This window comes from Chelonia mydas, chromosome 1, assembly GCF_015237465.2.
Source record: "Chelonia mydas isolate rCheMyd1 chromosome 1, rCheMyd1.pri.v2, whole genome shotgun sequence".
NCBI classification, from domain to species: domain Eukaryota; kingdom Metazoa; phylum Chordata; order Testudines; family Cheloniidae; genus Chelonia; species Chelonia mydas.
In genome coordinates this window covers 301,427,260-302,003,975 of record NC_057849.1, presented here as the reverse complement: position 1 = coordinate 302,003,975, position 576,716 = coordinate 301,427,260, and the positions used below count along the sequence as shown (strand labels likewise).

Below are 576,716 nucleotides of genomic sequence, written 5' to 3'. Positions count from 1 at the left end.
TGCTAATGGGCTTGCAATTTCATGTGCCAATTCCTTTAATATTCTTGGATGAAGATTATCTGGGCCCCCCGATTTAGTCCCATTAAGCTGTTTGAGTTTCTCTTCTACCTCAGATATGGTAATATCTACCTCCATATCCTCATTCCCATTTCATGCTACCATTATCCCTAAGATCCTCTTTAGTCTTATTAAAGACTGAGGCAAAGTATTTGTTTAGATATTGGGCCATGCCTAGATTATCCTTGACCTCCACTCCATCCTCAGTGTTTAGCGGTCCCACTTCTTCTTTCTTTGTTTTCTTCTTATTTATATGGCTATAGAACCTTTTACTATTGGTTTTAATTCCCTTTGCAAGGTCCAACTCTACTTGACATTTAGCCTGTCTCACTTTATCCCTACATGTTCTCACCTCAATAAGGTAGCTTTCCTTGCTGATCCCTCCCTTCTTCCACTCCCTGTATGCTTTCTGCTTTTTTTTAATCATCTCTCTGAGATGCTTGCTCATCCAGCTTGGTCTACAGCTCCTGCCTATTAATTTTTTCCCCTTTCTTGGGATGCAGGCTTCCAATAGCTTCTGCAGCTTTGATTTAAAATAATCCCAGGCCTCCTCTACCTTTAGATCCATAAATTCTTCAGTCCAATCCACTTCCCTAACTAATTTCCTTAATTTTTGAAAGTCAGCCCTTTTGAAATCAAAAACCCTAGTTGCAGATTTATTTTTGTTAATCCTTCCGTTCAGTTTGAACTGAATTAGCTCAGGATCACTTGAGCCAAGATTATCCCCTACAACCATTTCTTCTATGAGGTCCTCACTACTCACCAAAACCAAATCTAAAATGGCATCCCCTCTAGTCGGTTCAGCAACTACTTGATGAAGGAATCCATCAGCTATCGCATCTAGGAAAATCTGAGCCCTATTATTATTACTAGCACTTGTCCTCCAGTCTATATCTGGGAAGTTAAAGTCTCCCATGATCACACAGTTTCCATTAGTATTTACTTTATTAAAAACATTAAAAAGGACTCTATCCATATCCAAATTAGATCCCGGCGGTCTATAGCACACCCCAAGCATTATCCCAGGGGAGACTCTAATAGTTTTCTTCCCCAATGTAATTTTTGCCCAGATGGACTCTGTCTTATCCATTTCATTGCTTCTTATTTCTTTACATTCTACCTCATCATTGATATACAATGCTACTCCACCACCTTTACCTTTATTTCGGTCTTTCCTAAACAGCACATACCCTTCAATACCTGTAGTCCAGTCATGACTACTATTCCACCGTGTTTCTGTTATCCCTATAATATCTGGTTTCACTTCCTGCACCAGTAGCTCTAGTTCCTCCATTTGGTTACCTAGACTCCTCGCACTGGTGTACAAACATCTTAATTTTTGCTGTTTGACCTCACTCACATCTGTACCCTATTAGGCATGGTCATTCTACAGCCAGTATAACCTACACTGCTCTTCCTCCTACCCACTGCTGTATCCTCTCTTACTTCGTTTTCTTTCCTCTCAATGCTAAAATCCGGCGTGGAGATTACCTGGACATCTCCCAAGCATCTTCCCCAAATTCCTAGTTTAAAGCTCTCTTAATCAGTTGTCCCAACCTCCATCCTAGAAGTCTATTTCCTTCCCTATTCAGACGAAGTCCATTCAGAGAGAACTGTCCTCTGTCCATGAATGCCTCCCAGTGGCCATACATCCTAAAGCCCTCCTTAATAGCACCACTGCCTAAGCATCTGTTGATAGTCATAATCTTGTCACACCTTTGTTGCCCTTCTCTAGGAACAGGCAGAATCCCACTAAAGATCACCTGAGCCTCGATTTCCTTCAGCGTCTTCCCCAGCCTAGCATAGTCTCCCTTAATACCTTCCAGAGAGAATCTAGCCGTATCATTTGTTCCCACATGAAAGATAGTTAGTGGATTCTTTCCTGCTCCCTTTAGAATCCTTTTCAACCTCAGGTCTACATCCCGTATCTTAGCATCTGGAAGACAGCACACCCTCCTATTCTCTGGATCAGCTCTGGTTACAGGCCTGTCTATTCTTCTCAGTAAAGAGTCCCCAGTCACATAGACCTGCCTTTTCCTGGTGACGGTGCTATTCTCCAGTCTATCCCCTGTTCCCTCTGGCTGCAAGTTCTTTCCATTCCTATTCTCCCTTGTAATCCTCTTTAACCCATCCTGTATCCTCCTGGGGCTCATATTTGGTGTAGTCTCCATTAACTCTTCCCCTTTTCTTATAGGACTAGCCGCTCTTCTCTCTTCCTTGCCCTTCCACCTTCAGTGACTACCTGCTGAGCCCCTTCTTCATTTTCCAACTCTGCAAACCTATTCTTGAGCTCTATTTCTCCTTCACTAGCCCGTCTTTTCCTCTGCCTGGTTCTTTTAGTCACATGCTTCCACTGACCACTTTCCTCCCCCAGCAGTTTCCCCTCAGAATTCTTCAGTCCTGCTTCTGTCTGCAAGTCTGAGCTTTTCCCTTCAGCTGCCTCATGTCTTTGCTCCATAATCTGCTCAAACCCCTTCCTAAACTCAACCAGACTTTCCACCTGCATCTCAAACCTTGGGTCTTTTCCTCCATCAGACAGCATTTCATACAGACAAAACTCTGACCAGGTACCCCCTCCTGGATCATGTACATACCACAGCTTCCACATCCAGTCATCTTCATTGTGTCTTCCACTACATGAGTCACCCCCACTGCTGCCTCTGTATCTGTCATTGCCTTGCCACCTAAATCCTGTTAATCTGGGAAACACAAACCACACCAAAACACCACCACCCACAGAAAAAACAAACCCCAAACAAGCACCACCAGGCAACCTCCCCTGTTTACAGCTCCATTTGCTAGCTCCTGTGCTGCTGCCTGACTGGCTGGCTACCTTTTAGGACCCCTAGTCAGAGAAGCCCCGCCCCCTAATCAGGGCTCAGCTTCTCTCCCAGCACAAAGCCCCTACAAGCCTCTTCACATACAAATACTACAAAACCAAAACCAAACACAAATACCTTCTCTTCCAACAGAACTCCCCTTCTCCTCCAACAGAACTTTCAGTTGAGTCTAATCAGCTCTCTCATTAAACAGTGGGGATGGGGAGAGTCAAATGGTATCTAGGACTCTTAGGCAGAGCCCATACTTGTCCCCACCTTCTCTCCCTTTTCATGGGCATTGACATCCCTGACCCCTGCTTAGCAAGTGTGCTTTGGTTGAGGGTGAGCTCCTCAATCAGGGAGTGCTAAGCACAGTTCTGCGGCTCTTTGCTCACACAGTAAGGATGATAACATTTCATTAACCCTGCATTCAATACAAAAGTGATTTGTATCTCAACACCAGACAAAATTGGCAACATAACACTTTGGCAACACAACTCTGTCTGCTGACTATCTAGGCAGAGTATGTGTTTTTATGCAAACAGATATGATCTGACCCTGAAGTCTTCCTCCCCCAGCTCATCACTAGATGGCAAGGGAGAGCTCATTCAGAGCCTCCCCTGTTTATGTTAGGAAAAAAACATCTTAAAGTATTGGCAGGCAGGCAGGCCAGCTGCCATCAAAACACCGGTAATAAACCAACACAAAAATCACTAATAGAACAAAAAAAGTGCACAAACCAAACACTAAATAGTGAAAACAGTGCCTACACGTAAACCCCTTACTGTTGTGTCCTCTTGCCCCTGTTCTCTGTCCCCTTCTTTCTATGTTTAGCATGCACTTAGCTGCCATTGTAGTAGGGTGGAGGTGTTCACAGGAGTAGGCATCTGCATGGGAATGGCAGAACTACACAGCCGTTCTCTCCTCCCTCCCCTTCTCTCCCCCACTTCTGGACTACATACAAAACTCTGGCCATACTTTGGACATTGATTTTGTTACCCATGAACTACGTTTAACTTTACTTACCCTCCACCCCCTTCGGTTTATAGGCTGCTTGTCACATTGTGGCATGGCCAATTTGTTCAGTGTGGCGTACTAAAAGGCAATATTGGGTTCTTATTTGTAACAGCTTGGCACATCTTTACATGAATGTGTGAGTTTCTAGTAAAACATTAATTGTAATTTTAATTACAAATGCTTGTTTCACTGTCTTGTGCACTTCCTAGTCTCCATTTTGAATTCCACATGGCGGTGGTGGGGTGTGTGAGATGCTGTTAGTGGATACATGCTGATACCCACTATTTGTAATAACTTTTACATTGGGTTATAAACCAGAAATCCCTCTCATTCCTATATTAATAAAAACAGCCATGAAGCCAAATGCTTATGCTCCAGGGCTACATCTGCCTCTTCTGTTTCTGCCACTGGCTCCATAGCAGGCTGCTCCTCTGAGTACGGACCTAGGATATGTTGCAGCTGCTCTGGTGGCAAAGCCTTCTCAGGGACTGATTTGAACACCAGAGTCACTTCAGTAGTCTGAGTTGGTGTCTGCTGGCTTCCATCCATTCTGACACTAGATTCTTAGGGTAGAAGGTCACTGTCCTGGGGTACAATCCAGACCAGTGAGGAGTTGTCACCACCTGCCCTGCATCCTGGGGGGCCTCGCAAGGTTTTGTTGCTGTAGCAGCCAAGACTGGGCCCCCCCAAACAGAATGCAGGTCACATCCTGAGTCTCTGTATAACGCAGCGTGCCAGCAATATTCACTCAGGCTTCCACCAGCCTTAGCTATCACTTGCAGGATGACTCCAACACACTCCCAGTCCCAAATTCTCCCCCCCCCTCCTCCCCCACCCTCCCCAAAAAAGTGTTCTGCACTGTCCCTCTCTTGGACAGTTCAGATATCTTAGGTCTGTAGTCCCTCTAAAGGGATCAATATCCAACCGTTTGCCACTGGAAATGGAATTACCCACACAATTCAGTTTAAACACAACACTGGATTCATTTTAATTTAAACAATAAAACAAGTTTGTTTAAATACAAAGAGAGAGATTTTTAGCGAGTACAAGTATAAGGCATTAGAGCCAGAAATGGTTACAAGAGAAATTTTTTAAAAAAAAAAGGCTTCCTAAAACTTAACAAATGAGACTTGATTCAAGGTGAAATCCCTTATCACTTGTAATATTGCTGACCAAATTCTCAGGCCAGGATCTGCTCCCAAAGTCCATGGGCTGTTTCTTTTGTCTTTTTAGGTGAAAGAGAAGGATACAGAGAGATACCTTGGGGAGCTTTTGCCCCCCACTTGTATAGTCCAGTCCCCCTTTGAAATGCATTTTCCAGAGGGTTACCCCTAGATAAAGTTTGTTCCCGCTGTGAGGAGGGAGACAAGGAGTCTCCTGATGAAAGAGGTTCCATACTGTTGCTAAGATGCAGATCTATTTGTTCCTGACCCCTTTCCTTGCCAAAGAACGGCCACTTGACAAGTGATGACACCTGGCCACAGCCATCAGCTTGTCCTTTGTTTCTGAGAAACTGGTTTATCCAGATTTGTCTGGTAATCATATTTCAGATCTTATTTCATCTTGTGTTTATAACTTTACATATAATGTGGCTGCACACATTTCACAATGATATTATTGACCAGTGAGTTATTCATTTTCAAATGATATCTCACGTGGCCAATTTTGTACAGAGATTTTTCCAATAGTGTGTAGAAGGTGAATACAGGGATGCATTTGGTCACACCTAGCTGACCAGGATATCATGAATTACTGGGAGCTCAGTGCTCAGGGCAGTACTTTGCACCCGGTCAAACTCCTTGTAAAACGGGCACAATGATGGTGAGAGGAGTGATTCTCATCCCTGGCTTTACAGTGGTCGTTCCTGAGCTGCTTAATCTGCTTCCTGCACTGGCCAGTAAATTCCCAATGCTGCCAGCTTCTTTGCTGTTTCCTGGTATGCATAATCATTCCTGGGACTCTTCCTGAAGTCTAACTGTTTGCTTGCCTCGCCCCTGAGATTAATCAAAATCTGGCTATGCTTCCGTGACCAGCTAGCTGCATGCTTGACAGAGGATTCCTTCGTGTTTGTGGCCATTTCAAATGCAGGAGAACTGCTTGGATCTCAGCAGCTGGAATAAAGTAGAGGGGGTTGAACACTGAACAGCTGTACTTGAAACAGGGGTGTTCCTTCCATTTCCTGGGAGTCGATTGGCCAGTCTTGGGATAGAAAGAACAATGGACACTTTCCCATGGGATTGTGAGACAGCCTTGGCGGACTGTCAGGATGCAAATTTGGAGGGCTTAGTGCCAAGTTGCATCCACACTGCAAAATGATAGCATTTGCATCTGAGCCCTCCCCCCGCCGGGTCCTGGGATCTGAGTCCAACAGAGTTGCTTGTAGATGGAAGGGGGTCTGGGCTCAAGACTGAGTCTAGGCTTATGTTGAAGTGTAGCGATGCCCTCAGGTCCTAGGGTTGTTGTGGGTGGACTGCTCCAGGTGAAGAAGGGAGGCAGGATGGAAGGAATATGGGTTCACTATGCTGCATGCAGCACTACTAACATCCTCAGCCCATTTTTGGAGGACAGACTGAGGTTCACAGCATCAGGTTGGGGGCCTAGTGTTAGCCAGACTTGAGAAAACGGTGATGTTCTTTTTATGAGTGCTACAGCCGAGCAGCAAAGGGGTTTAGTGACTTTCACGGTGGATTCTGTCAGGGCCAGCATGAGAAGTGGTGTCATTTTTTGTTAATAGTACAGCAGCTGCCAGCAGAATACTATGAATTGCTGAACTTAACTAAAAACCTTTCACTTCAGACACAATGGAAAATTTATACCTGGTGAGAAATGTGTCTCACTGTGTGAACTTGCAGAACACTATGCTAAGCCAAACAGGTGTGGCTGTATTTTAAATGGTTAATATTTTTAAAATCAAGTGTTGGACCTATTATAAATTTGTTATTGTGTAAATGTGAGGGTCAGGTGGATAGTAAATATCCTATATTTTATTTATTTTATTAACAGTATCTACCATTCACTCACTGTGAATGAAAACAAATAATCACTTTTTCTGTGGTACCCTCAAAAATGTTTCATGGCCTCTCAGCAGCAATAAAGGACTATATCACCACTCCCAGAGCTAAAGGGGCTGGCACCCTCATGACATTGGTGCACTGGTAAAAATGTTTTCACGTGAGAAAGCCTTCTAAAAATGGTACTTAAATCAAAACAGCCAGCAAGCCCAGTGTCATGACTCTGCAGGTCTTGAACCAGGGGCCTCAGTCAACTCTACGTCCCTTCCAATGGCTTTCTACTAACCAACTGAGTAGGAAAAGCTATGAAACCTGAAGCTACATAGGGGAGGGAATTGATTGGGCCTGATTGAGGGAAACTGTGAACGCTGCTTGGTCAGGGATTCCTATTTAGACCCAAAGAGAGGCATAGGAAGTTATCTATACAACTGGGCTCTACCTTGCTGCTACATTGGACCCTGACTCCTGAACCGTGCTTCCCTGCATTGTTCTTGACCTTTGGCTTGACTCTCTGACTCTGATTCTGACTCTGACCCTTGGCTTGATTCCCAACTCCAACTCCTGTTCCAACCATTAGACCTAGCAGCTTATGTCTCAACCCTGACAATCAGTCAATTTCTGTTCCATTCAAAATATGTGGGGAGGGTGAAATTAGTGTTTCCAAACTACAACAGGATTATATCAGTGGGGGAAGGTGTTAAACAATGGAGAGTAGGAATAAAGAGTCACTGTTAAACTTACTTGGCATTAAAAAATGAAAGAGTCAAGCAGTTTTGAAAAAGCTTATTAATGGAGACTGAGATCTAAAAGGTCTCTTTGTGAGATGTTTTAATTTTTGTGTAACAAGTGTTTCTATAGTTAACTAAGTGGCTACAGTAAATGGCCATAGAATGTGAATTGCTCAGTACAACCTTTAAGTGGTGCAAGTGTTCAAATATGCACACTGGCTTTTCTGAGTACTTAAGCAATCTTTGTTAAAAGTTTAATATAATGTTTGAAAAAAAAATGTTTTTAGAAAAGTTCAAATATCCTATATTTGGGTTTCAGTAACTTTGTGCTTTGAGCAATGCAAAATATTTGAATATGCCATGACTGGTTTTTATTTCTGTTGTATTTATAAAAAAGTAAATATAGGAATCTGATCTCTGTCTAATTTTTGTCATGGTCTAATTTTCATTGGTATTACAGATGCCTTACTTCTCGTGAAGAGCTAGATTTATCCACATGATCAGTTACCATTTATTCTCAGATGGACAAGAGAATCAATAAAAGTTGAAATATTTGATATTTTTTTTGCTGAAATTAGCAATAGTGAAGACTTCAGGTAAAGATAAATCAGACATGCTGTGGTTGTATTTATGCAATGTCTCTATTTTAAAAAACCATTTCTTAATAAACTGACTTAAAGGGCCAGATTCACCACTGTCAATAAAAAAGGGTACAACTTACACTCTTTACATCTGGGCAGGAAGCAGCATCTAAGGGAACAATACGTTGGGGAAAACAGATGGTGGTATTACTACAGGTTCCCACTCTGGTGCCAGACAAAGTGATTTAAGCCCAAATTCTCCTTAGTTCATTTTGCCAAATATCTTCAAATTTAACTTGTATTTTCCATGCTGAATAGTACAGATTTTGATTTTTCTCTGAAACAAACACCAATAACAGCCCTTCTTTTCACAAATACTCCATATTCATAGTCTTGAGGCAAAATCCTCTTTTCAGATCAACGTGGAGGAGGCTGAAAGCCATAGCTCCACTGGTGATTTATCTTTTTTGAGAAAAAATGTCCCTTCAGATGCTCTATTGCTCCAAATCAGTCTTTGTACCAGTTGAAAAGACTAGGCCAGACTCAGCACAGAGTCTGTGTTGGTGAATGCATCATGGATCATTGATCTCAATGGTGGAAAATCTGCTAGGAAAAATGTGTGGTGGACCAAAGTGACCATAACCTCATTTGCCCCAGGAGGATTTGGACAGGCTTTGTTTCAACCTACAAGTGTGTGGTCCAGCCAGCAAGATGATGTGACCAGGGAATCCATTGATTCAGAACATCATTTATATAGTCTGTGCTGGCGTAGACCAAGGCTGCCTTGACAGAAACCTTGTGGCAGGAGAGCAGTGGTTTAAACCACTTTCTATACCTCAGCACGGGGAAATTTAATTTACTTCTCCCTGTGAAAGCTCTAAAGGAACAATTTGAACTATTCAGACACCTTGAAAGGTTCTACATTAAGTGGAACTATTCAAGGAAAAGACCTATTGTGGGCTTCATTTTTTGACAGCACAATGAAACCTCTGCTCAATGTATAGCAGAGGTTACAAAAGCAAACAAGGTGTAATGAGAGAGTATAATAATGAAAATATTTAATGCCACTTAAAAATTGGGATGCCTTTACTGTGTATACAGTATTTGATTTTGGTCACTCTTTCTTAGAAACAATACAGCAGCAATGGAGAATCCAGAGAATGGCAGCAAAATTATTAGATGCTGGAAAGATATCCCTTTGAGGAAAGTGTGACACTGAGGCCAATTTGTAGTTCACTAATACATGTCAGCAATTCTGTCAGCCCTGACATACTCACTACACCTAACCTACTGTTTTCATGATATATTCGCAAAAGGTGGCATGTCAAATATCACTGGAAAACTAATAACACACTGATCATTAATATTCTTGGGTAATGAATGTATAGGGTGTGTACAAAGAATTATGAATATGTGCTAGAATTATGTTCTTAATTGTGTTTGGCAAGCAATGCATAATCCCAGTCTGCTCTAGACAATGGGATGGTTTGCTTGGTTGACCAGCCTGGACATCAGGCAGAGACAATGAAAGCACATCTATATAAAGGGTAAACAAATCCATCAATCTAGCAAATGAGGAAAATAATCTCTTGAGGAGTCAGAACATCAAATGGTAAGTAGTTGAATCAACTGATTTTATACAATATTACTGAATTATAAAAGTATGATGACTTGATGGGACCAAACTCCTTTTCCTGACTGTTTTGGGTCCATACAAAGAGAAACTTAGATATTACCATCAGATCAAATCACTGGCCTATCTAGTCTCTTTTATGAAAGGTAATGACACTGCTGATTACTATCACTGTAAAATGCATGTACTAACCCTATATTTGGAACTATAAATACTCACTGATGTTATATTTTTAAGTCTGTTACCAAACAACAAGAGTTAGTAAACAGGTTTGCTCCCAGACGGGAGGGAAGGTAGCTGTGTACCTGTCTCCAATGAAATTAAGCAAGGTGTGACCAGAAACAATGGAAGCTCCATTTACATCTGAATCAGCAGGGGGATGGGAAGTTCAGAGGAAGGGAAGAATGGTATGCGGTTTAGGGACAAAACAGTGAGTTTGGGAAGTTACAAGGAAAGAGAAGAAACCATCTTGGAATCTATCACTAGGAAGACAGAAGGAGCCAGAGTTCTTGCAAGCTGAAAAAGATGGGTCTGTCTTTGAATTGCATTGAAGTCTCAGAACTGAATATATTTGAGAAACCTGCTTAGGCAAAGATCTTTCACCTAAGAATACAAGGGAAACCAGCAGCTCTTACTCCTGTGGAAAGTCCTGACTGAGAAAGTCCTGACAGGACAAAAAATAATTGGTGAGGGAAACCTTCTTAAACAAAGACTGTGCCTTGCTAGATTAAGTTTTAGACACTTAGAAGTGTGTTTTTACTTGCTTGTAACCATCTCTACCTTTATTTCTGTTATTTGGCATCACTTAACCTACATCCTGTTGTTAATAAACTTGTTTCCTTTTAATCTAAACCACTCCAGTGATGTGTTTAAACTGAAGAAATTGCTAACTCCACTGAATGTGGCAAGTCCTTTCCTCTAAAGGAGGAAACAACCTTATTTCTCTGAGTGGTCCAGGAGCGGCCTGGAAACTTCAGGGCCATTGGTTTGGGGAAAATTTGGGGCTGGAAGTATGTTGTGGTCAGCTCGCCAAGTGTAACTAACGCTGCTGTTGTGGGAGCTGTTGTGTAGTGGTACTCTGCTGGGGTCAGAAGCATTGAAATAAGGCTGCACAGTACATAGATGCTCAGGATACAACATGCTTGTCTGCTGGCTGTTGGTGTCCAGGCTATGAGCCACAGCAGCAGAGTGTTTAAGGCACCCAGGGTTACAGGGCAGGCAGAGACACAACCCCTTACTGATCTGGATAGCACTTCAGACATGACAGATGACAAGATTAGGACTGTGGAGTATAGGAAGGAGTCCGAGAAGAGGAAACAGGATAGACATGTGTGAAATAATGTGTGGGACAGACAAACCAAATCAGGTGCTTCTATTTTCCCTTTCACATAATCGAAGAATAAGAAGGCAGGCACTGAAACATTTTGAATACATCAAAGGAAATACTTTTGTTATACTACACATAGTAAACTGTAGAACTCATTGCCACAAGACAATATTGATCTTAGCAGGATTTAAAATAGATAGACATGTACATAAGAATAAAATAAAAAATGCATTTACATTACCCATTCATTAGGGTTACTCAATCCCCTTCTTTCAAGACTCAAGGAAATAATCAATTGCCTGATGTTAGGATGAAACTTCTTGCATAGATAGATTATGAAATTGCTTATTATTGGGGTTTACACCTTTCACTGTAGTATCATGTACTGTGGATGATACAAACACCTCTGGGAATGGAGATTGTTCGTAACTCTGAAATGTTCATAACTCTGAACCAAACGTTATGGTTGTTCTTTCAAAAATTGAACATTGGCTTAATACAGCTTTGAAACTTTACTATGCAGAAGAAAAATGCCACTTTTAACCATCTTAATGAAAATTAAATAAGCACGGAAACAGTTTCCTTGCCTTGTCAAATCATTTTTTTAAACCTTTTTTTTTAGTAGTTTACGTTTAACACAGTACTGTGTGGTATTTGCTTTCTATGAATTTTTATATATATATATATATTTGTGTGTCTTTGCTGCAGTCTGAATGTGTACTTTCGGTTCCAAATGAGGGATTTGGTTGACCAGTCAGTTCATAACTCTGAGGTTCTACCGTAGATTGCCAGACTAGACAGGCCAGTGATTTGATCTGATGGTAATACCTAAGTTTCTATTTGTATGGACCCAAAACAGTCAGGAAAAGGAGTTTGGTTCCATCAAGTCGTCAGACCCCTATTCAATCATCAGTATAGCTCTACTCCAAATCTTTCCACTCTGGTTGAAAAGTAAGAGAAAATCTCTAAGGATCAACAATTAGTACCTAATAATCACCACAAAGATGTAGTCAGTAAGAAAATGGTGGAACTACAAATATGTACAGCCATCCATACCCTATATTCTTGAAATTAGAGATGGAAAAGACTTCTTAGATCATCTAATCCACCCTTTTATTATTATTATTTTTTAATTATTTTTATTATGCATATTATTACTTAACATTTATATTGTGATGGCACCTAGAGGCCAATCACCTCAGGGGTCCATTGTGCTAGGGCTCTGCTGTACAAACTGTGACATAGCTCTGTCCTTGTCTCAGTGGGTCCCGTGCTTCCTGGTGGATTTTACTAGCCTCAGAGGCTCACTGTGACCCTCCACATAGCCCTTCTCTCTCTAGAGGCAAGGGTCACAGCCTACTGAGCCATTTTCATCATAAGTCAGCAAGGGATGTGAGGAGAAGCCACCCTCCCTCACACAGTCTCTGTTGTCTCCCAGTCTCAGTGATTAGTCGGGGAGGGGAGCAGGGAGCCTGGGCCCACCCTCTACTCCGGGCTCCAGCCCAGGGACCCTAATAGTAGCAGCTATGGTAGCTGACTTTTTGGAAATAGGACATGTACAATTCCCTGGGCCACTTCCCAACAGCAGCCCCACTCAATATCTTCTTTGCCATTTCCTCAGGGCTTCCTTCCTTGCGCCTGATATGGTTTGTACTGCTTAGTTCCTCCAACAGTATGGCTTCCTCCTACAGCTCCTGACACGTGCCCAACTGACTAACTGGGAGGCTTTTCACTAGTTTCATCCAGCCCCTACTTGGCTTCAGGTGTCCCAATCAACCTAGCTATCTTCTCTGCCTTCTGGAAAGATTTTAATTGGCCCCAGGTGTCTTAATTGACCTGGAGCAGCTGCCATTTCACTTATCCTGGTACCAGGGATTTGTTTAGCCTGGGGCTAATATATCTGTCTCACACTATTTTTCTATAGCCATCTGGCCTTGCCCCGTCACATATCTGGCCCCCTGCTCAACACCATAGAGTTGGGCAACTTGGGACGCCAGTAAGTGTGCTCATGATAGACCATCAGCGTTGCCATGGTGGCATCCAGCCCAGTGCCGTATGCGGAACTAGAACAGTTGGAGGGATAAGAACCACCTGGTGACCCTTGCATTCTTTTCTTTATTCCGTTGCATCCACTGGAGGGGTGCATGGTCCGTCACGAGTAAATCGCCGGCCTAAGAGGTAATAACACAGTGTCTCCATGGCCCATTTGACAGCAAGGCATTCTCTCTCTCGACTACTCTGTATTTCTGTTCTCTTAAGAGAAGCTTTCTGCTTAGGTAGAGGATTGGGTGTTCCTCTTCTCCCACCATTTGCGACAGAACCGCCCCCAACCCCACCTCGGAAGCGTCTGTTTGTAAAATAAATTCCTTGTTTAAGTCCAGGGCAATGAGCACGGGGTCATTACAGAGGGCTGTCCTAAGGTCTGTGAATGCCCCCTCTGCTGTGTCGGTCCACTTCACCATGTCTGGACCTCGGGCCTTCACCAGGTCAGTTAGGGGACTTGCCCTATTGGTGAAGTGGGGAATAAAACCTCGGTAGTAGCCTACCATGCCTAGGAATGCGTGGACCTGCTTCTTTTGGGTTGGCCGGGGCCAGTTTTGAATCACCTCTAGCTTATTTGTTTGGGGCTTCACTACGCCACTGCCCACAATATATCCCAAGGCACCTAGCCTCTGCTAGCCCTATGGCACATTTAGCGGGATTAGTGGTGAGACCAGCCGCCTTAAGATGCGCAGTACTGCCTCCACCTTCTCCAAGTAGGTTCCCCAGTCTGGAGTATGGATGATGACATCATCTAGGTATGTGGCTGCATAACTAGTATGGGGGCGCAGCAGCCTATCCATGAGGCACTGGAATGTGGCTGGGGCCCCATCTAGCCCAAAAGGGATGATGGTGTACTGGAATAGCCTGTCCGAGGTGGAGAACGCTGTCTTTTCTTTAGCTTCTTTGGTCAGGGGAATCTGCCAATATCCCTTTGTCAGATCCAGCGTAGTCAAGAATTGGCCACTACCCAGTCAGTCAACCAGTTCATCGATGCGTGGTATGCAGGGCTGGATTACCCAATAGGCAGACTAAGCATGTGCTTAGGGCACCAGCAAAGTAGGGGGCACCAAACAAAGAGATTTTTTTTTGAAAAAATTTGATATTTGATATTTCAAAAAAAGCATTAAAGTAGTCATCATGGGAAAAATCAGAACTTTGTTAGACTTCCTTACACTCCAAAACACACTCTTCCCCCGTTTTTCTGTTCTCTTTTTATTACTTATCCCCACCTAAACCAGGGGGGCGTCCTACTAACGTAGATCAAAATAATGCAAGGAAATCAGATCCTATCATGTATTGCAATGTGTGGATGTGTCAGAGACAGGACCTGCTCATGCTGTAAATAATAGGAGAAAAGATCCTGGTATGTGGGTTGATTTCAGTACCGATGATGTAGCTTACTGGATAGATCATGGACCAAATGACTGTCAACATCACACTGGGCCATTTGAGAAATCACGTCGGACTTTTACCAATGGCAAACAAACAAGATATTGTCCACAAAAAATATTTTTCGGCATGAAAGCGAATGGTGAGAAATACACTCAAAAATGGCTACTGTATTCACCATCAGCAGGGTCTGTGTACTGTTTTGTTTGCAAACTTTTTGCATATATACCTTCAACATCCCGGTTTGCTGCAGATGGATTTGGTGAATGGCGGAATACTGTTTTAATTGAACAACATGAAAATAGCACTACTCACAGAGATTCAATGTTGTCATATTTAAATTGATGACAGGGCTTTGGATTGACACAAAAATCGGAAGAACAAATTAAAGGGGGGCATGAATACTGGCAACATGTCTTGCAGCATGTTATAGCTGTTATTCAAACATTAGCTGAAAGTGGTCTGCCTTTCCGGTGATCAAATGACACATTTAAATCATTGCAGAATGGAAATTTCTTGGGATTGTTGGAGCTTGTGACTCAGTTTGACCCATTTTTAACAGGCCATATCTCAAAATATGGGAATGCTGGCAAAGGTAGCCCATCATACTTATCCAAGATAATATGTGATGAACTCATTGGTCTAATGAGTGACAAAGTTCGTTCAGCTATTGTGGATGAAATAAGTACTGCTGAGTACTTCAGTTTATCTGTCGACTCTACACCTGATCTTTCACATATTGATCAATTGAGCGTTGTACTAAGATATGTGTCTCCCACAGATGGAAAACCAGTTGAACCATTTATAACATTTCTCAATTTGAAAAGCCACACTGGTGAAGAAATGGCAAATCAAGTACTGCATTATCTGTGCCAAGGTTGCAAAATAGATTTCTCAAAGTGCAGAGGTCAATCTTACGACAACGCTGCCAACTTGTCAGGGCGTGATCAAGGAATGCAGAAGAAGTTTTTAGAACAGAACAAATATGCCATATTCATACCATGTGCTGCACACTCTCTCAATCATGTTGGCCGCAATGCTGTTGATTGTTGTCCGGTGGCAGTAAGTTTTTTCTCAACAGTCCAGTTACTTTATACATTTTTATCTGCCTCAACACACCGATGGGCAGTTCTTAAAACATATTTGGGCAATGATCGTGTTTTGAAATCTCTTTCTAATACTCGCTGGGAAGCACATGCAGCGGCAACAAGTGCAATTCTGGAGTCCTACTCAAAGATTGTGGATGCATTAGAACAGTGGTTCCCAAACTTGTTCCGCCGCATGTGCAGGGAAAGCCCCTGGCAGGCTGGGCCGGTTTGTTTACCTGCTGTGTCCGCAGGTTTGGCCAATCATGGCTCCCAGTGGCCATGGTTCGCTGCTCCAGGGAAACGGGAGCTGATGGAAGCAGCAGCCAGTACGTCGCTCAGCATGCGCCACTTCCAGCAGCTCCCATTGGCCTGGAGCAGCAAACAGCGGCCACTGGGAGCCGCGATCGGCTGAACCTGCAGACGCAGCAGGTAAACAAACCGGCCCGGCCCACCAGGGGCTTTCCCTGCACAAGCAGCGGAACAAGTTTGGGAACCACTGCACTAGAAAGTATAGCTGAAGACCAATCACAAAAGGGAGAAACTATATGAGAGGCAGAAAACATTGCAAACAAGATGCAAGAACTAGAGTTTGTATTCATGTTGAGCATGTGGAATGAAATTTTACAACACTTTTACCACACAAGTCGAGCTCTCCAAGAAAAAGAATTTGATTTGAAAACATGTGCAGACCTCTGTCAATCATTAGCAGACCACTTACACATCTTGAGGAATGATTTCGAAAGATTTGAAGACATATCAAAAGATATCTTGCCTGATACTAACTACAAAGAAGCCCAGTCCCGCAAGCGAATCAGGAAAAAACAAGCAAATGATAGCAGTGCAACAGAAACAGCATTGAATCCTAGAGACAAATTTCGCGTATCTACTTACTAGATACTTGAAGCTCATATGAAGAGGAGAGGTGAAGTGTACAAAGAAGTATCAAGTAACTTTTCTTTTCTAAATGATATGGACTAATCTGACGAACAATATTCACAAGGTTCCCAAAAGCTAGGTGACTCATACCCTGTTGACTTGAACATGAATCTCTGTGGAGAAGTTTGGCAGTTCTTTACTGTTATATATGCGCAAAGTTTAATGAAACAGGAAAAATGAAATTCAGTCACATTGATCTTCATGACAAAATATTGAAAGATGGAATAAAATGTGTATTTCCAAACGTAGAGATCGCACTATGTATTTTTCTAACATTGATGATTACTAACTGCTCCGCAGAATGCTCTTTTTCTCAGCTGAAAAGAATAAAAAACCCTCAGAGAACAACAATGTGTCAGGACAGACTTGATTCACTTTCCCTATTGTGTATGGAAGTGGACATGCTTCGTAGAGTCAGCTTCGATTAACTTATCCAGAATTTTGCAATCAGAAAATCTAGAAAGAAGCTATTTTAATTTCAGCATACACGTAAGTTTTGTGTCATTTCGAAAAATAAAATTTTATTTTACGGTATAGTATTGTTTTTATTTTGAATTACATATGGGGGGGGGCACCATAATCTTTTCAGTGCTTAGGCCTCTAAAGGTCTTAATTCAGCCCTGGTGGTATGGGGTATGCATCGAATTGGGATACGTCATTCAGATGGCGAAAGTCATTACAGAATCTCATAGTACCATCAGGTTTAGGCACTAGAACGACTGGACTTGTCCACTGACTGTAAGCTTTTCAATAACCCCTAATTCTAACATTTTCTTTACTTCAGCCTTGATTTCTTCTCTTCTGGCTGCTGGGATTCGGTAGGGGTCTCAATGTTACCTTGGCTCCAGAGGTCGTGCGGATATGGTGATAGGTCTCAGTTGTCCACCCCGGTTTTGTAGAGAACACATCTCAGTTGCGATTAATCATGTCGGCTGCCTCGATCTTTTGGATCGGTGTCAAGTCGGGTGATATCCTCACTTGCTCATGAAATTATCCTCCTGGGAAAGGGTCTCCTGGGTGACTAAGCATGCCTCTTGATCGTTCCAAGGTTTTAGAAGATTGATGTGGTAAATTTGCTCCAGTTTCCAGCGGCCTGGCTATCGCAGCTTATAGTTCAGCTCTCCCACAGCTTCAATCACTTCGTAGGGTCCCTGCCACTGGGCCAACAGTTTACTTTCTGCTGTGGGCACCAATACCATCACCCGATCCCCTGGTTGGAACTGTCGAAGCTTCGCTTGGTGGTTATAATGGGTTTGTTGGGTCTCCTGTGCTCTCTCCAAGTGTTCCCGTACAATGGGCATAACTTGGACTATCCGATCTCTCATCTGCAGTACATGCTCAACTATGTTCCTTCCGGGATTTGGCTCTTCTTCCCAGGCTTCTCTGGCTTCTCTGGCTTCTCTGGCGTGGTGTCCTTATAGGAGTTTGAATGGAGAGAAACCCATGGAGGCTTGTGGAACCTCCCAGATGGCGAACATGAGGTAAGGCAATAAGGTATCCCAGTCTTTCCCATCCTGGCTCACCACTTTCCTGATCATGGCCTTGAGGATCCTATTGAATCTTACAAGGCCATCTGTTTGCGGGTGGTATACAGAGGTCCTTAGGGCTTGTACGTGGAGCAATGAACAGAGACCTTTCATCAACTTGGGCACAAAAGGTGTCCCTTGATCAGTCTATATCTCCTTGGGTAGCCCAACCCGGGCAAAGATCTGTACTAGCTCCTTAGCTATTGTCTTGGAAGCCGTGTTGCGTAGGGGAACAGCTTCCAGGTACCGGATTGCATAGTCCAGTACAACAAGCACATGTTGGTGGCCCCAAACTGTCTTCTCTAGGCGCCCTACCAGATCCATGGCTATGCTTTCAAAAGGAACCTCTATTATTGGAAGAGGTATCAAAGGAGCCTACAACTGACACTCCGTACAAGAAGTACAATATCGACGGACATCTTCTTGTACTCCTGGCCAGAAGAACCTCCGCAGGAACTGTGCCTAGGTTTTCTCCACCCCTAGGTGTCCTCCAAAACAAGTGACTGTGGGTGAGACTCAATATGGCTTTTTGATGTTTTCGCGGCACCAGAAGTTGTTATATCTCTTGCTCCTGCTTTTGCACCACACGGTAGAGGAGATCTTTCTTCACTATAAAGTAAGGTCGGGGACCCTGGACCTTCCCATCCACAGGTATCCCATCGATCTCGGCCATGTCTTTCCTGGTGTTATCATATCTGGGGTCCTCCGCCTGGTCCTGCCTGAAAGTCTCTGTCCCGGGACTAACCTGCCCCAGCTCCCAGGAGCCGGCTTCTGCTTCTTCCAATGGCTTGCTGCGATCACGGCTGGGGGTGGCCTCTGGCTCACCTTCTGGGGTGGAAGTTTCTCCTTTGGCTGCTTGTGTCCATCTGCCTACTAGGGCAGTCTTCTGGCCCTGGGTCAGGATCCGGGTTCCCAAGGCCTTTGCGGCCTTCCTCTCTTTTTTTGTTTTCTGGGAGGCTGAGAACAGATCCTGAGAAATCTAAGTGAACATCAGGGGTTGACATTCCCCCGGTGACAATTCGCTGTCCTCAGGGTCCCCACCTCCCTCCAGCCTCTCTGTGGGGAGTAAATTATCAAACCCTGGATAGTCCCTCCCAATGACTACAGGATATGGGAGTTTAGGAACTACTCCCACGGTCACCTCAATGGGGTTCCTCTGAACCTCTACCTCCACCGGGATAGTGGAGTAATGGCTCAGGGCCCCATGCATGCACGTCACTGCTACGCGTTTGGCTTGCAGCAGCTGACTACTTTTTATCAGCTTAACTGATATAAGGGTGATAGCACTCCCAGAGTCCACAAACGCTGTAGTCTGTGCTCAGTTTATCCTCACCGGCCTGGTGTAGTTATGTGGGGCTAAAGCGACGCCCACGAGGTGGATAAGGGAGCATGGGACCTCTCAATCCCCCAAGTTACATTACATAGGCTCCTCAGTGCTGGGACACTGTGCTGCTATGTGTCTGCACTCCCCACATGCATAACATCTATAATTGCTTCTAATCACTCCCATATCATGGAGGTTAGGGGATTTAGTCCCAGGGTGTCCCCAACTCAGGCCAATACCTTCCTTCTGGGGTCCCTGCTCACTTTCAGCCATCCCCTTCTTCCACCTAGGACTCCCTGGGGGTTTGGCTGCCCAACCTTCCAGGGTTGGGGTTGGGTGCTTGCTTCGAAAGGGGCCTTCCTTGGGTAGTCGGGTTAGTTCCCTGTCTGTCATCTGTCTTTCTACCAGCATGATCATCTCATCATAGATGGATGGATTGTTCTGGCCTACCCATTTACAGAGATCTGGTGGCAGTCCCCGCATGAAATTGTCCATGACCAGGGTCTCCAAAATCTCCTCTGGGCTGTATGCCTCAGGCTGTATGCCTCGGGCTGTAATCACTTTTGTGTGAGGTGTATGAGGTCGAATAGCTGGGACTTCAGGGGTTTGTTCTCCTGGTATTTCCACTCATGGAACCTCTGGGCCCATACCACTGCCATCACCTCTGATTGTACTAGGATCTCTGCCTTCAGCCGAGTATAGACAATGCCATCTGTGGCAGGCAAGTCAAAGTAGGCCTTCTGGCCTCTCCGCAGAAAAAAGGGGTGAGAATGCTGGCCCACTGCTCCTGGTGCCACGCCTCACGCTGAGCAGTCCTTTCGAATGAGAGGAGATACGCTTCTATGTCATCTCCTGATGTCATCTTTGGCAGACAACCAGTGGCCCTCAGGGTTCATGTCCCATCAGACCCCTGGGCCTGGGTGGTGAGGATCTTTAGCTGATCCACTACTTCTCACAAGAGGGCACAATCTTGGGTTGCCTGGCCCATTAATAATTGATTGGTTTCCTGCTGTAGCTGCGTAGAGTCCTGTTGTGCCATTGCCTGAACCCAGGTGGCCTCCTGCTGGGCTGCCATGGCTTGTACCAAAGATCTTACCTCCTCCTCCATTGTGGTACAAAACAAACAAACAAAAAACAGAAAACCCCAGTGCACTTTTTTTTTAAACCTCTTTCTTCCGCCATGCTGTGAGCAATGATCCCACTTCTAACACCAGTTGTGACAAAGCTCTGTCCTTGTCTCAGTGGGTCCCACGCTTCCTGGTGGATTTTGCTAGCCTCAGAGGCTCACTGTGACCCTCCACATAGCCCTTCTCTCTCTAGAGGTAAGGGTCACAGCCTACTGAGCCATTTTCATCATAAGTCAGCAAGGGAGGTGAGAAGAAGCCACTCTCCCTTGCACAGTCTCTGTTGTCTCCCAGTCTCAGTGAATAATCGGGGACGGGAGGGGGGAGCCCGGACCCGCCCTCTACTCCAGGCTTCAGCCCAGGGACCCTAATAGTAGCAGCTATGGTAGCTGACTTTTTGGAAATAGGACATGTACAATTCCCTGGGCCACTTCCCAACAGCAGCCCCCACTCCATATCTTCTTCACCGTTACCTCAGGGCTTCCTTCCTTGCGCCTGATATGGTTTGTACTGCTTAGTTCCTCCAACAGCGTGGCTTCCTCCTACAGCTCCTGACACGCGCCCAACTGACGAACTGGGAGGCTTTTAATTGGTTTAGCCAGACCCTAATTAGCTTCAGGTGTCCCAATCAACCTAGCTATCTTTCCTGCCTTCTGGAAAGATCTTAATTGGCCCCAGGTGTCTTAATTGACCTGGAGCAGCTGCCAATTACTTATCCTGGTATCAGGGATTTGTTTAGCCTGGGACTAATATATCTGTCTCCCATTACTTTTCTATAGCCATCTGGCCTTGCCCTGTCACAAAACATATAGAAAATGACAGTTACAGCCCCCAAAGAGCTTATGATCTAAAAAAGAACTATAACAAGTAGATGAGACAAATAAGTCCATTAATGGCTATTAGCCAGGATGAGTAAGGAATGGTGTCCCTAGCCTCTGTTTGTCAGAGGGTGGAGATGGATGGCAGGAAAGAGATCACTAGATCATTACCTGTTAAGTTCACTCCCTCTGGGGCACCTGGCATTGGCCACTGTCGGTAAACAGGATCCTGGGCTGGATGGACCTTTGCTCTGACCCTGTATGGCCATTCTTATGTTCTAAGTGGGTCATGGTGGGACGGAGGAGAGAGAGTAACAAAAATAATAGGATGTCTGCAATTCTTAGACCATCAGGAGCAGGCATCACAACTTGCATGTGCCTAGCCTCTACTAGTGCCCTATGTTACATGTTCTAATACTTTATCCATCTTAGCAAGAGCTGAGAGAAACATTTATATCTTCTATTTTATCTGCTTGTGGAAAGCACAAATTAAATACTAAGAAGAACACTAAGGTCTGATCTATACTACAAAGTTAGGTTGACATAAGCCACCTTGAATTGACCTAGTTCTCCATATGTCTACACTTAAATTTGTCTCCCACTGATGTAAGTGCCCTGTTACAGCAATGCAGTAATACTACCTCCCCAAGTGGCATTGAGCCATGGTCAATGTGATGAGGTTGATGCAGCATGAGTCTAGGCACTACATTACTTATGTCAACCCTAACAGTCTTCCGGCAGCTGTCCTACAATGCCCAATACTGACCGCTCTGGTCACAAGTTTGAATTCCATGGCCCAGGGGTAATGCAGACCAGAAGTCCATTCCCTCCCCTTTAAAGCCCTGTGAATTTTTGATATGACTTTTCCTGATTGTCCAGCTTTGTGAGCACACCTAGCAGTGCTCCAATGTTGTGTGCAACTTCCCAGCTGACCATGCCAGGACTAGTAACAGTGCCATATGAAAGCAAAGGAATTGCGGCAGGCATACCAGAAGGCCAGGGAGGCCAACAATCAATTGTGGGCTGAGCTGAAGACATGCTGCTTTTACAAAGTGCTGTGTGCCATACTTGGCAACAAACCTGCAGACCACCATGGATAGTTCTGAGGACCCTGAGACACAGGGCCTGACGAGAACAGTGAGGAGAAGGAGGTGGAGGAAGAAAAAGAGGATGGGGGGCATGTGACCAGGTGGTCCAACTCTGTCATGAGCCCGGACTTGTTTGGGACTCCACTGCAGTCCATTATGTCTTGGTAGTCAAGTACAGGTGAGCTCGAGGCAGCGGAAGGAACCACTGGTAAGTGTGTAAATGTTTTTTCCCATTACAATGATGTAGTGATGGTGCCGTAACTTAACAGTACACAACTATCAACTCTTCATTCATTTACTTCTTACTGGAAAAGGTAGCTGTACAACAAAAAGAGGTAATGCTGCTCTCAGCTTTTCATTCCCCTATAGAGTTAGGCACTGGGGGCCATGCTGACCCATTTTTTTTTATGTACACAGGGATGTCCCTTGAATCCTCCTGAGAGATCTCAATGAAACTTTCATGCAGGTTCTCTGCAATCCTCTCCTGAAGATTTCTAAGGATGACTGCCTTATTTCTTCCTTCATGGTAGAGTGCTTCTCCTTGCCAGTCAGTAATACCTTCGGCATTGCAGGAAACAGGCTAGCAGCATCCATGCCCAGCAGCAGCTGTGCTCTCTGTGCCTTTGTTACCATCAGGAGTGAGATATCAGCTAAAATCGCCATGGCCTGTGGAAAATGGTGCCAGTATTCAATGCCGTTGCCCTATTCTCATAGTTTTATGCAACCAAGCAATTCCCTCCCCATTTCTCTACTCATGGAGGGCCATACTCACCATGGCTGGTGCTGTACACAAGCACTCCAAAATCAGAAGGGTCAAGAATCATGTCTTGTTTAAAACTTTAGGGGAGCAAGAAAAGGGAGTTCTGAATCTTAACTTTTGCTTTCTGTTGTGACTATTCTGACAGTGTTACCTCTGTGAGTTTTATCTGCAGCTGCTGCCATGGCACCCTGGAGAGGTTCCCCCTCGACACCCAAGGAACATCTGAGCCAGAGAAGGAGGAGAAAGAAGGGAACTTGGGCTGACACGTTCAATGAGATCCTGCAAGCCAGCGCTGCATCAGAGCATGAGCAAAGGGCCTGGAGGATGAACATGGCAAACAGCCTGGAGAAGGAAAGAGCAGACAAGAAAAAGGCCCAGGAGTCCCAGCAAGAAGAGGAGAGGGAGATACACCAGGACAGGCTGGTGCTTCTCTGGCAGCAAACACAGATGCTGCAGACTCTCGTGGAGCTACAGATTCAACAATCACGGGCTTGCCTCCTTTTTTCAGTCCATGAAGAACTCCATTACAGCACCTCCCTACACCCCCCACCCCAACATTCCATGGAGCATCCAGGCTGCATCCATACCCCAACCACTCCACCCCAGGGGACAGTAAGGACAACCACATCTTCACCTACAGTGACCTGTGGAAGCCACCGTTGCTGTATGTGTAAGTAAAATGGACATGAATGTTGTACCGCCTTGTTAAGTTCTGTTTCATTCATTTGTTACGTTTTTTATGTATTTGCTTTTAAATTGCACAGATTTTTCTTTGCACTGGTTTTGTTACAGAAAAACTTATATTTGGAAAATCATTCATCTTTATTAATTCACAGCATAAGCTGCAGAGTGTCTAGCCGTTCTGAAAACACCCACTTACTTGTTCTGTACAGTGTGACACAGCTACTAGGATCCATGACCCAGTCTAATAATCATAAATATACAGCAAGCACTGCAAAATTAATAGGTGCATTGACAGTGCTATATTCGTAGATGTGCACCAACCACTACACAATCCCTAACAGGCCCCAAAACTTCCAGGCCAGGTAAAGCACAGTTCACCACGATGCTTTAATGTGGCTCGCTGTTAAAGTGCTCTTTCAAAGTCTCACTGAGCCATATAGCTCCACACTGAGATTTTCTAATAGCCTTGTGTCTGGCTTTTCAAATTCAGCAGAAAGCTGCTCCAACTCCACTCTCACAGCAACTTTCCCCAGTTTGCTTCACAGATATTCTGCAGGTCACAGCAGGCAGCTATAACCATTGGGATGATTTTTTTCACTGAGACCCAGTCTTATGAGTAAACTATGTCAGCATCCTTTCAGTCTACTAAAAGAACACTCAACTGTCATTCTGCACCTGCTGACCTGGGAATTGAATCTTTCTTGGGCGCTGTCGAGGTGGCCAGTGTACAGCCTCATGAGCAAGGGGAAGGCTGGGTCTCCAGGATTACTATTGGCATTTCAACATCACCAATGGTAATCGGCTGATCGGGAAAGAAAGTCCCTGCCTGCAGCTTTCTGAACAGTCCTGTGTTGTTAAAGATGTAAGCATCATGCACCTTTCCTAACTAGCAAACACTGATGTCAGTGAAGCATCCCCAGTGATCCACCAATGCTTTCATAACCATAGAAAATTAGCCCTGTCTGTTGATGTACTCTGTGACAAGGTGGGCTGCTGCCAAAACAGGGATATGCGTGCCATCTATTGCTCCCATTGCAGTTTGGACACCTCAGTGTTGCAAAATCCATCCATTATGTCCTGCACATTGCTGAGAGTCACAGTAATGCACAGCAGGAAATGATTAATGGCTCTGCACACTTGCATGACAGTGGCCCGCCCATGTGGATTTTTCCCCTCAAAATGATTTCCCACTGACTGGTAACAAAATGCCATTGCAAGTTTTCACAGTGTGATCGTCCCTTCCTTCTCCCACCTGCAGGGCAGCTCTCATTCTGATGTCCCTGTGCTGGAGGGCTGGGGCGAGCTCAGCACACAGATCTAAAAATGTGGTCTTGCACATCCAAAAGTTCTGCAGCCACTGCTTTTCATCCCAAGCCTGCATTACAATGAGATCCACCAGTCAGTGCTCGTTTCTTGGGCTCCACCATCTGGAGCTCCTCCATAAATGCCATCAACAACCTTGAATTGGTTCTTGCTATGTCCCACAGTAATCTGTCCCCCAAGAAATCATCATGTTCCCTGCTGATTTGGTTCTTTGTACAGCTCTGCAAATACCGGGGGATGGTTTGTCCTTTGCTGAGATGCTAATGACAATAGTGCAGGTCTGTGCAGACTCCATGCTTCTGTCAGAGATGGGGGATAGTTAGGAGGGCCATGCAGGTTTGTGGAATTTTTTAAAAAGATGCAAAAATTATGGGATTTTAGATGACATTATGGGATGGAGACAGTTGCACACTGGAAAGTTGGCTTCCAGTCATCCCTGCACAACTCGTTTCTTCCCAACCATGCAGGGCCAAAACTTTCCAAGAGACAGTGCACTGGGCAGTGGTGGGTTGCATACTGGAATACCTATTCATGATGCACTGCATTCTACATCAACACAAGGACTCCTGGTGAGTATGCACAGCACTGATGCAAGAAGCCAAGTATGCACACGCACAAGTGATATAATAACTGCGGCAGCTTTAATGTGATGGAACTTGAGTCAACCAAAGTTTGTAGTGTAGACACGGCTCAAGTCTATACACCCAGGACAACATACTCTCTGCATGCAGTGAACTTGAGTTGAACTTGTTATAAGAACCATGCTTCATGTTTCAGCAGGCAGAAATATCTAAAGAACCACCTTGTAGTATAAAGAGAGTAAAAAACAAAAATAGATACATTCTATCTATCTCCAGGAATGGCTTCCAAAGACAGACCCCTGCACACCTGTTAATCAGGGACAGAAAGATGAGCCAAACAGGCAAAAAGATACACACACACACACAGCATTGAGTTGGAGTGACTACTGCTTGATATGCAGCTTGGCTGTAAATATTTTTTTATCTAGAATGGGCCCTTAGATCCTGTTTGATGCAGATCTTTTTAGTAATAAAAGAATGAGAGCAGAGAAATACAAACAATAACCAAAATAAATGTTTCTCAAGACTTACAGTGCAGTTCAGCCACCGTTTAGGGCCTGATCCAACATCCATTCAAATCAATGGAAATCTTTCCCCTTAACTTAATTGGGCATTGAATCAAGCCCTAAATATTTAGGTGCTAAATATAAAGAGTGTCATATATTGCTGGTGACTTCAGTTTTCAAAAGTGATTTTCATGCACAAGTAAAATGAGACTTCTTAATGTCTCCATCATCATCAAATGGACAGATCTCCTTTCTCTAATTAAGTACACATAATATTCTGTTTTCATTCAAAATTTAAAAAAAAAATCATTCTACCAGTACTATTCTTGTTAATTCTAAGACTAGAGTGTGGGTTCACAATAGCCTCTTATTCCTTCTAGAAGCATTTATATAATATCTCTGTGCAAAAAATTAAGCCTTCTCTTTCTTTCTTGGGTTTTCTGGAAATGAAGATTAGTAATTTAATCTTTTAGCACCACCTGTTGTATATTTCTGGAAACACTATAAACAAAATGTTCACAGGATTTAAAACTTGCCGCTTCCCAAAAGTACAATAATTACTACAGCTTTTTGATAAATCATTTGACTCCAGATGCCTAGACCACTTGATCAGAGCATGAGAACTAGTCTAATGGGAAGCAGCCTTTCCCAAGGCTCCTCCACTTTAATAACATAACAAGACAAAGGGCTTGTCTGCACTACCACTTAAGTCGATGTAAGTTATGTCATTCAGGGGTGTGAAAAAACTATCCCCCTCAGTGACATAACTTACTTCAACGTAACACAGAGTCTAAACCACGCTATGTCAGCAGGAAATGCTCTCCCATCGACATAGCTTCTGCCTCTCATTGAGGTGGATAATTATGTTGACGGGAGAGTGTGCTTCCATCAACATAGTGTGTCTTCACCAGATGCGCTAAATCGATGCTGCTGTATCGATTGCAACGGCACCGATTTAGTGTGGTAGTGAAGACACGCCCTAAATCAGTCAGCTGTTCTGAGAGAAGATTCACACCAAAGGTTTGATTCTGCATCTCTATCAAGCATTCTTAAACTACAATACCCATCTGGTGAAGTGAAGAAACAGATTGACAGAGCCAGAAGGGTATCCAGAAGTCACCTACTACAAGACAGGTCCAGTAAAGAAAGTAACAGAACACCACTAGCCGTCTCCTTCAGCCCCCAACTAAAACCTCTCCAGCGCATCATCAAGGATCTACAACCTGTGGCAAATTGCCGGCACTACTATGATGGGTCTCGCGCTTTCTCTTCTTGGGTGGGGGTTCAGGGCACCGTTTCTTGCCCCTGAACTGGGGTATTAACTGCCCCACTAGTGTCCTAGAGGAGGGGAGTGGAGAGGGAGGGACCCAGGCCCGCCCTCTACTCCTGGTCCCAGCCCAGGGGCCCTAGGGATAGCGGTAAACCTCTAGAACTAGCAGTTCCTTCCCCTGGGCTACTTCCCTCTCCTGCCCTTCAGTTTGTGGGGCTTCCTGCCCTCCCTCTGCACAAACCAGGTGTCCCTTTACCTAGGGTCTTGGTCTTCTTAGCCCACCACAGCACTTCTCCAAACTCTCCTCTGCTTCCCTCCAAACTGCTCTCTGCTCCAACGCCAATCCACTCTTCTTCAACTCCTCCAAACTGCTCTCTGCTCCAACACCAATCTACTCTGCTTCAACCCCTCTCTTGTCTGATTGAAGCAGGGGGGTTTTATCATGTGACTGGCTTCAGGTGCTTTAATTGGCTTCAGGTGCTTTAATTAATTTACAGCAAACTTTCTTCCCTCTACAGGGAATAAGGCTCCCTCTAACACTCTCCTGCTGCCCTCTGGCCATGCCCTCTGGCCCTGCTCAACACCATGGGGTTGGGCTACTTGGGATGTAGGTAGTAGCGGAGAGTCTCCATAGCCCATTCTACTGCCAGACATTCCTTTTCAATGACGGCATACTTTTGTTCCCTGGAGAGGAGTTTCCGGCTGAGGTACAAGATCAGGTGTTCCTCCTCCCCTACCATCTGCGAAAGGACGGCTCCTAGCCCTACCTCCGAGGCATCTGTTTGTAGGATGAATTCCTTCTCGAAGTCTGGGGCTATGAGTACTGGATGGCAGCAAAGGGCTGTCCTTAAATCTGCAAATGCTCCTTCTGCCACATCAGTCCATTTTACTGTCTCGGGGCCCCCAGCCTTTATCAAATCCATCAATGGCCCTGCTCTTGTGGCAAAATGAGGGATGACTCACCACTTGGATGAATCGTCACTTTAATCTGGGTTGATTAAATTGGGGTCCACTAAGGAAGTATGGATAGTTGACACTTGTGCTCCGGTGTCCCTCCATGCAGTGACCTTCTTCCCGCCCACACTCACAGTTTCCCTCTGCTCCAAGGGTATCTGGGAGGTATCTGGGCCTATGGACCTCTGGTGTGATTCCGGTGCAATGAACTGTAATCTGTTGGGGTTCTTGGGGCAGCTGGCCTTTACATGCCCCGACTCGTTACATTTAAAACATCGTCCAGCTGACGGGTCACTGGGGCGAGGTGGGTTGCTGGAGAATGGTGTGGTGGGACGATAAGGTATCTGGAGGGTTCTTTGGGGGGCAGGTGGGGCCTTGGGCGGCCCCCGGTAATAGGGTGTGGTCTGGGGTTGTCCCTTCTGGTCTCCGCTCCAATTGCGACCAGTTTTCTTCTTCTCTGCTACCTCCACCCATTTGGCTCCAATCTCCCCCGCCTCGATTACAGTTTTGGGCTTCGCATCTAGGATGTATCTTTCTATTTCCTCAGGAACACCCTCTAAGAACTGTTCCATTTGCATGAGGAAGGGCAACTCTTCTGGAGATTTAACACTTGCTCCTGATATCCAGGCATCCCAATGTTCCACAATGTGGTAAGCATGTCGGGTAAATGACACGTCTGGTTTCCACCTTAGGGCTCTGAACCTCCGACGAGAATGCTCGGGTGTTAGACCCATTCTGACTCTCGCCTTGGTTTTAAACAGTTCATACTTGTTCATGAGGTCCTTAGGCATTTCAGCCGCCACCTCAGCTAAGGGTCCACTGAGCTGTGGCCTCAGCTCTACCATGTATTGGCGTAGAGATGCCGTATCCAAGGCAGGCCCTTTCAAAGTTTTCTAAGAAGGCCTCAGTATCATCGCCTGCCTTGTAGGTGGGGAACTTTCTGGGATGGGAAGTGGTACCTGTAGAAGGATTGCTAGGGTTTGTTGGTATATTTTGCTGAGCCTTTACCTTCTCCATCTCCAAGTTATGCTTCCTCTCTTTTTCCTTCTCCTCCAGTTCTTTGGCCCTTGCCTCCATTTCTTTGTCCCTTGCTTCCATAGCTCTCCTGTGAGCAGCCGCTTGGTGTTGTTCTGCCTCTTTCGCTGCCTCCCTTTCTTTGTCCTTTGCCTCCATTTCTTTGTCCTTTGCCTCCATTGCTCTCCTGTGAGCAGCTTCTAGGGCTTTTTCGGCTTCTTTCATTGCCTCCAGTTTGGCTAACTCCAATTTGTGTAGTGCCTTGGTGTCTGTCATCTTTACCTCTCTGTTTTTAACTAACTTTACACCTGAGGGTTAGAAATACAACAAACAAAACTTGGCTTGTAAAATTTTGCTGTGCTGGAATAGGATACCTATATTCTCTGATAGTGATTGTCAGCCTACAGAAAAATCCAAAAAAAAAAAAAAATTCAAAACCTAACACCTTTTGTCTCCAGGCAAATAGGCAGAACCCCCCCCCCCCCCAGTTACTTTTAGGGGGAAAAAAAACTTCAGGTCTGTGAAGACTTGTGAATTTCCCTGTAGGAGGTTAACTACTCTGCCTCCAGGCAAAGAAAACCTGCAATTCGCAAAAGATAATTCCCTTTTGTCTCTGCTCTGGCCCCAAAGCAAAGAAAAAACTGCTGCTTTCAGTTGGACTTGTTTTCCAGCAGCCCCAAAGGAAAAAAGATATTTCCTTTTTAAAATCTGTGTTTCTGGTTCAAAAAATCTCAAATTGATTTCAAAATGATTTCAAATTAATCCCACCACTCTGCCACCATGTCAAGGTTCCTTCCCCACTCTGAACTCTAGGGTACAGATGTGGGGACCTGCATGAAAACCTCCTAAGCTTACTTTTACCAGCTTAGGTAAACTTCCCCAAGGTACAAACTATTTTACCCTTTGCCCTTGGACTTCCACTGCCACCACCAAACTTTATCTGGGTTCCTGAGAAAACGTTGTTTGGAAACATCTTTCCCCCCAAAATCCTCCCAACCCTTGCACCCCACTTCCTGGGGAAGGTTTGGTAAAAATCCTCACCAATTTGCATAGGTGACCACAGACCCAAACCCTTGGATCTTAAGAACAATGAAAAAGCATTCAGTTTTCTTACAAGAAGACTTTTAATAGAAGTAAAGGAATCACCTCTGTAAAATCAGGATGGTAGATACCTTACAGGGTAATTAGATTCAAAACATAGAGAATCCCTCTAGGCAAAACCTTAAGTTACAAAAAAGACACACAGACAGGAATATTCATTCTATTCAGCACAGCTATTTTCTCAGCCATTTAAAGAAATCATAATCTAACACATACCTAGCTAGATTACTTACTAAGTTCTAAGACTCCATTCCTGTTCTGTCCCTGGCAAAAGCATCACACAGAGAGACACAGACCCTTTGTTTTTCTCCCTCCTCCCAGCTTTTGAAAGTATCTTGTCTCCTCATTGGTCATTTTGGTCAGGTGCCAGCGAGGTTACCTTTAGCTTCTTAACCCTTTACAGGTGAAAGGATTTTTCCTCAGGCCAGGAGGGATTTTAAAGGTGATTACCCTTCCCTTTATATTTATAACAGGGTGCTGTCAGGCTTGGGGACTAGGACGATAGAGGTGGACCACTGGCTGTGGGATTCTTCAATAATCCAAGTTCCAGCATCTTCTTCACTTCTGTCCTAATTTCTTCCCTTTTAGCTTCTGGTATCCAATACTGTCTTATCGTCACCCTTACTCCGGGCCTGGTGACAATATGATGTTGGACAAGTGTCATACGGCCTGGCTGTGTACAGAACACGTCCTGGTTCCATTGGATCATATCAATGACCTCTGTTCGTTGTTCTGGAGTTAACTAAGGAGACATCTTCACCTGCCCCTGTGGGTTGTCTGTCTGGGGTGGAGCTCCCCTAATGACCAGGCACGTCTCTCGGTCATGCCAGGGCTTCAGTAAGTTGATGTGGTAGATTTGCTCTGGCCTTCAGTGGTCTGGTTGTCTGACCTTATAGTCCCCCTCCCCAGTGGCTTCCACTATCTCATATGGTCCATGCCAGTTGGCTCGGAGTTTGCTTTCTGCTGTCAGCACTAGCATCATCCCCCGTTCCCCCGGCTGAAATCTCCATACTTTCACCTGATGGTTGTAATATGTCTGCTGGGCCTCTTGTGCTTTTTCCAAATGTTCTCGTACTATAGGGGTTATTCGAGTTATTCACTCTCTCATCTGTGTCACGTGCTCAATGACATTCTTTCCTAGGTTGGGTTGTTCTTCCCAATCTTCCTTGGCAATATCTAATATTCCACGTGGGTGGCATCTGTATAGTAGTTCAAAGGGAGAGAAACCAGTGGACGCCTGGGGTACTTCCCATATAGCAAACATTAGATACGGTAGAAGAGTATCCCAGTCTTTTCCATCCTGATCTACCACCTTCCGGATCATACTTTTAAGGGTATGGTTAAACCGCTCAAGCAGTCCATCTGTTTGTGGATGGTAGACTGAGGTCTGTATGGCCTGGATGCGGAGCAGGGTATATAAGTCTCTCATTAATTTTGACATGAAAGGGGTTCCTTGGTCTGTCAGGATCTCCTTTGGGATGCCCACTCTGGCAAAAACTGGGAGTAGCTCTTTTTCTATTGCCTTGGATGTGGGATTTTTTAAAGGAATGGCTTCTGGATACTGCGTGGCATAGTCAAGGATGACTACTATGTTTCGGTGGCCCGGTGCTGATCTTTCCAGTGGGCCCACTATGTCCAGGGCTATCCTCTTGAAAGGGACTTCAATAATAGGCAAAGGTACTAATGGGGCCCGCAAGTGAGGTCAGGGGCTATGCAACTGGCATTCAGGGCAGGAGGCACAATAGTGCTTGACCTCTGCACATATTCCTGGCCAATAAAACCTTCTTAGGACTCTATCCAGTGTCTTGTCTACTCCTAGATGTCCCCCAAATAGATGATTGTGAGCTAACTCTAGTACTGCCCTTGTGTGTTTCTGTGGGACTAAGAGTTGCTCTACTTCTTCCCCTCGTATTTGCGCTATCCTGTACAACAGATCGTCTTTGAGCACATAATATGGCCTTGGGCCTTTGGTCTTTCCTTCCACAGGTACGCCATTTACTTCCACTACCTCCTCCCTTACATTTGCAAATAGCGGGTCATTAGCTTGGTCCTGCCAAAATTCTCACGTGCGGTACCAGTCTGACCTAATTCCAGGGGGCCTGTTTCTACTCCACCCCTTGGGTTACCCCTACTTGGACTAGGAACCACCTCCCAGTCCTCACTGGCCTGAATTATCTCCTGGCCTCCTGAATGCTTTTTTTACCTCTGTCTTCACAAACAAGGTCAGCTCCCAGACTACTGCACTGGGCAGCACAGCATGGGGAGGAGGTGGCCAGCCCTCTGTGGAGAAAGAAGTGGTTCGGGACTATTTAGAAAAGCTGGACGAGCACAAGTCCATGGGGCCGGATGCGCAGCATCCAAGAGTGCTAAAGGAGTTGGCGGATGTGACTGCAGAGCCATTGGCCATTATCTTTGAAAACTCATGGCAATCAGGGGAAGTCCCGGACGACTGGAAAAAGGCTAATGTAGTGCCCATGTTTAAAAAAGGGAAGAAGGAGGATCCTGGGAACTACAGGCCAGTCAACCTCACCTCAGTCCCTGGAAAAATCAGGGAGCAAGTCTTCAAGGAATCAATTCTGAAGCACTTAGAGGAGAGGAAAGAGATCAGGAACAGTCAGCATGGATTCATCAAGGGCAAGTCATGCCTGACTAATCTAATTGCCTTCTATGACAAGATAACTGGCTCTCTGGATGAGGGAAAATCGGTGGACGTGTTGCTCCTTGACTTTAGCAAAGCTTTTGACACAGTCTCCCACAGTATTCTTGCCAGCAAGTTAAAGAAGTATGGGCTGGATGAATGGACTATAGGGTGGATAGAAAGTTGGCTAGATTGTCAGGCTCAACGGGTAGTGATCAATGGTTCCATGTCTAGTTGGCAGCCGGTATCAAGTGGAGTGCCCCAAGGGTCAGTCCTTGGGCCGGTTTTCTTCAGTATCTTCATAAATGATCTGGAGGATGGTGTGGATTGCACCCTCAGCAAGTTTGCAGATGACACTAAACTGGGAGGAGAGGTAGACATGCTGGAGGGTAGGGATAGGATACAGAGGGTCCTAGACAAATTAGAGGATTGGGCCAAAAGAAATCTGATGAGGTTCAACAAGGACAAGTGCAGAGTCCTGCACTTAGAACGGAAGAATCCCATGCATGCTACAGACTAGGGACCAAATGGCTCAGCAGCAGTTCTGCAGAAAAGGACCCAGGGGTTACAGTGGACGAGAAGCTGGATATGAGTCAACAGTGTGCCCTTGTTGCCAAGAAGGCCAATGGCATTTTGGGATGTATATGTAGGGGCACTGCCAGCAGATCGAGGGACGTGATCGTTTCCCTCTATTCGACATTGGTGAGGCCTCATCTGGAGTATTGTGTCCAGTTTTGGGCCCCACACTATAAGAAGGATGTGAAAAAATTGGAAAGAGTCCAGCGGAGTGCAACAAAACTGATTAGGGGACTGGAACACATGACTTATGAGGAGAGGCTGAGGGAACTGGGATTGTTTAGTCTGCAGAAGACAAGAATGACGGGGGATTTGATATCTGCTTTCAACTACCTGAAAGGGGTTCCAAAGAGGATGGATCTAGACTGTTCTCAGTGGTAGCTGATGACAGAACAAGAAGTAATGGTCTCAAGTTGCAGTGGGGGAGGTTTAGGCTGGATATTAGGAAAACCTTTTTCACTAGGAGGGTGGTGAAACACTGGAATGCGTTACATAGGGAGGTGGTGGAATCTCCTTTCTTAAATATTTTTAAGGTCAGGCTTGACAAAGCCCTGGCTGGGATGATTTAGTTGGGTACTGATCCTGCTTTGAGCAGGGGGTTGGACTAGATGACCTCCTGAGGTCCCTTCCAACCCTGATATTCTATGATTCTATGAACGGGTTCGCCTACCAACAAAGGAGGTTTTCTGGTTCTCTGCTAGAATCCTGGTCCCCAATCTTTTATCTGCCCTTCTTTCCTGCCTAGACTTTCAGGGTTTTCCGGGGGATGAGAATAACTCTGGGGCAACCTCAACAAACATTGGGGTGAGGCTATCTGTAGGTGCCTCTGTCTCAACCTGGGGGTTGCTACCCTCCCCTGGCTCTATTGTGGGGAGTAAGCTCTCAAACCCAGGGAAGTCCCTAACAATTAAGACAGGGTAGGGGAGGCTGGGAACCACCCTGCAGTCACCCTGGTAGTATTCCCCTGGATCTCAATCTATACCGGGATTGTGGGGTAGAAATTTACGGTGCCATGAACGCATGTTACCCCTGTGTTTTTGGCCCAGGTTAGTTGGTTTTGCCCCACCAACTTTCCTGAGACCAGAGTGACAGCACTACTGGAATCTATTAATGCTATAGTCTCAATACCATTCATTTTTACTGATCTTGTATATCCATGTGAGGTCATTGCAACCCCTACCAGGCCAATTAGGCCACATTGCTCCCCGTGATCCCCAGATTAAATTGCATAGGCTCTTCCCTGTTGCGACATTGGGCTGCTATATGCCCCAATTCTCCACACTTGTAACACCACCCCCTTATTCCGGTTGCCATCTTCTGCCTGGGGCTATTTGGCCGCCCCCCCTCCAGTCCTCTCTTCCCAAACCCCCAGGCCCCTTCTTGGCCTCAGGCCATTCCTCGGTGTCTTTCCTCCCAGTTATGATTCTCCTGGAGTTTTCGACAGTCCGGGGCCTTGGGTTTGGGACTGGCTTCCTGGTTTGCCATGTCTCACTCGCTGGGGTCTGAAACAGTTCGTGGGCTGCCAGCTGTCTTTCCACGAGGGAGACCAACTCATCATAGGTGGAGGGGTCATTCTGGCCAACCCAAGCCCGATAGCCTGGTGGTAGCCCCCTCATATACCGGTCCAGTACCAGGAGCTCCATCATCTTCTCAAAGCTGAGGGCCTCAGGGCGCAGCCATTTCTGGATCAGGTGAATCAGGTCAAACAATTGCAATCGGGGTGTCTTGTCCTCTGTATACTGCCACTCGTGGAACCTCTGGGCTCACAACGCTGTCATTACTCTGGCTCTGGCCAGGATCTCTGCCTTCAGCTGGGGGTAAATCTGCTGCAGTCTCTGCGGCCATATCGTAGTAGACCTTCTGGGCCTCCCCACACAGGAACAGGCCGAAGATACCAGACCACTGATCTCGGGGCCAGGCCTCCTGTAGGGCTGCTCTTTCAAAAGCCAGGAGGTATGCCTCCACATCATCCTCATGTGTCATTTTCTGTAGGCAGTGGCTCGGCCGTATGGTCCGGGTCCCGTCGCAGTTGCGGTTCAGCTCCATAAGGGCCTTCATCTGGTTCACCAGCTCTTGCAGCAGGGCTCGGTCCTGGGCAGCCTGATTCATCAACAGATGATTAGTCTCCTGCTGCATCCGAGTCGCCTCCTGTTGGGCAGTTGCTTGGACCCGGATAGCCTCCTGCTGGGCTGCGGTGGCTTGTATTAGGGCCTTGACCATGTCGTCAATCTTAAGGATGGGAGGGTTTTGGCTTACCCTGATTTAAGTCCCCAGCGCGTAGATCCCACTCCTCGAACCACGTGTGGCAAATTGCTGGCACCACTATGATGGGTCTCATGCTTTCTCTTCTTGAGTGGGGGTTCAGGACACCGTTTCTTGCCCCTGAACTGAGGTATTAACTGCCCTACTAGTGTCCTAGAGGAGGGGAGTGGAGAGGGAGGGAACCGGGCCCGCCCTCTACTCTGGGTCCCAGCCCAGGGGCCCTAGGGATAGCGGTAAACCACTAGAACTAGCGGTTCCTTCCCCTGGGCTATTTCCCTCTCCTGCCCTTCAGCTTGTGGGGCTTCCTGCCCTCCCTCTGCACAAACCAGGTGTCCCTTTACCTAGGGTCTTGGTCTTCTTAGCCCACCGCAGAACTTCTCCAAACTCTCCTCTGCTTCCCTCCAAACTGCCCTCTGATCCAACACCAATCCACTCTGCTTCAACTCCTCCTCTTGTCTGATTGAAGCGGGGGGGGGGGGGTTATCATGTGACTAGCTTCAGGTGCTTTAATTGGCTTCAGGTGCTTTAATTAATTTATAGCAAACTTTCTTCCCTCTACAGGGAATAAGGCTTCCTTCTAACACTCTCCTGCTGCCCTCTGGCTATGCTGTATCACAAACCTATCCTGAAGGATGATCCCTCACTCTCACAGACCTTGGGGGACAGGCCAGTCCTTGCTTACAGACAGCCACCCAACCTGAAGCAAATACTCACGAGCAACTACACACCACACAACAAAACACCAACCCAGGAACCAAACCCTGCAACAAACCCCGGTGCCAACTCTGTCCACATATCTATTCAAGGGACACCAGCATCGGACCTAACCACATCAGCCATACCATCAGAGGCTTGTTCACCTGCTCATCTACCAATGTGATATATTCCATCATGTGCCAGCAATGCCCCTCTGCCATGTACATTGGCCAAATCGGACAGTCTCTATGCAAAAGAATAAATGGACACAAATCTGACATCAGGAATCATAATATTCAAAAACCAGTAGGAGAACACTTCAGTCTCCCTGGTCACTCAATAACAGACCTAAAAGTGGCAATTCTTCAACAACAAAAACTTAAAAAACAGACTCCAACATGAAACTGCAGAACTGGAATTAATTTGCAAACTAGACACCATCAGATTAGGCCTGAAAAAGACTGGGAGTGGTTGGGTCATTAGAAAACCTAAACCTAATTTCCCCAATACTAATTTCCCCCTACTGTTACTCACATCTTCTTGTCAACTGGCTGAAATAGGCCACTCTCATTACCATTTCAAAAGTTATTTTTCCTCCCTTGGTATCCTGCTGTCAGTTGAATTATCTTGTTAGACTGACCTCACACTTGGTAAGGCAACTCACATCTTTTCATGTATTTATACCTGCTCCTGTATTTTCCACTCCATGCATCTGATGAAGTGGGTTCTTGCCCACAAAAGCTTATGCCCAAATAAATTTGTTAGTCTCTACGGTACCACAAGGACTCCTTGTTGTTTCTGCTGATACAGACTAACACGGCTACCACTCTGAAATCTGATTCAACTGTATAGCATCATTTAAGTCAATGGGAGCTGCTATGCTACACTTCACATTAGGATCTCAAATTTATTGCTTCTTGTTTTTTTCCAGTGAGTTCTGAAGACACAAAATTATTCTCTATATAGTAAGAGATGTTTATATTCAGAGATTCATGGAACATTTAAAAAAATTATGTGAAATAGCATAATGTTGCTATATTTCAGGTCTAATTCTCCGCTCATTACACCAGTTTTATACTGGTGTATCTCCACTGGCTTCGTTGGAGTTACATCAACATAAAGATGGTGTAATGAGGTAGAGAATAATGTATTTTCTTATGGTGTGAATTAATGTATAACTTTGGAAAAGATGGTGTCAAACCTACTGAATGGGTTAAAATGCTACATAATCTCTTCATCTACATTTACAAAGCACCTATCACCCAACTGGAATGTAGATATTTATGGATTATAATTATAAATCCATGAACGTCATGGAATACCAGACATGGTCCTTAAACAATCACTTATGCATCTGCCACACCCAACCCCCCCTTTAGGCATTGTTTAGCCAAGTTATGCATAGTTAGTTTCTTTAATCATTCCTCACAAATTACTCCCTTTAGCCCTTGAAATGTTTTGTAGCTTTTCTGAGAATTCCATTCTATTTGTCTACATCTGTCTTCTATTGAAATGCCTGGAACTGAATGAGCTAGTCACACAGCAGCCTAATGTAATTAATATTGAAAATCAGAACTAAATGTCCCCCCAGACATGTTGAATAAAAAAAAAGTGTGGTAGCAGTTTCAGCACACTTTCTGTTGACTGACTGCATTTAAGTGAACTAAGTTATAAGGAAATATACTACAAAAACAGCCTGAATTTGGACCACATGCAATTCCATGATAACAGATATATAAGGGAGATTGAGAAGTTTTTATTCAGCAATGGAGAGCTACTAAACTAGAAAGAGTGGATGGTGGCAGCAAGTCCAGTTACAATGACCGTCCTAGGAACTACTGTGTTACAGAAAGATTCTGCCATTTATGTCTCAGATGCTCATAACAGTTCTCAGTTATTATATTTACCTGTTTGGTTTTAGACATCAGAGCTGGATACTGTGTTCTCTGGGCCACACACTGCCTGAAATATATGGAGGAATGGATGGCAGCAAATCTCAGGCCAAATAAGATGGAAGTAATTCTGATGGCCCTGGCGAAACATGTAAGGATGGAAGGTGTTGTGAGTACACCTTCAGTTGATGTCTTGAGGTCATTTTGGCTTTGTTGCAATTCCTTGACTTTCTGGTGACAACTGTGGCCTGAAATGCCTTTTTCTATTTGTGGTTGATCAGGATCCGATGTTTGCCACAGAAACTCAAACCTTTGTAACCTCAAAGCTACATTACAACCATGTGCTTTTCTAAGTGGCCTAGGGCAGAGTTATTTGCACGCCACCAGGCAGGTGAAACAAAAGATTAATGCATTTGTATTCACGAACAACAGGGAACATTAAAAAAACCAGAAATTATATTTACATAATAAAACTAGGAACAATACATACAGGAAAACATGCAAAATTTACATGAATTAAATGAAAATACAAACATCTTTAACATGGTCTGATCTCAAAGATAATCAGGAATTAATGCAAGTTCTAAAAATGGCTGTATTTTTGTACTATAAATATTTAGGGCTGAGAGGCTGACTTCACCAAACTAGTTCTCTTGCAATTGTAAAGCCTGCTAGAAAGGTTATGTTGATTCTTTACAAAATTAGGTTCATTTGGAGATAGTTGCAGTCTGTTTATTCTTTCCAAGTACACATGTAGTTTTGTTTGGACTCTGTAGTTACAGCATTTCAGCATCTTTCATTTTCTGAAAACACATCCATTATTTCCAGCTCACAGTTTCTTCGGTATAGGGATACATTGTACTCCAAAAAGCATTTCTTGGCTGCTCAGATGTTTTGTAGTATCCTTGCGTCTTCTCAATACTCTGCTCAGTAGTTTCCAAGAAATTATTTGACTTTCATGTTAGTCAGACAGCATGGTTGTACTAAAGCTCCATTTTCCTCCAAACACACTCTCCCCGTGGAAAACAGAAATCAGATGCTTTTGCAATAGCTTTTCCACTTCCTCTGGAGAACCCTCAGCAGGCCTGGAGATCTACCAGGGGAGAAAGGGTGGGTGGAAAAGGGCTATGCCAGGGACACACAGCAGTGCCGTGTAAAAATAAAAGAACTTCGACAAGCATACTACTAGAAGACAAGGGAGGTGAACAATCATTCTGATTCTGCCCCATAGACATGCCACTTTTACGATGAACTGCACGTGACTCTTGATGGTGACCCCACCATTACTCCCAGGAGTTTGAGTTCCAGGCCAGCTCAGGCAACAATGAGGAGGACATTGTGGATGAGGAAGAGGAGAATGACAGACAGGTGAGCAGTGGATCCATTCTCCTCAACAGCCAGGACCTGTTTTTAACCCTAGAGCCTTGCTGTTTGCAGGAATATACATTTTATTTCATTTATTTTATTTTCATTTATATATTTTATTTTATTTATTTATTTTTTAACCCTAGAGCCCTGCTGCTCTGGTGAATATACATTTACAGTCAAACTGTAGGGGTTACATGCTATTACATTATATGTTTAATCAGAACAAAAGATGATGCGCAGTGGGTATCTGCTTGCTGGTGACCTCTCCAGCTCTGCTGTGGGTGCTCCCCAAAAAAAGACTGTTTATGTGCACAGGGATGGCTTGGGAGTCCTACACTGAGATCTCTAGGAAACTTTTGTGGAGGTACTCTGCAATTCTTTGCAGGAGGTTTCTGTGGAGGGCTGCCTTGTTTCTTCCACCGTGGTAGGAGACGTTCCCTCGTCACTCCAGTATTAACTCTGCTGGCATCATTGTGGCACACAATATAGCAGTATAAGGACCAGGGCTGTACCCAGATGCTTGCAGCATCTGTTCCCTTGCTGCCTCTGGTAACCTCAGGAGACTGATATCACAGAGGGTCACCTAGGGGAAACGGGAAGTTTTCAATACAAGTACTCAAACTGCAAACAATAGAACAAGTGATCCACCCTAGTACAGTGAAATCTGGGTCCCACAACCATGCTTTCCCTAAGTGCCATTGCTGTGGATGGAAAGGGTAGCTGTCGATTACGGGCAGTGTTAAGAAAAGGAGGGGAGGGCTTACTGTGTCTTCCACACATGCACCCAGGCCGCCTTGGGAAAAAAAAACTATTTGGGAGGCTTAACGCTGATGCCTTTTCTCAAGCACAGACCATGTTGCTAGGGGGAGGGGGACATTGCTCAACCGCCCAGCTGTGCTCCCAATGTGGGTTTGCCAAAAGTTGCAGCATAAGACCTGTCACCCATGCCTTGTGGCCACACTCACCACAGCTGGAGCAGCTAACCGACTCAGGGAATAGCTAGGGATTCTGATTACGTTGTAGCTTTCAGTGAAATGTAATAAGGGTTTATTCTTTTAAAAATATCAATCTTGCACCAGAAATGATGTACGCATGACAATTGTTGACTTGTGCTTTTATGCCTCACAGAGGAAAGTTTGTCCTTCGGCGCATCCTCCACACTAGGAGAGAGATTTTCTCAGATTGGAATACAGAAAAAGAGGACTCAGGATGAAATATTCCGCAAGATAATGAACGCCTCCGAGACAGCTGCGATGGAGCTCAGATCATGGAGGATTTCACAGCCCGAGAAACTAGACATGGACATGTAAAACAGGAGAGTATCCCAGAAGCAGGAGTGTGCCACACAGGAGGAGATGCTGCAGATTATGAAGGACCAATCAAACATGTTGAGGCATCTGGTTGAGCTTCAAGAAAGGCAGCTTGATGCTAGACTCCCTCTGAAGCCTTTGCAGAACTGCCTACCAGCATTCCCCTATTCACAATCCTCCTCCCACAAACGTTCCATGAGGCGGGGGTGGGGAGGTACAGCATCCCTTCCATTCAACCCCAGGGGAGGGTACAAAGAACAGAAGGCGCCTGTAGCAAAGCGAGACTCACTGGAGCAGCACCTCCTGCTGGTCATCTTGGGAATTAGCTCTTTTCCAGCATTTGCAGCGCCTCTTCCTGGCCTGTGTCTCGCCTGCCGCTAGTCCCGTGTCCCTCCCGAACCCCGGTGCCTTTAACTTGGGGTTCTCCTCCCAGGGGAACCCCCAACCCTCTATCCCCACCTTGCCTCAGTGGCTACTGCCAGTCATCATCTAGCCCCCACTCACTGGGGCAGACTGCGGTCTGTGCTGGCCATTCATCATTGGCAAGGGGTTAGAACCTGCTGCCTTTGCCTATCCTCGGGCTGCCCCTCTGCCCCTTTTGGCCTTAAACAAGGCCTGCAGCCTGGGGGTTTACCAGGCTGGAGCTCCCCAGCTCCCTTTGTCCTACCCCAGCACTGCTCTGCTTCAGCTACCTTGCTTCCAGGCAGCTAGCCCTTCCCACTCCAGGGGTAGAGTGAGACTCCTCCAGCTTCTGGCCCACAGCCCTCTTATAAGGCCAGCTGTGGCCCGATTGGGCGTGGCCCCATCTGTGGCTGCTTCCCCAATCAGCTTAGCCTTTCACAGCTGCAGCCCTCTCCAGGGCTGCTTTTAACCCTTGTTTTCCAGGAGTGGGGCAGCTGCCCCACTACAGCGCCCCTTCCAAGACCTTGGATGGTTAGGAGTGCAGTGCTTCTGCAAACAAGCTGACTTTGTATCTCTCCTCCCAATGTTATCCCTTTTGCCCAAGGTTACCTTAAATTTTCTTTTCTTTCTGTGTCTTTGTGTATGCATAATAAAAGAAAACAGTTTGAGAAAAAAAATGCCTTTTATTTATTCCAGATATAAGGGTGTGTGTGTGGCGGGGCGGGGTGGGGGGGAATTACAGGGGAACTAAGGCAATGGTGTGGATGGTTTGGGAAGGCACAACACAGATAAGCATCGCACATTACTGTGACTCATTGCTGAAATAGGTTTTCAAAGCCTCACGGAGACACAGAGCCCTTGCTGGGCTCTTTTTATTGCTCTGGTATCTGGCTGCTCAAAATGAGCTGCCAAATGATCTGCCTTGACGCGCCAGCCAGGTGGAAACTTTTCTCCCTTTGTTTCATAGATATTATGGAGCACACAGCAGGCAGCAATAACAATGGGGATATTGCTTTCACTGAGGTCTAACCTAGTAAGCAAACAGTGCCAGTGACCTTTTAAGTGTCCAAAGGCACATTCCACCACCATGCTGCACTTGCTCAGCTTATTGTTGAACCGCTCCTTATTGCTGTCCAGGTGGCCAGCGTACGTCTTCATGAGCCATGGGAGCAAGGGGTAGGCTGGGTCTCTCAGGATCACGATTAGCGTTTCAACATAATCAGTGGTTATTTTGTGGTCTGGAAAGAAAGTCCCTGCTTACAGCTTTCTGAATAGACCTGTGTTCCTAAAGATGTGCACCTTTCCTGACCATCCCACACGAATGTAGGTGAAATGGTCCCTGTGACCCACCAGCGCTTGCAACACTATTGAAAAGTATCCCTTTTGGTTTATGTACTCTTTGGCAAGGTGATCTGATACTCAGGATAGGGATATGCATGCTATGTGTCATCCCACTGCAGTTAGGGAACCTCACTGAAGGAAAAGCATCCACTATATCCTGTACATTGCCCAGAGTCACTACCCTTATTAGCAGAAGTCTATTAATGGCCCTGCACACTTGGATCACAACAGCTCCTGCAGTGGATTTACCAACTTTGAATTGATTCCCCACTGACGGGCAACAGTCTGGCATTGCAAGCTTCCATAGAGCGATCGCCACTCGCTTTTCCACTGTCAGAACAGCTCTCATTCTGGTATTGCTGTGCTTCAGCACTGGGGAAAGCTCTGCACAAAAAGTGGAAAGTAGCCTTCCACATTCAGAAGTTCTGCAGCCACTGCTCATCATCCCATAGCTGCATAATGATGCGGTCTCACCAGTGAGTTCTTGTTCCCAGGGACGAGGAACGGTGCACAACCATGTTCAGCCAATGCACAACTGCCACCAGCAACTGGGAATTGTTTTGCTCTATGGCTTGCAGCAGGGCTGCTTGTGTGACATTGCAATGTTCTGTGCAGCAGGTCCTGTCTCGGCTCTGGAAATACTGCAGGATAAGGCATGAGGTGTTTGTAATGCTGACAACACAAGAGTGCACAGCTGAGCAGGGTCCATGCTTCTTGGGCTATGGCATATGCGTGGCTAAGCCAGGCTTTTGAAAAACGGCATGAAAAAACATGGGTTGTTTGCCATTTTGATTAGGGAAGGGAGGAAGGCTGAAGCCATGTTCCCATTGTCACCCGTGACAATGTTTTTGTCCCATAAGGCATTGCAAGCCTTTCCCAAAATCCCCTGTGGCCAGTTGCACTGTGGCATAGCTACCCATGGGGCACTGCTCTGTGAATCAATGCAAGCACTGCTACTGAGGATACACTCTGCCGGCAAAATGAGCCTGGTGTGAACAGGCACGATCGACTTGTTTAATTAGGAGGGTAGATGTTGATTTACATAAAGTCAACTTAACTTTGTAGTGTAGACATGCCCTAAAATGAATAAGAGTTTGCAGGTCGTTCTTTGTCTTAATCTCATACAGGAGCACTAACAGATTTTCTCAGGGAAAGCTTTTGAAATGATGAAGATTCTGAGATTTTTACAGTTGTTATTATTACTCACTGTACTTTTTGATACCACCTAGAGACTACAACTCAGCCAGGGTCCCATTGTGCTAGGCACTGAGCAACCATACAGAAATTGATAGTCCCTGCACTAAAAGACTTAGAGCTTTCAAATATATTTAAACGATTAATTTTTTTGAATGTCAATAGTTAGAAAATGGAGCCCTGTTTTTAGTTTTAAAATGTTAAAAAGATCACTGGTATGTGTAAAGTACAGTATTTTACAGGTGGCCCTACATCCATAGCTATTCCTGATTTCCACTAATCAGCTTTTGATAAAGAGAAATAACTAATCTGCAGTTATAAAATATAACTACAATGATGTTTGGTTTTCTTCCTTTTGGTATCCCCTTTTCCTCCCCACCCTGCAACCTCTGTACAAGCGAAACAATTAAGATGGCTGGTCTAGGCTAATGGAGGTTCTTGTTCACTGCAAATGAACATTTATTTAAAGATGTACAACAGACTATTATTGTAATTCCAGAAGAAAGTTCTATTTGTCCCCCAGGGATTTCCAGGTCTCCCTGAGTGTGAAAATCTTCACAATTTATTGGAAAACCTCTCTCCCAGTGGCTGATCTTTCTGTTATTTGGTTGTAATCATACAACAGCAGTGAGAATAATATCAAGAAGTGCATACCATCATGAGAATATTAGGCCAGGCAAATATCCTTTAACATCCATTCCCATCCTCCATAAATGTCTCTTAAAAATGGTTGGCAGAGTGAACAAAATGTGGAAATACCATAAGTTGCTCTTTATGAATAATGGGTATGATGAATTAGGATAGTTCATTCTGACTAAAGACAGATAATGGTGAATATCAAATTGCAAGTACAGTAGAACCTCAGAGTTACAGACACCTTGGGAATGGAGGTTGTTCATAATTCTGAAATGTTCTGTAACTCTGAACAAGACATTACAGACTTCAGCTACAGGCAGTTGGGGATGCAGCTGCAGGGTGGAGGGAGCCAGGGCTCAGGGCTTTAGACCTGGGGAGAGCGCTGGGGCTTAGGGCTTCAGGCCCATTGCTCCGCTCCCAGTTTCAGCCTCTCTGGGGGGCACCATGGCTTGGGGCTTCAGCTCTGCAGCTCCGTTCCTGGCTTCTGCCCCACGGGGGGTGCTGGGGCTAAGGGGTCCCCATGGCTCTGCTCCCGGTTTCAGCCAGGGGGGACGGCATTGGGGCTCAAGGCTTTAGTACTGGGGGAGCGCTGGGACTGAAACCGGTGCTCCCCTCGTAGCTAAAGCCCCGAGCCCTGGCATCCCCTGTGGGGCTGAAGCCAAGAACAGAGCCACGGGGCTTGAGCCCCAGCACCCCCTTACCCCCCCCCCCCCGCAGAGCTGAAGCTGGGAATGGAGCCATGGGGCTCAAGCCCTGAGCTCCAGCACTCCCGCTGTATCTAAAGCCCTGAGCCCTGCTGCTTCTGAGGGTCAGAAGCCCTGACCTCTCCCAGCATGCGGCTGAAGCCCCAACCTCCCCGCCACCCCGTGGCTGAAGCCCTGAGCCCCCGAGGCAATACAGTATTTGCTGCAGGGTTTGTTTGTTTTGTTTTGTCTCCACTGCTGCCTGATTACTTCAGAGTCCACATGGTGTCCAGTTGACAGGTAAGTCTGTAACTCTGATGTTCGTATCTTTGTGATTCTACTGTATGGAAATGAGTTATTTTATTATCTCTTGAGATGGTTCTCAGGGCACTTGTGTGAAATTAACCACCTCCTTAGCTGAAGGCCAAATTCTACAGTCCTACTTGACCTAATTCCCATTGAATTCTGTGGGTGTTTTCCTTGATTTAATGACCTCAGTATTTGGTCCTATATCACAGCACACAAACCTGTGGCACACAACCTACACACCTGATCCTGTTCTGACCAGTCAACAGCAGTACAAACAATGAATTATAGAATCATAGAATATCAGGGTTGGAAGGGACCTCAGGAGGTCATCTAGTCCAACCTCCTGCTAAAAGCAGGACCAATACCCAACTAAATCATCCCAGCCAGAGCTCTGACCTTAAAAACTTCTAAGGAAGGAGATTCCACCACCTCCCTAGGTAACGCATTCCAGTGTTTCACCACCCTCCTAGTGAAAAAGTTTTTCCTAATATCCAACCTAAACCTCCCCCATCACAACTTGAGACCATTACTCCTCGTTCTGTCATCTGCTACCACTGAGAACAGTCTAGATCCATCCTCTTTGGAACCCCCTTTCAGGTAGTTGAAAGCAGCTATCAAATCCCCCCTCATTCTTCTCTTCCGCAGACTAAACAATCCCAGTTCCCTCAGCCTCTCCTCATAAGTCATGTGTTCCAGTCCCCTAATCAGTTTTGTTGCCCTCCGCTGGACGCTTTCCAATTTTTCCACATCCTTCTCATAGTGTGGGGCCCAAAACTGGACACAGTACTCCAGATGAGGCCTCACCAATGTCGAATAGAGGGGAACAATCACGTCCCTTGATCTGCTGGCAATGCCCCTACTTATACATCCCAAAATGCCATTGGCCTTCTTGGCAACAAGGGCACACTGTTGACTCATATCCAGCTTCTCGTCCATTGTAACCCCTAGGTCCTTTTCTGCAGAACTGCTGCCTAGCCATTCGGTCCTTAGTCTGTAGCGGTGCATGGGATTCTTCCGTCCTAAGTGCTGGACTCTGCACTTGTCCTTGTTGAACCTCATCAGATTTCTTTTGGCCCAATCCTCTAATTTGTCTAGGTCCCTCTTGTGACAAAGTTCCTGCTCTACCTTGGTGGGTCTTGTGCTTATTGGCGGATTTGCTTGCCTTGGAGCTTCACGGCAGCCCTCAGCTTGGCCGTTTTTCTGAACCCACAGTCCAGGTCAACTCCTCCTGTGTCTGACCAGGAGTTGGGAGGATCTGGGGGGAACCTGGGCCCGCCCTCTTCTCCGGGTTCCAGCCTAGGGCCCTGTGGAATGCAGCTATCTAGAGTGCCTCTTGGAACAGCTGTGTGACAGCTACAACTCCCTGGGCAACTTCCCCATGGCCTCCTCCCAACACTTTCTTTATCCTCACCATAGGACCTTCCTCCTGGTGTCTGATAATGCTTGTACACCTCAGTCCTCCAACAGTCCGCGTTCTCACTCTCAGCTCCTAGTGCTTCTTGCTCCCAGCTCCTCACACGCACACCACAAACTGACGTGAGCGCCTTTTTAAAACCCAGGTGCCCTGATTAGCCTGCCTTAATTGATTCTAGCAGCTTCTTGGTTGGCTTCAGGTGTTCTAATCAGCCTGTCTTAATTGTCTTCAGAAGGTTCTTGATTGTTCTGGAACCTTCCCTGTTACCTTACCCAGGGAAAAGGGACCTACTTAGCCTGCTCTCCTACTGCTGCCCTCTGGCCTGGGCTTTTCTTGCTCTTTGCCCCTGCTTCGGCTTCCCCCCCGACCAGGCCAGACGCTCTCCCTGCTTCTTTTCTTTTATTGTTGTTTTTTTCTTTCTCTGCTGTTGCTAGAGTGCTGGCCGGCTGCCGGCTGGCTGTTAGTTTGTGGACCCGTCTCCAGCTGAGAAAATTTCTTATCACCTGCTCTGGCATCCCTGGAATGTTGGAGCTGCGAAAAAGAAAGCCCGGTCAAGGAAGGGAAACAGCCATCTATTGGAGGAACACCTCCTGGGGAATCTACAAATCGCCGTGGAGGGGGCCCAAGATTGAGTAACTTTCGAACTGTGATGTTGTGTGGGGGGAAGCCTTGACTGTGTCGTGACTGTGTTTGTAGGGACACAGGGGATGTGGCATGGAGCTGCCCCCCGATCCATCTGTGTCCCCCCCCCACACACACACACTACTATCCTCATCACTGCCCCCTCCATCGTCATTGCTGGCTGTTTAACATCTGCCTCTGGACTTAGCTGCTCGCCATGATTCTTGTGGGCCAGAAGCACCAGCCAACCAAACAGGACTCTTTGGACAAGCGGACAGTGGTTCATGTGCCTCCCCTCCCCCCCCCGAACTGCCCATCCCACAGTCTGTCCCTTTTTACCTGACCCCAACTCCAGTTAACCACCTGCCTCCACCCCCGCTGGGGCATCCGCAATGGAGGGCACCGGGGGACCTCCGCTGCTGCTATGCCCACCGCCTCCCCAGACTCTAGGGGAACCCCCCCAGCCCGGGGGAAAGGCCAGGACAAGAAGAAGGGGAAGGGCCCCGCTAAAACCACCAGGCCCTCCGTGGGTGGCTGCAGCCCTGCCACTGACCACAGCGTCCCTCCCCGCTACCCCCTCCACCGGCTCTGCGGGTGTCCCTCCCTCACCCCCCAGGACGTATGCCCGGGCAGCAGCAGCCCCCCCCCCCCGCTATCTCATCATCTCTCCCACCCACTGCCTCCGCCACCATCAACAGCGGCCGGGGCCCCTTCCCCACCATGACAAGGAAGCACGGTGTCCGATGCCTCCTGGTGCCCACCTCGCTCCACGTGGAGACCTACGTGCGGGCGTTGGCGAGGGTGGTGGGGCCCTCGGCCATTGTGGCGGCCTCCAAAATGTATGGGAAGGTCGTCTTCTTCTTAGCATCGGAGGCTGCTGCCCAGGAGGCGGTGGAGAGGGGCCTGGCGGTGGGGGGGGTGTTTGTCCCCCTAGAGCCGCTGGAGGACCTGGCCGTCCGCCTGGTCCTGACTTCTGTCCCTCCTTTTCTCCCCAATGCTGCCCTGTTACCCATCCTTTCCACCCTGGGGAAACCTGTTTCTGTCATCAGCCCTCTCCCACTGGGCTGTAAGGACGCCACTCTCCGTCACATCTTTTCCTTCCGCCGGCAAGTGCAGCCTACTTCTACTGCCGTCGGCGGCGCGTGACAGAGAGGCGCTCGAGGGGTCCTTCCTAGTCCCCCACCAGGAGGCCCATTACCGGGTGTATTTCTCCACGGGGGAAGCCTGGCGCTACCTCTGCCGGGCGTCAGGGCATGTCCGGAGGGACTGCCCCTTAGCCCGGCAAGGAGGGGCACCTGGGATCCCCGAGACCCGGCAGGACATTGGCCCCATCATTGCCGACGCCCCTGGCCGCCCCGTACCCGCCCCCCCTCCTCTTCGGACCACCACTGCTCCGGCTCAGCCCCGGGGGGCACCTCCCCTACAACGCCCAGACGAGAGGGAGACCCCCGCCCTCGCTGCTGACAATCTGGCGGGGCCTATGGAGGAAGGTGTGTCAGAGATACCACCAGGCATGGGAGAGAGCCTGCCCCAGGGAGAATCCTCCCTCCCTTATGCTGCCCCACCGTCCCCGTCCCCCCCCAAGCCCCTGAGCCATCGCCTTTACCCCCTGATACGACCCCTGCTAACCAGCCCCCAGATGATGCCATGGAGGGCTGGGCCCTAGTCCAGGGGAAGCGAGGCAAGGGGAAGGCTGGAGGTCAGCCTCATCTACCCGAGGCGGAGGCCCCCCGGAAGACCAGGAAGGGGGGCACCGATGCCGAACCTTCCGCTTTGCCCACGAGTGCGTCCCATCCACCGGTGTCAGCCAGGAAAGACGTGGTAGCACCGGAAGGTAGTGTTTCCTCTCCACAGGAGACCCTCCCCTCCGAGACCCTCAAGGAAGCCCCTTCTGTCCTGACACTACCCGAAGCCCCTGTGGAACCCAAGACAACTGTCGTGGTGGATGCCAGTGGGGAGAACCCCGGGGCGATGGAAAGTGTCCTCTCCTCCATGTTCGAGGAGATCGAGGCCCTAGATCTGACCCCGGTTGCCCAGGGGGAGGACGACCTTTTGCCAGCAAACCTTGATTTGGGTGACCTTACTCCACCCCTCTTTTCCCCATGCTCCCTCCTCCTAACTGCTGTTTCTACTCCCACCTCCGAGGAGCCCCTGGACTCCTCCATTGACCCAGCCGCTGATGGCACCCCGCTGACGACCACCGAGCCTGCTCAGGTGACAGCCAGCGCCACACGGCCGGGACATGAGCCGCCAGGGGCACCCCCTGTTGGTGTGGAGCAATCGATTTCCTTCCCGGGGGGGGGGGGCCCAACAGAAGATAATCCACCTCCTGATGCTGTAGCCGCTAAATCCACCATAGAGCCCGCGCCCGGTATTACTGAGAGCTCCCTCCCTACCCCCTTAACCCTCGAGCCTGATCGGGAGACGCCACTATCCAGCTGCTTGCCTCCCGAAATCCAGAACCTCGCCTCTGCCCCTCCCCCTATCCAGTCTACCTCCTGCAATGTTATCGCCACCTCCGGGGCTGTCTTCTTCCCTTTTCCAACCGATGACACCCAGGGAGCGGCCTTTGCGTTCTCCTGCCCCGACCCATTAGGGGCTGCTATTTTCCCTCCACCGCCCCCTATCGCCCCAGGGTTTGACGCGAGCCTGGAAGCTCCAGCCCATCAGGTACCCCGTCGGGGGTCCGCACCCTGCTTGCCCATTTTAGTGGACCACGGGGCTGCACCAAGGGCCCCGCTGGGGAACAACCGGGAAACCGTAACCCCACCCCCCCATGAGCTGCAAGAAGAGCTGCGGAAGTTTTTAGAGGATGTCCGTGGCTCCCGCAACAAGGTACAGCTTGCTCTCCAGCGATGGGGGGATTTTTTTCAAATCCTCTGGGCCACAGGGCCCTCATGGGGGAAGGTAAAGGGACGGGGAAGCAGGATGCCACGGCCTACTGGTGGGTCCGTGTCTTCCGTGACCAATTACTCACCTACGGGATGGGTCAGGGACTGTCGCGTGGCCTGCTGGGGGATGCGAGCATCCCTGCCAGTGAGGATCCCCCCCGGCCCTCCCCATGACACCTCTCACCATCACAACATTGAACACCTGGGGTTGTAGGATGGCTCTCCGCAGGTCCCAGGTGCTCTCCTTCCTTCAGGAGGGAGGGTACTCTGTGATTTTCCTGCAGAAGACCCATACGGATCCGACTGCCGAAGATAGTTGGCGGCTGGAGTGGGGGGACAGGGTCTACTTTAGCCATTCCACGATTTGGTAGGCTGGAGTGGCGACCCTGTTCTCCCCCAACCTACGGCCCGAGGTGCTAGGGATCGCCGAGGCCGTGCAGGGTCACCTGCTGCAACTCCGGGTCCGTATAGAGGGGCGTGTGGTTAATCTCGTTAACATCTATGCCCCGACATCGGGCCCGGAGCGGCTGCAATTCTATCAGCAGGCGTCCGCCTTCCTCGACACCTTAGATTCTCATGAGTGCCTCGTCCTGGGAAGGGATTTTAATACCATCCTCGAGGAGCGAGACCGCTCGGGGACCAAGCAGTGCCTGGCCGCTGCGGACACCCTCCAGGAGATAGTTGAACATCACTCCCTAGTGGACCTCTGGCGTGACCACCACCCGGATGACACTTCCACGTTCACCTTTGTCCGGGTGGAAGCCCATCAGTCGAGCCACTCCCGGTTGGACCGCATTTATCTATCACGCTTCCATCTCTCATGAGCCCACTCCTCCAGCATTCGGCTGGCCCCATTTTCTGACCATCACCTAGCCACCGTGACAGCCTCCCTCTGTGCAGAGAGGCCGGGGCCGGCCTATTGGCATTTTAACAACAGCCTGTTGGAGGATGGGAGCTTCGTGACGTCCTTCCGGGAATTCTGGCTGGCCTGGCGAGGGCAGCGGCGTGCCTTTCCTTTGGCATGGCAATGGTGGGACCTGGGGATGGTGCACGCCAGGCTTTTCTGCCGCGACTACACTTGGGGCACCAGCCGACGGAGAAATGCGGCGATAGAGCAGTTGGAACGGGAGGTCTTAGAGCTGGAGAGGCGTCTGGCTGCCAACCCCGAAGACCCGCTCCTCTGTGGAGCATGACGGGAGAAGCGGGAGGAGCTCCAGGCCCTCAAGGACCATCGGGCCCGGGGTGCCTTTGTTCAATCCCGCATCTGCCTCCTTCGGGAGATGGATCGTGGCTCCCGCTTCTTCTATGCCCTGGAGAAAATGAGAGGGGCCAAGAAACACGTCACCTGCATCCTGTCAGAAGACGGCATCCCCCTCACGGAACCGGCGGAGATGTGCGAGAGGGCCCGAGACCGACCCTAGCGCTTGTAGAGTGCTTTGGGAGGAGCTCCCTACGGTCAGCGCGAGCGACCGAGACCGGCTAGAGTTGCCTCTCACTCTGGCCGAGTTCTCAGAAGCCCTCCGTCGTATGCCCACTAATAAGTCTCCAGGCATGGCGGGCTGACTGTGGAGTTCTACCGCGTGTTTTGGGACGTCTTCGGCCCAGACCTAGTCACCGTCTGGGCCGAGTCTCTGCAGAGCGGGGTCCTCCCTCTCTCGTGCAGGCGAGCTGTGCTCACCTTATTGCCGAAGAAGGGGGACCTCCGCGATTTACGAAATTGGCGACCCGTCTCGCTCCTCAGCACAGACTACAAAATCGTAGCGAAAGCAATCTCGCTGCGACTAGGGTCTGTGCTGGCGGACGTGATCCACCCAGACCAGACCTACACCATCCCGGACCGCAGTATCTTTGATAACCTATTTCTGGTTCGGGACCTTTTGGAACTCGGGCATAGAGATGGTCTGTCATTGGCCCTCCTGTCCCTAGATCAGGAGAAGGCGTTCGATAGGGTGGACCATGGGTACCTCCTGAGCACTCTGCGGGCGTTTGGCTTCGGACCCCAGTTTGTGGGTTTTCTCCGGGTGCTGTACACTTCCGCAGAGTGTCTGGTCAAGCTCAACTGGACCCTGACCGAACCGGTCAGCTTCGGGCGAGGAGTACGGCAGGGGTGTCCCCTCTCAGGCCAGCTGTACACTCTGGTGATCAAGCCCTTTCTCTGTCTCCTCCGAAGGAGGCTGACAAGGTTGGTGCTGCAGGAGCCAGAGCTGCGGCTGGTCCTGTTGGCGTACGCTGATGACGTGCTCCTCATGGTCCAGAACTCGGGCGACTTGGCGCGGGTGGAAGCTTGCCAGGCCATCTATTCGGCAGCCTCCTCCGCCCGCATCAACTGCGACAAGAGCTCTGGCTTGGCGGTAGGAGACTGGCGGCAGGCAAGCTCCCTCCCACCCACGCTTCAGACTATTCGGTGGAGTGCGGGTCCGCTGATCTACCTCGGCGTTTACCTTTCTGCCATACATCCCTCTCCTCCGGAGAACTGGGAAAATTTAGAGGGCGGGGTGATAGAGCGGCTCCGGAAGTGGACAGGACTACTCCGATGTCTCTTTCTCCGAGGGAGAGCGCTGGTGCTTAATCAACTAGTCCTGCCCATGCTCTGGTACCGGCTCAACACCCTGGTCCCGGCCCCGGGTTTCCTGACCAACCTCTGGACATCAATTCTGGGGTTCTTTTGGTCAGGAATGCACTGAGCCCCTGTAGGGGTCCTTCATCTACCCCTGAAGGAAGGAGGACAGGGCCTTAAGTGTCTATACACTCAGGTCCGTGTCTTCTGCCTCCAGGCCCTACAGAGGCTCCTCTACGGTGCAGGCAGTTCGGCGTGGAGGACACTGGCGCACGCCATCCTGCGCCGCATCCAAGGGCTCCGATATGACCGGCAGCTCTTTTATCTCCATCCGGGAGGTCTTTTGCGAGATCTCTCCGGGCTGCCGGCCTTCTACTAGGACCTCCTCCGGACTTGGAAACTGTTTTTAACGACCAGGTTCGTGGCGGTCACCGAGGGGGTAGATCTCCTCATGGAGCCCCTGCTACACAACCCCCAGCTCCATGTGCAGGTGGCGGAGTCTCGCTCGGTGTGCCAGAGCTTGATCATGGCAGAAGTCACGAGAGTCGGAGACCTCCTGGACTTTGACCGGGGAGACTGGCTGGATCCCCTGACGCTTGCCAGGCGCATGGGGCTCTCCAGAAATCGTACCCCCCCGGTGCGTACTTCAGGAAGGCCAGTTTGCCGCCCACTGCTCGAGCTTACCTCGACCGGGTCCTGCTCGAGGGCAAGCCCCGCCCACCCTCTACCCCAGGCCCGCCGGACTTTTTAATTGGACCCCTGCCCTGCAGATCCAATCGACCCCCCACCCATTCACTGCGAGCTGGCTGCATGAACTGCAGCTGGTACGCTTCCAAACCGCGCCAAGGAAACATCTATACATGCTCGCGCTCCACACCCTTCATGCCCTCACCCTAGTGTCGCGCCCCGACACAAAGTGGCAAGACCTTCTGCCACCTTTGGAGGGTGAGCGGCCCCGGTGGGCCAGCCTATATTCCACCTTGGTTCCGATGCCCGTCGGGGATATCAGTTGGCGGCTCCTTCACGGAGCTGTGAGCATGGGCGCGGTTCACCCCCATCCCAGATACTTGTCCCTTTTGTGGTGTGAGGGAAATCCTGGCGCACGTATATCTGGAGTGCGCCAGGTTGCAGCCCCTGTTCCGGCTCCTCACAAATCTCCTATTATGTTTTTGGTTGCATTTTTCCCCTCACCTTTTTATTTATGCACTCCCCATCCGTGGCCTCACAAAGTCGCGGGATCTCCTAGTTAACCTCCTCCTGGCCCTGGCTAAAACGGCCATCTATAAAACCAGAGAGAGGAGGTTGGCCGACGGAGTTTCCTGTGACTGTGGGGCCGTTTTCTGATCCTCGGTCGGTTCACGTACCCGGGCAGAGTTCCTCTGGGCGGTGTCCACCAACTCCCTTGATGCTTTTGAGGAGCAGTGGGCGCTGTCCGAGGTTCTCTGCTCGGTGTCCCCATCCCGGGTCCCTTTGTCTGACCCTTTGATTGGGGGAGAGAGTAAGGGACCCCAGCCCCAGCCATTGCTGCTGCATACACCACCACCCTAGAGGGGTCCTTTCACACGTAGGTGCACATGACCCCCCCACCCCAGATTGTCCACCCCACAGCCTGCCCCTCTTGTTGGGTGCTTTCAGAGGAGGGAATTGTTGGTGACACTCGGGCATGGCGCCAGGTAACTCGAGGGGGTGGCAGACCTTGAGAGTCGATGAAGCCCTCGCTCTGGACCACCAGGTAACTCGGAAGGGTGGAAGACCACGAGAGTCGAGGAAGCCCCCCGCTCTGGGCCCAGGCAAGCTTGAACACTTCCCTCCCCTGAAGCTAATGAGAAAACAATTGTGATTGGTTGCTGTGTTACACATTGCATATGCTGCTGTTTTTACTTTATAAGTGTATTATGCAAATAAAAACATCTTTTGCTTTAAAAAAAAAATTACTCTCCTATAGCCATCTGGCCCAATCCTGTCACACTCTATATCCTATCCCTACCTTCCAGTGTATCTACCTCTCCTCCCAGTTTAGTGTCATCTGCAAACTTGCTGAGGGTGCAATCCACACCATCCTCCAGATCATTTATGAAGATATTGAACAAAACCGGCCTGAGGACCGATCCTTGGTGCACTCCACTTGATACCGGCTGCCAGCTAGACATGGAGCCATTGATCACTACCCGTTGAGCCTGACAATCTAGCCAGCTTTCTATCCACCTTATAGTCCATTCATCCGGCACATACAACTTTAACTTGCTGGCAAGAATACTGTGGGAGACTGTGTCAAAAGCTTTGCTAAAGTCAAGGAACAACACGTCCACTGCTTTCACCTCATCCAGAGAGCCAGTTATCTCATCATAGAAGGCAATTTGATTAGTCAGGCATGACTTTCCCTTGGTGAATCCAGGCTGACTGTTCCTGATCACTTTCCTCTCCTCTAAGTGCTTCAGAATTGATTCCTTGAGGACATGCTCCATGATTTTTCTGGGGACTGAGGTGAGGCTTACTGGCGTGTAGTTCCCAGGATCCTCCTTCTTCCCTTTTTTAAAGATGGGCACTACATTAGCCTTTTTCCAGTCGTCCGGGACTTCACCTGATCGCCACGAGTTTTCAAAGATAATGGCCAATGGCTCTGCAATCACATCCGCCAACTCCTTTAGCACTCTCGGATGCAGCGCATCTGGCCCCATGGAGTTGTGCTCATCCAGCTTTCTTAAATAGTCCCGAACCACTTCTTTCTCCACGGAGGCCTGGCCACCTCCTCCCCATGCTGTGCTGCCCAGTGCAGTAGTCTGGGAGCTGACCTTGTTCGTGAAGTTTAATACAATTAGGACTGGGTCCTAACTTGGATAATAGGGCAAAGTAAATAACAAAACCATCTTTAGAGAGGTAAAATTCATATTGCAGCAAATGGGAGTTTTGTGTCAGAAACGACTGCGGGAGAGGGCCCAATACCATTGAAAGGACTGAAATAAAATATTACTGACAGGTACTCCAGAGTTAAACCTGAAATGTTCACCATGTGCTTTGTAAACATGCTAGTGAATATCAATTAAAAACTATTAAACAAAACAAAATATTTTCCAGAAGTAAATATGTTGAAATATCTGTTTTCTTCGTGAGCGTAACATACTTAGTTATGTGGTTAGCCCTCTAGCCTTTCCTGTATTTATTATTTTTTACAAAGACCAATGCAATCACATAGAAGGCAAAGCTTGTAGATGCACTTTTCAGTGTCTTCAAACAAAGGGCGGGGGGGGGGGTGGGGTTCAGAAATCAGGAAATCTTTAAAAATTCCATTTACTATTTATAAAATCCTGGAAACCTCAACATGCCTTTGAAGCACATGGAAAAAACAAAACAATTTCATACATTGTAAATTCCTTTAAAAAAAGCTGATATTAATTTTCACAGTTTTCATCTTTCAGAAATATTTTTAGTATACAGTATTTTCAGTATTGCTTGCTGTATGTTTGTGTCTTTTTATTGTGTTTTTAATCTGAATGATAAATTACAAGATGAACAAATATTGTAAAATTAATTAATTTAGTGCCTGTTGTGACAAAATAGTCTGGTGGGTCCTGCACTTTTCTTGGCAGGGAGCTAAGATGCCACCCCTTGCCTCTGTTCTTGATCATCATTGGCCCCACTGGAGGCCCAGGAAGGTGGTAAAGGAGGGAAGCGGGCAAGGGGTCTGGGTTTGTTCCTCACTCTGAGCTCCAGCCCATCTCAACCCCTGTGGGTTCTTACCCTCTTCCCCCTTGGGTGGGGTACCTGCAGTCCTTAGATACTGGGGAAGGGAGTCTCCCTCCCCTACTGGGACAGCGTCCCCCTTACTTCAATTTTCTGATTTTTCAGGTCTCACAGCACACTTCCAAGCTCCAATCCTCTCTCCTTCCTCCTCCTCCTCTGTCTGAAGCAGGGGGTTTAATTAGATTCCTAACAGGGCCTTACTTGACTGCAGGTAATCCAATTAACCTGCAGCCACCTTGCCTAGTCTACAGGGAACCACGCCTTAATTAGCCTTGAGTTTATATATTTCCCCTCTAGCACTCTCCCACTGCTTCCTGGCTCTCCTGTATCACACTGTACATTTTAGATAAAACTATTTTCATGCTTCCAACAAATTTCTGCAGGCAAGTGCTGAAGTTTGCAGGATTGATTTCCAACTCTTTTTATTCTGTGGGCTATTTTGTATAAGAGACAACTCTCATTATCCACTTCCTCACCTTAATTTGCTACTGTTTAAGTCACAAAATACTTCATTCTATATTCTACCAGGAAGTGCATTAAGGACCACTGGTAAGCCATGGACATCAGTTTAAAAAGTTCTGCATGATAATGTCCATTAATAAGTATGCATTTTCATATCAGTGAATATACTAACAATTAATTTACAGCAAACATTTCCAGTTTTACAGTATATAAAGTAGTGAGAGCTTTGGGGAATGGATTGTATCTTTATATATGTTTGAACCATGTTTACCACAATGGGATCCTGATCCTGACTGGCACTCTGGATGCTGCAGTAAGATAAACACTAAACCATATAATAATAATAATAATTAATAATACTTATACACTGTACGATTGTAATATTCATTTAAAGAATGACACAGAATTAAAACAATAGAACCATATGGAAATTAATATATTCAAAAACAGAAATCCATATAATGTTGAATATAGAAAAATACAGTGATGCACAGGATAGTCCTTTTTGTGATTAAAAGTGTGGAAGGTCTGTTGACATTAATTTGATCTCATGAAAGTTGTAATGCATGTTTTCAATGAAATAATATTTATTACAATTCTATAGTGATTTTCATTTGATAACCTCAAAGTGCTATACAAATGCTAACAAATTAGGCCTTACAACGCTTTTTGTGAGGTAGGTAACAGCTATATAGGAATCACTTTGCACATCACACTGAAACACAGCCTCCTCTGAAATGGACACCAGCTGTTTAACAGCATTTAACAGCACCAAATATAACTTATTAATTTGTAGAGAAAATATCATTTAAAAACGTATTTGTGGTAGGCTACGATGTATTGAAAGACTGGTTATCTTACTGATTTTTCTGAAGAATAGTATCATTTAAAACTAAAGCTTAATAGTATAAAATGTATGTGTGATGTTCCCCTCTGGTATTATCTGGACCAGTTATCTGCTAGACCACTCCAATCCTTGACTCTGGGAGCCAGTCTGACCCTGCTCTGCTGTGAGAACCCACACTCGTGGGCTGTTCATGCACAGCCTCTGGCAAGTAAGCTGCTCCCAGCTACTTGCAAGTGAATGACACTAGCCAATATCTCCGGTCCCAGACACAACCTGGGAACCTCCATCTTGCAGTGTCCAGTTATGCCCACTGGACACTGCAAGCTTATATAAGTTTGTGAATTTAACAAAGAAATTGATATGTACCAGGCTTGTTCTCCCAAGGGGAGTCTCTAACCCGATTTTAAGTGATTATAAGTCAAAGCATAACAAGTCAGATTTGGTCAAATGAAATAAAAGCAAAATGCATTCTAAGCTGATCTTAACACTTTCAGTGCCCTTACAAACTTAGATGGTTCTCACCACAGGCTGGCTGCTCTTCAGCCAGGCTCTCCCCTTTGATCAGCGCTTCAGTCACTTGGTGGTGTGGTGTCTGTAGATGTTGGTGGAAGAGAGAAGAAGAACATGGCAAATGTCTCTTCCTTTTATTGTGTCCTTTCTTTCTTCTTGGCTTTGCCCTCTCCCCCATTCACAGTCAAGTGAGCATTATTGAGTCTCTCCAAGCAAGGCTGAGCAAATCCCCTGGTGTGGCTTCATGCAAGTGAGTATTGCATTGTAGCTCCCTTGCTGGACAATGGTTGTTGATGGGTTGATTGATACCCCACCCGAGTGTTGGTTACTTTCCTTGCTGTTGCCACTGGGGAGCTAATATCTGGCTGATTCCCGCAATTTACAGCATGTTTTAGTGACAACCATACTACGCAATTCTTATAACTTCATATGCATTAATGATATACATACATAGATAGAGAAATGACTTTTAGCAGATTATAACCTTTCCTGATACCTTACAAGGCATGCTTTATATGTAAGATCACGATGATATGAAAATGAAGAATATGGGGTTACAGCATGCTTCCTCAAGGTATAGAATGTCACAGTATGCAAGCATGCCTACCTTACCACACAATCAATAGAAGGCTGGAGATTAACATCAATGCTTATACTAGATCTTACAGGACTGAGTAATAAAAAAGGAATAGTTATGTAGAAACACAACCATATCATCATCTAATTGTAACACTTCTAAGGTCCAAATTCTGCCCTCGACTATGCACATATAACTCCTATTGACTTCAAAGAACCCATTTCATGACTGTATCTTATGTGGTCGTTTTGACTAGTGCAAAATGCTATCCTAACAGAATGGTAGCAGTTTACACCCACTTGGTTCTGATGTAACTGACTACATAAGGTGCAGGGCACCAGAGAATTGGGCCCCTAAGCATCTGATATTCAGAGGTGCAACAGGCCTACAGCTCCAACTGAAATCCAGTAAGTACTGAGTCATCAGAACTTCTGAAAATCAAGCCATTAAGGTTTTTTAAGGTGGGCCTGGAAAACCTGGGGCACACATAGTCAATGACCAATTTTAAAAATGTGTCTATGTTTTTGGGATAAGCTGCTGCAGAATGATGGGAAAGTAACATTTTTCATTTGGCTTAAGTATTGCCTGGCCAGTTTTGTGCAAATATTTGTAACCCATTAAAAGAGCAGAAACAGTATTGCAGTCCAGAGTGGCAGAGAAAAAAGATTAAGATCTCTTCAGATGACTATAATTATCTTCTTTATCTGTACAGTTACATGTAGTGCTTTATATAGAAAGAAGATAATTTACAGTCATCTCAAAAGATCTTAATATTTTTCCTCTGCCCCTCTAGACTACAATACTATTTCTAAAGTTATCCATCACTACCCAATTAAAATCCTTTTAAGATGGATTTCTATTGATCATTTTACTCCCCTTTGGCTCTGAATTTTTAAAAATAACCAATATGTAAAGTCCTTTCCAGGTCCACGTAAACATAAGTTAGCAGCTCTCACACTTTAAAATGTGCATTGATTTGACCTGATTTTAACAAAAGCACTGAGTGAGCCTTCTGGATACATTTGTTGTTTCTTTCTTTTGCACTGTTTATCTTGTAGAAAAAAAGTATATAAACACAACTCCCCCTTCTTGTTACCAGAACAGAGCATCAAAGCTATGTTCTGCAAGGACCTCATCATGAGTCAAAGGAATGTATTCAGTGAAGAGGACAGAAAAGGAGACATAAATAAATTAAACAGGAAATGTGTGCTTGTATGTATCTTTTTTGTGTGTGTGTGTGTGAGTGTAATTGTCTGTCTCTCTGAGTGTCAGTCACTTATGTGAAAGAGCAGAAAAAAGAATTTGATTTATTAGGAGAGGGGAAAGAAAAAGTAAGTGGTGTCCTCTTTCAAGGGCAGTCCATTCCCTGCATTATACAGGGGTCTCCATCATCTAGTCATCTCCTGTGCTCCTGCCATAGGATAGTTGCTTCCTGTATCTTCAGCTTTGCAAGGATTTCAACTTTTCAGTCTCTCTGTTATACTAATCTAACTGCCTTCTATGATGACATATCTGGCCCTGTGGATGAGGGGAAAGCAGTAGACGTGTAGTTCCTTGACTTTAGCAAAGCTTTTGACACGGTCTCCCACAGTATTCTTGTCAGCAAGTTAAAGAAGTATGGGCTGGACGAATGGACTATAAGGTGGATAGAAAGCTGGCTAGATTGTCAGGCTCAACGGGTAGTGATCAATGGCTCCATGTCTAGTTGGCAGCTGGTATCTAGCGGAGTGCCTCAAGGGTCAGTCCTGGGGCCGGTTTTGTTCAATATCTTCATTAATGATCTGGAGGATGGTGTGGATTGCACCCTCAGCAAGTTTGCAGATGACACTAAACTGGGAGGAGTGGTAGATACGCTGGACGGTAGGGATAGGATACAGAGGGACCTAGACAAATTAGAGGATTGGGCCAAAAGAAATCTGATGAGGTTCAACAAGGACAAGTGCAGAGTCCTACACTTAGGACGGAAGAATCCCATGCACCGCTACAGACTAGGGACCGAATGGCTAGGCAGCAGTTCTGCAGAAAAGGACCTAGGGGTTACAGTGGATGAGAAGCTGGATATGACTCAACAGCGTGCTGTTGCTGCCAAGAAGGCCAATGGCAATTTGGGATGTATAAATAGGGGCATTGCCAGCAGATCAAGGGATATGATCGTTCCCCTCTATTCGACATTGGTGAGGCCTCACCTGGAGTACTGTGTCCAGTTTTGGGCCCCACACTACAAGAAGGATGTGGAAAAATTGGAGAGAGTCCAGCGAAGGGCAACAAAAATGATTAGGGGACTGGAACACATGACTTATGCGAAGAGGCTGAGGGAACTGGGATTGTTTAGTCTGCGGAAGTGAAGAATGAGGGAGGATTTGAAGCTGCTTTCAACTACCGGAAAGGGATTCCAAAGAGGATGGATCTAGACTGTTCTCAGTGGTAGCAGATGACAGAACGAGGAGTAATGGTCTCAAGTTGCAATGGGGGAGGTTTAGGTTGGATATTAGGGAAAACTTTTTCACTAGGAGGTTGGTGAAACACTGGAATGCGTTACCTAGGGAGATGGTGGAATCCCCTTCCTTAGAAGTTTTTAAGGTCAGGCTTGGCAAAGCCCTGACTGAGATGATTTAGTTGGGGATTGGTCCTGCTTTGAGCAGGGGGTTGGACTAGATGACCTCCTGAGGTCCCTTCCAACCCTGATATTCTATGATTCAGCACTAGCTTTAAAGCCAATAAAGAGGTATACTTTCTCATATTTGGAAGTGATATGAGTGTGGTATAATGATGGTCAACTTTTCAGTCTCTCTGTAATACTTTCTGTCCCTGAACAGCAATAGCAGGAAAATCCTGCTCTGCTCCTACAGTTTCAGGATGGAGCATCATCTTTGGGGATGATGCAGGGAAGTCTGGTTAGCATGCAAGAGATATTGGGGACAGGAGCATAGTTGTTACAGATGGAATTTTGGGAGAACTTGACAACCAAACTCTAACAAGTCTATACTGAACACATGCTACCTGGGATGTTTCAAAGGCTCATAACTTGCCAAACTTGGCTAATTTTTCATGGGCACTGCACATCCCTGACACCAGGGTGACCTCCCTGCCAAATTTCAAGTTCTTGCTCCAAAGCATGGAAGCTTTAGAGATTTCTAAAAAAATTCTTATACACAGTTCTTTAACTTGGACAAAATATTTTCCTAAACTCATTCTTGGAAATAGATGAACTTTTTCCACCCTCCTTCCCACCCACCCCCGCCAGCTCTCCCCACCCCCCCAAAATTAGACACCTGGCAAGGAAAATTTCAGCCCGAACAGTTAAATTTTGGCAAAGTAATAAGTAATTTTACAAAAGGGTCTTAGAATGGGAAGTATTGGGCAATGATAACTATAGGCATCACTACTTATACTGTATATACTTATACTTATACTGCCTGTAACATACATAAGAACATAAGTAGGGCCCTACCAAATTCACGATCCATTTGGTCAATTTCACGGTAATAGGACTTAATAAATCATAAATTTCACTATTTCAGCTATTTAAATCTGATATTTCACAGTCTGGTAATTGTTGGGGTCCTGACCCAAAAAGGAGTTGTGGTGAGGGGTCACAAGGTTATTGTAGGGCGGGTTGTGGTACTGCTACCCTTACTTCTGCACTGCTGCTGGCAGTGTCACTGCCTTCAGAGCTGGGCAGCTGGAGCGTGGCGGCTGTTGGCCGGAGTGCCCAGATCAGAAAGCAAAGCCGCTGCCAGCAGCAGCACAGAACTAAGGATGGCATGGTATGGTACTGCCACCTTACTTATGCGCTGCTGCCTGGGCCCTCAGTCAGCAGTTGCCACTCTCCAGCCACCCAGCTCGAATGAAGGCAGCAATGCAGAAGTAAGGGTGGCACGGTCTGGTATTGCCACCCTTACTTCTGCGCTGCTGCTGGCCGGGCGCTGCCTTCAGAGCTGGGCGCCTGGCCAGCAGCCACTGCTCTCCGGCTGCCCAGCTCTGAAGGCAGCGCATAAATAAGGGTGGCAATATCACAACCGCCCTAAAATAACCTTGTGACGCCCCTGCAACTCCCTTTTGGGTCGGGACCCCCAATTTGAGAAACGCTGGTCCCCCCCATGAAATCTGTATAGTACAGGGTAACAGCACACAAAAGACCAGACTTCGTGGGGGTGGGGGAGACCAGAGTTCATGGTCCATGATGTGTTTTTCATGGCTGGGCCCTAAACATAAGCATGAGATTGTATCCCCAACCACCTTGGCTAATAGCTATTGATTAACCTGTCCTCCATGAACTTATCTAATTCTTCTTTGAACCCGGTTATACTTTTGGCCTTCACAATATCCCCTGACAATGAGTTCCACAGCTTGACGGTGCGCTGTGTGAAGAAGGACTTCCTTTTGTTTGTTTTAAACCTGTTGTCTACTAATTTCATGAGGCATAGGTGCCAACTCTGTGGGTGCTCCAGTCCTTGAGCACCCACGGAAAAAAATTAGTGGGTGCTCAGCACCCACTGGCAGCTAGCTCCTCCCCCTCCCCCTCCAGTGCATCCTGCCTGGCAGCGGACCTGCCAATCAGCTCCTCCTTTCTCCCTCCCAGTGCTTCCCATCCATCCCGGATCAGCTGTTCCGTGGCATGCAGAACGTGCTGGAAGGAGCGGGGATAGGGCACGCTGGGGGAGGGGTCAGAACTGGGCACGAAGAGGCGGGGTGGGGGTGAGGGCTTGGGGAAAGGGTAGAGTGGGGGCAGGGCCTGGGCCAGAGCAGGGGTTCAGCACCCCCAAAGCAAGGAGGAAGCCAGCACCTGTGTCAAGAGGAGTCCCCTGGTTCTTGTGTTCTGGGAAGGGGTAGTAACAGGACTGTCCCTAGACAGTGTGGTACCCTACGCAGCCCCCCATGCGGGGGGGCTATGCCCAAAGTCTGTGGGGGGCAGGAGCAGGCTTGGGGCTTTGGGGGCAGAGGGCAACCACCCGCCAGCACTCACCAGCGGTGCGGAACGGGGTGGGTCCAGGTCACTCCACTTCCCGCCATCCAGTGAGTGTGGGATCAGGCCCGACCCCTGCTGCAGTCCCCCAAGCCATAGCTCAGGGGAAGGGGTGGAGTGGGGGCAGGGCTGGGGCGGAGGCTATGGGGAAGGAGTGGAGTGGGCGTGGGGCCGGAGTGGGGGCAGATTTCCTGGCCGGTATCCTCCCTTAGGCATCTCTTTTCTAAACTGAACAGTTTAGTCTTTTTAATCTCTCCTAGAATCATAAACTATCAGAGTTGGAAGGGACCCCTGGAGGTCATCTAGTCCAACCCCCTGCCCAGAGCAGGACCAATCCCCAACTAAATCATCCCAGTCAGGGCTTTGCCAAGCCTGACCTTAAAAACTTCTAAGGAAGGAGATTCCACCACCTCCCTAGGTAACGCATTCCAGTGTTTCACAACCCTCCTAGTGAAAAAGTTTTTCCTAATATCCAATCTAAACCTCCCCCATTGCAACTTGAGACCATTACTCCTCGTTCTGTCATCTGCTATCACTGAGATCCATCCTCTTTGGAACCCCTTTCAGGTAGTTGAAAGCAGCTATCAAATCCGCCCTCATTCTTCTCTTCCATAGACTAAACAATCCCAGTTCCCTCAGCCTCTCCTCATAAGTCATGTGTTCCAGTCCCCTAATCGTTTTTGTTGCCCTTCGCTGGACTCTCTCCAATTTTTCCACATCCTTCTTGTAGTGTGGGGCCCAAAACTGGACACAATACTCCAGATGAGGCCTCACCAATGTCGAATAGAGGGGAACGATCACGTCCCTTGATCTGCTGGCAATGCCCCTACTTATACATCCCAAATTGCCATTGGCCTTCTTGGCAACAAGGGCACACTGTTGACTCATATCCAGCTTCTCGTCCATTGTAACCCCTAGGTCCTTTTCTGCAGAACTGCTGCCTAGCCATTCGGTCCCTAGTCTGTAGCAGTGCATGAGATTCTTCCGTCCTAAGTGCAGGACTCTGCACTTGTCCTTGCTGAACCTCATCAGATTTCTTTTGGCCCAATCCTCCAATTTGTCTAGGGCCCTCTGTATCCTATCCCTACCGTCCAGCGTATCTACCACTCCTCCCCGTTTAGTGTCATCTGCAAACTTGCTGAGGGTGCAATCCACACCATCCTCCAGATCATTAATGAAGATATTGAACAAAACCGGCCCCAGGACTGACCCTTGGGGCACTCCGCTAGATACCGGCTGCCAACTAGACATGGAGCCATTGATCACTACCCATTGAGCCCGACAATCTAGCCAACTTTCTACCCACCTTGTAGTGCATCCATCCAGCCCATACTTCTTTAACTTGCTGACAAGAATACTGTGGGAGACCGTGTCAAAAGCTTTGCTAAAGTCAAGGAATAACACGTCCACTGCTTTCCCTTCATCCACAGAACCAGTTATCTCATCATAGAAGGCAATTAGATTAGTCAGGCATGATTTTCCTTGGTGAATCCATGCTGACTGTTCCTGATCACTTTCTTCTCTTCTAAGTGCTTCAGAATTGATTCCTTGAGGACATGCTCCATGATTTTTCTGGGGACTGAGGTGAGGCTGACTGGCCTGTAGTTCCCAGGATCCTCCTTCTTCCCTTTTTTAAAGATTGGCACTACGTTAGCCTTTTTCCAGTCTTCTGGGACTTCCCCTGATCGCCATTAGTTTTCAAAGATAATGGCCAATGGCTCTGCAATCACATCCGCCAATTCCTTAAGCACTCTCGGATGCAACGCATCCGGCCCCATGGACTTGTGCACGTCCAGCTTTTCTAAATAGTCCCGAACCACTTCTTTCTTCACAGAGGGCTTGCCACCTCCTCCCCATGCTGTGCTGCCCAGTGCAGTAGTCTGGGAGCTGACCTTGTTCGTGAAGACAGAGGCAAAAAAAGCATTGAGTACATTAGCTTTTTCCACATCCTCTGTCACTAGGTTGCCTCCCTCATTCAGTAAGGGGCCCACGCTTTTCTTGGCTTTCTTCTTCTTGCCAACATACCTGAAGAAACCTTTCTTGTTACTCTTAACATCTCTCGCTAGCTGCAACTCCGGTGTCACTTAGCCTTCCTGATTTCACTCCTACATGCCCGAGCAATATTTTTATACTCATCCCTGGTCATTTGTCCAATCTTCCACTTCTTGTAAGCCTCTTTTTTGTGGTTAAGATCAGCAAGGATTTCACTGTTAAGCCAAGCTGGTCGCCTGCCATATTTACTATTCTTTCTACACATCGGGATGGTTTGTCCCTGTAACCTCAATAAGGATTCTTTAAAATACAGCCAGCTCTCCTGGACTCCTTTCCCCCTCATGTTATTCTCCCAGGGGATCCTGCCCATCAGTTCCCGGAGGGAGTCAAAGTCTGCTTTTCTGAAGTCCAGTGTCCGTATTCTGCTGCTTTCCTTTCTTCCTTGTGTCAGAATCCTGAACTTGACCATCTCATGGTCACTGCCGCCCAGGTTCCCATCCACTTCTGCTTCCCCTACTAATTCTTCCCGGTTTGTGAGCAGCGGGTCAAGAAGATCTCCGCCCCTAGTTGGTTCCTCCAGCACTTGCACCACGAAATTGTCCCCTACAGTTTCCAAAAACTTCCTGGATTGTCTGTGCACCGCTGTATTGCTCTCCCAGCAGATATCAGGATGATTGAAGTCGCCCATGAGAACCAGAGCATGCAATCTAGTAGCTTCTGCGAGTTGGCGGAAGAAAGCCTCGTCCACCTCATTCCCCTGGTCTGGTGGTCTATAGCAGACTCCCACCACGACATCACCCTGGTTGCTCACGCTTCTAAACTTAATCCAGAGACTAATCTTAATATGGAAGAGATTATTTTTACCTCCTCTTCATTTTTGTTACCCTTCTCTGTGCTTTTTCCAATTCTCATAAATCTTTTTTGAGATGGGGCAACCATAACTGCACACAGTATTCAACGTGGGGACCATCCATGGATTTACATAGTGGTATTATAGTATTTACTGTCTCATTATCTATCCGTTTCCTAAAGGTTCCTAACATTAACAAAGTAATGCACACAACTATAATATTTATTACCTATAACTATTCTGACAGATTAATAACAGTTGCTGTCTTTTAGAATCACTAGCAATAAAAAATTACATTTGATCTTATCTTCACGCTTTAGATGAAGTAAGAAACTAAGCAGTAGGCAGGGCCACATTTTATGACTCATCAGGTGCATTTGGCCATTGGTCCACAGGTAGTGCACACTTTTACTAGATTTAGGGCCAAATTCTTCACTCCTTACCTAGCCAAATCTCACATTGACATCAAATAGTGGTTTTCCTTGGGTAAGGAATGTGGGATTGGGTTCCTAATTTGTTTTGTAAACAGCTTTGTGAATTTAGTGATGGTAAAAGGAGATCATAATAATGGTGACTCCTCAGCACTCCTTTCTATGCCACTGCTGTGTTACTTCAAAGTTTTCCATCCAGGACAACGCTTGACCCTTGTTTCGAGAGCAGACTGGACTACGGGGTTTACTTATTCCCACTCTGTAAGTAGCAGCCATCACGTTTCAAGGGGTGTCATGTCTGTCCCAGAGGCACTAGCAGAAAACACCAGTGCCTACTGAAATCGATCGGACCCTGTTCAGGGTCTTTCACGAGCCCCCTTCTGCTCCAGACAGGGATTTATGCTGCCTTAAGAAAAATTTAAAACCCCAGTCCTGAAATGCCAGTTTATGAGTCAACTTCCAGACCCGCCTGCGGGGTCCCTCCCCCAGCCCGGTCCCGGGGACCCGCGCGGCGGGGCTCGCGGGGAGACGCGCGGACAGGGGCGGAGCACACGCTCCCCTCACCGTCCCCCAGGGCCCCGCCGCGCAGCCACGTGACCCGCAGCGGCTTCCCACGTGAGACGCTTTCCCGCTCTGGCGGCGGGGAGTGGAAACGAGGCTGGGGTGCCGGGGGCTCCGCGGGCGCAGTGCGGGCGCGCGGCGGCCATGCCGGGGGCTTCCCGCTCGCTGGCGGTGGCCGGGGGAGGCGAGAGCAGCGACAGCGACGAGGACCGCTGGGTCATCGGGTTCGTGCAGGAGGAGCCGCAGGTGGGGGCGCCCCCGGGCTCCCGCCGCTCTGCCAGGCAGGCGGCGGCGGTGCTGGGGGCCTGGCTGGGTTGCGGGGGCTCTGGGCCTGGCCCGCGTGCTCGGCGCTCATCACTTGGGCCTAGGGTTGCCAACTGCCCCATTGCAGAAAACTGAGCCCCCTTTATCCCCCCCCCCCACTGCGGCCCCGCCCCTCCCCGAGACCCCACCCCCTCGTCTCCCTTTCTCCGGGGCTCCGCCCCCGCTGACTGCATCGCTCACTGTCCCCCACCCTCACTCGCTCATTTTCACTGGGCTGGGGCAGGGGGTTCAGGTGTGGGAGGGGGGTGCGGGCTCCGCCTGGGGGTGCAGGCTCTGGGGTGGGGCCAGGGATGAGGGGTGGCCCTTATCTCTGGCAGCTCCTGGAACTGGCCCATATGTCCCTGCAGTCCCTAGGCCAGGGGGGGGCAAACTTTTGGCCACATCTGGGAATTGAAATTGTATGGCGGGCCATGAATGCTGACAAAATTGGGGTTGGGCTGTGGGAGGGGGTGAAGGCTCTGGCTGGGGGTGCAGGTTCTAGGGTGGGGCTGGGGATGAGGAGTTTGGGGTGTAGGAGGGTGCTTTGGGCTGGGATCGAGGGGTTTGGAGGGTGGGAGGGGGATCAGGGTGGGGGCAGGAGGGTTGGGACGTGGCAAGAGGTTCAGGGGTGCAGGCTCTGAGCAACGCTTACTTCAAGCGGCTCCCGGAAGTAGTGGCATGTCCCTTCTCCGCCTCCTACACGGAGGCGTGGCCAGGCGGCTCTGTGTGCTGTCCCATCCACAGGCACCGCCCCTGTAGCTCCCATTGGAGCACTGGAGGGGCCATTGGCAGTCATAGCCAGAGTGCAGCCATGCGACAACTTCCAGGAGCCATGTGGTGCGGCCCCCGACCTGTGCCCCAGCTGGAGCACTGGAGCGGGGCCACGCTGGGGCTTCCAGGAGCCACGTGGTGCGGCCTCTGACCGTGAACCCCAGCTGGAGCGCCGGAGCGGGGCAAGCCCCAGATCCCACTCCCCAGTGAGAGCTCTTGGGCCGGCTTGAAACGGCTCGTGGGCTGGATCCAGGCTGTAGTTTGCCCACCCCTGCTCTAGGTGCAGGGTTGGCCAAGGGGCTCTACATGCTATCCTCGCCTGCAGGCGTTGCCCCTGCAGCTCCTATAGGCCCTGGTTCCTGGCCAATTGGACCTGTGGAGACGGTGCTCAGGGCAGAACTTCCCTGGCTGCCCCTGCGCCAAGGAGCCACAGGGACATGCCGGCCACTTCCGGGAACTGCGCGGAGCCAGGGCAGATAGGGAGCCTGCCTTAGGCCCGCTGCACTGCCGACCAGACTTTTAACGGCCCAGTCAGCGGTGCTGACCGGAGCTGCCAGTGTCCCTTTTCGGCTGGGCATTCTGGTTGAAAACCGGACATCTGGCAACCTAGTGGGCTGCACCGCTGCTGCACACATGGCTCGCTGGGTGTGATGTGGGCCCTGCTTCACTATAGAGTCCTACCGTGGTACCAGCGCTGGGGACAACCTCTGAGCAGCCGCAGCATCCCATGTGTGACCTGTGCTGATCCAGCAGAGCCCATAAGTCATCCACCCTCTGGGTCACGTTGGCCATCTGTCAACGGGGATGTGGCTGGGGATGTACCCCTCCACTCCCCCCCCCCGTATTTCCTCCCTCCCCTCCCCCTCGCGTTTCTGCCTTGTTTGTACATTATTTGTATGTGGCTTTGGAAGTGCAGCATGCTGTATAGCTAAGTGTTAAATACTCTCACAGCCTGATACTGAATCCACACAAAAGTTTCCAGTTGAATTAGTGACCATAGGAAGTTTTAAGATAATACCGAAAAAAATCATATTTCTGTTTTAGAATATTAGGTATTCATAAGAAATACAACTTCTTATAGCTTCTTATTTCTAATTTTGTTTTTATTTAAATAAAGCGTAAATTGTTCATGTACCAAAATGATTTTAGGAGCAGCCAGGACATATCACTGTGTTGACAAACGTGCGTTTGTAATGATGGGGAGGAAAAATTCCACTCAATTACATCAGTTTTGCATTGGAGTTTCACCACAATTGAACTGAATATTATAGTTCTGGGGTCTTGTAGTCTTCTGGCTGCTCCTAGCAAATTAGTATTTTTAAGATTCCTGTGTTTTACAGGATTCAGACTTAAAAGTTTTAATCTACTCTGAAAAGGGACTTTGTGACATTAACTTCAGTGGGGCATCTGCTTAAGTACTTTGAATAGGCATGGAAATAAGCACCTGCGTAAATGCTTTGCTGAATTGGGACCATTTTCAGGATTCAGTAAATGTTTTGAATGAACAAAATTGCTAATCTGTGGGCTACTGATGTGAGTTTCTGTTGTTTAGACTTTGCAATATGGGTGACCAGTTTAATGGTTTGCTTTTTGTGCCCTGACTAGCTGAGAGGTGGAGTAAGCCATTGATTAAATATTGTGAATTCATATCATGCACTAAGTTTTCTCACTATCACTGGCTACTTGGATTCTTCTCATGTTGCTGTGTAATAAAGAGGCTTCAACACTAGTGGGTTGAAAATGCGTGTTTAGCCTCATCATTCAGATCAATCCAGAAGCTTTTTTGTTGAGCCCCTCACCAGTCCCTCCTGCTCTACTAACAGTATCAGATTTGACACGTCCTCTGTCATCTTCTTTCACTACTGCCTATGTGCTTTTTTCTGTACCATTCCTTATGCACAGAACACCTTTCCTGAACTATCTCACAGAGCCACTACTTTCTCAGCAATTAAGTCCTTTCTGAAGACCTTTGATACCAAGTCCAACTGAAAATTTGATGACTAATAATGGCAACATCGGGGAACCATTGAAAATATTGCTGATGTTTAATTTACGTGAAGGTGGATAAAAATCCATGCTTTTTTGAAAAAATTAAAAATGACTTTTTTTGTTTTGTTTTTTAAATTATAAAGTTTTTTCTTGCTTAAAAATGAACTTGTTTAAATTGAAGTCTGATTTTAATACAAAATGTAAGGCCTAACCTTATCTCTTAAAACATTTGAATGAAAAATAAATGCACTGAATTCACGAGCCTCTATCAAAAACTTTGAGTTAAAGGCTGCTTTGCTATGAAAGAAAGAAATTGGGAAAAAATCTAACTCTTGAGGTCAAGCTTCATAAATATGGTATGGTAGGTTATGTATTGAATTATGGGCTTGTTCTGTTTAATACAAATTTTATGATATTTTGTGTATTTAATTAAATTCTAATTACTATCATAATGCAGCTTCACACAAATCATGAGCAAAAAGTTTATTATCTAGTAGATAAGCAATATATCACTTACCATTGTCTAACATACTAAAATGTATAATTAATAAGAATCTGAAAATATCAAGCTCTTTTTTTTTTTGTAAATCAACATATTTTAGTAGTTATATGAACCAATAAGAGGGTATCTTTCTTTAGACAATAACTGCAGTACAAATGGAAAACTTGATTAAAATTGATGATGGAAATGAAGGCTTTCCACTTGGTAATTTAAATCAGTCCACCCTGATTTTCATAGAAAAAATCTTTATATTGTAGATGTAAGGATGTGGCTGCAAAGTGCCTTATGCTCTTAATGAGATAAGATGGGTGATGTAATATCTTTTATTGGATCAACTTCTGTGCTATTAATGTAAGAGTGTACATTTCCAAACGCAAATGTTGGGATTGAGGCTATATAGTAGGAGTAATGAGGTGATCTTGCCTCTGTATATGGTGAGACCACTACTTAAATATTATGTTTTGGTGTCTGCACTTTTAGTAAGAATGTTGAATATTGGAGACGTTTCAGAAAGGAGTTTAAAGATTTGAGACATGGAAACATGAGGGACTTAATAAACTAAATTGATTGTGTTCCTGGAAGTGAAAGTTAAAAGGTGACTTGATCAGTGTATAAATACTGATAAGGGAGAGAAGAGCTCTAATAGAAGGCTCTTTAGGCTACCAGACAGACTTCGGCTGGAATTTGAAACTGGAAATTGGATGCAAGCTTTTCACCATTATGGTAACCTTTCATTGAACAGTTTAACAGGGATTGCTAGTTTCTTCATCTTCTGCAGTCTTTAAATCAAGATTGGATGTCCTTCTAAAGATATACTCTAGTTTATCACTGTTTAGTGAGCTTATTGCAGGTATTACTGAGTGAATTATGCATTCGCTTTGCAGCGTTTGATTTTTTTAAATTTCAACGCATAAGATCAGTGTTTATTTTTAAGCATTTTTTTTTCTGTTTTTATCTATTTGAATGTTCAGTTGGGAATTACCTATCTGAAAATTTTGATGATTATTATTGGAAATATTGTTTGTTGGTTTGTGTATACGGTAAAATCAACATTAACCAATAAATATCTAATCCTTCCAAGCCTAATTATCAGGTCAGGCTGTGTTTCTAATATTCTTGTAAGGAATAATGAATGTTAGAAAACTGGGAAATGCAGAGTTTAGGTGACATTTATCTCATGCTGTGACTGGAAACAAACAATAATGAAATATTAATGATTCTGTTCCACCCTAGTATTCTGCCAGCACTTCCAGTAATAGTTTGTGGCCAAAAACTGCTTTAATTATATCTATTCAACTGCACTGGCCTTGGATTCTGTTGTGTATGCAAGTGTAACTGATTAGGCTTTCATGGGTGTGACAGGGTGTATGAGCCCCACACTGATGAGACAAGGGTTAACGGGTTGCTCTGGACACAGAAAGCCATGCCCCGTCGCCCCTGCTGGGAAGGGAGCATTCAACTCAGTTTGGGTTAACTGAGCAGGAGAGCAGATGGGTCTACAGTCTCCTGCAGAGAAGCCACTGAGGTTCCCAAAGGCTGGGACCAGGCCTTATGGTCACTCCGCCAGAGACTTTTCAGCCACAGGGGTTGTGGACGCTGAACCGCCACAGACAGGAACTCCAAAGGGAACCACAAGTCAGACAGGCAGATGATCTGAAGCCGCGGTAGGAAGTGGCCCAGGGACTAGGCATGGAGCGCCTGTCTCCTAGATTGTACAATGTAAATTATTGTTTCTTTGGGCTCTGGGTTGGAATCCAGTGGAGCAGGGAAGCCTGAGTTCCCCTATCCTTGGCTGCTGACTCTTGCCATTGGGTGATGTAGGTGCTGAATCCCACCACTAGGCAAGGTGGCCATTGATTCTTGCCATTGGTCGACACAGTCAGGAGTATTGTCTCTAGGCGGTACTGCCGGCCTTGGACTCAAAATCGCTTTTGGGAATGGGTAGCCTTGCTATAGGAATTATCAATTCTCTTGTGCAAGCAAGAAAATAAATCTACCTCTCCAAGAACTGTGTTGGTTCGTAAAAATCTCATTTTTTAATAAGGTAAGCCAGTTTGGTGGAATGTGCTAGGAGAGCAGATCTATTGAATAAAAAAGTGCCATTTTTACAGGCACACTTGTTTCGGTGTAGAACTGTATGTAAATTATTTTCCTTTCTGTGCTGTAACTTTCTCTTACATTGTCCTTATCAGTAAATTATAGTAGAACCTAAACAAATCCTGGCAATTATTCAGACCAAGATAGAGGAAAGAAAACAATGATTTTTCTTCTACTTCCTTCCCCACTGTGCCTTCAAAAGCATGTTGAACGTTGAGTAGAAAAAATGTTTATTATGAAGTAACCGGGCTCTGATTTTATTTTCTTGCCTATTTAGCAATTTAGTAAAAAAATACAGTTAGAAGACAAGGATGAAACATTAAAGAAAGCTTTGACTTCTGGGGATGTGTCCATGATTGAAGAACTTTTAAATTCAGGTGAGAAAAGTGGATTGTAAACTTAACTTAAATTTACTGAATTTGGGAAAATGTAATTTGAAGGCCTTCTAAATTTCTAATTTCAAAGGAGTATTGCTAAGCCTGTGTATGTGTAATCAAACATTTGTAAAACAGTAGAGACTCTATATTTATTCAAAATGTAATTACAGAATCACTGTCTCCTTATGAGTGGATCACCATCCAGCATTGCCACAAAGTCATTAATTTGCCAGGAATAACATTGTGTAGCATAGCTCCGATGTTCAGAGTTCTTGATTCATTGGTAAGGTTTTCTTTCAGATGGAATATATTAAGCATGCTGTATAGTATCCTCTACCTCCTTACATTTTGTTCTCTTCATATTTTTTAAAAAGAGTATACTAGGTTTGCAAACAATATATTGTAAATTTGCAGGGAGGAGGTTTAAATTGAGGGTGGAATTCAGTGGTTCTTGCTTTTCAGTTTTTTTATACCTACTCCACCAGCGTTATTGTGCCTTTGGTTTGCCTCTTGGGCTGTCCTGGCAACAGTAGTTTCAGATTGCTAGATTGTCTGATTCTAAGAGGTCTAAATCTTTAATCAACTTGTGTGATGTTTTTCACTGTTACAAATTCTGCTTAAAAATACTAATTTGATTTTAAAATGGCTTCCTCACTTAGAAAATATTTCCATTAATCCAGTATTCGGGGATTGGATCCTTTATTGCAGCACCCAGGGCAGTTAGAGTGGTCAGTCATGAGCTACACGGATAAATTAACCTGCCTCGTGGTGATCTTCAGAAAATTGTGCTTCAACACAAAGCTGGAGTATAGCAGAAAGGAGTTTCTGTTCTGAGAAAATTAGTATAATTTCTGGAAAATTGTAGCTTGTTGGCAAACTTGGGGCGTTTTTTTTTTCCAGATATTAAACTGAGTGATGTATCTTGCTCTTCTGAAAATAAAAACTGCCAATTTCTTGACCACAGTATGAAGTGCATTCATTTTAAGTAAAACACTATTGCAAAATTGGTTGTTTAAAAGGGTGAAGCAAATTAACATCACTGTGTATGAAATGTTTGTGACCTCATGCTTTGTGTCAAAGCTTTCTTTATTGATAGGTGGAGCTGACTGTGAGTGGTGCCTATACAGTTAAGGTTGCCTAATGTTTTACATTATAAGCCTCTGTTTTTAGTGGCTTATAACTTTGGCAAACTTTAACCATTCAGTCTGAAATTTTTGATGTTGCTCTCTGCCACAGGCTGAATTCTTTTCTGAAGTTTTTAGCAAAAACAGTATGGCTGTTTCTGAGAATGGGTTCAATGGGAGGTGAGGAAGTAGTCTGGACAATGTTAAATTTGTTCATCAGTTTCTTTGAAGAGCTATAGTATAAGAGCAGTAATTCAATTTGGTGAGGAGTTGGTTCTGGGGTCATAGAGGTAACTTTGTTGCCCCTTTGAAAATCCAACCAGAATTGCTTAGTAGAACTTGATAGAGGCATACTCCCAAGGTGAAGCCTGAGGAGGGAAGTAAGCGGGGCAATGACAGCTTTGAGCCAAACTCTGGACTGCTCTGGGAGCCACTGCAGTCCATGTCACAAACTAGAGCAGCCCATGAGAAATTACATATAATCTAAATGTTAATTTTGCCTCAGAAGCAAATCTGGCAAAGTGATGGAGAATTAGCATATTTTTCAGTAAGGAAATAATCCACCCAAAGGGTTTTGGAGGTGTTGATGTAACATAGGGGTTAAGGGAATTCTGTGGCTATCACATTGTCATACTCTAGGGTAAAATTCTGTGTTGGCAGGGGAAGTGAGTAGATAAGGGAACAGGCAACTAATTGGTCTTTTATGTAAAGTGCATTTTTTCATTCTGATGCAGTTAACTGCATAGATGCTATGGAGAAAGTTACCTTAGAAATGTATGTAAATAGGGTGAATAAAAAAGTGTGTAAATACAGTGAAAACACCAACTTGGGGTATTAAGAGAGAGAATTAGCTCTGTTTCTTCTGTGCTCAGAACAGTTTTTGGGGCTATACTTGATTCCTTGGGTACTGAAAAGAAGAAAAAAAAGGTTTTAAAGATGATGGTAGCATCTTTTGAGAACTTCAAAATTAGGCATTTATCATCACAATTTATTTCAAATAAGATTCTTTTCATGAGATCTAGACCACAGACTTGAGTGGTCTTTATAATTCCTGTTTGCCTTCTTGCCCCATTTTCTCTCTCATCCACAAAGATGGAAAAAATTGATTGCTCTGCCAACTCTGCAGTGGCCAATAAGGCTAAATTCTGAGTTAATTCAGTTTTTAGTACTCTCTTCTGTTCTTCAACAATGAAGACCTACTGAATCCAAAAATTCTTGTTAGACTTGGGCTAGATCTTGGTGTTTCTGCATTGCTGCTGAGAGAGAAATTATGTTCAGAAATAATTATTAATATCTGGTTAATTATGGGGGAGACACTGCACATTGACAGAGTCTGCAGGGATACGATTGTTTTGAGCACTGTTGCTCTCTCAGAGAAATAAGTCATATAAATCCACCAGTGACTTGTATCTTTGAATTCTTACAGGACAAATTAACTGAGTCTGAATATGAACAGACTGTGTGCTAAAGTTTATTTTAGGAATGGGCCAAAAAAATCTGTACATCCTCTTGATTTTCATAGGTGTCAAGTAACTTGAATCTGTTGGGGAAAAGAGTCTGTACGTGGAACTTGACCTTAGTTCTTCAAGCGTTACCTCATTCACCTTTGGAACTTCAGATCTCATTTTCTGTCTACAAAAGTAGCTTTCCTGTTGGTAGTAAGATAAGCCAACAGAATATTTGGGCAATACGCTGCTCCTCTAGCAGCATTCTCTTCTGTTCACAGAGATAAGGAAGGTACTTTTATGCCAAGTATTGCCTTTGGAGGTGAATCACAGATCTTTATCTTTATATTGCTAGAATCCAGCTAGTTAAAGAAAAACCTCTGGCACAACCTGGACATAATAAGCACTGAAAACAGTTGCATTAAAAGGGCAAAGGAAAGGTTTGGTTTTGTACCTGAGTTGCAAGATGGATGAGAAATTGTGTACATATAGCATAAAAGTGGGAAGTCTTTGTTTTCCATAAGAAGGATCCCTAGAGTACACAGCAGTCTAGGGAGAGGGGCTGTTGAGGCCATGTAGATTAAAGCCTAAAGCATTTCCTAGGGAGTAGCCCTTAAAGTTGTCCCTGGCTTCCTTCAGGAGGCACACAGCAGCAGGAGCAGCTGTAAGGTGCTATGGAGGGCCCACCTTTCCTTCTTTAGGAGTCAGTAGTTCTAACTCTCTCAGCTGTTTTGTATGTTAAAAGATTGACTTGTGGGTAACTTTGTGAAGGATAACATGATAAAAGTTTGCTAATGTGTAGGGGTTAATTAGACCTAAGCATTTAATAGCCGTATTAAATCAGGGCTGCGGTCTGTGAGAGGACTAGAGAAAAGAGAAGGATATGGGTCTAAAAAGGAATATTAAAAGGAGAAAACATTGCAGAAGTCACAGGTTCCATATGATGTGCAGTAATCCCTTCTCCCTCTGCTTCTTGCATGCCAGTCTCCATTCTTTTTTTTTTTTTGGTCCCATTTTTGTTTATATAGCTTGTAAAACCTTTTGAGAAGGATTAGTATGATTCTTTGTAAGGTATTTTGCACAGTATTGAATGCTGTAAAACAAATATCCTCATCATTGGCTGTTAAACACCCTTCTTATCATAGTGATAGCAATATATAGGACAGACAAACCACATGACCAAGCTGTTTGAATGTGTAAAGCAGCAACATGGTCAGGTCTGCACTACTCGGCAGAGACAGCATTTGGCTGGAGATTCTGGAATGCTGTAGTTCCAGGGCTGTCCTTACCCAGACGCAAACTATGCACGTGTGTAAGGCACCAGAAAATTTGGGGCACCAAATTGCCCCAAATTTCCTGGTGCCCTATGCAGCTGCGTGCTGCTCCAGCAGCCAGCCTGATCCCCCAGCTGGCTGAACCGCCCTGGAAAGCTGCCCTTCCCTGCCTCTTCCCCATGGCTCCTGCTCCGCCCCAGCCCCACCTCTTCCCGCCCCTGCTCTGCCCCAGCCCCACATCCACGCCACCCCTTCCCCTGGGCAATGTCCCTTCCTGGGTGGCGGGAAGTGGACTGACCCGGCCCCAGTCCACTTTGCTCCGCTGGCTCCCAGCCGCACCACCGGTGACTGCTGCGGGGGCGGTTGCCCCTTCCCCCCAAGTCCCAAGGCTGGGAGCCAGGGGAGCAGAGCGGAGTGGGCTGGGTCACTCCACTTCCCGCCGCCCCATGAGTGTGGGGTTGGGCCTGCCTTGCACTCACTGGGTGTCAGGAAGTGGAGCAACCCGGCCCCAACTCGCACCACTCCGCTGGCTCGTGCTGGGGGGCAGTTTCCCCCCTGCTCCCCAAGTTTGCTCCTGCTCCCCCCCCCCGCAAAGGCCTGGGGCCAGCCGCTCTCCTCCCCCCTCCGGGGGGGCTGCTTAGGGCTCCAAAATATCTAGGGATGGCCCTGTGTAGTTCCCAGTAAAACCAAGAGTTGAGTCTAAAGGGACTTACATCACTGCAGAGGGATGAGGGACTTCATGTCATTTTCTACCAGGAAAATGTAGACTTTACCTTAAAAAATATAGACTCTACCTTACTCATATGTTGTTGTAATCGACTGCAAGTCACATCTCTGCAACAGGTTTTGACATTCCTTCTAGTGGTTAGAGCAGTGTGTATTGTTGTTTTTCCTACATTTCTTTTCCCCGGTATTGCCATACCATCCTCTCTTGATGTTTCTCTTCCGCATACCCCCAGTTGCCTGTTTCCATACCAAATTTTGCTGTGCCACCTTTCTGTCTTGCTCTGCTTCCATTCTGTTTATCTCTTGGTTAAGTTTCATTGTCTAGCTCTAGCCAGTGATATATACAGTGGAGTGAGGCGGGAGGGACAGAGGTAGAAAACTAGAAGAATTTAACTGTAAATAAATGCTGGTACTAGTCTTCAAAATGCTTGTCTTAGTTGCCTTGTAAGAATTGCATCTGAAGAAGTAGGTATTCACCCATGAAAGCTTATGCTCCAATACGTCTGTTAGTCTATAAGATGCCACAGGACTCTGTGCCGCTTTCACAGATCCAGACTAACATGGCTACCCCTCTGATACTTGTAAGAATTGTGAGTTTGGCCTCAAAGAAAGTGAACCCTGCCGTTATTCTTGGTGGCCATCTTGCAGTCCACTGTATATGCAGATTGCACAGTGAAAACTTTCCATAATGGTAGGTAAATTTATTTATTTATTTCATGGAGCCTCAGAGTATAATTTCAATAGAGGTAGTGTTTGTTTTTTTATACTGAAGTAGCACCTAAAGGCCCTGTCAAGTTTCCTTCCCCACTCTGAACTCTAGGATACAGATGTGGGGACCTGCATGAAAGACCCCCTAAGCTTATTCTTACCAGTTTAGGTTAAAAACTTCCCCAAGGTACAAACTTTGCCTTGTCCATGAACCGTATGCTGCCACCACCAAGCGTTTTAAACAAAGAACAGGGAAAGAGCCCACTTGGAGACATCTTCCCCCAAAATATCCCCCCAAGCCCTACACTCCCTTTCCTGGGGAGGGCTTGATAAGAATCCTCACCAATTTGTACAGGTGAACACGGACCCAAACCCTTGGATCTTAAGAACAATGAAAAATCAATCAGGTTTTTAAAAGAAGAATTTTAATTAAAGAAAAGGTAAAAGAATCACCTCTGTAAAATCAGGATGGTAAATACCTTACAGGGTAATCAGATTCAAAACATAGAGAATCCCTCTAGGCAAAACCGTAAGTTACCAAAAAGACACAAAAACAGGAATATACATTCCATCCAGCACAGCTTATTTTACCAGCCATTAAACAAAAGGAAATCTAACGCATTCCTAGCTAGATTACTTACTAACTTAACAGGAGTTGTAAGGCTGCATTCCTGATCTGTTCCCGGGAAAAGCATCACACAGACAGACAAACCCTTTGTCCCCCGCCCCCCCCACCCAAGATTTGAAAGTATCTTGTCCCCTCCTTGGTCATTTTGGGTCAGGTGCCAGCGAGGTTATCTTAGCTTCTTAACCCTTTACCGGTGAAAGGGTTTTGCCTCTGGCCAGGAGGGATTTTATAGCACTGTATACAGAAAGGTGGTTACCTTTCCCTTTATATTTATGACAGGCCCTATGAGGATCCAATTGTGCTAGCAGCACAAAGATATGAAGACACAGTCCTTGCTCGAAAGAGCTTATTCCAGTTTGAAACAAGATATGAGTGGAACAGTGATATGGAAGGGATCTGAAAGGTGATAAGATTGCTTGGTTACATAGGCCAGCTATGTGCACAACTGTATTATTAAAAGAACTCAAATTATTTGGAACCAATGTAGCTGACTATACCTGGGTACATACTCAGATGGCTTGCCCAAGCTGCTCCTGATGCTGTCACGGCCACACTTGTTTTTTTTAGGCACTAACTCAAGCAGAACTAGCATGCGTATGTCTGCTTGTACTCGGAATTACATCTCCCAGCTGCTGTGTAGACATACCTTCTGAGTTAAAAGTGCTGCCAAGATCTAAACATGTTTTTTGTTAATAGTGTACAGTATCTTGAAACCAGTCCTCATTTTTTCATTCCTGTACCTCATCCTCTTTGCTTTCTGTCTCTGGTAAGAGCATGAAACAATTTGCCTTTAAGATTACAAGATTCACGGTTCTTACCCTTTTAATAGTATACGTCAAGCATCTTGGTTCTTCATAATCTAGGTCTAATTCAGCATTCAGATTAGATCACCATCCCAGCCATACCGTATTTCCTTACTTTTCCTAATGGGTTCCTGTGACTGTTGTAGGCTTCCGAACTGGCTCCATTTTCTTTGATTTGTGTAATTCCATACAACAGTTGTCCAGTTTTGTTTCTTTTTCTGGGAGTCCCCACCCCAATAATGGTCTGTTTCTCATGCAGCTGTTAGACAAATGTAGCTTTGTCCCAAGATGTCTGTTAGGAGTTTTTCTCTTCTCTCTCCAGTTTCTAGCTACCTTAATGGCAAATCAAAGCTTCCTTGCAGTGGCTGTACAGTAAGGTGTACCGTGAGGTGGCTCAGTCAAAGTGGTATAAGTTTCTGCACCCCCTACAGCTCTGTCTTGCACTCCAGTAGCAGTCCCTTGTTTCTGTGCCACCTTTCACCATTTCCAGAAAGGGAAAGACCCCCACACAAGAGGACATGGCCTTCCTTGGCCAGACACTGGCCAGACTGAACTGGTAGTGCCTCCCTCACTTAAATAAACCAGGCACTACTGTTGATTCAGAGGGTACAGACGTGAAGAGGTTGATAGACCCTGGTATTATTGATCGTAACACATCACTAATTAGGTAATTTAATTCCACTTTTTGAGCTGGCAGTGAGGGAAGACTGACCAGCTGCAGAGTGGATAAAAATCAATGATTTAAAAAAAAATTAAATCAGATTTTTTTTATTTAAATCGGATTTTTTGATAGATTTTTTTCCTCAAAAAGCATTTTATCTAAAGATAGTTTTAATTAAGATACATTATAGCTCAAAGATATCTCATCATGGAATAGGGATTATAAGTTCTAATTCTACAGTATGAGACAATATATTCATGTAATGTTTAAGAAAAGTTTTGTAAATGCGTTCCAATAGTTCATGGATTAGGGATCCAATCTTATGCGATTCCAGGGGTTTCTGTATAGATTATTTAGGTTAATCTTTCTATCTACCCAATGGGACTCAGTGCTAAGTCTAGAAGATACCATCAGAGATGCTTAGTTTTGCCGTTCTCAAACTGTGGATTTGTGTCTCCAGAGATAATATGCTTGTCAACGGCAAAAAATGGTTTTAAATAAATAATTTATAGAGGTGAGAAATAACAGACCTCAGCCTTATTGTCCCTCTGCAAATTTGTGTACACAGTCAATTCCTTACTGCTCTCTAAAAGTGCAAAGTTTCAAAAAGTTCAATGAATAGAAGATTGTTGGGGGCGGAATAGATCTGGACAAGGAGAAGAAGTATGGAGATAAATGTGAGAAGGGCGGGACAGACAGTAGAAACAAAAGTGAAACTGTTTGAGCAGTATATTCCAGAAGTCTTGAGGTCTTTCTGAGTATAGCCTTCACTGATTTGAGACCTACCATACCATTCTCTCACTAGAAGGGAAAACCTATAATGGTAGCAGGCCGTAAGAGAGGCCCAGTTTGGGCTCATCTGTCTCTGAATTGTGAAGAATATGTATTAAGGTTATAACAACCAACAAGAATGCAGTTTTATGTAGAAATCCATGATTAAATCGAGTCTTCCTGACTAGTGATTTAAATCGTGATTTAAATCAAATCCACCCTGACCAGCTGTGTCCCTTCCTGTCTACACCACCCTACAAGTTTCAGCAATACTGGGGTTTGAGCATTCCCACTCCCTTCCTGATTCTTCTTGGGGTTTGAAAATTACTTTTTGAGGAATTCTTCTCTTGCACCTTATTTTTAAAATATTTTTCTGAGGCACTTTTAAAATCTTTTGTTGATCATCTTATATTAAGTTTGTCCTGAGAGCGTCTCCTGGACAGTTGCAAGACCTGACTGGAATGTTCAGAAGGTAGCATTTCAGTTTGTCAGGAAGTTATATGTAGTAGCCAGATACAGGGCCAGGCTTGTGCTTTGCCCAGCTCCCCTCCAGGGTCAAAATCTTAAATAGGAAAATAACACAAGTTTTATGCTAAGAGGGAAAGACTGAACAGTCAGAAACTTGCATAAATGATGGTTTTAGAGCATCAGAATTACAGTTGGGTAATATTTTTTTCTTGTGCATGGGAAATCATTAGTCTAGAACCACATCTGGGTGTTGTGGTTAAATCTTGTTTTTTCCTCTAGAGACCTTAATTAGGTAGTACTAAATGCTAAGGTAGCTTATGCTAAAGCAAAAGCAGACAGAGATCAGAAGGGGCCGGTGTAGGGGAGTTCTAAATCATGAAAACCCTAGCAACCAGCTAGGGTGGAATTACTTGCTCCTCTCACTGTTGCTAGACACAGCCTACTTTCTGTTTTGTGACCTCCCACACAAAGTCCAATTCATGAAGCAAAACCAAAAATCATCATCATCTTTTTATTATTAGTGGGAATCACTGCGTTATTTAAGTGGAGAAGATAAATCTGGGCACAGCTGCGATAATGAATAAGTTTGCTGCAATTGTGTGTTGCTAGCCTTTCTAAAATCTTTTTGTCTCTGGGATCATGTTTGAAATGTTATGGTGGTTTGGTTTTGATGAGTTAAGAATCAGGCTTCTTGATATTCAGTTGTGGAATTTGTTTCCAGAGTTCCAAGCAGAGATGGAGTCTTTTAATTGATCGAAGAAGATAAAAATAGGAACAAAGCACTTCCTCTCCCTAGGAATAGATATAAAGACATTAGAGAAAACAGTTAAATATTTACATTACTGTGTGTATTGGAGTTGGAGTTCTAAAATACATATTTATCTTTGTAAATTTTTTAACGTTTTGACAGGTGTGAACGTAGAATCTAGTTTTCAGTTTGGATGGACTCCCCTGATGTATGCTGCTAGTGTTGCTAATGTGGAATTAGTTCGTATCCTTCTGGACAGAGGTGCTAATGCAAGCTTTGATAAGGGTAAGATACTTGTGAATCAAATTAGAAGTTACAGTTGATTCTGACTAGTACACTTTCTCCTATTTATGTCATCTCTTAAATATTCAGGAAAAAAGAAAGGGTCACTGTCAAGTAGACTAGGTCCTAAACTTGGCTTCATAATCTGGAGACTGTAATCAAGATTGTAGAAAAATTTTAAAATAGTCTACCACACCATCACTCACAAAATTTTGGGTTTAATTTTGTTTAAACAAATCTTAATGTATTGTGCTCCCCTTGACTAATTCTACAGTAAATGCAAGTTAAATTGTATTGCTAGAACTGTGCTGACCTCAATTACTGCCTTTTTCTTATATCCTGTAAGAAATGGAGTAGGGGGGAAATATTTTGCCTAAATTACAGGACACTGTTGTGTAATTAAATAATTTAATTCATTTATTAAATATGTATATTATGGCAATACCCAGAGCCACCTATTAGGATTGGGCCCCTGTTATGTTAAATGCTTTATAAATGTTTGAAGACAGGGTCTCTATAGTTTAACTACTAATAGAAATGCTCTCCTGTCCCTTCTGAAGATAATGATCCTCATTTCTCCCACTTTCCATCTGGCCGCATAGGTCAGAATGTCTCCTCTCAGTTGCCTGCAAGTCCCATTGGACTAGTGATCATATGTACAATGTAAATAAATGTGCATTCGTTATGTTTTCACTTTTCTAAAAATGCAGCACGGTATTCCAGTAAAATGAAGGTTGTCAAATTTTAAATCAAAAAGTCTCACTCTGTATTACCATTACCAGAGTAAATGGAAATATTGTAGAAAAATTGTACAGTACAGGTAAATGTCTTGTCGGGAACATGTAAAAATTGAATAATTAGTGATACATAATATAAATTAGTTTTCTAAATTAATTTTGGAGACAAATTAATCTTGCGTGATCTGATTATTGGATGATCAAGGTTTACATAATCTGGAAAAATCCAAAAAATGTTCTATATACTTGGGAAAATTTGTTATATAACAAATTTTCCCAAGTATATAGAAAAAATTGATAACTCCTGTATACTCATTGCTGTTTCTTTCTAAGAAACAGACTCTGATTTGTTTTTCAGTGGCTTTGTTTACTAGTCAATATGAAATCTTACAACACAGCTCATTTTCTTACCTTGATGGAAGTCAAAATTAAGACATTTCTACATCGTAGAAGACAGCAACGTGTGGGACACTTAAAGAATCTTTTTTTCTTTGCAGGAATGTATTTCAGTTATTATATCGATGAAGAAAGTTTTCAAAAATATCCTGTGTGTGCGCTTTCTATCTTGTTTTAAACCGAACTTCCTCCTTTAAGTAATTGAACTCAGATGAATTTCAGTGAACTGCAGTAGAACGTCACTTGAATTGGAGTTAGTGGGCAGATAATGGCAATCACATGCACTAACAGATGGTTGTGAGTGAGTCTTTTTTTGTAAAGAGGGGTAATATATGCTTCAGGCTTTAAAAGGAAATAATTATAAAGTGCAGTTTGGAAAAGCTGCTCTAGCAATCATGTAGTTACATCATTTCAGTAAATAAACTAGTGTTATCCTGACAACAGGAATATTTTTTTTTAAAAAAAGCTTATTTTTACACTACAGCATGCAATATCCTAATGAATTTTACCAAAATTTCTGCTTAGCTTGGTATATGTTTTGATTAAAACAGATTTTTTTCTGTGAGCCAGATCCTGCTCTGTGCCATTCTGGTAGTGCAAAGAGGACTTAAATTTACATGGGGGAATTTCCATATGACACCAAGTGGCATAACTGTCTCTATACCACTAACTCCTGCATTTCTCTTGGTGGAAGGGACATGGTTGGGCATGGCTGGAATTTACTCATACTTTAAGGCATTAGCTAGCTGCTAACTAATGGGGGTTAGGAAGAAATGTCTTCTGTTGCAAGATTATTCCATAGCTCTCCATTTTAGAGTTTTTATATCTTCTGAAATATCTGCAAGTGGCCACCATTAGGGACAGGGTATTGGACTCAGATGGACTACTAGTCTGATCCAGTATAGCAGTTCCTATATTTCTGGTTAGGCCATTTTGTGCTGCTCTAAATAGTTTCTCTTTCTTTGGTATTAAGTCGATAACATTATTGCACCTTACAAATAGTTTTCTTCCCCTTAATACTTTAATTTGTTGCCTAGCCAAACAGCATATTTTAGATCAGTAGTTTCAAAACAAGATCTACATGATATGTTTATGTGGCCTATAGAGTTGGTTTTAAAAAAAAAAAAGTAGCTTTTGCAAAAAATGTGGAAAAATAACTTTCATTCTCTTTGAAACCATCGTGAACTTGTTTTTTGATGAAATTTCATTTCACTGAGGAAAAACACTTTTTCACTTTTTTGTCTCTCTCCTTTGCTCTTTTACTGGCAAGTCTTTTCCTCACCAAAAAGACACACAATTTTGAAACTCTTAATCAAAAAGGAAACATTTTGCCCCAAAATAAAAAGTTTCATTTTGGTCAAAAGGCCATGGGGAGGAGACACCAACATCTTTCTGATGAAAAAATTTCAACCAGCTGTATTTGCCTGTCTGGCACATTCAGATTCTTCAGACCTTGCAATTTTACTTAATGCTAACGTCGGGCCCAAGTAATCCAACATCTGTGCAGTCTTCCTCATACAACCAGTGAAATTGCTGCATGCAAATTAGCTGTAGCGTAAGAGTAGTGATTGGTTGAGTTATCTCTGATCTTACAGTGGCCTAGGACACTTGGCATGGCATAAATACATGCATTACTGTAGCTGTACATTGTACAGGTGTAATTTGTAAAGTCAAAATGGCTGAGAACTTAAAAATTGAATGGTAACAGACTGTGAAACCCAGTGATGGTAGACTCTGTTGATACTTTGAACAAAAATAGCTTTCAATCACCCATCACTTCATGCTGACTCAGCAGATATTTTAGGCAATTGACACAAAGAGTGACTTTCCTGGAATCTTATCATATAGATTGTAGCCCTAGTAGTTGCAAAGATAACCATCCAATGGTGAACTGAATGTAAATCTTCCTGAGCTTGCAGAAAGATTAAAAAAAAACTTCCACAACTTCTATTTATTAATTGGTTGTTAAGTATAAAGGCTAATGATGGTACTAAATGTAAAAATTTGCTCTCATTGCTGATCTTAGTAGTATTACAATGGTGCCCAAGAGGTGTGTATGTGGGAATACAGATATGCATAGGGAGGAAGGGAGCTAGATATCAGACAGAAGAGGATGGGGAAGAGAATCAAATGGTAGAGATCCTGAAGTTAAGCATATTTTCTGTGACTAAGGTTCCTAGATGCAATGGTAATATAAATAATCATTTTCCCACTGAGTAATGTTGAGTGTGACAGACAAGTACTGAATACATTTACTATATTTTAAGTTTAATTACTACATAAAGGCCTTATTTTACCTTTGATCTTAGTGCAAACCTGTCATTGATGTCCATGGGGAGTGGTGTGTGAATTGAGGGTATTATGCATGATATCTCTAGACTAAGTGAAGACTACCCTTAGAATGAAATCATATTTACCCATTGTCTCACGTTTGCTTTTATAAGTTTCTTACATGAAAAATGCAGAACTATGAAAATGATTTGACATTATGCTAAAGGAGTGAAACCCACATTTTAAGCATTTTGCATCAATAATTATCTTCCCTGTCACAGTTTGTCTTTAGTAAGTTGAGATGCTTTCTTATATTTTGGGCCCTACCAAATTCACAGTCATAAGATTTTAAAAATCATAAATTTCATGATTTCAGCTATTTAAATCTGAAATTTCATGGTGTTGTAATTGTAGAGGGCCTGACCCAAAAAGGAGTTGTTGGGGGATTGCAAGGTTATTGTAGGGGGATTGTGGTACAGCTACCTTTACTTCTGCGCTGCTGCTGGCGGCGGCGCTGCCTTCAGAGCTGGGCAGCCGGAGAGCGGCTGTTGCTGGCCAGGAGTCCAGCTATGAAGGCAGAGCTGCCACCAGTAGCTGTGCAGAAGTACGGATAGCATGGTATGGTATTGCCACCCTTACTTCTGTGTTGCTGCCTGTAGAGCTGGGCCCTCAGTCAGCAGCCACCACTCCCTGGCCACCCAGCTCTGAAAGCAGTGCAGAAGTAAGAGTGGCAATACTGCAGCCCTCCTAAAATAACCTTGCGACCCCTCCTGCAACTTCCTTTTGGGTCAGGATCCCCAATTTGAGAAATGTGGTCTCTCCTGTGACATCTGTATAGTATAGGGTAAAAGCACGTAAAAGACCAGATTTCACGGTCCGTGACATGTTGTTCATGGCCGTGAATTTGGTAGTGCCCTACTTATATTCTTCACAAGTCAGTCCCTGGCTCCTACTCCTAATAATCATATTGCAATCTTCAGAATAATTGAAAGATTTCAATCTTTCAGGTAATGAGGTACCTAGAACTAAATGTAGTATTCTATGTGTAGTGGCACCTAAAACTGATGTATTCTTTGATCTGACATGATAGCTGTGTTTGAGGCACAAAAGTGCTTTGGCCTTTTTTGCAGCCACATTATCTAATTTTAGACTAGCCATCGCTCCAAGCTCTCTCTCAGCATTATTGCTCTCCAGCTTTCTCCTTCCTTTTGAATATTTGTATTTCTGATTTCAGATTATTTTTCCCAGATATGTTAACTAAATTTAGAATCAGCATGTTAATAAAATTCAGTTTTTAGCTTATGAATGTTAAATAAATACCCAACACTAATCTCTCCAATGCACCTCTAGATACCACCCCCCAAAATTGATTGGTTTATCATTGCCCTTTGTTTAAAGTCCTGCCTGCATTCAGTCAATGTGTCAGTGTTGGTATCTAATTTATATACATTTTGAATAAGATTTTGTCAACCAGTGTGTCAAATGCATTACTAAGATCAATATATTAATCAACTGCATTATCTTTCTGCTCATGGAAGTTGAAAAATGACTTGTGGGAAATTTCATTTTGTGTAGTTACTTTGTTTCAAAATTCAGTCTTTTCAAATACTTTCTATAGCAGTGGTTCTCAACCTTTTCAGACTACTTTACACCTTTTCAGGAGTCAGATTTCTCTTGTGTACCCCCCAAGTTTCACCTCACTTAAAAACTACTTGCTTACAAAATCAGACATAAAAATACGAAAGTGTCACAGCACATTATTGCTGAAAAATTGCTTACTTTCTCATTTTCTGTATGAAATTTTTGTTTGTACTGACTTTGCTAGTGCTTTTTATGTAGCCTGTTGTAAAACTAGGCAAGTATCTAGATGAGTTGATGTAGCCCCTGGAAGACCTCTGTACCCCCAGGAATACACATACCTGTTGTTGAGAACCACTGTTCTGTAGAAGACAATTTTTTCCTTTCCTTATACTTAAATTCACCTATATGTCTTAAAAGTGTTCAGTTCTTTGAAAATAAGACCACTTAATATACCTGATTATTTTTTTAAGCTTGGTCTTGGGTTTTTCCTACTCTTCAATTACTATTTCATTGTCTTCCTCAGTTGCTTCTTCTTCCTCTTCCTGAGTGGTTTCATCTGTCTTAATGGCTTAATTTACCTTAACTGAGCTGAATATTCTCAAATCTTTCAGTTGTTTCCAAAGATCAAATACTTTATCAGACTTGAGAATCTGTCTGAACTATTGTAAAGATGTAATAATATTAAAAACACTCTGCTTCAGATTGTTACAAGGAGTACGTTATTTGTTGACATCACAATCCTCCAATTGTAATTTTCAATTCAGATCAATATACTGTATTAATGGCTGCATGTACTGCACGTGCTTCAGAGGAGCAGATTTTGAAGACTGTGGAACTACTTCTGTCAAGGAATGCCAATCCCAGTGTTGCTTGCCGGTAAAATATTTCATTTGTTAATCTTAAACTGTTAATGGAGATATTGTTAAAGACCACATGTGTAAAACTCAAGGAGCAGGCATGGGAAAGGATCAGGTTCTGGGAACCTCCTTTCCCTAATAGGAGCAGTCTTGAAGTGAGGAAACTGCTAGGCTCTTTCTCCATCTCGCCTGCATGATTTTCTCCTACGGTTGGGGAGGAAACAAAAGAAATAGTGAGAGGTATGGGCCATCTCTGCCGTTCCTTACGCTGTCACCATTACTTGAGACGACATAGTATTTTTTTTTTCTTTCTTGGTGTCTCAGTGATGTGATATTGCTGAAAATAAAGAGACAAGGTTGGTGAGGTAATATCTTTTATTGGAGCAACTTCTGTTGGTTAAGGAGAAGTTTTCCAGCTACACAGAGCTGACCCGAAGAAGAGCTCCAATAAAAGATATTACCTCACCCTCCTTGTCGCTCTAATATCCTGTGACCAACATGGCTACAACAACATTGCTGATAACGTTGCCGTTTCTCTGTTGTCTGACATGTGCTGTTATTCTATTTCTATGTGTTCACTTGGGTTGTCGTGGGCAGTAGTGTGCTGGCTTTGTCATGCAACAATATTGACCAGTGTGATTCATGAAAAAAATCTCATCAGTTAATTGAGTGTATGCAACTATTTAAATTCTTTTACATGGTAATATAAATTGAGGATAAAGAAAATTATGAATTTGCTATACTATGGGTTTTGCATTCATATCATGTTTAATTAAATTGATAAAATAACTGAAAAAGTAACCTATTGCCTGCCCTTCTCCATCCTATGTTGTATAATGACAAGACAGTAAATAAAAAGTGAGTTCAGATTAATTTCCCCTCTCTGTTTTCAGGCTTTGTATGTCTGGAGATGTATTCTAATTCTTTATATTAGTCTTTCTCATAGGCATCTGCATTTTGTAAAGAAAAACTAAATTTTTTTTATAAAATAACATGGACAACAACATTAATAACATTCTTTTAAAGTTGTAACATCAAGCGCTCCTGTTAGGAAATGCCAGAATTAAGGTTGCAATTTGGCCCCTTTGTATGTATGATGACACATCATTGCATGATCATATCATATTTTTTCCACTGGACCCCACCCTCATTCAGTGCACAAGATGGATCTGCTGGCAGCATGAATCAAGGTTTTGTAGTGGAAGAGTCTGTTGTCTATAAGGCCCTTGCCTCATTTATTGTGGAAGTTGGAAGGTATGTAGTGAATGAGGCAGGAGAATGCAGGAACAGGACAGTTTCAAGATTAAGGGTAGATGAATGCTGCCTTGAAGAATTGGATTCTATCCCTGCCTCTGCCACAGAGTTCCTATATGATGCCAGACCAAACTTTTCAAAGACAGTCACTAATTTATGTTCTTTGAGTAGTGTCCCTATGGATGCTCCATTCTAGGTGCACATGCATCCCATTTGCCTCAGATTGGAGATTTTAAGGAGCAGTGCCAATTCAGCATGCATTCACCCCATGCAGCCTCATGTTCTGCACTGTAGCTATATGGAGCTAGGCAGGCAAACCACCCTCAGTTTGTTCTCATCCGCCTCAGCAGTGTCCAAGTAGAGATGACCTCAACTGTATTTTTCTCTTATCTACTAAAAAAGAAAAGGAGTACTTGTGGCACCTTAGAGACTAACCAATTTATTTGAGCATAAGCTTTCGTGAGCAAGTGAGCTGTAGCTCACGAAAGCTTATGCTCAAATAAATTGGTTAGTCTCTAAGGTGCCACAAGTACTCCTTTTCTTTTTGCGAATACAGACTAACACGGCTGTTACTCTGGAATCTTATCTACTAGTTAGTGTTCACTTATGCACACACGCACACATAGGTATTGTGACAAAGTTCTGTCCTTGCCTCCGTGGGTCCCGCGTTTCCTGGCTGATTTCGCTAGCCTCAGAGGCTCACTGTGACCTCCACGTAACCCTTCTTTCTCTAGAGACAAGGGTCACAGTCTGCTGAGCCATTTTCATCATAAGCCAGCAAGGGAGGTGAGGAGAAGTTATCCTTCCTTGCACACTCTCTGTTATCTCCCAGTCTCAGTGATTAATCAGGGGGCAAAGGTGGGGGGGGAGCCCGGGCCCACCCTCTACTCCAGGCTCCAGCCCAGGGACCCTAATAGTATCAGCTATGGTAGCTGACCTTTTAGAAACATGACATGTACAATTCCCTGGGCTACTTCCCCCACAGCAGCCCTCACTTCCTCAAGCTCCACTTCACCTTTACCTCAGGGCCTCCTTCCTTGTGCCTATATGGTGTGTACTACTCAGCCTCTCCAACAGCGCAACTTCCTCCCACAGCTCCTGACATGCACACCCACCTGACTGACTGGGACGCTTTTAACTAGTTTCAGCCAGCCCATGATTGGCTTCAGGTGTCCCAATCAACCTAGCATTCTCCCTGCCTTCTGGAAAGTTCTTAATTGGCCCCAGGTGTCTTAATTGACCTGGAGCAGCTTCCATTTCACTTAACCTGGTACCAGGGATTTGTTTAGCCCGGAGCTACTATATCTATCTCCCACTACTTTTCTATAGCCATGTAGCCTTGCCCTGTCACATATCCCCCCCGCTGCTCAACACCATAGAGTTGGGCAACTTGGGACGCCAGGCAGTATGCTCGTGACAGACCATCAGCGTTGCCATGGTGGCATCCAGCCCAGTGCCGTATGCAGAACTGGAATGGTTGGAGGGATAAGAACCACCTGGTGACCCTTGCATTCTTTTCCTTATTCCGCTGCATCCACTGGAGGGGTGCATGGTCCGTCACAAGAGTAAATCGCCGGCCTAAGAGGTAATAACGCAGTGTCTCCATAGCCCATTTGACAGCAAGGCATTCTCTCTCAACTACTGCATATTTCTGTTCTCTTGGGAGAAGCTTTCTGCTTAGGTAGAGGATCGGGTGTTCCTTTTCTCCCACCATTTGCGACAGAACTGCTCCCAACCCCACCTTGGAAGTGTCTGTTTGTAAAATAAATTCCCTGTTAAAGTCCAGGGCTATGAGCAAGGGGTCATTACAGAGGGCCGTCCGAAGGTCTGTAAATGCCCCCTCCTCTGCGTCAGTCCACTTTACCATGTCTGGACCTCGGGCCTTCACCAGGTCAGTTAGGGGACTTGCCCTATTGGTGAAGTGGGGAATAAAACCTCGGTAGTAGCCTACCATGCCTAGGAATGCGTGGACCTGCTTCTTTTGGGTTGGCCGGGGCCAGTTTTGAATCACCTCTAGGTTATTTGTTTGGGGCTTCACTACGCCACTGCCCACAATATATCCCAAGGTACCTAGCCTCTGCTAGCCCTATGGCGCATTTAGCGGGATTAACAGTGAGGCCAGCCCGCCTTAAGGTGCGCAGTACTGCCTCAACTTTCTCTAAGTGGGTCCCCAGTCTGGCGTATAGATGATGATATCAACATGCATAACTAGTATGGGGGCACAGCAGCTTATCCATGAGGTGCTGGAATGTGGCTGGGGCCCCATGTAGCCCAAAAGGGAGGACGGTGTACTGGAATAGCCCATCCGGGGTGGAGAATGCTGTCTTTTCTTTAGCTTCTTTGGTCAGAGGAATCTGCCAGTACCCTTTTGTCAGATCCAGTGTAGTCAAGAATCGGGCACTACCCAGTCGGTCAACCAGTTCGTCGATGTGTGGTATGGGGTATGCATCAAACTGGGATATTTCATTCAGTTGGCGAAAGTCATTACAGAATCTCATAGTACCGTCAGGTTTAGGCACTAGAACAATTGGACTGGACCACTGACTGTAAGATTCTTCAATAACCCCTAATTCTAACATTTTCTTTACTTCGGCCTTGATTTCTTCTCTTTTGGCTGCTGGGATTCGGTAGGGTCTCAATGTTACCTTGGCTCCGGGGATCATGCGGATATGGTGATAGGTCTCAGTCGTCCGCCCTGGTTTTGTAGAGAACGTATCTCTGTTGCGATTAATCATGTCGGCTGCTTCGATCTTTTGGATCAGCATCATGTCAGATGATATCCTCACTTGCTCGTGCAAGTTATCCTCCTGGGGAAGGGTCTCCTGCATGACTAAGCATGCCTCTCGATTGTGCCAAGGTTTTAGAGGATTGATGTGGTAAATTTGCTCCGATTTCCAGCGGCCTGGCTGCTGCACCTTATAGTTCACCTCTCCCACGGCTTCGATTATTTCGTAGGGTCCCTGCCACCGGGCCAACAGTTTACTTTCTGCTGTGGGCACCAGTACCATCACCCAATCCCCTGGTTGGAACTGTCGAAGCTTCGCTTGGTGGTTATAATGGGTTTGTTGGGTCTCCTGTGCTCTCTCCAAGTGCTCCCGTACAATAGGCGTAACTCGGGCTATCCGATCTCTCATCTGCAGTACATGCTCAGCTATGTTCCTTCTGGGATTTGGCTCCTCTTCCCAGGCTTCTCTGGCTATATCCAATATGCCCCGAGGGTGGTGCCCATATAGTAGTTCGAATAGAGAGAAACCCGTGGAGGCTTGTGGAACCTCTCGGATGGCGAACATGAGGTAAGGCAATAGGGTATCCCAATCTTTCCCATCCCAGCTCACCACTTTCCTGATCATGGCCTTGAGGGTCCTACTGAATCGTTCCACAAGGCCATCTGTTTGCGGGTGGTATACGGAGGTCCGTAGGGCTTGTACATGGAGCAATGAACAGAGACCTTTCATTAACTTGGGCACGAAAGGTGTCCCTTGATCAGTCAGTATCTCCTTGGGTAGCACAACCTGGGCAAAGATCTGTACTAGCTCCTTAGCTATTGTGTTGGAAGCTGTGTTGCGCAGGGGAACAGCTTCCGGGTACCGGGTTGCATAGTCCAGTACAACAAGTACATGTTGGTGGCCCCGAACTGTCTTCTCTAGGGGCCCTACCAGATTCATAGCTATCCGTTCGAAAGGAACCTCTATTATTGGAAGAGGTATCAAAGGAGCCCGCAAGTGCGGGCGAGGGCTATGTAACTGACACTCCAGACAAGAGGTGCAGTGTCGCTGGACATCTTCATGTACTCCTGGACAGAAGAACCTCCGCAGGATCCGTGCCTGGGTTTTCTCTACCCCTAGGTGTCCTCCAAACAGGTGACTGTGGGCAAGACTCAGTATGGCTTTTTGATGTTTTCGTGGCACCGGAAGTTGTTGTATCTCTTGCTCCTGTGTTTGCACCATGCGGTACAGGAGATCTTTCTTCACTATAAAGTAAGGTCGGGGACCCCGGACCTTCCCATCCACGGGTAGCCCATCGATCTCGGCCACCTCTTTCCTGACGTTATCATACCTGGGGTCCTCCACCTGGTCCCGCCCAAAAGTCTCTCTCCCGGGACTAACTTGCCCCAGCTCCTAGGAGCCGGCTTCTGCGTCTTCCAACGGCTCACCGCCGTCATGGCTGCGGGCAGCTTCTGGCTCACCTTCTGTGGTGGAAGTTTCTCTGTTGGCTGCTCGCATCCATCTGCCTACTAAGGAGGTCTTCTGGCCCTGGGTCAGGATCTGGGTTCCCAAGGCCTTTGCAGCCTTCCTCTCTTTTTTTGTCTTCCAGGTCTTTCGGGGGGCTGAGAAAAGATCCTGAGAAATCTCAGCGAACATTGGGTGTTGACATTCCCCCAGTGATGAGTCGCTGTCCTCAGGGTCCCCGCCTCCCTCCAGCCTCTCCGGGGGGAGTAAATTATCAAACCCTGGATAGTCCCTCCCAATGACTACAGGATATGGAAGTTTAGGAACTACGCCCACAGTCACCTCAATGGGGTTTCCCTGAACCTCTGTCTCCACTGGGATGGTGGGGTAATGGCTAATGGCCCCATGCATGCATGTCTCTGGTACGCGTTTGGCTTGTAGCAGCTGACTGTATTTTACCAGCTCACCCGATATGAGGGTGATAGCACTCCCAGAGTCCGCAAGCGCTGTAGTCTCTGCTCCATTTATCCTCACTGACCTGGTGTAATTATGCGGGGCTAATGCGACCCCCTCGAGGTGGATAAGGGAGCATGGGACCTCCCAATCCCCCAAGTTACATTGCATAAGCTCCTTGGTCCTGGGACACTGTGCTGCCATGTGTCCCCACTCCCCACATGCATAACATCTATAATTGCTTCTAATCACTCCCCTATCCTGGGGATTAGGGGTTTAATCCCGGGGTTCCCCCCACTCAGGCCAATCCCTTCCTTCTGGGGTCCCTGTTGGTTTTCGCCCCCCCCCTTCTTCCACCGAGGACTCCCCGGGGGTTTGGCTGCCCAACCTTCCAGGGTTGGGGTCGGGTGCTTGCTTCAAAAGGGGCCTTCCTTGGGTAGTCATGTCAGTTCCCTGGCTGTCATCCGTCTTTCTATCAGTGTGATCATCTTGTCGTACGTGGACAGATCGTTCTGGCCTACCCATTTGTGGAGATCCTGCAGCAGTCCCTGCATGTAATGGTCGATGACCAGGGTCTCCAAAATCTCCTCCGGCCTGCACACCTCGGGCTGTAACCACTTCCATGCGAGGTGTACGAAGTCGAATAGCTGGGACCTTGGGGGGTTGTTCTGATATTTCCACTCATGGAACCTGTGGGCCCTTACTGCTGCCATTACCCCTGATCATGCTAGGATCTCTGCCTTCAGACGGGTATAGTCAATGGCATCCATGGCAGGCAAGTCAAAGTAGGCCTTCTGGGCCTCTCCACGCAAAAAAGGGGCGAGAATGCTGGCCCACTGCTCCTGGGGCCAGGCCTCATGCTGAGCAGTCCTTTCGAAGGAGAGGAGATATGCCTCTACGTCATCTCCTGACGTCATCTTTGGCAGACAACCAGTGGCCCTCAGGGTTCACGTCCCGTCGGACCCCCGGGCCTGGGTGGTGAGGATCTTCAGCTGGTCCACCACCTCTCTCAAGAGGGCGCAATCTTGGGTTGCTTGGCTCATCAGTAATTGATTGGTTTCCTGCTGTAGCTGCATAGACTCTTGTTGTGCCATTGCCTGAACCCGGGTGGCCTCCTGCTGGGCTGCCGTGGCTTCTACCAGAGCTCTTACCACCTCCTCCAATATGGTACAAAGCAAACAAACAAAAACCAAAAAAAAAAAAAAAAAAAATCCAAAACCCCAGTGCACTTTTTTTTTTTAAAACCTCTTTCTTCCGCCACACTGTGAATGAAGTCCCACTCCTGACACCAGTTGTGACAAAGCTCTGTCCTTGCCTCCGTGGGTCCCGCGTTTCCTGGCGGATTTCGCTAGCCTCAGAGGTTCACTGTGACCCTCCACGTAACCCTTCTTTCTCTAGAGACAAGGGTCACAGTCTACTGAGCCATTTTCATCATAAGCCAGCAAGGGAGGTGAGGAGAAGTTATCCTTCCTTGCACAGTCTCTGTTGTCTCCCAGTCTCAGTGATTAATCAGGGGGCAAAGGTGGGGGGGAAGCCCAGGCCCACCCTCTACTCCAGGCTCCAGCCCAGGGACCCTAATAGTATCAGCTATGGTAGCTGACCTTTTAGAAACATGACATGTACAATTCCCTGGGCTACTTCCCCCACTTCCTCAAGCTCCACTTCACCTTTACCTCAGGGCCTCCTTCCTTGTGCCTGATATGGTGTGTACTACTCAGCCTCTCCAACAGCGCAACTTCCTCCCACAGCTCCTGACATGCACACCCACCTGACTAACTGGGAGGCTTTTAACTAGTTTCAGCCAGCCCATGATTGGCTTCAGGTGTCCCAATCAACCTAGCATTCTCCCTGCCTTCTGGAAAGTTCTTAATTGGCCCCAGGTGTCTTAATTGACCTGGAGCAGCTTCCATTTCACTTAACCTGGTACCAGGGATTTGTTTAGCCTGGAGCTAATATATCTATCTCCCACTACTTTTCTATAGCCATCTGGCCTTGCCCCGTCACAGTATATAGTTTTTAGTGTAAGGACCATTGGCCTTTCATGTATGTGGTTTTTTTTCTCCCCTCACAGGAACTTAAACACTGGGAGGGCACGCCTGGTTTTAAGTGCTACCTTTCATGCCAGAGGCGATCCTGGTGTGTCTGTTGACTTGGGGAGTCACGTGTTGCCCAAAAGTGTAATTTCTTCCTAGGATTTAAATCTAGAGCCAGAAAGAATTGGGAACTTAAGCTTTGTCTTGCTTGGACTGGCTTCTGACCCTGGCCAGGGGGCACCCTCACCCCCCTTCGTACAACAGTCTCCGAGCAAGTTGATTGCCTTGACCTCCTCAGTGCAGCACTCCCCTAGAGCATTGAAGAGGAAATTCTGGAATCCTCTCAAAAGGACTCTAGGAAGTAGGCTTCAAGCCCTCGAAGTAGAGAATCTACCTCAAAGAGGCAGTCTCCGCTTCAGACGACCACTTTGGCACCTACCAGTCTCCAACTCAGGACCCACAAGGCTGTAGGTTCCTCAGGTACTGTGAGCACCAGAAAGTCCAAGGACTCTCAGGGTTCCAGCTCTGGAAGATTGGTACCATCTGCAGATCAGAGCGGTAGGGAGAAGACCAGTTCTTCTAAACCAGTACCGAAAGAGCCTACCAGGCCCCTCGTTTGGCACTGCAAAAGACCAGACCAACACCTACTGGTCGCTTATTGGAGCACACAAAACCTTCGGTACCATTGGCTGCCTCTCCCTGAGTTACTTCTGCCCAGGCAGCCTCCTCAATATCAACCACTGTTTCAGTAATGCAAGAGTTTCGATTCTCTCAGGATCTGGCAGTAGCAAAGACACCTGAATCTCTTTTATTCAACAACATCTTCTCAGTGCTGAGGATTTCTTGATCTCTGGACATTCCCTCAGTTTCAAGGGAGTGTCCCCCTATCTCAACGAGTGCCCCACCCATACCAACTGATGATGAGGAGGAAGTTCTTCGAGTGCTTGCTCATGTCCATTCCACAATAGGTGTGTACGCGCCACATGCATCATTGCCAAAGATTTTTCCCTCAGTGGTATCCATCGGGCCAGCTCTAGCGCCCTCTGGTGCCACGTGCTCATGCGCTGGTAAAAGGGGTGCCACTGGCCATGCACCCTTTCAGTTTCTTCTTATTGCCTCTGATGGTTGCTGGAACAACCTCTCTTGCTTTGGCAAGGCTTCTTCTCAGTGGTTTTTGGACTCTATCTCAAACTACCAAGCCGTACTGGGGAGATATGACTAAATCTCTGGGACTCCTTAGCGAAGTTCAAAGACGTTCTGCCTCAGGACTCAAGGCAGGAATTCTCTGCCCTCTTGGAGGAGGGTCAGAATATGGCCAGGACCTCACTCCAGGCGGCAGTGGATGCAACCAACACAGCAGCCAGGATGATGGCCTCTGCTGTCACCATGAGGCAGTGCTCTTGGCTTCAGTCCTCAGGACTTCCTCATGAGGTCCAGCAGTCTGTTCAGGACCTCCCTTTTGAAAGCTTCTCATTATTCTCAGAGCAGACGGACACAAGACTTTGTGGCCTGAAGGACTCAAGGGCCTTGGTCACTATGCTCTGTCGGCTTAGCTGTTGGGGCCTGAAGTGCTTCTTCTATCTCACTTCTCAGCTCCACCTCTGAGACAGAAACCCTATAAAAGGAAAGTGAGAGGTTACAAGTGACATCAACTGCTTTCTTCCACCTCAGCCTCCCAGCTGGGGTCACATAGGTACTCCGGTGGGCCCAAGCAGGCCTTCTGAAGGTGCTCCAAAGGGCACTATACCAGTTCCCACCTCAGATCCTGCCTCCCTTTTATTTTTGGACTTTCTGGCCCAGTGGTCCTACATAATATTGGACCCTGGGTGCTAAATACAGTGACGGTAGGCTACACCCTTCAGTTTTCGTCCACTCCTCCCTCCTACCCCCCATACACGTCCCTCTTCAGGGACCCTTCTCATGAGCAACTCCTCGCCCAGAAGGTGCAGTCCCTCCTACGGATGGGTGCCATAGAGGAGGTTCCTCAAGATTTGAGAGGGAATTGGTTTTACTCCCAATATTTCCTAATCTCAAAGGCCAAGAGGGGCTTTTGGTCCATTCAGGAGCTTCATGTCCTCAACGGATATCTCAAGAAACTGAGGTTCTGCATGGTCTCTCTGGCCTCCATCATTCTCTCCCTAGATCCAGGGGACAGGTACACCGCCTTCGACTTAAAAGACGCCTAGTTTCACATTTCTCTCTTCCATGGCCACAGAAGACTTTTCAGGTTTTTTGTAAACCAAACCCACTATCAATTCACCACTCTTCCCTTTGGCCTGTGTGCAGCCCCCTAGGTTTTCACAAAGTGCATAGTGGTGGTAGCAGCCTTTCTCAGATGGCAAGGCATTCAGTTCTACCCATACCTTAATGACTGGTTGATCAAGGGTTGTTCAGAGGCTCCCGTACAGAACAATATCAGCATGCTCCAAGTTACCTTCTGAGCACTGGGCCTGTTAATAAACAAACAAAAATCGACTTTTGTTCCAGTTCAGAGAATAAAGTTTATTGGGGTAGTGCTCGACTCGACCCAAGCCAGAGCCTTTCTTCCAGAGACCCAATTCCAGACTCTTGGTTCTGATATCCAAGTCATGGTCTGCCCAATTAAGACAGCCTGAGTTTGGCTCAAGCTTCCAGTGTACAAGGCCACATGCACTTAAGTGGTTAAGCATGCAAGGCTGTGTCTTGGGCCCCTGCAGATGTGCTTAGCGTCAATTTAATCCCTGAACAGACACCACTTCGTTTCAGCGCACTCTATTCCACCCCTGGTCCTCACCTGGCCTGGTGGAAGGACCCAAGGTCGGTAATGATTGGGGTACCCTTTGTCGCCCCTCAGCTCTGTGTCCCTAGTCTCAGATGCATCAGACCTAGGTTGGGGAGCCCATATTGACAGCCTCAGGACTCAGGGCCTATGGTCCCAGGAAGAACTCTTCCTGCACATAAATGTCAGGGAACTCAGGGCTGTCTGCTCAACATGCCAAGTGTTCTTTCCCCAGATCTCAGGCAAGTGTTGCAAGTTCTGACAGATGATATTGCGGCAATGTTCTACGTCAGGAAGCAGCAAGGAGTTCAATTCTCTGCCCTGTGTCAAGAGGCTGTCTGTCTATGGGACTTCTGCATGAAGCACTCCATCCACCTCGAGGCGTCACATTTTTCAGGAACCTGGAATACACTGGCAGATCACCTCAGCAGATCCTTTTCCTTTTGCCATGAGTGGACCTTTCACTTGGAGGTCTCCAGGTTCATTTTCCAGACGAGGGGGTTTCCCTAGGTAGACCTGGTCATGATCCAGAAGTGCAAGCAGTTTTGTTCACTGTGCAGGCATAGCCCAGGCTCCCTCTCAGATGTCTTCTTGCTCCCATGGACAGGGATCCTGTTCTGTGCTTTCCTCCCAGTCCCGCTGGTTCATAAGGTCCTCCTGAAAATTAAGCGGGACAAGGCAAGAGTTATTCTTATAGCCCTGGCATGGACATGCCAAAACTGGTTCAGCATGCTGCTGGATCAATCAATAGCAGCCCCACTTCTCATTCCGCTCCCTCGGGACCTGATCTTAGAAGACTATGGTGGGTTACCAAAGTATTTGATCTTTGGAAATGATTGAAAGATTTGGGAATATTCACCTAGCTGCATGAATGTTACATGGCTGAACCCAGAGGAGCAGGCTTGTTCGGAACAAGCTCAACAGGTCTTACTAGGTAGCCATCCAATAGGGTTACCTACCTGGCCAAATGCTAGCACTTCTCAATATGGGCATCTCAATGAGGTCTCTCTCCAATTCGGTCTTCCCTTCAGACTAGCTGGACTACTTGCTCCATCTAAAGCAGGAAGGTCTGGCCCTCGTATCTGTCAGATACATTTAGCAGCAGTCTCAGCCTTCCACCTACCGGTGAGTGACAGGTCAATGCTCTCTCACAGGAGGACAGTCTGGTTTCTTAAGGGACTGGAGAGACTCTATCCTCAGGTCCGTAAGTTGATCCCTCCATGGGACTTAAACCTGGTTCTGTCAAGGTTGATGGGTCCTCCCTTCTACTTCTCTCTTTGAAGATTGCCTTCTTGGCGGTGATCACCTCAGCCAGAAGATCTCTGAAATCAAGTCCCTTATGTCAGAACCACCATACACTGTGTCCTTATGATAGAATCATAGAATATCAGGGTTGGAAGGGACCTCAGGAGGTCATCTAGTCCAACCCCCTGCTCAAAGCAGGACCAATCCCCAACTAAAGCATCCCAGCCAGGGCTTTGTCAAGCCTGACCTTAAAAACTTCTAAGGAAGGAGATTCCACCACCTCCCTAGGTAACCCAGTCCAGTGCTTCACCACCCTCCTAGTGAAAAAGTTTTTCCTAATATCCAACCTAAACCTCCCCCACTGCAACTTGAGATCATTACTCCTTGTTCTGTCATCAGCTACCACTGAGAACAGTCCAGATCCATCCTCTTTGGAACCCCCTTTCAGGTAGTTGAAAAGCAGCTATCAAATCCCCCCTCATTCTTCTCTTCCGCAGACTAAACAATCCCAGTTCCCTCAGCCTCTCCTCATAAGTCGTGCTGCAGTCCCCTAATCAGTTTTGTTGCCCTCTGCTGGACTCTTTCCAATTTTTCCACATCCTTCTCGTAGTGTGGGGCCCAAAACTGGACACAGTACTCCAGATGAGGCCTCGCCGATGTCGAATAGAGGGGAACAATCACGTCCCTCGATCTACTGGCAATGCTCTTACTTACACAGCCCAAAATGCCGTTAGCCTTCTTGGCAACAAGGGCACACTGTTGACTCATATCCAGCTTCTCGTCCATTGTAACCCCTAGGTCCTTTTCTGCAGAACTGCTGCTCTACCCACTCGGTCCCTAGTCTGTAGCAGTGCATGGGATTCTTCCGTCCTAAGTACAGGACTCTGCACTTGTCCTTGTTGAACCTCATCAGATTTTTTTTGACCCAATCCTCTAATTTGTCTAGGTTCCTCTGTATCCTATCCCTACCCTCCAGCGTATCTACCACTCCTCCCAGTTTAGCGTCATCTGCAGACTTGCTGAGGGTGCAATCCACGCCATCCTCCAGATCATTAATGAAGATTTTTGAACAAAACCGGTCTGAGGACCGACCCTTGGGGCACTCTGCTTGATACCGACTGCCAACTAGACATGGAGCCATTGTTCACTACCCATTGAGCCCGATGATCTAGCCAGCTTTCTATCCACCTTATAGTCCATTCGTCCAGCCCATACTTTAACTTGCTGGCAAGAATACTGTGGGAGACCGTATCAAAAGCTTTCCTAAAGTCAAGGAATAACACTTCCACTGCTTTCCCCTCATCCACAGAGCCAGTTATCTCATCATTGAAGGCAGTTAGGTTAGTAAGGCATGACTTTCCCTTGGTGAATCCATGCTGACTGTTCCTCATCACTTTCCTCTCCTCTAAGTGCTTCAAAATTGATTCCTTGAGGACCTGCTCCATGATTTTTCCAGGGACTGAGGTGAGGTTGACTGGCCTATAGTTCCCTGGATCCTCCTCCTTCCCTTTTTTAAAGATGGGCACTACATTAGCCTTTTTCCAGTCATCCAGGACCTCCCCCAATCACCATACGTTTTCAAAGATAATGGCCAATGGCTCTGCAATCACATCAGCTAACACCTTTAGCACTCTCGGATGCAGCGCATCCGGCCCCATGGACTTGTGCTCATCCAGCTTTTCTAAATAGTCCCGAACCAAGGACAAGGTCCAACTGAGCCCCCATCTGGCCTTCCTGCCAAAGGTGGTTTCACAATTCCATATCAACCTGTTATTTTCCTGCCAGTCTTTTTTCTGAAACTTTAGAAGAACTCTGAAGAGTGGTGACTTCACTCATTGGATGTTAGGCGTGCCCTCCCCTTCTATATTGAGAGAACTAAATCCTTTTGCAAATCCACGCAACTCTTTGTAGCAGTAGCAGAAAAGAGGAAAGGGCTTCCAGTGTCATCCCAGAGGATCTCATCCTGGATAACCGCATGTATTTGGGCTTGCTATGAGCAGGTGAATGTCCCACCTCCAGCTATCCTAACCAGTCACTCCACAAGAACCCAGGCCTCATCAGCAGCGTTCCTTGCACAGATCTCAGTCCAGGACATCTGCAGGGCCATAACTTGGTCATCTGTGCATACCTTTGCATCCCACTACATCATCACCCAATAGGCTCGAGAAAAGCCAGTTTCAGAAGAGCAGTATTGCCATCAGCATATCCATGAACTCTGAGCCCACCTGCTTGTGAGTCACCTAACATGGAATGGACATGATCAAGTACTTGAAGAAGAAAAAACTGTTACTAACCTTTCCATAACAACTGTTCTTCGAGATGCATTGCTTGTGTCCATTCCACAACCACCCTTCCGTACCCCTCTGTCGGAGGTGACTGGCAAGAAGGAACTGAGAGGGAGAGTTCCTGAGCGTGCGGCACCAGAGGGCAACCCGACGGTTACCACTGAGGGAAAAATCTCTGACAACAGTGCACGCGGTGCGCACACACCTAACATGGAATGGACATGAGCAACATATCTTGAACATCAGCTACAGAAAGGTTAGTAACCATTTTTTAATGAGGATTTCTTATCAGTCTCACAGATTTCTGTCCAGGGCTCTTATTTCCATTATCAGGAGACCTTCTTTCCTGAGACCTCCAGAGAGTCAGAACAGCCCTATGAGAACATCTTCATGCTCCTTCCCACTGGAATGGGAACCCTGGCTGTACTGGGACCCTTGGACGGCTTACTGACAATAATTCTCCAGGGTCCATACTGTTTCTCACCACGAGAAGGGCAGGCAGTCCCCATCAGCCTTTCTCTCTAGGGTATCTGACCCACAGGGACATGAAGCAAGAGTGGACAAGGAGGTCACTCCAACAATTAATATCTTCCTCATCTCCAGATGAAGCTGTTATGCCTCTTCCACCATCCCTGGCTGACAATTTCAAGACCTCATTAAGAGGATAACATTACACTCCACCACATATTTCAACGTTGGGGCATCCCACAGATAGACCTGTTTGCTGCAGTCAAGAACAAGGAGTGCTCCCAGTTCTGTTTGAGAGGTGAACTGGGTCGCCAGCCCTGGAAGAAGCCGCCTTCTTCATTGGAGTGCAATCCTTCTGTATGCTTTCCCCCCACCTTGGTATCCAAGTTGTTGATCAAGATAAAGAAAGATAAGGCCAGGGTTATTCTAATAGTTCTGATGTGGCCAAGACAAACATGGTTCCCTTACCTTTCCCAGCTCATTGTTTGTCAACCAAACACTCTCTGGACTGCCCCCTATCTTCTCTCTCAGGGTGCTAGTCAAATTTTTCACCCCAGCTTCAAGGTTCTGTGACTCAAGGCCATGGCTGATGGATGCTTTACAGGATTAGAAACAACCTGTTCTGAGAACATGAGAGTACTATTACATAATAGGAAACAATCTGCTTGTAATACCTACCTGCAGAAGTGAATGAGATTCAGTCACTGGTGTCACCTAAGGCATCTTTCACCTGCATCATCTCCACTGTCAAATATACTAGATTACGTTCTAGAGACAAACATGACAGGGTTGTCTCTAAGCTCTGTTAGAGTACACTTGGTAGCTAGTACGGCCTTCCATCATATGGTGGAGGGTTTTTCAGTGTTCGCTCATTCTACAACAATGAGGTTTTTCAAGGGATGGGGGCCCCATTTCACAAGTCATCTTTCTTAAGAGAGTGTTCCCATCATGAAAATATGTAGAGCCACAACTTGGACCTCCACTCAGACTTTTTCTGAACACTGTGTAGTTACACAGACCTCAGCTTTTGATGTGATGTTTGGCTCTACTGTACGGTCTTAAATCTTGAACTTGACTCCAAAGTAAAGGGTACTGCTCAGTAGTCACTTGGACTGGAGCACCAATAGAGGTGTTACTTGAAGAGGAAGAGGAAGAAGAAGAAAAGGTTTCTCACCCTGGTTCTTCAAGATGTGTTCCCCTATGGGTGCTCCACTACCCGACCTCCCCACTGTTAAAGTTCTTTGCCATAGAGCTTTGTGGTAGAGAAGAAGCTGATGGTGGTTCGCCCAGGCAGCTCTATATAGCTGTGATGCAGAGCACGAGGCTGCATGGGGGGCATCCACAGACTGAACAGGCAATCCTACCTAAAATCTCCCATCTGGGATACATGTGCACCTAGAGTGGAGTAGCCATAAGGAGGCACATCTCCAAGGACCACAGTTACTGCACAATGTGAGTAATCTTTTCTTCCTCATTTTCTGGGTTCACAGCTTGAGATCCTGGTGTCTGATTTGTAGAAGTGCTGAGCGTTCACAGCTACAACTGATTTAAATGTGAGCTGTGCTTTGAACATATAAAGTGCTATATAATGCTAAGTACTCTGGAAAAACAGGTCATAAGTGTCTCAGATTAGGCACCCAACATTAGTGGATGTTTTTACCTTTATCTCTGTTCTGCAGCTCCCCATTTGTGAAATGGAGATGATTTTCCTCACCTCAGAGGGCTGTTGTGATGATAAGTTGACATTTGTGAAGCACTTGGATACTGTAGGGATGAGCACCACTGAAAACCCATGCGGAAACTATTAATTCTGTCTTCAGAGCAGTTGACTATTGTGCAATAAATAAGGCATGGGGCTACATATTGAACAATGAGGATAAAATAATATAAAATAGGTGCTCTTTAAGGAGATTTTTTCCCATTTAAATTCTAGAAAATCTCTACTGAATATATGTGAACTGTGATTTTTTTTTTTTTTTGTCCAAAGATTTATAATTTGACCATATTTAGGTGGATTTTCCTAAGGGTGGCAAAAGGCCCGTCCCTGAAACACATGGCTCACTGCCACATGTCAAGCCCTTGCACCAAAGCATTCAGAGAAAAATTCTCAAGAAGTTTAACATGAGCAAAACAATGTGCTTTCCCTAGCTTTACTCTCAGAAACAGTTGATCCATTTTGGCTGACACTTTCCCCTCCATTCCCTCCCCCGCCCCCCAAAAAAAAAAAAAAAAAACAGCCTGAGGCAGACACCCAGCATGTAAAACATCCGTTCCAATGACTAGTTTGGATTAATTATAAGCAACTGAAAACGGGATCTTAATTTGGGAAGTTTGGGGCTTAATAATTGACTGCTACCTGCCCCACCTATAATACTTAAATCAACACATATATACCCAAATCACTAAATCCTTTTAAAAATGAAAAATCTTTTACAGTGTTGGCATCTTGACAGTTTATACAGTACATTAAATTCTTGTGTTTTAGAGTTCACCTTTCTCAGTCACGATGCTAAATCTTTCACTTCTCATGCACAGTTAACGATGACTGTGAAAGACACTTTAGGTCAGGGGTTCTCAAATGGGGGGTTGGGACCTCTCAGGGGGTCATGAGGTTATTACATGGGGGGTCGGGAGCTGCTAACCTCCACCCCAAACCCTGCTTTGCCTCCAGGATTTATAATGGTGTTAAATAAATTAAAAACACTTTTTAGTATATAAGGGGGGTCCCACTCAGAGGCTTGCTATGTGAAAGGGGTCAGCAGTCAAGAAGTTTGAGAGCCATTGCTTTAGGTGCCACAAGTACTCCTCGTTGTTTAGGTCAGTGATACTCAGACCTCAGTGGTTCAGAATCCAGATTAGTGATCAACGTTACCCAAAAGAGACCCATAGTGTGAATTCATTGTTTCATTTACTCTCTCTTGCCTCACGCATACACTCTGTAGATGCCCATTAGTAGCAACATACTGGTGCCCTTTGCTATGTTGTTCCTAAGCAGCTGATGCTGTTATGGGGAGTGTGGTGTGACCGAAGACAGCCTGCTTTTTCTCATATTGTAAAATAGTACAGTACACCAAAGGCAGTGCACCCTGTTGCTGCCCAGTATCCCTTCCCTTGCAGAGCCGGGGGGGGGGGAAGCCGTGACCTCCCTCCTTCCCCTCCTCTTCCCCCCCCCCCCTCAATCAAGCCAAAGCTCCATGTCCCCTCCTCTTACCATAAGCAAGGTGCCTCTGGCCTCTGCACCCCAGGGGCACTGGTGTGGGCTGATGGCTGAAGTTCGTTGGTGTTACCCCTCACTGGTGGCAGGTGCAGCACATTCCCCTTGGCCCTGGGACTGCCCCAGTGTTAGTGCAACCTGCAGGGCCAGGTTCTCCTGCAGCAGGTGGGAGAGCATCCCCTCCTGCTGGAGACAGAGGAGGAGACAGAACCTATTACCCCAGTCAGACCAAGAGTTCAGCCCCAGAGAACCCCAGCCTGGCCCTGGGGCAGATGGGTGAGGGGGATCACAGCAATACCAGTTTGATCTAAGGTGGAGGACATTGATGACAGATGGCTCATGGAGAGGTGGAGGGGGTTAGGTAGGCCATGGCATATGAAGAGTGTTTTGGAAGGGGTGGGGCAACCATGTTGCAGGATAGGGGAACCCCAAGATTTGGGGGAATGGGGCCGGGGAATCTTGGGTTTGGCAGGGGAGCTCCCAGTCAGCAAAATGGATGAGCGAGCCCAGCTGCCAGGGGATAGGCTGAGGATGCTCCCACTGGCAGCCTTCATGCTCCACCTTGGTGAGGGATGGATGTCTGGGGAGGGCACCATGCGCAGCCTGCAGTGGGATGGGGGGTGGCTCCTAGCACTCCTAGGATAGTGGAGGGGAGAAGGGGACTGATCAGTGTCCTGGGAAGGGGGTCCCCCGACCCCTCACTGCAAAACAGCACACCCACACCCCACCACCTGCAACCAAGATGGAGAGGACAGTTCAATGCATGGGTGGGGGTGTCCCTGTTACTCCCTACTACAAAATAGCACCCCCCACCAGCCTGCAAGCCAGACGCTGAGGAAGGGAGGAGGAAACCTTCCAGTTGTGCCTGTGCTGCTCCCCCGACCCCAGCTTCCCCCCGAAAATCCCTCTCTTCCAGACCCTCCTTCCTACACATGCTTTCCTTGCAGGCTCTGTCAGACAGGGCAAGTGGATGGGGCTGTGTGCCTTGGGGCTGAGCCGAAGGGCCAAAGTTGGGAGGGGAGTGGAAAGGTGCAGTCTGAGGGAGCCACACCCCTACACGCCCCCCCATCTCTACCCCTGGATATGACATCACAACAGCACTCTTACGCTGTGGCTACGTTGCTGTTACTGAGTGGACAGTGCATCGTGGGGCAAGTGTTCTCGGGGAAAATGTTGCTCATAAGCGGCAGTTGCTCTTAAAAGGTGTTGCTGAAAACAAGCATCTACTGTGTGTCTATCTATCTAATTCAGCAGAATGACTGGCCAAGTATTCTACAATTGGGTAATAACATAGTAAAAGTATCCTGATTGGTTAATAACTTAGATTGGTTAATAATTAAATCATACAGTATTTTAATATCGTGCTGCAAAGAGCCGCAGTAGATACATTAAAGAGCCATTTGCAGCTCCCGAGCCTCAGTCTGAGCATCACTGCTTTAGGTTAGTGTTTGATGGCAGTTGAATAGGAGTTAGAAAAGGTAATAGTACTCTTCCAAGCTTTGCCGACAAACTAAACTCTGCTTCCTTTTAGATGACATTTGCAGAGGATTGTGCTGATGTGCAAAATATGATCACTGGGCACCTGTGGCTTGGCTCCACCTAAGTGGGGTTTGGATGCTCTGCTGGGCTTTGTTAATCTCATAGTGCCACCCACTTATGGTGTCAAAATGAGATATGACCCTCAGCAGATTATACAAAAGACCTTCATAATGTAATCCTCCTCCTTGTTCGTGTATGCTTTGATCAGCAGTGAAATAACTTAATGCCAGCATTAACTATCTTTGGGAATCTGAGTTAACACCTAAGTGAGATGAACAGGAACAGTTTATGCCTCTCTCAAAATTACTGTTTCAGCCTCTCTGCATATTCAGACAGACATCCCTTCATTGGCTACATTTGGCTTATACTTTGGCTTTTTTTTTAGTTCGAGACTCTTTTAAAAAAAAAAAAATCTTAGATTCTGGAGCACAAGATGGCAGTCAGGAGCAGGTATGCCTTCCCTTACCTCCTTTCCCCCCCTTACTTGAGCCTTTAGTCTTGATAATCTGACATTGAAAGGCCACGGAAACCTAAAGAAACTAGACTTCACAAATGTTTTGGAGCTAAAAGTAATTCTCATCTTGTAAAAGCCTCTTCTCCCTATATAAGCTGTCTTAAAAAAAAAAAAAAAGGCATGATCCAGGTTTCAATGGAGAATGCTATTGCACTGTTATATCAATTGACCGCAAAATGTACCAGGAAGCATTCCAGCTCTGGAAATAGTATGGTCTTCATACAACTCATCTTTGCTATCTGTCTTTCTTGTGAATGATGAACTATGATAAGTGTCCAATATAAATGTTCCTGAAGGGTTCTTTCACTCATAGGAAACATCTCAATCTCTGAGCTGTCCAATAGAATAAATATCAAATGTCACTAATTCTGCTCCAGGAGGGGAAGGTTTTTATTCCCCAAATGATGCCTTTTTATTGCATTGGAGCAAGAAGAGTCTCAAGGCTTTCTCTCTAGTACAAAGGGGTACAAAATGCACAGTGTATTTCAGTTCAGTGTTGCCTTTTAGATTGGAATAAGTGGTGGCCACATACTAGTATGCACTGGGTATTCATTATTAGCCTTATCGGGGTGGATTCCTGATCAAGAAACGCACTTTGGAAATTGTCATGAAACTAATTTTAATATGCTAGTTACTTTTTAGCTTGACTCGGAAGTCAGTATATAAGCTCCTTCTATTAATGACTTGTTTGTGATACTATCCAACCTCACCTTTGCTGTTTGCACAGCAAGACTGCATATTTTAAAAGCCTTTTCTTAGATATTGAATTATAAAGCATATCAATACTTAGAAATAGTGCTGGATGGACAAAAATGTCATCTGGAGAACCTATTTTGGTGTTGTGTATGGGTGCTATTCATTAAAAAATATATTCCTAGGTGTTCTGCCCCTCCAAAAAACAAAACTCTTCAGTTAACCTAAAGTTAAGCTTGTATCCATACGTTTTTCGAAAAGGAAAAAAGGCCTTGACACACAGATATTTTTTTCAAAAACAAACATTGAAAACCTGAAAATTCAAAGTTAAGTTTACACTTAATCAAAAAGCAAACATTAGAAAATGTGGAAATGCACAGTCCAAGTCTCTCAAACCACCTTAACATTGCCTTCATTCCCTCCTAACCTTCCACCCTGTGCATCTGTTGCGCACAGCGCATAAGAGGAAAAGACATTTTGATGGCATTTTTGTAGGGTTTAAGATGACATCTTAAGTTTATTAAATCCACTTTCTTGTCATAGTTTGCCTTTGGAATCAAGGAATATAGCTTTAATTGTGTACATGTATCTAATACGCTGTTGCGCTTCCTCATGACTCATAGACTATCTACTGTTGGTGTAGTCCCAGTTCTGGTAACAATGTCTTCTATATCTTTCAGTAGAATACAAATGTTACATTTGAAACTCCATTTACTTTCAAGAATTACATTGAACACAGTCACTTCTTGTGTAGAAATAGAAAACCTTGTCATTTTTTTCTTCAGTCTCCAGTACCACTCCAGATTCTTGGATAATGTTCCAGGCTGCAGAGAGGCAGTTCTGTCATCTTTTCTGCCATCAGCTGTTCTCTGTCCTCAAAATAGCTCCAAGTATGAACTATGATCTTGAAAGATCTCCGCCGTGGGTGCAAGCCAGGGCAGGACTGTTTATGGAATGACTGCATTTGAAGAGCTCTAGAGCCACCTGAACAGCAGTGGCTCTCTAGCAGCAGCTCCCTGCTCCTGTTTGGTGTCTCTTACTGGATCCTGACCCAGTGGTACCCTCAAGCAGCTCCTGCAGGGATCAGAGGAACCACTATGGATCATGTGGTCACCACTCCAATCCTACCTTTACCAATTTTCAGTGGCTCATCTCATCAGGGCAGGAGTCAAGGAAGCTACATGAGAGGGCATCAAAATGCCCTCCAGAGCCAGCACATTGAAATCCTTGCAGAATTCCTTCCCTTCCTCTATCAAACTTTCCTCCTAGAAGGTCAGTGACTTCCTTCTTTATGCTTAAGGAAGAGGAAAGATGGATCACAGTCACAAGATTACTTGTTGGCTTTGCCGAGATATGTCATGGTTGTATATAGCTTTAATTTGCCTTTTTCTTCTTTTGTAAAAGATAGATTTCGTAAAATAAAAATGTCTTGAGTTACTGATTACTTGTGTGTGTTACGGTAAAATAGAGCTTATGAAACGATTTGAACAAGAATACAAAATAGAATGTGTAGTAATATGGTAAACCAAATTTGGGGAGTACGTTCTGCAAGTTTGGGGGAAAAGTTGAGAGAGACAGACAAACATATGGATAGCAAATATATCTGACAAGTAACTCTTCCCTGATGGAAATTATGCCTTTAACAGAATCAGAAATTCCATATTTCCTCTCATAGAGTCAAATACAAAAGTTTTAATGGAGATCCTGTGAGTAGATACTCCACCTCAAGACTTGCCAGGAGAAGAATCTTTCCAGTTGGAGAAGTGCTTAAGATACCCACTGGGCAAAAAGATAATTTATTTGCTCCTCAGGGCGTGCTTGTTGGATCATGGCTGCCCAAAAGCCAAAGTCAGTTATTTTTGGTAAGGAAATATTATTGGTTCAGAGACTTATATTTAGTTATACCCATTTCAAGTCTTGCAACTGGCTGTTTAAAAAAATGTACCAGAAAGTTTTTTATTTAAAGTTTTCAGTTCTTATGGCAAGTATCGGAGATTTTTTTACTTGGAAAAGTGTAAAATGGAACTGTAAAAATGGAACTTCTTAAATTTCTTCAGTCAGACAGAAGTTCATGTAGGTATAATACTTAAATTGTCCAAGCATGGTTAGTAGGGCTGTCGATTAATCACAGTTAACTCATGTGATTAACTAAAAAAAATTAATCACGATTAATCACACTGTTAAACAATAGAATACCAATTGAAATTTATTAAATATTTTGGATGTTTTTCTACATTTTCAAATATATTGATTTCTGATACAACACAGAATACAAAGTGTACAGTGCTCACTTTATATTATTTTTATTATAACTATTTGCACTGTAAAAATGATAAACAAGAAATAGTGTTTTTCAATTCACCTCATACAAGTACTGTAGTGCAATCACTTTATAATGAAAGTGTAACTTACAAATGTAGATTTTATTTTTGTTAGATAACTGCACTCAAAAACAAAACAATGTAAAACCTTAGAGCCTACAAGTCCACTCAGTCCTACTTCTTGTTTAGCCAATCGCTAAGACAGACAAGTTTGTTTACATTTACAGGAGATACTGCTGCCTGCTCCTTCTTTACAATGTCACTTGAAAGTGAGAACAGACGTTTGCATGGCACTTTTGTAGCTGGCGTTGCAAGGTACTTATATGCCAGATATGCTAAACATTTGTATGCCCCTTCATGCTTCAACCACCATTCCAGAGGACATGCTTCCATGCTGATGACGCTCGTTTAAAAAAAATGTGTTAATTAAATTTGTGACTGAACTCCTTGGGGGAGAATTGTATGTCTCCTGTTCTGTTTTACCTGCATTCTGCCTTATATTTCATGTTATAGCAGTCTCAGATGACAATCCAGCACATGTTCGTTTTAAGAACACTTTCACAGCAGATTTGACAAAATGCAAAGAAGGTACCAATGTGAGCTTTCTAAGGATAGCTACAGTACTTGACCTAAGATTTAAGAATCTGAAGTTCTTTTCAAAATCTGAGGGGGATGAGGTGTGGAGCATGCTTTCAGAAGTCTTAAAAGAGCAACACTCCAATGCAGAAACTGCAGAACCCGAACCACCAAAAAAGAAAATCAGCCTTCTCCTGGTGGCATCTGACTCAGATGATGAAAATGAACATGCTTGATCCACTCTGCTTTGGATCATTATCGAGCAGAACCCGTCATCAGCATGGACACATGTCCTCTGGAATGGTGGTTGAAGCATGAAGGGACATATGAATCTTTAGCGCATCTGGCACATAAATGTCTTGCGACACTGTCTACAACAGTGCCATAAGAACGCCTCTTATCACTTTCAGGTGATATTGTAAACAAGAAGCGAGCAGCATTATCTCCTGCAAATTGTAACCAAACTTGTTTGTCTGAGCGATTGGCTGAACAAGAAGTAGGACTGAGTGGACTTGTGGGCTCTAAAATTTAACGTTGTTTTATTTTTGAATGCAGGGTTTTTTTGTACATAATTCAACATTTGTAAGTTCAACTTTCATGATAAAGAGATTGCACTAAAGTACTTGTACTAGGTGAATGGAAAAATACTATTTGTTTTTTTACAGTGCAAATACTTGTAATCAAAAATAAATATAAAGTGAGCACTGTACACTTTGTATTCTGTGTTGTAATTGAAATCAGTATATTTGAAAATGTTGAAAAATCCAAAAATATTTAAATATATGGTATTCTATTGTTTGACAATGCGATTAATCGTGATTAATTTTTTTAATTGCTTGACAGCCCTAATTGTTAGGTTCCTTTTTTAGTACCTGAACCTTCTTAATAAAAAAAGATGCTTCTTAATCAAGTAATCTGCTTTTCATGTGTATTCAGAATCATAACTCTTTAATTGTTTACTGACTAAAATAAGTTTTACTAATTTTGGTTTTGTCAGGACTGAAGAACCAGTGCAACTCTAGAAAAGCGAAAAAAATTCTGTTCTTGTGCATGATCAACTGAGTTGTTGAGAGAGCTCTCCTTGTAGAATCTTCATTGTTGACATGTGAGCCAGAAAGAAACTGTCTTATCTTCTGGTCCATATTGAGTTTACCAGTCTAACTGTTTAAAAACTTATTTTTAAACTGAACAGTTTTCATCTGAATCAGAGATGACAAACACTGAACTCCATGCATCACTTATTACCAAGTCACACTCTGACTAGAACCACACTTTAAATATCTCCCAACTCTACTTCTGTCAGGGTTTCCTCCCCACTCTGAACTCTGGGGTACAGATTTGGGGACCCCCATGAAAGACCCCCTAAGCTTATTTCTACCAGCTTAGATTACAAAATTCCCCAAGGCACAAATTCTCCCTTGTCCTTGGATGGTATTGCTGCTGCCACCAAGTGAGTTAGACAAAGATTCAGGAAAAAGACCACTTGGAGTTCCTGTTTCCCAAAAATATCCCCCCAAGCCCTTTCACCCCCCCCCCTTTCCTGGGGAGGCTTAAGAATAATATACCAACCAAATAGGTAAACAAGGTAAATATTGAACCATGAGTCAGTGTGTTGAATAGACTTGTTTTTTGTTAATAAGTCACACTTGAGGATGCCAGCTTAAATATAAAGAACCTAACGGTTATGCAGAATTGAGTTAGATATGAGCCACATGACATCCCAAATGCACACTTTTACCCTGATACTGTCCATCAGTATCTATTTGAAAAAGGAATAAAATACCAACCAATTCACGTGGTTTAACATCCAAAATCTCCTAGAATTTTAAAGTAAGTTCTTTGGGGCAGGGACCTTCTTTGTTCTGTGTTTGAATAGTGCCTAGAACACTGGGGTCTTGGTCCATGACTGAGGTTCCTGCTTGCTACTACTGTACAAATAATTTATAATTATAATAAAGTTAATTTTGACATTTGAAAATATAAAACTCTAGAGCAGGGATCGGCAACCTTTGGCACACGTCCCGTCAGGACGTGTGCCAAATATTTAAAGTGTGGTTCTATTCAGAGTGTGACTTGGTAATAAGTGATGCATGGAGTTCAATGTTTGTCATCTCTGATTCAGATGAAAACCGCTGGCGGACCAGGACGGTTTGTTTACCTGCAGTGTTCACAGGTTCGTCCGATCGCAGCTCCCACTGGCCGCGGTTTGCCATTCCAAACCAATGAGGGCTGCGGGAGGCAGTGCAGGCCGAGGGATGTGCTGGCCGCCGCTTCCAACAGCACCCATTGGCCTGGAATGGTGAACCGCAGCCAGTGGGAGCTGCGATCGGCCGAACCTGTGGACGCTGCAGGTAAACAAACCGTCCTGGCCCGCCAGCGGATTTCCCTGACAGGCCGTGTGCCAAAGGTTGCCGATCTCTGCTCTAGAGCAAATGCTAAATTAAAATAGCCAGTGGTGTAACTTAAGTCATTATGTATTCTCTCCTCTTGAAGGTAGAGGTCCTAATACTTGAGTGCAGCCTATAGTTGTGTGCATAAATTTGAGTGTGTACCTGTATGCACCCACAAATTGAGTTTGACATCAAACTAGCCAGTATGCAGGCACAATTATTATGCGCATTTAGAAACAATTCTGAGGATGGCTAAAAATGTTTTCCATAATGTTCTGGTTTGAAAGTTTGTTCTTAAATGTGATGTTTCTTGGGAGTGCAATGGTGGGGTGGTGGTAGGGAGAAGCTTTCATTTAAAAGTTGCTCAATTCGCAGGGTGTTTTTTCAGATTGCTTGGTTAATGTGCAAGTTTTGGAAGAGATTGCATAACACTCTGATTTTAGCAGGAAATATTTATTGCTACTGATAAGATAGAAGCAAGTCTGCACTACCATATAATAATTTCAGAGGCCTTGACATTATCATTGTTTGATCATTAGCTTAGTCAAATGGCAAACAGCACACAGTTCAGTAGAGGTAAATAGCCTGGGAAAAGTGTTACATTTTTTAATCAGATCATAAATTTAACCATAAACAGCACTGTAGCAGAGAGGTAGGGCAATTAACATTTAATATTGTATTGCAGTAAAGATCTTTGATCTACTCAAGTCAGCTGATTTTTACATATATTTAATTAATGACCCTTTTAGGATTCCTTATTCTAGAGGTATGAACCCAGGACAAAGTGACAAACATTTTATTACATCATTTCAGCAGCACCTATTGTGGGGTGTATCCGTGCAATACAATAAAGATTAAATGATAAAAATCTGACGGAAAATACATCCACTCAAATACCATACACAAGTTGTGCCCCCAAGCCCAAAATAATTTTGAACTACGAAAAAAAAAAAACCCAGAAGCAGTGTGGAAAAAATAAACAAAAAAGAGGGAGCCCAAGAATATCGGTCAGGCAAATGAAATGTGGAGAGGGTCTAAATGTAGCTACTGAGACTAGCTTTGCTGGCTTCCTCTGGGAAACAGTTTTACTCTTTGAGAATGAATATTCAAGGGACCTGTCTCATACTGACTGCCCGATGGGATCACCAGACCCACTCCCATTGATCATAATTTCTGAGCAGTGTGCTAAAGGTGAACGGCCTAATTTTTTACAGGCGGTAGTCACCTGCAGCTCCCATTGAAGTCAAGGAATGGAAATGATGGATAGTGGTGATATTAGAGGGAAAATAGATAAATCTAATTTTAAATAAAATTAATTAAAATAACTTAAAACTGCACCTTATAGTGAAAAACAAACAATAGAAAGCATAAACCTGGTCTCTTCCCATTCTTGCCAAAAAGACCAAGATTATTGTTGTTTAACATATGTGCTGGATGCCTTGAGGTAGAATCCAGTTAGCTGGGTTCAGGGCAGTATGCAAAAATAAATTAATAGTTGAACCAAAACCTATTCAGACACATGATTTAAACAGCATTCTGACACTTATAAAAAATATTGCTTTTTCTACTAGGCCAACAGTTCATGTGTGACTGAAAGTACCCCTGTATTCACACTTTATGTACTACTGTAGTAATATTTGAAAACTAATAACTTGCTAGTCAATAATATGGTGAAATGTATGTGGCAACATTATATGTAAAGTTATGAATTCCTCCTTTATGATAGCACAGGTTCAAACCCACACAGCCCTGACTAGGCAAAAATTGTTAAACAGTTCTAAACAAAAAATGTGTTTTCCTCAATTTACATATAAGTAGTAAACAGTCCTTGAGACAGCAAGAGGGGAAAATGGCAGGAGACAAGGCAAATCTGCATTTCAGTATATGCAGGGGAGAAGAAAGAGCATGGAGCCACCTTCACCACCAGTTTTTACTGTTTGAATAAACTTTGCTTTGAGCGGTAATCCTCAGGAGAATCCACTTCAAAGGGTGACTGGACTATAAAAGTGAAGAGGGAAATACACCCCAAGGTGTATTTCCCTATCTCTTTCACTAAGAAGACAAAAGAACCAGCCCTTTGACTTTAGGGGTGATCCTGACCTGATAATTTGGTCAGCAATGTTGTAAGAATTTTACCTTGAACCAAGCCTAGCTTGTTAAGTATTTGCTACTAGAAAGCATTTTATCTTTTTCTCTTGTAACCATTTTTGCCTTTAATACCTTATTCTTGTACTCACTCAATCTATCTCTTTGTATTTAAATAAACTTCTTCTTTTTAATCAAAACTAATCCAGTATTGTGTTTACACTGAACAGTTTGGGTAACTCCAGTTAAAGTAGAAAACTGTCGAATATTGACTCCTTACAAGAGAGAGCTGGACAGTGCAGAACACAAGTTTTGGGGAAAATTCGGGACTTGAAGTTTGTTGGGGGTCACCCTGCAAGTCGTAACCATGGCTGGTGGAAGCCAGAGTATGACTGGTCTGTTGCTGACAGGCTATTAGGGTCAGAGCTGCTGACCCAGGGCTATAGCTATACACAGATACTCAGGGTATGACCTTCATGCTGTGAGGCTGTTTGTGAGTGGACCAGGTTGGATGCTACAACAGCAAAGCATTGTGAGGCACTCAGGGATACGGGCCAGGCAGTGACACAACCTCTCACTGGTTTGGATTGTACCCCAGAATGTGACATCATGCTAATGTCAGGATTTCTGGGCCTTGTCATATATAGTGCCTTAATGACATTGTACGGGATCGCTGCTTACTCAGCTACAGTCTGTCCAACAATACCAGCTGTTTCAAAGGGAATGAGCAGAATAGGGCAATCATCAAGTGATCCATCTCCTATCGTTCTGTCCCAGCATCTGTCAGAGGCCTCGGGACATCTAGAGCATGGGGTTGCATGACTAATAGCCATTGATGGACCTATCCTCCATGACCTTATCTAATTCTTTTTTGAATCCACTTGTAGTTTTTGCCTTCATAGCATCCTCTGGCAACGCATTGCACAGGTTGACTGTGCATTGCGTCAGAATGCAGGTGTGAAGAATTTGTTAAAAACTCAAAATGTGAAGTAGTCAATGTATCTGTGGAGAAGACTTTTCCTTTGTGTCCCAGTTCATTGCTGTGTGCACCACTCCTTCCTATGAAGGTTCCTATACACCTAAATGCCCCCCCTTATTCTAAGCATAGGCCACTATGCCTCTGACAAATTCTTGCCCGTCTTACACATAAAAAATAAATGATGGAGACAGAGGTTTGTGCCTATCCACGTCCACACGCTCCTTTCCAACCTCCTTTAATTTTGAATTTCCTGGACCCTTGCATGCAACACACCACATGCTTCCATCCATCTCCCAGTCCTATGAACACACCTTCATTTCTCCCCCTCTTCCACTTGAAAATATTTAGAAATTTCTACACATTTTTTTAAAAATAGTATGTAGACATTTTCAAGTGCTTACAAGTGGAAGGGCAGAGGAACGTGGGGGGGCGAGCGTGGAAGGAAACAGAGGACAGAAGATATGGAGGAAGCTCAGGTTTATAAGGAGACATGCAGGAGCTAGAATAACAGGCTGCATGTGTTGTGGGAGGGGGGCTGTAGCTGTGCTGAGGAAGCTAGAATTGAGGCCAGGTTTGCCAGCCATAGAAAGGACCTCCTTAGAAGAGCTGTAATGTTCATTTCTTTAGCAAGCTTCTTTAGCTGACAGTCCTGCTTTGGATTACCAGAGCTTTTCTCAGTATTTTACCAGGCTTCTTCTTGTGAATCTGAACTTGTCTGTACAACAAAGGTAGTAGACAGGAGATTTGTTTAGCACTAGGGTAATAAGCTGGCCATGGGCCGTAGTTAAGGAATGGAGTAAAGGAAACTGTCTGGCCAGGGTCTTCTGGTCTCCCTTCTGAAGTACAGCAGACTATCCAGTATTTGCCATTTGTGGGTCCATCCTTTTCAGAAAAAAAATGGACAATAGTCTGCATAGCCTGAAAGGTTCCAGGGCAGTACTGAGATTGCTTGGAATCTACACACCAGCGACAGAGGAAGTGATTCTGGCCTCAGCAGGCTGTCGGATATCAGTGTTTTATTCCTCGGCCCCAAGACATGCTGAGAAAAAGAAGGAGGAATTACAGGAGGCTACCACTGTGCTCCTCATCTGCAACCACAAGTTTCTCTCAACCAGCTGTCCAGTCTAAATATGCATTTGGACAGATATGTCAAGGGCAGCATACCAGTATTTACAGACCAATTTGTTCCTGTGCATATTTTGCCGATCATCTATCCCATTTTCTTTGTACTTGGACTCACATCACATTGGATTGCTGGGTCCCTAAGCATGTTGGATCTGGGATATTCTCTTCAATTTGTTTCTGTCCCCCTTTTCCACTCCCTCTTCCCTGTCCCCCTTGAGGGACCACTCTTATGAGACTGTTCTTCAGTAGGAGGTCCAGTCTTTCTTTCTAGTGAGCCACAGAAAAAGTTCTTCTGTACTTCAGGGGTAAGGGTTTTATTCCCGCTGTTTTCTTATACTCAAAGCAAAAGGCAGTTTCAGATCTATTTTAGATCTAAAGGAGTTAGACAAGTATCTGAAGAAAATAAAGTTCTGCATGGTTACCCTAGCTTCCATCATTCCTTCCCTGGAACAATGGAACTGGTATGCTGCCCTTGACTTAAAGGATGCTTACTTCCCTGTAGCAATCTGTCCAGACCACCACAAGATTCCCAGGTTTATAGCGAATAGAACACAATACCAATTCACAGTACTTCCACCTGGTCTTTCAGCAACCCATTGTGTTTTCACAAAGTGCATGGCATAGTAGCTGTGTATCTGAGGAGGTTGGGAATCCATGTGTTCTCCTACCTGAATGACTAGCTTGTGAGAATTGAGTCTAGTCTCAAGTGCTGTCTAGCATGGCCATCATTCAATCCACCTTCCATGTGCTGGGGTTTTACTCAGTCTGGACAAGTCAATTCTAAAACCTGTAAAAAGAATAAGGTTTATCATAGCACTTCTGGATGCTATAAAAACCAGATTTTCTGCCCACTCAAAGTTCCTAAAGCTTTGAGGCCTGGTGTTTGGATCTAAAAGCATATCCTATTACCACAGTGCACATTTGCCTCATGCATCTGGAACACTTGGCAACATGTACCTACCTAGTACAGAATGCCAAACTATACCTCAGGAGCTTTAGGGAAGGCTACTGTTGCTATATATCCCTTGTTGACATCGTCTGGACAGAATGATTTGTATTCCAAAAGTAATTGTGTCCTCTCTGGGCTGGTGGACAGACTTTCAGAACATTTGTGCAGGCATTTCCTTCATTTCTCTGCAACCATCGCTGACGTTAGTCATGGATGCCTCATCCCAGGGTTGGGGGGCACACCGTACATACTGGAACCCTGCAAACTTGGATTCTGGTCCTCACAGAATCTGAGGACTCATTTAAACATCAGGGAATTACGTGCTATCCTGCTTGGCCTTACATCCACATACGCTGAAGAAAAATCTGCTAGTGTTAATGGACAACACAGCAACTGTGTTTTATGTAAACACATAGGGAGGGGCACATTTGTCTCAACTATTCAGGGAGGCAATTCTGCTTTGGGAGTTCTGCATAACCAACTCTATTCATCTCAAAGCTGCTTACCTCCAGGAGAACATGTTGGGAGATCACCTAAGCAGGTCCATCTCAGCTCACCACAAATGGTCACTGCGTCTGGATGTGGCCAGGTCCAATTTCCAGCTGTGGGGAAATTCCCAAGTGGGCCTGTTTTGCAATAAAGGCCAACAGAAAGTGCCATTTGTTCTGCTCATGAGGGAGTCTGAGCCTAGGGTCTTTGGCGGACACTTTCCTGTTATCGTGGACGAATTCCCTGCTCTATATGCCTTTCCTTCAATACCATTACTATCCAGAGTCCTGTTCAAAGCAAAGCAGGATCATGCTTGCCTCATACTAACAGCACCAATGTGACCTTGGCAACTTCTCAACCCTGCTAGTGTTGTTAGTCATACCTGCCCCTCCTCTCCTGTTGGATTCAGACGTAATTTTTCAGGACCTGGCCATCTCTCCATCCCAACCTACCAGCCCTCCACTTAACCGTGAAGCATCTACACTATCAGTGGAAATAGCTTGCTTGAAAGATGTTCAGGAGGTGCTTCTGAATAGAAGAAAGCCTTTAACTAAGCGTACTTACCTGGCCAAATGGGAATTTTTTTTTGGTCTGGTCTCAGCAGAAAAGTCTCTCTCCAGTGCAGGCTTCCATTAACCATGTTTTTGATTATCTGTTGCACCTAAAACATCAAGGCCTGACGGTTAGTTCCATAAAGTACATTTGGCAGCAATTTCAGCATTCCACCCTCCAATGAGTAATAGATCGCTTTTTTCCAACCCCATAACTATTGGATTTCTAAAAGGGTTGGACAGGTTATATGCTTAGGTGTGAGAACCTGTTTTCCTCAAAGGATCTCAAGCTCATGCTAACAAAATTAATGGGTCCTTAATTTGACCTTTCATGGTTTGCTCCCTACTCCACCTCTCTGTGAAAGTAGCATTTCTGGTTGCAATGATCTCAGCAAGGAAAGTGGGTGAATTGAGAGCCCGGAGTTCAGAGCCTCCGTCTACACTTTTCCATAAGGATAAAGTTTACCTATACCCTCACCCAAAATTCTTGACAAAGGTGGTTTCCAATGTCCACATTAACAAGGCTATTATTTGCCAATATTTTTCCTGAAGCCTCACACACACGTAGATGAGCAGAAGCTTCATTTGTTTTATGCGAGGAGAACTTTAGCCTTCTACTTGGACCAGAGCAGACCCTTTAGATCCTCAACACATTTGTTAGAGTTGTGCACAGGGTGAAAGGTAAACCAGTTTCCACTCTCAATTTCTGCCTGCATTCACTTGTGCTATCAGCTAGCTAATATCATGTCTAAAGTATTGGCTGATTTGACTAGAATGCAGGCAGCTTCAGCAGTTTCCCTAGCACAGTTATCTATTGAAGACATTTGCAAAGTAGCAACCTTGTAATCAGTTCACACATTTGCTGCTCATTATGCCATTTCCCATCAGTCCAGGAACAGTGGCAGTTTTGGACATGGTGTTCTACAGTCACAGTTCTGGTAGACTCTGAGCCTGCCTTCACCTTAATATGGTTGTGAATCGCCTACAGTGGAATGGACACATGCAATCACTTGAAGGTTACCTACCTTTCTGTAACTGTTCTTCGAGAAGTGTTGCACGTGTTCATTCCACAACCCACCCTCCTTACGGTCTTTATTGGAGTCTCTCCGCTAAGAAGGTCCCGGATGAAAAAGATTGAGAACCTAGGCTTAAGAACTTTCTCTGAACTTTAGAACTATTTCTTTTTTCATGAATTCAGGACACCTGGTTACATCTTTTTTAGCTGTAGTCTTGTCTTCCACTGCTTTTCAGGGTATAATTATTCAGAAACCATCCACTCCAGATATGAAACTTCCCTTTCCAAAGTCCTTACACTCTTAAATAATACATACGTTTCAGAACTGCCATCCTAAGTGTGGATTTCCTTTTGAACTTACATTTTCCTGTGGGAGGAAGAGTATCTAGAAGGGGGAGGTGAGAGGGTGATTCGTAGAGTAGTAGTGACAGAAAATATTTGATGTGCATGGGCATGCACCCAAGACCAGAAGATTCTTCATTAGCAGTGTCTAATAGTCTATACTTGTGCTGTCTCATGCTCAAAATAGAGAGCATAAGATGCGGGATGGACCAACCACCTCCTCAGTTCCTCTCTACCGCTCGTGGTCCAATACTTAATACTCAGTGTCTGCAGCTTTGCTAGTGTTCCTGCCTTCCTAATCAGGTTTTGGCTGTAAATTATTTACCTTATTTTATATAGTTAACTAGTTTTAGTGTGTAGTTTAGATCAGTGGTTCTCAACCAGCGGTCCAGGGCCCCCTGGGGAGCTGTGAGCAGGTTTCAGAGGGACTGCCAAAATAAACCAGAGAGCAGACCCAGCGTTAGACTCGCTGGGTCCAGGGCTGAAGCTGAAGCCCAAGCAATTTAGCTTTGCAGGGCACCAGGCAATTGCCCTGCTTGCTGCCCCCTAACGCCGGCCCTGGCTTTTAATCTACTGGATATGCAGAAAACCAGTTGTGGCCCAGGTGGGCTGTGCAGGTTTTATAGGCATGTTGGGGGGGGGAGGGTCTCAGAAAGAAAAAGGTTGAGAACCCGTGGTTTAGATAGTGTTTTGGGGGTTAGGAGTTCTGTGCCCAACAATCTCTAGCTTCAAGTCCTGCATGGCCTGCCCCCAGGTCTTCCCAACTAGTCATCCCCATGATTCTTGCTTATATTGCCTCAGGGTGTCTTACTCTTTTCAGATATGAGATTTGCGTTCTTTTCCAGCTTGAACACAACAATCTTTTGAATTCTGACTCTGAAGACATCTGATGGAGCTCTCCATTCTGACTCTGGGCATTCCGACCCACCTCCTCCCCCAGACCTGGTGCTCCCTAGCCCCAGATTGTCGGAGCCCAGACCTAATGACTAGCACAGTGGTGAGCAACCTGTGGCCCGCGGGCCACACGCGGCCCATCAGGGTATTCTGCTGGCGGGCCCCCAGACAGTTTGTTTACATTTGCACAGCTGCCCGCAGCTCCCAATGGCCGTAATTCACCTTTCCCAGCCAATGGGAACTGTGGGAAGCAACGGCCAGCACGTCCTTGCAGCCTGCACCATTTCCCACAGCTCTCATTGGCTGGGAACGGTGAACCGCAGCCACTGGAAGATGCGGGCAGCTGTGCAAATGTAAACCAACGATCTGGCGGCCCACCAGCGGATTACCCTGACAGGCCGCAGGTTACCCACCACTGCTCTAGCAAGAAGAGATGGGAGGAAAGTAAAAACAAACACCCTCAAAAAAGCAGGAGAAATCCCCCTCTCCCCACCAAGCCCTCTAAGGAAGAGAACTGCCTCTCTAACCCTCTCAAATCTGGTATGGGGGTGTCTGGAGTTCACGGGGAGCAGAGGTCTGTACTATTGGTCCTGAGTTCCAAGGACAGTCCAAACTGCTTCCTGTGCATGGGGCGGGACTGATCTTAGCACTAGCAAGGGAGAGAAAAGAGAGATTGCTAACTGCACTGTCAGTACCACTCTGCAAAAAGAAGGACTTGGCAGTACCTGTGCTCACCATCTGACCCAAGTCTGCACTATTGGCCCCACCTAGAGACAGGAGTCCCTCTCACTTTCCATCTGCTAGACCTCGTTATACCATCCTCAATGACATCGCAGTTTATTCTGATTTGGTATAGTCAATACTTTTGGAACCAGTGATTCCCAGAGAGGTGCCCACACCATTAGTTCTGTTCTGTTCACCAGTTCTGTTCACCAGACATAGCATCAAGCTGCCTGTGCTGACTGTGCACTATTTACTAGTCCCGTTTACCAGCTGTGACATCTTGAGACGTGCAATACCAGTGTCTCCATCTGTAGACTCTGAGACTCCTCCTTCTCCTGCAAGTTTGAGGCTTAGGTAGCGGCTTCTTCAACTATCCCAAGATGCCTCTAGAACCCCTGTTGGGGTTCTAGAGGCTCCTGGGCATCCTGTCACCCTTGTAAGACATACTGTCAGGTTCAGGACCAGTGGTACTCTCCCCCATGGGCATCACCTTGAATGCTGTATTGGGGTGCTTGGGACTCTTACTTCAGACCCCCTAACTTCCAGGGATCCGAGCAGGAATTTGAACAGAAATCACCTCTCAGGAAATCTCAGTCTCCTCAGGAGTTCTGTGAAGAGGAGGAACAGTCCAAGCAACCACACTCGTTCAATCCACCTGTGGCTTTCTCCTCTTAATCTCTCAATGAGGCAGTGGCACCAGCCTCACCATCGCTATTGGATGACTATCAACAATTTCAGGACCTCCTAAGGAGGGGCATGGAGGCTGTCCAGATTCTCCTAACCTAACCTAACCAGATTCTCATAACCGTCTGGACATCCTCCAGACCACGGATTCTCAAACTTCATTGCACCGTGACCCTCTTCTGACAACAAAAATTATGACACAACCCCAGAAGGGGGGACTGAAGCCTGAGCCCGCCTAAGCCCTGCCACCCGAGGTGGAGGGGCAAAGCCCAAAAGCTTCAGACCCAGGTGAGGGGCCTGTAACGTGAGCCCCACCGCCCAGGGCTGAAGCTAAAGCCTGAGCCCTGAAGCCCTTGGGCTTTGGCTTCGACCCCAGGCAGTGCGGCTTGGGCTTTGGTCCCGGGTGGTGGGGCTCAGACTTTGGCTTCTGCCCCAAACCCCAGCAAGTCTAATGCCAGCCCTGGTGACCCCATTAAAATGGGGTCGTGGCCCACTTTGGGGTCCCTACCCACAGTTTGAGAACCGCTGCTCCAGACTATAGGACATAGCAATGTGGTACTTCCTATCAACAAGACTGTACTGGTACCAGCCAAGATGGTTTGGCACACTCCAGCCACCTGCATCCTGACTCCAAAAGGGATGGAGAAAAGGTACTTTGTTCCATCTAAAGAAGTAGAATATTTGTTTTCCCACCCCGCTCTGAATTTTTTAATGATCCATGAAGTCACTGAACACAACAGATTGCATCAGTCCAGGTCCAGTCCTTCCTACAAGGATGCCAAAAAATTGGATCTTCTCTGAAGAGTGTCTCTTCTACCAGCATACAGTTTTGTATAGTGAATTATTAGGCACTGATATGTAAATATGACTTCGTTGGTGAACTCAGACAATTTATTATAGTTAATAAACTTCCAGAGGAACCCAGGTCTTAATTTCAGGCTATCCTTAATGAAGGAAAGCTGATAGCCAGGTCATTCCTCTAGGCATTGTTAGATGCAGCAGTTACTGCATTGTATTCTATGGGGACTTCAGTTGTCTTGAGGTGGGCTTCATTGCTTCACTCCTCTGGGTTTCCCAGGGAAGTTCAAGCTATTATGGAGGACCTCCCTTCAAGAGCAACAGTATTCAGTAAGAAAATGGATGAGTCGTTGCACACCCCCTGAAGTTACAAGAAAGTCCTCCACTGCTTGGGTATATACACCTCAGCACCTCAGAGAAGGTACTCCAAACCACCTTCAGATAAACAAGGTCCTGCTCATCAGCCTTTTTACCATCAAAGAGTCTATGAACCTCCCAGGAAACACAGAGGGTTCACCGCAGCAGGCAGAATGCCCTGCTGTCATTTCCCCCTCAGCCTCCTGCCAAAAAATTAATTTGACAGAACTTTTGAGAGCCACCAACCAGTCTCTATGGTGGCAGACACCATCATTCCCTTCGGTGGCCTCCAGGCCCATTTCTTCCTGATGTTGTGGAGATCATCTCCACCAGCGACACTTACTGAATTCCTTTCCATCCCTACATCAACCCCTCCCCCTTCCCCATCATTCTTCCGGGACCCTTCTCATGAGAAGACTCTTGGGAGGTAGACTTCCTTCTCCAGCTAGGAGCTTTAGAGCCCATGCCACCTCAGCACAAAGGGAAGGATTCTATTCTAGATACTTCCTTGTTCCCATAAAGAAGGGAAGGCATAAGACCCATTCTGAATCACAGACAACTGAATGTTTTCATATGCCATTCAAGATGACCATCCTGGTCTCTCTAACCCCTTCCCTAAACAAAGGCGACTGATTTGCAGCTGTCTTGAAGGATGCCTAATTTTATATAGATATTCACTCCACAGTCGATCCACAGGAGGGTTCTGTGCTTTACAGCGGGCCTGGAACATCCAGTCTTTATTTAAAAAATCTCCATTGCTGGAAGTTTTAATATCAAGATTGGGTGTTTTTCTAAAAGATAAGATCTAAGTTTTTTTTTTTTGCAGGGGAGGTTCTATGGCATGTGTTATACATGAGATCAGACTTGATGGTCAGAATGGTCCCTCTGGCCTTGGAAACTATGAATCTATGAATGAAAACAATAGAAAGGCTTCTACAAGAAAATGTCATGCTGCCAAGTGGAAGCATTTCTCCATCTGGTGCAGCATCGTCATGTATCTACAAAGGACTCTGAGATCCCTACATCTTGGGAGTATCTCCTGTTCCTGAAGATATTGGGTTTATCCATTAGCTCACTTCAGGTACATCTAGCAGCAATTAATGCTTTCCATCCTCCAATAGAAAACTGCTTGGTCATCACTCACCCTACGACCGTGAGATTTTTGAAGGATCTCATCGGAACCTTTACTTCAGTATTGACAGCAACTCCTAATCAGGACCTTAATCTGGTACTATCAGCACTTCAGAATCCACTGTGATAATCAGGGTCCAAACACCCCCAGCATGCTTGAACCCCAAAGAATGAGCAGGTTGAATCAGCTGTATACAATGTTGTTGTGCTATAAAAATATGTTAATGTCTTTTATGAAAGCTTGTAATGTTCTAAACTTAATGGTCATTGATATGTGGCTGGTAATCTTCTAAATTTAATAGTCACTGACATGTATACAGACTGGTTATGAGTTTATGTATTTGTTTATATAGAAAGCTGTGCTCCTAATTTGTGGTGTAAGCAGGCAAGGAGGGGCTGCCTGCCCAGCCAGATGAGACTAAACTACAAGCACCTAGTGTTATACAGCCCAGGAAGAGACAAGTTCACCCCAAAGGTTCTCTCCGATTTCCATCTGAATCAAACCACCACATCGACCTGTTTTCTATCCAAACCCTCACATCATCAGAGAGGGCAAGAAGCCCCATTTTCCCCATTTTCATAGACCACTGGCTTTCTATCAGCAAAGGACAAAGTCTTTTAGGAAATCTGTGAGATTCTTTCTACCAGTGAATGGCAGAAAGGGGAAGCATTCTTATCTCAGACTCTTGAGCTGTATTTTGAGTTGCATTCTGCTTTGTTATGAACAAATGGAAACTCCTCTCCCTCAAGGTGTGAAGGTCCACTCGACCAAAGCACAAGCTATCTCTGTGGCTTCTCTACAGGATGTACCACTCATAGAAATCTATAGAGCAGCTACAATGAGCTCAGTATGCATCTTTGCTAGATATTACCCCCTTGTGTAAGCTGCTTCTGCAGATGCATCCTTTGGTGAAGCAGTCTTGTGGGCTGTGATACAGCTTAGCTTCTTAAACACCCTCCTCCTCTATGAATATTGCTTGTGAGTCACCCAAAGTGAACACTCATATGGACCACCACTCGAAGAAGAAAAAAAGGGGTACTTACAGTATGGTAACTGGAGTTCTTTGAATCCATTGATTCCCTATGAGTATTCCATTATCCACCCTCCTTCCTGTCTACTTCAGATGCTTCCTAGATGAATTGTGGTAGAGTAGGAACAAGAGAAGATTGGTCCCTGTGCTGTCCCGTAGGCTGTCAGTTCAGAGCATGAGGAGGCGCAGGCGTGGACTAACAGACATTGCTAGTCTCTGGCGCATGGAGCATATGCGCACCCTACAGTGAATATCTATTGGAACTCCACATCTCAAAGAACTCGTTACTATAGGGTAAATAACCTTTCTTTTCCTCTCACTGTTTTCTGCAGAAATTTTTTCTTGAACTAAAAGGATGGATAGAAATTTCATGCTAGCTGAACATACGAAGCAGAACATACCAAAGACAGGAATGTCCATTTGCTAAGAATGGCAGATCTCCCTTTCTGAAAATATCCCTCTTAGTTGTGTTAACTGTTTTAAATATTTAGATGGTTACTGCTAGTGTATCCTGATTAAACTGGATGATATAGTGGTAGTTAAATATGTTAAAGGAGTTTTGTCTTTAAAATAAAAAATAATTTCTAAGTTTAGTATAAAACTTAAGTATAAGTTTCTTCTTCTTTTTGTCAAACGCAGACATATAGACATTAAAAGTGAAAGAAGTTGTCTGTAATTCTAGCTTTCAAAGCAAACAAAAGAATTTATTTCTTTCAGTTCCGATATTGCGTAGTAGTTCTGGCATCGGAGCTTGACTGTTCTGAAGTCAGGATTTTGCAGACAGTTGTATCATCTATGTGGTAAAAGTTTGTTATTTTTTATACAAGTTCCAATGTTTTAAATATTTGCAGAAGTTGCATTGTGCCCAATCTAGCTTCAGTTAATAATTAAAATTGTTTATATGGCAGAGCAGACCATGCTTGTACCACACAGAGCAGGTTTTCTTTTTAAATGTATTTCGGAAACAGAGACACCTTTGAATCAGAGTTGGTTATGCCAAATAATTAAAACCATAGAGCAGTTATGGGATTCTTCAGAGTAAATCCTAATTGTACAAATAATCCGAATAACTGTCACTATGCATCTTATATCAATTCTAAAAATACAAAATTAAGACTTCTAAAACTATTACTAGATCATAGTTCAGCCTGAAAGGGAAACTATAAGCATCTTGGTTTTGGAATCATATAAATACAGGCTTTTATTTTCACTTTGCTTGATTGAGTCTTCTGCATGATCTCTTGATAATAGATCTGTGTTTCTGTACACAGATGCTTTGGTCACCCTCTAGTGGATGTAGACATGAGCAGACTGCTTTTTAAAAGTTACTTATTATTAGGGCTCCGTGTCTGTCACAGAGGTTGCGGAAATCAAGGATTCTGTGAGTTTCCATGACCTCCATGACTTCTGCAGCGGCCAGTGTGGCTGACCCGAGGGCTGTCCAAGCAGCTAGCTCCTGGGCCAGCTGCTCAGGCTGCCCTGGAGACAGCCACACCAGCTGCTGCTGGAGCTGCTCTACAGCCAGCTGATCGGGCAGCCCTGCAGCCAGCCACAGTGGTCGCTGCTGGAACTGCCCCGTGGCCAGCCGCACAAGCTGCTGCTCGGGCAGCTGGCCCTGGGGACCACCCAAGCAGCAGTCTCAGGGACGGCTGGAACCACCGCAGCTCGGCAGCCCCCAGCAGCAGTCCCAGGGGCAGCCGGAGCAGCGACGGGGGGCGGCCCCAGAGATGGCTGGAGCAGCCACAGCTTGTGGCCCATAGCAGCTGGTGCTGCTGGCCCCGGGGCCCCCCGAGAGGCACCCCTGAGCAACAGCTCTCCCTGGGCCCCCCCCAGCAGTGGCTCCCCGCCCACCCCCACCCCCTGAGCAGCAGCACCACAGCTAAGATTTAGTCAGGGGTATTTATAGTACAAGACATGGACAGGTCACGAGCTGTGAATTTTTGTTTGTTGACCGTGACCTGTCCATGACTTTTATTAAAAATACCTGTGACTAAATCATAGCCTTACTCATTATTCTTATTCGAGTGCTTGCTCACGTCCATTCCAATGTAGGTGTGTGCGCGCTGCTTGCACCACCACTGTAAAGTTTTCCGCGCGCAGTGGTATCCGTCAGGTCGGCTCTGGTGCTCCCTGGAGATGTGCCCTCATGGCACGGTATATAGGGACTTGCCGCCCCTCAGTTCCTTCTTACCATCTGTGATCATTGCTGGAATGTTGCTCATTTCTTGCTTTGCAGGTGTTGCCTCTTAGTAGATTTTTCTGTAAATAAATTGTAAATAGTTTATTAGAATTAAGTTAGCATGGAGTTAAATAGTGTAGTGTAGTTAGTAGTGTTCCCCGCCCTTGTGAGGCCAGCCCATCCAGGGCACTGGGGTATGCCTTGGTCCCGGGGTTTCAAAGAGTGTGCAGCGTGCCACAAACCCAGTGAGCGACCTGCACAATAGTTGCCTTAAGTGCCTGAGAGAGGCCCATGTGCAAGAAAGGTGCTGAATCTGCAGGAGCTTCAAACCCAGGACAAAAAGGGACAGGGACATTAGACTTAAGTTCCTCCTTATGGAGGCAGAACTTCGTCTCTCAGAGCTGCAGGTGGAATCGGCACTGAGTACTTCAGTGTCAGTCAGGAGCACCGCGGTGTCTCTGAGAGAGGTGCAGTGCTGGTCGTCCTCCCCAACACCCAGAAAGGACTCCACGCCGACAGCCCAGGACTTATGGTACCGTCATACAGCCACGGTACACAGAAAGTTGACGCTGGTACTGGACCCTCAGCACTGCTCTTCATCGCCAGTGCTGAATTAAAAACAAAGACAGACAAACTGGGGATGCTCCCTGACCCCAAGACCCGCAAATCAACTCTGAACCACCAACAGGGCATGCGACACCATCGACTCCAGCCCTGGGAATCATTGAGTCCAGTACTGGTGGACTCCCCGCCCAAGGAGAGTCACCATGGTGTGACGGCCATGGTTTTACCATCTATGCCAGAGGCTTTTGAGGCAGCGAGGGACCTTCTTTCCTTCCCTATGCCACCAACCCCTGCTGGTCGTGAACTGTCAGTGGCAGTTCCGATACCCTGGGACATCTCGGCACCAAGGCAGGTGCCAACAAAGGGCAAGCCAGCGATGATGGCGTGGCACCACTTTTTGGCACCCATCAGCACCGAAGCACCATGGTCACCCAGGAGTGAGTCTTCTGACTTTGGTTCGGAGACAGAATCCTATGCCTTGAACAGGAACAGTTATCGCTCCAACCGGAAACACCCGGCACCAGACATGGGACAAGGCTTTGTGCTGGCAGCATGGCCACCAGCACAATAGCAAATGACACTGCAGTGGCCAGTTTGGAACCCATGGATGTTCCAGCTGATTCAGGGTTCCCATTTGAGGCGCTCCTACATGACAGCATCTGAGATGTGAGCTCCCTGCCATTTCCCTCAGAACAGGGATCGGTTCCCAGTGCCGAGCTGGGTAACAAGAGGCAAGATACACCTTCGCGGGACCCACCTGTAGCAGAGGAAGCCGGCACAAGCCTCATCGTCTTCCTCCCCAGATGAGGCTGTGGTGGGGACTGCCATGGTGCCCACCTAGGACAATTATAGGGCACACCAAGAACTTCTACAGACGTTAGCTCAGAACCTGGGCATACAAGCAGAAGAAATTTGTGAATCCTCCCACACCCTAGTGGACATACTAATGGCCTCAGAGCCATCTCAGGTGGCCTTGCCCTTGAACGATGCCTACCTAGAGCCAATAAAAGCACTCTGGCAGACCCCTGCATCCCTCCAGCGCACTGCTAAACAGATGGAGAAGAAATACTTCTGTTCTCCCAAAGGGGTATGGGTTTTTGTATGCTCACTCCCCACCAGACTCACTGTCCGTTTTGGTGATGAACAAGAGGGAGACAGGAACAACAAAAGCCAACCCCTAAGGCCATGGATGCCAAAAAACTCGATCTGTTTGGTAGAAATGTACACTCAACAGGCAGTCTCCAGCTAAGAATTGCCAACCATTGGGCCCTCTTGGGCTGTTATGACTTTAACTCCTGGTCAGCCCTGACAAAGTTCAAGGAACTCCTGCGTGCAGAATCCAGGGATGAATTCTCCTTGTGACACTGTATGGATTCTGGGGGACACTTGAGGATATTATGAATATTAATATTGTAAAATTACAATGAGTTATGCCAGATAGGTATGTAAGGTATCTGCAAAAAAGTTATAATTTGCCAGATGATGATGATCCATGCCCTTATCTCTGAGCCACCGTACACTGTCATCTTCAAGTTGATCCACACATTTGCCTCAAACTACCCCATCACCCAACAAGCTGGAGATGATGTAGGCTTTGTCCAAGCGGTGCTACAGTTGGCATGCCGATGAACTCTGGACCTTCCACCTGGTTGGGTGTCACCTACATTGAAATGGACATGAGCAAGCGCTCGAAGAAGAAAAAACAGTTGCTAACCTGTCTGTAACTGGTGTTCTTTGAGATGTGTTGCTCCTGTCCATTCCAAAACCTATGTTCCTACCCCTCTGTTGGAGTTGCCAGCAAGACGGAACTGAGGGGGCGGCATATGACCAGTTCCCTCAGCCTCTCCTCATAAGTCATGTGTTCCAGTCCCCTAATCATTTTTGTTGCCCTCCGCTGGACGCTTTCCAATTTTTTCACATCCTTCTTGTAGTGTGGGGCCCAAAACTGGACACAGTACTCCAGATGAGGCCTCACCAATGTCGAATAGAGGGGAACAATCACGTCCCTCGATCTGCTGGCAGTGCCCCTACTTATACATCCGAAAATGCCATTGGCCTTCTTGGCAACAAGGGCACACTGTTGACTCATATCCAACTTCTCGTCCACTGTAACCCATAGGTCCTTTTCTGCAGAACTGCTGCCTAGCCATTCGGTCCCTAGTCTGTAGCGGTGCATGGGATTCTTCCGTCCTAAGTGCAGGACTCTGCACTCGTCCTTGTTGAACCTCATCAGATGTCTTTTAGCCCAATCCTCTGATTTGTCTAGGTCCCTCTGTATCCTATCCCTACCTTCCAGCTTATCTACCTCCCCTTCCAGTTTCGTGTCATCTGCAAACTTGCTGAGGGTGCAATCCACGCCATCCTCCAGATCATTAATGAAGATATTGAACAAAACCGGCCCCAGGACCAACCCTTGGGGCACTCCCCTTGATACCAGCTGCCAACTAGACATGGAGCCATTGATCACTACCCGTTGAGCCCGACAATCTAGCCAGCTTTCTATCCACCTTATAGTCCATTCATCCGGCCCATACTTCTTTAACTTGCTAGCAAGAATACTGTGGGAGACCGTGTCAAAAGCTTTGCTAAAGTCAAGGAATAACACGTCCACTGCTTTCCCCTCATCCACAGAGCCAGTTATCTTGTCATAGAAGGCAATTAGATTAGTCAGGCATGACTTTCCCTTGGTGAATCCATGCTGACAGTTCCTGATCACTTTCCTGTCCTCTAAGTGCTTCAGAATTGATTCCTTGCTGATCTGCTCCCTGATTTTTCCAGGGACTGAGGTGAGGCTGACTGGCCTGTAGTTCTCCGGATCCTCCTCCTTCACTTTTTTTAAAGATGGGCAGTACAATAGCCTTTTTCCAGTCATCCGGGACTTCCCGCGATCGCCATGAGTTTTCAAAGATAATGGCCAATGGCTCTGCAGTCACATCCGCCAACTCCTTTAGCACTCTCGGATGCAGCGCATCCGGCCCCATGGACTTGTGCTCGTCCAGCTTTTCTAAATAGTCCCGAACCAATTCTTTCTCCACAGAGGGCTGGTCACCTCCTCCCCATGCTGTGCTGCCCAGTGCAGTAGTCTGGGAGCTGATCTTGTTCGTGAAGACAGGCAAAAAAAGCATTGAGTACTTTAGCTTTTTCCACATCTTCTGTCACTAGGTTGCCTCCCTCACTTAGTAAGGGTCCCACACTTTTCTTGACTTTCTTCTTGTTGCTAACATACCTGAAGAAACCCTTCTTGTTACTCTTAACATCTCTTGCTAGCTGCAACTCCAAGTGTGATTTGGCCTTCCTGATTTCACGCCTGCATGCCTGAGCAATATTTTTATACTCCTCCCTGGTCATTTGTCCAATCTTCCACTTTTTGTAAGCTTCTTTTTTGTGGTTAAGATCAGCAAGGATTTCACTGTTAAGCCAAGCTGGTTGCATGCCATATTTACTATTCTTTCTACACATCGGGATGGTTTGTCCCTGTAACCTCAATAACAATTCTTTAAAATACAGCCATCTCTTCTGGACTCCTTTCCCCCTTATGTTATTCTCCCAGAGGATCCTGCCCATCAGTTCCCGTAGGGAGTCAAAGTCTGCTTTTCTGAAGTCCAGGGTCCGTATTCTGCTGCTCTCCTTTCTTCCCTGTGTCAGGATCCTGAACTCGACCATCTCATGGTTACTGCCTCTCAGGTTCCCATTCACTCTTGCTTCCCCACTAATTCTTCCCGGTTTGTGAGCAGCAGGTCAAGAATAGCTCCGCCCCTAGTTGGTTCCTCAAGCACTTGCACCAGGAAATTGTCCCCTATGCTTTCCAAAAACTTTCTGGATTGTCTGTGCACCACTGTATTGCTCTCCCAGCAGATATCAGGGTGATTGAAGTCTCCCATGAGAATCAGGGCCCGCGATCTAGTAACTTCCATTAGTTGCTGGAAGAAAGCCTTGTCCACCTCATCCCCCTGGTCCGGTGGTCTATAGCAGACTCCCACCATGACATTACCCTAGTTGCTCACACTTCTAAACTTAATCCAGAGACACACTCAGGTTTTTCTGCAATTTCATACCGGAGCTCTGAGCAGTCATACTGCTCTCTTACATACAATGCAACTGCCCCACCTTTTCTGCCCTGCCTGTCCTTCCTGAACAGTTTATATCCATCCATGACAGTACTCCAGTCATATGAGTTATCCCACCAAGTCTCTGTTATTCCAATCACATCATAATTCCTTGACTGTGCCAGGACTTCCAGTTCTCCCTGCTTGTTTCCCAGGCTTCTTGCATTTGTGTATAGGCACTTGAGATAACTCGCTGATCGTCCCTCTTTCTCAGTATTAGGCAGGAGCCCTCCCCTCTCGTGGTCTCCTGCTCGTACTTCCTCCCGGTATCCCACTTCCCCACTTACCTCAGGGCTTTGGTCTCCTTCCCCCGGTGAACCTAGTTTAAAGCCCTCCTCACTAGGTTATCCAGCCTGCTTGTGAAGATGCTCTTCCCTCTCATAGTAATCCTGTGATCAACCAATACACCCAGGTCTTTCTCCTCCTCTGTTGCTTCCAACTGATAAGTTCCCAGCTTATAGCAAAAATTCTTGTTGTTAGTCCCTAATTGCTTGACTTTGCACTATTAAATTTTATCCAATTTCTGTGACTCCAGTTACAAGGTCATCCAGATTTTCTTGTATGATATTCCAGTCCTCCTCCATATTGGCAATACCTCCCACTTCGTGTCATTCACAAATTTTATTAGCCACTCTCAGTTTTTGTGCCAAGGTCAGTAATAAAAATGTTAAGTAAGATTGGTCCCAAGACCAATTCCTGAGGAACTCCACTAGTAACCTCCCTTCAGCCTGACAGTTCACCTTTCAGTATGACTTCTTGTAGTCTCCCCTTTAACCAGTTCTTAATCCACCTTTCCTCCTCCCCCCTTCCTTTTTCCCCAATTCGCAGAGATACCCTTGGAAGGGACAAAATCTTTGTATGTGCCCTTGTTCACACCACCAGCTGGAAAGACTGATTGCTCCTCCATAGAGGCTGAGTGACAGTCCCTTTTAGATGTGGCCCCAGCAAGCCCATGTCTCTCCGAAGTCAGATTCCATCATGGCACAGAATTATTTGTAAATGTTCCTCTTGCCCACAGGCAAAATACACAGTAGAAGAAGCTGATGGATCCCCCTTAGTCAAGGCAGATGTCCATTTTGGCTCCCCCTCCCACTTGAATTCCACAAGGCCCTTCAGTAATCTTCCTTACATTTCCTTTTTCATGGCTGTCCTGAGCTACAAGCAGGGTGATTTCTCCAACAATTCAACCTCCATTAAATCCTCTTTATTCCTCCTTCTGATAGCAGAAAGCTGGATCCATTGTACCCAAGTTTGCACCTTCCTGGGAATACTGTCTAAAAACGTCTATTTATGTCTGTCAGTTCCGCGGTCCATGACTCAGTCAGGCACTCGGTAAATTGCTGGGTAAAGGTGTGTGGCCGCCCACTAAAGGAAAAGGGCTCACCCCTAAGTTGCTGGTGGTATTGTTGCTGTAATGTGCTTGGGAATCCAGCTTGGCAGCTTTGATGACATTGAAGTTGGTGGCCATATCCTCCTACAGGGCTTAATACATGGCTTGTGCTGCTTTTGTTAAAAATGGAACTAAGCTGGCAACCCAGATCATATTTGAAGGTGATCAGATAGGCCTTAGGAGTCACCTAGTCCCATCGTAGGCAGGGATGACATGGCAACTTGTGCAGTGTCTCTGCAACAGCTGCTCATGGAACTTTCAGTTGTTCCCTGTGGCTTTTTCAGAAACTGATGCAAATAAACTTGAGTGATTACTCATTTCATATACTGCACTTTGCTGGAGAAAAGCATACCTACTGCTTTTTGGTTTTTGGGATTGTCTGAGTTAATTGATTCACACAAGTTCCCAGGCAAGAATATTGTTGAAAGAAGGAAGGGCAGAAACAGAAATAAGTGTACTTAATGCATGCCAAGATTTTGTCATGGTGTGAACATCCGAAAGATTTTAAAAAATCAGTGCTCAGTCTAACCTCTTTTAAAGTATTAGTAGAGGAAAGAGGTTTACATCCTTCCACCAGCAAGGTTAATCAGATAAATTCGCACTGATATGAGAAGGAAGGTATTGGGGAATTGAAGCTCTGTATCGCTGGAGAAGTGACATCCATTTTTACTTCCGTAACATCTCCAGATGTTACTAGAGCTTTTTGGAAGTTTATTCATAATCTGATTATGGAATTACAGTGTTCTGTTTTAAAACATTTCTTCTGTTTTTGTGAGATTCTTCTGGTTTGAAAGAATTTAGCACAGTGGGACCCCAATCCTGATTGGGTCCTTGGGTGCTATTCCAATACACACAATACATAAAACTTAAAGAGAAATACTAGAACTGTTGATATCTCTTAACATGCAATAAACTTTTAAAGTGCAACCACTGTAAATATTCCCCGTCTAACTCCAGGGGAAGGTTAGATTCTGATATAATCACACATCTGCATGAGCCAGAGCCCTAGGTATGATCCTATAGGGAGGATTTTAAGGCACTATAGGATCATACCTAGGGCTTATACCTAGGATAAGCCCTAGGTATGATCCTATAGTGCCTGTGCATTAAATCAGCTCTTTTCTTCCTACTGCTAAATCCTCCACCTTTCAAGGGAAAGCATTAGAGACCCTTTTCTAGCTATCTTCCTCTTTTTATAAGACTCTCATGCCTTTCTCCCTTTCCTAGTCTCTACTTCAGTATGCCATAATTTTCTCACCAGTTTTTCAGTTCCCAGTTCATCTCTGATCTCTGGATGCTCTTTAGCCTCAGATTATGCAGTCTTCTCCTTATGTGAATGTTCTGGAGAGCAGGTTTCTCTCTGCCGTATATTTTGCTTATGAAAAATAGCAGGGAAAGATGAACAATGCCATACTTTGCTGTAACTAGCATATGGTAAAAGAGTGACAAAGCTCAGTCTCTCACAATCCATTCAAACAGAATTATACAGCCTCTCTGCTATATACTTGCTTTTCAGGGTCCCTCTAGTGTTCAGTATTATGGTTCATACCTGTAGGTACTATAGGAAAAGCCCCCTCCCAAGGTTTTACATTTCTTCCTAAGAAAAGAGTTGAAACGTCTGTTGCCACCAGACAGAAGAGTGCCTTGTCACAGAACAATGTAATGCAAACAATGGTTAATTCTCGTGAAGACAAAATGTTGAATGTTAATACATTTTAAATATTACTTACCATCCTTAGAAGGAGTGGTGGCTCCTCACTCAAAACTACTTTTTATTTACTGCAATCAGAACTTGAAAGCTTCTCCTCAGAGAGATTTCTCATTATATAATTGTATGATCCCTTACTGTTCGTCTCAGTGTTGGTTGGTTGTTTTATTTATTTCTGTAGTGCTCAGAAGAATACTAGCCACTCTAGACATGTGGTAAGAAATCCCTGCCCTGAAGAGCTTATTGTCACACACAGACAAAGGAGGTGGGGGGGATATAACATGAGACTTTTGCAATGTTTTCTTTTGTTTTGTATTTTAATCCTTACCTATTTTCATCCCCATCTTCAGCACTTTCCATTCCTTTCCTGTTTTGAAACACTTTTTTCTTCCAGCCCAGTCCCCAAGCCAATTCAACAGTGATATTGACATGCTTGCGAGATACTTGAATCTATCCAGGTCAGCAGGTCCTCCTATCACCAGGTCTTCTGGGGTGTAGAAATAAAGGGTAGATTTGGGAGAGAGAATGGTCTCAGAGGACTTTCCCTGCAGCATTGCCAAGAGGTAAAAGTGTGTAGAAGAACAGCATCAAAACACAGTTTTGGAATAACAAATAGAAATAAAGGTAAAAGACTAAAGATGTTCAGATATTTTACCATGTGTTCAACTTGTTGGATGTTCAAATATATTTGTGCACTACTGTTCTTAGAGAACCACTTGGTAAGAGTGGCGTATTCCTGGATTTTTGAATTATATATAACTTTCGCTAGAGGGTGCTATTCAGACATTTGTTGTATAATATGCATATTCTCCAGCCCAGCATCTCCCCCAGTGCTCATACATCTGGCCTGTTACTCTCCACAGGGCCACTCACGGAGACGTTCCAGAGTTTCAGCACTGCTTGTGCTAGCCATGCCTTCCCACTCCTGCTTGCCACTAGGTTCTCTGCCTCTGTGGCAAGGGACAGTTGGCAGATTTAGCTGCTCCTGCTTTCATTTGCTCCCCTGTTTGTTTTTCTCTCCTGTTTTTAGGCAGTGGTGAGCAGATGAGCTGGATCTTTTTAATCCCTTTCTCCTTCCCCTTGGGTAGTTAATCAACTGTTGGGCGGTTAATTCACCTGGAAGCTGCCTCTATAGAGTCTCTCTGCCAGCTTCTCTGCCTCCCTCCCAGGCATGATAGAACAGCCAAGGAAGCATCAGACCAGGTCCAAAAAAGTGCACTGTTTGCGAGGCAGCCTTCCAGGCTCAGCAGGTGGTGAATTGTGCTCTGCCTCTGTCCAACCAACTGACCCTAACTCCATTAGGACATGGGTCTCCAAGTTGGACAGGCATGTGGAGTCCTGTCTGCTGAGTTGCCATATCTCCAACACAGGACAATCAGAGCTGGAGCCACAGAACAGAGCAGAGAGAGGATCAAAGGACAAGGAGGATATCATTTAGCTGGCCAAGGGGTAAGTCCCAGGGTCCAGGACTCTAAACAGAACAAGGCTGCAGGGCTACAGGTCCGTCTTCCCCCTCACCCCCCCCCCATCTTAAAATGGCTCCTAAATGCCCTGGGGAAAGAATGGGGGTTCATAAGCAGACCCTCTCCCTCCCAGTTTGAGCTGGAGGAGTTGGGCAATGAACCCCTCTCCCTTGCTCTAGGGGACTGAGACCCTGGAGGGGAGGAATCAGACAGAGAGCTCTCTGGAGATCTTCAAGCACTTTGAAAGGCAAGCTATAAAAACCTCATCAGAGCCCCAGCAGGGTTCCTGTGGACATGAGATGGGTTACAGGAACAAAGACCAAAAAGGGGAAGAAAACAGGAAAAAAACCCAAAACTCGAAGGCACATTCCCTCTGACGCTTCCTCTTCTCTCCCCTCCACCCCGAAAAGTTTGAGATCGTGTACAGAAAGGTTGTACAGATCCAGATCCAGCCTGAACAGGCTTGTGAGAGCAAGCCTCAAAGCAAATTCCTGGCCTTAAAATCCTCCCCTGAAGCTGCTGTTCCTCTGTGCTCCTCTTCTGAGGATGTGATCACAGAGGAATGGGACAAGCCTGACAAAGGCAAACATCAGTAAAATTTACCTCAGGTGCTACAGGAGCCAAAGAACTTTATTGCTCAGTGTGACACAGAGACCCCTTGGCAAAATGTTACCTGGTTCTTTGCAAACAACTCTCACCTCAGACCTGAGAAAGTCACCTACACAAAACACGTCGTCTTCTTCAAGTGCTGTCCCTGTGGGTGCTCCACTTCAGGTGATGGTGAGTCCTGATGCTGTTAATTGGAGATTTTCGGTAGTACTGCTCAGTCGGGCTGCGTGTGCTTAGTAGCTGTGTTGCGGCGCCATTGGAGTCTCAGTTAGCATGTGCACGGCCCAAGCCCCTCAGTTCCTTCTCAACCATCCTCGTCTGAAGACGGCACTCAGGGCAGTGCGATAGCTTTTTACCCTATAGATTGACAAAATAGAAATTTAGTTAGTTTATTGTAGTTCTTAGTACTAGTTAAAAAAAATACATAGTTTTTCTTTCTCCGGTTCCCTGCTCCCTCGGGAGCACATTCCGCAAAAGCTTTTCTCCGTTTCCCCTCTCCCTTGGGGCACTACCCTGAACATGCCAAGTACCCCTGGCTGTAAGAGTTGCAGCTCCTGCAAAGAAGCGATTCCGCAGTCCAACAGGCACTCTCTCTGTGTGAGATGCCTGGGAGAAACACATATACCACAGAAGCCCTACTGACTTGAAGGCATCTAACTTGTTGTAGTAATTCTTAACTTGTTCTTTTGCTATTTTAGCCTCTGATCCTACCCCATTACACTGATGGCTCACTGTGAGTTGTCCAATCACTGTTAACTTCTTTTGTGAAAACTGAAACAAAAAAAGGCATTTAGCTCTTCGGCCCTTCCTGCATTTTCTGTTCTTGTTTTTCCCTCCGTATTGAGTATTGTGCCTACCCTATTCTTGATCTTCTTCATGCTTCTCGTGTATTTATAAAATGATTTCTTGTTACCCTTTATGTCCCTAGTTGAATCTTGTTTACTACTTTAGCCTTTCTAATTTTGTCCTTAGGTTGTCGTTTTTTATATTCATCCTTCATAATTTGACCTAGTTTCTACTTTTTTATGATTATGTTTTGAGTTTCAGGTAATTGAAGATCTCATGGTTAAGCCAAGGTAGTCCCTTATCATACTTCCTATCTTTCCTACACATTGGTGTAGTTTGCTCTTAGCCCCTTAATAGTGTTTCTTTAAAAACCTGCCAACTCTCATAAGCTCTTACAATCAGGTGCCTTCAGATCTTCCTCCTGAGAGTGTGGAACCACTCCCCAGAACACATGAAAGACCACATCTGAATCCTGATCCAGGCACTCAGCTCCCTAGAGTGGTGGGGACTGTCCATTGGATTGTCTGCAAAGGTCTGCCCATATGCCTTCCATATCCCCTTGTCCTTACTAACAATGCCAACCTGGAGGGCTGAGGTACTCGTGTGGGGTTTCAAACCACCCAGGGAACCTGGAGCCCAGAGGAAAAGACAAATGGCATAAACCTTTTAGAACTCAGAGCAGTCAAGCTAGCTCTTTGAAAGTTCTAGATCTTCCTGGAGGGAAATCATGTTCTGTTTCAGTCAGACAACACAACTACGGTCATGTACATAAACAACCAGGAAGGAGAAGTTGCCCAAGGCAACATGCAGAAACAATGGAAATAATGAAACGGGCAGAGCAGTCTTTCTTGTCATTCAGAATGACCCATGTAAAGGGGAATTGAACCAGAAGGTAGACTGGCTCAACCGACACTAGCTCAACACGCTAGAATGGTGCCTGAATCAGGAGGTCTTCGGTCTGATTTCAAAGGACAATCTGTCTTCCTTCAGCCAATTTGTTTGAGAGCTGTGAGAACGTGAAGAGGCCAAGATAATTCACCAGGGAGACAGATCCCAAATCCTTGGGGACAGATGCCCTTTCACACAGATGGCCACCTTTTCCCTTCCTGGGGAAAGTGATTCAGAAAATAAAAAGGGAGCAGACAGAAGTCATATTGATAACTGCCTATTGGCCAAGGAGACCCTGGTTTTCTGACCTGATAGACCTGACTGTGGAACCTCTGCTACAGTGGCCATGGAGACTGGAACATAATCTCCCAAGGTCTGTTTCTCCATCCAGGTCTCGGACCAGCTTCAGTTGATAGACCCAGTATTGCTAAGGCCTCCGTTTCAGTAACCAGACTATCTTCCAAAGTTATCAAGACTTTGCTAGCATCCAGAAGAGCCTCGACACTAAAGCCATACTCTTCTCTCTGGTCCAGGTTCAGTGTCTTGTGCCATGAGTACTGTGTGGACCCCAGCAATCCAAGCCATTTGGAACTTTCTGCAGGAAGTCGTAGACAAGGGCCTTCAATGCAGCACCATAGCACCAAATTTCTAATCTCAGTAGCGTCCTTTTTATGGGGTCTGCAGAATTCTTGATCTTCAGATTCCTCAGAGCTATCAGGCTGACCAAGCTGTTGATCAGGCTGATCTTCACAAAATGGGATCTACCACTGGTTTTGAAAGATCTAAGAGATCATTCCTTTGAGACCCTGACTTCAGTGATGGCCTTCTACTTGTCCATAAAAGCTTGTTTTCTGGTCTCTCACATCTGCTAGATGGGTATCAGAACTGGTGATATTATCTGTGCAAGAACCTTGTATATTCCACGACGCCAAGGTGGTGCTGAAAACGCCAGTTTTTTCTTCCTAAAGTAAATTTTCCCTTTCATACTTCCCAAAAAGTTGTCCTTCCTTCATTCTGTCCGAAGCTGCGACGTCTGACAGAATAGAAGTGGCACACCTTAATGCCAGGAGAGTGCTGAAAATCTACATCATGCACACACAATCCACAATGAGGTCAGGTGCCCTGTTTGTGTCCTTCCAGTGTAAATGTCAAGGTCTCAGAGTTTCTAAATCATCCATCGCTAGATGGATTAGGCTCTATATTGTTGAAGCCTACAAGGCATGAGAAATCCCTGCTCTGTAGTTTTTGTGATCCCTCTATGCAATTTAAACTTCACTGTCGCTTTGCAGATGTATTTATGTATTCAAATTATGGAGGCATCAGTTGCATCTCCATAGTTAATGTTGAGTTTAGTTTTGTTCTTGATTATACATGAAAAAATAGTGTGTTCTGCCCCAAGATACAGCACTTATTCTTCAAGTAGAGAACTAGTTTTCTGAGACTTTACAGTAAATCTATTAATTTAGTTTGAGTTAAAATTATTGTGACGGTTGGACCTCCCTGTCCGGGATGCCACCTGATGTACTGGAGTTTAGCTGAGCCTCTCCTGCTCCACCAGCCTGGATTCCCTCTCCCTGTTTTGCTGAATTAGGCTCTCCAGCCTCTTGGAACATACACACACAGGTAGGGCCACACCCAGCTACAGACACAGACTGAAATCAGCTCTGCGTTAAAAGGCTCACCCGGCACTCTCATGCACACCCCTTTTGGGAAATAAACCGCAACGTATAATGTTTTGCACTGTACAGAAAGATCTGCACAGCTCAAACTCATAAAATTTCACCCTCTTCCTCAGTGTGAAGAGAGAGATGCACAACTTCTTGGTCCCCTCCCCACCCCAGTTAGAAATTACATAAAGTGGGTTTAATAATAAACAAAACAAATTGTATTAACTATAAAAGGCAGATTTTAAGTGGTTAAAGAGATAGCAAACCGAACAAAGCAGGTTACTGAGCAAATAAAACAAACCACACAAACTAAGCTTGATTTACTAAAGAAACAGGTTCCAAAATGTAATTTCTCACCCTAAATGTTGAATTTAGGCAGGATGCAGGGTTTCTGTAGCTCAGAGTTCCAGTTATTTTGTTATAGACTGGACCCCTGTCTCAGTCTGGACTCACCCCTGCCTTTCCCTTCAGGTTGGTTTCTTTGTCCCTTCAGGTACTGTCAGCAGTCTTTCTTCTTGGATAGGCAATGGAGGAGAGACCCATTTGCCCTCCTGCCCACCCTTAAATAAGATTTACATAAGGCAGGAAAATTTTGTTTCCCAAACTTGACCCCCCCTCTCCTTTTAGTGGAAAGTTACAAGAAGTCCAAGATGATGTTTAGTATCAGATGACAAGACCATCTGACCTAGTAGTGTCACAGCTGCATCCCAAGACTCCTCCCAGAAAGGAGAGAGATTAGTATCTTTACAGTCTTGTTGTTTCTTCCTAATGGCCCATCAAATCTGATGGCCTGTTGTCTGGTGGGTGTCTTCCAAATACACACCCAGTTTTAATTGTTGTTATGTAGTCCATATTCCTAACTTTAGATACAGAAATGATACATGCATACAAATTGGATAATCACATTCAGTAAATCATAACCTTTTCAATATCTCACATGACCCATCTTGCATAAAACATATCTTAGTTATGTCATATCTATATCATAAGCATATTTCCATAAATAATATGGTGTGTAACATCACCATTATTTTTTTTATTGATCTTAATAAACATTTGTTTTTATTTATCTTAATACTTGGAATAATGCTAACTTTTCAAACTTCCCATATAGTTAAATCTTATTGAAATATTTTGCATTGGCTACTTTGAAGAATTACTTTGTGGATTAATTGTCGGGTTTTTGTAGTTTTTCTTCATAACTGAAAATTTCTCTTTCAGAGAATTTCTTGAAGACTTCTTTGTTTTTTTTCAAAATGGCTGCCATCTCCTATTGTTTTTAATGGAACGGAGGCCACAGGCTGCAACTGCACCTATTTACATACTTCTCAGTGTTGCACTTTGACTCCAGACCACATCTGCCCTGTAGTGACAACATACTTTTTTTTTTTTTTTTTTAACAGATTTTCATCTAATCGGTCACAAACACCATAATGCTTTAATCACAGTGTTATTGCATGGTGTTACTAAAGGGAAGAGTTAAGGTTGTTTGGGTGCTCTAACTACATTCCATTCTTTTACATGTTTGTATTTCCTATAAGTTTAGCCTTAATTCTGAATTTCCTTGATTTATAATGGTTGCTTTTGGGATAGTTACAGCATCTCTATAATGTACAGTAACTCCTCACTTAAAGTCGTCCCGGTTAATGTTGTTACGTTGCTGATCAATTAGAGAACGTGCTCATTTAAAGTTGCGCAATGCTCCCTTATAACGTTTGGCAGCCGCCTGCTTTGTCCACTGCTTGCAGAAAGAGCAGCCCATTGGAGCTAGCTGGTGGGAGCTTGGAACCAGGGTGGACTGGCAGCCCCCCTAAGTTCCCTGTGTGGCAGCCGCCCATCAGGCTATCGATTGCCGGGCAGTTCAGCTGTCCCTCCCCCCACTGCCCTGTGCTGCTCCTGCCCTCTGCCTCTGAGCTGCTTCCGGGAGCCTCCTGCTTGCTGTGCGGGAGCCTCTTGCTTCCTGTGCAGGAGGGGGGAAAGAGGGAGGCTAATGTCAGGGTGCCCCCTTTCCCCTGATCCAGTACCTCATCTCCACAGAGCAGGGGGGACACATGATAGGGCTCAGAAGCGAGGGAGCTTGCTGGCAGCAGCTGCTGTCTCAGCTTCCTGATGTACTTAAAAAGGCAGTGTACGTAGAGTGGGGTCAGCGTACTTAAAGGGGCAATGCATGTCTCTCTCACACACACACACACACACACACACACACACACACACACACACGGTGTGTGTCTCTGTCTCTCTCTGCCATGCAGTCTCCCCTCCCTTCATTCCTTCTGCCTTGTAGAGTGTGAGGCTACATTAACAATGTGTTAACCCTGGAGGGCTCAGCCGAGTGCTAGTTCATCATTTAGCAGTAAGGCATTCTTTGGGAATTATCCAACCCTCTGACTTCACCACCTCAACCAAGCTTCACAATCAACATTGCTGTGTACAGTATTAAATTGTTTGTTTAAAACTTATAGTGTGTGCGTGCGCGTGCGCAGCGAAAAAAATTTCCCTGGAACCTAACCCTCCCCCTGTCCCCCATTTACATTAATTCTTATGGGGAAATTGGATTCGCTTAACATCATTTTGCTTAAAGTAGCATTTTTTCAGGAACATAACTGCAGCATTAAGCAAGGAGTTACTTGCTTAATGCTGTAGTTATTATAGAGTATTATACTCTAAATTGCTGATACATACAAGCAATCTTAAGTGTATCTTTTGTATCTTTTTGTCTAGGAATATAATACTGATTTTCCACTTACTGATATTTGTACTTCTGATTGCAGTACAATAGATGCTTGACAGGATAGGTGTTAAAACTGCTCATTGGGAATATAGGCCCAATTTGTTACATCATTTCAATATGTGCTTAAAGTTAAGCATCTGCTTAAGGTCCATTGACTCTAATAGGATTTAAGATTGCATTTAAAGTTTAAGCTCATGCTTGAGTGTTCTGCTAAATCTTTGCTGAGTCAAGGCCATATAGCTGATGCCTTAGCTAATGTTGAGTATTTTAACAAAAATTCCTCTTTTTTCCAAGGAAGCAAATGACTCCGCTAATGTATGCAGCTCGAGAAGGACACCCTCAGGTTGTTGCTCTTCTTGTTGCTTATGGATCACAAATAAATGCCCAGGATGAAAATGGTTATACAGTAAGCAAGCTACTTGTATATACTGTATGTGATACTGAATTGTGTTTACACTTTTCACATTAGTTTGTTTTTACTACTTGTTCCTCAGAAATACCCTTCACTCTTGTGCTCCAGCTTCCCAAATTTTTCTGGAACTAACTCCATCTGGCACCACTCACAGCTTTTTCTGAACCAGAAGAGATTGTTCCTTAACATGGCACTTGCAGTAGCAGCTTTGACTTTTATTGTTTTTCTTTCCTTATCTCTAATCTATCTGTCATCCGTTGCCATTGGGGCATGAACGGGGGGGCGGGGGGCAAGCAGGGGCATGCCCACCCCCCCACTCCGCCACCACTCCCAGCTTCTGCCCTGCCCTCCCCCCTGGGATTCCCTCTCCTGAGCCCATCCTCCCCTCTTTTTGCTAGGGTGGGAGTTGGGCTGAGCGCAGCTGAAGGGACATGCCTGAGAAAGGCACTGCAGCTAGTGCTCCCGCTGAGCCCCACTAGATGACGCTCGGAGCAGGGAAGCAGAGCTGGCAGCCCAGCTCTGCCAGAGGGGGCATGTTACCCGTCCCTTCCTTGCCTGCAGCCTCCAGTGAGTGTTTGGCGCCTGCCTGGGGTGCCACAGAAGGGAGCTCGGGACAAAGGTGGCCAGACACAGAGGAAACGGGGGGGGGGGGGGGTACTCTGCGGAGGCGGTGGGGGAGGCAGCAGAGCCTGGGGACATTGGACGGGGTGCTGATGTTTAAAGTTCCCCCTGTGACGTTCCTCTGGTGTTATCTGGACCGGTGATCTGCTAGGTCACTCCAATCCTCGACTTTGGCAGCCAGCCTTACCCTGCTCTGCTGTGAGAACCCCCACTCCTGGGCTGTTCATGCACAGCCTCTAGCACTTTTGAGTGAGCACTAGCTACATGAGTGAGCACTTTTGGCTGGCCGCTGCTTGAACTGTGCAACCGAATGACACTCGCCAATATCTCCGGTCCCAGACACAACCCTAGGAACCTCTGTCTCGCAGTGTCCAGTTATGCCCACTGGACACTGTAAGCTTACATGAGTTCATCAGTTTAACAAAGAAATTGATATGTACTAGGCTTGTTATCCCAAGGGGAGTCTCTGACATGCTTCAAACCAAATGCACTGCTTCAGGTAGAATAAACGAACAAATTTATTAACTACAAAAGATAGATTTTAAGTGATTATAAGTCAAAGCACAGCAAGTCAGATTTGGTCAAATGAAATAAAAGCAAAATGCATTCTAAGCTGATCTTAACACTTTCAGTGCCCTTTCAAACTTAGATGCTTCTCACCACAGGCTGGCTGGTTGCCCTTCAGCCAGGCTCTTCACTTTGATCAGCGCTTCAGTCGCTTGGTGATGGTGTCTGTAGATGGAGGTGGAAGAGAGAGAGAGCATGGCAAACGTCTTTCCCTTTTATCATAGATTCATAGATATTTAGGTCAGAGGGGACCATTATGATCATCTAGTCTGACCTCCTGCACAACGCAGGCCACAGAATTTCACCCACGCACTCCTGCAAAAAACCTCACACCTATATCTGTGCTATTGAAGTCCTCACATTGTAGTTTAAAGACTTCAAGGAGCAGAGAATCCTCCAGCAAGTGACCCGTGCCCCATGCTACAGAGGAAGGCGAAAAACCTCCAGGGCCTCTTCCAATCTGCCCTGGAGGAAAATTCCTTCCCGACCCCAAATATGGTGATCAGCTAAACCCTGAGCATATGGGCAAGATTCATCAGCCAGATACTACAGAAAGTTCTTTCCTGGGTAACTCGGATCCCACCCCATCTAATAGCCCATCACAGGCCATTGGGCCTATTTACCATGAATATTTAATTACCAAAACCATGTTATCCCATCATACCATCTCCTCCATAAACGTATCGAGTTTAATCTTAAAGCCAGATAGATCTTTTGCCCCCACTGCTTCCCTTGGAAGGCTGTTCCAAAACTTCACTCCTCTGATGGTTAGAAACCTTCGTCTAATTTCTAGTCTAAATTTCCTGGTGGCCAGTTTATATCCATTTGTTCTTGTGTCCACATTGGTACTGAGTTTAAATAATTCCTCTGCTCTCCGATATTTATCACTCTGATATATTTATAGAAAGCAATCATATCTCCCCTCAACCTTCTCTTAGTTAGGCTAAACAAGCCAAGCTCCTTGAGTCTCCTTTCATAAGATAAGTTTTCCATTCCTCGGATCATCCTAGTAGCCCTTCTCTGTACCTGTTCCAGTTTGAATTCATCCTTCTTAAACATGGGAAACCAGAACTGCACACAGTATCCCAGGTGAGGTCTCACCAGTGCCTTGTATAACGGTACTAAAACATCCTTATCCCTACTGGAAATACCTCTCCTGATGCATCCCGAGACTGCATTAGCTTTTTTCACAGCCATATCACATTGGCGGCTCATAGTCATCCTATGATCAACCAATACTCCAAGGTCCTTTTCCTCCTCTGTTACTTCTAATTGATGCGTCCCTAGCTTATAACTAAAATTCTTGTTGTTAATCCCTAAATGCATAACCTTACACTTCTCACTATTAAATTTCATCCTATTACTATTACTCCAGTTTACAAGGTCATCCAGATCTTCCTGTAGGGTATCCCTGTCCTTCTCTAGATTGGCAATACCTCCCAGCTGTGTATCATCCGTAAACTTTATTAGCACCCTCCCACTTTTTGTGCCAAGGTCAGTAATAAAAAGATTAAATAAGATCATGTCCTTTCTTCCGTCTTGGTTTTGCCCCCCACCCCTTTCAGAGTCAGGTGAGCATTACCTCATTGTAGTCCCAAACTGACCAAGGGAAGGGAGGTGAGAGTCCAACAGATCCTTTGTTGCTTCCTAGGCTAGTGTCCTTTGTTCCTGTGAGCCTAGGTTGGATTTGTCTTGTACATGCCCTGATGAGGTGTGAACTGCCCCTCTGCTCCTGGAGAGTTTTTGCCTGGGTTTGTCTTAAGCCATGAGGACACATTTTCAGCCTCATAGCTATATACATGAAACAACCTATAACATTACTATGACAACAATACTCAGTGCATCATGAGCCTTCTGAAGACAAACGACATGACAAACTTTGCATTGGATACCACACAATCATTTTATAAGGATGAAAATGGGGGTGACAGGTGTTCCCCTGAGGTATAGAGCGTCGCCCCCCCCCCCCAAATAGTCACATTTAAATCCCTGTTGCCATAGCCTCTGAGTCCCTTTTATATGTGGAGTCGTGGTAGCCCCAAAGCTTTGAGAATTGCTTAGAATGTAATTTCAGAATTTCACAGGCAACTTATTGCTTCCTTGTTTGCCCTTATGTTCCTGTATTTAAAACAGTCTGCAAACTGTAGGGTATGGGGGTAATTTTGCTGTTAATTTTTAAATAAAGCAAAATCGTAGAATTTAGAACAAACTAAGACAGTCTATTAAATATACATGTAGTCCGATGGTGTGGCAAAGGGGAGGGAACACCTTTCCATGTGTGAAAGATGAGTGAGTGAGAAATGGCAGAGTTGGAACTGACTTTGCATATGTGTTGAGAACTTTTGTCATTCATATTTAAATCTGCTCTTTAACTCTGAATTAATTTTTAAAGCGTTTGACAAGATATTTTACATGTTGTCCATTTTTAATGAACTGTATTCTGTCCGGTCATCTTCCAGACAATAATGAGACAAAAGGAGATTGTGCAGTATCATCATAATTAGCTGGTAGAGTTACTCTTCCATGTTTACCTTTTACAAAGGTTACCCTATTTTGTTTTACTGAGATAATAAGCTCTGTTTTTTGTCTTGTTTTTAAACTTATTCTACGAAATGAAACAAAATGTTTTATATATAGGCACTGACATGGGCATCCCACCAGGGACATAAAAATGTAGTCTTGAAGTTGCTTGAACTTGGAGCTGATAAAATTCTGCAAACCAAAGATGGAAAGACAGCAGGAGAGATTGCAAAAAGCAGTAAACATTCAGAGGTATTGTTCTCCACTAAGGTCTAATTCTGTTTTTCCTGAAACATTCATGTTCTCACTGGTTGCACAGGTTCCCAGACCAGTGTTAATATAGGCCCTTAAACATGTATTACAGCATATATTTAACCAATATTTATTAATATTATTCAGTGCTACACTGTAGGTGTTCATGCTGCTTTAAAACAGGGGTCTCAAACTCAGTTTACCTTAGGGCCAGTGCCAGTCTTCAAATCCTCCCAGCGGGCCAATAATGTCACCTTGCTCCCTTGGCCTCATGCCACCCTGACTGACTCTGCTCAGCGACTAGTAATGCTGCCTCCATGGCTGATTCTGCCCGGCAACTAGTGATGGTATCTCTGTCCCTCTCCCCCAGCCAATGGCAGCTGCGGGAGGCAGTGCCTGCAACAGACAGACAAAACAGCATGGATGCATGGGTCTCTCCTCTGGATAGGAATTGTCTAAACATTACCATTTTACAAAGGACATGCAGGATCTTTGTGCAGCTCACAAAGATTGGCACAATAGTAACAACCCTCACCAAAGACACTTAAGGAGATGCTGACTTCCTGATGACCAGACACACATACAGTGGGTTCCCTAAGAGAATTATGAAACTTTTGCAGTGGCTCTTCAAGCTTTAGTCTCTTTCTCATCCTTCATTAGGATTATAGTCATCCAGGCAAATCATGTCTATGAACCTGATGAAGAGCAAAGATCTCCTTTCCTTGTGATGTGACCATAAAAAAGCAGAAATAAATTTCTTTTTAAATTGGGGGAATCACTGATCAGGATGTCAGGCCTTCTTTGTACATTATAAAAAAAAGCATAAAACGGGCACAGACTGAACATTTTTTCCCACACTGCAACTCACCTTTGAAGGAATGCGCTACTAATCACGTGTTTGAAAGCTTTTCCCTGATGACTTTGTCAGGCTTTTTGGTTTAACATTAGCTTTGCCCTTTCTTTCTGAAATCATAGTTTTGTTGGTATTTCAGGAAGAGAACTTGGATCATTGCCCCTGAAGGCAGACTTTAGAGTGACATGTCCCCTGAATGTCAACTTTACTGCTGTTGCTGGGGCCAGAGGAATAGACTGAGCTATCTAGTGGAGATTGTTTGTATGGTTTTACCATAAGAGAATGAATCAGCAGGCAAAAAAAAAGTCCTTTTTTCGTTGATCAATTAGATATAAAGAACACCCAAATACAAAATCCATTGTTTTAGTTTGGAATGTCTATAATACCGTTATCTGTGTATATGTGCTAATATAGCCATACATGTCCAGGATACAGGAATAAGTTAAAAGTGCATACACAATGTTGTTGAAGAGATTTTACTTGGGAGTGAAGAACTTCTAAGTCTTAGAACCAAAAATAAATACTCAGTTAATTTTAGATCATATATGACCTCTTCCAGCCTTTCACATTTCACATCAGAATGTTTTTATTTATCTTCACACTGTACACAGTGTTGCTTCACTGTATACTGATGGTTCTTGTTCAGTATTCCATTGAAATTTGGTTAGCTTAGCAACATTCACTCTTGGAGATTTAAGCTCCACGGGCTCATCTCTATCACAGATGTTTGCCTTTTGGAAGAATGAGATGATTTACCTGAATTATTCTCCCCAGGTAGTAGGCCATGAAATAATTTTCCCACCTTTTTTACAGTTTAAATTTTCATTGTGCATTGAATTATTCTTGTGCTTATTTAATTCAATAGGACACTACTCTACTTCTCTTTTCTTAAACTGAATATTAACTAAATGTTTTTTATACTTTTTTCAGCTTTTTAATTTACTTTCTTTGACTGCAAATCCCTTGCAAGGGAAGTTCCAGAACCTGCTTAAAGAAGAGACTATCCACAAACTCTTGAACGCAGTCCCTGATGCAGTTAGAGATCATAGAGTTAGGTAAAGAAGGAAGAAAACTAATGCTATTTTAGTTCATTTTAGTTTTAATATTATGAATACTTTTTGGGTGTGTACATGATTAGTATTAATGCAGAACAATTTACAGTGTCTATTTTTGGAACTATTTTTACAATCATACCTAATGTAATAATTTGTTAAAAATGAGAAACGGAAATCCTATTATGAAACACAGAAACTCATCTTAAATTTTGTATTTCCTGACATTTAGGTGCCTGACTGTACAAACTCAATATTGCATTACATAGTTTGGATGCTTCCAAGTTTTTAACAGAGGCCACTGGCACACGATATACACAATTAAGTTTATCTGTATCATCAGTGGAGAATGTGACCCTATTGTATACTTCTCCATCAGATAATTTCTGACAAGGTTAAGGACTTTTGTTGAGAATGACAGATGCTTTAAAAATTGAGGTTTCTTCTGACCAGAAGCACCCTACATACACTATATGATATTTTAGAAAAGAAGGTCTTTTGGAGCATGCCAAGGACTTCTGGCTCTTATATGTATCTGTTCTTCCCATGGCCAAGGTGGGAGATATTTTATCAAGTGTCCCTCCATGGATTTGAGTATTTGAGTATTGACTTTTCACATCCCACACTCAACTTCCTGATAAAAACAGTTGCTATATAAGGTGTTGATTGAGAGGATTTTTCACTTAGTCATATTATGTGTATATTTATTCTTAATCAAATATATGAATAAAATATAACTGAGTGGAAAATCCTCTCCCCCATCTGCTCATGAGATAAAAGGAAGATGTGCAATTTAGGAAGAAAGGCCAAGTAGTCTGCCTCATTGGCCTTGCATATACCAAATTACAAGGCCATTCTGTTGAGATACAGTTATGCTGTTCGGGAGAATTTATCCCTTTTAGTGGCATGAGCACAGGAGGCACAGGAAATCTTGTGATTAAGATACCAGAGCTTGTTTAAACTAGGAAAACTTGCACTGGTGGAACTATACCAATGTGGTTATATCAGTACAAAACTAATGTAGATACGCTGTACTAATACAAAGCTGGGCTTTCATTAGTGCAATTTACCCTAGTAGTTTACTAAATTGCATGAGTGAACGGTCCATCTCACTGCATTGCAGCACATCAACACAGAGGGTTTGTGTCCATGTATTTACACCAGTGCAAAAACCTAGTGTAGATAGGGCCTGAATCTATTCCTGAAGGCCTGGGTTCTTTTCCCATCCGTTTTACAGAATTTCTGTGTGATTTTTAAGCAAGCCAATTATAGCCTAATTTTCAGAGGTACTGAGCACCTGGAGTTCCTATTGACTTCAGCTGCAGTTGTGGGTGATCAGTATCTCTTGAAATCAAGCCTCTAATGTCTCTGCTTTCATTTGCTGTTAAATGGGAATAATAGAGTACCTGTATCACTGAGGTTATGAATAGAATGAACTGATGTTTGTAAAGTGGGATGGAAGGTACAGAAGCACCAGGTGATATTATACCTCATGCAGCAATCTGAGACTTATCTAACTCCCATCCCAGTTTCTTAATATTTTTCCTTAACTGGGTGTTGAAAATTTTGCAACCATTGTAAACTTTACTTTCCATTGTCTGTCTTCCTGCAGAGATCATACACTATATACATCCTTGGGATTAGGCAACTTTTTCTCTGTTGCTTAAGACACTGGGTGTAGTTAAGATGTCTACAATCTTAGGAAAAATGCCAACGTATACAGTGTTCCTGGCTAACTGGATTCCTGATCTGAACCAGCAAGATATTCAGGATTTATTGTGTCAGAGGACACAACTGAACTAGAGTCTTCTGGGTATAAGAGTGGGGTTTTGAGATGGGTGTTCTCCAGGAAAAGCTTTCAGATTTTGAATTCACTCCATATTTGGTCTGAAATAAACTTAATCTCAGGGCATGCTGCAAGGCTCCTCTGTTAATGTAGGATTTTGGTGAGGAAGCAGTGCAGTAATGGCTCATCATTTTGCCTGTTGCATGGTGGTGTTTGGTGTGTGCATTTCTGATTGGCTGTTAATTTTCTGGCTTTTGAGGGCTGCTGAGTTTTATTTCTTCTTGTACTTCTAAAATTATTTCAAAGGCCACAGGAGCCCAGGATAGGTGTGCTTACCTTTCTTACCATTAATCTAAAAATAAACAAGCTGTGATGCTTGTCATGGACATATCTACCTTACATAAAGGGTGGCTGGTGATTAGAGGGTAGAGTTAAAGTAGTTTGGTGTACCATAACTACATTTCCATATTTTCCAACATTTGGGGTGTTCTTGAAATAGTAACCTTAACTTTGAATTTCCTGCCTCCAGCCATTTGATTTTTAAAATTACAATGATTTACTAAAGATTTTTTTTCATTTAAAGTATTCATACCAATTTACAGCTTTAATTACAGTCTCATAAAGTGCTTTGCCTGGAAATATACATCACTTTACTGACACATATGCATGCATGTGTGTTTGTGTTTGGCTATTAGAGTTTAGACATCTGCTTTATTTATGAAAAATAAATTTGCCACTTTTTTTCTTTTTGTGACTCGTGCAATAATATGTATAGTTCCTATGCAGCCTTTGGTGACCTAGAAGTGTTTTTACATGGTCTTGGTCTAGAACACATAACAGAGTTATTAAAGGTAAGATTAATGTAATGAAATTGTATATTTTAAAAATAGTTTGTAACTATTAAATGTGCTTCATATTATTCTGACCTTTAGATTTTTCAGTGTTAGATTGTATACTTTTGTCAAGTCACATTTTAATGCATTTATTTGAAAATAAATGAGAAAATTGTATGTGAAATGTTACGTGTAAAATTTGTCTACGTGATAGTCCTAGAGTTTAAGGCCAAAAGGGACCACCAGATCATCTAGTCTGACCTGCTGTGTATCACAGGCCACCAACACCACCCAGCACCCACACACTAAATACAACAACCAAAATTAGACAAAAGTATTACAGCCCACAGTAGACTAGACTATTACGTGCCACAGGCAGAGATTTGAGTGACCAACGTGCAGTGCCAGAGGACCCTGCAGTGACAGGGAATTGATTGAGATATATCCAGATAATCCTCACAGTGACCCAGACCCCATGCTGAAGAGGAAGGTAAAATACTCAAAGGTCACTGCCAGTTTAGCTTGGGGGGAAATTCCTTCCCCACCCCATATGTGGCACTCAGTTAGCCTCTAAGCATGTGAGTTAGAACAAAACAGACAAGTACCTGAGAGAGAATGTTCGGTGTCACCTCAGAGCTATGACCATCCCAGTCCAATGTCCCATCTGCAGCCATGACCATCCCTGATACTTCAGAGGAAGAAGATTAAATACGCACACGTGCCTGTGCATGCTCTCTATTTATTGAGGGAGGCAGGGGAAATCCCTTCCTGACACCTGTTGGTGCATGAGCTTTAGGAACTGAAGACAAACAGGAAGTGAGCCCTGCCTCCCTATATCACAAGCAACCCTGTCATATAATCCAACTTCTTATTGTCCACTGTGACAAAATTCCTCCTCTGCCTTGGTGGGTCTTGTGCTTATTGGCAGATTTTCTCACCTCAGAGGTTCACGGCAGCCCTCAGTTTGGCCATTTTCGTGGCTCAAATCTGCCGTTCAGTCAGTTAGCCTCATCACTGGCCAGCATGGGGAAAGGAAGAAGAACAATCCCCACAGTCTCTACTGATCTACCTAGTGGATCGGGGAACAGGCCAGAGACCTTCCCCTTTGGTGGAACCCACAGTCCAGTTCAACTCCTCTGGTATCAAGTAGGGAGTTGGGAGGATGGAGGGATGGGGGGAACCTGGGCCCGCCCTCTACTCCGGGTTCCAGGCCAGAGCCCTGTGGATTGCAGCTGTCTACAGTGGCTCCTGTAACAGCTGCGTGACAGCTACAGCTCCCTGGGCTACTTCCCCATGGCCTCCTCCCAACACCTTCTTTATTCTCATCCCAGGACCTTCCTCCTGATGTCTGATAATGCTTGTACTTCTCAGTCTTCCAGTAGTACACCTTTTCACTCTCAGCTTCTTGCGCCTCTTGCTCCCAGCATCTCACACGCACGACAAACTGAAGTGAGCTCCTTTTTAAACCCAGGTGCCCTGATTAGCCTGCCTTAATTGATTCTAGCAGCTTCTTGATTGGCTGCAGGTGTTCTAATCAGCCTGTCTGCCTTAATAGTTTCCAGAAAGTTCCTGATTGTTCTGGAACCTTCCCTGTTACCTTACCTAGGGAAAAAGGACCTACTTAACCTGGGGCTAATATATCTGCTTCAAAAAATCACTATCCTATAGCCATCTGGCCCGACCCTGTCACACCAGCTCATCTTGAAATCTAATTAAATCTAATTGTTTGCCTCCCACTGTTCCCCATGGGAGGCTGTTCCAGAAACTCACCCCTCTGATTATTAGGGCATGGCTACACTTGCAGATGTAGAGCGCTTTGAGTTAAACCAGCTTTCAGAGAGTGCAGTAGGGAAAGCGATGCAGTCTGTCCACGCTGACAGCTTCAAGCGCACTGGCGTGGCCACATTTGCGGCACTTGCAGCGGGATTGGGAGCGGTGCATTGTGGGCAGCTATCCCAGCATGCAAGTGACTGCAACATGCTTTTCAAACGGGGCAGGGTCGGGTGGAGTGTGACAGGGAGTATGTTGTGTGTATGTGGGGGGAGAGAAAGTGGGTTTTTGGGGGGCTGAGAGTATGTCAGCATGCTGTCTTATAAATTCAGACAGCAGCAGACCCTCTTCCCCCCACCGCTCCCCCCTCACACACACACACACAGCATTCCACATAATGGCTTGCTTTGTCTCGGAGCAGATAAACAGCGGGCTGTCAGAAACGGAGCTTTCAAAGGGCATATCCGCATTCCTGCAGCGATTCAAAAACAATGACAAGAGTGGCCACTTGACTTAAGGGGATTATGGGACATTTCTGGAGGCTGATCAGAGTGCAGTAATGCAACACCTCGTTCACAATGGCGCCGCAGCGCTCCAGCAGGGGCACAGCAAACGTTATTCCACTCGCCGAGGTGGAGTACCAGCAACGCTGTAGCCACAGAGTCAGAGCGCTGTACGTGCCTTGCCAGTCTGGACGGGTAGTGAGCTAGTGTGCTTGGGGCTCCTTTATTGCGCTGTAACTTGCAAGTGTCGCCAAGCCCTCAGAAATCTTTTTCTAATGTCCAGCCTGAATTTGTTCATGGCCAGTTTACACCCATTTATTCTTGTGCCAACACGGTCCTATAGTTTATACAGCCCTTCACCCTCCCTAACATTTACCCTGATGTATTTATAAAGACCAACAATAGCCCTGCTTAGCCTTCCTTTGTGAGGCTAAACAAGCCAAAAGGCTGCTCCCTAATTATGACAGACAACCCCCACCCACCCCTTTTCCAGATCACTCAAGCACTGGTCCTGCAAAAGCTACCCAGGCAGATTCCCCCACCACACAGCCCCCCACCTCCCACCGTAGTGGCTGTCGGGGGTCCCCCATGGCCTCACCGGCAAGTCAGAGCAGGGGAGGGAGGGAGTCCCTCTGTGGTCCCATAGGCCAGTTAGAGCGAGGGTTTATTGATTATTACTATAGTTTTTTAGCAGACTAAAGATTAAAACTTCCTAGGAATTGAGGCTTAGTTATATGCATTAGATATATTTTGTATTATGAATACATTTGAGAAATTTTACAATGCTCCTTTGCTAATTGATCTGTATAGCTACATTTCTAACTTTTTTTCTTCATAGTCTTTCGTCTGAATTTCCATATTTGCTAAGTGAAAATTTTTGTTTCCTACAGGAAAAAGATATAGCTTTAAGACAGCTTCTGACCATGAGAAAAGATGATTTTACACAGGTCAGTTTAATGTTTTAGAACTCTTTCTAATTTATTTTCACTTCATTTATATTCCTTTGTTTGTTTGTATGTCTTTATGAAAATTTTTAGAGGGAAAAATAAAGGGATCAATAACTTTTTCTCTCAGAAATCGTGAAGAACTCTTATTTGCTTTCAAGATCTTGGCATCTAAATGTAGACTGCCCTTTGTATACAATTTTAAAGATTAATCTGTGGGGTATATTACCAGGCAGGTCCTAGAGTTTGAGACCAGTCTAATGTAATTATTGAGCTGTTACCATTCCTTCATTTTAGCTTACATTTTATTAATTAGAACTGCCATATGATGACTGAAAGTTTGTTATCTAAGTAGTGTAATATCTTGTTGATTATTCCTTTGATAATTTCGCTAGCCATAAATCAGTGCTGTTTTTTTAAAGAATGGTAAAAGTAGTGTGTATGTGTGGGTGTTAATGCTTTATTTTTTAAGCCAACTAGCTAAATACATAAGCTTATTTGTCTTTTTAAAGTGTGATTGTTAACTGCTACTCCAGATTTGTAAACTCAGCATGGGATCTGAGTTGGAGTCTAGGTTATTTTCTACTTGTGCACTATCACCAGTTATAAAAGTAGTGTGGGCCAAATTGTGCCCTCAGTTATACTTGTGGGATCGTGCTGTTTCAGTGGGCATGCAAGAAGTCTAACTTAAACCCCCATTATAAAAATGGGGAAAATAAGGTTTTTCAGAAATAATTGACTTGTCCAAAGTCAGAGTCAGGGAAAAAACCAGGAGTGGAACCAAGGTCTCTTGACTCCCAGGGCTCATCTACTTTTTAAGTTACAACTGAGTTGGAGTACTCAGTGTCTACGTGATTGTTTCCTGACCCAATTACAACATACAGCACAGTGCCAGTTTGTAGTTTAGGTTGTTCTTCAACCAAGCACTTGTAGTGCTTGCAGTCTAATAAGCATAATACACGAAGGCAGTTAAGATGAAGTCTATAAAATAGAATTGTATGTAACCAGGCTAGGGGTCAGCCATGTAGTAACTAGACCAGTGTAGTCTGGTGCCCTGTCATCATGGTTCTACAAGTGTCAGCCATCTTGAATTGTTAATTGATTACACTTCTTGAAATTGATATTTTACAGTAGATATTAGTCTAGTTCTTTTGGTGCTCCCTGTGTGTATTTCACTGTGGGTATGTTTGTGCTCCATGTGCTTGTGACCAGAGAATTCTTGCAAGTAGTGTCTATTGGTCTGCACCTGTGCCCCTGCTCTTGTGCTCTGCACTGAGGGCATAAAGGGCAGGGCAGACTGACCACAGTTACAGTTCCTTCTTACCACCGCATGGCCTGAGTCAGAATCCTCCAGTGTCCAGAACTGATCCTTTCTCTTCTTCCTGTAAATAATAAAAAGTTTTATATTATTCATACCTCATTGTTAGTTAGTGTTACGATAGTTCTAGTTAGCTAGAATTAGAATCCCAGCGCAGGACTCAGATCATGCCCAGGATTCTGGGTTTCAAAAACTGTTTCTTGCCTGCTCTTCATTTTGGTCAGTGACTATCTTCAGCGCTGCCTGTACTGCCTTGGGGAGGCGCATATCTCCTCTATGTGAGGTGTCTGCCACTCCTTCCCCAGCTGAAAGTGTCAGGCATGAGAGCTTAGACTTCGGAAACACCTTATGGAGCAGACAATGAGGTCCCAGTCAGACCCAGGCCTGTACGTTGGCCAGGGTCGTCAAGGAGCATGCTCGTATTTCTGTGTCTGACTTCAGAATGGAAAGGGGCAGAGAGGAGGACCTTTTGCTGGGCTCTTTCATGAGAGTAAAGGGACACTCTCGTAAACACAAAATAGATCCCCTCCTAAACCCTCCCGACCTTGTACAAATCAGGTGAGCCTTCACGCCTAAGCTATAAGGAGTTAGGTCCTCCTAAGCCACATGGGCATGTGCAAAAGACTCCTTTGATACTCGCCTCTGCATTGACACTGACTGCAGTGCCACCTATAATGAAACTCGGATGCAGATCCAAATTTTTATATCCATGCCGGGCTCTATTTTTAGGGTCCCTGGGTTGGAACCTGGAGTAGTGGGCAGGCCTGGGTTCCCCACCATGAAGTGGTAAACCCCGAGGATGGGGAGGGGACAAGACTTACTTAAGCCCTGAAAAGGGGACAGGGCTCATTTGGAAGCCCAAGTGAAGGGCTGAATTTAAAGGGCCCAGAGCCAGGGCCGAAGACCCTGATGGATTCTTTGCTACCCCAAAAGAGGTTAATTTTGACTGTGTCCTGCCAGAGGGCTGAGCCACTGAAGACCCATCAAGTGATGTTCACAACCTACAGGGGTGAAAGGAGCAGGGAAAAGGCCTGCAGTACCACACACAGTAGCAGGAGGAGCTCAAGAAATGAATGCCCCTCTGTTATAAACCCTTTCACATGCTACCTAGAATCCACCCATTTCATCAGGGAATCTTATCAACCCTCTCCTCCGAGGGGTCAGTCTGAAACACCTGAGCCCATAGAAAAAGAGGGGTAAAATAAGTTGGATCTTCAGGTTCTGACAGGGATATTGTCCTTTTCACCTGATAATCTTCAACCTCTATTTCTCCTGGATGATCGTAACAGCTCCTGAAACTGCTTACAGAGAGTGGCAGAAGAGCTCCAGATCCCCTTAGAAGAGGACTAGGACCCTCAGCATAAGCGCCTGGATATCCTAAAAGCTCCAGCTGGCTTGCTTTCCTTGTAAATGAAGCCATACTAGAGTCAGTAAATGCTGTGTGGTAAATTCCAGGCCAACTGTGCCCCTGCCCTGAAGAGGGCGGAGAAGTGATACTTTGTGCTGCTTAAGAGAAGAGAATTCTTTTTCACCCACCCTGCCCCAAACTCCTTGGTGGTCTGTGCAGCCACTGAAAGATCCAGGAAACAACACCTAAGGGTCTCCCCTAAAGATGAGACCAAGTGTCTCAACCTTATGGGAAAGATGGTCATAACATTTACCAGCCTGCATTTTAGGATCTCAAATTATCAAGCTCTTCTCGCCAAATATGATCTCCGTAACTATTCTAAGTTCCTTGACTTTAAGGACAAGTTGCTTCAGGAAGACAGGATTCAATGTCAAGCCTTTATTGATGAGATAAACTAGCAACCAGAGCTTCTTTACAAGCCACAGTTGATACAGCATTGAGATCCATGGTGACTGCCACTGTGATGCAGCAGTAATTGTGGCTACTTTCTTCCCCAGGGATGTGCAAAACACGATTGAGGACTTCCGTTTTCATGAGACTGATCTTTTCAACAAAAAGAAAAACAAGTCTTTGCACTCACTGAACAAGACTAAGGTAGCCCTCTGCTCCCTTAGTGTATATACACCTGCCCCAAAGAGAAAATAGCATAAACAGCACTACAAACCAAGGCTCTTACCTCACCCATTTTATCAGCAGCGGCCTTACAAGCCACCCTGCAAACAATAAAAAATGCAGAGTCCAGTGTATCTGGTGTCTTCCACTTCATCCACAGCTACCCAACTTCACTCTCTAACCAAGACAGATTTTTGACATGATGCCAGAGAAGTACGAGCCAATATCAATGCCAGCTCCATCTGATTCTGAGACCCCATTTAGGGTGACACCTAGCAAAATTTCCCCAAAACTGGGCAGTAGTAACAGACAAATGGATGCTAGTTAACATCCATTCTAGCTATACCATCGAGTTTCTCCCCCACCATACTTCCTTCCCCATCTCTTTTCACAGACCGCTGTCATGAGGGAATTCTCCTTGAGGAGGTACAGTCTCTTCTCCAACAGGGAGCAATATGTCAGGCACCTCCTCAACATCATGAAAAAGAGTTTTATTCAGAGTATTTTCTAATCCCCAAGAAGAAAGCAGGCTGGCGACCCATTCTCGATTGCATCAACTGAATGATTTTATTAAAAAAAACAAAATTCTGCATGATTACATTAGCATCAACAATACCATCCCTTAAAAAAGGCACATGGTTCATGGCTCTCCGTATGAAAGATGCATACTTCATGAGGAAATTCACCCTGCTCACGGTCGATTCTTCAAGTCTGTGGTGGGTCTCCACCACCGTCAATACAGAGTGCTTCCATTTGAGTTCACTACAGCTCCCAGTGTCTTCACAAAAGTGTTCTCAGTAGTAGCAGCTCAGCTCAGATCGCTACACCATCTTCCCATTTTTGGATGATTGACTTCAAACCAGCAGGTTTCGCCTGGAAGTCTTAACATCAACTTTGTCACTGTTCCACCTTCTAACTTTCCTGAGAATCTATGTAAATATGGAAAAGTCTGCCCTGACTCTGTCATAGACCATAGAATTTAAAGGAATGACATTGGATTCAATCAAGGTGAGGGCCTACTTCCCCATAAATAGATTTTGTGCCGTTGTTGCTTTCATGTACCTGATTGCACACAGCCCTCAAATATCAGTTCAGATGTGTCTTACTCTCCTGGGCCGTATGGTGTCATGTTACATGACACCAGACTCCACCATTGTCTGCAAGGTTGGCTCTGGTCAGTAGGTATTCTGAGCAAACACAGCATGAATACCATAGTTACAATTTCCACTGAAGTGAGTGCATCTCTGGTGTAGTGGAGGGACCCTGGATACATATGTGCGGGAATTCCCTTTCTGTCCCCCACACCCAACAAGACAACAATTACGAACTCCTCCCTGATGGTCCGTGGAGCCCACATGGTCAATCACACAGCACAAGGCATTTAGACACCTTGGGAAGCCAGAATACACATAAATCTTCTGGAAGTAAGAGCAGTACAAGAAGCTTGCAAAGCATTACTACCATTCATACAATCCCAGCACATCCTGATAATGTTGGACAATATAACTACCGTTTTCTATATAAACAAGCAGGACGGGGCACACGCTGTCACTCTCTGTATAGAAGCCGTCAATTTATATGTCTCATAAGTAGATAGTTATTGCCCAGATATATTTAGATACTTTATGCCAACTGAAATTCTTTTATAAAATTATTTTATTATTTTCCAAATATCCAGAGGTATTTAGGTCATACATGGACCACATGGAAATTCCAAATGATTAGCATGTGGTCTATAAAATAATAGTAGACACTTACAAATTTGGATATGCTTTTTGGTGTCATTATGTTAATTTGTTTTTTTTTCTTGGGGGGGCAAGACTATGATAAACATATAGGTGGTTGTTTACAATTGTACTCTAAACAGTCTTGTGATCTTTGTCATTTTCAATGTACTTTTAATTAACAAGATAAGATGGTTTGGGTTAGGTCAGTAGTTGGATTAGATCTCTCAGGAACACCTAGGTTCTACAGGAAATGGTGCTGATGATTCATTAGGTGACTTTCTTCCTGTTGAGTTAATACTGAAGCAGTATGATGATATGGAGTGTTTTACTGCTGGAGGTGCCTCAAATGGCACCTAAAACAGAGGCCCTAGGTATTTGTGATCATTGAAAATCCTATGGCAGTTTTTACAAATATCCCATTTTGGCCAAGTGCCAATGTGAGTAATTACATTCTGTCTACCTGTGTTTCCTGTGCAATTTCAATTAGGCATTCTTCACTTGCAGTCTAATTATATAGCGGTGCTGTGCACTATTAAACAGTTGCCAGGTTTCACCTTCAGTAGTGTTTGTCTATATTGTAGAGTTAGTTGAAGTGATCCCAAGTGTACTTTTCTGGAACGTTTTTAAGTCTGTAAAGTGTTTGGGATCCTCTGTAATGAAAGGTTCTATGCTGCTATATGTATAAATAATTATATTTTGTGTACTTCTAAAATTTAAAAAACTAGCTTTTTAGCTTTTTTAATTCTATTGTCTGTTTTAAACATTACACAATTATGTATTTAAAATAACTTTTTAATTTAGATTGGGATTACAAATACCAGAGACCAGCAGAAAATCCTAGATGCTGTTAAAGAGCTACAGGTGGAAGAAGTAAAATTTGGAGAGTTGCCTGAAGTGATGAACTTAGAATTCAGGTAAAATGCCATCTTTCAGTTACATAAATATATATTGAAAATATGGTTGCACTGTTTACTAAAGAATAAAGATGTAATTATTTGAAACAGAGTATCACGTTACCTGTGCTAGTAGCAGGATTGAGCCTTAAATTATGAAAGTTGGTGGCCAACACTGAGCAAGTGGTCCAGAGGAACACCAGTGTAATAATTCAGATCATGTAGTTGCCTATTATAGGGATCTGTGTTACCTGAGGGCTAAGTTGCTGTTACTTTCTGTGATGATGTTGCCATCACTTTGATTGAATGTGTGAGATCCTCCTCACCTCTCTGGATGCAGTATTTTTTTCTCTCTCTTCCTCTGTCTTGTGTGCGGGAAGGCTTTCCCAGTTGTTCTCCTGCTTCACAGGAAACAGCTACATCTGGCATCTCTGACTGAGATGTCAGTTTTCTTTCTGCCTCAGTGAGCTCCAGAATAAAATGGAGCAGGGGAAAACAAATAAAAGACTGAAGAAAATTTTTTTCCCTGTTCCATTTTATTCTTCTATATATATTTTTCTTCTATATTTATATAATTTATACCTATATATAGCTAGAATAGGAGCTGGAAAAAACCCTACTCCATTCCACCCCACAGCTTTCATCAGCATAGCTCCTCTGCACTTCCTGCTTCTCCCTCCCACTTCAGCCCTGTGCAGAACTATCACAGCCAGGGCTGAGAGCCAGGTCAGAAAAGTGCCTGAACAGCCTCACTCTAATTCAGCAGTAGCTCAAGGACGAGTATGATGGCTCCCAAATCTACCCCCAAAGGTCAAGAACACTTGCACTTTTAGTCTGTTAGGACCGTCACTAAAACAATAGTTGTAATTGCAGTGGCCCTCAGGGAGGGAAGTGGTCTGCATAATTCCCTACCTGAATGACAGACTGGTTTGGGCCAAACTATTCCAAAGAGACTTGGGAGACATAAAGACTCTGACAACATTCAGTGAATTTGGCATGTGTCAAATTAGTAAAACAGCTCTTTATCTCTAAGATGCTATGCCATCTCAGAGCAGTCATAAAACAAGATAGAGAACAAGTCATTTTTCCCCTGAGGGAGCCCTTAAGATGGAGGCAAGCTGTGGTGTGAATATACCCTGCACTAGTCTGCCAAGGACTAAGTTTTCCCTGTGAACCCTGCTGATGCTCATTAACAGTTTGTTAACGTGCTTTGATCTAGTCCTGTTTGAAACAGAACTAATCAAAGTGCATTCTTCTTCCTGTTGGACACAGAGCTCGCCAAGCCAATTGACAGCAGCCTCCTCAGCTAAGTGTAGAGCCCTCAGAACACCATCAAATCTGGTCAGAGGGCAGTCATCAGTGGTGGGTGACATTGTCTGTCTTTGGCCACAGCTGCATGTGGGATCTTCTCGTTGGCTGCAGGTATGAAGGCTGGCTGCACATTGACCCTAGCCCATACAAAATCAGTTCAGAAAGACCCATGAGCAGTGTGGCAAATCAATCCAGGTACACGCGAGGTCAGGTCACTTATAAGAGACTGGTTTCTGCCATCATCTGCAGACTGTTCTTCATGCTGCATCAACATCACAGAGAAATCTGGGGAGGGCTAATGTCTTTGGAAGTTGCTCTTCATTGACCACTCACATGAAGAACTGCACTAATCATGGGTGAGCACAAGTCCCGAAGTGCTTCAGGAACTCTAGCAATATGTTGTCATAGCCAGCAACAGTGCCACTCCTAATGCCACTCAGAATTTTGTCTAGCTTGGTGGCTGTGAACAGCTCACTATATTGCCAAGTGGCATCTCTCAGATGGAACCTCTGCCATTCATCATGAATTTGTCTGACATGCTTCTCATTTGGGGCCTTTGATACATACAGCAGATGGCTGGCAACTTGGATTGGCATGACAGGTGAGTGGCTTAGGGGTGGTGATTGCTGAGCTGTGCTGAGACAATGAATCAAATTTCAGCGTTTCTGATTTGAACGAGAATTCTAGATTCTGAGTCATCACTTCCTATCCTGCCTGTCTAGTCATCCAGTGACTCAGTTATGTGGTCAGCAATATATGGATCATCAGAGGATTCATACTGACTGAGCAGTTTAGCACATTCATCATCAATGCATGGCATGTAGACTGGATGGCAGCTGCGCAGTGTGGATGCACAGGCATCTTCGAAGATGGCTCCTCAACACTCACTGAAAGCTTCATTGACCAGGATGATGTGTGATGGTATGGAGACAACACCTTTTTCTAGAGCATCTCAATGTAATATAAAATGGATCAGTGTTCTTGTCACGCATCCTGTGTGTATCTGGTTCATAATGGGGAAATTGATGATCCAATCAGCAGACCGCATTCAAAATCCTTTCTAGGGCTGAATCTGAGTCACTTGTCAGACAACATTCCTGATACAATTCTGTCCCCCAACATTGGAGCCATCAGGCTAGTCCTGAGAATACTGCAGGTCAACACTGAGGGGTTCTGTACAGCCAAATGCAGCGTTTTCTGCAATGAGAGCGCATTAATGAACTGTTAATGTACGTCAGCATGCGCCACAGAGTATGTATATTTTTGTACTAAATGCCACAGAATACTGACTCTTCTTTAGTGGGACAAGCATTCAAGCATACACAGAAGAAGAGCTTGAATACTTCTCTCTCTTACCAATAGAACTTGGTCCAATAAAAGATATTACCTCACCCACCTTCTCTCCCTGGGGCCAGCATAGCTACAACAACACTACAGACAATCTTCTTCAAAGGTTAATTTAAGGAGCATGGGTTTAACAGAATTAAGTTCAATTAGGCTTCATGCATTTTATTATAAAAGCAAATAGTGCTGCCAAAGAGATACTGTATTTTTTTTAAATAAATTTATTTGGGCAGATTATCCTTAAAATATAAATTATGAAGAATTGAGTGGAAAATTAAAAAATCAACAGTCTACTGGCTATCTAGAAAAGGAGTCTAAAATATAGACAACCTGTTTCCCAGTACAGATTTTTAATTAAATAACATGCTAAATACGTGAAATGCACAAAATGTATGTTATTAGATCAATTGTTGTACCTATAAACCTTATTGTAGCTTTCTGTGTTTTCATGAGTTATAAGAAATAATAAAGCTTAATGTCACTTTCCATGTGTTCATGAATTACAAGAAACAAAGCACTAATTCAGGGTCATGAGGTATACAAAATATGACACAAATTCAATTATTAGAAGTGTTGCGCTTTTTAAATAAAACTGTTAGACACATGTATTCTAGGAATCTGACCTTGTGGTTAAATCACAGGCTATGTTTACATGCTGTTATATAAAGATTTTGCTTCCCATTTGTTCAAAGTCATTCTAAAAGGAGGAATATTAGTCATTAAGTCATAGAAAAACTAACATAGTTGAAAATGTTGAACTGATTGATTATAAACTCCCACAGGGTCTCTTGCACTGTTTAGCAACTCATTGTTTTAACTTTTTTCTTTTGCATGCTAAAGAAATATGATACCTTTATTTTTCTGAAAATCTGCACTCATGTTGGAGGTGCAAGGGAAAGTGTCAGTGCAACAGCTATCTCTGTATGCAACATGACTTAATTAAATTTTTAAGGGGTTTTCTACTAGGTTCTGAAATTCAGTCCAATAATCATTCCCAATATTTGAATAATTTTAACAGCTACAGTAATGGTAAGTGTTTTACTTGGTTTTATGCCTTTGTCATATTTTGTTTTAGGCATGATGGAAAGAGACTCTCAACAAAATAATTAGTATTCATTTGTGGCAAAGCACAAAGAATGTCATCATTGATTCCAGCCATTTATAAAGTTTATCTTCTGGGTGGAAAGAAGTCTCTATGATAGACTTGCTTGACAGGTGCTCAACATGCATGAGAGAGAGAAACTTTCAAACTGCTCTCTGGTTAGGATCGTTTTATTTAGTCCAAAATTTTTAGGGAACGTGCCCTATATATTTTTTACCCCTTCATATAATTTGTTAGCTAGGCTTAATAGATCTTTTAGAGAAAGGGTTTTGTTCAGATCCCGAGAGGTTCCTGTGATAGAGAAATGGCAGCATTGGATCATCGTATGCCTCCATGTTCGGCCTGTATGGCATTCCCCCAAGATGCAGAAGTGAGCAGCGGTTGTTCTACTGTAGACTGAGACTTTGGGGTCTTGGGGGTTGGGTACTTATGGATCATTCTTTGGATAGACTTCCTAAAAAGATCCAAGCTTTCTGATCTACATCTGAGGCTCCTTGGTTTTGTTGTATGCTGCAAGTGGGAAGAAAAGAAAACAAGTCAGATGGGGACAGAGTAAGGGGCTGGAGGTTCTAAGAAGAAAAAGTGATGTGAGCATTCACATCGGTGCTCTTGGAGACCTTAATGCAACCACCCTTCAGTACCATCTTCTCACTTGTATTTGAACAGTAAGTGAAAGTTTCCTTCAGATTGGAAAGCTTCAGGTCTTTCCCTAGGTCACTTAGAGAAATTCAGTACATAAGGTGTGCCAGATCCAGGGCTAGAGCAGCACAGTTGGAAACCCCCCACTCCTCTATCCACCACATTTTAGATTGGATATCTCACTTTACCCTATGTTCAGCTTCCTAATGCTGATCAGAATCCCCATAGAAAATTAGGGTTGGAAGAAACCTCAGGAGGCCATCTTGTCCAACTCCCTGCTTAAAGCAGGACCAACCCAAACTAAATCATCCCAGCCAAGGCTTTGTCAAGCTGGGCCTTAAAAACCTCTAAGGATGGAGATTCCACCACCTCCCTAGGTAACCCATTTCAGTGCTTCACCACCCTCCTAATGAAATAGTTTTTCCTAATATCCAACCTAGACCTTCCCCAGTGCAACTTGAGACCATTGCTCCTTGTTCTGTCATCTGCCCCCACTGACAACAGCCTAGCTCCATCCTCTTTGGAACCCACGTTCAGGTAGTTGACGGCTACTATCAAATCCCCCCTCACTCTTCTCTTCTGCAGACTAAATAACCCTAGTTCCTTCAGCCTCTCCTCATAAGTCATGTGCCCCAGCCCCCTAATCATTTTTGTTGCCCTCCGCTGGACTATCTCCAATTTGTCCACATCCTTTCTGTAGTGGGAGGCCCAAAACAGGACACATTACTCCAGATGTGGCCTCACCGGTGCCAAACAGAGGGGAATAATCACTTCCCTCGATCTGCTGGCAATGCTCCTACTAATGCAACTCAATATGCCGTTAGCCCTCTTGGCAACAAGGGCATACTGTTAACTCATATCCAGCTTCTTGTCCACTGTAATCTCCTTTTCTGCAGAACTGCCACTTAGCCAATCGGTCCCAAACTTATAGCAGTGCATGGGATTCTTCCGTCGTAAGTGCAGGACTCTGCACTTGTCCTTGTTGAACCTCATCAGATTTCTTTTGGCCCAATCCTCCAATTTGTCTAGGTCACTCTGGACCTTTTCCCTACCCTCCAACGTATCTACCTCTCCTCCCTGCTTAGTGTCATCTGCAAACTTGCTAAGGGTGCAATCCATCCCATCATCCAGATCCTTAATGAGGATGTTGAATAAAACTGACCCCTGGGGCACGCCGCATGATCAAGCCGTTGATCACTACCTGTTGATCCCGACGATCTAGCCAGCTTTCTATCCACCTTATACTCCATTCATCCAATCCATACTTCTTTAACTTGATGGCAAGAATACTGTGGGAGACCGTATTAAAAGCTTTGCTAAAGTCAAGGTATGTCACATCCACAGCTTTCCCCATATCCACAGAGCCAGTTATCTCATCATAGAAGGCAATCAGGTTGATCAGGCATGACTTGCCCTTGGTGAATCCATGTTGACTGTTCCTAATCACCTTCCTCTCCTCCAAGTGCTTCAAAATTGATTCCTTGAGAACCTGCTCCATGATTTTTCCGGGAACAGAGGTAAGGCTGACTAGTCTGTAGTTCCCCGGATTCTACTTCTTCCATTTTTTAAAGATGGGCACTATATTTGCTATTTTCCAATTGTCCAGGACCTGATTGCCATGAGTTTTCAAAGATAATGGCCAGTGGCTTTGCAATCGCATCAGCCAACTTCCTCAGCACACTCAGATGCATTGCATCCGGCCCCATGGACTTGTGCATGTCCAGCTTTTCTAAATAGTTCTTAACCTGTTCCCTCACCACTGAGGATTGCTCACCTCCTCCCCATACTATGCTGCCCAGTGCAGCAGTCTGGGAGCTGACCTTGGCGAAGACCGAGGCAAAAAAAGCATTGAGTACTTCAGCTTTTTCCACATCATCTGTCTCTAGTTGCCTCCCCCATTCAGTAAGAGTCCCACACTCCAATGTACCAATCAGATATCAACTTCTCCATGTCATCCTTGATTATACAAGCTGTAGACCAGGAATATTTCATACATCAACATAAAATGGGCCTGAGACTTCCAGTACTTGATCTTGTAAAATTACTGGTTGCAGGTTTTATCATTGTGCACAAAAGACCATAATGTTGTAAATTCATGTGCATAATAGGGAACACTTAATATTTTTCATGTAGCAAATAAGAGGTCTTCCCACTGGTACGTGTAAGAGACGGGGTAAAGAAGGAAAGCAAAAATAAATGGAAATTAAACTGAGCATTGCTAAAGATTTAGGGGTTTTTGAACTGTTCAGACTTTCAAACTTGTTTTTAATAGCTACAGTGTTCTAGATGATATTTTTATGAGAAAATAGATAAGCTTATTGAATTTTAGTACATGTAGAGTTCTGTGGGAAGTTGTGCATTTGTAATAATAAAATAATATTACTTTGTTTCTTAAATAAATTGCATATCTTATTATCTTATTTTGTTTTTATAGTGGCGATGAGTTCCTCACTTTTCTTCTGAAACTGAATAGACAGTGTGGTCATCTTACAACTGCTGTGCAAAATATAGTTAGCCAGTTACCCACAAACTCTCACAAGGTATTCAACAAAGGAAAATGAAGACTGATTTGGGACAGGGTGGGAGGATTATTAGTTTAGCTACTAATAAATGAGAAAATGAACAGTAATGGACGTCCATTTACAACTTTCTCCTTTATCATACAGTTTATCATACAGTTTATGTAAACTAGATAGCATTCTTGCCAGTAGTACCTTGAAATACCACTTTAAGTTACATTTTAAAAAAATCTTAAGTCAATCAAATTTTTAAGAAGAAAAAAATTCTGTTCCTCTCTGCTTGTGCTAATAAGAGTTTAAATATTTAAATGAAAAGTTCCAGAAAGGGCAGGGGAAGGCTGAAACACAACAGTGTGTGCCATGTCACACACAAACCATGTGGAAATGTAGGGTGTTGTGTTTTAAAAATAACCTGTTTGTGTTTTAATTTTATCACAACAATATTTAAAATATAAAAACATTTTAAAAGTAGAGAATATTTTGTAATGTTAGACTGTCTTCATTGTTTTCCTTGCTTTGTTTACACCTCTGGAGAAGCATAGAAATATATACTGCTTGTCTAAATAGTCTGATTATCTTGAGGTTGCATAATGTTTTCGGGATGTTTGGGGGCCTTCAGGCAATATTGCCTACCAGTTGACCTATGTGAGGTAAGATGACATTTTGAATGACTGGTTTGATCTATTAAAATATGTAAGTGATCTAAGTTGAACTATGTACTATGCCAGTCTCTCCATTGATTTCATACTATACAGAATATAAGCACTTTACAGAAATTGTTGTTCATATTTTAATAGCAATTATATAAAGATCAGAAGCTTTTTACCAGATTTTAAATAACATTGTAAAACTTCTAATAGATAGTACTCGAATGGGGTCCACCCCAGAGCTTCACTAAAGTTTGTGAGGACTTGGTTTGCAATGTTGAAGATTTGGGTGAAGAAGTTAGCAAACTAAAGGACCTCATGCAAAAGGTGGGTATGTGTCTTAATGAATATACTAAATAAAATGCCATAAACAGATTTCTTGTAAACAAATTCTGTACATACTGCCCCATCAGCTAAGTGGTAGCATATCAGACTGCCACAGAAAGGATCTTTAAAACTGTAGTTTGAACACCTGCAAAGGGAAGGAGTTGCAAGAGATGTGGAGATAGAGTGACTATTTTCCCAAAGAGCAAATGGGACACTGCATGGGACTGGACCCAAGGCCCCGCGGGCCCGAGCTCCTTCCTCCCCGCCCCCCACCCCGACCCTCCCACGTGGTGGCAGGCAGGGCTTGGGTGAGCACGATGCACATACTAGATAGGGCGACCATATTTCCCAAAGACTAAGGCTGGTATCTCACTGCTTGCCCAAGCCCCCCCCGCTGGAGCCTTGCGTCCCCCCACGCAGGGCTGGCATCAATACTCCACACACCCCACACACCCATTCCTCCACACCCTGCTTTTTTAACAAAACTGGGCATTTGTCCCGTTTGCTCTTGCCAACTGATCAAGAGCAAACAGGACAAATGCCCACTTTTGCAAGGAAAAAAAAGTTGGTACAGCTGGGACAGGGCTTAAAAAAGGGACTGTCCTGACCAAAACGGGACACATGGTCACCCTATGTGGAAGCAGCAGGGAATTGGGGTTGAGAGCTGGGGTAACTGTTGCTTTGCATCACTCAGCAGTGAATCATCTGGACAATTCTGAAACAGTGCTGACAGGTTCTATAGGAAGCTACAGCCATTCCTTTTGTACTGAAAGGCAGAGATGAGTGAAACCTTGGGAAGAGGAAAGGTTGCTAAAAATGGGGGAATATCCTTATGCTCCTTAAGAACTATTGCACTATAAACGCCATTCTGTGAACACATCATTAAGGTATTGTATGGAAATATTGACTCATGAGGAAGATGTTAGGGTTTTATGTGATGGAATAGGAGGCAATCCAGATATGTCTGTAGAGGTGTCAAAAGAAAAGGGTGGGAGAGGTCAATGCTAGATGTTAGCACTACATCACTCACTCTCAAACCAACATAATGACAAGCTCTTGTCAGACAAGATCACTTTAAGTAATAGGCTGGTAAAAGGAATGAGTGTTGAGATTCAGTAAATGGAGCATCAGTGTCAGAAAGGAATCTGTTGCTGAATGAAGTCATGTGGAAGTCAGACAGTGAATATAATACTATTAATGCTCTCTCGTTGTTTAGGTAAATTTAAATGAATGTTAACAGCCTTCGCTTTATAAAACATTTAGAACCAGATATGTGAGAGTAGGTTTAAAGCTGCCACAAAGAACTCTATGGCAGTTGCAGGACTACATTTGTATATGCAGTAATTGAATACATGTGCAAAAAGGTGATTGCACACCCAACTGACCAGTTATAGTTGATGTCTAAGGTTGATGTACCAAGTCTTAGAGCCTGAGTCAGCTGACTCAGACTCATGGGGCTTGGGCTGCAAGGCTATAAAACTGCAGTGTAGGCATGCAGGTTTGGAGTGAAGCCCAAGATCTGAGACTCCAACATCTGCACTGCAATTTTATAGCCCCACAGCCCTAGACCCACGAGCCCAAGTCAACTGACCCAGGCCAGCCGTGGCCGTGCTGTGGGTCTTTTATCACAGTGTAGACATACCCTAAAGGGCAAGTTGCACTTTCAAGTGAAAAATAGTACTGCATGTGCATCAAGTTCAGGCATTCTCTCACTGGAACGTTTGGCGATGTTCTGTAAACATTTGGCGCTTTTAATATTTTATAAACTATTATTCCTCTTACAGTACAATTATAATCATTACACCATATCATCTGCTCATTTAGTATCGTTCCGAATAACATTGAAATAGCTTTAACATTTAAACATACTTTTTTGCTCTACATTTTGATTGGCCATTGTTGAATTGGCATAAGCAATGGTTCTCAACCTATTTACCAGAGTGGGCCGCATATGCAGCGCTCTCTGTGTCATGTGGGCTGCGTCAACACAATATGTATTCTACCTGTATGACCCTGAGGATGTCACATGGGTCACAGGCTGAGAACCACTGGCATAGAGAGCTCAAATGAAATAACATTTAGTGTGAAAATTAGTTATTTCTAAAACATCTAAGTTAAAATTCATTTTTTAAATCTAGTAAATATAATTAGTATATAAAATTTCAAATTTTTGTGCCAGATTTCATTAAATACACAGTTAACAGCTATAATATATAATTACTTTGTGAAAGTGTACAAGTGGCTATTAGCCAGTTTTATAATAATTTACTATCTGGGGGCAAAACTCACATTGACCTAAATGGAGCCAGAATTTCACCTTCTGTCTTTACGAGGGTAGAGTTATTATTTGTGGGCCCAATCTTGTAAGGTGCGTAGCACCCTACAAACATAGGATCTCACCTATATGCTCACTATAGCTCTGCTGTTACAGGGAAGTCATTGAAAGCCTCTTTTTGACTAAATATATTTTTACAAATCATGACTCTTGTGATTAAATAGCAAAGGCCCTAATCAAATATTGGACATTGTTAGTGTTTTTATAACAGGGTTGTTTTGCTGTTATAATGGTTCAAGATGTTTTCTAACAATTGTTAGTTTTGACTAGCCTTTAAGGAATTTTGTTTATTTACAAAAAGGTGCTGGTATTCATGCTTCTACTATTTTTATAGTATCGCTCTGTGGAATAGATAAGATAAAGACCCACTCCTACTCCCATTGAAATCTGTATAAGTTTTGCCATTGATTTTAATGGAAGCAAGATCAGGCCCAGGCTTTAACGAGAGTAAAATAACATGAATATCTACATTTATGTACTGTCTGAAATGCCTTCGTGTACTTAAGAAGTTCTCATACACTAACTATTTTGAATTATATATTTACATGAACTTCAGCTTCAAAATGAACAGAAGAATGACCCCACTCGTGTGCGACCCCTGGAAAAAACACCTACCTGGAAAAGTAGATTAATAAAAAGGGCAGCAGTAACCCTGTTTGGATTTGGATTTCTCTTTCTTATCACCAAATTAACCTTAAGGAAAGCCTGATTTTATGCATACTTCTAACAAACTTTTGTTCTCAAATATGATTCTGTTCAATGTATGGAACTACAAACCAATTTATAGGAAGAAAATATATTTGAAGAAGTACATTAAATTCTTCTTAGCTTCATTTCTGAAGAGTTTAAATTTTGTAATATTATAAATAATTTAGAAACAAAATAAAGGTTACAAATTCAGTGCAACCAATCATATTTATTTGTGTTTAAAAGTTTTCTTTACAAAATGGGTATGGCTTGTAAGTATAAACCTTTTCAAAGTTTTGTTTTTATATTTCATTTTTGTAAGAAATAAAAACATAATTCTTATTGCTTAGTACTTATTGCTAGTTTCTTTGCCCATTTATCTGTCATTTATGAATGTGGAACATCTTCAGTAGTTTGTCTGCTATATTGTTTATTAGTTATATATTTGCAACAATAGAGAAATTTAGTTTTGGAGGGCATTTTATCAAAACGTTTAAGACAACTTAAGTAGACTTCCCTGAAGACATTCTGTATTTTATCATGCAGTATAGTTTCACATCAAAAAATATTTTCCTGTGGTTACTATGCCTTTATTTCTTATTTGTTTACCACCACCAACAATATTGTAGGGATCTTGTCAAGCGTTTAATCATGAAGCATCAATTTGATTTTCCTACCCCACCTCAGTGAGTACTTTCATATCCAGTGCTACAAAACAGTAGATATCATTTAAATATTTAACGTTTGAATGGCACACTTTAGTTTTAGTAAAACTTTTTTGTAGTTCAATATTGTAAAGCTTGAATAGATCATAAACACAACAAACTGTTGAGCAAGGTTGAGATGACTAGAACCAGATCAAGCTACCATGTTCACACAGGGATCAAAACCATGTTATGTAGAACTGTGTAAATCTATATATAGATTACAAACCGTATAAATAGGGATGTTGGTTACAAGGTTCTAGCACAGCTATCCAGATTATTGTAGACAAGGATTTTTCTCCTTGAACTGTGCTATCCAGACCATGGCTAAACTGATCTCTTGCCCCAGGTAGATACATCAATATTAGCATATTCAACACCACTTGTTAACAACATTTACAGATTTACTGGTGCTCAAAAGGATTTAAATGGTAGGGATTCAGAAAAGTTTGCTGCATGTTTCTACATGCCCATAGCTCTTTACTACAACAGCTCCATATGTATGATCGAGAACTCTGCATAGAATCTTCCTCAATGTGTGCGTTTTAGTGTCTTCAGTGAGTGTTTCTACCCGTTCTCCATCCTGGTTACAAAAACCTTTATTTCCTCATAAGTGGTTGGTGTTATAAATATTAACATACACAGTTGATTCCTGTAGTAATTTACATCTTGTAATTCTTTCCATACCTTCTTGTTACAAATGGGGAGCATTCTCCCCTAATGGGATGGGGTTAAGGAGACAGCCTAGAAAACTTCAGAGTCCTAGATTCTGTGTGAAATCGAACTCTAGCCCTTTGGGTTTCAGGGTTGTAGTGCAGAGACCGGTCGTTCCCTGTCCCTATTGCCCCATCCTCTCCAAGGAGAGTACAAGGCAAGTTAAGGAAATTAATGCTGCTTTGAGCATTATTCTTTATCCTCAGCTCCTTTGCAGATTACTGCTTTGAAACTACGTTAGGTAGTAGGTTTACTTCAGTATACTTAATTGCTCCTCCTATTGTCCTAGACTCCTTTTCAACTTACAGAACTCCAGCCATGTGGCTTATGAGGAGGAAGGGAAAGCCTATAGCACAACTCTTCCATATGCACAGCCACTCACCAGCTTTAGTTTCCCTCTGCCACCAAAAATGGAGGAGTGCATCCAGCTGTAGCCCAGTGATTTGAACCAGCAAGCCTTGAAGAAGGAATTTTGTGGGATCTAGCTGTTACAATTACCACTTTTATCTTACAAGCAGTTTCTCTTGCACCAATACCATTTCTATGACATCACCTAGCAGTCACCAAAAAACCTTTGAATAGAAATGGGAAACAGTGTTATGTATGCAATATTTATTTTCTTTGCTGCTGAAAAGAAGGTCATCACTAAAACTGTTCTCCAACTAGCTTGCAACATCGAAATGCCAAAGTTCTTCACATCTCTGATTTACCCATTTACAGATTATCATCCTCTTAAATATAGATGGAGTTTTGAAATTTGCAGTAGCTGCATCTGTTTGAATGTTTTTCTTTTGTTTTTAGTGTTTAGAGTCTCATATTTCATGGTATTTGCACACACATACTTCGGAACTTAAGATGTTAGAATACTTTTCAAAGAGTAATTAATCTCATGAATACTCCCTGAGAGAGGTTGTTTTACTTTACAGAAGGACAACTGAGGCACAGAGAGGTTACGTGACACAATCCAAACTGTCTGTGATAGAGCCAGGTACAAAGCTCAGAACTCCTCACTCACATTTTAGTGGTGCAACCGCTATACCATTTCCTTTCATTTATATTTCATTGCCATCTCAGACACTAACTAAAAGAAGACTTTCCCCCCCAAAATTTTGTGGAAGAAAATTAACTTCTCAATTGAAACCGTTAATATGCTGCACTTCCGGCCATAATTCTAAAAATAAAACCCCTCTAGAAAATAGTTTTGTCAGTATTTCTGTTATAATCCTTTAAGTATAATGGCATGAATGACATAAAATACATATGAAGAAAAGCAATATTAAAGCAAAAATCATAGTTATGGATAAGTGTTTTGTAATTAAAAGTTACTATAAAATTCTTTTCAGAAACCAATTCTAGGTTGTAAATTCTACTACACTGATTTTATATAGATGAAGTCAACAGAAAGGTAATTCTTTCTTTAAATAAATTCCAGATGTCTTCATTTAATTACTTCACTTTCGTGCAAATTAGAAAACACAATAGTGCCCTGGTACCTGATATAGATACACCTTAGAAAATTGGGTTGACAACCATAAACACTGAATCTGTATTGGTTGAAACTTTAGGTGCATTTTAATCCGTTGCAGACTTCATAGATAAATAATCAGTTACAAGGTAAATAATTGTACTCTGCAAAAGTTACCTCTTATTTTCTTCTGTATAAATTAGCTTTGATGAGAATGTAGTTATTGAAGTTAGCCTGAGTTTTATCTTTGTGAATTAACAGAGGGAGACTGTCTTATTACTAGTTTACATGTTGCTAGTCATGTTTGCGATTTCTAATTAATATACCTGATCTTGCCTCAGTAAATAACCCAGTAACACATTGAAAGGATATGAGTCAAAATGCCCATCCTTCATATAAAGCATCTATTTCATATCTAACTCATAAGAAATATTAATTACATAAATTGTTTTGTTATTGTTAAGCAATCCTGCAAATTACATCTGTGAGCAGTTACTCCCTGTGAAATCCTCAGGTTCCCATTTGCTTTTCAAATTATTTGACAAAGAAAATGTTGATCATTTTAATAGAAACACCACTTAGGTAGAAGTACAGATTTTTTTTCTTTCTCCCCTCCTCCCATCCAGCTGCTTATACTGCTCAAGATCGCTGTGCAGAGCAACATATACTAGGTAAGGGAAACAGGAATCCTGGAACAAGGACAATGAATTGTCTGAAACTTCAGTTATCAGGGTCACAAGGGCTGTAGTATGGGGGAGGAGAGTACTTAATTTTGAGGGCAAGACTAAAACTGATCTTTGGTTATTATCTTCCACCGTATCACCATATGAAGTTGCATTTAATTTCCTCATCTCAAATTACTGTTTATTAAACCGTGCACTTCAGGTCCATTATGCTCCCTCTTCTCAGGGAGAGTTTTGCTAATTTCTTTGTCTGTTTTAGTCATTGTTGTGTCTAAATCATCTTCTCAAACATACCTATAAGAGAGTGGGGGGGAACTGTGAGTGAAGAGGCCACTTGGAAATCTAGCCCCCAAGTCATGCTGTCTTTAAATTCTGAACCATTTAGTTTCACTGTGGGTGATTTCAGATAGTAACAATCCTGCTGAGAGATTTTATTCCTTAAAGTATTGAACCAAAGTCACTATCTTGCAACCATAGTAATAATACATTGCTTTGCACTTCTAAGAGGTTGCTGGAGATAAGGTGCTAAAGAGCTTTGCATACATTAATTAGTTAAGCCACATAATACCCCTGTAAAGTAAAATGGAGTTGTAAATTGAGGCACAGGGAGGCTGAGTGAATTGACCATGTTCAACTGTGGCCAGATTTTTAAAGTTATTTAGGTGCCTGGTGTGATTTTTCAATAATGCTTAAGCACCTAACTCCTTTTGATTTCTGCACCTAGGTGTCTGAAAATCCCATTAATCTATCTGCATTTTTAGGCACCTTACATATCTTTAAAAATCTGGCCCCTGGCAATTTGGTGATGGTCTGGAAATAGGAGTCCTGACCTCCAGTTCTGTCCTAGGGACAGAGGACACTGCATTTTCAAAGCTACATTTATTGTTGAATGTATAGATCTAAGCAAAGGAAACACAAAAAAACTATATTTCCACAACAGGGTCACGGAGTAGTGCTCTTTCTGAGAGGTTTGTCTCAGAGGTACTTTACTGTTCAACAGCGGATCAAAATGTTAACGTTTAGAAAAACAGTCTTGTTTTGTAGTATGCTGGGACACTGCTCCCCAAGCTGTGGCATAATTCTTTGCCCTGACTTAACAGTTCAACCTACTCTGAAGGGAGCGGGAAAAGTAGCCGTCTGTAACCAAGGCTACATAAGGAAATGCCCAGTCCCTGTCCTGTCAGTCGTGGCTGCAAGGTGACAAACAAGTATAGAATTTATATTAAATTCTCAGGTTTTTTTCCATTTCTGCTACTATTTTTCCAACAATTTAGCAGAAGAATAAGAGGGAAAAACAACAGGCACAGATTACTGTGCTCTTGTGCTTGATTCCTCTGTCTGACCAGGTACAAGATTCAGAGTAGCAGACGTGTTAGTCTGTAGCCGCAAAAAGAACAGGAGTACTTGTGGCACCTTAGAGACTAACAAATTTATTAGAGCATAAACTTTTGTGGGTTAAAACCCACTTCATCGGATGCATAGAATGGAACATATAGTAAGAAGATATATGTATACACACACAGAAGGTGGAAGTTGCCATACAAACAATAAAAGGCTAATTAAGATGAGCTATTATCAGCAGGCGAAAAAAACTTTTGTCGTGATAGTCAAGATGGCCCATTTAGACAGTTGACAAGAAGGTGTGAGGATACTTAACATGGGGAAATAGATTCAATATGTGTAATGACCCAGCCACTCCCAGTCTCTATTCAAACCCAAGTTAATGGTATCTAGTTTGCATATTAATTCAAGCTCAGCAGTTTCTCATTGGAGTCTGTTTTTGAAGCTTTTCTGTTGCAAAATTAGGTTTCAGAGTAACAGCCGTGTTAGTCTGTATTCGTAAAAAGAAAAGGAGTACTTGTGGCACCTTAGAGACTAACCAGTTTATTTGAGCATGAGCTTTCGTGAGCTACAGCTCACTTCATCGGATGCATAGCATATCGTGGAAACTGCAGAAGACCCACCCTTGTAGTCTGTTTTGCCTTCCTTTTCCTCCTGCCTTTTTAGTTCCCAAACTCCACCAGACCATCCACCAGCTTGCATTTTTGCTGACAGCTACTCTTACGGAGCATATATCTGCTCCTGCCTCCTTATTTCTTTCATCTGCAAAGAGGTTCTGAAAAACTATAGGTAATTTTTTTCCTCACTTGTAAAGGTTCTTCCACCTCCTGCATCCCTGTTAAAGTGCTCCAGACATGCCCTTGGGCCTTATTTGCATTGCTGTTTCCAGCCAGTGGGAAGCTGTGATGGCCATAGAGCTCCAACCTCAGTGTTCTCTCCTTATTTTGCAAAAGTCATTTTGTATTAAAGCTATCACATGGGGAGGAGTAGTAATGATTCTTCCCCCCTCTGGCTTTCTGCCCCCCTCGTGGGTGCTTTGACATTTAAGAGCAGAAGGGAATCTTTTCTGATCAACACCAACTGGTCTTGCCAGTCCTGTAAAGGAAAATGTGCTTTGGACCTTTCTTTGTCTCCTCCTCGTGTGGGTTTTCATGTACCTTTGCTAGGCTAACAGAAGGGTATCTTTTGAGCCCAGAGATTCCCTCTCTCCCTAGATATCTGTCAGCCAGCATCACTACAGAGGCCTATTTTTGGAGACATTTTTAACCATTGGGTTGTGGGGGGGGGGGGGGGGGGGTGCTAATGTTATGCTCATGAACTTTTAAAGATCAAATTTGTCTTTTCCTGCTTAGAGAAAGGGAAAAGGATTCTTGACCTTCTTGACCAGTTTGAAATGAGATCACTGGCAGGCAGGAGGAAGGTATCAAATGAGTGAACATTAGGATCAAGACAGACAGTGTGCTTTTTTTCTATTTTAAGTAAGATCAAGTGTAGTATATTTCAGTTGCAGCTGGAAGGTTACTTTGAATTGTTCTACTACACATAGGTTGTATATTTAAGTTATGCAAGGGTGCCTAGAGCATGCAAATAGGGACCTTTTTTAGCAATTCTATACATCCAAATACACAAATGATGTTAAATTAGCTAGATACAGTAGTCCCGCTCTGGGTAAGGTGTGCTGTTCAGCATCCTTCTATTATGATCTCTCCCCACAAAAGCCTGTGCTTGGTCAGGCACTATGCATTGCAAAGGTGCTGTGCCTTGTTCTGTAGCACTCCACATTTCTGAAAACTAGGCCACCTTTATTTAAGTGCTTACATAGAGATTGAGGTGCTTAACTTCTGATGCTCATATTTCAAAATCTGGTCCTAATGCCATAGGGTAGATCAGCAAAGACAAACGATTCAATGTCCCATCCTTTCTTCCAAAGGAAATCCTCATAGTGCACAATGTGAGCAGAATAAACCCTTTCCATTGATGTGAAATTTTTTGCGTGCACAGCATAATCAGAAAGAGCAATTACGATATCATAAATCCAATATGCCAAAATCCAAAACAGAGTCAGGGATTGTAATATAGCAATAATTAAATGCACAAAGTGATACTTCAATCAAACACTTTAAAAAAGGGAAGAAGGAGGATCCTGGGAACTACAGGCCAGTCAGCCTCACCTCAGTCCCTGGAAAAATCATGGAGCAGGTCCTCAAGGAATCAATTCTGAAGCACATAGAGGAGAGGAAAGTGATCAGGAACAGTCAGCATGGATTCACCAAGGGCAAGTCATGCCTGACTAATCTAATTGCCTTCTATGACGAGATAACTGGCTCTGTGGATGAGGGGAAAGCAGTGGACATGTTGTTCCTTGACTTTAGCAAAGCTTTTGACACGGTCTCCCACAGTATTCTTGCCAGCAAGTTAAAGAAGTATGGGCTGGATGAATGGACTATAAGGTGGATAGAAAGTTGGCTAGATTGTCGCGCTCAGCGGGTAGTAATCAATGGCTCCATGTCTAGTTGGAAGCCGGTATCAAGTGGAGTGCCCCAAGGGTCGGTCCTTGGGCCGGTTTTGTTCAATATCTTCATAAATGATCTGGAGGATGGTGTGGATTGCACCCTCAGCAAGTTTGCAGATGACACTAAACTGGGAGGAGAGGTAGATACGCTGGAGGGTAGGGATAGGATACAGAGGGCCCTAGACAAATTGGAGGATTGGGCCAAAAGAAATCTGATGAGGTTCAACAAGGACAAGTGCAGAGTCCTGCACTTAGGACGGAAGAACCCCATGCACCGCTACAGAATAGGGACCGAGCGGCTAGGAAGCAGTTCTGCAGAAAAGGACCTAGGGGTTACAGTGGATGAGAAGCTGGATATGAGTCAACAGTGTGCCCTTGTTGCCAAGAAGGCCAATGGCATTTTCTGATGTATATGTAGGGGCATTGCCAGCAGATAGAGGGACGTGATCGTTCCCCTCTATTCGACATTGGTGAGGCCTCATCTGGAGTACTGTGTCCAGTTTTGGGCCCCACACTACAAGAAGGATGTGGAAAAATTGGAAAGAGTCCAGCGGAGAGCAACAAAAATGATTAGGGGACTGGAACACATGACTTATGAGGAGAGGCTGAGGGAACTGGGATTGTTTAGTCTGCGGAAGAGAAGAATGAGGGGGGATTTGATAGCTGCTTTCAACTACCTGAAAGGGGGTTCCAAAGAGGATGGATCTAGACTGTTCTCAGTGGTAGCTGATGACAGAACAAGGAGTAATGGTCTCAAGTTGCAGTGGGGGAGGTTTAGGTTGGATATTAGGAAAAACTTTTTCACTAGGAGGGTGGTGAAACACTGGAATGCGTTACCTAGGGAGGTGGTGGAATCTCCTTCCTTAGATATTTTTAAGGCCAGGCTTGACAAAGCCCTGGCTGGGATGATTTAGTTGGGGATTGGTCCTGCTTTGAGCAGGGGGTTGGACTAGATGACCTTCTGAGTTCCCTTCCAACCCTGATATTCTATGATTCTGTGAAACACTAGAGTGTGCAGAAGAAACATCTTTTACCAGGAGTAGTCCTACCAGAATAAAGCAGAAAATAAAAATCCTAAGCCTAAAAAATTCAAAATTTCACAAGACTCTACTTACTCTAGAAGGCTGAAGATATTTACATAGTTAGTTTTAACACAATTTTCAGAAGTAGGTTTTGACATTGCCACCCTCCATTTCATTTAGTGTCAGTATCCTCAGATCTTCCATTCTAATCCATTCATTTGTGTCAGTTACATTAACAAACTCTTGTAGAGTGCCAGAACACTTACGCAGCATCTTTAAACTATGGATTATTGCTGTTTGAGACAGTTCTAGGTTTCATGGAGGAGAGAAAAGATGACCCCTCTCCACAGTCTTCCCTAGCTGTTCACCTGGGCTGCTGTATAGATAGGTCTTTCAGGGAAGAGGGATTTGAAAGGGGGGATTGTTCTACTGGCTGCCTGACTTTCTCCTGCCATGGTTACTGTTATCACCTCATCTCTGGCTTAATTAATATTGCTTCTCTCCAGTCTGCCTAAAATACTGCTGCTATTTTCCTCCTTGCTCATTTGATCTGACCATGTCACTACTCTTTCCGGATCCCTAAATTGTCAATGCTTTGCCCACTGAAGATTAGCCTGCTCATCTGCACTTGCAGGTCCTGCCCAGCTTTGCCTTCTCTACATCCTGGATATTGTTTCTTATTGCTTCCTTATCCCTTCACTCTGCCAGGGATTACCTCACTCTCCCATCTTTACACCATCATTCATGCTCTCTTTATGCATCTGAAGCAAGTTTTATATATCTGGAAATATGGAGGATGCCTACTGGTGGCACAGATAGTGTGTCATTCATAACTTCTCAGTGTAGATAAATGGAGCCTATACACTCCAAAAGCTTGCTCTAATGTTACTTTGTGTCAGTAATTTTGAAATCCAAGCTATGCTATATCAGGTTTCTGGATGTTTCTTTCAGTTAGAAGGAAATGAAATGCAAAATGAACACTTCCTTCTGAACTGTTAAATCTTACACCTGATCCACTACTTTGTTTGTGATCTGAAGAAGTCAGACTTCAGAGTAGGATGATGTTTGTTTGTTTGAGATGGGCTTTTTCATAAATCCCATTTCAGTGCTACAATTCTTTGCTGGCCATGTTTAATTTTAAAGATGCTTGTTTAGCTCCTAAATAATCAAAAGTATTCATAGTAGTAAATTCATCATACCCTATATTCGGTGTTCCAAAGAACTATGTTTGCCAAGTTTCAATTCTATTATGCATTATGCATCTAGATCCTTAATGATTTGCATTTTAAATAAATGAATTTAGCATTCAGGAAAAGTGTTAATTGACAGCCCAGAATACTGAAGCCCTTTATCCCAACAGCTATCACAATGGCTTCCCTTCCCTGCCCCACAAATGTTCCTTAACCATGGACTGGACTGACCAGGTGTAGAGCAGAGGGGCAGTAGTTCATTTTCCAGGACCCTCAGCTGGGATTGAAATCAGGGTAAATTGTTAAAATGGCTTTGTGACATAGACACATGCTTTCCAGGAACTCAGCTCACACTAATAGGGCCACCAAACAGTCTTCAGAATCTAATGACTTCAAGTTACAAGCAAAGGGGGCTGGATTTAAACGAGTTATCTTGATAAAGACTTCATCGCCCACAGCAAATCCCTTCAGGCCATCAGTCCTCCATAGTAGACTTGCTTTAATATTGCTGTTTTTCTCTGAAACATTTACAGTAGAACCTCAGAGTTATGAACACCAGAGTTACAAACTGACTGGTCAACCACACACCTCCAATGAAATGAGCTGTAGCTCACGAAAGCTTATGCTCAAATAAATTTGTTAGGCTCTAAGGTGCCACAAGTCCTCCTTTTCTTTTTGCAGATACAGACTAACATGGCTGCTACTCTGAAACCTGACACCTCATTTGGAACCAGAAGTACGCAATCAGGCAGCTCCAGAGACATCCCCTTCTCTCCCCCCCCACCACCCACCCCCAAGAAGCCAGTACGGTAGTGTGTTTAAAGTAAACTACTAAAAAATGGGAAAGTTAACAAAAATATTTTAAGGAAACTTTCTATACCTGTTTCATTTAAGTTAAAATGGTCAAAAGCAGCATTTAAATTCTGCATAGTAAAGTTTCAAAGCTGTATTAAATCAAAGTTCAGTTGTACGCTTTTGAAAGAACCACCATAATGTTTTGTTTGAGCATTTCAGAGTTACAAACAGCCTTCATTCCCAAAGTGTTCATACCTCTGAGGTTCTACGTATAGCATGCCCTACACTTGTCCTTTTGCAGATGAAGGAGTTTGAACCAACCCTTTTTATTGGCCATCTCTCTTTAGTGTGTGCTAGTGCCAAAACGGGACCAAACTAAAGTAAGGGGAACTCAGTTGTACAAGGGAGAGCCAAGGCCAAAGCGCTGTTTAAGGCTCTCATGGCACTTGAAGGTTGCCCCCCAGCCCCCCCCCAGCCCCCCCCACGGAGGCCTGGGACCCCACACAGCCACCCTGCCCGGGGGCTGCGTAGGGCACCATAATGGCTAGGGACGGCCCTGGGTTAGGGAAATCTGTCCCTATACAACATTGAGCTTATCACATCCAAAGGATCCTGCATGAGAGAAAGGGGCAGCTCCTGTCTTGTTTGTCACGACCATGTACAATCATTCATTTAGTGAGACATGACTGTCACTAGAAAGACAGGAACTCACATTTTCTTCCATTACACCCATGTAAAACGAGCAATTCCACTGAAGTGGATCGGGATTTATGCGGCGTACCTGAGTTCAGGAGCTGCCCCTGGAGCAGTGATCCGCAGGGCCATGGGAACGTGGTCCCAGTTCAGTCTCAGGACAGTCTTGGTAGAAGGTAAGTGAACTCTGCCACTAAATGGTACCGGCACAAACCTGGAAAGCCCTAGTGTACCAACCTGGATTGCTTCCCTAAAGTAAATGTTATTTATAAACCATCCCCAGCCTATACAACAGGAAACCGATTTAAAAACATTTCAAAGGATCCTATGGATTTAGGCCCCCAAATCACATTAAAACGCAATGGATTGTGGGTGCTTTCCTCCCTTAGGCTCAAATCCCGGCCTAAAAAGCCCGTCCACGTGTTTGTTTGTTTTTAAAGGGAGGGGGCTTGAGGAAAGAGGGGCAGGTAAGAAATAGGAGACAAGCAATGGCAAGATTATAACACCTGCCTTGTCTTCACCGGGAGTGTACCGTATGCACCGTGTGGTAGGAACACACCCTTTGCCAAGTGGCGACTCCCGGGCAACAGCGAGCGGGTGCAAGCAGATGGGGCTCTCCTGGGGTGGCGGTGGGAGAAGCGTAGGGGATGGTGGCTGGGGAGCAGGCTGCGGGAGGGAACCTGGCTCCTGCCCAGCAGTGTCCTTCCCTGTGTCTGATGTGTTCAGCCGCCTGCCTTTCTCCGGAGAGGTTTTATACTCTTACATTTAAAAAACCTCCATGGTCTTTCCTGAACTGGGGTTATCAGCCCCGGGGCTTTCGCAGCCCGCCTGCTTCAGGCGAGGTCATTTCTTCTGCCTCCCCACCGGGTGAACTGCGTCTCCCTTGGCCAGTCAGTCACTGCAGAGGACTGAGGGGCCGGATTTGGTCAGTCTGCCCCGGGTCTGGCTGCGCCAAGCTGGGTTGGCAGCTGGACACGGTTTCCTCTATCGTTATTTCTCGATGTACTCGCTGGGAGCGGAAAGCCCAGTTTCAGTTTAACAATTGCCATACGGAAGCCTTCAAATCCCTCCTCAGTGCCCTGGAGGATACAAACTTCCAGTTCCAGGGAAGCATCTTCACTTTCTGGTCTATGTGAATCCCTGCAGAGTTTCTCTGCTTGTAGGCTCCCGGCTCTAGTGCCTTGGTCGAGCTCGATCTCTGCCCGTCTCCAGCTGGCTAGAGGCACAGACTTGTGGGCTAGCTAGGAGTGATCGTTGATCGCTCCCTGCCCCTTTGGCTGAGCTAGATGATAAAATCCTGCTAACAGCAAGGCCCGAGGTGCCTTTCCCTGCACCACGCAGCGCCTGGGCTTCCCTCCCCTCTGAAAGCAGATGGGTGACGAACGCATTGATCATGCGGGGTGGGGGGGTATAAACCTGTCTTGGGGTGGCAGCGACCAACTCTTGTTTCAGTTCCTCGGCATTTAAACCGGTGCGGTCGATTCTCACCCGGAATGATGCTTCAGGGGAAGAAATCTCTAGCCTGGACGAGATGCTGTAGCCCCGTCAAGGCTAGCGAGAAGTGGGCTTGCTTGGTTTTTCGCTGCTTCATTATCTTAGATAACAGCCTGCCCCAAGCCGGCTGCCCTAGGACCTGGTCCAACTTCCATTGACATCAATGGAAAAATTCCCACTGACTGCAACAGGAGTTGGATCAGGTCCTAAATTTGCAATCCAGTCACCTTTCAGAGCGTTTATTCTCTCCGTCGCCCTACTCCCTTAGGGAAGTTTAATTTGATCTTCAATAGATCGTATTTGAACCCCTCCCCGCCAATTGCTTTGCAACAACAATTTAGTGAGAGATGGTCTCTTTGTCTGGGCAAAGTTTTAAACGTAATTTGAAAGAAACAATTGACCCGGACAGCTGTCTGGTTTCCAGGTGGCACTTGAAGGAGCTAAGCACAGTTACTCACACCCTAAACGTGTGCAATATGGATGCTTGCTTGTGAAGCATAACCGCTGTCATGTGAGCTGTCCTGACTATTTTCAATGTGTTTGTTTTTACCAGTTGTTCCCTGCCAGACTGTTGTCTGAAGAGTACAATTTGGAGTAGACTGTTAGGGTCAAAAGTCAGGTGGGAAGAGGAAGCTCCTTTGCTCGGAATCGCGGTAACATTTACACGAATAAGACCTCAGCGTGTTAAATAAAATGGTATCCAGTTTTCACACTTAAATGTGCTTGCTGCATTGCATTCTTCATTTCACCCGGTCTCTATTCTTTTACAGAATCACCTTGGTCAGTTACAGTTAGTGTCCTCAGATGTGAAGAATTTAGATCATTCCCCTTCCTAATTTCCTAGGGCTGAGATTATTAAGATAAACAAAAACATGGAAATATTTTCTCTCTGTTTCTTATATATAATGTTACAGTCGAGTTGCATAGTTCATATGGCGTGTCTGTACCTATCCTACCATACACAGATGTGAAGGAAATACTAAAACATTATGTATTGATATCAAATATTGAGAAGTGCTAAGTATTTTCCGTCGTTTGGCGACTTCACTGCTGCATTCTCAATAGTAACGTATCCCGTGCAGTGTTTGGTAACTGTGCAGGGTTTGAACTAACTCTGTTTGGATTTAAGGTTATTGGAAAGCAACTGGCTCATCGGGATTCCTTCCCTAATCAGAGGTGTTACCTCCTCCAATGTCTCTTGACATCATTTCATCCATCAGAGTTAAGAAAGAACGAAAGGCAGAACCCACCCAGTCTGTAAGCAACTCACACCAGCGCCTCAGATTTGCTCTGACTGCCGAAGAGCTGCATCAGGGCAAGGAAGAAGGATGAGAGCGGAATTGATCTTGTTGCCCCCCTTGAGGATGTGATTCTGGACAAATTGAGCAGACTCCGGAGTTCTGCACAGACACATCACAGAGCGTATCAGTAAATCTGACCCCTGGCAACCGTGACATGGGAATGGTGAGACTCTTGATCCAGTGAGGAGAGAAGCCCTCAAGGTGCATTTGCCTCTGTGTCAGCAGTTTTTGTTCCATGGGATTTCCTCCGCCCTTCGCATTAGAACTGATGAGGAGTGAAGTGTTTCTAATATGAACTTTCGCTTTGGGATCTGGTTTGCGGTTCCACTGATCTTGTTCTGGGAAACCCCAGAAGTCACTTCTTCGTGGTGGTAAGTTCTGCAATTACAAGGGTTTATTTGCTCTTGGGTAAGGTGGGATAAAATTAATGGTAAACTAGAAGAATTGAACCCTTCCCCCCTTTAATGATCACACAAAAATTTATCGCCGCCGGCTGTTCAGATACAAAAACTCCAATGCTAAATCAATCCGAATTATCCTACGTCTTCTCTCAACTTCTCTTTTCCTTCCCAGCTCCCACTCCTCCGTCCCCATCCTTAACAATTAAACGTTTGTCTTACTACATGTCTAAGGAGGACTTTTTGATTTGAGGACTGATCAGAGCTTTTAGCATGGACAGTAACAGCAGAGTCAGCTGGAGGTTGATTAAAATACGCCCCGCAGAGCTCCTATCATCAACTATATATAGAATCCATGTAAGAATTGGCAGAAGGAAATGTATGAAGATATTGCTTATGGTATGCAACAAGTTTTTGCATCGTTTCAGGTTTAAGGATATATCTGATTAATTCTCCTTGATTGAATATCCTTGCTCTTTTATTTACTTATTTTGCATGTAAAATGACAGCTGAAAATAAGCTTGTCAGAAAATCTCTGGGGTAACAACACACTGGCCAAATGAATCGATGAAAGTAAGAGGCATGGTGCAGTTTGTACTAGGGCAAAGTTGCATACGTGTGTGTGACACACGTTTGTTTACTGCCTTCCCTCCATGTTCATTCCGTTACATGAATCGTCAGAATAGTCTAGAGCAGAATTTTGTTCAGACCCTCGATTCCCTCCAGCCCCTCCTCCAGGAGAAAAAAAAAGCTTCTCATCGCTGAACTAAAACCTCCAAATGAATAGTGGGGAAGCCTACAGGGACCACAGATCCTAGTTCAAAAGATATTTGAGCTGGTTGTGATACTTCTAAGCGAGCTGCAAAACACAGGGCTAATTAAGGGGGAGCCTAAATCAGAGATTTGCTTCAGAAAATGGGGTCTTAAAACAAAACAGACAAACCTCACTGAGGAAGATGAGTTAAACTTCCCCTTGTAAACACAGTCACCAGGGAGTGCATTTAACGTTGACACGGCTGACACTGGATCAAAGGTTGATTTATCAGACTGGCCATTTTTCAATACAATTGCTATTTCTGTTCCATAGGTGCATAAACATTATTCATTGCAAGGACTTTTTGTCACGTTGTCTTTTACCTGTTACCGAAAATCTATATATTTTTTTGCAAATAACAGCTTTAACGATTTGATGATCATATAAATTAATGAAAACACAGAAAAAAGACATTTGCTCCTGTTTGATCGCTTGAAAAGACAGCCATGGCGGTTTGGGTTTTATAAAAGGTACCTTTCTAAACATTTCAGGGCTAATAGCGAACATCTGGATACAGATGATGATGTAATTTAAGAACAAAAATGACAAAAACCAAAGTAAGGCGCTATAAAGGAGTTTTTGGTTCTTCCCAAGGCTCGGTAGGAATTACACAGCAGGCAAACGATTTTGAAAGGATTTCTACCAAAAAAGCAAATGCGGCTGTCAATTAGACTCTACATTAAACGGGCTCCGGAAGAGAGGCTGATCAGAATGTAGGCCCAGCAAGAGCCGACTTAGCCAGCCGCTCTGCGGCCTTTGCTCCTTGGAGGAGAATAAGAGGAAGGCGGAGGGATCCCAACAGAGCACTGAAAGCCGCATGGGCTCCTGGCAAACAGCCAGGCAGAAGGGCCCGTATCCCTGTACCAGTCCCACTCTGCTCTCCCTGATAGCTCAGCCCCGCTCTGCAGTCAGTGCCCTCCCCAGTAACTCCCCATTGCCAGCCAGGGTCTCTCCAACAGTTCCCCATTCAGTGCCCTTCCCAGTAGCTCCCCACTCCCAGGAACTGCCCATCTCCAGTCAGTGCCCTCCTCGTAGCTCATCCTCCCCCTCTGCAGTAGCTCCCCCCGGTCCGTGCCTCCCCCTCCCCCCCCAGCTGAGCCTGTCCCCACACGCACCGTCGCTCGCCCGCGGGCCCCACTCCTCGCCCCCGCTGCCTGTGCGCCTTTGCTCCCCGCAGGTACATGGGGGCGGTGGGCTCGTCGCGGGTGATGTGTGACAACGTGCCGGGCTTGGTGAGCCGGCAGCGGCAGCTGTGCCAGCGGCACCCCGAGGCCATGCGCTCCATCGGGCTGGGCGTGGCGGAGTGGACGGCGGAGTGTCAGCACCAGTTCCGCCAGCACCGCTGGAACTGCAACACCCTGCACCGGGACCGGAGCCTCTTCGGCAGGGTCCTGCTGCGCAGTAAGTACCCGGCCACACGGGGCGCTGCGGCCCGCAGACCCGGCCACGGCTCCCCTGCGCGCGGCCTGCCCGCCGGCGCCGCCGGCTCGGTCTGCTGGGGGACCCGTGAGGCGCCCCCGCCTGGGGCATGCGCGAGTCACCACTCGGGGAGCAGGCGGGATCCCTGTCCCCTGCGGGGTGGGGGGGCGGAGCAGGCGGGATCCCTGTCCCCTGTGGGGGGAAGAGCAGGTGGGATCCCTGTTCCCTGTGGGGGGTGGGGGGAAGAGTGGGCGGTATCCCTGTCCCCGGCAGCGGGGAGCAGGAGGGATCCTTGACCCTGGAAGAGGCAGACCAGGCGGGATCCCTGTCCCTGGGGGGGAGGCGGGGAAGGAGGAGGGATCCCTGCCCCTGGCGGACAGTTGAATTGCACACAACACACGGGAGCTCACACGATCTATGTGCCAGCACGTGCAGAGAAAGTCGGAGACGCCGCCGCAGCAGCCCATGTGCCCTAAGGGGCTCCACCCAGAACGGGAGACTAGTCTGTCCTCAGCGTGCTCCGGTCACTCATTAGTGGAGAGACCTGAGGCAGCATGACACCGACACACGTGCCCTTCGGAGAGCTGGCTGCAGCCTAGCTGTCCCTGTGTGTGTTGATGTGTCTGACATCTGTTCCCCCCGGCCACCCAACCCTTCCCCTAGAGCCAGTACTGGGTTTACGATGGCGCCGTGCCCATGCTCAGAAGGGGCCCCGGCCTGCTCCCCTTGCACTGCGCCTGGAGACCCCGGCAGCTCAACCCTCACGCCATCCCTGCCCACCCCTTGCTTCTCTCAGCCTGCTGGCCAGCCAGCCAAGGGCTCCTCTCTGCCCCCTGGCCAGACCCCAGCGCACCTCCAACTCCGGGCAGTCTCTGCTTCCCACCACCTGTGGGGCCTGGGCTGTCTCCCCCGAGCTGCGCCCTCTGGGTCTGGCGCAGAAGCCTGGTCAATCTGCGCCACTTGTGGGGAGGTGGGCAGTCCAGTGCGGGGGTGCTTCGCTGGGCCCCGCCAGGCAAGTGGGTGCTGACGAGGGAGCCTGGCTGGGGCAGGCCCTGGCCTGGCTGATCTTGCCACTCCTGAGGGGCCAGAATAATTCCCTGCCCAAGACCGGACCTGGCTGCACTGCTGGCCATAGGGAGTTGGGGGCCCAGGGTTGGGTGAGAGAGCTGTGTGGTACAGCATGGGCCTGCCCCAGGGAAAGGGGCACGCTGGCAGCACTGGGCTGGGTGGTTACCCCATTACCACTGGCCAGCCGCTCGCTCCAGGGACTGACCCCCTTGCACCATGCTCCATTGCCCTCAGGGGGGCCCACAAATATGTTTGGCGGTGAGCCCACAAAAGGTTAATCCGGCCTTGCTTAAAGCCAGGAAGCCTGATCTGCTGTTCCCCTCTGACGCTTAGCAGAGTGTGTTGCACTAATGCTACCATGTAATCATCCGGCCCCTGGGATGGGAGGCGGCCAAAAGTACAGCACAGCGTCTCTAGGCTTCCCTGGGGGCGTGATCATCCCACCATTACCCTCCCCAAGAGTTAATTCATTGTGATTATAAATGTGTCCTGGGAGTACTTCTGAACGCGCTGAAAGCACTAAACGCTCCCTGGCTCCACCTAGAGCTCAGCGGGCCACTTAAACATTGTCACCAGCGAATCAGCCTCACGTGCTTTTTGTCTTCAGAAAAGCTTTACCCGTAACCTTGGTGACGGCTGCTTGGAGTTGTTAGCTACATTTCCCACAGCCCGCAAACCATTAAGTGCCTTACAAAGTGTTGTTAAAACTGACCATGTTTGAAACATGAGAGTAGCGCCTGTGAAATGTTTCTCGATTTATTTCTTTAAAACAATAGTTGTTTGAAATCTTTGGATCATAAATCAGAAAAAAAATAATTAAGTCAATTTATGATAACCCACGAATAATGGAATTGACATGGGGATTCATTAATTATATACTTTGGCACAGCTCCTCAGGTGGTGCATATTGTCACAACTCCATTGATTTTAATGCAGCTGTGATAATGTACATCAGCTGAGAATCTGCCCTTTTAAGTTAATTCTTAGCACTATTTTAAGCTTTGTCGTGGTTATATAATTTCAGGGGATAATATTGTATTGTTCTGTGTCAGGCAAAGAATCAGTCAGTAGGTAAGAAGCCTTGCTTTGTAGGTGCATACAATTGTTGGGTAACAAGTAAGATTAAATTTATGTAACCATATTATTATAAAATGTTGTTAGTCAACAAATATTTCTTCCAAGACAAATATACCAAAGCATGAAGAGTAGATGGCCTGTAAACCAGTCTCATGTATATATAACTCACTATCCTAGAGCACTACACTTTGGCAAAACAAATGCGTACTATATTAAACTTGCGTCTTCCCTTTTGTAAGTAACTCAAATTTAGCTGCCAATTTCCTTTGTAAAAATGCTTAACTTCAAAACACAAGTGTGAAAGAGGACAATTAGAACCAAATTCTGCTGTTCTACTCACTTATGGCTATGATGATTAGGATGCACATGCGGGTGTGTATGAAAGTACTGAATATCATCTGTTGATGACAGGTCGGTGTAAGTAGAAACTGGAGTTAATATCATTCCTGTTTAGTTAATATTAGAATTTTAGAATAGTAAAATTTAGTTAATATAATCACTGTTAACTCATGCAATTAACTAAAAATATTAATCACAGTTTTAATTGCACTGTTAAACAATAGAATACCAATTGAAATTTATTAAATATTTTGGATGTTTTCTACATTGTCAAATATATTGATTTAAATTACAACAGAGAATATAAAGTGTGCAGTGCTCACATTATATTATTATTTTTGATTACAAATATTTGCACTATAAAAATGATAAACAAAATAAATAGTATTTTGCCATTCACCTCATAGAAATACTGTAGTGCAATCTCTTTATTGTGAAAGTGTAATTTATAAAAGATTTTTGGTGACATAACTGCACTCAAAAACAAAACAAAACTTGTATGTAAAACTTTAGAGCCTACAAGTCCACTTAGTCCTACTTCTTGTTCAATCAATCGCTAAGACAAACAAGTTTGTTTACATTTATGGGAGATAATGCTACCTGCTTCTTATTTACAGTGTCACCTGAAAGTGAGAACAGGCATTCGCATAGCACTTTTGTAGCCTGCATTGCAAGGTATTTATGTTCCAGATATGCTGAACATTCATATGCCCGTTTGTTCTTTGGTCACTATTCCAGAGGACATACTTCCATGTTGATGAGTTGTTTAAAAAAAAATTCATTGATTAAATTTGTGACTAAACTCCTTCGGGGAGAGTTGTATGTCTCCTGCTGTTTTGTCTGTGTTTTACCCACATTCTGCCATAATTTCATGTTATAGCATTCTCAGATGATGACCCAGCATGTTATTTGTTTTAAGAACACTTTAACTGCAGATTTAACAAAATGCAAAGAAGGTACCAGTGTGAGATTTTTAAAGCTAGCTATAGCACTTGACCCAAGGTTTAAGAATCTGAAGTGCCTTCCAAAATCTTAGAGGGACGAGGTGTGGAGCATGTTTTCGGAAGTCTTAAAAGAACAACACTCCAATGCAGAAACTACAGAACTGGAACCACCAAAAAAGAAAATCAACCTTCTGCTGGTGGCATCTGACTCAGACGATGAAAATGAACATGTCAGTCTGCACTGCTTTGGATCGTTATCGAGCAGAACCCATCATCAGCATGGATGCATGTCCTCTGGAATGGTGGTTGAAGCATGAAGGGACATATGAATCTTTAGCGCATCTGGCACGTAAATATCTTGCAACACTGGCTACAACAGTGTCATGCAAACGCCTGTTCTCACTTTCAGGTGACATTGTAAAGAAGTGGGCAGTATCATCTTAAGCACATGTAAACAAAATTGTTTTTCTGAGCGACTGGCTGAACAAGAAGTAGGACTGGGTGGACCTGTAGGCTCTAAAGTTTTACATTGTTTTATTTTTGAACGCAGTTTTTTTGTGTGCATAATTCTACATTTGCAAGTTCAACTTTCATGATAAAGAGATTTGCACTACAGTATTTGTATTAAGTGAATTGAAAAATACTATTTTCTTTTTACAGTGCAAATATTTATAATAAAAATAAATATAAAGTGAGAACTGTGCACTTTGTATTCTGTGTTGAAATTGAAATCAATATATTTGAAAATATGGAAAACATACAAAATATTTAAATAAATGGTATTCTATTATTTAACAGTGCGATTAATCGTGATTAATTTTTTTAATTGCTTGACAGCCCTAGTTAATACTTGTTTTTAAAATGTTTCCTCACTGTCTGTCTTATTTGTTTAAAAATTCCCTGGGATAAGCCCAAACACAAACATTTCTTCAGAGCATTTTGAGCAGTGGTTTTCAACCCAGGTGCTGCTTGTGGCCCAACTGGCATGCAGCTGCGGCCCATGTGACATCCTCATGGCCATAGAGGTAGGTGTTTGTGGGAGGGGGGGGGTCCACATAACACATAGAGCGCTGCATATGCGACCAACAATGGTAAATAGGTTGAGAACCACTGATTTAGAGTCTGGTCCTGTAGTCTTTGGGCAAAATTTCCATTGACTTTAGAGGAAGTTTTGCTTGAGTAAGAAATTATATGTGGGATGAATGGCTTTGTTTGTGCTTATTGCTATGGGCAAGAAAAGCAGCCAGTGCTCCTCTGCCACCCTCTTTGGCCAGTAAATCTGCAGAAGCACTGAGCACATGGTGATCCCAACAACTAATTGACACCCTACTACCCTCCAACAGCTCCATTATGGATCAGCTTGTTTAGAGATGACAGGAAGACCACCTTCAGAGCACAGACATGGCTGCTTTACCTGTGCTTCCCCCCACACTGCACAACCCCACCATGGTGCATAATGACCAATCTAGGCTACAAGTACAACTGGGGCTTTGTAGCCACTTTGCGACTCTCTCATCTGATCTAGTCATTGCAAACATCCCAACCGGAGCTTTTTTCCTCAGACAGACAGGTGTCCACCGAATTTGTTGTGTCTGCATTTCCCATGTTGCCTAAGTGTGTTTGGGTCTGTGCATTCTGGGAAAACCTAAGCAGCCATCCCAGACTGCCTCTGCAGGAGATACAATGCAAACTGAGTGGCACCAGCACCAAGTGGAGCAATGCACCTTGGGATTTCTGCTATCACACAGAGCGTTGGGAAGGAGGCCTGGTCAAACTGGTGACATAGGCAAAGGCAGCATTGAGTATTCTCTCAGGTGCTTGGCTGGCTGGTTCATGCTCTCATGCTCAGCTTCTAAGTGATCGCTGTGTGTACGGTTGAGAAGGAATTTCCCCCCAGGTCAGATTGGCAATGACTTTGAACTGGGTTCATTTCCCACTATAGCATGTGGGTGTGGGTTACTTGCCAAGGCTATCTAAGTATATCTCACTTAATCATTTCCCTGCCATTGCAGGGGCATCAGGCACTGGTGCATCTCGATCTCTCCCATTCTCTGCATGTGGAACGTAATAGGCTAGTCTCCTGTGGGTTGTAATATTATAATTTTAAGTTTGCTTGTTGGGTTTAGGGTGCGGATGCTGGGTGGTGTTGGTGGCCCGTGATTTATGGGAGGTCAGCCTAAATGATCTGCGATTCCCTTCTGGCCTTAAACTCTCTGATTCACATTACACCAATCTGTCTCTGGTAACGGAGATACGTGGTTGCTAACATGGTATTATCCACAGGTAGCATGGTTACAAATCATGTTTACTACCTGTCCTGGTTTTCCTGGGATTGTCCCTCATTTTAGGTAGCTGTCCCAGGAAATCTGCAAGTCTTCTGGGACATTAAAAGTCCTGATATTTTTTTTGGTCAGTCACCCCCACCCCCCCGTTGGCTCCCGCAGCCCTAGTGGGTGTAGTGGGAGGAGCCATGGGCAGCAGTTCCTGCTCAGAGGGAGCTCTACCTCTGGTGCGTCTGAGAGCCATGGGGACAGGGCAGCTTGGGAGCAGTGAGCAGGACAGGGGGAGCTTGGGGCTGGCAGCACCCAGTCATTGCTGTTTAGGTACTGGCTGTGGGGACAGGAGAGAGGTGGATCCAGCCAACGCTGCATCCTGTTTGGCCAGGTTGATGCCTGGGGCAGCCCTGGGATCTGATGCCCTCCCCCAGGGGTAGGATGAGGAGACAGTGCCCTGGGTGGGGAGGAAGGCAGTACTCAGGGATGTGTGTGGTGTGGTATGTGGGAGCAGACAGATGTTCTTGATTTATGGTTGTCACTTCTGAGGTACAGAAAACATGTATAGTGTCAGCCAGTGTCACTAACTGCTTGCAAAGTGAGGTGAAGTTGTGTAGATATGTCTATGTGGCACACAGGGCCTTTTATTTGTTACAAGAGATGTCTGTGTATGTTAGACCTGGTCTGGAATTTTTCAACAGAAAATAAAGTTTCTGCAAAATTGAAGTTTTCCAGTGGAAGACTTTAATTTTTTTCCGTCAGGAAAATCAGAATGAAATACTGTATTTCACATTGGCTTGACCCAAATTGGAATATTTCATTCTGTTGAACTGACCTGAAACATTTTTGTTTTGAATCAGTTCAATAAAATATTAAACTGCTACTGCCTCTTGGGAGTTGTAGTTCTGGCCCCCATTCTTTCCTATGGGCTGGGCTCCCAGGAGGAATACATACATCTCTCAGAATGTAACATGGATTCCCATCTGCCCAAGCTGCATGATGCATCATGGGAGTCAAAAACTCTTCTGAGTCTGGCCAGCAAGGGAGAATGGGGGCATCAGGCTCCTAAACAACAGCTCCTCCCAGGAAGCAATGGGTGACAATAGGAAAATGCAATTTAATGTTGAGATAACTCAAAATCAAATAGTTCTGGTCAGTTCAACAAACCCAAATGAAACATTTCAACAGTTGTGAATCAAAATTTGTCAGAAATGCTATTGTGTTAGTACAGGAGTGTGAGGAGCCAAGTTAGTTAACATTATCTTTATCATTACTTTGTGGTCACAGCAGAGACCAAGTCCTGTTCAGCACTGTGGTACAATGCAGCCCACATCTGGCTGAGCCTTCTAGGTGCTACTGGAATATAAATGTTAAATATTAGTAAGTCAAGTCAGTGAATCGTGGTTGAACCTTGTTCCCCTAGGGTTTATTCATGAGGGGATGACACAATTCAGAATTTTTCTGGTCTACACCTATTACAAAGTCATGGTCAGCATAGTGATGGCTAATTTGACTCTTTGAAGTCAAATTAACATACTTTAACGTGATAAAAGTTTGTAGTGAAGACAAGCCCTCAAGTGATAGATTCCTCTTTATTCCTAGGGGTTTAGCCAGTGCATGAAGTGCACTTCTCACCTTCCTGCACTAGCTTTAACATAGTCTTAAAGACTGCACTTTTCAACACAAACTTACTTTTCTGAATGTCTCTTTTGCGAACAGTGTCACTTGTACAACTCATAATCCTTTGTTGTCCATTGGCTGTTTTGAGTTGCTTTTCAAAACAGTCATTTGATAATTGTTTTTTCCCTCTGGAGAACACTTTACTGCTTAATACAAATATTCAAATTTATTTCAAGTAGACTGCACGGTAGTTTTTTAAAGAGCTGAGGTAAGTGTAATTTAATATGATGTAGATATGGTTTCCTGATTTTTTTTAATAGGACTGGCAGAAGTCATTTTCAGCCCACTGTTACAAAATTGTAACTGAAATGAGCAAACTTTAAATCTGAAATGAACAAAAGCTTCAATGCTATACAATATTTTGCTCTTCCAGTTAGTATTGACATACAGCGTGCTTTAAAAAGTATCCGGCTTCTTGATATCACCAAGCTGTTTCATGTTTTCTGACTGGAGAGCTCAGTTTTTCTTCAAGTTGTTCATATACTTGTTGTGGCAACCATTAATAAGTACACATACTAATAATGAAATACAGCACTGTTTGAAAGCAAAAGTGTATTAAGACCCTAAAGAGTTTTCTATCTAGCACAGCTGTGTATTATGAGTTACTACTTATTATTAAAATAATTTTATGTAGGTATTGCACTGAAATATGTACCTTTTTACCTTATGAGAGGGCATTGTCTGTAGTGTAATAAAGTATTGTATCTGAAAATAGACAGAACTGTATGAGTACTTGGCATGTGGAAGTGCAATTATAGGGCCAAATCCTACTCAATCACACAAGTAGTCCTATTGACTTCTTCAGTGGTTCTTAGGGCTTGGCTACACTTACATTTTATAGTGCTCTAACTTGCTGGCTCAGGGGTGTGAAAAATCACCCCCCTGAGGGCAGCAAGTCCGAGCGCTTTAAAGCGCTGTGCTCCCAGCGCTCGGAGCTAATCCCCTCATGGAGGTGGATTACCAGGAGTGCTGGGAGACCTATCTCCCAGCGCTTCCGCACGACCACACTCGCACTTCAAAGCGCTGTTGCGGGAGAGCTCCCGCAGCAGCGCTTTGAAGTTTCCAGTGTAGCCATGCCCTTATTTGCATGAATAAAGTGAACAGGTTTGGCATCTAGGTAGCAAGCTTGTTTTCTTGCAGTACAACCAAAGATTTTCTAAATTCACTAAAACAGCTGTCCTAAATTTATATATGTACAATACAACTGATCTATGAAAGTATATTAATAAATACTAGAAACAAACTTGTAATGTATCCCAATCCAAGACTTCTGTTGATGAGCTTTTACTAGAGAGGGGGCCAAATTCAAGCCATATGTAATTCTCTAATGAAATTACACCAGGTGTGAATTCAACCCAATTTCTCTTTTGTACACTGTGAAGTGCAGCATAAATGGATCTTAACCATTAAAATTATCTGGAACTTAATATCTCAACCATCTTAAGGCCAGACTTCTTGTTTCAGGTAGCCGGGAGTCTGCCTTTGTGTATGCCATCTCCTCTGCTGGAGTTGTATTTGCTATCACAAGGGCATGTAGTCAAGGAGAATTAAAATCATGCTCCTGTGATCCTAAGAAGAAAGGGTCTGCCAAGGACAACAAGGGCCACTTTGATTGGGGTGGTTGCAGCGATAATGTTGACTATGGTGTCAAATTTGCCAGAGCATTTGTGGATGCCAAAGAAAGGAAGGGAAAAGATGCCAGAGCACTGATGAACCTTCACAACAACAGAGCTGGAAGAAAGGTGGGTTTGATATGTCTTACTTACTGCAACTTATCTTCTCTAAATGACCTAAAATTCCTTCATCTAGTTATAAAAAATGGAAACATCATTCTGGGAGCACTATCCTTTGAGACTCATTAACATATGTCAGCAATGCATTTGGGATGAAATTCACTCTGTGCAGAGGGCCAGTGTAAGATCTACGGCACCACTTACATGCTCACCTAAGGCCACAATCCTGAGAAGGTTTACACACATACTTAATTTTATGTACAGTGAGTAGTTATCCCATTGAAATCAATGAAATTATTCATGTCAGGAGATCAGACTAGATGGTCTGGTGGTCCCTACAGGCCTTAAATTCTATGACAGGGTTTCCACCCAAGCACGAAGACAACCATGTGCCAATCTGTGCTAAGCACTTGTATAAGTCTTTGCAGGATCAGAGTGTAAGTGAGAGTTTAATTGGTGCCTAGACCTTGCACATAGGTGAATTCTAACCTGGGTGAATAAAGAAGGGAAACCTTTAAATACACTTGAAGACAACAGCAAAGGATTGGTTTGGCCCAACAAATCCTTCTATCCCAACAATGAAATAAAATAGCGTAATTCACATCTACATGGAGACAATAAACATGCAAACAGAAATGATCAGAGGGGGTGAAATATACCTACTTCACTCATCTAAAAAATGCAAATATTAAAAAATAAATAGAAACAAATTGCACTTGTTTAGCCCAAAGGCTCTGACCCAACCTTTATCCGAACAGTGTATTAAAATAATATCCTTGGAACTTCCAAAATAGTCTTATTTTTGTTAATAAATGGCAATAAACTGCTAGGCATGTTGCCTACTGCTTGTGCAGTGAGTTGGAAAATACACTCACCTTTTGCCTTGGCATTTATAGAATACATATAAATGAGTATGGTCCATGTGACTGGAGTGTATTGATTAATTATTCAGAGGACAGGAAAATCATTATATGCACAGCATCTGAAAAATTGTCCTATAGCCCCACCAGAATCTGTACTTTCACCGAAGAGAAGATTTACTCGTTAAAAATGAAGAATTTTGATGACTTTGTTCATGAATCTCTGTTCTTTTTCCATGCACATTAAATAGGAAGAATATTTTTCATATTTTGTGTGATTGTTTTAAAAAAAAAATCCCCTAAAATGGATATGAAGTCCTTTTACATTAACCATCCACCATAAGAAAAATGTGTCCCCTTTTAACCCTTGATTTGGTTAATTCTGGTGAATCTACAATGGTCCTCCATGTTAGATTGTTTGTTTGTCTGTTTTTTGTTTTCTAACAGCCTCTCTCCCCCTACTTTCAAATGGTTGTCGACAACACATGGTTTAGCCAGATGAGATTATCCAATCCAATGAAGTGTCAGAATGGCCAGTCAAAGAGGGCTATCTCAACTGGCTTTATAGTGTAAGGGACTGACTGCAAGTGGCTGTTGTGTATATGAGACAGCTCCTGATTTTATAAGGGTGAAAGCTCCTTGGCTGGGAGTATCTGCTGTCCATGCAATGTTTCAGGATCTCTAACTGCTAAAAAAAAAAAAAATAAACAAACTATTAACATTGATCTAGAAAGGTACCATCACATCTGGTAAGTGAATAGGTTGGGGGCATAAGATCAATGAAGAGACTTCAGCAAATGTTTTAAGTTTTAAACTAGCCAAGAAACAAAAGTTATAAAGCAAATCCCTGTATGCTTTAGAACCTGATTTTTAGAAGGGGGTTCCCGTTTTGTACCCACAGTTTAGTGGTTTAAATTTAGTTAGAACATGATGTCCTTTAGATGTCTCATTACCTGAGTGTATCAACAAATCTGGCAGTTACAGGTCTAGATGGAATGAATTGTGTCCAGTTATTTTTCCTCTACAAAATGAAAGGCCAAATTGTGATGAGAGGCCCTTTCAAAACTAGGCCCTTACATTTGAGTAAATCAGAACATCCCATATGCACCAAATGAATGGCTATATTGTATATCATTATCTGAGCATCACTTAAGAAAAAACCCTCCTATATCTTAATGGGCGGCTTTTGATGTCTGAGGCCTCAGTTCAGCAAGGTACTTAAACATGTGCCTAACTTTAAGTACTGAGAAGTCTCATTAATTTCTACTCACATGCTTAAAGTTAGACATGTGCTTAAATTCCTTGCTGAATTGGGGCCTTATTTTAATACTAAGTTCATCACTCCAGATAGGACTGTGAGAATGTCAGTGACTGATTTGAACCAGAGTGATCTAATTGTTTACCAGTCACAGAAGGAAACCAAGATGCTGGTCTCTTACTCAGGGTATGTAATGTATCGTAGCTTCTTTAGAAAGCTCTGGGCTGGAAAAGGCCATTCCAGTTAACTCCAGCTCCAGTAATAGGGCTTTTTTTTCTTTTCAGACTCTAACACAGATTGTAAAGTGCATGCATTTCATGAATCCTGAGAATAGACTTCCAGAGATGTAATTGTCATAGATCAAAGGTCTATGTACTATGACTTATCACATAATTAATAAATTAACCCGTTATTTGTTCAGTAACATCCATACAAATATGTTAAAAGCCTGACCTGAAGCTGAGACTGCTTTAACACTATCCAATCATTATATGAATGATGACGATGAAGGCCTCAAGTGCAAGGCAATAAAATTCTTATAAACCTTTCTAAAAAAATGGTAAAAATAAGAGTTATACATATATTTTGCTTTCAGATGCCACGTAGATGAAAATGACTAGCTCACATCGGATACCCTAGTCTGATGACATAACACACTTTATGTTGTCTGTGTAAAATAAAATTACTAAGAAACCAGGTTAATTTCTAAGCCACATCTAAGAAACTCTTTGTAGATCTGGATAGGCACTCAGATACCATGGATAGATCTGGATGAGAAATGGAAAAATTACTGTAAAAATGTTTATATTGGATTTTGACCTGCTTTCCACTGAAATTTTGATGAAAAGATTAGTTGAAATTGTGAATTTCACAATTTTTTGATCAATTTTAACCACGGTGAAGGAGCTCTTGGCAATGGGCAACCTCATAAAAAGTGAGATTGACAGGTCTGGTATGGTGTTACCTCAAGCTGAATGACAACACAGTAAACCTGATAGCATTTCTGAGGGGGCAAATTCTGCCTTCAGTTATGCATGTGCATTCCCATTGACTTCCAGACGTTTGTGTTCTGTCACTAGAACTTAATTTCTGTCCCAGATATCAGTGGATCTGGTAAGGAGGGAAATGATTTCTCAGTAGCGTTGCCTGGATCTTCAGGGAGACTGAAAATAGAGGGAGAGGAGAAAACACCAGTCCTGAAGATTGTTGGTATAACTGAGTAAATTAAGGTTTCAGAGTAACAGCCGTGTTAGTCTGTATTCTCAAAAAGAAAAGGAGTACTTGTGGCACCTTAGAGACTAACCAATTTATTTGAGCATTTGATGCTTTTCTTTTTGAGTAAACTAAGCAGACTGTCCTAACCTTGTGAGGATGACTCACTGCTGCCAGTGGGTGTCACCACAGACCATGATTACAGGAGCCATTACAAAGCTGAAACTGCAGGATCAATGGGAGGGGAGTGAAAAACATAAATTAAAATGTAGCCTGTTTTACCTGTTTATATTTCACTGGCTTTTTTGGCAGGCTGTGAAGCGGTTTTTGAAACAGGAGTGCAAATGTCATGGTGTGAGTGGATCATGTACTCTGAGAACCTGCTGGCTGGCCATGGCAGACTTTAGGAAAACAGGAGATTATCTATGGAGGAAATACAATGGAGCGATTCAGGTGGTCATGAATCAAGATGGCACTGGTTTCACCGTGGCTAACAAGAGATTTAAGAAGCCCACCAAGAATGACCTGGTATACTTTGAGAGCTCGCCAGACTACTGTATCAGAGACAGGGATGTAGGTAAGCTTGAGTTACCACACATACATGGTTTGATTTCAGACTTTTATTCCTTGAAGGTAAAAAATGACAATCAGTATTGGATTTACATATATTTCCCTCACTCTTTCCATCACTCTTTATAACCTAAAGTAAGAAGGACAACTCAGTACAAAGAGTGAGAGATAATACAGCTTCTCTGTGAGCAAAACCTGGCCTTCTCTAAACTGAAGAGAACCAATTGTACCAATATTGTACATACATTGGGGGGTTTGTGGCAATGAGAACAGTAGTTTCTAGTTAGCTTTTCAATGAGACAGTCATATAGTTCCCCAAATTGGACTTCAACTAGCGTTCAATCAATAAGATGACACTACATGATTCACTAATGCTATTATAGTCCCAAGAATGGAGCAGGATCTACAGTTGCATGTATTACCTTTTTCCCTCGTAAGCAATATCAGTGATTCTTAAGCATTTTGGGTGCTGTCTTCATGTATTACACACCTTCTCATATTCAACTGCATTCTAATCTGCAGGAGGGTTGGGCTCCAAAACCCATGGTGACGATTACCAGACGGAGGGGCTTGAAGTAGTCTCAGTTTCACTGTGAGCTAGAGATTGCACAACTGAACAAGAGACAGGCATTGGTTGTGAGCAGTAGCATTGCTATAGTTAATGGTGAGGCCAGCTTACTGTTTAACAGCCAGTTTTTCTAAGTGCTCTAAAATCCATAGGCTTACTTGGGTTCTCTCAAAATTGCTAGGCATTATGGGGAGCAGGAATAGTGCTCCATATCTAAGACCACCTGAGCAAGGCAATCTTGAGATACAACCTCCCCGCGCAAAAAAATTCAAGTGAAGTCAACATTTTACAATTATTGCAAAGTTTGGGCAGCCCAGAAGCTCAAATGAGAGCTCCTATCCTCCCAAAACAGATATCACCCACACACGATTGAGTTCAACTAATGTCTGGCACTCACTGCCCCTTTGGGGAAGCAACATTTAAAAAGTCATGCAGGGTAAATGTTGGCTCTGCAACATGGTTCAAGCCAAACTGATGAGCCTGGAAGAGCCAGATACGAATGCACAGCAGGAATGTGGCTCTGTTGCAAGCCAGAGTATTTACAGCCTGATGTCAGTGTGTGTGGATTTTTCAAGGTGGCATGGGATGGCCAGAGAACCTTGGCAGCCCCAAGTGCTATGAGTTTTGACTCCTGCCCTCGGCAGCATTCTGATTATTGTAATGATTAGTATAGACAGCACCTCCACCACTAGATGGTGCAATATCTTTATTGTAGTGTTGTCATTGTCTTGTATGTTGTGGTGTTGCCCGGACGTCAGGGGGATTAGCAGTTAGCTTGATGTTACCTGTGAGTGCTGGAGTTGGTACTTGCAGTGGCCCAATCAATCTCTGTGATGCTATAACAGGGGTGGGCAAACTTTGTGGCCCTAGGGCCACATCAGGTACAGAAATTGTATGGAGGGCTGGGTAGGGAAGGCTCTCCTGAAACAGAGAGATGTGGCCTAGTCCCTGCCCCCATTCCAGCCCCCTGGGACTCCTGCATCCTATCCAAACACCCCTGCTCTCTGCCCCCTGAGCATCCCCCCCACAGACATCCATCCCCTATCCAATCTCCCCTGCTCCCCACCTCCTGACCACCCCCCAGCCCCCTATCCAATCTTCCCTGTTCTCCCTGCCCCATGTTACCTGTGGGGTGGGGGAAAAGGGGGCTCAGTCCTTTCCCTGTGCATTTCCCCTGCTCGTTTGGCTGCTCTCCCTGGCAGTCAGGCAGGGCTCGCTCCCTGTCTGGGCTTGGCTGCTGGGGACAGGGGCTAAGCATGCTGGAGGTGAAGGGGGGCGCTGGCTTGATCTGCTCCTGTCCCCAGCAGCAGGGTCCAGGCCCCTTGACCACGCTGCCCTGGAGCACCAGGTCTGGCGGCACTATAGCCATGCCACCCAGCCTGAGCTGCAGCCACACTGCCAGGGAGTTGGGCTGGCTCCTCTGCAAGCCTGTCCTGACCCCGCTCCCTGGCAGGAGCTCAGGGGCTAGAGGGAAGGGTCCTGCGGGCCAGATGTGGCCCGCGGGCCGTAGTTTGCCTCCCTCTGTGCTATAAGCAAGTATTTCTGTATGTGTCTTGTGTTCATTAGCGGCTCTCTGCCTGCATTCTTCAGGGGCTCCTTCTGGAAGTTTTGCAATAAGAGCAAAGCTTCTGGTTTAAGAGACAATATTTCAAAGTGCTCTAAAATCCAAATTTCAGACTGGTTTTACTTGCAGTATTATCAAGGAAATAGCATTAATGTCACAGAGGGAAGGTGAAAGACTCTAGTAAGTAGCAGCATTAGGGTGATGTAATCACTTGTGCTTCATGCTCCTTATAGGATACCAGGGTTGGAAGGGACCTCAGGAGGTCATCTAGTCCAACCCCCTGCTCAAAGCAGGACCAATCCCCAATTTTTGGCCCAATCCCTAAATGGCCCCCTCAGGGATTGAACTCACAACCCTGGGTTTAGCAGGCTAATGCTCAAACCACTGAGCTATCCCTCCCTTCCTAGCCCCATTCCCTGAATAGTGGGACCAAGAGTGATCAAACAAAAACAGGTAGCTGTGATTCTCACCAGTGTCAGCATGTTTAAAGAAGTTGCTGAGCATCAGGAAATGCATTCACAACAGACAGCCCTGTTCTAGGGACTGCATTAAGATTATCATTGACTAATGCGACACTAGAATACTGTCATCAGTCAAAACAGCCACTTACATTTATCATGAAAAGTAAACACAGGAAATTTCAACTTCCTATAACAATTCATCCAGTCTATACCAACCAAGAGTTCATACCTATCTATTTCAACTCTCCAAGTGCTCTAGTTTCTTGGGAAAAGAGGTCCAAAGGAAATGGACACTAAAATTTTTAGTCTCCTGACCCTTTTAAAAACAGTAATAGCAACCTTCACATGATAGTTTCCCCCACAAACTTCTGTAGAAAAATCAAGCAGTGCACAAAACTGAAGTAAAGAGTTTAAAATGATACTCTTACCCCAAAGAAAATGTTTTGTAGACCTTTTTCACCCCTGTTAAAATGGAAATCCTGCTGTAACCTTAACTGTGGTGTGGATATACGAGGGCCAGGAGTAGAGACAGTGCTGCAAGCTGCAGTGGTTCAGTTAAGGGGTTCTTTAGTTACAGCTACCTCCCCCAGTACGGTGACCAGATGTCCTGATTTTATAGGTTCCAATATTCATGGCTTCGTCTTATACAGGCACCTATTATGCCCCACCGCCTGTTCTGATTTTTCACACTTGCTACTGGTCACCCTATCCCCCAGTAAGGAGCAGATTTTAATAATCAAAGTGCTCTAATATCCACATGCATAAGGAGATTGCCTTGAAAACTGGTTTGTCACAACAGGGGTTGGGGGCATGGAGGGGCCAAGAGGTGAGCACAGCTGGTAGCTGAGTGGCAGTGAGTTTTCCCTGGAAGCCTCTTGTGGCCCTCAGTCGTGACCTCACTTCCACCACTTCTTAAAAAAAAAACAAAAAAACAAAGAAACCACCGCCACCACGGGAATTTCACTGCCCACAAACTTCACTGGCGCAGTTAAGTTTGACTGGCAGCGCCTTGTACCTTTTCAAAGTATCAACTGCACGTATACTTAAACTTCTTAAAACCAGGGAATAAGAGTTAATGTACATCCCAGCACCACCCTGCAACCTTAATTCTCCCAGTCCCCTTTGAGGGGTGCCCCAACCCTCCCCTTACAGACACTGTTGCACTTTGTCTTCCAGATGATATGGAGCACTGTGGGGAGGGGACACAGCACACGAATACACTAGAAGAAGCTGTCAGACCACATCCTCACTAAGGCAGAAGTTGCATTTGGGGCAGTGTTAGTGAACATCAGTTGGCTACACCTGGCCTGTACTCAGCCACGTCATGTCTTCTGCATGTAACACACCAGAGTTGCCACACGTTACAACCCCTGAACCTTCATCCTAAGGGCTATCTCTAGAACGTCACCTGCCCTTACTTCTGCCCGGTAGTGCACTGTCATGCAGGGTACCAGACTGCTGCAAATCCCCGCGGCAAGAATAGACTATTGTGCACCTCTACTTGCACAACCCACATAACTCGGCTCAGAAACAAGGGATCCCTGATGTTCCTCTCCCTGTGTCACTGGGTGAGCCATGGCAACCTACCATGAGAACTCTGTGGCAATCAATACAGCTGTCCTTTATGCATGGGACATGCAGATGAATGGGAGAATACAGTTCTGCACAATACATCACATAAAGTGATAGTTACTTAGTCATTCCTCATGTCTGCTTCTAATAGGACAGCCCTGGCTGAAACATACTTAAAGCCTATTCCCAGAGCTCTTGCTAGTTGCAGGGGCAGAGTTAAGGTTGCAGGATGGAGCTGCTGTGTACTTTAACTCTGTATTTCCTGGTTTTCTGAGGTTTCAGTGTGGGTGCACTCACCATTTTGGAAGGGTGTAAGGCACTGTCAGTCCACTTTAACCATGTTAGTATGTTACTAATGTGGAAATAAAAAGAACAGAAGTCTGTAAAAGGGAGGCAAGTTAAGTAATGCACAAAAGATTTGCCATACCATGACATCTGTTGAGTGGAGGTAATTAACAGGTTGTGAGAATCAGATTGCTGTGACCTATCAATAGGTAGCAGTGACAAGCACAGGGAAGTGCAGGTCACCTCTTCTGGATATCTCTGCTTCTTTATGATCCTTTGATATGATTCTTTATGATTTTACTCCGAATACACATGCGGGAGAACAGCTGCACATCGCACATCAAGTCAGTGGAAGTTTTGCTATTAACATTATCGGGGCTAAGATTTCACCCAATATGTGTAAAATAAGTAGCCTTTCTGATCAGAGGATTGGGTCTGGGCCTTTCAGATATTACTTAGTGGTCTTTGCAGGTGCTCTAAATGCCCATCATGCTCCCTGATCATGAGTAATGGCAGCAAGTGTAATATCTTTATCTGGATGCATGCATGTTACGGGCATGTTGTAGCACTGTACACAGGGCCGCCCTTAGGATTTATGGGGCGCTGCGCAGTATTATTAAACTAGTGCCCGTATGCTGGCGCAACTGGTGCCCCAACGCCGGCTCATTTGGCTCTGTGAATACTGGTGCCCCTATGCTGGTGCAACCGGTGCCCTTACGCTGGTGCATTCGGCCCTGTGAATATGGCCCCTGCCCTCTGCCTAGTAAGGAGACTGCTGCGCGTGCTGGGTGTGCAGGAGCCGACCCACTCTGACCTGCTGTCCCAGTCCTAGGCGTGTACCCCGTGGGTGGGTGCTCCGGGGCTGGAGCACCCACGGGGAAAATGTAGTGGGTGGGGAGCACCCACCGGTGCAAAGCTCCCCCCCTTCTGCCCCCTCCCCCCATGCCTCTCATGCACCGGCAGCCCCACGCTTACCAAATCCTCCCAGCGCTTCTGGAGCACCGCAAACAGCTGTGGGAGGGAGGGGGAGGAGGTGGGGAAGAGGAGGGGTGGGAGTGGAGCAGGGATGGGAAGAGGCAGGGCAGGGGCTTGGGGGAAGGGGTGGAGTGGGGGCGGGGCCTGGAGCGGACTCGGGGTGTCGAGCACCCCCCGGCAAGATGAGAAGTCAGTGCCTATGGTCCTAGTGGTGCCCCAAATTTTCACGTGCCCTACGCAGCCGTGTATGCTGCATATGCCTAAGGACGGCCCTGACTGTACAGAGACTGACTTCATAGCCTAGAGTTACAGATACAACTTTCTCTTTGGAGGCTGCTTCTTTCGTTGTAAATTCTGTGACACATTTTTCCCTAAAAGAACAGGCCTTTACCTAAACTTTTGTAAGTGAAAATGCTGTTTTACAGTCTTTATAGGAAGTGCAATGCATTCTGTCAGGCTTGTTATCTCAGAGGTGATTGGGCATTTTTCTCTGCAGAGTATTATCTTTACTTTTCCTCTGACTTTGTCAGCTCCGCTCAGAGGCTGTAGAGCCTGACAAATGCTGTTGTTCATCTCAAGATAACACATTAAATGAAGAATTTCTTGCTGCTCTATGAGTCTGAGAAATTACTTGTTACAAAGGGTAAATTTTTTGGGATACGGTAGTAAATCTTTAATGTAATGAGGGAATATGTAGTTCAGCTCTGTGCAATTCTGTTTGCTTATTCTAATAATACAAAAGAAATCTGATAAACTCAACAAACATGGATCAGACTTTGACAAAGATGATAGAAGCAGTTGAGGAGATTTTTTTTTCATGCTTAATTTAACTTCATTAAGTTGCAGCCTCCACAGGAGAAACCCCGTGAAATTTTGTATTGGGGAGGATTATCGAAGTTTGAGTTGGGAAATGTTTGTTGTCTAGCATGTCAGTGCCAACTAAATGTACTGTCATAAAGCTTCATTATGTCCCTGAACATAGCTTGTCTGTCATCCCCCAGGGAATTCAGACATTTTGATGCTTGGAAGAATACCTCTAAGAATTCTGTCATTTTCTGTTATCCTTCCTAAACATGGTACATCTAGAAATTGTAATTGTGATCATGTGTGATGACCGCCATCTTGACTGACTCTGGGGATTGAACTAGAGACTTTCAGGGCTAAAATTATGAGTTTCTCTAGCTTGAGCTAAAGAGCCACACTCACCAGTTATGAGTCTGTTACAGCTCACCTCTTCAGTGATTGGGCACACTGAGGAAGACATACTATGCATTGACCAGTGAGTTACAGATGATCAATTGTTGTATTAACTTTTGGCTAAAGGACTGAACCTAAGGACCTTCTACATAAATATACTGGCCTATCCATGTGCCACTGTTGTGAAGGCTTTTATTCTTTGTGCTGGCTTGTATCCTAAGTAAATCCTAAGTCATTAGAGGGTGCTATAGTGGGTGCTATGGTTGAGCTCACGTGTGCAGATCTCACAGTCCACCTAGTGGAAGGCACTAATGCATGTGTACACTAATTGGTACATGATAAAACACAACTCACTGGTACTGTACCAGCCTTCCTAGAAGGAACATGGGAGGCAGTGTTTTCTGAGGTAATATCACATGTGGCAAGCACTAACAGCCCAGTGGTTGGTAAGTGGGGAATGCAGTGGCCTAACATTTCAGCTAATGTTAATGCTTCATGCTAAAACTGAGGACTTTTTAAAAAGGCTGTAAGGTGGGATTTTCAAAAACCCTTAGCATTCATTTATCTCTGCTCCTATTGAAACCAGAAGAACTTTTTACCATTGACTTCAGTGGCAGCAGAGATAGGCCAACACTGAGTGCTTTTTGAAAATCCCACCCCTTAACCGCTTAGAAATCCTGACACATACACTCTTTCTTCATCTGCTTATAAATTGCCAGCTGCCAGAATGAGTAAAGACTCAGCAAGAACAGCCTGGACAATAGAAGACCTCAGGAGCCATTTCAATAAATAAAGGGAAGCAGAGGGAGGTTTATATAAATGACACTTCATTTATTAAAACCGCACACTGCCCCTCCTGGGCATGCATCTGTCCCTCCAAAAATGCTCTGAATAAGCCACCTTCATTCATCTTCAAATAGACAGCTGTTAGGCAGTTTCATTTTACAAACGTACACTGTTTTGCCATGCGTGTTAGGCTCAGTACACTGAAAGCTGTTGTAAGTATATCACATTGTGACCATGCCAGTGGAAAATTGGAGCATGTTCCATGTCTAAATGTATGAAAGGTAGTAGTGTAGAGGACATGAATTGATTGACAGCATCTTTATTATAAGCCATTCACCTGCAGTCACTGTCTTAGGTAGTGGACTGTATTCCGATACAAAACATTCTTCAGGGCAATCAGATAATCAGACTCTGTTCATATGAGTGAAACCTGTTGTTACAGGAGACCTAGCAAAATCATGTCCAGTGCCTAGAACAAGTTGAAGTAAATTGCCAGTGATGTGACTGACACTTTGAAGAAGGAAAGGTGCCTGTAGTTTTCACTGGGATGGTGTTGGTGGTGGGTGTCAAGACTAAGAATCCAGTTCACTCGTATAATAGGACTGCTTTAAGCTGGTCACAAAACAGTCCTAAACCAGCCACTGAAGGAGCCTCCCAGTGGAGGAGGATATTCTGGTGGTGTAGAGATGCTGATGTAAGAGGATGTTGCTGGGGAACCAGGGAGTAATGTGTAACACTGACTGACAAGGTGCCAGCTCATGCCGAGGTCCTCGTGGCTCAGTGGAACGCTGACACATTCATAGCTGGAATCACCGGTGCGTTAGTTACTCTTAAAATAGGTATTGGAACTATATGATGTGTTTTTGTGTTTAGATTTTATTGAATGCTTGTGAGTTGCTGCATGCTTTAATCTCATCTATAACCTGTGTATCCCATACTGAAGGGTAATATTTGAGCGGTTGTGTTTGTAAGCTTCTGTAGCTGTGTAAACCAACTGACAGGAGAGAGGCATTAATTAGCATGAAGTGCTGCTCTCCAACAGCAGTGTTACATCCTGACCAACACGACTACTGTGGGATGATAAAGACAACAAAAGGCATTGGTTGTTTTACTCCCCCCATGACGATGAGTCCTGCAAGTGGATTCCTCCCGTCAGCTAAGTTTGCAGCTCAAAGCACAAGGGAGGATGGGGATAAAAACATTCTAACAAGAAGAAACTGGATTTCTACGCTGCTTGGATTTGGTGGGGGCGGTTACTAGGCATAAGCAAGAGGTCCCCAGTGCTTAGCCTGGTTTAGCCGTATAGGTCATGTAGAGCTTGCTTATTACAGAAGCTTCTATTACCTTTTGAAATTTTAAGATTGTAACTCATTTGTGCATATATGTTTACCCGCTTTAACCTTGTAAATAACTCTTGTTTACTTTCCCTATTAATAAATCGGTGTATAGTTTATTATAGGATTGGGTACAGGCATTGTCTTTGGTGTGAGATCTAAGGTGCAATTGACCTGGGGTAAATGACTGGTCCTTTGGGACTGTGAATAAACTGAATATTGCTGTGATCCTTGATGTAAGGGGCCATCTATCACAAAGGTACACTCACTTGGGGTGGCGAAGTAGATCGGCATACCCAAGGGGACTGTCTGTGGCTCCATGGTTAGGCTGTTATAGTGCCTGAGGACTTAGATTTTACCAACCAGTTATCAAGCATAAGTACAGAACTCCCAACCAATTTGGGGTTGTCCCCCTAGTGAGTTACGTAGTTACAAAGGCTCATGATACAGCTGCTCAAATATTACCTTACAATATGGAATACAGAGGTTATGAGTGAGATTAATGCATGCAGCAACTGACAGGTATTCAATAAAATCTAAACACATTCCTACAGTTCTCATACCCATTTTAACAATACTAACACACCGGTGAGCCAGACTGATTCCAGCTATGTATTTGCCAGCATTCCACTGAGGCATTGGGGACCTTGGTATGAGCTAGCACCTGGTCTGCCTGTCACAGCATGGGCAGGTTTTTCCTAGGCCTGGAGGCTCTCGGGCTGCCATATCTGTCCCTGGGGTCCTTTTGAGGATCATTGTACATTAGAACAGTGGTCAGGCTGTTCATGTTTATGGGGGGAGGGGCCCAGCACCTGAATCGTTCTAGGACTGGGTCGTTCAGTGGTGTTAGATCCACCGTTATCTCCCACCTAACCCTTTTTGAATGTGTGGGGAGCTCTCCTCACTTGGCTCAGAAAACTGGACCTTACACATTTTGTAACCAGACTGACAAATTGATGCTTACACCAGCTGGAAGAGCTTCACATCCAGTTGATGGCATTGCAGAGATATTTAATCTGCTGAACTAACAGTGGTAGATGCTGTTTGATCCTCACTGTTGCTTCTGATATGTCTGATCTGATTGCTTTGGATATGTCACAGAATTATTGTGCCAGCCCAAATTAGCAATTGACCACATCTCAGTGACTTTTGTAACCAAGATTGGATTACAAGCAGAATGAGATATTAAGGCTGCAGGGTGTAAATTATTGGTGTTGGGCTTGATATACTGTATTATTACTTTAAGTATGAAACCTGTGGTGAGTAACCAATTCTGGTGTGTGTCAAAAGCAGGTAACCCTGGTTACCAGCATACTGTCAGTCACTGAGTAACTATAGATCTCCCAATCCAAGCATTCAAAATACCTACAGTTAAATCCTGGGCTCCACTGAGTTCCACTGACTTCAGTAGGGGCAGAAGTTCACTTACAGTGGCATGTATAGTACAGAAACTGCACACCCAGCTAGCACTGATATAAATAGCAATGGAGACAGTGAGGCACTGCTTATATACCCTATACTAGGCTACCCTATACCCTACACAGCTCTTTACTGGCACAAAGAGTGCCTCCCATACCTACACAGCTATTCTTAGAAGTGTAGTGTCCCGCTGTCTCCCTGCTACTGGAGCCTTTCCCTGCTGCGGTGGGCCGGTGGCCACGGTGAGGGTGCTCTGGGCTCCTGCGAGGGGAAGCAGGAAAAAGGAGAAGGGGTGTAGCTGGGCCTCAGGCAGGAGGGGAGGGACTGGGGGTAGCCTCCCACAACAGCCAGTTCACCCGCTGCCCATGAGAGAGAGGCTTCGGCACTCCCTGCTGCTGGAGCCTTTTCCCACCGCTTCCCTTCCTGCCGGAGCCTTTCACTGCAGTGTGTAGCTACGCATACCCTACATGCTGCTGCAAGCTTAGACAAGGTCAGTGGTTCTCAACCTATTTATCACTGTGGGCTGCGTATGCAGCCCCCCCAATGTGTTACCTGTGCCACAGGTTGAGAACCACAGCACTCCCCCCCAACCCCCACCACAGACCCCTGTGCCCAGTGTCCCCACCCAGAGACCCCTCCCCAGAGTGGAGCCATGAGCGGTACTCCAGGTGCAGGATGTGCAGCAGCCTCAGACCCGGCCAGACAGGTCTGGACGGGGCCGGGCAGCAGCCTTTAGCACACAGCTGCTAATTGGGTAGCAGGTTGAGAACCACTGGACTAGGTCATAGAGAGCTAATAAAATGGTAGCTATCCTTCCAGTTTTCTCTCTGGTAATGCTGCACCAGTGTGCCAGCACATGTTCACCTGCCTAGGCTTGGCAGAACTAGATTTTTAAAAAAAATAATTTTGATGGATAATATTGATGTTTATTTTTAAGCATTTTTTTTCAATTTTTATTGATTAACATTTTCACAGTTGCAGGACATTGGAGGGTCAGAGAATAGGGGTGTCAGACAATAATTATTTAATGACAATAGAAGTTCATATTGAAAAACGTAAAGTTTCATAGCCATGAAAACACAAATTGTCAACATCACATGTCAAAATATACAAAGTAAATATCCTTACATCAAACTCTATTCAGGTCTCAAGCAGCATTTTTCTTACTTCGCCTAGCTATATGTTTCAATAATTATCAATGGAAATATTTTTGTTGGTTTTTTGTGTATGGTAAAATTGACATTTACCAATTAAAAACCTAATCCTTCCAAGCCTACCTGTTGTATACTGTTAAAAAGAGATTTCCTCACTCGCTTCTGAAAATATGTGACAGATTTTTGTGATCATTAAAGTGAGGGATAGCCACACTGTGTACAAATACATGTTTATTGCAAACTAGATCTGTGTAAGCGTCTTCATCCTCACCTCTCTGCTAACACTCCTCATCCTGGTCTGAAAAATCCTTGTTATTGCTGTCCTGGGTTTTTCCTCAGCACAGACTATATTTTGTGCCAAATTTTGTCACACTTATGAGTTATAAATAAATATCTATCAGGACCTCCTGATCTACAAGATGAATGTCTAGATAGGAAGATGATGGGAACATAAGAAATATGACTATGGTAGAATTGAAGACCGACTCAGAGGCTCCTTTCAATGGTGGTGTTAAATTCCTTTACAATAAACTCTTGTCGTATGCCACACTGCATACATGGAAATTGGTATTAAAAAAAATCAGTGCAAACTAATACGTCACATCACTAGGGGCAAGTTTTCTAATTAAGACTAGTTTAAAAAATCTCATACTATAAATTAGTGTTTAAATTTAGTTACTTAACCCAAGGTTTTGGGAATAGGAGAATAATTGTTTTCAGCAACAGAATTCTCCCAACATTAGTCCCCACAAATAACCTGGGCGTAGAAAGGGGTAGATGTATGCATCTAAAGGTAGCAGCATTAAAATCTGTTGATATTTTGAAGATATAGTTGCATGTTATGCCTAGGCACGACAGTTGCAACACTTGAACAGCAAACCAGGCAGCTCTGGGGAAGCTTTTGACAAATTACCATATATTCCTGTCTTATTGGAGCTCAGTCATATTCCATATATATAGCATTTTGTGGTATACATTTAACATGAAATGAGAAGTAGAAAATACTCATTCTAGTCTAGCCAAGTCTATATTGTTCTTATACTGCCCTCATCACTGTAGTATTTGTGCACTTGTCAGTAGTGCACTAAGTGACATTACTAACATCTTTCATGTATGGTTTATTCTCTTTCTGAGCCCCTCGTGAGAAGGAGAACAGCGTATGCATTGTAGTGTTTTGTTTTAATAGGGTTTAGTTTTTGTATTTCTTAAAATGTGCAAACTGTTTTGTGTTTATATTAGAGAAAGCAGGTCAAAAAGTGCCCCTGGCACTTGGAGTGGAAGTTGGTGAAGTTTGTGATGGTCCTTAGTTCGTTAGGGAGAGTTTGTTGCACACACTTGGAAAGGACTGTGTATTCGTAATGTGGCCGAGTTAACATTGCTGTATGGTAAGAACTAGAGTTGGCCGAAAAATGCAAATCCCTTCCTGTGACAAATGTCATGTTTCTGAAAATTTTTTATCCTGAATCAGGACAAAAAGTCAAATACACTTTTTTTTTCCCCCAGAAAGAGATTCCAGAAAAATTCTTTTACAGTTCTCTGAAAATGGAATTTTTGGCAAAATTCCATTTATTGCGAGAACCTTCAAGGAATTTTTTTGGCTCCGTGCTGACCTCCTGGAGGCCTTTTATCTATTTGTCTTTCTGCTGGCAAGCAGCAAGTAAAATTGCCAAGAACCTTCCAGATGGGCTGCTGGAAGCTGAGCACCTTCGATGCCTGTGTACAAATGCAGGAGTATGGGAAACAAGCAGGATGAACTGGAAGTCATGGTATATGAAGAAAATCATGACCTAACTGGCATTACTGAGATTTGGTGGGACAACTCCCATGAGTGGAGTACCAGCATTGAGGGATGTAGCTTGTTCCAAATGGATAAGTAGGGGAAAAAAGGAGGAGGTGTTGCACTATACATCCAGAATGTACACACTTGCTTCGAGGTCCAAGAAGAAGTGAACAACAGACCTACTGAAAAGTCTCTGGGTCAGGATAAAAAGAGAAAAGAACAGAAAAGAACTTACTTATGGTGGGGGTCTATTATAGACCACCATATCTGGAAGAGGAAGTGTATGAGTCATTCTACAACCAGATAACAAGATTAGCTAACACACATGAGCTAGTATTAAGGGGGATTTTAACTTCCCTGATGTGATATAGAATATCAAGGTTGGAGGGGACCTCAGGAGGTCATCTAGTCCAACCCCCTGCTCAAAGCAGGATCAATCCCCAATTAAATCATCCCAGCCAGGGCTTTGTCAAGCCTGACCTTAAACACCTCTAAGGAAGGAGATTCCACCACCTCCCTAGGTAACCCATTCCACTGCTTCACCACCTTCCTAGTGAAAAAGTTTTTCCTAATATCCAGCCTAAACCTCCCTCACTGCAACTTGAGACCATTACTCCTCGTTCTGTCATCTGATACCACTGAGAACAGCCTAGATCCATCCTCTTTGGAACCCCCTTTCAGGTAGTTGAAGGCAGCTATCAAATCCCACCTCATTCTTCTCTTCTGCAGACTAAATTATCCCAGTTCCCTCAGCCTCTCCTCATAAGTCATGTGCTCCAGCCCCCTAATAATTTTTGTTACCCTTCGCTGGACTCTTTCCAATTTTTCGACATTCTTCTTGTAGTGTGGGGCCCAAAACTGGACACAGTAATTCAGTTGAGGCCTCACCGATGCTGAATAGAGGGGGAATGATCATGTCCCTCGATCTGCTGGCAATGCTTCTACTTATACATCCCAAAATGCCGTTAGCCTTCTTGGCAACAAGGGCACACTGTTGACTCATATCCAGCTTCTCGTCCACTGTAACCCCTAGGTCCTTTTCTGCAGAACTGCTTCCTAGCCGCTCGGTCCCTATTCTGTAGCGGTGCATGGGATTCTTCCATCCTAAGTGCAAGACTCTGTTGGAAGGCTATTATAACAAATAATAGTTGGAAGGCTCTGTTGGAAGGCTATTATGGCAAATAATAAAGTGCAGGACTCTGTTGGAAGGATATCGGTTGGAAGACTATTATAGCAAAACTTAATATGTCTTGAAAATTCTTAGCATGTGTAGGGGACAATTGTCTGATTCAGAAAGTTGAGGAAACAACTAGGGGGTCATCCATTTTGGATCTGGTTTTGACCAATGGGGATGAATTAGTTGCAAATGTGAAGGTGGTTGGGAACTTGGGAGGAAGTGATTGTGATCTGATAGAATTCAAGATCCTATGGAAAGGAGGACATGAGAGCAGCAAAACAAGGACACTGGACTTCAGAGAGACGGATTTCAACCAACTCAGAGAAATAGTAGGCAAGGTCCCATGGAAAGCCCAAATAGGAAGAAAAGGAGTGGAAGGGGGCTGGCAAAAGAGGCAATGCCAGAGGCTCAAGATCAAGCTATTCTGACACAGAGGAAAGGTAAGAAGAGCCACAGAAGGCCAATGTGGCTGCACAAGGAACTTTTTAGCTATCTAAAACCCCAAAGGGATACAGACAGGAAATGGAAGGAGGGGCATGTCACCAAGGAAGTATACATGGGAATAGCATGAGCATGTAGGGACAAAATCAGAAAAGACAAGACAAAGAGTGAGTATAGCAGGCAAGGAATGTTAGAGGCAATAAGAAGGGGCTCATCAAACATGTCAGACAAAAAAGAAAGATCAAGGATAGTGTGGTCTGCTGCTCAATGGAGAAGGTGAGCTGGTTATGGAAGATGCTAGGAAGGCAGAGCTGCTCAACACCTACTTTGCTTCAGTCTTCTCACAAAAAATAATGTGACTGGACGACTAGCGAAATTACCATAGATAATAAAGGGGAAGGGATGCAGATTGGGATATGTAAAGAACATGTCAGGAATCTTCTGACCAATCTGAATGAATTCAAACCAGCAGGGCCTGATGCTATTCACCTGAGGAATTAGCTGAAGAAATCTCAGAGCCACTGGCAATAATATTTGCAAACTCGTGGATGACAGTTTTACCCCAAAATTTAGGCTTTGGGGTGCCCCTAGAGTAACCTGCCTTAATAAAATAACCTCCTTAATCTGCTTTTCCTAGGGTATGGGTCTCCCGGGTACTTAAGGAAACACTTGAAGGACATGCATATAACCTTCCGATAAAGTGATTGACACAAGCAGTGTATTTTCCAAAACAAAATATATTTTTATTAATGTCACTAATAATCCCTACTACCATATGATCTAAAACCCTAAATAAGAAACAAATCTCTTATTGCAAGGTAAAGAGCATTTAAATTACAATCACATACAGTTTAAATGATTCTAAGCGGGACGCTTTGCTACAAATAGCCAGTTTGCAACAAAGCGCTGACAGCTATTCTTAACTTATACTTTAAATTCTACATAGGTAATATACAAATCTCTCACACACACACATTTCAAGCATACACATCTATACTATACAATACGGTAAATTTATAGTTCAAAAAAAAATTAAAAGCTCACACTACCCTTTGATTTTGAAGTGTTGTTGCAAATGTTGCTACTACTGTAGCTTCTTAATCAACTTACTCCCAGTCATCTCCATTTCTCCCTTTGCAGATGCAGCTCACTTCCTGTTGCCTCTGTCCTACCATCCCTTAGTTATTTTGTTTCAGTGTTGCTGATGTTGTGGCTACTGCTGTAGGTGCTTTCTTCAGAAGTGCTCTCCTCAGAATTCTATCTAAACTGTCTTTTCAGCTGCTCTTCTGTTGTCTTGGCCACCCCTCTGATCTTTCTCCAGCAGTTCTTCTTCTTGGCTCCTGACTGACTTCTGCCTGCTGGCAGCTGACCTTTTATACTGTCCTACTGAGACTTCCTTGTATACCCGTAAGCAAACACCCCAGTCACACATGCTCAGTGCAAACCGTTACCTCAGAATTATGGTTGACAGTTCTGACCTTTAGAACAAGTTGGAACCAGTATGGATGAGCCGTGGTCTAGTCAACTAGCTGACCTTTCTCTCACCCTCCACTGCACATGCTCAGTAGCTACCTCAGTTTTCACCACTGGGCATGCTCAGCCTAGAGATCTCTCAGCTCTAGTCATGTGTCCCACATTGTCCAGTGGTAAGTGACCTGCAGCTTTCAGCTAGTGAAGTGATTTCTGTTTATTCCAGAGAGAAGTCAGAGACAAAAAATGGAGTTTAAGAATACAAAATGGAGTCTGGGAAGTTTTTCTCGTACCAACAGGAGAGGTCCCAGAAGACTGGAGAAGGGCTAACATACTGCCCATCTTTAAAAAGTGGAAAAAGGAGGAGTTGGGGAACTATAGACCCGTCAGCCTGACTTCGATCCTATGATGCTACTAGAGCAATGTATAAAACATTCAGTTTGTGAATACCTGAAGGATGAAGGAATAATCACTAGCAGCCAGCATGGATTTATGAAGAACAAATCACGCCAAACCAGCTTGATTTCCTTCTTTAACAGGGGACTGGTTTGTTAGATAGGAGAATGCAGTGGACATAATATACCTGGACTTCAGCAAGGCTTTGACATGACATTCTGATGAGTAAGCTGGAGAAATGTGGGTTTGACGGAACTACCGCTAAGTGGAGACATAATTGGTTAAACAACCACAAACAAAGAGTAACTATTAATGGAATGATGTCAGATTGGAGGGAGGTCTCAAGTGGGATTCCACAGGGATCTGTTCTGGGTCTGGTGTTGTTTAACATCCTTATTAATGACCTGGATGCAGGAATAGAGAACATACTGATCAAATTTGCAGATAACACAAAGGTGCGGGGGGGGGGGGGGGGGGGGGGGAGATGAGGATTCAGAGGGTTCTTGTCAAATTGGAGAACTGGGCTACAGACAACCAAACTGAAATTCAGCAAAGACAAACGTAAGGTGCTACACTTAGGGAAGAAAAACCAAATGCACAAATTCAGAATGGGGATAACTGGCTTGGCAGCAGCACTGCTGAGAAGGATCTGGGAGTTGTGGTGGATCACAACCTCAACATGAGTCAGCAATGTGGTTGCAAAAAAAAGCAAATGCAATTTTAGGTTGCATTAACAGAGACATAGCATGCATGTCACAGGAGGCGATAGCACTAGCTAGAAATAAAAAAGGACAACAAGAAAACATTCTACAAATACATTAGAAGCAAGAGGAAGACCAAGGACAGGGTAGGCCTGTTACTCAATGAGGGCGAAAAACAATAACAGAAAATGTGGAAATGGCAGAAGTGCTAAATTCAATAAGGACAAATGCAAAGTACTCTACTTAAGAAGGAACAATCAGTTGCACTCATACAAAATGGGAAATGAGTGCCTAGGAGGGAGTACTGCAGAAAGGGATCTGGGGGTCACAGTGTATCACAAGCTAAATATGAGTCATCAGTGTAACACTGTTGCAAAAAAAAGCAAACATCATTCTTAGATGTATTAGCAGGTGTGTTGTTAGCAAGACACGAGAAGTAATTCTTACACTCTACTCTGTGCTAATTAGGCCTCAGCTGGAGTGTTGTGTCCAGTTCTGGGCACCATATTTCAGGAAATATGTGGACAAATTGGGGAAAGTCCACAGAAGAGCAACAAAAATGATTAAAGGCATAGAAAACATGACCTATGAGGGAAGATTGGAAAAAATGGGCTTGTTTTGTCTGGAAAAGAGAAGACTGAGAGGGAACATAACAGTTTTCAAGTATGTAAAAGGTTGTTACAAGGAGGAGGAAGAAAAAGTGTTCTCCTTAACCTTTGAGGCTAGGACAAGAAGCAATGGGCTTAAATTGAACCTTGGGTGGTTTAGGTTGGACAGGAGGAAAAATTTCCTAATGGTCAGGGTGGATAAGCACTGGAATAAATTGCCTAGGGAGGTTGTGGACTCTCCACCATTGGAAATTATAAAGAGCTGATTAGACAAAGGGATGTTCTAGATAATAGTCCTGCCATGAGTGCAGGAGACTGGATTAGATGACCTCTCAAGGCCCCTTCCAGTCCTACGATTCTATCAGGGCTTTGGAGCAGAGCCCGGAGCTGTAGTGCGGAGCAGTGAAGCTGCAGGTTTTTGCCCGGAGCTGGAGCGAAGCCGGAGCACAGAAAATCTTGACTGCTCCACTGCTCCAGGTTTTTTTTCTCCATTTTCAATCCAAAATGAATGATATTTAGCAAGAAAGTCCTAAAGGTGCCAAAAAGTTTCAGATTGTCTAACAATTGATATTAACATCTACTTTACCACTTTACATAATATGTCACAGTTATTCTCACTTTGGCCGAAATCAAGATTTAGTGTACAGATACAAAATTACAAAGTTTTTTGGAGATATATTTTATTAAAGAATCAGATAATTATCAGACATCCGGCAACACTGCAGACTGCTCCCACCCTTGTGCCAAGGTTAGGTGAGTACATACTTGCATAGATTAGTTAGATAGTTAGATTAGTATGTGTTGATACTTCTTTTGTAAGGGTTGATCAACGAGACATGCTGAGTGCTGTGATTACAGAAAGGTGTGACGCAAGACGCAACATTTAAGATATCACAAACAGGTATATGGCAAAAAAAATGTTTTTGTTTATTGATATATTAAGATATCACAAGAGATATTAACCATTTAAGCTCATTTCTCACACGGGCTCCCGTTACCGGTACATTTGTTCATTTGTACGTGCCCTCGTATCACTCTGGCGGACTTATTTTATATATCATCTGTTCAACGGTCTTTTGGTAGCGTTGTTTGTAATTTTAAATTTACTGAAAAAGTCACGTGCAACAGGCATATAAATATACAGTAAACCTTGTTGCATAAATTAGGAGTGACTTTTATGATATATCCAGAGTGATTGGAAAATGCCCAACACAACTTTGGGGGTGAATCCTTAGGTCATTTTAAGAAAAAACGTTTCTTGAACACGTGTCCTAAAATTCTTCCTAAGGGAGCTACAGTCCCTTCAAGGTGGTGATGAAAAGTTAATTTCTGATTAATATCTCAAAAACGCTTTAATATAAAGTAATGAAATTATGTCTGTGTCTTAGCGTTAGTATGTGCTACCATAATACATTATCCAAAATTATGTAAACCATAGGTGTCCTGAACTGGCGGTTGGTCATTTTTATTTCATATTTCAAGAAAGGCTTGTCGTCGACTGCCCCTGACTACGAGCGGTCATATTATGTTCCATAATAAGTTAATAATTTTTGGTTATTATTTATTATGACATTTAAAATTTATGGTTCCAAAGTTGAAAAATAAGTAATAAGTAAAATTGTTTGTATCATGATTAAAATTTTTAAACAGTTTTCTCGGAAACGGTTAATTATACAAAATAAATTAAGAGTACCATTTTAATGCATGTTTTAGCATTAAATCATATTCCAGGGTCGTATCTGTTAAATAGTTGAAGATTTAAAAAATATGAAATAAAATTGGCCCAGTCCCCCCAGTTCACAACGCCTATAGTTTAAATAATTTTATTTGAATGATGTTGTATGATAGAACGTTGGAAATAAACTTTAGCGGGAAAGCGGATTCAAATTGCAAGCACAGTCCTTTTAGTAAAGAGAGCAAATTTTTGGAAATATGTTTTTCCTTCATCAGGCTGGAAACATTATACAAGATAGAACCTGTTATTGCTCTATCTTGTATAATCTATTCAGGCTGATGAAGCAAAAACATATTTCCGAAAATGTGCTCTCTTTACTAAAAGGACTGTGGTTGCAATTTGAATCCGCTTTCCCATTAAAAAGAAAAGGAGTACTTGTGGCACCTTAGAGATTAACCAATTTATTTGAGCATAAGCTTTCGTGAAGTCTTCTGCAGTTTCCACAGTATGCATCCGATGAAGTGAGCTGTAGCTCACGAAAGCTTATGCTCAAATAAATTGGTTAGTCTCTAAGGTGCCACAAGTACTCCTTTTCTTTTTGCGAATACAGACTAACACGGCTGTTACTCTGTTTCCCATTAAAGTTTATTTTCAACCTTGTAACGTGTAGCCTCGTTACTTCCCAACAATTAATGTTGTAGAACAGCGATAGCACGTACTAATGCTACGGCACATACCAAATTTCATTGATATATCTATATTAAAGTGTTTTTGAGATATTAATTATAAACTTGGAAAATATTTCGAATAGTTTTACCTCAAAATTTCATAAGAAAAACTATCTTGCAATTTATAAATAAAAATGTATATTAATTATGTATACTAAAATACTTCTTACTTCATTAAAACTGCAAGAAACATGTTAAAATATTAAAATATACTTTAATAATAATTTTATGTAAAAAGAAAATGCGATCATTTTTGTCCAGAAAATCCAAAATAAATTCGAAGTACCTTAAGTGGTTAAGATATCACAGGCAGGTACATTATAAAAAAGTGTAATGCTTTTGTTCATTGCTTTTCGAAGATCATAACAAGAAACATTTGGATGAGGTAGCAGCACAAGAAGATTTGGCCATGGCTTCAACAAAAAAATCAAATCTGCCCCCCATGATTGATAGCTGATTTACGGAAAAGGATCTCAACGATGTCTTTACTTTTGAATTTGAAAAGCCCAAATTTGGGCTTTTGGGAAAAGCAAAGAAGAAATCGGCAACGTGCAAGGTGGAAAAGGAAGTGAATGGCGAGCTCAAACCATGTAGCTTCAAGACAAGCGAAGCAAGTGCCGTGAAAAGTTTCAACCTTTGGTGGCATGTAAAATGTAACCATCCTGAAAACTATGTGGCTCTGGTTACAAAAAAGGACCAGGAAGATGAGGCAAAATGGAAAGCTGGCGCGGCTAAACGACGTTCATCTGACTCTTTGAAAACTCCTGGAGAAAAGATTTTTTGCGGCGCTTCATCTGAAAAGAAACCCAAAATTGAACAAACAAAACTTGACTCAAAGTCCTTAAAGGTTACAGTCACCATGGATGCCAATACTTTCCATGAAGGGCTGATGGAAGTGGTTTGCTTGAGTTCAACACCGCTCACTACCTTCAGGCTAAAGAGCAAAGGATTCCAAAAAATTGCAGGTGAAATGGGTTGGCAGCTTGGTGTTTCGATGGGGCATGATGTAGTTCATCATTTAGTTGTCAGCACAGCTGAGTCTGGTCGCGAAGAGCTCAAGAAAGCTTTGGAGCAAAAATTATGCTACCGGAAAATGGATGCGGCAACCCATGGAAACAGAAATTTCCTTGCAATCAATGCTCAGTACTACGAAGAAGGAAAAGATAAAGCTGTGGTAAAAACCTTGGACATAATCGACACTGAAGGGCATCACAATTCTTCATACTTGAAAAGTCAAGTAAAAGCTATTTTAGAAAAATTTGGGATCAGTGAAATGCAAGTGCTGAGCATCTGTGTTGACAATGCAGCAAACATAACGTGTGCTGTCAAAAATTTCAGCGGGACAATGAAACCATTTCTACCTCTGAGAACAGGGATGTGGACAGAACTGAAGCTATTTTGCCCGATGAAGGAACTAAAGGAATGGATGAAATCGAACTCAACATGGATGCTGCTGCGCAATGGGTTAATGACCCTAGCCTCATACTTCCAACATGACTTCATGAGGATGACTCAAAAGTCTAACTGATGAGGTGTGGTATTCACACTCTTCAGTTAGCAAAGAACATGCAAAGAAATTTCTGGCAAAAATTCGACAAGTCGTTGTCAAACTACGAACCCCAAGTATTTGAAGTGTTCCTCTTGATCTACATGGGGTAACTCAATCATTGGATACTGTGACTCGCTGGGGTTCAACATTTGTGATGATTCTCAGTCTTACTGTGAACAAGTGGCTGCTGCTGGAACAAGAGAACTCAAGTTAACAAAAGCTGAATGGGACGAAGTGAAGAACCTGTGAGACTTCTTGGCAAAGCCAAACCAAACAACCATGAATCTTCAAGCTGTCGATGTAACCCCAGGAGTTTTAATGAAGGAATGGGGAAAACTGTCAAAATTCTTGCAAGAAAATGGTGGACAAATTGCAGAAGGAATTCTATCCTCCATGCAGAAACACGAAGAGAAGCTTTTTGACAATATTCATTTCCTTGCTGGAGTTTATGTTGACCCATGGTATCGGATTAATCTTACCTCAAGGGAAATAGCAAAGGCAAAGGAAGGGCTCCTTGATATTGCTCGACGACTCGAAAAACAAAATCTGTTGCTACATTTGAACTCGGCGAAAGAGGTTGAAGAAAACAAAACACAACAAAAGGAGTCATCAACAATCAAATCTGCGGTTTCGGAAAGTTCACATCCTTCAGAAATAGCAGGCTGTTCTCAAACTTCTGTCTCCACTCTGAACTTGTTTGAGGGTCCGTCCCTGAGACGTCTTCAACCATCACAGGGAAATGGAGATAATTCAAGCACCAATTCTTCAGAAGATGACACCTTTGAAAAGGAATTGGATAAACAAGACGCCGGCAAGTTTCTGCCATTCATAATTGTAATGAAGCATTATTCGAGACAAACTTTCGGGAAGATTGTGAGGTCATGGAGTCTATTGGTAGACTAAAAGTTAAGTCTGTTTTTTGAGGCCATTCACAGCTATCCACACCGCATTCAGGCTGCCTGTAGAAGCGCTTCAAGCATGCCAACTACTCAAGCTAGTGTAGAGCGACTGTTTTCGGCTTTAAAGTTAATTTTAAATGATTTGTGGCAGCCTACGAAAGACGACTTGATTGCTGCAATAATTTTTTACAGAATGAATTATGAATGATTCTAGTTTGTATAATTGTTGATGACATTTAAATTATTTTAGAAGTCTGAATAAAAATAATGTTTTTTCAAAATTACAGTATGCACTTTTTTATTTAGTTAAAAATTCATTTGAGTTGGAGCGCGGAGCGGAGCTGGAGCAGTCACTATTGGTGCCAGAGTGGAGCAATTCAAAAATTTGATTGCTCCAAATCCCTGGATTCTATGATTCTACCACTCTACTCAGCGCTGGTTAGCCTCAGCTGAAGTAGTGTCCAGTTTTTGTCACCAATGTGACCAAAGGATCCAGAGGCAAGCAACGAAGATGATCAAAGGGATGGAATGCAAGCCATATGAGCAAAGGCTGAAGGAACTGGGTATATTTAGTTTGGAAAAGAGGAGATTGAGGGGAGACATGAAAGCAGTCTTCAAATACATGAAAGGTTGCCATAAAAAAGATGGAGAAAAGTTGTTCTCTCTTGCCAGAGATGGTAGGACAAGAGGCAATGGGTTCAATCTACAGCATAGCAGATTTAAGTTAAATCTCAGGAAAAACTTCCTAATTGTAAGTAGGACAATGGAACAGACTGCCTAGGGAGGTTGTGGAAGCTCCTTCATTAGAGGTTTTCAAAGGGAGGCTGGATAGCGATCTGTCTTGAATGGTTTAGACAGAAAATATTCTGCATCTTGGCAGGGGGGTTAGACTAGATGACCCTTGTGATCCCTTCTAACACTATGATTCCATGATTCTGTGTGTCATGGAGTAAAATCCTGCCCTCATTGCAATCAACGTCAAAATTCTCACTGAGTTCAGTGGAGTCAGGATTTCACCCCGGGTATTCTGCAAAGAGCTGCCTTTAACTGCCTGTGTCATTGCTCCAAGCATCTGGAAATCAGACAAAACCTTTCAAGCTGGAAATGAACCTGTATCTAAGATAAAGAATATTGTTGTCTCCTTGCAAGAAAGTGCCTGCATTTGATCACAGCAATTCCTAATGAATAGGCCCTGACCTTATGTAAGGGCTCATCTGAGGTCTTCCTTCTGTATCAAGGAAACTACCAACACAACCCTTTCTTTAATCAAGTTCAAGAGACAAATCAAGGTGAACAGTTGCTTTGCTTGTTCCCCACTGAAAGAATAATATCTGGCTGACAGCTGCATGACTGTTGCACACAAATCGCATACAGCAAACAGAGCACAAAGCAATTGGAAACTTAATCCAAATCATGGTTGTTATAGATTAATGTTCTAGACACGCTGCAGTCCATGGGCAAGACTTACTTCCCATCAGAAAGTTAAAACAGTATACAAAGCAAGGAAGAGAACAGATGAGAGGGGCTATAACAGGAACCAGGTTAAGTGTATGTGGGGTGGCAAGGAGGAATTCAAAGCAAATTCTTAATACCAGGCATTAATCACATTGGCCACAGGCTTGTCCATACAAGTCTTTTGCCTGAGCAGAAAGTGCAGGCCCCTATATAAGTGGCTGTGCATTTGAATGGATTTTGTGTATTATGAAAAGTGACATATTTTCATGTAGACAGGCACATGCCCAAATACTTTACTTTTCAATGCTGCAGTTATGCAATTTGTAAAGTGTCATGCACATATAGAAGTATTGAAAAGAAGGATGGGCCGGTGGATAGAATGGGAGCCTGAGACTCGGGTTCATTTCCCTGCTCTGCCATAGACTTCCTGTGTGACCTTGGTTATGTCACTTAGTCTGTCTAAGCCTCATTTGCTTCTCTGATAAATGGGGACAAGAGGATTTTCATACCTCATTGGGAGATTGTGAGATAAATACATTAAAGATTGTGAGGTGCTCAGATACTAAGGTGACATGAGGACCATGTAAGTACCCTAGATAAACAGAACAGTGAATATTAATGACTGTTTGTGAAACTTACATTCCTGATCAGTTACGTATTTTATTGGCCATTCTATGCAATGAAAGTCTGAGTTAACTTCAGCATTCCTGTTATTCTCAAAGTTTAAGAAGGAAAATGTAGTTTCATGTTTGAAGTGCCACCGTCATAAAGAAAAAAATAAAAACCAAACCAAAAAAACCCCACCCCAATCCGCAATATTAAACGATGATAAACTTATTTATTAAAAATCAGGTACATTTTAAAATGGTGCTTCCAATTAGTTTAATCACAACCCATTTGGGGATTAAAATGAATTCTTAACCATACGTTTGGCTAAGAATAACAGGTCAATGCCATCAGAATTTACTCTCTACAATATTTTTGAATTTGTTTAACAGAATAGGTTAAATGGGATAAGGAGCAGGTATCTGGGATGTGTGGCGGCGCACATTGATCAGTAGTTAGATACTTTGGTGATGAGGCCGATGGTAAGTTTAATTTAGATTAGATAGCAATTCCTACATAATATTTTCCTTTGTCTGCAGGTTATGGTCATGTCTTTTCAGCAGTGAAGTTACCAAGTTTTCTGATACTGACCCCTTCACACAGAAAGTGAGCAGAACACTAGAAATCATTAGTTCAAATAGTAAAGACAGTTCTCAGCTGATGTGTTTGTGTCTGTATACTGTCATACTGTCCTCTTTCTTCCATATTTAATGTGGTAATCTATGAAATATTCATGATAGGGCAGTAGCATAACAGTTTATATCCTCTTGTGATCTGCAGCTGCAAGAAAATGGCCTAATCCCTACTAGACAAGAAACAATATTGTGTTTATTCAGCCACTGGGGGTGAAGTGATCATCCATACACTTGAACATACCCAGAATCCGACACAGGACACAGTAGTGATCATCTGCACATTTTCTGGGAGGACAGACTAATTTAGTGTTTTCTTCCATAGACAGGAAAACGTCCTGCTGACAACTAAGTAAAAATGGCTGATCTCGCCTACTCATGGGACTCCCATCATGCACTGTTGAGGCCTGGCCAGAGGGAAGACTGTGATTCTTCATGGGATATGTAGCTTGGCCAAGGAGCTCAGCCCGTAGGAGAGAATGGGGGCAGGAGGCAGCCCGGCAGCTCAGACACATACAGTTTAATGTCAATCTGACCTAAAATAAAACAGTTCCATTCAGTTCAACAAATGAACTTTTTTTCAGGTCAATCCTGGCAAAATTAGAAAATCGAGGGTATTACAACATCCAGCTGAAATGTGGCCACTAGCTCTTTGACCAGGATGCACTGTGGGAAAATTCTAGAGCTCTAGAAAGGTAAATCCAGCCTGTTCTCACCATGGGAGGAATGGCAGAGGCTCTCTGAGTCTTGCAAGAGGCATTTTAATGTTTCATAAAAATGTAAAATGTCTCCAGTGCCTTCCTACTCTTCTTAAAAATCCTGGAAGTGGAAAGAAAAGTCCACTTTAACCCATGTTGAGGAGGGGTAAGAAGAGTTGTTTGTATTTATATTGATTTATTCTCAGGAGATTTCAGAGCACTTTATACAGGCCACCATGTATCAGCCTTGTTCTACAGGTAGGGAGATTGAGCTGCACAAGGTATGTCTATACACTGCAATGGAAGCCCAGTCAGTGGGACTCAAGTCAGCTGACCCTGGATTAACCCAGGGCTTGAGCATCTACACTGATTAGATTTTAAGAATTTTCTATCCTGGGCTTGAGCCTGGGGTGCTAGCGTCCACAGTGCAACATGTAGACCTGAGTCAAACCAACCATATCGCAGACTCCCTAGTGCCCACCTGAAATGTGGCCACTCTTCCTTTGACCTTGATGCACTGTGGGAAAACTTGACTGTCCCCTGCATGTTACAGGAAGTTTGAACTGACCGCCAACACATCCTACCAAGCAGTCATTTTTGGTCTCTGAGCTCCCAGCTACTGGAGCCAGTGCCATGTAGGAGGAGCCTTTTGAAGAGATTCTCTTGCTTGCGCTTTCACTCCTGTGTCAGGAAATGGCAGGGCTTCTGTGAGATGCTGGTGGACGTTTCGGTGGCATTTTCTGACCTACCAAAGGCACCTGACAGAGCTCATGATGGAGCAAGAGGAGGAGGACTCAGACATGAGACTCGATGCTGCTCATGACACTTGGTACAGCCGTTGATGTCCCCTATGTAGACCAGAACTTCTGGAGCAGGGCCGCAAGCACTGACTGGGGAGATCACATCATCAAGTGCACTTGGGATGACCAGCAGTGGGTCCAGAATGTTCGCATGAAGAAAGTTACATTTCTGGAGCTTTGTGAGCAGCTTGCCCCAATCCTCCACGAGGTCACTTGTGCCAGTCCAGAAGCGGGTTGTTATAACTGTCTAGAAGCTGCTATCCCAGACTGCTACAGGTCTGTTGCCAACCACTTTGGTATTGGAAAGTCGACTGTGGGTAAAGCAGTGGATGTTTCTGAGACAATCAGGTGTGTGCTTTGCCCCCTGGTGGTGGGCATAAAAGAATATTCCTGAAGTAACTGCTGGCTTTGAGAGAATGGGGTTTCTACACTGCCCCAGGGCCACTGATGCACGTGCCCACAGTTTGCCCTCCTCAAGGAGCACATGAGTACATAAACCACAAAGGGCACTACTCCATTGTTATGCAGGCACTAGTGGATCACAAAGGCAGATTTATGAATATCAATGTGGACTGTAAAGGAAAAGTTCATGATGCTAAGGTTTTTCGCTGATTGGGAGTCTATATTCATGGACAGGCTGGGACACTATTCCCATCAGATGACATTGTCATAAGCAGAGTTCCTGTCCCCACCATTATTCTGGGGGCCCTGCATACCTGCTTTTGCCTTGACTTATGAAACCGTACTCTGATTTCAGAGGCCCTCGCAAAGGACAGTTTAATTACACTCTCAGCAGGTGTAGAATTGTTATTGAATTTGCTTTTGGCAGATTGAAATCCTGTTGGAGATGTTTACAGACCCATTAGAATGCCAATATCATCAATGCTGGCCACATTACCGGGGCTTGCTGTTCTCATCACAATTTTTGTGAAGTTAGAGGAGAGCCATTTCCCCCTGAATGGACCTGTGACAGTGAGGGTCTGCTGAATTGGTACACTCAGCTAGAGAGTGCAGCTACCACAGCTGGAGCTGGATGCACCTAGACAACAGAGGTCAGGGATGCTTTGTGAGCACACTTTATGGACTTGCATGGCCCCATGGAAGAGAGAGAATGTGCTTGTGTGGGTGGGGTGGGATGGGGCTCATTGATTCTGGGGCTTCCAATGCTTGGGCAGGAGCAGGAGATTGATTGCCATACAATGTACTTTTGAATGACATGATCACTTATCAAATTGGGGGGCAGGGTTTGATTCACAGTGTGGATTGATGTAAGGCGGGGTGGCCATCCTGTGGCTCCGGAGCCGCATGAGGCTCTTCATAGGTTAATATGCGGCTCCTTGCATAGGCACTGACTCTGGGGCTAGAGCTATAGATGCTAACTTTCCAATGTGCAGGGGGGTGCTCAACCCACTGCTCTGCCCCAGGCCCTGCCCCCACTACACCCATTCCCCCGAGCCTGCCATGCCCTCGCTCTTCCCCACTCCCCACCAGAGCCTCCTGCGCACCGCATAACAGCTGATCGCGCTGGGCAGCAGGCACTGATTGGCGGGGCTGCCGGCGGGCAGGAGGCGCTGCAGGTTGGAATAGGGGGAGCTTATGAGGGGCTGCTGACATATTAGTGTGGCTCTTTGGCAATGTACATTGGTAAATTCTGGCTCCTTCTCAGGCTCAGGTTGGCCTCCCCTGATGTAAGGTATTGTTTGAAGTATGGATTGATGTAGATAACTGTTGAGGAATAATGTTTGCATACTAATTCCTAATTGTCCTTGATCATGTGTTTACACATGACATAGTATGACGCAGCGACAGCAAAAGAACTTTCATGATGAAATAAAAAACTTTATTTATAAATGTATTAGACAAGTACAACATTCGCCCATTGCCAGGCTGGCCTGTCACCATTCCCACACCAGAACACCCGCAACAACAAAACCTTACAGAAAAATAAAATAAAAACCAAGTGCATGAACAAGTGCAAACAGTAAAACCATGTGCAAGGCAGAAACCCCCTACCATGGCATGTGCCCTGTACCCCACATTCTTCTTTCCCTTTTTTCCCCATTTGCATTCACACGATGCTGGGGAAGGGAATGGAGACATCCACAGGGGAGGGGGTTATGATGGAGGGCTGCAGAGGCAAGATTGCCCTGCCCAGCTGCTCGTGGGGCCTGATTGCAAGGGCCACCCAGCCATGGAGTTTTTCAAGCTCTTTCTGGATGGCATCACAGGGTAGTGCTCAGGGGACTCAGGCCGTGGTGTGGATGATGCAGCAGGAACTGCTACTTTTGTGGTCATTAGTGAGTTCAGCCACTCAAACAGCTCTTTCTGCTGAGCTCTGTCCTCCTCTAGCCACCGTTCCTGTTCCAGGAACTGCAAAGCAAATGCCTGCTTTTGAGCTGAAACCCTGTCCTCAAGCTGTGCAGCCAGCCTGGGCCTTGCCTCTTGCCTCTCACCATGCCTTTCCTCTAGCTGCAAGTCTCTCTGTCATTGGTACTGGACCTGCTTGTTAGCCCTCTCCAGAACCATAAGTTCATTGCGGAAACACTTCCTCTTGGAACAGTCCCTGATGTTAGGTTGGCCCAGGCTTCTGCTGCACTGTAGACAAGCTATGGAAGTGCTGGAACAGGGGCCTGGAACAGGACAAGACACAGAGGGTTATTGTGTCGAATAGCCCAGTGCAGGAGCACACAAAAAATCCTTGTGGATTTTCAAGGACATAAAAATGTACATTTCCAAACTGAACTTCAGTGTATTGTGAGAGGGATGCTTTAGGCCACAGAAGCTCATTGGACACTGCCTAGTTAGTCACAGAGAAAAAAACTGCAGAGACATGGTAAGTTAAAAATTCAAAAAACTGTTGTTTTTTTTTTGTTTTCTAGTAATTGCAGAACTACTTGGGTTTGAGGCAAGGGCTGTCAATGGCCATGCCACAAAAGCTTGTTCTATCATTTCAGGCCTTCCGCATAACAGTTCTTGTGGTGCCCGATTGGCAAAGGAAGATATTATTCCAAGCTGCCAGTGGGAAACCTGCAGTTTATGCAGCCAGAGTATTCAAACATATAGTGACTGAACAGCACATCTATGAGTGGAGTGGGCTGGTCAGCTGCCAAGGTGGCCCTGGAAAATACACCCTTCCCTGAAATGTGACTGAACTATCCAGAGCTCCTGCTTCGTGAAAAGTTTGCAGCTATCAGCACCCGGGATTGAGTCAGAAATGAGGGAATCAACAATATATTGTGTTAGCTTCCACATGGCTTAGCCTGTCATGGCTGCGTGCAAACACGCAGAACTCCACAGCCATCCCCTTACTCCTCCTTCCCCTACCCCCCAGCCTATTTCTGGACAAAATTTCAAATCCCAGTTGAATTGGGCACAAATGATTTTGTTGCCTATGGACTGCCTGGACTGCCTCTAACTGAAATGGACTAGATTTGTGAATGGAAAACTTTTCAACCTCCTCCTTGCACAGTTCTCCGTTTCCAGGCAGTTCGTTACAGAGTGGCATACTTACAGGCATGGCACTGTGAGGTGAATATTTTTAGGAAACAGGAATGGCCCTAACAAAAATCTGTGCCTTTCCAGTAAAAATTCGAGGCATTTTTACTGTTTGCATTTCCTGGTTGCCATTTTGAACTCCGTGTGGTGGGGGAGAGGTCAGAGGGAGAGCCAAGCCACTGGCATATAATTCGCCATTAATGGATACACTCTGCTAGCCGGGGCTTCTAATAACTTTTGCATTGGTTCAGAGAACAGAAATCCCTCCCATTCCTATATGAATAAACATTAAAATGGAGCCAGAAACTTACCAGGCTCCAGGTCAGCTTCTGCCCCTTCTGTGTCTGCTGCAGGCTCCATGTCAGGCTGTTCCCCGTGGAGGCATCAAGCAGCTCCTCTGAGTACAGTCCCAGGATGTGCTGCTGCTGCTTCTGTAGCAAAGCCTCCTGGGGGACTGGTTTCAGTAACAGAGCCACTTCACGGTCCTCACTCAGTACCTGCTGCTGGCTCCCATCGGTCCCTGTTCTGGATTCTGGGGCTAGCAGGGAACCATCCTGGCTGACCAGGTCACCGTTGGGTCCAGGCTCAGCACAGTTCCCAGCACCCAGTTAAACTCCACATAAAATTAACATATCAGCAAGTTGTTCAAGGTGTGTTTCTGGTCCTTGGTTTTCTGGTACTCTTGAGCTCCTTAATCTGCTCCCTGCATTGGTCACCAGTCTGGTAAATTTGCAAAGCTGCTAGCTTCTTTGCTATTTGCTAGTATGTGTGGTCATTCCTGATTCTCTTACTAAAGTCCACTGTTTTTCTGGCCTCCCACCAGAGATTCACCAAAATGAGGCTGTGCTCCTGTGACCATGAAGCAGCGTGCTTTGCAAAAGCCTTCTTCTGTTCAGTCTCCATTGCAAACACAGGAGGCTCTCTGCTGGTGTGGTTGCAGTTCAGCAGTCAGAAGACAATGGAAAGGGCGAATGCTGACTCACTGAGCCTCTGCACTACTCGAAGGAGGGTTGTTTCCATTTTCCCTGGAGTCAATTAGAGATTCTTGGGATAGAGGGGACAATGGAAATTGGTCCATGGGATACTTTCAGTGGACTCCCAGGGCCTGAGTCAGAGATCAGGGCTGTGTCTACACTGCAAAAGCAATAGAGCTCAAATCCTGTGTCATGTCTTGACTTGGGCTCGAATCCTCCACCCCCACAGGGTCCGAGGAGCCTAGGTCCAAGCCCAAGTCTGAGAGATTTGTATGTAGTTGGAGTCTGGGGTTGGGCTCAAGCCTGGGCCCTGACTTGCTTTGCAGTATAGACATAGCCACAGATGTTTCAGACCAGAGCAGTTGTCCCAGGCCTTGGCTTGAGAGGCCAGCCCACTGGTGCCACCATCAGTAGGTGTGTACTGCTGGCTGGCTCCCCTGGCTCTGGGTGCTTCGGTGCTGAATTTTTGGTAGGAACTGCTTCTGCCTTCGCTGCTTGTTCCCTATACAGATAGCAGACAGCACTGTTTGGGGTCTTCTGCTCATAGCCAGTCCACAGCTCCTTTGTAGGGCTTCTTTTCTCCCCCTTTACCCAGCAGCCACACACAGTGGCTCCCTTCTGGGCTCCAGGCTCTCACAGCATTGAGTGTAGGTGCCTGGCTGCAGTTGGGTACCTAGCCAGGAGTGAGTACATATGCCTGGGTGAGTCATGGTAGAATTAAAACAGCAGGGAGGCAGGGGACAGGTGAAGTAAGATACTGTAACACTAAGAAAAATGAACCAAATCTAGAACCACTGCCTCAGTTCCTGCCTCCTCTTCTCCTCACCCAAAGTGCGGTTTTACAAAACCAGAGCTGCCCTATCTATAATTTGAATGCAATTTTCCATAATATTTGCCCTTTCTGTTGCTTGACCTTGAGTTGCAAGTGGTCTGGTGCTGGAGAATCGGTCTGTCCCTGGTCCTCTCCACAAGCAAGAGGTAGAATGTAAAATTAATTGGCTATCTTTCCACTTCCCATTCTGCAAAGAGAGACATATCTTGCCTTACAGGCTTCAAGTGCCTGGCTAATGGTTGTTTTGCTCACATATTTTCTACCATTCTTGAAAATACCCCATATCTTTTCAATTGAGTTCTAATGCATTTCCATTCTAGGTTCCCTTGGGACTGCTGGCCGGGTTTGTAATCAAACCTCCCGCGGCATGGACAGCTGCGAGGTGATGTGCTGTGGAAGAGGTTATGACACTTCACGGATCAGCCAGATGACAAAATGCGAATGTAAATTCCACTGGTGCTGCGCTGTCCGCTGTCAAGATTGCCTGGAGGTGGTGGACGTACACACATGCAAAGCACCGAAAAGTGCTGGATGGATAGCTCGAACATGACTACGTGGGGCGACTGGCATTCAAATGCTGAACATTTCAGTTTCATGCAGGGAGTATGTCTAGGGCATTTGCTACTTTTTTGCAAGTTTCAGCTCCCTTTCAGCACAGAGAAATTGCTAAATAATTAATATAAATTATGTTGTATCCAATTTATATTTTTGAAGTTGTAACTTTTTTGTAGCTTTGCTCTCGGTGTTTGGAAATGATGAAACTTTTAAGTCACTGTTTTTTAAATGCAACACATAATTCGCCTGTGGAAATCACTGCCACAAGATGTTACTAAAGCCAAGAGCATGGTAAGGTTCAGAAAGAGGTGATACATTTATATGAATAAGAACGTCCACTGTTGCATTATATAGGATGAGATTTCTTAAAGCTTCCTTCAAACCATATAGTCCTGGCCCCAGTCAGGCACAACACAATGGAGTGGATGGACCATTGCTCTGATCCAGTATAGCAATTGCTGTATAAAGGAACCTCTGAGCCCAGTATGGAGTAAAGGTGTTCTAGAAGTAACTTTCTCCATCTCATGTCAAATCATAGGGCTGCCCTCTTATACATTATGTGGGGTCAGTTCTGCCTTTGTATGCCCATTTGCTAGTCCCATGGATGTCAACATGCTGCACATTTAAACTACAGACCACGATGGAAAGCGAAGGAAATTGCATCCAATTGCATTCACCCCATGGTATTTCCTCTTAAAGAGTCAGCGCAAGTCTTTTAGTTACATTTGCACAGAATTCTCAATTTAAAACCTACCTTAAAAGGATTTTAAACAAATGTATTCATGTGAATCACTGATATTTTCCCACTGCAAGTTGCAATGTAATTAAATGGAAGGAGGGCATTTAGTTCTCAGACCGTTTGTTAGCTAGCTTTATCTGAGCAGATGTATCAAAATTAGAAATTAGTTGTTCACCTCCCTTTGGAAAAGGGACATGAAATAGCTTGGGCATAAATATTTTTTTAATTTTTTTTTTTTACTAACTGGCTAAATGTGAAAATATCTATAGAAAGCCTCTGTAAAACAGAAGCAGCTCGTCTCATTAATAATCTTCTTCTGCTTGTCACATGAGTGGAACATGAACAGTCTTGCCTAGTGGTTGGAGCAGGAGTCAAACTCCAAACAGGAACTGGAGCCCAGCATCACAGCTGGGGCTGAGGGGCCGCAGAATCAGAGCTGGCTTCTGCGGGTATATCTACATTACAATAAAAAACCGACAGCATCGATTCTGAGAGCCCAGCTCAATTAACTCAGCTTCAGGGGGGCAGGCTACAAGGCTAAAAATTGCAATTTAGCTGTTCTGGCTTAGGCTGGAGTCCAGGCTCGGAGACCCTATGAGGGTGGTGGATTTCAGAACCCAGCCTCCAGCCCAAACCCAAATGTCTATGCTGCAATTTTTAGCCCTGCAGCCTGAGCCAGTTGACCCAGCCCATCTGCGGGTCTTTTATTACCATGCTAGATGCCCCTGAGAGTGATAGAGTCAGAGCTGGCGTCAGAGGCCTGGTTATCTGGCCTGAGGCATGGCTGGAACAAGGCTGGAACTATCACAGCCATGGGCAAAGACTTTGCTACTGCTGTGCCTAGGAGCTGGTCTGCTGTCTCTTCCAACGAATCAGGCAGTATAGCCAGTCTGTTACAGACAAGCTGTGCTCATTAGGTTGCCTGAAGACTGGCTCTGCTGCAGGCCCTGATTCCGGAAACTGCTTTCATTCCAATGGAATCTATTAATAACTTTCATTAAATATAGTTAAAGGGATACTTTCAGCTCAGACGTGTGTCCCCCACCCACACCCCCACTCCCCAAATCAGTTTTTCTGAAAACATGTCCTGCAAAGTTTGATACTAACAAAGTGTACATTGGCCATATATGGGCGACTTTAGGTCAAACATGGCCTGGTCTTGGTTCAGCGCAGAACAATGGATTTCTGGGAGATGTAGGCCCCAGAGGGCGCCTAGCAATTGTAGATACAATGGGGAGGAGTGCCAGAGAATGTAAGGAACAGCTTTCCCTGAGAAAAGGAGAGACCATAGAATAAGGCAAGACCTGAAGTGGGGCTCTCTGCCAAGAGAGATAGGGAACGACTATGTAAAGAGCCTTTGAAAAAAGACTACATAAAGGGGCCTGTGAAGAGGCAGGAAGCCCAGGGAGGAGAGTCAAACTAAACTAAATTTAACTAACAGCAGGAGTCCAGGGCCAGGTAATAAAAATGTTCCATGTGAAAAAAGACTGAGGCTGGTTTTGTTTCCAAAGGAGAGTAATATAAGTAGGGATACTGGAGAGCCATGACATACAAAATAACAAACAGTAAAGAAAAGATAAAATAGGCACGCCTGTTTATCCTTTCTCACTGCAATACAGGAAGATAAAAATAAAGCAATTGAAAGACAGCTAATTTCGATTGATTAAAGGAAATTCATTTTTAAACTATACTTAACCAAGATGTGGAACTCGTTGCCACAAGATATCGTTGAGCTAAAAAGCATAGCAAGATTCAAAAGACAGATTGGATATTTATTTGGATTATAAGAACTTCCTCAGTTATATTAGATAGGATTAACGTAATGCTTTAAATTAGAGCTATAAATCCTGATATTTCAGGGCATAAATCAACCACTGACTGAGTTGGGAAGAAACATCACTTGCTGGCATGGTCTTCCACAATAGTCTGTTATGGGGTTTTGTGTATCTTCCTCAGACACATTTGGTGCTGGCCGCTGCCAGAAAGGACAGTGGGTTAGATGGACAACCGGACTGGTCTGATCCAGTATGGAAATTCCTAACAGAGGGAACTGAAGATTGAGTTGCTACTTTTAATTGGGATGCTAGATCCTTGCTGTTCTGTTAACATAGTGCTTTTGTTTTTTTCCTAGTTTAGTCGTACTCAGGATTGATTCTGGTGCCTGAAATTATTCCAGATCACAAACCTTTGTCACACAGTGATCTTCAGAATTTTTTTTTTCCTGCGATCATACAACACTCTCCTGGAATGCTTATAAACCCATTTCTTTAAGTTTTAACAAACAGAAATCTTTCCTTGCCTTTACTCTGCTTTGCAAGTGCCGTCCCTTATTTGACTGTTTTGCTTTTTTGTAAATACTGTTTTCTGAATTCACAAATCACTATACATGATAAGCAATTCTTTTAGTATTATAGACACTGCATAATACTATATATTTGCTGTGTCTAGGTCATGAAACTCTTGTATGAACTAGTTCTGTTACATGAACGCAACTGACTGAAGAACAGGTTTTTGCTACTTACAATTCAGTGATAACCACTGTTGCTGTTATATGCATTAGCTGCATGCGAAAACTGGCCCTGGTTTGGGTAAACTAAATAGTATACATAGCAGTGAATTGAAATTTAGCGGTGAATTCCAAAGAGATTCTTTATTAACGATTCATGAGCTCATCATTACCTGAGGAAGAGCTCTGTGAAGCTCAAACGCTTGTCCTTCCACTCACAGAAGTTAGTCCACTAAAAGATATTACCTCACCTACCTTGTCTCAATCTGGAAAATGGCATGTTTTAAAACCAACTATCTGAAGCTCAGTGAAATGTTTTGTAGGTTTAAAAACTGTTTCTGCTTTTCTAATTTAAGTATCTTGACTGAGTCAGAGAGCCTTTGTAAATTGATCGCAGGGGTCCGATTTCCTTTGAGTAATCCATGCCTTCACAGTTTAATAACACAAGTTTTACACAGTTCTGAAAACAAAGGAAGTATCGTTACTGCTAGTGAGCTTATTCCAGATAATGAAATGAGTCCTGAAACCCCCACTATCAATCTCTGATAAAATGAATAGTCCAATTAACACAGCCGGAAACAAAATTGTCTGTACTTTCCAAATGCATCTGTAAATGTTTTAGGATCACTGGGTTACAGGTGTAGATCTTATTCTGACAGCATAAATAGCTGGAAATACAGAGCAGGACCATGAAAATTCAACAGGCTTATGTGAACTCTGGAAACTGTCCCTTATATTTGAAATGTAGACCTAGAATTAGGCCTTGTTGCTAAGATCATCATTTTTATTTCAATGCTTAAATAAGGACAGGTCTAAAAATATTCAATTTTATGCTAAATTGCCATTGTAATGTTTTCTTGCAGGGGGATTGTAACTTGCTCTAACCCTACAGAGAGCCTTGAAATACCAGGGAACCACTATGAAATCTTTCTGAAAGCCTGTGTCCCTGAGATTTCTCCTACAATATATGTTTAGGGTTCTTATGCAGTGCCGCAGTGTGTATTCCTATACTGATGCTATAGATCATTTACAAAGGTACCAGTTTCATCTTACGCATTGGCTATTTCTCAGCCTGTCCATTTTCAGGAAGAAATATTAGGTGCTTCCACAACTAATGAACAGAATTATTCCCTGATATTAAAATATATTTGACAGAGGTGTAATTAGCTAGAATCTTAAACTGCTGATTCCTTGCTTTGAGTGCAGAATATATACCCACAAACAGCAGATGTGCTATTACACAAAATCTAATATTACTACTTACGACGTCCTTATCACCTTTTATTTGAGAATATCATAGGCTCAGATCCGCAAAAGGACTTAGGTGTTCCAAGGCTCAGCAGTGTGGCACCTAGAAAATCAGAGGAACAACATGGTGATCTGCAAAGCCTGAGTTAGGAATGTAGGCTGCCTCGACAACGAATGGGGAGAGATGGGCGTCTTGGATGCACAAAAGCAAGCATGCGAGGTGGGGAGTCATCTAAGATAGCCAGTGAGAAATGTTGATGATAAAGGTGTGTCCTAAGATCCTCCTCCCTGTGGAGATAGGCGCCTTAGTCTGGGTTGCAGGCAGGAGCCTCGCTTTGCTAGAAATCCACAAACTGGGAGGGGGGGGGGAAATAGGTGTTCTTCTTCCTAACTCACGTGTGGGAGCTGATCTGAGGCTGCATAACTCCATGTGGCAGAGAAGGAGGAGCTCCCTTATAACTTTTAGTTAGTGATTAGGGCATTCACATGGGATGTGGGAAACCCTAGGTCAAGTCCCCCTTCTACCTGATGTGGAAAAGGGATGTGAACAGGGATTGCCACCTCTCAGGTGGGTGTTCTAACCGCTGGGATATTGTGATGGGGGAGCAGAGTGGATCTTCCTTAATCTCACCTATTGACATTGTTCCAATTTAATTAGGCCAGAGAAAGAAGGAGACTCACTCTATAGTACAGTGGCTAGGGTATTCATCCGAGAGCTGGTAGATCCTTCTACAAATCCCTTCTCCTCATCATGCAGGGTGTGAACTTGAACTGTAGTCTCCTACATCCTGGGTGAATACCCTAACTCTGGGCTAAGGGAGGGTCTCCTTTCCCCTCTCAGTGTTTTGTGTGGAGTGAGGCAGCTTCTGAGCACGCCTACCAAGTCAGGCCCTGAATGTGAGGTAGATGGAGGAGTACCTCTCCACCCCTGGTTTGTGCATCACCCTAAGGCAGAGGTGGGCAAACTATGGCCTGTGGGCCACATCCAGCCCGCAGGACCCTCCTGCCCGGCCCCTGAGCTCCTGGCCCCGGAGGCTAGCCCCTGGCCCCTCCCCCGGCCGCCTCAGAGGTGCAACGCTCTGGGCGGCCGGGCAGCGCAGTTGCGGAGCCGCGGCCTGACCCGGTGCTCTGGGCGGCACGGCTGTAGTGCCGCCAGCCTCCAGTGCTCCAGGAACCGCAGTAAGGGGGCAGGGGCGGGTTGGATAGAGGGCAGGGGAGTTCGGGGGTATGGATGGGGGTTGGGGTGGTCAGAGGGCAGGGAACAGGGGGGTTGGATGGGCTTGGGGTCCCGGCAGGCAGTCAGGAATTGGGGGGGGGGTTGAATGGGGCGGCAGGGGGCAGTCAGTGATGGGAGATCTGGGGGTGGTCAGAGGACAGGGAGCAGGGGGTGGTGGATGGGGCAGGAATTCTGGGGGAGCCATCAGGGGGTGAGAAGCGTGGGGGTCAGATAGGAGGCGGGGGCCGGGCCATGCCTGTCTGTTTGGAGAGACACGGCCTCCCCGAACTGGCCCTCCATACAATTTTGGAAACCTGATGTGGACCTCAGGCCAGAAAGTTTGCCCGCCCCTGCTCTAGGGCTTAGGTGGGATATGGGAGGTGTCTGGACACGTAGAGGGAGGTAGCAGAGCGCATGCCCAGAGGCAAAAACCTAAGTGCCTGAGGAACTTTTACGCTGAAAACATAGGTGCTGAGTGAGTTTAGGCACCTAGAGGGTTCGGCAGAAGACACACAGAAGTTTTGTGGATTGCAATGGTGCCTTAAAAAATGGAATTTAAGTGCTTAAACCTGGGGGTTAGCTGCACAAGTATCTTTGTGGCTCCAGGCCATAGTGGTTTAAAACATTAATTTAATGAAGACTTTCAGCTTTCCTGTGAGGTACGTGAGTATTACAGTATCTTTTCAAAGATGGAGAAGCTGAAGCCCAGAGGGATTAAGTGACTAGGCCAAAGCCAAACAAGTCAGTGGCAGGGCCAAAACTAGAACTGAGGAGGCCTAATTTCCCGCTTCCCTGGTGGTGTGGCAGCACAAAGGGTGCTTAAACAGCCCTATTGGAATGTCCCCATTGCAGGAGGGGTTCAGTCATAGAATCATAGAATATCAGGGTTGGAAGGGACCTCAGGAGGTCATCTAGTCCAACCCCCTGCTCAAAGCAGGACTAATCCCCAGCTAAATCATCCCAGCCAGGGTTTTGTCAAGCCTGACCTTAAAAACCTCAAAGGAAGGAGATTCCACCACCTCCCTAGGTAACACATTCCAGTGCTTCACCACCCTCCTAGTGAAAAAGTTTTTCCTAATATCCAACCTAAACCTCCCCCACTGAAACTTGAGACCATTACTCCTTGTTCTGTCATGTGATACCACTGAGAACAGTCTAGATCCATCCTCTTTGGAACCCCCTTTCAGTAGTTGAAAGCAGCTATCAAATCCCCCCTCATTCTTCTCTTCTGCAAACTAAACAATCCCAGTTCTCTCAGCCTCTCCTAATAAGTCATGTGTTCCAGTCCCCTAATCACTTTTGTTGCCCTCCGCTGGACGCTTTCCAATTTTTCCACATCCTTCTTGTAGTGTGGGGCCCAAAACTGGACACAGTACTCCAGATGAGGCCTCACCAATGTCGAATAGAGGGGAATGATCATGTCCCTCGATCTGCTGGTAATCCCCCTACCTATACAGCCCAAAATGCCGTTAGGCTTCTTGGCAACAAGGGCACACTGTTGACTCATATCCAGTTTCTCGTCCACTGTAACCCCTAGGTCCTTTTCTGCAGAACTGCTTCCTAGCCGCTCGGTCCCTATTTTGTAGCGGTGCATTGGATTCTTCCCTCCTAAGTGCAGGACTGTGCACTTGTCTTTGTTGAACCTCATCAGATTTCTTTTGGCCCAATCCTCTAATTTGTCCCTCTGTATCCTATCCCTACCCTCCATCATATCTACCACTCCTCCCAATTTAGTGTCATCTGCAAACTTGCTGAGAGTGCAGTCCACGCCGTCCTCCAGATCATTAATGAAGATATTGAACAAAACCGGCCCCAGGACCGACCCTTGGGGCACTCCACTTGATACCGGCTGCCAGCTAGACATGGAGCCATTGATCACTACCTGACGATCTAGCCACCTTTTACCCACCTTATAGTCCATTCTTCAGCCCATACTTCTTTAACTTGCTGGCAAGAATACTATGGGAGACCATATCAAAAACTTTGCTAAAGTCAAGGAACAACACGTCCACTGCTTTCCCCTCATCCACAGAGCCAGTTATCTCGTCATAGAAGGCAATTAGATTAGTCAGGCATGACTTGCCCTTGGTGCATTTTCAGGGTATTTACATGAAAAACAGCTCACACTGAACTTCTTCTGGCATGTTTCTGCGTCTTCCTCCAGGAAAGAGCTCTTCACAGCATTTGCCCTTTTCGGTGGGGGAGGGGTACTGGTGACACAAACGTTGCTGAGCGAGGCACTTCATTGACAGCTGGTTTATTAGAAAAGCAATCACGAGTTCAGACAGATGAGATATTTCGGTGACATCAGTTGTCTCCATTATGCCTTTCAAGATCAGTCAGCCTGAAGCAGTGCCCCAGATGTGCAGACGCTGCACAGCAGCCACATTGTGCCACAAATATTAAATAAATAAATAAAAAGCAACATACGCATGTCATCTGCAGTTTTGGCTCTTTCGTTTGTTGCCTTGATGCATGGGGTTAAAGCAGAGGACAGGGATGAGCTGGACTCTGGATTTCAGCCATCTGAGGTAGGCCATCGTGAACAGAATTCAAGCGAGGGAAATGAAATCATCCCCGAGGGTATGGAACAGATTTAGCTTCATGTTTATTCATGAAGAAGAACCAGCTGTCCCAAGACAGACATTTTAATTTCTGAAAAATCTGCTAGAAAATATGTCAGATTGTGCAAAAGGTTGTGTGGGTTTTATTTAGTTATTTAAAATATGCAGCCTATGCTCTGGGAAAAGTACCTATTCTTCTGAAGCATGGAATATCAGGCGCTGCTAGCCAACAGCTGTCTGAGACCCTTCTGGACATGCAAATATTTTGGAATTATTTTCTAAAAAACAAACACAACCTCGCCCCCCCCCCACCCCCACTAGTATAATTAGGGCATGGCTTTGTTTCATGAGAAGCCTCAGTAAAGGGCATCAGTGTCTCTTAACTGGGAGGGGAAAAGAGCAGCCTTTAAAAAGGGACGGAGTTATTTTACATGGCAGTTAAATGATTGTACACTGCGCTATGTCCACGGTATTCCTGCTCCTTCCCTGAAAATGGCAGCAGCCATTTCAATAGCTCATTTCTGTCACTCAGAACATGCACTTCTTCTTCAATGCTTAGCCGGTCGGCCAGAGCTACTGTTCGCTATTTGGTCCATTCCCGTGCGGCCACAGGGGCTTGATGGTGCCAAGAGTCCAACATCAGAACAGATTTGATGCACCCATGTAATAGAGGGGTCTGTCTCGGGGCCATCTCCAGCTCTCGGTTGACGGAATTTTATCCCGGCTGTTACAAGTCACCCGGAGAATGGCGTTCGCTGGCACATTTTGCGGCATTCTGGTGACATGTCCAAAACGCATAATATGCCATCTGTGGACTATGTGTCCCGTAGTCTGTAAACCAGAGTGACCGTAAACCTCTCAGTTATGAATGAAGTGTTCCACTTTATGCCCAATATACGATGTTGGCAGTTTGGGTGGAAAGCCTCCAGCTTTGCCCAGTCCAAGTGGCATAGTGTCTGTGTTTCGTATGGCAGCAAGGTGAGGATACAGCTCGAATAGATCTGAACTTGGCTGTCTTGCCGAGATTATGTTGATTCCATATTCGTTGTAAATGACCCAGGTTAGATGCTGCTATTCACTGGCTCATCTTTTTAGCCCTGCTGGCTGTCAAATGAAAAAAAAAAATCAGTCAACATGACAGTAGCTTCACCTGTAATATCGCCCCCTCCCCCCCACGCTCTCTCGCTCTCTCTCACACAGATATATCTAAGCAGGTTTTCAGGGCCATTTAAAATAGCTCCCATTAAAAGTAACACCTCGTAAGGATAATGTCAGACATTTCTGGTCACCCAGGCTCTGAGTGCTGCAATGCCCAGAAAGCCCTGATATGCTGCCCTTTAAGGAGGGGACGTGTTTGTAAGGCGGTTCGGGCACGAGCATATTCGGTGGAACTTTCAGCATTTACAGAGAAACAGTTCTGGGCTTAGGTCAGGCGATCAGTCCCCACATCTCATACAGACTTCCTGGGTGATTTTCAGCAAATCCACTTAACCCCCAGCTGTCTTGATTTTATACTCTGTATAAAGGGTTAACTACACTCTGCCTGTCTAAAGTCTTCCTGCAGTGTCAACTGGCTAAAGTCTTTGTTCTGGCTTAAAACTGTTCTGCTGTGTTCTGTTAATCAGTAGCTACAGAAGGATAGAAATGTAGGGCTGGAAGGGCCCTCAGTGGTCATCCCCTCCGGCCCCCTTGCTGAGGCAGGATTACATCCCAGAGGGGGCTGCAATTGATGTTGATAAAGTGGTTCTCTTGTAGTGAGTGAAGCACTTTGGAATCCTACTAGATGAAAGCTGTTGTCAGGCATTATCACTGTTCATGAAAGTATATGGTTGTAATGGACTGAGTTGTTCTATAGAAGTCACTGATGTAGAGGGACATCACAGGAAACACTGTTCCTGGATTTCACTAGATAATTATTTATGGTCACGCAAACTAAGATTTTGCTAAAAAGAACCAAATCTCATTGAGGCCCATGGCTGAATTTTTTCCCCATGAACAACAGGCTAAGTTCCTTATAGGGGATATTACCCTCAGGCAGTAGGTGACGGTCACAGATGGAGACAGAAAAGCAGGCTTCATGGATGAGTCCAGTCCTATGTGTTCCTATATTTGTCTAGTTCAGCTGATGGACTTGCATTCTGCTATAGTTCAGATCTGAAAAACGACAGTGTCGCATGGGCAGTGACCACAATCATTTGTTTTGGAAGCTGGTTTACGCCACCAGATTACATGCCTATTCCTTAACAATGGGTTCCTATGTGAGATCTTCCCACCTTTCACTGCTGCTTTATTAAAGAAATGAATCTAACTGTGTTTCAAGTTTTCTCCTCCACTGTTTTGGTTGTGTCCTTCTCTATTATGTTTGGTCCCCTTGGCAGGTGGCAAGCTGGAAGGAAATTGAGAATTAAGTTTGCCACAGCATCAATTGCAGCACATATGGTCATCCATAGGGAAGCCTCACACTGCAATTCTGCCTTCACTGCAAATTTCCTTTCCTTGTCAGTTTTTGTCAAAATGTTAAACTTTAAACACAGTGGTTGAGTTGTGTGGTTAACTCCTCCCATTGCCTTTGTAGCCCTCCCCACAGTGTGTTCATTTTCTTAGGCTTCCGTAATGCTAGTGTAGCGCCTACTACCATTGGTCCATTGCAACACCATAATGGCATCCCTGGACCTTTGCACTGAAATCATTTCCCCCATCAGAACACACAGTGGAATGGGACAGAAATGAAATCCCTGGATATCTTAATTTCATAGTGGGCTTGACCCTACTCTCATTGAAGTTGATGGGAGCTTTGTCATTAACTTCAATGTGAGCAGAATCAGACCCCGTGTTATTACTAAGGGACAATATTCCAAACTGAAGGCAACGTTAGCAAAGGAAAAATGTGTCTGCTTTTTGTTTATGCTATAGATGGCTAAAGAAGGCCTCAATGTTTTTTTCATTTTTATGCATCCGATGAAGTGAGCTGTAGCTCACGAAAGCTTATGCTCAGATAAATTGGTTAGTCTCTAAGGTGCCACTAGTACTCCTTTTCTTAAGGCCAAAAAAAGTGATTCCCTCTCCCTGCCCCATCCTTAATAATCAGTTGTATTGAATAATAGAGCTGGGAAGTGATTTTTATACACACTATTTAAAAAGCTGTGTGGTGGTGTGGATTGTTGTTGTTTTTATTAATACCTCTTAACTCAAATGACCAACACCCCATTACAAGAAAAGAAGCCCTTATTAAAGGTATAAACACTCAATCCTTCAAGCAGAATTGTCAAAGCGCAATTTATACCTCTGGGATCCTCAACACATTTGCAAGACCCAGATACTGTCAGATTGGACAATTCTGATCTTGTTAGGCAGTTTCTCCCACTTTATTTGTCATTTCAAAATGATGTTACATTTAATTTATAGTGAGTTAAAACAATAAAAAGCTGCTTTTGTTTAAGAGTAGAATACAATCCTATTAATGTTGTGTCTGAGAAAGAAGCACCCCTAAATATCTTGAGGAGACAAAAATATTAAGCCATAGGCATCTTATTCAATAAAAAACAATTCAGAGATGTTAACATCAGAAGCAGTTTCCTAATTTCCAGAATGAGCATCTCTGTGTTAAACCAGGATGTAAGAAAAGCCTTCTATCATCATAATCAAAGAACCTGGACTGCTTTTAATCTGAGTAAGAGTAACTTCACAAGAAAAACATCAGTGGCAGAAAAGGCTAAAATGATAGTCTCAGCCCTAGACAAAAGAAACTCCTTTTATCACCTTGAGTAGCATTAGCAATGTCTAGCGGTATAATGAAATTAAATATTTTTTGGATAATGTCCAGCACTCATTACTGGTTGTATGGGATGTGAATGTTAAAATATACTAGCAACAGAACCCTATAAAGACATTTTTTGGGTAGCCTAAAATTTCTCAGTTGAAAGGGAAGCCTCAAATTCTTTTGAAGCATTTAAGGGTATGTTTACGCTATGAAATTAGGTTGAATTTATAGAAGTCGTTTTTTTAGAAATCATTTTTATATAGTCGATTGTGTGTGTCCCCACACAAAGTGTTCTAAATGCATTAACTCAGCGGAGTGCTTCCACAGGACCGAGGCTAGCGTCAACTTCCGGAGCGTTGCACTGTGGGTAGCTATCCCACAGTTCCCGCAGTCTCCGGCGCCCACTGGAATTCTGGGTTGAGATCCCAATGCCTAATGGGGCAAAAATATTGTCGTGGGTGGTTCTGGGTACATATTGTCAGGCCCTCCCTCCTTCCATTAAAGCAACAGCAGACAATCGTTTTGCGCCATTTTTTCTGAGTTACCTGTGCAGACGCCGTACCATGGCAAGCATGGAGCCCGCTCAGCTCACTGTCCCCGTACGTCTCCTGGGTGCTGGCAGATGTGGTGCTGCATTGCTACACAGCAGCAGCTCATTGCCTTGTGGTGGCAGACGATGCAATAGTCCTGATAATCATCGTCATCATGTCCTAGGTGCTCTTGGCCGCCTTAGTAAGGTCGATCAGGAGCGCCTAGGTAGACATGGGCGCAGGGACTAAATAGGAGTGACTCGACCAGGTCATTCTCTTTAGTCCTGCCAGCAGTTCTATTGCACCGTCTTCTGGCGAGCAGGCAGGAGATGAGGATGGCTAGCAGTCCTACTGCACCGTCTGCCGCCAGCCAAAGATGTAAAAGATAGATGGAGTGGATCAAAACAAGAAATAGACCAGATTTGTTTTGTATTCATTTGCTCCCCCCTCCCTTCCTCTGTGAAATCAACAGCCAACAGTCGTTGCGGTGAGGTCTGTCAGGGGCACCTTGAAAAGTTTAATGGAGATTCAGTCCTGCCTGGACCACTAGACGGAGGGATAGCTCAGTGGGTTGAGCATTGGCCTGCTCAACCCAGGGTTTTGAGTTCAATCCTTGAGGGGGGCCATTCTGTGTGACAGTTGTTTTTGTTTCTCCTTGATGTAAAGCCACTCCCTTTGTTGATTTTAATTCCCTGTAAGCCAACCCTGTAAGCCATGTCGTCAGTTGCCCCTCCCTCTGTCAGAGCAACAGCAGACAATCGTTCCCCACCTTTTTTCCATGCAGACACCATACCACGGCAAGCATGGAGCCCGCTCAGATCACTTTGGCAATTTGGAGCACATTAAACACCATGCGCATTATCCAGCAGTATATGCAGCACCAGAACCTGCCAAAGTGAAACCAGGCGAGTAGGCGACGTCAGCGCAGTGACAAGAGTGATGAGGACATGGACACAGACTTCTCTCAAAGCACGGGTCCTGGCAATGTGGGCATCATGGTGCTAACGGGGCAGGTTCATGCTGTGGAATGCCAATTCTGGGCCCAGGAAACAAGCACAGAGTGGTGGGACCGCATAGTGTTGCAGGTCTGGGATGATTCCCAATGGCTGCGAAACTTTGGCATGCGTAAGGGCACTTTCATGGAACTTTGTGACTTGCTTTCGCCTGCCCTGAAGCGCCAGAATACCAAGATGAGAACAGCCCTCACAGTTGAGAAGCGAGTGGCAATAGCCCTGTGGAAGCTTGCAACGCCAGACAGCTACCGGTCAGTCGGGAATCAATTTGGAGTGGTCAAATCTACTGTGGGGGCTGCTGTGATGCAAGTAGCCAACGCAATCAAAGATATGTTGATATCAAGGGTAGTGAGTCTGGGAAACGTGCAGGTCATAGTGGATGGCTTTGCTGCAATGGGATTCCCTAACTGTGATGGGGCCATAGACGGAACCCATATCCCTATCTTGGCACCGGAGCACCAAGCCGGCTAGTACATAAACTGCAAGGGGTACTTTTCAGTAGTGCTGCAAGCACTGGTGGATCACAAGGGACGTTTCACCAACATCAACGTGGGATGGCCGGGAAAGGTACATGACACTCGCATCTTCAGGAGCTCTGGTCTGTTTCAAAAGCTGCAGGAAGGGACTTTCTTCACAGACCAGAAAATAACCGGTGGGGATGTTGAAATGCCTATAGTTATCTTTGGGGACCCAGCCTACCCCTTAATGCCATGGCTCATGAAGCCATACACAGGCACCCTGGACAGTAGTCAGGAGCTGTTCAGCTACAGGGTGAGCAAGTGCAGAATGGTGGTAGAATGTGCATTTGGATGTTTAAAAGTGCGCTGGTGCAGTTTACTGACTCGCTTAGACCTCAGCGGAAGCAATATTCTCATTGTTATTATTGTTTGCTGTGTGCTCCACAATATCCGTGAGAGTAAGGGGGAGACTTTTATGGCAGGGTGGGAGGTTGAGGCAAATTGCCTGGCCCCTGGTTACGCACAGCCAGACACCAGGGCGGTTAGAAGAGCACAGGAGGGCGCGGTGCGCATCAGAGAAGCTTTGAAAACCAGTTTCATGACTGGCCAGGCTACGGTGTGAAAGTTCTGTTTGCTTCTCCTTGATGAAACCCCCCGCCCCTTGGTTCACTCTACTTCCCTGTAAGCTAACCACCCTCCCCTCCCCCTTTCAATCACCGCTGTCAGAGGCAATAAAGTCATTGTTGCTTCACATTCATGCATTCTTTATTTATTCATTGCACAAAAAGGGGGATAACTGCCAAGGTAGCCCGGGAGGGATGGTGGAGGAGGGAAGAACTGGGTGGGGTGGAGGAGGGAAGGACAAGGCCACACAGCACTTTAAAACTTATTGAATGCCAGCCTTCTGTTGTTTGGGCAATCCTCTGGGGTGGAGTGGCTGAGTGGCCATAGGCCCCCCCACCACGTTCTTGGGCATCTGGGTGAGGAGGCTGTGGAACTTGGGGTGGAGGGCGGTTGGTTACACAGGGGCTGTAGTGGCAGTCTGTGCTCCAGCTGCCTTTCCTGCAGCTCAACCAGACGCTGGAGCATATTAGTTTGATCCTCCAGCAGTCTCAGCATTGAATCCTGCCTCCTCTCATCACGCTGCCGCCACCTATCATCTTCAGCCCGCCACTTACTCTCTTCAGCCTGCCACCTCTCCTCGCATTCATTTTGTGCTTTCCTGCACTCTGACATTGTCTGCTTCCACACATTCATCTGTGCTCTGTCAGTGTGGGAGGACAGCATGAGGTCAGAGAACATTTCATCGCGAGTGCTTTTTTTTTGCCTTCTAATCTTCACTAGCCTCTGGGAAGGAGAAGATCCTGTGATCCTTGAAACACATGCAGCTGGTGGAGGAAAAAAAAGCAACAGTTGTATTTAAAAAGACACATTTTATAGCACAATGGGTACACTCTTTCACGGTAAACCTTGCTGTTAACTTACATACATAGCACATGTGCTTTCGTTATAAGGTCTCATTTTGCCTCCCCCCACCGCCTGGCTAACTGCAGGGAACATTTCTGTTCAGCCACAGGCAAACAGCCCAGCAGGAACGGGCACCTCTGAATGTCCCCTTAAGAAAATCACCCTATTTCAACCAGGTGACCATGAATGATATCACTCTCCTGAGGATAACACAGAGAGATAAAGAATGGATGTTGCTTGAATGCCAGCAAACATACACTACAGTGCTTTGTTCTGCAATGAGTCCCAACTACATGCTACTGGCCTGGCGTGGTAAAGTGTCCTACCATGGTGGACGGAATAAGGCTGCCCTCCCCAGAAACCTTTTGCAAAGGTTTTGGGAGTACATCCAGGAGAGCTTTATGGAGATGTCCCTGGAGGATTTCCGCTCCATCCCCAGACACGTTAACAGACTTTTCCAGTAGCTGGACGGGTCGCGAATGCCAGGGCAAATTAATCATTAAACTCGCTTGCTTTTAAACCATGTATAATATTTTAAAAGGTACACTCACCAGAGGTTCCTTCTCCACCTGGCGGGTCCAGGAGGCAGGCTTGGGTGGGTTCGGGGGGGTACTGGTTCCAGGTCCAGGGTGAGAAACAGTTCCTGGCTGTCATGAAAACCGGTTTCTCCGCTTACTTGCTGTGAGCTATATACAACCTCATCATCCTCATCCCCAAAACCTGCTTTCGTGTTGCCTCCCTCTCCATTGACGGAGTCAAAGCACACGGTTGAGGTAGTGGTGGCTGCACCCCCTAAAATGGCATGCAGCTCATCATAGAAGTGGCATGTTTGGGGCACTGACCCAGGGCGCTGTTTGCCTCTCTGGTTTTCTGGTAGGCTTGCCTCAGCTCCTTAAGTTTCACGCAGCACTTCTTTGGGTCCCTGTTATGGCCTCTGTCCTTCATGCCCTGGGAGATTTTGACAACTGTTTTGGCATTTTGAAAACTGGAACATAGTTCTGATAGCACGGATTCCTCTCCCCATACAGCGATCAGATCCCGTACCTCCCGTTCAGTCCATGCTGGAGCTCTTTTGCGATAATGGGACTCCATCATGGTCATCTCTGCTGATGAGCTCTGCATGGTCACCTCTGCTGATGAGCTCTGCAGCTTGCCATGCTGGCCAAACAGGAAATGAAATTCAAAAGTTCGTGGGCCTTTTCCTGTCTACCTGGCCAGTGCATCTGAGTTGAGAATGCTGTCCAGAGCAGTCACAATGGAGCACTCTGGGATAGCTCACGGAGGCTAATACTGTCGAATTGCGTCCACACTACCCCAAATTCAACCCAGCAAGGCCGATTTCAGCGCTAATCCCCTTTTCGAGGGTGGAGTAAAGAAATTGATTTTAAGAGCCCGTTAAGTCGAAAAAAAGGGCTTCATCATGTGGATGGGTGCAGGGTTAAATTTGACCTCAACTCCTAGTGTAGACCAGGGCTAAGACAAATATTTGTCTGAAAAGGCTAATAATTTACACTATAATTTGCTGTTTTATGGTGCATTTCATTGTAGTATCTTTGCACACTGCAAACATTTTGTGTACATGTGTGTATTTATATATGCCTTTATGCTAATTATAATTTGGTGACCCGAAATATTGTCATTGTAACAGCTTTTCATTTCTTTGAAAGTTCGGCTATATTTAAATTTAGTCTGAGAGACTGTTGAGCTGGCTAGAGTAAATAATGCAAAGCCTACCCTGTCCTTTACATTAAAGGGGCATTAAGATTGTGACATAATGCTGCTCCCCCAAACCAGAAAAAACAAAAAGGTAGAGTTCAGGCAGTCACACTTCACCATCTTAGTTACAAATTACTTCCATTGAGAGGTATATCAAGCTGTGCTGTCTTAAAAAAAATTCCTTCCTTCAGCTGTCTCTGTGTGCGTGCATGCACATAAACATATGTGTATGTCTATATTGGTTACTGTAATTCTTCTAGTTTTCTTCATTTTTATTGGCTGGGTAGATTTGTTCATTCTTTTGTTAAGTGTGTGGGAGTATTTAGTGCAAGGATGCCATGGTGGCATTCACACAGATACCATGGCAGTCATCCATATTACACATATGCTGCACAGTTTTGTGTCTTTAATTGTCTAAGGGATTGTCACAAAATTACAATGAAATATGCATTGGTAACAAGCAGATTGTAAATTAATAGGGAGGAAATGCCCATTTCATTCTGGATCTATTAACTGGATATTTATATTATGTAATACAATTTATTTTGCTAGAGCACATACTTAGCTAGCCCAGTGACAAAAGACAAACAGCCCTCAGCGAGTGTCCTAGAACCTGCTTTTTAAAGCAAGTCAGTGATAAATTAAAACAAGAGAGCCCAATGGTGTGACCTCATAACAGCCATACTGGGGCAGACCAAAGGTCCATCTAGCCCAGTATCCTGTCTTCTGACAGTGGCCAATGCCAGGTGCCCCAGAGGGAATGAACAGAACATGTAATCATCATGTGATCCATCCCATATACCATTCCCAGCTTCTGGCAAACAGAGGCTAGGGACACCATCCTGGCTAACAGCCATTGATGGACCTATCCTCCATGAACTTACCTAGTTCTTTTTTGAACCCTGTTATAGTCTTGGCCTTTACAACATCCTCTGGCAAAGAGTTCCACAGACTGACTATGTGTTGTGTGAAAAAATACTTCCTTTTGTTTGTTTTAAGCCTGCTGCCTATTAATTTCATTTGGTGATCCCCTAGGTCTCGTGTTATGAGAAGGAATAAATAACACTTCCTTATTTACTTTCTCCACAGGTCATGATTGTATAGCCCTCTATCATATCCCCCCTAGTTGTCTCTTTTTACAAGCTGAAAAGTCCCAGTCTTATTAATCTCTTCTCATATGGCAGCCAGTCCACACCCCTTAATCATTTTTGTTGCCCTTTTTTGAACCTTTTCCAATTCCAATATATCTTTTTTGAGACAGGCCAATGACATCTGCACAGTTTGCTTTAAGTGTAGTGCTGGTGCTTCTTTTGGTAAAGTCTATTGTCCTGTCTTGAGTACCATGTTTGCGGTAAAGTGGAGGGAAAAAAGAAATAAGATTTAACTATGTTCATGACTCCTGCTATTGGCTTCATCAGTTTGTCACCTTTTCTTTATTCCAACTACTACAGCGAGTGTTCTGTCTTCACGCATTGATTTCCTCCCTGGTAAATAAAACCTTTCTGTAGTTAATCAGGGTCATTCAGCTGGGTGATATTTTTTGAAAAAATTGTAACCTTTCAGTGCATGTTTGAATGTAGATAAATTTAATCGACATATAGCAGCAGCAATGTGCCACTTTAATCTTGGGGAAGATTTTTAGAAGCTAACAGCTGCCCACCCACTGTACAATGACTCTCAAAGTATGTTCTATGCCCTGGTCTACACTAGGACTTTAGGTCGAATTTAGCAGCATTAAATCGATGTAAACCTGCACCCGTCCACACGATGAAGCCCTTTATTTCGACTTAAAGGGCTCTTAAAATCGATTTCCTTACTCCACCCCTGACAAGTGGATTAGTGCTTAAATCGGCCTTGCCGGGTCGAATTTGGGGTACTGTGGACGGTATTGGCCTCCGGGAGCTATCCCAGAGTGCTCCATTTTGACCGCTCTGGACAGCACTCTCAACTCAGATGCACTGGCCAGGTAGACAGGAAAAGAACCGCGAACTTTTGAATCTCATTTCCTGTTTGGCCAGCGTGGCAAGCTGCAGGTGACCATGCAGAGCTCATCAGCAGAGGTGACCATGATGGAGTCTCAGAATCGCAAAAGAGCTCCAGCATGGACCGAATGGGAGGTACGGGATCTGATCGCTGTATGGGGAGAGGAATCCGTGCTATCAGAACTCCGTTCCAGTTTTCGAAATGCCAAAACCTTTGTCAAAATCTCCCAGGGCATGAAGGACAGAGGCCATAACAGGGACCCGAAGCAGTGCCGCGTGAAACTGAAGGAGCTGAGGCAAGCCTACCAGAAAACCAGAGGGGCGAACGGCCGCTCCGGGTCAGAGCCCCAAACATGCCGCTTCTATGATGAGCTGCATGCCATTTTAGGGGGTTCAGCCACCACTACCCCAGCCATGTTGTTTGACTCCTTCAATGGAGATGGAGGCAATACGGAAGCAGGTTTTGGGGACGAAGAAGATGATGATGAGGAGGAGGTTGTAGATAGCTCACAGCAAGCAAGCGGAGAAACCGGTTTTCCCGACAGCCAGGAACTGTTTCTCACCCTAGACCTGGAGCCAGTACCCCCCGAACCCACCCAAGGCTGCCTCCTGGACCCAGCAGGCGGAGAAGGGACCTCCGGTGAGTGTACCTTTTAAAATACTATACATGGTTTAAAAGCAAGCATGTGAAAGGATTACTTTGCCCTGGCATTTGCGGCTCTCCTGGATATACTCCCAAAGCCTTTGCAAAAGGTTTCTGGGGAGGGCAGACTTATTGCGTCCTTCATGGTAGGACACTTTACCACTCCAGGCCAGTAACACGTACTCGGGAATCATTGTACAACAAAGCATTGCAGTGTATGTTTGCTGGTGTTCGAGCAACATCCGTTCTTTATCTCTCTGTGTTATCCTCAGGAGAGTGAGATATAATCCATGGTCACCTGGTTGAAATAGGGTGCTTTTCTTCAGGGGACACTCAGAGGAGCCCATTCCTGCTGGGCTGTTTGCCTGCGGCTGAACAGAAATGTTCCCCGCTGTTAGCCACAGGGAGGGGGGAGGGTTGAGGGGGTAGCCACGCGGTGGGGGGAGGCAAAATGCGACCTTGTAACGAAAGCACATGTGCTATGTATGTAATGTTAACAGCAAGGTTTACCCTGAAAGAGTGTAGCCAGTGTTTTATAAAATGTGTCTTTTTAAATACCGCTGTCCCTTTTTTTTTCTCCACCAGCTGCATGTGTTTCAATGATCACAGGATCTTCTCCTTCCCAGAGGCTAGTGAAGATTAGAAAGAAAAAAAAATGCACTCGAGATGAAATGTTCTCCGAGCTCATGCTGTCCTCCCACACTGACAGAGCACAGACGAATGCGTGGAGGCAAATAATGTCAGACTGCAGGAAAGCACAAAATGACCGGGAGGAGAGGTGGCGGGCTGAAGAGAGTAAGTGGCGGGCTGAAGAGAGTAAGTGGCGGGCTGAAGAGAGGGCTGAAGGTCGAATGTGGCGGCAGCGTGATGAGAGGAGGCAGGATTCAATGCTGAGGCTGCTGGAGGACCAAACCAGTATGCTCCAGTGTATGGTTGAGCTGCAGCAAAGGCAGCTGGAGAACAGACTGCCACTACAGCCCCTGTGTAACCAACCGCCCTCCTCCCCAAGTTCCATAGCCTCCACACCCAGACGCCCAAGAACGCGGTGGGGGGGCCTCCGGCCAACCAGCCACTCCACCACAGAGGATTGCCCAAAAAAAAGAAGGCTGTCATTCAATAAATTTTAAAGTTGTAAACTTTTAAAGTGCTGTGTGGCATTTTCCTTCCCTCCTCCACCACACCTCCTGGGCTACCTTGGTAGTCATCCCCCTGTTTGTGTGATGAATGAATGAAGAATGCATGAATGTGAAGCAACAATGACTTTATTGCCTCTGCAAGCGGTGATCGAAGGGAGGAGGAGAGGGTGGTTAGCTTACAGGGAAGTAGAGTGAACCAAGGGGCGGGGGGTTTCATCAAGGAGAAACAAACAGAACTTTCACACCGTAGCCTGGCCAGTCATGAAACTGGTTTTCAAAGCCTCTCTGATGCGTACCGCGCCCTCCTGTGCTCTTCTAACCACCCTGGTGTCTGGCTGTGCGTAACCAGCAGCCAGGCGATTTGCCTCAACCTCCCACCCCGCCATAAACGTCTCCCCCTTACTCTCATAGATATTGTGGAGTGCACAGCAAGCCGTAATAACAGTGGGAATATTGGTTTCGCTGAGGTCTAAGCGAGTCAGTAAACTGCGCCAGCGCGCCTTTAAACGTCCAAATGCACATTCTACCACCATTCTGCACTTGCTCAGCCTGTAGTTGAACAGCTCCTGACTACTGTCCAGGCTGCCTGTGTATGGCTTCATGAGCCATGGCATTAAGGGGTAGGCTGGGTCCCCAAGGATACATATAGGCATTTCAACATCCCCAACAGTTATTTTCTGGTCTGGGAATAAAGTCCCTTCTTGCAGCTTTTGAAACAGACCAGAGTTCCTGAAGATGCGAGTGTCATGTACCTTTCCCGGCCATCCCACGTTGATGTTGGTGAAACGTCCCTTGTGATCCACCAGAGCTTGCAGCACTATTGAAAAGTACCCCTTGCGGTTTATGTACTCGCCGGCTTGGTGCTCCGGTGCCAAGATAGGGATATGGGTTCCGTCTATGGCCCCACCACAGTTAGGGAATCCCATTGCAGCAAAGCCATCCACTATGACCTGCACATTTCCCAGGGTCACTACCCTTGATATCAGCAGATCTTTGATTGCGTGGGCTACTTGCATCACAGCAGCCCCCATAGTAGATTTGCCCACTCCAAATTGATTCCCAACTGACCGGTAGCTGTCTGGCGTTGCAAGCTTCCACAGGGCTATCGCCACTCGCTTCTCATCTGTGAGGGCTGCTCTCATCTTGGTATTCATGCGCTTCAGGGCAGGGGAAAGCAAGTCACAGAGTTCCATGAAAGTGCCCTTACGCATGCGAAAGTTTCGCAGCCGCAGGGAATCGTCCCAGACCTGCAACACTATGCGGTCCCACCAGTCTGTGCTTGTTTCCCGAGCTCAGAATCGGCGTTCCACAGCATGAACCTGCCCCATTAGCACCATGATGCATGCATTGGCAGGGCCCATGCTTTCAGAGAAATCTGTGTCCATGTCCTGATCACTCACGTGACCGCGCTGACGTCGCCTCCTCGCCCGGTAGCGCTTTGCCAGGTTCTGGTGCTGCATATACTGCTGGATAATGCGTGTGGTGTTTAATGTGCTCCTAATTGCCAAAGTGAGCTGAGCGGACTCCATGCTTGCCTTGGTATGGCGTCCGCACAGAAAAAAGGCGCGGAATGATTGTCTGCCGTTGCTCTGACAGAGGGAGGGGCGACTGACGACACGGCTTACAGGGTTGGCTTCAGGGAGCTAAAATCCACAAAGGGGGTGGCTTTAAATCAAGGAGTAGTTCAGGCAGGACTTCATGGAGGGTTCCAATAAGAAATGGTGCACCTAAGTTGCTGTTCTTATTGGAACAAGGAGGTTAGCCTGGCCTCTGATTGATACATGGCTAGATTTACCTCGCTGCACCTTCTCTGTGAGTGACGGCAGTGTGACCTAGAGGAATGAGTCCCCTAGACAGGGGAAGAGGCAAATGAGTACAAAACAAATCTGGTCTATTTCTTGTTTTGATCCACTCCATCTATCTTTTACATCTTTGGCTGGCAGCAGACGGTGCAGAAGGACTGCATGCCATCCACATCTCATGGCTGCTCGGCAGAAGATGGTACAGTACGACTGCTAGCCATCGTCATCTCTTGCCTGCCCGGCAGAAGACGGTACAATACGACTGCTAGCCATCGTCATCTCTTGCCTGCCTGATCACCATTAGACGGTTCAATAGGACTGACTGCAGGACTAAAGAGAATGACCTGGTCAAGTCACCAAAAATTTAGTCCCTGCGCCCATGTCTGCCCAGGCGCTCCCAGCCGACGTGGCCAGGAGCACCTCGGACATGACGAGGATGGCTATCAGTCATACTGCAACGTCTGCTGCCAGAAGGCAATGGGTTGCTGCTACTGTGTAGCAATGCAGTACCGCATCTGCCAGCACCCAGGAGACATACAGTGACGGGTTACCCGAGCGGGCTCCATGCTTGCGGTGGTATGGCGTCCGCACAGGTAACTCAGGAAAAAAGGCGAGAAACGATTGTCTGCCCTTGCCTTCACGGAGGGAGGGAGGGAACAGGGGCCGGACAATATGTACCCAGAACCACCCGCGACAATGTTTTAGCCCAATCAGAGTGCTCCATTGTGACTGCTCTGGACAGCACTCTCAACTCAGATGCACGATTGTTTGCCGTTGCTCTGACGCAGGGAGGGGCGACTGACAACACGGCTTACAGGGTTGGCTTCAGGGAGCTAAAATCAAGAAAGGGGGTGGCTTTACATCAAGGAGTAGTTCAGGCAGGACTTCACGGAGGGTTCCAATAAAGAAATGGTGCACCTAAGTTATTGTTCTTATTGGAACAAGGAGGTTAGCCTGGCCTCTGATTGATACATGGCTAGATTTACCTCGCTGCACCTTCTCTGTGAGTGACGGCAGTGTGACCTAGAGGAATGAGTCCCCTAGACAGAAGAGAAGGCAAATGAGTACAAAACAAATCTGGTCTATTTCTTGTGTTGATCCACTCCATCTATCTTTTACATCTTTGGCTGGCAGCAGACGGTGCAGAAGGACATATTGCCTACCTGCTCACCATAAGACGGTTCAATAGGACTGACTGCCGGACTTAAGAGAATGACCTGGTCAAGTCACTAAAAATTTAGTCCCTGCGCCCATGTCTGCCCAGGCGCTCCTGATCGACCTCACACAGGTGACCAGGAGTACCTCAGACATGACGAGGACGGCTACCAGTCGTATTGTACTGTCTGCTGCCACAAGGCAATGGGTTGCTGCTACTGTGTAGCAATGCAGAACCGCGTCTGCCAGCACCCAGGAGACATACAGTGACGGTTACCTGAGCGGGCTCCATGCTTGCGGTGGTATGGCGTCCGCACAGGTAACTCAAGAAAAAAGGCGCGAAACGATTGTCTGCCCTTGCTTTCACGGAGGGAGGGAGGGAGGGAAGGGGGGACTGACGATATGTACCCAGAACCACCCGCGACAATGTTTCAGCCCCATCAGGCATTGGGATCTCAACCCAGAATTCCAATGGGCAGCGGAGACTGCGGGAACTGTGGGATAGCTACCCACAGTGCAACGCTCCGGAAGTCGACTCTAGCCTCGGTACTGTGGAAGCACTCCGCCGAGTTAATGCACTTAATGCACTTCTGTGGGGACACACACACTCGAACATATAAAACCGATTTCTAAAAAACCGACTTCTATAAATTCGACCTTATTCCGTAGTGTAGACATACCCTATGCTTCCCTGCCTCATGGAATTCAAGTGAAGGGTAGAAGATGATGGCAGCTGCGCTGCTTGGAAAAAAAAATCACTTTTATTATTCTAGGGCCCAAGGAAAACTTATAGACCCTAATATAAAAAAAAGCAGTGTGAATCCTCTGCAATTCCCACTACATATAGGTTCAATAACCACACACACAAAGGGGTGATGTAAGCCCAGTAATTAAAAAAAAAATGTCCAGGGACCATGCAGAGCTCTTGAACACCAGGTCAGGTTCCTGCTCAAGATCGACTCATGATGGTATGTATTTAAAGTGAAAGTGTAACTGCAACATCATCATTTTCCTTGGACTTGCCCTGGTGTGTAACAAGCAGAAATAGATGGACTACCTTTGGGGTGGCTTATTAGAGGGGGAGATGTCTGCTTAATATTGTACTGCAATTGGAGTGGATTCATTTGAAAAAAGAAAAGAAATAAAACTCAGGAGCTTAACCATGACACTATCCAAAGACTGATGGGGGGAGGAAGGGGTGTTCAGTGTAATTGAAAGTTCATACAGAGTTTAGCATCATATACATAATCTGAAGGGGAAATGCTGTTGGGTCTTGACTTAGTGAGCTGCAGGCGTGGCTGGGGAGTGAATACGAAGGGTCTCTAACCCCCCCCAGCGCATGCCTATGCAGGGACAATTTAGGATAAGTACCTAGCACTCCACTGAGCACAAGGCTAAGCTAACACCCCAAGCAATGCTCCATAACCTCAGCTGTCTTGGAAGCGTGGCCAGTTCCATGGGTCCCTGCATGTTGGCTGCTTTGGTTGGGGGGAGTACACTGCTCCCCTCTGGAGCAGTCGGAAGGCATGCTGCAGTGTGGAGCGCTCCCCAAACAGGGGGTTCAAAGATCCTCTGAGTGCTACCACATCATTCTTCCCTTCTGCTTCCCCCCGCTCCCCATCCCCCATTTATATGGCCCAGTGCAGCAAGGACAGGATTTTACCATTACTGAGGAGGCCCAGGTAGGATGGGAGTGTTTTTCCTAAAATTTTAACTTGAGAATATTAAAACAGTAAAGCACAGAAGTGTAGATACTTTAATAATCCTGTCATCAGGCCAAATCACAGTTACCTTCAGTTAACAGCTAATATGAGCAGTGGGAATTTGAGGAATCTAAATGTTGGTAACTATTAATGGCTGCATTTTGCTATATTGTTACCTTTCAATATCAAACAGAGGTGTAGAGAAGAAAAGCTGAGGTCTCAGGATCATGAAAGGTAGCGATGCATGTGTAGGGTTGCATATTTCATTTGCATTAGTTCATCTTAGCATCAGGCTCTTGGTGAGGAAGCCCTAGAGTTTATAATTGACCTGCTGTATTAGCAGGAGTGCTCTGTTGAAGATGGCTCATTACATTGTTACCAGAGTGAATGGGTTAAAATTTGAATTTGGCTAAATTTGTCAAAGCTCTTGGATAAGATATTAAAGATCTATGAACTGATGTAAAACTCCATCCCTTGACATTTACTAGATTAGTACATATGTTCATTTTTCCCAGCATAAAATGGTAGTTACTGTATAACATCTGTGTTTAACACTGTATAGAGATAAGACACAGTACTTTCTTTTCATGCTTGCACGGTGTTTTCAAGTACCAATAATGCAGTGAAAACACAGTACAAAACTCCCCAAAAGCATGTTACTCCACAACAGAATGACTAACCATTACATGTACGTTTCTCACTGTCTTCCACCACTAATTGTGGAGTGCTCTCCTGCAGCCAGCTAATACATCAAAAAGATTTTGAAGGTGCTTGACTGTATGGACAGAAAACTAAAGCTGGAAAAGCCGCAGTAATGAAATCTGGAAATTGGGATTGAGTTTTCAGAGATGTGGACTAAGGGTGAAATCCAGTCCTGTGCACAGGGCCAGAAGAAGTCCAATGCACCATTTAAGCTCAATATTGAGAGCTTAAGAAGTAAGTGGTCCATAAGCATTGTGTGGGGTTTCTGCACATGGGTGAGTTTTGCCCTAATTAAACTCTATAGGAGAAGATAGCGATAGCATAGCTTTTAAAAAGTAACTAGTACTGTTTCATTATTTGAACAGAAAGTCAATCTGTATTTGAGCTGAAATGGATGCATCATGGATTTTCAGGGACATAAAGTACCTTCTGGTGTTCGAAGAAATCGAAAAATAACTCCTCTGCAATGCTGCAATACACAAAAGTTTATTTTTAAGATCTTTTTCTTTTCTGAAAGCAAAATATGATAAAACCTAACAGCAATGTATTTTGTACAACAGAAACAGTTTTTATATGAGAACAGACAATCCATGAAGAGTTTTTAAGTCTTAGAACTGTTTCCCTTTTTTATCATGCTTTCTTGTGGTCAACAAAAAGTTGTCACAGAAGATGTCATGGCAGTTAATCAGTATGGTGTTTTCCCTCAGATCCTCGTCAGCTGGTGCCACAGACTGGAGGGCAGGATACTTTCTACTTTTTCCATCACAAAATTTAAAGGGGCGAAGAGAGTGCTGAGAAACTGCAAAGAAATCAGATAAACAGGTAGATCAAAATCATGGAGACAACAGACTGTGACACAATGCTGTGCAGTTGAGGTGTTGTAGACCCTCCTCAAGAAATTCGTCTGGGTGACACTAATTGAATAATTTGTTTTTGAAGTCTTTAGGCCCAATTTTGCCCTTAGATGTACATTGTCCATTTCTCAGTTTTGTAGTAAATAAAGCAAGTATTCCATTTTTCACAGATATTACTAACGAGTTAATGCACAATAAAGGCATAAATCTAGAATCTTAGATCCATGCCCGGATACAAGTCACTGTAGGCTTGATCCAAAACCCACTGAAGTAAAAAGGCATCTCTTGTATGAGGGCACAAACAGGCACATACAACTAACCACGGGAACACAACTTTGCCTTCAGAATTAGACCCATAATGGTTAAATATTATCAAAGCATATTCAGGCCCCCTTGGCTCTCTCTTCTAGACTTTATCTTGACTTGCTCTTTCCTTTAGAAACAAGAATGCAATAGCTTGAGAGACATATCTGCGAGCTTGTCTTCACGTACAGTGCTGTAGAAACACAGCAGCACTGGTGCAGCTGCACCCTGGGGGGCTGGAACAGGTTTTTTGGTGGAGGTGCTCATGATGGAAACCATGTATTTGATGTTTGTTATTACTACTCCAAACAAATGAGTGCAGCAGCACCCCTAGTTCCAACACCAAAGGCTGAGCCACTGTAGCTCTGTTGATGGGAGAAGCTCTCCTGTCGACATAGCACTGTCTGCGGCGGAAGGGGGGGGGACGACGGTATAACCATGGGTATACCATAGGTCGGTATAACCATGTCACTAAGGGTGTGGATTTCTCACACCCTTGAGCAACATAGTTATACCAATACAGGTCTGTAGTGTAGCCCTGGCCTGTGTATTACTGCTATGAGAGGCTTACAAGGCCAGATCAGATGAATAGTTACCATTTTAACATAGCGGGTGCGGGGGGGAGGGTTGAGCATTTGAAAATAGAAGGAGATACCTTAAAACGGTCTGACTTTCAGAGGGTGCCATGTGAAACATTTTCTGAGAATTAAGCCCCATTGACGTGTCTCAAGTGGAGTACCTCAGAACTGAGGAATTCCATATCACGGGTCAATCTTGAAAATGTTACCCCATATACATTAATTGTGCTATGTATTTACTTCAGTATGTATTACGTACAGATGCGATGGGCCCCCTGTAGGTGCCTGGAATAGAATAGACTATTATGGCATACTGTATTTGTGCGGCTATTACACATATGCAAAGTCAGCCATCACCAGATTAAGAACAATGCTGCTTCCAGACATATGCTGGTTGACATAATTCTGCCAAAGAATATAGTTCTTTTACAGTATCAATTAGCAAATACCTGCATGATGTGTTGTTGTAGCATGCTGGTCCCATGATATTAGAGAGACATGGTGGGTGATGTATTAGCTCACCCAAATATCGGTAAGCAGTTTCATGTTTCAGAATGTGCCATGTGATGAGCACAGAATACATGAACTCTGACATGAGAAAGAACTGCAATCCAGGGGCTTTGCTTGGCTGTATTCTGCCATAGTCCCATCTCCCCTGATGAGAGCAGAACATATATGTTTGTATATGGAACATTCAAATGCCACTCTGTGGGTTTTGCTTTTCAAGAAATCAGATCAGTCTGAATGCTGCTGAATTGGAGGATGCTGCTGAAACCCAGGTTACATACAGTAAACTCAGCTCAATTAAAGGCTACAGTACAGAATATAAAATGTACGGGTCCAGTCTTTTGGTTGAGACATCTCTCTGTTTTGTTGTTTCCACTACTGTGTGATTTTTGCCTTGAAAATATTGTTGCTTCCAGAAATATGCTTGATATGTTTGATATCACTTAGCCAAAGATTAGAATCCCTTTAAGGTATCAGTCAGTAAAATAGATGCAAGCAGTTTCATGTTTATCAGACAGTGTTTTGTGAAGAGTTTATTTTAACTGAAAACATATATGCTGTATATATTTTAACTGTATCAATAAATGTCATAAGTACTTGGTCTGCATCATATTTGAGGGGGTATCTTCTCAAAGATTCTCCTAGAGAAGACATTACCCAAGGAATAACTTGTGCATTATGAATGATATCAGTGATTAGTGACAAGACAGAGTCACAAACATGGCCCTTGTCTCATTCCAAGGAAGCTAGGAGACCGTACCAGGCAGGTGTGCCTGTGAATTTCAAGCCAAGTTATATAGACCAGTGCTGACCAAATGTGGTATCAAAGCTTCTGTCAGAGAGGTCACTGGAAATAGCCAGAATGCCTTAGCACTTTATGGAGTGATTCTGTCCAGACTGTATTTCCTCTTTTGTGAACAACTATTTGAAGTAAATGAATATGCCCTCTCCCCGACCCCTCCTGGAAAATGCAAAATATCACTACAGTAAACTTCAAACTTTGCTTTTAATTTGCACCTGAAGCATCCCACATAACTAGAGGAAAGTAAATGCTATAACTGCTGTAAATTAAATTTGATTAATTTTTAAATCAATGAAATTAGTGGCATTAAATTTTTTGGTTTTTGGTATTTACAGTACTTTTGTTTCTGAAGTAACTTTAGATGTAGCCTGTAGCTGAAGCTTAGCAATTTACCTGTATCTAGAAGTACACAGAGGTACTACTCTAGTGGAGAAAGTGTGTCAAGTGACAGAGATCTAGAAAATATAATATTTAAACATATGGGGTGAAATCCAGATCATACTGAATTCACTGGCAAAACTCCCATTGACTTCAATGGGGTCAGGATTTCACTCCTGGATTTGTGTCGTCCCACAAGGGACACTTGCGAAGAGACTTCTACCAGTTCACAGCAATCAGATTCATCAGTAAGAGTGAGGGTCCTAGAGCCTTCCTTCTGTAATACCCAATTCTTAGTCCCAACTCCTGCTCCACTACAATGATCTCAACCCACGAGCCACAAAGAGTGAGTTTCCAAACTCAGGCCTCCCTACAGTATCTTGGAGCTCTAACCACTAACCTTCAGGGAAGTCTGCTAAGTGTGTTCAGTGTTTCTGATCGGTTCCTCTCCCTAGATGGAATAAAGAACCCAAATTCCAGCCACAAACACTGTAAAACATGCCAGCTCCTCTCACCTTACTGTATTCCACACATTTGGTGGAAGACCCAGTAGCCAATATTTAATCTGTTGAACTAGAGCTCAGTGTGTAGCCCTTGGAAAGCTTTTAGTGCTCATGTTCTCAACCATCACTAGCAGCTGTGCAATAACTAATTTCATACCACATTGAGGTACCCTGGAGGTCTCCCGTCTGCATCCTTTAGGTTGTTTATGCTTTTGACCTTTCCTGTTGACACTGACAGTTTCTCCCATATAGACAGCAAAAGAAACAGCACCAGCAATAAAAGAGCATAATTATTGATGTGAAATTGGCAGAAGCTGTTTTTATTTTTATGTTTTTGGAAAGAAACTCTGTCAACTTGAATATTTGACAGTGACTGACTTAGAAAGAATTCTGCTTTCTGACAGCACCCTTGAAACAGTATGGTCTGATTAAAAAAAATCCTAGGGAAAATGTTTATAAGGGCTTCTAGTCTGCTTCCCAGCTGACGTTTATAAGAGCCTTTTCATCAACAAGAAACTGACTAATGACAGCTCTGGTCCTGTGATTAGACAGGCATGGATAGATCCTTGCAATCAATGGAGCTCCAGGTAGATAAGAGGTGTCCTTGCTTGATGTGCCTCACTGATTATGTGGGAAAGAGAGAAACTGACCACGTGCAAAGTGATTTCAAACACACAAAGGATCTGAATAAAGAGAGAAAAATATTTTTTCTCCATCTTCCTTCTCTTTAATAACCTTCGGAGTAACTATTGTAGCCACAACATTTTCAGGCAGAGATGGGATTGTTCAGTTGATGGAGTCACTTTAACAAACGCTGATTTCTCCAATTAACTGTCACTCTCATTTTCATCAAAGAAATGTTTGTATGCCATCGAGTCATGCAAGCACCTGGCTTTTTTAATGACTGACTTACGGATTCTTTGTACCGTATGAAAGAAAACAAAAGAATAAAAAAGCATCTACATTACATGCTGACAAATTTATCCCAAGTGGTGAAAACAAAAAACATGTACTGCTTGCCTTCATCTCGAGTGCCCTCCCAAATTTTTTCATTAGAAGGGCTAGTGAAAATAATCAGAAAATTACTGCATTGTTTCTTCCATTAGCAAGGCAGCCATTTGAACCAGTGCTTCTTTATATGGCATTTTAACTTTACTACCTGGCCCACTACCAGCTCCTTAAGGAAACTTCCTGCCTGTGTCTCAGAAGACTGCCAAAAATGCAGGCTAGAAATATGTTCTTCCATAACCAAGTGGAAATGCTAAAACATGTTGCTATTTGAAAGTTAACTATTCCTGATCTATGAAATCCATCATATTTAACAACTGGATTCTTCCCATGTGAGAAAAAGCCACCTCCCCCGAGCCAGGCAGAGAATCACAGAATTGGCTACTTGCATGTTGTGGGGATTTTCACCTTCTTCTGAATCGTCAGGCAATGTTCATTGCCAAAGGCAGGTTAAGGGATTCGATGGATCAATGGTCTGGTGTGGCATGGCAAATCCTATGGTTGAGTTTCTGTGCTGCACCTCTTAGAGGCACAGCTCAGGAGGAGAAGGGAGCTATAGTGACTTTAAGCCACCTTTGCACCCTTCCACTTCTGGGCAGCTCTGCAGCCCCTGGGGGAATACAGACAGCGCTGGGGGCCCATTTAACTTCTGGAAGCCTGCCCTGGCTGCTCTTAGGCTGCAGTATTGCACAGTCTTCTCAACTTTCTGTGCTGCAGCTCCATCTCCAACACAACCTTCCTCTGCCCAGCTCCACCCTGCTCGATGGGGCTCCTGAGAGGGTCCCTGGAAAGCAGTTTTCTGCACTGAGGGTGTTCTCCCTTGGCAGGATCCAGGGCTTTTAAGGCCCCTTTATGCCACTCTAGCTTGGTTCTCTCCCCTTATGTTCTTATGAAGACACCTTATATTGCAATTCCAGGAGCAGATTGATAGGAGAAGCAGCACTGCACTCCGTTTGTATTTCTAAACAGCTGGCTTGTGTTAATTATTTATATCTGAGATTTTATAGATAGTTCTAGTGCCAATTTTAAAAAATCAAGATATCGGTGTCTCCCTGAAGTAGGGTGGAGTTAAACCCAAGCTCTGCATTCTTCTCTTATCAATAGCTCACCCTGTTCAACAACAGCTTCCTCCTATTATAAGCAGCACACTTGTGTCTCTGCCCTGATCTGGACTCTAGAACTCCTGCTTCCACCAGGGAGTTCTTGTGGGCTGGCTCCCAGTAATCTTAGCACATGCAGCTGGGAGTGACAGCTAGAGGGAGGCGCCATTCTAGCATAGCTGGCAGGTTATTTATTACGTGTGTTGTTATTAATAAAAATAATTTAGATAGCACCACAAATTTATATGATGCTCGCAAAAACAAATTAGGACATCAACCCTGCCCCTATAGAGCTTATACACCACAGCCTGATACCGAATCTTAGCACAGACCCTTACAGAGACCCAATGTGGTAAATGGAACTCCTCAAGAATTCTGTACGAGAGGATCCAGTCGCAGGAGTGGGGCTTGAGACAGAAGAGACAAAAGGGAGAAACACACACACACACACCCCAAAATCACAAGACAAAACCACTCAGGAAAGGGAAAGTGAGGAGAGATTCTCTGCAAGCAGGGTGGAAAGATTTCTGGAAAAAGTGGGTGTTCGGGAAGGGGTAGAACGAGGAGAGAGAAGGGGAACTGGCAGGCTGAGAGTGAGAAACTACCAAACACAGGGGAAAGCAGGAGAGAAGGCGTGAACTGAGAAGTGGGATACACAGTGAAGATAGCAGTAAAATGAAGGGCTTTGTAGGAGTGTACGAAATGAGCAGAAGAGTCTAAGGGGGTGAGATGGGTGATGTAAACTGGTGAGATTGTTAGGGCATTGATTGTGAAGACAAGGACCGTGTGTTTGATGCAGTAAGAGATGGGAGGCCAATGAAGGGGATTGGGGAGGGGAGGAGGGGGAGGAAAGTGACTTTCATTATAGGCTGGAAGCGGAGGAGTGAGAAAAGAGAAAACCTAAATAGAGAAGCTACAGAAATGTACCTCTGCCTGTCATATCATTATTATTACAAGCACTTATAAGCATCACTACTATGACATCTGGACACTTTGACTATATTACAAAGCTTACTTAACCATTCAAGCTGCATAAAATCCAGCCCTCCAGAGGCACTAAGTGGATGTAGACATTTCATAGGGAGCCTCATACTCATTCCTTCTTGAGGATCCTCTAAAATCCTTACATTGCCTTGACACCGGGATTAAAGGTTCTGATAGGATCAGCTAAGAAACTGTAAAAACCCAGAGTCTGATTCAGCTTTTAATTTGTATCTTTTGGAGCGTTACTGTTTATGGACCACTTAGTTTGCCCTGAATTGGACTGATCAAGGATTCCTCTTGTATAAACTGTGATGTTTCGTTGTTAAATAAGTTATTTTAGCCTTACAGTGGATTCACAGAGAGTTTAGGACCAATTAGATTTCAGCTTTGGCTGAAACCAGCAGTGTCTAGAATAATAAAACGTATTGCTTCAGGTAGTACTCTGCCCCTCTGTCCCACCTCAATTTCCTCTAGCCTTTCCCCCCTCAAGAACGCCTGATTCCTTTTCTCTACCCAGACAGGAGGGTTTGGGGTTTTTTTACCACCAAGACCTGCTGCAAGTTCATTCATGAGATGAAGCAGGTGTCTACACAAGGGACTCTCTCTCCTAAGCACTGCGAGGACAGAATGAATAGTATTCACAGACTTGTATGAGCTTCGAAGTGTCAGTGGCTCTACTTGCAAGTTTCATAGATTCAGAGAATGTAAGGCCAGAAGGGACTGTTAGATCACCTAGGCTAACTTCCTGCATAACACAGGCCACAGAACTTCCTTGAAATAATTCCTGTTTGACCTACAGCATATCTTTCAGAAAAAACATCCACTCTTGATTTAAAAATTGCCAGTGAAGGAGAATCCACCACAACCCTTGGTAAGTTGTTGCAATGGTTAATTACCTTCATTGTTAAAAATGTGTGCCTTATTTCTAGTGTGAATTTGTCTAGCTTCAGCTTCCAGCCACTCAATCTTTTATACCTATGCCAGTTACACTGAAGAGAGCCCATCATCAAATATTTGTTCCCCAAGTAGGTGCTTAACAAATGCAAACAGCTCCACACATGCTATATTCAGTTTAACTGAAGTACACCATATTTTGTAAATTGCTAAACCTCAACCTGCAGTAATATGAACTTGGATTTAATTTTTAAATTGATCCAAGATGGCTCTCAGTTACACATGTGCAGTGCTCTTGGGATTGACAGATGTAAGCAGAAGAATAATTTAGCCGTGCTAAAATTATGACGTATTCTTGTAGTTTTGCAATAGTTACAATACATCCCATGATGTTGGTTAAACCACAGCATGTCAATCAGACAAGAGTATGAATTCCACACACACAACCAAAATAATATTCAGAACGTTCATCTTTTTAGGTATGTTCAAAATTAATTCCCTTAAAAGATGAAAAGGCAGCTGTGGCTTGCTGGAGGTCTGTTCCACTGAGCCTTGATGTTACTGCATATCAAAGGGACGCCTGTCATTACGCTTCTTAGGGTCTGTCTACCGGCCGATGTTAAAGTTCAGCGCTTTAACGTGGCTGCGTAGTCGCGGCTCCAGTGCTGGGAGAGAGCTCTCCCAGCGCTGTAATAAAACCACCTCCATGAAGGGAATAGCTCCCAGTGCTGTAACACTGTCTACACTGCCACTTTATAGCGCTGAAACTTGCAGCGCTCAGGGAGGCGTTTTTTCACACCCCTGAGCGAAGAAAGTTTCAGCACTATAAGTGGTAGCGTAGACAAGGCCTTAGGTTTCACATAGTTTGGCTACCCCACCTTTTTAGTTGACAACAAAAATGAGACATCGGAGTCTAAGCCCCTGGATCAGTCAATGGACAAAGGTCACACACAGGCTTTCACCAGACTGGCCTGATTTTCACTCTGTCCATTCACAATTAAAAGCCAGCTGCTGCCTGTGTTTGTTTATTAAGACAGACACATAGCTAAATCCCTACGAATGTTCGTTAACATAGCAAACATGCCATGTAGCTTCAGAGATGTACACAGAGGTCAGTGACACAGCCTATTTCATACAGAGTTAATAACATGGCGTTGATTTAGTTTTGTTTGTGTTCATTTATTGTGCTCCACTCTATTCTCAGATACAGGATGCAGTCACATATTGATCCCTGAGGCTTCTATTCCATTAACATCAATGGAAGCTACATGCACATATCAAAGGAATAGATCCCCTTGGTTGCATTGTATTCCCAGAGTGACTTTGGTGTCCAAAACAAGAGCTATTAGAAGAAACAACTGCTAGTATATCTCAAATGTAAATATTAACACCCCACCCACCCCATTTGATTGCACCCATCACACAAAAAATGGCAAGTGAAGCCCATGAAAGTCCACAATCAGGTTTGTCTGATTCCAGCACCCCATTACCTGTAGCAGGCTCGTTGCCTGAGGTGCTCAGACAATTTAAACTCTCTGCTCTTAAATAAGTCATGAGGCTCACAACCAATGGGGTTGCACAGGGTACACGGAAGGGCAGAATTTGGCCCACTGGCTGCTAATACCGGCATACTGCATATTGAATAAACAAAACAGACTGGAAGCAAAATCTGTGCTTCAGAGACGTTGCTTTTTCTTTTTATTCTCTGAAGGAAGAAGTTTCCTGGGAACACATCCCTTACTCATACACCTGACCAGCCTTAAAACTTCTTTGCTGTGATGCCTACAAAAATCTGGTTCTAGGCACTTTGGTGATACAAATAATAAATAACAATGATAACTGGTGTGTTTATACCACAGCCTATCATGCTGACCAATTCTGTCTCATTGTTTTCTTGTATTGTCTGTCTGTAGCCATCTGCTGTCTCTTGTCTTATACTTAGAGTAAACTCTTTGAGTCAGGGACCATCTTTTTGTTCTGTGTTTGTACAGCACTTAGCAGGATGAGGTCCTGTTCCATGTGCATAATAATAAATAAAATAATAATAATAACAACAATAATACATGCCATCCACTATACACCTATAGATACACTCAAGGCTAAATGCATAAAGGACTATTTCAAGCAAGTTATTGTATTTTTTCTGTTGACAGACATGTTAGCTTTTATCCCAGCTGATCAAGTCATCTATCCTCTTCGCCTGCAGACACAGGAATTCTTAATGAAAGAGCCATTGCCGTAACAGACACAAACTACTACTAGTGCTTTGGATTAAAGCACTGTCAAGGTTCCTTCCCCACTCTGAACTCTAGGGTACAGATGTGGGGACCTGCATGAAAACCTCCTAAGCTTACTTTTACCAGCTTAGGTTAAAACTTCCCCAAGGTACAAATTAATTTTACCCTTTGCCCTTGGATTTCCACTGCCACCACCAAACTTTATCTGGGTTTACTGGGAAACGTAGTTTGGACACGTCTTTCCCCCCAAAATCCTCCCAACCCTTGCACCCCACTTCCTGGGGAAGGTTTGGTAAAAATCCTCACCAATTTGCATAGGTGACCACAGACGCAAACCCTTGGATCTTAGAACAATGAAAAAGCATTCAGTTTTCTTACAAGAAGACTTCTAATAGAAGTAAAGGAATCACCTCTGTAAAATCAGGATGGTAGATACCTTACAGGGTAATTAGATTCAAAACATAGAGAATCCCTCTAGGCAAAACCTTAAGTTACAAAAAAGACACACAGACAGGAATAGTCATTCTATTCAGCATAGTTCTTTTCTCAGCCATTTAAAGAAATAATAATCTAACACATATCTAGCTAGATTACTTACTAAAAGTTCTAAGACTCCATTCCTGTTCTGTCCCCGGCAAAAGCAGCATACAGACAGACCCAAACCCCTTGTTTTTCTCCCTCCTCCCAGCTTTTGAAAGTATCTTGTCTCTTCATTGGTCATTTTGGTCAGGTGCCAGTGAGGTTACCTTTAGCTTCTTAACCTTTTACAGGTGAGAGGATTTTTCTTCTGGCCAGGAGGGATTTTAAAGGGGTTTACCCTTCCCTTTATATTTATGACAAGCACTGATATATTTGACCAGCCTGGCTGATGGAGTAGCTGGTTGACTCCAAAAGGGGTCCCTGGACAATCCTTCCTGGTCAGAAGGATATGAGGTCTTGAGAAAGGCGCTAAAGAATGAGCCTTGGGGTACCTTGAAAGCTCCATCAAAGCCTCCTCCATCCCCGGAAAAAAACTAAATGAGTGCAGAGGAACTTTAGCATCATTTGGAAATAACAAGAAGGCCAAAAGGGTATTTTGGACCCACTGAGCTCCACAATAAGAAGTACATTAAATAATAAATTATTGGTCTGGGTTCTCAGCATTTCTTGGAGGAGGAAGTAATGGTCTTGCTGGAACTTTGCTGGGAAGTGCATTTTCCCACATGCCCCCTGTGGCTGCGAAAATCAGAGTAGTGATGCTCTTAGACTTGGCAAGGAAAAAAGCAAGCTGGAGTACAACTTGTTTTCCCCATATTAACGCTCCGTGGCCAGAAAAGCAGAATTAGCAGGGTCCTCAGCAGATGCAGCTAACAGAGAGCTGGAATATGAGGTCTGGACACAAGCACTGAGGCTGTATCATTTGTTGCAGTTTCAGAAAAGGGACACTGCAATTGCTTTGGTTAACATTGAACCACATTTTTCCTGGTACTACTTGGAGTTTGTGCCGTCCCTGTCTTGCACTGGGAAGTACTGTGTAGTTATCACAACCTTGCACAGCCTTGCAGTTTATTTTTCTGAACAGGCTGGGGCTCTGCAATCTGTTATTAGTTTACTTTATTGGATTATCCATGAAAACGCAGATATCCCCCTCCTTTTTGGCAGAGCCACAAGAAACCAAGACCAACAACAGAGTCATATAATCCAGAGAGGAAAGACTGGAGTGTATTTTACTGATTAGCTCCTTAAATGATTTCTAAATGTTCTCCTGTTCAGTGATAGACCTCTTGATGGTCCTTTTGTACTAACAAATATTCAGACACTTCATATCCAGCAATGTCTAGCTCAGCACCATTTTATTTGTGCATTTCCCTTTTTGTTTTGTGTTTGTATTTACCCAAAAACCAAGGCGTGTCAGTGAATACTCACAGCTTTTGCAAAGACCCCCATAAGCTCCGGAAACTGATGTGTCAGGAGGGCTAGCATGGCTGTGAAGGAACACAATCCAGCAGTGAAGAGTATAAAGAAAGGAAGCTCTTTCTTGGGATAAACTGAAACTTCATGAAATGCTGCAGAGGAAAGCAGAAAGGAAAAACATGGTATAGGTAAAATACCTTCTCATGTGGGTTAAGCAGTTACATAGAAGCCACAAAGGTTCCAAGGTTTGGTTTAGGGGGAAGACGCATCTAAAGGTTCTGAATGCCAGAATCATTTGAGACGCCTCTTCCATTTCCCTACCCTTTAACAGACTCTTCCTTCCACTACAATCCTCTGTGCCTTCCTTGACTCCTCCCAGCATAGCCTCCCTTCCATTCCATTCCACCACTAGCTGATTCCTTCAGCATCTTCATCACCATGATCAGCATCTTCATATATTAATAATACATTTTTTTTTATGCTGATGTGCATTAACTAATGTAATTTATCCAAGCTAGGGAAACTTGCTGAAATAAAGGCAGGGAATGAAACCACTCTACAAACCACCATATGATGCGAGGAATAAAAAAATCCAACAACAATCAATACCAACTAATAGGGAAACAGAAAAGTCTCTGGCTTGGGCCTGAAGAGACTCACAATATGCTCTTGCGGGAAGAAGTATGCCAGAGCTGAGAGTGGGAACTTGCCTGGAGGAAAGTTTCGCTTAATCAAACCTTTTAAGATGGCTCAGCTTCAGGTTGGGAGATCTGGCCAGTTTGGCAAATGTTCTGGCCAGTTCTTGTTTTGTCGAACTGTGTCTCCCATTCCATCCCTACTTTTAAGTTCTAGTCAGGATCAGTGCTTGACTTTCAAATGACAATAGTTCTTCTCTTAAAAGGATACTCTCCCAGCTGGTAGATCTAAAGTTCGACTTACCATACCAGCTTGTTTTTTAATTTTAAATGTCATGGCGGTATACATACATATCACACCATTCTTCTACTCTGCCTGCCTTCTCCATTTTCATGGGCAGGTATGGCTGAAGATGTGCAAGAATCCTGCTCAAAGCCTGCTTATTTTGCCCCTGCCGGGTCACAGGAACAGGGCAGTCAAGCAGCATGGTATAGAACAGCACAACATCCAGTTTGGACTGTTGCAGCTCTCATTTGATGGGCCCATAAGGCTTCTTTGAATGGTTAAAATAAAAATTACCATTTCAAGTGTGTTAGAGTTTGGGGCCTGCAAATCTTGTTCTCTTAAAAAAGTCAGCATACGGTTTTCAGGAGAAACATGGTTAGATAATTTCATTTAAATCACATATGTAAGTATCAAATTGCAGATTAGAGTTGGGAAAATACAATTGCACAAACATTCTAATGCAGGCTCCCACTTCTACTGCCTTTGACTGAAATATCCAATCTGTTGTTGTAGTTCATTAACCAGTTAAAGCAAAAATTAGGTTTGGTTGATGTTTGTACTTAGCTGGAGTTAATCTTTTCAATCTCTCTTTCATTTGAAGCAAACTGTTCCTCATGCAAACCCCAGAGCTATGATATCATTTCAGCAGAAACTCTCCCTTCAAATTACCTACCGAAAGTTACCTTTAAAATGTAAGCAATTAAAGGTTTAGACAGGCATGTGGTGTAAAGGACTTCTACACAACCTGTGTCTCTCAAAGTATGTGAAAACCTTCTCTTCTCAAACCCAAGAGATTTGACAGCAAAAGGCATTTCTCACAATTATCAGAGCAAAACATTACCATCAATGTTCAGTATTAAAGAGTCCCTTGCTTCTAACATCTGACAACACCAATTAATTTTGCACCTAGAAGGGAGAACACTGACTATTCTGTATCAATTTGTCATTCCCAAATTTCCCTGGCACTCCACCCTTCATTTAACAGTATCCCTTGGAGTAAAGCATTCTGAGAGTCCTAAGAGGTATTGTTATAATTAGGGTGATTATAGTGGGGTGGGGAGATAGAGCTGGTTGCCAAGAATTACGGTGTAATATCAGAGAGAATGTGTTACGAAAGAAGGGCCTGACAATGAGGGGACTCTTTCTATATTACTTCTACCTACAGTTTACCCAGACAGATTTATTAAGAATAGTTAAACATAACTTAGCCTGAACTGGAGTTGTTATAAAAGAAAGACCTATTCCAGGAGAGACACAAACACAAACGGAACACAAGCACATCTTCATTTATTTTTCAAAAAATAATTTAAATTTACTCCCTTTTTTGAGTCCCCCAGTGCATCTTATGTCTGCCTTTTGGAACCTGATCCTGCAAACATCTCCGCATGAGCACCTGTGCTTTCCAACCAAGTCCCCTTGATTTCAATGGGAAACAGTGTGGGAGCGCAGTTCTGAGTGTGTGACATTTCCAGGACTGGCCAGTTAGGCCTGATACTGCAAAGAATGACTCGTGTTTAACTTTATGCTTGGCAAGCAGTCCCATTGACTTCGACTGTAAAACTCTCCAAGGGCAGGGGACTATCTTTATATCTGTATCTTGCACAGCATTTAGAACACGCTTGGTGCTTTACAAATTCATAATAATAAATGACTGGTGAAATTTCACATTAATATCTTGATAAGAATCACACACATCATTACATGAAGAAAACCCTCTTTGTGACTAGGCGCCTCTTACAATAGCTCTCTTACAAGAGGTCACAATAACTTGGTACTTGGTTAATGGTCCTTATGCAGGCTCAATCCTGAAGTCTTGGGAAGGCAAAACTACCTTGAATTTAGACAGCGGTTTCCCGCATTAGGACTATAGGGCAGGACAACTGTATTTTTAGTTTGATGGTATCATATCCTAGATAAAGGAACAAACATACCTTATCTGTCTTGACAAGAAAGAAACAACAGATTTTTAAAAGAAGTACATCCCCAAGGTAATTTGATTTTTTTTCTTTTTTGACATCAATACAGATACCTAAAACTTTATGAGCTGTAGCTATGAATTGCCATTTTAACAGTCAAGTGAACTCTCAAGATTCACTGTCAGCCAATCATTCTAAGTCAGTGAATCCAACTTCATAGGTATCAGTGGAGGCCAGTATTGCAGAACTGTGATAAACAACCCTTTGGTGCCAAGAACCAGGGATAAAAAAGAGAAAAAGTTCAGACTTACATGGAAGTAGTTCTCTGTCTGCTGTTTCTGTACAGATGGGGTATGGGTAAAAAAGGTGTCCTTTTTCCAAAGGATAGGGGATCATTCTGAAAGCTGAAAAGGACAAAAATAACACATTGGACACTTTATTGTGAGTGCAGTATTTGCATGACATATTCAGCAGGGTACCTTACATGTATTAACAATTTTGAAAAGCAAAAACGAACTAGGCACTAAATCCCAAATTTTCATACTTGGGTACCTACTATTGGACACAAAATACTTATTTAACAGTCTAAATATGCATTTAGCCCTCAATGCGGCAAACACTTATCCACATACTTAATTTTTACTCACATCTATAGTCTCACTGGAGTCAGTGGGACCACTTTACAAGAGTCAAGTCAACTATGTAACTATCTGTTTGCAGGATGAGGGTATCAGGTACCTAAATTTAGATATTTAAATTTGAAAATTTTGAATTAGCATTTTTAGAGTTTCCAAGATTTTTGAGATTCAGGGGGAAAAAAGAGTAGCTATGGTACAGCAGCCCTACTTTATTTACAGAGAGAACCGCAAAACAGTGTTACCAATTTGGGCCCAATACTTGCATTCTTCTGATCTCCCAAAACTTCCACTGACTTTAGTGGGAGTTTTGCATGCAGGAAGAAAGCAGTATGGTGCCCCAATTAATTACCCAGGGTGTACCTGCAACAAAACATGGAACAAACATTCTGCCAGTCAGGAGACATCTCCATGCTGCGCACATGATAATGTGGGTTGTATTTGTTCATTTGGCAATCTCAGCTTAATAAAGAATTATTAAAACCAGGTTCCAGTAATGCATTATTTTTAAATGTAGCAGATCAAGCAAGGTTTCCAGCATGAGCACTGAAGTCACAGATTAAATAATACTTTATCTTTTGTATTTTTAAAAAATATATGTAACATTTAAATCTAAATTAATAACAGAGAGGGAGGCAAATTGATTGCTAAATCTGTATTCTGTTGATGTCATAGACCACCTGAGTTATACTCCTGTGGTTTATGGAACCATCAGGACCCTTGACTGAATTATAGTTTTGCAATCAATCCATCCTTTTCTATTATCCTATATGTTAGTTCCACTGTTAAGATGTCATCAACATGTTATTCTCACTATTCCTATGAACATCATTCACTGAAGCAATTTTTCCTCAACAGATGTCCTATAAGTACTATATGCTGTAGGTGCAGAACACACACACACACACCCACCCCAGTGCTCCATGATATATCTCACACAGGGCAATGAAGAACTGTATTAAGAATGAATGATTGCTATGTACCACAATATTTTCAGTTGTAAATGCTACATTTAAAGTAATTGTAGTTACATCCTACACTGTATTTTCAGTGTATTTGTTTAAAATAGTAATAAACAAGAAAGAATGTTCTCAGTGAAGAATGACAGTATTCCCCTGTAACCAGCTTTAGCTAACATATGGGTTTTATTCTGGTGTCTGAATATTACTGAAAAATAAAAACATTATGTATGTGATTCCAGCCTTTGGAATGCAGTCAATCTACACCACAGTTATATCGCTCAAAGGTAATAATGTCTTGCCAAAGAGCATATAAACCTCTCTAAACTCGAGGAGAGATCCTGTCCATTTACGATTTGCTGAGGTAAAAAATGTTATCAATTTTCCTGAAGTAACAGAAATTTCTTAGAGATTAAAATATTAAAAACTCTTTGGTCCTTAGCTCTTTAGAAATGAAAGATTCATGCTGTTTCAATCAGTGATTTTAATATGAGGAAAGACTAGCGTGGCACTGCTGGAAAATATAAAAGATAGATCTCCCTGCACAATACTGCAACCCACGTCAGACCCACTCTGAAAGAAACTAGAAACCTGTCTAAGTAGGACCAGCTTCTAGGAAAATGTTTAATGTGATTTACTTTAACAATTTATATTACAAGATCTCCTTCAGGAAGTAATGAACCGAAATTGAAACTACAATAACACTGTTTAAACAAAATTTACTTTGATTGATGGGTGGTTTTATCTCAAGACCTTTTTAAATATAAACCCATGTGAATGCTTTAATACATAGCAAGATATATAGTGCTTTTTCATCTTCCAGATGCTTTCAAGGGCTCTACATAGCGCTGGTAAGGCCTCACACTTCAGGAAAGATGTGGACAAACTGGAGAGAGTCTGGAGAAGAGCAATAAATGTGATAAAAGGTTTAGAAAACCTGAGCTATGAGGAAAGGTTAAAAAAACTGGGCCTGTTTAGTCTTGACAAAAGAGACTGAGGGGAGACCTTATAACGGTCTTAAAATATATTAAGGGCTGTTATAAAAAGGACGGTGACCAATTGTCAAGGTGGGGAAAGACAATTCACCTCACAACAGATGTGACCAGAGGTCAGACCACGTCCACTGAAGGCAGGACAGAATAATGGGCTTAATCTGCAGCAAGGGAGATTTAGGTTAGATATTAAGAAAAACTTTCTAACTATAAGGGTAGTTAAGTTCTGGAAAAGGATTCCAAGGGAAATTGTGAAATCCCCATCATTGGAGGTTTCTAAAAACAGGTTAGAAAGACTTGCCAGGGATGGTCTAGTTTACTTGGTCTTGAGTCAGTGCAGGGAGCTGGCCTAGGTGACCTCTCAAGGTCCCTTCGAGCCCTATATTTTTGTGATTCTATGAATTAATTAACTATACTTTCTATTTTAAGCCCAGATTCCATGTGGTTTTTCCTGGGAGCAAGTAAAGGGTGTGTTAGTGTGCACATGAAATAACGCCTCATTGGACCAAATCCTGACCCTATGACTCTTTATTCCCATATGTGGGATCTCTGCACTAGCACAGCCAGTACTGAGGACAATCAGGCAATTTGGGCCATGGAATTGCTCTGCTGTTGGGACCTGGGCAGCAGCTGAAGGGCGCAGGAATCTCAAACGAATACTTTAACACAGTCTCCTAACTAGCCTCTCACAAATTTTGCCCCTCTTTCCTCCCTGTGGAGATTAGAGTAGGCCTGCAGCTGTAGTAAATCTCACACAGCTGGCCTGGGGCACAGGAGATAGCGTTTGGGCCGGGTCTCAGGGGCTGTGCCAACCTCCCTTTCTTTCCACTGATTTGCTCAGGATGTCTTCCTGCTGGATATGACTGGAGCAGTAGCCTAGTTTTCTCCCCTCAGAGTTGACCCAACAGATGCACTTAGATACATAGTGTCAATGGTCTGACCACTGGTCACATGTCTGTTGTGTGGTGAATTGACTTTCCCCACCTCATCAAATGAGAAGCCTAATAAAACTGAACACCAGCTGCATATTAAACAAGAGGGAGTGTGGTGTAAGTAAGTATCTGGTTCGATTCCTGCATGGGTGGGGGAGAGAGGGGCTTTCTCCCTGGAGGCATGACAAGCCATGGCCATGCCTTCTCTGTTCACTTTCTGGTCTGCACTGGCTAACTCTGGTTAGGGAGAAGAGATGGTTGCAGATGGCTCATCCTGCTGTAACTGTCCTCATGCTCATCCTTCCACTACCAGCAGCCCCTCAGCTGGACTTTTTTCCTACAACATCCAGGTCTGAATAGACCCCGCAGAGTTTAAGGGACAGGCCTTTAAGTCATAATGTGAATTGACACAGAAATTTAGAAACATCAGTGTATTACTGAGGCCAATGAGTGGCAGAAATAGAACAGCACTAAAGAGTTCAGGGCTCCCTGCTCTGCACTCATTCTATTAGGTGGCCATGCCACTACCAGCCGCCCCACATGGAACATTACAACACTTATAACTCGGTAAAGTGCTATAAACTTAACTGCACTTTAAAAGTCCCTGCAGAATTAAATAAAAGCCCTTCACAGTGCCCCAACAACCTGAGTGCAAACCCAATATTCTAAGGCTTATACCAACCAAAGAAATCTAACTTAATATTCTATTACATAAATGTGAAGAAACACCCAATGACCATTACTTCAGAACTACTGAATGAATTTCCTTCCAACCTGGCTTGTTCATTAGATCTCAATTAGATCTACAAAATAACCAAGGCTGAACAAAATTCATACAGCTCATATTGAAGTATGTTTGCATACAACTTCTGATCACCCCATAAGGGGAATTGTTGGTATTTATTTTACTACACACAGAACTCTGAAACGGCTGAACAGAGTTTGCTGAATCTTTTAAACAAGCTTATCTTTGAACTGAGACCAAATTTGGAGAATTGTTGGCCAAAAGGAATTAATTGGCCAACATTACCAGCATTGAAGGAAGGGGTTTATATAAGAGAAACTGCATTTCAAAATGAACTATTGCAGTCTTTTTCACTCTCTCTAAAATGTAATATTTATATTCAGATTAGACTGGTAATACCATGTGTGCGTGGCAACTCCCCGTCCCACTATTGTATTATCTAACCCTATCGGCCACAAAACAATTCAGGTAACACAGAGGTTAGCTAACAAACACAAAGTTGCAAGGCAAAAGATACCATTACATTTGGGAGAAGAAAATAAGTTGTTTTCACCTTCATAGTTACACTGGAGAATATGTGGTCAAATTTTAGGGACAGAGTCAGTAATGGGTCATACATCTTGGAAACCTTTGAAACTCAGACATATTTGCAGTTAAGGGCTTTTCTGCATATAACATCTGGATCAAGCTAAACAAATCAACATCCCATATTGCATCATTTGGGCTTTTGAGTTTTATTGCAAATGGAAGTGCATTTTGATTGGAGGAAAACTGAAACAATGCCAGGAAATGACCAATATTTCAATTTGATTATTATTATTATTTTTAAAACTAACTCTTTTCTGAATTGTGGAGTGCAGTTTGGTGTGTGGGGGAAAGCCCTACGATTATTTTGTGGTTAAAAATACCACAAATCCTCCTGACTGCTAGGCCAATGAGGTTTTCTAGACATGTTTCAGTTAGAGCTTGCCTTAGAAGGAACAATCTGCTTTCCTCCCAGAAGCAAAATGCACCACAAAATAATTTACTTTAAGAAATGATAGTACCTAACTTCGTCCAAGTCCCACCCAGATAAAATTTAGTAATATGCATTTTTAGGCATCAACTTCCTACATTCAAGCTGGTAAAGTGATAGCTGCTGGTAGTTTAAGTAACTTAATGGCATGGTAGGTTTCAGGTAACAGCCGTGTTAGTCTGTATTCGCAAAAAGAAAAGGAGTACTTGTGGTACCTTAGAGACTAACCAATTTATTTGAGCATAAGCTTTCGTGAGCTACAGCTCTCAAATAAACTGGTTAGTCTCTAAGGTGCCACAAGTACTCGTTTTCTTTTTAATGGCATGCTCTAATTTTAAGACATTATTGCTATGTCGATAGATATCAGTACAGAGAGCATCAGCAAGTGATCAAGTGCCGCACTCAATGTACTGTACCCTGCCAGGAAGAATTAGGACCCAGTTAAGTTTGTGTTCCTCTGCCATGGTTCATATGAGTTTAAATTTTGGTAGGACAGAGATGCCAAGGAAGCTGTTTGCATATCATAGAATACCAGGGTTGGAAGGGACCTCAGGAGGTCATCTAGTCCAATCCCGTGCTCAAAGTAGGACCAAACCCCAATTTTCAACCCAGATCCCTAAATGGCCCCCTCAAGGATTGAACTCCCAACCCTGGGTTTAGCAGGCCAATGCTCAAACCACTGAGCTATCCCTCCCCCCTATAAGGGACACGAAACAGACAGAATGACATAATACAATATAATCAAATGTTTAATTTACAACACCTATAAAGAATATTAATTAGAGAAGAGATATGCAACTGAAAGATACTAATACTAAGCTCTTGACTCATTTTTTACTTAGGCTAAATCCTATTAAAATAAATGGGAATCTGCCTGAGTGAGGAAGGAGTAAAAATTTGAATAAGGCCCTCAGAATTTGGCCCATTGTTTACATTTCTCTGAAATAGCTATGCAAAACAGATTACAGCTGTTTCTTTTAGAAGAAGTTGGAAATGAGTGGCCATTATTTTTATTGACCCATGTGTAGGATAAAATACATTTTCAAGTAGCTGTGGAGGGAAGAAAAAGAGAAAACAAACTGTAGTAAAGAGGTCCCATTGAAACAAAGCAAAGAATGCTCCAATAGGAAGCTGAGCAAGAAATTACTATGAGCAATTATATGATCTTGTGCTAATGCCTTTCTGAACACAATTGCTATGAAATAGTGAGTGGAGGAGAAGAAACAATACAGAATAGAAGAGGAAGAGACACCAGCAAAGGTGAGCCATTGGGAAGGAAGAGGAGATGACAAAGGAAACAATGGAGGGGACTGAGCTGGGGATAAACAGTAAGTAGTGAGAGAACAAGTAGAATAGAGAAGAATGTTTGTGTGTGTGTATGTGACATGCGGGACAAACACAATGGAGCAAACTACATACAGCAAGGAAACTGAATTATTTATTGAGCAGCACCAGTTTGCAGGGAGCGTTACAATACATAGACACAGATGCATCCCTTTCCCAAAGAGTTTACAATCTAGATTAGACAAAATTCAGGCCAATGGTTGATGAGAGGATGATTCACTTTAATTAAGCTTGTGTAAAATGTATTTCTTTGGTGGATTATCAGTGTGACAGGCATGGTGGGAAAGGTGTACTTTAAAGGTGAGGTTTGAATGAAGACATAATGGAGAGAGAAAAACAGGACAGAAAGAATGGAACATAGGGAGGCTGCGAAGATGAGAGAAATCAGAAAAGAGCAGAGCAGAAAAGAGGAAGTGAAAGGTGATTACAGAAAAAAAAGTCACGATAGACAATCTCACCAAAGGTCATTCTAAATACCACTTTTTTTTATTTCCTGGGGGTTCTTTTTCAAGTGTACATGGTTATAAAGGTGAAAACACTTTACAAAATTAAAATTCAACACAGTTATTGAAACACACAAAATATTCCAAATGTATTATCACCAGGCTGGAAAGACTAGAGCTTACTGAATACAAAACATTATGTTGATTTATTTGGTTTAATCATGATAATACACTTTGTACTTTATAATGTCTTCAGTATCAGGCTCTCAAATATTAATGAACTAAGCTCCACAAGACCTCTGTGAAGAAAGAAAAAAAACGGTTACTTACTTTCTCGTAACTGTTGTTCTTCGAGATGTGTTGTTCATGTCCATTCCACATTAGGTGTGCGCGCGCCGCATGCATGAGTGTCGGAAACTTTTTCCCTTAGCGGCTCCCATCGGGCCGGCGGGGCCCCCGAGTGGAGCCCACTGCGCCGTGCATGTATATCCCTGCTGGCCCGACCCCCTCCAGTTCCTTCTTGCCGGCAACTCCGACAGAGGGGTAAGAGAGTGGGTAGTGGAATGGACGTGAACAACACATCTTGAAGAACAACAGTTACGAGAAAGTAAGTAACCGTTTTTTCTTCTTTGAGTGCTTGGTCACATCCATTCCACATTAGGTGAATCACAAGCTCACCTCTGGAGGAGGGTAGGAGTCACGGAACAACTGCTTGGAGGACCGTTCTGCCAACCGCCGCGTCCTCTCTGGCCTGCTGGTTCACCGCATAGTGAGTCGTGAAGGTGTGCACTGAGGACCAGGTGGCTGCTCTGCAGATCTCCTGGATAGGGACCTGTGCCAGGAACGCCGTGGAAGTTGCTTGCACCCTGGTCGAGTGGGCCGTGACCGCCGGGGCCGGAACACCTGTGAGTTCATAGCAGGCCCGGATGCAGCTTGTAATCCAAGGCGAAATCCACTGCACTGACACTGGGAGGCCTTTCATCCTCTCGGCTATGGCCACGAACAGCTGCGCAGATTTGCGGAAGGGCTTGGTGTGCTCCAAATAGAACGCCAGCGCTTGACGCACATCCAGGGTGTGCAAGCTGCAGTGACTCGGGTCCGTATGGGGTTTTGGAAAGAACACCGGCAGACAAATGTCCTGGCCCAAATGGAATTGGGAGACCACCTTAGGGAGGAACTTGGGGTGCGGCCAGAGCTGCACCTTATCCTTGTGAAATACTGTATACGGTGGCTCAGAGGTGAGGGCCCTCAGTTTGGACACCCTTCTGGCCGAGGTAATGGCAACCAGAAATGCCAGCTTCCAGGAAAGGTGGAGGAGGGAACAGGAAGCAAGGGGCTCAAAAGGGGGTCCCATGAGTTTAGAGAGGACCAGGTTAAGGTTCCATGGAGGGACTGGTGGGCGGGAGTATGGGAACACCCTCTCCAACCCTTTAAGGAACCATCCCACCATTGGTTGGGAAAACACCAAGCCCGCCGAGAACCCCGGATGGAAGGTGGGGATGGCCTCCAGGTGCACTCTGAGTAAGGACGGGGCTAGCCCTTGCTGCTTGAGGTGCAGGAGATACTCCAGGATGACCTGCACTGGAGCCTGGCACGGCCGCACCTGTCGGGGTTCACACCAACATGAGAACCTTTTCCACTTGGCCATATAGGCAGCCCTGGTAGAGAGCTTCCTACTGCCAAGCAGAATCTGCTGCACTGGAAGGGAGCACTGGCTCTCCAGGGTGTTTAGCCACAGAGCCTCCACGCCGTCAGGTGCAGTGACTGTAGGTCAGGGTGGAGAAGCCGCCCGCTGTCCGGTGTAATGAGGTCCTGGTGTAGGGGCAGGACTATTGGGGCCGCCACCGACAGCTCTAGGAGCGATATGTACCAGTGCTGGCGGGCCCAGGCTGGGGCGATGAGGATCACTGCCGCCCTGTCCCTGCGCACCTTGAGTAGGACCTTGTGCACCAAAGGGAGCGGGGGGAAGGCATACATCAAGCCCCCTCTCCACGGGATTGCAAACATGTCGGCAAGTGAGCCTGGGCTGCGGCCCTGGAATGAGGAGAAATGCGGGCACTGGGCATTGGCCCTGGTGGCAAACAGGTCTACCTGGGGAAACCCCCATCTGCGGAAGAGTGAAAGCACGACGTCCGCCCTGAGCGTCCACTCGTGCATGTGGTATGACCTGCTGAGGGAGTCCGCCAGCACGTTTCGTACCCCCGGGAGATAGGACGTCTCAAGGTGAATTGCATGGGCTATGCAAAGGTCCCAGAGGACAAGAGCCTCGCGACAGAGTGGTGAGGAATGAGCCCCGCCCTGTTTGTTTATATAAAACATGGCAGTAGTGTTGTCTGTCAGAACTGTCACACTGTGACCACTCAGAGTGGCGTGAAAAGTCTGGCAGGCGAGATAAACCACCCTGAGCTCCTTCACATTGATATGGAGCAACCACTCTGCTCCGGACCACAACCCCTGCATCATGAGGTCCCCCAGGTGAGCCCCCCATCCGTGGTCTGATGCGTCCGTCACCAGCGTCAGGTCCGGTTGTGAGGCGGCAAAGGGGATGCCTTCGCAAACCACAGGCTGGGACTGCCACCACAGCAGGGAGTCCAGCACGTCCCTTGGGGCTGTCACTACCAAGTCCAGGGGGTCCCTGCCTGGGCGGTACACCCGAGTGAGCCACGCCTGCAGAGTCCTGAGCCTCAGTCTGGCATGCCTGACCACGTGCGTGCGTGCTGCCATGTGGCCCAGCAGCTGCAGGCAGCACCTGGCCGTTGTCATTGGAAACTGGTGCAGGGAGGCCACCGCTTGCTGGATAGCCCGGAATTGGGATACTGGAAGGCTTGTACTGCGTCCAGGACCGCCCCTATGAATTCCACTCTCTGTGTGGGTACGAGCGTGGACTTGGGGATGTTGACCAGGAGCCCCAGCTCGTGGAACAATCTCAGGGCCACCTTCATATGGCCCTGCACTGTCGCCTTGGCCCACCAGGAGCCAGTCATCGAGGTACGGGTACACTCGGATTCTCTGCCTCCGTAAGAAGGCCGCCACCACCGCCATGCACTTCGTGAAAACCCTTGGGGCCGCAGCTAGACCCAATGGAAGAACCGCAAACTGGTAATGTTCTCGGCCCACGGTGAAGCGCAGGAACCGCGGATGTGCTGGGTGGATGGTGATATGAAAGTTCGCGTCCTTCATGTCAAGGGCAGCGTACCAGTCCCCCGGATCCAGGGAAGGGATGACAGTGCCCAGAGAGACCATGTGGAACTGGGCCTTGACCAGAAATTTGTTGAGCAAGCGCAGGTCTAGGATGGAGCGAAGGCCCCCTTTGGACTTGGGGATGAGGAAGTACCGGGAGTAGAACCCCTTCCCCCTTAGGCTGTGCGGCACCGCCTCTACCGCCCCCCGCCTCTAGCAGCGAGCGAACTTCCTTCTCTAAGAGATGCTCGTGAGAGGGGTCCCTGAAGAGGGATGGGGAATGGGGGGGGTACCCGTTCCGCACCGTGCGTAAGACCCAACGGTCTGATGTAATGGTGGACCACGCACGGGAGAAACGGGACAAGTGGTTCAGGAAACAAAGGGACAGATACGGTGACTGGTCTAGTACTGTGTTCTCGAGCGCACCTTCAAAAGCCTGGCTTAGTGCCCGGCTGGGGTTTGTGCTGGCCTTGGTTGTGGCCCGGCGCATTATTGTTATTATTGTTGTTGCACCATCGCCTGTTATCCCTGCCTCGCCTACGGTAAGGCTCATGGTACTGGCGTTGAGGGGGAGGCTGCGGCTTAAAGGGCTTCCTCTGGGTCGCCGGGGTGTGCATAGCTTGCAAATCCTTGAGGCTAGGCAGCCTCGTGTCTGTCTGGTCCAAGAAGAGCCCGGACCGTTCGAAGGGGAGGTCCTGGAGTGTATTCTGGACCTCGGATGGCAGGCCTGACTCCTGGAGCCACGCCGAGCGCTTCATGACCACTCCTGACGCGACTGTTCTAGCCGCCACGTCTGCCGAATCCAGGGAGGCCTGGAGAGAGTTCTTGGCTACTGCCTTGCCCTCGTTCACCAGGGCCGTGAACTCCTGTTGGGAACCTTGGGGGAGGTTGTCCTTAAACTTCCCCACCGCCTCCCAGGAGTTGAAATTGTGCCTGTTGAGGATGGCCTGCTGGTTCGCAATCCTCAACTGAAGGCCCCCAGATGAGTACACCTTTCTGCCAAAAAGGTCCAGACGTTTCGCCTCCTTGGCCTGAGGGGCCAGGGCCTGCTGTCCATGGCGCTCCCTTTCGTTTACTGCTGAGACCACTAGGGAGCATGGACTCGGGTAGCAGAACAGGAACTCATAGCCCTTAGATGGGGCAAAGTATTTACGCTCCACTCCTTTAGCCGTTGGAGCGCTGGAGGCCGGGGTCTGCCATATAGTCTTATATAGTTGGACTGAATGGTTTTAACGAGCGGGAGCGCTATTCTGGATGGACCTTCGGGCTCAAAATGTCCACCATGGGGTCCTCCTGCTCAACTGTCTGCTCGGCCTGGAACCCCAAGTTTTGGGTGACCCTGCGCAACAATTTCTGGTGGGCTCTATGGTCTATCAGCAGAGGGCCGGACACCTCTGTACCCGCCACCGCCTCATCGGGGGAAGATGAGGAGGTTAGCTGCTGCTCGACCCCCTCTGGTTGGTCCTCCTGCTCCCCATCTCCTGTGGGAGGGGCCTCCGGCTCAAGCCAGATCGGGAGTCCATGGGATGGCACCGGGCTTGGTGCTGGTCTCTCTGGTCTATGCTGGGGGGATGCTGGAGGCCTGGATACTGTTGCCTCTGGCACCATCGGGCATCGGTAAGGGGACCGGGATCGCTGCACTGAGTAACTTGCCCTGGACAGGGCCCCTTGGTGCTCATGATAGGCCCAGGGGGTCCAGAAGGGCCAATGGCCTGACGGCCCCCATTGGGGTCACCAGTTCCCCTGAGGGTCCCTGCTGTCCAGGGCCCAGTGCAGGTAGCTATAGCAGCCAGAGTCGGAGCTGGACTGCGGCGATGCCAATCGCAAAGGCCATGGTGGTGCCAACGATCTATGCCAGTGGGAGAACAAGCGGCTCCTGGCTGAGCAGGAGCGGTACCGGTATCCCAGGGACCGGGCACGAGATCTGGACTGGGACCGGGGTTCCCTGGACCGGGACCATCTGTGGGAGTCCTCTGGCGAGGGCCGTCTCAGCTCCTCCCGATGCCGGTCTCTGGGTGGTGCCGGAGAGCGGCATGCCCCTTCCGGTGCTTCTTCGCCTTGACCCACTGCTGGTGCTGCAACCTCCTTCTGGGCTGCTGGCAAGTGTGAGTCTGCAGAGTCGGAGCTCTACTGGGACCAACTCTGGGAGCGGTGCCAGGACGGTGTCCTCGAGCGGCACACTGTTGCCAGCTTACCCCTCGACGGCACCCAAGGCATGGGTGCTGGAGGGTTCTCCCAATATGGGAGGGGGCTCACCGCCGACAGCTTGATGAGGTCCTTTGTAGCCTCAAAGGTGCCAGGCGTAGAGGGCTGATCCGTTATGCCCTTGAGCCCATCGTCCGCACTGAGCTCACTTAGGTCTGGGCTCAGTGGGGCTTGTGCTGCCGGGACTGCCGGTGTTAGCGCCGGTACCGCAGCCTTCCCGCTTTTATCGGCACTCGGGGCCTTGGGAGGGGCCGGCCTCCTGTGCGGGGAACGACCACACCTTTCTTTAGGCTGCGCCGGGGGCCGCAGCGGGGAGGACGAGTGGTGCCGGGGCCTAGCCGGGCACTCCAGGGCCGACAGTTTACAGTGCTTAGCCGATGCTGGGTCTCTTGATGGCTCCGGGGCACTATGCACTGAGGAAGCCTGAGCCGGCGTCGGGCGCTCTGGGCCTGGAGGCTGCAATGTTTAGGTGAAAGTCTCTTTCTTTCCTTGTCCTTGGCTTAAACGCCTTGCAAATCCTACACCATTCAGTTTGATGTCTGTCCCCCAGGCAACATAGATACAAGTCGTGGAGGTCACTAACTGGCATAGGTTTGCGGCACATGGCGCAAGCCTTGAAGCTGTGGGCCTGAGGCATGCCCTGTGGCAGGTGCTGGAGGCCTTCAAGCACCTAATGACTTAAGTGTCCACAATCTGTATGTAAACGAACTGATAACAGCTACTCTAAAGGCTAAGGGACTGCTCTTCTACGAGGGGGGGGGGGGGTTGTTCCAACGCCTCCACGGACGGTAAGAAGGAACTGAGGGGGTTGGGCTGGCGGGGGTATATATGCACGGCGCAGTGGCACCACTCGGGGGCCCCGCCAGCCGCCGCTAAGGGAAAAAGTTTCCGACGCTCGTGCATGCGGCGCGCGAGCACCTAATGTGGGATGGACGTGAACAAGCACTCGAAGAAGAATTATCATCCCCATTTGACAAATGAGAAAAATTAGCTACAGAAGAGAAGTGATTTTTCTCAGTGTCACACAGCAAGTAGAACCCAGATCTCCTGAGTCTTCGGTGCTGTGCTTTAAGCACAAGGCTTTGCTTTCTCCCCTTAGTTAAATGAAGGAAGTTTGTATTTGCAAACTGACAATGGTAAAGATAAAAGTGAACTCCAGATTAGTCACCGTAATGCAGTCCCTGGGGGAATACTACAGTGGCTTAATCCTGGCCCAGAATTTGGAGACATAGTTCCATGGGGCATGATCCCACATTCCTTATGCTCCCAAAACTCACTGAGTTCAACAGACTTCAGGGTTCCTCTGACATTGTGCCAGCTGGGGATCACCAGATCACAGTGCACTGGCACTACACCCTATTGCTCCTGGGAACATGGCCCTACGCAGTTCGGCTGAACAACACTATTATATTATTGCTCATACAAACTTATCATAAAAGTCTCCTCATTGTTAGTGGTATCTTTCCGAGACAATATTTGGCTTTGTAACTAGCACAGAATTTGGGGGTCCAGAATTCATTAGAGGCCATTGACAGGGTTTGTTAACATTTAATTTTCCACAAAGGGCGTGGTTTACTGGTGTGAGCAGGAGGCTGGGAATCAGGACTCCTGTGTTCTCCTGCCCACTTTGCCAATAATTTCTCTGCATGACCTGAAGAAAGGCAACTTGACCTATATACAGAATGAAACAAGAATACGTAGCTACCACACAGAGGTACTGTGAAGCTTAATTCATTAATGGTTTGAAGTGCCATGAGCTCCTTAGATGGAAGGTGCTGTACCATATAAATAATTATTTACTCATAATACTCCATGGAAATATGTGGTTATATCTTTTCAATTCCTGTAAAATGTTTCTGAGAAAGAGAATTACTTACTGCCTTCCCACGTACAATGTAAGAGATTCAGTGCCCCCTCTACCCTTTTCCAGTGCTGAAGGTGAAAGAACGCATATGCTATTGCTTCACTGTCCCCTCTCTTCAGAATATGTTCAGGGGGCAGTATTAAGCTTTTCATTTCTAGTAGATACTGCAATAGAAAGGCAGAACACCATTATTTCAGCTGTAAAAATAAGTAGCTGCTTGCAATTCCTCAATGCACACTGAAAGCTCTATTTCTCTAAAATACTCTTATTCCTAAGTGTTTCATCAAATATGTAACATCACCAACTGCACTTGAAGATAATTACTGAATTATCCCAAACACTAAAATATGCCACCAGATGGTTAATGTTGTGCTCTTCAGCTGTACTGGGGACCACAGAGAATTTCAAAATGAGATGTCTCTCTTATCAAAGGGAAAGAGAAATTTAAAAAACCCTCACACAACAGACAGGATGGTCTAATTACAACAGCTTTTGAATTAAAGTATTTATAATACAAGAAATGATGTGATAAAGTAATGAGGTGCTTGAAAAATCTAGCTTTCAGAGTAGCAGCCGTGTTAGTCTGTATCAGCAAAAAGAACAGGAGTACTTGTGGCACCTTAGAGACTAACAAATTTATTTGAGCATAAGCTTTTGTGGGCTACAGCCCACTTTATCAGATGCATAGAATGGAACATACAGTAAGAAGATATTTATACATACAGAGAACATAAAAACATAAAACATAAAAAGGTGGCAGTACCCCAGGCTAATTAATTAAGAGGAGCTATTATCAGCAGGGGAAAAAAAACTTTTTAAGTGATAATCAAGATGACCCATTTCAGACAGTTGACACAAAGGTGGGAGGATACTTAACATGGGGAAATAGATTCAATTAGTGTAATGACTGAGCCATTCCCCGTCTTTGTTCAAACCTAAGTTCAAACCTAAGTTAATGGTATCTAGTTTGCATATTAAAGAATCTAGCCTCTCTCCAAAGAAATGGGCAATAATTTTAATCTCATACACAAGGTCTTTATAAAACTATTTCCTTACAATCAGTGTATTCTTACGGATATGAATGTGGTAAAGTTTGCACCAGTGTCAGGATGTTCTACTTCCATGGTGAGTAAAGGAGGACAGAGATGGACAGTGATTTTGGGTGCCTCAATTTTTGGGTGCCCAACATGAAACACCTGAAAGCAACCTGATTTCCAGAGGACGGGTGTTCATCATTCAAGCTGGGCACCCAAAATCACTTCAGAAATGTAGGCCAAGTTGTTTATTGCAACATGGGACATACCAATGTCTAACACACAGACAAGTTCCCCAAAATACAAAGTGACAGAAATCCCAAGAATGTCTATGATACAGCAGTAGTTAAAGCCCCCAAATCTGTCCAAATGGATGAGCTTCTCTGAGCCTCTATCTACGTTCCCCATGGGTTTCACCGCTGGGTGACTCTCAGACCAGCACATGACTCCTTCTCCCTTGGTGCTACCTGCCTAACAACTGGGAGAGAGAGAGGAAAAAAAAATATATATATAATCTGTATTTTAAAGGACCCAGACTCCTCTCCTTTCCCAGCCTGCTTTACCATGAAAGGAACGACAGGTAGTCTTTCCCTTTCTTTACATAGCCAACCTCAAGTAACTTACTCTTTCTTCTTTGCTGTAGAGCAAAGTGGCCTCTGTGCCAGGTTCACCTTCAAGGAAGAAGACAAAACTTTTCACAACCTGCTTCTTGGTCTTCTGAAACTGCATTAACCCAGTGTTTTTAGCACTGGAGAAAAGGGGAACTCTGACCTACCTTTCTCTCCAAGCTTCAGTTACAATGCCTTAATGAAACTTAGATCAGGATTACAAAGTTGAGCTTGTTCTTAAACAATGACTTGTTCTTCTTTGAGACCTGCTTTTGATTCCCCAATGACTTGTCTGCTCACGACGAAAGCAAAGGAATAAACAACCAATGTGCTACTTCTAGGATGCTGAGCAGCCCATAACACTGCACTGCCCAAAAGGGTGAGTTATGAGTATGCATAAATGTTTCTTCTTCTGCAAGTGCCAACAGTCTGCTCAGCCCTGTATGATTCAGTTATCAAGAAAGTGCTCTCCACAGAAAGTTTACAGTCTTGAACTCAGACAGACAAGATCCACTCGGAGATCTAGAGGAGGGAGATATCTTGGAGAAATCTCTTAACCCCCCGACCCTCTTAGAAAAAAATGGAAAATATTAGATTATTTGTGGGTGTTGTAGAAGAAGGGAATCTTTAGAAATACTTTAATAAAAATGTACGTGTATGTGTGCGCGTGGCGGGGGGAGCTAGCACATGGATACAGGGAGTGTATTCCATACCTAAGGAGCGGCGTAGAAAAAGGTATGAAGATGGGAGTGGCAGAAGGAAATGAAGGTGTCATCAGGGCCCAGTGATGTGGGTGAGGGAGAACACTGAATACCAATGGGAGACAAGATTCCAGTTCTAGACTGCAGTGGAGATCGGCAGGCTCTTGAAGGCTAGGATGAGAACTTTAAACTTGATAAAACAGGCAATGCCAGTGGGCTGATTTAAAGAGTGGGATGACATGGTCAGATCCAAAGGCAAAGATAATGTTGGCTTCAGTGTTTGGATGGATTAGAAATGAATTATTTGGGTATCATGAAGGAAGAGGGAAATAACAATGGCTTCACAAGCGCATTAGCCATCAGGATAGAAAGAAACGGAGACCTTTTAAGATTATATTAAAAAAACCCACCAGATTTAGGACAGACTGGATCTGTGGCGAGAAGGAGAAGGGAATTAGAGGCGACACCAAGATTGCAAGCCTGAGAGATAGAAAGTAAGGAAAAAGGCAGAAAAGTGAAGGGTGTAGGAGATAAATTATTGAGCTCTGTTTTCGTCATGTTGAGCTGGCAGTAGGCACTGCAAGGCAATATATCAGAGAGGCAGATGTGTGGGACTGGATGGAATGGCACAGAGCAAGCATTGAGATATAGACTTCTGAATCATCCATATGTAGAGGATTGTAGAAACCAGGTGAGCAGAGAAGGTAGGCAAGAGATAAGGTGCAGGGGGAGAAGAGGAACATACTAAAAGAGAAACCTGCAGAAAAAGGAGGATGAGGAGCTGCCAGAGGAGTCACTGAAAGAGCAGTAAGGGAGGAAAGAGGAGAACCATGAGAGAACATGGCTATGAAACAAAGGAAGGATAAGGCGTCAAGAGGAAAGGAATGATCAACAGTAAAGAAGGCAGCAGAAAGGATCCAGTGAAGGCCCTGAGGCTTGGGGAGGAAGAGGTAGTCTGAGCATCTGGTAAATGTATTCACAGTAGAATGGAGAGGGTGGAAGCCAGATTGGAGGGGATGCAGAAGTGTGTTAGAGGAGATGAAGTCAATGCAGCAGTTCCAAATGGACCATTTAATCTTGCCTTTCTGTTTGCAGAGCACCTAGCATGTTGTGGGTGTTACCAGAAACAAGGAATAATTAGAGCTATCAGCAAAGGGAAGAGAAAAATTGCAAACATTTCTGCACAATTTCCTCCATGTTCTTTGACACAATTTCAAAAACTTTGAAATTTTCAGACCAGTTATACTACTGCTATTGCTAATATATAGGGCCCTACCAAATTCATGGCCATGAAAAACGCATCACAGACCATGAAATCTAGTCTCCCTTGTGAAATCTGGTCTTTTGTGTACTTTTACCTATACTATAGGCAGTGTTTCTCAAACTGGTGGTTCCAACCCAAAACAGGGTCGGCAAGGCTATTTTAGAGGGTTGCGGTATTGCCACCCTTACTTCTGTGCTGCCTTCAGAGTTGGGCACCATAATATGCCATTCTCACTTCTGTGCTGCTGCTGATGGCAGCGCTGCCTTCAGAGCTGGGCGCCCAGCCAGCAGCCACCGCTCTCCGGCCGTCCAGTTCTGAAGGAAGCATGGAAGTAAGGTGGCAATACCAGGACACCTTTACAATAGCCTTCTGACCTCCTTTAGCATCGGAACCCCAATTTGAGAAACATTGACTCAAAGACTTTACATGTTTATATTTTACCATTTTAAAATACATATTCATGCTTTGTTACAACCCCGTGTAATTTAAGATTTAAATATCTGAAACAGTGAAATTCAAGGTTTTTTAAATGCTATGACTGTGAAATTTATGAAAATGGATTGTGAATTTGGTAAGGCCATGCTAATATGGGATGGTAGAGAGAGATGGAGAAGTTACTGTGACTCTCAGATGATAGATGTTCCTGTTTTAATGGACTATTATGATCTGATACCAAAATATAATTTCTATATCCCACACCTGAATATGTATGTTGCATGGTGGTTGTCTGCACTCTGAGAACATCCTCACAGATAGAGAAAGCAATAAAGTCTTGGTTTAAGAACGGCTATAATACATGGAGCTATTTGATGGTCTATATCGGAACCTGGGAGTGGTGAGCAGACTGGTTTTGGTGGGAGTAGGGAAATGCATTCACCAGGGGGACAAGTTGATGACAAAAGGTTGATAAACATAAGCCAGAGATGCATGACAAGGGAGCCCAGCATGATGGACTAGAAACATACTCTCTCTGAGGTAACTGAAGGTGGACAGCCTGCCTGGTAAGCTTATAGCAAAGATCAGTCCTAGACAAGAGAGATATGTGGTTAACTTTGTTTTGTCTGTAAATCTCCTTTTTACTCTGTGCTTTTACTCTACTATTTAAGTTTTTGAAGAAACAGCTGTTGTGTGTCACACTGGTCATCTGCTTTCGAAAAGACAATCAAGCCAGTGCCCTGCCCCACACCCAGAGGTGCTTGTCTCATTAAAAAGGGGCTGGGAATGCAGACACCTACCCTGGCTTTGGTCTGGAAGGACAAGGATTGCAGAATCCACCGCAAGCCAGAGGGAGTGGAAAGAGCTGAACAGGCACTCACTAAGGGGCAAGTCAGAGACCAAGGTGAAATGGGTGTAGGGGGCATAATCCTTGCACAGTCACTTTCATGGGCTGATTTTGAGAATGGAGGACAATAGGCCATGCTTGTATGCAGAGCAAATAGGAGGCAGAAGAGAGGAAAAGATTGAGGGCGAGAGTAAGTGAGAGTTCGGGTGGTGGGTCAATAACCCCAAAGGGATGGGGTTGAGGGGACAGGTGCAGAGGAAACAAATGTGAAGTCAGAATCAGCAAGGGGTAAGAAGAAAAGGCAGAGGAAGGATCAGAGGGGAAGGAGAAGAAGCAGGGAGGGGGGGAGCTATTGCAGGGAAGCCATCATAGATCTTATAAATCTTCTGCTTGAAAAAATCGGGTAGGACCTGGGCAGATGAAGAAAGGGGCGTAAAAAAAGGGAAAAGGTGAATAAGTGGGTAATTCCAGGAGGAGAAGTAGTGCTGTTTTTGATGTAGACAACAGTACTGAAGGAGGGGAGGATGAATTTGCAGTGGAGGAACTCTGTGTGATACCTGGATTTTACCTAGAGACTTTCAACTGCACATATGAGAGCAGCAGGTGGACTGCTTTGGAAGCAAACATTTAATGGGATGGATAGTTTGGTGTGGGAGGGGAGTCAAAGGAATCAATGGCTGCACAGAGAGTGGAATGAAAAGTTGAATCCAAACTCATCAGTCATGAAAGATGGGATGGCTCAGGGATGCAGAGAAATCAGAAATGTTTCTTACCTGTTCCCTTAAAATGATGTTACTGCATATTTCAAAGCAAAGATTCCATCTTTTAGCAGGAAGGAGCATGTCTGCATTAACTACAAAGCATTATCTTGATTCAGTGGCTATTAGCCATGATGGGCAGAGATGGTGGCCCTAGCCTCTGTTTGCCAGAGGCTAGGAATGGGTGACAGGGGATGGATCACTTGATGATTACCTGTTCTATTCATTCCCTCTGGGGTACCTGGCATTGGCCACAGTCGGAAGACAGGATACGGGGCTAGATGGACCTTTGGTCTGACCCAGTATGGCCGTTCTTATGTTATGTTATACATGTTATGTTAGTGGCCTCTTGTGAAAAGTTTTGTTTTAGTGACATGCTGCAGTCTCTTTACTCCATGAGTCTCAGTTCTCCCTCCACACCCCAGCTCGTCATCAGATCTGTCTGATGTCTCCCACTCTCCCCATCCCAACCCACTTGTTGCTAGTCCTAATATCCTTGTCCACTCTTCTTCCTCCCCCTAGCGTTTCATCTCATCTTGGTGTTCCAACTGGCTCTCAATCTCACCTACCCTTTCCCTCACCATGTCCCAGTCTCTCTCCCTGACTCACAGTCCCATTCTCCTGCCCAGTTTATTCCAGCTTCCCCTCCCCTCTTGCGGCTCCCAGTTCCAGTCCATTTGCCCTACCAGTCCCATCTTTCTTTTCATCCCCTCTGGGTCTCAGCCCCAATCTCCTTGTCCAACTAGTCCCACCCCACACCCCCAACTTCCAGTCACAGCTCTCTTCTCATACCCATTTCAGTACTAGTCTCACCAGGCTCCTTGTCCCAATTTACTCCTTTCCCTTCTCCCAGTCAGGGTGTTACTCTTCCATGGTGCCTGGCTGCCAGCAAGGGGACCATTGAAAGCACAGGAGAGACAGGCTCCCTGCTCTCAGTACTGGTGCCCAGCCCCAGCCTGGAGCAGCCAAATACAGGGAAAGTCTGAGTGCATCCATCTAGCCCAGGGATATAGAACATCTCTCAGTTACTATGTAGGGATGGTACGTGCGCAGTCTGCTCAGCACTATGAACTGTGAGAGGCTCTAGCATGCCCATTGAAGACAGAATCTCTGGAGATTTTAGCCTCTAAATTCTAATAAGTCTCCACTGAGCATGCGTGAACTGATTTTTTCAGAGGCTTATAATTTGGCCAAATTTGGGAAGACTTTCACAGGCAAAGCAAAAGGCACATCCATGACATAAAGGCCATACCCCATGCCAAATTTCAAGACCTTGCTCCACAGCATGAACACTAGATATTCTCAAAGAAAAGGTAGCCAGAACTTTTTTTCAACATTGAAAAACCATGTATTATTCTTTAGCCTTGTTCTCAAAAATGGCTGTAACATTTTGGCTGAAACTTTCCAACAAAATTTGGCCTAAGGCAGACAACTGGCATTGAAAATTTCAGCCAAAACGGTCACAGTTTGGCCAAATTATGAGCCACTAAAAAAGTGTGTCATAATGGGAGCTGTGAGGCAATCTTAACAACAGATGGTGCTACCAGCCCCACCTATAACAACTCAACAGCCATCCTACTGTTTTTCTTACTCTTGACTCCCCACCCACACCCCGACCAAGCTGTTATCTCATGTTATGTTTTGTCTTTTAGATTGTAAGCGGTTTGGGGCAGGGACTGTCATTTTCTCTACAGCGATTAGGACAATGGGACCCTGAACTGGTTGGCCTTTAATGCTACCACAACATAAATGTAAACAATAATACTACTAAAATCAGCAAGTGAAAGTGGCAATCCAGCATTGAAACAGTGCGCCTTTCCCAGCTTGGTCTGGGTTTGCATTGTTATTTAATGAAGCCACATTTTGTCTAGCAATGTGTAATTCACCATGTATACATATGGAAGTATGCCTCTTAATCAGCGTTTGTGAGGCTAAAATGCAAATTATTATTTGTACTGTTGTAATGCCTGTGGACCTCATCAGAATCAGGGCCCCTTTCTCTTAAGTGCTGTACGAACTCAAAGGTAGAGAGGGCTCCTTTCCCAAAGGGCTGTCAGTTCATGATTAACTTCATTTCTATGTACAGAGATAGTGTAATCACGAAGTCAAGTACAGACTCTTGCTACTTCGTTACCATGAATGAATATATATAATTTATTTGATTGCATCAGTTGTACTCTGACCACTAATCCTCCTCTATTGGGACTACTTCTAAAATTCCAAATGGCTAAGCAGCTTCAAACAGCTATCTTCTTATAACTCCCCCCCACCCCAAAATAACAAAACCCCAAACAAACAACCTGAGAAATGTTTCTTTCTTTCTCCCAAATGTGCAATTTCCCTGTAAAATTACACCCGAGTCCCATAACAGGCAATATTCAGTCCTGCACCAGTGACAGTAAAGTCTTACAAGCATGTAAGCTACAATATAAGAGCTTTATACCACTGGAATAAGGGAGATTTCAGCTTCCCAGCAAGATGTATAGCACTAGCCTTAGTAAGTTCTAAGATACTGGACTTTGAAGTTGTGATCTTTACAGGCACAGAAAAGCTATTTTAGGTAATCTTGCAACTTATCATGACTCCCTCTGATGCCTGTAGAATTGGACTGATGCTAATTAAGAAGTCCAGCTTTATGGGTGAAGACATTTTTTTAAAAAGTTGCACTAAATTGTTTAAAATCTCTCCAAAATGTTTCTGGAATAGCTTTTCTGTAATATACATGACACATGCAGAATACATGAATTTCTCGTGTGTCATATTAATTTATTTGTATTATTTATTTCTACAACATATTAGGTGGTGCACAAACATACAGGGAGGCATTGTCTCTACTCTGAAGACAAATTAAAAAGACAATCAGAAAAGAGAAGATGGAAGGGGTATTCAGGTGATGACTGGCCATATCTTGCTAAGGACTTGTCAACACACAAAACTAGAAATACTTAAAGTAAAATCATTTTGTAAATTGGTCTAGTTATATTGGTGTGGACAATCTTAAATTGATTTAAACCTGGCTTGTAAAAATTGGGGCAATGCTGTGTAGACCAGACTTCTAACGTTATTTTTCTAGTTAGTTACATAGATGATCCTCTGTTGGCTCGCTTCCTGCCATTATTGGATGGCTAATTTCTTACAGGTGTCACAGGAGAAGTGGGTCTTCAGAAGGAGCACTCTCTCTGAGCTAGTCCCGAATGACACTACCCTTTCCCACTCAAATCCCTCCTGCAGCCCCACTTATTCAATGATGCCTGCAAGAAACTGGAGATACAACTATTTTTAGAAAAGGAAAAACCTTATGTTTTATATGTAGTTCGGCAGCGCCAAAAGGCCCTGTCAGCGACAGAACTCTATGGTGCTAGGTAGCAGAAACAGTTCTTGCAACCTAATTTAAGAGAGAGATGGTTGAAAAATGCAGAAGAATTTCAACCACCCTACCAGCTAGTTGAAAAATAACATTTTTCTGCAAAACATTAAAAAATATCGCAAATACTTTGTTGAAATTTTAAATTTTTGACCATCTCTGAATCAAGAGGTGAGAGGTACAAAGAATAGAAGGGCAGTGGGGAAGGAAGATGAGGATAACAGTGATATGATCCAATAGAACAGATCTTTAGAACAAGATTCCCAGCTCAGGACTTGCCAATTCAGTTTTGATGTCACTAGTTATTATCATCATCATTTATATGGCACTTTGCTTTCTTTGTTCCCTGTCCTGATTTCATCTCCTGGTGTTGACACTGACTCCTCACCCGCTCTTTCTCTCTCTCTCTCGTACTAATAAGAACATTGAAAAATCTCTGCTTGCCCAGCCTGTTCCTTCTCACAGACCCCATGTCAGCCCAAGTATACAAAGACTGTCAAACTTCCCTCACTGTGTGTGTGTGTCTGAACCAGTTTGCCAGACTCAGCAAAAAAAATTTTCACCCGTGCCTCAGGCACCATTGGGCTGGTGGTGGGTGTAAGAGGAAAGTGGAATTGTCACTGAAACACAACAAAAATGGAGAAAGTGCCCAGTGCCAAAAATAACTATTAACTGAGAAAAAGCCTTCCAGCAATGCACACTGTTTTAAGAGAGACCTTAAGCCAGGGGTGGGCTAACTTTTTGGCCCGAGGGCCGCATCTGGGTATGGAAATTTTATGGCAGGCCATGAATTCTCATGAAATTGGGGTTGGGATGTGGGGTGGGGGTGGGGGCAAGGGCTCTGGCTGGGGGTGTGGGCCCTTGGGTGGGGCCAGAAATGAGTTCAGGGTGGAGGAGGGGGCTCCAGGCTGGGGCAGGAGCTTGGGGTGGGGGGTGGGGGTGAGGGCTCTGGCTGAAGGTGCAGGCTCTGGGGTGGGGGTGGGAATGAGGAGTTTGGGGTGAAGGAGGGTGCTCCAGGCTGGGATCAAGCGATTTGGAGGGTGGGAGGGGGATCAGGGCTGGGGCAGGGGGTTGGGGCATGGGAGGGGCTCAGGGGTGCAGGCTCCAGGCAGTGCTTACCTCAAGCAGCTCCTAGAAGCAGCGGCATGTCCCCCCTCCAGCTCCTATGCGGAGGTGCCTCCCTGTCTGCAGGCACTGCCCCTGCAGCTCAAATTGGCCGCAGTTCCCGGCCAATGGTAGCTGCCGGATCGGTGCTTGGGGTGGGGGCAGCGCACAGAGCCCCTGGCTGCCCCTGAACGTCGGAGCTGGAGGGGAGACATGCTGCTGCTTCCGGGAGCCGCGCAGAGTGGCTCCCAACCCTGCTCCCCGGCTGGAGCTTGGGAGTGGGACAAGCCCCAGAACCCGCTTCCCAGCAGGAGCTTGAGGGCTGGGTTAAATTGGCTGGCGGGCCAGATGTGACCCACAGGCCACAGTTTGCCCACCCCTGCCTTAAGCCATATAAATCCTTTGAAAAAGGAACCTCCAGTGATGTTACTCTTTACAAAGGGAAACCCAGGGTGATGTGAAGTCACTTAATGTCAGTGAAATTAGGTGAACCTCAGTGACAACAACAGAGGTGAAAAATGTATGTGCATTTTTCATCACTGATGTTTAAAGAATGTACCTCCTTTCCAAATAGAAAGATTCAGATTTAAGCTGCCAACAGATACTGGAGATTAGAGAGGTTAATGACTGCTAAGCTGATATGAAACACAAAGTTCTGTGGCCAACCTAAGCTTGCTAGCCATTTCCATTTTCCTCAGTCCCCAAGGGCCCAAGAAAAATCAGTGACTTTGTGTTCAAATCCACTTGTAAGGGACAGCAGATGGGTTTACCTAATGGAAACGATTCTCAGGGAAAGAGTCACTGCATTTGCCTTTTCTCTTATGAATCTCTTTATATTACAGAAATGCTAAAAAGAACTTTGGAATGGTGCAATACAAACTGGTTTATATATTTAGAGTAGGTATTTCTAAGGTGCGTATCATACTGGTACATAAGCACTGGGATCTGGGACTATTTAAAATGTTCCATTTTAAGGACTTAAGGGAAATTACAAGGCCAGCCTTGAATTTATTTGTATCCCATGCAAAGACTTTACCTCTCGCAGGGAAAATAAATAGAACATGGAGGAGTGCATGACTGCATGTGGGAACTCAGTGTCTGCCATAAATGAAGCTGTATCAGGTTACAGGTGGATCCTGGACACCCTATATCTTCTATACCTAAGTCAGCAATCCCCCTCTCCCCCCATGTTCCAGCACCGTTCCCATCTTTTTCTGTTTCCTCAAGAGTTCTCTTTTGAATCTCATTTTTCTAGTTCAGACTTTAATTCTAAGATGAAGAAAACATTCTGGGATATGCACTGGCTCTGAGGATGCTAGGTTGCAAGTATCTGAGCTGGAAATTGTGAAAACAAAGAAATGCAGAGGACCATTTACACCTTCCATCCTTAGTAATGTTGTTCCCTGCCTATTCTTAATGGTGCAGCTGGGAACTTGCCTAGATTTATAGAATCCAAGGCCAGAAGGGACCACTGTGATCATCTAGTCTGACTTCCTGTGTAACATAGGCCACAGAATTTCCCCCAAATAATTCCTGTTTGAACTAGAAAAGATCTCTTAGAAAAACATCCAATCTTGATTTAAAAATTTCCAGTGATGGAGACTTCACCACAACCCCTGGTAAATTGTTCCAAAAGTTAATTCCTCTCTGTTAAAAATATTCACCTTATTTCCTGTCTGGATTTGTCTAGCGTCAACTTCCAGCCACTGGAGCATCTTATACCTTTGTCTTCTGAAGAACCCATTATCAATCTTTGTTTCCCATATTGGTACTTAAATGCTGTAATCAAGTCACCCCTTAGCCTTCTCATTGTTAAACTAAAAACATTGAGCTCTTTCACTCGATCACAATTTTTCCAATCCTTTAATCGTTCTTGTGGCTTTTCTCTGAACCCTTCTCCAATGTATCACCACACTTTTAAATTGTGGACACCAGAGCTGGACACAGTATTCCAATATAGGTTTCACCAGTGCCAAATGCAGAGGTAAAATGTCATCTCTACTCCTACTCAAAATTCCCTTGTTTATGCCTCCAAGGATTGCATTAGTCATTTTTGCCACAGTATTGCACTTGGAAGCTCATATTCAGCATATTACTTTCCAAAGACTTCAAACAATTACTCAGTTTTTAGTGTCATCAGTACAACTTATTTTTTTCTTATTCTAAAGAGGGAGACACTCATTACTGAAATCCTGCAGAAGCTCTGAGGCCAATTGCAACACATATTAGCAATGTGGCATTGTTAGCTTTCCTGTGTTGCAAACTGCTAAATTTTGTTATCTAAATTTCATTAAGAGGATATTTGATGCTATTTCAGTCAGAATTAGGGCTGAATATGATGGTGTATATTCATATTATTTGCGTAACATTATTACCGCTAACATATTATTGCTGCATGATTCATGGAATCATAGAAATACAGGCGGTGAAAGAGGACTCGAGAGGTCATTGAGTCCAGCCCCCTGCACTGAGGTAGAACCAAGTAACCTAGACCATCCCAGACAGATGTTTGGCCAATGAGTTCTTAAAAACCTCCAGTGATGGGGGTTCCACAACCATCGTTGGAAGCCTATTCCAGAACTCTATCCTTACAGTTAGAAAGTTTTTCCTAATATCAAACCTAAATCTCCCTTGCTAATCTTTTAGCTAATGCAGTGGGTGCATGAAATTCCAGTGATATTGTATGTTAAGCCATATTACAGTTTTAATATTATAATGGGTGTTTTGATGCACTTGTTAATCCCTTTTATTACATCGCAAACCTGACAATTGATACATGTTCCGTTTTCTATTCCTTTTTCTAACTTGATCACTAAATTAAATCGCCACTCTTTAAGTGTGGCCATGGAGTATTCAACATAGCTTGGATATTCATGTGCACAAAGGTGACCTGAAGCCACCTCTGTGATCCCCCGATTCTAAATTAGAATAGCAACATGAATTAGGGCCACCAGTGATTGTCAGGCAATAAGGGAGCTTCAGCCTTTTCACGTTTTCCTTGGCCAAGGCCCTTGCACCAGCAGTCAGGAATGGGATGCGAAAGGTGCTGCTACCCAGGTTCTAAAGCCATCCAAGGATTTGTCTACATGGTGGGGAATTCTCCCGTACCCAGATCCATAAGTCTCAGCAGTGCAAAACTGTCCCACCATTTTGGAGTTTAAGTTTCCATTCCAAGTATATTCTGAAAAATACAGCAATACATTATCCTGCTTGGACCTTTACAGTATGCTATAAAATGACTGGCTTCTTTCAGCTGAGGCAAGAAAAGAAGAAATTTAAGATTATGCTCTCTGGGGCAGGGACTGTCTTTTTGTTCTGTGTTTGTGAGGCACCTCGCACAGTAGGTCCATGACTAGGGCTTCTGGGCACTATGGTAATACAAATAAATAATAATAACCATAACCATTTGGGAATATTAAAGATCCTACAGCATTTTTCATAAGATTGAGGGTGTTAATTATGGTGTCTCGATCAGATTCCAACTTGATTTATGTTCTGTTTACTTAAAGTAACCATCCTGCTCTTTCAAATGAACATAATATTGTTCATTTTTCTCTCCTAATCTGCCGTGAAGTGTTATTGTGAGCTGTCAAAACAACTGCTGCATTGTACCCCAGAGATGGCTGCATTTCAGTGGCAGGTTAAGTGATTCCTGTCTAGAGTTTCTATACGGGTTTGCATTTGTAAAATGCCTTGGGATTGCAAATGTAAGCTATTATCATCTTCTCCTTTTACTGCCACTAGAGATGGAATGACTGACCAGTAAAACATGCTTCCTGTTTGTTACAATGGAGGCAGGAATTGCTAGAAAGAACCATACTGGTTAGTGGCTAGTCAGTGGGAGAAGGCAAGAAGTACATCGATCTTACAGGGAAAGTGTTTAATATCTGCACAGTACTGGGAAAAGACCTTCCTGCAGTGAGAAGGGCAGTGTGTGCACATGAGGGTTATCTCCTACTCCTCATGGATAAGGGCATAGAAGAAGGGCTGAGGATTTGGTGCTCAACTGTACCCATCAGCCAATGTTCACACAGCCTCCTGGTTCACACAGAATCTGCCACTGCTAACAGTGGTCCTGCATAGTGCTGAGGATCAGGTGAAAAAATAAGCAGCAGCATTAGCTATTAGTGCTCAGAAGCCAGGGGTCTTACTGCTGTGATGTATAGTTAGAGAGGGAATTATAAAAAAAAAAAAAAATCCTTTCCACCTTTAACATACCCACCTGCTGACGTGAAGAAACAGATTGACAGAGCCAGAAGAGTACCCAGAAGTTACCTACTACAGGACAGGCCCAACAAAGAAAGTAACAGAACGCCACTAGCCATCACCTTCAGCCCCCAACTAAAACCTCTCCAGCGCATCATCAAGGATCTACAATCTATCCTGAAGGACGATGCCTCACTCTCACAGATCTTGGGAGACAGGCCAGTCCTTGCTTACAGACAGCCCCCCAACCTGAAGCAAATACTCACCAGCAACCACACACCACACAACAAAAACACTAACCCAGGAACCTACCCTTGCCCATTGCCAACTCTGTCCACATACAGATGCTCCCCAGGTTACGCAAGACCCGACTTATGCAAATTTGCACTTACAGAAAAAGTTCCATAAGCCAGAAATAGGATTTTTGAGTTGCGGAATTTTTTACGTAACGTACAGGTATACGTTTCCGACTTATGCAAAATTCGAGTTACGCAAGGCTTTCCAGAACAGAACGATTGCATAAGTCGGAGGGCGTCTGTATCTATTCAAGGGACACCATCAAAGGGCCAAACCACATCAGCCAACAATCAGGGGCTCGTTCACCTCCACATCTACCAATGTGATATAGGCCATCATGTGCCAGCAATGCCCCTCTGCCATGTACATTGGCCAAACCAGACAGTCTCTACGTAAAAGAATAAATGGACACAAATCTGACATCAGGAATCATAACATTCAAAAACCAGTCAAAGAACACTTCAACCTCCCTGGACACTCAATTACAGACCTAAAAGCTGCAATTCTTCAATAAAAAAAAACTTCAAAAACAGACTCCAACGAGAAACTGCAGAACTGGAATTAATTTGCAAACTGGACACCATTAAATTAGGCTTGAATAAAGACTGAGAGTGGATGAGTCATTACACAAACTAAAAACTATTTCCTCATGCTAATTTTTCCCTACTGTTATTCACACCTTCTTGTCAACTGTTTGAAATGTGCCATCCTGATTATCACTACAAACTTTTTTTTCTCCTGCTGATAATAGCCCATCTTAATTAGTTAGTCTAGAAAAACCCCCATTTTTTAATGTTCTCTGTATATATATATATACATATATCTTCCTACTGTATTTTCCACTGCATGCATCTGATGAAGTAGGTTTTAGCCCACGAAAGCTTATGCCCAAATAAATTTGTTAGTCTCTAAGGTGCCACAAGTACTCCTCAACATTGTCCTTTCTGTGATTTTTCATTTATGAATGAGCAAGCCCTGAATAGTTTGGAGTTTTAATGCTGGAGCATTGCATGAAGAGTTACAAATACAATTTATATGAAGCATAACAGAAAATGTGAACGTAAGTCCCTTTGCAGCATGCTGAAAATATATGCTATGTGTGATCCATGAAATACAGATAACCATTTTTTTAACGTGAAGATCTTTTCTATTATTGTCATTGTATACGATTATTTAAGGAATAATCTATCTACATGGATACTTCTAATGTGTTTATCAACGTGGCATCAGGGTGCCTATTGTCAATGTCCAGTATTTTGTTGATATTCAGACTGACAGACTTTTATCAGTTAATACTTAAAGTTTCAAGACCTAATATTGGGTGACATGTCTGTTCCTATGGTATCTAATGAGAAATTTCAAATGCTCCCCACATGCGTATAGCAGGGTGTAAACATTAGCTCCTTCACCCTCCCCCTGTCTGCTCCCCTTCCAACAACCACCACTTGCTACTCTACCTCTTTAAAACCAAAGGATATGTCTCCTGTTTTGTTTAAATTTATGACAGTGATTTCTCCATACTCACTTTTGGCACATGTGGATTAAATTCTACTGCTCTGTGAATAGCTTCTACTGCATTCATCTCTGCTGTACTCAGCCCTCGCCTTGAGGCAGCCTCTGGAGAAAATCTGCAAAAGCAAAGAAACAAATACATTAGGTCAGAAATGCTAGCAAGTAAAAGCCAGAAAGAAATTTAGACCAAGGGCCCGTATAACCAGGCTGAGACAATTTCCTATGCTCTCCAAACTTCCATAGTAAATGGAAACTCTGAATGACCTATTACATCAAGGCCAATGAAAATCCCTGCAGAAGTGGAAAGCATGTTTGCATCTAATCATGGCAGGAAGTAAGTTCAAACAGTCAATTCTTTCTACGCTGCTAAACTAAATTTTCTATAATACCTTACTGGGGGGGCGTTTATCAAGGCAGAAGTTTCCGAAAAATAGAAAATAATGTTAAATAATTGTTAGCGTGTTTCTATTAAAAACATATTTGGGGAGATTTTAGGGAGGTTCCCAACCCAATGCCCCTGGGTCAGGTTGGGATTAAAGCATGGTACAGCAGCAGTAGTGGGTAGCCTACTTTCAGTTGTACCAGCGAGGGTTGGATGCCCAAACTGTGGGCGAATCATCTGCCCCAGTGAATGAAAAACCAGACCATGCAATCTCTTTCTCACCTCACACCCCACGGCTAACTCCAGAGCTGTACTTGGCAGGCAGACACCACAGGGAAAGCTGTGACAACCTTAGCCCTGCCCTCCCAAGCTGGAGTCGCTGTGTAGGGAGGAAAGATGTTGCAGTAGGTACTGGCGATCTACAGGATAAAAAGAATGAAAGAAAATTACTTAGATCTTGAAGTGCACATTCACTTAAAAGCAAACTGTCTGACGTCAGGAAAGAAAGCGGCTTTCCACTCTGCTTGCTTTCCAACTTTAGGGCCACATTCCCCCCAAGATATGTATACACAACTCCTCCAGCCTGGGATTTGTGTGCACGCATCCAAGAGCAGAATCTGGCTCTTAGGGCTTGATCCTGCAAGGTGCTGAGCGTTCCTGCGAAGGGCTGAACATTCTCAACTCCAGCTGACTTCAGGAGGAGTCGATGACACTCAGCACCACATAGGAGTGCTCAGAACCTTGGAGGGCTGTGTCCTAAGAGAAAACCGTATCAGGAATAAGCAAACATTTGTGTCTTTAAAAACACGTATACCATCTATTTCCATTGACCTGTCAGGAACCCTTACACAGTAAGTGCTAAATCTACCTGCCTAAAATCAAGTAGATGAACACTGCTACGACAGTACTTGTCGAAGAAAATTGCTATTTGTACAATCATGTTATTTTACCTTTCTTGGTTCTGTAAGATACTAGGTGAAGATGGCCAACCACACAGCACCTCCAAGCTGCATTTTCATTATAATACTATCCAGGAAGCCATTGCTCAGCCAGATAGTATAAATAAAAATTAAAATAAAGTAATTTAATTGAAGCCATTTTTTTTCTTTTTTAACCATTGGTGAGGTACAACATTGATAATTAGTGAAAATTCCTTTTTATAAAAAACATATTCTAAATTTTCCACAGGCCAAAATTTCTCCTGCTAGGACATCAGATTTTCAGGGTGTGGGACCTCACCAGGTCACTGAAGAGAAATCTGCAGTTAAACGCAAGTGAGTTTACAGTAAGGAATTTTGCTGGTCAGAAGTTCTCATGGACTTACTTGTCAGAGACAGCTCTGGCTTTGAGCAGTGCAGCTGTGTAGCATATCGTTGCTGATTTTGGTAAGCTTATATCTGTTGAAAGGAAAGTACAAAATAAATAAATATTGGAACCCTTGAATGTTTGCAGAAAGAGAAAATAAATGTTGGAATAATTCTTCAGGACAGCATAATACCTAAATTAATGAATAATGGGATATCAAAAACACCCGAGTGATTTAGGAGCACTAAGTTGTGCTCCTATGTCACTCAGGTGCTTTTGAAAATGCCACCCAAATAAGAATTATCATATTTTTAAACCCTGAACTAATGATAATCTGATTGTGCCATGTAGTCATTAAATGATCTAATTAGCAAACAAATTCAGAGTGATCTTTTTCTGATACTACATGGATTGAATTAAAGAATTCATTACGTTCGTATACAAACACATATGCAACCTAGAAAAGATAAATTCTTTCAGTAGATTAGGAAACACATCAATATCCAGAAACAGCTGGTGGGTGTCTATCTACTGTGTCTTATTCCCTTCCTTTCTTTTAGTAATCATGACTATGAGAGTCAAGCCACCATTTACTAATTTACTGCATTTAAATATTAAGAGCAATGTAATATGTTTTGCCACTTGTGGAAACACAGGGCCATAATAACTGGTATGTTCTGTTCCAGTGACACAAGTCACCTATAAACCCAGCTTACGCACTTAGTTCAGTCGGGTTTCTGGCTACTTTTCATCACCAGAGTGGCACAAAGCATCTGGAGGGTATATATGAATATGGCCCAATAGTTTCCACTGTGATAAAAGCAGAAAATAATTGTACACTACGTTACCTAGCTCTCATAGACAGATATTATAAACCATCTTTTAAACTGTTTAGCATTTAGGCTAAATTTAAGAAAACAGCTGAGTGAGAAAGAAATTAAGGGCCTAATCCTGTAAACAGTTGTTGTATCACTGAATATAATACCTACTATCATGAATAGAGTTCATTAAAGCAATGAGACTATTCACTGTATGAAGCACTATTCCCTGTAATAGCATTACAATTATAGCTTATTTAAAATTTGTATACTACATATACTCCACTAAAATAAATATACTTTATATAATTACAGTGGGACTATGGTTCTAAGCAAGAGTCGGGGAAGCTCTGGAGCACAGTTCTAAAAAACCTGTAACTCTTACTCATTCTATTCTTGATATACTGAATAATGAAGGACACTGGGAAGTAGCACTAAGGACCAAGTTATGTGAGGTGCTGAGAGATGCTTGAGGTGTGCTGAATGCCCTCAACTTCTACTGAGGTCAACTGGAGTTAAGGGCACTTAGAGCCTCACAGGAAACGCTTAGCACGTTGCAAGATAGGGCTCCTAAGAGAATAAGGTGAGTGAGGATCGATAAATCATGCCTTACTGGAAACCACTCTTTACTTTACTTATTCATGATCAGTTTGCAACTCAAGGGAATATTGTGCTGTTAGAGCAGGATTTCGTGACTTAGGTACTTTTGAAAGTCCCAACTATTAATTCTTTACATTTGTCACTAAACCATGTAATTATAGTGACTAGTAATTAAAATCCACAATATGCAAGGCAGTGTTGGAATGAGAGATATGGACATTACTATGCCATAACGGAAGCTAGCTGCAGATCCATCCATCCATCATTGCAGTAGGTGAATATGTGCTGTTCCAATGACTATATTTATGCCAGGTTGTTCTTGACATTAGGAGTTAAGAACTTTGCATGTTTTCAAGTAAACAGAATGGATCTTTTTTGGATCACACCAGTTTCAGCCTTTCAGCAACATAAAGTTACTCATCAAATCACAAAAGGAACGAAAAGCAGAGTGTCCTTCTGGGAGCAGAGTTAAAAATGGAAAATTATTGATTCAGAGTTCTGATCTATTTACAGCTTTTTATGAGTTTTGAAGTAGCAGATATAATTTTTTTTTTCTTCTGTGCACATGGTTTCTCTGAGCTCTTACGGCCATCAATCTGGCACCACATCATTGGGAATATCTGCCGATGCTAAACTCAGACACATCCATCAGTTAGAGCCTAATCCTGTACCATTGAAGACAGTGGGAGCTTGGCTGTTGACTTCAATGGGTGCAGAATCAGGGCCTAACAAGTATCTGATACCAGTAAACCAGGACACGAGGACTCTACTAGCTTGAAATCCCTAGAAATATATTTTCGTAGGCAGCATGCTCCTTCCCCTAAAGCAGGGGGGCTAAAGTAACAGGGAGTGGAAGACAGAACTCTTCCACTTCTTCCTGGTTTGGTGAAGCAGCAAACCCCAGAACTCCTTGGCTGGTGCAGTGAGATCTCCCCTGTCTTTTTCCATCAACTTTAACCATTTTAATGAGACTGAAAAACAGGAGGAAGGGAGAGGCTCTCGGGGGAGGGGGAGGGAAGGATGTGAAACTTCAGCAAAAAGCATTTTGAATGCAAGAAAAAGTTGCCTTCTCATCTACAGAAGACTTAAAGCACTCGGATGCACCAAGCAGCAGAAGAGGCCAGAACCTCAGTGTGCAAAGGGAGATTTTCATACATTCCGTCCAACTAATGCGTAACCTGTTGTGCTAGAAACCGTTAAATCACACAATCCAAAAAACCTCCTAAAGACAGGGTGCCAAGACCATTTCCTCAGGTTAGATCATCCATTACTGCCTAGTGGTCAGCAGAAGCCATGCGATCCGAATTATGAAGTGTGGTGACACTGTAGGTTAATGACCAAGCAGCAAAGATCTGAATGGCTATGGTATCTTTGATGGGTGGCCCATTCTCCGACAGAAATGCTTTTCAGGAATGGAAAATGAAGCAATACAGAGAAATGTACACATGTGTGTTGTTCTGCAGATTTCTCTGTGTAGGGTCATGCCTTTTTGTTGTTGTTTTATTTTGCCTGCTCTGAAGCAGGCCACATTATACAAGTTTGAATATTGCCCAATGGAGGCTTTAGTTCCTACTTGGGATCCTCACACTGAGATAGAAGCAGAGTAGAATTATGGCTGGTTACAAATTAAATTTAGCTTGTACTTTGGGAATCAAGTCTAAACTAGTCCTAAGAAATAACTCATCTGTCAGGAACCAAAGTTAGAGGTCTTCATAAATTAGTGTCTCCAGCTTGTAAAGCCATCTGGCAAAGCATCTCTACATACATTGTTTCCCATCCTCTTGTGACAGCAAATGGAGCTCCCTCAGTGTGCTGAAATATGCAACTGCTATCCAAGTGTCAAAACCTTGAGGATATTTTTCCCTAATAAGCTCTGACGTATGGATCCAAAGAAGGATTTCATTCCTTACTGCTCTTGTCTCTAGAAGGTACACTTTATGATTATTTTCCTTGGACTAACCTTCTGGGGCATATAGTACCTCAGGTAAAGAGAGGGCTGAGAAAGTGAATTCTTAATGGTGGCTTGCTTCATAAGATGTTTCTTTTGATATTTAACAAGTTGGAAAGGAGCTGTGAACATAGCATTGTGTCCAGATGATGATGATTAATCATATTATGGTAGTATGCACAATGTGCCAGGCGCTGTCATGTGATCTGTTGTTCCCACCAAAATAGCAGTTACACTTGGAAATGGTAAATATGGAGAGGAAAACATGGAATCATCTCCGTCCAGGTCATCAAGAGCCCCTAAATGTTGACACTGGGCAGTTGAAAGGTCAGTGTCTTGCATGAGCAGTCACTTTAGGTGAATTTTGTGTTTATTAACAATGAAGAAGTTATTCTACTTATGACCAAAAAAACCACATGTTAGGTAAGTGCTTTACTGAACAGGGGCTATGTGCTTAACTCATGTGAGCAGTCCTATTGAAGTTAAAGGGACCTAAGTATGTGCTTAAGTGCACTGCTGCTAGAGGGCCATAATTCTGGGTTGCACAAACAAAGAGATCATGTCAGTCAAGGGAGATGCTAGTCCCTTTCTATATGGCACTGGAAAGATTACATCTAGAGTACTGGATTCATTTATGTACACCTCAATATGAAACCGAAGATATGCCTGAACCCCCAGTTAGTGTTTCTCTCTTAAGCAACAGACTGTCTTTTTTATTTCAAAGGTCCTTTGAAAGGTCCTGCCTGAAGATCTTCTAAGGTTCTGAACAGGACTTCTGAACTTCACCAAACTATTTTTTGCATTTCACCTACACAGGATTGGAAGTAGACTCCCTACAGTGGATTCCTGGTATTGTCCATGTGAGCACCAATCAACTAAATTCTGTCTACAACCATTGTTTTGAGTAAGGATTTACCCCTTAGTCACTTTTTAGACATCATACAATAGTCACCAACTCCACAGATTATATATATAAATATTAATGGAAATCAATGCAGATAATTCCCATAAAAAGAAAAGGAGTACTTGTGGCACCTTAGAGACTAACCAGTTTATTTGAGCATGAGCTTTCGTGAGCTACAGCTCACTTCATCGGATGCAACCGATGAAGTGAGCTGTAGCTCACGAAAGCTCATGCTCAAATAAACTGGTTAGTCTCTAAGGTGCCACAAGTACTCCTTTTCTTTTTACCAATACAGACTAACACGGCTGTTACTCTGAAACCTGATAATTCCCATGTTCTTCACAGGTGATAAAAGGGCTAGAGGGATTGATTTATGAGGAAAGACTAAATGAACAACAATAAATATGTGTAGCCTGACTCAGTGATCATAGAATATCAGGGTTGAAGGGACCTCAGGATGTCATCAACCCCCTGGCTCAAAGCAGGACCAATCCCCAATTTTTGCCCCGATCCCTAAATTGCCCCCTCAAGGATTGAACTCCCAACCCTGGGTTTAGCAGGCCAACGCTCAAACCACTGAGCTATCCCTCCCCCCCGATGACAAAGGGGAGAAGTAATCATCATGGAAGGAGAATTGTTGAAGCTGTTCCAAGGGGTTAAAAGCTAAAATAATGGGATGAAATTAACCATAGGGAAATGTAGGTTGAATATCAGGATGAAAACATCTTGACAGAGAAGCAATTAGACTGCAATACAATCTCCCACGAGAAGTGGCAAGTGGTCATCACTTGAGTCATTTTAAGCTATACTGGACAAAGTACTAGAAAATATACTGTAGGGAACAATCCTGCACTGGCAGGGGGATGAACAAGATGATCTAACAGGGTATTTTCATTGTACATGCAGCATGCTGTAGTCCTGTTTTTCTGTTTAATACTCAGGCAGTGCAGGCTCTCCTGCCACACTCGTATGAGTAGCGTACAGTTGAACAAAACTCTAAGGGACAGCTCCTGGCCCTATGATAAGGTACAGTATGAATTTCAGCACAAAAGGAGAATTTTTTTAGTATAACAATGAGAGAATGAAAACAGAGAACAGTTACAGTTGAGCTACAGCATTTGCATTGTTTGGATTTGCTCAGTTTGAACAAACTTTTCTGAGGTTCACTGGCTGATTATAAACATTTCCTATAAAGCTCATGTTTCAGTTTCAGAAACTGATAAATACTTTGATCAAGCAATTTAACTCCTTTGATTTGCAGAGTATGATTTAACAATTTCTTGAGGAAATGAACCACTCCTCCCTAGATGAGGATAATGAAGAAGCTCTGCACAGCTAGTTTAGGTCTTTGTCCATTTCCCTGTGATTTTGTCCTGCATCTTCTTTGCAGAAAGAGGACAAACAGAAATAGGCCACAGGAATCAAAGGCAAAACTAGACCAGACAGTATGAATGGACAGGCCCAGCTGTTGCAGAGACCTAGTTGAGTGAGAAGCAATATTGAAATGAAGGGAGGAAATCAGTCCGTAAATAAGACTGATAGAGTCCAAGAAGAGAATTTAATGGAGAAAAGATTTGTTCATTCTCCTGATGTTGCTGTTCCCCACTGTGGAGATCTTCTCTGACATGCATCACTGGCAGAAGGGTGCAGCAGGCTTGGGTTCGACCTTGACAAATAAGAAAGTTAATAAATAACCACTTTCTCTCATTCAAAGGAAACAAAAGGATGCAACATTAGACTGAAGTTTCTTTCTCTTGTTCATGTTATGTTTTCAGCCCAGCAGAGAATTAGGGATAATAAAAACCCTTTTGCATTGGGGCAGCCATACTGAGAAAGCAGAGGTATCTATCCAGGTCAGGTTATCTTCTAACAAGCAGAAAAACTTGATATGATGGTTGCTGCTAATGTTGAGAACTGAGAGGAGCTAATAAAATGAAGCTGTGGAAAAGACATATGGAATAAGAGTGAAACTGTGTCCTTAAGAACAGAGCCAGTGTCATTGGGGGTTTTGTGCTGGGGGCTTTCTGGTAACCTGTTTTACTGATACCAAAAATTATTTCCGTTGGAATGCCTTCAAGTTCAACGTTGGTGGAATTTACTCAGTTCACAGAGCTACAGGAACAGTTCACAGAGCTATACAGGAACAGAAAAAAGCATCCCTAAACAGTTATTATTATTTTAAAGAGTGTTTGAATTCACTAACATGAAAAGCCAAAACCTGCAGTCCTTGCGTTCAGTGACTTCAATGGGAGTTTCACGCAATTAACACAGAGTCACGACTACGGGGTTAGGCCCAAACAGGAACATGATCAACCATCATGTTCCATGCACATTCTTCTATAAAGAAGACTCAAATTCTATATACAATTTATTCTAAAGCCTTGATTTTGATTTCACACCAGTGTAAATTTGGAGCAACTCCATTGAATTAAATAGTTATGCCAGAGGAAAACTGGTACAGGTTAGATCAGAATGAGATCATAAATATTTAGAAGTACAGTATGTTTTTCTATCAGTACGATGGGCTGAATTCTCCTGTCACTAATTCTGATCTCACGCCAATATATCTCCATGAACTGCAGTGGCGTTACTCTTATATAACCACAGTGTAAGTGAAAGGAGAATGAGACAGTATTTATGAATATGTTCCTCTGGAAACCAGAAGGCTCACATTTTCAGTAATCCTAAACTGGAAAAAAAAATTGTCCCTAGGACCCCCCACCCCCCGCCCCCACAAAAAAGAGAAAAGAGAACATTTGCATAACGAAGTAAAAGAGTATCTACCCTTTTTGAAGTCTAACTTTCAACTGTCTGAAAGATCTCTGTGTTCACACACTGCCCAGGTTACCAGCCAATGGCAACCTAGAAAGAACTGGCAGCCCACTGAGGTTAATAAATCATTTGTTCTCAGCACCATAAAAACAGGACTGTTCCCTTGGAAAACAACCAGTTTAAAAGTAAGGCAAGAGAGGCATAGAGGTTTTATTTACTATGAATCCTAGCTGCTTATTCTTTCAGAAGACTAGTCCCTTCAGCAGCCATAAGTATTTCTGCTGTAAATAATATAGATGTGTGTCAAGCCAGAGCCAAAAATCCTTTTAGGATTCAACAGTGTTTAGGTCATCTGCACTCTATTGACAGACACTGAACTCTGAAACCATAATTATGTAGCTCAGCAACAGTGCATATCTTGCCACTAATGAGGCACATTTTCCATGAATAATGAGTATGGACATCATCTCTGTTGCCAGGTACATAATATAAACAAATTCAACACATGGTCATTGGTAAAGTAGTATGTCTCCTCACAAAGACTGACATTTTAAAGAATGTGATCCAAGTTTTTAGCCAGGGGTGGGTGGGAGACTGCTCTAGGAAATAATTTGTTATATGTTATCAAAATACAATAAATCAGGTTTGGTCTTAGCTGAATAAAGACAGTGGAATGGGACCAATAGAAACTGCAGATAGAGAAGTATAAATGAGTTCATTGTTTTATGTTCCAATAAATCTTACAACACATAAAGCTGATGAGTTCTAAAATGAGCTGAGACTCCTCTAAAAAGGGTCTTTAGAGACTCATGAATTCTAAGAGTTATGCTGGTTAAACTTGTTTGCTGAGTCCTTGTGCGCGTGTGTTAAATATACACATATGCCTTTATATACAGCAAAATGTATAATGTGTGGGTCCACACAGACAAGAGAAAGAGTCCGCATCAAATTTCCCTACAGGCTTTTACCATCCACATATACTTTTCTTTTAAACTTACAACCTAATTTTGTAATGTGCCAAGTGTTTTCTGGAAGATGATGGCACCCTCAAGTCCTACTGGCTTCAGGGAGAGTTGAAGGTAAACACTGCCACTTAGGAAGTGCTCAGCACTGCCCAGGATTGGGTCCTTAGTATGAACGAACAGAGAGGAAGGCTGTCTTAGTGGTTAGAGTGCAAGCCTGAGATTTGGAAGATTCTGGTTTAATTCCCTATTCTGCCACAGAGCTGAATATGGTAATGGGAGTAATATGACTTCCCTACCTCAGAGGGGTGTTGTGAGGATAAATTATAGCAGACTGCCAGGTTTAGAACAGCTTTCAGTTTCAAGCTCAACTCTTCTAAGTGCTTTAAAATCCACAAGGTTACTCATATACATTAAAGAGTATAAGGTGCTGAGATACCATGGTAATGGGGCAATACGGTATTGTATTTCAGAGTACATTTATGTCTGTGTTTTCCTCTGAACTTATCAAAACAGAACCCAGGAGGGTCTATATTTGAGTGATAGGAATTACTGAAAGGGGAAAGCAAAAGAAAGACCTTTGAATAAACAGGTTATAATTTTGGTAGATGTTTCTTTTCCACTGCGCTGCTCCCAACCAAATTATACCCAATAAAAACCTCTCCCAGGGTAATTAGTACTACTAGATGTGCAGTGGTGTGACATTCAAAGAGTGGCGGGACATTTTGAGCACTACTGCTTATAGTGATTCTACTGCAAGATGGGGATTAAGTATTGAAAACACACATATTATAGTCAGGGCTGGTAGTTCCGCCTATTTATTATGGTTGCCGGACACCTCCCATGATAAGAGCCTATTTTGAGTGGCTTATAACTTTGCCAAAAGTTAAGTGTTTGGGCTGAAATTTTACAAGTTGTGTGTCTGCCTCAGGCAGCCTTTGCTTTGAAGAGCTTTAGTGCCTCCATGCTATAGAGCAGGGACATTTGGCAGGAGGGGGGCCTTTGTGTATGCTTGGCAGAATTCCATTTTTATTTTTTTATAATTTGGACAGAGAATATTAATGTTTATTTTTAAGCATTATTTTTTCAATTTGAGTTGATTTAAATTTTCACAGTTGTGCAACATTTTGGGTTTTGAGCATTTTTTATGATTTTTATCAATTTACATTTCCACAATTGTGGGACACTGGGAGGGAGGGGGTCAGACAATAATTATTTACTGGCAGCAGACATTGAGATTCAAAGAGCTAAAGCTTCATAACTGTTAACCTGCAAATTGTCAACATCACATGTCAAAATATGCAGTGTAAATATCCTTAAATCAAACTCTATTCAGTTCTCAAGCAGCATTTTTCTTACTTTGTCCATCTGTCCATTTGGATTGTTATTTTTTGTCACTTTGTGTGTGTACAGTGAAATTGACAATTACTGATAAAAATATAATCCTTCTAAGCCTACCTTTGTGTCACAGATGTGACTTTTGTGGCTCCTGTGAAAATTCACCAAGGTTATAATCCTTTGAAAACTCATTGTTTGCACATGCTCAGTAGAGTCTTCTTCAATTACAGCAGCTAAACTCTTCAAATGTTCCATCCCCAGTGAGCATATTTGAGCCTCTCACAGCTCCTAGTGCTAACCAGACAGCACATGCCACATCTCCACAGAGCAACTGAGTATGCTCCATCCCCTCATAGCTCCGACATATGACCAGACTGCAGAATGCCTGAGCATGCTGCATCTCCTCACAGCGGCTACATGAAAACTGGGTGAGTCTGAGCACTGGAACTGGGAGCAGGGAGCTTGTTCCTCCTATGCTTCCAATGGCCCCCCTGCCCAAATAGAATGGCAGAGGAAGCCATCTGATTTGAATGCAGAGGGGACAAAAGCCAGACCAGGGAAGAGGGAAAGGAATAGATTGTGATAAGAAGTCTGGTGAGCCTGAAAACTGTGGAGGCGAGAAAATGGGATTGGCTGGGCAAGGAGAAGGGGATTGGGAGTTTGGAAAGGGTGGAACTTGGAGCCAGGGAGCGGGGGTGAGAAGGGAGGCTGGGACTGGTTGGGAAACAAGTCTGGGACTGGGAGCTGCAGGTTGGGACTGGGAGCTGGTGAGAGAAATGGTGGGGAACTGGGAGCCAGCTGGCTGGAGGGGGAAACTTTGAGATTGGACAAGGAGATTGAGGGACTATTAAACTAGGGAGACTGAGATTAGGGAAAACTGTCTGTGGTGAAGCAGATCTGACAATGGTATAGGGTGGAGGGAGAACTGAGAATGGCTGGGCAAACAGACAGCGACAAAAGATCTGGGAGGGGGGAGAATGAGATAAGAAGGCAGGGAGGGAGTGATGGGATACTGAGAGCCTGTGCAGGGAGACGAGGACTGGGGGTTAATGGGGATTGGGAGGGAGAAACATATCAGATGAGGAGCTCGAAGGAGGGGTTGGGACTGACTAGCAAGGAGACTGGGACTGGAATGAGAAATCTGAGGAGTGAAGACTGCGTAGGCAAGAAGAATGGGAGTGGGATGAGGAGTTAGGGCTGAGGAAGAGACACGACTGGAACAGAGATACGTCGAAGGGGATAGAGCAGAAGGAGGCACATTTGGGGAGAACAAGTAAAAGGCTCTGTACCCAATACAGAACACTCCCCTGCCAAGACTGGAATCGAAGCCAAGACTCTTGAGTCTCAGCATTCTTTTGCTGTTAGCAAATATCTGTGAAACTCCCTGGCAAAGTGTGTCTCATCACCCTCTAGTGTTGGTCCACACAGAAGACTGTGTAGTGGATCTGTGTGGTAGTCTAAGGTTCCAACCAGGTTGAGCCATGTGAGAGTCAATATGAGGTCACAGGATGGAATTTTTGTTTTTTCAGTTTTATTTTTTAAAAACTTAAGAAATTACATACAAAACGTCTCTAAGGTTGCAAAGTCAAGCACTCAGAAGCACTCATGAGATGCCAGAATTTGGGCCCCTTGGGCACATCCACTATGACAGTCTTTAATTATATGATCACATACTACTTTTTCCATTCAGTGCACAGATTGGACCTGCTCTGGAGATGACTCAGGGTTGTGTAGTAAAGGAGACTGTTGTCTGTGGGATCCCTGCTTCATTTGGTGCAGATGCTGGAAGGTGTGTAGTATTATTATTAATTATTATTATTATATGGCCCCCACCACTGTAGTATCTGAGCACCTGAAAATCTTTTATGCATTTACCCTCAAAATGTCCCAGTGAGGTAGAGAAGTGCATTTATCTCCATTTTATAGATGGGAACTGAGACACAGAGAGATTAAATGACTTCCCAAGGTCACACAGGAAGCCTGTGGTGGAGCAGGGAATTGAACCTGACTGCCCCAAGTCCTAGGCTAATGCCCCAACCATTGGAGCATCCTTCCTTTAATTGGAAGGCATGTAGTGAATGAGGCAGGGGACTGCATGAAGAGGATGAACTGTCTCATTGTTAAGGCAGTTGAATGCTGCCCTGGAAAACTGGATTCTTTCCCTGCCTCTGCCCCAGAATGCCTGTGAGGTGCTGTGCAAGTCACTTAAACCAAACTTTTTACACGTACTCACTAACTGTGTTCCTCATTTTCTGGGTGCCTGACTTGACATGCTGGGGTCTGATTTGCAGAAGTGCTGAGCACTCACAGCTGCAACTGAAGACAATGGGAGGTGTGCTTTGAACATAGAAAGTGTTATGTAACATGATGTACGCTGAAAAATCAGGTTCTAGATGTTTCAAATTGGGTACCCAAAAGTAGTGGATATTTAATTACCTTAATCCCTCTGTGCTTCAGCGTGCTGTCTCTAAAATGGGGATTATGCCACTCCCTCATCTCACAGAAGTGATGGAAAGATAAATTAATTCATGCTTGTGAAGCACTCAGATACTGTAGTAATGAACACCAAGGAACATATATGGGGAAATTACTAATTCTGTTTTCAAAGAGAGCTTTGAATAGTCTGCAGTAAATAAGGCCTGGGGTCACACATTGAACAAACAGGAGAAAACAACATATTGAAGAACTGCTCATTTAAGAGAGCACTGTTCTACCTGTGCTCTGAATGACACAGGGGTCCTGTGGAAAATATGGTATGTGATCATGTAATTGAAGACTGTATCATAAAGCATATACACAAGGGATCCCAATTTAAAGGTGCACAAGCAACCTAAATTCTGGCATTTCCTAACTTTTGAACATTTTACTTTGCAAACATATCAGTGTTCATGTCACATAGGTGGGTGGGTGTGTACACAATATGTATACATATATGTAGTTGGACTTACCATCATATTTTGCTAAAACTGCCTGAACATCTGCATATGCTTGTAACTCCAACAGAGCTTCTAGCAGGTTTTCGTGGATGTTGAACATGCTTAGCAGAGGAAACTCCTTCATTAACTAAAAACAGTAATAAAAAAAAAGGGTTAGACTATTAACATGGAATGCGGATTTTCATTCAAAATTTACTGAAATGTCTAATTAACATCGTTCAGCCCTACTGCTCTTGGGCCTCATACAATGTCCTCTAATGCCATTGGAAAGACTCCCATTTGGATCAAGAACCTTGGAAACAACATGCCTTGCATATGGTTTAATTAGTCCAAGAAGAGGGTTGTCTGAATATACAACTCCCTTTCAATTGATTTGTTGCCTTTTTAAAAAGTGAGGGAGTATTATTCTATTGTAGAGGAAGATTAAATTAAACAAGCCCCTTCAGCTCAGTAGATTGTATATTTTAGTATTAACTCCCCCTGATGGATATGGGGGAAAACAAAGAAAATACATCGAAAAAAATCAAAGTATAATAAAATAAGAAAGACCTACACCTCTACTATGCTTCATAGTTGTTTATTATTACTATTATTTAGCAATATATATATCTTATATATATCTCAACAGAATTGTGCATAGTACTAACAATGGCAGTTCAACATCTTTTTGGCCAATCCAGGTTCAAAAATGCTTGACCCAAAGTAGAAATTAGATAAGGCCTTCATACTAATTTAACACTACCATGGCTTAAGAATCCATATCTTATAACAAATGGAATGACACCTTGTATAGGAAAGAGGCTCAGACTTTATTTTAGTGGGTGCTAAATTGTGACTGAAGTGGACTGGTCTGATGAACTAGTCCTTTAGGAAGATCAGAGATTGTCAGAATGCTGGCCAAATTCTGCTGTGTGTAGTACCAACTGTCTACCAGCCAGCTGAATTTGATAAATAAATAACATCCTTTATTCTGCTTGCCATCTGATTCCACATCTCTTAGGAACTTCAGTGCAAATTAATTTCTCTATTTTATTGCTCAGTTAGAAAATGAGCCAATTAAAGTGGTGTCATTTTTTTAATGTCAAAGTGATATTCTAAAAATTGTAGTATTAAGGGATTTGTGCCCTCACTGTGGTTGTTTTGTGCTGGTGCAAAGCCTCAGCATGGTAGGCTCTCTAACTGGCCTACAGCCAGCCCTTTTTAGTCCCATTGCTCCCCAAAGTACAGGGTATGATAGGTGCATCCTTGAGTTCCATTGATCCCCATCTGCTGAAAGGGTTTCTTGCGGGGCGATGGAAGCCAAGTGTAAGGCAGAACAGCTCTGAAGATGCTTGAATGTGTACCAGAACTGAACTGGCCCACTTCCAGCTCCAGGTTTGGGGGATGTAAAGATGATGTCCACCCACCTTTGCATCCCTCTGCCCCCTAGTCCTGCACTGAGTGATGTTTATCTGAAGCCAAGGCTCAAACTCCAATTGATGGAGAGGCTCTCAGGAGTTCTACAGGAAGGTTCTGTACTAGTAATTTGTAATATATTAAATGTATGATACAAGGTACTAAGACACTGATGCCCATTATACACTTGTTGGGAAACCAAACTAAGTTAATTATAAATAAACATCAGAAATTTGCAGATGAATGTTAACATTTTTCTCCATAGGGGCCTAAGAATAGAAATACTACTGAGATGATGTGAAGTCAACCCAAAAGCCCAAACTACAAATGGGAAAACACAGTAAAAACTATAAACCATGTCTGAAAAATCTGAGGAAATGAATCAATCCTCCTTTGAAAATATAATTAAAAGAACTGGAAAGAGACAACTAATTATAAATTCATATAATCGTAGGGAAGCGTGGCATTTGTTTCATGCTTATTTGAATTGTCAAAAAACCTGATGGAAATTACATATGAATTTCCTAAGAACTAGGATTCACCATTAGCTCTGAAAATCTGGGACCTTTTCCTTTATGCACAAACATTCTCTTGGCTAACTTCTCTTTAGTTTTGGTATTTTATATGTGCTCAAATCGGCAATACAAGCAAAAATATACCAGTCCATAAGCAAAATGGTGAAAGAGTATGAAAAAGTCTGGAACATGTGGAACAGGGAATTAACTCCGTTCAGGAAAAGGCTGCTAATAGACAAAAAGAAGTGCCAAGCTCACAGGATGAAATTCACCCCTGTGTAGAGGGCCACGTATAAACTACCTAAAAATTTGAGGATTAAGTGGGAGTGAAGTGGTAAACTGGCACTGTTCTGGCCCTCTGTACTGCACTGTCCTTGCTATGGTTTGAGGATTATACAGAAGGTGAAGAGGGCAGTGTTTTGTTTGTTGATATTTGTACAACTGTGATCACATGAACTTTTGGTTAGAGAGTCACAATCACAGATACAGGTATTTAATGAGCTCATTGGATTTATGAGGGGTAATCCATAGAGGGTAATAAACTCTGAGCTATGGTAGTAAAACTCCTACAGTTTCAACATCAGGAGTTGATCCTGAGGAAAACAAGAACAAAACTGGGCAGATTGCATAAATCTCCTTGTTTGATTACTGATTACATTTTTCCAAATTGAGCAAGAGGCCTTGGTTTATCTGGATAAGTGGGGGTCTTGATGTACAAAAGAGTTCTCAATACAACTGTTGCTCATCAGAAAAAAAAATTTCAGGTCCAATTTCAGATAATCAGTGTTTTCAGTCAAGGATTCAGATTAGATTCTACCGGACTTGTTTCTCATCCTCTTTGTGATTTTTAACTGCTTCTACCAGTTACAGACAGGGTAAAATATATATAATGAAATTCAGTGTTGGGATTTTTCAAAAGTAACATTTACAGTGGGTACTTTTAAAATCTTTTTTAAAATTGATGGAAAGGTTAGAACTGCACACGATTTTTCATTATTACACCTGATAGCTACTGCACATTAGAAAGAAAGACACTTCTAAAATTGTATGAATTAATAATAGATTCCAATAAAGGGAGATAGACATTTTAATACAAAAGGGGATTCCATTTTTCAGTGTTTAAAATATATACTAAAGACTGACACTGTATTCTGATTGTGGGTAAACCTCAGAAGGATGTAGTTGCAGTTGTTAAATTCAGAGTGGATGTCACTCATTTTGATACTAATAACTTTTTAAAGTTCAAGTTTGAAAAGTGCACAGTAATTTGCAAATATCATTAATTTGGGCGAGACTTTAATTTGTGCAGAACAAGAGCAATAACTTTATCTAACCTTGTCCTAGCAATGATGGACGTGGATATAGATAGAATGAAGCAGCACTGTGATGAAAAACAGATCAATCCTTCCATTATACAAAAGAGTGAGGGCATTGAGAGTCTACATCTAGAGCCTTTACGCATGTGGTCCTAAGGCGGCTTTCTGCAGTGTTTAGTCTAGTTGTGTTCAAGTTCCACATCAAGTTTATTTTATTTGTGATTTTCTTGTTATTTTTAATAGCTTTTGCTTTACTTAAAACAGCCTGGATTGGTTTAAGTGGCTGTTAGTTGGGAAATAATACTACAGCACACTCCAGAGATAAGGAAACTCACTTCAGAAAAGGTAGAGTGAGGACTGAAGTAACAGTCAGTATGTAGTCAAGTGTGAAAGGAGTTATAATTTATCATTCCTGCCCTGTAAGGTGCTAGAAGGAAGTGGCTACTGTCAATAAAGGCTATGGTCTAAAAACCTGAGTGATGTAAGGTGCAGTTACAATTCTCCTCAGCCACCTGCCACAGAAAACTGTTATGTTTTTCCTGTCTGCCACAAAGAAATATAACTAGTAAAATGCGAGGGCCGGAAACCGTCTCCCTAACTCACAACTGGGTATTTCACTGCATAAGGTACTACTCAACTGGAGTAAGGATGGCAGAATCTAGCCCTAAGTAAATAATGACGTAAAGCTCACACAGAGCATGTTATTAAAAACATGCCCTTCTGAAGAATTAAGAGTGATCACCCCAGTTCCCTGAGACTGAATAACGGTTATTAGACTAGCTGTCTCTTTGTTAGTGAACAAAATGAAGAGCTGCAGCCAATTATAGATGTACTATGTCCAGTAACATTCTCCTTGTTGTGGTTCACTTTACTTCTTGCTGACATCAATCATTGATTTTTTTTTTTAAATTAGGTTCTGTTGCAGTGAGAAAACCTTGCATCATACAGCAACACAGTAAAGGGCACTGTCTGGACTGCTAGACCTACAAATTGACAGTGTTAACACACATTCCCTCAAGGAAAGGCCTTAGGTGAAGAAGTGCAAAACAGTTATCATGAAATCAATTTATGCAGCAGCTACAAAAATAAAAACCTGTACAATTAGCCACTCAACTTACTCCAAGATTCACCTCAAACAAACCAGAGAACATGCTTTGCTAGATAACGTGTTCACCTATTATGTGAGTTTCACAGTAAGTTGCAGGTTATTGCTCTTTTATTTTAAATTCTTTTCAGTCACAGTATGAATGCCAGAAAGTAAAACCACCCTGATGGAAACGTTATAAAGATAGGTCAGCAATTAAAGTGTGCCTTTAATGAACAGCATGGAATAGAAACCTTGCTACAGGTTGAAATACAATACTGCTAGATGCTCACTAGCAGGGCCGGCTCTAGGTGTTTTGCCAGCCAGGGTTGAAAACATTTTCAGCGCCCCTCCACCCTCTCAGCGGCCGAGCAATACAAACAAACAGACAACCAATCACCAGAGAAGACAGGAAAAAAAAGGCCACGCGGCACAGCAGTGTGGCACCTCCCCAGAAGCTGATGTCCAGAACTATCTCCCTGTTCACCCACCTCTAAAACCAGTCCTGCTCACCAAAGGCCAAATTCTGTATCGCTCTGAGGGGCAGTAAGGAGGTCCTGTCCCCTCCTCCCTCACGCCAACTACAGGGTGGGAGCAGTTTCCAAGGGGCAGTGGGCTGAAGACCATAAAGGGATGTAATATTGGCCAAGTTCCCTCAGTACAGCATGGTCACAGAGGCAGAATACTCCCCTGCCCCTGGCCAGTGTGGCTCCATGTTGCTTACATGCTTACTCTGGGCTGTGACTAACAGACACAGGTCTAGCCCTAAATCAGAAGATTTATTTTTAAGTGATATCACATATCTACGTTTATCAAATTATCCAGTTTACTATTTTTCAACTCTCTTCCCTAATCTCCCTTTTAAAAGATTCATGCTATGACAAGATAAATGCTTCTTCTTTACTGGCCACCACTGCACCACCTCACCTCCAGGGAAAAAACAGAAGTACTGTTACCTCTTGTACCAAGGTATTGACTAGACTCCAGTAAAACATGCATCAAGCTTTAACAAGGAGTCTTCCCCTTATGTATCTCTAGCAACCAAAAATCTCTTATTAAAGTCAATGCAGCTTCTTGAACACTGATCAGGGCAAGCTAACAATTTCTATGTAACACCCTCAGTTCCTTAGCACAACAGAATGGGTTGGATCCTCAGATGGTGTAAATGGGCCCAGCTCCACTGAGGTATGAGGCCCAATATGTCTAAACTAAAATGTTAAGCTGGGCCATTTTATGGTATAAACATATACATAATGTAGTAACAGTAGCTAATTTGGGATTTTCTTTTGAATTTAAACTAGTCAAAAGCATCTTCTAGTGATAAAATTAGGATTGGATAATGTAATTAATCCATGTTATATTTGATTTGGATGTTTGGGGACACTTGATTTGTATGCATGTGTAGAAAGTGAAATAGGTTTTTATTAGGATGTTCATTAGCTATACTGTAACTATATGTAAATATTACCACTATCAGATAATTAATACTTATTTTAAAATATCTTAAATACGTAATTAGTACTTTAGGACTACAAACTGAGAAGAATTCTGGAAACAAATCTTAAATTACTGCATGTCTTCTCATTATGCTTTAGAGTCACATTTCCGGACTCACCCCAAGTCATATTGCAGGGTGTAGGTTCAATGATTTCTGTGATGGATGTGCTAGGGTGTTGATTCATAAAAAAATGCTTTTCTGTGCATTGAAATCCCCTCTTGATTTACTGGATAAAGAACAAGTTTTATCTCTACAAGGGTGGTTTATGGAAGGCGGACAGCCTTCCCTCAGAATATTTCACTCATCAATTTTTCTACATTTAGATATAATTTTTAAACGTTCTCGAGGAATGCAGCTGTAGATTTTGTGTCCAATTTTCTCCCTGTGATGATATTATCCCCATACATCAATTAGCAATGATACATTATTCATGCAGAAATCAGTTTTAAGTTACAGTATGTTCCCTACATCTAGTCCTTGGGACTCAGGGGAACATGGAAGTGGATAAATGATCTTGTATATAACTTGGTGTTGACAGACTTATTCTCATAAGCCTCTATCTGCACCATCGATGTACATGTATATATATATTTTATAATGAACTATATTCCATTATTATTTGTTGTTTATATGTATATGCTCCCAATGAAACAACAAACAAAAACACATTTAGAGCACTGTGTTCAATTAAGCATATTCATGAATGCTAAAATAATTTTAAGGTTTTGACTTAAACTGAAAAAAAAATGCAGTTACATTCAAAGAAAACTTGAAATTCCATCCATCCCAGCTCCTAGTAATGCTGTTACTAGCAATGGTGTCTGAAATGACAGTCTCCTGTCACCTGCCCTGCCTTATTGGTACTGAGAAAGTCAACCACCACTTTAAAGACCCCAGTATTTAGGAGGGAGATTATGGGATGGATTAAATGTGGAATTTCAGCTTCATTTCTCCATTTCCTGCCTATTGCCAAGTCCGATCATGTAACATTATACACCTCTACCCTGATATAACTCTGTCCTCGGGAGCCAAAAAATCTTACGGCGTTATAGGTGAAACCGCATTATATTGAACTTGCTTTGATCCACTGGAGCACGCAGCCCCGCCCCCTGGAGCACTGCTGCACCGCGTTATATCAAAATTCATGTTATATCAGGTCGCGTTATATCAGGGTAGAGGTGTATTTATGTATAGGGTATTGTATTGTATTGTATGTGTGGCTCAAGGTTAACAATTACAATCTCAAACTATACAACAGAGGAATAAAGTCATTGGATTTGAGACCTCTGTAGAACTATCTTTGAACTTTCAGCCATTATGTCCTTTCTTAGCTAACCTAGAGGCTTAAGAAGGCTGTTCAAACCTTTCAGAGTTTGATCTGTGCCCTTTTAAAAATATAATTACAATAATGCCATAGTCTAGACACTGTCTTGTGGATCAGTGTGAAAAATTCACACTTTTAAAGAATAAAAATAAGTTTTAAAGGGATATATTGCATAAAACCAGTGGAAGCCAAATTGTACCAGATGTATGTTTAATAATTTTGAATCGCACCTTCATACAAGAGCAACAAATAGAATAACAGAAAATAACTTATAACCATGAAGTCTTTTTTCCACCAATGATTAGTAACATTACAAAGCATGAAAGCAGAGTCATTTATCACCATCCTCAACATCCCTTCCTCCCAAATACATTAGACTATGCTTTATCCACAGCATACCAAGTACTTTTTAGAGAAAGTCAGTTAAATGATAGAAAAGAGAGGAAGATTTTACACTGAAATTTAAAAGAGAGGAAATAACGTACTGGCTCACAAAAGGCTAGGAAGTTCCAGAGACATGGAACAGCATAAATAAATGATCTCCACAATCCCCATCTGCAGAAGTTTAAGAAAATGGACAGAGGAGTGTAAGAATGAAGATGCACACAAGCTCAAGGAGACTGGGGATCCTCTTAACAGAAGACTGGGGATCATCTTAACAGAACCACCATGGTGGAAGCCACAGGGCCTATCCGTTATGCATCTTTTTGTGATCATAGAATCATAGAATGTCAGGGTTGGAAGGGACCTCAGGAGGTCATCTAGTCCAACCCCCTGCTCAAAGCAGGACCAATCCCCAACTAAATCATCCCAGCCAGGCCTTTGTCAAGCCTGACCTTAAAAACCTCAAAGGAAGGAGATTCCACCACTTCCCTAGGTAACGCATTCCAGTGCTTCACCACCCTCCTAGTGAAAAAGTTTTTCCTAATATCCAGCCTAAACCTCCCCCACTGCAACTTGAGACCATTGCTCCTTGTTCTGTCATCTGCTACCACTGAGAACAGTCTAGATCCATCCTCTTTGGAACCCCTTTCAGGTAGTTGAAAGCAGCTATCAAATCCCCCCTCATTCTTCTCTTCTGCAGACTAAACAATCCAAGTTCCCTCAGCCTCTCCTCATAAGTCATGTGTTCCAGTTCCCTAATATTTTTTGTTGCCCTCTGCTGGACTCTTTCCAATTTTTTCACATCCTTCTTGTAGTGTGGGGCCCAAAACTGGACACAGTACTCCAGATGAGGCCTCACCAATATCGAATAGAGGGGAACGATCACGTCCCTCGATCTGCTGGCAATGGCCCTACTTATACACCCCAAAATGCCATTGGCCTTCTTGGCAGCAACGGCACACTGTTGACTCATATCCAGCTTCTCGTCCACTGTAACCCGTAGGTCCTTTTCTGCAGAACTGCTGGCTAGCCATTTAGTCGCTAGTCTGTAGCGGTGCATGGGATTCTTTTTTCCTAAGTACAGGACTCTGCACTTGTCCTTGTTGAACCTCATCAGATTTCTTTTGGCCCAAACCTCTAATTTGTCTAGGTCCCTCTGTATCCTATCTCTACCCTCCAGCGTATCTACCTCCCCTCCCAGTTTAATGTCATCTGCAAACTTGCTGAGGGTGCAATCCACACCATCCTCCAGATCATTAATGAAGACTCCTTATATGACTCCTTATATGCTAGGCAGATTTTATTTATATATATATATATATATATACACACACACACACACACACACACACACACACACACCTTGGTAGTAGATGCTACAAGAAAACTCTTTAGAAATACAATCTTCTGTTGGACAAACACACATTTTCAACAAGTGCGAAAAGGGCAATCACTTGTTGTAGTGACCTGGATAAAACAACTTTCAGCATGCCTAACATTAAAGACACTAATGGTGGACTTAGAGAGCATTCAGTGAACTTTTTTACTTTTCTGAGTGTTGGAGAGTAGAATTTGAACTATTTTAGGCAGCTTCAGTTAAGTGATAAATAGTATCTTATAATTTTTTATATTACTAGAAATCTATTATCTTAACCTTAAAATCAGCATTTACCATCTGTTATATCATAGTATTTTCCTCTATTTAAAATAGGAATTAGGTATCACAGATACCACTTTGCAGTAGATCCTGGCAAATGCTGTGGTTTTTATGGCAATCATGTACCTGGAATTCATAGATTCATAGGGTGAAATTCTGACCTCAATGAAATCAGTGTAGTTTTGACCATCTAGTCTGACTTAATTATGATCATCTAGTTATGGCCATTTAATCTGACATCCTGAATAACATGGGCCAAAGAATTTCACTCACAAGTTCCTTCCCATAACTGTGTGGGAAAGGCAGGCAGTGGCTACACTTGCAAGCAGCAATTAAGGTTATGTTCTTAAGCTGATAGGGATCATACTGCCTTTATCAATAACTACAACTCTATTTGCTCCCCTTGATGCTACAAGATACCGAACACTCCAATGGCAGCTGAGAGTGCTCAACACTTCAGTGTATTGAGCCTTTAATTGTAAGAAAAGGGGAATTCAAAGGCTAACAAATGCAGCTCACGTCTATCAGCAAAAGTGTGTCACACCAGTGCTGAGGGTACACCAGCCGAAACACTCACAAAAACATGGCTAATGTCGGAGATCAAAGAAAATTCCCCTCCCAACCTATCCATAGCATTAAATACTCTGGGATATGGCATGGCGCCACTTCAAAGCCTTCAGATGACATAACCTTTAAAACCACCTTAACTATGTAGGGCAGCCTAAGCATTTAAAACGGCTAATCACACACATTTGACAAGCACCTTTCTAGGAACTTAAGCCACTTTAAATCCTTAAGGCTGATTGATACCTACAGACATGCATTGAAAAGTGCACACTTAATACTCTAAGTGCACACTTAAACACATACACACACACACACACACACACACATATGCTGCATCTTTCCAGAAGTGTGAAAACTCAAATGAAATTACCGTGACCAAGATTTTCAAAACTGCTGAACTCCCAGCTGCTAGGTCTGGTCCCCAAGTGAAAAAAAGCTCATATAAATATTTTAGAACCTTAAAAATAATGTTGGTTTGTGTGCATTTCCAGATTTGGGTGAAGGTACAGAGGGAATCTTATTTTTAACCAAAACCATCCCTACTGGTGGCCACTCTACACACTTTCTCATACAACAACATTCACATTACCATATTCAGTCTATTTTGAAGCAGCAGGTCCAAAGTCGAGATTAAATTAGAAAATTTCACTGTAATGGGATGTACCAGCCTCTTAAGGCTAATAAAGATAATCTCCAGGGCCAGCACCTTCCCATTTCAATGTTTCTGTAAGAAGTAAGTAGGCAGGGGCCTGCGAACTCCACAGTCACTGAGGTGGCAGAAGAGTTCTCGGGGTGGTCTTTTGGGGTTTGTGAGGAAGTCTCAGACTGCTGTCCCCACTCAGGATGTGAGATCAGAGCTCCAAGTGCAGAGGGTTCTGGATCTCCCCTCTTCTCTCAGCACTCATGGGTTTGTATTTCCCAGTGCTGCAGGAAGTTCAGAGCTTGGGAAGGGATTTAAGAAGCTCCTTTCCCTCACAAAAGGGAGAGATTTTCAGGGAGCTACAAGAGCTGTGAAACCATGGCCTTTGTTTCCTCTGATGTACTCTTTTAATCTGAGGGTTGGGTGGAGGGGAGGGGAAGAACTGTGTAGCAAAAATCCCTGTGGAGGAGTAATGCTAACTCCAGACCCCTGAAACAGGCCAAACCCCATTACTTGCATTAAGGCCATAAAGCAAAACCTCTGGGGAGGGTCAGTGCTGACATCAGAAGGAATGGAACAGACATGTCCTGTTGGGGAGCTTTTGTTTTGTTTTGTCTCTTGAAGAGGACTCATTATACAGCCCTTGGTTCGTTTGGGCCTGTCACTTTGTTTGCTTCAGCCTGCTAGTCCCTGGCATGACTTCTATATGATTCCCCCTCCTTAAAGCTGTTGTTTTACTTTAAATGATCATAAATTATCCTCTAGTGAAAGTTTTTACCAAGGTCCAAATATTCTCCAGCTCCATCCTAGAACGCTTGAATTAATTTAGCAAAATTAGCCCATTCAGTTTCCTACATGGTATGTCCTAAAATTTAATCAATTTTTAATTAATGTCAGTGACCCACTCAAAGAAGATGATCCCCCTCACTATATTGATCCACTTTTCTAAGTCACTAATGCTGGTGATCACTACTCCTGTATCCATCACCCAGTATATAACTTCTTTGCTCACCCCTAAGTGTTCTGATTACAGACAAGGCTGCAGTCCAAAACCAGCATGTTCATTTCAGGGTAAGAGACTGAGCAAAGAAAAGAAACTGCTTCAGTGCAAAATAGTTGACATGAAAGGATTTCTTGAATTGTCCAACATGTGTGTTTCTGCACTGGCTTTTCGACGAGATTTTAAAAGTCTTTCTAGGCATGGCCACAGCCTGGGACACTGAAGAGGATCAGACATAATCATCTCAGTGCTTGCCAAACCAAACTAAATCTCTCAAAACACTCATGCTTAAATCTTCTTTACTCAAGCAGCACAACAAATAAAACCAAGGTTTCAGACTGTGGCCTTCATTATGGCTGGTAAGATCTCTCATCCACTCTATACATATTTGGCCGTATTTTACACAGATTGGAATAAATTTGGAGTAGCTCAATTGACTGCAGTGGAGTTATTCCATATGTACACTGGCCTACATGAGATGAGAATTGAGCACAGTGTGTCTAGAAAAATTACAGGCTTCTGGTTTCTGGTTCAGAATCATAATAAATCATTAATTATCAGCAGATGTCTAAATAAAAGCAACACCTGCATATACTTCTTCCATACAAATTATGTGTTACTTCGTAATTCTGATAAAGTCAACTCAGCTATGTGTACCAGATTAAAGCAGCATATCATCATCGAAAACATAATTCAAGCTCTTCAGTTTAGTCTGTGACACAATAATATTACCAGATTAATCAGATCATAAACGGAGATGATGATATAGTCCATAACAACAATCAAATAACTTCTTCATATGTATAAAACTGAAACATCTATGTTTAAAAAAAATTGAAAAATTGAAAAAAAACCAATGTTGATAAATGCAAAGTAATGCATGTTGGAAAACATAATCCAAACTATACATATAAAATGCGGTCTAACTTATCTGTTACCGCTCAAGAAAGAGATCTTGGAGTCACTATGGATAATTCTCTGAAAACATCCACTCAATGTGCAGCAGCCGTCAAAAAAGCTTAACAGAATGTTGGGAATCATTAGGAATGGGATAGATAATAAGACAGAAAATATCATATTGCCTCTATATAAATCCATGGTACGCCCACATCTTGAATACAGCGTGCAGATGTGGTTGCCCCATCTCAAAAAAGATATATTGGTATTGGAAAAGGTTCAGAAAAGGGCAACAAAAATGATTAGGGGTATGGAACGGCTTCCATATGAGGAGAGATTAATAAAACTGGGACTTTTCAGCTTGGAAAAGAGACGACTAAGAGGGGATATGATAGAGGTCTATAAAATCATGACTGGTGTGGAGAAAGTAAATAAGGAAATATTATTTACTCCTTCACATAACACAAGAGCTAGGGGTCACCAAATGAAATTAACTGGCAGCAGGTTTAAAACAAACGAAAGGAAGTATTTCTTCACACAATGCATAGTCAGCCTGTGGGATTCTTTCCCAGAGGGTGTTGTGAAGGCCAAGACGATAACAGGGTTCAAAAAAGAACTGGATAAGTTCATGGAGGATAGGTCCATCACTGGTTATTAGCCAGGATGGGCAGGGATGCAAAACTATGCTCTGAAGTGTCCCTAACCTCTGTTTGCCAGAAGCTGAGAATGGGTGACAGGGGATGGATCACTTGATGATTATCTGTTCTGTTTATTCCCTCTGAAGCACTTGGCATTGACCACGGTCAGAAGACAGGATACTGGGCTAGATGGACCATTGATCTGACCCAGTATGGCTGTTCTTATGTAAGATATGTTGACAAATATCAATATATTTTCTATACTTCTTCCTAATCCATGTGAGAACAAGGGTGGATATGCAAATACTTTGCCAGTCTTATCTATCAACAAAAAGTTTATATACACCAGTGCCTAAAGTATTGCATTTCTGATATGCTCATGAAATAAATTGTGGAAATGGAAGGGAGAAAATTCCTTTGTCTCTAAATTTGTTAGAAACAAGGTATTTTGGTTTATATTTTGCATTATTTCTTCAGCAGCCAATATTACATCATATCTCCTCAAATTCTGAAAATCATTTCATTCATCTCAATATCTTTCACTAGTCTCCTCATTCTGACTGACTATATGGTAAATCTTGGAGGGTGGGTGTAGTGGGTGTTAATAGTTGCCTTGTATAGTTATTAGATAAATGTTACAAATCATCAACATTACAGGTGACTGCGACCCCTAGAGCATTCCAGTGCTAGAAGGCAAGGGGCTCAATGGATCAGGTAATAAGTTTCAGCTGGCCTACCATTTCACTGTACCCCAGCTCACTATGGTTATAATCTGTATCTAAAAGGTGTCATGTAATATGTCACTAGAAAACTAATAAACTTGATTGATCATTAATACTCTTGCATGAAGGATGTATGCAATGTGTATTAAGAGTTATGGATATATGCTGTAATGATGACTAAAATGTGTTTAAGCCAGGCATGTCAGGGGGAATTGGTAAACCCGTCTGCCCTAGACAAAGGAATGTATATTTGCTTCTCTGACCAGCTTAGTCATCAGGCAGAGACAATGACAGTCTATTAACATATTAGGTAAACAAAGCTATCAATCTAACAAGAGGGGGAAGAGACAACTTCCAGGGGCGAGAGGGGAGAACCTTTGCTTTGGCTATAAAGACAGGGGGTCTGAACCTCAAGTAATAAGTAAGGCTACGTTTTAGTCATGGGTATTTTTAGTAAAAGTCATGGACAGGTCACAGGAAATAAACAAAAATTCACAGCCCATGACCTGTCCATGACTTTTACTATATACCCCTAACTAAAACTTGGGCGGGGAGCCGTGGGTACTCTGAGGGGGGGCGGTCCGGGACACCGCGGGTGATGAGGGAGGTGGCCCGGGACCCCCGCTGGTGCGGGGGGGGGGGGGAGGGTGTTAGGCAGGTTTCAGAGGCTCCCTACCTGGCTCCATGTGTCCCTGCAGCTCCTAGGTGGCGGAGGGGCCAGGGGGTTCCATGCACTGCTCCTGCCACAAGTGCTGGCTGCACAGCTCCCGTTGACTGGGAACCACAGCCAATGGGAGCTGCGGGGGCAGGGCCTGCAGGCACTGGCAGCGACCAGAGCCCCCAGCCCCTCTGCCAAGGAGCTGCAGGGCCATGCCAATGGGAGCTGGGGAGCCCCCCCACCCCAAGGTAAGCACTGCCCCACATCCCCCCAACACCCTGCCCTTAGCTCCAAGCCCCCTCACACACCCCCAAACTGCTGCTGCTGCAGATGTCACAGAGGTAATGGAAAATCACAGAATCCGTTACTTCTGTGACCTCTCTGACAGACTCGCAGCCTTAGTGATAAGCCATTGAATCAGCTGATTGTCTACAATATTACTCTACTATAAAAAGTTTATCAAGTGAGGTGTTCATGAAAGCCCATGACAAACTGGTGATTAATATTGTCATAAAATGTATGCCTTAACATGCAGCCTCTTGTACTTCTGTGGAAGGTCCTGACTGAGGGAAAGTCAGCCATGCCTGGGAAGAAGGAAGATTGATGAGAGAAACCACATTGAACAAAGCTTGTATCTTGCTAGAGTAAGTTTCAGACTTTCAGATGCGTGTTTTCACTTTTATTTACTTGTAACCATCTCTACTTTTATTTCTTTTACTTGGCATCACTTAACCTATGACCTATTGTTAATAAATTTGTTTTATTTTTATTATAAACCAACTCACTGTTGTGTTTGAAGGGAAGGGTGTATCTGCCTTAGTTAAATTAATAAGCTATGATGTGCTTTTGTCTTTTAAAGGAGCGAACAAATCTTATTTCGAGTGTTCCAGGAGAGGGCTGGACACACGGTTTGGGGAAAATTTGGGGAAAAAGCAGAGACTTGTTAGATCTGAGCAGCTAAATTGTCCAAAGATTCCTTCTTCACTGAGCATTCTCCATTCCCCCAGAGCTCCTGTGGGTTGACTGGACGGTGCATGTGCTATCCCCAAAGACCAGTTGAGTACCCTCCATCCTTGGACTGCATGGGCTGAGATGTGTTTCCCTGCAATTGCTCTTCCTGGAAGCCTGAGGCGACTGTGTCACCAGGCACAGGAAGTGACAGCACAGAAAAACTCTCTCCCCCCTGCTCTCAATGCTCCTCCTGCTGGCACCCAGGGAGCAGGGAGGGGAAGGAGGAAACAGCCTGATTTGAATGCAGAGGGGTGAAGAACGGTGGGTGGGGAGGAGCAAGGGATGGGGACACTAATTAAACTGGCCTGAAAAAAGTGGGGGGAGGGGCTATCATCACCCCAATATCTACCTGTCCTCCTATTCAGCAATTAATCTGTCCCTCAACCGCCAAGTCAATATTGCCCCAGCCCCAACAATTCTCTCCCCACATCAGTTCTCCCCACTCCAACCTAGACATCAGTTCTGCCGCTCCACAGCCCTCCATCAATGCTACTCCCACATCAATTCTGCCACCCACCTTCCCTAACCCAGCCTCACCTCTGCGCCTCCTGAAACCACTGGGGTTCTTCACCCTGCTCTCCCCAGCCAGGTGCTGCCAATAAGGAGAGATGAGGGGGAAAGGAACAGAGGTGCCAACACACTGCACCCGCACAGAAGGAGAGGGGGGAGCAGAGCAGCCCTGAGCTACTGGCCTCTTTCTGCTGCCTCCTCTGCCGTCCTGTAACAATGGTGCCCTCTCCTGAGAGGGGAGGGAGAGAATTCTGCCTGCTTCCTGCAGCAACCCTGATTTGCTGCTCTTCCTGTGGGCAAGTGGGGAAAGTAGCCAATCAAAGGGGGTTTTCTCTCAGGTGGTATTTAAAATGTGCACCCCTCAGTGACCCACCTCCCTTTTTATAAGTTTTATTTCCTGGGCCTGCAACCCATTGTAACCTTTAAGCACTGAGCAGGGAGTAACCCTGGAGGATAGCAAAAGGGGAGAGATAAGGCAGGAGCTAGGGAAAGGGATGGGGAATAGGAAAAGAAGGGGATATGGAAAGCTGGGAGATGCAAGGGCAGAAGGGTCTGTAACCACTGAGTACACTTCCCTATAGAACCTGCATTCCGGAGTTTCAATATTTCTTTGCCATCTAGCAATTATCTGTGAAACTTTTTGGCAAAGTGTCTCATCCACCACTGGAACTGGTTCATATAAAGAATGCCAACCTACTACTGTTACTGGTCACTCCTTTAGCTCAAGAGATAGAGGATTGTGCTGTATATCTGATGATGATCCATCCACAGGATGGAATGTTTGTTTTTTTTCAATTTTTCCATTTTTTTTAAACATAGGAAATTTTCATTGTGTCTCTAAACTATTGAAAAGAACATTAAAGTTTCAAAACCAACCACCAAAAAGTATAAATGCCAAAGTTAAGACTGACCATGCAATCTTAATTCAGCCCCCTTGTTCATATGCCTTATAATACAAAATTTAATTACATTTTCCACAGGACCCCTGTGTCATTCAGTGCACAGCATGGACCTATCCTGGGGATGAATCAGGTTGTGTAGGGAAGGGGATTGTTGTCTGTAGGACACCCGCTTCCATGTTTTGCAGAAATTGGAAGATGTATAGTGAATGAGGCCGGGGATTGCAAGAAGAGATAGAACGATCTCATGGTTAAGGCAGTTGAATTCTGTCCTGGAGAACTAGATTCTATCCCTGCCTCTGCCACAGAATTCCTATGTGATGCTGGGCAAGTCACTTAAACCAAACTTTTCACAGGTTGTCAGTAACTGTGTGTTCCTCATTTTCTGGGTGCCTACTTGAGATCCTGGGGTCTGATTTGAAGAAGTGCTGAGCACTCACACCTGCACATGAAGTCAATGGGAGCTGTGCTAAGGACGTAAAAGGGGCTATATAATACTAAGCACTCTGGAAAATCAGGAGCTAGGTCTCTCAAATTAGGCACCCAACATTAAGGATACTTTTGACCATAATATCTCTGTGCCTCAGTTCCCCATCTGTAAAATGGGAGTAATAATACCCACTTACTTTACAGAGGTATTGTGAAACTGAATTAATTGTTTGTGGAGCACTCAAATCCTATAGTGATGAATGCTATAGAAAAGACCATGAGGAAATTAAAAATTCTGTTTTCAAAGCAGGATTTGAATGGTGTGTAGTAAATAAGGCATGGGCCACACATTGACCAGTATAGATAAAGCTCATGTATTGAACTCATTAAATCAACATCATCCATTCTATGAATTGAACAAGGCAGGGATCCTGTGGAAAAATAGTATGTGATAATGTAATTAAAGACCGCATCATAACGCATGTGAACAAGGGGGTTGAATTAAGATTGCACAAGCAACCTGAATCCTGGCATTTCCCAGCATTTTCCTTACTTTACCTTGCAACCTTAATAATCTTCTTTTAACTTAGTTTATATACAAATTAGACTCAAAAACCTATCAGCAGCATTCTTACCGCCAGCTATATGTGTGATCTGCAAGCAAACTGAACATCATTTCTATGCTATTGCTTTCAAAGGACAGAGTTACATGCAACTATAAATAAGGCTAAGATTTTGTCACAGTTATTTTTAGTAAAAGTCGGACAGGCAATAAACAAAAATTCATGGAAACCACAGGTCTTGAGCGCAGCAGGGGGTGCAGCCGTGGGGGGTGCACAGTCCCCGCTCCCGAGCTGGCCACAGCTGCAGGAAAGGGGCGCAAAGACTGGCTGCAGCCCCCTCCTCCCAGCCCCCAAGCCGCAGGGCAGGGGCTGCAGGGTCCTGGTTCCAGCCATCCAGCCCCAGCTGCAGCAGGGCAGGGATGCACAGTCCCGCCTCCAGCCCCAGCTTCAGCTGCTGACAGCTGAAGCAGAAGAAGTCACGGAGGTCTGGAAAAGTCATGGAATCCGTGACTGCCGTGACCTCCATGACTAAATCGTAGCCTTAGTATAAATACAAATCCAGACTCACATCTCTCATCATTTTTACAGCTTCCCTGGTCCTTCCCAGCTTTCTTGCGCACATTGCCAGCCTCCGCTTAATGTATACTAACACATTAGTATCCCGTCCTGGAGAAGGGAAAAAGAAAAAAAGATTAAAAAAGAAGAGCTAAAGCAAAGGTCCATTTAACATCCCCACATAGTATAAACTGAAGCTGGCCCTCTGCATTTTTATCATTTTTGATCAACAAGGACACTACAGCAAATGCAATGAAGAGCATGGGCCAAATTCTGTTATTGGTTACACTGGCCTAGGTCTGGTATAACTCCTCTGAAGTCAACAGAGTTACTCCAGATATACATTAGTATTAATAAGAGCATCATTTGGTCCCATGTCTATGGAGTACAGTTAGCCCTCAAGTTATAGAAGTTTTCTGAACATGAGAACACTAAGCATATAACATAATCAAAGAAGGGGAAGGCTAGTCAATTAATACATAAAACAAATTTACAGTGTTACAGTTAGCAACAAATTGCTCTACTTGTCTATTTATCAACTAATATAGCAAACAACACTTGATAAAGATAATAGGCTGCTACAGGGTGGCTAGAAAAGTGAATGTCACCTTCTGCATGAGGCTTTGTATGGGTTAAACACCATACGTTCATTATAAGGAAAGGCAGTTCATTTTGAACTTCTGCTTTACATTACTGTTGCCCTATTGCTTGTGACATCATAATCATCTTCAGATCCCAAGAGCACCCAATTATGGATGGCAAATTAACAGATTCCAGATATGACAATATTATGGAAGAGAAAATGCCCTGATAACAAAGAAGGCACCACAAAGTAACTAGCTGCAGCAATGGCTCTCGAGGAAGATAAGCCATTAGATTCTTGTCTTATTCTTTCTGGGAGAACCAAGAATCATTCTCTGACTATAATTACAATATGTCCTTCTAACATGCTTTTGGACCAACAGGAAATGTGCATATAGTTAATAGTCTATAAAATTACCATATAAAGAAAATATAACACACCTGCTAGAGATTATCTTCATGTAGAACATGCAGCCTTTAAAGATTTTGAGACAATAGTCCTAACATTTTCAAGTCTTTAATAACAAGAACAAGATGTGTGCTGAAAACATTCCAAGTACCTACAAATTATTTTAAAGCTGTGATTATACTTTTCAAATAGATTAAGCAACAGGTTGAAAGGTCTGACTTTAGAAGAGAAAATAAATAATGCAGAATAAGGAATTTCTTCAGCTGTATTTTATATTATGTAATTCCTTATCTCTATACTGAGTCCTATATATTTAATAAAAGACTCATTAGTTACATCTGTTTTCAACATCTATATATGGTGTAACTAATAGGGTATATCTGTCAAACTGGGACTCCTTAAGAGTTATACTGATTGAAGAAATGGTCAAGTGTATTTTCTCATTATGACATCAAGATAACCCTTTAAGCCAAGACTTTCAAAAGTGATTAGAGATTTGGGGTATATCTAAAAGGCCCTTTAAAGGAAGGATGGACAGCACTTTCTAAAGTTCAGACCCCTTCAAGGTGTGTCAGCTTGGGCACTCAGAATCACTAGTCACTTTTGAAAAATCAAAGCTTCACTGTTTAGAACAGTGGTTCTCAAACTTTTGTACTGGTGACCCCTTTCACATAGCAAGTCTCTGAGTGCAACCCCTTATAAATTAAAAACACTTTAATATATATTTAACACCATTATACATTCTGGTGGCAAAGCAGGGTTTGGGATGGAGGCGGACAGCTTGCGACCCCCCATGTACTAACCTTGCAACCCCTGAGGGGTCCCGACCCCCAGCTTGAGAACCCCTGGTTTAGAACATTAAATATTGTGTGGGCACGAATGTATGTACACATACACATAAATGTAGGCATTTGCTAGTGTTTAAGAAAGAACATCATGGATCCTACTTGTGAAAGACTAACATGTCCACTCCTTTCCATCCCAACAGCATCATGAAGGTTTGGCAACAGAATAATAAAGAAATACTTAGCATTGAAACTCACCCTTGCGCAAAGGGTCAGCACACTGTTTAGGCATCAGTCATTAGAGTAGATTTTAAGTAGGAATTAAGTGGTGCACAGGCCTTCACCTGTATCTCACTCAATAATGAACTGAACCTCACAACACTCCTGTGAGGTAGAGAAGTATTTAACACATTTAAATACACACATTTAAAGATGGGGGAAAGTGAGTAATTCTGGCTTTGTCTGCACTAGCAATTTTCCTAAAACTTCCCACAGTTGCACTATTGCTGGTTCGACTCCATAGGTGGTATCAACAATGAGAATGCTAGTATAGACAGGCAGCCCTGGTGACTGCCAGCATTTGAACCACTGCGCCATGTAGACTTGCTCTGAGTACAGTTAGATGACACGGTGACTAAAATGCGGCAGCCTGTCTACGCTTCGCTTTCACACCATTGCTACCACATGTGGTAGTGCAAAGATGGGAAATCTTAAGAAAATTGTTAGTGTAGACACAGCCAGGTCAAACAGGAAGCTAGTGGTATCCTGACTCTCAGACTTGTCCCTTCACCACAAGGCCACACAGTCTATGAAGACCCAAACTCATCTGTTGTCAGAGGAATGGGGGGAATACATGTAGGGAAATTAGTGAGCTGCTTAACTAGGTGAACTCCCTCATTCTCCATACAGAGCTGATTGCTTACCTCTTTGTACTGCTATTTTTAGAAGCTGAGAGTTGGTCCAGTCATATTTATATCTATTTTAGGGGGAATGGTTAAGGACCCGTACATTTAGTATGCTTAGCACTTTCTCTGATAAAGGCCCTTGTGACCTTCTCTTTGAGAAGCCATTATTTGCAGTAGACCTTTGATCTTCCAGAGGGGGAATGCCCTCAGGCTACAGAAGTGTCTTTTTTTTTTGTTCCATGAAATTCCATTCAGCTTTTGCTGAGATATAAACTGTTAATTGCGATAGCCTCTCTCTCGCTTTTGTTCCTCAGGAAAAGTTACAGTTGTATTTAATAGAATTCATTTTTATTTTTTCCTTTAAAATAACATAGAAACTGCCACTCCATTTATTTAGGTTGCAAAGGCCAGCACTTGAAAGTTAGGAAATTCCAGATTTACAGTGTCTTAATTGGGGTCCCTTGTTCACATGCATTATGACAGTCTTTAAATACATGATCAAATATTATATTTTCCACATAACTTCTGCCTTATTCAGAGCACTGAATAGATGCATACAGGAGCAGAATCAAGATTCCATGGGGAACCATAAATCTGCTGGTGCCTGAAAGATGCTTGGAGAGGTCAAGTATTATAAGTACCTATTTTCTTGAAAAATGAGAAATACTTGTGAATGTATCATTCTAAATACTATTATAGATCCAATAAGGATATAAAATAATATCATAAACTTTAAAAAATTTCATGTTTGTGCTTTTGGGACCAAAGATCATAGAGGCCTGTCAAAAATTCCACTGTTTGTGAGTTCTATAGGTAATCTTCCAAATATATGAAATTGCCTAACAATGTGAATTTGCATTCCTGAGGAATGAATTGTACTTGTATTTATGCTTTTCACTGGCTTTCTCCTTTACCTCTTTAGTAGGACAAGAATAATTTAGATCTGGTGGCTTCACAATCTTTTGTTCACTAGCTGGCACTGACATTTTATATATATATATTTAAGTATATGAAGCACCTAATAAACATCATGTACCTGTCATATCCACGACATATGCTTTATCAAACCTAGTCAATAAATTAGTTACCAAAAAAAAAAATCTAAAAGTTTTGATCAATGCTACCTATGACTCCAGTGTCTGATTTATATTTCTGTTTGGTTTTATGTTTCTGTTCAGCCCACATAGGGATCTCTCTTAATCTAACCAGTCTCACTTTGCCAATGTCACTTTAGTGAACGGGTCTCAATAGCCTTACCATATAAAATTAAGTTGTTATGCACTGGCTCTTACAGCTGGCGAAAGACTGATGAATGGATACAACTTGCAAAGCACTCATTCCATCTAGACAAGATCTCCCAGCCCCACCACCAAGTATATTCATTTGTCCCTTAGCAGCCGCCAACAATATAGCCCTAAATTTTCAGAATTGGGTGCTTCATTTGAGTCACCTTAAACAGACCTGCTTGTCAAAAGTTGGGTATTCAGCACATTCTCAGCATCAGATCTCTTTAAAGTGTTTTACATTTGGGCACCCAAAATCCCTAGTCATTTTTGAAAATGCAGGCTATAGTGACTGTCTGTTTTTTCTGATATGCGCTGCCCATTGCCAGCTCTGACTGGGACACATTCAAACAACAAATGATGACTAAGGCTAAGATTTAGTTATGAGTATTTTTAGTAAAAGTCATGGACAGGTCATGGGCAATAAACAAAAATTCACGGCCCGTCACCTGTCCATGACTTTTACTACAAATACCCATTACTAAATTTCTGCTCCTGGGCCACGCTGCTCTGGGTAGCCCCTGCTTCAGTGGTGGGTGCTGTCTGGCCCTAGTGGTCCACTGCTCCGAGGCCCCCAGGGACCGCTCTCGTGATGGCCTCCAGGGCTGCCCCAGGGCTGCTGCTGCTTGGGTGCTCCCCGGGGCCACTGCTCCATCCGTCCCCAGGACTGCTGCTGCGCGGACACTCCCTGGGGCTGCTCCTGGGACCAATGCTTGGGGGCTCCCCGGTGCTGCTGCTCTGGCTGCCCCCAGGACCGCTGCTGCTTGGGTGGTCCCCAGGGCCAGCTGCGCCAGCCACTGCTTGGGCAGCCCCGGGCAGCTGGCCCTAGGGACCACCCACAACTGGGGCTGCCCCCAGGACCGCTGTTAGGCCGCTCCCCAGGGCCAGCTATACCTGCTGCTGCTGGGGCGGCCCCAGGGCCAGTTGCACCATCTGCTAGGCTTGCCCTGGGGCCAGCTCCTTGGGCGCCCCGCAGCCAGCTGCACTGGCTGCTGCAGCTGCGGAAGTCATGGAGGCCGTGGAAAGTCACAGAATACATAACTTCCACAACCTCCGTGACAGAATCACAGCCTGAATGATGACTTATATTTTTACTTGTATCATTGCTGAGATTATGAGAAAACCAGGCAAAAAGAACTGAAAGAGAATATAAAGACTCTGACCAAATTCCGATCACTGTTAAAGATGTTCCCAATTCTCCATTGCTTTGTACCTTGAGTACTCACAAACACTTCTGTGAAGTGAACGATGTCATTTTACTCTCACTTCACATAGGTACAAATGACTAAACTATGTGCAAGGGAAAGGAGAAAGTCAAGCCTGAATAAAAAGATTCCTAGCAGACTGAAGAAATTCTCCTCTTACTCTCTAGAATTATTAAAGAAACTGCAAAGAGGCTTACTGTGTTGGGCTTCATACTGGGCTCCATGGTGCTGTAACTGCTGGCTACGCCTGTAGCAGCCCTCTCCTGCTTTCAGAGCCTGCTTAAACAGCTTCTCTGCCTCCACAATAGTTGTTGCTTCCTCTTCAGCCAAGAGGATATAAGCAGTGGCACACCTGTCGATGAGATCAATGACAAAAAGCAATAATTCATGAGAAAGCGAAGTCAATCCGTAGCTATCAAACAAAAACACATGCGGACGGGCAAGGATATATCAAATATACAAGAAATTCTGTTTTGTTCAGGTTCCTTTTTGATAAATCTTTGTAAAGTAATGACATTAGTGGCCAGATTCAAGATTCTTACTTGTGCAGAAGAATATTTTACTACTGGAGTAGTCCCAATGAAACTAATGAAATTGCTTGTGAAGTAAAAGTACTGCTTTATGTAAATAAGGGTGGTCAGATCTGGTCCTAACATCATCAACTCAACTCACATGAGATCTTTAGTTCTAAGTATTATTATTGTCAGAATATTATATGGGACATCTTTGATCTTTTTAAAATTAAATGTTTTTGCTGTATGAAAAAAAACAAAGAACTAAACCAATTACAATAAAATAAGAAAAAATACAAAGGTAAATACAATATAAAGCCATGTTCACTCAATCATATGATAATATTTTACATTTGTTCATTGTTTTATGTAGATAGAAAAATCAGAGAAAAAGAACCAAAGAGAAGACAAGGGATCAAACACTAGGAGTATAGTGAAAGACTAACTGCAGAGCATAGTGTGTCAGTCAGACACAAGACATGCCCCACACAGGCAGAAAAGAGCCATCATGAAAAATAAAATCAATTTCCAGCTCTGGTTCACAGGATCATCAATAGATGGGTGGAAAATAATAGGTTCTCTTGTACATGAGGTTCCTTTGAATAGACCAGGTTTAGGCCTATATTTTACTACTCATGCAAACTTTTCTAAACTTTGTCCGGTCCACAAGAAAATTCCTGTCCAGGAATTAACTATTCCTTTTCTCCTTTCTGATAAAGAAAGTTGGGCAACTATTATTAAGGCAGTTGGTTTACCTTAGCCTGGAATGTAAAACTATTTCTGGCAGATATCTGAGTGGAGTCATTCTCTTTTTATATACTTTTGTAGCACTTGTATAGCTTGTCATGCCAAGAAAGTCTCATTGAAATGAACTTATTGTGGGATCATAGAAATCCATGATTTTTCATTTAAAACAATTAATAGTGGACTCATGGACAATAAAAATCCCATAGACTTGCATGTTTTTTACATGATATCAAATAAATAAATAAATAAATAAATATTAGCTCTTTTGCTCTTGCCTCCATCCCCAACTAGGGTTGCCAACTTTCTAGTTGCACAAAACTGAACACCCTAGCCCCTCCCCTTTCCTGAGGCCCTGCTCCTGCCCTTCCTCTTCCTGAGGCCGTGCCTCCCACTCACTACATTCCCCCTCCCTCAGTGGCTCGCTCTCCACCACCCTCATTCACTTTCACTGGGCTGGGGTGCGGGAGGGGGTCAGGGCTCTAACTGGGGGTATGGGCTCCAGGGTGGGGCCAGAAATGAGGGATTTGGAGTGCGGGAGGGGCTGTGGGTTGAGGCAGGGAGTTGGAGTGCAGGAGGGGGTGAGGCTGGGGATGAGGGGTTCAGGGTGTGGGAGGGAGCTCTGGGCTGGGGCCGGTGATGTGGGGTTTGGGTTGCAGGAGGGTGCTCCAAGTTTGGGGGGTTGGGGCTCAGGGCTGGGGCAGGGGTGTGGGCTTACCTCAGGTGGCTCCTTGCCTGTCCTAGCACTGTGTTGCGCGTGCCCCAGAAGCAGCCAGCAGCAGGTCCAGCTCCTAAGTGGGGAGGGGGGGCCAGGAGGCTCCACACACTGCTCTCGCCCGCAGGCACTGCCCCTCCCCAGGTCACTAGTGCGGAGCCGGTGCTCCGGGGGTGGGGGGAGGAAGGGGGAAAGCATGCGGAGCCAAGTGGCCACCCTGCCTAGGAGCAAGACCTGCGGGCCACTTCCGGGGCACAGCACAGTGCCAGCCAGGACAGGTAGGGACTAGCCTGCCTTAGCACCGCAGACTGGACTTTTAATAGCCTGGTTGGCAGTGCTGACCGGAGCCGCCAGTGTCCCTTTTCGACCGGGTGTTCCAGTCGAAAACCGGACACCTGGTCACCCTATCCCCAACTCCAATAGGGAACTATCTGGTGCCACCTCTCCTCTGCCAAATATATTCATCATTCATCACAAGGCAACTTGTTTAATACTTCAACATACTCATTGACATCTCATTGGCCTTTGGATTGGGCCTATGGCTGCTGTATCAGCAAGTGCCAAAGGGGCCATGCTATGCCACACACAAACAGATAAGGAGGAAATGACCAGATGTCAGGAAATCCATTATGGGTGCCTGGAACTTATCCCCTGCAGCTTTTCCCCAGCACCTATACCCTCCCATAAGGTCCACTTCTATAAATGCAGAACTATTACAATATACAGCTTTGGCTTTCCTCCCAGTGTCAAGGTCTTTCTGCGACAGGCCTGTAACTAAGAATAAAAATCTTTGTGGCAAAAATCAGTGTCCTAAGCTATTATCCCGTGTATTTTTAAATGACAGGAAATAATCCTAATGTTATTGTCACGTACTCGTTCAACTCCAAGGCTTCGTGTGCTGCAGAAATTCTGGCTTGCGGGTTTCTCTCTCTCCAGGCTTTTTGCATTACTATTCATTAAAACAAAGCAAAATGGTGGCATGTCAGTCACTGCAGCATTAACAGGGAGAATTGACTGCACAACAACAACTCAGTGAATTGCTTTCAGTCTGACTCACTGCTGAGCGTTTCACAAACCAGGAGGTTCAGCCAGTCACTCAAAAGACACATAATCAATTTCAGTTCCTCTCCTCAATCCCTATGGTTAATCTTTCATTTAATTAAACCTTTGTTTACAGCTAAATCGGGACTAGGGCTAGATCATGCATAGAGCTGCACTGTTGCACTAAAGGGGAGGGAGAAAGCATAGGGACCCTCTTCCTCCCAGCAGGGGTGCAACAAGAGGAGTTTCAGGGGGGCCCAGCCCCCCCGCCTTGGCCCTTGACCAGAACTGTAAATTAGACCCAGCAAGGAACCCCTCATGATGGAGGGGTGGCCGGGTCAAATTTGAATGTGACCCCATGCACCTGCGTGGCCATTTCTCTCTCACACACCTCCCTTTGCAGTCCTTCTGGTGCTGAGGGGCACTGGGAACCCCCAGTCCGCAGGAGGGTGGGAGGATTGGATCTGGAATTTTGGTGCTTCCTGGGAAGTGGAGATGCAGAAGGAGGATGGATTCTGGGAGTCCCAGAACTGCTTGGCCCCTGATGGGGATGGTGCTCTTCAGCCTGACTCCTGTCAGGGTAAGAGCTTGGGACTGAGCATGAGGCAGAGAGACCATGGGGCAGGGGCTCAGGATCTGTAAGTCATTGTTTTGCATTGCAGAGTACATTATCTAATGCTTTATTCAATAAATATTTAACACAATTAGAATCTCTTGAATCTAAGCAGGTTATCATTTCCGGTTTCCATTGCTCCCTACAGTTTCCAGTTTCAGTGGGCCAGTAAAACATAGGGCTGAGTTCTACTTCACTTACATGGGTATAGTTCCTGTGTAAATGAGGGCTGAATTTGACCCCGAGTGTATAAACCGGCATTGCACCAGATGGTCTAACAACTTGTTTTACCTCTGTATATGTCAGAAACCACTGCTGGAAGTGGAGGGAAACTTGAGTCTTTGTAAATGTGAATGGCTTTAGTGACAGGCAGTACAAAATATAGTGAAGCATCTCTCAAGCAATAAATGGCACATAAGTAAATAATTATTTGTTTGAAATCTACACATTAATAATCGGACTCCACAAATTCCCAATTTTTTACCCAGAGGAGCATCACTGAAATATGATCAAGCCCTTGCCTTTGCTCGTCTGTTTGAAGAAAGTTGATCCCTGAGACAAATTTCTGCTAACCCCAGTCTAAAACTACCATTAAACACTCAGAAAAAGCTCATTTTCTTACTGGCATCTGCAGGCCGTAAATGATCTGTGTCACATGTAAAGAACGTTTGATGATCCTGAGCTGAAAGATTCATATCATAGTAGGTCAAAGGTTCTCTTCCTGTCACCCACGTATATCTGTAAAGGCACCAACAAAGTCAGACATTTTGGTTAGATAAGAAGACACACATACAGCAAATCTATACTAAAGGGGAATCCTAGAAATGAGAGATGGACATGACCTATTAGTTTATCCAGTCCACCTCCCTACCAATGTATAATTGTTCTCTACAATGTATTTTCTTGTACTTTGAAGGAGCTACAGTAGTTACATATAGGCTAATCAGTATCTTGAAAAGTACACATTGGAAATGAATACAGACGCATTCAAAAGTTAAAACCTATAGAAGCTAACTGCAACCCACTCAATTACTCTGTTACAATCAATTTGAACTGAACTGCCACTGTATTGTTAACAAATACCAGACACATTTAAAACATTTAGATTTGTAGGTGTTCTAACAGTATAAGAAACTGCAGAATTACTGGGCTCCTGAAAATGGAGCTAAATTCCTTCCCATTCAAAAAGATTTATCAAGTAGAGAACACGGGTTGAAAACTTGAGGCATAGCTGAACGCTGCCCAAAAAGTATTTTGCTTGGTATTTAGAATGTTCTCCGTGTGCTTCTCAGGGCTATGCTACTGCACAGCAGACTCCTGTGACACTTACCGGTTATACTCAGCTCCTCTGAATAGGTTTAATGGATTTCGCCACACTTTGCATTCTGCCACAAGGAGAAATAGAAATATATATTAATGAAACTCCCCCAAATTACAACCTTAATACTGACATTCATCAGAAACACCAATTATCCTCTAACAAGTTGTCGGGGGAGAGGGATAGCTCAGTGGTTTGAGCATTGGCCTGCTAAACCCAGGGTTGGGAGCTCAATCCTTGAGGGGGCCATTTAGGGATCTGGAGCAAAAATTCGGGATTGGTCCTGCTTTGAGCAGGGGGTTGGACTAGATGACCTCCTGAGGTCCCTTCCAACCCTGATATTCTAAGTTGTGGTAGTCTGCTTTTATTTCCCATGCAACCAAACAGCAAATTAAAGGCATGAAGATACAGGTAAATGTATTTTCTCACTCTATCCCTTTCAAACAATGATTTCCTTATAATTTAGGGTTAACAAATTATATCATTCAAGAAAACTACCCCTAACAAAGTTCCAAATGGAAGATTAAAACGATTGTTTTGATTACTGCCAGGTGTCACATTTACCATAATGAGTGTGGGGCAGCGGGGGAGGATCATATCTGGATTATTGTATTGAAAAATCCTGTAATTAATCGTGTCCCTATGGACTTGTTATTTCTAGAGGCAAACTTCATTGTCTAGTTACTGTTATAAATCAGTGAGACTCTCAGCTACAATTGGCTGCTTTAACTCCTCCTCAGCATTTGAAATTAAAAAAAAAAACCAAAACCTGTGGCACCAGCTGCTGACCTTGCTTGAGTTATAACCATCCCACGATTGACAAGGGATGCTAAGATTGATTGGCAGAGGAAAGTTCACGGCAAAGGCTTGGGAACACTAAAAGAGTTTCATATGTTTTGCTCCTCTTATACAAAAATAAAATAAGATGACAAGTTCCCCATGTTCTTTCCAAATCCATCTCACAGGCAGGGAGACACAAGAAAATCCCCAACAACAACATCATTTAAAACAGAGCTTACAAGATTAATAGCATTAATTCCTACAGCTTTCCAAATACAAAAGCCTGATTCTGGTTTCACTTGCAAAAGTTCTATACCAGTGGAACTCCGCAGATTTCAACAGAATCACTTCTGATTTACACCAACGAAAGTGAGACCAGAATCAAACCCAATATTTGCATCCAAAAGATTCAGAGATGCACTGTGTGGTAGCAAATAATTTTGCTGCAGACCATTTATTGTGATATACATCACGCAAGTCACTGCAAGAACTTGTCGTGCCTTGTTTTGCCAGCCATATTGTGTCACAGACATTTTATCAGGCTACTTTTCATCACAACCAAATGTCAACCTGAAAATTTTCTATGAAATGTCAATGGCATCATGTCAACTCACCAGGACCTCACTGCAGCAAAAGTCTACAGTATGATGGTAAGTTGACAAGGTATCTAATCTATGCATCTTATAATATGGAGGCCTGATACTGAGACACAATGAATACCCTAGTCTGTCACAATGAGAAATAGAGAGACAAGCTGGGTGAGGGGATATCTTGCTACTGGACCAACTTCTGTTGGTGAGAGAGACAAAACTAAAGTTGGTCCAGTAAAAGATATTACCTCACCCAGCTTGTCTCTCTAATATCCTGGGAGCGACATGGATATAACAACACTGCATACAACAATGAGAAACAGAAATACAGAACGGGAGTCAAGCAGTGCTCTTTTTCATGTTCTCCATTGCTATGTCCAGGGCTGATTGAGAAGTGGTGTTGGAACGGCAGGGAGAGAAAGCATCTTGCATAAATTTGCAGTGATTCCTTCTGCAGTCTGAAAAATAGAGTTGCAGATGTCAACAGCTCTCAGGGTCAGCCCCTAAATTAGATAACTTATGTGTAAGACATAGTGATGTGGCAAAAAGCAGGAGTTTGGAGGGAGTAAAAACACCGGTGGAGAAAAACATGGTTGCGGGAGAGCACTTTTTACTTTCTTCCTGTTTCATTATCAATGAGTTGTTAGCCACAAGTAATCTTGTTTCAGACTGAAGTGGAGATCAGTGATAGAAAGCCAACCAGGGGAAGTGCATTGTTACTTCTGTAGGAATGTTGGATATCTCTGGACCACTGGCCTGGGATTAATTTAATTATTGTTCCTCTATATTTGTAATGGGTGTTCTAATAGTTATAAAATATAGTTCACATTTAATGAAATATTTCTGTTTAAAAACAGACAGGTGTAATTTAGAGCAGCCTTGAACAGATCCTGGCTTAACCCCTTTGCTCCTCCATACTGGCCTTTGGTGTGCCCTGGCATTGGAGGGTAGAATAAAGGTGTTACATGACTACAGGGCAGAATAAAGGTGTTAACATGACTACATTTGCTATTACACTCCCATCCCTCTGGGTTCTGTGCTGAGCAGAGCTCAGCCAGATCAGAGGACTGGGCCCTCCTAGGCAGCAAGAGGGAATGGCTGGCATGGAGTCCTTATTTGGTCTCCTTGATGAAGTCCCTCCAAATGTAACACCTCCCTTCCTCAGTATAGGGGTAGGTCCTCCACAGCCCACAGCCCTGCTGAGCTGTATTATCTCCAGCTGTGGTTCCACACTGTAGAAGCATCTGAACTCGAATTTGGCCCTTGGTGATGGAGTGGAGGATTTCTGCTATATTTTAGGTACTTAATGTCCAAAGCAGTCTCTTCATTAGATTACATCACTTCTAAGGAAAGTAAGATTTGGGGCCTAAGCAGGCTCGCAATGTCTCTTTAGAAAAAAAGAAAAGGAAGGGAAAAGCAGTGGCAGTCGTTAAAAAGGGAAGATTTTGTTGCAATAAAATTCTCACGTCAATATTACATTCTGATAGCAAAACATTGCAACAATAAAGACAACACTAGAAGAAGATAAATGCTTCCCTGTTCATGTCTAAATCACTACAGCAGTCAGCTAAGGTTAGAAGACTATACGCCTGCAACAACAGAGGTGTTTGAACAGTTTCCAACCATCCTCTAGTATAGCTGGAGAGGGTGGTTGTTTGCCAAGCTTGTCTCTGGTGATTAATACAAAATATGATTTTTCAAACCATAGTACATATTAAGGTAAAATCAGACATCTCAGTCCCTGAAGAATAATTAAATGGTCCGGTTACTCTGATTGCAATAAATAGCAAAGAAGGCAGTTAACACTGGCTTGATGACTGTGATGTCATTCTTTTTGCTTGATTGCTTAACTTTAAAGTTATTGGACTAAATCCTTGGGTGCATAAGAAGTCAGAACACCTGGTTGGGGTGGTGCAAATGGGGAAAAAATGGTGTTTTACTGCCTTTCCAGTCTCTCCTATCCTGGGAGTAACTGGGCACTAGTTTAGCTGGTTATACAAGATGCTCCCTTTGTTGTTTCTATCTTTGCATCAGCTCATAACAGAGTCTGAATAGAGCAGCTGTAGTCCTGGTATTCTGAAGACAAGGATATTTGCTACACTCCAATAAACAAATGCCAGCATAAGAAAATGGAGGGGAATCAAACATAAAACAGACATCTTCAGTCATTTAGATTTAGAAATTAGAGGGAATATCCCTATTTTGATTTATAATAGTCTGGAAAGCACATCTCTTACATCACATTATAGCACACTGACAGATCACAGTAGTGTCCCAATTACTGAATAACTAGATAGGTCTTATGGAAGAGTATTGTATCTTTTCAGGCACTCATTCTACAGTGATGCTCAGAGTACTATTTTTTTGGAAGATATGAACACCATGCAGGTGTTCCAGAGGGATTATATGATGGCATTATTAAGGAATTCACAGGCTTTAACGTACAGTCCTAGAATCATGGAAATATAGGGTGGAACGGATCTTGAGGGGTCATCAAGTCCAGACTCCTAAAATGAGGCACACCCAAATAAATTAGAGCATCACTGACAGGTATATGTTCTTAAAAACCTCCAGTGATGGAGATTTCATAACATCTCTTAAAAGCCCATTCCAGGATTTACCTGCCCTTATAGTTAGAAAGTTTTTCCTAATATCTGACCAAAATCTCCCTTGATGCAGATTAAGCCAAAATCTCCCTTGCTGCAGATTATGCCTACTTTCAGTGGACATGGAGAACAATTGATCACCATCCCCTTGACATATTTGAAGCTTGTTATTAGGTGCACCCTTAGTCTTCTTTTCTCAAGACTAGATATCCCCAGTTTTTTTTTAAACATTTCCTCATAGGTCAGGTTTTCTAAACTGTTTTTTATCATTTTTGTTTCTCTCCTCTGGACTCTCTCCAATTTATCCATGTCCTTCTTAAGGTGCAGCACCCAGGTTCATAGATGTTATCGAATTCCTGAAAGAGGACTTAAAGGTGGAAGTGGTTCTGATGGAATACTCTATCTATCTTAGATAATTATCTGACCCCATCACCACACTATCTGAGCACCTCACGGTCTTGCATGTATTTATCTTCACAATATCCCCTGTGAGGCAGGGTAGGGCAATCGTCCCCATTCAACAGGTAGGGAACTGAGGCACAGAGAGACCAAGCGATTATCACACGGCACTTCTATGACAGAGCATATAAATTGAAACGCAAGAGCTCTTTCAGCTATTTCCTTACAGCAGAAAATGTTGGCAAGAGGTTTGACAGTGTCTGTTATAAAATTTTGGGTAAATTTTGGACTTGCTGAAGTGTGGTTTAAAGCACTGACACATACAGGCATGGGCTGCACTTTCCCATGCTCTCTATCAATGCAGTCCAACCCTGGTCCACAGTACAACACTGCTGCTGCGTAAGACTTTTAACTCTCCCGAGATGGGAATGTCAACTGCTGAGCTTTGCTAAGCTGTATAGAGGTTTCATAATGTAGAAAATGTCCAGTGGAGACCAAGATTGTTGAGGCTACCAGACGTATTTCACTTGTGAACTCCGTTGAATTTCTGATAAACCTTGATGAGCAGGAGTGAAATATACTCTACCGGGATTTAACAAGAAACATGATGGAGGTTACTGACATAAATGTAGCAGATCTAAACAAAGACCCTTTCTCGTTTATTGATTTTTTTTCATTTTCACAGACTTTTCCTCGGTTCTTTAATTCTGACATATTTTAACATCCTGAAGAGGAGATACATTTAATGAAGTCTGAAATGATTCTAGAGACACAACCCTAAGGAAAGCTAAATGGGTTTTTAATATTAAGTGTATGTCTACATTGCACACTCCTTACAGCAGCGTGTAGAGTACCTACATTGCATGCCCCCTAGCATGGGCATAAAGAGCAGTGGAGATGGTGAGACGTGGCTTAGGCGAGTGGAGTACAGAGATGTCAGAAGTTTAGCATATGTACCCTACATGGTTCTCTACATGCCCAAGCGGTGCCTCCCCCATCTACACTGCTGTTTTTAGCAGCATAATGTCCTGCTGCTTCCCTGCTGCCTGAGCCTTCCCCCACCACAGGGAAAAACTCCACCAGCAGGGAAGGACTCCGGCAGTGGGGGAGACAGTGGGGAAATGCTCCGAGCTGCCAGAGCCTTTCCTCACTGCTAGAGCCTTTCACTGATGCGTAGCTACAAACCACAGTGTGGACGCAGCCTGCTTGTCACTGTGGCATGCTGCTACATATGTAGTGCCTGTACCCTACACGCTAGTGTAGACAAGGCCTAACACATATGTGTTGAACAGCAAGATGGGGCCAAAACAATTATGTGTGTGTGAAGGGATCTGCAGTTTTCTTAACAAAGAGCAGTTATACGTCTTGAAAAGTCACACATTTTTCTACATAAAAATATGAACTGGGAAACAGAGACATGGATTTTGATGAATCTAAGGAAGCACAGACCATAGTGTCATTTCTGTAAGATCTGATTCCTCAACAGTCTCTTAGAAAGAAAATATATTGGCCTCCCTGGTATTGTGTCTATATACCTACACAGCCCCTCTCAATGGAGTACCCAAGCACCCTGGAAGCAATAATGCATTTATCCCCAGAACACTCCCATGAAACAGGCAAGTTCTATTGTCCCCATTTTACAGACGAGGAAATGAAGCACAGAGAGATTAAGACCCTGATTTTCAGAAGTGCTGAGTACCCACAGCTCCGACCGGAGACAATGGCAGCTGCAGGTACTGAGCACCTCTGAAAATCAGCCTTTAAGTGATCTGCACACACCGGAAGTCTCTGAGAGAAGCAGGAATTGGAGCCCAATCTTCTAAATTCAAGTCCAATACCGTACCCACATCACAACCCTCCTTTTCATCACTACGTTACAGTGCTTGTTTCTTCTGTGCTAGTGCTGTCTTCACATGAGTACAGAGCAAACAAATGCACGTGTGTCCAAAATGATACAAATAAATAACAATTTTAACCTCTAGACCTTCCATGTAAGGATCTCAAAGCACTTCAGAAATGGCAGGGGTATAGAGAGATAATACAGCTGTTATTAGAGAGACACAACACAGTTAAGGCCAACATTTTTAGAAGCAATCACTGAATTTGAGGACCTCAATTTTTGGGTACTGAGACACCATGGATTTGATTTGCAGCACCCAGCACTCTCATTAAAGTTAATGGGAGCTGCAGGTGCTTAGCACCTCAGAAAACCAGGCCCAAGGTGTCTCACATTAGGCATCAAAAAACAGAGGCTTCTTTCAAAAATCTAGCTGCCTATGACTTGCCCAAGGTCACACAGCAAATCTATGCCACAGCCAGGAACAGAACCAGCCTCTAAGCTATTGCAAACCACAGTGCTGCCACTTCTTACTAAAATGAAAAGCAAACAGTACTTACGAACTATTCACATTAAGTTAAAAATAATATAATGCAAAAGCAGATAAGTATTATTGAGATCTTTCTGTGATTCTCTTGATAATGGACTCATTAAACAAGCATTTCTGTAAAAGAAATGGGAATTGCTTTGCCTTTTGCAACAATAATGTAAAAAGAATGTGTGTCATTTCTAAGAAACTTCTGAAGTATAGGGGAAATGTCTGTCTTTGGTTTATGCTAATACAATCCGAGCAATCAGTATTTAGGAAGACATAATTACCTCTGAGCAATTAGTCAATTTCTCTTATTGGAAAACAAGACAATTTTACAGTTAGCCTTACATGGTCATGGTTGAGGGTAAGATTGTGTTTTACAACCTGCCCTATGTAAGGGTGGCACATAGCTGCACCACTTCTGCAGTACCTCAGGGAGGTACAATTCTGCTCTGGTCTGCCGCTGGTCCACACTAGCAGCAGATGGTTACTCGCTGTTCCATTCACCTGTTCTCCAGCTATCTGCACCCACTGAAAGTGAAATCCTGGCTCTATTGATTTCAATGGGAGTATTGACTTCAATGAGGCCAACATTTCACGCTAGGTATAAAGACCAGGCTTCCCCCTCCATGCCTTCAGTGGAGATGTAGGAAAGGGGTGTGTGTGTGTGTGTATTTCTGGAGTACAAAGGATGTCTTACTTCCTCTAATTAACCTGTGGTGCTATTTAGACGTGGACACAATTTGACTTTCAGGCGTCATCTTCTTAGGCCCTGATCCTGCAAAGACTTAAGTACATGCCTAACTCTACACATGTGAGTAATTCTTTGCAGTATTAGGACCTTAATCACTAATATTTCATTCACTAATAATCACAGATGTTTCACTCTCCTTGGATAAATTCCTTAGATAAACAATCAATTCTGCTTTTCTCCCTACAAACTGACTTCAAGACATTTGAATTTTAAAAACCAAGGTGTCAGCTTTTCACCATACAAAGTGAACTGCAGTTGTTTTCACATTATTTCACCCAAATTTTAATCCAATTTAAATACCAAACCACACCAAACAAATAAAACAGACGTATGTATATACAGCTGGTTTTCACTCTGCTTTTCCTGGAAGCAGGCTTACAGCATTAATAAACAGTAAAAGTCATCATTTTAACATATGAGTGAGCTATGACTTAATTTCTGAACACAATGAGGGCAGACCAATTAAAATTTAAAGTGAAGATTTTGAATGAATGTCAGGCAAGTAATTTGTTCAGTGTGACCAAAGCGGATATTTTATCATTCTTCTGCAGTGAAAGCATAGTAAAAAGCCACCAATTTCTTTCAGTTAAACAGGAGAGAAAAAGAGTCAAGTTCACAGTTAATTGTTTGCAGCAGACAGGATTTCTCTTACCTGAAACACTCTGTCGGTTTGAATCAGAGTCCCCATTGCTTGTGTTAGAGTTGTTGGGGGAGTTATTGTCCACCCCACCCAGCAGAGGGCGCAAGTGACTCACAGAGACCTGCTCAATGAATGATGTCCCATACTTGCGAAAATACCACCACTCAAATATCTAGAACAGAAGCAGGGGATATCACATTACCAGTGCATATTTTGTCTTCCCATGCTCTCCATGGAGTCTAATGCATATGATTTTCATTAATGCTCTCACATCTATTTAGATTTTACTTTACATTTCTTAGCATTTATTTATCCATTCTTAACATTTCTCATTTACCACTCAGAATTTCTCAGAAGCCATAAAAGGAAAGAGATGAAAATAAAAAGACTCTGGCTTTCCTATTATCTAATCAATACCTCCGTCCCCACACATATTTACAGAACCACTAATGAATCCCCTGCCAATGCAGGATTGGTCCTGGTATTATAATCTCCAGTGGTTTCCCTTGGGAAATTATCTCACCGACTAATAGATTTCATTGTCAGGACAATTTTATATATATCCTAATATTTTAATAATGAAAATAAAAAAATATATTCTGATGGCAGTGGCATGTGTGTTGCAGGAAACAATATATATCAGATCTGAAAATGAAGACTCTTTCAGATAAATGTAAAAATCCATTCTGATTGAAAAAATTATAAACACACACATTAGTAATGAGAGAATCTCAGAGGGTTTTGAAGTAATATTTGAATTAAGCAGCCAAACTTCTGTATAGTAACAGGGCTGAAAATGATTCAAGTAAAGGGTTCTTGAAAAATCTGAAGTACTTCTTGATATTGATTAAGTTGGAAACTGTGCATGAATGGCCTTTTTTCTTTCTTTTTTTAGTGTTTCCATATTTCTGAGTATAGTCCTTCCCAATACTTGAAACTGCTTACAAAACTCTGTACAAAACATCAGCCCATTATTAATCCTTATTTTTCCCCTATGAGTTAATCAGTAGATTTATTGAAAACTGTAGGGCTAAGTTCACATATGTAACTCAGACAACCTGCAGGTTCTGTTCACGAGGGCTGGCACTAAACCAATTTCTGCAGGGCCACTTGGAGGTTCAGGTTCTACTTGGTGGTTCAGAGTCACTCAACACCTTCTCTCCCAAGCCTCTCTCTACTACCAACTACAGTCCCCTCTACTCAGACCCCACATTATTTCCTACAGATAACCCTTCAGGTCATCATGGTACTGAGTTGCTCCCTCTCCATCCCATCTGTCAGATAAGGAATGCTTCTTCCCCCAATCCTCATGTGTCCTCATGGGGAAATGAACAACCACCCCTCTAGTTCTCCCACTCCAGATGACACTCTACTGAACTCTCTCTCGTGCGTGTGTGCGTATGGCATCTGCAGAACAACGTTCTACTGATGGAGTTGTAGGTCCTTAAGCCATTTCAAGGCCTCCTCTGTGACATTGTGGATATCATCCAATTCACCTTTGAATCCATATTCGGAATACTGCGTTATCATATGTTTGATGGTTTGGATGTTCTCAACACAGTCACACAAAGGGGAGTCTGATTTTCCACTTGTGCATCAAGTAGTTGCATCTTCATGGTTTGTTCAGATGCAGTTCAATGTGGACCAAAGTCTACGTGGCAAGTCAAAACATGAAGGGTGCCTTGTTGTAATAAGGTCCTTGTCTGGAATGATAGATGAGGTCCAGACACTTTGCCATTTACTGGCCAGATCCAGAGACATGAAGTGGTCACGTGTGGTCCACAATGATTTTTGCAATTTCTGGCATCGTTGGAGTATATTATCCATAACCTGCCGGATGGGAAGTTCTGGATAGTTTCAATGCATTTAAGTTGTCGTGCTGTGGCTATATTTCAATGGAACTCTGATGTTTGCTAATACAGAAAGCCATGGTAGAGATGTTGATTTTAAAGTTCCCACAATGATTCATATGGTTTGATTCAGCTGCATATCCAGAAGTGTATATGGTGCACAGTACTCTGCAACTGATTATACTAGGGGAAAGGCTGGTGTTTGTAGCACCAAGACATCTTGTTCCTGCTGACTCTTGAGTAATGTTGATGCGAGTCTTTACTTTACAGGCTACTTTCTTGAGGTGGTCACGAATGGTCAGTGTGCAGTCAAGAACGACACCAGGATATGTTGGCTTTGGGTCATAATTCAAACTTTCACCAGAAAACTCAACAGTTGGAGTGTTTTGTGCGATTCTACTGTCAAGGTAGAAAATAGAGACAACCAATTTGCTCAGATTTGGTCTTAGCCACCACTTTTGGAAGCTCTCCACGATCTTAAGGTCAGATGTAACGGTTCTTTAAAGCTTCCGGCCTAAGTTGTGAGTGCCAAATCATCAGCATACGCAAACTTCTGCGCTATTTTTTCAAGCATATCGCTCGCGTATACCTTGTGGAATGTTGGAGCAAGTACAGAGCCTTTTGGTAGCCCATTATAGAAAGTGAGCAGCTTGTTGATTTAACCTGCAAGGTATACATGCATCCTTCAGCCACTAAGCATGGTGTACAGCAACCTGAGATTCTGCACAGGGGGAATCACTTTGGTCAGTTTCAGTAGCAGACCATCCCTTCCAGGCTCTGTCACATGCCTCTGACAGATCTATGAAAGCAGTACTGGGTCTTGAGTTTTCCTTGGAATCCAGTCTCCATGTTTGTAGTGTGGGCCAGGACTGGTTGCAGCAAGTGTGATCGAAAATCAGCTTGCTTCTTGAGTAAGCTGGCATCCACAGTGGGCCTGAATCGGTTCAGAACCATACAGTCCATCACCTTGCAGGTGGTGCTCAAAAGGGAAATTGGCCTATAACTAGAGGAGTGATCTTCAGGTTCTCCAGGCTTTATGAATGCAATGACCTTGACCTCTCTCCATACGGGGGGGGATTTCACCCGTCTCCAGAATGTTGGTGAAAAGCTGCATCCTCCATTTCCATGCGAGTGGGCCGAGGTTATATAGGAACTCAGCAGAGATACCACCTTTTCCTGCTGCTTTTCCCAATTTCGTGGCTGCAATGACTGCGTCAACATCCATTGGGACAATGGAGCACATTTGGACATCACCTGCCAAGGCTGATGCTGGACTTATCTGAGATACAGTTTGTCCACTGGTTGTTTTGATGTCCACAAAAGTTTAGCAGCAATGGCGTCGGTTTCACCTGCAGCTTAGTGGCCTGTGTGGGATTTGCAGCCCCCCAGTGTCTCAAGCAGATTTCAGGCGTGTCTGCTCGAGTGTGTGAAGTTTAGACCTTCTACACACTGAAGTCACCATTTCTGCCTTGGTGCATCCAATGATTCCAGTTTCTGGGTCTCCACACTGATCATATTTGTGGAGGAGCTCTTGGCTCTCTGCAGTCCAGCAAGGAGCGTTCAATGACCTGTGTCCACAGGGGATTTTCTTCTTTACATCAGAAATAAGGAGCACAATAAAATAGTCAAAGTCTTTGACATTGGGAAAATGCAGGAGATTGTACTGTCTATAGTCATACTGAAAGTGGCCCAGTCTGCTGTTGTGAAGTTCCAGCATGGTGCCAATTTTGAATAGAGAACTGGGATTTGGGGTCAGTACTGGTCTGTTCTGGCTGTTCGGGAAATCATTGAGGATGATCCACAATGGAGTATCGGGGTGAATGTATCATCTTTACAGATGAACGTCAGGTCAGGGCAGTATCCTCTGCACCATCTTACAGAATGGAAAATGACGCATTGTTTTGTATCAAAAAGGAGAAGCATATAATTTGCCAGCACCCAGTGTATCACTTCTTCACCTGCAATATTGTTTGCTGCATAGGCCCATTATGATTGGTGACTATTACAGTTGTTCACAAATACAGCAGGGTCCTATGCATTTTGCAGAGCTGGTTGAGGCCACTGTGCACCAGATGGTTTATATACATGAACGATAATTAGCCTGCTGATGTGCAAGGATATCGTAGTTGTTTCTTTGTGGAGATAGAGCCACATATTCATTGATCTCCTGCTTTATGTAAACTGCCACCCCATATTTTTCATGATAATTGCTGGCTATGAGTTGATAGCCATTGATTTTGTAGCAACAGGCTTTTTCTTTGTTTGCAACATGGGTCTCCAGGAGGGTGAGGACATTGATGTTAGCTGTCTTCAGCATTTTCTCCAGGTAGTCAGACTTGGACAGTAAGAGGCCTTCACCGTTCAACTGGCATATCTTTACCCCAGGTCCAATTTGCCTTTATATTGGACCTGAAAAGGTAGGCTTATTTTGTTGCTCTTTGGACCAGGAGGTTGACTGTCCATGTTTGGTCACCAGTTTTATTATGTTAGCCATGGTTTCCCACTTAATAGGGTGGACTGCAGGTAGGTCATCATCTTCCACCATCTTCTACTGAATTGAGTGATAGAGATGTCCCATAATTCCGAGCTTAGTAGCTAAAGAACTTTGAGGACCCCATTACAATATGGGAAAGTTGGCACCAGAGAGATGGGAGAATTTTTTCAGACTAATAGTTTATTCCCGAAAAAATGAAGATTTGGGTCGACTGAAACTATTTGGGGATTTCGTATCAAGTTCATCATGTAGTTTCCACTGAATCAAAAAAAACTCAAAAGTTTTCGGCAATGTTGAAATGAAACATTTTGTTTGGAACTGGAAAGGAGGACTACAGTCACAAAATGGACAGAGGAAAAAGAGGTGGTGGTGCCCCACCCACTTCACTTACCAGCATGAGCCCAGTGGGTGGGGCACTCACCTAAGATGTAGGAAATCCAGATTCAGTTCCTCCCTCTGCCTGAAGTGGAAAAGGGATTTGAAGTTGGATCTTCTATACTGCAGGAAAGTGTCCAAGCCACTGGGCTACGGGATATTCAGTCTCCTTACTGGGGCTGTTCCACTTTGTACAAATAATTAAAGTCCTTGGAAGAGTGATTTGAACTTCAGTCTCCTACATCCTAGGTGAGTGTCCTTACTCACAACATCAATGGCTATAAACTCATAGCCAACAATTACCACCCAAAATTCGGGCTGGCAATTTACATAAAACAGGAAATCAATGAATATGTGTTTCTACATCCCACAGCGCACAAAGCCAGAGAACTGAAAAATCCATTATTCACCCAGCTCGAGGTCGCACTTCCTAGGTGGGAGGACATTATTACATGGAGACTGCTGAAAGGAGTTACTTCACAGTGCTTTCTGACAACTCCAAGTCCCAGAAACTGCTCCCCTTGAAGAAATCAAAAGGGAAGAACAGGGGAGAAAAGGAACCTGTGGAGGAGAGGAGAGGAGACGAGGCTGTGCAAACACATAGAACCCGGTTCACAAGCATTTGTCAAGCTGGGCAGTTGGTTGCAGACAGCTAAGAACATAAATGCATCCTGATTTTTGTGAATTCTGGATTCTAGGCATTTTTTTACTTTCATAACTGACATGGCAAGCCCAGAGACACCAGGGCTATGAACTATCAAGTGTAGAGATGCCGGGGCTTAGCCCTGGCACAAATTAAGTACTGTATACATTGCATAAATACCATCCTGGCCCCAATGACTTTCAATGAGACTTAGGTTCCTAAATGCCTAAGTCACTTGAAAATGGGACTGAGGTTCCTAAGGCATTTATGTGTTTTTCAAAACGTTACTCCCCCATTTGTAGCAGCTAGTGGGTTTATTTTCAAAGGTGCCTAGTAACCCCAATTCCCACTGAAATCAGTGAGAACGTTAGGTGCACAGCACCTTTGAAAATACATAAGTCTGCTTCATTGAACCAGCAGATCCTGGTGTTCCAGTGCTTTGCTCAGGATGTATGGGAGTCCAGTCTGCAGCCTGAGACTGAATCAGAAAAACAAAGTATCTTTTCAGAAATTTTCTCTTTCTTAAGTGATGTCTGCTACAATACAAATTAGAACCAAGCTGAGGACAGCTGGGTTGAAACCAAGTTCCCTGACGTGCCTGTATGTGTGGTGCAGTTAGGGGCTTTATTTAGGCCCTGATTTTATCCCGTGAATGACTTGTAAGGGAGAGAAGAGGGATGGAACACCCGAGTTGTTCATTTTAAATTATGTAAGGTGAGGTTGGTGAGTTGGCGAGGTTGGTTGAAACAGAAATAAAGATGTCTTCTGTACTTTCCTGAGCTATGCAGATTGGAAAGAAGTGGTGAAATCCTGGCTCCACTGAAGTCACTGCCAAAACACACTTTGACTTCAGGGGGGCCAGAATTCCACCCAAGGAGTAAGAGGAAAAGAGAGGCAAACTGACAGGGGAAAGTACCACGTTACAGATGAGCAACATGAGATTAGCATATAACACTCTATTCTCCAAAGCTGATCACCACCAGGAGTCATTGCTATACATTGGAAATGACACAAACACGAGATGAGTGAAGTGTCTTCTATACCATCACTTGCCTCTCTTCTTCTAAAATTCTGCAATAGCTGTGATTTCTCCTTCTGTTTAGTAATTACAGCCAATTCACAGTGGGATGAAATTTGCCAAAGCAGACCATATGGTGGAAAATTCCAAAGAATATAAGCACAGCTAGTGAGACAAAAATCCCAGTAATTTAGATATAAGAGAATATCTGTTTTAGAAAAGATTTACATTTAATCTGCATTTGAAGATTTTCATTTTTAATAGTAAGTGTTCTGGAATTGCACCTACTGTGCAATATTCTATATTATGCTTGGTGATAGGTTAGATAGTTTACCATATTGCTGGGCCTATTGTCAGAAATGGTAGATTAGTGAGCAAAGGTGAAGTTACCAGGCTAAATGGACCAGTGATCTCCTAGTACTACTTCACAACAACTTCCCACAGCTGTCGTGATTGACCACAGATCACTTTTACCATAGCTTTCCTCTGCTGAATTCCCTTCCCACCACCCAGTTTATTGACCACATGTCCCGCTCATCCCAGTCAGAGCTTGTCTATAATGTTGACTCCCTGGCTTTTACCTGTTTAATCAATTTACTTATCTCGGGTGTCTCTCATGCATGCACAGCTGTGGTACCTAATCACCAGACAATTAAAGGCAGTATTAAGGGTACACCTCTGCTCTCCATCTTTCTTATATCTCTCCTCCTCCCTCTTCTCTATTTCCTCCAACTTGCTCATTGTGGGCTGGACATATAGAGAGATCTCGTTATTGGAGTGAGTCTTTCTCAAAGTAGATATAACATTTAGCTCACCCAGTCTGATCTCCTCTTGCACAGTTTCCATGGGTGGGAATGCCAATGGGAATGCTCTGCCCCCATGCCAGAAACTCTGATTCTGCTGTAACTAGTTACAATATCTCTTGGTGAGTCATGGATAAATAGGCTTCCCACCCACCACCTTTCATTGCTGCCTATGCTCCAGCACTACCTGACACAGAGACCTCCATCCCTCTGGTTCTTTCTAATGCTACATTTTTAAATCCCCAAATCATGGACCTGAATGCTTCTTGCTGCCTCCCATTCATCACTCCCCAACATTTCACACAAGTCAGAGAGATATTCCCCAGGTAGAGACCCACTTCCTTCTTGCAAGTCTCCTTTGAGTCACCCATTTTAGAAAAGTCACAGAAAATGTAACAAAAAAATGAGAACCCTTCTATAGTTTTTCAACCATCCTATAGAACTGAATACAGTCTTGCTCTAGAATTCTACAGGATGGCTAGGCAAACCTACATATAAGATCCCACTCTACTAAGTTGCATTGATTGAGAAGCAATTTCTATAGAACTCTGTTGGTTTCCTTCCTATTAAGTTCCATCAGAGTTTTCCAAAGGGACAGCCTCTCCCTCCTGCTACTTCTTCTGACTGCCTTCACTCCCCTTTCCCCATCACCAAGCATAGAGCTATGCCAGTGGAGCCACTATATTTCTCCCATCCTTCCTAGCCCTGCTGGTTAGTGGCGGTTAATAATATACCCTCCAAGTGTATTGAATTTAATGCACAGCATCCCTTGAATGTATTCTCTTCAAAGGAGCTGCACTAGCTAACACCTGATCTGAATGTGACCTCTGAACCTCTCCATTCAAATTCCGAAGTGATTTCTCTGAGGAGCTGTGCTCCGCTTTGGGGCTCAGCTCAAGCAGTTCTGAAGAATACCCAAGGTGCAGTCATTAAGTAATTGTCTTCAGTGGCTTGTAAACACTGAAGCAAGGCAGCTCTCTGAACAGCTGCAGCACACCTGATGTTTTACGTGAGATCTGCTGGTTCCCCACGTACCAGGCTGTGACAGTCTGGGGAAGAATAAGGATGAGATGATGGAAGTGCTGGGTACACATCTAGAATCACATTTCTTCTATAGATGGACTGAAACTGTAAAATTCGGCTTTGAATCCAAACTGACTTATGATTATATGGCATTATATCAGCTCAGATAACAGTATTTTTGCACTGTTATTTTATTGCATCACCAAGCAACATGGGGTGAGGAGGGGCATGGGGTCATAATGTCTGTTTCAGGTTATTGCTGTAATGCAGAGCATTCCTGTAAGCACTCTACAAATGAAGAGATCATAACTGTGGTAATCAGCAAGTTAATAAATGTGTGATATATTTTTAAACAAAGGACTGGACAATGACTAAGCAGCAATAAAAGTATAAGACAAACCTTGCTTCTTTAAGTAGCAAACTAGCTCCCAGTATCAAGGTTGAAAACCAGCATAATAATAACTATGATACTGTACACCCTGAGGATTCAACACTTCTTCGCATTTTCTTTCCATGAATGTGGCCAATAAGGTTGAGTTCTTGTGAACAGATGCACTGGTTTGGAAACGTAGCCTTATGCTGGTGTTAAGGTTGACCCCAGCGTATATGTTTGCAGGACCAGGGTCTGAGAGGTTTAAAAGAGCCTGTATATTTTAAAAGGACATTATCAAGATATCCAATATATATTAGGGCTGTCAATTAATCGCCGTTAATTCACATATTTTTGATTAACTCAAAAAAATTAATCGCGATTAATAGCAGTTTTAATCGCACTGTTAAACAATAGAATACCAATTGAAATGTATTAAATATTATGGATGTTTTTCTATATTTTCATATATATTGTATTCTGTGTTGTAACTGAAATCAAAGTGCATAGTATTTTTATTATAAATATGTGCACTGTAAAAATTATAAACAAAGAAATAGTATTTTTCAATTCACCTCATACAAGTACTGTAGTGCAATCTCTTTGTCGTGAAAGTGCAACTTACAAATGTAGAAATTTTTTTGTTACATAACTGCACTCAAAAACAAAACAATGTAAAACTTCAGAGCCTACAAGTCCACTCAGTCCTACTTCTTGTTCAGCCAATCGCTAAGACAAACAAGTTTGTTTACGTTTACAGGAGATGATGCTGCCCTCTTCTTGTTCTCAGTGTCACCAGAAAGTGAGAAGAGGCATTTGCCAGTATTGCAAGGTATTTACATGTCAGATATGCTAAACATTTGTATGCCCCTTCATGCTTCGGCCACCATTCCAGAGGACATGCTTCCATGTTGGTGACGCTCATTAAAAAAAATGCATTAATTAAATTTGTGACTGAACTCCTTGGGGGAGAACTGTACATCCCTTGCTCTGTTTTACCCGCATTCTGCCATATATTTCATGTTATAGCAGTCTCGGATGATGACTCAGCACATGTGCATTTTAATGTCACATTGAATTTTAGTACATTTCAATCCAAGAAAAAAAAAACTTTCAGAGTAACAGCCGTGTTAGTCTGTATTCACAAAAAGAAAAGGAGTACTTGTGGCACCTTAGAGACTAACCAATTTATTTGAGCATAAGCTTTCGTGAGCTACAGCTCACTTCATCAGATGCATAAAAGTGGTTCCACAGTGTACATTTTGTATTCTGTGTTGTAATTGAAATCAATATATTTGAAAATGTAGAAAATATCCAAAAATATTTAAATAACTGTATTATATTATTGTTTAACAGTGCAATTAATTGCGATTAATTTTTTTAATCGCTTGACAGCCCTAATATAGATATACTTAGAAATATGTTTCTCTGTGTTTTAATAATTATCACTTGGAAACACGACAATGAAATTGGGTTCATTACCAGTATCAATTCCCCCACTTTTTCTACTGAGATACTTCTACCACAGCCATCACCAGGTTTAACAGTCTAAAAAGAACACACCAAGAACCTCTGAATCTCTCTCCCCACTCTAAGGAGGCTTTTATTTTTGTTATATTTGTTTATGGCAACCCTTGACATTAAAACTCATTTTTGAATTATTATAGGGTTGCTCATAAGTGCTGGGCCGTTGGCAGTTATTCTTTCCTTAAAAAGAAATGACACTGAAGCATTTGTTTTGGAAAAAAAAATACTAAGAATTTCTTGGACTGCACAAACATAAAAGAGGAACAAAAGACCGATCCAAATGTTGCCCCTATGAATCATGACAGCGTCCATCACACTGTGGATAACAAGAACTTTGTTAAATAAAAATAATGTATCTAGTACTTACCAAAATAAGACCTGAAATTAATGAAGAAGTGCCTGTCAAGGCAACATAGAACTTGGGGGTTAATGTGTTCAAAAACATACTCACTGAAAGAGAAAGAGAGAAAATCATCAGTACAACAGCAGGACAGGTTCTCCCTTTTGGCTTCCCCACTAACTCCACCCCCACTTTGAATAAATGACTTGCTCACCTTAAAAATAAAATCATATAAAGCACGTCTCTGTTAGTTTGCCCACACATGATAAGATGCAGCCCAATGTTCTACATACAGGAGTTCATTTTCACAACAGAATCCATCACAAGGAGTTACACACTCACTTGGTCTTTTCCACTCCCCACTGCACAATGTCACCACTGCATTTTAAAGCTCTGGAAAAGCTAAATGCCAACAGAGTTGTTAAGGCAGACAATACAGTATCTTTCATTGGCCCAACCTATCCTGGGGAATCATGAATCAGTCTGAACCTGGGTTCAACTCCCTGCTCCGCTTCAGACTTGTGACCTTGGATAAGCCACATGGGACAGACTTTTCAAGGTAGTTAGGCACCTAAAGATGCAGGTACGTGCCAAATGGGACTTTCAAAAGCATGTAGGTGGCTAACTCCCATTTTCTGAAAATTCTACTAAGCACCTATCTGCATATTTAGGCATTTAAACATCTTTAAAAATCTGGCCCTTAGTCTCTCCGTCCCTCAGCACCTCATCTATAAAATGGGGGTGACAACACTTCCCTCCCTCACAGGCGTGCTGGGAGGGACAAATATATTAAAGATTGTGAGGTGCTCAGATACGACAGTGATGGCAGCCAGACTGATTAGGAGAAAAAATCCACTTTACCAGTCTAGTTCATTCTGGAATCCCCAGGGGCCCAGCCCCCAAAACCAGGCATGCTGGTTGGGGAGGAGTCATGGCCAGTGTAGCCATGGAAGAATTAATTCAGCTCTGACAGGCTAACTGGCCTTCTATGAAGCCCTCCAATAGTAGAATCACCAGCTGCTCCCACTCAGTCTCTTATGGAGAATTCCCATAGAATTTGAGATAAAATAATCAATTTTCTATAGTGGGTTATTTTTTTTTTGGACCATCCTACGGAATTTAATATAGAATTATAGCTCTGCTTTAGAATTGGATAGGATGGTTACCAACAAACCAACCCAAAACTCTAGCAATGAAATAATTTCCTATTCAATTATACAAGGCTCTGGAATAGCTTGTATGGAATCCTGTTGGTTTGATCCCTATTAATTTCTTTCAGATTTTACATACAAATCCTTCCAATCCCAGGGTGTTGTGGTCCTCACTGGAGGACACTGCACCTCTCTGCACCACCCGAAGTGATCCAGCCCATGACCTACACAGGGTCAAACTTGATGGGGGGTCAGAGGCATTGCCCAGGCCATGCCCACCACTGTACACTTTATTGTTTTGTTTTCTGAACAGACCTAACAGACTTGTATCTAACTATAAAACAGCCATTTAAAACCCTGATTGAAGGCATGGGGAATGGCGGTGGGTTCACTCAGTTCTTTTCTGTATCTTTAAGAATGTCCCTTACTGAAGCTAAACAAACTTAAAGTGAAATACAGAGGGTAGATAATGAAGGTATGATATTAATCCTCACTGGCACATGGTTAATTTTCAATATTCAGTAAGAAATAGAATTGTCTACCAGAAAAGAATCACATAGAACTTGAAACTCTGCCAGGCAGAAGCTTTGTGTTGTTTCTGCATGCATCTTTTCTCATATTTTTCCTGAAGAAACTAGAAATTGTTAAAGAGCGTGTATGTGTGATTTTTTATTCTACTGAATTTACACGAGCATCAAACTGGCAGAGTGAAGTCAAGAACCAGACCCCATCCTTTTTAGTTCTGTGTTAGTTTTACCCCTCAAACAAACTGGAAACAATAGTGAGCCAAAACTTAGCTGGTGTAAATTCACCTACTTTCACTGATTTCACTGTCTTAAATGGAGCTATCCTTATTTACACCAGTTGAGGAACAGATGCAATATTCAGGATTTCCATCACACCTGATTTCTTTTCAAATACAAACTAACTGTGAAACATTAGTGCCTGCTAAATCCAGTCCCAGGCTATGCTGAGAAGGAAGAGAAATGGAAAGACTGTAATAAGCTTTGCTCTGTTCAAACCACCCACACTTCCTTTTGAAGAAAATATTCCTCATTCTGGCATGCAAATGTAAGCTTGAGACATAATCGAAGTGGAACCCTGATGGTGTCACTGATAAAATTGTAGTCTGCCAACTAAATCTACTGCCCTTCTTAGGCGAATATATTCCTGCAAAAAAACATCTGCTGGGATATTGCTGTACATGTGTGCCGGTCATTACTTTGCTACAATGCCAATGATGACTTCAGTGGTTGAACTGCAGCAGACTTTACTGAGGTGCTTCCCCTTCAGTTCCCGGGCACAGGAGTAACCTAACGGGGCATGGAACGTTAGAGTTTGTCATTAAATCAGGAACATTACCCAAGTGGGTTTTGATTTCCCAATGTTTTAATGACAGAGATTGAGTGATTTACCAAAATACTAAAGCCACGGTGCCTTCGAGCTTTAGAAACTGGGACATTGACATAGGGCCCATTTGGAGTCTAGGCGGAATATTGATTCTGTCCGTATCACTTAAAGCAGCATTTTCTGTTGAGTTGTGAGAGGGCACTGTTGCAAACAGAGAATTTTCTGTCTTGAGAGCAGATGAGTTAAGCACAGTCACTCAGGTCTTATCATTATCAACCACACGAGTGAACACTATATCAAGGAAAATTTGTAGAGGACTGTGCAAACTCCTCTGTCCACTTAAGCTCTGGATTGCCTCTCCATGGAGTAGGGCAGAGGAGCAACTCCTGCTCAGGGGAAGCACCATACCTGTGGTGCTTTGGGAAGTGGGCTCTGTGTGGATGTTTGTAGAAAATTATGATTTAGAGATGCTCCCTCATAAGGAACAGTATTATGAACATAGGAATTTGGAGATGTGCTCTGGAGGAGAGGGCTGGGAACACCCCATAGCTGTGTGCAGCAGTTCACCAAAGATGCTGTCCAGTTTGTTTTATTAAAGTTTCATTCCTTTCTCATTCATTGGTGTGTTTTTTAATGAACCCCAAGACAGTTATAGGCTCCTTGACACAGACTCCAAATAGGCCCTCTGTCAAGGGGACTGTTGTTGGCATGCTGCTTGTCAGAAGCTGGGAGAAGGGATATTGGATCCACATTTATACAGAGCAAGTAGCCCCAAGTCCCTGCACAGGGGGACAGAGAGAAGGGACACAATGCCGAGCTGCTGGACCTCATCAGCATTTGGGGAGAGGAGGCTGTGCAGTCTCAGCTGCGCTCCAGCCATAGGAATTATGATACCTATGGACAGAAGGCCACTGTGGATACTTGCGTGCCAGTTGAGAGTGAACCGATCCAGGAGGAGGAAATCTTGGAAGAGGATGTGGAGGGAGAGGGAGACCCAGGGGCAGAGCATGACTCGGAGGTCAGAGATGCAGGCAGCCAGGAGCTCTTCTATACCCCGGAGGAGGCTAGCCAGTCACAGCTGTCGGAGCTTGGCGAAGTGCAAACAGGAAAGGAGGCCCCTGGTAAGTGGCTTTGATTTTGGGAATCTCTGAAGTGAGTTGTTGGGGGCAGGAGGGTTGCAGAAAGTAGGCTTCTGTCTGTATGATGCGCTTACCACCACGTGCCTAGTCTGAGCGGCAGAACAGGGTGTTGATTGACTCCCTCACTTCACAGGAAACTCTCATGGAGATACTGGGCAATCCGCTGCCGCAGGATCTTTGGCAGAGCTGTTTTGTTTCTTTCCCCATTAAGGGTAACTTTTCTGTGCCACTCTGCCATCACTGGAGGGGTGGGAGGGGGGGTGGGAAGGACCATTGCTGCACACAGGCAAGCAGCACAAGGACCAGGGAAAGAGCTGCAGTCTTCGAGAAGACCATCCCTTGATTCCCTGCTCACCCTCAGCAGCGAGGTATCTTCCATAATGAACAGCCTGTGGAAAATGTGGGGACAGTAATGATTATAAGGCCCCTCTCGCACCGTGCTGGCTCTCCCCAAGAGCCATGTGCCCAGTGTACAGTATGGTCCTAGAACACTGATTTCCCCTTCCCCTGTGGTTACTCACCATTTTGGGAGTCTTGTGGCTTGCCTGGGTTCAGCCAGTTAGTGACAGGTATGTGAATAGTGGCTGTGTTTTAAATCACTGAATCAGTGGTCTGTGTGTTGCAAACAATACTGCTTCTGTAAAACATTGCATTTTGGCTGCACACATATGACCTTGGGAGCCCAGCCTCCCTCTTTGTTATCACTGGCTGAATGACTGCGCAGAATTAGAAAGCAGCCACGAAGAACTAAAGAGGACTTTCTGCATGATGTCATGATGTACTCCATGGCCGAAACACAAGAACTGAAGGAGTGGGAGGACAGCGAGAAGAGGGACCGAAAGGCGAACACGATGTGCCAGAATGAAACCATGGAGCGGCTCTTAAAAGTTATGGAGCGCCAAGCAAACACGTTCCAGGTGCTATGAGCACTGCAAACCAAGCGGCTCCGCGCCTGCCCTCCCCTGCAACTGCTGTCACAAAACTCTTTCCCATGTGCCCCCTAGACACCGCCAACACACACTTATCAACCTCCTGGCTCCAATCTGTAGCCGCTGCATTCCACTCCTCCCCCGTCACAGTCCAGCCCTGCAGACTCCCAGTACCCCCTGCTCTCAACACCCGTCCCTCTGCAGTTTAGCCCTGCTGAAGTACAGTACCCACTGCACTGTACTCCAAAGGACCAGGTTACATGTGATACCTGGACATACACAAATCTTTAACCGTCTGGGACCCCACCTCCTCCTGGGACCCTCCCTTCCCACATCCCCCACAGTTTTGATGTGTTTTTTTGTTTGTCTCTCCCCTCCGGTTGTTGTTTTTTAATAAAAGAATTGTTTTGGTTCGAAAGCAATCTTTATTCCATTAACTGAAAGCAAAGAGAGCCCTGCAAAGCAACAGGCAATTTTTTTTCAACCTTCACAGTGCATCGTCTGCACCAATGACAATCACCTCCTAGCATTACAAGCACTGCACTCCCGAGCATAGCAACAAATATTAGTGGCTTTCAGCTTCAAATTGCTGCCTCAAGGCATCCCTGATCATTATGGCCCCGTGCTGTGCCCCTCTAATAGCCCTGGTCTCTGGCTGTTCAAATTCAGCCCCAGGTGCTGAGCCTCAGTGGTCCAGCCCTGAGTGAAGCTTTCATCCTTCCCTTCACAAATATTACGGAGCGTACAGCACACAGCTATAAGCATAGGAATATTGTCATTGGCCAGGTTCAGCCTCCCATAGAGGCAGAGCCAGCGGCCTTTAAATGGCCAAAAGCACACTCAACAGTCATTCTGCACTTGCTCAGCCTGTTGTTGAACCACTCCTTGCTACTATTAAGATGCTCCGTGTATGGCTTCATAAGCCACGGTATTAAGGGGTAGGCAGGGTCTTCCAGGATCACAATGGGTATTTCAACTTCCCCTACGGTGATCTTCTGGTCTGGGAAGAAAGTCCCTGCTTGCAGCTTCCTAAACAGGCCAGTGTTCCGAAAGATGCATGCGGCATGCACCTTTCCGGACCAGCCTCCGTTAATGTCCGTGAAACGCCCACGGTGATCCACAAGCGCCTGGAGAACCATTGAGAAATGCCCCTTCCAATAAATATGCTTGGTGGCTAAGCGGTCTGGTGCCAGAATTGAAATATCCGTGCCATCTATTGCCCCTCCTTAGTTAGGGAAGCCCATTTGTGCAAAGCCACCTACAATGTCACGCATGTTGCCCAGAGTCATGGTCCTTTGGAGCAGGATGCGATTAATGGCCCTGCACACTTCCGTCAACACGAGTCCAATGGTCAACTTTGCCACTCCAAACAGGTTAGCGACCGATCAGTAGCAGTCTGGAGTCGCCAGCTTCCACAGTGCAATCACCACATGCTTCTCCAATGGCAGGGCAGCTCTCATTCTCGTGTCCTTGTGCCGCAGGGCTGGGGCGAGCTCATCACACAGTCCTATGAATGTGACTTTCCTCATCCGAAAGTTCTGCAGCCACTGCTCGTCATCCCAGACAGCCATCACAATGTGATCCCACCACTCAGTGCTTGTTTCCCGAGCCCAAAAGCGGCGTTCCACTGTGGTCAGCACCTCTGTGAATGACCCAAGCAATCTCGTGTCGTAGCTACTACGTGTGGTGAGATCAATGTCAAACTCCTCTTGCCTTTGTAATTTAAGGAAAAACTCCACTGCCACTCGTAACGTGTTAGTGAGAGCGAGCAGCATATTGGTCAACAGTGCGGGATCCATTCCTGCAGACCAGAGGCATGGCGCGCAGTACACAAACCATTGAAAGATGGCACCAAATGCCGACGGAAGCACAGGGGTTGCTGGGATGCAAAGCAATGCATCACTGGGCATTGGGACAGGACCCAGGATGTCCCACCATCCCCTCTGCCTTCCCACAACTCTTAGCGGCAGAAGAGGAAGAGATGCTTTGTGGGATAGCTGCACAGAGTGCACCACTCTGAATACCGCTGCAAGTGTGAACATGCTATTGTGAAGGCAGCTCAAAGTGTGAACACACAACAGTGGTTTCCCTTCAGCGTTCTCTGAACAGTGCTGTAACTGCCGGAGCTGTAACTCTGACAGTGTAGACATACCCTAATACCATTGCTGCTACAAAAAGGGCTACAAGCCTGCAGGTTCTTCAGAATATGTAGGCCACATTCTCAGCTGATGCAAACTGGCATAGTTCCACTGATTTATTGGAGCTATGCTGATTTACATCAGCTGATTATCTGGCCTACGTATGTTCAGTCACTTTGCTTTTTTCTTCAATTGAAAGAGTAATACAACTACTAACCCATGACAATTATTCTGCCACAAGGTATTAATCCCCCTGTATGTTTCATTATTAAAGCAAATTGTTTTCCAGTGTGAAACCTATGTTTCCATATCCATCAGACTAAATACAGGAGAAAACATGTGGTCAGACTGTGCTCCCCTTGAAGTCAACGGGAGTTTTGCCTGAACATTAATGGAAGCTGGGATTTAGTTTTTCTATATTCAGCGCCAACTGCCTGATTTTCCTCAAGAGCCTATTCCCTTTAATTATTGTTAAATCCCAATTGCTTCCAAAGGCTTTTGTAGATGGCTGAAATATTTTTAGTGTGTTTGTGGAGATAATAGAATAACTACAGCCTGCAATATATTCTATTATTCAAAATCATTTGGGGGAAAAGGATCTAACACAGACTGCTAGATACCTTAAATGACCCATTTTAAAATTAATTTTAACTCAGGCTAATTAACAGCTTTACTCATAAATTCACTGAAAATTTATTTTGTCCTGAAAGAGCAAACTGCAATGTTTGTTCAGGATACATTGTATTTTGCATACATATCAGAGTTTGAATCTCCAATGTATGTCTAAACCTCATCTCAGTCTTAACGCAGCTTGTTGGTCCCTCCATAACTGCAATCTCAAAAGTAAGTTATAACCCATAGGGCTCACAGACAGGGTGGGAGTGGAACAATGGTGAATGAAGGCATGAGTAGGTGAAAGTTCAAGGACCCCACTCAGACAAACCAATGTTCAGCGTTCCTGCCTCAGAGTGAGGAAAGCCACAAGTTCTTGAGTTTAAAGGGAGCCATTTACTGTCTACCCCTTCAAATTGTCCTCCTCCTAACAATCTTTAGAAGGGCCATAACTCATTTGGGACAGGTGTACTCAGGTCAGATTGGCTGGTGCATATGAATATCATGGTCCCTCTTCCCCTCAAATATAAATAAAGGAGGAAGATTTGAGGTTAACCAGCCATTAGGGGGTGCATCAAGAAAAACCCTAGTCCCATAATAGGGCTTTTCCCTGGGAAGCTATTAAGAGTTTTTACTTCTGCAAATATTCTAAAGAAATTACCAAAGAAGAAGAAAAAAACATCTAAAAGTTGAACAGAGCTAGTGTGCGTTTCAAATGTAACTGAGTTCTTGCAAATTCTAAGTAGCTTCCTTCTCTAAGGTCTCTTGGTGTAAATTAATAATCAAAACTTGAAAACATCAGTGCCTTGGGAATGAGTGAATGATCACGTTTGCTCTACCAGAAACAATTAGCACCTCTGTGCAGTGCACAGGAAAATCCAGATGCCCACTTACTTAGTTCAGCCACCTACCATCATGCTAGAGCAAAAGGCCTGAATCAGAGTCAGATTCAGACATCTGAGGCCTGTTCCAAGGGCCACGGGAGTTACTGGAAAAGACTCCTGTGGACTTCAGTGGTTGTGGATCACGGCCCTGCTGAGAAAAACGATGAGGCAAAATGTGGCATAAAAGCTGTCTCTAGCTTCACATGAATAATATCTGGCAACCTACACAGAGTTTTACATCGTCAGAGCACTCTGGACCTGTACTAATACTGACTAATTGAATAAGAAAACATCCTGATTTGAAGCAGACACCTTTCACTGCTCCACTGATATTTTTTCCCTTTCAATATTTTGGGGGAGGTGAAGAAGCCAGCAAATTATTCTCTGGTGTCAAATATGCATAAGGCCAACCCAGGATATCAAAACTCAAGTAGAGTATGTGGCTCTTGGCAATAACAAAAATGTTACGGTTTCTATACTTCCATGTATTTTTAAAACATTTTAAAAATAGTTTAATATTTTTCAATCCTTTATTTACGGTAATGGGTATTTAAAGGAATCTTGAGTTCCGTGGTTTATGGATTTTGAGTATACAGATATGGAAAGAGAGATCAGTTCATACTGCATGAAAGCAGCTATTGTGATGCAGATCTGGAGTAGCATGGGCACCATGCTGCAAAAAAGCAGGGACATTACCACTGGTCTTCACAATACAATGGTGACTTGAGTTCATTGCACAGCTACTGCTAATTGTAAACTGAATGGAAGGCTGGGCCAGTCTGAGCATTCAGATTGGCTAATGTACTGGCAGCAATAAACCCTGTACAAACCAACTGAAACTGCACCCCCATTAAAAAATCCAGACGTCTCATATTTTGAGGTTTTCTCATCTTCAAGAACAAACTCAAGAGAAGTCATTTTCTGGGGATTAATGAGCAGATGGGGATAGATTGACCAGCTAGTAAGGGTGAAAAATCAAGGCAGAGAGTGGGGGGGTAATAGGCACCTATATAAGACGAAGCCCTGAATATCGGGACTGTCCCTATAAAATCTGGACATCTGATCACCCTAGATGGAGATAACAGCTGCTGGGCGGCACTTTGAACCTGGGTTTCATTCCCAACTCTGCCACCGACCTACTGTGTGACCTTGGGCAAGTCACTTCATCTTTCTGTGCCTTTGTATCTTTCCCCTCCCTTTATCTGTTTTGTCTCTTTCAATAGTAAGCTCCTTAGGGCATGGGCTATCTCTTACTCTGTTTTTGTATGTGTCTAGCACAATGCTCTGATATCAGGTGGGACTGCTAGTAACACAAACAACAATAACAGTAATGAGCAGGTGGTGTAAGCTGGATGGACTGAGAATGAGCGATGAAGGGTGATATGGCCATGCCGAACTGATTCCTTTAGCTGTTCCTCTCCAGACAGTCTAATGGTTGGTGTGGTTTTAAAGTGGAGAATTTGTGTCAAGTATAATATTGTTTCTGCTTGTTAGCTGGACTCTACTGCAACACACTTTCAACCTTAACTCCTTTATAATTAATTTTTTTGTTTGCAAACTCATATAAGACCCTGTCAACACTTATTCAGATCTATACCATTTTAAGATATCCAGGACTTCTCTGTCGTCTTAGTTGTACTTTAATGCAATACTGCATGGAGAAGTGTTCCAGTGTGGTTGTGACTGGGGATTTCCTTTCTTCACTCTGCAGCACTACAAGACTCCTCAGACTGAAACTGCTTGCATGCATGACCAGAACATGTATTGCAGAAAGACATCTTAACTGTTGGGTCAAGTTGTGGTCCCCTTCTATAATCATGTACACATCTGTCCGAGAAAGGTAGGGTAAGTTCTGATATCACAGTGCTCGAAAATGAGAAGCCTTGATACACTGTGCTGGTAGTGTGGTTTCTGAATATTATAATTTATCTGCATTCTCTATTTCCTTTTAGACATGCATCATGCTCATTTCTCTTGTAAGAGAAAGCATCACAGTATGTACAGCAAGAGAAAACCCAACTCTCTGGAGGGAAAGCTACAGCACGCATCATGAGCCAGATACATTTGCAACTTGCTAAATACTCCCTGCTCCCTCACAAAGCAATCCCACTTATGCTATAGCTGGAATACTATCTCAGTTTATTGCATTGCACAGTGGGCTAATTAGATGAAATGGTACTAAATGCTGCAACAAGTTTTGGAAAAATGTAGATAGGCTACGTGGTGTTTGTTAAATCTCATGTGCCTATTACCTTTACTATACCTTAGACTGAGGCCTTAGATAGGTTTATGAGGTTTAGCCTTTTAAAGCTGTACTAAAATGAAAGCCAATTACTAAACTTCATTATATGGAGTCACTTAAGACAATTAATGGCTTTTGTTCCAAGTACCAGATCAGCACAGTTCAACCTGCAGATAGAATAGGTTTTGCCCTTTTCTGACATGCTAAGTGTGGGGTATTGATTCCATTTGATTTTGCACTTGCAGCTGGAAGGATCGTTATGTTCATTATTAATTTAAAAAGCGCCTTTCATTAAAGGTTTGCTACAAGGATTAGCTTCAATACCTTAGATAATTAAGATTAGAGTAGGCAACCCTCATTGCTGGGTGATAACTCAGACATTGATCAACTGCTGGTGTTCGTGAAACATCAACAAAAGACAAAAAAGGTCTCACAGACTCCTGCGTTGTAGAAAGACCTCTGAACTCTGGGTCAAGTGGTAGACCCTTTCTATAATCATGTGCATATACCTAGTCCTCTCACTGCCCCTTAGAGAGATATGAAGAGACAGAGGACCTTTCTCCTATCAGACTTGCTTCTTGGCCTTTTATCCAAGGACCAGGTGACCAAGAAGCTATCACCAGATCCCTCACCTCAAACCAATCACCTGGGAAGCAACTAACTAGGCACTGATCGGTGAAGTCTAACTCCCAGAAAAGGCCATCCCAACCCTGAGACAGGGAGGATGAGGGGACAGGAACAGAGTATTCCTGTTTCAAAATCTTAGTGAAATGGTTTAGAGAAAGGGGGAAGGAGCCTGAGATTTCTCCCCTCATGTACTCCTCCCACCCCAAACTGTGTGGTGACCTACTGTCTGGCTGAGAACTAGAGCTGGTCAGGGCATTCTCCGCCCCTCCAAAAAAAACGTTGAAGAAAACAAAAGATTTTTCATTGTTGTTGAATTTTTTCTACAAAATGTTTCAGGTATTCATCATAAAAACACACACTGAAAATTGTTTAGTTTTCAGCAACCAAAAACTGAAAACTTTCAGCTAGTCAGACACAAATTTTTGGTTTAACTGAAAAGTGTCACCTGTCTGGTCCAATTGCCAAAAAACTAGAATATTTTGTTATTGTTGTTGGTTTTTATTTTTTTAGCTAAAAATTTTCTCAAAAACAGATATTCCAAAACAGAAAATGTCTGTTTTGACTGAAAAGCCATTTTTTGTTTAAAAAAAAAAAAAAGTCTTAAATGAAAAATCTTGATCCACTCAACTGTCAACATCAACATGGCACCTAAGGTAGGCTGTGCCCGAGCAATATTAGGTGTCTCCTTACACTGGCTGAGCAGAATGTGTTTGAACAAGAGCAGGGAATGCTACAAGAAATCTATACATTCAAGAATCTTCCTGTATCGAACCTCTATATTTTAGGAATTGCAAAGATGCTTTTCACCTTGGTATCTAAGCAATTGTGAGATGCTTGTGAGAAACATTAGAATGATAAGAGGCAGCAAGTTCATGGAGACTTGCCCAGGATGCATAGTCACTAATGTCATTATCCTATTACTGAAAATATATCTCTGCTTCCTGCTTACATAACGTCTGCTGTTTGTTATGGGAAAGATGGGTGAAAGAAAATTGATTTTCGGGGGGGGGGGGGGGGGGGGGGGGGAAGAGGTGGGAAGGGAGTGTTTATTTAAGTTCATCTTTGTAGTAAAGCTGTAGAGAAACCTATTTTTCTATCACTGACAAATGTTGGACAATTCTTGATGCCACTCTAGAGGTGCAATGATACAGCATTAGATGGAGAAAGAACACTGAATTCCAATATAATGAGTTTTGTGGAAGAAATTAAGAGAAACAATCACACCACTTTTCTGTGTTAAGCTACCTGTAAAACTCACTAGAACAGGAAAGTATTGTAATATTTTTTTTCAATAATTTCAATAATTGGTGCTCTGGGTAATGTGGCACTGAAAGTAGGAAAATTATTTTTTCATCCAGTGTGGTTCATTATTGCTCTAATTAACGCCCCCCCTTTACGATACTAGTCACTCAGATAGTAATTTGTACCAAATGGAAGGTTGCTACAGTATGAGGAAATCTATCACCACATTCCCTACATTCCTGGGAATTTTCAGGGAAGGGTTAGCACTAAGTTTGACTGTGACAATACAACATAGGTTATCTGGAGGTTTCAAGGGTAACAAACGCTTTTGATGATTGGGAGGTTTCTATGGTAGCTCTGTAGATATCACTGAAGTTTGCACTCAGGTCCTGAGGACAATCCTGTTTTGTGTGACAGAGATATGGATAAGTGCGGTAGACATACAGGATATCTAAGTGAAAGCATTGCAAATTGCTTTAAACAATACGTGTTTTAATATGGCTAAATGTAAAGGTGTACATCTGGGAAAAAATGTGTAGGCCACACTTACAGGATGGTAGACCCTATCCTGGGAAGCAGTGACTCTGAAAAAGATTTAGGGTTTAGGGGTGGATAATCAGCTGAATAGGAGCTCCCAGTGTGATGCAGTGGCCAAAAAGAACTAATGAGATCCTGGGATGCATAAATAGGGAACTGTTTAATAGGAGTAAAGAGATTATTTTACCTCTATATTTGGCACGGGTGTGATTGCCGGAATACTGTGTCCAATTCTGATGCCCAAAGGATGTTGATAAATTGGAGAGAAGAGCCACGAGACTGATTACAGGTTTAGAAAACCTGCCTTATAAAGACAGACTCAAGGAGATCAATCTATTTAGCTTAACAAAGAGAGGGCTAGGGGATGATCTGATTACAGTCCATAGGAGACCTACGTGGGGAACAAATATTTAATATTTCAGTAATAATTGAATCTAGCAGAGAAATGTGTAAAACAATCCAATGGTTGGAAGCCGAAGCTAGACAAATTCACAATGAAAATAAGGCATACATTTTTAACACTAAGCGTAATTAATTATTGGAACAATTTACCAGCGTTCATGGTGGATTCTCCAGCACTGACAATTTTAAAATCAAGATTGGACGTTTTTCTCAGAGATCTGCTCTAGGAATTATTTTTGGGAAATTCTATGGCCTGCACTACAGTCTATACAGGAAGAAATACTCGATGATCACGATGGTCCCTTCTGGCCTTAGAATCTATGACTCTATAAAAAGATATAGTGGAAGCCTCAACAGGACACAAACTGCAAATACCTCCCCGCAAAAGTTGGCATGAATAAATGACACAACACTGCAATCTATTTGAAGTGAGTATTCAAGTCCTGACCATCCCGGTATTGTTTTATAATTCTAACACAGTAATAATCTATATAACTAAGTCCCTAAACATCTTTGGAGGTTTAACAAGCATCCAGCAAAAGGGCCTTTATACAGTCTTAAAGACTCAGAGAGGAATGTGTTTTTATTGTTAAAATAAACTGAATAAAATCAACTCATATATAGATATAGAATAGATAGGGAGATATAGTTACACACACAGACTGGATGGGCTGGGAAGAGAAAAAGGAACAGGAGTTTCTCTTGTGAAAAGTGTAACATTTTTCCACCCTACAAGTTTAGCTTGCAGCAATTCTACTCATTCTATAATCCCGCTGGATCAAACCATCTAAGCAGAACTGGGTGAGGTAGTTGTTGGGTGGGGACCTCCAACAAACACCTGCACTATGGTGCCGCATTAAGTGAAGTTGGTGATTCAATAAGTGACATTCTTCCCTTTCGGTCAGTAATGGAATTAGGGGGCACCGATTCTTCAGTCCTGATCACCCATGGTTACCAAAACCCCACCAACTTAAAATCCAGTTCATTTTAAAAATGAGTGAAAAGTGGTATCCCTGCCCATAAGTCCTCCAGCCAATTTTTGTGGTTTTTGTATTAATCACATATTCCCATTTTAAAAAAATCTTTAATTCTCACCTGTTGTGTGAAAGACTCACAGGAACAACGGGGGATACTAACGGATTGTGCAAGGGGATCAATGAAACTGACCACACATAAAGTGCTGTCAAATGTATAAAGAAAAAAGAAGCCGAACAACCAGTTTTTTTCATGAGACCTTCATCTGTTCCAAAAGGGGACGTTTCAGCCTTGTTTCTCATGATCAGTAAGTCCTTGTGGAGAAGGATAAATAGACCAAGCATCTGCTTGGAATGTGCGATTCCCTCAGACAGAAGAGACACTTACTATGCTCATCCTTCCGAGGGCTTAGTCCATGACAGGATAGAAAAGGCTTGAAGCCCGCAGGTTTTGAGTCCACCATTATAGAAGCTCTGTACAGAGAGTCTGGCCAGTGACGTTTAGTCCAGACACCTGGTGATCAGTTCCTGGCAACTGAAGCAAGAAATCAGAAGTGGTTCTGATGATTTGCAGAAGATTTTGAAGATTAGCCTGAGCTAAGAACTAGTGGTTGGAGATTCCCACGGTTTTGTCTTGCTGCCATGGGTAATAAGAGGGAATTGAGGGAGGGCTGCAGCTGCCCTGCCTTTTACGCTCTCATAGGGCAGCATGAAGTGTAAGGTCGGGGCCTTTTTCTGCAGTAAAAACAGCAGCCATGAGATAAGTTGCAGAGAGAGACATCCTCATGTTTCATCTAAATTGCACCAAAACAATGTAATGTTGGTCTGTTAAGAAGGCACTTCTGTCCTAATCACCCACCATCACCAGATAAAGAAACAGATCTTAAAATGTTTAAAGAAAACTTTCTTTGATAACACTCTGTCTGGAAAGAAACCACTTATCAACAGTTGTGATTGTGAAATTTATACTTCTCTATTGTTTTGCCTTTATGGTCCCTACCTCTCTATTGTTTATCTCTGTGGTCTCTGTCTGAGTCTTTAATTGTTTCTGTCTGTTGCATAGCTAATTTTGCAAGATTTGAATCAACTAAAGTGGTGGGGGGTCTGACTGGTTAAAGAACTGTTTCGCAATGTGTTAGGACTTGTTAAAGAATTGTTTCATAATACTTAAATAAACAGGACTGGTTAACATACAAATAGACAGGACTCAAGTTTCATTATAAAAATTGGGGTTGAAGAAGAAATGAGAGAGAACCCACTTCCAGGACCCCGCACAGCTCAAGATCAAAGCTGCCAGAATACTCTGGATGACCATGCTGTACAGCAACTGAAGCTTGCCTGGCTAGTAGGAGGAAGGTCGCCTGCGCACTTGGGAGTCCTGAGCATTGTATGCTTAGTGTGTGTATTCTGTTTTGATAACTCTTAATAAATAGAGGTTAAGGATATTCCTGTGTAGGGATCTTTCACTGGGAAAAGACCCATAGAGCCCTGTGTCCACCAAGAAGGGGTGTTAGCCCTGAGCCCACGATGGGGTAAAGTTGGGTCCCTTACTTCCTGACTACCAAAAGAGAAGGTAGGGGGTGAGAGCCTTAAATTGTGCAGGTAACAGAAGAGCCTCAGGGCACATATGTTGCCCTGCTAGGCATTGCTAGTAAAAAAATACCTGGCCTTGCACTTGAGGCATATGTGCATCTCCAGGGGGCTCCACACTGACAACACGCTCAAAGAACCTACATTTCCCACTGTAAGAAGGTTATTAACCAGAGTCCCCTGGGCAAGTGCCAACTTGGGTCATTACATTTTGCCTGCCTACATTCCTCCAGCAAGTTCAACTGGATAAGGCATATTTTGCTTCTGTCCTAAAACTGTAATGTTATTGCATTTCACTGCAACCAGAGATGGCTGCATTTCAGGGATGGATGAAATGATCTTTTGATGTAGGCCCCAATCTTGCAATGAGCTCTATGTGAGTGGATTCCTGTGCCTACATGGGAGCTTATTGCAGGACCAGGGCCATCATCCTTAAAATGCATTGGGATAAAAAAGCCCTGCCTAAATATTGGAACAATATTATCACATGAGGGAGGGGAAAATATATATAAAGCACACTTCCTCATTGCATCATTTAAATTATATGGGGGGGAGGGCTGCTAATAAACATTAACAATAAAGATTTTGATTTAGCTTTCAGATTTAGACTTTAGTAATCTTCCAGAGGAAAAGGCAGCTGAATACATACGGTATTTTGCTTACTGAATATTTGATGTTTTTGTTCTAAAAATAAATCGTGGTTAAATTCAGGAGAGGGTTAAGTGCAATACCGACTGTCCTGTTCAATTTTCCTTTTCTTTTTTAAAAATTATTGAATGTCTTCAGAGGCGGCTGACATTTTGAATGCAAGGAGGAACAGAAAGCAGCTAAACACCCACAGAACAAGAGAACACCTAGATAGGACTGCCTCAGCACCACTCAGAATTCTCACTCAGCCTGCATCAAATGTCAATGTTCTGAGAAACGGTGCACAAATGTGCTAATCCAAGCACTTAGTATTATCCACCAATTATTCTTTCAGCTTTTCTCTCTCTCTCCTTCTCCAACTGAATAGCTTGGATACAGAAAAGAAACATGCAGTTCCATATTAGTTAAGCAAACAGGGCACTGGCAGTAGGTAAGGTGAGCATCATGTGCCATGAATATAAATGTTACAGGACTAATTATAACCAGTATTTCTGTACATACCACCTGTTACAATCAAGCAGTGGGGAAATGTTCTGCATGGCATTCAATACCAGGCTGCAGATAATTGATTATAGCTGAAGCGCAGGTCTTGCAGTGCGAAAAACTGATTTTTTTGAGAATGTTTCTGTGAGATTAGCAACTTGATGCCTGTCGTTCTTGCACTAGTTGCTGAAAATATTCAGTAAATACCATATGGCACAGAGAGGACAGCATTCCACCGTAATGTCTGATTAGTAATAAGCATTTGCACTTCTATAGTATCTTCTATTTAGCGTCGCAAAGAGCTTACCAGCACTAAGGGCTGTATGGGCGAGCAGGAAACGTAAGCGGGAGTAAAACTTGCCCACATACTCCTGTGCAGCCTCCCTGGGCCCTGACTCGAGCAGCTGTGGGAGCTCAGAGCATCTTAAAAATCAGGCCCAAGATGCCTCAAATTGGGTGCCTAAAATGAGTGAACACTTTTGAAAATTTGCCCAGTCATACAGTGAGTCAGTGGCAGAGATCGCAATAAAACCCAGGAGAACTGACTTCCAGTCCCTAGGGGCCTGATTTTCATAAGTACTGAGCACCCACAACACCGAGCAAAGCTAATGGGAGCTGCAGGTGCCCATCAGTTTGGAAAATGGGCCATAGAAGGTAGTACCACAAAAACAGCAGGTCAGAGAACCTCTTCTTTGGTTGCACTACAGACGGACTCCATCAGTCTGTTTGAGTCTGCCCCTGCCAGTGACCACTTATAGTAACAACTGACCTGGGATTTCCACTATAATCCCCCTTTTTCTCCTGCCCTTGGCATTTACATACTTAGAACATTCTGAAAAATTCTCTTTGAAGCTAAAACTTCCCACATTTGGTCTCTGCGCAGAGGTGTTTCTGGGAAGTCCGGGGGAAAAACCCTTCAGCCATTTTTAAAAGCGGAGAACCCCCACCTCTCTCTCACACACACACACTTCCCCCAAAATAACTGTTCAGAGGCTTGCATCCTAATTGGCCCTTCTGAAAGGCCAATATGAAAGCAAACCCTACGAGTACGGCTGAATGCTTTTCAGACTGCCAGTCTGCTCAGAAACTTTTAAACTTGCTAAGTGTGTCTAAGTGCTCTATATTCTGGCATTTAAATGACCAACAAAATGTTACTGCTCATTACTCAAAGCACAGAAATAGCAACAAAAGGAGAGTTTACTTTCCACCTAAGAGATGCTATTAAAAAGAGCCACACTTCGATATGCTCCCAATGAGGTGACATGGCTTCTGGAAGGGGAGGTGGGAGACCTGGGCTCCATTCCCAACTTCAGCATTGACCTACTGTGTGATCTCGGGCAAGTCCATTTGCCCATTCTGTGACTCAGTTTCCTTGTCTGCAAAATGAGAATGATACTTACCTTCCTTGTAAGGGGCTTGTGGAAAGGTGCTAACTATTATTATATAGTCAGCAAAAAAAAAAATTAAAAAAGGAAGCTTTGGGCTTGTTTGTGCACCTTCATTGCATTTTCATAAAACCTGGAGAGGGAAAATCTTCCAAGTATTACCTCTTCCAATCCCAAGGAGATGAATCTCACATAGTGTAAAACAGAAAACAGCTGATTGTATTCAAAGACTAATATTTCAATCAGCACTTCTAAATAGACAATTACTATCAATGTGCCCAAGGAGCAGGATAGCCTATCCTATGGTGCTCTGTGTACAAAGCTTGCTGGTCTGGGTTAAGTTAGGAGGAGGAAAGAGGAACTAGAGGACATGTGAAGGTGGTTCAGGTGGAAACCTGCTTTGAAATCGGCTAACACCATTTTTCACACCTAAATTGCCCTGAAGAGAAAGAACAGTAAAATCTACCTGTAACAAACTATACAGGGTCTGGGTCTCTTTCCAAGGGCCAGTACACCCTATCACACTAACTTATCACTCATTGTTGTTTAATTTTTTTTAAAAGCTGAAACTAGATTTGGGAAGGAGGCACTCATTAGTCTGAGCTCCAAAAAGGATATGCCCTATCAAGGAGAAATGGAGACGGCAAAAGAGCTACTCAGATTGCATGTGACTCCCCCCCCAACCTGGCAGAGAATTGCAATTGAGCAGGAGGATCCCAGTGTGAGCATTCAACAGGAGCGGTATCATCAGCAGGGAGAAGATACTGCTAAAGATCTTCTCAGCTTGCTAAAGTTATGCACCTGGAAGGAACTTAACCTGAAAGAGCCCAGGGGAAGAGTGTGAGTTCTGTATATGGGCTAAGGCTCACAAGAGAGCTACAGCAGAGAGAATGCCAGTGTCGACAGCAGGAGCCAAAGGCAGTCTGATGAGATGCTTTGCAGGCTTGAAACAGAATCAAGAGACAATTACTGTTTTATAGCTGTATTCAAAATACTGTATATTTAGCTGACATGTAATGCGGAAAGATTTGCTTACTCCTGCAAACACACACTGATAAGAGAAAAAATACTGCATTAATTCCTTCCAAAGATTACCCATGATTCATTTTTCTCCCCGGTAATTTTTCCTTGCATAAATCTTTCCATGATCAGGGCCTTACTTTCTAAACTAATTAAATACATTCTTCCCTTTTCTACTTTGACAGCTTTAGCAAAGTGTCTATGCCAGGAAAATGAATCTCTTCAATCAGAGACTACTGCAAGGGTTTTGTAGACTTCCTTCTCCAAAATGTTGTTTTTAGTCTGCTGAGAAATCATCATCTGTACAAACTATTTCAGTCTTGTTGCTACTGGAAGTGCACTAAGGATTATTATCTAAACAACAGGGAGTCATTAGCTCTTCCCTCAAGCAGGTTTTTTCACCTGGGAGTTTTCCCAGGTTAATTCAATAGTCTTGAATAGTCTGCACTGCAAACCCCAGCCAGAAGTCTAACAGCAGTTTTGCAATTATCTTGTTCTTCAAGATTCTAAATTATTTATTGATTTTTAAAAATTATATATGTTTTTTCATTTTACGTTTTAGAGAGAGGAAATTATGCTACAGAGGAAAAACAGAAACACAAACAAAAATCACTTCTAGGATGCTTATTTACGGTGACAGAATATGAATTAGGAAAGAAAAATTGTCTACCTATTATATTCGGTGCTAACGTTACCAAAGCTGAAACTCTGATACCACTGAGCAGAGAGGTAAAGCCAAACACATCTGCATAGGTTGGGGTGGCAGGGTCTCTCACAATGAAAATTTAGCAATTTTTTTTGGAACACTGAAAATAGCAAATAGTGTCCCCACAATGTGTGTTGCAGGGGAAGGTAGAGAGTAAATGAATGACACTGAGGCTAAACTGCAGATACACATACAGCACAGAAATACCGTGAATAATTTAAAGACAGCATCCTTCCAAGCAACAGCAGTCTGACTGCATGGATTTGGGGGAGTGGAGGGAAAGTCACACTTGCTTCAAAAAGAAAAGGAGTACTTGTGGCACCTTAGAGACTAACAAATTTATTTGAGCATAAGTTTTCGTGAGCTACAGCTCACTTCATCAGATGCATGCAGTGGAAAATACAGTAGGGGGATTTTATATACCCAGAGAGCATAAAGCAATGGGTGTTACCCTACACACTAACGAGAAGTGGTGTCTCGAAGACAGCTAGGAGTGCTGGTAGCGTAGGGCCTGAGGACGGAGTCTACATAGCCAGACAATCCTGCTGTCAGGGTGCCAATGCCTGCGATGATGGGGCATCCAGGATTTCCAGGTCTATGGATCTTGGGTAGCAGATAGAATTAGCTGGTCGGGGTTCTAGGGGTGTGTCTGTGCAGATTTGCTCTTGTGCTTTTTCAGGGAGTTTCTTGAGCAGATGGTATAGTTTCTTTTGGTAACCCTCAGTGGGATCAGAGGGTAATGGCTTGTAGAAAGTGGTGTTGGAGAGCTGCCTAGCAGCCTCTTGTTCATATTCCGACCTATTCATGATGACGACAGCATCTCCTTTGTCAGCTTTTTTGATTATGATGTCAGAGTTGTTTCTGAGGCTGTGGATGGCATTGTTTTCTGCACGGCTGAGGTTATGGGGCAAGTGATGCTGCTTTTCCACAATTTCAGCCCGTGCACATCGGCGGAAGCACTCTATGTAGAAGATCGAGTTTATGGTGCAGCAAGGACCAGCAGCAGAGACGGTAAGGAGAGGCCTCCTCACTAAAGTGGCTAGATAAATCCTCAATGTTATATGTGTTTGGGACTCACCAACAAGCAAATGCACAGGTTCATCTGGTTGGAAATTAAAGTGACATGATTCTTTTATTGTGCAATTTTCTTGTTATGCATCAAGTGACTTCCTCCAGATCCCTACAAAGGAACTTGAATCAATAAAACCAACCCCCTGGGACTCTTGTCTCACAGTCATTACTTTCTAGTTTTCGTTTAGCGTCAACCCCTGATTCTCTTCCTCTTCCTCTCTGAATAGATAAATCTATTTTCCTTGCTACTGTATCCAATTCTTAATACCAAACAGCTGAGTGAGCATGGCAAAGAAGGCGCTCCAGGCTTTTCCCCTAAATGGATTGATTTAGATGTTCTGCAATAGCCTGTTTGTTGAAAACTAGATCATCTTGTACACACTAGGCCATTTGTCTACTAAAACCCACAAATTCATACCTACTTCTCCTTATGACAAATCTGTAATGTGTAAATTATATGAATCAGTTTTATTTTCCAAGCACAAAATCCTTGTACATACCGTAACCGTTTTCTCTTTCTCCAATACTTCACGGTTTTTATGGCTTTTCTCGCCTGCGTCTCTGTGACGTAAACCCACTTGCTTTCCTCCATTAAAGTTCCTTCCACAACTCTGCCCTGCATTCTAAATTATTCATTCTGGTTGTCATCTGCTTCAATTTAGATTCACTTATCAGTGTAATTTAAAAAACAGAACAGAGTGAAGATATTCTCCTATTCTACCTAAATGCAATGAGCACTGCCACAGAAAAATATAGGACTATAATACAAAATTTCTGTATGTATTTTAGAACCAAACACATAGAAGAAAAGATCCTCTGTTTCATAACAATTCATCATCTGGCCTGACGCCTTACATGGCATAACAGTCCTTTCTCTATATGTGACATAATCATATAGAAAACGATGGGCTAAATGGACAGCTAGCACAGGTAGGGACAACTCCATGTACCCGCCTATGACTTGATACCATGACTTCAAATAGAGGCTCTGCAAAATTAGGTGAACTCTTAATGAACACTGATCTTGATTTCACGTAAATAGCCTTATCTACAGAGAAAAAAGACAAACCATGATACAGATGCAGAATAATTCATTGTTTCTAAATGGAATATTTTTCAAAGCTGCTCCTAACATGAAGTTTCCTTTGATTCCTCACAAAAGGCAAGGTGAGATGAATGGTTAGATTTTATTTTCGGGGTGGGGGAGGGAGCTGTTTTCTTTGTTTTAAGGAGAAAGAAAAACTTCCACCATTTAATCATGCAGGGAAATAATTGCTCTAGTGCAAAAATGTGTAATTGATTTCTGAAAGCCTTGGCTGGCTTCACACTCAGGGCTGCTTAACTGGTTACTGAACAGCAACGTGGAAGGCAAGAGCAGCTGTTCCAGCCCATCATTCAGAGTCACTACACATTGCAAACCCTGTCTTTAACAATAAATAATAGGGATCACTGAGAAGTAGAATTAAGAAACAATAATTAAAAATGACACAGCTGGCATTGACTTTCTGCTAGAAAGCATAGTCACTCCCTGCAGCAGTTACCAGTAACAGCCAATTAACCCAAGAATGACACAGCCTAGGCAGTGCTGCAAGCAAGGTAGTATTTTTTAAAAATGGCAGAATTTTATGGTCTCATGTCAATGAGCTCTGGAGACATGTTAAAGGTTAGTAGGAACTGAAAAATCATGTGATTGAAAAAACTTTAGTAGCATTGAAGACCATCTTTTTATTTGCCTTCACTTAATTTCCAGATACATTGTGTTTAGAGACGTATTCCTTCTTTGTTTAGTCCTGTCGTAGAGTTTTCAAATGTGCATTACCTTTCTACGGGTAACTGGTTTCATCAAATTGTAACAAGAACATTTCTACAGCCCAGCCACATGCGATTCGGCTTCTCAGCTGCGCTAGATAGAATCTGGGAGTAACCAGAACTTGTTTTTTCGTTAGAAAGCAGGACTGAGAGGCAGGGGAAAAAAGGGACTGGAGGTTCAATTCTGCTACCCTGACGTACGTTGTATAGGACCTTAGTCCCCATGTAGTCTCGTTCACTTCAGAGAGATTACCTGTGGAGTAAGGTATAAGACTCCAGACATCAGAATCCAGCCCTCAGAACATACAACTGCACTGAAACAGTTCATTTTGTAAATAACATGGTGATAAGAGAACTACTACGCGTTATGTAAGTTAATTTTTGTCGCATATGACTCAATGAATGAAACACAACAGGGTTTACACTAATCCATTTTCTAACCCCAAAAGATTGATAATTAAAGCATTTTTTTTAAATGACATTCATCCCTTATCACTGTCAGTCCCTCCCACTCCCCTGCCTTCTTTAACACAATACTCTTGGGGATGCAGTGGAGGGCAGTCATGGTGACACAGTTTCCTGGATGATGAGTGTTAAAACAGACCCTGGGGAGCAGATTTTCAGCACAGGGATTTAGCTATACACTTCCAATTAATGGTAACAACAGCTGAGCAGCTAAATCCCTGTGCCCAGCACTGAACAATGTTAGTTTAAGCTCGGGGTTCCCGTTTTATGTTGTTTGCTTGTTTGAATTCAAACCAACAACAGAGCGTTGAGAGCTACTACAAGAAAAATATATCGGCCCGTCTTACAAGCACTAGCTTCCACAGTATGCATCCGATGAAGTGAGCTGTAGCTCACGAAAGCTTATGCTCAAATAAATTGGTTAGTCTCTAAGGTGCCACAAGTACTCCTTTTCTTTTTACAAATACTGGTTACTTTATACACGTGAGAAACTGTTTTCATGATCAAGACTATATTTTGGTGTTTATTTAAATAAGTTAAACTTCTCTGAAGAGCAGCATCAGTGAATGCACAATGACTTACTGTACTTTTCCAGGTTTCAGAGTGGTAGCCGTGTTAGTCTGTATCAGAAAAAACAACGAGGAGTCCTTGTGGCACCAGTCTCTTAGGTGCCACAAGGACTCCTCGTTGTTTTTTGTACTTTTCAGAGTTAATGGGCATTGTCATCTTAAAAATTACACCTCTGTTTGAAGAGCTTTTATTTGCTGTACTATTTTGTGCAAGTAACCCCTATGATAACTATACATGAAGAAGACTGAAGACTTTATTTTTCATTAGCTTTTTCAGTCTGTTTCCTTTGCGCATCTTCAATTCACAGTCTATAGCCAGTTTCAATGTTTCCTCCTGTATAGTCTGCAGATCAGTTTCCCCTGTTTGTTTGGGTCTTTCACACAGCAACAGGGGAGATAAAGCCTAATTGTAAGACATCAAAAGCTAGAAGGGGCACTCATGGGCAGGGGGTAGTACGACTTTTCACTATTTCCTAAGTTGACTGTTCAAATGAACAGTATCCCTTTAAGGGTCCAATTTTGTTCCCTTTGAAATCGGTGTCAAACCATGGGCTCAGAATGGGATCAGAATTGGGCTCTAAGATCTGCTCTTCTGAGGTGCTGAACACCCTCAGCTCCCCTTGACATCAGTGGCAGGGGGTGCTCAGTACCTTGCAGGATCAGACCTTAGATGCCTAAAAAAAAAAAAAAATGATAGCCCAGTAGTTCTCCAAAGTTTCCATTCTCCAGGCCTCTTCTAGAAGTGAGGAATTTTCATGCACCTCGCTCCCTACCCAACCTCTATTCATTCATGTTGGCTTGGGACTCACACGGTTTAATATTGTGGACAATTAGAAACTAGGAAGGGCTTTGCAGCTGTTTGGGGGTAACAGGGGCCACAATGTGAAAATCACTACTGCACTGCTAGTCATTTAGCAGAATCCATTTGTATATTGAAACTGGGTTGTAAAACATATCACAGGAGCACATTTTGACTAATGTTATCAATACCATGCCATACTTTGCACTTCTAAAACACCTTCCATCTTAAGCTCTCAAAGCACTTTACAAATATTAATTAAACCTCTTACCAACTTGAGATCCCGTACTATTATGTCCATTTTGAAATAAAGACACAGAGAGCTTAAGGAGTAGAAGCCTGAACTCCTGACTTCCAGGTCTGAGGTTTAGATTATTTTATTTTCTAACTTTACATATCAAAACAAAAGTTTTGAGTTTGGCTGGAAACTTGAAATGTTGGATTCACAGCAGCAGCCAGGACACTGCCTAATGACAGTGGTTTCAGTGTTACAAGTCCAATAACTATTGGTAATTTATAAAAGGCACTTTACCAGGAAAGGCAGGGAAAGCAATATATGCCTTCCAAGTGAGTCTGGCAAACTCATGGGAATCACTAGATATGCCTGATGTGTACAGGTTTTTTTCTTTCACTTCATCATACTGCATGAAATATTGATGCAAAACAGAATGCATTGTTTGTTCACTGGGACTGAAGCACATGGATAGCTTGTATTTTTATCACAAGACAGAAATAGAAACAACACATGGGAATGGATGGAACTCATTAATGCTTGCCAACCAAAACCTCTCATTAATTCCTTGATTACAGCTTTCTTTTCTCATTTGAAGTCCATTTTAAATCTGTTTTTAACTCTTACCTCTCTACCCCCAGTACTTCCACTGGTTCATGTGATTGGTGGCACCTTACCTAATACAAAGGAATGAGATTCAAAAAGCAAAGCAGATGACAGTGCCTGCATAGACTGGGCATAGTCTGGGTAGTATGAGTAGACCAGGTAGTAATAGTTCTGATCACGACTTCTCCTAAAGGCACTTTTTCCAATTAAACTTTGTTCTCTCAATGTACTGCTGACTTTCCTATATGAAAAATAATACTGCTTGGCATGTAGAATGCTTCTCCTAGCACTTTACAAAGGTGTGTATGCACCAACATCCCCAGTTTAGAGGAGGAAACTGAGACATGGAAAAGGACTTGCAAACACTGAATCGGTGGCTGATCTAGGAGTAGAAACCCGGGGTGAAATCTTAGTCCCACTGACGTCAATGGGAGTTTTGCCGTTGATTTCAAAGGGATTTTACCCCATGTCTGCTGATTCCAAGTCTGCTGTTAGCCCAATTTCCTTGACTATGATTGTATAATATTTACAAGATAATCCTCATACTAGGTAAAGCCATTTCACCAGTCTCATTTCTGGTATTTTAATCATTTAATAGTAAGGTATGCATCAGGGTAATTAAACAGTTCCAGCCGAATACACAGTCATTGGATTCTATCTTTTTCTCCCTCGCAGCAATTATGATTAGCGCTTTAGTATACACATAAACATAAAAGACAACATCATCCAAGAACTGCTGCATGACAATAATAATCCTCTAGCACTAATACACAGAGAACTGACAGTCAAACCTGTTTCAGAACTGATTCCATTGTTTACAACACATTCTAGATCATCTTGTTTAATTCTGTTTGATTTTAAAGCACTGCTCCAGCAGTATTATTTTACTGATTAAATTGTCATTAAATTTAATGGGCAGCAGATTAAAAACAAATAAAAGGAAGTTCTTCTTCACTCAGCGCACAGTCAACCTGTGGAACTCCTTGCCTGAGGAGATTGTGAAGGCTAGGACTATAACAGGGTTTAAAAGAGAACTAGATATATTCGTGGAAGTTAAGTCCATTAATGGCTATTAGCCAGGATGGGTAAGGAATGGTGTCCCTAGCCTCTGTTTGTCAGAGGGTTGAGATGGATGGCAGGAGAGAGATCATTGATCATTACCTGTTAGGTTCACTCCCTCTGGGGTACCTGGCATTGGCCACTGTCGATAGACAGGATACTGGGCTAGATGGACCTTTGGTCTGACCCAGTATGGCCATTCTTATGTTCTTATGTCATCTTAAAAAAAATCATTTGCTGAACTAATTAATTATCTGTGTATTTTGCTGCCTTTTCCAAACCATTATTTATCACATTGCAACTATAGGCAATCGGCCACTCACTGCATAGTTTTTTCCAAGGCACCTTATTAAAAGTGAGAGCTCCGTGCTTAGAGAATCATAGGACTGGAAGGGACCTCGAGAGGTCATTTAGTCCAGCCCCCTGCACTCATGGCAGGACTAAGCATTATCTAGACCCTCCCTGACAGGTGTTTGTCTAACTTGCTCTTAAAAATCTCCAATGATGGAGATTCCACAACCTCTCTAGGCAATTTATTCCAGTGCTTAGCCACCCTGACAGTTAGAAAGTTTTTCCTCATGTCTAACCTAAACCTCCATTACTGCAATTTAGGCCCATTGCTTCTTGTCCTATCCTCAGAGGTTAACAATTTTTCTCCCTCCTCCTTGTAACAAGCTTTTGCGTTCTTGAAAATTGTTATCACGTCCCCCCTCAGTCGTCTCTTCTCCAAACTAAACAAACCCAACTTTTTTCAATCTTCCCTCATAGGTCATGTTTTCTAGACCTTTAATCATTTTTGTTGCTCTTCTTTGGACTTTCTCCAATTTGTCCACATCTTTCCTGAAATGTGGTGCCCAGAAATGGACACAATATTCCAGTTGAGGCCTAATCAGCACAGAGTACAGCAGAAGAATTTACTTCTCGTGTCTTGCTTACAACGCTCCTGCTAACACATCCCAGAAGGATGTTCGGTTTTTTTGCAACCATGTTACACTGTTGACTCATATTCAGATTGTGATCCACTATGACACCCAGATCCTTTTCAGCAGTACTCCTTCCTAGGCAGTCATTTCCCATTTTGTATGTGTGCAACTGATTGTTCCTTCCTAAATGGAGTACTTTGCGTTTATCCTTATTGAATTTCATCCTATTTACTTCAGACCATTTCTCCAGTTTGTCCAGATCATTTTGAATTATAACCCTATCCTCCAAAGCACTTGCAACCCCTCCCAGCTTGGTATCATCCACAAACTTGGCTCCTTTTTTGTATCTTGACTCCTTTGTTGTAGTGAGCTGCATGTCTACCTTCGTGGTCTCTTAAATGCTTCTGCATACAGTCCATTGTTCCTCCACTGGGCTGCAGCAGACTACTCCTCATGGGAAGCAGAGTCCTAGTTCTCTAGCCCATCAGTCCCTGTACTGAGCTATCCAGTCCCTGGGAAAGTGAATTACAATGGTCCAACAATGCCAGGTAGTGATCCCTTGCTGTCTGTTTTGTCTTTGCCATCAGTCACTTGCCTGTTTTTACGGCTGATTCTGCCTTCCCAATGCTTTGTGGGCTCCCAAGGAACACGTCTTGTGCTGAAATTCTCATTTGGCACTGAAATGTTTGAATTGTGCTGCCACGTACTGTGGCCCATTGTCTGAGCTCAGCACGTCAGGTACGCCTTACAAAAAGCACCATCACTTTGGCTACGTCTACACTTGCAGAATTTTTGTGCTGTCAGTTTCAACGGTGATAGTGAACTGGTGAAAGAAAAGCGCTGGTTTGTGTACACACTTACTTCCACAGGCATCAGAGAGTGTTTACTTTTGTAGCACTTCCATCGCAGATGAGGGCAGCTATCCCACAGTGCAGGTCTCTGCATTTTGACAATAGGTCTTGTGGGAAGATGGGGGGGAGGTGGTTGCGGGGTATCTTGGGTCCCTGCACAGTCTCCTCTCCCCAAACACTAATCAGCTCCAGTAGCTGAGCATGGCTCCAGGCAGGGGATCGTTTGCTCCCTGGACAGATAAGTGAGCACTTGCCAAGAAAACAGGAAGGGGAGTTTCAAAGTTCCCGGGGCTTTACAGGGGAACGGGTGGATGTCTGTTTACCTGGTGTCAGAGCAGCAGAGCTGCTGGCCAGAGTGGTCACCTAGGCACTGTGGGATATCCTGCGAAGGCTAAAAGCTCTGTAAACAGGAAGAACGTGTCTTCACTTGCACATCACCGCAAAAACAGCACCAGTAAGAGCTGTACACCTCTCATGGAGGTGGTTTTCTTTTTGCGGTGAAACTTCTGAGTTTCACCGCAAAAAGTCATTGGCAAGTGTAGATGCTCCCAAGTTTTTTGCGCAAAAAAGGGACTTTTTCTGCTTTAAATGCAAGTGTAGCCATGCCCTTAGTAGATCACACTTCTTGCCTTAGAGTCCTCCAGATAGTCTACCTCCCAGAAACTGAAGTAGTAATCTACTGTGACCATCTAGCTCCTGTCATTAAAAGAGTACAGATCTATTGCAACTTTTTCCAAGGTTGGGACTTCAGGAGGCTAAGTCTCATGCTGTTGTTGATCACTATACCTTTTACACACCTCCTACAGTTCCATATGTGCTCTCGGTTGGGCGTTGCCCAGTACATACACTACCTGGTTCATCTCAGGCATGCACAGATGAAACATGTGTATCTGTAACACCATATCAGCTCTTAAATCTGCTGGGATTATGCTCGATGCCCTTTAATCAAAATCCTGTTTTGCACACACAGTTCATCCCTCACCTGGCTTTAGGGGGTAACTTCCTGTTGCACTTGTTCCTTGCGATCTGGCCAACCCTAGAGAACAAATCATTTTACTGCCTGTAGCACCCATCCTGTTCTGTGCTTTGTTGGATTGCCTGGAGCTGCCTATCAGAAACATGAAGGTATTGTAGCATGTTGACAGACAATCTCCTGCTCAGAGAACAAGAGTACTTGTGGCACCTTAGAGACTAACAAATTTATTAGAGCATAAGCTTTTGTGGGCTACAGCCCACTTGATCGGATGCATAGAATGGAACATATAGTAAGAAGATATATATATGAGAAGGTGGAAGTTGCCATACAAACTGTAAGAGGCTAATTAATTAAGATGAGCTATTATCAGCAGGAGAAAAAAACTTTTGTAGCGATAATCAAGATGGCCCATTTAGACAGTTGACAAGAAGGTGTGAGGATACTTAACTTAGGGAAATAGATTCAATATGTGTAATGACCCAGCCACTCCCAGTCTCTGTTCAGACCCAAGTTAATGGTATCTAGTTCGCACATTAATTCAGGCTCAGCAGTTCCATTCTATGCATCTGATGAAGTGGGCTGTACCCCACGAAAGCTTATGCTCTAATAAATTCCTTAATCTCTAAGGTGCCACAAGTACTCCTGCTCTTTTTGCGGATACAGACTAATACGGCTGCTACTCTGAAATCTCCTGCTCAGCGCTGGACTCTCTATAACATATGTTGTAGTCACTCAGGTGCACTCAGCAGTGGCTTCTTCATGATGTTTTCTAACAGTTTGTGATCACACTGCACATCCACTTGGTGCCCAGAGGTGAATGGATGCAATTATTGCATCCCAAAGAGCACAAACAGGAGCTCCTTTTGTATCTGAGCATACCCCTTTCTGGGTCTGCCAGGGCTCTATTAGCAAATGCTATGGGCTGCTGGATTTGCATCAGTGCTGCTCCTAGGCCTCCTTCTGCAGCATCACACTGTAGCACTTGCTTCTCCGCACGAATGGTGCCTTGCTTATGATTTTCTTTACTCTTCTAACTACCTGCTCTTGGTCTCTGACTATTCCCACACTGCATCATGGTATATGAATTGTCTCAAGCTTCCACAGGCTTTTGATAGGTGTGGGCAGAATCTGGAAAGATAGCTGGCAATCCTTACAAATTGCAGCACTCCCTTCACATGCTTTGGTCTGGGCATTTCCTCAATTTCTTGGGGTCTGGCCACAATCCTTCAGTTTTCCTCACTTCAGCTTGTCTGTGTTCAGCCTCATATGCCATTCCTCCTGGTACCTGTTTGGAGTGGTCACACCTTGATGTCAGGGTCCTGCGTTGCCTCTTTCTTGTCATCTCTTTCTCTTACGACAAGAACCGCATCAGATACAATCTTCCTATCTGGGAATCCCTCTAGTGCCTGGTTCAGTTTACACTGGAACACGTCTGGGGCTGGGCTTAATGCCCCAAGTCATTCATATGCAGCCAGTGGTGCAAGTAGGGCAGTATGGTCTGGTACCCTGTACCATTAGGATATTTATTGCCAGTACACAATACTGGAAAGACACAGGAGCAGAACATGGGGCCGCCCTCCAGTGTGGCTGTACCGTCCCAAGCCCCATCCCCAGCCCTTCCACGTAGCTGAGTCTCCTGTCTGGGTTCTGTACTGCCCCGCCAGAGGATGGGGCTGGGGGCAGGGCTGGGGACAGTACAGCCGGGGATGGCGGAGCTGCCAGCATGGGGCCGCTGGGCAGCCCCACGTTCTGCTCCTTTTGTCACTGCGGTTCCGGAGAGTCCTGCAGTTCAGAAATCTGTATCTGGCGCAGTGGGAGGACAGAGCCCCCACTCCCCAAGTAATGTGGGATGGGGAGGGGACAGGGAGAGTGCGGGGGGCCCAGGCAGGGGGCCTGGCAGAGTCACATGGGTGTCACATGCCCCCTTTAGCTAGTGTCCCCCTCCCTTTTGTGTCCCTCCCATGAGTCGCCTATGTGCAGCATACCGGTAAGAAATAAATTCTGCTTGCCCCACTGTAAGCAGCACTACCTGCCTAAAGGTGTGGCAATGGTGGCAGGTGGCTGGATGGTTCATGTAGCTCAGTATGCCAGAAACCATTCTTGACACCACAAACAGTGAACACGTCTACCCTGCATAAATCAGGCAGCATGTCCTCAATCACTGCTCATGGGTAGCAACTTCTTTTCAATACTCTATTAAGTGGTTTTGGATCAATGCAGCTCCTCAGTTTACCTGGTTTTCTCACCACTACTGGGCTGCTGATCTATTCTGTGATAGCTGGAATCGCGTAATGATGCTTTTTCTTCACAGACCTGCCAGTTCCTTCCTCACTGGCTCCACCAGGCCTAATGGAACTCTGTGTTTCATTAGTGTCACCGGCTGCACACAGGGCTCTATTTCTCATTCAGATTGCCTTCTAGGCGTCCATCTCCTTGCAACGTGTCCTTATCTTCTGTTAGAATGCTGGGTTGACCCCATGGTGACTGTCCTCCCTCCTCTCTCCTGTTCAAGATATAGTGGTGTTGTACTGCAATCAAACCTATGCCTTGGGTTTACGCTCTTTTTGCTTATTTATGATGCTTAACAAAGGCCTGAAAAAGTTTTCTTTTTTGTTTGTTTGTTTTTAAACAGGATTTTTTCCACTGCCCTTTTCTGGCTTTCATGCTGTACTTTTGGGACGTCTATGGGATGGTTAATTGAAAGGGACAAAAAACAAGGCTCAAACTCTATGTTCTTTTCTAACAGGTCACTTTTAAGTTAAAAATAATGATACTGCCTACATATAATTCCAACTCTGTCCATTAATTAAGTCCAGGTAAAAAGTACCAGCAACTACAGCAGTCAAGATTATGAAATATTATACAAGAGCAATTGCAAGTATTTGAGATGTATTAGTTTTAGCACTTACTGTACTACTTCTGTCATTTGTTTCCAAAGGGAATAGGAAAATGCGAAGCCAATATTTACTAAAGCTGACTGTGTTTATAACGTTGCTGCAATCTGGAACAATATAAATTGGATATAAAAATATAGTTTGCTAAATAAAATTATTAACAGGGCAAGTTCAATAGCAAATTTTGATGAGAAAATATTTCTTCTAAGTTCAGTAAGTGAAAAATGTAGGCCAAGATTTTCAAAAGTGACTAGTGATTTTGGGAACTCAAACTAAGACACCTTAAAAGGGCCTGATTTTCAGAAAGTGATGAGGAGTGGACACACCATCGGCCTAGCCAGCCCCTTTAAAGGTTTCAGGTTGAGCACCCAACAAGTAAAGTATCAAAAAACAAAATCCAATAATTGTATGCTGCATGAAACAAAAAAGCTACTAAATCGTTATACAGCCATCATCTCACAAAACCCCCTTAATAGATAATTAAGTATAGACATCTTAACAAATATAACACGCTAGGAGACCTAGGGTGAAATCTTGGCTCCATTAAGTCAAAGACAAAACTCTCATGGACTTCAATGGGGCAAGGATTTCACCCTCAACCTTTTTATTAAATCTCATAGCTTATCCTAAACTTTCCAGAATTAAATGTACAGTACTGCATGATGACTATCAGAAGTAACAGTTGAATGTTAAATCTACTGAGGCCTATATCCAAATCATATCAGGCCTGGTACGCATAATGTCACATCCAATTTTATTTCCAAGCTGGAACCTGCGCTCACCAAAGTGAGTTGGAAGCTCCCTTGGATGAATGTCTTCAATGTCTACTTTCACTAAAAAGACACTTTAAAATGTCTATTCCTGATGGTTGTTAAGATGACTTTCCAACTGTTTGCAAAGCACCATCTCCATTTGTAGCCATAGCCATGGCTTTTAATATAATGCTGACACATTTTCTAGTTTTTATTCTCCAGGCTGCAAAAATTAAACAAAGCACAGTTCAAAAGAAGTGCATTTAAAAAAGGTGATCGTAAGGGGATAGCTTAGCTAACAATGGTGAATTAGTCCGGTAACTCTCCAGCAGCATAAAATACTCTGGAAGTCTCAGGTTCTTGACTAACTGCAGGATTTTTGCTCCATGGAACAGTAGAGAGCACGTGTCACAGAGATGATAAATCTGGGACAAGAAGTGTCTGTCAACTGTTCCACTCATTAACACCTTTTGCTAATCAGCACTGACTCTGTGCTTGTAGGACACAATGTACCCTAAGCAAACTGATTTAGACATTCCTATGACTGCTGTATATAAGTGGGGATAGGGAAAAGGTAAACACTTCTTCTCCCTAGGTACAAACATTTGTTAAGTGTTAGCTTGGCTGGCTGCTTGGCTGTAAAACAACAGAATATTAAACAACCCTACTGATTTCTTTCCTCTATGGTTGGTTTTGTGACTTTTGTTGGGTAAGTTTTTTTCTGTGATTTTTGTGTTGCTATAGCATGGCATTTAGCTATAAATACAGCTATCGTATTTCTAGTTGTTTATAATTATACTGGAAAATCGGCATAAGCAGTACAATTCTTTGTCTTTTTAAGAGGAAAGACTGCATTCTCAGGTGTTCTTCAGATGACCTTTACTATATGACACTGTTTTTCCAAGCTCATCCCCTTCCCTTTCTCCTTTTAAGTGTCTTGGCAATAATGTCCATGGCTACATCTGTTGCTGCTATAGCCATGGCAACATTCAGACACTCTGTTACTGGTGAGCGCTCAGCACAGAAGCCTTCTACTCCCATATAAGTATTCAAAATCTCCCATTGGTAGTAACACATTCAGATTCCTTTGTTTTATAGTTTCCTTGATCTAGCAGAAACTCTTCTCTCCCACCCCTACAACGCACTACATAGGGCCCCCAAACCTATAAATAGTACCTTCTGATCCAGGCTGGAAAAATAGAATTGTCACTTGAGAAGAATGGACTTTTATTTAAAAGCCATCAGATTACATAAATGGAACCATCTTATGATGGCAAGTGGGCTCAAAGCCATGAAAAATTCCACTCCCCCTGCATCTTTCAGTGAGTATATGTAACATTCGCTATTAGATCCTTTTAATCTCCATAATATCTGTAGTAACGATTTAAAAAAAAATACAAGAGACCGGATTCCATTCTTGGTTACACTGGAAATAAGGCACACATTTTTAACAGTGAGGATAATTAAGCTTTGGAATAGTTTCCTAAGGGTGGTGGTAGATTCTCCATAACTTGGCATTTGTTAAATCAAGATTGGATGTTTTTCTTAAATAGATGCTTTAGGTCACATACAAATTAATTTGGGGACATCTTCTGGTCTGTGCTATACAGGAAGTCAGACTAGTTGATCACAGTGGCCCTTTCTAATTTTATAATGTAGTAATCTAAACCAAATATCAATCTAGGTTAGTTCCTCTGAAGCTTTGGATTTACATCTGCGGAACTGAGCTCAAAATTTGGCTCACTGCATTCCAATATGTCCTACTGTTCAACATATTAATCATATTCTGCAAATCTATAAGAGACAGTAAAACAGTAAAAAGGATAGTTATGTTGGGTGAGTAAAGTGTAAGTAGTGGCAGCACAAGGAAAGATGTAGTCACATTTCCTCCTATGCAGAAAGGTGAAGCTCTTTGAGCGAATGGGATCTGGTCCATTATCTTCTTTTTTATAGTAAAGTGCCATTCTAGTATTGTAAAAAGTTCTGCAGTGAAACTAGCAGAAATTACAATGAGCAACGCCAATCAATTCCATATCAAATATATAGAAGAACATCTACATTAAACAGAATTATAGGCACCCGCCTTCAGAGGAACTTGACTATAATGGCAACTGTATGAATATGCTTTGATTCCTATGAATATAAAAGTATTGTTCTTTTCTTCAGGGGGGGAAGACAAATTTAAATCATGCCAAGGTCAAAATGGTCCACGCCTGAACAAAGATGTACGTGGGGGTCAAGGTTACATATCACCTTGAAGGATAAAGCTTCGTTACTTCAAATTGTCAGGGCCATACTCCAAGTTAACTTGCTGTATAGATTCCAACAGCAATGTTCAGCTGAAAGGAGTATGGCAGCATAACAATAAATTGGGCATGAGGAAAAACACAAATGGGGACAAATTCATCCCTGAAATAACTCCACTGAAATCAGTGAAATTATGCCAGGGATAAATTTAGCCCATTAGTCTCGGCATTAATAATCCAATGGAAAAGTGAATAATTATCAGACAGCACAAGAGACATTTTTTGCCTCATTAACAGCTTTCCAGGAAGTAACTCTGACTAATTTCATTCAGGAGATATTTCTTTTCCTTAGCTCAGCTGCCTGACAAGGAAGAGGTGAGTTACAATATATTATATTTCAGGCCTATGCCTAATGCTAATATATGAAATGTATGATGTCATTTAGAACTATAATTTGGACCAAGACACTGCACACAGACTGTTTAATGAGTTAGATTGTTTTCAAATCATTTAATACCCAGGAAAAATGTTGTCAAAGAATGTAAAATACACGTTTGTTAAATTTAGGTTTAATACGTTTAAAAAATGAAAAGTATAAAGACTGAAATTCATGCAATTAAAAGCAAAACAAAAACACATATTCATGCTTTTCTCTTGAAATAATAGAACCAAATCAATGACAAAGAAGGGACTTTGTCCTTGAATATGAAAGGATAACTGTAATCAAAGTATGACACACAAATAAAAATGTGTACTGATTGCTCAGGTACCAAAATTTGGTGGACTTAAATCTAACACATATTTGTTTGAAAAACGATTTAAGGCAGGACCCCCTCTTTCCATTTAAATTTACCCATATCTGTACACTTCACTCAGTTCTTCTCTTTATATCACACCATAAAAACTTTCTTTTCTTTTTAGATTACAGTTGACCCTCTCTGAAATGTTTTGTGATAGGATAATGTATAAAGGATTTCAGATAAAAGGTAAGATATTTTATCATTTTATTTTTAAATCAAAATGTGCATGGGATCTTATTTCTGAATGATACAGTCACTATCATCACAAACACAGGATACAAATAGTTATATAAATAACTGCAGCATAAAATCTTGCCATGGCTTTGGCTCCCCATAGCAACTGCAGGCAGAGCAGCTATATTCTGCCAATGCTGCTATAGCTCAAGATAGGTAGTTGCTCCTAAACAGCTTTTAAATCTTGTTCTAAGCCAGGGGTGGGCAAACTTTTTGGCCCGAGGGTCACATATGGGTGGGGAAATTGCATTCAGGGCCATGAATGTAGGGCTGGGGCAGGGGATTAGGGTGTGGGAGGGAGTGCATGGTGAGGCAGAGGGCTCAGGGCCGGGGATTGGGGGCTCAGGGCAGAGGGTTGAGGTGGAGGGGGGTGTGGGGTGCGGCAGGGGACTCAAGGCAGGGGGTTGGGGTGCAGGGTGCAGGAGGGGTTCGGGGTGCGGACTCCAGCCCAGTGCCACTTACCTTGAGTGGCTCCGGGGTGGCAGAAGCACGCAGTGAGGCTAAGGCATGCTCCCTGCCTGCCCTGGCCCTGTGCCACTCCCAGAAGCAGCTGGCACCACATCCCTGCGGCCCCTGGGGGAAGGGGGCAGAGGGCTCCGTGCGCTGCCCTCACCTGAGGGTACCTCCCCGTGGTTCCCCGTTCCTGCCCAATGAAAGCTGCAGGGGGCGGTGCGCCTGCAGGCGAGGGCAGCGCACGGAGCCCTCTGCCCCCTTCCCTCCCCCAGGGACTACAGGGATGTGGTGCTGGCCGCTTCTGGGAGTGGTACAGGGCCAGGGCAGACAGGGAGCCTGCCTTAGCTCCGCAGCACCCCGGGGGTGGCAATCCCGCGGACCAGATCCAGCCTGCGGGCCGTAGTTTGCCCACCCCAGTTCTAAGCAGAAAGAACTTGTTACTGGAATTGGAAGAAACATTGCATTGGACAGAAATGTATTTAGGCTAAAGAGCTTCTAGTAATGAAATGATAATAAAGATGGCAATTCTATTTCTTACCTATTGAAGTGATCTTCTGCTAGCGCACACACCAGTAATCTGGAAGCCCTACTGAGAAATCCTAACCACCTACTGAAAATAGAGGCAAGCCTTGCTGAAAACTTGTAATGGAGCCAAAAACTCTTAGGGCAGATGCCTGGCAAAATAATCCAAAAAATTATTCCAAAGCAAATGTACTTACATACCTACCTACCTATCAAAACCAGAGAGCTATGTTAACGAGGGATGGAATCCTCCAGACTGGGGAGATGCTATAAGAAGACTAATTTTCAAGTAAGAAACTATAATATCCAATATATGCAGCCTCACTAACCAGTGCAGGGGCACTTTGGAAATTAGCGAATGGTACAAGATTAGAAATGACTGGGTTAAAGATATAAATATGAGTGACCAATGGAGCCTGCAAGACCAGATCACCAAAGGCCACATCAGTTGACAAGTACATCTCTATCTGGTCATGTACAGAAGATAGCACTATCCAAATGATTCCTCTGCAGATCGCATCATAAGATGAAACTTCCCTCTGCCCAGAGTTCTGCCATGCAACCCATACAGTGGGCTTTAGTCACAGCAGAAAGAGTTTTATTTACTTTTCTCTAAGCTTCTGATATAGTCACCATATCCAGTCACTTATTTTCATGGCTCTAGTTCCTTGCCAGTGGCTCTAGACAAGGACAAATAAGGCATCTAATTTCTGAATGGGTTCAGTTTGACTTAGGAAATACTTGCAAGCCCACCTGCCATCTAGAAAATGAAGTTGCATTCCATGGGGTGCCCACACGTCAATCACAAGGATAAAGATGTTTTTCAAGTCAAATAGGTAACCAAATTGGTCTTTGCCATAGGTTTGGTTGCTATCCCTAAAACAACTTTGTCCACCATAAACTGGAAAATTGGCTCCTTCATAGTTATTTCACTTAATTAGCCTCACTCTTCATACCAAGGTGACTTATCTGGCATGCAACCTTTGTTGTAACAGAAAATAGAGCACCAAAATTCTTACAGATAGAAAAGTATGATGCAAAAAAGTCCAGAATAAAAATATAATGTTACAATTAGAATTTGGAACACGATCTGAGCCTGGAAACTGATCTTAAGAATCTGGAAATAATTAGATGCTTGGTGACCTTCTCCCCTAGATATCTTGAGCACATCAAATTCTGCCACTTGGAGTTAAGATGTAAGACCTTGCAAAAGCTACTGAACAGGAAAGTCTAAGTAGTTCATAACTGAAAGTTTCTTCAAGTCTGTATCTGGCAAGTTACATTCTTGGGACAAGGTTCTTCACACTCTAGGTGTAGAACCTCTTCCAGTATGAAGTAAGTGGAAGGTGTCCCAGCTTCTGCGAGCAGCTAGCTATGTTTTATAGAATGTTCTTTTGTACAGTCTCCGGGATGAAAGTGTTGATTTTCTGTCTTTGGTCCCTAAACAGTTACTGAATGAGGAGATCCTCCACACACACGGTGCATCCATGGTCTGCAGGCTGAAATCTCTCAAAGATGGGGAAACCAAACTGCTGTGATGCTGCCAAGATCACTGGGCTGATTTGTCTTGATTTTTCTTGCAGACTTGGCTAGCAAAGTAAGAGGAAGGAAGGTATATATCAGGGTATCAGACCACTGAGGGCGGGGGAAGTATCTGCTTTCTATGCCAGCCTCTCTCAATAGGGGAGAGCAATATTTTGGGAGTTCTCTGTTGTCCTGTAATGTTAAGAAATCAAACTTGGCAGGAAGTTCTCAAGGGCATGATTGAAGCTACTAGGAACTGCTTCAGAAGGTATGTGAGGCAGAAGGAGAAAGGACGACACCATCAGATTCAACTGTGAGGAGCATAGCAGTCACAGAAGGGCTGATTCTCCTTCTGTTCATCCTAGCTCATTTGGCATTTATCTGATGTTTTGGTAGACCCATCTCAAACCACAGATTTCTGTTTCATCTCATTCTGAGTGCTTCATGTGGGACTGGCCAAGTTATTGGCTATCTGGATGCATTCCCTGCTGAAGGATGTGAAGATGGGTAGAGGGAGGCCGCATGTATTCAAAAGTAGGGGCTGATATTCTCAATGGAGGCAGTCAGGCCACCAGGTCTTTGGTGGCACCAAAGGGAGAAGAGGGACGAGAATAAAAGATTAGGCAGGAAACCTTCAGTAGCTGACCATATCATAGTAAGGGATGGGTATCAAATGTTTCAGAGGGCAAAATGCATGAGTCCCTTAAATGTAAAGTGGTGGGCAAATAACAAAGGCAAACCAAAATACTGGGATCTTTTGATAAACTCCTAATACATATTTAAATATACAAGGATTTTTTGTGCCAAGGACACTTTCCAGTAGAGCTCTCTTAGTGTTCAGTATATCCACTACCCTGGATTGACGAATGGGGTTGTGACCGAGAATCTGCATTCAGTACACAAATGCCAAAAGCACAGCTGAAAACTGCGGGAGAGCTAATCAATAACCAGGCATATTCCATTGATGACAGGATGTCTAGTTATTTTCTTTTAAGAACACGATGTTAGAAAATGTAAAGAAAGTAATGGATTGAAAGGGGTCATACCGTATATGTAGCTGAATGGAGGGGAGGCATCACTAATGGGGACATAAATGCATTTTCTGTGCTCATTTGTTTGTTCGATAAAAAGAGAAAAATGCAAATTAAATGGAAATGTCTCATTTTCACAGGAGTTGGAAATAGCACAGCAGCACATGGCAAGGCACAGCTGGTACTCAGGCTTACTGCTACCATCCAGGCTGAATGGCTACCAGGATTAAGAGCAAGCCAGGCTAAAACAAAACATCACAGGCCTTTTCTTTTCTTCCTTATTCTGCAATTCCTTTCGGGTATGCTCATTCTAATGCAAAGTACGCCCGAATATGAATTTAGTTTGAAGTAACACAGAAGGAGGATCATCTTGTGAGTGAGTCTACAGTCTTGGGCTTGTGCCCATTCATTTTTAGCACAGATTGTTCCCAGTTGCGTAGAGGATACCATCTGGGTGAAAAGGAAAACGCGAGGCTCTTAAATTGGTGCTTTTAGTTGAATAAAGAGGACAGTCAGGATAGGGAAAGCAGTTGTGTAAAACAGGGAATTCAGCGACCATAAAATGAGGAACGGAGGAGACCAGCCCCACCAAAGCTGTGAGAAGATAATATGGATAGGTAGTGTTGGTGTCATGGTCACAACCCCTCTCCCCCCACCATTGGCTATGTGGCTACCTCACTCTTTTGTTTCCTTCACTCCACCCTAGTAGCACCCCTTGTTCTGACCCGGAAGTGCAAAGAGAATCCCTGCCTGCTTTGCAGACAAGCAAGCCTGCTCTGCAGACACTGCACTGTGCACTTAGGACGGAAGAACCCAATGCACCGCTACAGACTAGGGACCGAATGGCTAGGCAGCAGTTCTGCGGAAAAGGACCTAGGGGTGACAGTGGACAAGAAGCTGGATATGAGTCAGCAGCGTGCCCTTGTTGCCAAGAAGGCCAATGGCATTTTGGGATGTATAAGTAGGGGCATAGCGAGCAGATCGAGGGACGTGATCGTTCCCCTCTATTCAACATTGGTGAGGCCTCATCTGGAGTACTGTGTCCAGTTTTGGGCCCCACACTACATGAAGGATGTGGATAAGTTGGAGAGAGTCCAGCGAAGGGCAACAAAAATGATTAGGGGTCTGGAACACATGACTTATGAGGAGAGGCTGAGGGAACTGGGATTGTTTAGTCTGCAGAAGAGAAGAATGAGGGGGGATTTGATAGCTACTTTCAACTACCTGAGAGGTGGTTCCAGAGAGGATGGTTCTAGACTATTCTCAATGGTAGAAGAGGACAGGACAAGGAGTAATGGTCTCAAGTTGCAGTGGGGGAGGTTTAGGTTGGATATTAGGAAAAACTTTTTCACCAAGAGGGTGGTGAAACACTGGAATGTGCTACCTAGGGAGGTGGTAGAATCTCCTTCCTTAGAAGTTTTTAAGGTCAGGCTTGACAAAGCCCTGGCTGGGATGATTTAATTGGGGATTGGTCCTGCTTTGAGCAGGGGGTTGGACTAGATGACCTCCTGAGGTCCCTTCCAACCCTGATATTCTATGATTCTATGATTGCCAGGCAGCTTTACAGAGCCACTCGCTTTCAAGGGGCTCGCCCCCACTTGCTTATGCAAATCATCTAAGGCTATTTGGCAACATTTACTGTGGCAAATACTCATCCGTATAGATCTATACATTTGTGAAAAGGGCAGTGCCAACTTGAATTTTCTTTCAAAAACTGACTAATGTTAGCACCCTTTCAGTAGTATCTCCGGTACTGTTTTTTCTTTAAATTTATAAAATGTTTATAGCGGTCTTTGCACCAAGAGAGGGTCAAGAACACCACCATCAACCATGCTCGTGCCTGCCCCTCTTACACTCCTCCTCTCACCCCACTCTTGCATATGCCTGCAGCTTTACAGCCTATTCAGCAGCACTGAGGCCAGGTCTTCCAAATTCTAACTGCCCCTGCTAAGGCCTGCAGAGGAGTCCCAAAGAATGCAGCTCCCTCTCTCTGCTGCTCCTTCTCCAGTGGGAGCTTGCTCTCCTAAATGCCTGCTTAAGTCTCCACAGCTCAGTTGCCTGCCGGTCACTGGTATTTTTTGGTTTGGTTTGGATTTAGAGCTTGTCAGAAAGTTGCTGGGTTTTTTTGTGATTTTTCCCCATTTTCATCAAAAGTGTAAAAGTTTCCAAACCAGCTCTAGTTTGATAATTATACACAACACAGTACATAGATTGCAAGGTCTTTGGGGCAGGGATAAACTGTTCTGTGTTTGTACAGCGCCTAGCACAATGGGGTCCTGGTCCATGACTGGAGCTCCTAGGTGCCACGTCAGTACAAAGAAGTAATAATAACAACAATCATCTGGGGGCATAATGTAAACACAGCCAGCTGTACCTGTTATGTGGACCGATAGAAAAGTTACTGGCATCATTCCATGAGAGAAGAAAGCCCACATTCATTGCTGGAGCAATTCAAATTAACTCAGGTCAATCTTGGAAATCTTTTCTACCATGTGCTCTAAATAAATAAGCTTAACTCTGCGCAAGTAACATCAAAGGCCTGACTTCAAGCCACAAGACCAAAAAAATTAAAGTTAATGATTTAAATTAGTTTGTTGTGCTTAGAAAATGTAGCTCATCTTTGGTAGAACTTCAAACCACATGTTTTTATCAAAGGTAGCAGACAGAGATATAAACATGGCCTTGCATGTGAAGGAATAAAAAAAGAGAGTAGCAACACAAGCTGTTTTGTTCTGAATGTAGGACGCGACAACAGGAGTTAGGGAACTGGTGTTGTATCAGTGAAAGAGGCACTCACATCTCAAAGATTTTTCAGAAATAAGCAAATAGTAAATCTGTGCTGTTATTTTTATATGGACCAGAGAATAGAAAACTCAACATAAAGCTCACTCAGAACACCTCCCAAACTCTTCCATTACTTGTGCAATAGCCACTGAAGATATCCACAAGTAATTTACAAAAAACATCTATAATCCAGTTTGTCTCACTCTCAGTGTTTTTTAGTACATGTTCCTATTTGCTCCAAGAAACAGTAAGGCAATCTCCATTTTCCTTGTAGGTACCATGGTGCTGGAAGGTGTTCTTCCTTTCGTCAGTTACTCTGTGAGTAAAACATATGAACAAAAAAAGAAGTTGCTCTATTTTCCTCCACATTTTCCAGCCTTGTACAGAGGCTTCTGCTTGCTGCTCCCTCTAGAAAAACGCTGTTTGGAATTCACTTAGTGGAATTCAGGGGCTAGAGAAATAGGAGCCCTGTTCAACTGATTTAATTTAGATTTAAAGAAAGAAAGTGTTTCTACAAGAACGCTTTACTTAGGGTTTGGTCTTGCCCAAGGTGGATTTGGCTAATGGAAGGCAGGTTCATCTCCAGGCCCATTGTCAATGTAAGTGAATCAGGGCCTGATCCAAAGCCCATTGAAGTCAGTTGGAGTCTATTTTGGACCAGTGCTGTAGTTAAACTAGGGCAACCCCCTTTATGGCCACTCTTATTTCAGTTTGAGTGGCTTATTAGGGTTTAGTTTAAACCTTTTCATAGTCAATTTAAGCTAAATCTGGTTTAAAGTGTCCATACAGTTTCTGGCGCTGGTTTAACTATACTGGTTTAAAGTCACACCTTCTGTTAACCAGTGCAGCTCTGCATGCAGACAAGCCCATAGTGAACTCAGACAGTGTTTAAGGCAATGGGAAGGACACTGAAACCTATAGAAGAGACCAACCTTCTTAGTCAACCTCCTATCTTCAGAGACCAGCCCAAAAAATCACCACATGCACGGAGTACAATTCTACTCCACTCTTATGAGAAGACTGTCTGTTAACCAACCAATTTTTGTTGAACCTTGTTGTGCTCTTAGGACAGATTTCACTGTACTACATCAGTCACATCTAAATCTGTCTGCACTGATCTGTACCATAGGTACAGCATTTTGCAGTAATTTGTGTGAAATAATTTGCATAAAAGTTGAAAACATTACCAGACTTCAGCCCAACACCATTTAACTTGGCTGATATGCAAAGGCTTAGAAAAAACAGGCTTTTAAAGAAAAAAGAAAGCTTATTCTACTTGTGCTAGTGGCTATGCTCCACTCCCTTTTTTAAAAAAACTGCTAACACAAAAGAATTAAACAAACAAGTTGGGTTATTCAGATCCCAAACAGTTATCAGTCTGGACTGATATAAATAAAAAGGGTTGGGACGATTGTCAATCACAATTTTGTATAGATTAGTTTTCACTTTGAAATATATTCATTGATAAAATCTGCTGTTACCTTTTCATTCTCCTCTTTCAACAGATCAAATCACTTCTAAGGGCTCTCATATGATGCAGCACAAGAAGCATGGCCCAACACTTTGGTCTGAGTCTAAGGACTTGTCTACACTTACCGGGTGATCCACGTGTGGCGACCGATGCATCAGCAGTTGATTTAGCGGGTCTAGTGAAGACCCGCTAAATCGACTGAAGTGGCATTCCTGTCAACTCCTGTACTCCACCTGAACGAGATGCGTAAGGGGAGTCAACGGGAGAGCGTCTCCCATCGACATAGTGTAGTGTGGACCCCACAGTAAGTAGATCTAAGTACGTCGACTTCAGCTGCATTATTCACATAGCTGAAGTTGCATAACTTAGATCGATCTCCTCCACCATACTGTAGACAAGGCCTAAAGGCATGAGATTTTTTTCTCTTCCCATTAGGAAGTTACTTCTTTGACTTCTGAAGCAGAAATGGGATTAGCTGCAAATTTCAGTCAGAGAGCAAAGATTAGTCCAATCATTGACACTGTCAGAATTATTGATCAACCGGTCACCAATAAAAACTGACTTTTAAAAATTATGTTCCAGCTTATGAAAGATTGACAGCATTGACTGAACTTTAACTACAGAACAGGTACTACAGGGGTAGCAATATCAGCCTCCTCATGTTGCCGATAACATGCCTCAACCCATTCTGAAAAGACCACTACTAGAGATGAGTGGGTAGTTCATTCTCACATGCATTCAAATCCTTGGTCTGTCTACATAGGCTGATAACAAGGATCGCCAGAGATGATGGTTTTGTCAAGTGGATATTTGTAGGAAAGCATCTAAGACCTAAATTTCACATCAGTCATACAATAGTGTATCACAAAGCAGTGATTTTCAGGCTTCACTTTCACTTGGGAAAATGGTGTATTTTTAACCCATGTTAAGTAAACTCTGTTACAATCCTAGTGAAGATAAATCTGTTGCAGTTTTAATGCAGGTTAGTTGGTCGATGTAAGTCCTAGGGAGTTTCTTCCTAGTGAAGACACAGTCACAACTTTAACCTGGAATGGTTTGAACCAGCGACCTAGAAGTGGATAAAAGAATATGTTGTTTTCACCCAGGTAGAGTAAGAATGTAGAAATTTGCATTTGAATCTCTGTGGCTAGCAGCACTGACTTTCTCAAACATTGAGGTGACTGATTTGACATTCTGGATTATAAAAAAGTCAGATTTATTTGGAAGATTGTGTTTAATGGGATACCCATGAAGATGGTAGAACCTAAATTTAACCTAGTTTTCTTCCCATCTTTGTGCACTGAATTTTACAAAGGAAATAATTAATTGGAGCTAACAAATAACTAAACACCAGCAGCTCAATTCATTGTAAACCCTTGTAAATAGGGGTGACCAAAGGTAACCTGCAGCCACTTGCATCTCTACTAGAATTGGGACCCACAGAGACTGCAGTTATCATCAAGCATGCAATGTACCATCTGGATCAACGTGAAATCTTCTTGGATCCAGATAAAGTACTGCATGCTGTGACTAGTAGTCTCCATATAAAAGACAAATGCACTGGCAATCAGGTTCAACAAGTATAACCCAGGAGCCCAGGCAGGCAATCCACAACCAGGAACAGAACTCCCAATCAGGTACTAGGTAAAGAATGCCTCTGAATGCCCATTTCTTCTGGCACTGCTCTCTCCAATGCATAACCACTGATAGCTGCTCCTGTATATGTAATTCAGTCTCCTGAGCACTGAAGCTATATATCCCCATGGACTGGAGCAGCCCCTGGCAGTTCTGCTAGGGAGTGGTAGCTGTAATTGATTTTCAGGATAGTGTACTAAAGGCTGCATCTGTTATCCAACTTATTTTATTCATCTGACATCCCACTGAATTCCTTGCTTCCAAAAATCTTCCCTTTTTTGCCTTTGTGCTTGAGTTTTATCCATCTCACTGACCTTCCAGCTTTCCTTCTTGCGGATTTTCATAGGCTCTATTCAGTTGTTCCCTCCATCCATCTGCATAGCTCATATAATTATTAGCCATGTACTCTGTACTTAGTTAAAAAATATTATCTATGGGTCACACTGAAGTGGACCCCTACAGCAGGGAAAATGGAGAATAACCAGTGCTGTCAAACTTGGTGCAGGTATAAGAACGCACTCTTTGATGTAGATAGCCCTTCCAGTTTGACTTTTGTTCTCCAGTCAATGTTCATGAGATTGCTAACAGTGTTCTGCTAAACTGTTCAATTGAGTTTCCTTGTGGAAGGATAGGTGCTGTATGGGAGCTTTGTAAACCACTATTTTCACTGATACCCTGCAGCATTTACATTTGCAGTAGTCATAACATACAATGGGTTATTGTAATTGCTTGTGCTCCACACTTGGCCAGCCACACGTAGTCCCTGAATTGGTCAGTAACAACATATTTCAAAGCAAAGAATTCTTACTCCCATGAAAGCAAGTGGTAGTTCTTTTCTGCCTAACATCATGACCCAGAGGCATTAGGTCCTTTGCAAAGGTGGTATAAGGGCTGCACAATATGAGAAGAGTCCCCAGCGTTATCTCAGGAAACTCACAGGCTTTGTATCTCTTGCATTGCTTCTGGTTTCTTCTGCTTCAAACTGAACTGCAGCCATGCCTTGAGAATCACCTCAGTACCCTTCATGTGATAGTAATCTTCCCAGCTACTAGACTTCTCTCTCAAAGGGGTCACACTTACCAGGTTTTAATTTTATTCCACATTCTTGCAATCTGAGAAGCACTTTCCTTTAATTTCTCATATATTGCTCAATATCCTTGCTGTACACCAGAATGACCTCTAAAAATGGGATTCATAGATCATCTTGGAAATCACCAAATACTTGTCCATGCAATACTGGAAGGCAGATAGAGAGCATTTATCAACTCAAAGGGAATGCAAAAGTCCACTCATCTTTCCTGTGGTGTTACAAATGCTTATGAGCATCTTCACTCAAACTCCTAGGGATAAGCTTTACCTTGATCAAGTACAGTAAAGCCATTCATTTTCCACTGACCTAAATTGGATTCTGGGTAGAAAATGTCTATCTCTATAGTTTTATAAATTAACTCTCTATAAATCAATATAGAGTCTCAATGTCCTATGCTTTTTCGGTCTACAAATCACTGGGAGCACAACGGTTTTATCCTTTCTATCAGGAAAGGATTTCTATTATAGCTTTTGACCTTCCCAGATTGGGGTCTAGGAAATGATGTTATAACAGTAGTTCCAGTAAACTGGATGGATTTCTGCTCATTTTATGTCCATCCTCATATATTCCCTTTGTTTGATTCACAAGTGCTGTGTGCTCTTCTCACAGCATTTTGTGAAAATGTCCCTTGCTGCTCCAGGGTCAAGTGAGAGAGGTCAAGCAGGGTATCCCAGCTCAGAAAAAGCAGAGGGTTTGGAAGGTTCTGTGGCTATATTATTAGCTGGATACAGAGCTACTACTAATTGTTCTGAAATTACACAAATCCCCTGTGCTTCCACTCCTGGCTCAGACAGGGTGACGCAGGCCTTGTATGTACTGCACATTCTATCTGGGTCATGCAGCTCAGAGGGACTATAATATCCTCCTGCCTGTTCTCAGGCTAAAAGATCTATCGCCCGTTTCTGCTTCTGCAGATTAAACAGACCAGAGTTTACGACTGTTTGATTCTGCGCCTAAGTACTACTCCTGCACTTTGAACATATGAAGATGGACGGGAAATGGTCCTCTTTCATTCTCTAGGTTCATAACTTCTTTTATGACATTTAAACAAATCACAGGCCGCTCCAGTAGCTATTTCCTTACAAGGAATGCTATCTGCTGACACAGATCATGTACTATGATTGGGCAAACTGAGTTGCACTTCGGGCCTTCGCTTTAAAAAAAGAAGGGGAAAAAAAGAGGAATCTTGATCCCATTCACTTCCTGCAAGTCAAGATTTTTTTCCATTCCCAGAAGTTCAACAAGTGGTCACAGCTGACGGAGGGTAATATGCTTTATCCCTTCAGCCGCCTCACAGCAACCCCTGCGACTGGGCTATCTCTACCTATGAGATAGGAAGGATGGTCTAGTTAGCGAACAGGGTACTACCCTGGGAGCCAGGAGAGCGGGATTCAGTTCCCAGCTCAGCCACAGACTTCCCTGTGACCTTGGGCAAGTTACTCTATGCCTCAGTTCCCTGCCCATAAAACAGGGCTAATACTCACTGCCCCAGAGGGGTACTGCAAGAATCAGCAGTCATTAATCGGAGGCACTCAGATATCACTGTGAAGTGGGCCAGATAAGTACGTACATAGATCTGAGGCCACTGGAGTGGCTGGCTCCGGAATGGCACTTTTCCTATCTTCTAGTCTCCAAAGCTGTGTTTTCTCTTCCTTGCCTGCTTCCCCTTTCTGTGGTGTAGCTGGCTCAGGATTGCTCGGGCTGCCTGCCTGACTCTGCTGGACAGCACTCATTTTCCTGAATGGGCTCTGCCTGAGCATCCCATCTTTTGCTGATGTTCCATCTCATTAAAATAAACAAGGTTCATGCACTCAAGCAAGATGCCTGACTACCTTTAGGATCTTCTATACATCTGCCTATCTCAAGTCAGGCACAGTAATATGTCCAAAGAGGTTTCTCTGGCCTCTGAACCACTCTGCTAACATGCTGATATAAACAAAAATCAGGGACATTCTTTTCTGCTTAATGGGTCCTCAAAATCTGCTACAGGGGAATAAAGCTAAGAATGTATTTTCCGGCTAAATAACTATGCGATTTTAGTGTTGGGTTTACGGACCTTACTATAACTTCCACAATCTCAGTCTCCGCATAGTACATACCATAATGAGTAATCTCTTTGTAATGTTCTGTAGTGCACTTTAATGTAGTACTGTTTCACACAGCATATGTTGAAGTGCACGAGGGAAGCTTTAGTGCACACCAGCAGGGTCTATTTGGATCAATGAATAGAGAACATGTTAGCAGGTTTTAGAAATCACAACCCAGTAGTCCACATTACTGCTCCATATAGACAAGCCCTTAGGATCCTGTCATAAACCATTCTTAATGATGTCTGAAGCTGCTGTAGTTGAGATAATCCCTTTCACTTGGTTCTCCAATTTTGTCTAACAACTCCGAACTCCAGAGGTAACACTGGGTGTCTTAATAGGTGAATTTACCCAAGAAAGGGAGAAATCCCCAAGTCATGCTGGAAGGACCAGTCATACTCTCACACACCTAGTCTATGTCTCTCATGCCTTCATTTCCCAGGTCAGCTTTCCTGTCTCTACCCCTCTCTCTTACTTTTCCAGAGTGGAGCTGCTAGATGGGGAGCCACGATGAACTTTGCCCTCAATGGTTCAATTTGGTTCAATCTGGAACGATAACTTTCCATTATAACTTTCCCCTTCTACAAAACACTCAGTGTAGCATGACCAATACGTTATAATATCACTACCACCATCAAGCAGCACCAGTACTGAAAATATGGTCTCATTCTTCCACAGCCACGTGTGGAGTCTTTTGACTCATAAAATGAAACACTGAATGAATCAATGAATACTTGAGTGAGGAATATTGAAAGTGCTCAGTTAAAAGTCACCACGTACCAACAGTTTTGTGACCACAGACACGTTTCTCAGATTTATATACATTCTGGAAGATTCAGAATTTAAAGCAAGACACTAGTTTAGCCACCTGTATGGCAAATTTAATGGATGGTACTTAACTGTATGTGAAAGGAAAGTGTGACTCCTTTGTCTCCATTTCCCTTCAGTTTCACAATACAGCTTGTTTTATTGTACAGTAAACTTGATGTCCAAATATTGTCTTTGTAAATTTGAATGAGCTCCCTTGCATTACAGCTCCAGATAGCGTACATTATATTAGCCAAAGACCAGGGAAGTAAAATACATTTTGTGAAGAGTTCCAAAGTTCACATTTGATTATGGTCTACGGGCTGGGGTTACAAAGTTAGTGACCTATATTACCCTCTATCCACAGTGAATCTCCCACTGATGAGAATGGGAATACTGGGTCTAGAATGTGGACCCTGTGAAATATAACTAAGGGTCTCCCACATGAGAAGAGGGCTGAAGCAGGAGGTAGTTTAAGATTCTCTTTATGAATTTTACTCCTGAACTGTTCTGCCTAGAGTGTCTGGCTTACACATGGTGCAGATCCTAGGTATTCCAGTGCCTCTATGCTGGTCCTAGGGCCTCATCATTCCATATTATCCCTCTCTTTTCCCTTACAGCACAGATTCAACTTAGCCATGTTGTCAGGGCCTCCCCTGGCTGCAGCTGCACTCAAGATGAGCCCCCCCTTCACGCCTCCAAAGGGGATGAGGGGGAGGTATTACACTGCAAGCCATGGGGGCTGCCTGCTCGCTCTCACCAAACAAACAGCTCCTCTCAGGGGAAATGTGGGGACTGCTGCTGCAAAGCCAGCTGGCCCCACTCCTTCTGCTTAGGCATGGTAATGAACCATGTGCAGAGGAGACCATCCATGTGCAGATCACAGGGGTAAGAGTGGGAGCTAATGTTTTACTCAGTAAAGCTACTGTTACATTCAGTATCCTGCAGTGGGGAAAAATGATATAGGGCAAGTTAGGGTCACTGCTATTTCTGTCCTTTCCTTATTTGTCTATTTTCAACGGTGTAACTATTTTATTTGCTTGCACAAGTGTAGCTTCTGCATCTGCAAATCAGACACACTGTTGCATAGCTCTGTTATTGGAAAAGCTGTCTCTTAATAAGTCACTTAGGTTTCAGGGTTGATTGATATGCATGGGGGCTGTTCACAAATTTTCAGAGATAGTTCTGTCTATAACAGCACCACTTCATTTCACGTATAAAAAGATTCTGTTCGTAGCAATAGGATTAACACCAGTATCAAAGAACATTTTGCATTCTGCAGAATCTGAAACAGTCACAGCAATACTAATAAAAAAACAACAACCACCAGATAAATCCATACAGTGGGCTGGATAGGGTCACAGGATGGGAGTTTGCACCCCTGCTGTATATAATAACATGGTGCCATATGGCTGAAAACAGATAAACACAAAGCATTTGAGGCAACTAATGCGAAATAGCGAGAACAACTGCAAGGAGAATATGATGCTCACATTAAAATATTTTTTTAACTGTTTGCGTGGGCCGGTCGTGTGATTTTTGCTTAACACTGTACTCTTATATAACTAATAATAATAGTTATTACATGGTTGTTTCCCATCTTTACAAGCAACATAATGAGCATAGCCTTATGTTTGTCTTTTTTTTCCTTCCTCCATGAGCAGATAAGAACATGCCTGCGTTTCTCCAATTATGCTCATATCATCTTTTATTGAGCTGCTGACTGCTGTCAGAAATCACCGAATAGGTCACTACATTTGACTTTTAAAGCTAAAGGACAATCATATTGAATGTGGGCAGAATGAGGGTTCTAAAGCACAGAGTTTGCTTCTTATATACATATTTGTTAAAATAAAATCCTCAGTATTAAAAAAAAAGAGAGAGAGAAAGAATCATGTTATCAAGATGAAATATGAAAGCTATAATTCTTAACTCTATTACCATCTATACAACTGTGATAAAAATCTTACTGTCACTGTAATGCTTTTTGGACAGCTGGCAGGGCTTGCTTCTGTATTGTTCTCAAGGTTGTGGTGCTGCTGGATTTTTTTTTTTTTTTTTAACATGATGCAAGTATAATGAACCAAACAATATTGTTCTATCAAGATAGAAAATTCTATAGTCTGATAGCTAGACTGCTGTCACTCACTGACTTTACAATTCGGGAAGAAAAATTAAAATAAAAGGCAAAAGAGGCCTAATAGGATATTTGGTTAAATTAGACTTTTAAAAAATTGGTCTTCGGTACTTTTATTTTTTTTTAAATTGTTCTAGGATTATACTATTCTTTGTAACAACACGACCAAGCCCATTAGACAAGGCTACACTGCACAATCAACCACTGGGGACGCTTTAGGAATAATCTGAACTATCCTCCCACCATGATGCAGGGGCTCAGACTAGGTGACAGTAGGTCCTTTCCCATTCCAACCATAACAATGATGTCTCAGAGCTTCCCCTTTGTTAAAGGTCCTTGTGCCCTGATGTAGAGAAGGCCAAAGACAGAAACACAGGGGAAAAGAAAGAGATTTAAACAAAGGAAGATGATGCCTCAGAAAGAAGAGATGGATGAAAGACCCCCGCAATGCCTGACTCGATTGGCTTTAATTCTGTAAATCACCAGCTGGTGAGTGCGCTTTGGGGCACCTATGCGAGCAGGGGTGGGGCAATGCACAACCCATGTTCAGCTCTGCAGTCTTCACGGCAACAACGAATTTTTAATTTTAGACAAGTAATATACGTCAGCCCTGACCGGCCGTTCTGCCAAGCAAGTGGTGGTTGTTATACTAGCTCAAGTCACCCTTTTTCACATTCAATAATCTGGGCACCATGGAAACAAAAGCAACCACAGCTGCTGTCAGAGCAAACCAGATAGCACATGGGTGACTTTATCAAAAAGTCCTGTGGAACAGGTAATAAGCTAGTCATTTATTATATACTTTATAAAACAAGAGAGGCCCCTCACAATGAATAATAGGATTTACTACTGAATTTGCAACTATGAGGCACACATTCTCTGAAAGAAAATACCAAAACACCATGGATTTTTTTCTGTAATGTATGTTAATGTGTATATTTGCACACACAAAAATTGTGCCTCTGAATTCCTGATGTGTTGTGATTATACTCAACTAAAATATTAGGCATTTTGTTTCTATATCTGTGATTGGGATCTCCAAATAGGCATACAGCAACACTAGATAGCAAGTGTCAAAAACTGGGACCGGGTTGAGGTGTAATAGGTGCCTATATAAGACAAAGCACCAAATAGCAGGATTGTCCCTATAAAATGGGGACATCTGGTCATCCTAACAGCAACAGAAATTAAAGTCAATAATACAAGAAAAATTACTTGAAAAATGTAAGAAATCAAAGAGCAAATTCTGTTGTTTTTTTTTCTTTCCTGACCTTGATCAGGGATTGTCAGAGGAGGTGGGAAGCTGCCACAGTGAATCAACAGGACCAATTAACCCTCGGAAAGAATGAAGTTCTTTAGGACTAAGACTGCATGATCACCAGGTAGCCCAGCATGTTACCGTTCCTGATGAATGGCCAGCTGCAAACAGGGTTCTATGCTAACTACACTGGGGAAATGCACGGCACTGTATATTAAGAATAAATGAAACTCAAAATGAACTCGGGTTATTATCTACTAAATTAGATGTGCTTTTGATACACAGTATGTAGATTAATATTAAATATGTAGTATACCATGAAGCATTTTTTATTAGCCAGAAGACAATCGCTGGATACCCAGAGGTCTTTATGTAACTGCACTGTCTGTCACCAATAATAGTAGCAATCTTCCATCCGTTTTGCTAGGTTACCGATTGTCCTTTACATTGAAACACATCTAGCTTGTTTTCATTGACATGTGTCTCCATTGCTTTTACTTTTACGCACAAGACACAGTTCCAAGTTTCCAGTTAGAAACAAACAAACAAATCACCCATTATTCAGAATTCTTGCCCTCCTCCCAAACTGCCCATTCAATTTTGGTTTCTCGTATTTCAAAAGAATTTAAGAAAAAGACTCCTTTTTCAAAACACCCGCCCCCCACCCTCCCCCCAAAAAGAAAAGAAAATACAGAGAACAATTCCACCACCAGCTTTTTCCCAGGTTAAATCGTTATTCTCAGCTCTTTCTGATCTAATCCTGTAGCATCCTCTCACTCCCTCAAACATGCCGATTATCCTCTGAGTAACACATTCATTACTGGTTTTGCTACAATAGATCATTGAAGAATGGGATCTTATCAATTAACACATTCAAGTGAAACTGCATTTTTCTCTGCATCTTCCAACGGCCTGGATTCAGTAACACTGACAGCCCTAAACTGACTCGCTGCTGGCCTCAAGGATGCACACACAGATAGACCTGGCAGATGCTTTCCCCCAGCATCGTTAGCCCCTTTGTAAACAGGCTAGAACCTCAGCTTTTTGCTAACAACCTACAGCACAGGGAATGCAACTACTGTGGATGCAATGTTGATACAACAAGCTCTGTTCTAAATAGAAAAGGATGTAAGTGGGATGCATTTACTTACATGAAGATTCAGTGCCAAACATGGCTGGCCCCAGATGCTGCTATTTAAAGAAGGGAAAAGGGAAAAGAGTGAGAGATAGAGGGAGCGTGTGAGAGAAGGATGAGACTGCTACACAGCAGGGGTCATGAAGCCAGACAATGCAGTCCAAGTCAAGCTGCCAGATTCTCTTCTCCTAAGCTTCACACTGCAGACAGCTTCTCCTTGCAACCAAAGCGAAGGTCTTCTTCAGGAAGCAAAAATCAGGAGTTGCTGTTTTAAATCCAAGAGGTAAGGGAAGGTCAGTGTCCCTTCTGTCATGCAGTGAGGCAGAAATAGGTAGCAGACACCAGATACTGCAATCCACAGCCCCTGGTCTCAGTAAGACAATAGCATAGCTTATGCATACACTGGATGACGTCAGGACACTGCAAAGACTGACTGCTGTTAACCACAGGCTCAGAGGGGGCTTGAATAGAGCAGAGCAATTCAAATGGGAATGCTGCCTTTGTCACAAAATGCAGAAGACAAAGAACCAGACATATATTTCCCTCCCTCATGAAAAAAAAAAACTACTCCATGATTTAACACGAGAAATTAAAATATCTCTGTGTTGAATTTACAATGATTGCCTTTACTTTGCAAATCCAAAGTGTTTTCTTGCAAGCACATCATACAGAACGAAGATTCCTGGGACAAACATCCTACCAGATATATTGCATGGTACTTACGAAAGAATGAAAAAATGTATTTCCATCAGAAATGAACTCTCAAAATTGTCTTTTCCATAGCAGAAGGATTAAACTCGGGAATTAACCTAAACTTCACATATCATTTTGATTTAAGATTGGTAATCAAGTGTTCAGTAATTTTATTAGATGCTACTGTCAGGGTATGCTGCAGCACTGATCTAACCACAACAAAGAAGTCACACACATAAAAATGAAAACCAAAAATTATGCTGCTCTTGTGCTGCAAAACCCAAGATAGCAACAAAAGGAGCAATTTTTTTTCTTCCCCTTCAACTTCACTTTATTTATTTAAAGTGTCCAGATTTAGGACTTCAAACCCTTCCCAATATTTAGAATTACTCCTTTCTGGAACAACTCAGCAATTTAGGAAAAAATGATAGTGTAAAAACAAACATAAACAAAGACCGAAACTGACTGTTGTTAATCTCAGTGCAGACAAAAGGCTTGCTATAGAATTCTCCGAAGCCAAGCTAAAGTGCCTACGCTAGGGAGAGCAGTGAAGCAGTAAGTTGATGGGTTTGAGTCTAGGAGGCATGAGGGTGAAGAATGGCTATCCGGAGAGGGCAAAGGGGAGAACATTTTTAATGGCTCTCCTTGAGCAAGCCCATGCAGCTGCAAACCCAGAAAAGATTGCAAAGTGTTGCCAGTGAGGAAGAGTAAAGGAAATACAAAGGCACCCGTTACATAAAGCACTTTAAAAAGATGAAAAAAATCATTTCTGAGTGTCTGCAAATTAAATGTTACTAATCATTCCCAGAGCCTAAGTATTCTCATTCTATTTGTAACATATAAAATATCACTGTGAACAGTAGGATGTAGACGATGGGAAACAGAGGAACAATAATAATATTGGGCACACACAGAGCCTTCCATCAGAGAAACTCAACATGCTTAAAAATATGATGGTGCCAATTTTTGCTTTGCCACAAGCCCAGTGCTGCTCCAGGAACAGGCTGGGAAGCAATTTATGATTTAGAGAGTCACAAGTTGCCTCCCAATTTCCCCCTGCTCCAGGGGGAAACGTACCCTGCTCAGTCCTATCTCACGCAGCATATGGTCCCAGCCATGCCAGCACAGCTAAACTGGCCGGCACATTGAGGGAGGCGGAGCCAAGGCTCCATCCGTTCCTTGCCCACTTGCACAGTGGCACCATTTTAACCAAGCCAGTAGAGTTAAAGCAGTACAACACCCCTCATGTGGACGCAGTCATGTATAAAAGTGCTTATATTCCCTTCCCATATGGGAATAATACCAAGTGGTATAAGACACTTTTATAGCATATAACTACATTCACACTAGGGTGGAGTCATGCCAGCATAGCTAATTTAATAAAATGATCACAGCCCTAACTGGAACATAGGAACATAGGATGGGAAGGGACCTCCTGAGTCCAGTCTCCTACTGTTGCAGACAACCACCTTATATAATCCCCATTCACAAATTTACCAAGCTCCATCTTAAAGCCAATCAGGTTGTTCACCGCCATAACTCCTACTGAAAGGCTGTTCCAGAACCTCACACCTCTGGTAGTTAGAAGCCTTCTCCGAATTTCCAGCCTAAATTAATTCACAGCCAGTTTATACAAAACTGGGTGTAGACTGGCCTAAATATGGATTTAAGTGCCTCACTTTAGGCACCCAAGTGTGAAAATTTTGGCTAAGTGACTGGGCCAAGTTCACAGAGGAAGTATGTGTCACGCCAGAATGAGGCACAGAATTCAGATCTCCTGATTCCTCTAAATTCAGATCTATTCCTTTCTCTTAACGTGAGCAAAATATTTTGTAATGTTGACATGTAACGGCTTTTAACAAATATTTTTGCACCCATGACCAAAGTTGATTGTTCCACACTATTATATCGGACGAAGACGCAAAACCTTAATAATGTATCAGAGCCTTCCAATTACCTCATTTGAGCACTTGCAACAGCCCTTTGAGGCCTTATTCCATTGATGTATATATTATGGTTGAAACACCAACAGCCCCATATGGTATCAATGATAGAATCTCATACAATACTATTAGGTCAGACTTAGACTGACTTGGTGACTAGTAACTCTGAGTCAACTGTCTGATTAGTGTGTGACAGACTGCTAAAGACCACTTCTGAAACCCTTTAACAGGTACTTACATATAAAACACTTAGTGGGTTGACTCTTTCAAAAAACATTAGGAGTTGTCAACTATCAGAGGGGTAGCCCTGTTTGTCTGGATCTGTAAAAGCGGCAAAGAATGGCAAAGAGTCCTGTGGCACCTTATAGACTAACAGACGTATTGGAGCATAAGCTTTCGTGGGTGAATACCCACTATGCATCCAACGAAGTGGGTATTCACCCACGAAAGCGTATGCTCCAGTATGTCTTAGTCTATAAGGTGCCACAGGACTCTTTGCCATTATGAGTTGTGTTCACCATTTATCGCTTTTATAGGAATGTAATCTAGTAGCCAGATTAAGCAGGTTACTGGGATTAAGAACTCCTGGTTTCTATTTCCAGTTTTGCCATTTACTCATTCTGGGTACATTATTTAAGGTTCCTGTTACAATATTTACCTGTATGCATCCGATGAAGTGAGCTGTAGCTCACGAAAGCTTATGCTCTAATAAATTTGTTAGTCTCTAAGGTGCCACAAGTACTCCTTTTCTTTTTGCGGATACAGACTAACACGGCTGCTACTCAGAAACAACTCTGACATCATAATCAAAAAGGCTGACAAAGGAGGTGCTGTCGTCATCATGAATAGGTCGGAATATGAACAAGAGGCTGCTAGGCAGCTCTCCAACACCACTTTCTACAAGCCATTACCCTCTGATCCCACTGAGGGTTACCAAAAGAAACTACACCATCTGCTCAAGAAACTCCCTGAAAAAGCACAAGAACAAATCCGCACAGACACACCCCTGGAACCCTGACCAGGGGTTTCCTATCTGCTACTCAAGATCCATAAACCTGGAAATCCTGGGCGCCCCATCATCTCAGGCATTGGCGCCCTGACAGCAGGATTGTCTGGCTATGTAGACTCCCTCCTCAGGCCCTACACTACCAGCACTCCCAGCTATCTTCGAGACACCACTGACTTCCTGAGGAAACTACAATCCATTGGTGATTTTCCTGAAAACACCATCCTGGCCACTATGGATGTAGAAGCCCTCTACACCAACATTCCAAACAAAGATGGACAACAAGGAACAGTATCCCCGATAATGTCACAGCAAACCTGGTGGCTGAACTTTGTGACTTTGTCCTCACCCATAACTATTTCACATTTGGGGACAATGTATACCTTCAAATCAGCAGCACTGCTATGGGTACCCGCATGGCCCCACAGTATGCCAACATTTTTATGGCTGACTTAGAACAATGCTTCCTCAGCTCTCGTCCCCTAATGCCCCTACTCTACTTGCACTACATTGATGACATCTTCATCATCTGGACCCATGGAAAAGAAGCCCTTGAGGAATTCCACCATGATTTCAACAATTTCCATCTCACCATCAACCTCAGCCTGGACCAGTCCACACAAGAGATCCACTTCCTGGACACTACAGTGATAATAAGCGATGGTCACATAAACACCATCCTATACCGGAAACCTACTGACCGCTATACTTACCTACATGCCTCCAGCTTTCATCCAGACCACACCACATGATCCATTGTCTACAGCCAAGCTCTACGATACAACCGCATTTGCTCCAACCCCTCAGACAGAGGCAAACACCTACAAGATCTCTATCAAGCATTCTTACAACTACAATACCCACCTGCTGAAGGGAAGACACAGATTGACAGAACCAGAAGAGTACCCAGAAGTTACCTACTACAGGACAGGCCCAACAAAGAAAATGACAGAACGCCACTAGCCATCACCTTCAGCCCCAAACTAAAACCTCTCCAACGCATCATCAAGGACCTACAACCTATCCTGAAGGACGACCCATCACTCTTACAGATCTTGGGAGACAGCCCAGTCCTTGCTTACAGACAGCACCCCAACCTGAAGCAAATACTCACCAGCAACCACACACCAAAAACACTAACCCAGGAACCTATCCTTGCAACAAAGCCCTTTGCCAACTGTGTCCACATATCTTCAGGGGACACCATCATAGGGCCTAATCACATCAGCCACACTATCAGAGGCTCGTTCACCTGCGCATCTACCAATGTGATATATGCCATCATGTGCCAGCAATGCCCCTCTGCCATGTACATTGGTCAAACTGGACAGTCTCTACGTAAAAGAATAAATAGACACAAATCAGACATCAAGAATTATAACATTCAAAAACCAGGTGGAGAACACTTCAGTCTCTTTGGTCACTAGATTACAGACCTAAAAGTTGCAATTCTTCAACAAAAAACTTCAAAAACAGACTCCAACGAGAGACTGCTGAATTGGAATTAATTTGCAAACTAGATACAATTAATTTAGGCTTGAATAAAGACTTGGAGTGGATGGGTCATTACACAAAGTAAAACTATTTCCCCTTGTTTATTTCCCCTCCTACTGTTCTAGTAAAGTGCTGGTAATGGCTCACCTTGATTATCACTACAAAAGGTGCCCTCCCCCGCCCCCCCCCCCCCATGAAACACCCATTGTTTCATGTTCTCTGTGTATATAAAATCTCCCCACTGTATTTTCCACTGTATGCATCCGATGAAGTGAGCTGTACCTCACAAAAGCTTATGCTCTAATAAATTTGGTAGTCTCTAAGGTGCCACAAGTAATCCTTTCCTGCCTTACAAAGGTGTTGTAAGGCTAAATTAATATTTGCAATGAGGTCTTGGAGTCTCAAATGAAAGCTTTTGCAATTCTTAGCACTATCATTTGCTTCTGGTAGTGCCCACAAAGTGCTAGGTGCTGTTCAAACACTTGGTTTATTACAATATTCATTAATTTCAATAAATTTCTCCAAGAACCTATGTTAAATATGGGAGGGGATACAGATACTTAGGATCTAAAGAGCTCTCTTTGTCACACACACATTATGTAGAGAAAGGGAAATGCTCCGCTTTCACAGCCCATCCTTAAAGAAGAATCAGCAGATATTATCTATTTCTCCAGTTATCACTACAGAAGAATAATACACCGGTACTCTTTTTTATTTTACTTTGTTTAAATCAGCATGTAACACAATTTCCCCACTCATGCTTTTAATAAACAAGTTGGATAGTAAAATATTAGTGTTTTGCAAAGTTTTTCCTTTGTTTAATTATTTTTCTCTCAAAACAGTGCAAGCAGGAAATTGTGATCTAGCTCTTTTCACCAGGGAATCAGTTCCTTTTGAGCCTAATGCTCCTTTTCCAAAGGAGAAACTGGGGGAAAGGAAAACTATTCCACAAATTCTGCAAGATTCCCCTGACATGCTCATCTCAAAAGGGGAGGGCTTTGCAGCTTTGTAGAGTGGTTCAGAAACTGACCCCATAGATTCAAGGATTCCAAGGAAAGCAGAGAACAACCCTTGGGATAACCTTTCACTCTGCCTTGCGCTGCTCATTAATTATTACTATTATTTATATGTGTTACTGTAGTTACTCAGTCATAGGGTGACCAGACAGCAAGTGTAAAAAATCGGGACAGGGGTGGGGGGGTAATAGGAGCCTATATAAGAAAAAGACCCCAAAATCAGGACTGTCCCTATAAAATCGGGACATCTGGTCACCCGACTCAGTCACGACCAGGATCCTAAGGTACTATGTGCTCTATGAACACAAAACAAGGAGGGATTGGAAGGAGGATAGCGAGGTAGCTTTGTGGATGTTTACAGAGTGCTCCTTCCAAATTTGAGACGCAGCACAGGAAAAAGCATGAAGGTACTTGTTTAAAAATTTAACAATGGAGGCTGGCAGTATTGGCCAACTGAAGGCTAGATTTGATGTTACGATCACGAATGAGAGAGATAGGTCGGGCGGTGATAGGCCACGAAAGACCTTGAAAGTGAATTCAAGGAACTTATGGTTGATACAGTAAAGAAGGGGCAGCCAATGGATGATTTAAAAAAAAACGGGGGGGGAGGGGTGAAATGGTCAAAGCCACAGACCAGGAAACTGATCTCTACAGCATAATTCTGAATGGATATTGGGGACAACATTTTGTTTCTGACAGTGGAGGAAGTAACTCAGGGGCCAGCCATTTTGAGACTTGATTCTAACTAATAAGGAGGAATTGGTTGCAAATCTGAATGTGGAAGGTAATTTGGGTGAAAGTGATCATGACCTTCCTTCAGCTGTTCATAACTCATTTTTCTTGTCTCTCTTTTCACTATTCCTTCCTCAAAAGGGCTAACACTTTTTCCTGTGCTTTTCCCGTCTGACAGTACTTACTTACTTTCATAGCTGTTAGCACTTACGGCAATTCAGATTGATATAGATCCCACTACTACCACCATATATGTCACAATTGCAGGGTAACTGCACCTGTATTCACACCTCCTGTAACCCCTTGAGGGCATCCACAGGTGTCACCATTCTTGGGCCAAGACCCACATCTCACTCCCTCCTGACCAGGAATATTAGGCTGCACAACTCCCTGGATTTACACTGTGATATCACCAGCAAGTCAGATTGCCTAAACTGACCAGTGCATGCACTTTGCTTTCTCTCCAAAGGCTATGACCAGTTTATTGCCTGCAGTTATAAGTTACAAGACAACTGCTTCTAAGCAAGCACAGTTATTCTTAAGGTACAAGCATTACAAAAGAAAAAATATAAAAACCCATAAAAGCTAACAGCTTACCAGAGGTCACCCATCAGCCTTATGGAGCCCTAGTAGGTCAAGTCCTTCTTATCCTTCCACAAGGATTGCCCCCACTCCCCAAACAGAAGGTCCTGTCAATTTGCTGAATAAGAAAGAAGGCCCTGAGATCATTTAAACTCAGGCTATTTATCCAAGAGTCTTTTCTTTGTTTGTTGGATTCTCCAGAGACCAACAAACAAGAATATGTGAGCCTCCCCAAGAGGTGGTACTTCTCAGGGGGTGGGGAGTTGAGGGGGGCGGGGTTAACAGCCTGGTTGATGTCCTTAATCACCATCCGCTGTTTTTAGTTCCTGGAGGAGATGTGGTAACCCTCCCCCATGGAGTAGAACATAATCATACATAAATCATTCGTTTAAAACAGTGGACCCCAAAGATAATGCAAAGGGTTGCAATACCTGTCACAGTGGTCATTTAATTAAGCATGCTGCTGTGGATGTACCTGCACATACTGTTATCCGTGATCCATTTAAAATATGCTCTGATTCTAAAGCTTTGTTCTCAGTTTCCTATACTGAGGTAAATATCTGAATTTAATAGTTCATTTTTAAACATTTCTTTGTATTACAAAACTAGGGATACTCCCACAAGATCATTATGAGCTGAGGAATTGAATTTACAAGGTTTGTGTACAGAAGTCTCAGATCTGTGCATGAACATGGGGTGCCCAATACCTTTGCAGTATCAGACGCATAAAGACAGCCACTAAAACACACAACCAACTGTGATATTACATTTAAAAGAACAAATTATTATTACATCTATTGTGATAGCACATAAGGACCCCAAACAGAGATTAGGACCTGTCATAAATATAAAGGGAAGGGTAATCACCTTTAAAATCCCTCCTGGCCAGAGGAAAAATCCTTTCACCTGTAAAGGATTAAGAAGCTAAAGGTAACCTCGCTGGCACCTGACCAAAATGACCAATGAGGAGGGAGAAAAACAAAGGGTCTGTATCTGTCTGTGTGATGCTTTTGCCAGGGACAGAACAGGAATGGAGTCTTAGAACTTAGTAAGTAATCTAGCTAGGTATGTGTTAGATTATGATTTCTTTAAATGGCTGAGAAAATAGCTGTGCTGAATAGAATGAATATTCCTGTCTGTGTGTCTTTTTTGTAACTTAAGGTTTTGCCTAGAGGGATTCTCTATGTTTTGAATCTAATTACCCTGTAAGGTATTTGCCATCCTGATTTTACAGAGGTGATTCTTTTCTACTTCTATTAAAAGTCTTCTTGTAAGAAAACTGAATGCTTTTTCATTGTTCTTAAGATCCAAGGGTTTGGGTCTGTGGTCACCTATGCAAATTGGTGAGGATTTTTACCAAACCTTCCCCAGGAAGTGGGGTGCAAGGGTTGGGAGGATTTTGGGGGGGGGGAAGACATTTCCAAACGACGCTTTCCTAATAAAAATAAACCCAGATAAATGTTTGGTGGTGGCCGTGGAAGTCCAAGGGCAAAGGGTAAAATAGTTTGTACCTTGGGGAAATTTTAACCTAAGCTGGTAAAAGTAAGCTTAGGAGGTTTTCATGCAGGTCCCCACATCTGTACCCTAGAGTTCAGAGTGGGGAAGGAACCTTGACAAGACCCAACCCTACTAAGCACTCTACAGATTGACAACACAAAGACAGCCCCTACCCCACAAAGCTCTAAAAAGTATAAATTTAAAAATATAAAAACATAAGTTAGCAAAGTGACTTAGAACAGCTTTTTTCAACCTGTTGGATATCAGGGACCAACTTGCTGCCTTCCTAAACTCTGTCAGGGAGATCTCGGGGAGCGGTGCCAGTCCACGGACCAGTAATGGAGAAACACTGACTTAGAATAGTCTATCCGATACATAAAAAGAATTAAAATAAATAATAATAATAATAAACCCACATTAGTCACATTGTCTGATCCATGAACAAACTGTGTATGGTAAGAAAACATTTTTTTGTTGAGAGAGTTTAAATTCAAATTAATTCTCAGTCTAAGTAAATATAAAAGGAGTATCATAACTATTGGTACAAATAGCAATGATTTCATCATATATATGGGGGGAAATGGAAACAGTTTTCTTAATCTAAGAGGGCATGCTGCTAAAATATGTATAGTGAGGTGCTTAGGGCTTTTTAAATATATTTTAAAGTCTTTCAGAGAACAAACATTTATGTACTGTGAGAGCCTTTGTTTTCAGATGCCTCAATCCATTCCGTGTCAGACTACAGGAGACAGCCTGAAATCTTTACTGGACACCACAAGTGTGCAATCTTCCTAGCTTTTCTCAGGAAAGAAGGGGTTCGCTTGGGGCTTTGGTACTGTGACCCAAACCCTGGCACTTTCCTGGGCCCCAATTCTGCAATCTGATCAGTACAGGAGACCCTTTTGTCCATATGGTCTGCTAACATCAGTGTGGGGATCCATCAGCATTGCAGAATCAAAGCCTTGTTTCTTTCCAGTGAATGTGAGCAACACAGTGCCATTTGTAATGGATTCTCTGTGGTAACCTATCTCCAAGAGACTCAGCAAGTCTGATGTGCCTTAATATTTGTTTCAGTTAAAGAAGATTAGTGTCATAACATTTATTTTCATTATTTACAAGACCAATATGAATAAATATGAAATAAGGGGGAGATTTCCCAAAAGCACCTAAGAGATCTAAGAGCATAAGTCTCATTGACTTTCAATAGGATCTGTAATCCTCAATCCCTTAGGTGCTTTTGAAAATCTGCCCCTTAGGGGATAGAACGGAAACCTAGGAGGATTAGTCATGCTAGGAGAAAGCGTACTGACAAGGGAAAAGATAAAGATATACTTAATAAGACTCGACCCAATTTTATTTCGGAAGTACTCTAGACAACTCTCAGGAGTTCCTGGCATCTAAAAGCGGTGAAAGAAACTGAGAAAGTGCATGTTTTGGCTTTGTTTTCAGTAGCCTTCTCTCCTCAGGCCCACTAAACACCTCTTCGTTTGAGTTCTGAGGACTTCCAGTTAACTGGTGGTATTTTACTAGATAAAAAATTGGATCATATAGTCACTGGCTTTTAGTGTACTCTAAACACAGTTTATTTTGATGTTGAACTTTAATTCTTTTCCCAATGAGAGAGACTGAAAACATGTAGTCACTTCACAATTTAATTAGAGAAACTCTCTTTCATTTAGATTGTTTACCACTTCAGTAGAACCTCAAAGATACAAACACCAGAGTTACGGACTGACTGGTCAACCGAAGTAAGCAATCAGGCAGCAGCGGAGACAAAAAAGAAGCAGCAAATCCTGTCCAGTGCCTGTATTGCATCTTAAAGATAGGCACATCTGGCCTGTCTGTCCACCCCCCCTCCCCACCCCCACCCCTCCAGGGGAGGCAGCCACTTACAGGTAGGCGGTGAAGATGCTGAGTTTCACAGGCACAGCTGGGAGCCCCTGAGCAGGCACAGCAGGAGCAGTGCTGGGGTCTGCAGCTTGTAAGCCAGGTGCGCAGTTCCCACTCCCTGCGCCCCCAGGAAAAAAACTTCCTGAGCTCCTGCTGGAACCTGGCCTGGACCATGAGCTGCTGGAGCCCAAGCTTCTGCCTGCATGCTGCACTCTGCAGGAGCAGGTCAGTTTTAAAGGACCACAGCCTGCACCGTGTGCCCACTGACACCGCAGGATCCTCACTCATCACCCTTGCAGCCAGGGGGCTAGAACCAGCTGCCTGTGCACACTCCCACTCGTCGGGCAGCCACTTACAGGTAGGAGGTGAAGACGCTGAAGTTTGCCAGTGCAGCTGTGAGCCCTCCACTCCGAGCAGTTCACCCTGAGGAGCATCCCATAACGCTTTGTTCAGAGTTATGAACAACCTCCATTCTCGAGGTTCCTTAACTTGAGGTCCTACTGTATTACAATTAATTCTGGGACAAAGGAACAGATAAACATATGAAGAAAGAAGAGAAAAGAAAAGAATAAAAGGAGGAACACTTAGATAAATTCCATCTTTGGTTGTGGATCTTTTTTTCCTCCTCTCCTCTTTTTCATGGCCATCAAGCTAGTCAGCAGCTTTCACACGTCCTAGGAGCCACAAGTCTAGTTAGCAGTTTGAGTCTTCTCATGCTCACCCTTCCTTCAGGAACAATGCCAGGCCTTTGCAATCCTTTGTAATGTTCTTTAGTTCATAAAAAAGTTCCTGGTACGTTATTCTCAAAAAGTATAGTCTTTCTGTTTACGTGCACTGCAGACACCTTGCTTGGTGTTTTAAAGTCAAGCCTACAAGACAGCATGTAGTTAAGAATAGAAAAGGAGAAAAAATAAATGAGACCAGGAAACCAAGCAAGAGAAAGGGAAAAAAGGCAAAGACACCATTCTCCCAAAACACAGAGCAATCTTAGTATTGATTGCTTACACTATTTAAGGGATAGCCCATGCTGTTTACGATCTATTTGTATAGATGCCAAGAGAGTTCATGCTCTGATCAGAGACAGCAATACACAAACCACGACAACTCAGCAAAACTCTTTCACAACAGAGAAGCCCTCCCCCACTCTTTGAAGTCTCCCCTTTCTTGCTTAACATGAATTTAAGCAGGGCAGACATATATCCCTTTAATCACAGCAGGCCATAGGGATTTACAGCCCCTCTGATACAAATTATTTGTTTGCTTGAAGCTGTCTCATCAACTAGCAGAACAGGTATCCATTTATAGCAGGTCATGTGCATCTGGAGAGTCACCACAATCAGATTATGGGGCTATTATACTTCTGCCCTATAAACAGCATCCCTTTCTGTGTCTTTCTGATGGCGCTCCGTAGTAAGTTTCAGTCCCCAGTTAGTTAAAGACACTGTTTAATATCACCTTGAAGCCAAATGACCCTATTTACTTACTTTAGCCGTCTGGCTATAACTGTGCAGCATTTGATACTATTTGACCATGGCTGAATATGATTCGGCCACGGGCTTGGTCCAAAACAAAGCCCAAGCATCAGGGGTCATTCACCATTTCTACCTCTGATTTGGACCTGCACCCACTATGCATCACCACCATTGAAAGGCAGGTAGGAAAGCCATGCTGGATATCTGCGTCGCTTGATTTCTGTATAGCCAACCTCCGAAGAAAAGATTAACACGCCTGTTCTTCTGGTTCAACAGATTTTCAATCCCATATTAAACTAACGGAAATGACAGTAAAATAACATGGAAAGTAAATATATTGTCACAAAATGGTTTAACTCTCCTAGAGAACCTTCAAAATATTTTTTTTTCCAAATCTTCTTGAAGTAATCACAGGGATTATTATTGCACCTTCCTCTGACACATCTGGTACTGATCCCTAGTGGAGACAGAGCATTAGGCGAGTCACATCTGATCCAGCATGGTAATGCACACGCTCCTGACTAATTTTGTCTCTACATAGTACAAATGGACTCCTGCCTTCTTGTAATCTTCTTTATGCTACTTTATGTACTTTGGCTGAACTCAGAAGGGAAAGACCTGTTCAAAACTGATTATTTATAACTAGGCCTGTCAAGCAACTAAAAAAATTAATCGCTATTAATCGCACTGTTAATAATAGAATACCATTTATTTAAATATTTTTGGATGTCTTCTACATTTTCAAATATATTGATTTCAATTACAACACAGAACACAAAGTGTACAGTGCTCACTTCATTTTTGATTACAAGTATTTGCACAGTAAAAAAACAAATAGTATTTTTCAGTTCACCTAATTCAAGTACTGTAGTGCAATCTCTTTATCATGAAAGTTGAACTTACAAATGTAGAATTATGTACAAAAAATAACTGCATTCAAAAATAAAACAATGTACAGCTTTAGAGCCTGTAAGTCTACCCAGTCCTACTTCTTGTTCAGCCAATTGCTCAAACAAGTTTGTTTATATTTGCAGGAGATAATGCTGCCTGCTTCTTGTTTACAATGTCACCTGACAGTGAGAACAGGCATTCTCATGGCACTGTTGTAGCCAGTGTTGCAAAATTTTTATGTTTCAGATGCACTAAAGATTCAGATGTGCCTTCATGCTTCAACCACCATTCCAGGGGACATGTGTCCATGCTGATGATGGGTTCTGCTCGATGATAATCCAAAGCAGTGTGGACTGACATGTTCATTTTCATCATCTGAGTCAGATGGTTGATTTTCTTTTTTGGTGGTTCGGGTTCTGTAGTTTCTCATCAGAGTGTTGCTCTTTTAAAACTTCTGAAAGCCTGCTCCTCACCTCATCCCTCTCAGATTTTGGAAGGCACTTCAGATTCTTAAACCTTGGGTCGAGTGCTGTAGCTATCTTTAGAAATCTCACATTGGTACCTTCTTTGCGTTTCGTCAAATCTGCTGTGAAAGTGTTCTTAAAATGAACAACATGTGCTGAGTCATCATCCGAGACTGCTATAACATGAAATATATGACAGAATGCAGGTAAAACAGAGCAGGGGACATACAATTCTCCCCCAAGCAGTTCAGTCACAAATTAAATTAACACATTATTTTTTTAACAAGTGTCACCAACACGGAAGCATGTCTTCTGGAATGGTGGCCGAAGCATGAAGGGGCATACAAATGTTTAGCATATCTGGTATGTAAATACCTTGTAATGCCGGCTAGAAAAGTGCCATGCAAATGCCTCTTCTCATTTTCTGGTGACACTGTAAATAAGAAGAGGGCAGCATTGTCTCCTGTAAATGTAAATATAAATGTGTTTGTCTTAGCGATTGGCTGAACAAGAAGTAGGACTGAGTGGACTTGTAGGCTCTGAAGTTTTACATTGTTTTGTTTTTGAGTACAGTTATGTAACAACAACAAAAATCTACATTTGTAAATTGCTCTTTCACAACAAAGAGATTGCACTACAGTACTTGTATGAGGGGAACTGAAAAATACTATTTCTTTTGTTAGCATCTTTACAGCACAAATTTGTAATAAAAAATAATATACACTTTGATTTCAATTACAACACAGAATACAATATATATGAAAATGTAGAAGAAACATCCAAAATATTTAATAAATTTCAATTGGTATTCTATTGTTTAACAGTGCAATTAATCATGATTAATTTTTTAAACTGGATTACTTTTTTGAGTTAATTGCATGAGTTAACTGCAATTAATCGACAGCTCTACTTATAATAGGAAAGGCCCCAAATAGGAGAGCTGAGTACGTCAATAAGCAAAGTGACCATAGGTGTCCAGTTGTGAACACAAGTACTTTCCCTGATTTTTAATGTATAATTCACTGTTCAGATTCCCAGTCTAACTCCAACTAATTTCCATATGAGTCCAGTTATGACCTAACTACACAACCAAACCTTGACTCTGTATCAGAGAAGTGATTTGGGAGGCATACATGGATTTGTATTTGACTAGCAAACTAACTATATTCCTCATCATGTTGCATTTCCATTTGTAGGCTTGGGTTAATGTTCATTTAAATTAGTTAACAAGGTGATGCCTTAAAAATACCAAAAATAAAGAGATATTTGCAATTTGTTTTAAACTAACATAAAAATAAGAGTAAGGGTATGGATAGTAACATCTGTTGAAAGGCAACATTAATGTTCACTGATAATGCCACTTGCTGACACACAAAATGCCACTCTGAGTGGGCACGTGCTGCATACTTGCTGGCATTTTTGCTTGCAGTTGTCACAATAACTGTTGGTTTACTTGTAATATCATATTCACCCAGTAGATATCTCTGTGCTGTAGAGCTAGGTGTGGTCCCTGTAAACCTGGGAAATAATGCTGGAACTCAAGCTGCGTGGAAGACTTTTTGTCTGTATTTATAGTTGTATGGGTTGTCTATAATAACATTTTCTTGATTATGACAAATTGATTCCACAATTTGTGACAGGAGAGCATTGCCAGTTGCATCACCTCAGTACCAATATTGTTTCAGGATCCATGCTGATAGCGAAAGACCCAAATATTGGTGGACTGTGGTGTGGCTGTGGCCCAAATGATAATCATGGTTCTGCCATAGGTGGGCCATTGCCTCTTAGCAGGTGTTAGGGCTTTTCTAGCATTTGCAATACAAGTGCCTTCTAAGTCTTCATTTGACTGTGAAAGCATAACTGGAACTGCAATTTGAAAAGCAGGAGCCTCAGCAATCAAGGACACTAGTAATCAAAACACAGGCTACCATAAAGTCACAGACTACATTGCAGTAAATGGACTAGAGAAAAGTGTGTGCACATGGAAGGTGGCTAATGGAATAAGATAGTGCTATGCTGTTATTATTATTTGTATTACTATATCCTGAATAGAACGAGAACATCACAAAAACTTCCTTTTATGAGAAGCTGTCATTGCCTGGGTGTCGGAGGAATTTTCCCACAGTAAAGGAGAAACTCTCTGCAAAGAACACTGACTGTTGCATTGTAATACCAAAAATATACAAAAATACTCTAACTCAGACCCATAAAAATGGCTGATACAATAAGTGTGCTGCAATTCTATAGGCAGCTATCTTGTATGCAGAAACAAACATCTTTTTGCTCATTATTTGTTAGCTATGCTGCAGCTCAAGTTCCAAAACTCATTATGTTAATAGGAAAACAACGAGCCATCTTTTCAGCTGGAGTCTAATAGAATAATATTTACATGTTTAACATGTAACAAATATATGAAATCAAAGATAAAAGTAGAGATGGGCTAAACCAAAAATCTAGAGCTGAATAAGATCTTAAGTCTGTGAAGATCAGCTCCCAAACGGTACCTGGCATCAAAGCTAGAGCTCGTCTCTAGTCAAAGGGGGATAAAGGGGCCAGAAAGCAAAATTATGTTCTCTTGCCATGGCTGTTGACATACTGCATTATTAATTAGGCTGAAAGCTGTGAGTTTAAAACAAAGCTTCACCACTACCAGTAAGTGATCATGTTAAAAACAGAACAATCGGCCTACCAACAGCAATTAAAGATCCAGCTTGTTTAATTCAGTGTTACACTGCTCCAAAAACTGCAGTGTATTTGGTTCTTTGTTTTATACTGCTCCTGGGCAATTTTACAACCACAAGTGGTGCAAAACTGACAATCCAAAGGCAAAGACATCAGAAGTGGCATAAACAGATTTCAACAACGCTACCTGGAAACGTTTGATGCAAGACATTTATAAAAGAGGGACAAGGAGAAGAAACCTGCAGGTGTCAGGTTTTACTTAGGCCAAATAAAAGAAACGCTACTACTACTCATTCTTAATACCCAGTGAACTGAGTGGTACCGTGAAGCAACACACTAGCCTAACACCTCTGAAGATCTGGGATCTAACCCTCTAAGATCATCTAACAAGTAAAAGTGAGTTTGACAGTCTCACCCATTTGTCCATATCATCTTAATGTAATATAGTGGTACAGTTATTCAAGAGTACCTCCAATAGCTACAGACCATTGCAGGTCTGGACTGAGCTGTATGGGGAAGCTAGTTGTCCCTTGCTAAATCCAGCACGTCCACCTTTCACGAGCCCAGAGGTAACTCAAATATTAAACAAGAATAAATGTTTGTACCTCAACAACGTATTTGACAAAATAAAAGAACATCAAATACATTACTGAGTGTTTGTGACGGGAAGAGAATGTGGTGATGTTTGTTCGGAGTCCTGCCAGCCCCACCAAGGTTTAAATGAAGCAGTTCCACAATGTACATGTATTTTAGAGCAAGTTTCTCAACATGTGACAACGCGCATGCTGTATTATGGCTTATCTCTGAGCTCAACTGGCACGGGTTATTTTTTCTCTACACGGTTTTGAAGTGAATATTTGTCTCTTAGAATAACATCCTTATGCAGATACTGATTCTTTTCCTTACAGTAAACTCAGTGCATAATTTTTTCATTCAAGCAGCAAACCAGTAATCTGCACAGCACAGACAGAATGTTACTATTTCTCCAGTCTGCTATATCAAGTTTTTAAAATAATAATTCTGGTAGCTGTATCCCATTATATCTCCTGCACACAACATCACCACTAGAGCTGGTGAGATATTTTCCAGCAGAACATTTTTCCATAAAAAAAAAAAGCCATTTCATCTAAATCAAAACATTTCACAGAAACACGCCGATTTTCATGACGCTTCATTGGAAAAATTTGTAAGGTCCAGGGTAGAAATTCTGTTCAAGAGAGAGAGACTATAACGTGGTGGATAGACCACTCACCTAGGAGATCCAGACTTAAGTCCCTGCTCTGCCCGATCTGGAGTGATCTGGGATAAAAAACCCTGCTTTGAACTAGGCAGAGCAAGGATGTGAAGCTGGGCCTCCCATACCCCAGGCCAGTGCCCTAACCTATTCACCACCTTAGGCAGATCATATTACAGAGTCAGCATTGCTGAAAATCCTGTCTCATGTCCCCATGCATCATTTCACAGTATTTTACTCTTGGCTGGGGTAGGCTTAAAACACTGTTCAAAGCACGCTTATTTCAGCTAGCTTTCCATCACTATCTACTAGTGCTAGAGCATTAGACTATTTTTTTTTAAAAAAAAGGAAAAACAGCAAGAACATCATAACAAACAAGTAGAATATGAATAAAGTCACATCATCTTATATGTCACAATCTGTTTTACTTGGCAAACAATGTCACTGTCCCAACAGCTGTATTCCCTTCCTATTGTTTACAGTTGTCTTCCCCTGAGAGGAGACACTGGTCAGCAACTCATAGAACTGGGCCCACAGATCTTTGGAACAAGGAGCCCCATCTTCTGCTATGTCTGTAAAATGCTATACATACCAGTAGTACTATATAAATTAAAAGAATCAATCACTTCACGCACAGAAAGGGGTTAACGTCCCACTGGGCAAAGCCTGATAACAACCATAACCAGCACAACTCCATAATATACTCTGGATGCAGTAGACCTACTTTCTTCCTAATCATCCTGATATGGATGTATGATCCACTTATTGTTCTATTCTTACTGTTTTAAGAGTATAGGTTGTAACTTCATTTCAAGTTTATGTCTTTAAATATTGACTAATTTAATGAACTAGGGTAACATATTCAAGATCGTCTAGGTGACTCAGGAGCCTAAATCCCATTTTTCATAATGACATAGGCACTTAGGATCCTAATTCTCATAGGAGGCTTAGTGCCTAAATCACTTTTGAAAATGAAACTTAATCCTAAGAGCTTTTGAAAGTGTCACCCGTTGTCTTCCACTGGATGCCGCAGAGCTCAGAAACGGCCTATATGGTACATCAGAGAGGTCATTCATATTCGATTCATACAAGCTACAAGGGATTAGGGTTGGGATTGGAATAATAAGGGCCTGGGTGACAGTGACCAAAAGAGACAGAGATGCTCATACTGAAATTTCCTACTATGCCGTTCACTTGACACACTTACAGGGTAAACTTCAAACTCTGATTCTCCTCCTCCCCATCCTCAGTGAAACGTCATTAGCTCAGTCTCACAAAGTACAAAAAACACAAAATAACTATGTTAATGCCACATTGAGTCTGCCCTGTTAAAATAAGGACACAAACCATCAGGAAATGAAAAGTTCCTCAAATATTAATTCAGCCATACTGCTCATACATAGCATTTTCTAACCTCCCTTTTCTTATAATAAATATAGTTACATAGACTTCAAAAAGATATACTTTGGGGAGAGTTAGGAATAAAGAAAGCAGGTCAAATTATATCCCTGCAACAAAGTCTGTGTCCTTTTAGTTTTCTATGAACTACCCTCTTCTATCATCCCTCTCTGCTATTCCTTTTCAGTTCAAGCCCAGAATTCCCCCACCCCCATCTTTGTTTTGAAATTGAAACATACTCTACATTTTTCTCAGCACACAATTTATTTTTGAACTGGTGCCTGGGAGTATAATAGATCTTAAAACCGGTGCTCTGTCTTAGTCATCGTTTCCATCGTTTATCAAGCTTTCTGCAGGAAATGTGATAGAAAGGAGAATAGGAACTGAATTCAATGGAGTGGTTTTCAATCAGTAAATGTCCTTTACTCTTGACTTCAAAACTTATGGTAAAGGTCTAATTAATCTCTTTATATTGTAATTATTTTCTAGTATTTACAAGTAGCACTTTTGCCAGGTACACTGGCCCTTTAAGACTAAGGGTGGGGGCTGAGGACCCCATTCCAGAGGTTATGAACACATGCTAGGGGGGAGGTGGCCCCATGTGTTAGCTATGGGATGGGAAGACCCCAGAACACTGTCACTTTAAATGACCCAGCATCAGGAGCCTGTAGTGTAGGGTAGAGACTACTCTCTCTCGGCCAATCGGAAGGAGCTCTCAGAAAGAGAGTAGTATATATGCCACCTTTCCTCTCAAAATGGGGAGAGTGCTGAAGGAGGAAGGAAGCCAGAGCTAGAATACTAGGCTTCAGCTGGATGGAATAAAGGCTCCATGAACAGCAGAAGCATAGGAGATGGATATGCAATGTGGGGGATGCTATGGCAGACCTGGTGTTTGGGACACGGAGGACTATTTTGAATTACTTTCGGCTACTGACCCAGTTTCAGGCAATGACTAGTGATAACCCTGAAAAAGACTATACAACAGTCCTAAAAGGTCTTGAAGAGAGGGAGCAGAGAGAGCAGGTGCTATGGAAACACAGAGTGGCATCTGGCAACAGGCGACCCCGTTACAAGCACTATTAAAAAATTGGGTGTCTTTCTAAAAGATATGCTGTACTTCACTCACAAGTTGCTGGCTAGACCCTTTAACTGGGTTAAATTTTGTGGCCTGTGTGTTAACAGCCTTTTCAGGACTTAAAAATCTATGAAGTCTAAAAGGAGAGGGTCAGGGCCAAATCCTGCTCACCTTACTCTCAACAGTATTCTCATTGATTCCAATGGGCCTATTTGTCACACAAATAAGGCTTACTTACTCAATTGTCCCAAATGAGGGCTGTTCCCAGGAGAGTCTGACTGGACAGAGAGGAGAGACAAATCTATGACTTTATAAATGCCGCAATTTAATTCCTAAATGCCCATCACATTTATTGTAGTTAAAATGCTTAATAACACAGCAAATGTGATAATGTAAGTGGCCTTGCTCATTTTTTGTTTTCATAGCATTATTAGCAGAGGTATGGGTGTCCTGTTCTATGCTGGGGAAGGGAAGAAGTAACCGTCTATTCTTGAAGGGTCAGCAAACATTTGTTTGCAGTATTGTAGCGTTATGGGTCACAGGATGTGAGAGAGACCAGGTAAGTAAGGGAATATCTTTAGAAGTTGGTCCAATAAGCTTTTATAAAGTCCAAGATCTTTTGAAATAGTCCATGAACGTGCACAAGGAGTTTCAGCTGAAGTTATTCTTTACTTCCTCTCTTCCACTATTGTGTTCTATTACAAAAAGGCTGCTGCAATACATCCCAGAAGGGGCTACCACAGTGTGGTGGTGGGTGAGTGAACCCATGTCTGTATAGTACTTACGAATCTTGAAGGAAATAAGGTGCTACATATTCTAAATGTAATTTATTATTAAATGTAGCTAAAGAAAAATCCTAATTTTTATTACAAATGACATATGGACTTTATTATGTTGTTTTCTCTTTTTATTAGATTGTTGCCTTGCTTTTATTAATTGTGTGTCATGATTTTTTATTTGTATTGTTTTTATGCTGTGTATTTTGTAATTATATGATAAAAACAAATGGGAGTAGACACTATGCCAAAATTATAATTAGGTTATGCTACTGTTTGTGAATGCAATATAATTAAAAAAATCAAAAAGATTTTTAAAAGGGACCCTACATTCATAAGCTCTCCTACCTCAGGGGAAAAAATTATACTCACATGCTCACATTGGCCCTGATCCTCTATTGTGTTAAGCCAATGGGAATTTTGCCATTTACTACAATGAGAGCAGGTTAGAGACCATTCAGAACAGATGTAACAGAATAACATCACAAAGAACAGTTCAGTGAATTTCCAGATGTTGTAGCATCACAGTTAAATACAGGCAATACGTGATAGTGGTATTCAAAACAAAAAACAGACTGTGGTCCAACCTTTAAACACAGTCTCCAAATGATGTTAAAATAGAGTTTCAGCTATACCAGTTTCTAAAATGGGCTTGGCAAGGCAGGACAGGGTCAGACCATGTCCGATAGCTTTAAAAGCTATGAGACTGGTCCTGCAAACACTTGCTACCCAGCCTAATGCTTCCCATTGTGAGCAGTCCTGCTGAAGGGAATGAATGGGATTACCCACAGAGTGAATATTGGGCCTGGAATGTGTCTCCTGTTCTCGCCTAGATTAGAGCCTACGTTTTCACAAACTGCACCCTGCTTAAAGTAAATACTGTTCCTTCCCGGTCAAAACACATTCATACAGTATGCGCTGAACCTGTAGAGGTTACCTGGTTGTCTAGGCTTACGTGTTTGATCAATTCTATGAAAGACACAAAGGCTGATAATTCTTAGACACTTGTGAGATACACCTCTACCCCGCTATAACACGACCCGATAGAACACGAATTCGGATAGAACACGGTAAAGCAGCGTTCTGGGGGGCGGGGCTGCGCGCTCTGGCGGATTAGTGAGTCAGCGTGTCTCGCTCCAACACGCTGCTCTGAGCGGCATGTTAAGGGTGCCGGGCCGGGGCCGAGGGGTTGGATAAGGGGCAGAGGGTATCAGGGGGCAGACAGGGGGCAGGGCGCAGGGGCGTTGGGTAGGGGGTGGGGTCCTGGGGGTGATTAGGGACGGGGGGGGGTCTCTGGAGGGGGCGGTCAGGGGACAAGGAGCAGGGGGGCTTAGATAAGGGGTGGGGGCTTAGATAGGGGTGGGGGGATCTCTGGAGGGGGTAGTCGGGGACAAGGAGCAGGGGGGTTGGATGGGTCGGGGGGTTCTGAGGGGTCAGTCAGGGGGCGGGAAGTGACTATTAATAAAGAAATGCTCGAGGCCAAAGCAAGATCGATATAACGCGGTTTCACCTATAACGCGGTAAGATTTTTTGGCTCCCAATGACCGCGTTATATTGGGGTAGAGGTGTAGTAGGATATTAAATAATATAAAATTGTATGGTGATAGCTCCATAGTTAAGATTGCAAAGAGACTGCATTATAAATCCTATTTTAACACCTAATAGTTAGACTCTTCTATAACCAGAAAACACAGAAGAGCCAGGGTCTTATCATTTGGAACACCATGGTCCCAAGAAAACACAAGATCCCTATGGATGGTTGAAACTGTCACAACCTGGCTCTACGTATAGACACCAATCTGTTGTGATTGCATCTGACCAACTGAATTTCATGTGCTTCTAAGGAGCCCCCGGGTCTAGATAGTGAATAGTCACGGTTCCTAGCTCTGAGTTTCTCAAGCTCACTCCCAGGTGCAGATCCTGTGTCTGACACACTTTTGGAGCTGTGGGACTATGAAATCCAACCACCTGGACCCCAGAATTAGTATTATAGCCCTCCGAGCCATCAGTTGCTTCAATACAGTCCCTCCAGAGTCCACCGGGTTGTGGGAGCTCTGGTTTCATAGGGTGACAAAGTTCCTCCTCTACCTTGGTGGGTCTTCCGCTTATTGGCGGATTTGCTCACCTTGGAGCTTCACGGCAGCCCTCAGCTTGGCCGTTTTCATGAACCCACAGTCCAGGTCGACTCCTCCTGTGTCTGACCAGGAGTTGGGAGGTTTGGGGGGAACCCGGGCCCGTCCTCTACTCCAGGTTCCAGCCCAGGGCCCTGTGGAATGCAGCTGTCTAGAGTGCCTCCTGGAACAGCTGTGCGACAGCTACAACTCCCTGGGCTACTTTGCCATGGCCTCCTCCCAACACCTTCTTTATTCTCACCATAGGACCTTCCTCCTGGTGTCTGATAATGCTTGTACTCCTCAGCCCTCCAACAGTCCACGTTCTCATTCTCAGCTCCTAGTGCCTTTTGCTCCCTGCTCCTCACACGCGCACCACAAACTGAAGTGAGCTCCTTTTTAAACCCAGGTGCCCTGATTAGCCTACCTTAATTGATTCTAACAGCTTCTTGATTGGCTGCAGGTGTTCTAATCAGCCTGTCTGTCTTAACTGTCTCCAGAAGGTTCCTGATTGTTCTGGAATCTTCCCTGTTACCTTACCCAGGGAAAAGGGACCTACTTAACCTGGGGCTAATATATCTGCCTTCTGTTACTCTCCTGTAGCCACCTGGCCCGACCCTGTCACAATAGTTACACCCTTCAGAAACAACATGGCAATAAAGCAATGAAGACAGGCTTAGCAAAGGAATTTCTTAACCACAAATACCTTTACTCTTAAATGTCACTAGAGTTACAGATCCATGGAAAACAAGAAACATTTCTGAATGCAGTTCCTCCCAGTCTGATCTCATCCCTTCTGCAAATCCTGGGTTTGGTCACATTCCTTCGGATTGGCAGTCCTTCCTGCCTTCTGGCCTGGCTTTCTTGCTTCTGGCAGTGGAATGGCCTCCATTGCTTAGAAAAGAACCGCTTTTTAGAGCACTTTCTGTTCACCTTGCTCATGTACTTCCACTGGGGAAATTCCAGGCTTCAGTCTGGCTTGTGCATAGATAAATATTCAAAGTCAATGATGCTGCTGCTGGAAATCCTATTATTCCAATAGGGAATGTTTATGACCTATAATCACTCTGTCACAGCTTCTCAGATGTTGTCTCTTACGTGTCAAGCATTTAAGTCTTTGCTACCAAATGGATGCTCTAATCCACATGAAATTTACAATCATAAATGGGGTTCACAAAACAAACTGGAATTCATAATTTGATAAACCGATTATTATTAATTTGTACTGTATTTCTGTAGTGCCCCCAGAAATATGTCATACATGAGCTGGAAGATTCCAAATAAAATAATAGCTGCTATGTGCCCAGCAAATTCGACAACAAATTATTGCCAAAGTTTTGAGAGCTGAGATCTTTGCAGTGCTTGTTGATGAAACGACCACCAGATCCCAAAAGGAACAGCTGAGTATCTCTGTGTGCTGTTTGCTATGATATCCTAGTTCAGGTTTTTCTAACCTACATCTATGTTGATGATACAACCAGCTGCGGTTTAGCTTCTGTAATTCTTCAGGAGCTGGCAAAACCTGGACTCAGTTTGGAATTTCTCTGTGGAGAGGTTATGAGAGAACTGGACTTGATATAACCCAGAGCATAACTCATCTTGTGCACTTAGTCACCATAAACTGGGAGCGACGACACCATATAGCGAGAAAGAATTTGGCCTTGCTTAGGCAGACAAAAACAACTACACAGCTGCAGTGTTACAGATTCATAAGAACAAAAAGGGAGGGTGGGTAGCTGACCTTGGTTTGGGTACCTGTGTCTGTAAGTTTCTTGCTAGAGTTGCTTTACTGATAAGTAGATATTATGAGTTCTTTGCTGTTGCTAGGGAAATGGTCAGACTATTAGAAGCTACTTTGAGTTATACTTTGTTTTGAGTTACTTATAAAAAAGATTAGTTAGAGAGGGTACTTTGGAGAAGCCTGGGAGAAGTTCTTTTGAGAGGATTTCTGCAAGCTTAGAGTCTGAGCGCTACCACCCCAACGGCTAGGAGGAAGGCTAGCCACCAGAACCCTTCTGCCGGCACTTGGTACCACTTCTGACTTTGGGTACCTATTTTCTGGGGTGTTCTAGACCAGGGGTCGGAAACCTATGGCACACGTGCCAAGGACAGCACGCGAGCTGATTTTTAATGGCACGCTGCTGCCTGCCGGGTCCCAGCCGCCGGCCCCGCTCAGACCACTGCCAAACCCAGGCCGGGACCCCAGCAGGTAGCAGCGTGCCATTAAAAATCCTGCCCGCCCCAGCCCACTCTTCCCCGCCCCCCCATGGGAGCAGGGTGAAGAAGCTTGGTCCTGCTGGCTGCTGCTGCAGGGCAGGCGAGCTCCTCCCTCCCCCGCCTCTTCCTGCAGCATGCTGGGTTCCTGCCCCATCTTCTCTCCCTCCCTGCCCCCCATCAGCTGATGGCCCTTGTGAGGGAGGTGGAGAAGCGGAGCCGCAGCACGCTCGCTGTTCCGAGGAGGAGGCAGAGACGGAGCCTTGGAGATGGGGGGTAGAATCAGGGCATATCCTCTCCAGCCCCCTGCCGTGAGCTGCTCTGGGCCAGGGGTGGGTGAGCTAGGGTGGTGGGGGTGCTCCCAAGCCTCTGTCCTGACCCCTGCACCTCCACACACACACAGCCCTCTGCCCAGACCCCTGCACCCCCTCACACACCCCTAGCCCTCTGCCCTGACTCCTGCACCCCCCTCACATGGCCAGCCCCCGCCACACTCCATGACCTGACTCCTGCACCCTCCTCACATACCCAGCCCCCCAAACCCCCTGCCCTGACTCCTGCACCCCCCTCATATACCAGCCCCCAACAACCCATACCCTGACTCCTGCACCCTCCTCACATGCCCCCTGCCCTGACTCCTGCAGCCTCCTCACATGTCCCCACGACCCCAGCCCTGACTCCTGCACTCCCCCTCGACCCCAGCCCTGACTCCAGCACCCCACACACATACCCAGCCCCCCCTCACCCCATGCCCTGACTCTTGCACCCCCCACATTCCCACCCTGAGCACCAAACGGGAGCTCCTGCACCCCCCACACATTCCCACCAGACCCCTCGAACCAAATGGGAGCTGCCCAGGTAAGCACTCCACACCCAAACCTCCTGCCCCAACCCTGAGCCCCCTCCCTCATTCTAGCTCCTCCCTACACCCCAACCCCCAGGCTGCTCCTTCACCCCCAGCCCTGTGCTCAGTGCACTCCCACCCTCAGCTCAGTGCAGAGAGACAGGAAGAGAATGGGCTAGAACCAGGGAGAAGGTAGGTACCCACTCTGTGTGGGCAGGGCCGGGATCCCAGACCGGCAGCAGGCTGAGCGGGGCCAGCAGCCGGGATCCTGCCTGGCAGGAGCCAGCGGACGGAACCCCAGACCAGCAGCGGGTTGAGCCGCTCAGCCCACTGCTGGTCTGGCGTCCCAGCCGCCAGCTCCACTCAGCCCGCTGCCGGTCCGGGGTTCTGGCTGCCGGCCCCTTGCGAGCCAGGGTCCCGGCCGCAGGCCCTGCTCAGCCTGCTGCCGGCCTAGGTGAACAGAACCCCAGGCTGGCAGCGGGCTGAGCAGGCCGGCGACGTAAGATCAGCATTTTAATTTAATTTTAAATGAAGCTTCTTAAACATTTTGAAAACTTTGTTTACTTTACATACAACATAGTTATATAATATATAGACATTTTGAGAGAGACCTTCTAAAAAACATTAAAATGTATTACTGGCACGCGAACCCTTACATTAGAGTGAATAAATGAAGACTCGGCACACCACTTCTGAAAGGTTGCCGACCCCTGTTCCAGACTATTGCTATATTTTGATATGTGCTTTGCATTCAGTAAAAACAAGGATTTTTGAGTGGAAATACTCTTGCACGTACCAATCATTTATCAGATGGTGGCGTTGTGTCCCCCACTGATTTATTTCCTGACACTGCCTGGAAAACAGAGATTAGTTACCATAGCTCTGGATTCAGATAAACCTAGGTAACAGCAACTATGATGCGTGGCATTTACTGTGGTGTTCAAGCAAGGTGAGAGAAATACCACTAGCTATGTACACACATTGCTGTGATCATGTCTTAAATTTGCTGATCAGAAGTGCTGCAACACTTCTGATAATCTGCAGCACTACTGGCACAATGCCGTAAACTTACTCCCCACCCCCGATCTGCTCAGCAATAGATACTTTGGACAAGACAATCAAAGAGGTAACTCCCGCTGTGGTCCACTTGAGACTCAAGCTCATTCGTGAAACCCAGTGGGTGAAGCTGGTGCAGTTGTATGTGTGGAACTACTTCCAGGTGTTACTGATGCCCAACAGGTAATACAAATCATGGCACATAAGAAGGCTGCACTCAGGTGCAAACATTGTTCTATGCCATGAGCAGCATTCAATTTATTATGGTCATGGAAATCATTTCAATGTTGTCCTGTCCATGTCCAAAGTACTATAGCAATCAAATCTCGACATTTTTGCTGCTAATCAGTTAGTGAACAAAGTTCTCCGTGTATTAAAAAAACAACAAGATGACCATGAAACCATGTTTAGATTCATCTTTAGCAAATCAGATAACATCTGTGAACAGCTGAACATTCCTAGAACGACTCCAAGGTGAGCAGGTGGACAGAGACATCACAGCAACTACTCTACAGGAAACCCAGAAGATTTCTACTGACAATTAATCTTTGTCCCATATCTCAACGTAGTGATAGCTGAAAACTTTGTGATTGCTGTATTGACCGACCATATTGCAGATTTATGTGAGAGAAGCAGAAAACATTGGTGTCTGTTGCCTAAATACCTGGATGACTCTTCTGACAAATCAATAATGGAATTAGTTCAAATACGCAGTTACATAGTGTGTTTTATGGGGTAGTGTTCTTCACTTGCAAATGGGCTTTGTTAAAGAATATATTCACAGGAATACCACAAAGTATTACCTAATTTTACAGAAGTGATGAAGATGGTGACAATCATTTTGTGTCATTGTGCATGTATCTGTCAGATGTGGCATAGCCTTCTGTGGTTGCTGCTGAAGTAGACAGATGGCACCTACAATGGGCAAATATTCCAGTAGAAGAACTGACACCAAATGCAATCAGAACACTGGGGCACTGCAATGTCAGAATTTATCCTATTATCCCCCGTCCACTGAGAATTGTGGCTACACTGCCTGCATGAATTACTACACCGGACAGATCTTTCAGCACTCTCTAGAGAATTAAGAGCTATACATGCTCAAGTACCAGAGAAAATCAGCTCACTTGATTAGCACTACTGGCAGTGCATCACAGTTGGCCCACAGTGGTAGAGAATGTGATCGACACCTTGCCCTCACACCCCGACACCTTGATTGTGTAATATTTTATTAACATGTGTACAAAGATAGACTTTTAGCCCCCTTTCACATTTTGTAGTGACCTCTGCTACCCGGCACATAAATTCTTGGTTGCACCTTTGTTCCCCACAGTTCATGCTGTCTCTAATAAATGTACATAGCTTTGGTATAGTTTTATCTTAAGAAAAAAGGACTTTTAAAAAAAAAATATATATTCAGTGGCTCATGTCTCACCGTCATGAGGCCCTTATACAACTAGCAAACAAAGCTGAAAAAAATCTTAAACAACTGGTTTCACAGCAAACTATATATTTTGACAGGTTTCAGAGTACCAGCCATGTTAGTCTGTATTCGCAAAAAGAATAGGAGTACTTGTGGCACCTTAGAGACGAACAAATTTATTTGAGCATAAGCTTTCAGCTCACTTCATCTGTAGCATAAGCTACAGCTCACTTCATCTGATGCATGCAGTGGAAAATACCGTGCGGAGATTTATATACATAGAGACCATACATACTGTAAAGAGAGCGATCACCTAAGGTGAGCTATTACCAGCAGGAGATTTTGGGGGGGAAAACCGTTTGTAGTGATAATCAAGGTGGGCCATTTCCAGCAGTTGACAAGAACGTCTGAGGACACCATGATTTCAACAATTTCCATCCCACCATCAACCTCAACCTGGACCAGTCCACACAAGAGATCCACTTCCTGGACACTACGGTGCTAATAAGCAATGGTCACATAAACACCATCCTATACCGGAAACCTACTGACCACTATTCCTACCTACATGCCTCCAGCTTTCATCCAGACCTCACCACACGATCCATTGTCTACAGCCAAGCTCCACGATACAACCACATTTGCTCCAACCCCTCAGACAGAGACAAACACCCGACAAGATCTCTATCAAGCATTCTTACAACTACAATACCCACCTGCTGAAGTGAAGAAACAGACTGACACAGCCAGAAGAGTACCCAGAAGTCACCTACTACAGGACAGGCCCAACAAAGAAAACAACAGGTTTCAGAGTAGCAGCCGTGTTAGTCTGTATTCGCAAAAAGAAAAAGGAGTACTAGTGGCACCTTAGAGACTAACCAATTTATTTGAGCATAAGCTTTCGTGAGTTACAGCTCACTTCATTGGATGCATTCAGTGGAAAATACTGAATGCATCCAATGAAGTGAGTTGTAGCTCACGAAAGCTTATGCTCAAATAAATTGGTTAGTCTCTAAGGTGCCACTAGTACTCCTTTTTTTTTTTTTTTTTTTTTAAGAAAATAACAGAATGCCACTAGCCATCACCTTCAGCCCCCAACTAAAACCTCTCCAACGCATCATCAAGGATCTACAACCTATCCTGAAGGATGACCCAACACTCTCACAGATCTTGGGAGACAGCCCAGTCCTTGCTTACAGACAGCCCCCCAAACTAAAGCAAATACTCACCAGCAACCACACACCACACAACAGAACCACTAACCCAGGAACCTATTCTTGCAACAAAGCCCGTTGCCAACTGTGTCCACATATCTATTCAGGGAACACCATCATAGGGCCTAATCACATCAGCCACACTATCAGAGGCTCGTTTACCTGCACATCTACCAATGTGATATATGCCATCATGTGCCAGCAATGCCCCTCTGCCATGTACATTGGTCAAACTGGACAGTCTCTACGTAAAAGAATAAATGGACACAAATCAGACGTCAAGAATTATAACATTCAAAAACCAGTTGGAGAACGCTTCAGTCTCTTTGGTCACTCGATTACAGACCTAAAAGTTGCAATTCTTCAACAAAAAAACTTCAAAAACAGACTCCAACGAGAGACTGCTGAATTGGAATTAATTTGCAAACTGGATACAATTAACTTAGGCTTGAATAAAGACTGGGAGTTGATGGGTCATTACACAAAGTAAAACTATTTCCCCTTGTTTATTCCTCAACCCCCCCCCCCCCCCCCCCACTGTTCCTCAGACGTTCTTGTCAACTGCTGGAAATGGCCCACCTTGATTATCACTACAAAAGGTCCCCCCCCCAGCCCCGCTCTCCTGCTGATAATAGCTCACCTTACCTGATGATCACTCTCGTTACAGTATGTATGGTAACACCCATTGTTTCATGTTTTCTGTGTATATAAATCTCCCCACTGTATTTTCCACTGAATACAACCGATGAAGTGAGCTGTAGCTCACGAAAGCTTATGCTCAAATAAATTTGTTCGTCTCTAAGGTGCCACAAGTACTCCTTTTTATATATTTTGAGTTTCACAGTGAACCTACATATGTCAGACCTATTATTTACATGGTCAAAATTGTAAAGCTCAGTCAAGATCTTATTGTTATGGGTGAAACACTCCCAGTATTAGTGGAAACATTTAAGGTTAGCCCCAATGCCATAAGATTTTGAAATCTAGAAGCACATGAAATTTCGTGGCACTGTCAAAATATAGTTCAGCATCCCATTGAGATTATGTGGAAGAGACTGGTTTTAGAATGAGGTCATAAAACTCAAATCCTTACATACTTTATATGCCTGTTAAAATTCAAAGTTAAGGAGACCCTTTTCCATTTCCCAAGCAATGTCTAAGGCCTCGTCTACACTAAAAAGTTAGGTTGAAGAAAGCCACCTTAAGTCGACCTGTTAATGTATGTGTCTACAATACTGGGTCCTTTACGCCAACCTAAGTCGCCTCTAATGTCGACTTCTGTAATCCACCTCTGTGAGAGGTGTAGCACTTAATTTTATTTTCATGGGTCGACTGCGAGGTCGTGCAGATGCAGCTCTGTGTAATTCGACTTAATTGGCTTCCAGGTGGCGTCCCACAATGGTCATCTGTGACCGTTCAAAAGATCATTTTCAACTCTGCTGCACTGCAACCAGGTACTCAGAAAACAGCCCCTCCCCTGCTAAAGCCCCAGGAAATTTTGATTTCCCCATTTCCTGTTTGATTAGCATTGGGAGCATGCCAGCTTGAGCACAGCTAATCATGGAGACGACACGCCTCAAATGCGCTCCAGCCTGATCTGCACAGGAGATGGTGGATCTCATCGCTGTGTGGGGAGAAGAGTCTGGGCAGGCAGAGCTCTGATCCAGCAGAAGAAACGCTGACATCTATGCAAAGATCGCTTGTGGAATAGGGGAGGAGGGCTACACAGGGGACACACAGCAGTGCCGTTTGAAATAAAAGAACTTCACCAAGCATACCAGAAGGCAAGGGAGGCAAACAGTAGTTCTGGTGATGAACCCCACACATGCTGGTTCTACAACAAGCTGCATGCGATTCTTGGGGATGACCCTACCAGCACCCCCACAGTCAATGTGGACACCTCACAGGTGTGTGAGTCTAGGGACAAAAAGGAGGATGATATGGTGAATGAGGAGGAGGAGAATGGGAAACAGGTGAGCAGTGGATCCATTCTCCCCGAGAGCCAGGAAACATTTTTAACCCTGGGGCCCTGTGGGTCACAGGACATCACGGTGGCCGACCATGATGCCGGGGAAGGCACCTCTAGTGAGTATACAGTTACAATCAAAGTCCAGTTAAACTTTAGCAGGCACACACATTCGGTGGTATTGCATGTTTACTGTGAAGAAAAAGCGAGGTGCTGTGGTTCTCTGCTTACAAGAGGCCGCTTCAGCTATGCATAGGGTGGGCCCTGGAAAAGACTGTTTATGTGGACTGGGATAGCCCAGGAATCCTCCATGGATATCTCTAGGAAACTTTCATGGGGATACTCTGCAATCCTTTGCAGAAGGTTTCTGGGCAGGGCAGTCTTATTTCTTCCACCATGGTAGGACACTTTCCCACGCAACTCCTAAATTAATTCTGTTGGCATCATTGCGGTAAACAGCATAGCAACATAAGGACCGCGTCTATACCCAGACGCTTGCAGCATCTCCTTCCTTTCCGTCTCTGTTACCCTCAGGAGACTGATATCACATAGGGTCACCTAGGCAAAACGGGGGAAGTTCTCATTAAAAGTGCTCTTACAAGGGGAAAAAAAGGGCATTTAGACCCACCCCATATTCCAGATCGCCAAACCATGCGGCCACTAATTTACTGTGCTTGGCAAGTAGTTTAAAGTGGCTGACAAGAGACTGGAGCCCCACATGAGAGATTCTGCAATTTGGGAGTGAAAAAGTTCCCCCACAACCCCGTTCGTAAACAGCTTCCCATGGTGTTATGGGGAAGGGCCATTGCTCAACTAGCTACCTCTGCTCCCGATATGAGCCTACCATAAACGTCATTAAACGTGCGGTCACCCACGACCCAGGGGGGCACACTCACCATGGCTGGAGCAGCAAAACGGCACAGTGAACGGTTATGGATTCTGATTATGTGACGGCTTGGACCTAGTGTAATAAGGTTTTTTTGTTTGGTTTTTTTTTTTTTATGAAAATGGCCTTGCTGTGGAAACATTTTATTCATGTACAATGGCTCCTTTATTTTTTCCAATGACTGACAGCTGGAAATGTGTCCTTTGGCATGTCATCAACACCTGAAAGCAGACTTTCACTGATTAGAAGGAGGAGAAAGAGAACGCGGGAGGACATGTTCACTGAGATAATGAAGGCCTCTGGGACAGCTGACACAGAGCTGAAAGCGTGGAGGATTTCACTGTCCAAGAACTTAGACATGGAGAGCAGGAAAGCTTCCAATGAGCAAGTGTGTGCGGCTCAGGATGAGATGCTTTGGATTATGAAGGACCAAGCACACATGCTGAGGCGTCTGGTTGAACTGCAGGAACAGAACCAGGAAGGCAGAGTCCCTGATGGTTAGCCAGCCAGCATCGCCTGGCACAGAATTGCCCTCCCCCAAGCGTTCCCTGAGGCATGGGAGAAAAGTCCATTATCCCTTTCATTTAACTCAGGGGGAGGGTACAAGGAACAGAAGGAGCCCATTCACAGACCTTTGATGGTCTGGAATGCGGTGTTATGTTACACAGCTGAAAATGTTTCTCCTGTTCCAAATTTACAACCCCTTTTCCCCAAGGCTACCTTCCCCCCCCCACCCCATTCTCCCTCTTTCCTTATGTTTGTTAAATAAAGTAAATGGATTTGAGAAATAAATGTTCTTTATTGAGTAGAAGCAGTGGGCTTGGGGGGGGGGGGTTGGCTTTACAGGGACAGTGATACAAGGCAGGTGAAGGTTTGGGAAAGCACAGTGCAGACAAGCAGCTCACATTACTGTGACTCATTACTGAAATGGCTTTCAAAGCCTTGCAGAATCGCAGCACCCCTTGCTGTGCTCTTATTGCCCTGGTGTCTGGCTGCTCAAAAATGGCTGCCATGCGATCTGCCTCAACTGCCCACCCCTGTGGAAAATGTTTCCCCCTTTTTTCTACAGATATTATGGAGCACACAGCAGGCAGCTATAACCAGGGAGATGTTCTCTTCACTAAGGTCCAACCTTGTCAGTAAACTTCTCCAGAGCCCTTTCAAACGACCAAAGGCAAATTCAACCACCATTCGCTGAGCCTATAGTTGAATCGTTACTTACTGCTGTCCAGATGGTCGATGTATGGCTTCATGAGCCATGGGAGCAAGGGGCAGGCTGGATCCCCCACGATAACATAGGTATCTCAACGTCATCAATGTTCATTCTGTGGTTTGGAAAGAAAGTCCCGGATTGCAGATTTTTTTAACAGACCCAAGTTCCTAAAGATGCGTGCGTCATGAATCTTTCCAGACCAGCCTATGTTGATGTTGGTGAAACGCCCCGTGATCCACCAGCACTTGCAACACCATTGAAAAGTATCCCTTTCGGTTTATGTACTCTTTGGCAAGGTGGTCTGGTGCCAAGATGGGGATATGCGTGCCATCTACCACCCCATCACAATCAGGAAACCCCATTGCAGCAAAACCATCCACTATGTCCTGCACATTTCCCAGACTCACTCCCCTGTCTAGCAGAAGTCGATTAATTGCCCTGCACACTTGGAGCACAGCAGCTCCCACGGTTGATTTATCTACTCCAAATTGATTCCCCACTGACCGGTAACTGTCTAGCATTACAAGCTTCTAAATAGCGATCACCACTCACCTCTCCACTGTCAGAGCATCTCTCATTTTTGTGTTGCTGAACTGCAGGGCAAGGGAAAGCTCTGCACAAAGTTCCTGGCAGGTGGCCTTCCCCATTCAAAAGTCCTGCAGCCACTGCTAGTCATCCCATACCTGCAAAACGATGCGGTCCCACCAGTCAGTGTTTGTTCCACGGGACCAGAAACGGTGCTCAACAGAGTGCAGCTGCTCAGTGACTGCCAGCAGCAACTGTGAATTGTTTTTTTCAGCGGCTTGCAGCAGGGCTGCTTGCAGGGCATCGCACGGCGGACCCCACTTTGGCTCTGAAAATACTGCAGAGGAAGGCATGAGGTGGTTTGAAATGCTCACAGCAAGAGTGCACAACTGAGTAGGCTCCATGTTTCTGGGGTTATGGCATACGCGCGGAGGTTTTAAGGTGCAAAAACCACTGGGTTGTTTGCTGTTGAGCACAGTGCATCATGAGATGCCGACACAATGTTCCTATTCTCCCCACGACAATGTTTTAGTCCCATGAGGCATTGCACAAACTTCCCAAAACACACAGCGCCGAGTTGCACTTTGGGATAACTACCCACGATGCACTGCTTTGTGCATTGATGCAGGCTAGTGAGGACCCACTCCATCGAGACAATGAACATGGTGTGGCCACACACACAATTGACTTACATTAATTCAGAGGCTTGAGATTGAACTAGATAAAGTCGACTTAATTTTGTAGTGTAGACAAGTCCTAATACAGGCAGTTGCCATATTGTACATGAAGGAAAGGAGTGGGGGAGACAAACTCCCACTTCCTATCAGAACGAGGTAATCGAATCAGGTGGCAGTGCATAAACCAGAATGTTTACTAGTGTTCTATTACATAGATCTTCACATCACAACAATCCTAAACCAAATGGAGTCACTTACTCCTCATTTCTCCTACAGGCTATCACTTGCCACGGTGAGCAAATCTTAAAATGGCCAGGTAGCACTGGGTCAGATCATCAGCTGGTGTAAACTGGTGTAGGTCCAGTTAAGTCAATGAAGCGAGGTTTATTTACACTAGCTGAGGCTCTACGTCTAAAGAAACGGGTTGTATGTTTCTTCCCCAGAAAGGTAGGAGAAAGCTCTGCTACAGTTCAAGTAACCAGCTGTCCATCGTATCATATTTTGCTGCTCTCTCAACAGCCTGGCTGCTGAGGAAAAATGTGAAGACCTATAATTCACCAGACTTTGCTTTAACTATCCTGCAGTTGGCTTCAAAACAACCAGCAATTTGGGTAAACAGAATTCTGCCAAATGGAAAAGGTTTTCAATTTGCAATCAGCAAAAAACAACAGGATAGTCTTATTTTCTCACCACCAGTAATACTGGATTGTCTCAATCTTTCATACCAGAATACAAATAGCAACTATTCATATTAATCTTTCTGCAATATCTACCTTCCATAGCAACATCAGATACCCTGGGACTGTCTGGGACTTCAGACACCTATGGAGCACTAAAAGAATCTCCACTTTAATGTATGAAAAATAACTAAATCTGACACAATTTTTAGGAAATAATCTTTTATCTTGGCTAGAAGAGTTGTACAATTAAAATCTCTGGCCTCTGTTTTTCCTTTTATGGTTAAGAATGCAAAAGCTGGACCCTATTTTCTTTCCCAAAGGCTCTTCATCCTGTTCTAATTTGGGAACAGAATTACACTCTCTAGTCAAACATTTCTAAACAATATGATTTCTTTGTAATCAGAATAGCGTCATAGTAAGCAAGTAAAATTACTATGCCTTAACACATTTTAAAATGACATCAACATTTTAATCTTGGTCTTACATATATAACAAAGAATCAAGCATTTCAACACACGTTTTCAAACATCAAACTATTCGTACACCTTACAGGGGTCTCAATTAACCATGTCAACTCAGGAAAGGGACCTGAGCATCATTGTACATGGTTTAATGAAGACCTTTACTCAATGTGCAGCTGTGGTCAAAAAAGCAAACAAGATTTTAGGAGGCATAAGGAAAGGGATGGAAAATATTATGATGCCATTATATAAACCAATGATGTGGCCTGACTAAGAGTTCTGTGTGCTGTTCTGGAAGCCCTCTCTTTAAAACGATATCACAGAATAAGAGGGGGCAATGTGAACGACTATGGGCCAGGGAAAGCTCTCACATGAGGACCTATGGAAAAGATCGGGTTTGTTCACCATACTAAGTTGATGAATAAGAGAGGACATGATAAAAGTATATAAAATAATGGATATTCTGGAGAAGGTAGACCGGGAGAACAGAAGCCCCCATTCTCATAATGCAAGAACAAGGGGACATTCAAGGAAATATGTTTTCAATCAAAATGTGATAAAACTGTAGAATTCAATCACCCCAGGATATCACTGAGACCAACAATTTAGTAACATTCAAAGAGGGATTGGATGATTAGATGGATAATAAGAACATCCAGAGTATAACAGTCAATGCTAAAAGAAGACTGTTGGAAGGGATTAAAACCTCATGCTTCAGGACTTATCTGTTAGGCCGCAGGATGAGACCTCTAGGGTGTGGGGCAGATTATCCCACATTTGTCTATTGCAGGCTTCTTTCACCTTCCTCTAAAGCATTTGGTGCTGGCCATTGTCTAGGATACTAGACAAAACAGACCATGGGTCGACTGCAGCACGGTTATTCCTAGGTTCCTATGGATAGTTTCCTAAACACAAAAGTCTCCTAATATATACAAAAAGCATCCACTAGCCAAAAATACCAGGAATGACAACTTCCTGGGCTGAAGCACACAAACTCTGCTTCAGATATAGAAAAGAGCCCAAACAGCTTCCAGATTACCCTGCAGGATTTAAAGATATATTACATAATGTCTCTACAGGAGATAACTTCTTCTTCCAATATCAAACTTGTTCTAAAATCAGCACAATAATTCATTTTTAATATTCCATCTATGCAACCCTAACCAATAGTTCTTTGCCATGATGGGAGGCTAATGAAGAGGATTTATTCACTGCAGTAACAGCATCTCTGCACTCGTTGAGATATTCACAAATGTTTGCTTCCTTGATGCAAACTTATCAAGACTGAAATATGCTGAGAATCCTGGAATGTACAGAAAAGGCCACTAGCTGTAGAGTTAGGACCATGTTCTAATCACACTTTTAAGTTTCATCTATTCTTAGATGTCTACCATCTGTGCAGAGAAAACATTCTGAACCGGGAAAGAAGGCTTCCACGATGGTAATTCTATCTTTTTTGTAGTTGCAAACTTGGACAGTATCAGGAGAATCATTCCAACCCAGAAATCTAGTGCTTTAGTTTGAAATTTTGGTAGGAAAAGTAATTAAATTCTACCACAGATACATTTGAAAGTCTAATTGCTATTAGAACTTAAACTTCCACGGGAAAAGTTAAATTATCTTTTTCTTCCTGGTCCCTGCAGTTATGTTATTTTTGTGGTTAGAAAGTGAACAAATATCTAAACAATTTTTCACCTTCCTTAAAGACAAGGGAGGGGGCACAATCCTCAGCTGGTGTAGACTGTCAGAGCTTCATTGCAGTATATAGGGCTATGACAGTTAACACCATCAGAGGATCTGCCCCATGAAATCTAATCCTCAGTTTGAATAAATTGGATTCCGACATCACTGAAGCTATGGTGATGTACACCAGCTGTGGATCTGGCTCAGCTTTCTTTAGATTAAGATTTGTCCAAGAACCGCAGAATCTAATTGTTGAAAAGAGGCCATTTTGGTGGCCACCATTTTTCCAGGCATTTCACCAAATTCCACTGAGAGCCACTGAACTTAATGTAAAAGGTGCTATGCAAAAAGTCAAGAAATAAAACGCCATCCAGGACATAACATGGAGTAATAATAATAATAGTATGCATCTGCCAGGATGACAAGACAACAAATGCTGGTGAAAGAAACATTGTTACTTATTTTAAAACACTCTACTTGAATTTTGATTGAACATTACAATGTTCTTTTCGCCTCCCACTTCTCTTCCCATCATACTGTGAACTGCAAGAGACAAAAGTGGTTGGAGATGATCTTCAAGATAGCAATAATGGCACTGTTACACTGAAAGAAAGATTCTGCATTTTCCCTTATAGAATCTGAAATAATTGAGCTACATCTAGATAACGTACTATATTCTCACAATTGGAAAAAGGCCAATTTTGTTCCAGGTTTTAAAATAAAAATAAACAAGAGATAAAGATGGTGCAGTTAAGCCCTTTTTCCAGTTATCACAGCAGGAGGTCAACCAGCTTACCTTCAAATCTTGTCCTACGGCATTCTGTGCAACTACTTATAGCCCTTATTGGGGAGAAGCAGATATGTCTTCACTGCAAAAAGGTGGGGTTCTTTTTAAAGCAGGCTAACAAATGTGTGTTTAGCAATCCCACTGTACTATCCTGGTGGAGACACAGTGCGGGTTGTTTCCATTACAAAGTAAGTACTGTACTATACACCTGTCTGTGGTTGATTTTGCCTAGTTGCCTCCTGATAAAATCTGCTTGTACCTTGTCTCCACTAGGATGTTACAGCAGGATAGCTAATGCGAGTTAGTTATCCCAGGGTAAAAACACCTTTTTTGGCAATGAAGACAGTAGGCATTGCTGACTACTTCTCATTGACTTCAAAAGCATCATTACCCCAGGCTATGCAACACCGACTGACATTATAGTTAATTACCAGAAATTAACTTGGATGGAGATTAAAACCCAATCTTGCTGCCTACGTATCTTGAATAAAAGCACCCTTTCCACAAAAGCAGACACCCAAATTCCAGGTTCCATAAAAATAGGTTATATAGCAAATGCCCTCAAAGATGCAGTGCATTTTACATTTGTGATAGCTTTTTCATGATCACAAGCAACCATGTGTCCTCACAGTTTCTGCAAACCCAGGGGGTATGGCTTTATATTTAGATTATTCTTTTAAAATGGCAATTTACGAGTAATACAAAATCCTTTTATTATTGTTTTTGCGCTCATTATTAGAAAAGTAAATTTAATGGACCCTTTTTAAATTTCTGGGGTGGTAACCAACGTAGGGGATCATTTGAAAACTGGAGATCAAGTCAAAGTTTGAGACATACCATACTGGAACTTGAGTAGCAGAACAAGTGTTTGGGAAAAACTGAGACAGCCTGAATAGTCTCAGAAGAGGCTGAAGTCTTAATCCGACACCCTTGCTCCCCAATACCACCTGAGAAAAGGGTGAGTGTTGGCAGTTTCCTAGGTCTTTCAAAAACCTGTGGAAGTGTGTTAGTGAAGGAGGCTTTGATAAGACCTGGGATGTGTATCAGTCCAATAAGAGTTATTTGGCATTGTTTTTCTTGTATATAATGTTTTTCTTGCAAAATGTGTACTTAGTGCCATTCGTGTTTTCCCACTAGTCATCCATAGTTTTAGGTATTCCGATTAGAGAGAGAGTTTTTAGGCATATGAAATAACGTCAGAATAGAAGACCTAATAAAAATAAACTTGACCTTAATTTTCTTCATTTTCTCACAGTGATTTATAGCTAGAATGAATAGTAAATTGGGAAAGTCAGGAAGCTAATGTAACTAACACACTACCAATTGCATCTTTTTAGATCATCTAAGCATCAGGGAGAGAACACTTAGCCCTAAACATTTTGTACACAGTATAAGTTTTTGTTGGTCATTTAAACAAATTCAAAACTATTCTCTAAAAGAAAACACAGAAGTCTTGTTTTATTCTACTTGAATTCCAAGGACTCTTCCTTGGCTTGACAACCACTGACTGCTAGCACTGGCCCCATTTCAGTCATGAAAATGCATCATGGTTTGAGACCACTGCAACTACAATACTGAATAGACATGTTTTTCTATGTTAAATAGCACTGGGATATTTAAGTTCAGTTGATTCAATGATGTGTTGAGTTTGATTTAAAAAAAACAACAGTGTTGTAGATGTATACTGTGCTTACGCTTAAATCTCCCCAAGTGAGTACTTCTCAGGGGGTGATCCTCTTACAAAAAGTCAAACACCTTCATCTGTGTACACACACACACAAACCACCACCACCTACAAGGTGTGGGTGTGTGTTATCCATGTTATAACAGGTAGACTGGTGGTGAATTGTGATTACTGATAGATTAATTGTTTCCACGGTTGGTAACCTGTGCTAAAACTTTCACTTTTTACAGTTACTCCAACTCTTTCCCCATCCCGCCAACTCATTAATTTCACCCACCTATTGCTTCTTGTCTATTTAGACTATATATACAGATGTTTAGGGCAAGAACAATGATTTATTACACATTTGTACAGAGCCTATCTGCAGGAGCTGTGCCTACCTCAGTTTCCCTCCTTCAGAATCCCCAGTAAGTTTTAGCAAGATATGCTTCATCAATAGCATCAATATCATGTCAGGACAACTAGTTTCTTTCTCAGCCCATGACAAAAATGTTATCAGAAGTAAGCAGTTAATGGATACAATTTTCTTTGTAAAGATGGTAATAAAGAAAAAGCGTACACACCAGGCATGATGGGGTGCTGGTCTACGACTAGTGCTCCTAAAAATGCTATTGTAAAACAAATAAATAAAATAATACTAAACAAACAACGTTCTGTTGACTGCTCCCTAATGAGTGGAATATGTCAGATTCTCTGACATAGCAGATTCTCTTTATTGGCTTTGCATATTGTAGAGAGGCTCCTTTAGTTTAAAAACCAAATCCATTAATCTTGGGCCTTCCTTTTATGGGCCAGATCCTCAGCTAAAGTAAACCATCATAGCTACATTGGAATCAATGGCGCTACACAAATTTACAGCAGCTGAGGATCAGGCCCAATGGATTTTCTCTCTCAGAACACAGGTACCGTGTGCTGTTAGCTGATCATCATGGTATTTGTAAATATACTGCTGTGGAGCATTAAAAATGTTCTTCTCTCAGAAGTTCTTGCAGTTCCTCCAGGTCTTTTCTGACTTTGCCTTCTTCCACACTCAGAGTTACAACACTAACTAGATTCTGGTCACTGTTTAACTAGATGCCCACCCCTGCATCTTCGATTTGTTGCTGATACTCAAAATGAAAATCAAGAATTTCTCTCCTTTTAGGTATTAAAGGAAAAGCCCAGCACCTTCACAAATGTATTGCTTAATATACTCGTTTCAGAAATCAGCACATCCACCATTGTCTGCTCACCAACAGTATTCTGACTCAGTAGGAAATGACAACTGAAGATGCAATGGCAAATCCCTCTATATCCACTGCCTGTTTTCATTATCTGAGCGTCTAAATTTATTATGTCTGAACACAATCTTGTTTTTTGAACTATGCCTCCCACAATCCTACCTCAGCTATCTCTTAAAGACTGCAGGAGTCAATGATGTTGACTACTATATATGAATCTTTTAAAGGTTGCCCTCTAGTGTTCACAAGATATATAAACATTGCCATTTTTGTTCACACAATTGTACACTAACTGTAAAATCTCTCATTAAGATGAGATAAACCAGACAATTTGCATGTAACCTGCAGTGTGAGCCAAAGATTTTGAAGGGAATTGGGGAAAGATGAGAAAACCCCCTAAAACCAACAAAGCTTTATATTAAAGTTCATGTCTCTACAACAATCATTTGGAACTGAAAGTAACTAAAAATCTGTTTGATCTGGGTTTTAATCAACATTGTACATGGTCAAAACATCTGCAGAATTGGAACTCTAATTTTATCTGGTTCATGTTCAGAAAAGGGTGAATCATTTGTAATGAATAATTTATTTGAACAATTTCATGTCATCAACAAATAATTTCTGTGAATAAGCTTTGGGTTGTAGCTTCTTCACAAGCAATTTGTAGTAAGGATCAAAAAGCAAGCTGCTTTGATTTGAGAGAGGTCACACATTGTTTCAGTTCCTTAACTGATGAGTGTAACTCTTAAGAGTCAGGCTCAGATGTGAATACTCCTAATTCATTAGTCTTAATTCATTTTCAGTCATTCATATTCTGTAATACGAGTTTAGCATTTGTTACCTGAATCAGCAAGTAATCTTTCCAATGAACCAGAATGTTCACAGAAAGGGAACAGAGTACAAGAAAAATGGTTTAAAAATTCTAAATATTGTAGTGCATTATTTTCTCTTTGCAGTATTCACTCACCTCTAAGAATGCATCATCAGTGCTGACTATAATTCTGATCTGAGATCATATACTTCCTCAAAGTCCTGACATGTGTCATACATATATTATATATATATAAACACTGTTTGTTTTACATAAATCACTCACACACTAGACATATACACATAGTAATTATGGATAAAATTTTCAAGTGACAGTTCTATTTTCAAAGGTGACTAAATCACTTATGCACTTTTGAAGATATTACCCTTATAGTTTTACCTAGTGTATATATTAGTCTATAAATAAGTAGTTAGATTTAATATACCAATTACAGGAATGCTATAGTCCTATAAATGAATTAGCACGCCAAAAGATAAAGTTTACACAAGTACCATTAATCCCACTTAAATTAATACCTAAAGAAGACATCTAAAAAAATTAATAGATGTCCAATGATCCTAGGGGTAAAATGCAGATTTAAAAAAAATCCAAAGCAACCAGATAAGAAACAGAGTTGTAGTATATTGTTTCTGTGTCCCAAACCAAAATACATTTCATAGAACAGCAGAACAAATTTAGCAAACAACCTGCTAAAGAAATAAAGTACAGAGCACATAAATGTTATGAAGGTTTTTTACCAGATAAGTCAAGGTTTTCAGTTGCTGCGTTGTGAAATTTCTCTTGGGGGAGGCCCAGGAGCAGGCGTCACAGTTTCCTACCACCAACAGAATTTGCTGTGGTATTAATACAAAGGTGTTTGTGAGAAGAGCCTCATAAAAATTGCATTGCTTCTGGCAACATTTTCCCTAAATGCTGCTCTGTCACATTGGAAAAAAACAGCAAAAATGAAACCAGGTATATTTTGGGTTGACATTTATTATTCATTTCTGCCTTTTTCAGTGTTATTGATTCCAGTGCCTATATACACAGATCGCACATTAAAAGAGAACTGTTCTAATCTACAAAAAGAACAGGAGTACTTGTGGCACCTTAGAGACTAACAAATTTATTTGACCATAAGCTTTCGTGGGCTACAGCTCACTTCATCGGATGCCTGCAATGGAAAATACAGTAGGACGATTTTATATACACAGAGAACATGAAACAATGGGTATTACCATGCACACTATAACGAGAGTGATCAGTTAAGGTGAGCTATTACCAGCAGGAGAGGGAAAAAAAACCTTTTGTAGTGATAATCAAGATGGGCCATTTCCAGCAGTTGACAAGTGTGAGGAACAGTAGGGGGGAAAATAAACAAGGGGAAATAGTTTTACTTTGTGTAATGACCCATCCACTCCCAGTCTTTTATTCAAGCCTAATTTAATGGTGTCCAGTTTGCAAATTAATTCCAATTCAGCAGTCTCTTGTTGGAGTCTGTTTTTGAAGGTTTTTTGTTGTAATATTGTGGCTTTTAGGTCTGTAATCGAGTGACCAGAGAGACTGAAGTGTTCTCCGACTAGTTTTTGAATGTTATAATTCTTGACGTCTGATTTGTGTCCATTTATTCTTTTACGTAGAGACTGCCCAGTTTGGCCAATGTACATGGCAGAGGGGCATTGCTGGCACATGATGGCATATATCACATTGGTAGATGTGCAGGTGAATGAGCCCCTGATGGCGTGGCTGATGTGATTAGGTCCTATGATGGGGTCCCCTCGATTACAGACTAAAAGTCGCAATATTACCTTAACTTGATCACTCTCGTTATAGTGTGCATGGTAACGCCCATTGTTTCATGTTCTCTGTGTATATAAAATCATCCTACTGTATTTTCCACTGCATGCATCCGATGAAGTGGGCTGTAGCCCACGAAAGCTATTGCTCAAATAAATTGGTTAGTCTCTAAGGTGCCACAGGTACTCTTGTTCTTTTTGTGGATACAGACTAACACGGCTGCTACTCTGAAACTTGTTCTAATCTATTTTCTCAAGCTAAGCATTGTGTATTCAAGGGGGAAAAACAGCTACTTCAGTTCTTCATGAATCATTATAAAGTCCTGTGCTGCACACATTGGGATAACTAAGATCCCACTGTAACTCTATTATACTGGTGCAAAGGGGCCGTAGTGCTGGCTTAAACAGCTACCTGGGAATTTACCCCCAGCTTGGAGGATTCCCCAGGGTAGTGCAGAGCCACCTCTCACAGCATACCAGAACATGGCTAAGAAAGGCAGCATGGCTGGGGTGCTACTGCACTGCTGATCCCAGACTGATGCATAGGCACCTAGTGACAATGCAGCCACAATAACTTACAGCAGCTCTGTGGCTGCTCTGATTTCAACTGGGTTCCTAATTGCCTTCAACTGGTCCCAATATCAGTGAAGTACAAAGACGACATCTAAAGCCATGATTAATTACCTCATATTGGGTCTTGTGCTGAGCGCAACTTCCCCAGACTCAAAGGTGAACAAATTGATTCATAACTCAGAGTATTTAAGGGGGGGAAAAACAATCCTGTAAAGGTATTACTAAATCAGTTAAAAAATTAATATGCAAGTATTTTAGCCCACTATGCACATTATTTACACAGTCTGTACCACAGACTGACAGAGGGTTTGTGAAGTAGCCATAAAGTGCTACCAATATATTTATACATCTAGGCACTCAGGGCTAGATCCACAAAGGCATTTAGGTGCCTAACTGCAACTTTAGGTGCTTAAACCCTCAAAACCCCCATCAAACCCGGGAGTCACCTAAAGCCCCTAAGCATCTACATTTCTGCTGGTAGAATCTCCTAAATTTCTGCCTTTGGGCATGCACAAGCTGCCCAGCTACTGACACTGCTGAGCTGCTTGATACCTAACTCACAACAGGTTCCTCAAGCTATCCATTTCCCTGCCTACCTTTCCATTTCCCTGCCTACCTTGCCTGAGAGGCCTGATCCAGTGGGCTGCTCAGAGACTTCTCATGGGCCAGAGAGCATAAGTATGACTCTATGGGTCAGTGGCTAGGGCACTCACCTGGGGAGATGCAGGTTCCAGTCCCTACTCCAATGAAGTATTTCATACAAAGTGGAACAGCTTTTACAGGAGTGGTTGAAAGACACCCACTCCAGCATATCCTATACCCCAGTGGTTAGGGCACTCTTAGGAAGTAGGAGACCTGAGTTCAAGTCCTTTCTCCACATTAGGTAGAGTGGGGATTTGAACCTGTCTCTCCCACATTCTGGGTGAGTGCTCTGACCACTGGGTTATTAGGCATCAGAGGACCGTCATTGCCTCCTTGGATTTTCTTGTGAGAAATAGCTGACCCATCTTAGGTGCCTAACTCCACAAGAGGGTTGATGACTGGGAAGGCACCTCTCTCTGGCCCAGAGCTAGGCGTCTAACTCCTTTTGAGGGGGAGGCTTAGGCCCCACCCCTCTTGGCATTTCCTACTGTCCTGCTAAGGCAGCTCCCTGCTCAACTAGCTGGCTTCTGTGAATCCCTTTCTTAGGCACCTGACTCTCCCTATGCATTGTATAGGGAGCCTGGGCACCTACCAGAGTTGTGGATTCCACTGGACAGCAGGGCACCTAAACGTTAGGCATTGCAACAGTGAATCTAAGTCTCCATTGTGGATCTGGCACCCAGATACCATAGCGATGGAAATATCTTGGAGAGAACACCATAGGTAAGGATAGCCTAGTGGTCAGAGTGCTAGCCTGGACTTTAGGACACCAAAATTCAATTCCTCTTCCACCACAAACATGCTGTGTGTCTCTGAGCATGTCATTTTGCCTGTCTGGTTGTGTCTATACAAAGAGTTTAATGTAAAGCTTTTTGATGCGTCAGGTAATTCATAGTATGCAAATCACACCAACAGCATGTACAAAATACCTGTTCCATTTTCAATTTGCATCTTGTGAACACAAAGTGGCAATTTCCTGTGAGCCGAGCACGTAGCATTCTCCAGAGGTATCTAACAGTCCTTTGTTTTTTTGCTGAGCAGCATGAATCCTGGGATTGTTTTTGCTGTGAATTGTGGGAAGCCAGGGGGGTTCAATTTTTCTTTTTTAAAATATCCCATGATTCCTTTGTATCCACCCCACACTTCTTTACTGGACTGGCTCACGCTATTTTTGAATTGCTGTCAGCTAGCATGGATACGTCACTGTAGCGGCATGGAGCGTTGTTAAGGGTGAATATGCACAGGTTGCTTGGACTGTATTACAGCATTCAGAGCCAGACAACTTCTGCACCTGACTTTGCCTATCGCACCACCAAGCAGATGATGCGGGAGCAAGAGAATATTCTATGGTAGGAGCAGCAGCTCCTCCAGCAGCAAGAGGATACTTAGCAGGACAAGGAAGAAGATGAGGAGGGTGCCGAGCTGTTGGAACAAGAGAACCGGTTCCTGGATCACCTATGCAGTATTCAGTGCCATTTCTGGGCCTGGGAAACCAGTGTGGATTGGTGGGAGAGGATCATTCTGAAGAGCTGGGATAACCAACAGTGGTGAGAAAACTTCAGGAGGGGGAGGATTACCTTTTTAAAGATCTGTGCAGAACTGACTCTGGAGGTTTAGCAACAGCATACCAGCATACCCCTGGAGAAATGGGTCACCATTGCCATCTGGAAGTTGGTCACCCCAGAACATTACCAGTATGTAGCCAACCAATTGCATGGGGAGATCAACTGTTGGGGCCATTCTCTGCTATGCCATTGATAAGGTGCTAGCTAACCAGGTCACAAAGCTGAGTAATGCTCAGGAAATTACTGAACTTTGCATGCATGGGGTTCCCAGACTGTATTGGGGCAACTGATGGAACCCATGTGCCTATTATTTGCTGCTCTACCCCTGTCAGGGCACAGAATTTATAAACAAAAAGGGGTATTTCTTCATGGTGCTGCAAGAGCCAGATAACTTCTGCACCTGACTTTGCCTATTGCACTACCAAGCAGCAGGTTTACAGACATAAATGCAAGGTGGTCTGGAAGGGTCCATGATGCTAAGATCTTTTGGAATTCAGTAGTATTTAAATTAATGAAGAAAGTACTGTTTGCCCGTAGGAGCACTGCAGATATTAATAGTGTGGAGGTTGGTCCAGCTATTCTGGGAGACCCGGCTTATCCCCTGATACCCTGGCTAATGAAGCCATACACAGGCCGCTTGGACAGAAGGAAGGAACACGTTGTCTGAGTAGTTTCAGAATGGTAGTCAAGTGTGTATTTGGCCATTTGAAAGGCAGATGGCACTGCTTACAGAATAGGTTGGAAGCAAGAGAAAAAAAAATGTTCCAACCATTATCACTGCACGTTGGGTTTCGCAAAATAGTTGAGCGAGCAAGGGGGAAAGCTTTACCGATGGGTGGGAGGCTGCAGTGTGGAGACTTGCTCAAAGGTTCGAGCAGCCTGCAAGTGTTCCATAGAGAACACAAACACCTATGGGAATGCTGTCAAGGATGCCTAATGTTCGCATTTTGAGTCACATCCCTGAACACGTTATCCCATGGGGATGCAGAAGTTGCACACACTGGGGTATTGTGTGCAAAATGGAGATAACCCTATCTCACAGGGGTATTGGGAGGATAAATATATTAAAGATTATGAAGCACTCGGATACTAGGATGGTGGGGGCCACATAAGTACCTAAGATGTATAAGAATCCAGAAGTTTAAATAAAACTAAATTATCTAATGAGTGGGTTATTGCATTCAGAATCAACTAGTGCCAGCTTGACTTATGGTTCATCATAGCTGGAAACCATAGATTGATTTGTGCTTTAGCAGATAGCTCAACAGCAGAACTAGAGACACTATCTGAAGCACTCACAAAAATGTGTTTTAGCTGCGGGTTTGTTGCTTTCTAACAATATTAGAAACTTTATGCAATATACACCAACAATAATTAATAGTATCAATGATAAGCTTGCTATATCGACTGAACCCGATATGGTAATTTATCTTAATAGAGCGTGAGAATTTCAAGGGCCATATGGGAAGTCACTGATTATGAAATCCTTTAGAAAGGATAAGAAAGAGACTTTGTGGTTTAGATGTCAACGAGTCAGCTCTTTCAGCACACGGTACTTAAGAAACGGAGACCACATATTCAGCATTGCCTCCAGTTTTCAGTTTCTGCACAACCTTATGCTCCAGATGCATTCAGAAAGATTAGATACAGAATAAATAGGCATTTACTTAGTTTAAAGTGTTGGGGTTTAAGCTAACTATCCTCCAGCCTGAGCAACTGTGCCCCACTGAAAAAAGATGGGTTTTCTTTATTTAAATGAACTGTTTTGGAACTCAATTTCTAACACCAAATTCAGCCACCTTTCTATACAATTTACCAGTCATTTTCCTGTAGTTTCTTTTAAAAACCACAGATCAAAATGAAGTTGCACTGTTATCTTATCTCTGCACATATTGGGCTCTCCGATAATGAAAGATTCTAAGGATGAAATTCTGACCCTATTGTAGTCAATAGGAGTTCAGACATTGCTTTCAATGGGGCCAAAATTTCATCCTGAAGCGTTCTAGAAGAAATGGAAAATTAGTCTATGTCCCATACGTTGCAATCTGTCATCTTAGACTTTTAAATAATTAGGGTCATATTAGTTCTGTGCTGGTAAAACCCCTCAGGGCACTAAGTATCAGAGGGATAGCCGTGTTAGTCTGGATCTCTAAAAGCAGCAAAGAGTCCTGTGGCATCTTATAGACTAACAGACGTATTGGAGCATAAGCTTTAGTGGGTGAATACCCACTTCGTCAGATGCATGTAGTGGAAATTTCCAGAGGCAGGTATAAATATGCAAGCAAGAATCAGGCTAGGGATAATGAGGTTAGTTCTATCAGGGAGGATGAGGCCCCCTTCTAGCAGTTAAGGTGTGAACACCAAGGGAGGAGAAACTGCTTTTGTAGTTGGCTAGCCATTCACAGTCTTGGTTTAATCCTGAGCTGATGGTGTCAAATTTGCAAATGAATTGAAGCTCAGCAGTTTCTCTTTGAAATCCAGGTCTGAAGTTTTTTTGCTGCAGGATGGCTACCTTTAAATCTGCTATTGTGTGTCCAGGGAGATTGAAATGTTCTCCTACAGGTTTTTGTATATTGCCATTCCTAATATCTGATTTGTGTCCATTTATCCTTTTATGTAGGGACTGTCCAGTTTGGCCGATATACATAGCAGAGGGGCATTGCTGGCACATGATGGCGTATATTACATTGGTGGACGTGCAGGTGAATGAACTGGTGATGGTGTGGCTGATCTGCTTAGGTCCCGTGATGGTGTCGCTGGTGTAGATATGTGGGCAGAGTTGGCATCAAGGTTTGTTGCATAGATTGGTTCCTGAGTTAGAGTTACTATGATGTGGTGTGTCGTTGTTGGTGAGAATACGCTTCAGGCTAGCCATAATTATGCGTGAGGATAAAGTCACAGAGCTCAGCAACCAGTTGTGCTGTGGCATCATCAGGGATACTGTTCCTGACAGCTTGTATTCCATCTGTATGTGGGATGTTCATGTAGAAAGCCTCTACATCCATGGTGGCTAGGATGGTGTTTTCTGGAAGATCACCAATGCATTGTAGTTTTCTCAGGAAATCAGTGGTGTCACAGAGATAGCTGGGAGTGCCGGTGGCATAGGGTCTGAGTAGAGAGTCTACATACCCGGATAGTCCTTCAGTGAGAGTGCCAATGTCCGAGATGATGGGGTGTCCAGGATTTCCGGGTTTATGGATCTTGGGTAGTAGATAAAATAGCCCCAGTCAGGGCTCTAAGGGTATGTTGATTTGTTCCTGTGTTAGTGTAGGGAGTGTCCTGAGTAGATGGTGCAGTTTTAGTGTATTCCTCAGTGGGATCTGAGGAAAGTAGCCTGTAGAATTTGGTATTGGAGAGTTATCTGGCAGCCTCCTTTTGGTAGTCAGACCTGTTCATGATGACAACAGCACCTCCTTTATCAGCCTCTTTGATTATAATGTCAGGGTTATTTCTGAGGCTGTGGATGGCATTGCGTTAGGCACGACTTAGGTTATGAGGCAAGCGATGTTGTTTTTCCACAATTTCTGCCTGTGCACGTCGGTGGAAGCATTCTATGTATTGGTTCAGACTGTCATTTCAACCCTAAGGAGGAGTCCATGTGGAGTTCTTCTTCTTGTGCTGTTGGTGGAAGGGTATCTGTGTATCAGTGCGCTGTTCAGTGTTTTCTTGAAAGTATTCTTTGAGTCGGAGACGTTGGAAGTAGGCTTCCAGATCACCGCAGAACTGTATCATGTTTGTGGGGGTGGTGGGGCAAAAAGAGAGTGTCCCCGAGATAGGACAGACTCTTCTGCCGGGCTGAGTGTGTAGCTGGATAGATTGACGATATTGCTGGGTGAGCAGGGCCAGCTCCAGGCACCAGCGTTCCAAGCAGGTGCTTGGGGCGGCAGCCGATGTGCCATTAGGGCGTTTCCGCAGCGGCGGCAATTCTGCAGCAGCCTCTATCTTCAGCCGCCCGCGGCGGCAAATCGGCAGCAGCCCCCATCTTTTCAGCTGCTCGCAGCAGTGGCAATTTGGCTACAGCTTCTCTCTCTTCAGCCGCTCGCGGTGGCGGCAATTCGGCATGCTCCTTGGGGCAGCAAAAACGGTAGAGCCGGCCCTGTGGGTGAGTTAGGGGTACCACTTTTGTGGCCCCATGTGGCAGGTAGGATTTTAGACAGTTTACAGTCCTTTTTCCTTTGTAGAGAGGTGAAATGTGTAATGTAGATCTGCTGTCTTATTTTGGTAAAGTCTGTTTGTATGGAAGGTTGGTTATTTATGAGTCTCTCCAGGTTGGAGAGCTCTTTTTTGATGTTTTCCTGTTTGCTCTATAGGATGCTGATCAGGTGATTCCTCAGTTTCTTTGATAGTGTATGGCAATCTTTCACTGTGGGCCGTGCAGTATGTAGAGAGCAATGGATTTTTCACCTTCAGTCCATTTGGTATGATGTCCATCCGTTTGCATTTGGAAAGGAAGATGATATCTGTCTGTACTTTTGCAAGTTTCTTCAGGGTACTGGATACTTACTGATTTCTCTCTCATTGAGTTTTCATAGCATCATTACCTTGGGGAAGGAAGGTTAATCTATGGATGTGAGGGATGAAATCCTGGCTCCACTGAAGTCGAAGGCAAAACTTCAGTGGGGGCCAATATTTTACACAGTGGGTCCTTGCATCTCTTACTGCTTCCTGCCCTGTAGAACAGTATGGCTTCTTCAAAAGCCATGCTTCCAATGATGCCTCTCCACTGGTTGATGCTCTCTCTCTCAGACACACTCCAAAGATGTCTGGCTGTCATTGCTGTTTACCTGATGTCACCAACACCTCAACCACAGGATTCTTTACAGAGCTTTTTGGACAGTGGTGTAGGGGGAAGATAGGGAGGATAAGGCTTACTGCTACAGAGAACAGATGTCTTTCCTGTACCCCACCCAGCTCTGCCCTATCTTAATCCACAGAACACTCACATACAGGTTTTCATGTGCGGGGAAAGAGAAACTAGTATACTGAAGTCCTGGTACTCTTCCCCTTCTATGCTACCCAACCAAGATCTTCTTTATACTTCATTTGTGGAAGAAGAGGGGCAGATCAAGCCGTATGTATTAAATTGCAATTTGTGTTGGAGCTCTCTGGTTGGATCAACACTATCCTGTTAAATTTATTATTTAAATATAGCAATGGTCGATATCACATGGAAGGTGGCATGTGTTAGTAGATCAGATAACCATGTGCCAGGCCAGCCTGTAGTATAAAAAATTGTCAATCCTCAGCATGAAACATATCCATAGTGACACCAAGCCATTTGTTTATGTGAAGACAAACGTGCAGCACTCTCACATTACCAGCACATTTTTAAGTGAAACAGACAACTTACAAGATTTAAAAAAGAAAAAGAAAAGAAAATACACATATAATTCAAGTGCTATTCCACGTTTTAATCTGCTCTCTTAGCATTTCACTGCTGAGAATACAAACTAACAGAACAACCCAGTAGGCTTTACATTTCACTCCAAAGCCAAGTTTACTTCTAGAAAGTGAGCTGGAAATTACAACATTGCATGGTAGCAGTTGGCAGAGCTTTGCAGAAAAGGAATCTTGCTTATGACAACTATAAACAATTTCATTTTTCCCCTGTTACTCTTAATCTTCTAATTGCTATATTTAAATGCACTTAATCACTTAAGCATTGAATCGACCATAGTGATAAATCTTCACTTTAGACGAAGCAATAATAAATCTTTGTCTTCTCTTAGCAGCTGGCCAGTTTTGATTCGGACTTTGAATTTTTATCCTTTCCTCAGGCTTAACAGTAACAACTTGTTAGTTCTGTCTTTTGAAAGTGTGACACTGTTCCCATTAAATTCATTACCCTTGTTTAAGCTTAAATTTTTTCCATGTTAAAAATGGATGTCCTTCTGCAATACTGTACCAAGAAACAAACAAAACAAAACATCCAATTAGTCTCTGCTGGTAATTTACAATGCAACAGTAGTTCATTAGTATTTATTCAGCACCATTGGTGCACATGGCACTTTACAGACATGAGAAGACAAGCTAGAGCTTATAATACAATCTTTCAATGGAGGCCTCCAATGCCACAGAGAGCTAATTTAAAAACAGGTGGAAGAGGGCTTCAAAAGTACACTAACAAATAACAGAGTAATAATATTCCACAAGCAGCTCATAGCTTGGCTAGAGAAATCAAGCTACATTTTCACCAAAACTCTTTGTCAAATACTCAAACCCCTTTGAGAAGACAACAGGTGTTAGAGGTGGCAAGCAGAAAAATGTAGGAAAAGATTGTCTTGGGACTCAGGAGATCTGGGTTCTATGCTACAGGTTTCCGCAATCCTGCAAATTATTTAAACTCCACTCCTACAAATACTCATGCACATTCTTAATTTTAACTTAATCCCATTGACTCGTGTGTAAAGTCAAGCAGATGTACAAACATTTGCAGAACCACAGCCTTCATTTCTCTATGCCTCCATTTCTGCAATATGTTTCCAAATGGGTGTTAGCCAAGTGATATTTCTGACCATTGTCTTCAGTATTCTGGCTTGGCTAGAAATCTACTGCACTTAGTAAATACCTCCCATATAGCTCTCAGTTGCATGAAAGGTATTGGCAGATGCTTGGAGTTGGGATTTAAATAGTTACATCTGAAAATCTCTTTCAGAATAAAGTCAACTCTTTTATGATGTGCTCAACTTTTTTCGTCACCCACAATAGCAACCTCAAGGCTGTGATTGGTGCGCAGGCTACCATAACTTTGTCGCTGTTTGACTTTGAATTACTTCATGTTCATATAGTTTAAGGCCAAAAGGAATCATTAGCTCATCACTCTTGCATGCCACAGGACATTAAATTTCCCCCGAGTTGCCCTGTACTGAGCCCAGTAACTTAAGTTTCACTAAAGCATGACTTGTGTTTGGCTAACACATATCTTTCAGAAAGGCATCCAGTCTTGATTTGAAGACTTTAAGAGATGGAGAATCCACCACTACCCCTGGTGGTGTGTTCCAATGGTGAATCACCCTCATCATTAAAAATATGTGCCTTATTTCTTATTTGAATTTTTCTGACTTCAGCTTCCAGCCATTGGTTCCTGTTATGCCTTAATCTGCTACATTAAAGAGCCCTCTAGTAACCAGTATTTTTTCCATTTGAAAGTATTTATGCCCTGAAATCAAGTCACTTCTCCATCTTGTGATAAATGAAACAGATTGCCATACTTAATGAGCTCATTTTCTCCATCCCTCAAATCATTTTGTAACCTTAGGCCCCAGTCCTGTAAACTCTTATAGAAGCGTTCAGTTTTAAGCATGTGGTATTAGAGTCAGTGACATAACTTGCACTCGAGTTAAGCATGTTCATAAGTACCTGCATGGTCAGGGCCTTAATGTTGCATAATCTCAGAGATATTAAGGCCAAAAATAATGATAGTCTAGTCTCACCATCTGCATAACACAGGCCATATTTCACTCGATGATTCCTAACTCCAGCCCAACAACTTGTGGTTGAACTGCAGCATATGTTTCAGAGAGAGAGCCAATCATGATTTAAAGACTCCAAGGGCTGGAGAGTTTCCCACATCCTTTGGTGATCGGTTCCAACAGCTGATTATGCTCACGGTTAAAAAGTGTGAGCCTTATTTCCAGTTTGAACTTTGCTATCTTCAACTTCCAGCTATTGGTTCTGGTTATGCCTTTGCCTGCTAGATGAAAGAACCCTCTGCTATTGGATATTGTCTCCCTGTGTAGGTAATTATACACTGTGGTCAAGTTGCCTCTTAACCATTTATTTGATTAGCTAAATAGACTGAGCTCCATTAGTCTTTGTACGGTCTGTTTTCCAAACCTTGAATCATTTTCATGGCTCTTCTATGTACCCTCTCAACTTTTCAACATCCCTTTTAAAGTGTGGACACCAGAACACAGTATTCCAGGAATGACCTCACCAGTGCTGTATGCAGAAGTGATATTAGCTACCTATTCCTGTTCCTACTAATATTGGTATTAATGCATTCAAGTATCATGTTAGCCCTTTTTGCTAGTTTGTTTAATATATAGTGCTTTTGTTTGGAATTATGTATACTTATTTGTTCTCAAGGACTTTCCTGAATATTCACTGTAAATGGGCAGTGTTAGCTACTGTTTCTTCTGTATATGCAAACTTACTGGATTGATTTATGCAAAGCTGTTACTTTTCTTTTATCTATGCAAATAAGGCCATATTCAGTTTTTAAACATCTACCAGAAGATAAGGAGTAAACTTTTCAGAAGCGCCTACATGACTTAGGAGCCTCTTTCATTTTTGAAACTGACTTAAACACTTAGGAGCCTAGGTCCCACTGAGAATCAAAAATATGTAGGCACCTCAAGAAACAGATAGGCACCTTGTGGAATTTTCAAAGACATGGGAGTTAGGTGCATAGGTGCCCAGTAAGATTTTCAAAAGCTTCTATCTGCATCTTTAGGTGCCTAAATACCTTATACATATGGTCCAATGTGCCTAAGTCAGTTCTGAAAATGGGGTTTAGGCAATTCTGAAAATTTTAACCAAGGTCCCTGCTCAGATGATCTTGCCGTTTAGTTAAGAGCTTACAGTATAATTCAGCATTTGTACATCAGTCAGGACGAGTCCAGAGTACCTTTGTTCAAGATTTTATCATGCAGAGCTTCAAATAGCCTGGTTTGCATGTTTCCTCTGAAATATTGGCAGTTCAGTGTATTACAACCCCTCTGGAAAAAAGCCAGTTTCTAAAACACCTTAAAATATTTTTGCTATCTCTGCATTAGATTGGAACTTCATTAACAGCTGCTTTCATTTGAGAGTTTTTTGCCAAATGACTGTGAAAACCATATCCCTGAGTTAAAACAAAAACAAACAAACTCACTCTGAAAGGAAATATTTAAATTTCTAGGTCAGAAGTCTTCTACTATACCACAACATGCTCCACTTATCAGACGACAAATTTTAATTTTCTTTTTTTTTTTCCTTTTAAGGTAACCCTAATCTGAAGTCTTTGAAACAGAAATCTATGTTGCAAATATTATGCTACATTTCTGCAAGTAATCGTCTCTCTTTTAAAGCTTAAAAGGGCACTTTCCAAACAGATCATGCCCAAAATTTTACATACCTTAAAACTGTTAAAATCTGGTGTGCAGTATCCACTTGAATCTTAATCTAAACTTAATATTAACAATCCAAATCGCCACCATTTTTGCAGGACAAAGACAAGCAAACAAAAATACCTAATATGCAAACATTGCTTACAGGCTCTGCGTCACAGCTAACACTTCCCAGAGCTGTAACTGACATAAACGAAGATGGTGGTGAACAATAAACAAAAAGAGGTTTGTTTCAGATTCATTAGAAATGAAGAAAAAAATAAAATCAGTGTTTATTTAAAAAGAAAAAAAATTCCATTTTAATAAAAATATTACAAACAACAAAATTAAAGAAAAGTAATTAATAGTGTTGTTCAAAACTAGCCGCATGTACTATCAGATGCAATCTGAAAAGAAACTGAGCCAAGATCACAAATAAAATCTAAATAAAAAATTATTAGATTTCTTGTTTTAAAATAAAATCTCTATGCAGGATTAAAACTGATATAGTCAAAGTGGTGCTATCATTAAGGCTACATTTTAGTCACGGGCAATTTTAGTAAAAGTCATGGACGGGTCATGGGCAGTAAACAAAAATTCACGGCCTGTGCCTGTCCATGACTTTTACTGTATACCCCTGACTAAAACTTGGGGGAGAGGGGCGACTCAGGAGGGCGGCCCGGGGGAGCGCCGCGGGTGCTGGGGGGGTGCGGGGGCAGGCTCCCTACCCAGCTCCTGGCAAGCGGGGAACCCAGCTCCAGGCAAGCGGGGAACCCAGCTCCAGGCCCCACGTGCTGCCTCTGCTCCACCCTAAGTCCCAGTTCTGCAGCTCCCATTGGCTGGGAATCGAGGCCAATGGGAGCTGTGGGGGCGGTGCCTGAGGGCAGATGCAGCATGTGGAGCTAGGAGCTGAGGGAGGGGAGTTGCTGTCGCCCTTCCGGGGAGCGCTGCCCCCCGCAGGTAAGCGCTGCCCCGCACCCCAACTCCCAGCCATGAGCCCCCCCGCACCCAAACGCCTATGGCAGGGGGGCCCGAGACTGCCCCAGCAGTGGCTGGTACGCCTGACCCAGGGGCTGCCCAAGCTGCTCAGGCAGGCCCAGGCCAGGCACACCAACCTCTGCAGAAGTCACGGACTCCATGACTTCCGTGACAAACACGGAGCCTTAGCTATCGTTAACTCTTTACATTAAGCAATTCAACTTTAAAAAAAAACTAAAAACCATTGCATTGTTGGGGTGAAATCTGGCCCCACCAAAATCAATGGGAGTTCTGCCATTGACTTTAATGGTATCAGGATTTCACCCAAGATTTGTTGTTGTAATATGTACATTTCCATAATTCACACAAACAATATTATGAAATCAGGACCATAAAAGAAAGTAGGCTTTGAAACTGGGCTAAGTTATTAGTGACTATCTGGTCAATATAGAAACAAAAGCCCCCATTCCTCCCCCAAAGAAAAACAGGATGCTCACTATCCATTTTTTTTTAAGTTATACAAAACTGAAAGTCCTTTCCCTTGTGCTTTTTCAAACTAATAGTTTCAGATTCTAATTATTAATTGTCTTGAACTGGAATGAGCAGGAACAATCACTCTGTCCACACAATCAAGACACCTTCTTGATGCAGTCTGAGATAACATATTTTGAAATTAATTCGAATCAAGAGCTGATGGCCTTCTACACCACTAAAACTTTGCCTTACCCCTCATGAAGGTACTGGGAGCAGAGTAGTTTTTGCTGTCCTTCACCTCTCACCTCTTCTCCCCCCCCCCCCAACACTTGGCAATGGGCTCCATGACCGTTCAGAAAAAACACTGCCTGGAGGGAATCATTCTTGGACTAGTTGAAGAGCTCCCTAAGAGCGAAATCCTGGTCCCATTTACATTAAAAGCAAAATCTCCACTGACTTCAATAGAATCAGGATGTCACCCTAGATCTTCACTTATGTAGATCCCAGAGCCCCAAACACCCCACAGTTAGGGTTGCCAAGCCTCCAGGATTAAGATTATGATTATCAAGATTATGTCATGTAATGAAATTTGCAGGAATACATTCAACCAAAAGTGGCAACCCTACCCACAGTAGATGACATGAAGTGGCCACTAGTTTAAGGTAGTTTTAGGAGTAGATATAAATTACATTTTCTACTATACCTTGTAGCCTTGTATAATATGACTGATTACTGGGTGACAAGTGGGTGAGGGAGTATCTTTTATTGGACCAATTTCTATTGGTGAAAAAAACCAGATTTTGAGCTACACACAGTTCTTCTTCGAGTCAACCCATTTGGGTACCCACTATGTGTTGTGCTATGCTAACCCTTCTTTTGTTGTCTATAAATCTGGGAGGCAGAGATTAGAAACTACCATTTTTCACTCACAAACAATGCCCCCAAAATCAGTATATTCTTGCTTTCAGAAATTGTGGGGAGGGCTCCATTTTGCCCACATGCATCTCCTACATTACCGCTTATAAAATCAGACTATTTGTTTTCTTAAATGGATTTATTGCTTAACATGAAGACTTAAAGGATTAGATTCACTGGTATGCTCCAGCTGCTCAACCAGAGCCTTACATATAGCTGAACATACCAATGAATCTATCTTGGGGGGACCCCATCACTGTAGTGTCTGTGTGCCTCACTCTGTGTATTTTTCCTTACGACACCCCTGTGATATAGGGAAGTACCCTTATCCCCATTTCACAGATGGAGAACTGAGGCACTGAATGTTTTAGATTATGTGTTCACTGCAAACTTAGCCTGGGTGATTGGAACCTGGCTCCAAACACGCAGGTTAGCCGAGCCCGGGGGGGGTGGGGGGGGGAGACACTCTGGAAAGCCCTACTCAAATTACTGAGTCCTCACTGGTGCTACACTCCCCTGCGTGTGTTACTAGCACTACTGGGGGCATATCCCATGGTTCTTTGCACTCCTGCAAGAGGAGTCACTCTTTGATTCTTTCTCAGTGAATTGTGGGAGAGCCTGCCTATTCTTCTGGACAAGCATTGGAAGACTGTCAGCACTCAAGTGAATTAGCCTGAATCCTCACTGCAAAGTGGATGGGTTACCCGCCTGACTTAAAGCAGAACCCAGGTTCTAACCTGCTGGGACAGATAGCCCAGGCTGAAAGCACCACCAAACTCAGGTGAGAGGGTAGTGTGTGTGGATGGGAGGGGGGTTAGGGACACCTGAATAAGAGTCTGAGTCAACTCTGCAGTGAAGACATATATAGAAGCTGAAATCCTAGCCCCACACTGAAGTCAGTGGGAATACTCCCATTGACTTCAATGGGGCAGAACTCTACCCTAAGTGATTTCCCCAAGCGCACACAGGAAGTCTATCAAAGCTGTGGTTTCCAAGTCCCGGGCTAGTGCTCTGATTGCTGAATCTGGCCCAAATATGGGATAATTCTCATGACAGGATTTTTATTATTGTTGTTTTTTAACCCTGCTGTAGCCAACTCATATACTGCAAGGTGTTGCAATAATTGTTGAGATAGACCTGTTCCCTCCAGATGTCTGGTGCTCCAAGCATTAGGCTGTTTCCTTCGGTGGAATCCTATGGATATTCAGATTCCGTGTATGCTGCCAGAATCAAAGGATGCAAAAACCCAATGCAAATTACTTAGCAATTCCTAACCCAGTTGTCTAGGCAGCCTGACCTTTCCTCCCAGGCTGCAGCGTCTGGCCTGCTGCATACAGGCATCTTCTGTCTCCCTCCCATGAGCCTGGTTCCCTCTGACCTCACAAGGATACAATTTCCTTTTCCCTGTATGCCAGGGATTATGGCACATTCTCGTGGCTGAATGCTGAACTGGGTAACAGTGGTCTCCACTGGTTAGAGTTTTTTTCTCCACTCAGCTCGGATGGAGATAGGTACCCAGTAATAAGATGCAGACAAAACATTAGATTAATGGGGAGGTGGAACAATTGATATGGAAAAATCTCTATAGTTATGTCCATTTTTAGGAAGTCAGATCTCTAAACTTCTCTACTTTCAGTGACTCACAAAAGCCTCTGACGAGTCTGCTTATCTGTCCTGTCACAAGCCAAATGCAACAAATGATGTTTAATGCCCTAGTAATTAAATCTATCTTTCTTTTACCCTCAAAAGGAAATATACAGTAATCAGCAATTGAGTCTCAAAAGTTAAACACTATTTATTTCAGAAAAGGAATAAAGGGCAGAACTGTTATCGCAGGGGGAAAAAAAACAAGTTGTATATTTGTATAAAAGGTGTGTCCTAATCCAATTCACATTGATGTTGACTCTAGCTGCTGACTTAAAGGGAAACTATTTATAAAAATAATCAAGTGTATTCTATTTATTTTGGACTAAGACATCACATTCCTTATTTAAATGCTTGTTTTATTTTTAGTATTCTAGCCTGAATATGCTGTATTGTTTCCTGGTTAAAAGGATGTCATGGTTACAGTAGTTCAAAGATTATTGTTGATTAATTTAAAAATCTAACTTTGGCATTTTGTTTTTTAAATTTTACTGAGATCAAATGGAATGGGTATAGTGTTATATCATGGGCCTGACTCCCACTGTAAGAAGTAACTCCACTAAAGATACTAGAGTTGCACTGATGTAAAAATGGTGTAACTGAGAGGACTACCAGGCCTTACATGGATTCATAGATTGCACTCCCTACTAATATAAAACAAGACTAACCAGCATTGCCAGCCCCAACAGAGCCACAGAATGGTAGAAGTACTAATATATACACATCAAAAGGAAAATAATTTCACACTCCAGATTCATAAATTCATAGTTTAAAGCCAGAAGGGACCATTAGATCATCTAGTCTGACCTCCTGTATATCACAGATCATTACGTTTCATCAAGTTACTCCGGGATTGAGCCCAATAACTTGTGTTTCATGAAAGCATATCTTTCAGAAAGGCATCCGGTCGTGATTTGAAAACATCAAAAGACGGAGAATCCATCACTTTCCTTCATGGTCTGTTTCAGTGCTTAATCCCCCCAAACTGTGGGGCGCACCCCTCTAGGAGGGCATGGAGGAACATTCAGGGAGGCGCAGCAGAGTCCAGGCCAGCCCCCATGAGGGGCGGGAAGGGAGCACCACCCAGGTCTGCTCCGCCCCCAGCTCTGCTCTGGCCCTGCCCCCAGCCTCAGCCAGGACTCTGCTCCTGACTACAGACCCACCCCCAGCCTTGTCCCCTTTATCTCTATCTGCATCCCCCCCCCATACCCTGGGGGTGGGGGGGTGGGAAATGGATAGGGGTATGGAGGGGTGCAACCCTGAAAAATTTGGGAACCACTAGCTTAATCACCTTCACTCTTAAACACGTACACCTTATTTCCAGTTTGAATGTGTCTGACTTCAGCTTTCTGCCACGAGTTCTTGCTATGCCTTTGTCCCGGAGATTAAAGAGCTCTTTAGTATATTCTCCACTTAGAAGAATTTATACACTGTAATCAAGTCACTTCTCAGTCTTCTGTTTGATCAACTAAACAAACTGAGCTCTCTAAGTCTCTCACTGGCAGGTATATTCTCCAGCCCTTGAATCATTTTATGGCTCTTTTCTGTACCTTCTCCAATTTTTCAGCATTCTTTTTAAACTGTGGACACTGGAACAGCAGACACAGTAGTCTATTATCAGACTCACCAATGCTGTATATAGAGGTAAAATGATAAAATCACCTCCCTACTCCCATTTATCCATCAAAGGATCACATTAGCCCATTTTGCCACAGCTTTGCATTGGGAACTCATATTGAGTTGCTTGTTCCCTATGACCCATAAATTCTTTTTTAGAGTCACTGCTTCCCAGAGTACAGTCTTCCATACTGGAGGCATGTCTTGAATTTTTTTCCTATGTGGGCCCAGTGTGCTAAGTGTTTTCATATTTACTTTCAGATCACTGATGAAAATGAGGAATAGTAGTATCAGGTCTAGTACCAATCTAGTACTCCCATTTGATGATGGTTCCCCATTGACAACTGACTACATTTTGAGATCCGCAAATTAGCCAGTTTTTAATCTATTTAACATACACTTTACTGAGAATGTATTGTGCTAATATTCTAATCAGAATGCTGTGTGGTACTATATGGGGACAGATAAAGTATAAAAGCCACATTTTGTATACTGTTCTCCTACTGAATGCATCTGATGAAGTGAGCTGTAGCTCAAAAGCTTATGCTCAAATAAATTTGTTAGTCTCTAAAGTGCCACAAGTCCTCTTTTTCTTTTTGTTCTCCTACTGTAACTAATTTTCATTGCAAAGTTTAGGAGTTGCTTATCTGCCTTAAAAGCCACAGCTGTGAAAGGCTTTTCCCATTTTTAGCCTTCATACTGGCACATCAGTTGTGTCTGGGTCATTTCAGTGAAAAACACGATGACTCATCTGAACGCTGCTATAATAATGTATTTCAACTGAAATAGCAGAACAGTGAATGAGATACTTCAATCCCAGAAAAAAAAAAAAAAAAAAAAAAGGAGAAGCAACACACATTTGATTAGTTCTCATATGGACTCCACAGTTTTCTGAAATGGAGAAGATGCTACAAAAAAGTGTTTAAACATATCTGCTGGGTACTGCTAGATAGTACAGTCGGTCTTATACATATCATCACTGTAGGTTTGGGAGGATTAGATTTTTATTAGCAAATGTTGATTTCACCTTACACAAATTGATGAAAAAAATATTTCTATGAATAATTAAAATTTTAGATCGGCAAAGAAGAAAAATGCGGTTTGAGAGCAGATTAGAATTCGATTTAAGGATATTTACTTTGTATATTTAGACGTGTGATGTTAAAAATTTAAGTTTTCATGGTTATAAAGCTTTAACTTTTTAACTTTCAACATCTACTGTCATTAAACAATTATGGTCTGACACCCCGTTGCCTGATCCCCATACAACTTCCCACAACTATGGAAACTTACAGCTGTAAAAATAAATGCTTAAACCCCATAATTTTGGGCAACTGTGAACTTTCAAAACAAACAAAAAATGCTTTACAAACATCAGTATTATCAGTTGAAATTATAAAATAAATAAATAAAAATCAAATTCTGCCAACATTGTAAATACATAAACAAGAATAAAAGAATGAAATAATTAGAATAATACCTTGCAAGTGTCCAAAAAACAAACTGCATGCATGTTGATCTGCCTGAGGTCTTAATGTTTTTTAAATCCTGTTTACTGTCCACCATGATGTGAAGTCTGTAGTGCTTTGAATCTACTGTGTGCAGGTAGGAGTCCTAGGATCAAGTCAGATCTCAATGTATTTCCTTCTCAAACCAAATGGGGCTGGCAAACACTGTGGAGATAATATTCTCAGCTTCCCAGAGGGAACAGTTTTGAATATCTCACACTTTCTACTCCCCAAAAAGCTGTTGCCTGGTATTACAGCTTTTGAGGAGACAACTACCTTCCTCAAATGCAGGAAAAATAAATGAGTTATAGTTGGAGTTGAAGGGGAAAAAGATACAGCTTTATCTTTAACATGGGTAAGACTCCCCAGTTCAGACTGGCTAACACTATGTAAATTACTGCTGGTTCAGTAAACTAATGGGATTTTGGGTATATACTAGGCTTAACAGTATGGGCAGGGAGCCCTCTGCTACAATGATGATCTTCTAGAAACCTTTCTGCTATCTTTTACTTCTCAGTTTCATTCAAAAGAATGACCTGGTTTCTAATCTTTGCCCAAGGCCTGCTTTATAAAAAGTGCTAAGAGGCCATATATATATACACATACACACACTTTATTTCTCTTTGTACAATTTACATCAAGCCAAGGATTTCACCCTTGCCACAGTGCCCAGTCTGCTTCTCTCAAAGAAACTACGAATTTTTCATAAATATATTTTCCTTTTGACCACCCCCATGCCCCAATCCCTGAATATGCCACCAATTATTCATATGATCCAAGGGTTAAGGATTGACAGCCCTGGAACGGAAGTTTCCTGTTTATCCACAGAATACGTACAGCATGGGAAGTAGAGGAAAGCTTCCCAGTGTTGCCCAACCACCCAGACTCAATTCCAACCAGGAGCCGTCTCTCTGGAACAGAGGACTGGTCAGTCTCTAGAACCATTCAATTCTTGACAATATCAGCCGCAAGGCTGCCTGAGACCAGCCATCCATTAGAAGTTAACGGCTTTTGGCCACTATTGATTTCTGATTGATTGATTGGTTCTAGACTATTCTCAGTGGTAGAAGAGGACAGGACAAGGAGTAATGGTCTCAAGTTGCAGTGGGGGAGGTTTAGGTTGGATATTAGAAAAAACTTTTTCACTAAGAGGGTGGTGAAACACTGGAATGCATTACCTAGGGAGGTGGTAGAATCTCCTTTCTTGGAAGTTTTTAAGGTCAGGCTTGACAAAGCCTTGGCTGGGATGATTTGATTCGGGATTGGTCCTGCTCTGAGCAGGGGGTTGGACTAGATGACCTCCTGAGGTCCCTTCCAACCCTGATATTCTATGATTCTATGAATTAGAAAGAGGTGCAAGGCTCTGCATCTATGCCTGGGTACCTAATAGCCCAAGTTCTTCTAAAGAGTAGTACAGAAAAAATAGCGCTTTTTTACATCAAATGTATATGTTATTTATTTTTTGTACAGTGGTAGCAGCTATGTGCCCGCATATAACCAAAAGACAGTCCCCATCCCAAAGAGCTTTCAATCTAATAAAATATGTCTTTTCTTAAAAAAAAACAAAAAAACAAAACACTTTAAGAGGGTTTTGCTATTTTCTAAAATAAATAATGTAATATTTTTCACTTAGAGCAAGATCACAATGCACCATAAGATGCCCCCTATAGTCCCCTGAACAGACTGTGGGTCAGTGTGGAGAGGGGGATAAAGTGGTCTCCAGGGAGCCACTATACCCCCTGCCATAGAGGCAGGTAGGAAGCAGGTCGATAGGTGCAAGAAACCAGCAGAGCCTTGACTCTGCCTCTCCAGTATGCCACTGGCCAGCATATCTTAGCAAAGCAGGGAAGTAAATTGGCACAGGACAGTAGCAGATTGCTCTGCGAGGGAGTTAAGAGGGAGCCAGGGGTGGAATTGTGACTCAGTCTGCTCTTGGAGCAGCACAGCTACTCAGTGCTCCTTGCCTATGAACTGAGAGTAAACTCTCAATTTAGCCCTTAAAAGATTTTCTCTGGCTATACCCTTAACTCCATCCTAGAGAGGTGGTGGGAAGTTAGAACTCTCTCTTGTAATGCAAACGTCAGAGCTTGATGCCCAGGTTCCATAACCAGAGGATGTGGTCTGCACCAAGGGAGGCCAGACATTGTGACCTGCCCTCCAGATGTCAGGTTGAGCACACTTCCACCTCATGAGTTATTGTCTGTGACTTCCCCACAGTCACAGAGTGGGGAGGAAAGTTAAATAAAAGGTTAGAAGCTTCCTACCACTCCCCCAACCCCGCAACAAGTCCAATCAAAAGAATAAAACTAACCTGCTATATGTAAAATATCATTCAATCAGACTGCTTCTCATTACATCTTAGACCTGATTCATCAAGGACTGTAAGCTCTTCAAAGCAGAGACCATATCAGTAAATTCCTAGCACACTGTTGACACTATACATTTTAATGTATTTTGATTTATAACAAATATACATTAAAAAGACTATCCAGGGCCTCAGACACCTTTGCCAAAAGTTAAAAATACTATCAAATAAAAAGTAAAATCAACAGTTGTTTCTCACCTCAAAACCAAAAGAATAAAATAACCAACTACAGCAAATCAAGCCCAACCAACAGCCTCATCCCTCCAACATATCAGCCATCATTATACCCTCCTCAGCAACCTGGGTAAACAAACAGGCCTTGCAGCATGCCCATTAGTTCAACCAATTGAAGCCACTGCAGACAAGAGGGATGAGAAGAAATAGGAAAGATAGTAGGCTGCAAAGTGGAGGGCCTCTCATGATGAATGCTCTGCCAGAACTCCCACTCTAAGACCATGTCTACACTACCCGCCGGATCAGCGGGTAGTGATCGATCTATCAGGGATCGATTTATCGTGTTTAGTGTAGACACGATAAATCGATCCCCGATCGCTCTGCTGTCGACTCTGGAACTCCACCAGGGCGAGAGGCAGAAGCGGAGTCAACAGGGGAGCGGCGGCCGTCGATCCCGCATCGTGAGGACGCGAAGTAAGTGATTCTAAGTCGATCTAATATACGCAACTTCAGCTACGAGAATAGCGCAGCTGAAGTCGACGTATCATAGATCGATCCCCTCCCCTAGTGTAGACCAGGCCTTATACTTCAGGGTTTTCAGCTCAGATACATTCACTTATAGGAAATGTAGCAATCTGGCATGGGGAGAATAACCATCTCTCAAGTAGGTAAATCCCTGGCCATTTTGCCTCTATAAACCAGCACTTTAAACTCCACCAAGCAGCCCATGCTGATCATGGACCACTGGTGGTGTGCTCGCAGCTTGCATGACCTAATAAACGGACTACCACATTCTGCACCAGCTTCAGTTTCTGGATTGACTTAAAGTGTAGCTTTAGAATAATCTAATTTTAAAGTGGGAAAGGGATGGATCACAGTAACCAAGGTTCACATGTGAAAGAAATGAATGCAATCTCCTAGCCAGCCAAAAAAGGGCTGTCCACAAAATTGTTATTAGATGACAATTGAACAGCAACTGGAGACTCAAGATCCAAGACCCCAGAGTGTGAAAAGTGGACACATACTATCAAGACAAAGGGGGGATCAAATCCTCACTATAGCTTCTAGTTGCTTCCCTCAAGCTACCAGTAACTCTACACTGAGTTTCAGCCAACTAGCTCTCATCCATGCCCCAGTCTCACCCAGGCACTGGGTCAGGCACTAGTGTATGTAATAACACTATTATTTTATTAGGTCAATTTTTCAAATACATTTATACTATTGTAAGCCATGGAGGTTATCATTTTAACACATTTAATAGGGCCTTATTGTTACACAGTTCTGGACTTCCTTAGTAATGAAGGTTATATAATATGCTTTACAAGATTTTCTAAAATTATGGCTAAACTTATTACAGTGCTACAGTAGCCACTTAAGTCACTTACACAGCCCCATTTGTCTCGAATGCTCACTTTTGATTTTTCCTCATATTTCACAATGCCCCATATTCTGGGAGCAATCTCCCAATTCACACAGGATTTGGGGGATGAACTGCTGGTTGGCGGGCAGGAAGCAGATGCCACTAAGGATTCATATATACCACACCACACATGCTAATGATGAACCTTGCGCTGTATCAGCCACCAGGCCAAACTCTTGCCTCTGCTAAACCAAATCGCCTCATCACAGCCAAGAATTTCTTTAACAAAACATTAGGAAAACCACCATGATTAGAACTGTGTTCTGGTTTATCAAACCATTTGAGTCTTGTAACAGGATCTTTCCTAACAGGATCTGCAATGTTTAGCAGCTTGAGCACCTGATTTCGAGTTTATTTTTAAAAGTGCCTTTAGGAGGGTATTAGCCCTGAGCTGTGCGGCTCCCAAGTGCACGACACTGCAATGTTTAGGGAAGGGGACTCTCGCTGAGCCTCACTTACGGCAGCCAGTTGCTAAAAGCAGCACCCTCCTGGCAAGAGGGATCCGGGCTGTTGCACTTCTCCAGGGCAAAGCCTCAGGTTTGAATAAATATCTCCTCATGGGAGAGGCAGCCCCATAAGCACCTAGCCATGCCCCTGACACACACACACACACAGAGCAACCTGTGCCCGGAGAGGGACCCCGGCTGGCCCTGTTTAGAGAGGACAGTCCTTATGCTCAAGGCAAGCTTGGCTCTGCTCTCCGGCCCGGGGCTATTCCCCAGCTGTGCACCGCTGGCGGACACTCCCACGCCCCCGCGGGCAGCCCCAGGCGCACACGGCATGGCCCCGTACCGCGCACCCTCACCCGCTGCGGGCAGCGAGCGCTTGCCCGGCCCCTGGCGGAGAGAAGGAGCCGCAGGGACGGGAGACGCGGGCTGCAGCTGCCCGCCGACGCGGGGGGGAGGGGCAGGGGGCTTGCCCGGGGCGTGCAGGCAGCCCTGTGGCTTCCGGAGGCAGCGCTGCTTGGGGGGCTATTCTGAACCCCGGGGGCGGGGGGAAGCAGCTTCTTCTCCTCGGTTCTCAGTCAGCTGCAGTAACCCGGTCGTGGCGGGCGGAGCAGGGCAATAAACTGCCCCTGCTCCGTGCACTGACGCAGAGCCAGGGCTGCCCCGCGTCTCTCCCGCCTGGCCTAGGCAGGGGAGCAGCCAGCTGCAGGCAGCCCATTCTCCCCCCCTCCAGTTCCAGCCGCCAGCGGGCACCTGAGGAGCCTGCAACAGGCGAGGGGGGAGGAGGGGGAATGCAGGGCTCATGTGCCAGGCTGCAAAGGGAGATCAGGAGTCTGAACTGGGGCGAGTTCAACTTTCCAGTGTAATCCCCCTCCCCAGCGCTGCAGAGAGCCCCCTGCGCGGCTCGTGGACTGGCTCTGCCTGCAGACGTGTCCCTCTCTCCCGCACAAGTTGCACTAACTTGGGGAAAGGGGCGGGGGGGGGGGGGGGGGACTGCGGGAAAGCGCCCGCGAGGTTTCGGAGGAGAATGTGGTTTACCTGTGGTTAGATTGTCATTGATCTTCAAAGGCACCCTCAGGATGTAGACTAGGAAAAGCATGATGAAGAACCACAGGGTCCAGAGGTAAGTCCACGACCAGACGATGCAGGACTTGAGCTGCTCCAGAAAGCCTGTCCCAGCTTCAGCCATGTTTTTGAAGAAGAAGAAGAAGAAAAAAAAAAAGCCAACCCTGCTCTCTGCTGCCACAACCTCTCAGTGTGTATTTATGGGATGATTCATGCCTCCCAAAGTAGACTTCTCCCCTCCCTTAAGGTTTCCACACAGGCATCTCTACCAGCCGCAAAATAATGAAGAAAATATATTTAAAAACCCTACGTACACAAAATAGCCCCACCTCAGCTCGGTCTGCGTCTTTCTCTCTGTGCCTAGAGTGCTCCAGTTTACAGCTGCAGCTGGGTGACCCCAATTAAACTGATTTCACCAAAAAGCACATGAACTGAACAGCCTCTGGGGTCTATTTGCAGGTGCTGGTGGCAACCTAGCAGGCTTAGTGGTTGGATTCTGCACAAAGCTGAACCTCTCAAGAATTAACCTTTTTAGGGATTTTCTCTCCTCCACCACTTTCCACACTAGATTAGGGGTAGGGAGAGAAAGGCCCTCCCATGGCTCAAATTTTGAGGGGTGAAGGGGAAGAGAAGAAAGAAGATATATTCACCCACCCAGACAGGTCAACCCTTTTCAAAAGGGAAGAGAGTTTTGGAAGCTTCTCTGAGAGTATAAGCTATAGCACAGTTACAGTGGGATCCCATTGGCTCCCTAATTCTATGTGCTAAAGTTGATGGGTGGTCTGTAAATCCCAAGCCCAGTCACTGAGGCATGGGGCAAGGGTAGCAGCCTTTTTGCTGCCTTCTGAAGGTGGAGCAGAGGCACCTTTAAGAAAGGACGTGGGGTTGTAAAAAAAACCCCGGGGCAGCGGAAAGTGTCCTCTCCTCCATGTTCGAGGAGATCGAGGCCTTAGATCTGACCCCGGTCGCCCAGGGGGAGGACGACCTTTTGCCAGCAAATCTTGATCTGGGCGACCTCACTCCACCCTTCTTTTCCCCATGCTCCCTCCCCTTAACTGCTGCTTCTGCTCCCACCTCCGAGGAGCCCCTGGACTCCTCCACCGACCCAGCCGATGATGGCACCCCGCTGACGACCACCGAGCCTGCTCAGGTGACAGCCGGCGCCACGCGGCCGGGACACGAGTGGGCAGGGGCACCCCCCGTTGGTGCGGAACAATCGATTTCCTTCCCGGGCGGGGGTCCTACAGAAGATAATCCACCTCCTGATGCTGTGGCCGCTAAATCCACCACAGAGCGCGCGCCCAGTGTCACTGAGAGCTCCCTCCCCACTCCCTTAACCCTTGAGCCTGATCGGGAGGCGCCACCATCTAGCTGCTTGCCTCCCAAAACCCAGAACCTCGCCTCTGCCCCTGCCCCTGCCCCTACCCAATTTACCTCCTGCAATGTCACTGCTGCCCCCGGGGCTGTCGTCTTCCCTTTCCCAATTGATGACCCGCAGGGAGCGGCCTTTGTGTTCTCCTGCCCCGACCCATTAGGAGCTGCTATTTTCCCACCACCGCCCCCTATTGCCCCAGAGCTTGAGGCGGGCCTAGAAGCTCCAGCCCATCAGGCACCCCATCGGGGGTCCGCACCCTGCTTGTCCGTTTTAGTGGACCACAGGGCTGCACCAAGGGCCCCGCCAGCGAACAACCGGGAAACCGTAACCCCACCCCCCCATGAGCTGCGAGGAGAGCTGCGGAAGTTTTTAGAGGATGTTCATGGCTCCCGCAACAAGGTACAACTTGCTCTCCAGCAATGGGGGGACTTTTCTCAAATCCTCCGGGCCACAAGGGCCCTCATGGGGAAAGGTAAAGGGATGGGGAAGCAGGATGCCACGGCCTACTGGCGGGTCCGCATCTTGCGTGAACAATTACTCACCTACGGGATGGGTCACAGACTGCTGCGCGGCCCACTGGGAGATGCGAGCGTCCCTGCCAGTGAGGACCCCCCCGACCCTCCCCATGACACCTCTCACCATCGCAACGTTGAACACCCGGCATTGTAGGATGGCTCTCCGCAGGTCCCAGGTGCTCTCCTTCTTTCGGGAGGGAGGGTACTCTGTGGTTTTCCTGCAGGAGACCCATACGGACCCGACCGCCGAAGACAGTTGACGGCTGGAGTGGGGGGACAGGGTCTACTTTAGCCATGCCATGGTTCAACAGGCTGGAGTGGTGACTCTGTTCTCCCCCGACCTACGGCCTGAGGTGCTAGGGGTCGCCGAGGCTGTGCCGGGTCACCTGCTGCATCTCCGGGTCCATATGGAGGGGCTCGTGGTTAACCTCGTTAACGTCTATGCCCCGACATCGGGCCCGGAGCAGCTGCAATTCTACCAGCGGGCGTCCGCCTTCCTCGGCACCTTAGATTCTCACGAGTGCCTGGTCCTGGGAGGAGACTTTAATACCACCCTCGAGGAACAGGACCGCTTGGGGACTGAGCAGAGCCCGGCCGCTGCGGACACCCTCCGGGAGATAGTTGAACATCACTCCCTAGTGGACAACTGGCGCGACCACCACCCGGATGACACTTCCACATTCACCTTTGTCTGGGTGGAAGCCCATCGGTCGAGCCACTCCCTGTTGGACCGTATTTATTTATCACGCTTCCATCTCTCACGAGCCCACTCCTCCAGCATTCGGCTGGCCCCATTTTCTGACCATCATCTAGCCACCATGACAGCCTCCCTCTGTGCGGAGAGGCCGGGGCCAGCCTACTGGCATTTTAACAACAGCCTGTTGGAGGATGAGGGCTTCGTGACATCCTTCCGGGAATTCTGGCTGGCCTGGTGAGGGCAGCGGCATGCCTTTCCCTCGGCGCGGCGATGGTGGGACCTGGGGAAGCCAGGCTTTTCTGCCACGACTACACCCAGGGCACCAGCCGAAGGAGAAATGAGGAGATAGAGCAGTTGGAACTGGAGGTCTAAGAGCTGGAGAGGCGTCTGGCCGCCAGCCCCGAGGACCCGCTCCTCTGCGGAGCGTGCCGGGAGAAACGGGAGGAGCTCCGGGCCCTCGAGGACCATCGGACCCGGGGCGCCTTTGTTTGATCCCGTATTCGCCTCCTTCGGGAGATGGATTGTGGCTCCCGTTTCTTCTATGCCAAGGAGAAAATGAGGGGGGCCAAGAAACACGTCACCTGCCTCCTGGCAGAAGACGGCACCCCCCTCATGGAACTGGTGGAGATGTGCGGGAGAGCCCGAGCCTTCTACGCAAGTCTTTTTTCCCCGGATCCGACTGACCCTAGCGCTTGCAGAGTGCTCTGGGAGGAGCTCCCTACGGTCAGCGCGAGCAACCGATACCGGCTAGAGTTGCATCTCACTCTGGCCAAGTTCTCGGAAGCCCTGCGTCGTATGCCCACTAATAAGTCTCCAGGTATGGATGGGCTGACTGGAGTTCTACCGCGTGTTTTTGGAGGTCCTCGGCCCAGACCTAGTCACTGTCGGGGACGGGACTACTCTGATGTCTCTCCCTCCGAGGGAGAGCGCTGGTGCTTAATCAACTAGTCCTGTCCATGCTCTGGTACCGGCTGAACACCCTGGTCCCAGCCCCGGGTTTCCTGACCAACCTCCGGACATCGATTCTGGGGTTCTTTTGGTCAGGAATGCACTGGGCCCCTGTAGGGGTTCTTCATCTACCCCTGAAGGAAGGAGGACAGGGACTGAAGTGTCTGCACACTCAGGTCCGCATCTTCCGCCTCCAGGCCCTACAGAGGCTCCTCTATGGTGCAGGCAGTTCGGCGTGAAGCATACTGGCGCGCACCATCCTGCGCCGCATCCGAGGGCTCCGATATGACTGGCAGCTCTTTTACCTTTGTCCGGGAGGTCTTCCGCGAGACCTCTCCGGGCTGCTGGTCTTCTACCAGGACCTCCTCCGGACTTGGAAACTGTTTTTAACGACCAGATCCGTGGCGGCCACCGAGGGGGCAGATCTCCTCGTGGAGCCCCTGCTACACAACCCCCAGCTCTGTGTGCAGGTGGCGGAGTCCCGCTCGGTCCACCAGAGCTTGATCCTGGCAGAAGTCACAAGAGTCGGAGACCTCCTGGACTACGACCGGGGAGACTGGCTGGATCCCCTGATGCTCACTCAGCGCATGGGGCTCTCCAGACCTCATACCCCCCGGCGCGTACTTCAGGAGGTGAAGGCCGCTTTGCCCCCCGCTGCTAGAGCTTACCTCATCAGGTCCTGCTCAAGGGCACGCCCCGCCCACCCTCTACCCCAGGCCTACCGGACCTTTTAATTGGACCCCTGCCCTGTAGACCCAATCGACCCCCTCACCCCTTTACGGCGAGCCGGCTGCATGTACTACAGCCGGTATGCTTCCAAACCACGCCAAGGAAACATCTATACGCGCTCATGCTCCACGCCCTTCACGCCCTCACCATAGTGTCCCGCCCCAACACAAAGCGGCGAGACCTTCTGCCACCTTTGGAGGGTGAGCAGCCCCGGTGGGCCAACCTATATTCCACCTTGGTTCCGAGGCCCGTCGGGGACATCAGTTGGCGGCTCCTTCACGGAGCTGTGAGCACGAGCACGTACTTGGCGCAGTTCAACCCCATCCCAGATACTTGTCCCTTTTGCGGTGTGAGGGAAACCCTGGCGCACGTATATTTGGAGTGCGCCAGGCTGCAGCCCCTGTTCCAGCTCCTCACAAATCTCCTGTTATGTTTTTGGTTGCATTTTTCCCCTCACCTCTTTATTTATGCACTCCCCATCCATGGCCTCACAAAGTCGCGGGATCTCCTAGTTAACCTCCTCCTGGCCCTGGCTAAAACGGCCATCTATAAAACCAGAGAGAGGAGATTGGCCGATGGAGTTTCCTGTGACTGTGGGGCCATTTTCCGATCCTCGGTCGGTTCACGTATCCGGGCGGAGTTCCTCTGGGCAGCATCCACTGACTCCCTTGATGCTTTTGAGGAGCAGTGGGCACTGTCCGAGGCTCTCTGCTTGGTGTCCCCGTCCGGCTTCCTTTGTTTTGACCCTTTGATTGGGGGAGAGAGTAAGGGACCCCAGCCATTGCTGCTGCGGACACTACCACCTTAGAGGGGTCCTTTCACACGTGGGTGCACGTGCCCCCCCCCCGGGTTGTCCACCCCACAGTCTGCCCCTTTTGTTGGGTGCTTTCAGAGGAGGGAATTGTTGGTGAGACTCGGGCGTGGCGCCAGGTAACTCGAGGGGGTGGCAGACCTTGAGAGTCGATGAAGCCCCCTCGCTCTGGACCACCAGGTAACTCGGAAGAGTGGAAGACCACGAGAGTTGAGGAAGCCCCCCGCTCTGGGCCCAGGCAAGCTTGAACACTTCCCTCCCCTGAAGCTAATGAGAAAACAATTGTGATTGGTTGCTGTGTTACACATTACATATGCTGTTTTGTTTTGTAAGTGTGTTATGCAAATAAAAAAATACCTTTTTTGCTTCAAAAAAAAAAAAAAAAAAACAACCTCTCCTGTAGCCATCTGGAAAAAAAAATTACTCTCCTATAGCCATCTGGCCCGACCCTGTCACACTGCATAAAGCTTTGGTAAACAGATTGCAATTAGCTCACATACCTTGTGTTGGGATTTTCTTTCCACTCAACTACCCAAGAACTCAGACTCCAGACTTTATCACTCAGGTATTTTTATTTGGCATACAGCAATGCTACACTAAGTTAATTAGATGAAAACGCAGGGGGGAGAATGCAGGGTACATTATAGATCCAAAAAGAAAAGGAGTATTTGTGGCACCTTAGAGACTAACAAATTTATTTGAGCTAAGCTTTCGTGAGCTACAGCTCACTTCATCGGATGCATTGTTAGTCTCTAAGGTGCCACAAGTACTCCTTTTCTTTTTGCGAATACAGATTAACACGGCTGCTACTCTGAAAACTATAGATCCAAAGTTACACAGAAACCTTCTGACTTAATATACATTTACACAATGTATTGCTTTACATGTTTTGGGATTGGCTTGGCTACTTTGTAGGAACCAGTCCCTGTACAGTGTGCTTTGTCCACTTGCTGTCCACGTTAGACCTACTCTTTACCTCTTTTTTACATTCCTGACTTATCTTGACAATTGTTATTTTGTTTTTTGTAAGTGGTTCCCTGGGTGGTCCCTCTCCTTATCTTATCTGATTTAGAGGTTCTGTCTTCTAGCTCATTGACCCATTTACCTATCTTAATACAAATATTCTGTTTTGAACCTGCTGATCTGTTTATCTCCCTAATCCTGTCTTCCAAGAAATGAGGCCTCCTCCTTTTTTCATACTCATGTCAAGTCTGCCTTCACCTTGTTAAGCCAAGACATCAAGGTCAACACCTCTATTTTTGCAAACAGTGCCATGGGGTTTTTAATCAATGACAAGGGCTTAGGACATCATATTTATGTCTCATCCAAAAATGGTGCTTCAGTGTCATACAATGACCAAAATCAACCTACTGGAGCATTGGTGTGACAGTGATTCAGAGGGATGGGTGGCACTAAATGAATCACCAAAGCCATTAATCAGAAAATATGATCAACTTGGAAAGATCTGTTACAACATCCATGTTTATAGTTAGGTTATAGTCAGAAAATGAAAAGCAGTCGACTGTATACAAAACAGCACTGCATTTTGAATGTTTGAGCTTCTCTTTCTTGGTTTTAAAAAAGGAAAGGAAGATTAAGGCACCGCAAGCTTGTCTGCAAACTAATATCAGTGTTATTCCAATAGTGCAGTTATTTCTTATTTTGTGGCAATAAACCTAGGTCCTCTCTGTAATCATAAAAGACAGTGCACTCTTTGACTACAACAAATTTTCCCAGCATAGTTTAGTCTTGAAACTATTATTCTTTGTATTACAGAACTAAACATAGGATCATAAACGTAGGGATGAAAGGGATCTCAAGAGGTCAAGTTCAGTCCCCTGCGCTGAGGCAGAACCAAGTAAGCCTAGACCATCCCTGACGGGTGTTTGTCCAACCTGATCTTAAAAACTGATGGGGTTCCACAATGTCCCTGAGGAGTCCATTCAAGAGCTCAACTACCCTTATAATTATAAAGTTTTTCTTAATATCTAATTTAAATCTCCCTCGCTGCAGATTAAGCCAATTACTACTTGATCTACCTTCAGTGGACATGAATATGATCACCATCTCTTTTTATCAACCCTTAACATTTTTGAAGACTGTTATGAAACACTATTTCTCAAGAAAACTTGCTCAGTTTTTTTTTTAAAAACCTTTTCTTATAGATCAGGCTTTCTAAATCTTTTATCATTTTGGTTGCTGTTCACTGAACTTTCCAGTTTGTCCACATCTTTCCTAAAAAGTGTGGCACTCACTATTGGGCATAGTTCTCCAGCAGAGGCCTCACCAGTACTGAGTAGAGTGGGACAATTACCTCCCATGTCTTACATATGACAATCCTGCTAATGCACCCCAGAATATTAGCTTTTTGCAACTGCATCACATTAACTCGTGTTCAGTTTGTGCCCACTATAACCCCCTGATCATTTTCAGCTCTACTACCGTCTAGCCAATTATTCCCCATTTTGTAGTTATACATTATTTTTTCCTTCCTATATGAAGTACTTGGCACTTGTCTTTATGGAATTTCATCTTGTTGATTTCAGATCAATTCTCTAATTTTTCCAGGTTGTTTTGAATTCTAATCCTGTCCCCCAAAGCACTTGCAGTCCCTCCCAGTTTGATATCATCTGCGGATTTTATAAGCCTACTCGCCATTTTGTTATCAAAGTCATTAATGAAAATAATGAATAGTATGGACCCTCGATGGACCTCACTAGATATGCCTTACCATCTATCAGTGCTTTCTACCCTATGAGGTAGAGCTCTGTTATCTGATATTACTCCAAGATATTGGTCAGGGTTAATTGTAAAGAATTTTTAAATGTTTATACATTAACCTCCGATCTTTCTAATTCTTATAGTTGAAAATTAGAGTGAATTGTTTTGGCTTCTTTAGGTCATTCAGTTCTGTTTTCTCCACAACACCACGAAGGACAGAACATCAAAACATTTTAAGGCTTGTCCATTTAAAGCATGTATTTTAATCAGTCTTTTACCTTGCTTCCTACTTAATTATGTGTGACCATTTCTGTTTCCACCAGAATTATATTAATAATACTTTGCAGTCATGTAATGCTATTTATGCCAAGAATCTCAAATATTTTTACAATGAGGTGAATAAGTATTATTATAACTGTTTTAAAGAGGGGGGAAACAAACCAGATTGGCTAAGTGGCTTGCGCAGGGTGCATCAGTGGGTAAGACAGAGCTAGCAACAGAACCCAGTTTTTCAGACTCCTGGTAGCATGTTCTCTCACTGCCTCCTGTATATGTATTCATTAGAAAGGTAAACAAGAAACAAAGACAGGTATTACGTCTACCCACATGTATAAAATAGCTTAACTTTTTACATTTTAAGTACACATACCTATAAGCTAAGCTTGACCATGACTGACTGAAAACAATCGTGAACAAATCAATACATTACTATTGCCAACAACACCGAGGTTTGGAGAAAGTTTACTCGTTAGATAATAGTGTGTGCAAATGACCATTGAGCCTGAGCATTTTTGCATTAAAGGTGAACTAAAATGCTCTTTAGAGACATGTTGAATCTTCGGTTCCTATTCTGTCCTTATGCGCACAATTTTTCCATTTTGTATTCCATTGAAGAGGGATCCTTATAATGAATAGACATTTTAAAAAGCAAAAACAAATTGTTCAGAAGCCAAGTGATTGTGGCAGTCAGGCCATAACAATACAATTGTAGTCTTCATTACAAAAGAAATATATTTTAAAAATAAACAGAAAAGATTTTTTTACTTACCTGCTAAGACCCAAATTATCCAATATTTTAAGTGCTAATAGACTTCTTTATGCTGTGCACAACCAGAAAATGCACCAGTTCCAGCCCCAAGCAGTTTATAACACAACTACTCCTAATTTATTTGCCATAACCTAAATTCAGGAGTTTTTGTTTCTCCTGAAATTGTTGATGATCTTTATAATGACTAAAACAGGGCAGGAATTTAAAGTTTCCTTGTCCAATTTAGGTGTTAGTGATGGCAGCAGCTCTTTCAGCAGGAATACTGAACCTTGAACTCAGGTCCTGGTATGTAAGAAAAAAGTTATTGTCAAATGTTATTTTAAAATAAATGTGTAGTATAAGTCTATCCATGTATTCTGTTAATGATTCAGGATGTTAAACAATGTCTTAAATTATTTTACAAACATTTCAGTAAACCTTGAAGTCTCTGCTCCCTGACTGGCTCAGGGGCCAATAGCTTTTTCTGGGCCTCTAATTTATAGCCTCTTCAGAATGTCACATTTTTTAAAATGAGACACTGAAGAAATTCTTGGCCAGAACAGGGAGATTGCCAGATACGTCTGAGGGGGGTGTTCAGAATGTCTGAAAACAACATATACATTGGCTTCATGTGTCAGTGAACATCAGGAATGGTCTTCCTGCTTCAATAAATCTTGATTGTCATCTTTACATTTATATCTGATTATTGATCATGTCCACGGCAAGAGTTACATGGCCCTGTAGTACTAGGGTTAGAATTACTGAAAAAGAAATGGTCTCCTAATCTTTCACCTACCCATAGCAATTAGCTTGATAAATAAGGTTAGTTAATATTTATAGCACTTTAGATGCAACATGGCACTATACAAATATGTAAGAGATGTCTGCTCCCAATGACCTTTTAATCTAATGTAGATACAAATCAAACAATTAAGGATCAGTGGGTGAGTGGGAGCAGACAGTCTGACAGCAAAAGCTGTGATGGTTTGTTAAAATCATCCTAAGTGGAGTTCAAGCTGTGACATTGCACTCCATATGTTTTATGGAAATATGCTAATGAGTGTGAATATAATGTAACTGGAATATGTTTCATGCAAAAGGTCTCTTGTGAGGTATCATTAAAAAGCTTATAATCTACTGAGTGTGTTCATCCTATTTGTATGTATGTATCATCTTGTATCTAAAGCTAGAAATATGAAGTATTTTTCTAAAGTCCTATTGTAACTATGCAAAGTGTGGGCCATTAATAATGGCTTGGAATCTTGATGGCTCCCATTAACCAGGACAATTGGTTGTAAATGGCTCTGTTTACTCGCAAACCTTCCTGGGTACACCAACCCTGAAAGAATGGAGAATGAGGTCTTACAGTGACTTGATCATGTCACCTGGTACTGGAATCCATCTTAAACCTGGTGCTTTTCCATTTAGGAGGGTGGGAGGAAATCCAGAGAAAGACAAAAGATTCCCACCTTGGGCCAAAGCTATAAAAGGGGATGGAACAGAACAAAGGTGGCAGTCATGAGAAATCCCCTAGCTACCACCTGAGCTGGAACAAGGACTGTACCAGAGGAAAGGATTGGGCCCAGACTTGGGGTATGTCTACACTACGAAATTAGGTCAAATTTATAGAAGTCGGTTTTGTAGAAAGCGGTTTTATACAGTTGATTGTGTGTGTCCCCACACAAGTGCTCTAAGTGCATGTAGTCGGCAGAGTGTGTCCACAGTACCGAGGCAACCATCGACTTCCGGAGCGTTGCACTGTGGGTGGCTATCCCACAGTTCCTGCAGTCTCCACCGCCCATCTGAATTCTGGGTAGAAATCCCAGTGCTTGATGGGGCTAAAACATTGTCGCGGGTGGTTCTGGGTACATATCGTCAGGCCCCCGTTCCCTCCCTCCCTCCCTCCATGAAAGCAAGGGCAGATAATTGTTTTGCACCTTTTTTCTAAAGTTACCTGTGCAGACGCCATACCACGGCAAGCATGGAGCCCACTCAGCTAACTGTCACCGTATGTCTCCTGGGTGCTGGCAGACGTGGTACTGCATTGCTACACAGCAGCAGTTAATAGCCTTTTGGCAGCAGACAGTGCAGTATGACTGGTAGCCATCATCGACGTAGTCCTGGGTGCTCTTTTAACCGGGTGCCTGGGCAAACACGGGAGTGACTCAGCCAGGTCATTTCCCTATTAAGTTTCGTCTCATGGCGATTCAGTCCTACCGACAGTGCGCTGTCTTTTAACCTCCAGCCAGCAGAAGATGATGGCTAGTCGTCATACTGCACCGTCTTCTGCCGAGCACCCAGGAGATGACGATGGCTAGCAGTCGTACTGCACAGTCTGCTGCCAGCAAGATGTATAAAGATAGATGAAGTGGCTCAAAACAAGAAATAGACCAGATTTGTTTTGTATTCATTTTCTTCTCCCTCCCTCCTTCCCTCTGTGAAATCAACGGCCTGCTAAACCCAGTTTTGAGTTCTATCCTTGAAGTTTTGAGTTCTATCCTTGAGGGGGCCATTCAGTTTCTCGCAAAGCCACCCCCTTAGTTGATTCTAATTCCCTGTAAGCCAACCCTGTAAGCTATGTCGTCAGTCGCCCCTCCCTCCATCAGGGCAACAACAATCATTCCGCACCTTTTTTCTGTGAAGATGCCAAAGCACGGCAAGCATGGAGCCCGCTCAGATCACTTTGGCAATTAGGAGAACATTAAACATCACGCACATTATCCAGCAGTATATGCAGCACCAGAACCTGGCAAAGCGATACCGGGCGAGTAGGTGACGTCAGCGCGGTGACATGAGTGATGAGGACATGGACACAGACTTCTCTCAAAGCATGGGCCCTGGCAATGTGGGCATCATGGTGCCAATGGGGCAGGTTCATGTGGTGGAACACTGATTCTGGGCTCGGGAAACAAGCACAGACTGGTGGGACCGCAGGTTGCAGGTCTGGGACGATTCCCAGTGGTTGCGAAACTTTCGCATGCGTAAGGGCACTTTCATGGAACTTTGGGACTTGCTTTCCCCCGCCCTGAGGTGCAAGAATACCAAGATGAGAACAGCCCTGACAGTTGGGAAGCGAGTGGCAATAGCCCTGTGGAAGCTTGCAACGCCAGACAGCTACCGGTCAGTCGGGAATCAATTTGGAGTGGGCAAATCTACTGTGGGGGCTGCTGTGATGCAAGTAGCCAACGCAATCAAAGATCTGCTGATATCAAGGGTAGTGACCCTGGGAAACGTGCAGGTCATAGAGGATGGCTTTGCTGCAATGGGATTCCCTAACTGTGGTGGGGCCATAGACGGAACCCATATCCCTATCTTGGCACTGGAGCACCAAGCCGGCGAGTACATAAACAGCAAGTGGTACTTTTCAATAGTGCTGCAAGCACTGGTGGATCACAAGGGACGTTTCACCAACATCAACGTGGGATGGCCGGGAAAGGTACATGACGCTCGCATCTTCAGGAACTCTGGTCTGTTTCAAAAGCTGCAGGAAGGGACTTTCTTCACAGACCAGAAAATAACTGTTGGGGATGTTGAAATGCCTATAGTTCTCCTTGGGGACCCAGCCTACCCCTTAATGCCATGGCTCATGAAGCCGTACACAGGCAACCTGGACAGTAGTCAGGAGCTGTTCAACTACAGGCTGAGCAAGTGCAGAATGGTGGTAGAATGTGCATTTGGACGTTTAAAAGCACGCTGGCGCAGTTTACTGACTCGGTTAGACCTCAGCGAAACCAATATTCCCACTGTTATTACTGCTTGCTGTGCGCTCCACAATATCTGTGAGAGTAAGGGGGAGATGTTTATGGCTGGGTGGGAGGTTGAGGCAAATTGCCTGGCTGCTGGTTTCGCACAGCCAGACACCAGGGCGGTTAGAAGAGCACAGGAGGGCCCGGTGCGCATCAGAGAAGCTTTGAAAACCAGTTTCATGACTGGGCAGGCTACGGTGTGAAAGTTCTGTTTGTTTCTCCTTGATGAAACCCACCACCCCTTGGTTCACTCTACTTCCCTGTAAGCTAACCACACTCCCCTCCTCCCTTCGATCACCGCTTGCAGAGGCAATAAAGTCATTGTTGCTTCACATTCATGCATTCTTTATTCATTCACCACACAAATAGGGGGATAACTACCAAGGTGGCCCAGGAGGGGTGGTGGAGGAGAGAAGCACCAGGAGGGGTGGTGGAGGAGGGAAGGACAAGGCCACACAGCACTTTAAAACTTATTGAATGCCAGCCTTCTGTTGGTTGGGCAATCCTCTGGGGTGGAGTGGCCGGGTGGCCAGAGGCCCCCCCACCGCATTCTTGGGCATCTGGGTGAGGAGGCTATGGAACTTGGGGAGGAGGGCGGTTGGTTACACAAGGGCTGTAGCGGCGGTCTGTGCTCCTGCTGCCTTTCCTGCAGCTCAACCATACGCTGGAGCATATTGGTTTGATCCTCCAGCAGCCTCAGCATTGAATCCTGCCTCCTCTCATCACGCTGCCGCCACCTTTCAGCTTCAGCCCTCTCTTCAGCCCGCCACTTACTCTCTTCAGCCCACCACCTCTCCTCCTGGTCATATTGTGCTTTCCTGCACTCTGACATTGTCTGCCTCCACGCATTCGTCTGTGCTATGTCAGTATGGGAGGACAGCATGAGCTCAGAGAACATTTCATCACAAGTGTGTTTTTTTCGCCTTCTAATCTTCACTAGCCTCTGGGAAGGAGAAGATCCTGTGATCATTGAAACACATGGAGCTAGTGGAGAAAAAAAAAAGAGGCAGCAGTATTTAAAAAGAACACATTTTCTAGAACAATGGCTACACTCTTTCATGGTAAACCTTGCTGTTAGCATTACATACACAGCACATGTGCTTTCATTCCAAGGTTGTATTTTGCCTCCCCCCACCACGTGGCTAGCCCCACCACCACCACCACCCCCATGGCTAACAGCGGGGAACATTTCTGTTCAGCCACAGGCAAACAGCCCAGCAGGAACGGGCACCTCTGAATGTCCCCTTAAGAAAAGCACCCTATTTCAACTAGGTGACCATGAATGATATCACTCTCCTGAGGATAACACAGAGAGATAAAGAACGGATGTTGTTTGAATGCCAGCAAACATACACTGCAATGCTTTGTTCTACAATGATTCCCGAGTATGTGCTACTGGCCTGGTGTGGTAAAGTGTCCTACCATGGTGGGTGGAATTAGGCTGCCCTCCCCAGAAACCTTTTGCAAAGGTTTTGGGAGTACGTCCAGGAAAGCCGCAAATGCCAGGGCAAATTAATCATTAAACATGCTTGCTTTTAAACCAGGTATAGTATTTTAAAAAGGTACACTCACCAGAGGTCCCTTCTCCGCCTGGCGGGTCCGGGAGGCAGCCTTGGGTGGGTTCGGGGAGGACTGGCTCCAGGTCCAGGGTGAGAAACAGTTCCTGGCAGTTGGGAAAACTGGTTTCTCCCCTTGCTTGCTGTGAGCTATCTTCCTCAAAACCTGCTTCTGTGTTGCCTCCATCTCCATTGAAGAAGTGAAACAACATGGCTGGGGTAGTGGTGGTTGAACCCCCTAAAATGGCATGCAGCTCATCATAGAAGCGGCATGTTTGGGGCTCTGACCCAGAGCGGCCGTTTGCCTCTCTGGTTTTCTGGTAGGGCTTGCCTCAGCTCCTTAAGTTTCATGCGGCATTGCTTTGGGTCCCTGTTATGGCCTCTGTCCTTCATGCCCTGGGAGATTTTGGCATTTTGAAAACCAGAACGGAGTTCTGATAGCACGGATTCCTCTCCCCATACAGCGATCAGATCCCGTACCTCCTGTTCGGTCCATGCTGGAGCTCTTTTGCGATTCTGGGACTCCATCATGGTCACCTCTGCTGATGAGCTCTGGCCAGCGTGGCAAGCTGCAGGTGACCATGCAAACAGGAAATTGAAATTCAAAAGTTTACGGGCCTTTTCCTGTCTACCTGGCCAGTGCTTCTGAGTTGAGAGTGCTGTCCAGAGCGGTCACAATAGAGCACTCTGGGATAGCTCCCGGAGGCCAATACCATCTAATTGCGTCCACAGTACCCCAAATTTGACCCGGCAAAGCCGATTTAAGCGCTAATCCACTTGTCAGAGGTGGATTAAGGAAATCGATTTTAAGAGCCCTTTAAGTCGAAAAAAAGGGCTTCATCATGTGGACGGGTGCAGGTTTACATCAATTTAACGCTGCTAAATTCGACCTCAACTCCTAGTGTAGACCAGGGCTAGAAAGGAGTCTAGTCTGTGAAAGCAGCTTATTGGAAGATCTCTGAGGGTGAGATTTACCTGTATTCAGTTTCTTAAATCTATTAAGCTTAGACTTGCATGTTTTGTTTTATTTTGCTTGGTAACTTACTTTGCTGTGTCTGTTATTATTTGGAACCACTTAAATCCTACTTTTTATTCTTAATAAAATCACTTATTATTGAACGCAGAGTAAGTGATTATACGTAAGGGAGCAAACAGCTGTGCGTATCTCTCTATAAGCGTTATAGAGGATGGACAATTTATGAGTTTACCCTGTATAAGCTTTGTACAGAGTAAAACTGATTTATTTGGGGTTTGGATCCCATTGGGAGCTGGGTGTCTGGATGCTGGAGACAGGAGTACCTGCTGAGTGGTTTTTCAGTTAAAGCCTGCAGCTTTGGGGACGTAGTTCAGTTGCTGGGTCTGTGTTGTAGCAGGCTTGCGTATCTGGCTCAACAAGACAGGGTTCTGGAGTCCCAAGCTGACAGGGAAAACAGGCTCAGAGATAGTTTCAGCACATCAGGTGACAGTCCAAAGCGGGGGGTGGGGGGGGTGTCGTCTCTGTGACCAAACCCGTCACACAAGCATTTGAGGAAAGTTAGTGGAGTAACGAAATAAGCAGTTTTTAGCTCAGATCAATCAAACGTCTGATATCAAAGACACAAAAGTCTGTGCTTGGAGTAGAACATGTGCATCTTGACCATTACCCAGGGAATTTAAAATACGCTGATATAGACTGAAGATAAAAGAAGGTAAGTTGAACAAGTGTTTAAATGTACAGATTAGGGCGGTCGATTAATTGCAGTTAACTCGCGATTAACTCAAAAAAATTAACCACAATTACAAAAATTAATCTCGATTAATCGCAGTTTTACTGTTAAACAATAGAATACCAATTTAAATGTATTACATATTTTGGATGTTTTTCTACATTTTCATATATATTGTATTCTGTGTTGTAATTGAAGTCAAAGCATATAATTATTCTTGAATACAATTATTTGCACTGTAAAAGATAAACAAAGGAAGTATTTTTCAATTACCCTCATACAAGTACTGTAGTGCAATTTCTGTGTGGTGAAAGTGCAATTTACAAATGTAAATTTTTTTGTTACAAAACTGCACTCAAAAACAAAACAATGTAAAACTTCAGAGCCTACAAGTGCACTCAGTTCTACTTCTTGTTCAGCCAATCGCTAAGACAAACATATTTGTTTACATTTACAGGAGATAATGCTGCCCTCTTCTTATTTACAAAGTCACCAGAAAGTGAGAACAGGCACTCCTGTAGCTGGCATTGCAAGGTATTTATGTGCCAGGTATGTAGGGTGACCAGACAGCAAGTGTGAAAAATCAGGACAGGGGTGGGCGGTAATAGGAGCCTATATAAGAAACATTTGTATGCCCCTTCATGCTTCAGCCACCATTCCAGAGGACATGCTTCCATGTTGATGATGCTTGTTAAATAAATAAAATGTGTTAATTAAATTTGTGACTGAAAAATTTTTTTTTCTTAAATCAGAAAAAAGCATTGCACTTTTTTTTTTTTTTTTTTAAAAACAAACAAACAAACCACTTTTCAGGCTTAAAATATACATTATAATATTTTCATCCTTTTTTGTTTGTTTAGAACCAAGTGGGAATTTCACCTGGGGCACTCACATTTCTCAGGTCACCTGTAGGTAGTCTGCCAACCAATGAACCCCCCAATATTACTTACTAAAGCACACTGAAGTTTTCTTGAAAGCCCCCCACCAAAATATTAGCCAGCAGCATTTACATATTTCTTGTCAATCATGTTGAGTCATGTATTCTGTGGAGTATTTTATGATAAACCCTGTTCCCACCATAAAACCCAGGAGCTGTATGGAGCCAATGAGGATGTGTGCGCTTAGGACTGATAAAGAAATAACGAAAGTAAGGTTGGCCTTTGGTCAAAAAGAGCTCTTGGAAAGTCAGAATTTGGCATCTCCACACACATTCTGCAGCCTCATTTGCCTTTGGGGATGCACCGGAGAAAGGAGGCAGAGACAGATGGCTGAAAGACTGGAGAGGAACCAGAAGCGTTTTCTCCCTCCCCATTTTAGGTTGAGGGGAACAACAATAAATCAGTCTCTCAAACCCTTGCCTTTGAGAGAAGCCAAAGTTTACTTTACTGAAAGAAATTTGGAGGATGGGGAAGGTAGAAGGGACACCGACTTTTCTGGGCATTAAATATTTCATCTTTTTGTGAGGAATAATATGTTCAGTGTGGTTATTCAGTTAGTGAAGCCTTGCTAGTTTCTTTAGTACACCTGTAATGAAGCATGTCTCCCATTGACTTTTCTTTCCAAAATTCGTGCAATTAACACATATAGCGCTTACCTTAACTTTCCATCTGTCCTGTCAACAGACACTGGGAGATAACAAAATCTCCTAAAGCACTCCCTCCTCCCCACACCTGAGAGATAGGCACCTAATTCCAGGCTGCAGGGAGGAACTCTCTCTGTCAGGGTTCCACAAACAGGAATCCGGCAGCTTAGGCACCTTAGGTGTTTCTTGAGGGAAATGGCCAGAGGAGGTGGTGGTGCCCATCTCAACTTTCAGCACACTTGTCTGAGATGTGGGATACCCAGCTCCAATTCCCACCCCTCTGTCAGAGGGAGAAAGGATTTGAATAGGGGGTCTGTTGCCCTGCAGGCGGGTGCTCTAACCATTGAGTTGATGTAGGGCTCCCTCAGGGCATGTCTACACTACAAAATGGAGTCAACCTGAGTTCAGAAGCTGTATGCTGATGTCAGTAATTAAATTGCTTTTGCGTGGCCACACTATGCTCCTTGCGTTGATGGTGCTCATCACCAGGAGCATTTGTACCAACTCTACTGTCAGTGCAGGGCATTGTGGGATGGATTTTGAAAGCCAGTAACAGTTGATGTAAGTCTATACTGACACTGCATCGATCTAACTGCACCAAGCTAGTTAGTGCTGACTCTACACCTCTCATGGAGGTGGAGTTAAGTCAGTGTAGTGGGGCAGTTACATCAGCAGGAGCAAATTTTTAGTGTAGACACTTAGGTCATCAGCTGCCTTGAGTCTACCTAACGCTGTAGTGTAGACCAAATATATGAAAAGTTCTGTTTCCCTGAACACAGTAGGAATCAAACAGCAGTTTCCTTGCTTAATATTCCATGCCTTTTTTTCCAGCCAGCGTTCTATCCAAAAAGCTGTTTCTCAGCTCTCTCTCAAGGTCACATTACAAGTGCTTCTCTGGCTGTTCTTGGCTTTCTGTTGCCTTCTCAGTACTTCTGTGGTGTTACAGGCTGGGTCTGCTCCCAGCCACACAGCTGCCTCCTCTTCAGCCCTCTCAACCGCAACAGAAGAGAGGTCAGTAAGAGAGACACTAACAGCCAAGTTCTTTTGCTGTTCATTTGTCCTTAACCTACACAGAGCCTCAAATTTGACAGGTTGACCGTCAGCGTATTCCACTCCGCATTTCCTCCCTTCAATTCTTTCCTTTACAGATAAGTTGCCACAGAGTATGGAGTGATGAGATAATCCAGTTCAAAACACAGCCCACCTCCACTCTCTTCTGCTTCTCAGCCCCTCCCCCCCGTACCCATCTCTTCTCCAGGGATAGCTCTCCTGCATTACTGCCCAAGGTAGAGATGAATTCTTTATGAATAGGAGCCACTGAAGTACCAAACCAGTATAGAGGGAAATGTTTCTAAACACATTTCGTTCCTCCTGTACTGCTCAAATAGTAGTAGTGAAGTACTTTCAGCTTATTTTAGCTGAAGTTTAGCTTTTCCTGCTTCTGAAAATCTTAAATAAAACTTTTAAATGACAAAGAGCTGGGGGGGTGGGGGCGGGGGCAAAATGGGACAGGAGATAGGAAAGTCTGAATGACCAACCTGATTCACTGCTCTTATGACATTTTCAAGCAGCTTTATAAAAGGATGGCTGTTATGTTAGATGCTTGCTTGCCTCCACTAAGCCCAGGACAGTGGAGGCCTGATTATGCTCTCACTAGTTTAGGCTAGGGCTACACTACAGCTTAGGTCAATATAACTTATGTGGCTATGGGGTGTGAATAAGCCACCCCCACGAGTGACATAAGGTACACCAACCTAAGCATCAGCGGGAGAGCTTCTCCCATAGTCATAGCTACCGCCACTCATTGGGTTGGATTAATTAAATGAACGGGAGAGCTCCCTCCCGTAGGCTTGGGGCATCTGCACTAGCAGCTCTACAGCAGTGCAGCTGTAAGCTCTCTAGTGTAGCCATAGCTTAAGTCAACAGCACACCCATTGGACTGGAATGGTTGCATTTTACTAGTTACCATACAAAAATGCTAACGACATCATACTTGATATTTTTTCTTCTAGGTTGGATTACGGGTTTATCCTTTTCTTTAAAATGTCATACATCAAGTTACAACTTTAATAGTCCTCAGTTCTGTATTTAAGGCTATTAGTCTGCCATTATGGTACTAAGTAGATAGTTTAGGTTGCTGGTTCAACAAAACATCCCTCCCCATATTACACTTCAGTTTCTACCGCTAAAGATCAGATAAAAAGCACAAGCAAACTGTAGGTTATGGCTTATTTCTTGCTAGTTGATCATCTCACAATGGTGGTTTACTTCACTTGGGACATAATTCTCATTTTGCTTCAATAGTCATTTTAGTCTCTATCTGTTAAAACAATCTTCAATATGTGATAACATTACTAAAATTAAAAAGTAATATTTATACATTTCAGTATTGGAGACTACATATTTCAAAACAAAAGGCATTCTTAGCGATTCTTACCGAGCAGAAACTTAAAGAATTACAACAGTAATGAGCTCTAACAATAGTTCATACGCTCACCAACAGAAATGCTTATTTCTTTTAGTAGTAAAATACAAATCAACTGAACACCATGATTATGAGTTGTCATACTTTGCATTCAGATTTTTTTTAGTATGAACATTGCTTCTGTCAACAGCTTTACAAGCTACAGAATTATTTGATTTCTTTTCACTGAGTGATTTCAAAACTAGAACTGTTCAGATTATAAATCTTGCATGCTCCTCTGGACTCAAGCATTTGGGGGGGAAACCCCCCCCCAGAACGGACTTGCAGCTGCATAGTTTCAGCTTAGCAAGGAAAGACAAGTGGGAGAAGAGCCATTAATATACTTTAAATTGTGTTACTTTATCTGACTAAACTAAGTTATAGATACAAATTCATAGCCAAGAATGCAATTATCACTTTTTTTTCAGTCTCCCCAGCCTTACTTAAGCTTCTCTGAAGTGCAGGTTCTCCTTTGTCCCATAACACTTGGATCTGATCATACTCTGCCCGTCCCACTAATCATCACCTGTGTAAAACTGTTCCCCACCACCAAAACCCAGAAGCCTCTCCACATGTGGGGTATCCACATTGGCGGCAGTAGCAGTAATCAAGAGCCACCACGCTGCTAGGGAATTAGAGTACATCTATTATGTTTCATTTTAGGTACTTTTCTGAGGTGGAGAAGAAAACTACTTCTTTCCCTGCACCTCACACAGAACAATGAGGAGAAATCTGAGTGGGAATGGACAGTTAGTCTCTATTTGTAACTCGTGCACCTAATTACTACCCATTTTCAATGAGGTTAGGGTTTTTTTTTTTTAAATTGTATAGCCTTGACACTTGCATTCCAAGGAAAAACTGCAAGCTTTTTGAACAAATAATCCAAATCTAGTCTATGATTGTAGGCAGACTGGCTTTATGGTACTCAGAATAGTTTCAGGTTTCAGAGTAGCAGCCGTGTTAGTCTGTATTCACAAAAAGAAAAGGAGTACTTGTGGCACCTTAGAGACTAACATTTATTTGAGCATGAGCTTTCGTGAGCTACAGCTCACTTCATCGGATGCAGTTTCACTCTTTCCTACTAAGGTGGCATAGCCTTTCCCTGATACAGATAAGTTTTTATTTCTGAAGTATGAGGCTAGTATTGCCACATTCATCACACTTGGCATAGACACAAAGAACAAAGTTAAGCCTCTACTTATAAGCATCTACTTATTGCCAGCTACATGCTTGACATGCTCATTTCCCACACTGACTGGCACAGAGATATGGGATCATCAATATGAAGGTTGGTTGTTGGCACACTACAGTGTACAATTTACGATGATACCTAGATTATTCCATCATGTATGCTCATCAGTTTTAAGCAGGACATACAAAAATGAGCTGTTGTGAACTGGCCAGAGGTCTAGTGTAGCTGAACACAAACTAATGCATATAAAGGTAAACGTGACTGAAGGAGGGACTGTCGTACTGTAGATTGTATAGAAATATTACTGAGCTCTTAATGGAAGTGAAAAATAAATGTACAACCAGCAGATGGCATAATGCAAGAGCTGCAAAAACTGCACTAAGTGGCATGTAACCAAGGAAAAAGCATGAACATTGTTTTTTTTTTTTTTTTTACAAGTCACTATCAACTGTAAGTGTTTCTAATATATTCACACAGCCCTGTACAAAACAAGTTTGATTCTTTATATTCCAAAAGTAGAAGTCCTGTGAGAAAAAGAACAATACACATTAAGTCTATTACCACACTCCCGCAAGGCTACTTCATGTTGTTCTGATGAATATTCAAAAGCCTGTGAGGTAGGAAAGTATTATCTCCATTTTACAGACAGAGAAAGATACAGAAGTGAAGTGCTATTCAAAGCCATCCTGCAGGTACGTGGCAGAATCTGAAGAGAATTTAGCAATTCTAAACCTGTCCCATTTGAGAAAAGCAACTAAAATATCTGCTACAGTTAGTGACATCATAGACCCCATTGATGGCATATTAGGTACAATGTGTAACTGAAGAAGTGAATCAACATACAATGTTATTACACATGGTTGCAAATTACAAAGTAAAAATTAGCGTGTTGGAGGAATAGCCAGAGTCTGAAATTCACACAGCAAGACTGCATTGCTAATGCTCTGCCTACTCACGATTTCTCCAATGTCTGATCCTGACGAGACCACATCAGAGGGCAAGGTGTTAGTGAGCTATCTGTGGTTATTCACTCCTTGGTGGTTCTTCCCAAACAAAAAGGACAATTTTTATGGGTGTCTGTGTACTAGGAACTGAAATCAAAAGCTGATTTTAGATAGGTCACTACTAAGTCATGGCTCCTTGCCCTAGACCAGTGGTTTTCAAACTTTTTTTCTGGCGACCTAGTTGAAGTAAATTGTTGATGCCCGAGACCCAACAGAGCTGGGGATGAGGGGGTTGGGGTGTGGGAGGGGCTTAGGGTTGGGGCAGAGGGTTGAAGCATGGGGGTGAGGGCTGTGGAGTAGGGCTGGGAATGAGGGTTCAGGGTGTGGGGGTTCAGGGTGTGGGAGCTCTGGGCTGGGGCAGGAGGTTAAGGTATAGGAGAGGGGCAGGGCTCTGGGCTAGGGCCAGGGATGAGGGGTTTAGGGTGCAGGAAGGGGCTCAGGGCTGGGGGAGGGAACTGGGGCATGGGCTGGGGTGCGGGCTTACTTTGGGTGGCTCCCGGTCAGCGGCGCAGAGGGGTGCTAAAGCAGGCTTCCTGCCTGTCCTGGCACCACAGACCATGCTGCGCCCCAGAAGCGACCACCAGCAGGTCTGGCTCCTAGGTGGAGGTGCGCAAGCAGCTCTGTGCAGCTTTCACCCGCAGGCACTGCCCCCCACAAGCTCCCATTGGCCAGCAACTGGCCAATGGAGTCCGGAGCCAGTGCTCAGGCAGCACATGGAGCCCCGTGGCCCCCTCACCTAGGAGCCAGCCAGCCCTGCTGCTGGCCACTTCCAGGGCACAGCGCAGTGTCAGAACAGGAAGGGACTAACCTGCCTTAGCCGGGCAGCACCGCCAATGGGACTTATAACGGCCCGGTCAGCAGGGCTGACCAGAGCCGCCGTGACCCAGTACTGGGTCGTGAACCACAGTTTGAAAACCACTGACCTAGACCACACAAACCAATGACCTAGAAATGAAAAAAAGACAACAACGGTCTGGAGCCTAACAATTCCCCTGAACCATCCAGTCACCTCCCCTTCTCCCCTTGGCTGGTTCTTCTAATCAGCAATTATGAAAAAAAAAAAAATGCTGTAAAATTTGTATATAGATCTTAAAAAGGGATTGCAGATTTGTTGTACAATAAATCATTGTTCAGTTGCAGCTGCTATAAGCTATTATCCTGCCAGTGTTTATTGAACAACACAGCCAGTTTGCAGTATATTTTCAACATAGTATTCAGATAGTGTTCTGCCTATCAGTTAAGTTTTGAAAGAGTATGCAGCTGAGGAAAATCAGCTCTTCTACAGTCTCAATATTGTAGAGTTGCAGAGCTTGAATTCTTGAAGTTACTAACAGTTATATACCCTTCCACAGAAAGACAAATAAGGTGTGCCACCTTAATCATTACTGTGATTAGTTTGCATAAGCCTACGTCCATCATCTTTCTCTTACTATACCATGAACTACAACTTAAACAGAAGTGATTGGGTCATCATGCTATAAACAAATGAGAATTCTGTTCAGGTTTTGATACTGTGCTCATTGTTGTATCTGAGCATCTTCCAGGAGTGCGTGCATTAATTCACACCACACTTATTGTCTACAAGAATTCCCACAATTTAAGTAAAGCTTAACAGCTATAAAAATCCAATTATTTCTCACTTAATTAGTGGTTAAAAAGTTAGATTTTCAAAATACCATTCTTGACACATCACACCTTTTTTAAAAAAAACAAGATTCTTTTTATGCAGGTTTTTAAAAAGAAACCCTATATATTTCAAACTGCTGAAATGTTTGACTGCATACATTGTTCTTTGCAGGGTTTCTTTTTTTAACCTAAAAAAAAAAAACACTTCAATCCCAAAACAACTGCAGCACACAAGGAAAGGATTCCCCTCTAGCAGATTGAGATTCGTTTTGGTCTTCACAGGCACCTAAATCTCTTCTATTCCCTACAGCAAACAGTAAGTTATTATAAGCTAAGAACTTCAAGCAGTCCTTAGTAGAGAGTAATATTATGAGCATATGGGGAGATGGAGAAATGTGCTATTACAGCAAACCATATATGTACCCAGCATTTCTAATTGCAACCAGTAAGCGACCAAGTTTCAAAGTGAAAATATCAGTTTTAGGCAATGTCCATATTTTTAAAAACACCACACAACAGGATCAATCAGTAATTGATTTGCTACTCAAATAAATAGAAAATCTGCATTTTAATGTCACATTGAATTTTAGTACATTTCAATCCAAGAAAAAAAAACTGAGACATGGTAATGAGTACAGGATTATATATTACAATATGCCTTGTTATATTACATTTGTGGCTGTATGATAAAAAATAACTCTGGCAGATGGAATCTGAACTCATTAAGTAACTGTCAGGAATAAAGCATTAAATGCATTTCTGAAATAAGTACTTTATTTAATTTCAAAATCTTCAAACAGCGTAAGACCGTGGCCTTGTTTAAAAAAGTTAACACTGAGCCAGCTGAATAAGTATTTTGAAAGGTTTTAAGATACTTAAAATAGACAATGCTTTCCCCAATCTTGCATCCAATGAAGGGCTGGATGATTTCTACAGCAGCATATATGGCTAAATCCATCATGAGCCTTGAACTAGAAATGTACATTTCTGAAATCTTCAAGGAATCCAGCAAATTTCAGAAGTTGCTCACTTCATATGAAAGCAAGAGAGAGTTATTGTATGCAAAAATATTTTTTAAACCGTTCTTAATTTTAAATTGAAATCTAAAGGCATGGTCTTTTCATTATAAAAAAAGTAAAGATACAACAGAAACTCTAGAGGAAGGTTTTCAGCTATATTGATTTTGCGACCCTCTGAGAAAAAGGAAACAAACTGAAAAAACAAACAAACAAAAAAAGGTTCATTCGTTAAGCTTTGTGCTCTAACCAAAGTACTTACAGTGATTTTTCAATGGCAAAAGCCCATGCTGACTGGGTGACAACAGTTCCAAATACTTTTTATTTGAAAAGAAAGAACACTAAAATTATCCAGTCATGCAATGTTTTTCTTAAGCATTCTGCATCTCTTTTCCAATCTTGTAGCTAAGGATCTTGTTCCAGTCAATCTTAGTGCGGGTAACTGGCAATTGTCGACGTAAGGCCTTGAAAGTAGTGTCTGACATAGTTTGATAATTCTCACTGATAGCAGTCTGTTAAACAGAGCAAAGAGTTAGAATTATTCAAAACAAAACTACACTGGAAAAAAGAAAATAACTGACACAGTGGCATACATCTACAGATAATTCAAATAATCACAGGATAAAGTGTAACCTGTTGCCTCCTGTTCTTAAGTCTTACTAAAATTATGCAGTCTAAAAAAATTAAGATCACACATGTTTTCAGTAAGCTGTCAAATGGGAGCCCAAACTCTGTCTTGGTTTTGAAAGTTAAATATAGGTTTTGAGAGCTAACAGCATTACCATAGACCATAACCTTTCATTTTTTTCAGTTTGCACATACACTACATTTAGGGTCAGCAGAATTAAAAAATTCAAACTGATAATATCAATGTATATTTTAAAGCATTTTTAAAAAGTTGATTTAAATTTTCAGTTGTGGGAAATTAATGACAGCAGATGTTGAGATTCAAAAAATTAAAGCTTTATAACTGTTAAACAAATTGCTTACATCACATCAAAAATATGCCAAGTAAATATCTTTAAATCAAACTCAAATTCTCAAGCAGCATTATTCTTCCTTTGCCTCGCAGTAAATTTTGATTGATGGAAATATTTGTTTGTGAAATCAATGCTTAATGATAAAAATCCAATCCTTCGAAGACTAAACATGTGTAAGCACTACAAGTAACACTTTTAGTCATATAAATTTAAAGTGTACAGTGTTATTTTGCTAAAAAGCACAAGTGGGATATAATTTCATGCCTGAAAGTGATCCCTTAGATCAAAAGTTTAATGAACATGGAACTCAAATTTCCACAAATGACTCCTAGAACAGTTATATTTTGCAAACTCTATAAACCTCATCCATTTGAAATACTTGTCTTATTCAAATAAAGTGAGGTTTTGATTTGCTTAGATGGAAATTTCCACCAAAATGTGAACTTCTTGCTCTGGTGAAATATTATCTACATATCAAGATGTGTCCATCCAGTCAGAATATTTAACTGTGGACTTGCCTTTCATAAGAGGTTGTGCACTTCTGAAATGAAATAATGTGGATTACACTTGTGCCTAGAAACCCTAGTGAAACTCAGGGTCCCACTGTGCTATACTGACAAAAAAAATCTGCCCTCAAAAAGCTCACAGTCTAATTTAAAACAAGACGCAACAAGTAGGTGGAACCACCAGAAGGACTGGGAGCAGGAAATGCGGCTAACAGAGATAAGTTTTAGTTCTGCACTCTAGCTATCAGCACAATTAGACTGTCTTGACTCTGTTTCTTAAAGTTATAAAATGAACGGTATTATAGCAATAATCCTTAAAATTGAAATGAAATACCAAAACTGCATTCACTTACAAAAGCCAGTTTTCCTACTTCAGTAATATTACATGAGTTTTGGTACTCAGTCTAAGGGTACACAATGTTAGGCGAAATTAGGCATTGTTTTACATATGAGTAATATATTTTGGATGTTTCAGAAGTCATACCTGATACTCATTTTCTGCAGCCTCTACAATTTTTATAAATTCCTTTGCTGTTTGGGCTTCGTTCTAGGAAAGAAAGGATTTGTTTTCAAATTAAGTAACTCTAAAATGTTACAACCCTAAAAAAGCTGTCAGTGAATTATACTTCTCCTGCAATTATAAGATGCTTAAAGTAGCCTCCAATAGCCAGAAAGTCTATAATAGATTAATTGGGCTTTCATAACAAGTGTTATTCAGTTCAAGCCTCAATTTGAAAAACTTTGTGCTTCCTAAAGCCTGAGTAACTCCATTTTTTCTTTGGTACTATATTTTGAATGCCTGAGTTATGCCTTGGTGCTGCATATCTCTAAATATAGTTCTTAAGTATAAACTAAGCTCATTACTGGAAAGAGGAAAAACTAGTGAATCTTAAGAAAATTTGCAGCAGTATCACTGTCTAGTTACTTGTGGGCAAGTCACTATAGAACCATTTATGGAAGCCACGGCTATTAAATACCTGTGGGCAAGAGAATATAGGTCCATTTATACCCACTAAGGATAGTACATACCAAAACAAGCAGATCTCATTGAGCCCTTCTCCAGTTATTTTTGCCAAAATTATTTGTCAAACCAACAAGACCATAGAGAGATGCATTTGAAAGTACTCGTACTATAACATATTTGATTATTCAACAGAAGAGAAAAATAAGTCTCTAAAAGTATTGTAAAACAAGGGTGTTAAAATGTTTAATCTTTACCATAAAACTCAGTTTACCCAGGGCAACCTTAAGAATATGAACAATTGATCAGAGATCCAAGAGGATTTCCAGCAAGAGGCTACTGCTGAGCTGAGCTGAGAAATAAGGGATACTGGAACTTGGGGGTCTAGCTTGCACATTTTTAGGAGACGCGGAGATAAGGGTGCATCTGGAGCAGGACATCCTAATTCCAACATTTTTAGATAGACTAGCAGAGCGCCTTGGCCAAGAGTCCCATCCTAAAAGAATGGGTAATCTCTCTCCTTGTCTTCTACCAGGGAGTCTGCAGTCAGAATTTGATCTTATGGGAAATAAATTAAGCTAACTCCTTGAGGGGTATGCCTAGAAGGTGGCAGCCTCCAGATCTACAAGAGGAGCTGCTTCCACAGAGATGGGAGGAGTTGTCTTCAGCAGTGGAGCTATAAAAAGGTTCCTGGAAATTACAGAGGAGGAAGAGGGGGAGACCAGTGGAGGTGGTGCCCACTTAGGGAAAAAGAAAGGCCTGAATCCTGCAAAGAGGCAAGGAAGAGAGACCTCATATGCTCTATTGAGTCAGGCAATCTTTCCTGGATTAACAGCTCCTTGCTCAGCTTCCAGAAAAAAAGGCCATGTGTGTTGGGAGGGCTGTGAGACACTGAAGGAATCCCCTACTGATTTGGCATACTTATTCATACCTGTCTTTAGCAAGAGAGCTTTGAAATTATTCATTTCAGGTCTGCTGTTGCTGGTAGGAAGCTGCTGCTCAGCCACACGGTGAAGAAGAGGAGGGGGCCCGACAGCTAAGGCACTTTTCCTGCTCTCTCCAAGAGGACAGCAGGCTTTGCCTGTGTTGTCTTCTATGCCTTGTATGCCTGAAGTCTAAATATGCCTGAAGAGGAGACACTTGTTGCCCTTCTCCCTACTAAGAGGAAGGAAGGCAGGCTGATTGAGGAAGTGCTAAGCACCAAATCTCTTGGTCCAGATTGGTCCTTCAGTATCTGACTGATATAGCAGGACAGGACCCACTGTTGGAACAATCCCCTCAGTCTCCACTGAAGCAACTGTCAGCTGAAAAGAGCGTAAGCAAGGATGTTTGGTCCCTTTACTTGACTCAGAAGTAATTTCCATGTCTACAACTTCTGAAATTTTATCATTTAGCACCACCCTTCCCCACTCTGTATGCTGTTATTGTGATTGGAAAACTTGTGAGCCTTGCTTTTTTTTAAAAAATATATATTTCTTTTAATTCACAATGTTCTTTGTTAAATCCAGTTTGGCACTCGGAGCCCAGTTCTTCATCAGCATGTCATGACCATCAGATGCTTTCAAATTGTACTTTTTCCATTCCCTTCTGCTAATTTAATTTCATTGACAAGTTTATTAATGGACACCCCAAGCACAAAATATGTTTATTCACTTCCTCATGCCTTCTACCAGTCATGGTATTTTATTATGAAGAGCAATTATTAGTTCATTCTGCACTCAGACAGCACCAGTCCCTATAGTGAACAGGCCTTAGGATGCAACTGTTTCCACACACTGGGTTATTTTTAGGCATCTCCTCCCTAATGCACCATAATAATCTCTGTCAAAAAGGGACAGCTAAGAAGAAATAAGGCCTGTATCCAGCAGGCGTGGAGCCTCTCAGCTGCAGAATATGTGAAGTTTTGTCTCTGTCCCCTGAAATGGATTTAAATGTCCATGAAAGCAAAGGCCTGATATCACTGGTTACAGATAGCTTGAACTAGTATAGCCTAACACTAGTTATGGAATTCTCCCCTAACACTGCTATTTTTAGAGCCCTCATCTTCTCCTCAGCAAATGCTGCCAATTATGTGGCAATACTTGGGAGGGGAAGGAGAGTGTGTTCAGTAGGTACTACAGACCAAACTCATTGCACATTCAAAATACAATTCCATAAGCCACACAGCCACCTAAAATTAACAGTTTAGCAAGTTAGAGTAAGTGCAGATAAATAATAATAAGTGCAGACAGTTTAAACTATAATCTCACAACTAAAATTAATCTGTCTTGTTTCTTTAAAAGTCACAAGCAAAACAGTCATGCAGCAAATTCAAATTACAGTACTCTGGAGGACTTCACAGAAGACAGAAGACATCTATACCTAAATGTACATGCAATGTAAAAATATTAGCTAGCTACTTGCATGTACAATTTTATTCACGTATTTCTAAATGGTGAAAGTATCTTATGTCAGAATGTCTAACCAGCACTGTTGTTTAGAATACAAGAAGAAACACTTGCAGTGTAGAATACAAAGGCCAGAACTCACGCTGAGCATCAAAAGTCTTAAGTGTCATATTAAATAATACATCCAAAAGCTATACCAAAAATGTGTCACTTAAACAGATAATGAGATCTTGTAAAAAGATAACTTACAGACACTGTTAATGAATCTTGTATGTCTTTATGGCTCACTAGCTGAACATTACCATCTTCATAATAGTGAACCTATGCAAAAAATAAAATAATAAATGTTATCAGTACGACAGATAGTGAATCAGCATGGTGGTAAAATGCCAACATTAGTCAATATGTAAACACACTTTTCTGGGGGAAGGGAGGGAGCTATTGGTGGTGCATTTTCACTGAAATGCAGAGTTATACTTAAAGTGCTCAGCATGTATGTGCTCAGAGTAGCACTTTTAGTGTCTAGGAATTTCTTTTGCAATTAACAGTTCATTTTATCCAAGCTACTTGCGGTAGCAGAAAGGTGGTGTTCTTTAGGAGACTTTTTGGAAGCTACTAAAGTAGCGAGGATTGACTTTGTTCAAGGAGAGTTTTGGCAAAGCTTCAGACTGCAGTGTGTTGCTGTCCTCCTTGCTCACCCAGACTTTTTGCTGCAGGCAGTGAGACATCTTGTATTAAGCAAGCCCAGGTGATCTTTCTAAAAAGAATTCCCTCCTGCACAATAATGTTAGTAACCTAACTAGGAGACAAAGCAGAATAAGTTTTGAAACTCTTGATCTCTCCCCACAACGGTTTACTGTACTCCCCACTCTGCCCTCAATTTACAGTCCTACCAGTCTTAGTCTTAGATTCTTTAAAGGTATTAAAACTAATCTTGATAAAGTCAATGAGTTAAAAACTGGAGTGATTTGAAGACATTGAAAATGTAGGATTATAATGCTGAACACTGGTTTCTACGTGGAGGATTTAAACACCAATGGGAAATTAAAGAGGTACTTAGATGTAAGTTTATTCACAACAAATGACATGGTATTGAAGAGGAATGGATATAGTTACAATTTAAACTGGAATCTTTGGAAAATGCTAAAGATAAAAGGATTGTGGCCTTTAATGCCAGAATCAAAAGGAAATTATGATGCACATGCACTTGCAACTGAAACTGAGAGAAAGGTCTTGGAACTGAGCCTTGAGACAGAAAATTAGGATTTTTTTGTTTGTTTTTTTATTGTTTGTTATTGTTTTTTTGTTTTTTTTTTTAAACACTTGTGGCCCTAGAGTTCACTAATAAAAAAATGGGCAACTGAACTGTAAATTGTACCTAATAAATTGTGAGATATGCCCATCCATGTTTACCTTTTTAATCACTTTCACAGAGGTACATCAATGGCACTGTATCAATATAAATGCTGCTTCCAAAATGAAACAGAGGAGGAGAATTTTTTTTTTAAGGGTAAGAGGACATCTGTTTACCAGTTGTGGCAAAAATAACTGACACCATTCATTCACAGCTGAATTTACAGAGAATGAAATCAATTCTATTTTTTACCCCTCTAAAACAGATGAAAAAGGTGCCATTCATTATCAGAAAATGAGAATTTGATACAGTTGAAGAAACATTTATTGAAAGAGAGACACTCTGCCCATGATGCACAGCAAATCATAAAACACAGGCATCAGGATTCCTCTAGTAGAGGCTCCAACAATCACTCTTTTGGGAAAGAGTTTCTGCCTTCCCATAGGGACTGGTAAGGACGTACGTTAGTGATTTCTAATGTATATATGTATTCATTACTTTGGCTGCTCTTGTAATGAGTCTGGTACGGTATTCAAGGAAATGTTTGACTTTTTTGATAGTGTAAACGCTAATTCTTAATCCTTTTTTAGAAAGTGTTTACATTTGCATTGTAGAAGCAACATACAACTCCTGGAACAAGGAGCATATTCCTCTCATCCTATGCCCTCAAGAGAAAATAGCCTAAAGCTGCATCCAGCCTTCTTTGAAAAGACACCAACCCTTTTGATTCAGGAGGCAAGAGAGCCAACAAAAAAACCCCCAAAAACCCAACCCCCTGCTCCACAACACACAAAACGGGATGAGTCTCCAAAGCCCTCCATTATCCATTTTTACAATATAATATATATATAAATGCATGAATGAATATTTACAGACAGAATTAATGCCAGTTTATTTTAAAATACCGCAGAATGATTAATGAAATGTGTATCTATCTGTTCCATTTTTTCTTGCACCACAATTATTATTGTTGCTATATCACCATGAGATTCCCGTGGTTAAAAAAAAAACCTAGAGACCTACTATACGCTGAAGAATACAATTTATTATAAGCCTACCTGAATTTTCAAGATGCCAGCCACCTGAGTGGTTGAAGGGGTAATTGCAAACTTCCATTCTGACCTCCAACGGCCATTCCTTAAAAATAAAAACAGCAGCTATAAATAAGGCAGGGAAAATAATTTGAATAAAATGTTGAATTTCAAAACACCTAGTTTTGCACTACTGACACACTTGGTATTTAATTTGAGATCACTAAGGGAGGTAGTATGGGAAACACGCAATACTCTTAGAAAAGAAAATCGCTCATGGTTTTAAGATGCAAACAGTTGAGAAAAACTGGGACTCTGTGGGAACACTTATTGCTGCTTTTGGATACGGAGCATGATTTTTTATTCATACAGCCATTCTAACAGGAACTTTTTCTTGGTCTCTAAAAATGTTCCTCATTATTAATTATTTGTCAATTGGGCATGTGTAGCTGAGTACTGTTTAGAGCAAAGGAAGACTCTGTTGCTGGAAATCTCCAGTAACAGTCACCTTTTTGCAGCTCGCTAGCTTTAGAATCTGCATTTTTATTTAAAAAAATACCAAAACACCCATGAATCACTACAATATTAACTGTAGCTAAGGCTTTGGACTGCTCTGACAGAAATATAAAGCTCCAGAACCATAGGCATTCCTTCCATTACAAAGGAATGCAACAGTCTTCCCAAACCACTCGAGGGGAGATTGTATCTTTCCAGATGTCAGAAATACAGGTAGGCTACATTTCAAACTTTGCCTCCCTGCAAGGCATACATTTCTGAAAAGGTTAGTGGATCATTCTCTCAGGGAGGAAAAAAAGCTATATTAGGACAGCCACAATTTCTACTCTGTGCATGTTTAAGAAACAAACAGTTTGGGTACAGCATAAACTCACTTTCCACAAGAAGATTAGCTACAGATTTTATTCCCTTTCAGAAGGTAACAATACAGAGACCAAAAAACAGTTTAAGATGACCAAATAATTAATCCACACAAATTGATGAAGAAATGCTCCACTGAATGTATTTCAGATGACAAGTTAATGCCCAAATCCATAATACCTTAGGCTATAATTTCAGAATTCAAAGTCCAAGCAAGGTAGGGTTTGATAAGTACTTAGCTATCTTTGGGTGGGGTGGAGAGCATAAGGTTCTGCAGAAGCTGTTGGTTCAGTGTTCCTTGAGTCACTAGTTTCCCAGCTAGGCTGCCAGATGGCACTGTAATGCTACAAGTGCCATAACACTGAGGTCCTGACATCTTGCAGCTACAAGAAGTGCCAAAGGATCCGTTATAAACAGATGTTAACCACAGTGCCCTAACTAAAACTCTAACTTGCGTTACTACATTCTGCATACCTAATATTCTTCTTGTTTCAATGTGAAGAACATATTCACTTCCTGAACAGTTACAGGATGGTAACTAGTATTCTGCAGGTTGTTAAATGATTGCAATATTTCACTCCAGAAGAGCCTACATTTTAGTGAAAAAGTAAGTCATTTCAATGGTTTGTAAAGTCCTTTGTCATCCTTCAGTGTGAAAGGCGTTATAATTTAAGTTATAAACATTACTGTGTAATCATTGCTGAACCAAGGATTTCTAGAAGCTTGTTACACACATACCAAAGGCTTTCAACTGCTTTTTAAAATGATTTTATGCAATGTGTCTTTACTAATCTATCTATTTTATTTACTAGCTGTCAGCTGTTTTCCAACAGAATTTTCCATTGGAAAATTTCCATTGACAAAAATTAAAACGCATTTCACAGGAATATGTCAATTTCATTGGCTCTTGGACTAGGCAGGTCTGCCTGTTTTTCTGCCAGCTTGGCTGCTATGCAGCTGGGAGAGCCTGGTAACTCAGGCTCTGAGAACCTCTAGTTTCCCTGATCTACAGCAGGAAGCACAGCAGCCCTTGAAGCCCCAACGCAAACCATATGGCTATCAGGGCTTCCAGGCTTCCAGCTTCTCAGTAGCCTGAGTTCTGGGCAGCTTAGTGAGCTTTGTCAATTTTGTTTGTATTATGTATCCATTTCTCCTTTTAAGAGAAAAACCTCGAACAGCCATTTGGAATCTAAATGTTACTTATATTTTTGGACTAAAATCAGTATTATGTCAATATATTCTAACCAAAGATACATTAAGATCAAATTAATTCACATTTATAAGCTAGTCAGCATAAGTCAGAACATTTTATCAGCTCTGCTGGTTAAGTGAACAGACTTCAAGGCATTATATTGCACCAAATCATCTCATTGGCTGATACAGATGCATACGGGAATAATTATGCATATCTAATGTCGGCTTCCTGAACTAATGATGTAAGACCTCTCTTTGTAGATGGGAATGGAAAGATGTCCATACATATCGTGTTACCAAAGAGGGCACAGCACAAGAGATAGAGAAATAGTGTTCTCTAACAATTACATCCACTAACTAACGGTGGAACAGTCTTCCTTAAAAATAATAGCAGACCATTGCACGCAATTCAGACCCAACTCCTTCTGAAGCTATCCAGAAGTTCACTTCCAATGTTGCAGAACAGTCTTCACACAATTGTGAGTGATTTAATTTTAGTTATTAACCAGATAAACTTTTACAGAGCAAAAAGGAGAAATCCAAAGAAATCCAATTTACACCAGATTTGGCTTACTGTTTGCCAAAATCTGGTGGGTAAAGGCCTAGTGCATGTGACTATTCAGAGAAAATGAGTTAAAATGCTGGCATTTTCCATTCTTTGCCAGTCACATCCAAAAATCCTCACTATGGGACCTCATCCTGAAGAGTAAACAAATTAACAGGAGGGAACACACACAGACAATATATTGTGTGTGTGTTTTATATACATACACACATTAAAAAGCCACATAAGGAAAAGTTAATCATTTTTAATTCTGCTTTTTTGAGGAAATTATACAAGATTCCACTACTGGGTCTCATCTTCATAGCATGACAGAGGTTGGAAATTTCCTGGCTTCTCAGACTTTAGGCCCTCTAAGGTTTAGTCATTAGGCTTGAGCACCTATATCTATAGCAACAAATGTGCTACTCTGATGGGAAAACTTCCAGGGAGTTGTACATAAGAATTAAAAAGCCTCTGACACTGATGGGAAAAATATCTGCTCTGAGTTTCTCTCTTAAATCTTTCCTACTGTGAAAATAAAGTAATAGTAACAGATGACATTTTGCATCATCTGAAGTGTTTTGCTTGAGTTTCTGAAACATACTCTTCTCATTCTCGTTCAGTGTGCTCTTTTGGAGAAGTTAAAGCTAATGGATTTTTCACTTTTTGTACAGCTCCTTCATTTGGGGGGCGGGGGGGCGGAGAGAAAAGAGGGGGAGGAAGCTGGTTTTCCCTTTACCTGGAGAAACAAATTCCTGGAAAGTTTTAAGAGCTGGAGAATTTGAAAGACTGGTGAAATTTCTTAGCCACCACAGCTTGTCCTTTTGACACATGTTGCTCTACGATAGACTCCGATATGGCCAAGAGGACTCATGAAGAAAAAGTCTTAACAAGACATTTCTCCTTATTTCTAAAAAAAAGCTCTCTGTATTACTGCTAGCAAAAACTCTCTCAAGAAACTTGGATACAGATTTCCAGAAGTCATGGCTTGTCTTGCTCCCCTCCCCTCCCCATTTCCCACTTTTTCCTGAACAAAACTGACTGGGGGAGGGGGGGGGGGGGGAGGAGGGAGAGGAGAGGGACACAGAACTGTGTTTTGCCTGGCAGTATATGGCTGGACTCTGGGAGGGTATTTTGATCACTGATCAGGTTCACTGATTATTCTTCCCTTTACCTTGTGAGGAATTGGTGGTGAATGACTCATGACCAAGGAGCTGTTGGGTGAAGCACAGGCTAAATATTACTACTGAAAGAATCCTGCTCATCTCCCTTCTGACAAAAAGGAACCATTAGTACCTCTGGGGTAACTGAGGCCTTAGCTATTGATAGTTTAAAGGAAAAATGCTAAGTGGTGGAAATTAGTGAGCCCACATCCTACAGTAGGCTTTCAATCCCCACTGGTTGCCTGAGTGAACCTAGGATACTCCTACATCTGTGAAAGGACTGCTTCTGGGACTGGCTAGGAGAAATAGAAAGTGAAAACAGTCTCCTTTGACATTTCTTCCTCTGCCAGTGGAAAATAGCTGTAAATTTCCTGGTCCTCAATTTGCTTTTCTTTGTTGACATCTTACAGCTAAGAGAAAAGGACAGAGTCTTAAAGCCAAAAATAAGTGGCTGAAACAGTGGTCAAGGAAGAAAAAATGCAAGAAAGAAAAATCACTGGAAAGTCCAGGCAAAAGCGTGGCTGGGAATTTCCCAAATGCTCCGCAAAATAACATATCAGTAGCCTGCCATTTTGCTTCTTTTAGCAGCAAAGCTTTTTGCATAGCTCCTTATAGAAGCTTCTAAGTCACATAAAACAGACCTGGAACGTCTTCCCATCAAAAGAGGCGCACTATCAGATACTGAGGATGAGTGGATATGATTGTGATAGAGTTACTTAAATATAGTGAAATATAACAAATACAGGATCAGTTAAGAACTTACCAAAAATTTTTTGCTTGGAACTGATGGCTCTCTATGCATGCAATAATGGTTTGCTGTCCATCAACTGTTTTACCATATACCTTAATTGCAAATAAAAGAGTAAAGTCATGCCAAGTTTTGAATGAATTCCTTAACCAAATTATAAGTACCCTGTGCAAGATAGATTTTTAAAAAGATACTTAGCTCTTGTATTGTACTATAATTCAGTGACATTACACTACAGAATTTTATTTTTATAACCACTTTCCATTATTCCTATGCATAAACAAAAGCAGTCAATAAATTAGCTTTAAACTATGCCTTGAGTACTTGTATGATTTACAAAGGAGGAAAATTTAAGGGCTCAGTATTTGGAATATCATTAGACCTGGTCAAACTAAAATTTAGATGCTGCAGTACATAAAACTTTCAGATTAGCAACAAACTAGATATGTCTCAGCAACTAGGGATTTTAACCATGTAACTATGAATGGCCATATGAGCGAGTCTTCAAGAACAGTGCAACAATAGCTGGATTTCAGACTATTTTTCGTCTAACTGGATATTTTAACTTTTTACTAGGGGAGAGGAAAACAGAGCAGTTAGACACCAAATGTACAACAGCAAGGTATATATTTGTTTCAGTATGTCTATACCTCAGTATTTTGTCCACTGCAAACAATGGTACAAAAGAAAAAAAAAGAAGATCTAAAAATCTAAGGAAGTGGAATTGTAAAGCACCTAGCATGACTGATATCAGAATCAAGTGCTAGTCTGATCCACAACGAAGAAAGGTTGTATTTTTATGACGCCACCATTACCCACTTTTGCTTTTAAATGCTGAGGATGGGGCAAAGTGCTTTCTCTCCCTTTATCTTGCCATGCTATACCCAAAACTTTGTATTGTGTCTCCAAAGCAGCCCAAAAAAAGGCCATGAGTACACTTCATGTATCTTAAAGCAACACACCAAAGACAAGATTTATTCATACCAGTCTACAAGAGGCATTAAATATTAAACCTAAAACCTTATCCCCCCCCCAAAAAAGAGTTAACTCCTCTTCACTTTGCTTACACATAGATGACTGCAGCCATAGTAACTTGGCCTACCCCCAGCAGGTTTGTAGAAACTGCACTTCCAAACTGAATCTTTCCCTTATTGTTTGCAGTGGTGCTGTAGCCATGTTGGTCCCAGGATATGAGACAAAAGATGGGTGAGCTTGAAAGCTTGTGTCTCTCATCAAACAGAAGTTGATCCAATAAAAGATATTACCTCACCCACCTTGTCTTTCTAAAATCTTCTATTGGACCAATTTCTGTTGGGGAGAGACAAGCTTTTGAGCTTACAAACCTTGTTCTTTCCCTTATCTCTAACTCCACTCAGAGTTCACTTAGTTACAGTGAAACGTCAATCCCTGTTTACTCACCTCCATAATTATCTGTGTTTTCTTACCAACAACACATTCTCTAGAGAAGATATAGCAAATCAATGTTCACTAAAATTTATGGTACTTCAGAGTCTAGTTCCTTCATGTTTGGAACCTTACAGATGTAGAACTGAAGAAGAGAAGGAACTGTTGCTGCAGAACTGCCTACATTTTATAGAGACTCACTGGTGCTGAAGAGTTCTCTCCCCTTTCCCCAACTCCTGCAAGACTGCACATCCAAATTACATTTAGCTATGATTTCAAATTGGCTTTTTCTTCCAGTTGAGATTAAGAGTTTAATTGCAGGTGTAAATGAGAGTAAAAATAAGTCAGCATGCAAAATTCAGACAACTAGATTTTAAATAGCTCCTCAAGGCAGAGACTTTGTCTTCATGAACAATGCTTAAAATGTTCTCAACAATTCAAGTAATAATGTTAATATGATTTAGAAAAACAAATATAATCAATCAATAACATTATCAAACATTAGCCAGACAGGTATCTCTGCCGTCACAAGCAGAACAGGATTTGGGACTACTCTAAATTCTCGCACACTTTGATCTTGGAGCACTACAAGAGATACCACTGAGTCTCAAGAGGCAAGTGAGTAGCCGATGCTGCACAATCAATACCCCCAGAAGTTTCAGGAGCATGTTGTTGTGGACAAGGAGAGAAAGAAAATATACGATTGTAGATGGTGCAGAGTGGTGAGTAATGAGAACACTAAAACCGAAGACATTCCCACCTGTCAATTTAAGGGCATGTCTATACTAGACTTTACTTTGTGTTTACATTATCTTGTATTTCAGGTACCAATGTTCTCCTGCAGACAAAAATATAAGCAAACAAGGGAGACTTCAATCCCCCATCATTTCATAGCTGTCTAGTACTTACTGTGCAGACACCACTGGGGTAGTGTTCCTTCACATAGGCTCTCATTGCAGTTTCTACTGAATTTCTCCAGGACTCAACCGCATTTTCAGCTTCATGTGGCCTAGGATCAGTAGCCTCCTTTCTTAAGTGATCAAATTTAAAAGCTATCTTGTTTTTTGGATCCAAAAATTTTCCATTGCCCAAATCACCGTGTTCTGTTATCAATACCTGCATTACAAAGTTGTAGTTGTAACCTACTTTTATTTTATTTAAAATATTTATTTTTCACACAGAGTTTGGTCTTGACATCATTACACCATTCAGTACTGTGTAACCCCACCGAACAAAGGAAAAAGACTAAACTGTGCCAAGGTGAGGCTCATCCAAATCTCACGTTTTAAAACATAAGATGTGAACTAAGTTCATGCACAGCAGCGGCAAAGAGGGGGGATGTAACAGATATTAAACAGCAGCAAACCTTGAGTTCTCATCTAGTTTACCCCACATTGTAGCAAATGCAGAATTCATACATTAAATGGAGGTCTTCCAGTGTCCATGAAATTAGTGCATAATAATATTTCAAATTCTATATTACATTAATCTAATTTTTAAAAGATAGGGGTTTTTTTTTGTTCATGATGTAACTATAGGGCAGAGTTAAGATTGTTTAGGTGACTTCACTCTGCATCTTACAGGATTAGAGGCCATGTGTCCTCACACTGCTTATATTGTAGCTCTTTATGGTTTACATTATAAACAGGTTATTAACTTGGAATATTAGCCAATGCATATTTTTGCAAGAAAAGAAAAGCAAAAGTTCTAATATCACAGCATGCTCCTTAAACTTTAAGAAACCTGTTATGAGTTAATATTTCACTGTATCCATACCTGTTCATCATAACCTTCAATTTTCACTGGAGTAAACTGATCCAGATTGTACTGTGCAAATGCACTAAAAGAAAAAAAAATGCATATCAAGTTTACCACACCGCCTGTTTTGCAATAAATTTCTATACAATAGCACAGCAAAGACATTTTACAGAACAGTGTACTAGTTTAGTATGCTGAAGTGCCCAGGATATATACGCTGACACAAAGCGGGCGCACACAAAAAAAAAGTGTGCAGAATCCAAGAAGTCTATTTATTCCAAATGAGAATGAAAATTTCTGTCCTCTAAGGTGGAATCTATTTTTGAAGTAATTTTTAATATATAGTGTTATATATACAGAAAGCTTTTAGCATAGAGGGCATGAGTATTAACCATTCAAAAATCTTGATAGGGTTAACCAACAGTTTAGAGATATGGTGCTGCCTAACAGAAGGAGCACTGAGACTCAGGAGACCTAGGTTCTGTTCAGCCACTTCCCTGCTAGGTGACCTTCGGTAAGTCACTTTGCCACTATGTGCTTCAGTTTCCCCATCTGTAAAATAGGGATCACACTCATCTCCTTTCTAGAGCTTTGAGACCTATAGATGAAAAGTGCTAGAGAGAGCTAGGTATTATCAGAATGCAAGAGCTGAAACCTTTTGAGTAAAAATCTCCAAACTTATGGAGATAAGTATAAGTTCACTAGATGTGGTCCATGGCACGGGAAAATAAAGTAAGAGTCTACTTATCCCTCCCCCTCCACCATCACCCCCCATTCCACCATCTTTGGGAACTTATATTTACGCATAATTTTTCATCCAAGAGTCCTAAATAGGCTCAAACTTACAATTTACTTTGTAGTGATAACTTTGCCAATCACTGCAACACTATACAACTTTTTATGACAAGTGAAGAATACCTCTAACTGAAACTGGAAGGGGATCTGTAGATAGGCATGATGTAAGTTACCCAAATAAATAAATATATTCATATATATATATATGTATATATATATATATATATATATAAACAAACAAACACCCCTGCAAAAAAGTGCTCTGGAATCGTTAGTGAACACAAGATACAGGATTGCTTATGCTTTATCCAAAGAGACAGCACTTATAGGAGCACTGCTCTCTTTAGAAAACTGCTCCAATGTGGTTTCTATATTCAAAGGGCTGATTCAGTATTGACGGAGCACAGATGACAGAGTCATCGACACTACTTCTGTAACGCCTGAGTTTTCCTTGGACATCTCCAATACAACTACTGACCAACGCTAACTGTTTAGTTTATTAGCTCTGATGAACACACAGCCAGAGTTACAAGTGCAGAAATTAACAAGTCAGATCACTGTGATCACTTGTTGGTAACAAAACTTTAATAGAATGTGAAAGACTGGAAGTGTTTAGATGCTAAGTGTAGTATGTGATACTTACTGGGCTGCTCCTTCCCTAAGAAGATTATCATTATTAAGCAGCAACCGAACATCTGAAAGAAAATATTTAAAGTCTTAAAACTATTTTCAAGATGTTAGAAGAATACTTATTTTAATTAGCCCACAAAATTTTAATTTACATAGTATCAAATGTAACTTATTCCCCAAGAAAATGGGGGGGGGGGGGGGGGGGGGCGGAAAGGGTGGAAGTAGGTAGCAAACCTGTTAAATAATAGATACTTCACCATCATGACTGCACAGTAATTGGATGCAAGACAGATGACTAAAATGGATTCTCCTAGCAAGTAGGTAAGCAGATATAAGTAGAGCCCTACCAAATTCACGGCCACAAAAAAAAGCATCATGGACCATGAAATCTGGCCTCCCCTGGTGAAATCTGGTCTTGTGTGTGCTTTTACCCTATATTATACAGATTTCACGGGGGGAGACCAGCATTTCTCAAATTGGGGGTCCTGACCAAAAAGGGAATTTCAGGAGGGTCACAAGGTTATCTTGTAGGGTGGGGGGGGCGGGGTGTCACGGTATTGCCACCCTTACTTCTGCACTGCCTTCAGAGCTCAGTGGCCGGAGAGCAGCAGCTGCTGCTGGCTGGGTGCCCAGCTCTGCAGGCAGTAGCGCAGAAGTAAGGTTGGCAATACCATGGCATGCCATCCTTACGTCTGTGGTGCTGGCAGTGGTTCTGCCTTCAGAGCCGGGCTCCCGGCCAGCAGCCGCTGCTTTCCAGCTGCCCAGCTCTGAAGGCAGCACCGCCACCAGCAGCAGCACAGAAGTAAGGGTAGCAGTATGGCAACCCCTGCTACAATAACCTTGCAACTCCTCCACAACTCCTTTTTTGGGTCAGGACCCCTACAATTACAACACCATGAAATTTCAGATTTAAAGAGCTGAAATTATTAAATTTATGATTTTTAAAATCCTGTGACTGTGAAATTGACCAAAATAGACCATGAATTTGGTAGGCCCCCTAGATATAAGCCATACTATAGAAGAGGCATGATCAACAATCTAGGAAACTGTGCCGGATTAGCCACAAGAGCTGTGTAATGGCTCCACTTGTCTACAGACAAGTGTTCAAGATTACTAAAGATTGTACAGCAGTCTAGTCATAGACTTTAAGTACAGTTTTTGACAGTGGTGATTAGTGTTGTATACATAATTAATTTTAATTTATTGTATTTTCCCTGCCCCTGTTCCAAACTCCTAGACGACTTTGCTCACCTGAACATATATTTCAATCCAGATTTCAAATCCGCAGGTGGATCAGAAACTGAATTGCAAGTAACTTCTTACATTCTTAAATATTAAGAATTATTTTTAGACAAAGAAAATCTACACTCCTATGCCAGTAAAATCCTAACCTGATAAATCACCACTTTGTGGATGCTTTCATGTGAAATATCTATATGCAAAGTTAATCACAATACTGTTCAGTACAGAATACATTAAAATGTAAAAGGCTGGTTATAGGGTTAAAATTGAAAATAAAACCTAATATATGCTCCCACCTGCAAATCTGAAATTCAGATTTTAATTTAAAAGAACAATTTAAAATATTTCCTCATCTGAATGACTAATGTTACTATTATGCCACCTAACCCTTAATATTCTCTCCTCTCACCCAAATATTTATAAGGACCAAAATGATCAGATTATCAGAAACTGATACCTAGAATAGGAGATAGAATCTTTGTGTACTTAAAAAATTACCAAATTTATTTAACAGACTTTGGAATTTGTTTTTCCACTGTACATTAAAACTTTGGTTGGTGTATAGTGTCTGAAGGAGAGCCCTCTCAACCATGGCTCAAAGCAGGGTTTTTCTATAAACATTCGCAAATTCATGAGGCTTGTGGGAAGGAGAAGGTAAAATATGGGAGATTTATCCACATGGAAAACCCCAAGTTTTATACCTAAAAAGTAAGTTTAACTTTTTAAATGACAACAGGGGGCTGCTTGTTCCTGTCTCCTGTTCCTTTCATTACTCTTCTATGTCTCCATCTTTATGTACCATCTTGGTTACATCCACACCTCCCACCTATACCATCATGTATAACTGTCCTTTCAATGCCGGCCTTCTACCCTCCTCTGTGCCCTACCCTCAATATCATACTCTCCCAGATCTTGCCCTCTTCCATACCCCCACACACCTCCCAATACACCCTCCTCCACACACTCCCTTTTAGGCTGTCCCCTTATGTACTCCCCTGCCTCCTTCCTCTATATCCCCAACATCTCCTGTACCCTATCACCATACCTTGGGCACTCATGCCTCAGAGCCATCTCATTCCAAAATAGAGGAATACAGCTCAATATCACTCCTCCATGTTCCCCACCCCGACCCATTTCACCTTCCCCCCAACCCTAAAACTATTGATTCACTACATTTCCCTTTGATCTCACAGCCTCCCACTCCATACCTTCCCCCCTGCAGCTTATCCCCACAACAGTATTAATGAAGTCTAAAAAAATATCAGCACAAGGTCAGTTTAACATTTATTCATAAACATTTTCACTTTAAACACTGCATTTTATATACTTAAAAAACCCAACCAGCTCTTAAAACCTCCCCCCACCTGCCTCCAACTAACCACACCCAATATACAACAAGGTATTTTTCAGCAAGGTCAAAAAAACCTGGAGTGTCTAGCCTAGGTATATATCAAAGCATGAGCAGTTAACTGAAGTATCCTTCTTTTCATCAGATCAAACACTATTAGCAGTTGTCAGCATTGCAGAACTGGCAATGGTGGCAAAGCAAGGTCTCATCCCCACAAAGCAATGACTGAAGATAAACAGCATGAAATGGCAGAGAAGGGTGAAAAAACAAAAACAATGAACACCTAATCTCCGATAGCTTATTTAAAGTTATTAAACACACACACACTCACTCTATCTGAAATGCATTAACAAGTTAGATCCAGAGCAGGGAAGCACAAAGATACTCACCATTGAACACCTCATTAAATTCCCCAGGAGGAGCATGAATGATGAACTTCGCTGCTATGTGCACCTTAGATAAAATAAAAAGTATATTCTTATATAACTATACATCAAAGGAAATAAAAATATGTAAATATCAAGACTTCCAAAACTCAGCGTCCATCCATGCAAAACAAATCAGTTCTACTTTGTATGGTTTTAACATCTAAAATATAAAGTCCTCCAAATCCCATTATTCAATACAATCCACATTCCCAAAACTATTTTTGTCTCTGAACATACCAGGAACAGGGACTAGGAGTTGTTTCTAAGCATAGGGGACAACACAGAGGGAGGCTATCATATGCAACACAGAGGAGGAGAGAAGGGATACAATAAGCAACAAGACCCAAGTTGTAGAGCTTGCAATTCATAATATAATTTGCAATCACTATAAGGTCCCTTTGTAATGCCAAGGCAGGGGAAACAGCTCTCTCTAACAGAATCAGGCCTCTACATTGGAAGCTCTCTATGGAAAGGGCCGTCTTTTGTCTGTACAAAACCTAACAGAGAGGGGTATTTGTTCCATTTTATAGTATTAAACTGAAGTGAAAGTTTCGTACTCATTTCTTTAATTACCAGAATTTCAGATTTTTTTTTTCTAGGAAGAAGCTTCACACTTAAAGCTCATCTATGCCAAAACAGACAAAACCAAGACCTCATTAACATCATTACTGTAAGACCACCACAAACTCAAACAGAAAATTGCGCCTGTGCTATGTGCGCTATAGAGTACTGCTTTCCAATATACTGAATTTTCACAAATCAAGAAAGCTGAAATGCTTCAGACTATATTCCATCAGGGTTTGCAGTTTCAAGTCAATAGGCCTGATCCTTGCAGGTCACTTAAATGTTTTTTTTGAAAATCCCATCTAAACACAAGCTTAGGAGCTTACAGCTGTGTCTACACCACAGACTTCTACCAGTTATTGACAGCTTATAAGAGGTATGATCTAGAGCAGCAGTTCTCAAACTGTGGGTCAGGACCCCAAAGTGGGTCGCAAGTTCATTTTAATGGGGTTGCCAGGGCTGGCGTTAGACTTGCTGGGGCCCAGGGCAGAAAGCCGAAGTCCAAGTCTTGCCATGAGGGGCTGAAGCCGAAGCCTTTGTTCCCACGGGTCTTGGGCTTCAGTCCCACACTTTGGGCTTGAGCTTTTTGCCCTGGGCCCCAGTGAGTCTAATGCCAGCCTTGCCAAAGCCTACGCCCCGCCACATGGGGCTAAAGCCCAAGCCTGAGCAGCTTAGCAGTTCATGGAGCCCCCTGTGCCATAGGGTCATGTAGTAATTTTTGTTGTTAGAGGAGGATGGGGAGCGGGGTAACAGTGCAATGAAGTTTGAGAACCACTGATATAGAGTCCAGCAGTGGGACTGGGATCCCGCTCCCATAGTAGCAGAAAAACGTACTTTGTTGCAGGTGGGATTGGGTGGGCAAAAAACCAACCAATCAAACAAAAAAACCAAAAAACAAACTGCAGTAATTTGTGGGAAAACATTAAATCTCTCACCAATTTGTCAATAATAGAATTTCAGCAATGTACAGCAAATTTTCCTTTGTTTTTTAAAGGTTTTAATATAAAGGTTTTAATACTTAAATTGAAGCAAGGGTAGAAAGAGATTTGATGTCTACTATAACATAAGTTAAAGTATTTTTTACGTGGTTTACGCAAGATTTGTTTTATTCTTTTAGTGGTAAAAATTGTCTGAATTCTGTTTATATATTTTATATAATATATATTAACTGACTGTTTGGGTTTTTAGTAGCATGGGGAAAATCTGTCTCTCTTGTGGAATCTAAAGTTTTTTGCAGGTGGGAGCATGATAAATATGCAAGAAACAATGTAGGAGCGGGTGGCAGTGAGTATTGTGGGACAGGAAAGGGATTAAAAAAAAGTCCTGCACAGGACTCTAGTGTGATTCCTGACACAGCTGTGAGAGCAGAAGCCCCTAGTGTATATGCAGTTATACTGGCATATCTGTTATGTTTGTGTCGGTGGTTTTATTGCACTGGTATAAAGCACAGTTTTGCCAGTATAGTATACTAATATTCTTTCATCAGTAAAGCACTTCTAGTTTCAACATAACCAAGCTCCTATTTTTCAAAAATTTGGATTATACAGATGTGAAAAAATGTCAAAATAACTTAGTTCACTAAAAGTGTAAGCTTGTTAACACTGAAGCAATTTTGTTTTGATATGACGAGTTGATTCTACTAAGAGCATTTATTTAAAAATAAAAATAGTGTTGGCTCCTGATGCTGCAAAGCACATGAGTCCTATTTACATCAATGGAACTATTCAAAATTACAAACCTGCTTAAAGGGTCTGATCCTGCAAACACTTTTTAGGCCACTTCACCCCAATCTGTACTCATACTGCAATTTCTTTGTCATATTTTTAAAAACTGTCTTCATACAAAACAAAGCTGACACTGAGTGGCTCAACTGATGACTTATGCTGTTTTAGCCATTTTATTAAGAGCAGCTGCACTAATTCAATCCCTGTCTCCAATCCACTAATCCAGGACAAGGCCAACTCTTCAAGGATCTGACAATCTCTCACAAACAATGGTATGAAATATAACATACAGATTGCCAATCCTTGAAAAAGCTGAGTTGTTTCACAGCATTAAAGAAAACACTGATTTATTCAAAAGCCTAGTGAAAGCTTGAGTTTGTGTTTACCTGGAAGTGGCTTTTTAGAATAACTTAATGCTTTGTACTATTTTAAGCCTAAAGTTAGCAAGATGTATGCTATAACATGGATAATACTTTCTAGTTTCAATTTTTCATTACCAGAATAATGGATTCTATAGTTTGTCAGAGCTCAATAAACAAGTACATTACTAAAAAGAAATATAGTTTTATCATGACTAAAGAGGAATTTTCAGTACTAATTATACCTTCTTCCCAGAACTGAATGGTCCTTTTTATTCTTTCCAGGACAGATGGTGCTCCCTTATTTGGTGCAAGGGTTTTACTGAGGAATACTGACTAGTTTTCTAGTATCAAATTTTTTGTTTTGTTGAGTACAGAAAGTCTTAGAAAAAGTCTGAAAATAGGCTATCAAACCTTCCATAACAGCCACCCATTCAAGAACAGAATAATTTTATAAATAGGTATTTAAGAAAAATATACCAAACCATTAACTTACTGTAATATCTTAGAAAACTTAGTATTTACTAAGCATAAAAATTTCCAACAGATAGGGAGTTTTTGTTTGTTTAAAATAAATTCTTATTTTGGTATCTTCAGTCCATGTTCACTGACTGAAGTCAACTGGGACTTTGCTTTCAATGTAAAATCAATAGCATTCAGATTAATAGGCTGATGGTAGTGGTACTAAAAAAATTCATGATAGATATCAACGACCTGCCATTTTAATGATTTTCCAAGCACAGATCCCACTGGAAGATGTAAATTAGAACAGGAAGAGAGTAAGTATAGCCATTTAAACACATTTTGAATGACTTTACCAAAAAAGTCTAAAGGGAAGGATACAAATACACTAAGAGGCACAACTAATTATGCTTTGCTTTGATTCTTTTCTATTTGTACAATGCAAATCAGTATAAATTACAAACTCAAATGTTGGCTTTTTACAGCTTAGTTGGAGTTAAATATTTATGGTTATACAAAATTATGTTTGATTATTCTAGACAATGTAAAATAAAGTTTAAAGACACCATTTAAAATTAAAAGGAGTACTTGTGGCACCTTAGAGACTAACAAATTTATTTGAGCATAAGCTTCCGGGAGCTACAGCTGACTTCATCGGATGCATGCAGTGGAAAATACAGTAGGGGGATTTTATATCCAATGAAGTGAGCTGTAGCTCACGGAAGCTTATGCTCAAATAAATTTGTTAGTCTCTAAGGTGCCACAAGTACTCCTTTTCTTTTTGCGGATACAGACTAACATGGCTGCTACTCTGAAACCCGTCATTTAAAATTAGTTTCACATTTACAGTAGAAGTTCTATAATTCAGAAGAGATTGGTTATTTAACAGTTTAACGAGAAAAGACTGGTTAAGAGTTGGCTCAGAATTTCTTAAATTTATTACAAATACTTTTAGAAGAGTGAAAAACTCAGAACAAATGCACATTTTAAAAGAAAAATCAGAGTTTGAGTTGCAAGTTAATTGTTTCAAAAGGAAAACATTTTTCAGTCCCACGTTGAATTGTCTAGATAGCAAATTCTTTTTTAGAATTTTTTTTTAAATTCTGTAATTGAAGTTAAGAAATTTAAGATTACACGTGTGCCTTCATTTTTAAAAACATCTCATGTTTAAAAACTCAGAATTCTTTGGCTTTTGAAACAATCATAGAGTTTGTATGTGAATTAATGTTATACAAAAGTTCGGCAAAATTATGGTAATAAGAGACAACAATCACCGTATAAATTCACAGAAGAAAGTTGTTTATCAGAAACAGATCTTGCAGGTTTTGCCATAAGTGTATTTTCAACCACACAGTAATGCTTTTAAGTTAAGTCAAACAAGCTAACCTAAATATACTTTGCGAAACATTGTATTTCCACCACCACCCCCATGGCTTGCTCCCCCATCCCCTGGGGCTCACCTGCCACCTGCACAGCCAGGCTGGGAGGAGCTGACATGGAGCCTGCCCAATCAGGGCACAGTGGGGCATGGCAGGGGTCAGTCCCCGGAGAGAGGTGCTGGTTAGGGAAAAATCGGGACACAGCGGGGTGGGGTCCGTCCCTGGAGCAAGAGGTTGGGGTGGGAAAATCAGGGCACAGCGAGGTGTGTGGGGGGATCTGTCCCCGGAGCAAAGGGCTGGAATGGGGAAATCGGGGCACAGCAAGATGTGGGGGGTGTCCATCCCTGGAGTGAGGGGCCAGGGAAATCAGGACACAGCAGGACTGGGGGGGACGGGACAGAAATGTTAACACTCCCCCCGCCCCCCCCCCCGGATGGCACCAGTACCTGCTTTGCAGCCCAGTCCAGTAGCCAGCCAGTTCTCTCCAGCAGGCTTGGGGGTGGTAAAAGCGACAGCTGCTAAACAGAGTGGCTCATCCAGGAGCAGCTCCTGCTGCTCTTCCAGCCCCTTGGTGGAAGAGAACTGCAAGTAACTGGACTTTATCTATGCTAACTGGATTCTGCCCATTTTCCCTGTTCGACTGGACATTCCAGTCAAAAACTGGATATCTGGCAACCCTATCTCTAACCCCCAGTTGCCCTCCCACCCAGCCCAGAGACTAAGGTGACTACTTCCCTAAACTAAAAACGGGATGCACAGGGCTGGCCTGAGCCATGTGGCATTGCCGCCCACTCCCCGCCCCAAAGTTCCTCCATGGCCCCAAATTGAGCCAAATAGCAGAGCTGGGGCAGAGGGGCAGAAGAATGAGTATGGGCTGGGATCTGGGCAGAAAAGCAGGGTGTGAATGAGTACTTTTGAGCTTGGAGCCAGGAGGTGAAGCTGTTGGACTACGATCCTGCTAGTGGTGCGATGTCCCTTTGGTACCTGGGATAGCATAGATGGGGGTGGAGTTCTGGGGACGGCTCGGGGGCAGGAAACTCCAGGGACCGCCACATGGCAGTGGCTAGTGGGGTGAGGGGCCACAAATGAAAGGTTCTTGGGGGGAGGTCACATGCCCCCCTGATTTTGCAGGACTCCCTGAAGCAAGGAGGCAGCACTCCCCACGGCAGAAGCACTCTCCATGCATCCATGCAGCACAGGGAGGGAGGAAGCAGTGGGATAGCTGGCTGAGCTCCTCCAGCTCCTCCACTCCCAACACGGGGCTGCTTTGCTTTTCCTGCTGCTGTATCATGCATTGCCTCTCACCTGTAGATGGTCTGCAAAGCAGGCAGCAGTGCTGGGACTCCAGCAGAAGGGAAGGCAAAGCAGCCCGAGGAGGAGGGACTCAGCCAGCTGCCCTGGTCCCTCCCTGTGCTGCACAGACACATGGAGAATGCTGCCTCCTCCAGAAGCGTCCGGAGCAATTGGGGCCACGGTAGGAGGAGGTAAAGACATGTGATCCTGAATACCCTGCCCTTGCATCGCCTCGCCTCCATGTCCCACTGAAAAGCTTCTGACGGTCTGGATTTGAACTGTGGTATGCCTATTGACTACGCCAGTGTAGATGAAGACCGAAGCTATACCTCAGCCCAATTTCAAATGCATGCGATAATCTGAAACTTTTGTGATTTTAGAACTGAAATATATACAGCATTAAAACTGAACTTGATGGAGAGGGAGAAAGGGGAGTACATATATTAAATATCAAGAATTTCAAAGAAGTTCGACTTCTGTATACTTGAGATGTTCTCTTTATTACAAACTAGCTGAAGGTTCTTTTCACCCAGAGTTGATTGACATAAAAAAAACCCCTCTAGATTTCACTATCTGCAAATTCCATTCATACTAGCAATAAGCCAGCTGTTCAAAGGCCAGTATTAGCTATCTTAGGTCTTGTCTACACTACAAAGTTAGGTCGACGCAAGGCAGCTTATGGAAATGTCTACACTTAAATTTTGCTCCCGACGACACAACTGCCCCGCTATGTCGACTTAACTCCACCTCCACAAACAGCATAGAGTCAAGGTAGTTAGTGTAGCAGAAAGAAAGCCTAAGACATAATGCCTTGTGTCAGAGGACTGGTGTGAGGCCTAAGCTAAAGTAGTGGTCAAAACTTTGCTAATATAAAGCAAAAAATCAGACTGTGAGCTAGAAGCAGGCCCTGCTCACAAAAACTGGCAAAAACAGAGCTAATATTGCAAAAACACACATTCCTAAGAGGTGCTAGGCACAGAGCATTCACGCAAACACATTCCAAAAGGGTGGTACCAAAACACCTCAATACCAACACATTCCCTAAAGATGATAAACACGCAAACCATCCTTAAAATAAGGTCAGAAGGACCGTGTAATAAATAAAAATATACAAGGTAATGTGTTACAACTGGCTATGTCAGAGGGTGTCAACTAACTACATTAGAGGGACAGTAAGTAACTTGTTTGTATTAATGTATAGAAAGATCTCTCACAGGGAGCGTCTTTGGCTGGCCTAAGGGATAATGGAAAGTCTGCCATTAATTGAGCTAGTCCATTGCAACGGGCATACATGTGTTAGTGTATTGTAACCATTGAGCCAGGACATTAGGACTGTGCTTCGTTGACAGTAAACCTGACCAAGTGCCTTTGCTATGAACCGAGTCTGTGGATTTATTGGGCAGTTCAATTGGAGCCTGCTGTACAGGCTATCTGGCCAACACCAGTACAGCACACAAAAAGAATATGCAGCCAAACATCTAACAGTTAGGTCAACATAGCGTCAATGTAGACACTGCGTTGGTTATGTCGACTGTTACTGGCTTTCAGGAGCTGTCCCCTTGCCCTACACTGACAGTACAATCAATACAAGCACGCCCGGTGAGGATGCGCACCGCTGACACAAGGAGCAAAGTGTAGACACACACAAGCGATGTAATTACTGTGGCGGCTGTATGCCAACTAAGTTAGGTCAACTTAATTTTGTAATATAGACTACATTAGAAATGCTGTTTTCAGACTTATGTCTTCGCTCCACCCACCAACTGTCCTCTGAAGGCATGCTATTAATCAACCAGAAATGCACTGGCTGAGCCCAAGGCTCTATTTCCTCTTCAACTACTTATACAGAATTTTTTCTTTTTTTATAAGATGAGATGCTCCAAACCACTACTCTTCCTGTTTCTGGCCACACTGGAAACTGACATTGGTTGAAAGGCCAGACCCTCTGCAATTTACATGCCCATATATGGTAGTGAGTAAGTGCAAGCAAAAATGCTATTACCAGCAGCTCTGAGAAAGTCAAACTACAGAACCAAATATAAAATACATTACTCCTGTTAATCAACTAACATTCAGCTACCAACAAAAAAGGCAGCAAAACTTAAAAACAGAACTTGTTTATAGAAAATATAAAAGATTTCAGAAAAAACTATTTGGCTTAAGTCTCTACATTATCTGGTATTCTGACAATGCCCTCCACAAGAGTTACAGATGAAAGAGAGAGTAGTACATAAGATGATGCTCTGAAGTTTAAGCCAATATGTTTTGATATAGTCCCATATGTCGTTAACCTCCGACCCTTGTGCCTGGACTCCTTCGTCACTCACATATTTCCAGTTACATTGGGAGCTCTTTGGGGCAGGAAATCATTCTTTCCTCTGCGTGTGCACAACATCCAGCACAGCAGGCTTTGGACACTACCATAATACAAATGAATAAGCTATATGTTATATATAAAATATAGCTTACATATCAAGCAAGCCTCATTTTCTTCTAAAATGAGAAATAGGTTTGAAGTTTTGTGATTAAAAAGGTTACTCAAGTTTGCTTCACAGAACTATCACGACAGTAGAAAAAAGATAAATGGCAGTGTTTGTCACAAATGTAAAAATGTTTTGCTATGACTTTTCAGAACGCTGCCTTTAAATGGAATTTTCTTCTAAAGCTGTACTTACTTAAAAGCTGTAGCATTCGGTTTCTAAACAAGCCCAAACTTGGCCAAATGTTGGCAGTGAAATATCCTGAAAGGTCACACTGAATGTTACACAAAAAACAGTTAGGTTTCCACTCTAGAAAGCCAGAGAAGATACCATCAGTAATTGCTGGAAGAGCAATCAATATTTTGTTTCCACTTTTATAGCAACTTTCATTGAACGATTACAAAGCATTTTACAAAGCTTTAACTTTCAACACCTCTGTAAAGGAGATACAGTATATACTGGCTCAATATCAGGGTCCTTCCTTCCATTTAGCTACATGGGAAGAGCAGGATGGACGTGACCCCCTAGTGGGGAGAGGGAGGGCAACCCCCGGTTGAAAACACATAGGTTAAACAGAAGCAGATCATATTCAACAAGGTAATAATGGCACCTTAGAGACTAACCAGTTTATTTGAGCATGAGCTTTCGTGAGCTACAGCTCACTTCATCGGATGCATAGCATATCGTGGAAACTGCAGAAGACATTATATACACACAGAGACCATGAAACAAAACTTCCTCCCACCTCACTCATGATCACTGATGATCACTTTAGATAAGCTGTTGCCAGCGGGGGAGTGAGGTGGGAGGAAGTTTTGTTTCATGGTCTCTGTGTGTATATAATGTCTTCTGCAGTTTCCACGATATGCTATGCATCCGATGAAGTGAGCTGTAGCTCACGAAAGCTCATGCTCAAATAAACTGGTTAGTCTCTAAGGTGCCACAAGTACTCCTTTTCTTTTTACGAATACAGACTAACACGGCTGTTACTCTGAAAGGTAATAATGGGATTTTATTTTCCAATAAGAACTAGAGCAGAAGAGTTTGGTTCATAAAGAACATGTCTTTTGCTAAACTGTACATGCTACTTATTGGTAATCCTTCCTCACACAAACCAGAAATCATAGAATCACAGAATATCAGGGATGGAAGGGACCTCAGGAGCTCATCTAGTCCAACCCCTTGCTCAAAGCAGGACCAATCCCTAACTAAATCATCCCAGAGATGTTTGGTGGAGAATCATACCTGCAATGAAGGCTTCATGTAGAGTTCATATTCAGCCACAGGAGAGAAGCATCTAGAGCAAGCCAGCACTCGTAAAGTATTTGGCAAGAACAGAACCACATTTAGCATTTTTGCCTCCTTAAGCTTAAACAAGCTATTCAAAGACTCATGTACAAGACTGTCATGTACAATACAGCCACTGTCAAGTATCCATCCATTCACATAAATAGTGAAGAGGCATGCACTGGTAGGTTTATCTTTAATAAAGTTCACAACTGTTACAGCCTCATCAAGTCCCATTGTTATCCTCTTTGCCACCAACGCTTCCCAGTAAACTGAACAGTGTGTCCAAATGGCTTAGCTGCAGACTAAGTTCTAGTCACAGGCTACTGTGTTTTCTTGTCAGAGCTTGCCATTTGTTAATGCAAATGATCAACACAGCTAAACTAATCCAAACCAAACATTCCCCCCTCATAGCATGCCCCGTTAGTGGGCCCAAAACTCAGGAAGTCATGCATGGATCTTACCCACTCATACCAGAGTAATGCTGTGCAGAAGACATCTGTAGTTTCATCCGGTGTATGAAGAAGAGCACTGGTTCACCTGAACTCTTCTTGAAAGCTGTTCAGAATTAGCTGGCCAGTTTTCGATGGAGAAGCGGATTGTTTTGACTTGACTGGCAGCAGCAGATCCCAATTTAACACTGACATTTGGGGAAAATGCTGATTGCAACCTATTAGGCTGACAGCTTTTGTTATTTGCAGTGATGCACGGAGAGCTTTCGTGTTTAAACTACATACAAATAATAAGAGTCTTGATTTTGCAAACTCAAGCTTTTGCTTGAATAATTCAATGGGCTTCATTTGTAAGCCCATTGAATTATCATCATTAGTAGCTCTGCTTCTTCACTTTAACAGATATAGGCACATGCCAGAATCCTTCACCAACTGCTGCAACAAATCCTTTAAGAGACAGTAACTAAGAAGCACAGTGATGTATGTTTTGGGCCAAGCTCGCCAGAGAGGCTACAAGCAATAACTCCACAGAAGGAAGAAAGGCTAAGCAACAGAGTGGTCATGACTGCTATGCTCCCTGGCTCAATGGAACACAGCAGGAGGCATGTACTGTAAGGAAGAAAACTGGAGAGATCCCAATAGGGTAAAGAGACAAAAACAGCAAAATGCAAATCCTTGGGGGGTGGGGGAGACACCCCCCCTCCACACTGAATTCTGTGGCATACTGGAAAAACTGCCAGATTTTATGGCCAGAGAATAACTGCTCACAAGGCCTCACCTGAGATGAATGGAGCAAATCTCACTTATTGTTTTATGCTGTCTTCACACATAAAGTATGTCTACACTGGCAGAGTTACCACACCGGCTGTTACAGCACCGCTCAGAGTGCGCTGAAAGGAAACCACTGTTGTGTGTTCATTCACGCTATCAGCTGCCTGAGCAACAGTGTGTTCACACTTGCGGCACTTGCAGTGGTATTCGGAGAGGTTCACTCTGAGCAGCTACCCCAGAGAGCATCTCTTCCTCTTCTGCCGCTAAGAGTTATGGGAAGGCAGAGGGGTTTGCAGGGCATCCTGAAACCTGTCCCAATGCCCCATGATGTATTGCTTCGCATCCCAGCAATCCCTGTGCTTCTGTCCGCATTTGGCGCCATCTTTCAACGGTTTGTGTACTGCGCGATCTGCCTCTTCGGTCTGCAGGAATGGATCCTGCACCATTGACCAATATGCTGCTCGCTCTCACTAAGACATTACGAGTGGCAGTGGAGTTATTCCTTAAACTACAAAGGCAAGAGGAGTTCGACACTGATCTCACCACTTGTAGTAGCTACAACACGAGATTGCTTGGGTCATTCACAGAGGCGCTGACCACAGTGGAACACTGCTTTTGGGATTGGGAAACAAGCACTGAGTGGTGGGATCACATTATCATGCATGTCTGGGATGATGAGCAGTGGCTGCAGAACTTTCGGATGAGGAAAGCCACATTCATGAGACTGTCATGAGCTTCCCCCAGCTCAGCAGCGCAAAGGCACAAGAATGACAGCTGCCCTACCGTTGGAGAAGAGAGTGGCAATTGCACTGTGGAAGCTGGCTACTCCAGATTGCTACCGATCGGTCGCTAACCAGTTCGGAGTGGGAAAGTCGACCATTCGACTCGTGTCGATGGAAGTGTGCTAGGCCATTAATCGCATCCTGCTCCGAAAGACCGAGACTGGGCAACATGCATGATACTGTAGATGGCTTTGCACAAATGGGCTTCCCTAACTGCGGCAGGGCGATAGATGGCATGCATATTCCAATTCTGGCACCAGACCACCTAGCCACTGAGTGCATTCATTGGAAGGGGTATTTCTCAATGGTTCTCCAGGCGCTTGTGGATCACCGTGGTCGTTTCATGGACATTAACCGGTCTGGAAAGGTGCATGACGCACGCAGCTGTCTGGTTCAGGAAGCTGCAAGCAGGGACTTTCTTCCTGGACCAGAAGATCACCGTAAGGGAAGTTGAAATGCCCACTGTGGTCCTGAAAGACCCTGCCTACACCTTAATGCCATGGCTTATGAAGCCGTACACAGGGCATCTTGACAGCAGCAAGGAATGGATCCACAACAGGCTGAGCAAGTGCAGAATGACTGCTGAGTGTGCTTTTGGCTGTTTAAAGGCCCGCTGGCGCTGCCTATATAGGAGGCTGGACCTGGCCGATGACAATATTCCTAGGCTTATAGCCACTTGTACATTCTATAATATTTGTGAAGAGAAGAGTGAAAGCATCACTCAGGGCTGGACCGCTGAGGCTCAGTGTCTGGATGCTGAATTTGAACAGCCAGAGACCAGGGCTATTAGAGGGGCGCAGCACTGGGACATAAGGATCAGGGACGCCTTGAGGCAGCAATTTGAAGCTGAAAGTCACTAATATTTGTTGCTATACTTGGGAGTGCAGTACTTGTAATGCTAGGAGGTGATTGTCATTGGTGTAGACGATGCACTATGAAGGTTTAAGAAAATTGCCTGCTGCTTTGCAGGGTTCTGTTTGCTTTCAATTAATGGAATAAAGATTGCTTTCAAACCAAAACAATTCTTTTATTAAAAAAAACAAACTAACAACCGGAGGGAAGGACAAACAAAAAACACATCAGCACTGAGGGGAATGGGGGAAGAGAGGGTTACGGGAAGAGGTGGGGTCCCGGGACGGTTAAAGATTTGTGTATGTCCAGGTATCATATCCAACCTTCTCTTTTGGAGTACAGTGTAGTGGGTACTGTACTTCAGCAGGGCTAAACTGCAGAGGGATGGGTGTTGAGTGCAGAGGGTACTGGGAGTCTGAAGGGCTTGACTGATGGGGGAGAAGTAGAATGCAGCGGGTACAGACTGGAGCCAGGAGGTTGATAAGAGTGTGTTGGCAGTGTTGCGGGAGGGATGGGAAAGAGTTTTGCGACTGCGGTTTCAGGGGAGGGCGGGCCTGGAGCCGCTTAGTTTGCAGTGCTAGTAGTACCTGCAGCGTGTCCACTTGGCGCGCCATAACTTTTAAGAGCCGCTCCATGGCTTCATTCTGGCACATCATCTTCGCCTTTCAGTCCCTCTTCTCGCTGTCCTCCCACTCCTTCAATTCTTGTGTTTCGGCCACTGAGTGCATCATGACATCATGCAGAAAATCTGCTTTAGTTGTTCGTGGCCGCTTTCTAATTCTGTGCGGCCATTCAGCTGGTGATAACGAAGAGGGAGGCTGGGCTCCCAAGGTCACATATGTGAAGCCAAAATGCAATGTTTTACAGAAGCAGTATTGTTTGCAACACACAGACCACTGAATCAGTGATTTAAAACACAGCCACTATTCACATACATATCACTGACTGGCTGACCCCAGGCAAGCACACGAGCCACAAACCCCCAAAATGGTGAGTAACCGCAGGGGCAGGGGAAATCAGCGTTCCAGGACTGTACTGTACACTGGGCAAGTGGCTCTTGGAGAAAGCCAGCACTGTAGGGGGGCGCTTATAATCATTACTGTCCCCACATTTTCCACAGGCTGTTCATTATGGAAGATGCCTCACTGCTGAGGGTGAGCAGGGAATCAAGGGGGCGGGGGGGGGGTGTCTTCTCCAAGACTGTGACTTCTGCCCTAGCCCCTATGGAACTCACCTCTGTGCAGCAATGGTCACCCCCCATCCTCCCCATGACAGCAGAGTGGCACGGGAAAGTTACCCTTAATGGGGCAAGAAACAAAACAGCTCTGCCAAAGAACCTGTGGCAGTGGATTGCCCAGTACCTCCATGACAGCTTCCTGGAGATCTCTAAGGCAGATTCCTGTGAAGTGAGGGAGTCAATCAACACCCTGTTCCGCCGCTCAGACTAGGCACGTGGTGGTAAGCGCATCATACAGACAGAAGCCTACTTTCTGCAACCCTCCTGCCCCCAACAACTCACTTCAGTGATTCCCAAAATCGAAGCCACTTACCAGGGGCCTCCTCTCCTCTTTGCACTTCGCCAAGCTCTGACAGCTGTGACTGGCTAGCCTCCTCCGGGGTATAGAAGAGCTCCTAGCTGCCTGCATCTCTGACCTTCAGGTTGTCCTCTGCCTCTGTGTCCCCCTCCCCCTTCTCATCCAACATTTCCTCCTCCTGGCTCGGTCCACTCTCGACTGGCACACAAGCCACTGAAGTATCCACAGTGGCCTTCGCAGTGGAGGTGGGGTCGCCGCCAAGTAACACGTCCAGCTCTTTGTAGAACCGGCAGCTCATAGGTGCAGCATCGGAGCAGCAGCTAGCCTCCCACGGTTTGTGGTAGGCATTCCTCAGCTCCTTCACTTTAACCCTGCACTGCAGTGTGTCCCAATCATGGCCCCTTTCTGTCATGCATCATGAAATCTGTCCGTAGGTACCATAATTCCTACAGCTGGAGTGCAGCTGGGACTGGACAGCCTCCTCTCCCCAAATGCTGATGAGGTCTAGCAGCTCAACATTGCTCCAAGCAGGGAATCACCTGGGGCAGGCATGGTCACCTGGAAAGATGCTCTGAGACCACTGCACACGTCACCGAGCAAACAGAAAGGGAACTTTAAAAATTCCCAAGGAATTTAAGTGATGGAGCTCACAGTTGGTCACCTCAGGGCAGGGCAGTAGAGTTCAAACTGATGACCAGAGAGGCAAGAACAGGCACGGAGCTGTAATCGACCAGGGTATCTACACTGGCAACGCAGTGCTGTAGCCCTGCTGCAGAAAGCTGTACGCCTCTCGTCGGGGAGGTTTTTTTTGTTTTTTGTTTTGTTTTTTGTTTTGTTTTTTTTAACAGTGTTACAACTGCGCAGTTTCTGCACACTAAGTAACTTGGCAGTGTGTACACCTCGGGAGTTACAACGCAGAAAGCTGCTTTACTGCACAGAAACTTGCCAGTGTAGACAAGGCCTTAGACATTATGCAACTGTTAACCTTAATGGTATAAATAAAAGTATAATCTCTGCAACCTGAAGAGCTAGGAAAAAAAAAAATCCTTGAAAGAAAGTGTAAGAATTGAAGGAAGAAAAGGTTGTGAAACCTACAGGGTTGAGAACCACTGCTTTAGGTGCTCTGAGCCTTTCCAGACTGCGGTACCCCTTTCAGGAGTCTGATTTGTCTCGCATATCCCCAAGTTACACCTCACTTAAAAACTACTTGCTTACAAAAATCAGACAAAAATTCAAGTGTCACAGCACACTGTTACTGAAAAATTGCTTTCTTTCTCATATTTACCATATAATTATAAAATAAATCTATTGGAATATAAATATTGTACTTACATTTCAGTGTGTACTATCTAGAGCAGTATAAACAAGTAATTGTCCGCATGAAATGTTAGTCTGTAGTGACTTTGTTAGTGCTTTTAATGCAGCCTGTTTTAAAACTAGGCAAATATCTAGATGAGTTGATGTACCATCTAGAAAACCTCTGCGTACCCCTTGTTGAGAACCACAGCTATAAAAGGATAGTCATCTATTCACCCACCAACGAAATACAGCTCTCAATGAACGATAGTAAAGGTTTAACAGAACATAATAGTACTAGTACTTAACAGGTTTGGACAAAAAGCAAATATAGTATCCAACCAGGAATTTCAGGAGAAATTTAGATAAAAAATGCAATCACCAAAGTCATACTGAAGTAACATCTTCTTATGAAAATAACCATAAGCTCTTTCAAGACCACAACTGGTCAAAACCTTAATTTTAAAACTGAAGACTTCAACAGAAGCATCTAGATAGTATAGCAATGAACACTTTAGCAAAAGCCTATTGAGCTGTTGGTTTAATAATGTCACACTACTTTACATGGAAGAATGCAACCTTAGAATGCTTCCTGAAGCAAAAGGATGGGAGCACTCTAGAGGCAGTATTTTTTAAAACGGACTAAACACAGAGCTTATGGAGAAGCAGTGCGGGACATGTCCCTGCACCCACAAAATTCCATACCAGTAAATTTAGATGCAAGATAAGAAATGCCATTTGAGGCTCCATCTAGCCCAATATCCTGTATCTGACAGTGGCCAGTGCCAGATGCTTCCAGCATTTGGAGGTTTAGGGTCACCCAGAGCAGGGTGTTGCATATCCCTGATTATCTTGGCTACTGATGTGCACTTGAGCTACTGAGGGACTCATGATCAGCTAATAATTTTTTCCTGTAATGCATCCATAATCAGCCCAATGGTAATGAGAAGTAAGGGAAAGAAAGAGGGTTAGATCAGAGACAGATGGCAAGAAGAAAGATATAATAGGCAAGGAAAAAGAGTAGGATGACAAAGGTGTCTCACACCAGTGATGGACCATGTAACTAACTAGACCATGTTAAAAAAAAACCTGTAGCAAGACAAAATTTATCTTGGTTATTTTGCATAATATTCTGCTACCCCCTAATTGTTTTAGCTATTTAAATTTTAACTTCTTCAGGATATGCATCTGTCTAATTCTATGCCCATCAATAAAAAGCTATGAAATTAGAACTTTCCTGCCATTATGACCTAGAAAGCAGAATGTGCTGTAACTATAGTGGTTCAGGAATACTAATCAGAAAAATTGCCAGTAACTAGCTTGAAAGCGACCTGAAAGCCAAGAAAATAGTACGCGTACAAAATGCAATCACAGAACTATTTATTTCCAGTATTTGCCCATTCATTTATTTTAAGATCCTTGGTCCATTGTGCCCTACATAACTCAAATTTGAAACAATCAAAACATTTTTCTTGCATCTGATTTTCCTTTAAAAAGGTTCACTATGAGATCTTCTCTCTCAACACTATACAAAACATCTCAAACTAAGTAACTGGTAAATGCCACCTTTGTTAAAAAGCTTTAATATATTATGAACACCTTTGCTCTCAAATAGGTTACTTAACCCATACATGACTAAACAGTACTAAAGGGTAGTACTGACAGGGGATCACACACAGTTAGGGTGATCTGGCATTCCCCCAGGTACCCTACTCGTAACAGTATAATAGCTTGACGCTCCCTCGTAACACTAGCGCTACCGAAGACACTTCCACGAAGTTAAGATGACTGCAATGGACCACTTGGTTGACACGTGGAAGATTTTCTTCACAACCATGAGGGCTAGAATTTTTAAATGAAAGCTTACACTGTGCAGAAGTTGATTGCATGCAACTACGTTTCAAGCCCTGACAGTAAGCATGCATCCAGGAGTGGGAGAAATCACAGCTTGTATCTATGAAGAACATTTTCTTTTTTTATTACAGAGTGCAGCTGCAGCATGATTAGTGCAACTCAGAGTGCCATCTTAATCATAAGAACTTTTTTCCCCCCACATGGCTTATAAACTCTTTCCCAACCGTGTCAAATTACAAACGGAACATTTTCAAAATACCCCATTTTCAAGAGTTAAAAACAAAAATTGTTTCAGCATCTAAGTTCACTCCCATACTTATGTTTTTAAAAAGTTTACAATTATTTATGCTTGTATAACCTTGATTCTACATGTTAAGTTAAAATTTGGCACTATACATAGCTCATGGAAAAATGCAAACTTTGCTAAGTTTTGCTGTCTAACTTGACTTCCTCTCCTACTCAGTGTTTATTTGCTAATATTAAAACAACCCAAGATGGTATTTCAAAGTAGATTTATATTCTTTGATGAATTTCAGTTAAAATATGCAGAGTGACTTAGTGAACAGGGCACTGATGTAGAACCAAGGTCTCCTGGCTCTCATTCTGCCTCTGACCTCCTCTATTTCCCCTCCCACCTTCTAGGTTTCTTGTCTATTTAAATTATAAGATCTTGGGGGGGGGGCGGGGTGGATTGTGTAGGTCTTTAAAAGCACAGAAACAAATGGACCCCCTGAGGCTTTTTATACTGTAATAAACATACTAATCTGTATAAGTTATTAGTCACAAATCAACTTCGAATCACTTGAAAGAATATTAACTGCATGGAAGCTGCAAACTGATTTTTTTTTTAAAAAATCATTCATTGTCTTCTTTCAAGTATGGATGCCACAGTAAGTTTTTGATCTTCAAGCTTTAGAATTTAAACAACAGTTTCTTGAACTGGTCAGAATTCAGACAATTATACCTCTCATAAATAATCAATTGGAAAATATTTTTTTTCCAGTTAATCAGATGATACTGGAGCGGTCAGCAACTTTTCAGCCAACCTGTGCAATGTTGATACTTCTTTCTGCCATTCCCTAATATATGGATGGCAAAAGATCTCTCTTCATCAAGCCTTCAGACATCTTTTCTATAAAGATCTGTAGACTGAACAATCCTTAGGAGTCAAATTTCAACATGCTAAGGTTTTATGCAGCCATAGTGTATAATCTCAGTTCTGAAAGTTATGCAATGCTGTCTTCCTGAGTCTGCATACTGCCTGAAATAACTGCTCAGAACTGCCCCATCCATATTAAGGGGTTAACTGAAATCTGAACAACAGTGTTTAAACCAAGTCAATATGTTTATCCCATATTTCTGAACAACCTTCCACACCTTTTCAGGCATCAAAAACAAAATGTCCCATATTCCCTGCCAAAACATCCTGCTTCCACTATCTCCTCCCCCAAATTCTGACACAGTTAGGCATTGCCAATACAAATATCTGTGGCTCAGTGAAAATATGCAAATGAGCAACAAACTGAACAAAAAGACAGACTAGATTTAATTTTACATCTAATTTATTGGAAACGTCAATTTTTGCTTTATCTGACACTGCCACAAGATTTCCAGAATTTCCACAAAATTCAAGGGTTATGCAGCAGGATTTAGGTCCATCTTGCTTTATAACAAGATATTTAGTCAACTGTATTAGTTAGTTAACTATAAAATTGACAGTGTTACAGCTACCTATAACTATGAACATACAAAATCTGTTTTAATCCTTTAAACTGCAGGTGACACAGCAGCAAAAGGGTTTCATTCTGACTAATATGTTTTTAAAATCCTGTTTAACAACTCCAGTTCACTCCATTCCTACTTATCTGCTGTCTCCATGTCTCATCCCAAATGACCTGTGCAGAGCATATAAACTTGATAGACTAAGTTTGGAAGACAAGCTGGATAGACCAGATTCAGAGGACACATCTTTCATTAAAGTAGCAAAAATTAAAACTGTCCCCCACTGTAACTGCAGTAGGATGCCTATGACTCAGAAACCATTCAGGGGAAAAAAATAGGATTAGGGAAATACCTGAATTTCCCTGTCAGTGCCAGGAGTAAATTTAGTACTTAAAACAGATCCTAACTGCTTGTGCCAAGAGTTATAATCACAACAGGTTATGAAAGTACCCTATATTCCAAGAGATACTTTTAGTCAATGCTAATGTCCTAATTGTGTGTGTCTTATGATCATATACATTTTAAAAGGGATTTTTCTTTCACAAAAATTATGCATTTCTTATAAGAACAGAAATTCTAATTACTCACGTTAAATGAACGCTTACCTACCGATAACTTCTGCCTGAAGCCAGTATTCCCTCATCAGCAAGTGCAGCCTCTAAGATGTGGCTCTTTCATAAAATGTAGAGTTATTTTCTGAATGTTGTTTTACCACTCCCATATAAGTGTTAAACAGATCAAAAGTATGTGGATTACCTTTCTGAGGGCTGACTTGCAACAGATGCTATCCTTTCCTAATAGGCCTCAGTTAATTTATTTAGAAGCGTGTTCCCCAAATAGACACAGTTAGGAAAAGGTCAAGGTGGGTCATGCATGTCCCAGAGGCAGGTCCCCCCTGGCATGCTTTCACTTTCCCTAGGTAGCAGGCAGAAGTGTACAGAGAAGGATTTGGGCATCAGTTACAGGGCAGAGGAAGCGCCTCCAGGACATGGGCAGGGCAGGGATAGGCTGCTGACTGTCCCCTCACTGGCTCTGGCTGCTTCCATTGCCCTATCCTGCTCTCACTTCCCCTGGGCAGCAGGCAATGGCATGAGGAGCAGGATCTGTGCGGCAGTGGTGCAGAGGAAACCAAAAGTCCTACCTGTCTGCCACCTTCTAGTCCTACACATTGTGCCAACCACCTAAGGTCTCAATCTGAATTGTTTCAGAGCTTACTGATACTACCTTTTTAGTCATCTTGAAGTGACTATTGGAGAGCAACAAGAGGCATACCCTTTCCTCATGACCTCAGTGTTGCCTTGGCAGCACTTCCAGCCACTACTAGTACATATAACAAGAAATCAAGCATGAATCTTTCTGAATGGGTACTGTCACTAGACCATCCATAAAATCCAGTATAGAGCCTGGTATTACTCCCTTACTTCTCTGCATGTCTGCCCTCTTTTCCAGGATTATGCCTATACTTCTGCAAACAGCACCTGTCCCACTAGTCCCCCTCTATCAAGAGGATCACCAGCAGCATGACTATTACAAGATCCTAGTCAGTTTCACTCTATTGCATCATAAGGAAAGCAAAACAGAGAAGCTGCACAAGTGTGATTTACTGCTGGGGCAGGGCAAGATTAACATGTTTCTCCTCCCCCTCTCCAGAAGCACTCCTATACTCTAGGAGTAACATTGCAGCCCTATCTTGACAAGAAAAGGGTGTGTATTTTCATGTGTGTTAACTCAAATGATTTATCTTATACTATAGAAAGAATCCCTCAAGATGCAGGCTAACAAGTCTGAAGCTGGTTAGCTGGCCACATTTTAGCCTAGAAAAAGAAAACTTGTTCTGACATCCATAGTAAGCGCCAATGAGAGGCGAATTTGACTAAACGTGTCCACATCCATTTAGAAAACTTACTCCCAAGTCTTGTCTAGGGATCACAAGTAGTAAAAATTCTACTTGAGTAAATTGCTGGCTTAAAACGTGCTCTTTGTTTAATCAGGAAAAAAACATCTGGTATACTTTTGCTGTAAAATATGAATATTTGTCTTCCGCTCAATCTACTCAAAGCATAAAATCATTCAGCAGTCATTTAAATTTAATAATGTAAGAATAATTAGCTTCATGAGGGGCACACACCTTACTGTAAAGGACAGCACAACTCAAATACTTCCACAGAGATTTAATGTAAAGTCATCCAGAATATGTTGGGGACGAGTCAACATAGGAAATCATTTTTTACCAACCTATTAAAATTCTTTGAGGGAGTCAACAAACATGTGGACAAAGGTGATCCAATGGATATAATGTACTTAGATTTTCAGAAAGCCTTTGACAAGGTCCCTCACCAAAGGCTCTTAAGCAAAGTAAGCAGTCATAGGATAAGATGGAAGGTCCTCTCATGGATCAGCATCTGGTTAAAAGATAGGAATCAAAGGGTAGGAATAAACGGTCAGTTTTCATGATGGAGAGAGGTTAATAGCGGTGTCCCCCACAGGTCTGTACTTTGACCAGTACTGTTCAACATATTCATAAATGATCTGGAAAAGGGGTAAACAGTGAGGTGGCAAAATCTGCAGATGATACAAAATTATTTAAGATAGTTAAACCCAAAGCAGACTGCGAAGAGTTACAAAGGGATCTCACAAAATTGGGTGACTGGGCAACAAAATGGCAGATGAAATCAATGTGGATAAATGCAAAGTAATGCACACCGGAAAAGAATCTCATGAATACATACAAAATGATGGGGTCTAAATGAGTTGTTACCACTCAAGAAAGAGATCTTGGAATCATTATGGATAGTTCTCTGAAAACATCCACTCAACATGCAGCAGTCAAAAAAAGCTAATACAATGTTAGGAACCATTAGGAAAGAGATAGCTAACAGGACAGAAAGTATCATAATACCTCTATATAAATCCATGGTATGCCCACATCTTGAATACTGCGTGTAGATCTGGTCACCCCATCTCAAAAAAGATATACTGGAATTGGAAAAGGTACAGAAAAGGGCAACAAAAATGATTAGGGGTATGGAACAGCTTCCGTATGAGGAGAGATTAAAAAGACTGGGACCTTTCAGTTTGGAAGAGAGAAAACTAAGAGGTCTATAAAACCGTAAATAGCGTGAAGTGAATAAGGAATGTATTTAATCCTTCTCATAACACAAGAACTAGGGGTCACCCAACAAAATTAATAGGCAACAGGTTTAAAACAAACAAAATGGAAGTACTCCTTCATACAACACAGACAACCTGCGGAATTCTTTGCCAGGGGAGTTGTGAAGACCAAAACTATAACAGGGTTCAAAAAAGAACTAGATAAGTTCATAGAGGATAAAGCCATCAATGGCTATTAGCCAGGATGGGCAGGGATGCAACACCATGCTCTAAGCATCCCTAGCCAGTTTGCCAGAAGCTGGGATGAGACAGAAGGGGATGGATCACTTGATGACTGCCTCTTCTGTTCATGTCCTCTGAAGCACCTGGCATTGGCCACTGTCAGAATACAGGATACTGGGCTAGATGGACCCACTATGGCCATTTTTACATTCTTAATAAGGTGTGTAAATAAGTGATACAGTAATAGATGCTCAATAAGTAAAAAAAAAAAAAATAGTGTCATCTGGGAAGTCTAATCTTTCAAAAGAATACTCATGGAAGCTATATGGGTTATAGCGTGTACTAGACACCGCTGCTTTGGAAAGGACAAATGCAGGTCAGATAGGATACCTGATTATACCCAAGGAACCTTATCAAACAGTTTGATTTGCCCTAACTGGTGAATGTGCCTCCTTTACACAAACTGAAAACTTTCAAGCATCTCAGCACTTTGTACTCACACCAGCCTACTTTTGTAAACTTGCAATATTACCCTTTTTTTGTATTGTCCAACCAGACAAACTCCAGGGCATGGAAAACACACACTCACCGAGGACAATCAGAATTTTGCACAGATGACAGGGTTGAGTTGGGTACCAGGAAGTCACTGCCTCTATCTTCGCAAGAAAAAAAAAAGCCACTCATATGTCACTCTTTTAACAAGAGAGGAGAGACATACAGGAAACAGAGAGCCTCTAAGCTGCCAGTACGTTTCAGGAGGGCACGGAAAGCACTGAAGGTGCACCACTTCTCTTTAAAGACCGGGGCAAAGCGACTTGAGCCAAGGCTAGGACAAGGAAAAGGGTTAACCCACCTGAAGAAGAGTTAGTGGGAGGCACAGGGCTTCCTCAAGCGTTGAAGCTCTGTCGTCCCAGATGGGCCCTACACCGAGACCCAGTACTACCTTATAGCTAAGGCTACGATTTAGTCATGGAAGTCGTTGAAAGTCACGAAATCCGTGACTTCCAGTGACCTCAGAGACTTCAGCCTGCAGCAGCTGGGAGCCACAGGGACAGGGGTTGCCGCCATGGGGAGTGGGGCCCCCCCGAACCACAGGGGAACCCAGTAGCTTCCAGCCACCATCAGGGGTGGGGGGTTGCCATGGCGGGGGCACTGCGGAGCTCCCAGTGCACTCCAGAGCTCCCAGCCGCCACAGGACCCCTGGAACTGCAGGCGGCAGTAATATCCCAGAGCCCCCAGCTGCTGCAGGCAGCAGGGGCTGCGCAGCTCCCAGCCACTGCACAGTCCCGCTGTAGGGACCCACTGATCCCCATTTTGTTACAGATATTTTTAGTAAAAGTGATGTACAGGTCACGGCTTCTGTGAATTTTTTTTTTTTAATTGCTCATGACCTGTCTGACTGTTACTTAAAATATCCGTGACAAAATCTGAGCCTTACTTGTAGCAGTGGAGTGCACATGTCATTTATTTCATGAGCCTATAATTTATTACTGAGAAGGAAATAGAGAGTCCAGAATTCATTTGTATACTTTTTGAGGAAAGGGAGAGAAATCAGAATTGCAGGAAGAGACCTCAGAACTTCATTAGATTAGTGGTAGGAGGGAAAAGAGCCTAGACTCCATTAGCTAGAGTGAGAGTCAATTGAGGGACAGAATTTATTACTGTAACAGAGCAAAGTTATGGCAATGTAGCGACAAGTACTTCTCAGCCAGATAAGTAGATGTTGTTTCCAAGTTTATCCCTAGGTATGCTATGTCAATATAGGGTTGCCAACCCTATAGGAATGCCCTGGAGTCTCCATGAATTACAGATTAATCTTTAATTAGAGATTATGTCATGTGATGAAACCTCCAAGAATACCTCCAACCAAAATTGGCAACCCTTCTACCCAGAGGACTCCAAAGTGTCTTTGTTTAATGTTATTTTTATTTCCCTATGTTTTTTTAAGCAACTTTTCCAGACAAGGTTTGGACCAGAATATCCAACTACAAATGTTTATCTTTTAGCTGCTTTTGACATCACAAACAGGAACAGTACTCAATGAATTAAAAGAATAAACTGCAGCCTTAAAGTCCCCATCCTGAGAAACTATGACCCACCCTATGTTCTGGTGCTAAACTACTATACTTCTCACAACTCATAGTGACTTTTCATTTAGCCACTTGCTTCTGCAATTCAGCCCTAGTAGGCCTCAGATATGAAGGAAGACTCCCACATTACAATTAACATTAAGGCATTTTAAAAGTCTTCCTTTTAATTTCAAGGGAACGTATGACCTCTCTCAATTGCTTAAAATCTCCCACACTTGAGTTGCCTCCACAGCTTCAGCAGCTCTGAAAACTTACATATATTAGAGATGAGTGACAGTTACATAAAGACATGAGAGCTGTACATCACCATCCTCTTGACATCTCCACACCCTGCCTCCAAAGCCTCCTTTTCACAGGCAACTGTAATGAGCCTCCCTCCAACAGAGGAAGGACAGACGAAAGGAAGAAGAGCAGCTTTAACACTTGGGTTTTACAAGCTGCCCCTTCCCTGAAGCACCATTTTAGGAAGGTTTCAGAGTAACAGCCGTGTTAGTCTGTATTCGCAAAAAGAAAAGGAGTACTTGTGGCACCTTAGAGACTAACCAATTTATTTGAGCATAAGCTTTCATGAGCTGCTGAGCTGTAGCTCACGAAAGCTTATGCTCAAATAAATTGGTTAGTCTCTAAGGTGCCACAAGTACTCCTTTTCATTTTAGGAAGCTATTTTCAAGCCACAGAGACCAACTAAGCAAAGAAGAAAATCAAATAGCCAGGGAAAGATTATAAACAGCTCACTGAGCCACAACCCTGTCTCCTGGGAGGGTATTTAAGCTCTGTCCTTATAATTCATCCTTAAGGGTGGGATCTGAATTCCCTACCCACTCTCCCCCAGCAACGGGGATAGGCGATACATCCCACCCCCAAAACTCTGCTCCAACCTGCCAGAAGTCTCCCTTTATTTGACCCCCGGAAGTGAAGGGAGCCACTAGACACCGCCCAGAAACCAGCCCCATTAGTCTCCCTCCCTACAACGCGGAGGGGGGGGGACGGGACACGGAACTCAGCTCTTACACCCCAGCCTACGAGGAGCTCTGGAGAGAGGGAGCTCCCAGGCAGGCCGCCGGAGTGGGGCGAGGGGAAGGGCCCCTCTCCGAGACCCCGCCACCAGGCTCGCTCTCCCCACGCCCCTGATCAATAGGAAGCCACCGCCCCAGGGCGAGGATCGGGCGAGCCCCGGAAAGCGAAGGGGGGGGAGGGGGGAGGAAACTGGCAGCGCCTGAGGCCGAGCTCTCTGGGCCGGGCAGGCGGCCTCATCCATCGGACACCGGATCCTGCCCCCCAGCCCGGCGCCTGGGGCCTATTTTCAGCCCTCGGACCGTACAAGGCGCGGCGGGAGAGGCCCTTGGCCGGCCCCGGCGCCCTCTGACTGACAGCGCCGGGAAGGGAGGAAGCTAAAAATACAAACGCCACCACCTGAGGCCGCGAGAGCCCAGCCCGGTCCCGAGCCCCGCCGGGGGCTACCCTGGCCCTGGCCCGCGTTACCTTCTCCTCATCCGAGAGCTGCTCCTCCAGGTTCGCCATCTTCCCGTCTGACCACGAACAGCTCCCTCCGGCAGGAAAGGCGGGGCCCCTCTCGTGTGTGTCCCCGGCGCCCTCCGCGCGCGGCCCCGAGGGGGCGGGGCCACGGCCTGCGGCCAACGGCCGAGGCGCCTGCGCGCATGCGCGGGCAGCAGAGGGCGTCCCGGCGGTGGGAGCCGGAGAAGCCGGGGTGCATGTCCCCGCCCCGTGTCAGCGCAGCTGCGGCTCTGGCGGGCTGAGTTCTCCCCTCTGGCGATAGCTGCGCGTAATGGTTGTGCGTCTCGTGCGGGGGCCTTACAGAGCGGTATGGCCTGTCAGTACATAGGGGGGGCGGGCCCTTCCGCACGAGCCCTCTGGGGTAGGTTTCTGCCTCCAGGAAACATCGGTGGGCAGGCGGGACCGCTGCGCTCCCCCCTCGGCTCCCTGGTCTGTGAGCGGGGTCAGGGTGATCACTGCGTCCGGCTTCAGGCACAGAGCACCCTGCGCCCGCACCCTGACCACCATACATAAGCATGGCCACACTGGGTCCGACCTACGGTCCGTCTAGCGCAGGGGTGGCCAACCTAAGCCTGAGAAGGAGCAAGAATTTACCAATGTACGTTGCCAAAGAGCCAGGGGTGAGCTGGAGCCGGTTCGCTAGAACCGGCTGTTAAATTTAGAAGACCTTTTAGAAGCGGTTGTTTCGCGAGGGACAACTGGTTATAACAGGGCTTCTAAATTTAACCGGCCAAAAGTGGCGCCTTAGGCGCCGACTCCATGGGTGCTCCAGCCCTAGAGCACCCAAGGGGAAAATTTGGTGGGTGCAGAGCACTCACCGGTAGCTCCCCACCCCACCCCTGGCCCCAGCTCACTTCCACTCCGCCTCTTCCCCTGAACGCGCTGCCCCGCTCTGCTTCTCCGCCCCCCCCCCCGGCTTTGCGCGAATCAGCTGTTCGGTGTGGGAAGCTGGGGCAGGCTGAGAAGCAAGCCGCGGCTTCCCGCTCAGGCCCAGGGAGAGGGAGGTGAGCTCGGGCAGGGGCAGGGGTGTGAGGAGGGCCGCCCGCGCTGCAGCAGGTAACGGGGGGGGGGGCATGCAGGGGAACCGCTCCCCGCCCTAGCTCACCTCCACCACCCTCCCTCGGCCTGAGCAGGAAGCCACCACCTGCTTCTCAGCCCTCCCAGGCTTCCTGCCAAAGACCTGATTCACAGGAAGCCGGGGGAGGGGGCGGAGAAGCAGAGCAGGGCGGTGCGTTCAGGGGAGGAGGCGGAGGTGAGGTGAGCTGGGGCTGGGAGCTGCTGGTGGGGGTTCTGCACCCACCAAATTTTCCCCATGCGTGCTCCAGCCCCAGACCACCCAGGGCGTCGGCGCCTAAGGCGCCACATTTGATGTGATCAGTGGGGGAGCAGCCGCTCCCCCGCAGCTATGCTCCCCCGCCCCTAGGAGCCAGAGGGACCTGCCGGATGCTTCTTGCCTGCCCCAGGTAAGCACCTCTGGGACTCCCCACCTCACCCTCCGACAGGTGCCTCTGGCTCTCAGGGGTAGGAAACTGGCACCCACTACAGTGGCCCACGAGACCCTCCTGCCCGGTTCTGGGGACAGTCGGAGGACAGGGGAGGAGGGTGGATGGGGCAGGGGTCGTGGGGGGGGGGGTCAAGGAACATGGGGGGGTTGCATGGGGCAGGAGTCCTGGAGGGCGGGGGTGGGCAACGACCCCCTCGTGGGGTGAAGAGGGAACCCGTTGTTAAGATTTTGGCATCTCATCACTGCAAAGAGCCACAGTAATACATCAGCAGCTCCCTCCCCCTATCAGCTTCCCCCCTCCCCCCGCATCTCCCGATCAGCTGTTTCATGGCATGCAGGCGGCCATGGGGGGCAAGATCGAGGGCATGGTAGGGTCAGGGAGGGGGCAGGAAGGGGTGGAGTGGGGGCAGGGCCTGTGGCAGAGCCAGGGGTTGATAAGTCAGCACCCCATGGCGCATTGGAAAGTTGGCACCTGTAGCTCCAACCCCAGAGTTGGTGCCTATACAAGGAGCTGCATGTTAACTTCTGCAGAGCCTGATGTGGCTCTGGAGCACAGGTTGGCCACCCCTGGTCTAGCCAATGTCCCATCTTCCTACAGCAGCTGCCAGATGCTTTAGAGGGAATGAAAAGAACAGGGCATTTAGCAAATGATCCATCCCCCAGTGTCCAGTCCCAGTATCTGGCAGCTGTATGTTTAAGGACACACTCAGCATGGTGTGTCCCAGATGAGCTTGGCTAATAGCCTCCAGGAATTTACCTAATTCTTTTTTGAACCTCATTATACTTTTGGCCTTCACGATATCCACAGCAATGAGTTTGGCAGGTTGACTGTGCACTGCATGAAGAATGACTTCCTTGTGTTTGTTTTAAACCTGCTGCCTATTAATTTCAGTGAGTGACCCTTACTTCACATGTTATGTGAATGGGGTAAACAACACTTCATTATTCATTTTCTCCACTCCATTCATGATTGGGTAGACTGCCATCATCTCTCTCCCCTTGGTTGTCTCTTCTCTAAGATGAACTGGCCCAGTCTTTTTTAATCTCTCCTCATATGGAAGCTGTTCCATACCCCTCATCCCTTTTGTTGCCTTTCTCTGTACCTTTTCCAAGTCTAATATATCCTTTTTGAGACGGAGCAAGCAAAAATGCAGAGTATTCAAGGTGTGAGCATACAATGGATTTATATAGTGGCATTATTATATTTTCTGCTTTATTATCCATCCCTTTCCTAATGGTTCCTAACACTGTTAGCTTTTTTTGTCTCCCACTGTACATTGAGCAGATATTTTCACAGAACTAATCATGACTCCAAAATCTTGTTCTTGAATGGTAACATCTAATTTAGACCCCATCATTTGGGATACCAATTATTAGAGAGCAGCCAGGGCAGGGAAGGAGTTATTGTGAGCTCACCCTCACTATCACCCACTCTGGCAGGTTTTTCATCTCTCCAGCTGAGTGCACAAGCACCAGGATTTCCTAGAAAGGGAAACTACTCAGAATGTCGTATAGAGGGCTGATAGTGAAGACAGACACCCACGGGAATCATGGAGAGGGTAGGAGGAGAGTGGCTGCTCCTGCTACTAAACAGTCACTAACATGTCTCTCCTGGACTGTCATTCCACAGATGACAGTAGTCATGTATATACCTCTCGTTACTGCTGATAATAGCAGTAACATGATACACATGGTAACATGGACTGACCTCAGGGTTTGGCAACAGCAGCAAAGCTGCACAGGAGATGCCACTAGCTCTGACTTGCACATGGTTCATTGTTGACACAGACTGGGCTGCATTTTCACAGGGAAAAAGCTGCCCATGAAGCAGCTCAGTAGCAAATACTTCAATCTATAGCACCCACATTACTGCCAGCCTACAGTATGGGCAGCACGGGGCTGGGTGTGTCAGGAGAACTAGCGCTCCAGCGTGATGCTGAGCACAACAGACCCCCACCCTCCTCAGCATTTTCAGAATACACAATATTAATTCCCTTGTGATAGAGCCTGTGCAACTCTGTCGTTGCTTTTTGGTTTCAATAGTAACATGAGCCATTTAAATATCTCATTGGAAGTTTGTATGGGCAGACACACAGCTGAAAATGCCCAAGTTTGCAGACACCCACTCAGCAACATCCCCATGGCACAGTGACAACTACTGCTGCTTTTGGAAGGGATACACAGCTACTGAGGATGCAGCGTCTGGGCTGCAAGAAGGTGCTTTCAAGGGGACAGTAACAGATAAGAGGAAGAAGGCTATGAACAATAAGTGAACCAAATGTTTACATTGCCAATCCCAAGAATTAAAAAATCATGCATCAGGCCCCCAAGTCTTTTGGGTACTTTTTGTTTGCCTTCTGGTTTGAGTCTTTTAGGTTGCACTTGTGTTGTGTTTTCAAGCTTTTCTCCACATTCACTAGAAACTTAGCTTCCATTCTAAAAAAAGTGAGATTCTTATGCAGTCACATGAATCTAGGAGCTGGAGACAACTACAGGAAAAAAACCTTTTTTTAAAAGCTTTAAGGAAAAAAACCCACCCAATGTTGCAAGACCTGCAATGAAGTTGTGAGTGTTGGCACCACTGTGTTCAGAGCACAAAAACAAAGTGTTGTTTTACAATCAGGAAGACTGCTATGCTATTTATGAAAGTGGATCCTAAATTTGATATTATGCAGGGGAAGCCTCCACAAATGTGTTTTTACTGCAAAGGAAATGTGATGTCCCTTCCGAAATTCAAAACAAGCAGCCAAATATTTAATCACACCACATCTAACACTTTTGTTCCCTGTGTCTGCTGGGCTGTACAGTGCCTATTGCAACTGCTTATCTCCCTTTTCAAAAATGTCATGACAGTCCAGAGGCTCCAAAACCTCTTTTTAGCCACCTGTCCTGGGTCTAGCTACACCTCTGGCCCCTTTATGGTCTCTTTGAGTACACCCCTTCAGCTGTTGGGCCTCATGCCCTTACCTGTCCTGGGTGGACTATTGCAATTCTCCCATTCTTAGACCATGAGCAGAACTATGGTACCCTGTGTAATCAACCATTCTTACCCCACAGGTATGACTTGAGTTCAGGCTGCAGTGGTTCTTACCTTCAAGAGTCCGTTACCAGTGGTATATAGTGACAAAACAGCCCTCTTAAAAACAAAAGTATTGTTTATTTTTGCAGTAGGCATTAGGTATTACAGAAAAAAGAACTTTAGGTAAATTAGACATGTATGTAGACTGTTTCTTTTAAAGTCTTACTACACCCTGATGGTAACCCAGACAGGCTTTCTGTATTCAGATACCCCTAGCGAAGTCCTGGGTCTCACTGACTCTGGTTCCCCCCAGACAACTACTTTCTTTCTTTTGAGAGAGGGTCTCATTAAATCCCACCAGAATTCTTTGGTTATTTCTGTTCATTGGGCTTTTTCTTTTCCTGGTCAAAACCAGTTTTGTAGGTTGGCTGGAGACAGAGGCAGCTTCATCCCGACAGCAACATGGAGCCCCCAGATCCTGAGACAAGGAGGGGAAAGATCTCCAGTGACTCTAGCTTACTCTCTTCTCCCCTTCTTGCTTCCTTCCTGTGCCCATCTGGGCTAATGAGTTAATTAGCCTTTTATCTCCTTCCAGGCAGCGCTTTCCAGGCTATCAATTGGGAGCCATTCCCGTAGTCAGGTATGCTCTGGGACAACTAATTGGAGATGCAGTGACGAGATCGCTGGCCCAGCTCCTGTTGCCCAGGGTGTCACAGCCCCAACCAGGCCGAGATCACTCTTGCTGGCTGCCTGCTGGCCTTCCTCCTGGGAGGGAGCATGTGACGCCACCACCACCAGGTTCTTTTCTGGCTGGGAGCCTATTGCTGCCACTGTCAGAGGACTTGTTGCGGCTACTGTTGCTGGAGGAGGCTGTCAGAGGTGCTGGGGCCGCGACAGAGATTGCTGCTGTTACCAGGACTGAGTTTTGTTCCATCATTGTCTTTGCCGGCACTGCTGTCATCTGGGAGCAGGATGGGGGCATGGAGCTCTCTCCCCAGGCCATCTGCTCCCCCACTACCACCATCTTCACCTCCACAACCATAGACGTTGAGTTTATGGGCCCGTAGTGCCCATGCTCCACCAATATTTAGGAACGTGGACCCAGCTCCACCAATGTTTGGGCTTACTGCACTTTGGGGGGCCCTGCGCTTCAGGGGAATGCAGGGTCCTGGGCAGCCTGGGGGATTAGTGGGGGGCCTGGTGCTGCCAGCAGCAAGCAGCCCAGCTCCAGCCCACCCCACTGCACTCTGCCCCGCTGGCTCCTGGCGTCTCTTGGGGGAGGGGGTGAAAGCGGGAAAGAGGCAGGGTGGGGGCTTGAGGGAAGAGGTGGAGTGGAAGCAGCGAGGGGGCGGAGCAGGGAGAGGCTGGGGCTGGGTTGCTCGCTGCTGCCGGCGCCAGGTCCCCCGCTAACCCACCAGGCCACCCTGGACCCTGCGTCCCCCTGAGACGTGGGGCCCCCCAAAGTGCGGGGCCTGGGGAGGTTGCCCCAGTCCCTCCTATGGACAGGACAGCTCTGCTTGGACCCATTCTGGGCACCACCAAAAATTATACAAACCTGGCGCCCACGTCCGCAACTCCTGTAGACCATCTGGAACTGCCTCCACTTACCAGACCAGCCAACTTGCCTTCACCCTGCTTGCCACATGGGACTCTGACAGCAACTGGGACTTTTTGCTCACGAGCATGCATGGGTGCACATGCCCCCCCCCCTTGCACTTGCCATTCCCCCAGCTGCACTGAGCTGGCGGGCCCACCCTTTGTTTGCCCACCAGGCCCCCTGCAGCTGTTTGCTCCCCTCTTTGCTGCCTGCCCTATCTGCCCCACTACTGATCAGCTTGTTTCTCCTCCCTACCCTGCCTTAGTCCCCTTATACAGTTTACTTTGTTCACCAGCCCCACCGTATCCCTTGGGAGTTTGATTACCTTTCCTGCCCTGGCTGGTCCATTCTCAGCCCATTCCGTTCCCCATTATCCTTGGTTGTTTGACCCCTACCCCACTTCATCCTGCTCGACCAGTATGTCCATGCCCCCACAGCACTTGTGAACCCCCCCCTTGTTTTGTTGCTCACCCATTCACTGCACCCCACATTGTTGCTATTGCCCCCCTCCCAGTGCAACCGGAGGAGCTGGTACCGAGGGGTGAAAGTAACTTACCAGTACTCTGGAGTCCTGAGCAGGGGGGTGTGGCATCAACTGAAAGAGGTGTGGCCTCAACCAGAAGAGGCGGGGCCTTTAAATACCCACCACTGTGGGGAGCCTGGGGCCCTTTAAAGCTCCAGCCTGGGAAAGCCGGTCCGGTCCAGCACGGTGTACTGGCTCTTGCCGATACGCCGTACCGGACTGTACTGGCTTACTTTCACTTCTGCTGGTACCCCACCTTGTGCTGGTTATCACGCTCATCCCCTTCCTTGCATTGTTTGGCACCCCTGTGGTCCCTTCCTGTTGGCGCCCTCCTCCCCAGTCCGCAGCCTAGTGGGAAGGAGTGGTTAGCTGCTACTCCGCCCCTGCCCTCCGCCTCAGAGCTTGCTCCTGTCCACTTTCCTGGATGGCGGTGGAAACTGGGGGAGAGAGCCCCCTAGTCGACATCATTGCCCACCCTCAGCTTGCACCCCCATCTGCCCTCGTGGCTACCATTACGACTGCTGCCGCCGAGTCCATTGCCACCACTCCTCCCAGAGCACTGGCAGCAGCAGGCATGGACAGGGTTTCCACCACTGCCACAGCTTCTGCCTCCAGCACTCTCAAGGGAGTCCTCTTGGCCAGCAGAAAAGGCCAGGGGAAAAAGAAGGGCAAGAGCCACACCCAGAAGGCAAAGCCTCCCGCAGCAGGGACCACTCCTCCTGCCACGGCCCCACTGTTGGCTGCGGCTCCCCCTTCCCCTGCCATTCCCTCCACCAGCTCTGCAGATGCCCATCTCTCAGCCCCCAAAGTGTACACCCAGGTAGCTGCAGAATGAGTGGCTGGCACAGCGGCCAGGCGGCACAGTGAGTGGCTGAGGGAGCAGCCAGGTGGTGCAGCAATGGAGAGGCGCAGTGAGCGGCCAGCAGGGCAGCTAGCAGAGAGGGGGTGGTGAGCGAGTGCCCGAGCAGAGGAGTAAGGTGCATCCTTAACCGCGCCCCACACTCCTCCACCCAAGGTGGGGGATGAACTGTGCAGATTCAACTTTGAACTGTGGGTCTGCACTGACCAAGGACAGCAACTATGAGTGGAGTGCAGAGAAGGGACAGGCACATTGGAGGGACTTTTGGGTTGCTGGATTTAAGAACCTGAGGGGAAAAGGACACAGCCCAACTTACTTTTGCTCATGGTTTATGAACCCTGTTTGCAGTGTTTTCCCAAATTAAAGCCGAGTTACTTCCCTCCTTTTATTAAAGGTTTCTTTTCTACATTCAGACTCTGTGCTTGCAAGGGGGGAAGTATTGCCTCTCAGAGGCGCCCAAGGGTGGTGTGTAATTTTCCCAGATTACTGGGTGGGGGCTCAAGCGAGTTCTGTGTTGTATCAATGGAAAGGAACCCCTAGATATTGAACCCAGCCCTGCTGGCTCTACCTAGCAGAAGGGTTACATATAGATAGTATGTTTGCTCTTCTCCAATCCTCTGGGACATCACCTGCCCTCCATGAGTTCTTGAAGATAATTTCTAATCATTCTGAGATTGCTTCAGTTAGTTCCTTAAGTACTGCAGGATGAATTTCATTGGGTCCTGCTGACTTGAATACACCTACTTTATGTAGGTATTTATGTAAATAACATGTTAATTCACCTTTTTGGGTTGCATTCCTTCCCCCTTGTTGTTAATATTAATTGTGTTGAGTATCTGGTCACCATTAACCTTTTTAGTGACAATTGAAGCAAAACAGGCATTAAACACCTCAGTCTTCTTGATGTCATTAGCTCTCCTTCCCCACTAAGTAGGGGACCTACACTTTCAATACATTTGGAGCAAAAGAAAAAATGAAGGAAAGAACCTCTTCGTATTGGCTTTTATATTCCTTGCTAGGTTTAATGCACATTGTGCCTTAGCCTTTCTGATTTTGTCCCTACATGCTTGTGCTATTTTTTGTACTCCTCCTTAGCAGTTTGTCCATGTTTCCACTTTTTGTAGTATTTCTTTTTAGTTTTCAGGTAATTAAAAAGCTCTTGATGGAATCATATTGGCCTTTTACTATTCTTCTCATCTTTCCTTTACATCAGGTTAGTCTGCAGTTGTGCTTTTAATATTATCTCCTTGAGAAACTGCTAGCTCTCTGAACGCCATTCTTTAAATTTTCTTCGCAGGGACCTTTGTTTGATAAAATCTGCTTTTTTGAAGTTCATTATCCTTATTTTGCTGCTCTCACTGCTTTCTTTCCTTAGAATCATGAAGTCTAGCATTTCGTGATCATTTTCACCTAAATTGCCTTCCACTTTCAGATTTGTTACCAATTCCTCCCTTTCGCTCAGAATCACATCTAAAATGGTTGTCCTGCTGGTTCCTTCTTCCACTTCAAAAATTTGTCCCCAGTACATTCCAATAACTTATTGGAAAAATTGTGTTTTGCCACATTACTTTTCCAACACATATCTGGGTCGTTAAAGTCCCCCATTTACCACCAGATCTTGTGTTTTGGATATTTCTGTTATTTTTTCAAGAAATGCCTCATCCACCTCCTCGTCCTAATTTGTGATCTGTAGTAGACCCCTACCATGACATCACCCCTATTTTTTACTCCTTTTATCTTTACCCAGAGACTTTCAACTGATGTTCTCTCACCTTCTTCTGGACCTCAGTACAAGTGTATATATATTCTTGTTGTGTTTTCCCTTTTTACCCTGCCTGTCCTTGCTGAAGGAGCTATACCCCTCTATACCAATATTGCAGTCATGAGACTTATCTCACCAGGTTTCTGTGATGCCAATTGTGTCATAATTTAGACTGTGTACTAAGATTTCTGATTCTTCCTGTTTATTCCCCATACTCCTTACATTTGCATATAGGCATCTAAATTAAGCAGATTCCCTACTGATTTCCCTCTTGTTGCTTCTATGTCCTTATTGTAATTTTCTATATTCCTCCCAACATCTAGCCTTCTACTAAGGTAATCTTTTTTTTATGCTCACCTGTGGGCTTCTGTTACCTGGCCCCTTTGAAAGTAGTTTAAATTCCTTCTCAGTCGGTTGGTGAATCAGTGTGAGAAGATGTTCTTCCCCTTCTTGGTCAGGTTGACCTCAACTCTTTCCAGCAGGCCTTCCTGGAACAGAATTCCATGGTTGAGGAAGCTGAAGCCTTCCCATTGACACCATCTGTGCAGCCACGCATTCATCTCCAGGATGTCCAGGTCCCTGCCTGGGCCCTTAAACTCAACTGGGACACAAGAACACAACCTTCACCCCTGACTCTTTCACTCTTGCTCCCAGAGCCCTGTTTTCACGGTTGATCTGCTCACGGCCACACCTGGCAGTGTCATTAGTGCCCATGTCTATGAGCAGCATGGGGTAGTGGTCAGAGGGACAGATGAGCCTCAGCAACTTTTCCATAACATCTCAAACATGGGCCTCAGGCAGGCAGCACATCTCCTGGTGCATCACGTCAGGTCAGCAGATGGATGCCTCTTTTCCCCTCAGAAGGGAGTCCCTGACCACAAATAGCCTATGCCTCCTCCTCTTAGACTGGGTGGCCATGAGCCTACCAGCCTTTGGGATAAGGGACTCCTCCTCTTCTGTCATTAGGATCTGCTCCTCATCTCCAGTTTTCACTGCAATGGATGTGGGACATGGGTAGGTGTAGGAGCATTGTCTACTGCCCAAGAGGGCCAGCAGTTAATCTCCTCCCCATAGAGCAGTCAGTTCTCTCCTTCCTCTGGTGCTGCTCTAGCCAGCTGTACTTGGCTAGCAACCTCCATCCCAGATGTTTCCACCCGCATCCTGTCAATGAAGTCCTCATGCTCCCAAATGCCGTGCAGACAAGCCACCTCCACCTGTCTTACCTGCTTTCTGAAGGAACCCATCAACAGACACCTCCCACACCAGGTGGCTCCCCCTGCCTGGCTTTCATCAGTGGAGACATGCAGGCCACATACTCAGCAAAGTCACGACCAGGACCTGTGTGGAAGCCTCTAGGGTCAGGATACCTCTCTGGTTGAGGGCCCCACAGGTGCAAGTAAAGGAAAAGCTAACAGTGGTGTTGGCTACACACCATTTCCCTCCCATTGTGATTCTTTCTTGTAGAATACCTGCAGGTTAAGAAAAAGAAACACATCCAACCCTACCTTCCTTACTCTCCTAGTTGCCTGCATGTCATCAACTGTGTATCTTAACAGCCACTGGGAGCCTGTGTGCTTGTTAAAGCCTGGGCCTCACACACAGCTGGAATGGTAACTCAACCCCTGTTGCTCAGCTGCCTCTAATCACTGGCTTATCCAATCAGAAACTGCACAGCTCCCACTTCAAAGAGTCCTGCTCAAGCCCTTCAAAGAGCCTTGCTAGAAAGCAGGTGCTTACTCACCTAACTGAAGGTCAACCTAGCTCAGCCAGCCAGCAACCAAGCTGAGATTTCAAAACACAGCAATCATACCAACCAGCCCAGAATCCTACCAAACATGATGGCAAGTTCCCAGCACAGAAAGCGTTCCTCTTTTGCCCTTCCTAAAGTTAATAGCAATAAAGTGGTAGTGCCCCAGTGATACTCACCAACTGTCTCACTCCCTTAGTTTCCTAGCTGTCTTTGTGTCACCAGCCACATGTCTCAAGTTTGGAGTTTAACAGTTGATAACATATCAGACGTGCAAAAGCATCTCAGTCCAAAACTCTTTGATGAAATATTCCTGATTTCCTCCGGGAAGAAACACAATACTTTCATATCTCATTTACTAGGCAAAGAGAGATTAGCAGAGATTTATGGTGTATTTTGTTTCAAAGCTAATCCATTTATTTAAATTGCAGCTGCACCAGTTGTCTTTTCTTTTTGAAGCGTGAGGAACTGCAGTGTAATAAAAATAAGTTCTGAGATCATTACAAGGTAGTTTGATTAAGATATGCTTGCTTGTATTGAGAAATGATAAGGCTTGAAATTCCAGCACCAGTGTTATCTGGACTAAGGGGAAGACCGTTGGAAACTTTCTGACTAGTATGAGGATTGCTCACTGTGCCTTACTGAAAACTTGCCACTATGGGCTTTGGCCTTTCTGATGATGACAAGTATTTTTAAGTGAATGAGATGATAGCAATGTGCCCTAACTGTACAATAGAAACTAGAAGGCCTATTAGAGTTCCCATTGTATACCCAGTTACTAGGAGGTGGCATCCTAGCCTTTTGGGGTTCTCCCTTTCCCCGATACAGCTACCAATGGAGAGAAACTCAGGTGGGAATGGAACAGAATAGGGGAAGAATCCAGCGGAAAGTTGGAGAGGAATCCGAGGGGCATGTGTATGAAACAGAGCATTCAGTGACAAGAAGAAAGATTCAAGAAGGGATCAGGAGGAGAAGTAAACAAAGGCTGGGGAAACAGGATCAAGGAGAAAAGGGAAAACAGACCAAGAGATGCAGAAGGACCACTGGAAAGGAGAAAGAACAATGCTGAATTTGCCTGTTAGTCCTACGCCCCCTAGAGACTCTTTTACTTTAGAGGTATTCACTAGAATGGGGAAGGGCAAATGCCCTAGTGCTCCTTTGCACCAACCTAGCTGTATTTCTGTGTCATCTCTACAGCAGCCCCCACACAGGCATAGCGGTATTACAGGAGCACAGGAAGAGCAGGAGTAGGCAAAGGCCATCAGAGGGAATGGGCAGATTGGGAGTGGGAGGAGGCATGGCCAAGGTGGTCCTGAACCCTTGCAATGGCTCATCAGGGCCATTAAAGTAGGAGCACAACGTAAGGAAGCTACAAGCATTCCCAGTAGCCTGAGTCAAGGGGTGATTCAGTCTCTAACAGTCCCTGAATATGGGATGCACCAGCTGCCTTTCTCCATCCCTGCTACACCAGGATGAATCTGGCCCTATGGGTAAACCTGGAGGAAGAGGAAAAGGATCAAGGAGCTGTAAGAGAGTAAAGAGAAACAAGCAGAGCAAGGCAGGAGCAGGGCTTGCCAGGCTTTTCCCAGACCCTAATCTATTAGAACAATATAACCACCCTAGTTTTCAGAGGTTGCATAAACAAAACATGCCAACTGCTTTCTTTCCCTTTCACCACACCTGATTTTTTTTACAAAAATTGGTTCGGTTTCTAAAAGAGAAACTGTAGTTTTCCAGCTGGTGTTTTAGAAAGGACACAGCCTGGCAATCTTACTTTTTTTCAACAGGAAATTAAAAATGTCCTGGTTTGTATAACCTGGTAGGGTTCCACAACAGGAGTCCAGCATTCTTCTCTCCCTGCCCTCCTTCGAGTTCACTTTCATCTGAAGATAAAATCCCAACAAATAGAAACCACAGTTTGAGCTAACTTCCCTACATAGGCAGATGAATGAACTAAAGGTTCTGCCTGAAGGACTCCTGTTCTCTATAGAGCTCCTCTAGTTACTGGGAGAGGGCTTGGCAAACAGA

At 43.6% G+C, this 576,716-nt stretch overlaps 4 protein-coding genes and 1 long non-coding RNA gene across 17 annotated transcripts; 3 read left to right on the top strand and 2 right to left on the bottom strand.

Annotated features, from left to right (window-relative positions):
* Window positions 1-68,454: 68,454 nt before the first annotated feature.
* On the top strand, window positions 68,455-176,429 carry ASZ1 (ankyrin repeat, SAM and basic leucine zipper domain containing 1). 3 transcript variants are annotated; one of them, XM_037888920.2, is made up of 13 exons: window positions 68,455-68,675; window positions 74,369-74,468; window positions 83,987-84,109; window positions 89,856-89,967; window positions 147,399-147,510; window positions 151,342-151,476; window positions 153,260-153,384; window positions 155,943-156,018; window positions 159,164-159,220; window positions 165,084-165,196; window positions 172,006-172,111; window positions 172,951-173,064; window positions 175,956-176,429. In XM_037888920.2, exons 1-13 carry the CDS (start codon window positions 68,574-68,576, stop codon window positions 176,106-176,108), a joined length of 1,428 nt encoding a protein of 475 aa, XP_037744848.1. In that variant the 5' UTR covers window positions 68,455-68,573; the 3' UTR covers window positions 176,109-176,429. The 3 variants fall into 3 exon arrangements, with proteins under 3 accessions (XP_037744848.1, XP_043405880.1, XP_043405884.1); XM_043549945.1 differs by lacking the exon at window positions 74,369-74,468 and having other exon boundaries at window positions 68,571-68,675; window positions 175,956-176,358; XM_043549949.1 differs by lacking the exons at window positions 68,455-68,675; window positions 74,369-74,468 and having other exon boundaries at window positions 83,988-84,109; window positions 147,403-147,510; window positions 175,956-176,358.
* A 13,847-nt stretch (window positions 176,430-190,276) lies between these two features.
* Window positions 190,277-238,579, top strand: WNT2 (Wnt family member 2). 2 transcript variants are annotated; one of them, XM_037888919.2, is made up of 5 exons: window positions 190,277-190,371; window positions 192,390-192,613; window positions 201,477-201,754; window positions 205,388-205,652; window positions 238,197-238,579. In XM_037888919.2, the coding sequence occupies exons 1-5, from the start codon at window positions 190,292-190,294 to the stop codon at window positions 238,424-238,426; spliced, it is 1,077 nt and encodes a 358-aa protein (XP_037744847.1). In that variant the 5' UTR covers window positions 190,277-190,291; the 3' UTR covers window positions 238,427-238,579. The 2 variants fall into 2 exon arrangements, with proteins under 2 accessions (XP_037744847.1, XP_043405863.1); XM_043549928.1 differs by lacking the exons at window positions 190,277-190,371; window positions 238,197-238,579 and adding an exon at window positions 235,530-236,077 and having other exon boundaries at window positions 191,914-192,613.
* A 26,659-nt stretch (window positions 238,580-265,238) lies between these two features.
* On the bottom strand, window positions 265,239-494,017 carry ST7 (suppression of tumorigenicity 7). Of its 10 annotated transcripts, XM_037888915.2 has the most exons (17): window positions 493,837-493,912; window positions 419,968-420,077; window positions 417,859-418,014; window positions 371,041-371,123; window positions 360,583-360,742; window positions 352,445-352,499; window positions 351,737-351,852; window positions 350,334-350,409; window positions 347,687-347,841; window positions 342,334-342,431; window positions 324,071-324,185; window positions 311,800-311,872; window positions 310,107-310,209; window positions 293,977-294,127; window positions 279,961-280,053; window positions 276,825-276,964; window positions 265,239-265,570 (listed from the first exon to the last, which is right to left on the bottom strand). In XM_037888915.2, the coding sequence occupies exons 4-17, from the start codon at window positions 371,116-371,118 to the stop codon at window positions 265,475-265,477; spliced, it is 1,509 nt and encodes a 502-aa protein (XP_037744843.1). In that variant the 5' UTR covers window positions 371,119-371,123; window positions 417,859-418,014; window positions 419,968-420,077; window positions 493,837-493,912; the 3' UTR covers window positions 265,239-265,474. The 10 variants fall into 10 exon arrangements, with proteins under 10 accessions (XP_037744843.1, XP_037744844.1, XP_027676370.1 ...); XM_037888916.1 differs by lacking the exons at window positions 417,859-418,014; window positions 419,968-420,077 and adding an exon at window positions 468,351-468,446 and having other exon boundaries at window positions 493,837-493,969; XM_027820569.3 differs by lacking the exons at window positions 417,859-418,014; window positions 419,968-420,077 and having other exon boundaries at window positions 293,992-294,127; window positions 493,837-494,015.
* On the top strand, window positions 404,659-415,377 carry LOC119565068. The gene is made up of 5 exons (XR_006291893.1): window positions 404,659-404,787; window positions 407,246-407,310; window positions 409,782-409,930; window positions 413,947-413,990; window positions 415,178-415,377. It is a non-coding gene; the product is annotated as an uncharacterized LOC119565068 (long non-coding RNA).
* A 24,094-nt stretch (window positions 494,018-518,111) lies between the features above and the next one.
* CAPZA2 (capping actin protein of muscle Z-line subunit alpha 2) lies at window positions 518,112-564,863 on the bottom strand. Its single transcript, XM_037888912.2, has 10 exons — window positions 563,645-564,863; window positions 537,889-537,952; window positions 534,923-534,974; window positions 533,503-533,566; window positions 532,636-532,842; window positions 530,338-530,417; window positions 525,825-525,903; window positions 523,662-523,733; window positions 520,549-520,611; window positions 518,112-519,090 (listed from the first exon to the last, which is right to left on the bottom strand). The coding sequence occupies exons 1-10, from the start codon at window positions 563,681-563,683 to the stop codon at window positions 518,950-518,952; spliced, it is 861 nt and encodes a 286-aa protein (XP_037744840.1). The 5' UTR covers window positions 563,684-564,863; the 3' UTR covers window positions 518,112-518,949.
* Between the last annotated feature and the right edge of the window lie 11,853 nt (window positions 564,864-576,716).

What these genes read in the sequence shown, in the direction of transcription:
- ASZ1 (XM_037888920.2), top strand. Translation starts at nt 68,574, where the DNA reads ATGCCGGGGGCTTCCCGCTCGCTGGCGGTGGCCGGGGGAGGCGAGAGC. An exon ending in AGGATGAAAATGGTTATACA is followed by an intron (nt 147,511 to 151,341) that starts GTAAGCAAGCTA and finishes TTTTATATATAG; the next exon opens with GCACTGACATGGGCATCCCA. An exon ending in AAAGCAGTAAACATTCAGAG is followed by an intron (nt 151,477 to 153,259) that starts GTATTGTTCTCC and finishes TACTTTTTTCAG; the next exon opens with CTTTTTAATTTACTTTCTTT.
- WNT2 (XM_037888919.2), top strand. Translation starts at nt 190,292, where the DNA reads ATGAACTTTCGCTTTGGGATCTGGTTTGCGGTTCCACTGATCTTGTTC. An exon ending in CGGCAGGGTCCTGCTGCGCA is followed by an intron (nt 192,614 to 201,476) that starts GTAAGTACCCGG and finishes TTCTTGTTTCAG; the next exon opens with GTAGCCGGGAGTCTGCCTTT. An exon ending in ACAACAGAGCTGGAAGAAAG is followed by an intron (nt 201,755 to 205,387) that starts GTGGGTTTGATA and finishes CTTTTTTGGCAG; the next exon opens with GCTGTGAAGCGGTTTTTGAA.
- ST7 (XM_007053115.4), bottom strand. Translation starts at nt 493,987, where the DNA reads ATGGCTGAAGCTGGGACAGGCTTTCTGGAGCAGCTCAAGTCCTGCATC. An exon ending in TAATTTCAGGTCTTATTTTG is followed by an intron (nt 360,743 to 371,040) that starts GTAAGTACTAGA and finishes CTTCTGTTCTAG; the next exon opens with ATATTTGAGTGGTGGTATTT. An exon ending in CTGTAAAAATGATGAGAGAT is followed by an intron (nt 324,186 to 342,333) that starts GTGAGTCTGGAT and finishes TACTGTTTTTAG; the next exon opens with TTAATGAAGGAGTTTCCTCT.
- CAPZA2 (XM_037888912.2), bottom strand. Translation starts at nt 563,683, where the DNA reads ATGGCGAACCTGGAGGAGCAGCTCTCGGATGAGGAGAAG. An exon ending in TTCCAAGCAAAAAATTTTTG is followed by an intron (nt 525,904 to 530,337) that starts GTAAGTTCTTAA and finishes TTTATTTTTAAG; the next exon opens with GAATGGCCGTTGGAGGTCAG. An exon ending in AAGATTCATTAACAGTGTCT is followed by an intron (nt 520,612 to 523,661) that starts GTAAGTTATCTT and finishes TTTCTTTCCTAG; the next exon opens with AACGAAGCCCAAACAGCAAA.